The sequence below is a fragment of the Neurospora tetraspora genome (genome assembly GCF_033439725.1).
Source record: "Neurospora tetraspora strain CBS 560.94 chromosome Unknown B0H65scaffold_2, whole genome shotgun sequence".
Taxonomy (NCBI): Eukaryota; Fungi; Ascomycota; class Sordariomycetes; order Sordariales; family Sordariaceae; genus Neurospora; species Neurospora tetraspora.
In genome coordinates this window covers 1-459,232 of record NW_026944384.1, presented here as the reverse complement: position 1 = coordinate 459,232, position 459,232 = coordinate 1, and the positions used below count along the sequence as shown (strand labels likewise).

At 48.3% G+C, this 459,232-nt stretch overlaps 117 protein-coding genes, 3 non-coding genes and 1 pseudogene across 121 annotated transcripts; 51 read left to right on the top strand and 70 right to left on the bottom strand.

Annotated features, from left to right (window-relative positions):
- Window positions 1–259: 259 nt before the first annotated feature.
- Window positions 260–1,933, top strand: B0H65DRAFT_439514 (endoglucanase IV precursor; the record flags this gene model as incomplete). Its single annotated transcript, XM_062825422.1, has 3 exons — window positions 260–1,336; window positions 1,639–1,753; window positions 1,917–1,933. 3 exons carry the CDS (start codon window positions 260–262, stop codon window positions 1,931–1,933), a joined length of 1,209 nt encoding a protein of 402 aa, XP_062683771.1.
- Window positions 1,934–4,435: 2,502 nt separating this feature from the next.
- B0H65DRAFT_567075 (uncharacterized protein) lies at window positions 4,436–5,134 on the top strand (the record flags this gene model as incomplete). The annotated part of the gene is made up of 1 exon (XM_062830346.1): window positions 4,436–5,134. The coding sequence occupies one exon, from the start codon at window positions 4,436–4,438 to the stop codon at window positions 5,132–5,134; it is 699 nt and encodes a 232-aa protein (XP_062683770.1).
- Window positions 5,135–5,613: 479 nt separating this feature from the next.
- B0H65DRAFT_545598 (uncharacterized protein) lies at window positions 5,614–6,904 on the bottom strand (the record flags this gene model as incomplete). Its single annotated transcript, XM_062829393.1, has 5 exons — window positions 5,614–5,750; window positions 5,853–6,088; window positions 6,169–6,259; window positions 6,335–6,440; window positions 6,527–6,904. 5 exons carry the CDS (start codon window positions 6,902–6,904, stop codon window positions 5,614–5,616), a joined length of 948 nt encoding a protein of 315 aa, XP_062683769.1.
- A 1,719-nt stretch (window positions 6,905–8,623) lies between these two features.
- B0H65DRAFT_421438 (beta-lactamase-domain-containing protein) lies at window positions 8,624–10,444 on the bottom strand (the record flags this gene model as incomplete). Its single annotated transcript, XM_062824341.1, has 1 exon — window positions 8,624–10,444. One exon carries the CDS (start codon window positions 10,442–10,444, stop codon window positions 8,624–8,626), a length of 1,821 nt encoding a protein of 606 aa, XP_062683768.1.
- A 2,107-nt stretch (window positions 10,445–12,551) lies between these two features.
- Window positions 12,552–17,033, top strand: B0H65DRAFT_567071 (uncharacterized protein). Its single transcript, XM_062830345.1, has 8 exons — window positions 12,552–12,824; window positions 12,918–12,947; window positions 13,024–13,222; window positions 13,397–13,846; window positions 13,923–14,505; window positions 14,596–15,086; window positions 15,273–15,939; window positions 16,408–17,033. Exons 1-8 carry the CDS (start codon window positions 12,579–12,581, stop codon window positions 16,775–16,777), a joined length of 3,036 nt encoding a protein of 1,011 aa, XP_062683767.1. The 5' UTR covers window positions 12,552–12,578; the 3' UTR covers window positions 16,778–17,033.
- Window positions 17,034–17,076: 43 nt separating this feature from the next.
- Window positions 17,077–18,165, bottom strand: B0H65DRAFT_419222 (uncharacterized protein; the record flags this gene model as incomplete). Its single annotated transcript, XM_062824194.1, has 2 exons — window positions 17,077–17,669; window positions 17,736–18,165. 2 exons carry the CDS (start codon window positions 18,163–18,165, stop codon window positions 17,077–17,079), a joined length of 1,023 nt encoding a protein of 340 aa, XP_062683766.1.
- A 1,673-nt stretch (window positions 18,166–19,838) lies between these two features.
- On the top strand, window positions 19,839–21,643 carry B0H65DRAFT_545594 (uncharacterized protein; the record flags this gene model as incomplete). The annotated part of the gene is made up of 4 exons (XM_062829392.1): window positions 19,839–20,057; window positions 20,107–20,211; window positions 20,270–20,655; window positions 20,713–21,643. 4 exons carry the CDS (start codon window positions 19,839–19,841, stop codon window positions 21,641–21,643), a joined length of 1,641 nt encoding a protein of 546 aa, XP_062683765.1.
- Window positions 21,644–22,507: 864 nt separating this feature from the next.
- B0H65DRAFT_545593 (uncharacterized protein) lies at window positions 22,508–23,029 on the top strand (the record flags this gene model as incomplete). The annotated part of the gene is made up of 1 exon (XM_062829391.1): window positions 22,508–23,029. One exon carries the CDS (start codon window positions 22,508–22,510, stop codon window positions 23,027–23,029), a length of 522 nt encoding a protein of 173 aa, XP_062683764.1.
- Window positions 23,030–25,800: 2,771 nt separating this feature from the next.
- On the bottom strand, window positions 25,801–27,113 carry B0H65DRAFT_89036 (uncharacterized protein). The gene is made up of 3 exons (XM_062831531.1): window positions 26,883–27,113; window positions 26,232–26,807; window positions 25,801–26,169 (listed from the first exon to the last, which is right to left on the bottom strand). Exons 1-3 carry the CDS (start codon window positions 26,891–26,893, stop codon window positions 26,163–26,165), a joined length of 594 nt encoding a protein of 197 aa, XP_062683763.1. The 5' UTR covers window positions 26,894–27,113; the 3' UTR covers window positions 25,801–26,162.
- A 1,314-nt stretch (window positions 27,114–28,427) lies between these two features.
- Window positions 28,428–29,206, bottom strand: B0H65DRAFT_545591 (uncharacterized protein; the record flags this gene model as incomplete). The annotated part of the gene is made up of 2 exons (XM_062829390.1): window positions 28,428–28,730; window positions 29,078–29,206. The coding sequence occupies 2 exons, from the start codon at window positions 29,204–29,206 to the stop codon at window positions 28,428–28,430; spliced, it is 432 nt and encodes a 143-aa protein (XP_062683762.1).
- Window positions 29,207–32,425: 3,219 nt separating this feature from the next.
- B0H65DRAFT_t72 lies at window positions 32,426–32,499 on the bottom strand. Its single transcript has one exon. It is a non-coding gene; the product is annotated as a tRNA-Asn (tRNA).
- Window positions 32,500–33,809: 1,310 nt separating this feature from the next.
- On the bottom strand, window positions 33,810–35,240 carry B0H65DRAFT_439506 (uncharacterized protein; the record flags this gene model as incomplete). Its single annotated transcript, XM_062825421.1, has 2 exons — window positions 33,810–35,011; window positions 35,156–35,240. 2 exons carry the CDS (start codon window positions 35,238–35,240, stop codon window positions 33,810–33,812), a joined length of 1,287 nt encoding a protein of 428 aa, XP_062683761.1.
- A 5,563-nt stretch (window positions 35,241–40,803) lies between these two features.
- B0H65DRAFT_517771 (thymidylate kinase-domain-containing protein) lies at window positions 40,804–42,088 on the top strand (the record flags this gene model as incomplete). Its single annotated transcript, XM_062828684.1, has 2 exons — window positions 40,804–41,320; window positions 41,461–42,088. Exons 1-2 carry the CDS (start codon window positions 41,037–41,039, stop codon window positions 42,086–42,088), a joined length of 912 nt encoding a protein of 303 aa, XP_062683760.1. The 5' UTR covers window positions 40,804–41,036.
- Window positions 42,089–42,794: 706 nt separating this feature from the next.
- On the bottom strand, window positions 42,795–44,016 carry B0H65DRAFT_88822 (putative GTP cyclohydrolase I). The gene has a single exon (XM_062831528.1). The coding sequence runs from the start codon at window positions 43,764–43,766 to the stop codon at window positions 42,807–42,809; it is 960 nt and encodes a 319-aa protein (XP_062683759.1). The 5' UTR covers window positions 43,767–44,016; the 3' UTR covers window positions 42,795–42,806.
- An 885-nt stretch (window positions 44,017–44,901) lies between these two features.
- Window positions 44,902–46,725, top strand: B0H65DRAFT_88830 (hTAFII28-like protein conserved region-domain-containing protein). Its single transcript, XM_062831529.1, has 2 exons — window positions 44,902–45,914; window positions 45,983–46,725. The coding sequence occupies exons 1-2, from the start codon at window positions 45,222–45,224 to the stop codon at window positions 46,487–46,489; spliced, it is 1,200 nt and encodes a 399-aa protein (XP_062683758.1). The 5' UTR covers window positions 44,902–45,221; the 3' UTR covers window positions 46,490–46,725.
- Window positions 46,726–50,747: 4,022 nt separating this feature from the next.
- B0H65DRAFT_398951 (uncharacterized protein) lies at window positions 50,748–51,662 on the bottom strand (the record flags this gene model as incomplete). The annotated part of the gene is made up of 1 exon (XM_062823777.1): window positions 50,748–51,662. A coding segment is annotated over one exon (915 nt), but the record flags the coding sequence as incomplete, so codon positions are not given.
- A 13,300-nt stretch (window positions 51,663–64,962) lies between these two features.
- Window positions 64,963–66,073, top strand: B0H65DRAFT_88775 (uncharacterized protein). Its single transcript, XM_062831527.1, has 2 exons — window positions 64,963–65,433; window positions 65,502–66,073. Exons 1-2 carry the CDS (start codon window positions 65,214–65,216, stop codon window positions 65,864–65,866), a joined length of 585 nt encoding a protein of 194 aa, XP_062683756.1. The 5' UTR covers window positions 64,963–65,213; the 3' UTR covers window positions 65,867–66,073.
- A 4,264-nt stretch (window positions 66,074–70,337) lies between these two features.
- Window positions 70,338–74,857, bottom strand: B0H65DRAFT_555542 (uncharacterized protein; the record flags this gene model as incomplete). Its single annotated transcript, XM_062830033.1, is given in 15 exon segments — window positions 70,338–72,363; window positions 72,379–72,384; window positions 72,397–72,464; window positions 72,474–72,564; window positions 72,580–72,594; window positions 72,604–72,623; window positions 72,636–72,777; window positions 72,787–72,825; window positions 72,841–72,864; window positions 72,877–73,012; window positions 73,025–73,050; window positions 73,087–74,053; window positions 74,095–74,155; window positions 74,172–74,449; window positions 74,793–74,857. Coding segments are annotated over 15 exon segments (3,519 nt in total). The 3' UTR covers window positions 70,338–70,782.
- Window positions 74,858–76,853: 1,996 nt separating this feature from the next.
- Window positions 76,854–77,193, top strand: B0H65DRAFT_545582 (uncharacterized protein; the record flags this gene model as incomplete). Its single annotated transcript, XM_062829389.1, has 2 exons — window positions 76,854–77,023; window positions 77,103–77,193. 2 exons carry the CDS (start codon window positions 76,854–76,856, stop codon window positions 77,191–77,193), a joined length of 261 nt encoding a protein of 86 aa, XP_062683754.1.
- A 2,055-nt stretch (window positions 77,194–79,248) lies between these two features.
- B0H65DRAFT_88692 (glucose-repressible alcohol dehydrogenase transcriptional effector) lies at window positions 79,249–81,899 on the bottom strand. Its single transcript, XM_062831526.1, has 2 exons — window positions 80,700–81,899; window positions 79,249–80,644 (listed from the first exon to the last, which is right to left on the bottom strand). The coding sequence occupies exons 1-2, from the start codon at window positions 81,802–81,804 to the stop codon at window positions 79,401–79,403; spliced, it is 2,349 nt and encodes a 782-aa protein (XP_062683753.1). The 5' UTR covers window positions 81,805–81,899; the 3' UTR covers window positions 79,249–79,400.
- Window positions 81,900–96,711: 14,812 nt separating this feature from the next.
- Window positions 96,712–97,016, bottom strand: B0H65DRAFT_403537 (uncharacterized protein; the record flags this gene model as incomplete). Its single annotated transcript, XM_062823798.1, has 2 exons — window positions 96,712–96,894; window positions 96,963–97,016. Coding segments are annotated over 2 exons (237 nt in total), but the record flags the coding sequence as incomplete, so codon positions are not given.
- Window positions 97,017–98,109: 1,093 nt separating this feature from the next.
- Window positions 98,110–99,378, bottom strand: B0H65DRAFT_567025 (uncharacterized protein; the record flags this gene model as incomplete). The annotated part of the gene is made up of 2 exons (XM_062830344.1): window positions 98,424–99,378; window positions 98,110–98,280 (listed from the first exon to the last, which is right to left on the bottom strand). The coding sequence occupies exons 1-2, from the start codon at window positions 98,880–98,882 to the stop codon at window positions 98,110–98,112; spliced, it is 630 nt and encodes a 209-aa protein (XP_062683751.1). The 5' UTR covers window positions 98,883–99,378.
- B0H65DRAFT_536814 (uncharacterized protein) lies at window positions 99,163–100,125 on the bottom strand (the record flags this gene model as incomplete). The annotated part of the gene is made up of 3 exons (XM_062829057.1): window positions 99,163–99,366; window positions 99,435–99,811; window positions 100,088–100,125. 2 exons carry the CDS (start codon window positions 100,123–100,125, stop codon window positions 99,448–99,450), a joined length of 402 nt encoding a protein of 133 aa, XP_062683750.1. The 3' UTR covers window positions 99,163–99,366; window positions 99,435–99,447.
- A 329-nt stretch (window positions 100,126–100,454) lies between these two features.
- B0H65DRAFT_439497 (uncharacterized protein) lies at window positions 100,455–101,125 on the bottom strand (the record flags this gene model as incomplete). The annotated part of the gene is made up of 3 exons (XM_062825420.1): window positions 100,455–100,610; window positions 100,709–100,960; window positions 101,078–101,125. The coding sequence occupies 3 exons, from the start codon at window positions 101,123–101,125 to the stop codon at window positions 100,455–100,457; spliced, it is 456 nt and encodes a 151-aa protein (XP_062683749.1).
- A 2,451-nt stretch (window positions 101,126–103,576) lies between these two features.
- B0H65DRAFT_88625 (thioesterase-like superfamily-domain-containing protein) lies at window positions 103,577–105,724 on the bottom strand. Its single transcript, XM_062831525.1, has 3 exons — window positions 105,095–105,724; window positions 104,385–104,555; window positions 103,577–104,285 (listed from the first exon to the last, which is right to left on the bottom strand). The coding sequence occupies exons 1-3, from the start codon at window positions 105,485–105,487 to the stop codon at window positions 103,926–103,928; spliced, it is 924 nt and encodes a 307-aa protein (XP_062683748.1). The 5' UTR covers window positions 105,488–105,724; the 3' UTR covers window positions 103,577–103,925.
- Window positions 105,725–106,428: 704 nt separating this feature from the next.
- B0H65DRAFT_395442 (uncharacterized protein) lies at window positions 106,429–106,934 on the top strand (the record flags this gene model as incomplete). Its single annotated transcript, XM_062823766.1, has 2 exons — window positions 106,429–106,486; window positions 106,792–106,934. Coding segments are annotated over 2 exons (201 nt in total), but the record flags the coding sequence as incomplete, so codon positions are not given.
- Window positions 106,935–107,786: 852 nt separating this feature from the next.
- On the bottom strand, window positions 107,787–110,096 carry B0H65DRAFT_419041 (uncharacterized protein; the record flags this gene model as incomplete). Its single annotated transcript, XM_062824176.1, has 1 exon — window positions 107,787–110,096. One exon carries the CDS (start codon window positions 110,094–110,096, stop codon window positions 107,787–107,789), a length of 2,310 nt encoding a protein of 769 aa, XP_062683746.1.
- Window positions 110,097–114,861: 4,765 nt separating this feature from the next.
- B0H65DRAFT_88562 (uncharacterized protein) lies at window positions 114,862–115,869 on the top strand. The gene is made up of 3 exons (XM_062831524.1): window positions 114,862–115,020; window positions 115,078–115,497; window positions 115,565–115,869. The coding sequence occupies exons 1-3, from the start codon at window positions 114,973–114,975 to the stop codon at window positions 115,745–115,747; spliced, it is 651 nt and encodes a 216-aa protein (XP_062683745.1). The 5' UTR covers window positions 114,862–114,972; the 3' UTR covers window positions 115,748–115,869.
- Window positions 115,870–117,433: 1,564 nt separating this feature from the next.
- On the bottom strand, window positions 117,434–118,711 carry B0H65DRAFT_454835 (Cerato-platanin). The gene is made up of 2 exons (XM_062826210.1): window positions 118,232–118,711; window positions 117,434–118,143 (listed from the first exon to the last, which is right to left on the bottom strand). The coding sequence occupies exons 1-2, from the start codon at window positions 118,290–118,292 to the stop codon at window positions 117,788–117,790; spliced, it is 417 nt and encodes a 138-aa protein (XP_062683744.1). The 5' UTR covers window positions 118,293–118,711; the 3' UTR covers window positions 117,434–117,787.
- Window positions 118,712–143,369: 24,658 nt separating this feature from the next.
- Window positions 143,370–145,678, top strand: B0H65DRAFT_420003 (uncharacterized protein; the record flags this gene model as incomplete). Its single annotated transcript, XM_062824249.1, has 2 exons — window positions 143,370–144,157; window positions 144,223–145,678. The coding sequence occupies 2 exons, from the start codon at window positions 143,370–143,372 to the stop codon at window positions 145,676–145,678; spliced, it is 2,244 nt and encodes a 747-aa protein (XP_062683743.1).
- Window positions 145,679–151,727: 6,049 nt separating this feature from the next.
- Window positions 151,728–153,209, top strand: B0H65DRAFT_517726 (uncharacterized protein; the record flags this gene model as incomplete). The annotated part of the gene is made up of 3 exons (XM_062828683.1): window positions 151,728–151,861; window positions 152,130–152,446; window positions 152,547–153,209. The coding sequence occupies exons 1-3, from the start codon at window positions 151,759–151,761 to the stop codon at window positions 153,207–153,209; spliced, it is 1,083 nt and encodes a 360-aa protein (XP_062683742.1). The 5' UTR covers window positions 151,728–151,758.
- Window positions 153,210–154,140: 931 nt separating this feature from the next.
- B0H65DRAFT_439490 (uncharacterized protein) lies at window positions 154,141–154,659 on the bottom strand (the record flags this gene model as incomplete). Its single annotated transcript, XM_062825419.1, has 1 exon — window positions 154,141–154,659. The coding sequence occupies one exon, from the start codon at window positions 154,657–154,659 to the stop codon at window positions 154,141–154,143; it is 519 nt and encodes a 172-aa protein (XP_062683741.1).
- A 2,483-nt stretch (window positions 154,660–157,142) lies between these two features.
- Window positions 157,143–158,234, bottom strand: B0H65DRAFT_567012 (Alpha/Beta hydrolase protein; the record flags this gene model as incomplete). Its single annotated transcript, XM_062830343.1, has 1 exon — window positions 157,143–158,234. Exon 1 carries the CDS (start codon window positions 158,082–158,084, stop codon window positions 157,143–157,145), a length of 942 nt encoding a protein of 313 aa, XP_062683740.1. The 5' UTR covers window positions 158,085–158,234.
- Window positions 158,235–159,905: 1,671 nt separating this feature from the next.
- On the bottom strand, window positions 159,906–162,047 carry B0H65DRAFT_486754 (mitochondrial carrier domain-containing protein; the record flags this gene model as incomplete). Its single annotated transcript, XM_062827694.1, has 3 exons — window positions 161,200–162,047; window positions 160,645–161,130; window positions 159,906–160,607 (listed from the first exon to the last, which is right to left on the bottom strand). The coding sequence occupies exons 1-3, from the start codon at window positions 161,611–161,613 to the stop codon at window positions 159,906–159,908; spliced, it is 1,602 nt and encodes a 533-aa protein (XP_062683739.1). The 5' UTR covers window positions 161,614–162,047.
- A 596-nt stretch (window positions 162,048–162,643) lies between these two features.
- Window positions 162,644–163,558, top strand: B0H65DRAFT_88294 (2Fe-2S ferredoxin-type domain-containing protein). Its single transcript, XM_062831521.1, has 2 exons — window positions 162,644–162,984; window positions 163,124–163,558. Exons 1-2 carry the CDS (start codon window positions 162,773–162,775, stop codon window positions 163,467–163,469), a joined length of 558 nt encoding a protein of 185 aa, XP_062683738.1. The 5' UTR covers window positions 162,644–162,772; the 3' UTR covers window positions 163,470–163,558.
- Window positions 163,559–163,828: 270 nt separating this feature from the next.
- On the bottom strand, window positions 163,829–165,286 carry B0H65DRAFT_88310 (Rrp15p-domain-containing protein). The gene has a single exon (XM_062831522.1). It carries the CDS (start codon window positions 165,076–165,078, stop codon window positions 164,059–164,061), a length of 1,020 nt encoding a protein of 339 aa, XP_062683737.1. The 5' UTR covers window positions 165,079–165,286; the 3' UTR covers window positions 163,829–164,058.
- A 5,524-nt stretch (window positions 165,287–170,810) lies between these two features.
- B0H65DRAFT_545565 (uncharacterized protein) lies at window positions 170,811–172,933 on the bottom strand (the record flags this gene model as incomplete). Its single annotated transcript, XM_062829388.1, has 2 exons — window positions 170,811–171,088; window positions 172,906–172,933. The coding sequence occupies 2 exons, from the start codon at window positions 172,931–172,933 to the stop codon at window positions 170,811–170,813; spliced, it is 306 nt and encodes a 101-aa protein (XP_062683736.1).
- A 79-nt stretch (window positions 172,934–173,012) lies between these two features.
- B0H65DRAFT_419300 (uncharacterized protein) lies at window positions 173,013–174,333 on the top strand (the record flags this gene model as incomplete). Its single annotated transcript, XM_062824200.1, has 2 exons — window positions 173,013–173,186; window positions 173,296–174,333. The coding sequence occupies 2 exons, from the start codon at window positions 173,013–173,015 to the stop codon at window positions 174,331–174,333; spliced, it is 1,212 nt and encodes a 403-aa protein (XP_062683735.1).
- Window positions 174,334–175,473: 1,140 nt separating this feature from the next.
- On the top strand, window positions 175,474–177,759 carry B0H65DRAFT_88282 (uncharacterized protein). Its single transcript, XM_062831520.1, has 2 exons — window positions 175,474–175,830; window positions 175,906–177,759. The coding sequence occupies exons 1-2, from the start codon at window positions 175,615–175,617 to the stop codon at window positions 177,523–177,525; spliced, it is 1,836 nt and encodes a 611-aa protein (XP_062683734.1). The 5' UTR covers window positions 175,474–175,614; the 3' UTR covers window positions 177,526–177,759.
- A 396-nt stretch (window positions 177,760–178,155) lies between these two features.
- Window positions 178,156–178,458, bottom strand: B0H65DRAFT_419422 (uncharacterized protein; the record flags this gene model as incomplete). The annotated part of the gene is made up of 1 exon (XM_062824208.1): window positions 178,156–178,458. One exon carries the CDS (start codon window positions 178,456–178,458, stop codon window positions 178,156–178,158), a length of 303 nt encoding a protein of 100 aa, XP_062683733.1.
- Window positions 178,459–178,909: 451 nt separating this feature from the next.
- On the bottom strand, window positions 178,910–180,016 carry B0H65DRAFT_454798 (uncharacterized protein). Its single transcript, XM_062826209.1, has one exon. It carries the CDS (start codon window positions 179,929–179,931, stop codon window positions 179,080–179,082), a length of 852 nt encoding a protein of 283 aa, XP_062683732.1. The 5' UTR covers window positions 179,932–180,016; the 3' UTR covers window positions 178,910–179,079.
- A 1,551-nt stretch (window positions 180,017–181,567) lies between these two features.
- Window positions 181,568–183,125, bottom strand: B0H65DRAFT_555528 (uncharacterized protein). Its single transcript, XM_062830032.1, has 2 exons — window positions 182,396–183,125; window positions 181,568–182,307 (listed from the first exon to the last, which is right to left on the bottom strand). The coding sequence occupies exons 1-2, from the start codon at window positions 182,885–182,887 to the stop codon at window positions 181,876–181,878; spliced, it is 924 nt and encodes a 307-aa protein (XP_062683731.1). The 5' UTR covers window positions 182,888–183,125; the 3' UTR covers window positions 181,568–181,875.
- Window positions 183,126–184,072: 947 nt separating this feature from the next.
- B0H65DRAFT_454794 (uncharacterized protein) lies at window positions 184,073–186,005 on the bottom strand. The gene is made up of 2 exons (XM_062826208.1): window positions 185,318–186,005; window positions 184,073–185,243 (listed from the first exon to the last, which is right to left on the bottom strand). The coding sequence occupies exons 1-2, from the start codon at window positions 185,534–185,536 to the stop codon at window positions 184,422–184,424; spliced, it is 1,041 nt and encodes a 346-aa protein (XP_062683730.1). The 5' UTR covers window positions 185,537–186,005; the 3' UTR covers window positions 184,073–184,421.
- A 741-nt stretch (window positions 186,006–186,746) lies between these two features.
- On the bottom strand, window positions 186,747–188,079 carry B0H65DRAFT_439480 (uncharacterized protein; the record flags this gene model as incomplete). Its single annotated transcript, XM_062825418.1, has 4 exons — window positions 186,747–186,827; window positions 187,032–187,146; window positions 187,232–187,670; window positions 187,848–188,079. 4 exons carry the CDS (start codon window positions 188,077–188,079, stop codon window positions 186,747–186,749), a joined length of 867 nt encoding a protein of 288 aa, XP_062683729.1.
- A 578-nt stretch (window positions 188,080–188,657) lies between these two features.
- B0H65DRAFT_536798 (uncharacterized protein) lies at window positions 188,658–190,466 on the bottom strand (the record flags this gene model as incomplete). Its single annotated transcript, XM_062829056.1, has 5 exons — window positions 188,658–189,106; window positions 189,312–189,385; window positions 189,447–189,544; window positions 189,664–189,821; window positions 190,325–190,466. The coding sequence occupies 5 exons, from the start codon at window positions 190,464–190,466 to the stop codon at window positions 188,658–188,660; spliced, it is 921 nt and encodes a 306-aa protein (XP_062683728.1).
- A 3,791-nt stretch (window positions 190,467–194,257) lies between these two features.
- Window positions 194,258–195,523, bottom strand: B0H65DRAFT_419129 (uncharacterized protein; the record flags this gene model as incomplete). The annotated part of the gene is made up of 3 exons (XM_062824186.1): window positions 194,258–194,779; window positions 194,854–195,237; window positions 195,299–195,523. 3 exons carry the CDS (start codon window positions 195,521–195,523, stop codon window positions 194,258–194,260), a joined length of 1,131 nt encoding a protein of 376 aa, XP_062683727.1.
- Window positions 195,524–196,469: 946 nt separating this feature from the next.
- B0H65DRAFT_87838 (pyridoxal phosphate-dependent transferase) lies at window positions 196,470–198,828 on the bottom strand. The gene has a single exon (XM_062831519.1). The coding sequence runs from the start codon at window positions 198,693–198,695 to the stop codon at window positions 196,899–196,901; it is 1,797 nt and encodes a 598-aa protein (XP_062683726.1). The 5' UTR covers window positions 198,696–198,828; the 3' UTR covers window positions 196,470–196,898.
- A 4,504-nt stretch (window positions 198,829–203,332) lies between these two features.
- On the top strand, window positions 203,333–204,583 carry B0H65DRAFT_87745 (uncharacterized protein). Its single transcript, XM_062831518.1, has 2 exons — window positions 203,333–203,964; window positions 204,051–204,583. The coding sequence occupies exons 1-2, from the start codon at window positions 203,697–203,699 to the stop codon at window positions 204,398–204,400; spliced, it is 618 nt and encodes a 205-aa protein (XP_062683725.1). The 5' UTR covers window positions 203,333–203,696; the 3' UTR covers window positions 204,401–204,583.
- A 1,104-nt stretch (window positions 204,584–205,687) lies between these two features.
- On the bottom strand, window positions 205,688–207,894 carry B0H65DRAFT_454773 (fructose-bisphosphate aldolase). Its single transcript, XM_062826207.1, has 8 exons — window positions 207,657–207,894; window positions 207,469–207,536; window positions 207,366–207,396; window positions 207,013–207,291; window positions 206,833–206,955; window positions 206,671–206,765; window positions 206,476–206,609; window positions 205,688–206,420 (listed from the first exon to the last, which is right to left on the bottom strand). The coding sequence occupies exons 2-8, from the start codon at window positions 207,481–207,483 to the stop codon at window positions 206,009–206,011; spliced, it is 1,089 nt and encodes a 362-aa protein (XP_062683724.1). The 5' UTR covers window positions 207,484–207,536; window positions 207,657–207,894; the 3' UTR covers window positions 205,688–206,008.
- Window positions 207,895–210,149: 2,255 nt separating this feature from the next.
- On the bottom strand, window positions 210,150–211,057 carry B0H65DRAFT_439474 (uncharacterized protein; the record flags this gene model as incomplete). Its single annotated transcript, XM_062825417.1, has 3 exons — window positions 210,150–210,297; window positions 210,493–210,611; window positions 211,004–211,057. 3 exons carry the CDS (start codon window positions 211,055–211,057, stop codon window positions 210,150–210,152), a joined length of 321 nt encoding a protein of 106 aa, XP_062683723.1.
- Window positions 211,058–212,240: 1,183 nt separating this feature from the next.
- Window positions 212,241–214,016, bottom strand: B0H65DRAFT_506059 (uncharacterized protein; the record flags this gene model as incomplete). Its single annotated transcript, XM_062828038.1, is given in 3 exon segments — window positions 212,241–212,248; window positions 212,266–212,774; window positions 213,946–214,016. The coding sequence occupies 3 exon segments, from the start codon at window positions 214,014–214,016 to the stop codon at window positions 212,241–212,243; spliced, it is 588 nt and encodes a 195-aa protein (XP_062683722.1).
- Window positions 214,017–215,135: 1,119 nt separating this feature from the next.
- B0H65DRAFT_391001 (uncharacterized protein) lies at window positions 215,136–215,333 on the bottom strand (the record flags this gene model as incomplete). The annotated part of the gene is made up of 1 exon (XM_062823744.1): window positions 215,136–215,333. A coding segment is annotated over one exon (198 nt), but the record flags the coding sequence as incomplete, so codon positions are not given.
- Window positions 215,334–216,393: 1,060 nt separating this feature from the next.
- B0H65DRAFT_87244 (uncharacterized protein) lies at window positions 216,394–217,416 on the bottom strand. The gene is made up of 2 exons (XM_062831516.1): window positions 216,956–217,416; window positions 216,394–216,847 (listed from the first exon to the last, which is right to left on the bottom strand). The coding sequence occupies exons 1-2, from the start codon at window positions 217,134–217,136 to the stop codon at window positions 216,711–216,713; spliced, it is 318 nt and encodes a 105-aa protein (XP_062683720.1). The 5' UTR covers window positions 217,137–217,416; the 3' UTR covers window positions 216,394–216,710.
- Window positions 217,417–217,969: 553 nt separating this feature from the next.
- B0H65DRAFT_454747 (uncharacterized protein) lies at window positions 217,970–219,171 on the top strand. Its single transcript, XM_062826206.1, has 4 exons — window positions 217,970–218,239; window positions 218,351–218,579; window positions 218,675–219,085; window positions 219,109–219,171. The coding sequence occupies exons 1-3, from the start codon at window positions 218,184–218,186 to the stop codon at window positions 218,984–218,986; spliced, it is 597 nt and encodes a 198-aa protein (XP_062683719.1). The 5' UTR covers window positions 217,970–218,183; the 3' UTR covers window positions 218,987–219,085; window positions 219,109–219,171.
- Window positions 219,172–223,428: 4,257 nt separating this feature from the next.
- Window positions 223,429–224,752, top strand: B0H65DRAFT_87201 (uncharacterized protein). Its single transcript, XM_062831515.1, has 2 exons — window positions 223,429–223,841; window positions 223,938–224,752. The coding sequence occupies exons 1-2, from the start codon at window positions 223,662–223,664 to the stop codon at window positions 224,484–224,486; spliced, it is 729 nt and encodes a 242-aa protein (XP_062683718.1). The 5' UTR covers window positions 223,429–223,661; the 3' UTR covers window positions 224,487–224,752.
- Window positions 224,753–225,325: 573 nt separating this feature from the next.
- B0H65DRAFT_585859 (uncharacterized protein) lies at window positions 225,326–226,575 on the top strand (the record flags this gene model as incomplete). Its single annotated transcript, XM_062830939.1, has 2 exons — window positions 225,326–225,766; window positions 225,835–226,575. 2 exons carry the CDS (start codon window positions 225,326–225,328, stop codon window positions 226,573–226,575), a joined length of 1,182 nt encoding a protein of 393 aa, XP_062683717.1.
- Window positions 226,576–227,210: 635 nt separating this feature from the next.
- Window positions 227,211–228,719, bottom strand: B0H65DRAFT_419689 (uncharacterized protein; the record flags this gene model as incomplete). The annotated part of the gene is made up of 4 exons (XM_062824228.1): window positions 227,211–227,743; window positions 227,815–227,887; window positions 227,952–228,613; window positions 228,671–228,719. The coding sequence occupies 4 exons, from the start codon at window positions 228,717–228,719 to the stop codon at window positions 227,211–227,213; spliced, it is 1,317 nt and encodes a 438-aa protein (XP_062683716.1).
- Window positions 228,720–229,293: 574 nt separating this feature from the next.
- Window positions 229,294–229,804, bottom strand: B0H65DRAFT_87188 (uncharacterized protein). The gene is made up of 2 exons (XM_062831514.1): window positions 229,652–229,804; window positions 229,294–229,541 (listed from the first exon to the last, which is right to left on the bottom strand). Exons 1-2 carry the CDS (start codon window positions 229,770–229,772, stop codon window positions 229,378–229,380), a joined length of 285 nt encoding a protein of 94 aa, XP_062683715.1. The 5' UTR covers window positions 229,773–229,804; the 3' UTR covers window positions 229,294–229,377.
- Window positions 229,805–230,552: 748 nt separating this feature from the next.
- On the top strand, window positions 230,553–230,672 carry B0H65DRAFT_t146. Its single transcript has one exon. It is a non-coding gene; the product is annotated as a tRNA-Gly (tRNA).
- An 8,090-nt stretch (window positions 230,673–238,762) lies between these two features.
- Window positions 238,763–238,942, top strand: B0H65DRAFT_421181 (uncharacterized protein; the record flags this gene model as incomplete). Its single annotated transcript, XM_062824324.1, has 1 exon — window positions 238,763–238,942. A coding segment is annotated over one exon (180 nt), but the record flags the coding sequence as incomplete, so codon positions are not given.
- Window positions 238,943–239,686: 744 nt separating this feature from the next.
- On the top strand, window positions 239,687–239,773 carry B0H65DRAFT_t147 (annotated as a pseudogene). Its single transcript has one exon. The product of its transcript is annotated as a tRNA-OTHER (tRNA).
- Window positions 239,774–245,175: 5,402 nt separating this feature from the next.
- Window positions 245,176–245,331, top strand: B0H65DRAFT_421503 (uncharacterized protein; the record flags this gene model as incomplete). Its single annotated transcript, XM_062824347.1, has 1 exon — window positions 245,176–245,331. A coding segment is annotated over one exon (156 nt), but the record flags the coding sequence as incomplete, so codon positions are not given.
- An 11,856-nt stretch (window positions 245,332–257,187) lies between these two features.
- Window positions 257,188–259,286, bottom strand: B0H65DRAFT_87095 (uncharacterized protein). The gene has a single exon (XM_062831512.1). The coding sequence runs from the start codon at window positions 259,006–259,008 to the stop codon at window positions 257,644–257,646; it is 1,365 nt and encodes a 454-aa protein (XP_062683712.1). The 5' UTR covers window positions 259,009–259,286; the 3' UTR covers window positions 257,188–257,643.
- A 797-nt stretch (window positions 259,287–260,083) lies between these two features.
- B0H65DRAFT_87148 (uncharacterized protein) lies at window positions 260,084–261,090 on the bottom strand. The gene is made up of 2 exons (XM_062831513.1): window positions 260,972–261,090; window positions 260,084–260,763 (listed from the first exon to the last, which is right to left on the bottom strand). Exons 1-2 carry the CDS (start codon window positions 260,994–260,996, stop codon window positions 260,291–260,293), a joined length of 498 nt encoding a protein of 165 aa, XP_062683711.1. The 5' UTR covers window positions 260,997–261,090; the 3' UTR covers window positions 260,084–260,290.
- Window positions 261,091–262,676: 1,586 nt separating this feature from the next.
- Window positions 262,677–266,303, bottom strand: B0H65DRAFT_87090 (uncharacterized protein). The gene is made up of 6 exons (XM_062831511.1): window positions 266,293–266,303; window positions 266,050–266,231; window positions 265,768–265,986; window positions 265,117–265,667; window positions 264,920–265,054; window positions 262,677–264,852 (listed from the first exon to the last, which is right to left on the bottom strand). The coding sequence occupies exons 2-6, from the start codon at window positions 266,077–266,079 to the stop codon at window positions 262,944–262,946; spliced, it is 2,844 nt and encodes a 947-aa protein (XP_062683710.1). The 5' UTR covers window positions 266,080–266,231; window positions 266,293–266,303; the 3' UTR covers window positions 262,677–262,943.
- A 1,652-nt stretch (window positions 266,304–267,955) lies between these two features.
- Window positions 267,956–269,125, top strand: B0H65DRAFT_420956 (uncharacterized protein; the record flags this gene model as incomplete). The annotated part of the gene is made up of 2 exons (XM_062824315.1): window positions 267,956–268,598; window positions 268,653–269,125. The coding sequence occupies 2 exons, from the start codon at window positions 267,956–267,958 to the stop codon at window positions 269,123–269,125; spliced, it is 1,116 nt and encodes a 371-aa protein (XP_062683709.1).
- Window positions 269,126–286,414: 17,289 nt separating this feature from the next.
- Window positions 286,415–288,952, top strand: B0H65DRAFT_86931 (uncharacterized protein). The gene is made up of 2 exons (XM_062831508.1): window positions 286,415–286,833; window positions 286,964–288,952. Exons 1-2 carry the CDS (start codon window positions 286,712–286,714, stop codon window positions 288,729–288,731), a joined length of 1,890 nt encoding a protein of 629 aa, XP_062683708.1. The 5' UTR covers window positions 286,415–286,711; the 3' UTR covers window positions 288,732–288,952.
- Window positions 288,953–289,609: 657 nt separating this feature from the next.
- Window positions 289,610–291,690, top strand: B0H65DRAFT_86917 (uncharacterized protein). The gene is made up of 5 exons (XM_062831507.1): window positions 289,610–289,858; window positions 289,909–289,979; window positions 290,050–290,180; window positions 290,251–290,367; window positions 290,453–291,690. Exons 1-5 carry the CDS (start codon window positions 289,837–289,839, stop codon window positions 291,552–291,554), a joined length of 1,443 nt encoding a protein of 480 aa, XP_062683707.1. The 5' UTR covers window positions 289,610–289,836; the 3' UTR covers window positions 291,555–291,690.
- Window positions 291,691–291,925: 235 nt separating this feature from the next.
- B0H65DRAFT_87007 (uncharacterized protein) lies at window positions 291,926–292,956 on the bottom strand. The gene has a single exon (XM_062831510.1). It carries the CDS (start codon window positions 292,760–292,762, stop codon window positions 292,118–292,120), a length of 645 nt encoding a protein of 214 aa, XP_062683706.1. The 5' UTR covers window positions 292,763–292,956; the 3' UTR covers window positions 291,926–292,117.
- A 1,558-nt stretch (window positions 292,957–294,514) lies between these two features.
- B0H65DRAFT_t71 lies at window positions 294,515–294,619 on the bottom strand. The gene has a single exon. It is a non-coding gene; the product is annotated as a tRNA-Glu (tRNA).
- A 2,418-nt stretch (window positions 294,620–297,037) lies between these two features.
- B0H65DRAFT_86879 (PARP-domain-containing protein) lies at window positions 297,038–299,443 on the bottom strand. Its single transcript, XM_062831506.1, has 3 exons — window positions 298,652–299,443; window positions 297,313–298,596; window positions 297,038–297,247 (listed from the first exon to the last, which is right to left on the bottom strand). Exons 1-3 carry the CDS (start codon window positions 299,318–299,320, stop codon window positions 297,122–297,124), a joined length of 2,079 nt encoding a protein of 692 aa, XP_062683705.1. The 5' UTR covers window positions 299,321–299,443; the 3' UTR covers window positions 297,038–297,121.
- A 2,231-nt stretch (window positions 299,444–301,674) lies between these two features.
- B0H65DRAFT_419066 (uncharacterized protein) lies at window positions 301,675–302,006 on the bottom strand (the record flags this gene model as incomplete). The annotated part of the gene is made up of 2 exons (XM_062824178.1): window positions 301,675–301,725; window positions 301,851–302,006. The coding sequence occupies 2 exons, from the start codon at window positions 302,004–302,006 to the stop codon at window positions 301,675–301,677; spliced, it is 207 nt and encodes a 68-aa protein (XP_062683704.1).
- A 3,056-nt stretch (window positions 302,007–305,062) lies between these two features.
- On the top strand, window positions 305,063–306,383 carry B0H65DRAFT_454704 (uncharacterized protein). The gene is made up of 2 exons (XM_062826205.1): window positions 305,063–305,729; window positions 305,796–306,383. The coding sequence occupies exons 1-2, from the start codon at window positions 305,369–305,371 to the stop codon at window positions 305,897–305,899; spliced, it is 465 nt and encodes a 154-aa protein (XP_062683703.1). The 5' UTR covers window positions 305,063–305,368; the 3' UTR covers window positions 305,900–306,383.
- A 2,891-nt stretch (window positions 306,384–309,274) lies between these two features.
- Window positions 309,275–311,721, bottom strand: B0H65DRAFT_86765 (UV-endonuclease UvdE-domain-containing protein). The gene is made up of 3 exons (XM_062831503.1): window positions 310,934–311,721; window positions 310,484–310,885; window positions 309,275–310,433 (listed from the first exon to the last, which is right to left on the bottom strand). Exons 1-3 carry the CDS (start codon window positions 311,558–311,560, stop codon window positions 309,486–309,488), a joined length of 1,977 nt encoding a protein of 658 aa, XP_062683702.1. The 5' UTR covers window positions 311,561–311,721; the 3' UTR covers window positions 309,275–309,485.
- Window positions 311,722–313,111: 1,390 nt separating this feature from the next.
- Window positions 313,112–314,317, bottom strand: B0H65DRAFT_86757 (uncharacterized protein). Its single transcript, XM_062831502.1, has one exon. It carries the CDS (start codon window positions 314,092–314,094, stop codon window positions 313,456–313,458), a length of 639 nt encoding a protein of 212 aa, XP_062683701.1. The 5' UTR covers window positions 314,095–314,317; the 3' UTR covers window positions 313,112–313,455.
- A 223-nt stretch (window positions 314,318–314,540) lies between these two features.
- B0H65DRAFT_545530 (uncharacterized protein) lies at window positions 314,541–316,483 on the top strand (the record flags this gene model as incomplete). The annotated part of the gene is made up of 4 exons (XM_062829387.1): window positions 314,541–314,648; window positions 314,705–314,855; window positions 314,927–315,731; window positions 315,820–316,483. 4 exons carry the CDS (start codon window positions 314,541–314,543, stop codon window positions 316,481–316,483), a joined length of 1,728 nt encoding a protein of 575 aa, XP_062683700.1.
- Window positions 316,484–318,692: 2,209 nt separating this feature from the next.
- B0H65DRAFT_506049 (uncharacterized protein) lies at window positions 318,693–320,779 on the bottom strand (the record flags this gene model as incomplete). The annotated part of the gene is made up of 5 exons (XM_062828037.1): window positions 318,693–318,730; window positions 318,764–318,938; window positions 319,012–319,165; window positions 319,506–319,695; window positions 320,704–320,779. 5 exons carry the CDS (start codon window positions 320,777–320,779, stop codon window positions 318,693–318,695), a joined length of 633 nt encoding a protein of 210 aa, XP_062683699.1.
- A 293-nt stretch (window positions 320,780–321,072) lies between these two features.
- B0H65DRAFT_393300 (general substrate transporter) lies at window positions 321,073–321,384 on the bottom strand (the record flags this gene model as incomplete). The annotated part of the gene is made up of 1 exon (XM_062823758.1): window positions 321,073–321,384. A coding segment is annotated over one exon (312 nt), but the record flags the coding sequence as incomplete, so codon positions are not given.
- A 701-nt stretch (window positions 321,385–322,085) lies between these two features.
- On the top strand, window positions 322,086–325,297 carry B0H65DRAFT_555511 (uncharacterized protein; the record flags this gene model as incomplete). Its single annotated transcript, XM_062830031.1, has 2 exons — window positions 322,086–324,629; window positions 324,695–325,297. Exons 1-2 carry the CDS (start codon window positions 322,566–322,568, stop codon window positions 325,295–325,297), a joined length of 2,667 nt encoding a protein of 888 aa, XP_062683697.1. The 5' UTR covers window positions 322,086–322,565.
- A 1,583-nt stretch (window positions 325,298–326,880) lies between these two features.
- Window positions 326,881–330,394, bottom strand: B0H65DRAFT_555510 (uncharacterized protein). The gene is made up of 6 exons (XM_062830030.1): window positions 330,036–330,394; window positions 329,830–329,978; window positions 328,813–329,695; window positions 328,455–328,769; window positions 327,514–327,962; window positions 326,881–327,402 (listed from the first exon to the last, which is right to left on the bottom strand). The coding sequence occupies exons 1-6, from the start codon at window positions 330,220–330,222 to the stop codon at window positions 326,887–326,889; spliced, it is 2,499 nt and encodes an 832-aa protein (XP_062683696.1). The 5' UTR covers window positions 330,223–330,394; the 3' UTR covers window positions 326,881–326,886.
- A 411-nt stretch (window positions 330,395–330,805) lies between these two features.
- B0H65DRAFT_555509 (uncharacterized protein) lies at window positions 330,806–333,644 on the bottom strand. The gene is given in 6 exon segments (XM_062830029.1): window positions 330,806–331,825; window positions 331,844–331,910; window positions 331,929–332,432; window positions 332,467–332,883; window positions 333,016–333,167; window positions 333,236–333,644. The coding sequence occupies 6 exon segments, from the start codon at window positions 333,426–333,428 to the stop codon at window positions 330,864–330,866; spliced, it is 2,295 nt and encodes a 764-aa protein (XP_062683695.1). The 5' UTR covers window positions 333,429–333,644; the 3' UTR covers window positions 330,806–330,863.
- A 1,051-nt stretch (window positions 333,645–334,695) lies between these two features.
- B0H65DRAFT_566921 (uncharacterized protein) lies at window positions 334,696–336,374 on the bottom strand (the record flags this gene model as incomplete). The annotated part of the gene is made up of 3 exons (XM_062830342.1): window positions 334,696–335,892; window positions 335,966–336,117; window positions 336,197–336,374. 3 exons carry the CDS (start codon window positions 336,372–336,374, stop codon window positions 334,696–334,698), a joined length of 1,527 nt encoding a protein of 508 aa, XP_062683694.1.
- A 1,357-nt stretch (window positions 336,375–337,731) lies between these two features.
- On the bottom strand, window positions 337,732–340,187 carry B0H65DRAFT_439453 (ribosomal L27 protein-domain-containing protein; the record flags this gene model as incomplete). The annotated part of the gene is made up of 3 exons (XM_062825416.1): window positions 337,732–338,867; window positions 338,942–339,193; window positions 340,004–340,187. The coding sequence occupies 3 exons, from the start codon at window positions 340,185–340,187 to the stop codon at window positions 337,732–337,734; spliced, it is 1,572 nt and encodes a 523-aa protein (XP_062683693.1).
- A 554-nt stretch (window positions 340,188–340,741) lies between these two features.
- On the bottom strand, window positions 340,742–342,523 carry B0H65DRAFT_86358 (uncharacterized protein). The gene is made up of 2 exons (XM_062831500.1): window positions 342,186–342,523; window positions 340,742–342,099 (listed from the first exon to the last, which is right to left on the bottom strand). The coding sequence occupies exons 1-2, from the start codon at window positions 342,250–342,252 to the stop codon at window positions 341,234–341,236; spliced, it is 933 nt and encodes a 310-aa protein (XP_062683692.1). The 5' UTR covers window positions 342,253–342,523; the 3' UTR covers window positions 340,742–341,233.
- A 985-nt stretch (window positions 342,524–343,508) lies between these two features.
- B0H65DRAFT_86468 (putative alpha-glucoside transport protein) lies at window positions 343,509–346,315 on the bottom strand. Its single transcript, XM_062831501.1, has 6 exons — window positions 345,819–346,315; window positions 345,669–345,760; window positions 345,286–345,459; window positions 344,368–345,230; window positions 344,221–344,311; window positions 343,509–344,171 (listed from the first exon to the last, which is right to left on the bottom strand). The coding sequence occupies exons 1-6, from the start codon at window positions 346,102–346,104 to the stop codon at window positions 343,929–343,931; spliced, it is 1,749 nt and encodes a 582-aa protein (XP_062683691.1). The 5' UTR covers window positions 346,105–346,315; the 3' UTR covers window positions 343,509–343,928.
- A 2,007-nt stretch (window positions 346,316–348,322) lies between these two features.
- On the bottom strand, window positions 348,323–348,484 carry B0H65DRAFT_388580 (uncharacterized protein; the record flags this gene model as incomplete). The annotated part of the gene is made up of 1 exon (XM_062823725.1): window positions 348,323–348,484. A coding segment is annotated over one exon (162 nt), but the record flags the coding sequence as incomplete, so codon positions are not given.
- A 524-nt stretch (window positions 348,485–349,008) lies between these two features.
- Window positions 349,009–351,059, top strand: B0H65DRAFT_566918 (uncharacterized protein; the record flags this gene model as incomplete). The annotated part of the gene is given in 7 exon segments (XM_062830341.1): window positions 349,009–349,096; window positions 349,190–349,632; window positions 349,689–349,953; window positions 350,004–350,429; window positions 350,491–350,603; window positions 350,708–350,765; window positions 350,785–351,059. The coding sequence occupies 7 exon segments, from the start codon at window positions 349,009–349,011 to the stop codon at window positions 351,057–351,059; spliced, it is 1,668 nt and encodes a 555-aa protein (XP_062683689.1).
- Window positions 351,060–351,863: 804 nt separating this feature from the next.
- Window positions 351,864–353,163, bottom strand: B0H65DRAFT_86348 (uncharacterized protein). The gene has a single exon (XM_062831499.1). It carries the CDS (start codon window positions 352,716–352,718, stop codon window positions 352,056–352,058), a length of 663 nt encoding a protein of 220 aa, XP_062683688.1. The 5' UTR covers window positions 352,719–353,163; the 3' UTR covers window positions 351,864–352,055.
- Window positions 353,164–354,806: 1,643 nt separating this feature from the next.
- On the top strand, window positions 354,807–356,349 carry B0H65DRAFT_86136 (uncharacterized protein). The gene is made up of 2 exons (XM_062831496.1): window positions 354,807–355,906; window positions 355,978–356,349. The coding sequence occupies exons 1-2, from the start codon at window positions 354,929–354,931 to the stop codon at window positions 356,032–356,034; spliced, it is 1,035 nt and encodes a 344-aa protein (XP_062683687.1). The 5' UTR covers window positions 354,807–354,928; the 3' UTR covers window positions 356,035–356,349.
- A 3,231-nt stretch (window positions 356,350–359,580) lies between these two features.
- On the top strand, window positions 359,581–361,259 carry B0H65DRAFT_86266 (uncharacterized protein). Its single transcript, XM_062831497.1, has one exon. The coding sequence runs from the start codon at window positions 359,837–359,839 to the stop codon at window positions 361,055–361,057; it is 1,221 nt and encodes a 406-aa protein (XP_062683686.1). The 5' UTR covers window positions 359,581–359,836; the 3' UTR covers window positions 361,058–361,259.
- Window positions 361,260–362,170: 911 nt separating this feature from the next.
- On the top strand, window positions 362,171–364,928 carry B0H65DRAFT_86268 (uncharacterized protein). Its single transcript, XM_062831498.1, has 2 exons — window positions 362,171–362,411; window positions 362,526–364,928. The coding sequence occupies exons 1-2, from the start codon at window positions 362,295–362,297 to the stop codon at window positions 364,479–364,481; spliced, it is 2,073 nt and encodes a 690-aa protein (XP_062683685.1). The 5' UTR covers window positions 362,171–362,294; the 3' UTR covers window positions 364,482–364,928.
- Window positions 364,929–365,664: 736 nt separating this feature from the next.
- B0H65DRAFT_566912 (uncharacterized protein) lies at window positions 365,665–367,909 on the bottom strand (the record flags this gene model as incomplete). Its single annotated transcript, XM_062830340.1, is given in 8 exon segments — window positions 365,665–365,999; window positions 366,073–366,614; window positions 366,624–366,676; window positions 366,686–366,721; window positions 366,749–366,762; window positions 366,778–367,172; window positions 367,182–367,239; window positions 367,279–367,909. Coding segments are annotated over 8 exon segments (1,836 nt in total). The 5' UTR covers window positions 367,682–367,909.
- A 2,151-nt stretch (window positions 367,910–370,060) lies between these two features.
- Window positions 370,061–371,045, top strand: B0H65DRAFT_454601 (uncharacterized protein). Its single transcript, XM_062826203.1, has 3 exons — window positions 370,061–370,600; window positions 370,670–370,825; window positions 370,957–371,045. The coding sequence occupies exons 1-3, from the start codon at window positions 370,516–370,518 to the stop codon at window positions 370,992–370,994; spliced, it is 279 nt and encodes a 92-aa protein (XP_062683683.1). The 5' UTR covers window positions 370,061–370,515; the 3' UTR covers window positions 370,995–371,045.
- Window positions 371,046–372,388: 1,343 nt separating this feature from the next.
- On the bottom strand, window positions 372,389–372,946 carry B0H65DRAFT_386497 (uncharacterized protein; the record flags this gene model as incomplete). Its single annotated transcript, XM_062823714.1, has 1 exon — window positions 372,389–372,946. A coding segment is annotated over one exon (558 nt), but the record flags the coding sequence as incomplete, so codon positions are not given.
- Window positions 372,947–376,235: 3,289 nt separating this feature from the next.
- On the bottom strand, window positions 376,236–376,997 carry B0H65DRAFT_545510 (uncharacterized protein; the record flags this gene model as incomplete). Its single annotated transcript, XM_062829386.1, has 1 exon — window positions 376,236–376,997. The coding sequence occupies one exon, from the start codon at window positions 376,995–376,997 to the stop codon at window positions 376,236–376,238; it is 762 nt and encodes a 253-aa protein (XP_062683681.1).
- Window positions 376,998–378,943: 1,946 nt separating this feature from the next.
- B0H65DRAFT_585829 (uncharacterized protein) lies at window positions 378,944–380,738 on the top strand (the record flags this gene model as incomplete). The annotated part of the gene is made up of 4 exons (XM_062830937.1): window positions 378,944–379,325; window positions 379,755–380,042; window positions 380,104–380,322; window positions 380,721–380,738. The coding sequence occupies exons 1-4, from the start codon at window positions 379,011–379,013 to the stop codon at window positions 380,736–380,738; spliced, it is 840 nt and encodes a 279-aa protein (XP_062683680.1). The 5' UTR covers window positions 378,944–379,010.
- Window positions 380,739–387,149: 6,411 nt separating this feature from the next.
- On the top strand, window positions 387,150–389,870 carry B0H65DRAFT_545508 (uncharacterized protein; the record flags this gene model as incomplete). The annotated part of the gene is made up of 3 exons (XM_062829385.1): window positions 387,150–387,299; window positions 388,696–389,277; window positions 389,361–389,870. The coding sequence occupies 3 exons, from the start codon at window positions 387,150–387,152 to the stop codon at window positions 389,868–389,870; spliced, it is 1,242 nt and encodes a 413-aa protein (XP_062683679.1).
- Window positions 389,871–390,814: 944 nt separating this feature from the next.
- B0H65DRAFT_545507 (uncharacterized protein) lies at window positions 390,815–391,557 on the top strand (the record flags this gene model as incomplete). The annotated part of the gene is made up of 2 exons (XM_062829384.1): window positions 390,815–390,911; window positions 391,199–391,557. The coding sequence occupies 2 exons, from the start codon at window positions 390,815–390,817 to the stop codon at window positions 391,555–391,557; spliced, it is 456 nt and encodes a 151-aa protein (XP_062683678.1).
- Window positions 391,558–393,148: 1,591 nt separating this feature from the next.
- Window positions 393,149–393,343, bottom strand: B0H65DRAFT_392903 (uncharacterized protein; the record flags this gene model as incomplete). The annotated part of the gene is made up of 1 exon (XM_062823757.1): window positions 393,149–393,343. A coding segment is annotated over one exon (195 nt), but the record flags the coding sequence as incomplete, so codon positions are not given.
- Window positions 393,344–394,110: 767 nt separating this feature from the next.
- Window positions 394,111–394,522, bottom strand: B0H65DRAFT_545505 (uncharacterized protein; the record flags this gene model as incomplete). Its single annotated transcript, XM_062829383.1, has 3 exons — window positions 394,111–394,246; window positions 394,306–394,393; window positions 394,468–394,522. The coding sequence occupies 3 exons, from the start codon at window positions 394,520–394,522 to the stop codon at window positions 394,111–394,113; spliced, it is 279 nt and encodes a 92-aa protein (XP_062683676.1).
- A 730-nt stretch (window positions 394,523–395,252) lies between these two features.
- B0H65DRAFT_545504 (uncharacterized protein) lies at window positions 395,253–396,185 on the top strand (the record flags this gene model as incomplete). Its single annotated transcript, XM_062829382.1, has 3 exons — window positions 395,253–395,276; window positions 395,565–395,783; window positions 395,877–396,185. The coding sequence occupies 3 exons, from the start codon at window positions 395,253–395,255 to the stop codon at window positions 396,183–396,185; spliced, it is 552 nt and encodes a 183-aa protein (XP_062683675.1).
- A 3,222-nt stretch (window positions 396,186–399,407) lies between these two features.
- On the top strand, window positions 399,408–399,766 carry B0H65DRAFT_566893 (uncharacterized protein; the record flags this gene model as incomplete). The annotated part of the gene is made up of 2 exons (XM_062830339.1): window positions 399,408–399,588; window positions 399,729–399,766. 2 exons carry the CDS (start codon window positions 399,408–399,410, stop codon window positions 399,764–399,766), a joined length of 219 nt encoding a protein of 72 aa, XP_062683674.1.
- Window positions 399,767–402,218: 2,452 nt separating this feature from the next.
- B0H65DRAFT_454599 (uncharacterized protein) lies at window positions 402,219–402,705 on the top strand. Its single transcript, XM_062826202.1, has one exon. The coding sequence runs from the start codon at window positions 402,241–402,243 to the stop codon at window positions 402,508–402,510; it is 270 nt and encodes an 89-aa protein (XP_062683673.1). The 5' UTR covers window positions 402,219–402,240; the 3' UTR covers window positions 402,511–402,705.
- A 1,061-nt stretch (window positions 402,706–403,766) lies between these two features.
- On the top strand, window positions 403,767–404,877 carry B0H65DRAFT_439436 (uncharacterized protein; the record flags this gene model as incomplete). The annotated part of the gene is made up of 3 exons (XM_062825415.1): window positions 403,767–404,017; window positions 404,113–404,368; window positions 404,584–404,877. The coding sequence occupies 3 exons, from the start codon at window positions 403,767–403,769 to the stop codon at window positions 404,875–404,877; spliced, it is 801 nt and encodes a 266-aa protein (XP_062683672.1).
- Window positions 404,878–406,249: 1,372 nt separating this feature from the next.
- B0H65DRAFT_86033 (uncharacterized protein) lies at window positions 406,250–407,396 on the top strand. The gene has a single exon (XM_062831494.1). The coding sequence runs from the start codon at window positions 406,522–406,524 to the stop codon at window positions 406,912–406,914; it is 393 nt and encodes a 130-aa protein (XP_062683671.1). The 5' UTR covers window positions 406,250–406,521; the 3' UTR covers window positions 406,915–407,396.
- Window positions 407,397–407,808: 412 nt separating this feature from the next.
- B0H65DRAFT_86013 (uncharacterized protein) lies at window positions 407,809–410,345 on the bottom strand. Its single transcript, XM_062831493.1, has 2 exons — window positions 409,176–410,345; window positions 407,809–409,126 (listed from the first exon to the last, which is right to left on the bottom strand). Exons 1-2 carry the CDS (start codon window positions 410,015–410,017, stop codon window positions 407,848–407,850), a joined length of 2,121 nt encoding a protein of 706 aa, XP_062683670.1. The 5' UTR covers window positions 410,018–410,345; the 3' UTR covers window positions 407,809–407,847.
- A 1,220-nt stretch (window positions 410,346–411,565) lies between these two features.
- On the top strand, window positions 411,566–415,184 carry B0H65DRAFT_517635 (Retinoic acid induced 16-like protein-domain-containing protein). Its single transcript, XM_062828682.1, has 2 exons — window positions 411,566–412,858; window positions 412,908–415,184. The coding sequence occupies exons 1-2, from the start codon at window positions 411,795–411,797 to the stop codon at window positions 415,108–415,110; spliced, it is 3,267 nt and encodes a 1,088-aa protein (XP_062683669.1). The 5' UTR covers window positions 411,566–411,794; the 3' UTR covers window positions 415,111–415,184.
- A 968-nt stretch (window positions 415,185–416,152) lies between these two features.
- B0H65DRAFT_85982 (uncharacterized protein) lies at window positions 416,153–417,603 on the bottom strand. The gene is made up of 3 exons (XM_062831492.1): window positions 417,345–417,603; window positions 417,221–417,264; window positions 416,153–417,152 (listed from the first exon to the last, which is right to left on the bottom strand). The coding sequence occupies exon 3, from the start codon at window positions 417,114–417,116 to the stop codon at window positions 416,196–416,198; it is 921 nt and encodes a 306-aa protein (XP_062683668.1). The 5' UTR covers window positions 417,117–417,152; window positions 417,221–417,264; window positions 417,345–417,603; the 3' UTR covers window positions 416,153–416,195.
- Window positions 417,604–419,082: 1,479 nt separating this feature from the next.
- Window positions 419,083–420,110, bottom strand: B0H65DRAFT_85957 (uncharacterized protein). The gene has a single exon (XM_062831491.1). It carries the CDS (start codon window positions 419,726–419,728, stop codon window positions 419,240–419,242), a length of 489 nt encoding a protein of 162 aa, XP_062683667.1. The 5' UTR covers window positions 419,729–420,110; the 3' UTR covers window positions 419,083–419,239.
- A 4,846-nt stretch (window positions 420,111–424,956) lies between these two features.
- B0H65DRAFT_385598 (uncharacterized protein) lies at window positions 424,957–425,988 on the top strand (the record flags this gene model as incomplete). The annotated part of the gene is made up of 3 exons (XM_062823707.1): window positions 424,957–425,079; window positions 425,143–425,331; window positions 425,434–425,988. Coding segments are annotated over 3 exons (867 nt in total), but the record flags the coding sequence as incomplete, so codon positions are not given.
- Window positions 425,989–427,502: 1,514 nt separating this feature from the next.
- On the top strand, window positions 427,503–428,244 carry B0H65DRAFT_419988 (Apc13p protein-domain-containing protein; the record flags this gene model as incomplete). Its single annotated transcript, XM_062824248.1, has 2 exons — window positions 427,503–427,733; window positions 427,828–428,244. 2 exons carry the CDS (start codon window positions 427,503–427,505, stop codon window positions 428,242–428,244), a joined length of 648 nt encoding a protein of 215 aa, XP_062683665.1.
- Window positions 428,245–428,745: 501 nt separating this feature from the next.
- Window positions 428,746–430,260, bottom strand: B0H65DRAFT_486657 (NO signaling/Golgi transport ligand-binding domain-containing protein). Its single transcript, XM_062827693.1, has 3 exons — window positions 429,688–430,260; window positions 429,152–429,513; window positions 428,746–429,106 (listed from the first exon to the last, which is right to left on the bottom strand). Exons 1-3 carry the CDS (start codon window positions 429,900–429,902, stop codon window positions 429,009–429,011), a joined length of 675 nt encoding a protein of 224 aa, XP_062683664.1. The 5' UTR covers window positions 429,903–430,260; the 3' UTR covers window positions 428,746–429,008.
- Window positions 430,261–430,452: 192 nt separating this feature from the next.
- On the bottom strand, window positions 430,453–435,230 carry B0H65DRAFT_454577 (armadillo-type protein). Its single transcript, XM_062826201.1, has 3 exons — window positions 431,748–435,230; window positions 431,354–431,692; window positions 430,453–431,303 (listed from the first exon to the last, which is right to left on the bottom strand). Exons 1-3 carry the CDS (start codon window positions 434,970–434,972, stop codon window positions 430,818–430,820), a joined length of 4,050 nt encoding a protein of 1,349 aa, XP_062683663.1. The 5' UTR covers window positions 434,973–435,230; the 3' UTR covers window positions 430,453–430,817.
- Window positions 435,231–435,921: 691 nt separating this feature from the next.
- Window positions 435,922–437,136, top strand: B0H65DRAFT_85554 (uncharacterized protein). Its single transcript, XM_062831489.1, has 3 exons — window positions 435,922–436,284; window positions 436,358–436,628; window positions 436,699–437,136. Exons 1-3 carry the CDS (start codon window positions 436,142–436,144, stop codon window positions 436,873–436,875), a joined length of 591 nt encoding a protein of 196 aa, XP_062683662.1. The 5' UTR covers window positions 435,922–436,141; the 3' UTR covers window positions 436,876–437,136.
- A 261-nt stretch (window positions 437,137–437,397) lies between these two features.
- On the top strand, window positions 437,398–441,680 carry B0H65DRAFT_506029 (porphobilinogen deaminase, dipyromethane cofactor binding domain-containing protein; the record flags this gene model as incomplete). Its single annotated transcript, XM_062828036.1, has 8 exons — window positions 437,398–437,665; window positions 437,731–438,567; window positions 438,652–438,860; window positions 438,966–439,420; window positions 439,466–439,771; window positions 440,052–440,056; window positions 440,228–440,301; window positions 440,550–441,680. 8 exons carry the CDS (start codon window positions 437,398–437,400, stop codon window positions 441,678–441,680), a joined length of 3,285 nt encoding a protein of 1,094 aa, XP_062683661.1.
- A 165-nt stretch (window positions 441,681–441,845) lies between these two features.
- B0H65DRAFT_454569 (glycine cleavage H-protein-domain-containing protein) lies at window positions 441,846–443,237 on the bottom strand. The gene is made up of 2 exons (XM_062826200.1): window positions 442,663–443,237; window positions 441,846–442,529 (listed from the first exon to the last, which is right to left on the bottom strand). The coding sequence occupies exons 1-2, from the start codon at window positions 442,766–442,768 to the stop codon at window positions 442,126–442,128; spliced, it is 510 nt and encodes a 169-aa protein (XP_062683660.1). The 5' UTR covers window positions 442,769–443,237; the 3' UTR covers window positions 441,846–442,125.
- A 1,355-nt stretch (window positions 443,238–444,592) lies between these two features.
- Window positions 444,593–446,073, top strand: B0H65DRAFT_85354 (P-loop containing nucleoside triphosphate hydrolase protein). The gene is made up of 3 exons (XM_062831487.1): window positions 444,593–445,511; window positions 445,569–445,643; window positions 445,696–446,073. The coding sequence occupies exons 1-3, from the start codon at window positions 444,744–444,746 to the stop codon at window positions 445,792–445,794; spliced, it is 942 nt and encodes a 313-aa protein (XP_062683659.1). The 5' UTR covers window positions 444,593–444,743; the 3' UTR covers window positions 445,795–446,073.
- A 2,068-nt stretch (window positions 446,074–448,141) lies between these two features.
- Window positions 448,142–449,788, top strand: B0H65DRAFT_85373 (uncharacterized protein). Its single transcript, XM_062831488.1, has 2 exons — window positions 448,142–448,556; window positions 449,207–449,788. Exons 1-2 carry the CDS (start codon window positions 448,346–448,348, stop codon window positions 449,686–449,688), a joined length of 693 nt encoding a protein of 230 aa, XP_062683658.1. The 5' UTR covers window positions 448,142–448,345; the 3' UTR covers window positions 449,689–449,788.
- Window positions 449,789–450,915: 1,127 nt separating this feature from the next.
- On the bottom strand, window positions 450,916–455,109 carry B0H65DRAFT_85334 (uncharacterized protein). The gene is made up of 3 exons (XM_062831486.1): window positions 454,781–455,109; window positions 454,552–454,698; window positions 450,916–454,477 (listed from the first exon to the last, which is right to left on the bottom strand). Exons 1-3 carry the CDS (start codon window positions 454,880–454,882, stop codon window positions 451,235–451,237), a joined length of 3,492 nt encoding a protein of 1,163 aa, XP_062683657.1. The 5' UTR covers window positions 454,883–455,109; the 3' UTR covers window positions 450,916–451,234.
- A 265-nt stretch (window positions 455,110–455,374) lies between these two features.
- On the bottom strand, window positions 455,375–456,342 carry B0H65DRAFT_85306 (uncharacterized protein). Its single transcript, XM_062831485.1, has one exon. The coding sequence runs from the start codon at window positions 456,135–456,137 to the stop codon at window positions 455,454–455,456; it is 684 nt and encodes a 227-aa protein (XP_062683656.1). The 5' UTR covers window positions 456,138–456,342; the 3' UTR covers window positions 455,375–455,453.
- An 11-nt stretch (window positions 456,343–456,353) lies between these two features.
- On the top strand, window positions 456,354–458,359 carry B0H65DRAFT_420682 (transmembrane amino acid transporter protein-domain-containing protein; the record flags this gene model as incomplete). Its single annotated transcript, XM_062824296.1, has 8 exons — window positions 456,354–456,635; window positions 456,700–456,785; window positions 456,849–456,890; window positions 456,948–457,080; window positions 457,131–457,561; window positions 457,613–457,908; window positions 457,970–458,026; window positions 458,085–458,359. The coding sequence occupies 8 exons, from the start codon at window positions 456,354–456,356 to the stop codon at window positions 458,357–458,359; spliced, it is 1,602 nt and encodes a 533-aa protein (XP_062683655.1).
- Between the last annotated feature and the right edge of the window lie 873 nt (window positions 458,360–459,232).

Sequence of the window (459,232 nt, the reverse complement as noted above, 5' to 3'; positions counted from 1 at the left end):
TGCGGCAACGTCGATGTTGCGGTATCACCGGGATTGCATCCTTGACCATGGACTCCAAGCGCCGATACCATGGATGAAGGCCCGTTAGTGTAGCCGGGGCCGTGTTCAACACCAATCCAAGTGGTATAAAGATGACCGGAGATCCCAAGTCGTTAGGAGGAAGAAGAAGAAGTAGCAAGACATCAGACTTCACCATCTAAATCTCCAGCATCTCATTCTTTCTCTTCTCTTCCCGTCCATCATACCTTCCACATTCACAATGGCCCGCAAGAGCATCCTCACCGCGTTGGCTGGCGCCTCCCTCGTCGCCGCCCACGGCCACGTCTCCAAGGTCATCGTCAACGGCGTCGAGTACCAGAACTACGACCCCACCAGCTTCCCCTACAACTCCAACCCTCCCACCGTGATCGGCTGGACCATCGACCAGAAGGACAACGGCTTCGTCTCGCCCGACGCCTTCGGCACCCCCGACATTATCTGCCACAAATCCGCCACGCCCGCCGGCGGCCACGCCACCGTCAAGGCCGGCGACAAGATCTCGCTCCAGTGGGACCAGTGGCCGGACTCGCACAAGGGCCCCGTGATCGACTACCTGGCCGCCTGCGACGGCGACTGCGAGACCGTCGACAAGACGGCGCTCAAATTCTTCAAGATCGACGGCGCCGGCTACGACAAGGGGGTCTGGGCCGCCGACACCCTCGTCAAGGACGGCAACTCCTGGCTCGTCCAGATCCCCGAAGATCTCAAGCCCGGCAACTACGTCCTCCGCCACGAGATCATGGCCCTCCACAGCGCCGGCCAGGCCAACGGCGCCCAGGCGTACCCCCAGTGCTTCAACCTCAAGGTTGAAGGCTCCGGCTCCAACCTCCCCTCCGGCGTGCCCGGTACCGAGCTGTACAAAGCCACCGACGCCGGTATCCTCTTCGACATCTACAAGAACGACATCTCCTACCCCGTCCCTGGTCCCGCCCTCATCGCAGGCGCCGCGAGCTCCATCCAGCAGAGCAGCATGGCGGCTACGGCTACCGCGTCGGCGACTGTCCCTGGTGCTGGCGCGACTGGTGGTAGCAGCCCTGCTCCTGCTACTACTACCACCGCTGCGGCTGGTGTTACTACTACCGCTGCCGGAGCTACTACTACTAGCCAGGCGCAGGCTCCTACTACCACGCTGGCTACTAGCACCAAGGCTGCTACTACCTCTGCTCCTGCGTCGAGCCAGGCGCAGGCTACTACTACTGCTACTGCTCCTGCGTCGGGAAGCGGTAGCGGTAGCCAGGCCGCCCAGACTAAGTGGGGACAGTGTGGTGGTAATGGGTGGACTGGTCCTACTGCTTGTGTGAGCGGGTCTACTTGCACTAAGCAAAATGATTGGTATTCTCAGTGCTTGTAAGAGAGTGATTGAGAGTAGTGAGTGGTGGTAGAAGGAGGGATGGAGAGAAGAGAAGTGGGTGTAAAAGGGAAGGAAGGGGAGGGAAGATGGTGATGATGCTGTGGCATTGTGGTGGCCGCGTGGCATGGCATGGCATGGGCTCACGGGGGAGAGATTGATGTCCCTGAGTGAAGAAGAGAGGGAATGTAACATTACTAAGCCATTCACCATTTTAGATCTGCTTGTACATAACTTTGCATCATATATAGACTTACATAGATATTATATCCACCATCTGTCCCCGTCCCTGCTACCGCTTGAGGTACTACCTTGCCCTTCTGCATTTCCTCGTTCCCGTCCGTGCCATTTGCCAGGGGAATCTAGGTAAGGTACCTCTACGCCGCTAATGACCTGAAAGGACAAGAAACAGTTACACGTATCTTACCCGCCGCCTGATAGAGGTACCTTCTTTTTGTAGAAAGAACGGATGGAAGATATAAAACACATGTTTAAGAGCGTATTATGAGTTCACAATTGCTTATACCAGCTGGCGTTGCCGTTTGACCTTTTCGGTCCAGCTGATGATAACGATGTGATGTGTCGACTCATGCACTTCTCGTGGTGCCCTTCAAAGCGTCGATCAAACGCTCCATGGATCTAGATCTTTCTCTTTACTTACTTTAGACTAGAGCATTTACTTGAGCTTTCTACAATACTCGGCTGATATATCTATCCTCATCTTCAAACTCTTGAAAATCTATGTCACAGGCAGTCAAAAAAGACGGTCCCGTCTCTTAGTCTGTGCCGCCATGAGAGAGAACAAGTATTTTTTCTCACTGGTAGATTAGACGCGAGAGAAGCAACCGCGTTTGCTTTCAGTCAAAACTTAGGCCATGTTGAAACAGCCTGAAGAGCTTGAGGTTGGATGATGGAATCTTATAATCTCTTCAAATTAGGTTGATACCTAGTATCTATGGCAAACGGACTCGAGGAACCAGACAAAGTGTATCAACAACTCAATTCTTCGAGTTTGTAAAAGAGCTTTGCAGTTGCGGAAAGTGAAGAGCCGGCGATTGAATCAACAACTCCAACTCAAGACCTTCAGTCGACCTAATTACTATCATTATGAACTAGCATCCCTCTCCTTCTACCACCATCCATCCTGCTCCTACTCACACTGCTCAAGCAGCGTGGGTAGAGGCGGTGAGAAGAAGGTCAATCGAGTTGACCAAAGTCTTGCCGGCTCATCACCGGCTTGCTACGAGAGGAGATGTGAATCAGCTATTGGTCACAATGAGCTCAAATTCTGCTCGCCAGAAGCCAACTTGGTTGGAAAAATTGGAGCGAGTTGTTGGGAGACTACAGGTTATTAGTGGCCCGATTGGAGTTCTTTGTCAGGCAAATGGCATTGCGTTGGTGGTGAGTTGAAAGAATGGAAAGCTTCTTACCTAATCTTTAAATATTTCTAAAGATACGGCACAGAGGGCTCTTGCTAACTGAGTGCCTTTTTGTCACTAGATATGGGGTAGTTTGAGGTTCGTACTGGATGTAAGTTGCAACTTCTACTTTTCGTGTATTTCCAGTCCGCTCTTTCCCTCCTTCGTTCCGTACCAGTCCTCTACCCCCCTTCTTTATTCCCAGGCACTTGTGATGGTCGTCTTACACGTCAGTGTGGGCAACTATGTGTCGCACGAAAGATGTGAAAAATCGTGGTTGACTGTTCCAGAGAGGAACAGAACCCAGCGCTCTGTGTCTAGGGTACCTATCACTAATATACCTCTACATGTGCGCGCGCAGTGCTGTGACCGACATGCAGGAGCGTGTCGGGCACGGCGCTGGCACAAGGGGCTTGCTTGCCCGACTGGACAAGAGCCTCCTCCTCCGGAAGGGGCCCTGCCGGGATCTTCACAACAGGTCATTATGTCCCTCTTTTATTTCATATCTATCTCATTTTCCCATCTCCTTCTCTTGGCAAATTCGATCCCAAGTAGAATCATTCTTCTGGGGCAGGAACGCCCCAAGTTTGCACTTTACAAGCGGCAAGAACCACTTTCTTCCGGAAGACCCACTTTTCCCGGACGACAGACAGCCGCCGCACGGCCGGCTTTGCCGACTGTCCACTGTGGCAGTCGTGACCGAACCTCCACCAAGTTATTGTACCTCTGGGGGACGTTAGGGGGTATTAGCGTCGAACAACAACCCCAGATTCTCATCCCGAGGCTCGACACGCGCTATTTCGACGAACGCCACTTCAACCACGTCGGGCAGAGTAACCCCGTACGGCAATTCGTTCCAACAAATTCTGGCAGATGAGGGAATTTACATGAATGACGGCCGCTCCAAGTTAGCCAACCTGGAAGAACTACGGAAAGAAAGAGATGTGAGGCGCTCATCACAATGCTCCGATGGTGAGATCAAGGACGTCATCAAAGCAAATTACAAAGCGGCCACGGAATCAGACATCGAACACGACATCATCATCATCGTCACTTTCAACCAATCAATTCATATCTCCATCCCGCAGTATTCTACCAACGCATCACCACACAGAACTTCTCGTTTCTTCGTCTTCTTTGTCCATTTACTTGTCTTTCTTTCCCGTATCCATCAATCTTCTTTCCTTTTTCTTTCCCCTTCTTTTATGTACAGTCAGAGAGAGATATTCTCTTGGGTCCCAAATTCACGAGCGAAATTAACCTAGTCCCAATCCAATATCTCAGGACGTCGCTGCGGCTTTCCCAGCCACGATATGCAAAAGACACGTCCTAACGATGAATAGTAAAGGAGGAGCGGTATAAGGCGGACTTGAGAAGAAAAATGGGAGAGTGGCAAGGGTTACGGCAACTACAATTGCCCGAATCGCCGCGCTAGGCCAAAGTCCTCTGGTTGGACCCGGTTTCCCGCCCACAGCCTTCTCGGTTCTTTGCCAAGGAACGGAAAGTTCTGTGAGAAAGACCAGGAAGTCAACCAGCCTTCTTAGAGAAATTCCAGAGCTAAGTTCTCCTTGCCAACGCCTACAACGACTACGGTTGCCAGTTAATTCACGCCCATGAATACGAGAAGGCAATGAAGTACCTTCTCGACCCTTTGAAGGTGAAGAGGCAGCTCGAACAACAGGGTTACTTTATCCCTGTGTTCGAGTTCGCCGAGACACTCCACAACATTGCCTTCGCAGCAATGGGCAAGGATCTTCCATCCGATGAGGTATTGAGGCACAGCCAGAAGGCTCTGGATTTGATAAGCCAAGTTGATGGTCATACCAACGACCACACCCGCTTTCTCTTTTGCCGCGGCCTGGCTTTGTATTTTGCGCACCGGAATGCAGAAGCCCTCGCAGTTTTTGAGGGAGTGTACCAAACATGTACCGGTACATTCGGCGCCCTAAGCTCCCAGGCCCGAGATGCTGGTTACGCAGTTGGGTTCTTACTATACACCATGGGTAGGCCTTCGGAGGCTCAGGCTTTTGTCGAAGGGTGTTTGATTAGAGGTAAGGAGCAAGCCGGGCTACTTTGGCCCAAAGAATGCCGCACGAGAGCTAAATACCTTTATTCCCTCATCCTTCTCGCTCTCGGCAATATTGGGAGCGGGGATAGGCTACGGGATGAGGCCATTCGGGAGCTGAAAGGCCACTTGGTAGCTGCTTTTCCAGGTACTCTACCTACGGAGCTGAATGCCGCCCTTTCCTTCACCGACGATCTGGTCGGCTTTGAAGTCTTTGGGTCTGTGGTTCCTTTCTTTGCTGGGAGGTTTGATGTGTATCACTAGGTAGAGGTACATTAGCGATCATTGATTTATTTTTCTCAGGATCACGAGAACGGATGGACGATAGGTTTCACGAATAAAGTACGTTGTGACCGGATGTTACAAATTGCTGCCCGTCAAAGTCGTTAATGAGCCTGGTAAGAATCATCATCTCGGTAGGAGGTGGCTCTGGACTGTTTAAGATTGATGGTCGGCTGAGAGGCGAGAGGCCGAATATGGAAATCCCGTTGGTGAATGTGGTGGCGACACTGGGCCAGAAATTGCCGAGGCCACGGCTGCCAAGGTCTGGGGGCGCGGTAGTGACTTGTAAACACCGACATCAAGTGCTCAAATCACCTAGGTATTTTGGCCTCTTTCTCGACGTCTCATTCTCTGCTGATCTCCCTTTCCCCTTTTCTTTCCCCCTTTTTTATATCCTGTTCTCCCTTTGTTTTTCCCCGGAACACCCTAGCACGTCTTCCTTGTTCTTCTAGCTCTCCTTCCTACCTCTCGTCACCAACCTTCGAAAACACCAAAGCTCGGACCTCAATGCTCTCCCTGGGTGTCGCGTTACTACAGTCACCGGCCTCTTGCACAGGCTGCTCACCGCTAGACTGTTTGAAGGAAGTATGCGGACAGCCTTCCCACCGGAATCTCTGTTAGCCACGTGCGTTTGTCTCAAACACTCCCCGTTTACCCCTATTCCCTGTGGTCATGATGGGTCCTGGAAAGCCACACTTACACCTCGCTTTCACCCCTTCCGCGGAATCATAAGTCTTGAAAAACAGAACTTCATCCTTCGTCTGCCGATTCAAGTAGTACCACTTCATTCCTTGATCGTACAGCGGATAAAGCCCTTCGCCTTCGTAGTTCTTCCTTACGTGGTCGACGGCTACTAAGTTCTGTGGCTGGACTGTACTGCCGTCGCAAACGGCAAGGGCATAATTGGCTACGGGGTGTCGAAGGGGGCGCCAAACGCTTTTCCGGGGTAGAGGTTGTGAGCTTGGTTTGAAGTTGAAAAACAGGTTGGACGGATAGCTACCTGTAGAGGTACGTACTTGATAATTCGGAAGCGCCGCTGGAGAAGCTCATTGGCCCGAGCGCCCATGTGATGCTTGACTCGTTTGGTGGCGGCTAGTGGGCTTTGGTCTAAGATGAAGGTGTAAGATGAAAGTGAGTCAGTGGTAATTGAGTGGTGCCTGGGCTGAGTGAAAAAGTGCTAACCAATGTGAACAGCGTGCACGGGCTTCAGGATGAGCATTGGATCGTCGAGATCGATGACACTCCCGGATTTGGCAGTGGTCCGCCGCTTGTCGTCACTCGTTCGAAGCTTGAGTTTAGGGAGGAGTGATGGTTAACGGTCGCTTCCAGGGGAGAACCACCGAGTCGGAGGAACACTTGACCATGCTCACTCACTCTCCAGTCAAAAACCACCACCTCCGCTCCCGGATCGATGCTCTTCAGCAACCCCACAATTTTTGGGAGGTACTCCCTCTCAATCCCTTCCTGGTCAGTCGGTATGACTCCAAGCTCCTGCCTCGCTACCTGAAATGCATGGTCATCGAGGTTGAACAGCTCTTCACTGCCTCTGATATCGTGGATGGTCTGCTCTGATGAAGGGGCGAGAGTGAAGTTCTTTCTCGGACAGCCTTCAGGGGCTTGTGAAATGAACTCGTATGGTTTCTCGATTCGGAACTTGTCCTCCCATTGGATGTAGTTAAGCTTCGCCTTTTGATCTACCCGGCCTGCCGTGGCGCGCTCCTGCTGTGGCTCATCTTCCCCGTTCCTATCCATTGACGTTGTTGGAAGTATTGGTTCTTCGGTAATTCGAGATTAAGATGAGGCTCTGGTGTCGGTGTGTTGCCAGGACTGGTCTTACCTGCAGAACGAAATCAGAGTCAGTGGTGGCTAGGTTGCGCCCGAGTGATAGGAGGAAAAGTTGGCCTTTGTGCAGAGCACTTGTGATTGGGCTGTGACATCACGGGTTTGAGAAGACGATCAGTTATCGTGGCCGTCAGATAGCGCAAGAAGTGATGAGCAAATGTGATGATCTTATACGTTGAAAATCTTCGTCGTTCCTTCTCTGAATTTCCAGCCCCGTGTAGCCCAGCCGCCAAAATCACAGTGGCGTTTTTCCATTGAAGCCCTACGCCCTCCGAACCATTTGGGGATAGCAGAGGTCCTTGCTATATGAAATGAGGTTGGGGTGTGGTATCGTGTAAGCCCCCCAGCTTATCCTCATTTGTCCATCCGTGTATTTCCCCAAGAGCACCCCGCGAATCATCCATTATTGCATGCAGTTCAGAACTCCCGTGCTCTAGTGGCTTTGCCTGCCGCTATAACTCGCCCGTTCATCCCGCCTCAAAATGTCGTGTAAAGCCTGATTCCTGCAGTTAGACCAGACTGCGTCTCCGCAGTAAATATCGTCGTCAAAATCTCAGGCCGCGATGAACCCAATACCGCAATCACACTCCCCTGATCGTTTTCCACACTCTTTGCATACGTCGTCCTGCGAGCTAGAGCCACTTTTGGTGCCTGATTGAACGACAAGAACGTCTCGTTTAGCGTTTTCTTCGTTTTCTTCATTGGAGTCCTTATTGAAGTTCTTCCATGGCTGTGATCTGCCACCGGTGGACTCGGCAAAGTGATCGCTGCTTTTGGTGTCTACTCCCGACGAAGTTCCAGACATTGCGTTCCGATGTGACTGGTCTTGAACGATTGGCGTGTGATGTGGAGCTGAGAAGCCCTGGTTTGAGTTAGTACGTGGCTGCAAATCTGAGAGGTCTTGACGCAATGCGCCAGGCGCCTGCGATGTCCGGCAGTGTTGATCGAATACTTACTGGGAGATGTGTCAATTTCTATGTGCGTTGACAACCGGGGATGTTTGGAGATCTCACAAACATGCTTGTCCGAGGACGTACATAGACCCTTTTATCTCCTGTAAGAATTGATGAAATGACAGAAAGACCGGTGGTCTGGCGCTACCGCCTCTGAAGGTCACCTGGAGGATCTGGCTGTCCGTCTATCGGGACCCAAAAGTGCACAATGTGACAGCTCCCGTGAAGAATATGGAGAAGGGTTTCACTGCATAGCTGCCTTAAACGCGGCATGGCCACCGTCAATGTTGATGGAGACATAATGATGCGGCTCAGTGCTTGGAACCTTTTCCCTCGAACGGGCAAAGCATGCAGAGGGTGGTGGCGGTGAAAGCGAGTGGCTTGAGTCGGAAGTGTGATTGGAAAAGACAACCGAATTTATGCACACTGATACGCCATTCAACAAAAGAGCTGCAATAACCCCCGCGTCTCTACACCACCTTTCTGACTATGTACCAGAAGTAAGCAAGGGTTTGAAGCAAACCGGCCTGCCGGTCATGGATGGCGGCTGCCATTAGCAGGTCTTTGACATCAAGTCACGCTTGGAAAGCCTTACAGAAAAAAGTAGAGTGTCTTTGGTCGCGCAATACACCGAGATTCCATTGCGTGTAGTGCATGTATACCTCCGACCAGCATGTCACCGTCCTGAACGCGAGAAGTGTGCCTTTTCGGGTAGATGTCTTGGAGACTTCCGTGAACCTCTCGAAACCAAGCGCCAGCTCTTCTTGACAACCCTGCGAAGTGTCGCTTGGAGGAACGGTATGACTCCATTTGAGAGCTTTGGAAAGTTTCGTGAGAGATGCACCTTGTTCTCACGTCGAGCTAGAACCATCCCGTTCCCTGCCCAGTTGAGCGTAACAGCCTCATGAGACCGCTCTTGGTTGAAGTTGAACTTGATCTTGAAATACTCCGGGTCCCATACCGTGAATCGTGCTCGCCGTGCTTGCTGGTTGTAGTCTAGTGCCCATTCAAAGATATCATCCTTGAGGTGACGGAGCTCATAGAGTTGTGATTCCCGTCCTTGGAACCTGAGCTCCAAACAATCGCCCTTTTCCCCCTGATCCTTCGGACAACGGATGTCGATAAAAAAATTCCCAGGCCAGCTACCCTTCGAGTTGTAATATCTCCCGGTGTATAACTTCAATTGTCGCGGATGAAAGTAGTTCCTGTTGCGCTCGTTGTCAAGGCCCATTCTCATTGTCTTCACAAGACCGAGTTTCCGACCCCGACTTTCCTTCGCCAGTTCAACGTACTTCTTTGCCAGATCAAGGTACGTTCTCCCTCCATCTTCAAATTGGAATAGCGCGGTGATGTATATTTGAGCGATCCAGTCCGCCACGTCGTTGAGTGGCATAGAATTCGTTAGAACCACCACAGCGGAATTGGATTCGGGAAACATGAAGATTGCGGAATAGTACCCAAGCCCGGCGCCTTGGTGGTAATAGGTCATCATTGGTTGTGATTTTGATCCGAGTACTGGAAGCTGGTCCCTGTTGAACAGTTCTGCGTTGTCTCCCTGCAGGCCCACAACGTCTGGAAGTGCCGTCCGAACCCATCCGAACCCGTAGAAGCGATGATCTCTGGACGGATTGTCCAGAGGCACTTGGTTGCTCAAGATTGTTGGGACTTCCTTAAGATAACCAGAGTATGACCTCTGTTCAGCAGCAAGAATTGCCTTCGCCCATGCAAGAAGGTCGTTGACGCTCGAGTAGATTCCCCCAGCAGTTTCGAATATGCTCTTCTCAAAAGGGATTTTCTTTGGTAGTTGGTAAAGGTCGCCGTTGTCCAGTGCTGCATGAGCAAACGCAAAGTCGCCGTTTGGATCTGGTCTTGTTGTTGTACTGTGAAGTGATAACGGAACGAGCACATAGTCTCGCAGGCAATCTTCAAACGACTTCCTCGAGTATTTCTCTAAAACTTCGCCGGCGAGACTGTAACCCCAGTTATTGTAGATCCAATCAGCTCGAAATTGTCCGACCTTGTCGAGGGTTGCCACCACTGGCAGAACTTCATCCTTTTGGAGGAGGAACTCTTGGTCCCCCTGATGGGCGATAGACATATCTCCGTTGAGCCCAGTTCGGTGAGAGAGGAAATCGGAAAGAGTGACCAGGTGTTGTATTCTGTCATCGGTGTTGAAACCATCAAGCAGATCCTTCATCGGTGTACTCCATTCAAACTTGGCCTCCTTGCCCTCACCACGGACCTCTGCGAGGCACGCAACCACGAAGCTCTTGGTCATGGACCCTATGCCGTAGACTGTATCGGGACCAGGCTGGCGTGGCTTAGGGTAAGACTGGTTGCCGACAACTGTTCCATGTCCCTTGGTGAAGATGACCTTATTGTCGTGGAGTATACCCACGGATGCCGAAGGAGCACCTGAAATCTTACACACATCGTCGACGATGGAGGTAACGGATTGGAGACGATTTCGTATGACCTCCTCCTGTGTGCAAATCATGATTATGAAACGAAAAAACTCAATGGAAACGATAAGGGAGGAGAAACACTACCGAGAACTGGAGGACGCCTCCATGTGAGTGTGAGTCGAGCGCATTGGCACCATAATATGCGCCCGTATGGTCCTTGTGCATGCCCGATTAGGTGACACACCTCAAAGCACCTGCATTGCAATTGGGTTTGGGGCCACACTTCCGCTCAGGGAAAGTACTGTGGTGAATGATCCAGTCAATGACAGGAGTGACCGGTTGCACCTACACCCTTGGAATTACAGCGCGGGCTGGTATCGTTGTACCAGCGCGAGTGTTGAAACGTTTTATATCTGCATGGGTCTTGATGGCTAATCTAAGGAAAGCGCTTACTTCAAGAGTGGTCGAACCGTCCACCGGTTGTCTGAATTCGTGAGAGTCCCGTAGTGGCTCGTGTAGTACTGCATAGAGGTAATCAGCCGGTCAGCGTATGTACACCCCACCTTCCGTCGAGATAATCAGGTGCCAACCGGTCATGAATTCGTGATGCGGGGGTTCTTAAGGCTGGTCAAGAAGGAGCTCTAAGTGTAAAAACACAACGAAAATTTTTTCCTTCAAACTGCCCTTCGGCATCGGAAGCAATGGAATGTTGGACAACAAGGTCGGCTTTTGCCGTCCGCCGTCCCTGTTTGCTACAGACCATCTCCACTCGTGTTATTATTTCCCGAGGTGGCTTTCTTCCAATTTTCTTGCCTTCATTCGCTTCACACGACCTAGATATGCATCCCTTTCCTTTCTTCCTCACATGTATGTATTCCATTTGCTTTAACCTGGTGTAGCTGCCTGTGGGGCTTTATCTTCAATACATGGCATGTATGGAACTCGATTTTCAGCAGCACTGTTTTCTGCTTTTGATGCCCAGATAACCCAGAACACATCCCATACACTAATGGAGGATCAAAACAGGAACAGATTGGGTGGCTGATGAACTCTTACCCGCAGGCAAGAAGGCTTAGCAAAGGAGAAAGCCTACGTGCACCCACCCCAAACCTACACGCACCCAGAAATCTACAAAACAGTGGGACCGTCAGCTGGATGACACCTGACATCGTAAACCCCGTTTTTACCCGCTAAATTTCGTCTTATCAATGCATGAAACATTGACTCTAACTTGGTCAAATTTTTCAATTTTGTACACCACCCCTTTGCAGCCATTTGTACGTCGCATACTAACACCCACCACCCACCCCTATAATACCCTCAACGTACGTAATCTTATTCAAATCTATTAATTTCGATCGTCTGCAATTGCGGTTGATCGTTCGAGAGGCACAACGGAGGGAGGAGGCTGGAGGAGAGGCCAGAAGGGAGGGTAGAGGGGAAGGTGGAGGGGAGGAAGCGCCCATTGAAATATCCTCTGAACTTTCGTCCCTCAGTGATTTTGAGTTCAGCGAGTAGCGCAACGAGTAGCACAGCAAGTAGAGCGGTCAATTTACAGCATTTTGCACTAAACACCATGAACATATCACTAGATTTGAGTTATAGGGAGTTATAGAATCACAAGGGGGTTCACATGGCTGGGTTAGAAAAATGACCAAGGTGGCTGACATTCAAAACGCGTAAGAATACAGCCAAAACACGATAATTTACATGACAGCTGGCCTGGGTGGATTTCTGGGTGTGTGTAGGTTTGGGGTGGGTGCACGTAGGCTTTCTCTTAGCAAAGTTGTGGTGTACAGCAGCTTTCACGGCTTACCCATCGGAACGACGATTGGTAACAAAAGTCACACGTTGACATGCACTACATCAAAGCTCTGCCGTGGAGGGCGTACGCCTTACTTCGGTCAACGATGCGAATTGTAATGGGTGAGGGTTGGACATAGATATGCCGTCCGCAAGTTGAATGAGGCTCTGTGGCCCAATTGTCCTTGCTCTGAGTATTATATAGTGTTACCCAGGTGATGTTTACAATCATTGTAAGATCTTGGGCCGCTTCCAATATCGGCTGTACATATTCACAATAAACGGCACACATAGTGTCCCGACTGTGAAACACAAACAAGCCTCTCGTATGAGCCAACACTCGTCTTACTCGACCGTACGCATCACTGGAATTTTTACAGTCACGAACGAACCAACGTGTCTCACCCAGGGGCACTCTACCCAATGGATCTAACACTTGCAGCTCAAACTACACGGGCTCAAGATGCCAAAGAGAAGGCGAATAAACTCAAAGCAATGTTGCACCGGCATGACATTGAAGTTACCAAGGACGTCCTGGACGTTTTCATGACAAAGCATGCATGGCGAAAGCCGAGATGGTTGGACAAGCTTCAAAATGTCACCAACAACATACAGATATTCTACAAGGCTATTGGGTCCATCTGCCAAGCTCATGGAATTGCTTCTGTGGTATGTGTTTTATGCTAAACATCATGATTGTCCTCAAGAAAGGATAATTCAGCGAAGAGGAGCTAGTACTGATGAGATCTTATTCTTACACAGGTATGGGGTGTTTTGAGATTTATCTTGGATGTAAGTCAAATCGTGCTATTTTTACGGCTCTCTACCACAACTGCAACGGTGAGATTGACAAGCATTCCACCTCTAGGCGTTCGGGAGATACTTTGGTCTTTTGGATAAAGTTGTCGACATCTATGATGAAATGACTCGAGCTATGCCGATGCTGAAGGACTACGCGGAGCTTTATGACGCTTGGCCGACTGTTTCGGATGCTCTGCTGGATATCTACTGCTCTTACCTTGATTTCTCCATCAATGTGGTCGAGATATTTGCCCGCAATCCACTCAGTAAGACCTCATTCCTCTCTCATTCAATCTGAAGATCTCACTGACAGCAGGGATATTGCTTCGACACAGAGGTGGTCTTCAAAATGACAGTCCGCTTTTCCCCTATCGAACTGACCCTCAAGGACGCAGCAAAAAAGATTTTCAGCACGACTCAATCTTTCAAGGATCGAAGAGACTATGTTAGGGACGCCATTGGTGTTGATACGTGGAAGAGAGTTGGCGCGATAGAGGTAACATCCATCCAGGGACCACCAAGTCAAGAAAGTCCTAAATCTGCAAGGATCTTCTCAGTCCCAAAGCCCAGTAATGGGAAGTTTTGTGGGAGGAAAGAAGTGCTTGAACAGCTGGATCGCGACCTGCTCCCGGCCCAAAGCTCACCACAAAAAACTTGCACCTTACACGGGGCACCTGGTATGGGCAAAACCCAGATAGCACTCGAGTTCGCTTATCGATGCTGTGGAACATTTCCGGAACTCCACATTTTCTGGGTCCCTGCCGAAGATGAGACCGTTCTTTCCCAAGCATTTGGCAGGATAGCCCGGCTTGTTGGAGGGCAACAGGCGGGACAGGACGTTACAGACCAGGCAAGACTTGTTGAGACTGCAACTGCCTGGCTGTGTGAAAGTGAGTCCTCTCGCTGTGTCATTCTATGGAAAGACTCTGAAAAACGACATACTCACTCCCTGGTTTTGGGTCACAGATACGTCATGGTTGATGATCTTCGACAATGTCAACAACCCCGACATCTTCAAGAAATACCAACCATGTTGCAATCATGGCTCGATTCTCGTCACCAGTCAGTATCAGAGGACAATACACGCCACGACAAAAGAGATACTTCTGAGGCCCTTGACACCCCAAGAAGGTTCAGATCTTCTCCTCGGCCACATTCCCGAGCAGCAGCAGCTGAATATGGGAGGCCCGAGCTCGCTGGCGCAAGTGTTCACGAAAATGTCAGAAGAAGTCAACGGATCGCCACTGGTCCTCGTTGGAATTGCGGGGTCCATCGTTTCCTCCGCAGTCTCGGCGGAAGGAGCCCTCATAGTGCTGCAGCAGTCAGGAAGTTTAGGCAAGAGCAACCCCATTACGAAAGGTCACTCCGCCTGGGCGTACGATCGACCTATCGACTCTGCTTGGGATATGGCATTGAAAGCAGTCCCTGAAAAAGGATTGGCAATACTGAGGATCATGAGCATGCTTGCGGCGGATAACATTCCCGTCGACATCCTCAACCGCGACCTTCAGGGCAAGCTGAGTTTCTTGGGATATCAAGACTCTGCACGGTATGTATCTTCCACATCAAGCACCTCACTGCTTCCCCTCTACAGTTTTGCAAGGGCATGCCCTGACTAACACACCTGCCCTACTTCAAGCTTCCGTCGTAAAATCCAAGCTCATCTTGTGGAGCGGTACTTGGTCGAAGACAGCAATCCGGCGTCGCCTTGGTCCTTCTACACCATCCATCGGCAACTGCAATCGAAGATTTTACGGGATCTGCAATCCGTATCCGATCAGTATCAGCCCACCTTCGATCGTGCCGTGGCACTCATTGCACGAGACTTCCCGGCTTTCCCAAGGTTCATGACGCCAAACTTCTCACAGTGGCCATCATATGAGAAACTGATTGCCCATGTCCTCAAGCTCCATTCGGTTTATCGTGCTAACGAAAGGAGCCAAGGCCAGGATGAAACCTTAACCGAGATTCCTCTTGTCCCCAGCATGGCCTTTGCTGAGCTTCTTACCAGTGCTGGATACTACTTCTATGAAGTGGGACTCGCAGATTCGTGTTTAGCAGTCTTGGAGACCGCCGAGAAGATTTCCCATGAGTTCCGCACTTCTTATACCGCAAAGACTTGGGCCGTTCGTCTTCGGAATCTGGCAGGGAAAGCACATTCAGCATTACAGACTTGCTCGAATGTCTTCAAAAACCCAAACCCTAAGGCACTCAAGTTGCTTTTATGTAATTGCCATTCGTTGGAGGCGATGCATTCTGCCGCTGACTGCCAGATTCCGAAGACGAACGGCCCAAGTCTTTGCGGTACGGCCGAAGCCACCATGCAAGGAGGCCAACCGCCAACATACGCCAATTCCCTGAAGCTCGAGACAAATGCCATTGCAGTATCCTGGGGCATCATTGAGCAGGCACAGGGGCTGACGGGTGCACGCAAAGCCATGGCAAAGGCGAAGCAAGTGGTCACTTTGCGCGAGAAGCATGCAAGTCTACCTGGCCTTTCCTCTGGCGATAGGTTCGAAAGTCAAGTCCTGCTATCCAACGCCTACAACGACATTGGAGCTCAAAAGCTTCACATGCACCAATACGCGGGCGCTATGGACTACCTCAACAAATCGCTCGATCTCAAGAGGCAGTTGGAAACACAAGGCCACACGATACCGGCATTCGAGTTTGCCGAATCCACCAACAATTTGGCCTTTGCAGCACTTGGCCAGAATTGCACAGAAGAAGCTGTGCTTCACAGCGAAAGGGCTGTGGACCTTATCAACACGGACAACAGCCACGATAGCGACGCAACCCGCTTCTCTTTCTGCTATGGGGTTGCACTTTTCCTCAGTGGCCAACCCCAAAAGGCTCTGAAGGTAATGAGAGAAGTCTACAGAAAGCGTAAAGACACCTTTGGTGAATCGGGGCGTCAAACAAGGGACACCAGTTACGCCATCAGCTTCATTCACTACGCTCAGGGTCACTTCGAAGAAGCCAGGTAAGTTTTCTGTCCTTGAGGTTCTTAGTTGTCATTCATACGTCTTTCAACCTCTACCCAATGCATATTGCATGTCTCCCCACCCCTTCTAGCTGATTCTTCTGGTCATGGTTGAACAATGAAACGCCCTGTACTGGACAGACGAAGCCCCTGGACAGGGCAGAACAACATCCTCCTCCGGGCAAAAGGAGCTTCATATTGGGACTGAACATCCTCAAGGCGGAACAACTCAGTCTTGATCAAGGACGAAAGGCTTCAATCATCTCCTCTGACACCCTCTTGTTTGCTTTTTACGCCCCTTGAATCTTCTCTCCACGCTCTGCTTTTTCACAAGAGACATCCTCCAAGCAACCCTGGAAAGATAGTTCCGCCAACTCACAGTTCCCATGCAAGCGCTTGAAAAACACCTGACCTATCACCCCCCCTCCACCCCTAATCACGTACTCAGACTGATCCAATTCATTCCAGGGAAACCATCCAAGGATGCGACATCCAACAAGCCAAGGGCATATGGCCCGCCGAATGCCTCACCCGCGCCAAGTACCTGGAGTCCCAGATTCTAAAGGCGCTCGGGGACATTGCCGAAAGCAAAAGGAAGCATGACGAGGCAGTCCAAGAACTGGGCGGATATCTGTCTGACATTTTCCCCAACGCCCATGCTCAAAAGACGGAAGGAAACACACCTGTATGCAGCGGCTATGCGTCGCTCATGGCTGCTGATGAGGCATTACGGTTTGACTATGTTGTTCCTTTCTTCGCGGGGAGGTTTGCGATGGTGAAAAGTGTTGGAATCCGAAGCGGCGTTGGGTGTTTTCCGCCGCTGGAGGACCTGGAATGATCGATGGACTTTGGGCTTCTTTATAATCTTGCGTCTTGCGTTATTGCATTGTTGTCAACGATACCCCTTATACTTCCTCCAGGTGTCTTTCGCACCTTTTTTTTTTTTTTTTTTTTTTTTTTGAATTTGAAGATACCCGGTTCATCTTTCTATGCTTCATCCTTGTTTACACCTTACCGTGGCTTTCCCATGTGCCTTAGAGAATGGAGGTAGCTATCATGAAACGAGTTCGCTGCATACTGCCCATAACGGACTCTCCTTCCTCAGTCCTTGTCGTCCACACCCATTGTAAGCGATGGCTATAACCTGTCGACCTTCAACTGATACAACCTCCTCTTGCATATCTCGCTTTCCGTTCCCTTCCTTGCATCCTTTAAAAGCGCATCCACATCCCGTTCCGCGTCCACGTACCGTCCGCTCAAAATATCTGCATCCTTTCCCATAGCGGCCAGTCGCACACAGACCTCCGCAAACTCTTGCGCCCTGGTCTCAGCATCCTCTCCTCTTCTTCCAGCTTCCTTGATGCGGTCTACCATATTCCTCACCCTCGCACTCTCCCGATAACTCTTCTCATCCACACTATCCTCCCTCTTCAAGATGCCCGTCTCAATGTTCCCAGGCACCACGAAAAAGTTCCTGGCCCCTCTACCGCCCACCTCCCTCTCAAGCGTCTCATGAAACTTCAACAACCCCGATTTAGAAACATTATATGCCGCCATAAACGGCACCGGCACCACAGCATTTCTGCTCCCCACACTAATGATACACCCCTCCCCAGCAGCCAGCATGCCCGGCAAGAACTGGTACGTCAACGCCACAGGTCCTGTCAAGTTCGTAGCGATTACTTTGTTCCAGCTCTCCATCCCTTCTGGTCCTTTTCTACCCACCAGCACTATCTCACCCCCCTCCGGCACTTCAAAGGAGAAAACGGTGCCCTCGGAGACTTGAGAAGAAGGACAGGGAGTCTGGAACTCAATACCCTCCACCCTCGCCACCCCAGCATTATTCACCAACACCGCAACCGGCTGGTTGACCCATCTCCTTATATCCAGCTCGAGTTGGGCGAAGGAAGAAGGGGAGGTGACATCGCAGATGAAGTCGCGTGCGCGGTTGGGGGTGGTCGGGAAATCGAGAGAGGAAGTGGAGGCGTTGATTAGCTCGGCGATCGTGTGGCTGGAGGAGTCTGAGTCGGGATCGGAGCCGACGGGGCCGAGAGGGTAGGAACGCGATACGCAGGCTACGTAGCACCCGGCGCGGGCGAAGGCGAAGGCGAGGAAGCGGCCGATGCCGTGGCCGGCGCCGGTTATGAGGGCTGTTTTACCGGAGAGGGGGAAGGTGCCCCTGGGGAAGGAGGAGGGTGAGGGAGGGGATTTGGAAGGGGTGGTCATTATGTCTCCGCGTGGATTAGATGCGCTGGCGAAACGCAAGAGTCTTGAGAAAAGAGTGGAAGGGGTTGGTGGTAGCTCTTGCTGCGAATGGGTTGGAGATGATGTTCAAACTCACGGGAGCCGAAAAAGCGAAGGAAAGAGGAAGTGGAAGTCTTCAAATTACATGTTTTGCGGGGCACTTCCCTTACATCAACGCAGCAACAATGCGCGGGGAAGGTACGGGTGCAGGTCTTACTACCTGCCGGTAGCCGACCTTGCAGCTGGCTTTAGGATTGACTGCTGACAGCGTTGGGTTGAGTTCCCACAAGAAGGCTCCATGTGGACTTATTCTTTGCCATTTCAATACGGCATTCGGTCTTGCATTCGAATGTCCACTTAATCGGAGAACGTTCAAAGCAACACCGGCAGACGTCGGAACTCAAACCGGGATAAAGTGGGCTCAAGCGCCGAGGTGGGTCCCGGTGCCGGAGTGGGGACACGGCAGCCCACTTCCCTGATCAGGAAGGCCAAGTCGGAGTCGAACGGGGCAGTCGCAACTCGCGCGCTCGGCGTGCATCGACGCGCAGGCAGCCATGACATTTTGACAATCGATAAACGAACTTGACAACTTTCCTCCACCAAACAATGACGAGCCAAAAGCGAGCACGAAAGATCGACAACACCCACCAGCGTTATCGACGACGATGACTGTCGAGTTTAATGAGTTGGCCGACTCGTCACATCCAAGAACAATAACGACGACCATCATAATCCCGAGTCCTCCCCTCCGGCCGAATGCCAGCCAGTCCTTGCAATGGCTAACACCGCCGCACCGATGCGATTCGATCGGACCAACAAGGCCATTCTTAGCATTGAGCCGCCGGCTGGCTGAAATCTGACAGGCGCCCGCCGGCGATGGGCAAAAGCCAACATCGATTAAATCGTCATTAGTTGCCCTCCAGGCCTCCAGCTGGGTGGACAGCGCCGATCAACCCTACCACTCAGCGGCCGAGAAACAGTGGGAAGCCAACCGAGGCGCTGTGCATCGTGCTGCCCCGCGAGAGTGGGAGCCAATCAGAGCGCCGGAGGCCGCTTTTACACGTTGAGTGGCTTCGCTGGTCTTTGCCGCTCCGCCAGTGACGGTGGTCCCTACTGATCAACAAATCCTAAAAAGCATCCCGAAGTGGCCTGGCCCTTGTTCTCTCCGGTCGAGTCCCTGAGCTGACTGGACATGGAAATTTTTGCGGTGCGGCGGAGTCAGTGATATCGGGAGACTTGTCAGATCATGATGTGAACAATGGGCGGGTCCGGTCTCGTTCGATTGAGTCCAATGTCTGCCGAACCGGATCCCGGAGCTCTGGGGTTCAACCGATCGTTTATCTTTCCTAGCTTACCAGTCTGTTGGATTCTCCGTCCCATTCTTCTCTCTTTTTGTTTCTCTTTGCTTTTGCTGGGCTGCTGGGCAGACAACGTTCATTTTAACTTTCCTGTCCAGTCAACCCTGTCTCTCCCATGGTGATGCGAGAACACATGGACCGTGAAGACCTCTAACCAAGTTCACTCTTTCTCAGCAAGGTCATCATGTTTCGTTACTAAGGAGTCCACATAACCTCCACATACCGGGTACAAACTCCATCACTTCAACAGACCGGGTACACATTCCGTCCATCACAAACTCCATCGCCACCGTAACCATGGCTGCAGGTTGGACACTCGAAGACATCCCGGCCATGGTGCCGCCGGAGGGTCAGATACCCAACTTTGTCAATCCGGAGACTATGCATCCTGTAGTGCTTGGGGTTGCCATTGGGACCATGGTCTTGATGGTCATAGCACTTGTCGTACGAATCTTCACCAAGGCCTTCCTGCTACGAGCAGTGAAGATTGAAGATTACTCCGCCATTTTGGCCACGGTATGGACACTGACTAGCACATGACAACCAGATACTAACCAGAACGCAGGCCGGCATCATCCTTTGGGAATCCATCTTCATTTATCAATCCAAGCATGGTTTCTCCCGTCATCTCTGGAACGTCCGCTTCGTCGATATCGATAATCTCTCATATGTCAGTACCAGTCAACACCAATCCCGTCGGCCTACGCGAACTTACTAACACTTCGTAGTGGAACTACCTCGCCGAAATATCCTACGCTTGCACAATGTTCCTCGCCAAGTCGTCGATCCTCTTCCAGTTCAGACGCATCTTCTGCCCCGGCTCCCGACGAGATTCCATCTGGTGGTGCATCCACACCCTCCTCTTCCTCAACGCCGGTCATTCGTTGTCCGCCATCTTCACCTATACCTTCCAGTGTACGCCCCGCGAGAAGGCATGGAAGCCTTTGATGGATGGACATTGCATCAACATTGCGGCGGCGATTATCTTCGGAGGAGCGATGAATCTGTTTCTGGATTTGGGCATGTTGATCACCCCTATTTGGGCGATCTTTCGGTTGAACTTGCCTACGAGGAGGAAGGTTGGCGTTTCGGCGGTGTTCGCCGTCGGTATCTTGTAGGTTTCAAGACGATGTTTCTCTTCCCATCTTATCTACTAACACAGAAGCATCAGAACCTGCGCTATAGCGACCGTTGGCGTTGTCGTCCGCATTCCCCTCCTTTCCGACCCCGACCTAACCTGGATCATCACCAAAGTCGGCATTTGGACAATGATCGAGTACTGCGGCACCATCCTCGTTGGGTGCATGCCCTCTTTCCCTCGCTTCTTTCTTTTCCTACGCGGCAAGGAGCCATCGATCACCAACAACGCCACCCGTGGATCTTACACCACCCGATCAAGACCGAAGACGGCCGGAAGCATGAAGTCGAACGCGACAGTGAAGAGGCCATGGACAGGTCACAGTCACTCAATGAGCACGAGGACCGTAAACTCCCACGCAAACAAAGAATCTAATGCGACGACAGCTGTGGGAGTCGCCAGTCCTCAATCCCAATCAGCAAAGAGATTGATGTCCCCGACCCAGAGCATTACCTCCAGCAACACCTTTGTCAGCCCGATAAGCCCGATGTCCCCGGTCTACGGGTCGCCAATCAACAACGACTACAGCAACTATAACAGCAGGAGGAGGGACTCAGGTATGGGAATGGGCCTCCATGTAGGAGTAGGCATCGCCATCTCAACCGACCGTTACGAAGAATCGTTTTCCAGTCCGCCTCGCACACCGCGCAGGCCAAGCTACGGCCACAACTACGGGGATCTGGAAAGAGGGTATGGAGGATATGGCCCAGGACCAGGACCAGCCCTGACAAGGCCGCGACAAGCAAGTCACGGCACGATCAGGAGTAACAGAAGTGTCCAGTCGCAAACGCAGAGGTATCACAGCAGGTGGAACTCTTCGGTATCAGCGGTGTCGGATATGTCGGGGTCATTTGGGAGTCGGTATGGAATTGGGACGTACTATGAGGAGGCGAGTGGGGAGGGTGATTGGTCGCCTTTGGATGGCCCGACGGGAGGATATTCGCCGGCGGGCGGGATGATTTAATGGGGGCCTGCGCTGGACGTAGGCGGATTTGGATATGATGGGCAACTGAGAATAAAGTTACAAAGGCCTTTTTCTTTTGTTCTTTGGTACAGTAACTCTATACTACCTAGATGTTAGCATCGCTTGCTTTCTCTTTTGCTTCAATATGATACCCTCCTTTTTTTTGGCCTTGTAGACATTTGATCGGATGCATCTTTGCGTTGAACTTTCGTGTGACCGTGCCTGATGTTCACAATAGTGATCAGATCAGCAAGGACAAGGGGTCGGTTTGGTGTTAAAGGTACAACGCAGCAGTTGGACACTCGAGAACAATGATACAACGATATTGGTCCGAACCACCAAAAATGTCGATTATGGGAGTTTAACCCATCTTGCGCCTTTCTTATTCGTCTCTACGGATGATCAAGTTGCCGCGGATTTGAATCGCAAGGAGAAAGTTGCGCGCCAAAGTCACTCCTTATTCAGCCAGCGTGCACGTACCACCCAGCCGAGCCCAAAATGTTGCTGCCTAGATGTACGCGTGTACCTGGAGGCAGGCAGGCAGGAACGGTACCCATAGTGTCTACATAGTATCTCTACCTGTTCATTAATCTGAGCTTCCCACCTCATTCTCTCCCCTTTGTCGCCAGGAATAGAATATTCTCCATTCCCGATTTTGCATCAACGACGGATACTCGCATAAGTCCAGTCCGGCCTTCCTGCCCAAGCCCGCCCGCAGTCCAGCACCACTCTACACTCGCTACCTCCCCACCTCACTGACGTACCGACGTTCTGGTCCCAGGCATCGCGGACATCGAAGCGAACGATCCCTCACCAATCTCAGCTCCCGTCCCAAGCTGTATAAATACCTTATCGATGGCAGCCATGACCGATTTCCAAACCGACGACCCCCTCTCTCAAGAAGAACTCCTCTGCTACAAACCCGCCGACGAGATCTACCACACCTACTGCAAAGCCGGCCGCGAGCAAGATCTGGTGGTTGCCGTGACCTGGATCATCATCTACATGCTCCTTATCCTCTTAGTCGGGATTTTTTTGTGGGTGAATACGAGGGGCTGGGACCTCCCTCGGAGTGGCAGTCAAAAGAAGAGGCCCGCGGGAGATGACGTTGAAGGGCAAGCGGGATACAGCGACAGTGACACCGAGAAGGGGCATGGGCATGGTCTTGGTCTTGGTCGAGATAATACACGATCGGATCCGGTTGAAGGGTTCGTGGAGGAGATCCGCAGGTTGGCGGTGGAGGAGAAGATACCGTGGGAGATGTATGAGGTCGTAGAAAGGATTCGAAGGGAGCACAAGGCACAGGCACAGGGTGTTAGGGAAGGGAGTGGTGGTGGTGATTGTGAGGATACTGCATCCACCAATGCGGCGAGATTGGCACAATGAGGAGAGGAGATTTAGGGGATGAAGGCATAGGAGGTGGACAGAAACTGCGGAGAGGAGGCTTTTTTTTTCTGTGTATCACCGATGGTACCTATTTTTCAGCTGCCAATTAGGATTTACTGATGCTAGCCTCAACCATACAGACCGTGTCCTCCTGAACTTCTAGCTGAGTGGACTTAACGGGCACTACGACGAGACCTCGATAGATGACGACAGAGGACTTGGAGAGACAGAGGCTCCTGAAGAACATCGACATTTACGAGCGTTGAAGCTGGTTACCTTAGGGAGAGGGTATGCGAGGAGAACACGGTTGTCTGGTGCTTCCGCCGGTTCCGCCCAAGGATGCCAAGAACACCAAGAGATGCACGACTCAGAGTTCAAGTTCGTCCACGACTGAGCAGGATATGGATGCCTGATTGGAAGAGTCAACCAGATGTTGCTTTGGTCATGAGGCAAAGGTGGAAGCAGATGGTGTTGAAGAAGACGGGCAGGTTATGAGTGCTATTTGGTATCTTGGCGTTGTGGCGTACACCAACCTATGCAGATGGAAGTTCTCTGATCTCTACACCTAGAGATAAATCACTTGTCGAAGGTGTCAACCCTATATAGTTTGCACTTTGCAGTGAAAGGCCGGCAATCCATCTGCCCCGGTTGGTATATATAGTACGGGCACCCGGGTTAGTTCACATCTCTGGAAAGATTTCTCCGTGTATCGTCAGGGGCAGCTTTGGTCTGTTCATCTATGAACGTTCTTGACGAACAGTCCACCTCCTAGAGGTCCTTGAGGGCTGGTTCTCCCAGAATTCATTGGGCTCCGACTGGGAGGGCCGTGTTTCAACTCGCTTGAAGACATGGTTCCTGCGCACGATCGACTGGAAGTACTAAGCGGTGGATGTCTGTATGGCTTCTGTAGCAGCTTGATCCTCCCGTCTCTTTCTAGTGTGTGGGCTTGGCTTTTGGGCTCTGGGTGATAGAGAACCTGTGGCCGGAGGCAGAGCTAAAGCGCTGCCAGGTATCAGATATCTGGCTGTCGATCTATTCCAAGATCCTCGTGGACTGGAGCTGGTGTCTGGTGCGATTTAGTCACCTCTGGGACATAGATGATAGGATAGTAGTTTTTTGACTGGAAGGTACCAGCGGTCCCAAGTCCCTCCCAACTATGCACTTATGCACTCGCACTCCTCCTCCTCCCCCCCCTTTTCCTCCGCAACGGCAACCGTTATCGAGGGCTCTCAAGCGAACGAGGTCCACGACCCGAGCCTGCAACCGTGAAGACAAGCTGGAGGTGCTGGGCAGTGGGCACCATGGCCACACTTCTGGCACGGACAGGGCCGATCTAAAGGGCAGATGGCATCGAGGAGGAAAGTCCGACACGCGTTTGATGTCACGGATGACGGCGTGATTGGTCAAGTCGAGCATGGTGTATCCGAATCGGGAAACGAGGAACTAGACGGAGAATCACCTCCTGGAGCCAGCAATTTACGTAGGATCTAGCACAAATAGTGCTACTGGCATAAGAGACCGTGTGAATCAGCATCGAGCAGCGAGGGCCGGCTCCTCTAAACAACCCTCAGCCACAAGGGTCCAGGAGAAACTCAAAGAGGGCTATACCTTAGTCCATACCGGGCGATTGGCAAGACTCCCAACCCCATCACAACAAACCGCTGCAATCCGCGCCTTGATTATAGCTATAGAAGCTACTATGCATTGCATTCTCTGGTCGATGAAGAGTAATGCGGCTTGGGGCTTTACAAACGCAAATGGCGAGGACCTTTATCCTTGGCCCAAGGACAACTACGAATATATCGGGATCAACGACAAGAAGAACAAAGGTGGGAAGCGACTTTGCGGGTATTACGTTCTGGGGGTTTTGTTAATCACATGGTTGTATTGGATGCTAGGGCGCTTGATTTCTCCCTAGATGTGCGAAATCTTTTATTCCCCATCACCCGAGATCTGCCAGTAGCCATACACAGCCCTGACTTTTGACGGGCTGTGTACCCACGCGGCCTTTGTCGAGGGAGTCAATTTTGGTCATGCCCAGCATAACTCAACTGCGATCACGGAGGCCGACATCTATGAAATGGAAGTATCGGCGGAGGAGAGACGCCAAGCGTATCTCCAAAGAAACCGGGAAAACTATCATATGATGAAGCTATTGTACCCGGAGCGCTGGCAAGCCATGGCTGCCAAGAAAAGCGCGAGGCAGTCAGCACAGTACTGGGACCGGAAGATAAACCGCCCAGAAGAGCATCGTGAGCTACGGCTCAAGTATAGCTTAGCCGCCGAAACCGAAGAGCGTAAGGCCAAAAAGGCAGCGACATACCGGGACAATGTCGAAAACAAGTTTCACAAGCCCCATTTGCACTTATCGTCCACTTTATCACTGGAGTATGTCTCGCACTGTTTCTGATGCTTGTCATCCTCAAAACACCAATAGAGGCACCCCCTGGATATCAACAGATCCAACCCCTTCCATTGCAGCATTCCAGGGCTCAAAAGGAAACATCATTCCAGTGATGAGGAGGCAACAGAGAGAAAGAAGGCAATGCGTGCGGGAAAAGTAGCAGGGCATCTACAACCCTGGCCAACCTTGCAACCCTTGCTCAGGTACGCATTGGGGCAGAACGGGCAAGACCACTTCTTCTCTTCGGGCTTTGGAGGGGGTGGAAGGCCATCAGCCTTGGCGTCATTGACCTGGTGGGACCACTGCTGGCAATGGCGGTCGTAGTGGCACTTGTAGGCCCAGGACAACGTGCTCAGCCGACCTTGGCCTGGGGGACAAACAGTGCAGCGGTATCGCTGCTCCCGTTGGTGTAGCTTGGGCTCTACGTATGTCCCTGCCACCTTTTGTTGGTGGTCGAGGGTGAGGTTGTGGTCGTCCAAATTTTGTTGCGACTCAAAACTGAACCCACAAGTTGGGCACCGGCCTTGCCAACGTATCTGCTGTCGTGCACTCCATAGCAGATTTACCAGCCCAAGCACAGTTACCACAGATTCCCCCCTTCAAAGCACTGCTCCCCGATCTGCACCCAACAAAAGGAGACCAAACGTTCGGGGTTTCCCACTGCTGCTGGTCGGTATAGATAGAGGTAAAGGTCTTTTGGAGCATTTGGATGCAGCAAGTGCACATTACCTAGTTCCTGCAAAAGGAAAGACGGTTAGTAAAAATTAAAAGGAAAAGGACGAGGAGCTGATCTCATACTCAATCCCGCACGCCTGGATCACCAAGCCTAAAATGCGCTCCGGCTTCTGACGTATGTGCCCGGCATAATACCCCCACGGCCAACCACCCTTCTTCTCGACAAAAACACGATTAAGGACAGGTTTGCTTTTATTAGGCTGTTGGAGCATCCCTATAAAGGCTTTCCTATACTCATCTGCGAGATTGAACTCGCGGAGGAGCCACTGCATCCCGTTGATGTCCGTACTAGGAAGGACCCATTCCATATATAGGGTACCGGCAATCTCAGGCTTGCTCAAGGTATAAACCCGGACGAGGCGTGCAAAAAGTTCGTGAGCGAGAGAGAGCTCGATACCTTGGAGGCTCTCGGGACGAACAGATCCGCCGGACAAGTCAATGTAGACCTTAGATAGAAGTTGCTTCTTGCCGTCCGGTCGTTCGTTACAATGCCGAGGATTGTTGTTAGTTTTGAGAGGGAAGCAGGGAACCCGATCCTCGCGCTTGGGGATAACGTGGCGCTTTTTGACAACGTATTCGGTTCTCTGGACGTCGAAGGGGGACCACGGCGGAATTGTATTGCCATAAGGAAGCGTAGAACTGATAACACCCCAGACGGGGTTATTAGCCCTCAGCTCCTTCTTCTTGTTGACAAGCTGACCGCCTGGTACGTACCTGCTACCCATGCCCACAGTCTTGTGAGGTACTACCCTGTCGTTGGTCGAGTGGTCACTCCGTCCTGTTTTGTTGCTTTGTTGGTGTTGGAAGGAGGCCTTGTGTTGCAAGGGGGTACAGACATCTTCCGCCTTGAATCAAGCAAAAAGAATCATCTGATCTTCAAGTGAAGTGCTTCAGTTCCTAGAACATTTACTCGATATATTATCCAGAATTTGCCAAACATATTCATTGATCCGACGCGTCTCGGGGAAATCTTTCATCGCTTCTAGTTATATCGGTTGAAAACTTGCCTTTGTCGTCTTTGCACTTTGCTCTTTCTCCCACAAAGTAGCGCTGTGGCAATCGCCCCTTCCTCGTCTGGCTCACGGTGCGCCGCCACAAAGATCTTCCCGCGGAAACCCTGAGGAAAATGTGATTCCTTGTGCCTCTTTGCGTCCGGCTCCTCTTCCTCTCCTTCTCCTTCTCTTCTTCGGCCTTCACCGCCTGGGCCTCCCTAGCCTCCTCCCTCTTCTCAGCCCTCTCCATCGTAGCAGCTGGTCGGGTCAATTGCACGTGCGGTGGTGGATGCTAGGGGGGAGTGCTGATAGTGGCCGAGTGAGTTCGCTTCCGGGTGGGAGCGGGAGCAGGAGCCGCGAGGCCACACAGGGATCGCGCGAAGGCGTCCGGCAGGTGGCTCTGTGCTATCTGTCCCGACCGGGGCGACTCCATAACGGCATATCGGAAGCATATGAACTCCAAACAGCACGCTGAGAAAGTTCGTCCCAAGAACGGCGGCGCCCCGAAACCTGTACTTGAACACCGTCGCCTGGCAGCGCGCACCGCCAGAAACCTTGCCGCCGGTACCTTCCGTTGCACCCACTGCAATCCGGACCATGTCTTCGGCACCAAGGCCCACCTAACAAAGCACCTGAACTCCAACAGGCACAAGAAGAGAGTTCAGCAACTCAAGGACCAAGCCCAACTCGAGGACCAAGCCATATAGGCGACTACCCTGCCTCACCAGCTGACCCTTCGACACCGACAACGAGTACGAAGGCCCTACCTTCCAAGAGTGGTGTGCCTACGAATGGGCAAAAGAAAAGAACAAGAGGAACGGACAAAATCCTGGACCTCCTGCAGAGCCTCGAGAAACCTGGCGTTGGACTCCAAAGATTTATTGCTGTTTTGCTTGAGAACGTCGGAAGTGAGTGACTGGTAGGCATTGTGGTATTACCGTAGATCTTGATGGAGAAGGCGCTCTTGATCCTTGATAGCGGTGATCAGTTGTTCCCATACGTTGGATGAAAGGTCTTGGACGAAGCGTGCAAAGCCACCCTGGTGATATGGGAGAACAGTGCGGACCTGGAACTCAAGCAAGTGCTGGTAAAGAGCGATAAATTCATCCTGAACACTCTCCGTCCAGTTTCCGGTAGTGGCAAGCTATCAGCGAGATCCGTCGACTCACACGGCACACATGCCATCGACCCAGCCTTTTTTGGACCTGCCACCATACACTTTCGTCACATCGGCCCTTGGGAACCAGGATCGAGGACTGGTACAGAGTCACCCACCGCCAACAGAAGCAGCACCAACAGCAGCTATGGCAACCACCGGAAGAGGAGAAGAAGTTGGCCCCTCCTCCTCGGAGTCCTCGATGACCATTGTCCTCTTCTTGGCCCGGCCTCCCTCCTTCGCGCTCTTTCTCTTTTTCCTGCCGGCGTCCTCGTTCTTGCCCTGACTGGCATGTGCGCTGTCTTTGGAAGTGGTCTTCTTCGGCCAAAGCGACGGAAGCTCCTTCCTGTACCTCTTGCCAAGTTCGGTATACACATCTATGGGGAGTTGAGACTGCTCGCTCATGGTCTCAAGCTGGGACGCCATCGGGTGTGGTTGATCGCCGTCCTCCGTGGAAGCTTGGCTTCTGGCGAACTCAAAAAATCCATTGGCATTACGAGTACAGTTCGGGCTGGCACGGACGAGTGGAGTCCTTGGGGGCTCAGTGGGTTGCAGACCAGCTTGAACTCCGACAACCACTCTCAGTGCTTTACACGCAGATCATGAGCGACGCCGCCATGAACCTCAAGTTGAGGCGCCGGAATGGGAACAGAATGCCGTGTAATCCAACCCCCTTCGGCGACGCGTGGTGCAGAGACAACTTTACCCAGATGGTGAAAAACACTGCATGGGGCGAGCCCCCCGATCCCGCCGATTTTTACCTCAGCCGGCCACAAGGTGGCGTCGAGAAGCTTGAGGCAGTGCGCAGCCGATGTGTAGAGTAGCCAGAGGACCCTCATGAGGAAGGTGCTGAGTGGCGACAACTCCTTCTTGCTTGTGTTGTTGTGCATCTTGGTTGAGATGATGATGATTGCTGATTGATGAGATGAAAAAGTGGTGTTGCAGTGTGCAAGAACTGATGACAGAATGTTGTTGACTCAGGGGCAGGCCACTCACACTACATTCATGTTCATCCCTCCGGATCAGGACAAAAGGGCTTGCTGGGGAAAATAAGGATCCCCCCCCCCCCCTGCGTTCATCTCGTGACGTTCTTTTCTCTTTTTTTCTTCACCAGCGTTATTATCTTTAACATGGCTCCCATCCCCTACGAATCACGTCATTTTATTTACGCCGAGGGCCTCAGGGCCACCGCTCCCGACACACCCGTATAGGTTGTGGTCGTCGTTGCGGCCAGCGTCTTTTGGGTTCTCGCCCGCCCCAAGGACCTCTGGTGGCCGTTGTAAGTCAACCTCACTCCATCCACAGCCCATATGAGCTAACCAAAGAATTAGTCGGTCACCTGGAGAAATCCGGGCGGAGCTCGAGCGCCTACGAGAGAATCCTCGGCCTGAGGTCCTCCAGCGGCGCAGTATAGTTTTCTTGCATCGCTAGAGAAAAAGGCCTTCACGAAAGTGATCCCGGCACTGGTCCCGACCCTGGGCTCTCGGGTCGTCGGTACCTCTAGATGCACAATGCAAAGCGAGCGGTCGTGGAGACTTCACTCCGACTGCGGTTGCGACTGCCGCATGTGGTTTCTCCTCGGTACCTCTAGTTCCTCCCGGTCGTCACGGCCGGTGTTGTCGGTGATCTATATGACAGGTAGGTAGGTACCTCTATGCAAGGCTAGGCGACAAAACACATCTGGGACCTGAACCTGCTGGAAAACTGCCGTCTGTGTCGACAGTAGCATGAGCAAGCCCGCAGCCCATCACGGGCTGATAAACTGGACTGCTTCCTTCTGTGCGAGAGCTGGAAGAACGTAGAGCTCGGTTTCTTTTAGGAAGATATCGCTTGCTCGGGCATTTTCCCTGGATATGGCAGGGTCGGGGGGTCGAGGTCGGCTGCTGTTGTCCAGGGGCAGTCGAGGTTCCACTTCCGTTGCCGCCCTCCGTGGCCGCCGCGGTCTCTGCAGCAGCCGCCAACATCGCCTGCCGCTTGTGAGGAGGTAGGTATGAACCAATATCGATCGAATGATCCGTCGTCCTCTTCGTCTGTCTTTTTTCTTTTCTGGCTTGCTCTCCCATAGGTAATTTCTTACCGCGAAGTCCTTTCTCTCAGGCCTGCCCGCCCAACGGGCCTTCTTGCCATTCGCTATGGTGGTCTAGTTGTCTTTGACCCAACTGGTCTTGAAAGCAAGTCTCCTTTTTTTGTCCACGGGTGAGTAACGGACCTTGGAAGGATCCTGTTTGACAAGGGCATGCATGCTGGCGTCCGCCATGATTTGGCAGTACAAATCTAGACAGCAGTCAGTTATGGTCAATATCTCACAGGCATTTCTGGCATACGTACTCTGCAGCCGCTCTTGGGCGTTTGAGTTACACTTGTTCAGTATAACGTAATCCGCTGGCTCTGGAAATCTCTGGAACGGGCCATAGTGATCTCTTATGACTCCGTTTGGGGTGATCTCCATGTCCCATTGTCCAGACGCGTTAAGTGCAACAATGGTTACACAGATGGAGGTGTGTTTGTTGACTTGTTGATGTTGTTGTTGCCGGTACCTAGCTCGGTGCTGGGTGTCGGAAAGAGAGACAAGAAGACGGGATCTGGGCGTGGGAGGATGAGTCTAATATACTGGCGAATATGCCGAAAGAATGATGGTAGAAACTTCTCGTGTGAGGGATGGCCCTAACAATCAATTCGAAGAAGGATGCTAGAAAGATGTCTGGATGGTTGTGTTGTTGGAGGGGAAGAAAAGCGACGGCAAAGGAAGAGTTGGAGCTTGAAGCTTTGAGGGTTTGATGGATGTTGCTTTGGTTGCAAGGGAGACTGAAGTTCTTTTGGAAAGTGATGTGAGGTGAGGTACTTGTAATTGAACAACCGGAGCTTGACATCCGTCGTGTGTTCTTTCCCAGCATGGGTGACCGGGACCGTTCTACGGGCAAGTGCCTCTATGTCAACTTCGGTTCGTTAAAAAGCTCATTGACTTCTTCTTCAATGCAGTCTAACGCGCTATCAACCTCGGCTTCGTCGTCCGAGTCTCCAGTTAGATCAATAACCGGATGACCACCGGGTTCGGGTCCGGTTGGAGCGGAAGGAGCATGCGTAGAAGAAGCACCGTGATACAGTACTTAGAGGTAGTGGGATGCCGACTGGAGAGAGTGGGAGACCCCGCGAAGGGTGGGAAGATACACAAAGTAAGAAGGTCGAAGCAAGCATAACACAATCCAGCAGCCGCGTTATAAACCAAAAGCAAAAATAAAGAAGGAACGAATTATCTCAGCATTCAGACCTCTCTTTCTTCGTTCGGATATTATAGGTACGTACCCCTGGCAACTGTCAGACCCACCCGGACCCGCTTTTTTTCTCAAAACTCTCGAAAGAGAGGTCTAAATTCCCGATTAGTATTAATTCGTTTCATAATAATATCCCCTATACAAATCGGAAAAATAGCTTTAACCTTTTCTCGATGCAAATTACTAACTCTAAAGGGAAAGAAACTAAAATACCCTTAGAGGTAGAACTTTTCTCTAGCTTTCTAATAATACTACTTTTTCCTTAGTCTGGTATTAAAGAGTATTAACCGTAATACCCATCCTTAAAAACGCTTCGTAACAATATCCTTTTTTTGGACATTTTCCCAAAGATAGGCATTACCATTACCACTTTTCTTTATCCAAATTTGATGTAACCTATATTATTGGAAAGAGAATCCAAAGTTCCACTTTCAAGTGCATTCTGAATATTTTCTTCCAAATAATAATATTATAATTAAGGAATATTTTTTTTTAGCTAGTTATTAACCTCTATCCAGTTCCCATCAAATTGTAAACTCAGACCTCCCTTTCAGGAATTCTAAAAAAAGTGGGCCTGCCAAACGATAGCTGTCAGCCAGGTACGTACCTATGAGATCCGAACGAAGAAAGAGAGGTCTGAGCGCTGAGATAAGGAACGAAAAGGTTTGGTGGTGTTTTGTTGAAGCATCGACAGTCGTCGTTGTAAAAGGCATCCCCACAGCGCCAAGAACAGCATCGTGATAACCTCCTTAAAGTGGGTCACAAAAGCGGGGCAACAGCAGACATCGTATCGTATCGTAGGCCTGCCTCACTGCATAAAAACCGCAAAAATGAAGTCTCCTTCGGTAAGGATCGAACTTACAGCCTCCAGATTAACAGTCTGACGCGCTAGCCAATTGCGCCACGAAGGAATAATGCCCAGCAAACCATTTCGCCACGGATTAACCCGCGATTTGGCGCCAGGCGACATTGTGTATTTGCACTACCTCTACCTAGTCCTTATATACCCCAACTCAATCAACTCAACCGCAACTTGACAAAACTAAACAAAAGTGCCGAACAAACTCCCAACTCAACTCACAGCTTCATTACTGTGTAAGACAACGAAACGACGGGCTCATTTCCCTTGTCTTTTTGACATTTATTTATTTTTGCCTTTGCCTTTGCCTTTGCTTCTATCTATACATGATAAGGAGAAAGGATCTGTACTACTCAATTTCTTTTCTCTTTCTGCTTTCTGCTTTCTGCTTTCCATTCTTGACTTCCTGACTTCCTGTGCACTTACCTATCCGTCCAATCTCGGCTTATCGCTTCGCAGTTCGCACCTCACATCTCCAAATCTCCAAGTCGTTCGTTGCGTTCATTCGTCCTTCCATCTCGCTCTGTCTCGCTCTGTCTAGGTAGCGACAGACAGCACCTTTTGATGCACCGACTTTAGGCCGACGAAAGAATACATGAGGGATGATCTACTTTTTACGTATAGCTTTCTTCATTCCATGCAGAGCTCCTCCGATGAGGTACCTACCCTTTCACCCTTTCTTTCTTCATCATTCTTCAACTCCCTGGCTGGCGATCCTCCTCCCTTGCTTCCACCCATCTGCTCATCTACACTACTGAACCGTCGACAAGGGGCGGCAGGACGGCAGGGCGGGGCGGGTATCGATCTTCAGCAATGCTGCAGAATGAACAAAGATCCATCCCTCCGATCGGTACCTGCATTGAAGTTCTACCTACGTAGCTCACTGGCGCCATCAACGTCAACTTATCATCCTCACCTCGGGATGCAACGGAGACAAGTCATTTTGAATACTACTTATCATTCTTCAAGCTATCAGAAAGCTTACTGAACCTAGCTAGCTAGCATCAACACTGTACAAATAATCCCAAGCATTTGTTCGTCAAACTCCAGTACTCCGTGATTCGAACCGAAGCAGAACATCCTCCAATCCATGATATATCCATCATTTCCATTTCCACAAGGCATGAATAAACGCCTGTAAACTCCATCCACTTCCACACAGCATAGCTCGTTCTCAGCTTTCAGCTTCCAGTTTCCGAGGACGCATGCTCCTATGTGATAGGCACTGTTGTAGACAAGTACTGTACTAATCCATCCATCGATATTTTCCGATGATGGTGATGATGACGATGTCGTGACATAGGTCGATCGAGGGTTGCGCTCGACTTAACGAACGACGGAGGAGGTTTCATCCCAAAACCACTAGCATTCAGCAACATCCACCTCCTCCAAGACACTCTCACGTACAGGCGAGGACGGCGCGCTCTGCTGATCCTTCGCGCTCTCGCTCTCCCAGAGCTCAAAGCTCTCACCCGTGCCCTCAATCGGTTCCAAAACCGCAGCCTTGACCGGTCCGTCGTGGACGCCCATAACACCATCGATGCTATCCACCTCGTCGGAGTCGCTGCAGGAGCTGGTGTCGGCTTCGTCAGCTTCATCGTCCTCAAAGTTGTCGACGAAAATCTGGGGAATGTCGCTGCGTTGCTTCTCGCTGTCCTCCTCTTGTGCCTCGTCAGTTTGAACCGCGGGGCCAGCAACAGTAGCAGCAGCATCATCCTCATCGCCCGGCACCACAAAGAAATCCTCATCATCCGTTCCCTCAGGCCAGAAATCCTGGCTGTCCATCTCCTGCAGCGGACCCCTGTTCTTCTCCACAATCATGTCATCCGCATCCGAACCTGCATTCGAGTCTGCACCTCGTGTCGAAGGAGTTCGTGCGGACTGGGTCTGGCTGACATCATCGGTAGGCGGCACGTTTTCCTTGTCGCGTCCCTCTGCGCACTCGCGCGTCTCGCGCTTTTCGGTCTCTTCGTCGCTGCTGATGTCAAGGACGCAGGTGCTGTGCTGCAGTAGGTTGGTCATTTCCTGCTCGGGGGTGTCCTCATGGATATCGAAGAACCAGTCAGACTTCATGGCTGAGGGGAAGAAGGATTCGGCTTTGGTGGTGCTGGATTTTGTTGACTTGGTTTCGCGAAGGCCGCCGGAATAGCTGGGGATGGTACCCTTGAGGGCGGCATCGAGGGAGAAAGGTGCAGAAACTCCTCCAAACGAGGGGGGGTCGACGCGTTGGGTGCGGCGCTTGGAAAGGATACCGCCCTTCTTGGAGCCGCGAGTGGGAGATCGGCCAGCGGAGGTGGTGAGAGTTGTGGAAGTGGCAATGCGAGTGTTAAGACGGATCTGCTGGGACTTGGCTTGGAGGATGTGCCTGTGCTGGGTGGATGTGTTGCCGAGAATGCTCTTTCCGAGAGAGATGACTGGTGTGCTGGCCTTCTTGAGTACAAACTGGGAAGGCTTCATGATGTTGGAGTGTGACGACTTTGCCCGCTTCGAGAACATGCTGGGGTCGACATTTTCGGCATCATCAAGGGGATCAACCTCGGCGGCCTTCCTTTTGGTAGAGAGGGCTAGAAGATGGTGTTAGCTATGCGGTATTCCAGGTGCATCGACACATTGATGTAGAAGGCAAACTGATAAGGAGACAAAAACGGCATAGACTGAATAAGAGAGGTGCAATCCAGGCGGCAGTAGAAAGCGAAAGACAAACTTACCATTCTGTCTGTTCTTCAAACTCGTCAGTCCCGACAACCTCCCCTCACTCAGGGGAGCAAACGGTTGACGACTAACGGCAGCCATTGTGGTTTGCCTTGTGATGGATGGTAAAATAATATTGTCAGGGGAAGAAAAGAGCTGACAGCTGCGGAGTTAAAAAGGTGCAAGGTACACACGAACGCCGCGCGCTGTTTCGCGGAAGCGCGGTAGCGTCGGGTATGACGGAAGTTGCCAGGCGTGGTCCCGCGAATCTTCGTGTGGGTTTCGCTGCTGCTTCGCGTATTGTGAAGGAGCGGGCGTAGAACAGGCGCAGAACCCGAACCCAAAGAAAAGGAATGCAAAAGGTACAGGCAATCGCCGAGACAAGGGGGGCAGGGCCAAGACAGGGGCTTGGCTCAATGTGCCCAGGAGAGGAGAGGGAAAAATGCGGGGGTTGCGTGTGGTTGAGGTTTGAGGTACAGATCCAACCGTTGGACGTGCAGAAGAAATGATCTCTTATCCTCCTTCTGCCACAGGTTGTATCTTTCGACTTGGTCTTGCTTCCGGGAGGGATGCAAAGAAACGAGCAATATGTTCGAGATTGAGATAGAAGAGTTGATGCTGAAGAAGAGAGGAAGAGGAGCGGCAAGAAGACGACCGATAGTCGAGGGATACGAGCGACTCTTATCGAAATTCGCAAATACGAGTACCAGTCGCAAGTACCGGTATCTTTTGGAAAGATAGAGGATGTCTGTAAGTCGGGCTGGTGGCCTGGTGTTCTGTCGGATTGGTGCGATGGTCTCGTCCAATGCGATTCGCTGTCTATAAGGCGCAAGTTCGAAACTGCCTTGGCTTTCAAGATGGTGGTGATCGTCGCAAGTTGGGAGGTTGAATGTCAAGGCAACACTACAATCTGCGACTGCATAACTGTTAGCGCAGTACTTGTGCGATGGATGGCTGCCTCTACGTTCTACGTAGCGTCGCAACGGGAGGTTTCCTCCCCGAGAGACATACTGAGATACCCGACCGGCTTGATATTACTTTCGGGATTGATTCTACGACCAATTGTGTGTTTCGGGTACGTCGGCCTGAAGTCGAGTGTCGCAGTCGTTGACCTGGTATCGTTCTGTCGGGCAACGGCTACGAGTTGCGAGTCGGTGATAGTTGGATGTCGAGAGACGTCGACAGTGGCGGACCGGCGGAAATCGGATTGGATTGACTGTCGGGTACCGAATGACTATGCGAGTCTTGTCGAGTCGGTATCGTACCTAGGTGTAGGTAGGATAATTCGTTCGTATGTATGTCGGCGACCGTAGATTGGGCGACAAGATATTGTCGATGCAGCTCACGAGAAGGAGGCTCCCGGATAGGGCAGGGGGAAAAGAGTGAAAAATAAGGTGATGGATTGAAGCTGTGTGTGTGTGGGAAGACTGGTCACCGGCGGTCGGGTAATCGGGTGTTACAACTGGGCAGCCAAGTGAATTGGTCGAAGGGCACCTGGAACCTGAAGTGTCCTTCCCTCTGGTGGATTCTCAGGTTCTCTTCCCCGTTCTTTCCTGTGGGGTGGAAGGCTGAACCTGAAGAGACACTGACGGTTGTGAATGGCCACTGGTCGGCTTCACACAGTGAACCTGGCGTGCCTTTTTCGTGGTAAAACACCATTTCTCAACGCGCGCCGTCGCCATTTTCTTCCAATCAGAACGTGCGACGGAATCGCGGGAGCGGAGGAGGAAGAGGCGTCTAGAGGCGCAAGGGACCGCAGAGAGGTCAGTGTCATCCCTGTGCCACTTTAACAGACCTCCCAGAGAAGAATGCGCTGTGGAAATTGTTTAAGTGCCTGCAGATGGTCTCAATCCTTCCCCCCTGCCCCAAGACCCAAGTACTTCTTTAAGAGCTTGCAGATGGTGTACTATGTAGACCAAGAAGAAATGGAGGGTCTGGATCAGGTCGTCCGCCCATCCATCCATCAAAGTTGAGGTATTCAATGCGCTTCAGTGTCAGTGTCTGCACACCATCTCGACATTTTCTTGTACGTACCGTGCATCCGTCTGGCGGGCTGCCGTACAAGTTGAGTGGCCGCCTCCAAGAAATCAATTAACTTGTGGGCCAATGGCAACGCGTGTTGCCTTCCCACACGCCCGCGGGGAACACCGCACCGCGTCTCGGGCCATCGCAGAAATGCAAAAGGGCAGCCAGTGTCTGGCCCGTACAATTAATGCAGCATTTTCTGGTCTTTCATCAGGGAGCAAGATATCAGTCCGTGGAATTCCCGAACCCAATGCGCCCTTCCTTTTCATCGGGCAAGATGACGTCGGCTGGCGGGCTGCTCAGAAAATGTCCATTCTCGTGCTTGAGCAGAGGCAAGTATCCGGGCCGTAGAGGTCCTCAACTTCTCTAGCTCCCCGGCGATGGCATACAATCATCTCTTACCAACGACCTGTTAGCCAAGTTCAAACATAAGACTGCTCGCGGTTCCCTATCAGATCTCATCGCGGTTCACCACTTCACGAGTCTTGTACTCCTCTAGCGCCCAATCCTGCGCCCCGGATTACCTCTCTCTTCGTGCCTCGAGGTGTCTCGACCTGCTGTGCGGTCACATTTGGACAGCGGTACACAAGATCTCGCTGAACTGGTAGTTGAACCTGATACTCGAACAGACTTGCCTACTGTGTAGTGTTCGACGACATTTGATGTTGATGGACTCTGTACCTCTATGGCCGCGAAGGGCGTTAGGTCAAGGCATTATCTGCAACCACTTTAACCATCTGCAAGCACTTTAGCTCTTGAGACATTCATTGCTCCCCCATTGCTCGGTGTTGCGGAAACACCTCGCCTTGTCTCACTTATTCGCAGATCTTTCGTAAGGTGGTAATGCTGGTACTGTTATCCCTGATACATGTCTAGGACATTGTGTCGGCATTGCCCCTTGGACGTTGATGGGCAGACATCCTTGATCATGAAAGCTGCTGGACAACCAAGTGGCATGCCCCTTGCGCGGCTCTTCGGTTGGACTTCGTTCGAACTTGAGTTGTCCTTTCGTGAAAGAAGCCAAACTTCATGTAGTAGAAGGACATTAATGCCATATCGGGCCTGTTTATCATGCGGATTCTTATGAAAAAGACGGGCGAACTTCGCAGTGTTTGTCTCCTGGTGACATGTTCGAGGGGATGGAGGCGCAATGTAATACAACCCTAACCCTCACCGTGATCAAGCAGAAGGCCGCCCCTGAATGCCCTCTCTAGCAATGACAGCGAAGTTTCGAGTACTCCCGTGTTCGCGAGCTTGACTGTATCCGAGAAGCAAAGTTGTAGGCCCGAGTTTCCCCTTAACATCTGCTTGTACTGTAACGGTCGCTCCCAGCACTCGTGGGTAAGGCTAGAGATGATGCCAGCGTCAGACGATCCAACTCAACTCCGGGGGGCAAAGGGGCATCATGCAAGCCAACCGCTACAGCACTCTCACTTCCCCGCGGTGGTTGTATGCAAAGCAGTGATGACAGAAGCGCCCACTCAAGCCATCTCGTACCACCTGGCAACCCCCGGTTAGCGTTCCCGGGGACATGGCTCGCTCACTCAGAATGCACGTCTGGGCCGGTGTGATAAGCCTCGCAGCAGCATCTCTATGCGATCTGGGCTTCGTGGCACCTCTGCTGAAGCTTCCTTGTCCTCTGTAGAAGCTCCATGCTGGTTCAAGTGAGCTTTGATGTCGATTTTCTCGTCTCCTCGTCCTGTAGCTCAGATGTGATGATGCCCAAAGCTCTCCTGAGGCAGTTTCATTACTTCAGTCACGTATTGAAAGTGGCTGGAGCAGATGATATCTCTCCCGAAGTCCAGAAGCAGCTGGAACAGTCAACTGGAGACGTGCCACGAAGCGAGACAGAGACTGTGATCGCAGCACACAGTCCTTCAGCTCGACGGTGGTGGTCGACAGATGCATGAATATTGAGCGTGGATGGACGTCTTTCGTCGCCTGGTCTATCTGGATGCGAGAGTCCTATTTCCGGTGGCGAATCCCAGCATCTCAGACTGATCTCCGCCTGTAAACCAGCGTATCGGCCCTCCTGCGCAAGCTGATGCTCTTGACGGTTAGGCACAAGCGGGGAGAACTGACAGATAGTACCACGTGGTTGACACTCGGGCACTCATGACGCTGTCGGGAGGTGGGAAGTAAGGCCTGGATCGCTGCAGGATGGCGTACCCACAGCTAGGGCAGTGGGTGAGCTAGGTCGCCTGTCTTGGTTGCCGAGATCCTTTTGCAGAGCGTCTCCGGCTGGGGAGCCTCGAGCCAGTCGGTGTTATCGTCGCCAATTCTCGTTCAATGGGCGGGCAACCAAAGGGCATGTTATCTGCGTCCTTCTCGTCGAAGTCCCGGTCGATGACTTGAAATCATCAAGTCTACGACCTCGCATGTCCTTCACGGTGGTCATCTCAAGACACGTCATGGCCGTAGGGCCGACGGGTGAGGAGAAGGACACTGAAAATACGCCGGCGCAAAATCTAGGCCTTGTCAGCGGCAGTTTTCATGCAGGACATCGCAGATTTGACGCTTACCCGGTATGACAAGGAAGGCCCTGGGAGGATGGATGATAGCCCAGCATGGTGACCAATGCAAAGACTTGCTCAGTTCATAGCCCAAGACACCAAACCTCAAAGGTTCTCCCACTGCAACTCAATGTTCATGATCAGTGGATCGACGCTGTCGGACTTGGCTCGTACTGATGATGGTTTCGAAGAATGCCGGAGGGTGACGAAGGCCTGATGAACTGCACAGGGACATTTCCAGCAAGGAGTTGGATATTTTCAACCACTCATAAGCAGCCAAAATGATCTGAAAATGCATGGCATGGGGAGGTGGGTAAGAGATCGTTTTGTGGTTGCCTCCATCAACTTTGGGTACTTAAACATTGCTTGAATTCTGTACTTGGTCCGCACTCGGGGACAGAACGGGTTCAACGGCTCGAACGGCTCCAAGTATCCGAAATGTGTTGAAGTGCTTTCCCACTTGGGATCATGTCCCAACATTGGGGGGTCATATCAACAGTTTCCGGACTGCATGCGACTTGAAAGGGACAAGTTTTGCTCCAGTGACAGAAGGATAAGCATCAAGCAAAGCAGTCAAGTTGCGTGCCAGGTACCCACGAGAGTCTGTCGAGGTGTGACGTTCATCACCAAACTGAACTTTTGCGACACATGTTCAGTCCAAATTCGGAGTACAGGTCTTTTTCCATGGGAATTCCAGGCTTGGTGAAATGGGGTCCTGGTTCAACCGTTACTTGAGCGCGAACTGGTATCGCCAAGCTCGAAGCTGGAGGCCGGATGTTTCGTGGAACTTTAGGTCTTCAAGGTCGACATGAACGAATTGGTGATGGACAGATGACCAGAGAGAAAATGCGTCTGTAGAAAGATGAAATCTTTCAAAAACAGAAAGATCTCTAATCTGAAAACCGTGCCCACCATCACCGCGTCTCCTAGGCGTTGAAGGAAGTCGCAACCCAAAGTGGAAATATTATGATGCCCGGTCACAAAGCGTGCAAGGTTGGCAGCTGCGAGACATATCGCAGCACTTTTCTGTCACCTGCCCATCAACAACCTACCCACGGCAGGCGCACTGCCTGCCCTACAGCGCTGTGAGCTGACCTGAGACAGTGCGCACCTTCCCCCATTGTCCACTTACAACTGCAGCTTCCACCCCGCGAACCTTGCTGTCCCACTCCGTCATCTTATCTCGCCGATAAGAGCTTCGAGTCCATCACGGCCCCCTCCCGTCATCGCATCAACACTCCCATCAATTCAATCCAATCTTCCAGTTCCACCCTCTAAACTACTTGTCAATCATCCCTTCAGTCTGTCTCAAGATCAATTGACACCTCACACACGCATAACCCCGGAAGCACACCACACAATGGCCACCCAAACCGACCCAACACCAACCACCCAGTATGGCGGCAACAACATCGCCCGCGGCGCCCTAATAGTCGTCGAAGGCCTCGACCGCAGCGGCAAAACAACCCAAGTCAAGCTTTTAGAGGAACGCTTCCTCAAAGCCGGGAAGAAAGTCAAGACCATGCGATTTCCCGACCGAACCACGCCCATCGGCCAGATGATCGATTCGTACCTCAAGTCCCAGGCGCAAATGGATGATCATGTTATTCACTTGCTGTTCAGTGCGAATCGGTGGGAGGCTGTGTAAGTAAAGTTCTTGTTTTTTATGTCCTCTTCTTTTCCTCTTCTCCCTCCCTTATTTCCTCGTTCCTCCGTTCCTCCTTTGTTTGTCCCCATTGTGCACCGACAGACACCAAATGAAGACTAACAAGTCTAATAAACAGAAAAACGATTACCTCAGAACTAGCGCAGGGCACCACCCTCCTCCTCGACCGCTACTACCACTCCGGCATCGTCTACTCCGCCGCGAAACAAAACCCCTCCCTCTCTTTATCCTGGGCGCGCGCCCCCGAAATCGGTCTCCCGCGTCCCGACCTGGTTCTCTTCCTAGACCTAGACGAAGAACAAGCGCGCTTGCGCGGCGGGTGGGGCCACGAGCTCTACGAAAAAGCGGAGATGCAACGACGAGTAAGGGAGTTGTTCTGGGGATTGTCACTGGGGAGGGTAGGGACGGTGACGGTGCCTGTTGGTGGTGTTGGGGCTCTGGGTGGTGCTGGGACGGGTGGAAAAGGGGATGGGGAGGTAAATAAGAGGGAAGCGGTCATGCTCGCCGAAGGGCCAACGGAGATGGAAGAGGTGGCGGTTGGTGCGCCAACGCCCCTAGCTGGAGCCGCGGGCGGTCAGCATATTGACAGGGAGTATGCGTTTAGGCAGGAGGAGGAGGATTTGCATGTTGTTGATGCGAGCGCGAGCGTGGAGGAGGTGGCGGAGGAGGTGTGGAAGGTGGTGAGTGCGCGGGTGGAGGCGGTGGAGAGGGGGGAGGTTGGGAAGGTTGCTAGGAGGGTGTTGTGATGCGGATGAGCAGTGGTGTTGGCGTTTGGGAGTTTGGTTTCTGGATATCACGTATTGGCCATGAAGTATGGACGGGAATGAGAATAACGCGTCCATTTGACCGCGATCATTCGCGATGGACCACGCAGTAATGAGTTGAGTGGATCTACTTCATTGTCTAAGAGATCTATGTGCATCCCGCCGATAGTATAAGTGTCAAACCATCTCTTCCTTTCTTCTCTTCCAAAACTGCAATATCCTTGTGAAGCGTCGTCCAACGATGGAGAGAAAATGTTGATGCATTATGTTGAAAGCAACCAACATGCCGAACGACAAAGGGGATATGAAGATGTGATTATATAGACAAGAAGACATGCCAGCCAGCCACGTTTTGGTAATGAGAAAAGAATTTTCGCCGCCCACCTTGATGTTGAGATCCTCGCTGTTATGATTTTTGTCCGGGTGAAACCCCCCTTGAACGCCAGATTTGATGCAAAAATGTTTGCATGCTCCAAAGACAGATGTGAAAAAATGGCTCGCCGTTGAGGCAGATCCTTGGTGTGTGTTAAAATCCCAGTCCCTTTTTGTACTTTTCCTCCTTTTCCCTTTTCCCTTCTCTTTTGTTGAAACCAGTGTCCCCAGCCAGAATATGCCGCGCTCGACTAACGGGATATATCCGGAAGAAGAACGATTGCCCTTCTGCTCTGCCTTTTAAAAACTCTGAAAGCCAGCCAAAAGCTTAACGGTTGACGCCAATCAAGCTCAAGAACTCGAGCCTCGTCTTCTCCCTCGACTCAAAGCACCCCAAGACACAGCTGGTAATGGTACTGCTCGTCGTCTTCTCGACACCTCTCATGACCATGCACAAATGGCTGCTCTCCATGACAACCGCGACACCCTGGGGCTTGAGAATTTCCATAATAGCATTCGCCACCTCCTTGGTCAACCGCTCCTGAATCTGCAGCCGGCGCGCAAACAGCTCCGCAATCCGCGGCAGCTTGCTAATCCCGATCACCGCGTTACTGGGGATGTACCCGATATGCATCTTGCCCGTAAACGGAACCAGATGATGCTCGCACATGGAAAAGACCTCAATGTCCTTGACGATCACCATCTCGTTGTGGCCCTCCTGGAAGATGGCCCCGTTGACGATGTCGCGCACGTTCTCCTGGTAGCCCTTTGTCAGGAAGAGCATGGCCTTGGCGTAGCGCTCAGGCGTGGCTAGGAGACCTTCGCGGTCCGGGTCCTCGCCGAGGCATTCGAGCAGGGTGCGGACGGCGCCCTTCATCTTGTCTAGGCGCTCCTGCTTTTGGGCTTCGGTCTCCTCGAGACGCTCGCGGGTGCCGCGCGAAGGGCGACTTAGTCCGTCGAAGTCGATGACGGGCGAAGGGGAGCGGGTCACGGAGGTGGATGGGGAGACTTCTTCGGTGATGGTGGGGGGAGCGGCGACCGCGGCGGCGGTAGAGGAGGTCTTTCTCTTCTTTTTCTTGGAGGGCGACTCTTCGGGCTTGTCGGACGGGTCGCGGGCGGGCTTGCTGACGCTGGATCGCCTCTCGCCGCTCGAGAGAGCGCGCTTCTTGCTGCTGCTGGACTTGTCCTTGCTGCTCTTCTTGTCCTTCTTGTTGGTGCCGTTGGCGATGGGGGAAACGACGGAGCCCGAGGGGCTGTCGGAGTCGTCGCGTGTCGTCTCTTGGGCCATTGTGAATGTGTTGTGTGGTAGATGGTAAGTGGTAGGTATAGGGTGATAAAGGGTGGTGATAAAGGGTGGTGTTTCGGTAGCAATTGGTTGCGTGGAGGAAAGAAGGAAAGGCAAGAAGGAAGTCAATTGCCAGGCGTGACTCTTGCAATGGGTTGCGACAAGATGGGCCTTGTCGAGTATAAAAGTATGGTGGGGTGGGTGGTCAAGGAAAGTCCTGACTCTTGCGGCAACTCGAATGTTTCGTTGGTCCAGGGAAGAAGGGAAAATAAAATCGGGGACTTGGACGGCTGGAGGCGGAGGAGTGGAGATTTTGAGCGCCGATTCCAGGAGGGCAACCAACAGTTTTTGGGGATCTAGACGCGCTAGACCCAACCAGGCCTATTAGTCTTATCTTATCGCCGTTGACGTCAACTTCGCTGCAGGGCAGAGCCTGCGTTCTGGACTGATTCTGGGGACGAAACGGGGCTCGTCGGGGTTCAATGTGGATTCACCGTGGATGAACGGCGGTCTCGATGAGCGATGTTCGGGTTTGGATGATGGAATCCGTTTGTTTCACTTTTGCCACTTGATCTGGTCAAGGGCCGCAAACCAGTTTGTCACTGCGACCGCATCGTGCATTTCTGTCGAGTCGGTGCATGGTCTGACATTCAAACAAGCTTCATGGGGTCAACGGTTGCCAAGGAAGGCATCAAGTGAATCACAAAGGGTCGTTTTAAGGTTCGGGTGATGGTTCCACAGAGTGTTTTTAACGGGGCCGGTTACTTGTGTACTACATAGTTGGGTCCTGGTGAAGACCTTACCACGACACTCGTACCTGGAGTACACTAGAATCGTCGGATAAACAAAAGGATCAAAGGATGTAGATTTTGCACACTCCCGTCCGCTCCCGGAGGCAAAGCGCTTTGGCTGGTGGAAAGACAGTCAGACGCCCATCATCCGAACGACAGGAACCTAAAGCGGCTCAACGCTATCGGTGAAGGTTAATCTGGAACTTTGGGTATTGATGTTTCAGCTTCTGCAGAATTGACAGGCAACGCTCAAACAGCTGGAGGTTGCCCGTTGCCCGTCACCGCAGATGCCCCACACTCCACGTGACCACGGGTTGCAATTGCAGTAATTACGTGTAACGTACCGCGCAGCACCGCATGTCAATTGTCAACCGCGACAAAGAACTTGCCCGTCCAACGGCATTTCGACCAACAACCAAACTCGCCATCAGCTCGCCGCCAACAACGAACCACGGCCCGCTCCGTCATCGACGATCCAAACCTTACGCGCTGCCGAGTCTTACTTTTGACAACTCACTCTCAAATCAATATACAACATCGACCCGTCACAGAGCGGTCTCCGCTCCGTCAACCAAGCTTGACCACTGCAATCCGCCCAGCTCGCCCAGCGAATCCGCAACACTTACCTACCTCAACCACCCCGACAACCACATCCCCATCCACCACCATGGCCTCACCACCCCACAACAACTACTCCTTCCCCGGCGGCGCCCGCTCCCCACCGCACCTCCCCTCCCTCACCACCTCCTCCCTCTCCAAGAAACGCGCCGCCGACGGCGCCGGTCCCTCGCCCAATATGAAGCGCCGCAAAGGCTCCGTCATGTCCATCGGCTCTGCCCACCCCTTACGCCAAACCTCGTTCCCGCCCGACGAAGCCCCCGGCGGCGCGCGCTCCCCCTCAGTCGACATAGACGCCATGTCCTACGTCAGCGGCACAGCCCAGAGCGTCGGCAGCGCGGCTGCGAGCGCAGCCCCTACCGTGCCTGCTGGTCCGCCGAAGAAGAAGCGTGGCCGCAAAAGCAAAGCGGAGAAGGCGAGGGAGCAGACGCCTAGTGTTGTTGCCGGGACCTCTGGGAAGCCTGGGACAGCGCCGCCTAGTGAGGTTGGTGGGTCGACGGTTGGAAGAGGTGCTAAGAGCGCTGCGGGCGGGAAGGAGGGTGCAGGTGGACAGGGACAGGAGGATCAGGATGATGATGAAGGGCCGACGGAGGTGGCGGCTACGGCGGATACGTTGACGAAAGAACAGAAGGAGGAGGAGCATAGGCAGAGGGGAATGCTGATTAATGCGTTTTCGCCGGATCAGTTTGATCGGTTTGAGAATTGGAGGGCGGCGAATTTGAGTAAGGCTGGTGTTAGGAGGGTATGTTTTTTGTTGTTGTTCTTCGTTCCTGGGCGCTTAGGGATGTCTGCTGACTTTGCCGACAACAGTTGATAAACGCAACCATCTCCCAGTCCGTTACAGAAAACGTGGTTATCGGCATGCGAGCGGTAGCCAAGGTTTTCATCGGCGACATCATCGAGGGCGCACGTCGTGTGCAAGCAGAGTGGATTGAGAAGACGGGCGAGAAACAGACGGATTTGCCTAGTCCGCCGGCGACACCTCACGCGGCTGCTTCCAACAATCCAGGCGGCGAAGGACAAGGGCAGTCGCAGACACAGGGAAGCAGTAGCCGCACAAACGGCGAGAACAAAGAGGGTGCAGATGCAGCGGCCGAGAAGAGCGACGAGAACATGCCCGACGCTTCCCAGCAGGAGAAGGAGCGGGACGATCGTCGCGGTCCCCTCCGTCCGGAACATCTCCGTGAGGCTCTGCGTCGCTATAAGATGAGCTTCGAGGGTGGTGGTGTCGGTATGCAGCTGATTTGGCATCAGCAGCAGCAGAATGGTGTCGAGAGGTTCCCAACGCGGACTGGTGGCAGGAGGATCTTCCGCTGAGCATGCGATACGGGGTCTGCTAGGGCATGCTCACCAGTAATACGTTATTAGGAAGCGGGAACGTTGTGATTCAGTAGCATCATTGTTTGTTGGCGTTTAAGGGGCATGACGATTATCGTTTACTTCTCTTTTTTCCGGTCACAGCGTTTAGGACGCATGGGTAAAGACGGACAGATAGCATAAGGAGTAGGAGCATTGATACCCAATAAAGCTGATTATTTGTTATATTGTTTGTTGCACTTATCACTGCCCAGTCTGTCTTGAGCTCTTCACTGTCAGAAACTGAACATTGTTTGAACCAAATATTCTGGGCCTCCCGATTGTGTTCATTTCCTTTACCACCCTATCACCTTTCTCCGTTGTGTCTGCGTGTGTTTTTCGATTGTTATTCGTCCTGACGTGTAGCACTTGCTTGAAGACATCGAACACTAGGTAGCAAAGAACCTGCGATTTCCAAGCCTAACATGGAAGCATGACCACAGACATAATCAATCTTTACATCGGAAGAAATGAGGGTTTTTGCCCAACAACACTCCAGAATGGCATTTCCAATTGCAATGTGGTCACAAACGAGGTAGAACCCCAATATTTGGGTGATCTGTGCTCCATGTCAAGTTTTGTCTTTCTTTACACCACATGTTGACTTACATCGTTTTTTTCACGCTGTCATGCTATCTCTCATGTCAACAATCTAAGAAATCTGGAGGTTGCAAAACGAAGACCTAATGATAATTAAAAATGTTCGTATTCTCCAACTTTGCATTTGCATGTGTTCAGTCGAGCTTGAATTCTCCATCTCCATTGCCACTATCATTGTATGCACTCATTGTTGCCCATGCCATAAATATCCGTTCACCGCGGCCATGATTGTGTTTGCAACATCTTGTTGGGCCACTTGGTGTCATTTCACTTTCCAACGTGAAGATTCTCGTTCCTCAATTTGCTTATTGTTAGGTTTAACATGATGTCTTCTCAGCAGTATCGTACACTCATCGTTCCTTCCTCGTCATTCTCCAACTCCCTTATCTGTTCCCGCTCTCCAACCCATCCCATCCCTGTCCCGCAAAGGTCACGATGTTTCACAACACGCCATATGCCCGTTTCTTGGCCTCCTAATAAGGCAGTGTGTCGAGCGTGACTGCCTTCGAGGGAATGAAGTATAGAGGTATCATATTGGGGACCTCTATGGTCAGGGCAGTTCTTCCATGAGCCCTGACCCTTGCCCAATGGAGCCTGAGTGACTGAATGTTGACGAGTAGAGGCTCTTGACTTCCTTTCTCTGTGTCTGTCAGGTCGTACGATAAAGGTCTGAACGGACTCAGATGGGAGAGATACTCTGGTCAAGAGGATAGCTGCCTTGTTCGACATCGTCATCGTTGGTCGCGTTACACGGAGGTTCGCCCGCAACTGCTCTTGAGGGAAGGGTTCAGCCCAGATCGTGTACCTCTATAGCCACATCACGTCTTCCAGAAACAGCAATCGCCTTTGACCCTGTGACTCGGTCATTGGCCACAGCCATGACGAGTAGAGGTAGGCTGGGCGAGTGACTGCCCTACTCAAGGTCGTGAACCTTCTCGCTCTTCCTGACTCTGTTACACAACTTCTCACCCGTAACTGCCCTCACGAGCATCCTCAAACTCACGCCAAACACATGACTTCTCCCTTCCTACCCACACATCGACTTCTTAACTGCCTTCCCCAAGCCCCTAGCACAACAAAACATCTGAACTAACGGACCGATAGCCAAGCGGGTAACTGCTCTGCTTCCATGTAGTCCAATCTGAACATGTTATCCACTGACACACTCCATGTTCGATTCACAACAGCGTCGACTGCCATGATTTTCCGACACCTGAGCCAGTGATCAGATAGACAAGCACCGCCTTCGACCAAAACACCTATCCCATCTAGCCACGCCGACATCCTCCGCTCCGACGAAGCATCATCCATGTTTCCATGATCGGTCCCGGGTCTCGCTCTCCTGGCACGGGAGCCTGGGAAACTAACGTCGCCAGGGGGGTGAGTTGGAGCTGACCAGTACCGGTTCGACACTTTCCGGAGGGAAGATGGGCCTCTGACGGGGAGGCGGGTTGGTGTTGGTAAATACGTGAGTCTGTCTCTTCTGTTCCTGGTTTCTGTGAGGTTATCGGTTCGTTCAGATATTTTTTTACTCGCTTTTTTCCTTGTTTGCGGTTAGTCAAGTTGTTCCAAATCTCGAAGCCAAAGTCTTGAATGCCTTGAAGCGAGTCAGAATCATATGGGCAGGACGCAGCAGCATCTCGGACTAGATGCTTCCTGGTCAATTTTGACGAGACAATGATATTGACTCGGACAAGAGGCACCTTGTTGGTTTGTTGCTTTGAAGGAGGAATATGGTGTCACGCTGACGACCACAGTAAGGGCTGAACAGAGGGCAAGAATATTGTGAAGGTATGGGAGGGAATGTTGTTCGTCGTAGGTCCATTCGGTCGTACTCGCTTTGTTCGTGCTGAGCTTATGGAAGTGGACTTTTGCACGTTGCGGCAAGTTCCGCTATGTGGTTTTCATTCATCGCAGTCCAAATTGCACGAGGACCTGGTGCAGCCGTGAAGTCAACCTCAAGCTGAGCTGTCATCGGCGAGCTTCACATTTCTGTCTTGTCCGAATCCATCCCTTCTCCTATTGATATCATCTTGTTAGACGAAAGTTGGCCACATCATGCAAGCAATAGGAGACAAGTCATTAAACAGAAGCTTTCGCGAGTTCGATGCTTTGACTAACAAGATTCCGATCGACAGCTCGTTACCACATCAAAATGCGAGGCTCTATCGGTTCTGGAGCCAAGCTGAGCCGCAACCGGTAAAATTGAAGGAAGACACTCAAGGAGTCAAGCTCTCCTCCAAGGTCGAGGTGCAAGCTTGACCCGGAGCGGTATGGTTTCGTTGCTCTAGGCACCGCGGTCAGCTCCCGGCCACCCAGAGAAAACATGGACGGCCGCCAACGGCGTGTTCTGGCCCACGGACTTGCTCCCGGCGTCACTGGAGCTGGAAAAACCAGCATGCCAACGTCCTGGTTTACGCTTACAATGCTGACGTCTACTCAAGGGGCACTAACACTCCCAGTAACAACTTCATTCACCAGCACGCTCAGTCTCTATTAGTCACCTCGCTTACTCGTCGGTTAGGTGGGAACGCTTGCAGCCAGCCAACCAACTCTCCTCGTCCCTCTGAGAGTCGGCTTTTTTACTTGTATCTTTCAAGCCGTGTATCTTTCAAGCTTTGGAAGGAATCCCTCAACCAAAATGTAACCAAACCATGTGCAAAGATATTCATTCGATACGTCTCAGCTCGGGCTATCTATCGGTACCCGAAGCGATTCGTTATTTTGGATTGTTATTGTTTTTTTCCGTTGCAATTCTTCCTTATAGTGATCCGTTATTACTTGTTCGAGGGAGGGTTAGGGTTGTACTAATCTTAGTATTGAATTCAATACTGAAGTTATTTAGACATTTGGGATTGTGTAAAAACATTCCTTAGATACGCAAAGTATAGGTTACCTCCTATATGTCTTCTTGAGTTAATTATACTAGAAATAGTGGTGTTGTAGCTGAAAGTCTTGAAAGATACACCACTTGAAAGATATAGGTAAAAAAGCCGACTCTCAGAGGGACGAGGAGAGTTGGTTGGCTGGCTGCAAGCGTTCCCACCTAACCGACGAGTACGTCCTTCCGCAAAAATGAAGGGACCGAAAGACTGCCGATCATATGGGTGGTGCACAGTCTGGGAGGTAGAGTAACGAAGAGGGCGTTGCTTTACTCAATGGATATCCGAAGCCCATCAACAAGAAGATCTCTTGACTGCCACTCAGACCCTGCTGCCACTCGTCGGGGATCTCGCACATGTCGGGGACCTTGGGCCAATCTTTTTCCCTTCAAGTGTGCGGCTCAGGCTGCTGTGCGTAGGGCGGTCGAAGGATGTCTCTTGGGAGCGCGTGTTCTGCGGCGAGGCCGGGACATGGTGCTGTATGTTGTCGGGCCGTCATCAGGAGGAGGCGCTGGTGGTAGGTCGACGCCAACGTCAAGTCCGTCATGGCCGTCGCTGTTGTTGAGAAGCGGCGGATTCGACCGCGCGAACCACGCCTGGTATTCTTCCTGAAGTTGCTCCTGCAACAAACGTGCCGAGTCGCTGAGACCGTCCGTGTCGCCTCCATCCACGTCATTCGGGATTTCGGGGGCGCGAGAGGCAGCGAGATATCCGTCGTCGTCGACGTCCTCATACTGAGCTTCGGGGAGTGGTGGGAGTGCTCCAGCCGGGACACATGTCTCAACCTGTGGGGAGAGTATGCGTCGTAGACGTTCATGCGCCGTGTCCAGGCGCGCCTGGGCCGCCTTATACGCTTCGTCCCTACAGTTCCTGAAGGCCGTTAAACCTGCGCGGTACTGCTCATAGCTCTCGGTTAGGCGGTATCTCTTGATATGGGTCATATGGTACCCTGGCCGCGAAGTACCGGGTCTTGGGGCGCTGACGCGCACCCCATAATGGGTGAGATCGCCGGGTGAAGAAAAAAAGGTCCAGGCGTGGGCCAGGACCCGGTTGTCGTAAACGGGTTGATCCAGCCCAAAGTTTTCGAGAGCAAACTGAGCACGAGCGGCTGCTGCGGAACCGTAGGTTGCTTGCCTCTTAAGCACTTCGAAACTCCCCTCAGGACCTTTAGTTTCGAAGACCAGATACGGTGCCCCCGGTGCACCATCACGTATATAGGGGATAATCAATGAACCGATTCTCTCCCTAAGCGACATGTCGATGTCGTCGACTGGCAATCCGTAGTATAAATCAGGCTGTGGGGCAACAGTTTGATCCTTGGTCATCGAGCTCAGGTTGCTCCAAGTGATGTTACTACCCTCTGGAAGCTCGCACTCGCCAAGGATGGCGGGCACGAACCCGCGTTCGGTACCCAGTTCCGTGAGCGCCTTCGCATTTTTGTTTATATAGTACTGGACCCGTTTGTCGGGGTATACGGACGGTTCCAGCGAGGGCCTTACATCTCGTTCTCCCCGCAGTTCTTCCAGGTTGGCCAGCAAAGAGGGGTCGCCGTTCGAATATATTCCACAATCTCGAAGGATTTGAGCGAAGGCGGCGTTGTAGGCTCTTGATCTCTTCGACTTGGTCGAACCGGAGACGGTCGTCTCCTTGGTTTGTTCCGACAACACCGTCACCTTGGTTTGTCCCGACTCATCAGACAAAGGATGGCCATTCGAATGGCGGCGGGCTCTCAAACGGGCACGCCACGTCTTGTCGAAGGCCCTGAGATTCTTAGTCGTCAACTTAAGTGGAGGAGCGTTGGCCGACGGACCGATCTCAGATTGGGCCGGAAGAGACCACGGAGGAGACGGGGGAGACGGGGGAGACGCCGGGTCAGGGCGCTGTGCTTGACGTTGGCTCTGTTGATCGGCGACGGCGAGATTTGTCTGGATTTCGTGGTGTTGGTCGCCCGTCTTAGCTTTCTTCTTGACCCGCGATTTTTGTTGTAGGCCGTCTTGGAGTGGCCTTTGCCTTTTCCTTGAAGACTGGCGAGCCATGGCACTGGAAATAACCGAAAAAGAAGACGAGGCGTGAGGGAGAAGCAGGATGTGTTGTCAGAAGGATGCGTTGTCTGGCTGCCTAAAACGGGGAAGACAGCAAGTCGAGAAGCGCGGGTTCGCGTATCCAACCAAAAGTGTAGGGCCTCCCTTTTGGACGGAACGCGCTAACAAGAGACTGCAGGTCCGTCACTTTACCCCGCTGTCCATACTCTACGGAAGCCCTTGCCAAGTGAGGGAGCACGTTGGCAGTCGCCCTATTCTGAGGCTACTTATAAAGGCGTGTTCGGCGCTTCTGAAATGGTCCTCTGAAGTGGTTTTCTGAAAATGTGGCCGTGAGCGGTACTTCTGGTGTAAATAGGTTCCCGGTTCGGCCGCGGGACGAGGCGCGGGAGTCGTCGGGACATGCTGCGAGACACATACAACTTTGTGTGGTGGTGGTGGTGGTGGTGGTGCTTGTGTGGGAAGAGGTCGGGCCCGGCCAATGTGGGGCCTCCAGTTGAATGTTTCGATTCGTGGAGATCGCTCCTTCTTCCGCGAGCGGGGAGTGGTTGGCGTGGTGGGAACGTCGTGTTCATCTTGTCATCCCAACGGAAGCAAATCCCCCCAAAAAAAAAAAAAAAAGGAAAGAGGAAAAGCACGTCCCTCTCTTCTCCTCACGTCTCACGTCTTGTTCGCTGCGGGTGTTGGCATCTGGGCGACTCAAACTGGCGACGCCTCTCAACGCCTTGGGTTCGTTGCTTTTGTGGTGTTCTTTCCTGCCACCTGAGATCTCTTGGCGTCCAAATTCCGTTTAGCAGCCAAAGTGCTGCTGAAGCCTTCAGAGGTCAGACTCTCTTGGAAAAACTGCCCGGTCAATGCGCTCTGAAAATCGAACGCCAAGGAGGAGTAATTCGAAAATCACACCGGGGTGTTTCTAGCCCCATTGTACCCTCTAATTTCAGAAAGCCATAAGACAACACATCGGCAGGAAGGAAATCGACATTCCGCGTCGTCAAGCAAGACGCCCGGATCAAATGCTAACAATTGCAGTCTGGTAACTCTGGTTCCTCGGCCCACCAGCGGCCATCACCTCCGGATTGGGAAATGGTGGCCGGGGGGTTGTTGACCCCAGGCCAGGCCGCCCAGGAGTCCTGACGAATTCGAACAGAATCGAAGAGAAAAGCTGGGGGAGATTGGCAGTTGCTCGATGGGTGCTCTTGGACGACAAAATGTCACTCACGTCACCTTGGTCACTTTTGTCCTTTCAAGTTTCTGTGGCGCTGGTTTTCCCCAGAAAATGCAGAGATGTCCGTAGAAAGACGCCTGGGGATTGCATCTCCTGGATAATGGGGCAGTTGACCAATGAGCTGTAACTGGAACCGGATTTCCCAAGACGGGCAAACAGGTCGGCGTGGACAACGCTTTGTCACCGAGGTCACCGACGGTGAGCATTGCAGCAGAGAGTGAGTCGACGTTGCCAGTCTCGCAGCTGCCAAGATTGCCAAGACTTCCCCGCATACACGCCAAGCCGGTCCATGTCGCCACTGACCACCAGACCACACAGCCACAGAAGCAAAGCGGCCGACCTTGCTTGGTGCCCTGACCAACCTCAGCCCACAAGCTTGAATAGAAGGACCAGAGGAGGACATGAAAGCGAGCGAATTGATTTCTCTTTGTATTTTCTTCGTTTGGGTCCTTTTTATTTCGTGAATGAAGACATCAATTATCCGCACACACCACAGTGACCACACCACACCAGGAACTATCAACAACCGACACGAGTCACACTTCTTTTTCTAGAGCCCCTGGTACGAAAGTACACGAATACGTACACTACAGGGTGACGTCGGGGGTGAGTGGTCAGATGACACGACCCTATACTCAAAGCTTCCTAACCCTATAGTCCGTATATTTCTATATAAAATTGGTCCGACCTATAAAAGAAAAAGATTAATATAGTTATTACAATATATATTCGTACGGAGTTGATTTAATATATTAAATTAATAATAATAGTTCGAATAAAGTCCAATAATATATTTATAATATATTTGGAATATATCTTAAACTGTAGATGAAAAAATTAGGCTTTGTAGGTTTATCCGGATTATATATATAAAAGTCCCCCCGTAGAGAAATAATTTTACTCGCTCGCCTAAAGTTCCCTTGTAAAGAAATATAAAGTCTGATAATATATTTATAATATATTTGGGATGTATTTTAAATTGTAGATGAAAAATGAGTAAATTCCGTAGATTTATTTAGATAGCGGCGGAATTCGTACCAAATAGCGTAGCTCCGGCCTTTACCGCCTTATTTAGGACGGTAGAGAGGAAGATTTATAATAAATCGATAATTAGTAAAGGATTTATTAAAAATATATTTAAAGTGAAATTTATAAATCTATTTAAATTCTTTATATATTGCGTAAATAAATTTAGCGGAGGAAGTAATATTATTACGCTTCTTATTTATTTTCTTTATTAATTAGGTATTAACTTAAATATTAATTAAATTAGTTAAAGATAGTTAAAGAATATATTACGAATAAATTAACGACTTATCAAAAATAGATCCAAAATACTTATATTGCCGTTCTTCTAAAAGGGGACTTTTATAAAACCGTCTTTTTCTATATTTACCTCCTCTTCATTCTTTTTTTCCTATACTTCTTATTGTTCCTCCTCTTATATTTTCTACTATTCCTCCTCTTATATTTCCTCCTATTCTTCCTTTTACTCCTCTTTATATACTTCTTACTATTCCTCTTCTTATATTTCATCCTATTCCTCCTTCTATTCCTTCTTCTATTCCTCCTCCTACTCTTTTTCCTATTCCTCCTCCTACTCCTCTTCCTATACTTTCTCCCATTCCTCCTCCTATTCTTTCTTTTACTCTTCCTCTTATTCCTCCTCTTATACCTCTTACTACTCCTCCTCCTATACTTCCTACTACTCCTCTTCCTATACCTCCTACTACTCCTCTTCTTTAATTAATAGTAAATTTAATAAGTCTGATTCTTCGTTAATAATCGCTACTTTACGTTTTTTAGGAATAACCGGCTATAAAGTCCTATTAAAAATAAAGACGGTTATAGCCTAACCGGAGGTTATAAAGGCTATAAAATCTTTATACTATCCTAAATTTATTTATAATTAGTTTTAAATTATTTAAAAATTAATTAGGGATAAATTATATATTAATAGTAACTATATAAATCTTAGCCGTAATATTTCCGATTAAAACGTTAAGTAAACGTTCCTTAAAAATATTGTAAATACCCTTTAGATATCTAATAAGATTACTATAGGTAATAAATATAATTTAGATTAATTAAAGATTAATTATTAACTTAATATTAAAAATTTGTAAATATTATTTATATTAAAACTATAGTAAATATCCGCGCTATTATAATATAGCTTAAGTTTTTTCTAGTAGTAAAAGATTTTACCAGGGGCGATTATATATATATTTTATAAAATAATTAGTTTTAATATTTATATATTTATCGGTCTCTAAAAAGGGTATTACGGCCTAGCGTTTACCTTTATCTTCGGGTTTAGCGGGTTTCTAATTGCTATTTAAATATTCTTTATATACATTAGAGGCTGTAAATTTGTAGTAAGCAGGCGCTATTATAGAAAGTAAATCGCTAATAAATCTTTAATTAATTTTAATAGATTTCGGAGGAGTAGCGGGGGGTAGACGGGGGTAAATTAATAAATATTTAAATAGTCGAAGAAGAATTAGGAAAAAGAAATTAAAAAAAAAAAATTTTCTAATTAATATAATAATTATTCTTCTTATTAAATTAGTAAATACGAGTACGTAATTACGCTATTTATATTATATTATACGTATCCGCTAAAAGGAGTAAAATATCGGATAAAATCTATAGTATAGGTTAATTTCGAATAAAACCGGGATAAATCTAATTTTATTCGCTCAATTACTTACACCGGCCTTAATTTTTTAAAATAATACTACTTAAACTTTATATAAACCCGGTTAATAATTGTATTAAAAGATTTAATATTATAATATAATTAATATTTGTATATATTACATTTTTGAGAAGTTATTAATTTAAATTATATATTATTTTTTTTGTACATAAAAAGAAGATTATAAAGTATATTATAAATTTAAATATATTAAAATACTCTATATTAAAATAGTAAGTAGTAAAACGGTTATTAGTAGATATTTATCTATGGAGAAAGTTCAAACATATAGACTTTAAATTTAGTATAATTCCTTACGTAGAAATATTAAATACCTAGCCTCTATTTATATGTACGAAATAAGAAAAATACTTAATATAAGGCACTTATTATTAACGTATAAAAATTAAGCGACGAGTAGGAATATAAGATCTAATCGTTATTGTTAACGTGTGGCTAGTACTGTGCCTTGTAACTGCCTTGTACTACCTTGTAGTATAGAAGGCTAGTTGAACTATTCCTTCTACGGAATCAGTTGACTCAGTCCCCACAGAATGTACTAGAATACAAGAGGTTTTGCCACTGTATTCTAGAGTCTTATAACTTAGCTAGCATTTCTTCCAGACTGATTTGTCATCACAGGATTCAACAGAAGCTTCTAGATGCTTAGTGTCCATGTATATAGAGACCTCTCCTCTCCTTCAGTTCGTCACTCCTTAAGAAAGCAAGTAAGCACAAGTCAAGCAATACAATATAGTCTTTTCTCACAGTGCAGAGTCCACTGTAATCTTCTGTCTTGAGAGCAGAGTCCTCTCTAAGACCTCTTTTACAACATCCTTTTATTGTACTTGCAACTACGCTGCTTCCTTCAGCATTGCTGTCGTACTTCCTACCGCTTCCGCTCCGCTCTGCTACAAGTGCATAGTTCACTGTAGCAACCTTGTACTGGTGCTATCATTATAGGCCAGTCAGGGCACCGCAGCAAACAGTTATTTTATATTTAAAGCTTATTTAATCATAAGGAAATAATTGGCGGTTTAGATTATAACGTTAATATTAAGTAAAATGAAAATTAATTTTGGGGTTTAAATTAAAATAGAAATAATTAATAATTATAGTAATTAATCATTAGAAACTATAAACTTCCTTTACAATTTAGCCGATAATAATACTTTTACCCCGAACGGAAATATATTCCTTAAAAAACTTTTCTAATCGGTTATAGGACGCCAATATTAGATATTTGGTCTTAAAAATATTAAAACGCATATATTTATTAATATTAATTTTAACCGAAGGATCGCCGGTATCGGTACCTATATAGAACTAAATATGGTTTAGGATATTTAAAATATAATATTAATAAATTTAAAATAATTTAAAATATTCGTAGGGGATTTAGATTATTAAAAATTAAGTAATAAAATAAATTAAAAATGAAGAAAGAATAGTTTATAGAGCGATAAATTTACTTTTAAATTTAATAACGTATATAATTATTATTAAAATCCTTAATTTATTAGTAATAAAGGAATAGTAAGTTGAAGTAAATAATTACCGAATAAAGGCCGTAAAGGATACTTTCGCCGTTTTAAAAAGTAACTTAGCGCTAATATATTATTCATAAATTAAAGAATCTAGTAAAAAAATATTTATAGGATGCTAAATAAACGGAAAGCCCTTAGCGGGGTTATAAAAGTATTAATAAAGGATACGTTCGGTTTAAGTAATTAGGAAGCTAGTAATTTTAGGAAATTTAACACTAAGAGGCGCCGCAAAGTCGCTATTAAACTAGCGCTCTTATATTAAAATAAATTAATTTATATTAATTATAGTCGTAGTATAATTATTAAAAGAAAAAAAAAAGGTAAAAGAGAAGAAAGAATTCTCTAATTTTAAAGAAAGAAAAAATAAATAGTAAGTAACTACTCTTTAGCGTAGGTAACTATAGTAGGTAAACGCCTAGAAGGCTAAGCGTCGCTAGGGGGAAAAATAATATAATATAATAAACGTATTTACAAAATAATGAATAAGTACGAAGGGTCGCTGACGAAAGGTTTATTTATATTATATTAAAATATAGTCGATTAAAACCTAAACTATATTTCAAAGCCGGGAAATACGGCTAAACTATAAGGGATTATAATTATTAGAGGGGAGGATAATTATAAAGTTATTATACTAAAAGGCCCTAAAAAGCAAAACGTTATAACGAACTGATAAGAATAATAAGGCGGGGTAAGGGGGCTATTATAATAAGTAGTAGAATAGGTACGATAATAATAAAAGTGTACAATCGGAAGCCGGGCGCCAGATCCCAAGCCTACTAAAGGCTCGCATATAAAATAAAAACCTATATAGCCTAGCCGGACATTCTCTACAGGCTAAGCTAAAGTCTACCTTTTAGAATAAACTTACCATCGTATATTGAACGTATTCTTACCCTATCGTGCTGTGACTTTATACGAATATATATTATTTCCCTTATAGTAATTAAGAATTTTACTATTATTAGTGAAGTTAAACTATAATACGATTATCCTTATATTATAATAGTTAGCGTAAAGTAAGTATTTTTTATCGATTAATATATTTTGGCATTGATTTTTGTTATATTTTTTAGCCTATCTATCATTATTTAAGCGATATTAGGAGAAGGGAAGGTAGTAAAGGTAAAATAGTATTACGAAGTTAGTACTACTAAAGAAAATTAAGGAAGGGTTCGGATTAGGATTTTTTATTATATTAATTCGCTCGGATTAGATAATATTCTAATTATCATCTATATTAGAATTATTTATAATACCTTATTCCTCCGCGTAGAAACCTTATCATTCAATCATAATTATAAATTTATTTAGACGTTATTTTTCTACGTAGAAATTTTATTATTTAATTATAACTATGAATTTATTTATATAAGGTAATAAAATATTAATTAAGGGTTTTTAGTAAGTTATTTCCTTACAAGGAAACGAAAGGGAAAGCGTAAATTATAAAAAGGAGGAAGAAAAAAGATAGGAAAGGACGATCTGGGGGGGGGTTTTATACCCTACGTATATAAGTCTATTTTAATGAGGATAAATATTATAGGATATTAATTAAGCTGGACCTTCTCTATAGAAAAGTAATATATTTTAATTAAAAGTGTATATAAGGCGTTTTAAGTATTTCATAAAAATATCTTTATTCTTTTTATAATTATTTATTTTTTATATTTATTAATTATAATAGTATAATAAATATTCGGTAATTATGATTATTATAATATCCCCAATTATATAAGGGCGGGATTAGGTATATATAAGGAGGGTTCTATAAGGGTAGCCCTATAAACGTATAAGTATTATTATTTATTTTAAATTCTTACGTAAACTTATAATTATATATAATATATTACTTAACAAAAGTCAATTATTTATAAGGAGTATGCAAATTGTATTAATAATTAGGATAAATATTTCTCGCTTTTAAAATTTACCCTCCTTTATTAATTAAAATAATTTCATTTATACTTCAGTATTTTCTTTTTATATTTTAGTACTTATAATTTCCCCTTCTATTCGCTTCGTAAGCGTATTTTAAAATTCGATAACGCGCATTAATTCTCTATCTTTGTCCTCGGCTTATTTTTCCTTTACCCTTTAGGCCGATATTTATAACCGTAAGGTAAGCGTTTGGAATAATCGACGTTTAATATATACATTAGATTTCTGAATACATTTTATTAGTTCATCTGGAATATATTTAAAATTAACTTCGGAGTAGTAATATTAAAAAATATAGCCTTTACAAAGGCTTAATAGTTATTAACGGTTTAAAATAATAATATAACCGGGAAATTAATAAATATTAATTTTATTTTATTTTATAGAATAGAAATAAAAGAAGGACTTAAAAGACGAGGAGGGGTTATTAAATCAAGGAAGATTAATACCTTCTTAATTACCTTTTCCGTTATAAACGTACTATCCCTCTTCTATTTTTTATATTAAATTAACTATTAATATATGAAATAAATTATTAATGTATTATTAATTTACTATCTGCTTTTATTACATTAGGATTCAATTAATCTATTAATAAATTAATTCGATACCCAAATCTAATACTATACTTTATCTAAATTTATTCGTATACTATAAAATAGCGATCTAATTTTATGTTCCTACTAATAAATTAATTATAATATATTAGTAATAAATTTTAAATATATTAGTAATAAATTTTTATTAATAATTTACGTATAAATATAAGGAAGTAACGATATCAACTGATTGTTCTCATGATAGGATTATTAATATAATATTTCGATTATATTAGTATTTAATCGAAATATATCCTATATTTCTTAATTTATATTATAATAAATATAATTATACCTAGCGTAAATAGTTAGAATATTCTTATTCTAAGCCCAATTCCGAATTTCATCTTGCGAATTACCTATAGAATAATTAATTAGGGCTCTATTTAGGATTTATCCTAGATAAAACCAAAAATAATTATAAATAATCTTTAATTTACATTTTGAATACTGGTAAAATTGTATATATTTATTGAGGGTTGAATATATAAGTAACCTTTCTATTCTTTAATAAAATTAAAGATTATTTTTTATGTATTTTTAATACTACGCTTAAAGTAGATATAAAAAAAATCATACTATACGGCGAGCGAAATATATAGCTTTACGGGGGTAGGGATCTATTTTAAAGATATACGCCGAAAAACTTATATCGATTAATTAGAGAATTAATAAAAATATATTATAGAAGGATTTTAGAATAAAACAATATATTTATAATTTTTTAAAATTTTAATTTATAGTAATATTATAAAGACCTTTTCTAAATAATTCCCGCTATTTAATTGTATATTTATGATGAATTTTAAAAAGTTTAAATACCGTTTTAAAAATAAGGGCGTATATCTTCGACGAATTAATATTAATAAGCATCCAGATAAGAGGGATAATTATAGGAATTATAAATTTATTAGTAATAAATTCGGAATAATTTAATAATCTATGTTATTTTAATTATTTTAGATAAAAGCATTAGATAACTTCCTTATTTTCTATATTAAAAAGATATTTATAATTTATATTTAATTCGAAGGATTTAATAAAGCTTTTACGAAAGAATTTTATTTATTCTTTAAAGAAATAAATAATTAGAAAATTAATCATATCGTTAAAGACCTTTTAAATATATTATTAAAGAGAAATTAATAATTTATCCTTAATAAATTCTAGATATATAAATTTATACGAATATTTAAATTTTAGTATTTTAATTAATATTCTTATATTACAATTTTAAGGTTCGAAATTCCCAAAGACTAAGTAAGAGCGAGATATATTTTAATTAATAATCGAACTTTATTAATATTATTAAAATTCGTATAGATTTAATTAATTGTATTAATACTATATTCGTTAAAGAATTGAACAAAGTGGGGGTTATAAGTTAAAACTATTAAATCGTAGATTAATTTTTATTTTATCCTTAATCTATCGACAATATATTCCAGATTTATTTCTTCTAAATTATATTAGGATCTCCTACCCTCTCTAATACCTATATTAAATTATCAATAATCTATTTAAGGGTTTCATTAGGAGGGGGGGGGGGGGTAAATAGGTATATTAACTATAAGAAATTATAATAATATAGAGCATAGTTTTAGTATCGATTTGAATATAAAAGTTAATAATAATATTATAATTTCGAATCTTAATTGTACTATAGCCTTAAATGTAATTAGTCTCTAATTTATTAATAATAAATTTTTAAAAAGTTTTAAATATATTAAAGAAAAATCTATTTACTATAGCGCATCCTTTTTATTAATATAATACTTATTTTAGTATACGTTTTAATATATAATAAGTTAGGTATAGAATCCTTTCAATAGATTTCAATAATTAGTTTAACGTATAATTAATATTAATTAAAGTTATTAGGAAGGCTAGTAAAAAAGTATATTCTCTCTCCCGGCTTCGAATTCTAATATTTTAGTTAATAGCAATTATAGCCAGTAATTATCTAAATAAAAATAAGTTTTAAATAAAATACTAATTATTAAGAATACATTTTAAATAAAAACTTACTTTACTTATATACTAAATGAACTTATATAACGACCTCAATTCTTTATAACCCTATATTTCCTAACATATCCTAATCGCTTATACTTAATTAATTATTAAAATAGTATTAATAGAAAATAATTATTTTCAATTAAATTAAAGCGATATAAAAAATAATTTAAAGCTAAATTAGGGATGGATTTATATATAATAGTTTGCTTAATTAAAAGGATTTTATTTTATTAGAAGCGGATTTTAAATAAAAGGTTTTTAATTTCTTTGTTAATTATAATAGTAGACCTTTATTAGTACGTTTACTAAATTCGTAGGTTTAAATATTTATAGTATTTAATATTAAAGTATTTATAAGTAATATAATAATATATAGCGTTATTTAAATAATTAAACGAAGTATGTTTAGTGAGTATTTTCTTTTTTATATAATATTAAATCTATAATATCGTAAATTAATTAGGAATTAATCCTATATATATTACTAGTTTATTTCGGACTATTTTATTTTATATATTTCGTCCTATAGGGCCTTAACCTAAACTTCGGTTAAGCTCTTAATATTTATAACGTAGGCTATACTAAGAATAGAAGATTCGGGGTATTTAAAATAATTATAATATAGTATATCGTTTAAACAAAAGTAAAATATTAATTAATACTATCGGATAAAGTAAATATTAGGTCTATAATTTCAACTTTTATATAATTAATATTATTATATTATCGTTTAATAAGAGATATATTTAGGATATATTAATAATATATTAACTATACTTACTAGGAGGTTAATTAGTATTAATATATTAGGAGCGGTTATATCTTTTAATTCTTCTTATTTATCGAATTTAACTACTATATCATTCATTTATTTTAAATTAAATATTGTTAATAATTTATTAAAGATTATATTATTCTACTTAATTAAACCCAGCCTAATAATAATAACTAAAATATCAGCGTTAATAATATAATATTATTAGCTGTTTTATAAAGATAATTTAAGGATATATTAGAAATAATTTACAGGCTATTCGTATATAATAAGGAGATATCAGTCGCGGTCAGTTTATAGTCGTATTTGGATATATAATCGTTAGTATTTAAGAGGAGTATTTAAAAACGCGAGTGATATTATTTCTCTATAGGGAACTTCAAGCGAGCAATTAATTATTTCTCTACGGGGAAAGAAAATATTAAGGGGGCAAGGGTCGGATAAGAGATTTTTCACAGTGTAGGGTCGGTCTTAGCGTATCCACTTAGGTCAGGGAGCTTTGGTAATAGGGTCGGGTCATGTGAGTACTCGTCGGGGGTCGAATGAATCGAATGAATCTCGCATCTGGAACCGGTCTCTGGCAACCAATCGCCGTCGAGAGGTAAACTCCGGATTCGCATGACAATTTCCCCTTTGTGGCCTCAAAGGTGTTTCTGCTAAATCCAGTGATGGACAGTCGCTTCTCGCAGTCCATATGTACTCCGACACTGGCCGCCGAGTCGTCGCAACAGGAAGTCATCAGTCAAGTGATTTGGATGGTTGCAGTTCAATTTCCGAACTCACCGAGACCACGGAGACCTTTTGCTAGCTCCGGGTGCTGGGGGTTATCGTCCTTGGCGTAGGTCAGCGTGTTTGGTGTAGTGGATCACCAAAAGTTACAGTTTCCCCTTGTTGGCGCATACCGCTCTCCCGCCATGTTGACCACATCGAGAAAGTCATCAAGCCATATCAAGCCTCAACACGTGTTCCGTGATGCACGGCATGGGTTGAGGTTGGGACAGCAGTCAGCAAGTGCTGTGTTGCTGTTCCGCTTGTCGATTTGCTCAACGATTTTTTGTTGATTATCGCAGTGGCTGGTCAATCGTGATATTCACCAGGAAATCCGATGAGGTGGACACCCGACCCTTCATTCCACTGTGAATCTCAAAAAGAGATCCATTCTGCCCATGGGGAATCATCTCGGGTTGTGGGACACAATGGGCATGGAATCTGACAAGTCTCGTACCTTGCACGCTGCTGCATCCCAAACCACCGTCACCATCTCCCATGTGCGACTCCAGGTACATGGTCGGAAATATTATTGCTCGTGTCACCATGCACGGAAAAGGGTGTCATAATTCCATGATTGGTCAGGCCTCTCAGGGCTGGTGCCGGCCTGTGGTCTGTGGACGCTCGTATGTGTGTTGCCTCGGACAGGCCTCCCCCCTGTCAACCACCCACAACCTACTCCACGATGCCGAGGCTGACAATGACAATCATATGCGTTCATCCACTTTCCCCAGATCTTCAATCTTTCCGTCCCCCCGCGACTTTCTGTTAGCTCATCCATCCCCAGGCCAAAACAGCCCTGAATGGACGCAAAATGTGATGAATTCCAACACCATCACGCATGTCAACCGTCTGGGGATTAAATCCTCATCGGGTCAAGCGGCGGCGATGAAAGGGCGACATGGTTACAAACCCCCTTGTTGCCGTCGTCAACACCCGTTCATCCGGTTCTTGCAGTTCCTGGCAGGTCTGTCTGTCTGCTGTTCCTTCCGCCGCCGCAATTCGACCGGGCGAGATGGCCGATGGAGGGCAAGTGCTCAAAATGAACCAGGGACATGGCCCATAGATGGGCTCCATCTTGCTTAACCATTCACGGGAGGATCTGTAGCCTAGTGGAACTATTTCCTCCAATGCAGGGGGCCTGTCAAGAGTTCCTTCCCAGCACCTCCTCCACAACGGGGACGACACTCGGGGTTCTACGCCGCGTGTGCGCCAAAAAGTGCGAGGTGTGGAAGGTGTGAATGCTACCGGAGGTAGCAAATGGTAGGACCCAGTGGGATGCTACCGTTGCCAGCCACCCCGTCTTTTCCCACCCTCCTTTCTGGGGCCTTGGCTTGGGTCTTTGGAGCAATGGGAGGCAACCTAGGAAGGAAGCTGTTTCGGTGCCTTTCTTTGACACACACACCTTCCACCAGAACCAGAGAAAACATAAAAGCGGTGTCATCCTCCCCATCTGCACCTTCTTTCCCTTCTTTATCTCTCCGCCACCAAATACACACTCGCTTCTGTGTTTCAGCTTCCAGCCGACTTTCGTTCAGCCAGACAACTTACTACACCTAATAACAACCTTACAACAACCCTAATTCAAAATGAAGTACTCCGCTGTCGCCCTTGCCGCCTTCGTGGCCGTTGCCTCCGCCCAGGACATCTCCATCATCCCCTCGTGCGCCCTCCCCTGCATCGACAAGGCCGCGGAATCGGTCTGCACTTCCAAGACCGACTACAAGTGCATCTGCGAGAAGAAGGACTCTCTCGTCAGCTCTGCCACCGGCTGCGTCATTGGCGCCTGCGGTGCGGACGTTGCCCTGAGTATGTTTTCCCGTCCTCATATAAGCCCCTTCAACGACATATAAATTAACATGACATACCCCCTTCAGACAAGGTTCTCCCCGCCACCGAGACTTTCTGCAAGGAGGTCCTCTCCGGCGCCGGCTCTTCCGCTGCTCCCTCCAGCTCTGCCGCTGCCACCACCGCTGCCCCCGCCTCCAGCTCCGCTGCCGCTGCTCCCTCCAGCTCCGCCGCTGCCACCACCTCCGCTCCCGCTGTTGTGTCCAGCTCCGCCGCTGCCGCCACCACCCTCGCCCCCAGCTCTTCCGTCTCTGCCGCCCCCGCTCCCTCCAGCAACGGCACCGTCTCGATGGCTCCCCCGGCCTCTTCCTCCCCCGCTGAGGCTGGCGCCGCCGTTGCCGGCTACATCGGCAGCTTCGGTGTCGCTGCCCTTGCTGCCCTTGCTGCTTTCTAAATTATCCGTCCTTGATGGGTAATCTGTGAAAGTTGTAACGATGGTGGGAAAGAAGATGGATGGAATGAAGGTGGTTGGATGATACCTTACGACGATTGGAAATGTTGTATGAAGTTATTATGTGTATAATGGATATTGTGTCGGAAACTTGAAACGTAACTATTAACTACTGGTCCGGTGGGTAAAACAGAACCACACCTCCATATACGACATCTAAGGGAAATATCCCTAGGGAGTTCAGAAACTTCTCGTCCGCCGAAAAGTAAAAAAGTTCAATCACAAAGAGAGGATGCAGAGGAATATGACACCCCCGCTACATTCGATTTTCAGAAGAGTGATCATAAAGGTCCCATCAGACATACTCGTCAGGATTTTGTAGACCTGACGAGTAAAGGTCCTTCAAACATCTCCCTAATGGGACCTTTATGCTCATTCTCCTTAAAATCGAATATAGCGGGTGTGTCATACTTCTCTGCATCTTTGCTGATTGAACTACACTATCTCTTTTCTTTCTCGCGAGAGAGCGAGAGATGGTTGGATTCAGGAACAGTTAATTTGGAACTTTCACTTCAATTTCCTTCTCGGCTTCTCTTTACTTGCGCCAGTGAGTGAGTTGAGGTTGAGAAATATTTAATACGATTTATTCTTCCAAATTTGATTTCAACTGCAAAACCGTTATGGTCAGTCAAATGCGTGCTATCAAATTGGAATCCCAATTGTCCAACATTTATCGAACTACAAAAACAATTTCCAGGGTGTTAAGTATGACTCGTGAATCATGAACAAGCCTCTGAAGCGTTTCAAAACGTCAAACCGTCTCAATATCGTCCTCTCGTAAGATTCATCCTTCACTACATACTGCAGTCTTGACTCGAGCCATGTCAAGTCCAGTCGGACTCGGTCGGTTGAACCATGTCATTTCTGCCCCATGTCATCTCTCTCACCCACCTGCCCGTCTGAGCCGTCCTTCCAAGGCAATGCGTCCAATGCACGGCGGCTACGCGGCGGCCTCTGCGGCTCAATGCCGCCTTTTCCTCCGCCCCCTGTCAGCAGTTCCCCATCAAGCCCATGTCAGGCATGTCGGCCGATGCATCATCAGGAAATACAGGCAAGAAATGGCAGGTAGTAGGCAATTGGTTATTGCCCGGTTATGCATCTCAAAGCCTGATTCCCCTGAGTGGTCGGATTTTCACCTCGCTAACTCGCTTGTCATTCAAGGTTTTCATTGGGGTAGGTATTATTGCAAACCGGGCAGACAAATTTACATGGAACGAATACACAGAGCAAAGCGAGCAAAGGTAGCAGAGAGTTATTGTAGTCGACGAGGTATGTAACGTGAGCGGCCGCGCAACATTGGAAAAGACACAGCCACTTTTGGGTAGTTTCTTTTCGGTACTGCATTCGAAATTGTACATATGCGTGCATAACGGTGGTGCATCGGAAGCAATTTGACGATGAGTAGAATTTACGAAATGGTATTAGTTACCTACCTAACGGGGCAGGTGCATAATGGGTTGTGGTTAATGATATGTTCGGTGAATTTGAAGGTTTTGCGTTTAACACAATGAGGGAAAAAGAAAACGTTTAAACAGGACCTCTCTATACTACATAGAAACGAGGAATAGCAAATGGAAAAGTTGCGAGAACGAGAACGGGAGTGGATGGCAACATCGACAATCAAGTAGATTGAGGCTGATTGGAGCGAACCTTCAACTCGGAGAAAAAGTTGTGGCACCAGAGGAAGTCCGAGTATATTTCGCCGAGCTTGAGACACGTACCACAAAGCTTCCATTCTGAAGAGGTGTCGTCGTAAGCTGAGCCCAAAAACCCACAGAGGGGCTCAACAAAGACGGAGTCCCAGCCCGTTGTCGATCTGTTGATCAGTCTCACCAAATTCGTCTAACGCCACCGACGAGCCACCGAGCCACAATTCTGTTGCCTGCGTGACGTACAGACCAGACCGTACGCAACACATTGCTGCCGCTGTCAGCTTGGCAGGATGTACAAATGTAACTATTTTGGGTTTTTTAGCCTCGGGTGGCGGCGTTTTGGACGATTTGAACCTTGAACAAAGGGAAGCATATGAAGACGGACAGACGGACAGGGATCGATGCATTCGTTGGATTGAGAAAATTGGACGGATGTGGCTTGTGGCGTTTCTGGGGAAAAGTTCATTGGGAAGTTTTGATGCTTTGGGAATTGTCCTCCGTCAATCCCATCAATGCCCACGGCATGTGCAGACTGCTGCAGAGGCACTACATAATGACACGAATTGAAGTGCAGGGGCAGTTAACCCGTTAAGAGCCGCTCCAAGATCTTGCGACTTGCAGACCATCGCTGAGCGAAAGGACTTCACTTTGTCGTCAGATATCCGCAAGTGTGAATGAATCCAGGCTATGCATAATCCAACAAAAAAGTCCCAATAGCCCGGTTCGGTTCTCTTCAGGCTATTACATACCATCCTCTCCTACCATCCGTCTGCTACGCAGTAATTTCCATACCTAACCACCAGCTGCGGAAGGTGATGTCACATTGAACATCCCGGCTGGGTAGATGAACGATTGAACGGCTTCGATTCGATGCATGACAAGCAACCGGACGGGAATGGAAGTATAGAAAAGGGGGAATATAGCAGCGCCAATATAGGGGTGTGCAGTAGTGTTCACTAAGGTAAATACGGCGAGGACGGGAAGGGTGGTGAATGGAAAGGAGATGATGGTACCCTATTATGCAGGTGTAATTCGCAACGGTGAAGTGTTCAGGCCGTCGTCGAGATGGTTTGCGTGCGGGACACAAATGCCACGCAGAAAGTCATTTGCTCAGGATGCGGATGGGGGAAGGAGCATTGCTGAATGGACAGGAAAATGCAAGAGACATGGACGGAAAGTAGCGGCAGGCAAGAGTGACCGGCCGGGTAATGCGGCGATATGCATGAGGTGTTTGACTCTTGAGGACGACAGTCGAGGAAGGAGCGACAGACGGCGAGATGGAGACGATGGACGTCATGACTGCAAGCGGTTGTATTTGAAAACAAAACTCACAGAAAACGGCAAGAACATTCTTGCGAGATTTTGACACACAATTATCCGTGCTCGTTTTTGAAATGTTTGTGTAGTTTAGCAGAAGGGAGGAAAGAAAAAAAAAAGGAAAGATCGTCAGCCACGGGTGGTTGTTCAAGGCGTGCTGCTTGTATTTGAAAGCAGGCCTCTTCTATCTAAAGGAGCTATCTTTACCTGCAAACCCTCTAACGCACTTGGAAAAGTGAGAAATCATCACCCGGACTGAACGGTGAAATGTGCCGCGAATTACGGTAGTTCGCGCACGCGAGAGGACAACGATGAGGATTCCTCTGGGAAGAAGATCACGCAGAGCACCAGTAAAGCTAAAGAAAGACCTGAGAGGGACGAACACCAGATGAAAGGAAGCGGAAAGGCTGGTAAATACCTTACCTGTTGACAGTATATACGGAGAAGAAGAAGAAGACGAAATTATGTCGATGCAATGCAAAGGAACCCAAAAAAAAATTAAAAAATGCCATGGCAACAAGGCCACTCCTCCCGTTATTCTTGTTGCTCTAGGCTACACTAGGTCAACAAAGGCAAATCGTCTTTTGTGTTGCGAGTTGAGAAAGAAGCGGGAGAAATGTTCACTTGAAGGTTGATGTTCCTGGGAGATGCGTATACTTCCGCGAAAGACTCAAAGCAAGCTGTCTGAACTCTTGCTAGAATTTTTCTACTCCATTTCTTTAAATCGGCCGTTTCTGCTATCGTTCCGTGCTCTGGGCGGAAACTTGCATTTCGACGACCACGAGGATAGCCATGAAAAGACGTGAATTCGGCAGGAGTGTAGCATGTTGTGGACAATCACGGACACTCGACCATAGCATCACCACCAGCTGTATTGCCATCTGTATACCAAACCCATAAACCGCAGGATCAGAGAAGTATCGGGATAACTATATTGCTTTGGACTTGTGCATTAAACACGTCTTATGCCTCGAGACATTGAGCAAGGTAACGCGGATGAGTCTATGGGTAGAGTACCCGCCCCCGTGAACAATTGACGATGACAGATGGTGTGATTCAACCTCAAACGTCGTCATCAAGGGCCTTAAGCAAGTCTCTAGCATCGGATTTTCGTCCGTTCTAATCACTGCCAAAGCCTGGCTCTACGGGACAGGTACCCGTACAACAGAAGTGGCTTGCCGGACCGAGCTGAACTAAACCGATTGACATGGAGGCAGGTTGGCACGGAGCTGACCGAGCCCAGGAGATGATCGGAGCTGCATCAAGGAAGTAGAAAAACTGCCGTGTTTGAGGTGTGGAACAAAGACCGATGATCAGTAAACCTGAAGGTACCTCTAAGGTATAAAACGGACCGCTCCCCCCTTCGTTTATATCGACTTTCCACATGCTTTGCCGCAGTACATTCACCATCACATAAGCAGGGTGGATTAAGGGATCAATAAAGATGGAGAGAAAAAGAAACAAGGACTGGTCCGCTCGGATTATCATACTACGCTAGGTACACCTTTTCCCAACTCGACTGCCGTCAACACATCAGCCAGCGAGACAAGCACGCCCACACATCCACGACGAGCATCCACGACAAGCCACATCAAGCTTCCACGACCAACAAGCGGCACCCCTTCAGGTACATCTATAGACATCCATCCATTGACACCGCATTGCCGATATGAGCTCAGACACGAACACTCAAGCGGTCAAGCGCACTAGCTTTAGCAACTATCCCGGCAGCCAACATCCATCAATGACACACAAACGACGGAACGAAGCACTGGCCTAAACAGACCAGCAGACAACACTCAAACAAGCACAAGCAGAACGAACAAACAGGGAGGCGAAACAGACGTCAGAGTCTAGAGTAGACACAGGCTAAGCGGAGCAGAGGATAGCTCAACGATCACTAGGGCTACCAGGATCTTTCGAGCTCCCCTCAGCACTACCACTACCAGCACTGTCTCCGGCGGACCTGACGCTGCTACGACCCGAGTCAACACCGGAACCCGACGCTGAACCTCCTGAAGCAAATCCCGAGCCGACAGAGCCGACAGAGACAACGGCAGACCCGGTACCCGAGCCGGAGCCGGAGCCGGATCCCAGGGCAGTACCACTGGTAAATCCGTTGAAGCCTGAGCTCGAACCACCGCCGATGGGACCGAAGGTACCGTTGTTGCCGGCGAGTCGCTGCTGTCTGGTCGGGAAGCCGAAACCGGGCGGTGCTCCGCGCATCGAACCCGGGGTGCCGAAGATGGTGTTCGCGTTGCTGTGCTGATGCTGATGGTTCTGACCGTAGCTTATTGCAAGTCTTTCGCGTTCGAGTCTCTCGCGCTCATCCTCATCCGTTGACTCAGTGAATCCTGAGATGTCACTAAGCATCGACGAGGATCTGTCTCGTGCCTTGCGTTGCTGAGCCGGGGTGCCGATAGCCGCTTGCTGAGACTGCTGTTGCTGCTGGAGGGGGTTGCTGAACGGTCCTCCGATCGGCGGCGGCGGAAGAAGGGCTGCTGGACCAGTCTGGGGGCCTAGAGACGAAGAACCAGATGCTGCGGCAGTGGCTGCGGGCCAGAGAGTCTGAGCCGGTGCGTTGGCAAAAGTGCTATTGACAGCTGCTGCAGCGGCGGTAGCACCAACGGGAGGCATTCCCCAGCCAGTGCTAGCATTACTTGCTTGCGGGTACTGACCGCCAGCAACTGCCGCCGCATGGCCGTACGCCATATCCTCCTGCACACTCGACAGGTACGCGTGAATCTGGTTGCTCATGTCGCTGATCTGTGCCTGCTTCGCCATGTTCATGCTTCTGACAGAATTGATGCGATCAGTGAGATGCCTCTCGGCCGTGGCAATGTCCGCTTCAAGCGTGGCGCGGTTCTGACGCCGGCGTTCAGCTTCACCAAGGCCCTGAGCATTGGCATCCGTAATGCGCTTGTGCTCTTCCTTGACCTTGTTGATGCGGGATTCGACCTTCTTTTGCTTGGCTTGCAGGCTGGTTTGCTCGTCTTTGAGGACTTTGAGTTCGGACTCGAGCGTGGCGTTGAAGCTCTTGAATGCGGAGCGGGCTTCCTCGTAGCGAGCCTTCTCGCACTTCCAAGTGCTCTGTTTGGAACGGTATTCTGCAAGGAGCTCCTCGGGAATGGCTTCGAGTTCCTTTAGTTCGGCTTCCAGCTGCGCGATGGACTCCTCGGCTCGCTTCTCCTGGATCTTGTTCTGGGCCACCTTCTGCTTGAGCTTATCGTCATCACCTCCCGCGGACTGGACAGCTGCCGTGAGTTTCTCAACCTCCTTTTTGGCAGCGTTCACTCTACGGTTGTTTTCCTTGCGCGCAGCCTTGAGTCGGGCCTTCTCGTCAGCCAGCTTGATCTCGGCAGCCGCAATCGAAGCCCTCAGGGTAGTAACCGGAGAGTCGTGGCGAACGTTATTAACGCGCTGGTTGTTAGGTGCTGCCTTTGCGGGTGCCTCGGGATCCCTACTCTTAGCCTGGACGGTCCTGACATTGGCCTTGTAAATAACCTGGTCGGTTCGAGTGCTAACAAATTCGCATGCATAGTTGGATAAGGGGGTAAGTCCATAGATGTCGCCTGTCCAACGGGTGCCTTGGTGCTTGTCTTCTTCGGTGCCTTCGATAGGAATGATGCGTGTCGGTTGCCATTTCGCGTTGTTAACTCTGACATAAAAGGGCTTGGCGATGCTGACGCCAGGGGTTCCTGCCTCGTCAACGGTTTCGTCGTCAGGAAAGTCTGGAAAATAACTCGTGTTGAAGCAGAATTCGTCGCTGCCAATGTAACAAATCCAAATCTGTTCCGGCTGTGTATTAAACGGCGCGTTCCCCAAGTTGTGGATATCCGTAGCGTTGCTACCAGCTGATTCGGAAGCCGCATGGGAAAGCTCATACTCCTTCACCATAACAATTTTTGTACTAGCCAGGGCGGCCCACAGAGGCTGTCGTATTCTAACTTGAGCGCTCTGCTTTCGTCTCTTCTTGTTCGAAACAGTACCCGCACTTGTTTGCAGATGGGCGTCGCTATCGGCTGCCATCAGCGCCGCGTCGGAGCAGCTGTCCGAAAACGAGACCGTCTTGCCGGCCTCCGGATCCAGTTGACTTTGTGACTGCAAATCTCGTCTTTCCCTGCGTAGATACCACTCCCGAATGTACCGTACCAGTCCCTGTGTAAGAATATGTATAGCCAAAACGCTTCTAACCCAGCCATACGGACCCTTTTTCTCGAAAGCTCGTACGGTATGTTCGATAGGACCACCATGACTGGTCGGAAAGAAGCGATTCGTGCCAAAGAGGGTACTCAAATGGGAGAGACCATTCCACCTAGCCTGTCTCGTCCATTGGGAAGCCCCAATGATGGCGACGCAGAGGAAGATGCTGTTTGACGTGCTAGTCCTTGAGCTTCCGCCTCCTCCGAGGGTAAGGGATATGACAACCTGGGCTAAATCCAATATGAACTGCTGCATGGGAGCCCATAGGAACAGCCATATACCCAACACAGCCACGTCCATACAGACCAGCGTGGTGAGCGAGGGTGTGCCCTGGTTCCCATCGAAGATATCGGCAATGGTCAACCCGGAACTAGTAGTAACGGGAGGGACAAAGGTCAAGAGGGTGAAGAGCATGTAGACAATGGCGAGGAAAGCCGGAGACAACTGCATCAGGATGATGAGGATGGCGATGGTATCGTAGATCGGGCAGGACTTGAGTACGGTCAGGGCATATTCGACGGGACCGGGGTCACGGTGAACGTTTGTGTTTTTGGCGTCGTTCACGTTGATCTGACGGTGGTTCTCCTCGTGGGCGGACTGGAGGGGCGGGAAGGCGAGCGACTCGGCGGACTCTGACTCGGAGTAGGCGCCGCCCAGGGAGCCGCGGCGCTGAGACTCGGCGGCCATGGTGTTGTTGTTGTCGTCGGGCAGGGCGGGGAAAGCATTGGCAGCTGTCGTGATATTATTGTTGTTATTGGCTTGGGGGACGGCTGCGGGGGCAGCATTATCGACGACAGCAGCAGTAGGACGTTGATCGAGGGCGGCGAGCTGCTGGTGACTCTTTTGCTGCTTGGGAATGCGCTTGCCCGGGCCTACAAGGCCACCTTCATGTCTCGTGTCGCGCTGGTTGTTGGCACCCTGCTGTCGCTTTGCTGAATTTGACGCGCGAGGCATACGCCTATGCCGACTCAGAAGCGTGTTCTGAGCCAGCCGGGATACCGGACGGGGACTGGAAATGTCGACGTGGTCGTGGTCAAGGTCGGGACCGAAGGGGTTCTCTCTCGCCGAACAACTACCTCGTGCTCGTGCCTGAGCCTCCCTCGGCGGACTGGCGTGGCCTGCTGTGGGGGAGCGGTCGCCAAGGCCAGGAAGACAGATGGAACTCGAGATCGGGTGGGAATGGCATAAAGGTGGACCGCAGTCTGTGATGGGCGGAATCGCTATATGCTTTGGTCTGATTTGCGCATCGGGAAGACGGTCTTTGGGAAACCAAGTTGTCGGCTGGCTCTTTTTGAATTTTCGAGCGTGGGCGGAGCTGGCCGGGTGGATGGCGTGTCGACGGCAAGCACAAAGTCTATCGGATATGAAGTCTTTAATATTGATGTTCTTAGCAAGCTGGCGCCGGCCAAGGTGGGATTAAAGGAGAAAAGCGGATTTTTGGATCTGGAGAACAGAGGTTTTCAACACAGACACGGCACAAGGCGAAGGAACTGTCAAGACTGGAGTGGCAGGCAAGGAAGGAACCAGTGGACAAGAAACAAGGGCCTCTGCTCCAGTGGACAGGGCAACTCCAAAGAATGGCAGGCCCGGGCAGACCACAGTCCACAGAGGCAAGTCCACACCCACCGAGGACAGTGTGGGACAGTGCTACACGGCAGCCGTGTTTGGCTGGCTCACAACGCTCTTTCTCTGCTCACGGCTGGTGAACCGTGGATGCCGGCGGTGGGGAAGTCTTGTGCCCCAAGAAGCCACGGGGAACCATGTCCTTTGCTGGGGAAGGTACACTTGAGTCTTTGTCTCTTGCAATTGGACACGTTTTGCAATGCAAGGTACGCGGCAGTACTTGAGTGGGCTAAACACACTGCCGCAATCTCCAACCTCAGCTGAAGCCCCGCCAATCTGACACTGTGAGCGGAGTTGTCGCTGAAGGGCCGGAAGACGCCCGGACAACATGTCAAAGTCTACAATGTGTATAGAGTTGAAGAATTGATAAAGAGCACGATTCTTCTTCACCTTCTCCTCAACAATCCTCTTGAATACAATCTGCAACGGATATCCGCACTCCTCAGCCCGTCTCACTTTTTTCCATTCAACATGAAACAGGCGCAGCATGTCAGTTGCAGCGTGCAGATGATGTTCGTCAGCCGCCACTACATAGAAGTCTAGGGGATCTATCATGTTGAACCCTTCCATCTGAAATCCCAACGGTCTCTTTGTTGTCTAAAATTTGATATTCGACGTTGTTGATATTGGTTGCAAGAGAGACCAGACGACACTTGCCTTGCACCGATCTTCACATGCAGACGTGAACCCATCTTTCTGCCGACGGCTGTAGTCAACTGCAAGACGTCAACGACTTCCAGCCCGCGGACAGCGGACAGTGGACATCACTGCAATCACGATTGCCAATCCCGTCTCCGATCCCATCAGACATCAGCAACATCAGCAAAAAGAAGGCGGGGAAGGAAGCATCAGCAAGCTTGCCCAACCACAAGCGACGGAACTCTCAGAGCTTGACAACCAACGGATTAAACAAACCCGCCCTCAGCCGCCGCACCCGCCGCCGCATCCCTCCTTCCCCCGATCTCCCTCCCGATCTCACTCCTGACGATGATGCCTTCCTTGGCAACGTTCTCCTACAAAAAAAGCGGCTGCGGCACAGTGTGCAAGTTTCACACGGTTCCTTTTTACGGTTTAGAACTAGCGCTGCAACTACACGCCGTCGATCATTTGCACTTTTGCTTCCATTGTTCGGTTTTCGTCTCGCTGTTCTGTTTGCAAGTGATTCAGCGGTTTGCTGCGTTAACTTGACGTTTCTTGTTATTAGAAGCTTGTTTGCCTCTTCGCCTGGCTTCAAAGATTATTGCCTTGGAGTTGAGGTCTGGTACAAAGTTGCAACCCCCCACCACCATCTTTCTCCCCAGCACCAGAGACACAGCATCCTGCCATCTTGATTCTTGGCCACACACAAAGACAAGGGCTTTATATCACTCTCTACCACTGATACCACCTCCCAATTCTCCAACTCCCCAAAACTAACCATCGATGCCACCCAGTGAGCCTATAGCATTGAATTACCGTCTAGCGGTAAAGCAAAGACCACCACAGAAGATCTTGCTGTCGGCATTTGCTCCCGCAACAAGGCAGGGAAAGAAGCACATGGTTGAAAAGAGCTTTCCAAGCGAGACATACGAAGACGGATCTCGATCTGATCGACTGAGGTTCAATGTCATGACAGTATCCTCTACACTACCTTACGGAAATCTGTCCGCACTTCCACAATCAGTAGTGTGATATACTCAGGCACCATAAGTCGCCTTTGTCCGGAGCATAGGCCGGCGTTTCATCAAGATTCAGATATGCTCTTTCATGGTTTAGGAAATTACCACGACTGCCGGCATCAACCCTGGATGGGGTGTGGGGTTTGCAATAACACGCGACACGGACGGCCCCGATGATGTACTTGTCTGCCGGTAGCCGAACAAACCTCTTGATTCTTGATGTTGGGGTTGTCATGTATACCTGTAGCCTTCGCACAAACTCCCGTCCAAAGGAGGCTACAAAACAACCATCTGGCATCGGACAAGGTCCATGAAAGATTTCTCGAGATAGATCACAGCATAGCGATCACTTCGGATAGCCATCCGAACGACACCCCTCTCTCTCTTCCTCCCCGTCATCTCCTACACTCCATCTTTCACATCACGACACTCACTCCCCCAATCCCACCCACCATTCAAACGTACCAGCGTACCAACATGAAGCCCGAGAGGCAGAAACAACTGCAACAGCGGCTCGAGAGCGGAGGAACTCTACCCCTCGATAACGACGACGGGTCGTTAGAGCCCTCGATCGAGAAGGCCACCGGAACTACAACACGCAAATGCGCAAATTGTGGGGCTGAGGGCCACATCAAGACGAACAAGAAGTAAGTTATCCGCACCCTCTTTTTTTTTTTTTTTTTTTTTTTTTTTTTTCAGTCCTCTAACCACGCGGCGACCTTCCAGGCTCTGCCCGTTGCTCAACGGCTCGATGCCGACCAAAGACCAAAACCAAGACGATGGCGCCTCTGGTGTCTCTACCGGCCAGTGGGCATGACCAAGCCCGTTCATGAATGAGCCCGATCCGCACCAATCATGTCCCACAGCTTGACTGATGATAATACCGTACCGCTCATACGCCATAGCTAGAGGTATATTACACGCGTACTTCGTCTGCGGTCTGACCAACCGCGAGTAAAAGCTAGCTACCCCGCGATTCTTTTGTAGGGAAGGGAGGGAAGGTACGAAGAGGGGTGGGTGACTGTTATGCGGCTGCCTTCACTTGGCACACGACCTTCATCTAGAACTAGGTACCTCTAGGGTTGAAATCACCCCGATTACGTATATGTGCCTCTCTCTACCTATTGCACCTTCCTTCTCTGCCTACTTGCTTGCTATGCAGTGAGAGAACCTTATGTAGTTGTAGCAGCCTGCCGTGGTGAGGGGTCAGCCGGCCGACAAATAGTTGCTTCGCTCCTGCTCCCGACGAGGCCCCGTTCTCATGTTGACTGAGGTGAGATTTTAGATGAAACCGGGCAGACGGGATGGATAACCAAGAGGCTGGCTGCTAAGCAAAAAAAAAAAATCAAAAAAAAAAAAATTTGACTGCAAAAGTGGAAAGTATAACAACTGGTGAACGGAGTCATTAATCTCCCTAATCATGACTGACGCCTTGAAGGAAACTACCTAGGTAGGCATCACTAACAAGTGAGATTGTAGGTAGGTAGGCAAGGTAGTTTGTACCCTACGCACGCACTTTGTTTTCACCAACATAGGTATCTACTCCATGTCAGCCAGCCAGCTGGGTACCGGTCCCGGATCGGATACATAGAGCGATAGAGGCAGGTACCTTGGCAGGTTGACGTTTCACCAAAAAGAGAGCGGGAAACAGTCAGTCAGTCTGTGATCACATCGATACCTCCACCTAATCTTGCCTGCCTGATACCTCTAGGTAGCCTCCGATCTTGTCTCATCAGAAAGGTGCAGGAAGGGCAGTATTGTGCAATGGCCGGCGAAAATGACGTACGAGTCAAGTTGAAACGCTTGTCTCAACACCAACACCCGGCATACAAAATACAAGTAGGTCCAATGTTCGGGGCGAACAGGCAGACGTTGTTTGTTGGTTATCGTTGGTTTTTACCTTCATCGTCAACGGTGTTTCATATCTCTAATTGTAGATACCTCCTCCCACATGACATATTGAAAGTTGAAAGTTGAAACTCTACAGCTACCTACCTCAGCCTCAACCTCAACGTGACACCATCTTGACCGCCTGCCTTACTTTGGCTGCCCTGACTATTCAATTGTGGAAGTAGCAGCCAAGTCTGAAAACTCGCACAAGTCTGTTCAGTGGTTACAAGTTCATTGATGAATTCTGATAGTGTGATCTTGTGTTGATGCTGACGGATTGAACTGAAATCGATTAGGGGAAGAAGCCAGCCTGGCACGGAGATCTGTTCTATTGCGTATTGTGAGCCGGTGATTTTACCTATGTGAAGTTTAGGAGACGAAGAATCTGCGGTGAGTGGAGGAGGACATATGTGCAGAAGGAATGGTTAGAAAGGACTGTTGTGTCAAATCAAAAGCGAGCATCAAACAACGCAAGGCAGTAAGTAGTAGAACAAGGCATGTATGTAGAGGTATCTGAAGGAATCATTTCTTCGTTTCTTCATGTTTCTTCAGTAAAGGCAACAACAACAACAGAAGCATACCAGAACACCAAGTGTATCACCGCCACGCGAACCCCCGTACGGACCAGTGTCTACCTACTTAGTAAACCTAAGGCCTCGTCTAAGCCAAAACGTACAGGAGGAAGCAGAAAGCAACTAGAATCAAAAGACAAAAGTGTAAGGGCAACACAAGAAATGATCCAAAAATTCGACCTCAACACCAACATAAATTGTACAAACCCACCACATACAGAGACAGAGAGGACAGAGACAGAAAAGGAAGCAGTATGAAAGAGTAAGAGAATGAAAAACCGCTGCCAAACTACCGCTTCAACTATAGGATAAGCTTGAAACATTTCCGTTTCCGTTTCCGTTTCGTTCGTCTGTATGAGAACTGAACTGGAACAAACATCACAAGAAAGTTCATTCATTGCTCCGAAGTAAGTCCACTTGAAAACCAAACCTAATTTCTTCCCAATTCCATTCCTCCATCCATCCATCTCTTCCTCTATCGTACGTATCACCCACATCACATTTACACTTCCAAGCAAATAAACTGTCCGTCCACACTCCTTTCACTTCACCCGTCATCCTACTACTTGGAACCAGATCCAAAATCCTGTCCACCATCCTGCTGACCAGACCCGCCACCATGAATAACCCCCTTAACCTTCTCTCCCTTCCTTTGCTTAATCACAAACTCAGCCATGATCTGGATATGATCCGCGGGGAAATGGTAGTTAGGGAAACCAGGCACCCGTTTCAGATGGTTCTGGTCGGGAGGGCCAAGCAACTCCACCACTTCGAGCGTGTTGGTCGAGTACCAGATATAATCAATGACCTCCTGGAATCCGGGCACGTAGTTGGTGAAGGAGAGCTCGTCGGGCGTGCCGTTGAGATGGACATACGCGGACCGCATGCTAAACGGATGGGCGACGCCGTCGCGCGTGAAGTTGCCGTACTGGTGGGGGCCAAAATCGGACTGCTCGGGCGTGACGCGGCCCATGGACAGAAGCTCGTAGACGGAGGATTCCTGCGTAGAGTTGTAATCGCCGCAGACGAGGAGGGGGATGTCCGTGTTGGAGCGGTATTCCTGCGAGGGGCCCGGCTCGGGCATTTCGGGTTTCGGAATGTCGCTCTCGACCGAGACGGATTGCGGGATCTGGATGCCTCGCTTGTCCTTCAGGGGTTGCCAGCGGACATACTTCTCGGCATACTTGGTGATGTTCTCCATGAGAATGGCCATCTGGACAAGCTTGACGTCGGCTAGTGTTGGCTCCCATGCCAGATGCGTGTTGGCGACGATGACGCGCGCGCCCGTGCGCCTGCTCTCGAAGAAGCAGATGATGCCAATGTTGTCCTTGGGCATGACCCGGTTGAAAATATCATGCTGGTTCTTCATGTCGGGACGGTTGATGGCAATGTTGGCGTAGTCGATCAGCTGCTTATCCAGCAGGATCCACTTGCTTCCCTTGTAGAAGATGGCGCATCCATCTACTGCTGCCGCATCCTTCTCGTTCATTGTCTTGGCCTTGGGCCGAGGCCAGTGGACACCCTTGTAGTCATTCTGAGCAAGCTCCGGACTGAAGAAATCCCTAAAGACGTCCGTAGCGATCTCCTGCAGACACAACATGTCCACGTCCCTGTCCCGTATTTCCTGGAGAATCCGCTCCTTTCGGTAATCCCACGAGAGCGCTCCGGTAGGCGTATAACCGTACATATTGGTTGTCGCAAACTTGTCGCATAGGATATTCCAGGTCATCACCTTGATCCGCTCGAGACTGGGTGATACGTCTTCTTGTACGACAATGGGTTTCCGAGGACTGGGGGGGAGAGGAACTGCAGTGAGCGCGTTAGCATGACATCGGTTACGAGCTACAAATGTGGTACTCACCTGGTGCTTGCTCAAGTAGGGTATTGATCAAGCTCTTTGTTCCACGTTCCACAATCTCTTCCCTCAGACCCGGGTTGATTGGGTTCCCTTCGATACCGAGAATATCCAGCTTGTAAAGGGAGCCCAATTCGTACGGCAGATCTCTAATCTGGTTGTCGAACAAGAGCAGTTTCTCGAGGCTGGTGCACATGCCAATCTCCGGGGGAAGCTCGGAAAGAAGGTTGTTGGACGCTTCTAAAATCTTGAGGTGACGCAGTTTGCCGATCTCGGCGGGCAGGAACGTTAATCGATTGGAGGCAATATAGAGCTCTACCAAGAAGTCATAGCTGAACAGCGCCGAGGAAAGAGCGCGCAGTCCCTGGCCACTCATGTCCAGGTTGTGCCAGTCTTGTCTTCTATTCCTCTTTTCCACTTGGTAGGGTCTTCTCCTAACTTCCTCCTCGGTATCACCAGAGGCGTTTGTGCCACCCGCGGTCAGGGCGCCTCCTATCCCCTTGTTTTCGGGCGCCTTAAGCCGCGCGTAGTAGTGAGGTTGGTGCTGCTCCGTCATTGCAGAATGTGCGCGATCCGACTCTTCCTTTAGGCGCATTTGCTTTTGCCAATGCTCGTTGGCGGGCTGCTCGGCCGGACCGCCCCTAGCGGCGACCGAGTGGCCGTTCTGGAGGTTGTTGGTAGTATAAGGGCTGGCGTTGGCCATTATGCCGCTCGAGAAGGTAGAATGGCTCATCAGGTCGTTCCTCGCACCATGCCCCGAGTGGCCGGCCTGGAGGACCTGGTGGTGCGCATTGTGCCCCTGGTGTGGATGACCTTGCTGTGGTACATGGTTGTAGAACATGGGCATGTTGGGTTGTCGGCCTGGCGCGGCGCCATTGAGTCGGGGGTTGTGCCCCTGCGGGTGATTCTGGCCGTACATGCCTCGGTTATTTTGGTTCGCGTGGTCGGGGTTGGCTTGGGCGGCGGCTTGCTGGGCGGCGGAGGGGTCGGCGATAAAATGGTTGAGCAAGGAATTCAGGAGGAGTCCCGTCGCGATGTTGGTGTTAGAGGCGAACTGGGCGGGCAGAGGGGTCGAGAAGGACTGCTGCATATAGCGGTGACCATCTGCCATCTAGCGACGACGAATGGCGAGCAGGCCTGTGAAGGTTGTGGGGTCGGGCGCGAGGGTCGCGCGTGAAACAGCTATCGGGGTCGACCAGGTTCGCGGAGTCGATGTTGTCGGGAAGCGGAAAAGCAAAGTTGGCATGGAGCACAGCAGTCTCTTCTTCGGGCATGGATGCAGTGTCCTAAGCGTCTGCCGTGATGGGGGATGGTGTCAGACGATCAGACGGCCATCCAGCAACGACAGCAGCGCAACAGCACGGCAGGCAGCGGGGAGCAAGAGCTAGTGTGGTCGTAGCAGCGCAAGAAGGAGGGACCGCACGTGGAGTGCCGCGAGGATATCTTGCCGAGTGCGGTGAGTATTCGCTGAACCGTCGATCGTCTCGGGGAGAGAAAGGTGACGTCGTCGGTTTTTTAAAGTATCCGTTCGGTTGGGTGCCGTTCAGTTCTTCCCGAAGAGGGGGGAGTTGAGAAGGGGGGGGAGAGGCAAGCTCGACGATCGACGCAAGTTAACGGTTTTCTATCGTATGTAGTGATTCGAATGTACAAGCCTAAACACGAGAGCAATGGACGAGACAAAAGTTAGTCATGGAACAAACTGATGGTGAGCAAAGGGGGTATCACGCGCGACGAGGTGGGAGGAGGAATATCACCACCTTGGCTGGAAGAGGAGCTTGGTCTTTGCTAAGAACAGGCAGGGAGGACAAGAAGGAGAACACGATCAGATAAGATGCAATGCGCCGCACTGGCAGCTGACCCAAAGAGAGAGAGACTGGAGATAGACTCGATGGTGGTGGTGGTGTATAGCGGGGTGTGGAATAGGAGCAGTGCCGTGGCCGGGCTGAATGGGCTGGCTGGGTGGCACCCGGCTGTGTGTGCTGCTTGTCCTCCACTCTCACAACAACCAAGTCTCCCACTCGCTCGAGGCTATCTTCCTGGCCAAGGCTGGAGGCTGGAGGCAAGGGGCACGTACAGTAAGTCGATACTCGGCCGATAAACCGTGTTTGCTGGGTGTCGCGCCCGTCAATGGATACTCGGGTGAAGATGCTGTTGTTGTGTACGGGTTGTTGGTGGGCTGGGGACGGCGGTCGCTGTCATGTCATTACTAGACTGGCTGGTCTCCTGTGGTTGGTGTCCGAGCCAGAACCGGATCCATCCTCCTCTCCAAGGTGAAAGGCCCGGACCCGCTATTGGATGGACTGTGCAGAGATAGCAGCCTCCACCTTGGCCCTGCTTACCTAATGCCCGCTGGCTGTGTCACGTGAACGCTCGGACCTCTGTCGACATTGTGTTTGCTTGTTGGCCAGCTTTGCTTAATTGGATTTGATTGGTTCGAGCTAGACCAGCTGCCACCTAGCACGGGCCACTTTTCTAGCCAGAACTTACTGGCAATAACTGGCAAGTGTCAGATTCTAGGGTGGCATTCTGGCCAGATGTAGGCTAGATGCCAGAGTCCCAGCCACCTAATTTAAAAGGTCTTAGTAAATATAAGTTACCCCCAAAACCCACCATACCAGAGTGCTCAAATCAATCATACAGAATACACAGAATTAATTAATTACTAATAAATTTAATAATTAATAATCTAATATACAACCTATCAACACTACAATTAGCACATTCGAACAATAAATAACAACCGGATTACAACCCTCTTAAAGCCTATTAAAACGAAAGAAAACGTCGTTTACTTTAAAAATAATAACGATTAATCGTAATAAGAGCCTATACTCTAATCGAAATATATTCCTAATACCTTTAAAGATTAATTTTAAAGAAAAACTAAAAAGCCTTCCGTACCGAAATAACTTCATTCTAATTACTACCCTTTAATTAAAGAAGTAAAGACCCGTATTAATAATATAAAAGCGGAACTCGTAAGTTTCGACAGCGGTATTAATACTTAATTCGTTATTGATAAAGACGGAATTAACTATAAAAAACTTATTAAATACTACGACTAAAACGAAATTGTAATTAATAGTTTTATTACCGAAAACGACCTTATTAATAAATAATTTTACGAATTAAAGGTCAACCTCTATCCTAATAATAAAAAAGATTAGAAGGAATTTAGAATTAACGATAAAAACCTACGTACTTAAATGAAATTATTAATTAATTATAGACTATAAAATAAAATAATAACGAAAGAATAGGATATTAACGAATAATATTAAAATTTTAAATAAATAACGAACTACAAAGCGGTCGACGACTAAATTAAAATAAAGAAGATATACTATAAAACTGTCGCTATTTGTACGAAGAAATCTAAAATTTAAATTAATTAACTATAAATGTAGTTTATTATTATAAATAACAGATAGAATAAAAGAATTGGTAAAATTCTTATTACGAATTTATATTACTCTAATTTTATTAATATAATTAAAATCGTCCGCTTTAAGTAGTATAATAATATTTAGAAATTCAATAAAAAAATAACCATTAATATTCTTAAATATATTAAAATCTATAAAGATTTTAAATAATATAGTATCAATAACGTTCGTTGTAAAGTCGCCGCCAGAGGAAAAGGAGGAATCTATCGTAGTACTCTTAACGCTAATGAATCTAATATTAAATATAATAATTAGAAATATAATAGTAATAATTATAATTATATTAAAAATAAGGACGTTTATTACGATAGCAAGAATAAAAAGCCCAAGGGCGTAGGGAAAAGAAAGCTCCCGTCGAATGAATCTGAAATTTAACCGTATAAGAAGGGTAACAGTATAATATATAAAGTATATAAAAAAGGCTATTATTCTCTTAAAGACTATTAATATATTAACCTAAGCGCGAAACCTTTATATATTAGGCTATACCTCTCTATTAAACGCGTTATTAAAACTAACTTCGCGAAAAATCTAAAGTTCACTAAGAAAGTAACTAAATTCTCTAGGAAGGAAGAGAAAATTGAAAAGAATTAATGTAACTATCCAATCGAGCCTATAAAGTAACCTTCTAAGTTAGCGGGGTATTTAAAGTTAAAAACGAAATTTACCCTTTTAAAAATTTAATAATATTCGATTTAAATAGTTTATTTTATATATTTAATAAAATTATTCATTTCCTTTACTTTTATTATATTAATCCGAATAATTCCTTATAAGCTAGTAATATTCAAATAGAAATTAAAAGGGTTAAAAAGGTCGATATTATTATTAAAAATAAGAATAGTCCCCTAAAATTACGGTTAAAGGAGGTCGCCTTCTATCTTAACTTTATTATTAACTTCGTTTTCTATTTTTAATTACAAAAGTACAGTTTCTACTAGGACTATCGACTACTAAATAATTATTTAAAGAAGGCTAATAATTTATTCTTGTACTATTTAGATATTATTTACAATTGAATAATTATCAAAATTATCCCCCTTTTATTTACTAAAGCCTCGTTCGTAGCGCGCCGTTATTAAATTAATTTATATATGCAACGACCTTCGAAATAACTAATAGAAATATAATATTAATAATTCGGCTACCCAAATCCCTAAATACTTAACTGTTTATAAAGTGTTAACGGAATACAATTACGTAATATACTTTTAATTAAATATAATATATATAATATAATAAAGATAAAATAATAAATTAGCCGCGTTTTGAAAAACCGGAGTTACGGCCTAAGAGAATGATTCGTCGTCGATTTCTTCGACTTTAAAACAAAATTCAAAAAATTATACTACCTCCTTCTAATTACCTATCGATAATTAAAATTAATTTAAAATTACTACTTATCGAATCGAAAAACTATTATAATAACTAATACCCTAACTAACCATATCTAAATATTTAAGTACTAATATACTATTAACGTTAAAACCGTCGAATATAATAATAAATTTATAAGCAATAAAATTAAAAACAAATTCGCCCAATATAATATAATTTTTAAACATTCTATTCCTAATACCTAAATACAAAATAGAGGGGTAGAACATTTAAGGGGTATAATTAAAGAGAAATACCGTACAATATTATTGAATTCGAAAATACTAAAAGATTTATAATTAAAAACTATTTACGCAATTATTTATTTTATTAATCGTTCCCCTTATTATTTATATAATTAGAAATCCCCCTTCGAACGATTCTATACCTATATTATAGACCAATATAATTAATAACAACTACGGAAACTACATCTAAACTACCTTCGAATTTATAAATATAAAGTATTTATTATAATAAACGTCGCTTAAAGGAAGGAGTAAAAATTTTAAAAATATAATTTAAAAGCGTAAATGAGTTATTTTATGCATTATATTTAATTAATAATTCGCTTTGGTATTTGAAAACCGATAGGAATTGTTCGGAATATTTGTATAAATATTAATTACGCCTAAAGAAAATTAACCCTTTAATTGAAAAAATAACCTTTTAATTTTTAGAAATATTTTTTAAATTGTACAAAATAATAATAAATTTAGTAAAAGAAAGGAGGATAAAGAACCGATTAATTTCTGAATACTTACTTATAACGTACGTATTTTATAACCGACTAATATTAGCGCCGAAATTAAAAATTAAATTAAAGGTTTAAAAAAAAGTAACTGAGCCCGCGAAAATACTATGGACTTCTAATTTATTTTATAAACGCTTTCGAAAATTAATAATAAAATTACTATTTCCTAGCGAATATTTTTTGTAGGGTTTACTTACGAAAATAGTTGAAAGCGAAATAAAATTTAGAAAAAATTCTTATAATTCGTTTATAAAGAATATATTATGCTAAAATACTATAAATTAAAAATTAGGAAATTCTTTTATTAAATAATTTAATAGAATAATAAAGATCCGTAGGCTTTAGAGGAATGGCATTAAATTAATCACTAACGTTTAAACTAATCGGTCGTTGATAATAAAAATTAAGTTTATAATTTCTTCTTTTGGTTAAGGAAGGAAATATATTAATATTTCTAGGATATAGAAATCTTTATTAAGGATACTTAAAATATAATTTAAAAAGTATTAAATTAATAATTAAAAAACTGTAAAAAAATATGTAAAAGGGATATATTTAAATATAAAGAGTCTTAATAATTTTATAAATTATAAAATAATTTTAATACCGAAGGGTTAGAAAGTTTTAAAGACCGTTCGAATAAATTTTATAATAATTAGAGGCGGGAATAATCTTCCGACCAGACGGAAATAAATTCTAAACGTCTAAAATTAAAATATTATAGTTATAAAGAAAAAGAATATATTATTAGGAATTACTTTAAGAAATTTAAGACGGAAGGATATTATAAATCCTGTAATAGGTCCCGTAAAGGAGCCCGTATTTAAAATATTATTACCGAACATAAACTTAAAAAAAATAAAGAAAATAATTATTTCTCTAATTCTAAAGGGCTATTAAAAGGTTAAACTCTATAAATAAATCGTTGTTTATAGAAATTAAAGGGTTTAGGACAGCCGGAAAAGTTAATTTAATAAAGATGATAGTAATAGTAACTTTATTGAAAGGTCGCTGACTAAAAGTTAATATAGACTTTAATACAGGGGCCGAAATTAATATAATCTATAAGAATTTCGTAAGAAGGAATAAATTAAAATAAATAGAAATAATAGTACTATTAGTATTAATAATTACAAATAGCAGAAAATTCGTTATTATAGAACGTTCGAAATTACTTTCTAAATAAAGGATAAAATAGGATAAGAACGGGCAACGACCTAACTCTTCTATATAATCCGTAGAAATATTAAAGTATTACTACTATTATTATTAATGTTAGGTATAAGCTCGGAAAATATTATTATATATATATATAATAATAAATTCGAATTTAATAGACTATAAATAACGGACCTAATAATTTTTACGTATAATATAATATATAGCAAACGAACTTTTATGGCTAATATTATATTGATATATAACCCTATAAAGCTTACTATTAAAAATATAAATAATAAGGAAAATAATGCCGACGGGGCGGCGACTATCCTACCCGCCTTAGAAGAATTCGAATTATATTTTTCGAAAGAAGGAATGAAATTATTACCGACCCTTTTTAATATTAAAAACGAAATTAGAATTAAAGAGGGTGAAGAAATACTATTTAAAATAATATACTTCCTTTCGAAAGTATAATTAAATATTCTACAAAATTATTTAGAGGAGAACTTACGTATATGGAAAATTAAATATTTTAAAAGCCCGGCGGGGTTATTAATCCTATTTATTTTAAAGAAGGATAACTCCCTACGTTTATATATAAATTATTATAATTTGAATCAAATAACAATTAAAAATCAATACCCGCTACCTTTAATCGCGGAATTAATAAATCGGCTATCGGGCGCTAAAACTTTCTCTAAAGTAAATTTATAGGAGGCGTATTATCATATTGGGATTAAAGAAGGAAATTAGTAGAAAATAGCATTTAAAATTAAATATAATGATTTTAAATATATTATAATACTATTCGGGCTAATTAATACGTCTACTATATTTTAAACGTATATATATAAGGTTTTAGCGGGTTTGGTTAACCGAATTTATATTATATATTTCGATAATATTTTAATTTATTCCTAAATTAAAAAACCATACAATAAGTATTTATAATTTATCTTTAAATAATTAAGGGACGCCCAATTATACGTTAAACTTTCGAAATACGAATTCTATAAAGAATATATCAAATTCCCCAACTATTAAATAATAATAGAAGGGATTATAATAAACCCGACCCGGGTCGTAACGATTAAAGAATAATTAATACCGGAATCGTACTACAATATCTAAATTTTCTTCGGGTTTGCTAATTTCTATTAGCGTTTTATTTATAAATATTTTAAATTAATAGCCCTTCTTACGGACTTACTAAAAGGAAATATGAATAAAAAGAAGACTAAACTATTTAAATAATTAAAAGAAGTAAATAAAATATTCTAGACTTTAAAGGACGCCTTCGTATTAGCGTTTATATTCTAATGTTAAGACTACTTCTAAGAAATGAAAGTAGAAACGGACGCTTATATTAAAGTTATTTCAAGTATTTTATCTTAAAAGATCGACAACTAATAATATTTAATGATTTTCTTTTCGAAAAAACTAATAAATATCGAACGGCGTTAATATACAGGGTAATAAAAGCTTTTCGCTATAGTAGTTAATTTAAAATATTAGAACTACTATTTAAACGGATTTCCTAAAAAGATTTTAATACTTATAAACTACTAAACCTTAATAAATATTATAGAATCCTTAACGAAGGATTTCCAAAGAAAGTTAACGTAATAAATATATCGATTATTATAATTCGATTTTATTATAGAATATTAACCTAGCACTACGAACTTTATAGACGGGCTATTTAAGAAGCTAAACTATATAAAGGGGGAAATAGAATATAATAACGTCCTATTTACTCTCTAAAAGAAATTCAGTTTAATTTAATAATTATTAATATCCTTCTGAAAATAATTTAATTCTAAAATAAGGTATTAATTTAGCGAGAAAATAATAATATATACGTTCGTTAAATAAATTAGGAAAATTATTAAATCGGCGACAAAACGGGGGTTAAAAGCAACCCTATTAAACCCTAAGGATAATCCTTTTCCCTAAATTATCCTAAAGAAAGTCGCCTATAAATTAATATATAAAGGATTACCCTTTATATTATAAATAAATTAAGCATTTTATACCGTAGTAAAAGAATTCTAATTTTAGGACCTTAATATTACTAACCTATCGGCGACCGTACGAACTAAAATTTTAATAATTAAAGGGTATAAATTAAATAATTAAAGGTTTTTTTATTTTAAAAAATAGTTAAAAATCTTGAATAAAGGATTACTACATAAAAAAATCCTATATATTTATTATAATAATTTAAGGGCCGGTTATATAAATAATTTTAAAATTTTAGAATTTATTAAAACGAAATTCTACTAAGAGAATTTCGCGAAGGATATAAAAAAATATATTATTTGATATAAATTGTATTAAAGTACTTAACGTCCTAAATATAAACCCTATAAAAACTTCTAATCCTTGCCGCTACCTGAGCAACCCTTCTAAGAAATTAATATCGATTTTATTACCAGCCTACCGCCGAACTAGGGGACTAATAGTAAAATATATAACGCCGTCCTTGTAATTATCGACCAATTTACGAAGATAAGACTCTTTATTCTAATAATTAAAACCTTAAATATAGTAACGATAGTTAGCTTCCTATATAAATACATTAAATATTGTTACAACTCCCCCTTAAGAATCATTAACGATCGAAATAAATTATTTACAAACGAATTTTAAAAAAATATTTTATTAAAACCCAAAATATTTTACATTAGCTATTTACCACCTTCTATTTATAAATAAATAATTAAACCGAACGCTTCTATTAAACTTTAAAAAAATTCCTTCGTATTAACGCCCTAGAAGGAAACTCGCTACTATAATACCGCTAATTATAGGAAGCCGAATTCACTTATAATAATTTAATATATTCTATTATTAGGGTCTCGCCGTTCGAAGCCCTCTATAAATATTATTGACGTATAATAGAATATATAGAAAGCTGAGATGAACTATAGGTTTAGGAAATAAAGGAAAGGTTTTAAAAAGTAAAATAAATATATAAAGTTATAAAACGCTATTAGGAATAGGCTATCCATATTTAATAAAAGGGGTATAATAAATAATATACGCCGATAGAATTCCGACCTAAAAATTTAATAAGACTATTTACGAAGAATTTTCGATTTAAAAACTATAAATTAACCCCTACATTTATTAAAATCAAAATAAAATAGAAGATTGGATTATAAATATATTAAATCATTTTACTAATATAATACTGCCGGATATACGATATTTTCCCTATAAATTTATTAAACTTTTAGAAAATAGGGAATAAAATTACTGAAGATATACTATTATTAGAAATGGCGGAAAAATAAAAAGAATAGAAAATAAAAGAAGTAATAAATTATAAAAGAGGAGGGATAGAATAAAAATTGTTAATTAAATAAACGGGTTAACCCATTAAATATAATATTTAAAAACCGGAAAAATATTTCTACAACGCGTAGAAAGTATTCTCTAAATATTAGAAGATTAAATGGAAGCATTATAAGAAATAAAATAATTAAATTAATAATATAAAAAATAGATCTAATTATTTTAAAAAAAGAAATACTTTTTAAACGATACTAAAATTCCGTAATAATTATAATAGACTAGTAATTTAATACTAATTAAAATAAGAAGTCGAAGGGTCATTGAAGAAGAAACTTGAAGAATCGGTAATTAACGAAAGAATATATTTAAATAGAAAATATAATTAAATAAATTTATCCTAAGAGATTTAACCCCTATTAATATTCTTAAAAGGATTATTCGTAATTATTTAATTTAAAATATTATATTTATAAGGGGAATATTAATAGGCTACTGGAAGGGTAAACTTAGGAATCGAAATATTTATAATACAGTCGGTACGGACGACCGATATAATAGATTTAAAACGAATATTTACAAAAACTTTATAAAGAACGATTACTGATTCGCTAATACGTAAATAACAGTAAATTTTAAAAAAGGCTACGACTATAGGGGCTTTAAATTTAATAAATAGAAAAAATATTTCCTTACCCTTACTTTTTTTAATAATAATAAGACGCTAGCTAATAGAAACCTCCTTACTTTTACCTTTTTTAATAGCGGTAAAACAACGGCTGATAGAAGCGGAACCGCCAATTAAATTAGGGGGATTACGGTAGAAAATAATAAATAAATAAAATTTAAAAAGGATAAGAAAACCTAATAGAAAAGTATTAATAAATTTATAAGTTAAGAAAGCGATTAATTTAATATAGGTTAAAGAAGGCCTTCCGTACGAAATTACAGGACTTTCCGATTTAATACCAATAAGAACCGCTAGAAAAACGTTAAAAATTTTCGAATAAAGTATTTAAAGATTATTACCCTTAATAAATATAATAAATCAATTTTCAAGAATATAAGCGTAACTTATAATTTTTAATTTTTTAGGGTTAGTAAAAAGGGGATAATAGGGCGCTATAATAAGTAGATTCTCTATAAATTAACGAACTACCTCTAAAGGAAAAACCTTCCTAATAATAGGACGGACTTTTATAACGGGTTTAATGGGAGATAAAATTATTAGAATAAGAAATATAATTACAGCCGAAGAAGCGGCGAAAAGCCCGATTTTAAATAGAGAGGAATTATTAATTTAAATTACGAAGGCTAAAACTAAACGATTTTTAATATAAAATAATTTATTTAAATAACTAAATAGGTTAATTTCTTAAAAGGGGGTATCGAAAAAATTAGGAACTGTTAAAAGGAAAGTAATTATATAAAATGCGGGGGTAATTATTATGGAAACTTTTAACGCTACGTTAATAGAATTTATATCCCCGCCCTATTTTAAGGGTAAAACCTATTTTTAAAATTCTATAAAAAGAAAAAGGATGTAGTTAAAAAGATAATTGATAAAAGAATTTAAAGTAACGGAATTATATTATTTATTAAGCGAAGAGTTACTTCCTCCCGAATTAGATTATAAATTTCTATCAATAAAAGTAAAGATTTTTTTATTTTTAAAACCGAAGGGGCTTCGGGAGTAGAAAGGGCCCGATTTAAAAAGAGGGTTTAGAATTAATTAATTAAAAGGTAATTCGTGGATATTAATTTATTAATATACGGATATAAAAATAGTAAGGACATTATTTAGGAAATTTTAATAATAAAAATACCAGCTATTATGATTATTAAAAGACATATTAATAGGAAGCCGGGGTATATTACTTATATAATATAAAAATATAAAGTCGCTACTAATGGGAATTTTATTACTTTTTTAAATAGAAGTATAGTTATAACTAAAGGTCAGGATAGTATTATATTTATTAAGGGAAATGAAAGAAGATTTTAAAAAAGAACGATAAGAAGATTTAATTTCTTAAATACCATCGAAAAAAGTGATATCCAATTCTATATAATTTGTAAAACCGTTAGAATTATTACTAAAATTAAAAGACAACCCGGAATTAGAAAACGACCTAAAATTAAAAGACAGTTCGGAATTAGAAGAATTAGAGGAATTAGAACGTTCGGAGAATTTAAAAAAGTAATTAAATTTACCATTTTCGAAAATAAGACCGACTGCCGAGCCTCCGTTGATAGAAAGCTCCATTTCGCTATCGGATTCATTTTTATCGGTAGAGGAGTAACATTTATTAATATCTATATCCTCTTTAAATTCTTTATAATTAAAGCTAAAGAGTTCTACGATAGCAACGTTATTATAAATTACTAAAAATAGAACAAATAAATTCGTTATTAAATATATAGAAAATAAATCAAATAATTTGGAAATAGTCTTCTATACAATAGATTAAAAAAAGCGAAGGATCGTTAAAGCGAATTACCGGTGACTAATAGCCGTTATCGTTACCATTATCGTCGGAAATACAAAAGCGGGCATCGAAGTTAAATAAATAATTATATTGAAAAAATAACGTAGGACAGGCAATACGAAGACCTATATTAACGCGTAAACTAAGTCAAGGGAGATAGAATTTAATATTATTATCTAAATTCTAATAAATAATAATTTAAATAAATATATAAGCTGGAAAAGGGCTATTAATAAACTTCTATAACGTTTTCTAAAATTTACACTAATAATTCGTAAATTTATAAATACGCTAAGTAATAAATTAATCTAATACTATTATAACGGCAATTAAAATATTTAGGGCCTATTTAGTAATAAGGAAATAATTAGCGGTTTAAGTTATAGTATTAATATATTAAGCGGGGTTAAAATTAATTTTAGGATTTAAAATAAAATAAAAATAACCGATAATTATAGCAATTAAACGCTAGAAATTACGGACTTCCTCTACGATTTAATTAATAATAATGCTTTTACTCCGAATAAAAATATATTCTTTAAAAAGCTTTTCTAATCGATTATAAAACGTCGTTATTAAGTGTTTTGCTTTAAAAATATTAAAACGGATATACTTATTAATATTAATTCTAACCGAAGGATTATTAATATCGGTACTTATATGAAATTAAATATATCTTATAATATTTAAAATATAATATTAATAAATCTAAAACAATTTAAAATATTTATTGAAGATTTAAATTATTGAAACTTAATGAATTAAGTAGACTAAAAATAAAGAAAGAATAATTTATAGGGCGATAAATTTACTTCTACGCTTAATAACGTATATAATTATTATTAGAATTTTTAACTTACTAATAATAAGGGAATAGTAAATTAAAGTAAATGATTACTAAATAAAGGCCGTAAGGGATACTCTCGCCGTCCTAAGAAATAAATTAATACTGACGTATCGCCGATGAATTAAAAAATTTAATAAAAAAATATTTATAGGATACTAAATAAACGGAAAGCTCTTAGCAGGGTCATAGGGGTATTAATAAAAGATACGTTCGGTTTAAGTAGTTAGGAAGCCGGTAATTTTAAGAAATTTAATATTAAGAAGCGTTACGGGGTTACTATTAAATTAGCGTTCCTATATGGGGATAAATTAATTTATATTAGCTATAGTTACAATATAATTATTAAAGGAAAGAAAGAAGTAAAAGAAAAGAAAGAATTCTGTAACTTTAGAAAAAGAAAAGACGAATAGTAAATAATTATTCTTTAATATAAATAATTATAGCGGGTAAGTACTTAGAGGGCTAGGCGTTACTAAGGGGGAAAATAATATAATATAATAAACGTATTTACGAAATAACAAATAAAGGTAAAGGGTCGCTAATAAAAGGCCTACCTATACTATACTAAAATATAGCCGATTAAAACCTAAACCATATTTCGAAGCCGGGAAATACGGCTAAATTATAAAGGATTGTAGTTACTAAAAGGGGGGATAATTATAAAGTTATTATACTAAAGAGCCTAAGATTTAAATCCGAAGAACGGAACGTTATAATAAACCGATAAGAGCAATAAAGCGGGGCGAGGGGGCCGTTATAATAAGTAGTAGAGTAGGTACGATAATAATAGAAGCGTATAGTCGGAAACCGGGCGCCGGATCCCGGGCCTACTAAGGGCTCGTATATAAAATAAAAACCCTTATAGCCTAACCGGACATTCTCTACTGGCTAGGCTAAAATCTACCTTTTAAAATAGATTTACTATCGTATACTAAACGTATTCTCACCTTATCGTGCTATAACTTTATATTATTATAAAGGAGGGAATTTGGCTCGTAATTAAATTTAAATATATCAATATATATAAATACTAATTAAGGCAAGCGTAAAAGAGGAAATTAGTAGACGTAGTCTACGTGCCCACTAAGGAATAGATTATAAATAGCCTTATCAAAAGCATCTTTCCTATAATATATTTAAAATCTATAGAGTAACTGGGATTTGTAGAATTATAGTAATTATAAATTTAATTATAAGAATTTAATAACGGAGATATTATTATAAGCTGTCTGAAGGGTATAGAGAATTTTGCAAAAGAGGATTCGGGTAACGAATTGGTAAGTATAATAATAAATATAATAAGGCAAGACTTTTACGAATAATAATTTGAAAACTACTATAAGGAAGAAGCAATTTAGGGATAGTATTATTTGTAGCTAGTTTTGGAAGGATTTTAGGGCATTTCAGGGCATATCTAGGTAGATCTAGCGTGGTTTATATACTAAATCTAAGAGGGTATATTAGAGGCTAAGGGATCTACTAACCGTTTACGTGCCTAGCTGGATTGGGATATGCGGGATTTTTACCTAGATGCCAGAGCTTCAAGTTTGCAGAGCCAGTCTTACACACAGATATACAATCAAGCCACGTTGAACCTATATCGATTATTACCAGTAATATCACATATACTGTTCTTTCCCACCCTCAACCGTCACTTGAAGTGTTTGCATCACCCGACGGGTGCCTTCATTAACGCAAAAAAGAGGAAAGCGAAACGAGGGCAAGGACCACGACTGTTTCATGAGAATTGCACATTTCCCCGTCACAAGCAGTTTTCATCATAAAAGCCGGGAGTCATCGTTCCACTCCAGCCACGGGACTATGTTCAGACGGACTCTCCGATTGTCCACTTCATTTTTCCATCAGCACAACCCGTTTAGATTGTATTCTTGACTGTGACACGCCTCAATATCAAAAAGTTGTCAGCAAATTGAAGTTTAATTTTATCTCCGATTCAAGCATTGCCTAGCAAGAGCCTTCAACGTCAGAACTCTGCTTCAACGACGGTAACCTCGCTCCAGTATTTTTCTATCGCCTTTTCTTCCGTTGATTTCACTACTTCTTACAACCTTTACCTATACCATGCTAATTGAGGCAACTCCCTGTATTTCTCCATTATAATGAAACCCAATCCTTCTCTATATCCCGTATCAAACTTCCTTTCTAGCTGCCTAGCATGTGCAGGTGACGCGTCTTTAGCAAAAAGGTAGGAAGCCGGTCCCGGTCACCCTAACACTCCAGTTATCCTTGGAATAGGCCCGGCCATGGGTATCCGGTTCAGTATGATATTGCTTGCAACCGTCTACAATCACCTGAGCGCCCTCGGCAATGGCGGCAAAGCTATCAAGCGCCTTGTCGTTGAAAGGGTCCTAGATGCAGGTAAAATGAGCGTTAGTATACGGCAATAGCAACGGCCAAGCTGATCACGTACCTGGTTACACCAGTAAATAGAAGCCCCCCAGTCACAGCTGACTCGTCCACAGTTGTACGTGCCTGGGCCCATGACTGGGCGTCCAGGGACACGGCGAAGGTAGTTAATGCCGATTCCAATGTGATCCACGCTGGCGTCACTCTCCGGCTGACAATCGAAACCAAAAGCCTCGTATTTTTCTTGTCCATCGTGGGAAGAAGCTTCGGTAGGCTGGTCAAGGGCAAAGTCGGAACGAAAGTTTGGGTTAATCTTCTCAGCAGACCGGATGACTTCTTGAACAGTCCCCGTCACGTTGACGGTGGGCCCTCCAGGAGAAGTCTGAATCTCCCAGACGATCTCCCCGATGCCGTTCTCGTCAAGGTTCAGAGCAGCTGGGACTGCCGCGACAGGAAGAACCTGTGATCATCAGGTAAAGGTAAGTAAACTGTTCGCTAAATAACAACTGTTCGGGATTGAGCACAAACCTGGAGTAGAGCGATGAGCAAAACAGCTCCGGAGGTGATGGCCGAGAATACCATGGTGGCGGTTGTCGTGCTTGCGAATGTGATGAGGTATGTACCTGATAATGATCTTTGCGATGATAGTTCGAACTGGATTGCTTTGCTGGAGTTGTGGTGTTCCTGAAGCTGATGTGTGATAGAAAACTTATCTTCAACGAAGACTGCTCACCCCTTTATAGGTCGAAGACCCCATAGTTAACGTCGTATATCCCACCCTCAAACATCGCACTCGCTGACGTGCTGACCTGCCATGGTAGCAGAAACGGCCCCGGAAACGCGGAAACAAACATCGTGTTCTATACGAACCTTCATAAAGTTCTGTCACACATATAGGTACTCGGACATATGGCTTTCCAGAAGCAAACTTCGTCCTATAGTACCATGCGGCTCTGTCGCCCATCTTTAGATAAAAACTACTTAGGTGCGCGTCACCAAAGATTGCCCGACAAGGTACTTCAGACTGAACGCATCAATACACCAGCTTGATCAATCAACAGCTCAAGAGCACGGGTCCAGACATATAATTCCACTTCCCTAAATGGTTGAAATCCTTCCCAGTCCTTGGCGCAAAAAAACATCCGCCAGTCCTTTCGTATGACACCCATTCCTGGAAGAATCATAACGTGAACTTCGTGGTATCCATGTGCCTCTCGAAGGATCCCGGAGGATCACGTCATGAGCAATATAAGGTACTGTAGGTTTATGCGCAAACAGCTGGATAACGGCTACACCGCTGGTTGCGCAAAAACACCGAGCCAGATTCAGAAACCCATACCAGGAAGTGGAAGAAAGGTTGAAGGATGTACTACGGACGAGAATATCACCTCTAGCATTAAAAATGAGATGATCAGGTTGAAATATCCAACAGCTCGTTTGATCACCGTCACGAACACCGGGCCACCGCACACGTCGCTAAACCCCCCCTGGGGCAACAACTACCACTGCCTCTAGCCTCGGGGACCACATGAAAAAGGAAGCTACCTCCCAAGTGTACAACCAACCCCCCCCCCCCCCCCCCCCCCTTTCCCCCCAACACGTCAAGCCCTCTTTCCTGTCTGCAAATACCCAGTTTCCGGCCCTCACCTGTTATGTAAACCACCCACTCCCCTTCCTAACACTCATCACCCCCAATAACAACATGCCACTCCCCCACCAAATACACCTGTCCATGAATCAACCTCTTCGGTCCCAGGGCCTCATCACTAACAGGACAATTATCCAAAATCTCATACGCAGCGTTCGTAATGGTTCCATAACTGTCGAGTTCCTTCCTAGCGAGGCCCTAGCAGACAGAGAAAGCGTCAGCCACATATATACCTTGGTATAAACCACCATTCATGAACTCTCAATGGCCCCTGTCGAGCAGAGAGGGACACCTACAGAGTTATTACACCACCAAACCGCCGCCCCCTCCTGACAACTAACCCGTCCACACCTTCCCGGTCCCAAACTCGGTTTTCCCTTAGTCAAGGCCACAGCCCAGAGACTCTCCGAGACGTCGTTGTACCCCGTGGGGGCACCGGTCGAGCAGTCCCAGTGGTCGACTTCCACTGCTGCTAGTAGATTCTGGGACTTGAATTTCTGGATGGTGGCCTGTGCGAAATCGGAGCGCCATGCCGGATTGACTTTCTCGGCGGCCTGGATGGCTTGTTGGATTGTGCCGGTGACGTTTATGGTCGGACTGTTGAGGGAGGGGGAGGTTGGGATTTGGAAGGTTATGGGTTCGATGGTGTAGTCGTGGATCGGGCCTTCGTTCGCAGAGTTGAAAGGAGCTCGGTTGGTGGTTGATTTGGGAACGGTTGGGATGGCGGCTACGGAAATAGGGAGGAGTTGGAGGATTGTGGTTGCTAAGAGGGTGTGAGAGATGAGGAGGGGGTTGAGCATTGTGAGGGATGATTTGGAAAAGGGGATGAGGGCAGATTTGAGAGTGTTGTGCTGGTAATGGAGGATTTGTGCCGGTAGGTTGTGTCGTGAGGTTGGAAGTAGATGGGGCAGAAAACGATGGTCTAGGATGTGGTCGTCACTCGTTCATTTATGGGCTGTTTGACAGGGGAAGGCATGCCGATGAGGTCAGAAAGACGGGACGGGACATCAACGAGCCGCGAGCAAACTGCCTCCCACCAACGGTGCAGTTTGTCCTTGATTCTTGTAGTTTCTGCACTTTATATTGGTAGACAAATGTTGACGTACTACACTAGAAACCGGATCATCCCCCCGAGCAATAACATTCCAATTATCCTTGAGATACACCTAGCCGTATGTAGACCACGAAATCGAACCTAACGTCAAGTCGAAGGCATTGGCGGTAAATGACGTAAGCGGCATCGGCAATGGTATTATAACTATCGAGTTCCTTCCTCTCCGGATTCTCAAGAAACGGGGAAAGTGAGCTTCAGGTACAACTTGGCAAGACGTAGACTGCCCGTGTTCACGTACATCATTACACCAACTAAATCGCCGCCCCTACTCTACAGCTGATGTGGACCCGGCCACACTTGCCGGGGCCGGGACCGTTAGCCGGCTTTCCGGAAATATGCCTGAGGTCGAAAATATCTTCCGCAAGCATGTCCCAACTTGCGTCGGCGTTTTGCCATTCTTCGCAGCGAAGTGACTCGTACTCCATGAGATTGCCGTCAGCCCTTTTGATACCTCTGGGCTTAAGGTCCATAGCAAAATCGGAGCGAAACCGTGGGTTGTTCTGCTGTACCAACTGAATGGCCTGTTGGATGGTGCCCGTGGCGTTTACGGTAGGACCTCCAGGAGTGGTCAAGATCCCCCAGGTGATGTCTTCGATACCGTATCCTGGGATAGGGCTGTTGGCAAACGGAGAGGTTGGGACGGCGACAACCGGGAGGGCTTAGAGTATTGTCGTGGCCAGGATGGCTCCGGAGATGATGACTGGGTTGAACATCGTGGCGGTTCACCGTTTGTTGGTGTTGAGAAGTGGAAAGGGGCAAAGCTCTGAGTCTGAGGTTGATTCGCTGGTCACGGCAGTCTTCTGCCGATAGCCTGTGTGGTGAAGAAGAAGAAGAAGAAGTGGATTGTAGGGATAAAAAACGCAAAGACGTTGAACACTCGTTTATTTATACCTCGACGTATCTTGAGATTGATATGGCAAGTGGAACATATTCTCCAGTATCCAATTTCCACCTCAGCTTGTTGTTCCGTGAGGTCTGTTACATGTAGACCCGGAAATACGGGAAGTGACAGAGAAAACCACCTTGTGTGCTTCAAGTACCTTCTAGTGTATTCCCACCTCGGCTTCTCCGGTTGGCTTCCGATCTGCGTCGTGGGCCTTGAAGGAGCCTAGTGTCCCTAATATCTTGCTCCATTCTGTCCTGGCAAACCTGTGTCTAACAATACATGTACCCGTAATCACAACTGACGCCCACTCCGGCAGCTGGTGTTTATGCTCCTTATGCCATCATGGTATAGAATGTAGGCGCAGCTCCAGTCTCAGCAATCATCCTTCTGAACAACGACACTCCACTGGTTCTTCATAAAGACCTGGCCCAGAATATAATCCCCTTCGCCAAGCTTGCACTCTTCCTGGATGATCTGAGCGGCATCGGCAATGGTGCCATAGCTATCGAGCTCCTTTGTCTCAGAACCCTGTAACCACATAGATGTCAGTCTGGAATCCATTCACTGTTCAATCATTTTCATCTAGGGAGTGGTATGATAACTAGACATAGATATCAATGACATACCTCGTTGCACCAGAAAATGGCTGAATTCCATGAGCAGCTGACCCGGTCGCAATTTCCTGCACCAGGACCGAGAGCTGGTTTGCCATTTGGGGTCTTTCGGAGGTAATCAATGCCCTCTGGAATACGATCTCCCAAGGCCAACTTTTCAGGGACCCACTCGGGATGGCAATTCACCGAGTTAACATCGAGACTCCGACGCTCGAGGGGCATTTTGGACGACGGAGCTTTCTCCCTGCAAATGTTGGAATCGCGCTGGCAGCATGGATCTGTAAAAAAAAATATGTATTAGTGCGTGTTTGGTTTCGCGTGCAGAACGAATAATATGAGCAAGATGATTCGCGCCAAAGAGTGTGACTCTCGATATCTTACCTGCAGCATGGCTGGAACGGCTCCGAAGACGATGTTGGAGAGAAGCATGATGACTGAGTTCCAGCTTCAAATTGGACTATTGCGTTGGTGGGCCGAATACTGGTGAAGAAGTAGATGGCAAGAGGAAACGGCAAGAAGTTTTCTTATTGGGGTTCTTTTGTGGTGAGAATGTGAGAAATGGCGAGAGGTCTAGAGGTTGTGATGGTGGTGGAAGAAGAAGAATGGCAAAACATCAGGAAAGAGGGGAGGTTTTATACTAGCGTACAGGACCATTGGAAAAACTACGAAGGCAGGATATGTGAGAAATAAATTCAACGGACTTCCGTAGTCCTTCGGCGTCTGTGCATTACATTTATTTTCAAAAAACCTGCAAGGCCACGTTTCTTCTCTCACTGTATGCAGTATTCGGGGTCCATACAGCGCTTGCATCTGCATCTCCTGCAGTATGATTTTTCTGACTCCTTTTTTAGCCTCGCTTAGCCTTACTTCCAAACGTTCGGGTGAAAGATATATAGAGGTACCGTTATGCATGACCAAATTTCGGTCTTTTGTGATCAAGACAGCACGGCATACCTCTATCCATGCTTTTTCGTGTAGTCAATGCAGTATGGCCACCATTTGACGCCAGCTCCGCCCTGTGAGCTTCGGGGAGTTCCCTGTAGATGGCCATACCGCAAAGACTCGGGCCGTTCGTTTTCAACTTCTAGTGAAACCTGGCATAATCAGACATGCGTATGCCCGAATATGTGAATTTTATGCCCGCAAAAAAGATGGGAGAGACGTGTTGCCACCCCGGAGCACTGTAAATTCGATTCTTCTGGTGCCCTGTCTCTTCCCCGTGTCTTTTCAAGGGCGCTGGAGGGTAGGGACATTTAAAATCACCGTCTTGCATACAATTTCTGGCGGGCATGAATGTTGCAGTAATGTTTACAGACTATGCCAGATTTCCCTGGAAATTGAAAACGAACGGCCCGAGTCTTTGCGGTACTGCGAAATATTTATACTGCAAACAGTGGGAGAAGAAACGCGGCCTAAATCCGTCTTTATAGTGATCCGCCACAAATAAATGATGGTCTTGAGCCAACAAGCAAACAGCTCCGTTTTTGGGGGTTACCGTCCTAGTAGTTGCGTTAGTGACTTGATATTGGGACCTTTTTCTTTTTTTTTTTTTCAAAAAAACCAAAAAAAAACCAGAAAAGAAACGAAAAGAAAAAAAAGTGTTGGCAAAACGATTCTAAGCCTAGAGGTAGCTGAACCCGCAACTCAGCTCTACAAGATGGATGAGCTCCGCAAATCTGTAGTGACTTGTTTGGTCGTCGAGATCAAGTGTGCAGGGACGTCGAACGGCACGCCCCACCACCGCTTCCCAAATCACAACCACAACCACAACCACCACCACCACCACCACCGCTCTTGATCAAAGGGCATCAAACCTCACTTGACTTCCAGCGGGGGTCCGAGGTACTAGTGACGTCGTTGAACAGCTCCCTCTCTACATCACAACCAAACCCCCCAATCCAGCTGTTATCCCTTCCTACCTTACCTATCAAAGGAAGAAGAATGGGGCTGTGGGATGGATGACATTGAAGCGAGAGCCAAATATTGACGAGACCAGACGGACACACAGAAAGACATAAATCATTGCACCACACCAAATTCGGCAGCCTTCCTACCTACTACAACTAACCCGTCCGCGGATTCCCCGGGCCCGGTCAGTTAACCGGCATCCCCCTTGACTGTTCGCAGGTACCAGACTCGATACCAGCCATGAAAAGTCGAACATCAGCCCCGTCGGCAATAGTATCTCTACCTAGCCGGTTCGCCGTTATCTTTTGTCTAGCATTAATAACGCTCAACTTGTGGCGACATACGGTTCGTCGTTCTCGTGGTTGGTTGTGTTGGATCGTGTTATAACCTCTAGAGCCCTTGTCAACCGAAGAGCTATTCCCGATCTGGCTAGTGATTAGGTACCGTAGGGTGTTGTTGTTCTTTTCGGTGCCGTATTGGATGACCTGTTCGCTGGTGCCCGTAGGTTATGTTGGCGGTGGTGTTAGAGCTATGCAGTCCGGAACTTCCAGGTGAGGATCTTCGATGCCGTAGCCGGACATCAAATAGGACCGTCATGGTTTGGGGTAGTTCTGCGGACGATGGCTGGGACGGCGGCGGTGGGGAGGGCCGGTGAGTTAATCATTCGTACTTAAAGAAGAAGGTGGCTCTAGAAGCAGGCTCATACCTGCAGCAGGCATGGCTAATATAGGTCCGGAGATGAATGACGAGTAGAGCATGATGGTGGCAATGTTCGTGGATAAGCTGAATGTCTTCGTGTTGAGTTAGAGTTGACGAGTGGTAGTCAAATTAAGGTTGGACCCGCAAGGCCGGTCCCGGATGAAGGAAGGTCCGGACGAGAGGAGGCGGAAAGTTAGGATGGAAGGGAAGGCGCGGAGTGGCAGCCGTTGTTAGGCCTCTTTCAAGATAACTTGAATCCCACTGACAGGGTCAACGAATACTCTCCACTATTTGCCCAACCATCCTTACACTGGGTCCACGATATCGCGGATGGCTAATGAGAGGCGCAAAGTTGTTAAACTTGGAAGTAACGCGATACTACTTAGCCTTCTCTTCTTAGCAGCTCACCTGCTGGCATCAAACAGTCCATTTAACACCAAAATTTCGGCTGTCAAGTGTTTCTATTACTATCTATTTTTTTCCGTGTCCATTGTCAGCATATCCTTTTCGCCAATCCATGAATACTGTTTGTTCACTTACCTGCTATCCAAACCCCTTCTCCAGCCAACCCCATCTCCCTTTCAACATCCCAGTCCCTCGCTCCAGTCATCCCTCAACCCACTCAAGACGGCAACCCCTTAACAGCACTCCCCAAATCCTCCTTCGCATCCTCTCGATCCCACGTCTCCCTCTCCAACCTCTCCACGCCCCCAATCAACTCCCATATCCTCTTGCGGGCTCTAATCGTCTCCTCCTGCTGCAACTTCCAGGTTTTCTCGAACTGGTTCAGCATGAACTCCGGCATGGCCGTCTTGCCTGCCTTGCGGTAGTCGTAGATGACGACGTCTTCTTCCAGCCGCGCGGCAGCGCGGCGGTGTTGGTGCGAGAGGACGATGCAGTCGAGGAAGAAGCTGGTTACACCCTGTTGGGGTGGGGAGGAGAGGCGGTGGTAGACGGAGATGCGGTCGGGGTAGACCATTGGCTGGTATTTGGGTTAGTACGGGGGTTGATGAGGAGAAAAGGGAGGTTGGAAGGGAAAGGGAAAGGGAAAGGGGGAGGAAGGGGGGGTAAAGGGACGTACGAATTTGAAGTCACACTTCAGGGACTTCATGATCAAACCAATGGCCTTTGGCTGCATCAGTTCCGCCCACTCTTGCCGGTGAGCCGGGTCGACGTGCACAGAGAAGTTGGTGATCCAGTTGACTCGTGCAGACTCGGCGTAGCGGTAGTAGTTGACGTTGTTGACATGGCCCTGTGTAGGTTGCTTCTTGTCAGCACTTATCATATCTCCTGATGTCATCTCATCTGCCCTCTTGTTCCCTCATCTTCTTCCGTCTTCTATTCCCTCTCTTCAGCTCATCTATCCCGCTTCTCCTTCCTCATTATCATCTCCGTGTCTTTCACCTCCAGTCGTCCACCCTCTGTACCTAACCATTGTCCCTTATGCTTTTCCCTCCATTTCATCCGCACCCTCCTTTCCCCGTCTCCCATCATTCTCATTTCACCCAACCATGCTACGTAGAGGTATTGTCCCTGGATCAAAATTCTCTTCCCCTTCCACCTCTTCTTCTTTCCGGTTCCTTGTCCCCATCTCCCTTCATCGTCATTCATCCATTTTTTTCCCTTTCCTTTCCTTCCGAATCTACCTACTCCCTCCCCCCTTTCCCTTTCTTCCTTCCGTCTTTGCCCCTTTCCCTTTCTTCCTTCCGTCAACCCCTTCCCCCCCCTCTCCCCTTCCCTTCCATCCCCTTTCCACATACCCAACTCAAAGAAACTGTAGTAGGTACTTACGAAACTATCCATCTCCCCCCACACCACCTCCCGCCCATCCAGTCCCCTCCTTCCACCCGTGAGAAACCCTTCGCTACCAGCCAACAACTCCCGCCATTCCGTAGCCAAAGCTTTCAAGATCACCGACGCATCTTGGATTTGTTTGGGCGAACAGCCGAAGATGATGCATTTCCCCAGGCGGGCGGGGAGGTCGGTGATCCATTTCTTGGGTGGGGGCTTGGGGATTTGCTTGTCTAGGTCCGTGATTGGGGAGGGGTGGTGGACGCTTGGGCGGATAATTGAGGTTGAAAATGACTGAGTGGTGGTGGTGGTGGTGGATGGACGAAGAGCTGACTTGGTGAGTTGTCGGGAGGCCGAGGCGAGGTGCCAGCGCGGGATGAGAGAGGGCGGCATAGCGGCGATAACTGCGATAACGGAGATGACGACGGGATGTTGCGAGATGGAGAAAAGATGGTGGTTCGGTCGAATAGGGGTTCCTTCCAGGATGAAAATGCGAAACTCACCTAATGCACCCTGTGATCACTAATCAAGATGTGTTGTAAGTGAGCGGAGCCAAGGGAGTTTGGTTGACGTTCAATCCGGTGACCTCGGCCCCTTGTGCCCGGCCGCCCGTCGTCGTCAATCGGTAGATCGAGCCCGTCATTCTCGGCAGCGGGGTTAGCCGGGGTGGGGCTCCGCTAACAGATCGGATGACGGGGACTTGGGCCGATGACACCCAGCCTGCCGGTATGTTCAAGGTATTTGCTCAAAGTGTGAGATCTGGATTTGTCGTCAATCAAAAAATTGTTATCTCTCTGAAAAAATTGCAGTATGAGAAGATGTGAAATCGCAATGGCGGCTCGTCTCCGATGAGGATCATCAAGCCTGTTAGCGTATGCCTTCACCCGGGTCAGGGTACCCGGCTTTCAGGATCATGCCGATGACACTGGCATTCCAGTTCCCACTCGACATTGGAATCATCCTCACTCCTTCGTGAAACATTTGATCTGTGATATTACCAGATTCGTTTGGCCACAATGAGATTTCAGACCATTTCCAATTCATATGTTGTTAAAGCGCGAAGGTGGTCGACGCCGTAGCCCAACTGGCCAGCGCGATAAGATAAGAGCTTCCACTCCTACGTCACGCTACGGTACTCGGTGATGGTGTTGCGCACGAACTCCATTTACCTCCAGTCCCTTTCAAACCACCACGGTCATCACTATCATCACCAGTCAATGTAAACACTCATCAATTGATCTACCATCTGTTTATGTTTTCATTGGGTTACTTCAGTTACCCACCAAAAAAAGCCCTGGTGAAGAACCAACGCCTATCATCCACCGTTCGTAACAATGGCACTCCCACCACCCAACCCCGTACTTCGTCGACAAGTCATCCAACTATACAAAGGTAGGTACTTCTACCTAGGTACCTTCACCAAGCACCCGTCTCCTTTTCCTTAACCACTTTTCTCCCCCTTCGCAAATATTCCTTCACTTTCCATTCTCATCCTTCGCTTCATTCACATCACTTTCCATTCTCGCCCTGGCCTCCAGAGCCCTTTCGTTTCCATCTCACTCGCAGCCCACCATATCACTTTATCTTCCCATCCATTCCATTTTTACACCACCAGTTATATGCGAAAGCATAAACACAACGAACACATTTGAGTAAGGTACCTTGCTGATACGACATCACATGCCTGACGGAAACAGAACTCCTCCACATGGGCAAAGAATACCCCCAAGGCTACTCCTACTTCCGCCCGCGCCTGCACCGCGCGTTCATGTCCAAGGCCGGGCTACGGGACGAGGGGGAGATCAAGCAGGCTATTGCCACGGCGCAGTTTGTTCAGAAGGGTATGTCTTTTTCATCCCAGCGCCCCCACACCCTTCCCTTTCGGACATGCCCGATTCCTTTGACCTCCTTGGTTTTCTGTGAGCACTGGCTGACTGACGTGGTTCCGGTGGTGAATACGGTGTGTCGGTGGGGCATATAGAATTACAAGCATTGTAAGTACCTTACCTACCACTGTTTTGGAAGTAGGTTGAAATGAAGCTGACGAAGGCAGATACTATCTCAAGAAGTACCGGACGTTAAAGAAGCAGTATGAAGGGGAACAGGCCTTTCAGCAGTATCAGGCTTGAGTTCGGTTGAATTACAGAGAGGGTCGGGTGGTTTAGGTTAGTTGGTTGGTCGGTTTATCGACCGTGTTGATTTGTGTACTTATACCTTGAAACGGAAATCATATCTTTCCCCGCAACGCATGAGGTGACAGTGAAACGATCATGACCTAGATGTTCAGAGGTGCGGTCGAACAAGACCAAATGAAGGTAAAGCAGCGCTGAAAACGAGGCGATTGGATCACATGAGATAGGATGGAGCACAATGCGAAAGGGCTGGACATTGCTTCATGAATGACCTTTCCTATATACCTGTCCATACCTATATAGCCCACCCATCCATATCCAAGACATCCACCACCAGACCTACCCAAATGCATCCCATCCGCCCATATCCAAAACACGCTCACCCATTCCTGGTCTCCATTTCACAGAAGACCACCATTAGAAAATTACCATTCTAGCGCAAAAGAAATTACCTCCACCTCCTTCACTTCCACCTCCCTCAACACCCATCCACTCTCCTTCCCTCCCCTTCCCTTCACCTCCCCAGCCTCGCCCCATCCCCCTCCCACCTTCGAAAAATCTCACCTCCTCTTAGCCCACCAAGCCCCCACCTCCAAACACTCCCCCCAACTGGTCCCATTCTCCCTCACCAAATCATTCATCATCTTACCCATCCACGCATCCCACTCATCCTGACTTTTTCCCGACACATCCCTCAGTATATGCTCCAAGCTCTGAATCATCTGCACAACCGTCGTCAACGCCGTCCTCCTCAGTGCCCGCGCCTCCGGCCCCAACGTTTTCCCCCCACCGTTTTCCGTCCCTTGTAGATTCGACAAACTCGGTTTCGTCGAGATGAAAGCCTTTCCATCCTTGGTCACCACACCGCCTACGCCCTCGCGCTCCCAACGGACTTCTGATAGCGGGACGGCAAGCCGCTTGTTACCCATCCCTGTCAAGGTTTCGGCTTCTTGAAGCATTATGGGGCCGACGAGGGTGCAGGGCATAGACGACAAAGAACGGGCTTCGAGGGCTTTGGAGAGCCAGGCGTTGTATTCGACGAGAAAATGGTTGAGGGGGGAGGAGAGAGGGGTGTTGGGTGTCATTACGTAGGCGCCTAGGCGGGCGGCTTCGGCGGCTTCGAGTTCTTCGGGGCTTTTCTCAGCTTCGCTGTTCTCGGTACCTTCGAGGGGCTGACCATCCTCGCCACCAGCGGCCGGCGCTGATGCGGAGGAATTCTGCAAATGCTCGGGGACGTGCGGCCTTAACATGCGCAAGGTATGATCGCTTTCCCAGATTTCTACGGCACCCCCGGGCGCCAAGAGGCGGATGTACTCGTCGATCAAAGGCTGCTGCATGGTCGTGGTGGTGATGAGGGACACGTCCTTGCACATGATCAAATCGAACGAGGCGTCGGCAAAGGGAAACGGAAACTTGCGGCAGTCGTGCTGGACAAAACGCCAGTTCATTGAAGGGTCGGGGTGCATCCCCGAAGAGCTGGTGGCACCGCCGCCGCCCGCTGCCGACAAGGTAGCCGAGGAGGAGGAGGCGCGGTTGCTACGGCGTCCGTCGCTACCGTCGGTGTTGCCCGAGCTGCTGGGTGGTGCCAGGGGAGCAATGTCAATGCCCGTAAAGGAGATGCCGTCGGCTTGGCCGAGGTTTTTGTAGTGCTTGTAGCAGAGCATCGACCAGACCGCGGAGCCGCAGCCGATTTCGAGGATGCGCTTGGGCGGCTGGTCGGCGAACTCGGGCGAGCATATTGGCTTGCCGAAGAGTTGGAGAAGCAACAGTGTCCTCAGCGTCTGTCTGTGTATTTCCTCGAGATCGACGGGTAGCGGGTACGCTAGTGTCGGGTCGGAGATGTACGTTCGGCCATTGCGCACAACAAAAGGTCTGGCCTGGTTGTTGGCGAGCTGGTCGGGGTTCGGAAGCGGATCGCTCGACAGAAATGTCCGACTGCTTATCGTGGTGCCAGCGATGCTGGAGACACTTTCGGCGCGGGAGCCATCGTAACCAGAGATCTTGGAGCTGGTGCCAGACGAGAGAGGCATGATGGCGCCGGCTGCGCTACTGGCATGTTGTTGCCCCTGGGACTGGGGCGGCGGCACGTGACGACTGCGCTCGAGGATGCTGGAGGCGGCGTGGGCGGCGAAAGCAATGGAGGCGCCAGCTCCTCCTCCGACAAGACTGAGGTTGCTCGTGGTGGGCGCGAGCGGGTCTGTTCGGTCGCGGTGGTGACCACCCTGCGAAAAGATGGGCGACCGGGCTGACGATGGCTCGGAAGCGCTGCCAGTATTGGGGGGCGTCAAGTATTTGCTATCGTGCGTGTTGTGTATATTCGGGTATCGGCCAAACGTAGATATCCGCTCGGGATGATGATGGGATGAGGAGGGAGGACTGAGGAAGCGATAATGGTCGAGAGACGAGGTCGCACGGGGTCCCGGTCCCGCCGAGGCACCAGATGATGCAGAGTTCGCAGCGGTGGCGGCCGCGTCGTGGCTGTAATCCAATGGTGGTTGTGGTTGTAACCAAGCTGGCGTCAACAGCTTATGTTTGTGGCCGTGGCCGTGGTGGGAGGACGATTGATGATGTTGATGATGATGTTGACCTGGGCCGGCGGCGCTGCTGACCAGAGGAGCGCCCGAGCTGCCGGTGGTGCTGGCGCTGTTGAGGCGGGCGTGGCCGTGCTGGCGTCGCTTTCTGTGCGAGTGAGTGCCCGAGGTCGAGTTGGAGCGAGTGGGATGAAGAGGCCGCGGCGCTCGACGATGGGAGGAAGAGCGCTGCTGGCCAGAAGATGAAGCAGCAGCAGATGAAGTCGACGGTGGAGGCGGCTCGACCTGGTAGGCGGATAAAGGGGCCCTTGCGGCTGCATAGCCCGACAGGAACTCCATCTTTACCGTAAGGTAAGGTACGGTATAGAAATCTGGCCCGGTCCTGTGGACAAGGCAGGCCGGACGCAGGCACAGACCTTCTGCTATTCCTCGTTTCCGAAACCGAGACGGAGGAGACGTCACAGTTTGGAATCAATTCTTTCGTCTCTGCTTGGTTGTTCCCCCCGTCTCCTGATTCTCCAACGACGAATGGAACTGCCGGTGTGGGCAGGGGTTGCTGATGGAGTTCAGGGTGTTCCGAGCGTGCCCGCTAGCCGACCCCGCCGTGCAGTTCGTTGGAACAGCGCACTAAACCGCTAACAGCGGAAGATTAACGAGTAGAGGTGTCCGAGCCTGTAAGGTACACCCGAAACCGAGCGGCCGGGGTCAATTCGGTGTTCCAAACACTGCAGCACCCAATGAGCCCACTGTGGACAGACCACTAACATTGACCAAGTGAACTTCTTTGACCGACCCGATGCGATGTTACCTGCTTCACCCGGACTGCCCGTCCGTCTTTTCTGAATGCACCTTCTGGACTGAGAAGGTGGTAAGGTAGGGTGATTGACCCCTTTTTGGGGCTTTGTTTAGGGCTTCAGGGTTCTCAATTGACCCTCCCGATTGGATCCCCTGCCGTCGTCACTGTCGTCCCGTCTTTGAATTCCTGTAGGTGACGGGACTGGACGGAATTCCGCAAAGGTCTTCCGGTATGTTTCAGTTTTTCGCACTTGCTAATCGTCCTTGGCTTGCTTGCAAGAAAAGATGATGTTGTCACTCGCTTCCGACGATGGCGTGGAGTAGGACACAAAGAGATCCAAAAGAAAAAAAGACAAAAATAGAGTTCAATGGTACTTGGAGACTTCCACTTGCTTGCAACGCTTGGAAACAGGAGTGACAGTGACAGTGACAGTGACGAACGCCGGGGAAGCAAGAACGGGGAACGGTATCAAATACAGCACAGCCCTTTTTGCTGTCGATCAACATGGAGCGGGCCCGAAACCGAAGTTGCAATTGTTCGAGACAAAACGTTTCCAGAAGCCCACTTGTCTCGGTGTCGCGGACTGCAAAGGATTTGGAATGTGTTTCCAGTCGGCCCCGTCCTCCCGTAAAACACAGTCAGTCCTTGTTTCGACTCCTTTTGCAAACTTGGGATTTGTCGGAGAAGTTTAAGTGTTGAGGGCGTTGGATTGCTGAATCGGAATATTTTTCCAAACAAGCAAAAATCCCCGGCAACGCCCGATGCGATGCGATGTCAACGGTCGCGGCTTTTCGTTGCTTTGCTTTCAGCGCTGTCGCTTGTCGCTTGCTGAGGCCCCCTGTCCAAACAGTGTCCGCAACCCCCCTAGCTCAGGGGTAAAACACACACTGACGCAAGGAGATCTCTCACTCAGTTCACCCTGCCCACGGAAAATCACACGGCGGTGGAAAGGCGAGTTTGTTAGTTGACTTTCGCCTGTCTGTCTGTCTGTCTGCGCCTCGCTCGCTTCTGGACTGCTGTCGGCGTTCTCGGTACGCTACACCGTCAAGTGGTGGTCTGTTTGGTACTAGCGTAGAGGGATCTCCGGCTAAGGTCTCGTGAAACTTTGGTCTGGGCGTTCGTTCTGTATAAGGCCAGATCCAGAGCCACGGGGACGATGCTGGGTTTCAGGGCATGCACCGGTGTGATGTTGGAAGCAGAAAGTGGCAGCGGTGCGCCGTCGGTTCTGGTACGGCTGGGCTTCACCAGATGGTATGGTCACGCGAGCAGCGCAACAGAATGTGAGCAATTTCCACACTCAAGTTGAGTTTGAAGCGATATTGGTGATAGGTCGTAGTATTCAGCCTTTCTCCGCATCAGCTATTCGGCATGGCATCAGCATGTCGTTCTGAAGGCTGCCTCGGTTGCGCCAAGTATGACGACGGTGACGGAACGGACGTCTCGCTTGAAACAAGTCTTTTCATCGCTCGCTTTGCTAGGAGTCGTGGAATGGAACGTCGTTCAAGTTTCCGATCGGTCTCGTCGCTACCTAGTCATGGTTACCGCAGTGTCGATCCGGCTTCAGGGTTGATTGTATCCGCAATTCTGCAACTGACAGGTCGAACGGGATTCGATGCGGCTAACTCAACTGGCGGCGGTTGTTGACCTCCCCTTCGATAGGCTTTGAAATCTCCGATTCACAGTTACTTCTTTGGTGGTTGGATTTTCGCTTCGGAGAAAAGAAGAGATGGAGATTATGAACGAGAAAGCCTGGGCCCGAGGATGTGGTCGACCCCGGAGAGGAGCTTCGACCGCAATCTGGCAGAGACCCTCCGATCAACACGGAGCGAAGGGGCACTAACTCGAAAGCGAAAGAAGCATTGATGATGAGGAAAAAGGAAGAGCGAGGATTTATAGGACGACGACGAACAAAGCGCGGGCCGAGCAATCCATTACTTTGCTTCTATGATATAGATTATAGATATATACGTCGACCACGGGGTCACGGACGGCGACCTCAACCTTGCCCTACTATCGCATCTGTTTCGAGCCTGGCCCATGGTTATTAAATCGGTAATCAATTTGCGGGCGGCAACTTTGTCGCCCCAGACATGGAGCGGGTGACGGATCCTGTGGCTCGGCCATTGATGCCCATGCCCATGCTCTCCAAGGCCATGCATGGGTCATGCAATTTTCGCTCATCGAGTTGTTATCAAAAATCCCATGACTCTGGAATATCCCCCGCACTTTTAAAAGGCCTTCGCGCATTGGCTGTTTCGTCGAGGGTGGGCGAGTCTGGATTCGGTGGGATTCATAGAATGCTTCCCGTCCCAACCTCCAGACTGAACTCTCATTGGACTTCTTTCTTGGTCAAGGCCAGAGCATGTGTATGGCTGCAACTCTTGTTGGTTTTCTGGGTTACAGACAGAGAAGAGAAGATTGTGCCTCCCTGTCTCATGAATACTCTGCGATGCTTCTTAGACAAGGTTCATACGAGGAAGATATCAAGCTCTGAAAATCAAATGTCTCGAAGGCTAGCACGTCAAAGGCTCGAAGCAGAAACGAATGCAGATACGTATTTGCTTGTGCTGCGGGTATGCGGCAAGCTGGGCCAGGGGGCGCCTAGAATCCCAGAATATATATTTCTCGAAGTGAGGGTGGGTTGAGCCATTGTCGAATCAGCGAGACAGGACTGAGACTGCTTGTTCCCGCTTGTCATTGGGAAAGAGCATTGAGGCTGAAGTCAGTCTGTCCAATTCTTTGACTCCAGAGCCATGACTTTTTGACGTCAATTTGTTGTTGGATCTGGACGTTGGCGGTGATCATAGTGTTGGATGAAGATTGAAGGGTAACGAAATCGTCAAGAGGGTGTGCCTTCATTCAGTTTTGAAGCTTTGCAGCGTGGCAAACGAACTTGAATGTTCCCGTCCACGTCACCGACATCGGTGGGCCGTGCATCGGGTCACCAACCTCAATTTCTTTGGAAGAAGAAAAGGAAGGAAGTGAGGCAGCGTGCAGTGTTGCTTGGTGAAATGCTTTAACTTATTCGCACCTTCCCATCTTCCGCCTGTGGTCAAAAATCTGAATGGGTGGCCTGCCCGCACAGACAACCAATTCATGTAAGCCGTACACAAATCTCATTTCATAAGCAGTACGCGTGTGGAGGGTTGGAGAATTTATTGTATGCACCTCACCACCCACCTATCCCAAACCTCGACTCTCCACAACAGAAGTGGAACTGACCACGACCTTTGTCCCAGACATTCTTCACAAAACAACTTCACACCATCAATCGACGCGCTGACAACACTGGATTCTCGCAACGCAAGTGCGCCAATCAATTGATATTTGATCTTACGACTTTCTTGGTCTATTCCGTTTAGCTCTCTCTTCCATTTCCATCCATCAGCATCGAGGCATGGGCACCCGGTCCTGACCCACGTTGGCATGTTACTGCTCTAACATGTATCTGTGGCGATTCTTCCTGTTTCTGATAAATGCCCATCTCCTTTTTGTCACACGATTCCCGATCAGCATGTCCAGGCATTTATTATCCTTAAAGCGGGAGAGTCACTGAACGGCAGTCCTAGAGATCTCCCGTCTATATTCCAAGGCACCGCCGATATCTTCGATGGTTCAAAGCAATGGTGATGGTGATGGCGATGGTGGTGATTGAACGCACAGGTCCTTCGAGATGCCCGTTTGGTTTCGCATACGGTCTCTTGTCCCAGCGTCACTGCCTTTGTTTCGGAGATATTCGTAGTCTCACTTGGGAACCAGAGTCTTCATGGAGGTAGTCACCTCGGTGAACGATGCTGGTCGGCAACAGCCCGATTCTACTTGGGATCCAACTGGGGAACAGGACCAGCGTCTTTGAAGTCCGGATGAGAAGTGGAAGTGTTCACGCTCACACCACCATATCTTGCCCGCCAGCCTGTAGTAGATGGCTCGGGAGATCCTCTTTGCATCCGTCTCATCCGCAGTCTTGGCCGGCCATTCGAAGTCGAGGGTTGCTTTTTTCGCATGCGGCTCCAAAATTTGATATACACTGTGTGTACTGTCGCGCTTGCAACTCGGTTCTGCATCACCTCCTCATTTGAAGTTCGCGAGCGCAGTGAAGGTAGCATTGTTAACCATTTCCCCTCTTCGTTAAGAGCACAGCGTCGTGCTCGACGATGTAGTTTGCACACCCAAGCCAGGACTATTTGCTCCAACATGTGAGAGAAACCACAACGACCCCCGTAGGACACCGTCTGCTGCTGGTCTGAATATGCCAGGTGAGGACTTGGCAAAGAGGGCAAGGTAAAAAAACTCTTTGATGCTGACCCTCTCTTCGGGGTATAAAAGGGAGAACAAGTTTGTCATTCAGAGGCTCTTATTATCTCGATCAACTTCATCGACACAATAACAAGCAAACCTGGGTCAGAAATCGTCATCATCATGTTTTCCTCTGTTACTACCACTGGAGCTATCTTGGCTATGCTACAGGTATGTATCAAACTTTGGGATACATTGCTTTATGTTTTACTGACCTCATCAATACAGGTTCTCCCTGCTGTCGCCGCGCCAACTGTTGCCAACAGAGATGCTTCGCCCATTCCTGGCTACGGCATTGAGGAGCTCATTTGGGAGGTTGAGACCACTCCCGGAGGTCCTACCGTAAACATCACTGGGACCGTTGAGAACGTATATGAGGAGCTGGAGAAAATCAACCCGACCTTCGTTTCTGATTTCCGCCTCGACGACCCCGACAACAGCCCCTCGCTCGCTGCGCCCGTCAAGTCTCGCGGATATACCATCCAGTCGTTCAATTGCAATGTCTATGATTATGCTAGCTTGAAGGCCATTCAGGCCGGCTTGGTGTACCTCAACGGCGTCCCCGGCAAGCCGAGCAACGGCCCAGGCCCAGGAAACTGTGGACGAGTCAGCTGCTCATACAACTCAGCCATTTACTGGTGCAACGATGTACGTTACAAGCCTTTCCGACTTCCTTCGGTTAAGCAGAACTTTATTGACGCCTTCCTAACCCCAGAACACCTTTACCAAGACAATCGACACTTTCGGTTACATTTCGGGTGCTGCCCAGTCCATTATCAACCACTGTGGCACAGAGTCTCATTTCACACCTGTTGGTGGCGCGTCTGAGCTAGCTACCAAGGGCAAAGTCTTCATGACGGATAAGTGGAATGTCATTATTAGGTATGATAAGTGCTAAACAGCGCGCGGCATGTTGGATTAGTTGGTTGGTGTAAAGAGAGAGAGTTGCCCAGGGCTTGAAGCTCGAGGACTCCGGGCTTGCCCATGGATGTCGACGATAGGTATGACCAGATATGTCAGTGGCAGAAGTATCAAGTCTAAATGATACGATCTGGACTGGAAGGCCAGCTAGCGGCTCGACAAGGTTTTGATTGACATCTCCCATCAGTTTTAGGTTATACTTCATCCACTCTTCTCGTACTTCATCCAGCTGATACAAGGATTGGTAATTTTGCCGCAGTGAGAATGCCCGACATGGTGCCTCTTACCAAAGGCAAGTTCAATCGTGACCTCCAAGGACGACTTAAATTACCTAGAGGTATCTGTCCATCTGTCTGTCCGGCGTGACTGTACGAATGATCGGGGGAGTGAGGCCATTACAGGATACAGCTTGAAGTAAAAAGACGTGGACTTGTTATCCCAACCCTTTTGTTCTGTCTCATCTCGCCCGGATTTCATCCGGCACCGGCCCGGCGCTTCCCCACACGTACTTCAGTCCTCCAACCTTAATTCGACAACCACTGGTCAACCTTATTTGGACTACATGCACCGTGGCTGCTACTTCCTTCCTTCCGACCACCTCCCAACAAGACCAGATGCCCTGAAAGATTGCTATATCCGTTCCCGGTTCGCAACTACCACCAAAATAAGGCCAGACACTCGTCCCATGCATTAAAAGGCGGCGCCAGATGATTTGGAAGTAGCGCGTTGGTACCTACCTAGTCTAGTTAGACAAAGCAAAGACAACGAAGGGCATTCAGCCTTCCCAGAGGAAGATCCATGAAGTTCATCCAGGACAGCCAGCGTCAGGGAGAAACGGACGCATCAACTACCAGGAACATACCCCCAACCGGTACATAGCCGACTCAGCCACTTATCCCCTCCTTCTCTTTTTACTTCATCCTTTCTTTTCTTACTCCCTTTACTTCCACTTCATCATCCACTGCGAGCTTAAGTTGTGTCTTCCACTTCACTGGTAGGTACCATGGAATCATAGTAGGGTACTTTTCTTAAACAAAAAAAAAGAAAAAAAAAAGAATGGATGCGGTCAAGCTTGGCGGACAGAGAGAAAATTATCGCCCTTTCCGCAGTAAAATCTCGAGAACACCTTGCTTCGATCTTTTGAGGTTTCAAGACTGCCGACCGACCGCGACCGACCGCTCTCTTTGTTCCGACCTGAACGGTGGCCACTTCTCGTGGATCTGGACTGGACCGGACCCTTTTGACTCCAGCCCTCCCTCATGTCAACCCCAGTCGTTAATCGATCTACAGCGCAGTGCAAGTAGTGTAGTGTGGGGAAGTGGGTTACATACCGCACACCGTTCGCAATGTCGATCTCCTAAACACACGCACTTGGGCGATCCCGGGAGGTTGGGGCCGAGATGTTCATGATGGATGCACATGGACTGGGAGTCGTGGGGCTTGGTGTTATGGGAGGTTCGTTGGAACAGGGAGATAGGAGGAGAAGACGTTGATGATGAAAACGACGCTGTGGACTATGCTGGATGGATGTAGTGGTGATTGATGTGTTGATGAATGGAGTGCAAGGCATTTATTTGGCTCGCGACAAAGAGCGCAGGTGCCGTCCGTTTTCACCTCAGAGAAGGAAAGACATCAAAGACAAGCAAGACAAGCATGGACAACATTGAGTGATAATAACCATTGATTCATTAACCATACACCATTAACGATGATAATCCGTAATCTGCCCAATCCTCACCACCAACAAAAACGCCACGATCAGGTACGCCGATCTACCAGCAATCGTGTTCCACGTCCAAAACAATCTCGTGATGAACGAAGAATCGTCGTCCTTCGACCCCCCATTCTCCTGTGCCGGCGTATCTGGCGTCGTCTGCATCCATCCCATAACCGCCTTCCCGACCTTCACCTCCTATGTCAAAGTGGCGGATGAATCCTCCCCATGTGCATCAGAATCACCACGTGCACCACCCTCACTTCTCCCCTTCAATTTCCTCCCTGCCACTGATTTCGTCTCCTAAAGCCCACAAGCGCTCAACGGCACACTAGCAACCACCGCATCCACGCGTCCAAACTGCTCCGCGTTGCCACCAGTCAACGCATCCATCGCCTCCTTGCTCATGTTGATTCCGGAGCCGGCGTGGTCGATAGCAAGGATGTTGATCGTCTTGCCGTTGTAAGTGACGGACCAGCAGGTGCCGCAGCTGGGCGAGTTCCAGCCGGCCACGGCCTCGACGCCGCCGACGTAGGGGAAGTTCGTGATTTGCGACTGGAAGTTCCAGTGGTACTTGGTCATGAGGCCGTTGGAGCCGTCGGAGCAGGAGACGACGGTGAGGGAGCGGTTGCCGTCGTCGTAGCCGGTGTCGTAGGAGACTGTTGCGTGGACAGGTTAGCGAAAGGTCAAAAGTGACGAGAGGGGAGGGGTAAAAGGCCCTCATGGTGAACATAGAGGGAGACATACCGGTGGTAGCAGAGGCGGCGGTGGCCAGGGTGAAGAGGCTGAGGATCTTGGAGAGCTGCATTTTGATGGATGTGGAAGTGATGTGGTGGTTTGGTTTGGTTTGGCTTGGTGATTATGGTATTATCCAAGAAGAAGACTTGGTAGTATTAAGGTGAAGTAGTAGTAGTGAGTTGTAGATGGAGGCTGAAGCTGGATGCTAATGTGGAATGTCAAGCAAAACTCTTTCGAGGGAGGACTGAGAGGACGGGACCCTTATATGCATCCCGAAGATCCTCCTCCCTTCTAAGCTCCTTCTTCCCTTGAACGTTCACAAACACAACATCACCACCCCAGACATGGAAAGAACGGAATACGGCATCGTGAGTGCTGTCCGTAACTGATGGTGGTGGTTACGGAGATCCACTACCGCATTTTCTCACTCATAACGGAGATGCTCTGTGGATAATGCAAGGTTTATGAGCCAATCCAGTTGGCAAGATGCTGCATATGCAGCTAAGAGCAAGCTCAAAACGCCCGCATAAGGTGTGGCCTTCCCCGAAAGAGCATCTCCGTTATGAGTGAGAAAATGCGGTAGTACTGTCAGTCACCACCCACGACACGAGGGACCTAGTACCGAGCCTGCTACGTACCATACGGGCACTTTGCAACATCTTGTCGCCGCAAATAGATTTCTGAATCCCCACACTATGCAACTGGCAGTCTTACGTTGCCTTGTTGGACGTCATGGGTAGGGGCAGGCACCAGAAAGCAAAGGGAAGGCGGCACTGGCCCGGGTTTTGCAATCTAGCCAAGAACACCCTAAAAAGTCTCGTGAGCAACTAGACGACTATCGAGTACGAAGGCTTGCAACGTCGACAATGGTTGGAAGCTATGAAACTCCGTATTGCTCGTTGCTTACTATGCCAAGTCTGTACAGAATGCTGTTGTTTGTTTGTTTGTTGGCTTGGTTTTAGAGTTCTGGAGGGGCTGGCTCACTCACCGAGCCTCATGATGTTGTGAAACCATCAACTCGTAACGGCTTCGCAGGAGAAACACCGCTGCGGGAGAGACAAGCAAACGCCAAACGGTAGAGGTAAAAGCATGTTTGGCAGCTCTTCTGACCTCGCTTTGAAACATATTGCAGTCACATAACCGTGCAAGCAAAACCAAACTCCGAGAGAACAAAACCGAATGCCCCCAACATTCGATTCATGCTCCCATCTCTGGAGTTTCAATCTTCGTATCGACGTACAAACAAACCCTCACCCTCACACCATCCTCGCAGCAGTCGCAGCAGTGGCAGGACCTTAGCAGCGGGTAAAAGTGGAGGTATTTTGGACGATCGGCACTCAGCATTTCTCGTATTCAACCAGTTCCCACGACCGGTGCAACTCCGCCAATGAAAAACATCGTCGTCCATAACATATGGGGTCGGTACAGTCAGACAAATCATCGTGGCTATCGCATATTGACTTCCACCTAATTGAGCAAAAAGGCAATCGCAGAATGATGAAAAGGTAAATGGGAAAACTGCGGGGGATCACCAGAGGTAACATGACATCGGCCTGTTCGCATAATGTATGCCCTTGAACATCGAGCACCAGCACTTGGGCTCTGGTGTTGTTACATATCTCTGTCAACGGATCTTCTCCGAGGAGGATTGGGGAGATGACAAGAAAAAGAGGCTGGGGAGGCGTCGGCTCGGATGAGGCGTAACAAGTACAACATGCTGCTTCTCTTCCTCCGGGCTTCCATAAGCCACTTACCATGCTGGTCATGCCATCAACCGCTCTGCATCTTTCCGTGCACAACATCGTTTTTCTTCTTTTGCCTTTCTGTTGCATTTCTTTAACGCCTCTGCTGGAAGTTTCGCAGACCTCTGGAATATGCTCGAAAGCCGACTGTTCCAATTCCACTTCTCCCCCGGCATGGGATGTTGTTCGTTATCAATTTTTCGGCCAAGTTTGGCCCGGCACTTGCCCAATCCTTTCGGGCTCGGCAAACTCGGCAAGCTAACAACAAACAGGGTTCAACGACGCCGATCATCCCGTGGACCCCTCTGACCCGTGCCGTCTCCGCCCCCGCCCCGGACCGACCAAAACTCGGATCCCACTTCCCAGACTTTCAAAAAAAAAACTCCACTGACTCCCAGGAATACGGCTCAGCCGTATCGCTGCCCTGCGCTGCGAAACGCGGCTGCGCCTTTTCGAATCCGAGAGGCAAGAGAGAGGGAAGGGAAGGCGCCGATACGTGAAGTCAGGTGACCGAAAGTTCCAATCACTGCCGGCGGCGGACTGGGGGGTGATGTGGGGATTCTGGTGCAAACGAAAACCTTCCATTCCTGCTAACTGGACACAGCGATATGGTGATGATTGTCTTCCTTCCACTTCGCATTTTGACCGAACATCTATCGCAGCGAGACGGGTTTTGTCAGATTTACTGGTGTGATCGATTGAATCTGTGTAATTGATTCGAGCGCTCTCTCTGCAGAAGGTCTGGGGGTTTGGGGGTATCCTATATTTGCTAAGACTTGTTAAATTAGGTGGTTGGGATTCTGGCATCTAGCCTATATCTGGCTAGAATACCACCCTAGAATTTGATATACCCCCTTACTTGTAGACTTCTTTTACCTCTTTAAGGTTAAAAGTGAAGCTATTTATATATTACTCTCGTCATTTATATCTCCTATCCTAATATTTTATCTAGATTATTGAAATCCACTTCTCCCAGTACCGGATTATTTCCTCCTCCGCTATCTTCCCACAGTAGCACTTTAACTATCCCTAATAATCCCCTGAATTTCCTATGTTCCAAAATACCTAATATTTTTATTAATTTATTTATTAGTATTAACTTTATCTATAAATACTCGATATTAAAGGTCTTTTTCTCGAGAATCTTTCTCCTTAATTAATATTTATAGATATTTACGTACTTTATTTTTATACTAAAGGTAAGCGTTTCCTTTATAAGTGCCTTAATAATTTATTAATTATTATAATATAGAGTAGGAATAGGATCCTCTAATAAATTTATTCCTAATACCGATATTAATTGGTTTATAAAGAGTATTTCCTTAACTACTTTTTCGATTGCGTATAATTCTACTTCTATCGTTAACGTAGTAACCGTGATTTATTTAGTTACTCCCTAATAAATTAAATTACTATATAATTTAATTGTAAATTCTTAGCAGCTTTTATGGTTACTTTTATTATTAATAAACGAACCGTTAAAAGCAATTTCGAATCTATTCCTCCTATTAAAATAGAATGCCTATATCTTTATTATTTTTAAATACTATATAACCTTCTCATTCGCTGGTAAATGAATAGGATTAGGATTATAATTATATTTAACTAGTCTATTTAACGAGAATATAATATCTAATCGAATATTAATTACTACGTATAGTAAAGAATTAATATTAATTTGGTACGCTCGTATTTTTACGTAGTTGGTAATGCTCTTATAAGGAACTAATTCCTTATATACTATAGGTACTAAGGTTGGACGGTAATTAAATTTAAATAGTTTAATAATCTTATTAATATATACCTATTAAAATAATTGGATTTTTCTTTAATTTCAATTACGTAATTTTAATACTTAGAAACTATTAGAATTTATCTCTTCATATTAAATAATATTATAATTGTAATTTTATTATATATTTTTTAACTTCTTTTATTTTACTTTTATCGAACGTAAAGACGATATTATTACTATATTATAATATAAAAATATTATCTTTCTTTTTAATATATAGGTTTTTGAGGATTGTTTTAAATCCTATTGATTTAAATACCTTGCTTAATTCTTATTACTATAGTAAAGGAGCTCGTCGGAAATTGTATAGGACCTTAATAAATTTAAGAACTTTCCTGGGTACTTGGTACCTTAATAGTATATGTATATAAATTTCTTTCTTAAGGTAAGTATTTACGAAAACGTTAATTGCGTTGTATTAAATAAATTTAAAATTAAAGCGAATAGCGAGAGCAATAATAGTACGAAATAATTGACCCGCAAAGGTAAATGCGTACGTATTAGCTCCTATCTTTTTCTATTAGTTACTTTTTATAATGAGCCTCGCTTTTACTTTATTAAATATCCTGTTTTTGTTAAATTTATAAGTATAAACTTATATATAATTGAGAAACTCTATCTGCACGAGGATAAAACTCTATTTGTACGTGGATCTACTTTCTTCTATATATAAAACCCTAACCTTGCCGCCTTATACCTTCTGCAAAAGTACCTTAGCGTATTCGTTTTCTCAATAGTATATTCGCTCCCTCGATAGCGCATTCGTTCCCCGACACAGCCCCCAATAGCGTATTCGCTCCTCCAACATCGCATTCGCAATACCGAATAGGCTATTCGCGACCCTAATATTTAAAAATGTATAACATCCTTTGGAGAAATTAAAATGACGAAAAAAATTAATTGACGATAGGGAATAACATGCGACAGCGATTGCAATTACGTAAGTACAATTCGAATATAATGTGAATACTTTGTTGGGGATCGAATGTGCTATTGGGGGAGCGAATACGCTATTGGGGGCCGTATCGGGGAGCGAATGCGCTGTTGGAATTAAAAGGTATATTTAGTCAATTGGAGAAGAGGAGAGTTAGGAAAATATATAGAGAAAAAGGTGGATCCACGTATAGATAGAGTTTTATCTACGTGTAGATAGAGTTTCTTATATAATTAAGGATTTATTTACGTTTAAAGTAGGGGATATCCTCGTTTATTTCGATCTACCTTTTTATATCTTTATAATTCTTGAAATAAGCTTCCTCTATTTCTTTAAATCATGGGCCAAATATATAGTTATTTAAATTATAGTACTTTTTAATTATTAGGGAGAAATTATATTCGTATATTTTATTAAAATAATTGTGTTTTATAATTAACCGTTTGATTTCCACTTTAGTAATTATTTCTTCGTTTATTTTAATTATTAATTGGGCTAATTTACTAACGTTAAAAGTACTTTCCTATAATTCTTAATAACGAACGTACTAATCGACAGTTCGGTCGATAGAATAGCCAGTACAAAGTATAGTTAGCGGGGTAAATAGAAATAACGGGTATAAATCTATAATATATTTAATAAACATTTTATTATTAATAGATTATTAAATTAATATTGCCTATAATTAATTATTTTTATTTTAGGAAACTTTTTAATTCCTTTAATAATTCTCCTAATTTTAATCGAACATATTTAATGGAAGAAGTTTAATATTACCGTTATTAACGTCGTTTAGTAATATATAGCCTTCGATATAGGATAGTTCAGATACCCCCGAAGGTTAATTAGTAAGTTTGTTTATCTTATTAAATAAGTTAGTAAATTCTTTACTAGTAATTTTAAAGTCGTCTTTAAACTTCTTAATATTTAGATAATAAGTAATATTTTCGTTAAATATTATATCCCTAATTTAAATAATGTGATTCATATAATGATTCTATATACGATAAATAGAAATCGTTAAGTAGCTAATCAAATACCCAATCTAAGCTTTTAAATTATATTTTTAAAATCTTCATTCCTTCCTTAAAACGACGTTCATTATAATAAATACTTTATACTTATAAATTCGAAAGTAATTTAAATCTAATTTACGTAATTCTTATTAATTATATTAGTTTGCAATATAAGTATAAAATCGTTCGAAGGGGGATTTCCAATTATATAAATAAAGAGGGGAACGATTAATAAAATAAACCGCCCTATAAATAATCTTTAACTATAAATCTTTTAATATTTTCGAATTTAATAATATTATATAATATTTTTCTTTAATTATACCCCTTAAACGTTCTACCCCTCTATTTTATATTTAAATATTAAAAATAGAAAATTTAAGAACCGTATTATACTAGGCGCGACCCTACGTTTTTATATTATATAAATAATATACCTTAGCCTCCTATTAATATATTTGTTAATAATAATAATAGCTGGCATTTTTGTTATTAAAATCTTTTAGGTAACGTCCTTACCGTTCCTATACTTTTATATTAATAAATTAGCACCCTTAAATTGCCCCTTAATCGGCTAATTTTAAACCCTCTTTTTAAGCCGGGCCCTTCCTATTCCGGAAGCCCCTTCGGATTTAAAAATAAAGAAATCTTTATTTTTATTTATAGAGATTTATAATTTAATTCGGAAGAAAGTAGCTCTTCGCTTAATAAATAGTATAGTCTTATTGTTTTAAATTCCTTTATTAATTATTCTTTTAGCTATATCCTCTTTCCTCCTATAGAGTTTTAGGAATAGGTTCTACTTTTAGGATAGGGCGGGAATATAAATTCCGTTAACGTAGTATTAAGGGTTTCTATAATAATTATCCCCATATTTTATATAATCGTCTCCTCTTTAGTAGTCCTTAATCCTTTCGATACCTTTTCTTAGCAATTTAATTTATTTAATTATTTATATAAATTATTTTGTATTGGAAATCCTTTAGCTTTAGCCTTTATAATTCGGGTCTATAATCCCTTTCTATTTAGAATTAAACCTTTTATTATTTTTTAATTATAGTTCTATTTTTTATTCTAATAATTTTACCCCTTATTAAACCCGTTATAAAGGTCTGTCCTGTCGTTAAGAAGGTTTTTCCTTTGGAAGTAGTTTGTCAGTTTGTAGAGAATTTATTTATTATAGTATTCTATCGCTCCCTTCTTACCGATTTTAAAGAATTTAAAATTATAGATTACGTTTATATTCTTCGAAGTTAATTTATTATATTTATTAAGGGTAATAGTCTTTTAATATTTTATTTGAAAGTTTTTAATGTTTTTTTAGTAATTCCTATTAGTATCGAATTAAAAAGTCTTGTAATTTTGTACGGAAAGCCTTTTTCGGCCTATATTAAATTAATTGCTTCCTCAACTTATAGGCTTATCAATACTTTTCTATTGGCCTCTTTTACCCTTTCTAAACTTTATTTACTTATTATTTTCCGCTGTAATCCTCTTAACCCAATTAATAGTTCTATTTTTATTAATTATTATTTTACCGCCGCTAAAAAAAGTAGAAGTAAAGAGGTCCCTATTGGTTGGCGTCCTATTAATGTTAAGAAAAGTAAGGGTAAGGAAATATCTTTTCCGTTTATTAAATTTAAATCCCCTATAGTTGTAATTTCTTTTAAAGTTTATTATTATTTATATATTAGTAAATTAACGGTTATTCCCCGTAGGATTTTTGTAACCATTCGCTTTAAACCCATTGCGTTAATTATTTATACCGATTATATTACGAATATTTCGGCTCTTAAGGTTGCCCTTCCGGTGGCTTATTAGCTTTCCCCTTATAAATATAATATTTTAGGTTAAATAATTGCGGGTAATCCCTTTAAAAAGGGTAAATAAGAGTTAGGTTTTTTAAGATAGGTTTATTCAATTATATTTTCTATTTAAATATATTCTTTCGTTAGTTACTAATTTTTTAAATTTTTGTTTCGGCGACCCTTCTGCTTCTTATTTTAATTAGTATATAAACTATTAATTTACTATAGTTATTACGGAATTTTAGTATCGTTTAGGAAGTAGCTTTCTTCTTAAAATAATTAATTCTATTTTTTATACTATTAATTTAATGAATTTATTTTTTATAATACTTTTATTTAATTTTTTAATATTTAGAGAATACTTTTTACGCGTTATAGAGGTATTTTTACGGTTTTTAAATATTATATTCGACGGGCTAACCCGCCTATTTAATTAAAAATCTCTATTCCATCCCTTTTTCCTTATAATTTATTACTTCCTTTACCTTCTATTCTTTTTATTCTTCTGTTAATTTTAGTAACGGTACATTTTCGGTAACTTTATTCCCTATTTTCTAGGGTTTTAGTAGGTTTATAAGGAAAATATTGTATATTTGGCGGTATTATATTAGTAAGAAGATCTAGTATATTTACGACCCGATCTTTTATTTAACCTTTATTTTAATAAATATAGGAGTTAGTTTACGGTTTTTAAATTGAAAATTCTTTATAAATAGTCCTATTAAATCTCTAGGTCGGAATTCTATCAGCGTATACCGTTTATTATACCCCATTTATTAAATTTGAATGGCCTATTCTTAATAGCGTTATATAATTTTATATTTCTATTTTATTTTTTAAAGCCTTTTTTTTACTCTTTAAACCTATAATTCGTTTCGGCCTTCTACGTATTCTATTATACGTAGGTAATATCTATAGAGGGTTTCGAACGGCGAAACCCTAGTAGTTAAATATATTAAATTATTATAGGCTAATTCGGCCTTTTATACTTAACGGTATTATAATAGCGGGTCTCCTTTTAAAGCGTTAATATAAAGGAATTTTTTTCAAACTTAATAAAAGCGTTCGGTTTAATTATCCGTTTATAAATAGAAAGTAGTAAATAACCGACGTAGGATATTCTGGGTCTTGGTAAACTCTTTTTAGAATTCGCTCGTAAATAATTTATTTTAATTGCTAACGATTCTTAAGGGGGAATTAAAATAATATTTAATATATTTATATAGGAGGTTAATTATTATTACTATATTTAAAGTTTTGGTTATTGGAATAAAGAGTTTTATTTTTGTAAATTAGTTGATAATTATAAGGACGGCGTTATATATTTTACCGTTAGTCCCTTAATTTAGCGGTAGGTTAATAATAAAATTGATATTAATCTTTTAGAAGGGTTGTTTAAGTAATAATAAGAATTAAAAATTTCTATAGGGTTTATACTTAAGATATTAGGTATTTTAGTATAATTTATATTAAATACCGTATATTCTTATATCTTTTACGAAGTTCTTTTAGTAGAATTTCTTTTTAATAAATTTTAAAATTTTAAGAATATTTATATAACTAGCCTTTAAGTTATTATAATAAATATGTAGGATTTCTTTATATAATAATTCTTTATTAAAAATTATTAATTATTCTTTAAAGTAAAGAACCCTTTAGTTATTTAATTTATACCTTTTAACTATCGAACCTTTAATTCGTATAGTCGCCGATAGGTTAGTAATATTAAGGTCCTTAGGTTAGAATTCCTTTACTATAATACAAAGTTCTTAATTTACTTATAACGCGAGGGGTAATTTTCTATAACTTAGTTTATAGGCGATTTTCTTTAGGATAATTTAAAAAAAAGGATTAGCCTTAGGGTTTAACGGGGTTACTTTTAATCTCCGCCATATTACTAATTTAATAACTGTTTTAATTTATTTAATAAATATGTATATTATTATCTTTTCGCCGTATTAATATTTTATCCTAAAATTAAATAATTTTTAAAAGAATATTAATAATTATTAAATTAAATTAAGTTTCTTTTAAAAAGTAAATAAGACGTTACTATATTCTATCTTTCCTTTTATATAATTTAATTTCCTAGATAGCCCGTCCGTAAAGTTCGTAGCGCTTAGTCGATATTCTATATCGAAGTCGAATTATAATAATCGATATATTTATTACGTTAATTTTCTTTAGAAATCTTTCGCTAGGAATTCTATAATATTTATTAGGGTTTAGTAATTTGTAAATATTAAAATGTTTTAAAGAGTCTTTCTAAATAGTAGTTTTAATATTCTAAATTAATTACTATAATAAAAAGTTATTATTACCCTATATATTAGCGCCGTTTGGTATTCATTAACTTTTTTAAAAAGAAAGCTATTAAATACTATTAATCGTCGATTTTTTAAAATAGAATACCTAAAATAATTTTAATAGAAGCGTCTGTTTCTATTTTTATTTCTTAGGAATAGTCCTAGTATTGGAACATAAGCGCCGATGCGAAAACGTCCTTTAAAATGTAAAATACTTTATCAGCTTCCACTAATTATTTAAATAACCCCGTTTTTCTCCTATTTTTATTTCCTTTTAATAAATTTATAAAAGGGGTTATTAATTTAGAATATTTATAAATAAAGCGCCAATAGAAGTTAGCGAACCCGAAAATGATTTGGATATTATAGTACGATTCTGATATTAATTATTTTTTAATTATTACGACCCGGGTCGGGTTTATTATAACCCTTTCCATCGTTACTCGGTAGTTAAGGAAATCGATGTACTCCTTATAAAATTTGTATTTCGAAAATTTGGTATATAGTTAGGCGTCCTTTAGCTGTTTAATGATAAATTGTAGGTACCTATTATATTCTTCTTTAATTTAGGAATAAATTAAAATACTATTCAAATATATAATATAAATTCAAGTAATTAAGAGAAACTCTATCTGCACGGGGATAAAACTCTATGTGCAGGGGGATCCACTTTTTCCCCCATACATTTCCCTAACCCTGCCATTTTCCAATTGAGCACATGTACCTTTTGACCCCGACAGCGCATTCGCAGGGCATTCGCTTCTCCAACAGCGTATTCCTAGGGCATTCGCTCCCCCGACAAGGCATTTCATTCCCAACTAAGCATTTCTGACCCAAACGCGATTAAAATGCCAAAAGCAATTGATATACGATAGAAGTCCTTCTGCGATAGCGATTGCAATTGAGTGCATGACAGCGACTACACGGAATGCGTTGCGAAAGTACTATTGGGGGTTGCGAATGCGCTATCGGGGGTTGCGAATGCGCTGTCGGGAATGAAAATGCCTTGTCGCGAGCATGAATGCGCCGAGGTACCTTGGGATCTGGGCGGGGTCGATGCGCGGCGGCAGGGTTGGAGTTATACGTGGAAGAAAAAAGTGGATCCCCGTGCAGATAGAGTTTTATCCCCGTGTAGATAGAGTTTCTCTTAATTAAATTAGTTAGGGCTTTATATATATACATTTAAAATATAGCGGACGTATTAATTAGCCTAAATAATATTATAATATATTCAAAATAACTATATTTAGTCCTAAACGCTATTTTCTACTAATTTTCTTCTTTAATCTAAATATAATAATACGCCTCCTATAAATTTATTTTAGAAAAGATTTAGTGCCCAATAGCTGATCTATTAATTCCCCGATTAGAAGTCGCGGGTATCGATTCTTAATTATTATTTTATTTAGGCTATAATAGTTTATATATAAGCGTAAAGAACTATCCTTCTTTAAAATAAATAAGATTAATACCTCCGCTAGGCTTTTAGAGTATTTAATTTTCCTTATACGTAGGTTCTCCTCTAAATAATTCTATAGAGTATTTAATTATACTTTCAAAAAGGGGTATATTACTTTAGATGGTACTTTCTTACCTTCTTTAGTTTTAATTTTGTATTTAGTATTAGAAAGGGTTAGTAGCGACTTTGTTCTTTCTTTTAAAAAATATAATTCGAATCCTTCTAAAACGATTAGGATAGTTGCTACCCCATTAGGATTATCTTCCTTATTATCTATATTTTTATTAACAAACTTTATAAGATTATGTATAAATGTAATATTAGCGATAAAAATTCGCTTACTATATATTACTTTACGCGTAAAAGTTTTTAAGTTTATTATTTATAGTTTATTAAATTCGAATTCATTATTATATATATATAACGATACTTTCCAAATTTATACTTAATATTAATAATAATAATAGTAGTATTCTTATATTTTTACAGATTATATAAAAAAATTAAATGGTTGCCTATTCTTATCCTATCCTATCCTTTATTTAGAAAATAATTTTGAATACTTTATAATAACGTATTTCTTTACTATTCGTACTTATTAATACTAATAGTACTATTATTTTTATTTATTTTAATTTATACTTTCTTATAAAATTCTTATAAATTATATTAATTTCGGCCCCCGTATTGAAATTTATATTAATTTTCAATCGGTAACCTTTCGGCGAAGTTACTATTACTATTATCTTTATTAGGCTATCTTTTCCGACTATTTTAAACCCTTTAATTATTATAAATAAGAATTTATTCATAGGGTTTAGCCTTTTAGCGGCCCTTTAAAATTAAAGAAATAATTATTTTCTTTATTTTTTTGTAAATTTAAATTTAATAGTAACGTTTTAAATATAAGTTCTTTCGTAGGATTTATTATAGCATTTATAATATCATTCCATCTTAAATATCTTAAAATAATTTTTAATAATGTATTTCCTTTCCTTATAAATATAGTATTCTAGTCCTAGACTTTTAGAATTTATTTCCGTCCGGTTAGAAGATTGTTCCTGCTTCCAATTATTATAAAATTTATTTGAACAATCGTTAAAGCGTTCTAACCGTTCGGTATTAAAATTATTCAATAATTTTTAAAATTATTAAAATTCTTTATATTTAAGTAAATCTCCTTTATATATATTCTTTTTATAGTTTTTTAATTATTAGTTTAATACCTTCTAAACTATATTTTAAGCGTTTTTAATACTGATTTCTATATCCTAGAAATATTAACATACTTCTTTCTTTAATTAGAAGAAGAAGTTATAAATTTAATCTTCGTTGCCAGCAACTAATTAGCCTAAACGTTAGTAATTAGCTTAGTACCGTTCCTATAGAATTTACGGATTTTTATTATTATATTAAATTACTCGGTAAAGAAATTTCTTAATCTCTAATTTATAATATTCTAATATAATATATTCTTTATAGACGAATTATAAAAATGTTTCCTAAATTTTATTTTACTTTTAATTATTTTCGTAGGTAAATCCTATAGAAAATGTTCGCTACGAAATAATGATTTTATTATCGATTTTCGAAAGCGTTTATATAATACATTGGAGGTCTATAATATTTTCGTAGGTTCAGTTACTTACTTCTAAATTTTCAATTTAATTTTCAATTTCGGTATTAATATTATTTAATTATAGAATACGTATATTATAAGTAGATATTTTGAAATAAGATAATCTTTTATTTTCTTTTATTTTTACTAAGTTTATTATTATTTTATATAATTTAAAGAATATTTTTGAAAATTAGGGAGTTATTTCTTCGATTAAAGGATTAGTTTTCCTTAAGCGTAATTAATATCTATATAAATATTTTAAGTAATCCCTATCGGTTTTCGAATATTAAAGCGAATTATTAATTAAATATTACGAATTCTCTAAAGAGGATTAAGATTAGGTTATTTAGGACGATTTTATAAATAGAGATTTAAATTAGCGGTCCCTCAATTCGGATTTCTTTATAAATAAATAGGAACCCCTATAAAAATATATTAAAGTAACCGAATAGTAACGAATAATATATTTATTTTTATACTCCGGAGAGTATTCTTTACATTAATACGGGTTATAAAAATAATAAGTACGAAACGTATACGAATTTTTAAAGAAGTAGCATTCTAATTTTTAATTCTATAATATTTCGTACGAAGAAACCCCTTCGAATTTAAACGAAGATTAATTTTAATTATAATTATTAACAGCTGATATATTAATAATAATATTAATAAAGGATTTTTTAATTTAAATAATTAAAAGAACGTCCCTATTGGTCGAATATATATTAATATCTTTACAACTTCGAACTTCGCCATTATTAATATTACTCGGAACTTCTTTAGCGTTAAAAATATTTTCGCTTAATTGTTTTAAAATACTTTATTTAATTATAGGTATTTCTAGCGTTACTTCCTACTCTAAGGAGCGGTTTCGACGGCGTATAGCTATACTTCTTATATAAGTATTTTCTTTTCGGATATTAATTATACTTTCGGCCTTCGTAAATAATATTTTAGAAGCTAAAGAATTATAAAGTTATAGTATAATAGGGTAAAAATACGTTCAATATACAATAGTAAATCTATTTTAAAAAACAAATTTTTATTTAATTAGTAAACAATATCCGGCTATGTTATAAGGGTTTTTATTTTATATACAAGCCCTTAGTAGGCCCGGGATCCAGCGTCCAGCCTCCGACCGTATGCTTTTATCGTTATTAAACCTATTATATTGCTTATTATAATAGCCCCCTCGCCCCGCTTTATCACTCTTATCAGTTCGTTATAACGTTCTGCTCTTCGGACCTAGTTCCCAGGCCCTTCGGCACAATAACCTTACAATTAATAAAGTTAAAATACTATAAATTAGCGACAAAAGTTTCTCTAATTCCTTTATTCTAATTCTTACTTATAATAGCAAATTAAATTCATAAATAATTAATCCAATTCTTAAATTCCTTTATAAAGATAATAACGGCCTTATAATATATTTTTCTTATTTTAATCTAGTCGTCGACCACTTTATAGTTCGTTATTTATTTAAGGTTTTAATACTATTTATCGGTATTATATTCCTCCCTTATAATTCTATCCTATAGTCCGTAATTAATTAATGATTTTATTTAAGTACGTAGGGCCTTATTACTAATTATAAACTCCTTCCAATCTTTTTTATTATTAGAATTGAGGTTAATTTCTAATTTATAGAGTTATTTATTAATAAGGTTGTCCTCGGTAATAAAAGTATTGATTACAATTTCGTTTTAATTGTAGTTTTTAATAGGTTTTTTATAGTTAGTCCTATTCTAATAAATAATAGTTTAGGAATTAATACTACTATTAAAATATACGAACTCCGCTTCGGTATTATTAATACGAGTTCTAACCTCCTTTGTTATAGGGTAATAATTAGGATAAGGCTATTTTAGGGCGGATAATTTCTTAGTCCTTCTTTAAAGCTAGTCCTTAAAAATATTAGGGATATACTTCGATTAAAATATAAATTTCTGTCGCGATTAATTATCGCCGTCTTTGAAGTAAGCGACGTTTTCTTTCGTTTCGTAAGCTTTAAGAGGGATATTATAAGAGTATTATTTATTATTAATTCGTAATACTAATCGTTATATTAATAGGGCGCGTATTAGATTATTAATTATCAGATTTACTAGTATAATCGATTAAATCTATATAATTAATTCGAACGCTCTCTCTATAAAAAGTCTAGGGGTCTAGAGGTATCCTATATTTGCTAAGACCTATTAAATCAGGTGGCTAGGACTCTAGTATCTAGCCTACATCTGGCCAGAATACCACCCTAGAATCTAACAGGTTTACCGGTACTGGATGAGTAACGTTGCGCATGGTATGGTGCCCCACCAAACGACTGAGTACGAGCTGGGCTGACGATGATGTAAGACGACCAGACCGGAACACAACCGGACACGACTGGACGGAGTTACTAAACCTGTCAACCGGTCGGCGCCGTGTATCGTTTCTGTTGTGCAAAGTTGCCTTACGTGAGCACGACAGCCTTCTCGTCCTCATCATATTTCCTACTATTTGGATTTGGGTTATGCCTTCTGTTCACCGCTTTCGTTTATATCACGTTACCTCTGCTCCCAGTACGCTCGGGCAGGATAGGTCCTACCTTCTGGTAAAGCGATTCATAATGCTGGGTCCGGTCGGTCGGTCGGTCGTTCAGTTGTTCCTCAAAAGGGAAGCATTTGGCGAGAAAACACCGACTGTCCACTCATGATCTTCATCTGTTGACAAACAACGCAGAGAGGAACTTTGGACAAGCGCAAATGGCCCCAAACAGCGAAGGAACGAAAGACAGAAAGGATAGCAAGCATGCCCACCGATCAAGTGATCATGGTGATTCGTTTGCCTTTCCCGATCCCGGAATCGTCGTCTCGAGTTCTCGAGTTTTTTTTTTTTTGTGGCAGAAGGTGCGAGGAAGGGGTTTGGTTCTTGGAAGGCGGGAACGGAGGAGATGAAGTTCAAGTCCATTCAGCAAAGTTCCATCCTGCACGCTGCTGGCTGCTCGTCACGATCAAGTGTCGAGGACACCGCGCATGAGCCTCAGCTGCTGCAAATCACGGACACGTTCTCCCGTTCCGCTACTGTAGGTCTTGAGCGGCGCTCTACAATTTATTTCTCATTCACCAATTGAACCAAGTCAAATTCGAAATCAAATTCGGAAAGAACCTGATGAAGGGGGTTGCTAGAATGGAAGTCAATGATGCCTGTCATGCCCGCTACCTAAAAGCGGAAACTTCAGTGGAGAGCCCCTACCCGAGGGTCTCTGCACTAACAGCAATCCCTTATGCCCGACGCCAGAAGCATGGAAGGTAGGGTAGAGGTAGGTAACCGCAATCATCGATGACATTTTCCTCTCTACAATTGCTGGCAAACTCACTGATTATTTCTACAACGTTCACTTTGCAGTTGGATTGCCATAGATGTGCTAATTTAGTGTATTGGGTGCTCTGGCGTACGAAATGGCAGTGTTATTGACACGAGCATCTCCCTTTTTCCTTCCAACGAGTGGAGATACCCGCTTCACCCATTCCTTCCCCTTTGATATCGGTACTCGGCAAAGGGTCAGAGACAAATCCAAAGATGGAAGTTACAACTCAAATCCCTACGGGACCCGACCTGCCCGCAGGGAGGTAATGGTTGTTTTTGGGTCGGCTTGGCCTTCAACTTAAAGTAAAGGAGGCGGGGCCGGACAGCAGTCGCTTCCCACAATGCCCTGCCCGGGCTCCGATGGGTCGTCATGCTTTCAGGTTCCCTCTTGGTTCTTTCCCTCGGTCTTTCCTTTCCTGGAATGAGTTCAATGAGTGGCGAGTGGCATTTGAGACGGGAGGAAATGGATGGTGGCTGAGTAGAGGATTGCCTCTACATTGGAAAGATAGGTATTATTTGGAAATGAAGATGGGTGTTTAGAATACCTATGCGTGACAAGAGGGAGGGGAGAGAGGTAAGGACATAGCGAGAGTGCCTAGAGAGAAAGACGACACACAGAGGCTCTCCGTGTTCTCGAGCGTCATGTCATCGGACTGGACCTACCCGACTAGAACGACGATGACGGACTCCCATGTCCTCCACCGCAAATACAATCGCCAACACTGCTTGCCAAATTCCTTGGACCATACTTGAGAGCCTGAGTTGTTAGCTGATTTAGCAAGTTAGTCACCACTTCATCTCCGTCCACCCCCTTACTTCACCACCGGTCTTTATTCCTGCAGCCTAGGTCTAATCTGCGCCCAGCCATCCAGCCTGTGATCATCCGCGGAGGCGGAGACCGGTCGTCCCTCTTTCACGTCCAGTCAGATCGTGACTTTCCCGATTCTCGCCCCTCTCGGAGATTGAACCTCAGATGTAGGCCCAGCTCCACGGTCCAACACCAACAGTCGACTACCTTTACTCACGAGACGCCCCTTATTCGCCACTTAACACTTACTCTTATGCCTTCAGAGCGGAGTCAACATCCCCCTTTACTCCTTTTCCCTTCCACGCACAGTGGTGTAGGTGCCAGATACATCCATCCCCGCTCGGGGCTCCCAGTCTCGAGGGGATCGACTATGTAGATACTCCACAGTCGCTTTTCCCTCCTCCCCCTTTCGGCCACTCGGCCAGTGCTTGCCCTACAGGAAGCTATGCCCGAGCCTCGGTGTAAAGCGGACTCGAAGAGGTCGTGCTTGGTGGATATGGCTCGTGCCTACTGGGGGATGTATGCCAAGAAGAAGATCCCCGTTTGGAACATAGAGAGTGACTATCTGTGTAAGGTGAGGTATATATCCCATGTGAGAGGGGTGTTTGTACCGGCCGCTTCCAGAGAACATGAGGTATAAAAGGTGAGAAGATGAACATTTCTGCAACGAGGAGAGTGAGAGGCGGGTGAAAGTGGCGCAGAAGCGATTGGCTCTTGCCTGCTGGAAGCCCCAGTCCAGACTTCATGGACGCAGTGAAAGCTTAAGCAAGAAGACAGTACGTATCTTGCGAGTGTCTTGTCTTATCAGGATAGCTGACTGATAGGGGCAGCGGCTCCATGGTTGGCAGGCGAGTGAAAGATGATAGACAGATCATCCAACTTATAACACGCCTGATGTAGGCCTGGAAGGTCAGGGAGGTCTAGAAGCAGAGATGAACACTCGAGAACACCTGTGGCCCATCAGCATGACGTGATGGAGATGAGCAAACCTCCATGTCGATGAGACGGAAAAACTCTTTCAAAACACACCGGCCAACTTGAACGGGCAAAATACCCTTTGAGTGAGGACCCCAGACAATGTCTGAGCATCATTGGAAGATTTGAAAAGGGCTCTGGGGCTTGCTTCAAACTGACTAGCTTGTCGGAGTGTCGGAGTACTGCTGCTGATCCGGGACCGAGTCCCCTTAATCTCGAGTGTGCTATGGTACCTGACTGAGTACCTGAGGAACGGTGTATCTGAGGAACTGTGTACCTGAGCGTGAGTGTACCTGCAGTAATAGGCTGTGACAGAAGCTCAAGTGGAGGTCAGACAAACTTGGGGGTAGTAACGAATGGATGGTTCGACATCGGAGAAAGGACTTCAGTGTCCACACCATATTTCTCTTTGTGTTTTGGTCTTGAAGAGGCATGATGCTGTACGTAACCGCCAGGTCGAGCTCACTGTGACTCTGTTCGTGATTATGTGAGGGCGATGCCGGTAAGGAGGTTCTTCGGCATGTCATGTTGTATGGCATGATATAACGGAACATTGGCAACTGCGCGAGGGCCTTGTTCAACGGTCTTGTTCTCTAGCCCCAGTGGCCGACCAGGCCTCATGGTCCTTCGATATACCCCATACACCGGAGAGAGTTCCAAACAGGAAAGTGTTCGAAGTTTCGGACTCCGATTCACGGTGTCACAAGCATGGAACAAGTTCAATAGTCCGGGGCTCGCGTATCTATTTCTTCTTGTTCCATGTTAGCCAAACGTCTGATGTCGTTGTAGAGGTATATACGTATGCCATTATGCTGTAGATATCATGGGTGACGACACCGAGATTCACCTTCTTGTCACCATTCCAGCGCCATGGACGCCATGAACGGCTAGAACCACTCCAAGCAAGAATGGCGAGGCCTTAAGCCTCACATGGTGCACGCCGTTGAAGCTTGAAGGCAAGTAGTCTGGGGGAGAAGGAAGAAAAGGACCGACTCGAAGCTGCGAGGTCCTGCGAGTTGTGGTGTAAGTGCGCGGAGTAAATGATTGAAAGGGAAGAGCGCCCTTTTTTCTTAATGCTCGTACATAATGCATGTGAATGTGAATGTGAATGTAGCTTTTTCCGCGATCAGACCCGACCCCGGACTTTTTAGCGAGCCGCTGATTACAGTTCACCCCTTGAAAGTTCGTTAGCGCGGGACTTCACTACGCACTTTTCGCAACTCAACCACCATTCCACCATAATTCATGTAAGAAGTTGGTATTAACCAGATGCGTTTTGGAGGCTTTATACACTTCATCCAATTTTCCGTTTTGAATGTGGTTGTCCCGTTGTTTTTCTGGCAAGTTTTGCAGACCCCTGTCACAAGAACCGCGCTAACAAACTTTTGAGGGTTGAACTGTATATCCCCCAGGTTCCTGGGGCTGGCTTCGATCAAAGGTGGAAACCACCTCCGCACTCCAAGAATGGTACCGCGATGAAGTCTGCAAGGCAAGGAGAAATAGGTTACAGTCGGACCTGCTTTGCAGAAAAGAGAAGAAAATGCGGAGATAGCGCGTTCGGAGGTTTTGTGTAGGATCTTGGAATCTTGGATGGAAGAACCGTTGGACGAGCTTCTGGAAGGCTAGCACTTCCAAATTTGGTATTCTCCTCGTCTACTGTGTAGTCTTCGGTCCGACAACACTAATAGTATCATGTATCAATACCTGGCCAAGCAACCAAGCACAGAAAAATGACAATGATGAAGGAAGAAAGCGACAAAGTGACGAAAACGTGACAAGGTACAAGACCAAACTCTAGACCCTTTTCTGCTTCCCCAGTTGCGCTGTGCGACGTGTGTCAATGGAGCGCGGAGTAAACGTCTAGGATGGCGCTGCAAGATGCCTTTCGGCTTTATTATCTGACAAGAGAAGCTTGATTCGCTGGCCCTAGTGTTGTTCAATATAGCATGCAGCAGTTGGGCGCGCGGAGTACCGCAGGAGGAAGTGGTCATGAACGGCTTGTGAATGGTCATGGGTGTAGCAATAGGACAGGGGAGAAGCGGCAAGGCAGAGGAAGGTCACAGATGTGTGCGCCTCTGCACTGAAGCGAGCTGACAACTTTCTCGCTTCCCCGCAACCAGAACATGAAGTCTGGGGAAATCTCCGAACGGGAAGTCTTGAGATAACCGGGGAAGAAAAAGTAAAGAACTATGAGCGAAACATTTGTCCGGAGACTCCCGTAATAGCGGAAAGAGACGGCAGACGTTGATAATGGAGTTACGGAACCGATGCCATGATGGTGAGAAGAAAAACGGTCCACAGTAAGATCTGTCGAGAACATGGAAAACTTGTCCCAGTTCCGGGCAATCGAGGAAAAGTGCGACGGAGACAGCCGGATGGGCCGTCATCCGGTGTCACGGTCCGGAAACCGGGTGTCAAACTGGAGATGCTGGTGGATGATGAATTCCGCCCTACTACCGCATCCTCTCATTCAAGTCGGATTTATCCCCCCCTGTCCCACTAGTCCTACTCAAGTTTAGGAGCTGCGCTGTCCTGCCATCCGCTGCGAGTCACCCGCATGCTGGAACTTGCCAGTCGTCTTGAGTGGTCTCGCTAAGTCTGTCAGCCCCATCTGCTACGTTGGCGCTCCGGCATGCAGGTCCTTTCCCCGATCTACTAGACCGTATGTGGGAAGGATAAATCCGACTTGAATGAGAGGATGCGGTAATGGAGGAGTCCACAGACAATTCACTGGTGCACTGGTGACAGTTTCATCCACTGTGTCGTCGGTACTGAACAAGAACAGGAGAGAATAGCTGGACAAGGCTGAGAAATGGTAGGGTGACGTTGCAGGGACCCGCAAGGCTGATCAGCCCTGTCGATATTGATCTGCCCCTTTCCGAATGTCGGTGTCGAAACATGTCGGGTGTCTGCTGCTTGTCAGTGCTCTCGCACTGAAATCTGGAGATTCAGAAAATGGGAATGCGGAGTCTCAGAATTGAACGCAAGAGCAAAGGCCTGATGTTTCATTTTCCAAGGTAACACAGTGGCTGGGAAGGGCATACGTACTGAAATGCTGTAAGTACATATATCTCAGCCTCATCGGACCGACTGTGGGTTCGAGAGGGTCTCTGAGACAGCGGGCGTCCAATTGGTCCCTGGACTTGAGTTCTCCGCATTCTCACGCAAGCACACCAATGCTCACCCATTTCGAGAACTTGAACACCAACACCACCTCAACCTTGATGACCCTTGGCTCTGTGGGGTGACCGGTCCTTGGCGCCTAGCCCCGTGTCTGTCACGCCTGATTCTCGTGATAAATGTTCATCCTCTTTTCATGAGCGGAGACGGCGTTTCCGTGTTCCGAAGGTCGGCAGGCCTCTCTGTTCGCTGGGTACGGTCTAGTCTAGGGGAGTTTGCCAGTTTCTGCGCTAGTGTAGCGTCTGTTAGTCTTACGAAACGGCGCTGACAGAAAGGGCATTGCGTAACAGAAAGCTTGTTAAGCATGACCATCGTCGCACCATTGTGCATTGCCAAGAGATCTCCAAAAACCGGAGAAGGAAGCGGTGGTGCGTTGGCTGCCTGGGGATTGGGGGTGGTGATTACTGACCACTGCGTGTAGTACTTTTACAGATGGATTCCATGGATTGCCCTATCCGTGAGACGGGCCAGGGCGAATGAAACACTGTCCGACTCTTTTGATGGCGGGTGTCCAACGTGAAGGTGTTGCCCTGAACATGATGGGCTCCCGTCTGACCTGTAACAGCAAGGGGGCATCCTACCCCCCGTAGCCCATTGCGCACACTTTGCACACAAGGGCTGGGTTTGAGATGTCTCGCAATTTGGCATCTCTGCGAGTGAAATGAAACTAGACAGAACTAGGCTGGAAAAGTGCGGAAAGCATCATTTTGGCATCGCGTCTCACAGCGGCCATACCTGAGCGAGTAAGGCCAGGGGATTCTGTGGAAGAGATGATCTGGGTGATGTGCCAGCTGAGAAAAGCTTGGCTGGCTTGGCTGAGATGAGAAACGAGCGAGGCCGGATGAGTGGAAGGAAAATGGAAGGACGGCATCGCAAGGACACCCATCGCAACGGCGCACCAACAAAGTGACAGTGACTGGGCAGCGAGGGCGGTGACGAGTAGCGTGCCTTGCCCGGTTTCAATTGAATTGCTGACTTGGGAAATGAAATCCGGGGTAATGTCTCTGCCACTGCCAGGGTCCAACCATGGAGAAAAGGCAATGAGGCAAAGACGAGAAGAACATGGATGTGCTTGTGAGGACAACGTGCCTTTGATATAATCGCGGTTTGTTAAGTGCAAGGAACTCTTTTGCGCGGACGGATGGAAAGTGGAAGGTCAAAGACAGTCTGTCAGTTGCAAAGAAGGAAGTGAACTGGAGAGAGAGGAAGGAAATGGAAGGTTGAGAAAGACGGAAGCAGCCGAGAATAAAGTGGGGACTGTGAACTGCGGGAATTCGCCGTCTTTGTGTGTTCTGATTGGCTCATCAGTCAGTTCTTTCCCCAAATGCACGCTCTAGGGCGACTGTGTAATCCGATAAGGCGATTGTGTGGGGCTATACAAATTCGCTGCCAGAGATAGCTAAGACCGCAAGCTTGGCATCGCTCCAAATCGGCTTGCGCGCTCGCATTACTACTAAATCCTCACTAGAAGTCATCATCTTGAACGACGACAACGAGAGCTCAAAACGACCCTTTTCGAGGCGCTGATTTTATATTCACATGCGGGGGCCTCTCGCCGGCCCCAAGCACCCCCGGAACTAACCCTAACTAACCCTAACCGCTAACCCTAACGCTAACTAACCCTAACCTTCTCTATCAACTTGGGGGACTTGCACCTTTGCCCAGTGCATGTCTCCACACAGTCGCCTTATCGGATTACACAGTTGCCCTAGCGGGCTCGCTGAACAGAGTCTGTGCTTTTGCATCGATTCCACCTCTTGATTCCACTTGGGCTGGCATCACCAGCAAGATCAGGCAAGAGCTAGACAGCCCTCTTTTCCACTTCCCACTTTGTGCACATCAACTTACGATGGCGTTAATCCGTCAAGGGATACGATCGAACATTCGGCACGACAGTATCCGACTATTGTGCCCGGAATCGGAAAAGAGGCATTCCGTAAATGGTATTTGTTTTGTGCTGGCTGAGATGTCAGAGCCGTGCTGACTGCTGAGCCGTGCGTTAATGGAGTCCAAGGAAAACCAGCCAAATTTCCTAGAAAATAGTGGACTCGGAGTCGTCTATTGGCGCCGTTCTTGCGATCGAGATATACGATATCAAATCGACAAAAATGCTGTGGCTTTTTTTCTCTAATAACCGTCAGTGATAAAGCAAGTTGTTATGAGCTGAAACCAGCTGTCTGTATGTTGAATACCCATTGGCTTTGATAAGGGGTTCTGTGTGTGAGCAGATCCAATGCACAATGCATCACCATCCCTTTTTTACCCCAACACAAGGATGGACAACCACGCTAGACGACGGGTTCCTGAATCACCTTTACCACGACAGTTCTTTGTGCATGTGTTCTCATCGCCAGATCGTCCATCGTCTGGCGAGCACGGCAAGATAGGCGGCAATGCACCGTGGCACAATGCATCACCTATGAAGCTTTCTGCTACAGCTCCCGGTCTCACAGAAAAGCCAACTGCCGCCGTCGTGGCATGAACAAATATGAGGCTCTTGAGTTTTGACTTGGAGTTTCCAACTAGAGTGTCCCTTGTAGAGACGAAAAAATGACGGGTTAATCTCAATGCGTTTTCCAGGTCCTCAATATACTTAGCGAGGGCAAGAGAGAGCATGATGCCGTTCCTCCAGTCCGAACCGAGGGAATACGGCACCTCCGTTTTGCATGAACAACCAGCGCTGGCAGTTTGATGATGGGCATCAATCACCATGAATGACATCCCCCTTTTGGGCATCCGAAGAGTGAGGTCAACTCCAACACAGCCATTGGCTGCACACACATGAAGTGGAAATGGCTGCGCGATGCAAAAGAAACGTCCAAGTGCAAAGAAGAGAAGTTGTGCAAAGTGTGCAAAATTAGCCCACCAAACAGGGGCCTTTAACCCATCATTCATCTCCCGACACTGAGACCCACATGGGCGGTGCTCCACAATGTTCCTGCCAATCCTAGATGCCTCAGCCTGCCTCTGCCTGCCTCTAGCGACTGCAGGCCACAAAGGTACCTGCTGCAACGAAGTCTCCAGATGCCTGGTCCCGGCTTTCCCACAACAGTCTCATCCACTCATCCACTTTTTCGCTTCTCTTTTCTCGCCTTCATGTCCACTCACGCACTCCCCTTTGCGCTGATCTCCCTTTTGCCCTCTCCAACCTGTCCACCTGTCCACCTGTCCAGTCCACCTGCCGCGCGCCTCAGCTTTCTTCAGTCCAGAGGGGAAAAAACAGAGTTTTATCTCTGTTCACCGCACTCGAGACCCGTGCATTGCGACACAAACCAAGACGCGCGCGAGTCATTCCGTTGCATCCAACAGTTCTTCGAGAAGCATTCTCTCTTTCCGCGACATCATTATCGTCTGTTGTTTTGTTCAGGATTCCCCATTTGCCCGTGCGTTGCTCTGGAAGCCAAGGAAGGAAGCAGCAGCAGCAGAACAAAGAAAAAGAGCAGGAAAGAAACAAGCGAGCGAAACCAGGAAGGAACGCACCATTGTCATCAAATCACCTCAGCCGAGTCCCGTGCTTACCGCCCAACAAAAGCACACGCCAGCACTGAACACGCACCAAAAGCACCCTGAGGCACCCGGCCGGCCGCCCCAAAAACCAAAAAGACACCCAGACATCCAAACCGACCCAACGAAGGAGCCGTCCCCAACTTACCTTACCATCCTCCCGGCACCCTCCACACAAACCTCGTGCGACGGGCCGATTCAACCCCAGACTGCATGCGATTGACTCTGGAGAGTCTCCACGATCCCGCCTAGCTGCCCCAGATCATCTACAACCTTATTGTTTCTTTTCTCAAATAGGGCCGCATATGTCGGCGCGGGCTTGAAAGGAACGACTGGAAGCCGCCTGTCGTGGGTTTCGCACGCATTTCGCACGACGCATCCAGTCTAGGCTTAGACGTCTAGCCAGAGCGACCTTCTCCACGGTCCACGGCATCGGATCCGATCGAGACGAACCGCGATATACAACATCATACCTACACTTTCGTCCGAACGCACACCACATTTCGTCCCATCTTTGCACATAGAAGGGTCCACCGGTGCCACCACGGCCGCTGCCACGGACACCGCACGACCGCTACCCAAGCAAAGTCCGTCCGCGTACCTTGCACCGACTAGTAACACGACGACGAGAAGGGCTTATAGTAGATCGCCATGTCTACCGCCGTCAAACGCGCCTGCGATGCCTGTCATCGTCGCAAGGTCAAGTGTGATGGCATCAACCCGTGTCGCAATTGCCACGCCTCTCAGTTGACCTGCACCTACAATGCCATTCCCCAGAAGAAGGGCCCCAAGGGCTCGCGCGCAAAGGTCATCAGCGAACTGCGCGAAACACAGCGACAAACGAGTCTCTCCGCCAAGGTCCAGAATCGCCTCAATGGCATCAACAGTCCGCCTTCGAGCCCGAACCTGGCCCCGACCCCCGGCCTCCTCACGAGCGAGATGGTCAAGGAATGCATGGAGTTCTTCTTCACCAACATGTACACATCGATGCCCATCCTAAACCGCCAGCGACTCGAGCAGCAAGCCCTATACGTCGACCAGAGCCTCGATACATACTGTGTGCTTACGGCCCTATGCGCCTTCATGTTCCTGCAGCCCGGCATGCCCATGCCCGGTGGTGATCCCTACAGCTTCGAGAACATGCCAGGAGCCAACATTGTTTCGAGCACGCTACTGCTGGAGGAGACGCTTCGCGTTCGCAAGGCTTTCGAATATTCCGACAACCCGAGCCTCAACACTCTGGTCACCAGCTATTTCCTCTTTGCGTGTTTCCACGGCCTCGACATGCACGAAAAGGCCTGGTTCCATTTGCGCGAGGCCACAACAATGGCGCACATTGCTGGGATGAACAAGGAGGACACGTACTCGCAAACGCAGTACGACATCATCGAATCGTCTCGTCGCAGACGGTTGTACTGGCTTCTTTTTGCCACGGAGAGGTATGTCTTAACCCCACGCTATTCGTCCTACGTTGCGTCAAGCTAATCGTCATGATTGTTTTCAGAGCTTATGCGCTCCAACGACGTCGGCCCCTGACCCTTGAGGCGACCATCAACCCTCCCACAATCAACGATGACAACACCGAACTGCTGCCCCATCAGCTCAACGGTTTCTTCCAAAAGGTCAACCTTTTCCGGGCATTTGACAACACCCTTCTCCCTCTTTGGAACAAGACGAGAGACGAGTGCGCGAGCTACTTCGGCGGGCTACAAAAGAGCTTTGATGACATCCTCCCGGGATATCTCCGCGATGAGGACAACCAGCTCAATGAGATGCAGATGAACCAGCAGTGGCTCAAGAACACGTCGTGGCAGTTGACGGTGGCGAGCGGAAACAGCAACGAGGCCGGCCTTCCTTACCCATATCCGGTCGATATTGCGAACGACTTGCTTCCCATGGTTGCCAATCTTCCCGGTAACCTCGGTCTTCCTGGCTTGACCTTGATCGAGAAGCTTCTCGGCATCACCTGCACTCTTACCGACGTGCTTTCCAACCAGCCATCGAGGCGGATCCCCTTCAAGGTGGGCCCGCGTGAGCAGCTTCATCAGGTCTTGAACGTTCTTTCAGTGCTTCGCTCTGGTGATCACCGATTCCTGCCGCTCCTCCTCGGCAAGGTCCATGACTTCATCCCTACGCTGGCGAACCCAATGCTCCAGTTCGCGCCCGAGCAGCCCAACCTTGGTCTGCCTCCTTGCAACATTGATATCTTTGATGGATTTGGCAACGCTGGCATGGGTCAGCCTGCATGTTTCGACTACGACGACAACAAGTTCAGCCTTCCTCGCATGGATGAGCTGAGCAATGACTCTGGAAGCCCCAACGGAGGACACTCCAACAACGACATGAGCTCGCCATATGGCAACTCCCCTTCCATTATGTCTCCAACCGGTCAGATGGACATGCACCATGGCCTCCCTACCGATTTCACCACACTGCCCGAGATGGTGATGAGCCCAATAAGCCACGCGCCACCAACATCACTAGGGGCGCCCAATGGCATGACCAGTCAGCAGTCGCATCATGGTCACCACCCATCAATACCCGCCTTCGCCAATATCAACCAGATGCAAGGGATAAACACGGGGAACATCACTTCCGCCCCAAACCTATCAATGCCGCAACCAAGACACATGGGCCAGGGGATCAATCCTGGGATAAATATTGGCATGGACAACGGTATAGGCAACGGGATGAACAATCCCATGGATCCCCAAGCCATGAATATGGGCAGGCCACCACCTCCCCAACGAGCAACATCTCTCGCTATGGGACCAGGACCTGGGCAACCAGGAGGGCCACAGCAAATACGAACCGTGGGAGACTTCCAAGCACTGCAACGAGCGAACACGGATATGCCAATGGGTGGGACGATGAATTCTCTGGGGATAAACACCCACTCGATGGGCGGGAACCCAATGGATTACAACTCGTTACAGCAGCAGCAGCTTAGGCAGGTCTAGCATAGGTGGTAACGCTGGAACTGGGGAGGCCGGGGAGGCTTGGATTTTCTATCTACTCTACTCTGCTGTCTAATTTTTTTTTGCAAATCAAGCAACACTTGGCTGGTTTCCAGTCTTTTTCTCCTTTGTTGTTGTTTCTGTTTGACTACACACATATACGCACACACGGCGCTTGGGAAAACATGGCTACACATTGGGATTCTTACCCGGGGTAGTCCGTTCAAGCCTGCGGCTGCTTATTTTCTACGTTATCTACCGAAGGCGTTCATCAAATAAGGGCGTTTGGGTTTGGCTTTCTTGCACACAAAGGCATTTGCAAGTATTTCTGCTGCTGTATGTTGGATGATTGGGCGGTTAATGGTGTGGGCTTTTGGATATTTCAACATTTGGCTTTCCGAGGTGTAAAAAGGCGAAACAAGCGGGAAGCAAACAAAAGCGAAAATACGTCGACATTGGATGCATGGATTGTTGATGGATGGACGGGTATTTGAATGTATGAAGTAGTTGATGGTTGGAAAGGGAACGGGAGTGCTTGCTTTCTTGGTGTACTTTTCACATTGCCTTTTGGGTACTACTGTTGTTCTATAGGGATGGGTTGAATATTAAGATTTGATCACCTCCTCCTATGTCTTTGTCGCGTCCTCAACGGCCTTCATATGTCTACCGAACATGCGAGTAACTGAGAACAGCTACAAAACCGTGGGTCAAAGCCAACACAGTAAGAAGCCACAAGCACGTAACCCGCCGTTAAACGTTGTGCTAACTTGGACCGTTTCTCAGTGGGCAATTTCCGTTCTCGTGAACCCCCCGAATCGAGTTTTCTCGACGTTTACACCTAGCGGCAAGTACCATTAACGACCGTAACCATGTTCAGGGGCACAAGACCAAAGCACACGCACACAGAGACCACACAGAGCACGCCGAGTAGAGGTAGACAAAAGGCGCGATACACACACAGCCTTACGCGGTTATGGTTATTGTTGTCCTCCCCACCCGGAAGTCCTTCAGGCTCCTAACCGCGACATCCACTCGGAATTCAATATTCTATGTAATCTTTCATCCCTTTCCTCTGTTACCAGTACGCCCAAAAACGGTAGCATTCGTACATACCTCCTTCCCGTCTCAACGTTACCGAGTCCCTCCCAAGCCTTGTAGAGGTATATACAGACGGCAGGTAGAGGTAGGTATCCATCTACCACCGTCAGGAGCGCAATACAACACAATATAATACAACACAACACAAAACGGAAGCACACGCTCCCGCTCGCAAAACAGAGAGTACCTTACACATACAGAATTGCGCAAAGTAGATTGTATATATATACATACATTCACAGCGTTACGCCACGCACGCTATTATCATTGCTCTTTACCGTGCTCGAACCGTGCTCGAGCCGTGCTATGTCAGGTATGCGAGTCCAGTCCGTGATCTCCACTCGAGCGAGGCTCACTCTTCGGATTTTGTCACGGTTATGCCGATGCCCTTCGACACTTCAACCATACCATATATACCTCTAAACATCCCCGGCCGCATCTGGCAAGGTTTCACACTTGGGTACCTAACCTTGTTCAATTCACTTATGTTAGTTTCTTCTTTTGTATAGGTAAGGATGCGCGGTGGGGGCTGGGTGGCTCGATTGGCGGCGATATGGGTCTAAATGCGGCAGGCAGGTTAGGACATAACTGGATCCTACGGCCTACCTTGGGTAATTATGTCCTCACACTTTGAACGGTCTAGGTAAGGTAGGTACCCATGAACGACAGGCAGCATCTAGAGGTATCTATCTCCCTTCCGTTGCCCTTCGTCTGGATGACTACTGGCTGGGTACCTAGGTGCTTACCCTAGCAAGTTGCTTTAATCCGTGCCTCGTACTCGTACTCGTGCTCATGGATCTATCTCTCCTTGAACCTACCTACCTCTACCTTGGTACACTGAACACTGGAAAATGGTAGCCAGAGAGAGGTAGGTAAGGTACTTTGGGGATGTACCTGGGGAGATCTATATAGCTGGGACTCGACAGATTCTTGGGAATATCCAAGCCCGGGCATGTATCGATATACTTTGAGTGCAGTGGGGGGCAGAGTTATTTGTCTCATAGGTAGATAGGGAAACGAGAAACGGGAAACAGGATAGGTACGTATAGACTAGGAGCTTTCTCATCTTGGGATGTAGGATGTATGAGGTATGAGGGACAGACAGCACAAGTGGGACGATTGGACAACGAACACGAAACGAACAGGCGAATGGGAAGGGGAAGAGGAAGGGAAGGGGGAAGTAAAGAAAGTTGTCTCGAACATTGGCTCAATAATTCCCGAGTGGCTTGCTTGCTTGCTTGCTGACGACTCTCTTCCAAAAATTCCTTTTCATTAGAAAGTACCTAAATTGGGAGCTAAGGATAGATAGACAGACGAATGGCTGACCGATCTGGGTACCTACGTACTTTCGTCCGTCTTATCCTCCTATCACACGGTGAAATCCGTCTGTTTGGGAGGTTACCTACCTACCTAGGAGGATGTCTAGGAGGCAAAGGCGTTAGTTATATTTTGAGCAACGAGCAACGAGCAATGAGAATGACGAAAGGAGGGAGGGAGGGAGAGAGGGAGGAAGGTTTAAGCTTATTTACGCCAGACGTTGGATATTACCACCCACCCACCCACCCTCACTGACGTGTACGCCGATCGTGCAGAGACAGCAAGCAGAAGGTGTGCGATGAAGGAACTAGACCCGAATGGTCAAATTTTTCATGGACATGGATGGTCTGTTGAGTGACGATAACGATACCTCTACTATGGAAAGAAGTGAAGGTGGTAGATAGCAGGAAGTGAGAGCAGTGGGAGTGAAGATTGTAGCAAGCAAATAGTAATGAGTGAATGGATGAGGGAACCTGAGACTGAGAGGTTGAGTGCCCGAGAGTCCCGTCCTTTTGAAGTTGGTGTCTGGCGCTGACGACGCTGGCCTCGAAGCATTGTGCATCGATCTGATGTTTCACATCACTTCATGTTGTCCCAGTTGCTCAGTCTGCTCCCCGCTTTTTGGATTCCAGCTTCCAAGCTTCCTTCCACCACCTCAGGACATGCAACTGTAAAGGTACCTACCTTATGCACTGATGCACTGTTGCTACTGCTGCTGCTGCTGCGTACGTCGAACTGGGTACCAGGTAAATGGCATCGGGTTCGTTACCACATTGCCTGCACATTGACACCCACCCAGACATCCTGACGCTGGCAGACAGACGTGCAGATGCATCGAGGGCGTTTCGTTTTCGTCTAAGCAAGCACGACAAGCTGCTGCCAACCGTCAAGTGTTAAGTTTTGTCAACCATCAGCCCATCATTGTTGCAGTCTGTCACTCTGCCTGGACTCGGTCCATCTTGGAAGGATTGGATCTTGAGGAGCTTGCAGCCGAGGACGAGAGCGAACACACTGCAGTGAGCATAACCTGCCATTTCAGAGTTGGCACAGCAGCTGACGGCTGGTACGTTGCGCACCTCCAGGTCGCTTCCTGGTCCGGTATGAGCAGAATCAGTGTTTCATCTGGAAGTGGAAGGAGCAATGACAAGAGTGGGAACTTGGGAAGGCGGAACGGAACAAGCTGAATTCGCGCTCTTGCGTCTGAGCAGAATCAATGTTTTGTCTGGAGGGAAGGAGCGATAGTGGGAGAGTGTCCAATGGTGATGGGGTGTCTAAGTTGGGTCCAAGTTTGCAGACTTCTCCATTTGCTTGGAAAATCGATTCCAACCTCCCTCAGCACTCGACTTGTTTTTGTTTTACCCCCGCTCCCCGGCCATGTCTACGAGCTCGATGACCGGAGCATCTTTGGAGGTCACTCGACCGTCCTGCTCGCAATCATCTCCATTTTTCTTCCAGGTCGATGTCGCCTTTGACAGGGCAAGAAGACATGACTTGAAATCCGCCTGTACGTCTTACCTTGTTACTTCTGGTGCTTGCGCCGCGCCGCCCAGAAACCAACAGGTTGGTACTTGCGGAGCACTTTATGCGCAAGGCATGTGTAACATCAACTTGCTAACATGACACCGCACTACTGGCAGCAGTAGTAAGCAGTAAGCAAGCAGACGAGAAGCAAACCGCTCAATGTGCAGTTTTAGTACTTGAGCCTGCTGTCCGTGCTGCACTGCTGAGCCGTGCCTTATACGGACAGCAGGCCGGACCTTCCCCAACTTAAAGTCCACGACTCCTCGTCCACTCCACGATCCTGCGTCAACGAGTTACATCCAACCATCCATTCGTACGGAACACCATTGCGAACATCAAAATCATCGGATCAGCAATCGCAGCCCATGCCTTTTATTGGAAGTTCAGCTGGGGAACCGCACGGGCTATATATTTGGTGTCAAACACAAAAGGCAGAGACATGGCGCGAACTCGCCCGAGACACTGTCCAATCTATCAATGTTCCCATCAATACAGTCCATCAAATGTGCCAATGTTTGCAGTGTTCCAGTGTTCCAGTCAACCCAGTGGGAAGGAGGGCTTAATGTCTCTGTCCAGCGAGTCAGCCCACTGCAACAGTGGCATCGAAGATCACCGCCACCCGAACTTAAACTGAGCCGCATCTGCCACCGGAGATTCAGCTTGACGTCCGAGACTGGATGTCCGGTAGCGGGCTGGGGCTTGGAGATTGGTGCCGGCATCCACGCCACCTCTGGAGCGAGTCTTGCTTGAGCGTCAAGTCCGGCAGCCCTACCTAGAGGTATGTTTAGGTCCCATCCGACGACGGGTCTTTGCATATGTCACTGTTGCTGACACTGTCAGCTCTTTCTTTGCCCCCGGAATTTGCGGTGGAAGAAAAGCTGAATAAGTGTCGACTGGAGTGATATCAGCTGGGCCGGGCCGATGATGTTCGGGTGCTGCTCCCGCAATGCTGCTTTCAGCGAGGCTTCAGCGATGCTATTCACCTGATACTTTCCTTCTCACTTGGCCGCTTCTCTTCGAGCAACTCCAGGTTTTCCCTGGGCAACTGAGGTGATCGATACTTGATAAAACCAGTCTCTCCGGCATCTGTCCCAGCCATGTCGCGCCATGGCTGCTTGGAAGTCCGAAATTATCATATGTTTTATGTCAGGAACGGTCATATCGAATGTTTTCCATGTTTTCGGTCAAGCAGGAATGGAGGGGAAGGCTGCAAATGACCAAACTTCATGTCAGAATCCAAGTTGGCAATTTTCTGTAGGGGAGTAAATATGAAGCCATCACGGTATAAATAAATACCTTCCTCATCATTCTCAAACTCAAAACCTTGCTGTGCCGTGAATCCTTGTCCGTCTCGAAATCCTTCTGTCGCAAACCCGTCGCAAAAGGATACACAGCATATCCACAACATATTCTTCTCGCTCCGAAAACACCACCAACCCATGTATGTGTGTCTTACACTCTCACGCGTCCCCTTGTCCTCTTCTGTCCTTTGTCCCTCCATGTCGTTCCCCGTCTTACAGCACTTTCCATATCCACTGCTTCCAATGCTCTTGCCGGTTTCACAAACTGCCCATTTACGCTGTCCACTCGCGCTGTCTTCACTCCTTCACCACCCACCCACCGTCCATTCCCACTGCTTCATGATGTCTGGTGCTTCACTGCCCGCCCCCTCCTTCCGTGCCGTTCGTCAAGATATCTTTGAGATCATCGCGATGATCTCAACCGTCTGTGTCTTTGTTTAGATCTTCGCTCCGGATTGTATTCTGGCGAGCGAGCGGGCGGTGCCGTCCACCAACCGCTGTTTGTCTGTTTTTTTTTTTCTGTTTCGTCGTTTCGCATTGAGTGACCCCAGATTATCAGCCCTTCGGCCAACTGCCAGTAACTCAGTCGTCATCCACACAGCCCTAACGGAAAGAGCCGTGAATAACACAGAAAGACAGACTGGACTCCAACTGACGGGAAGCAAGTTTAGCTCTCACTCCAGTCCAGGACTCCAGATCCCAGCTCGATTCAAGCCTTCCAAGCCCTCCAAGCCAACGGCAGGCAGGGTATAGTTTTGGCGTCCTGTTGTGTCACCATATATCCCAGTAACAACGATAGTACCATATACCAGGAGAGAAAGGGTAGAGGTATATATCTTGCCCATCATGACCGACAACCAGCAGCAGAAGGCGATTTATGTCGCCACTTATGGCCGCGATCCTAAGATGGCTGAGGCTGTTAGTGAGAAATTGTTGCCTGATATTGAAGGTGAGTTGGGGTTTGTTCCTCGTTTGTTGTCACTTACCGATTTATCTCTTTTCCTTCTGTCCCCTAGTCCCTGGAAACGATACTCTTCTGTCATATCCCTCTCCTTCTCATGCCTTCCTTCCCACCTCTCACATCTCGCCCTTCCCTTTCTTTTCTTACCCTCTTTTCCACTCTCCATGTCCACACTCTCTCCAGCCTTTTTGTCTTTCAAAGTTAACCCTCCACCACAATAACAAAACAAAAATACGACAATCTAACAACCCCAAAGTAGTCCACACCTCCCTCTCCCTCGACACCGCTCTCCACGAACTGCCCGCTCTCTTCTCAGGCGACACCTCCATCGTCCCCTCCTCCGGTCTAGGATCCAACACCAACCGGCCCGCCTCAGAGCGGCACATCCCCACCGCTTTGCTCTTCGGCGGCAACTTAGCCGACGAAGAATACGAAAAAATTGTCTCCTCCGTAAGGGAGGCGATCCCGGGTGCTGAAGGAAGCGGCACACCCGTGCAGTTCATCAGAGTCGGAAAGAGAGATGTCATTGCGGCTGGGGCGTTTACGGGGCCGAATCCGGAAACCATTGCTAAAGTTTATCGGAAGAAGCTTGCTGGGGCGAGGGCTTAGGGGTTTCTTTGGGGCCGATGGCGATGGGGCGGATGGGCCGGTCGATGGGGCGGGTGGGTGCGAGGAGGACGAGGGTCGTGGTGGTATCGGTGGACGGTTTGGGGGCGGTGATGCCTCTGTAGGGAATGACATTGGCAAGGATACAAATAGAGGAAAGGGAAACGGGAAAAGGTTCTGGCAGAGGGGCAACTCGGCCGATAGTGCCATCGCACTGCCGGACGACAGCTCAGAAATCCCCCAAGAGACAAACGACTCCCTCGGCGCCGCCATCACCACCGGTACTTCCACCTCCTTTACCTTCGCCGGCTCCACTGGTTGGCGATACATCAGTCTCTCGGACGACGACCACATTCACAGCCCACATGCAGACCAGGACGAGAACGTTGGCCTCCTCCGCGGCATGCGGTTCAGAGGCAAGAAAAATAAAGGAAAGAAGGTTGTCATGTTCGCCAGTGGCATTCCAGAGGAAGAACATGAAGATGACGATGCCAATGGGAAAAAGAAGGGCGTCAAAGGAAAAGGCGGGAAGTGTGAAGGATGGTTTGAAACGCTCATGGTCCATGGATTCGGATCAATCGCTCATTTGTATGTACCTTGTGTTGATTTCACAACGTTTGATGAGAATGAACTGGAGAAGAAAGAGGTGGCAGTGATGCCGAGGCAGGCACAGGCGCATATTGTGATTTTCGATGATGGGCTGGGCGGTATAGCGCTTCGTGATTTATAGTTACCTCTAGTGTCCATGTGAATGAAATTTCCTCTGTCTTGGTGTTTTGACTACTCACAACATGCCAATGGCAATGAACTCGTGTCTGATCCTTCCTCAACATGCCTCATTCTTGTTCTTCGCCTGACTCTTGGTCGCCGTTTGCTGAAAGGGCCGGGTATTGGTTCGCTGTGGTCGTCGTGCAAAGCGCTGCTCGTGCGTCGGCTGGGCGCTTGAATGACCTGGCAACACTGAAAGTATGTTTCTGACGGGTGTAGGCGAAGGAGGAGGAGAACAAGGGATTGTTGTCGATGATGCCGTGCAAGAGTCAGGCAAGCTCATGGGAGTTATCGGCGTGGTAGGAGTGCTCGCGGTGGTGAGAGTGCTTGGGGTAGTCGGAGTGCTCAAAGTGGTAGGAGTACTCGCAGTAGTAAGAGAACTGGAGACATTAAGCTTCTCAAAGAAACCCATCCCGGGGCGCCGCGCATTTAGTCCTCTTCGCTGCCGTATGTTCAGATTCTCGTCTTTCCTGCGCCACTCAGGAATTGGTTTTCTTTGCCGCCAGTGGTCCGACATCTCGTTCTTCTCACCCCGCCCACGGATTGATTTCATCGTGTTGTTGTTTGGACTGGAATCCATCTCAGGGTGCGGCGCAGTTGATTTTTCTCGCCAATTTCCTTGCAACACCTTGTCTTTCGCATCCCGCTCACGGATCTTCTTCATCACCATATTGTATGAATGTCTCATGAGCCTAGGGCAGGTCGAAATACCATTTCCATGCTAGTACTTGAGCGACTGGTAGGGGACAGTATACATCGTCTGCGTATTTACGCTTGATGCTTTGTCGAGTGTCGCCCTGCCACCCGTTAAATCTAGAGAAAGATCCATGGGCTGGCACGCCGGAAAAGGCGGGATAAGCATGTACTTTTCGTATCTGAGAATGCCATTTTCGTCATAAGGCCCGCGGGAACTGGTAATCTGAAGGGCAGCCTACTGTCAACATGGGCAGTCTGACCAGGGACGCAGGCTCCAAGGAGTGGATCACATGATAGTGCCAGTGTCTTGAACCCAAGAAGAAACGGAAGCGACTAACCGGAAAAATACGGACTGTTTCCGTGCCCTCTGTCCGCCGCATGAATAGAATCACAACCGGATGGCCGAACACTCGATCGTCCATATTTTTAATCTGCGTACGCAGTTTGCGTCTGATCATCCCTTTTGGCGGCAAGTACATAATGACCCCTCTAAGGTTGCCAGGTTCGTCCCAACCAGAATTTCTTGCCACCATCTCGGTTGATGCTGGGTAGAGTGCCGTGTCCATGTTGTCTATCAACACACGGATCCACGGTTCAATTTCAGAGGTATGCAGCTCAGCCTTTTTCCTCTTTTGCAGTGGCGGGTACTTCATGACGCCCATGTTGCCAGACTCGCCCGAACTCTTGGCTGGTGCTGGGAGAATTGCTTCGTTCATGTTGTCTAACGACACGCGGATCCACGATCAACTTGAGCGGGACGAACTACACCACAGGCACAGGCAATCCACCGGAGGTAGAGGCCTCAGTGTCGTAGGCTCTAAAGTGGGCTCTGAAGGACACGGTTAGTGTAAGTGAACCACAGCTTTAGGTAGCGCGGCCAAACTCACCGGTAGTGTCAGTGTGCTATAGTAAGTCCCGAGTGACATAGCGTTCTCGCTGGGCTTGACGGTGGTAAACTATGATAGTGGGAGCGCCTTCGCCTTGAGCTGGCGCAAAAGAATCACTCTAAAGGCAAGGAGGTACGGTGTGATGACCGTCCCGGCGAACTAGGAGAGGTAGATTGCCGTGTACGGAGGAAGGTTCGAGCGGAAGGGAACGTTGAGGTCCCTTGCCTGGTTGGCCACACGAAGTCTATGAGGGTTTCAGACGAGCCAAGTCATATATAACAAGGCAAGGCGAATCGTCTGGCCGAGAGGCGATTCAAGTCACCCAAAAGCTTCCCTCTGTTGGCCTGGGTTGTTTTTGACTTTTTGTACCAAGATAGAGCTGTATCAGCATATCATTTGATGCCCACGATGTGGCTCACAAGTGGTTATCGGCGGGGGTACATTACACGGGTATTCACAGGGGGTAAAACATCAAGTACGCCCTCATTCCTCGCAAGAAAGTGCTTCACTTGTGTGCAGCACTGGATGCACGCTAGTGCATAGCGCCTTTCATCTTGGTTCAGCGAGCATGACTTCTGGTTGAAAGTTGGCAAACCTCGGAAGTTATCTTGACAGTCGCGTGTGCTGTTAAGAGCCGGCCACTCAGGAGGTCAGATAATCGCCTGGAGTAGTAGATAGCTTGGGCACGATGACACAAAGCGAAGGGAAATAATAAGCAGAGAGAAGTGCATCGTTCCCGAAACTTCAAAGGGCCGTCAATATTGCGGGTATTACTTCAGCATGTTTGACAACTACCTAAGGTATCGGGAGAAGCTGCCATATCCGCGCTTGCCACAACTGCAAAACGTTACCCAGCGTTCGATATGCCCGAGATGCTGGCTGCGTCCACGCGCTACGCTGCTATTACTCTTGCGACTGCCCTCAATGGGCTCCCAAGTGCGCCGTACCATCGTGAACTTTGCCGCATAGGTTTTGAGTATATGGGTGATGTCGCCAATGACTGCATAACCGGTTCCTGATGAAGTGACTTAGCCATGCTAGCGTCGCCATACAACGCTCAGGCTTGTCAGTATGAAGAGGTTGAGATACGATCAGATACACCCTGGAAAGTTGGCGTAGCCGCAGCACTGACACGCGAAGTAGGCACAAGCCTGCAATATCCTGCCTGGCTGGAGATGGACGCGCGTAGCTGGATCATTGTCGCTTGAAGCACATCCGTATCGCAGAACTCGGGTTTCTTCAAGATCCCGAGGCCAAAACGATACAAGGAAAAGGAGTGGGTTGGTTGCGGTTGGAGTCGTCGGCGCGATGTGGTCAAGTGTCTCTAGAGAGTCGTGCGAAGAAGATCATTGAGAGCGAAACATGAAGATGGGAGAGAAAAGCTCCTTGCGCGAGAAATTTCAGTCAACCCTCTCGTTACCCACCAATTTACAGGCAGAGCCGACGTTGCCCCGTCGTGCTGTTCACGAGTGGAAGGAGCGACTGGACTTCTCGACTGTGGTGGATGCAGAGGTAGGCAGTCGCGATGGGCCACTTCGTGCAGGAACTCACATCGCACATGTTTGTACAAGCCTGCCAAGAGATAGTGTGTCAAGGCTCAACACATAGCACTCACTAACAGATGTTAGCAATTGTTAACTCGATTGATTGTTAAGTATCTTGGTTGGAATTAGCAATCAATGCCCTGGGGCTGTCTTGACAACTGAACCCAAGAACTCCACCTGTGGATGTTCGCACCCTCTCGTGATCAGGGAACCAGACGTCTCTCTTGATTCGTCCTTTCCTTGTTCGCAAAGCTTGGATTCCCCCGTGCTTGTCTGCGCAGCTAGACGGGAGATGGTCACGTCGCTCACGTCCTCCGAGGTCAGTCCCCTCTTCTCGGACATCCGCAGGGCAATTGTTCTTGAACTTGACCCTCAAGAACCAAGGTAATGTTGCCGACGCTGGTCACATCCATTGGCTGCCTTCAACTTCCCTCGGCTCCCCTCTCCTACAGGGGCACTCATTCGTATCTTGGTTCCAATCCAGTCACTCCGACCGAGGCTCCTGAACCACGCGCCATCTTCCGACCGCGACCACAGCACGAGCCTTGCATCATGCCCCCTTTTCACTTCCTTGCCCTGAGTTGTGCTCCCTTTGGATTCCTCCGCTTGGTCTCACGTTCTCTGTCGACCCATTTCAACCCCTTTTCCTCGGGCACCATGTCCTCCTCCTCTCCACGCTCTTCTCCCTTGGGCGCTGCTCTCCTCGAAGATGCCGCCCCCCTCTGCCACCTCTCAAACTCCCTTCCCAACCAACATCAACCTCCTCCATCACTCCCCCCTCCTCTGCCTCCACAACCCCTCCAGGAGTTCACATCCCTCCCTCACCCCCCTCGACACAATCTCAGCCCTCTTCTCCTCCGTAAACAAATTGAAATGGTTCCCTTCCACTTCAATAACCTTCCTCACCATCCCCTCATCATACCTCCCCCACCCTAGCTTTTCATCTCCCCTATGCACATCCGTCCTGGACACCTCTTCTTCATCCTCCTGCGGTTGCTGAAGAGGAACATTTCCCCTGGCCTTCAACAGCACCGCAGGCGGCGGCCCCATGGGGGTGGAACCCTCAGAAGAGGGGACAGACGGCCAAGTGGGCATTTCCCAGAACCCCAGCATGCGCCTCGCCTCATGGAAGCACCTTAACACAGCTTCCTTGGTTTCGGGCTTGGTGTGCGGCCCCCATTGCATGATAGTTGCGTTGGGGTTGGCAATCTTTGCGTCCTTGGGGAAGGATTGCTGGTTGGGGTTCATGGAGTCGATCATCACGATACCCAGGACGTTTAGTTTCCTTGCTTTTCCCTTCCCAGCTTTCTCCTTCTCTGCCTCAGCGAGGTTAAAGTCCAAAACCTGCCTGGCTACTTCCACCGACACCATACCACCAAGTGACCATCCACCCAGGATCAAATCCCTCTCGCCTTCCTTCCCAGCTTCCCTTTTTGGTCTACTGACCTTCCCACCACATTGATCATCCCCAAACAAAGTCTCGACAATAAACCCCAAATAAGTCTTTGCCATCTCCGGAATGCCCCCCTCAAATGTGGCCTTGGATGAGTAGCAAGGGTTGAAGATGCCGTAAACGGGACGGTGAAGGTCGGAGAGGCAGTAGTAGGAAAAGATGGTGCCGCCACCGTCGTGGAGGAGGAAGAGAGGGGGGCGGGAGGTGGAGAGCGGGGTGAGGGGGGGTTGGATTAGGTTTGGGTTTTGGCGGAACATTTTCTGCTAGGTTGTCTGCTGTTGTTGCTCTTTGATGCGGTGGTGGTCGATGTGGTGGTGGTCGTGTATGGCGGTGAGCGACTCTTTGGGAGGTTGTTTGGTTGTGGTAAAGGAGGAGGAAGACGCCTGGCTAGTTGGTGGTTTTTTATCCTTTGTGTTTGCGACGGTGAGTTGTTGTTGCGACCCTTCACCTGTTTGTTTGTCAGTTATTACTAGGCGAGTCACCAAGGTTATGACTGAAATAGTGACTGTTGGCGCTTATGAGTCGTATGGGCCATGAAGTGAAGAGGCCTACCAGTGAATGCGTAGAGTGGTGTTCTTATCCAGGTTGGGGACTTGGGTTGCCGGTCGTTTGGTGACAAATTTCCTTTGTTTTCCGATCCGCCCTCAAAACTTGCACAATATAAATACTACCGCCCAACAGCGAACAAAATGCTCGAGTCAGAATAACCGCAAGACGGGACGAAGGCAAAGAATCCTCGCCTCTTCGGTCTAGACAGTTGCTCTGTTGGTGGTGAAGAGTTGGGGTCCGAATTCCAGAAGATGACGTGGCCTGAAAGCTGGGAAGTCAAGAAGCAAATAAACAACCGGATATCCAACAGACGGTGTCAGCTTGGTTGAGGGCAAGTGAATGTGAAAGGAAGAGGGGAGGAAAGGAGGTTAATCAGAAGCAAGTGAATGGACGGACCATCGTAGATCATACCCCAGCATGTGAATGTCCGGAGTCCGGCGCAACCAAACTTTGAATGATCGCCGGATCCGCTCCCGTTGACCGTTACCGGTGCTGACATGGACGGCCCCACGTCAAGCCAAATCGGGATGTCCATATCCATGGAAACAAATGCCCCGCTTCTGAATGACGGATTGCGTGTTGTTCAGTTTGCAAACAACTAACTGATTTCAATCTGTTGTTCGAACACATCAAATCCCACCAAAGTCCAAGGTTCCTACTTATGAATTGACGTGGTGGCGGTGAGTACCGAGTCATGTTTCCCGCCGCGTTGCTGTCAAAACACCAAGTCCGATCGTAACGGAAAGCCGCCGAGCCGAAAAATTGGCACTAAATGTATGCAGGCGTGGCACTGAGGTACCGACCGAGTAACCGGGACGGGAGGCTGAGGACATCGATGACATCCTGTTGGTCGCCTTGATGCCCACGTTGTCAGCTTCCGTCCCGTTGCCATCTTCCCCATGTTGCAACAGCCAGCCCACGTTGTCACCATGTTGTCTGTGTCAGTCAGCTCTTGGCCGGGTCCGTCGTGTTTGTTCCCTCGCGTGCTTTCTCTCGTCCATGGGTGACAACCGACGGCTATCCGCTGTGCAGTCCTTTCTGTTCTGTCATTTTCAACCATGAGGGGGGCTCATCTCACACGGCTTTCGTCGTGCAACATAAGCCTTGTCCACCAGAGGAAAGCTTGGAAAAACCCGTGTATACATGCTTTCAACCTCATGATAACGTTTAAGATAAGGAACGTCAAAAAATGCTAGGGATATCACATACATATGGTGCCAAAACTATCACCGCCCGACCGCCACCTCCATCCGTCCAAAAAACCATTGTTGAGAGGGGATAAACCCGTATGCCTTCCTTGCCTGCCTGCCTGCTTGCCTTCCAACCACTCAGTCTAACGAAGCTCCTTTGAACGCCAGTAACAAATGAAACCAGCCTCCTTGTCTCCCGTCCTGTGATGATAGTAACAAACCTCCTTTTTCAACATTTCCCGGGCTATGCAAAACACCATCTCTTTCTTTTCTTTTCCCACCCACACACAACCTCAACTTCCCATCACTGCCATGTCATCTCCTCCAGACACCAAACATCTAAAACTCCCCATCACCACCACCCCCAATCACCCCCGCCGTCCACAACCCAACCAGTCCCCACCAACTAACCTTCCACCCCCTCCACAACCCATCAAACCCTTGTCCCCTCCTATAAATCACCTGCGGCACCGTCGCATCGCCCTTCTTCTTGGCGGCAGCCGCCTTCCTCTTCGCCGCCGCCGTCATCGGCGCCGCATGCGACCCCTCCTCATTGACAATACTATACATGGTTCCAAACAGCCCATTATACCTTCCCAGCGGGACGATCGTCTCCATCTGCGGCGTCGTACCATCCTCTCCCCTCTCCACCGCAGCAGCCGCCCTCCTGCTCTTGGCGGTAGCCGTCGGCACCTTGGGCTCCAGCGCAGCCACGTACTGCGGCGAGCTGAGGACGGCCGCCTGGCCGCGGCGGAGGACGGTCTCGAGAGGTAGCTTGATGAATAAAGCGACGGTGGAGGAGCAGAACTTGGCGATGGAGAAGGCCACGGGCGAGACTTCGCGGTCGATCATGAAGCGCGAGCGTAGCACCAGGGGCGTGGAGAGCATCAAGACGGGGTGGATGAGGGAGTGCAGGACGGTGGGGATGACGAGGGCGGCGGGGCAGAGGTAGGAGGGGAGGGATCGGAGGGTGGAGAGGGTGCGGCGGGAGCCGCGGGAGACGGAGGTTAGGACGAGGCTGGCCAGACACACGTTGTTAGTCTGTGGTTATTCGCAATAAATGCAGGGGAGGGAAAACATGCCGTGTCCGGACCAAGTCCAGGGGAGAGAGGATCAAGCCGGTGATGGCGGCGGCAGCGCCAGCGACAAAGAGTGACGCCCATGGGTATGGTGACGCAATGTCGACTAACCGGTCTAGGTCGCCTCGTACGCCCAGATCCGGGACATTGAAGAGTGCGCTAAGCAAACTTCGCGACCAATTCTCTAGCAGGGACTGCAGAACTGAGTAGATGAAAGTCGCATTGGTCCCCTTCCACACACCCCAAGCTCCTTCCTTCTGCCATAGCTGCGCAATCACCTCGAGCACCGAATTGGGCGTGCGCAATGTAAGTTGGTGTTCTGGGACTTGTTTGCTGGGGGTGCGCGTCGATGCGCCGGGGCTCGGATCTCTCGGTCTGCCTGAGCGACTTTGGGATGGCGAGGCTGGTCGGTGGGGGACCTTGGCTGTGAAGAAGGAGGCCATCTCATCTTGGTCGGAGTCGGAGTCGTAGGGGGAGGGGGTATCCTGATAGTTTACATTTGTCAACACCATGTTTCTTGCTCGCGTGACCTTCTCTTTTGTTCAAGAACATACCTCATCATACATGCGGATCTTTTGGTTCGTCGCCGCCTTCTGCTTCGCCTGCTCTACCGCGAGAGCTTCAAGCCCTCCCAAGTCGTCCTGGGCCCGGACCTGCATGATGGTCTTGGCGACCTCGAAGGGCTGGGCCATGAAGACGGACATGTACTTCCATAGCAGCTCGTCGAGAACTTCCTTGACTGTCGACATGACCGAGGGCGATTGGTCAGTCAGGTACTCCTTGTAGTCGATGTCGATGTCGGAGAAGATGGTTCGCGCCTTGGAGGCATAGTTGTCGGTCGCATTTCCCTGGGTGAAGGCATGGGGACCGGGTGCCGTCATGGGCTCGACTGCGGGCTCGCCGATGGTGGGCGGGATGTAGTATGGTCTGAGGGGGTTGATGACCCCTTCAGAGTGGTTGTGCGCCATGTTGTCAATTAGCTTTTTGGTATGTTGTTGTCGTGATTGCTGAGAAGTGGTGGTGGTGGTGGTGGTGGTGGTGCAGCTATTCGCAGGTTTCAAACGTTTGCATGACGAGATGAAGATGGAGTCGAGTCGAAGCGAAGATCCTCGGGCATCGAAGGATGGTCCTGCAAAGACCTGCCGGCCTGAGTGAAACAGCAGCCAACCAATGTGCCTCCAACGCTTGTAACAGGGAGCTTGTTAGCGCAATGATCATGATAGCGGGGCCCCGATAAGAGGTCTTGGCGAATCAAGTGCATGGGTAATTTTTCTTATCGGTAGGTCACTGATTGCTGCAGTGCGGGGAGAATTACACGCTGATAGCTGATGCCGGAGCTGCCAGAAGCTGTCTCGCGGCTGGCAATTGGGAATAATTTGGTCACTTTTTCAATGACATGGACTGGAATTGGAATGGCTCTGAATGGTTGCACTCGAAAAAAGGTGATTCGACTTTGAACCGAAATCCCCGAGACAGTTCGATTCTGACCCGAAGCTAGCAGCGACGACATGCCGTCGAATCGGATCTGGATCGTGAAGAGATCTTTGATCGATCTCCATGGGATGCAGTTTGCTTTTTGCGCCTTGTGATGAAACTAACCCAGCATACATCAAGCACATTTCTTCTTTCTAATGTCGTCTTGTGATGGTGAAGTCCTCAGGAGTTGTGTTGCGAATCGCGTCTCTTTGTCGAACATTGGGGGCGCTTGATGTTTGCCATGGTTTGCAGCAGAATACTCGGAGCCGAGCACAGTTGAAAGTGAAGGGATTCCAACCTTTTCAACCATTGGCCTGTAACTGTAACATTTTGAGGTTCTCGACTTTTTTTCTTATCTGCGCGAAAGCCAACCTTGATTTCTTGTATTTGTAGGCCATGACTCTGCTTTGTTAATTAATAACCATCCCGGTCTCTTTTTGCGTCTCTTTTGCCAGGTCCAGGTCCAGGTCCAAAAAGTGTCTCCTCCACTTCCAACGACTCCGTTCGCGCCGCATTGGATCTGGGATCGGATCTCCATAATCTTGCGGCAACTCCAGTCACCACCTCAACTGTAACTTCTTCTTTCCCAACTTCAACCTGCGATTTTTTCTTGCGATCCGGTTGCGCCTAACCAGAAAACCACACAACACAATGTCGACCCCGCGAGTTCTCAGGCAGAGCCTCCAAAGGCTCGCACAACATGCGCGGTGCTACAGCAAGCAGACCGTCGCCCCTCTCCGAACACAGCAGCAGCCGCGTCTGCCTACCGCGTGGTCGACTACCCAGATTTCTGCGCGCCGTTCGCTTTCCACCTCTTCCGCTCTCCAGCACGGCCACGTCGACCCTCCCAAGCCCGGCGAAGAGTGAGTTGAGCGCATTCCCTTCCCTTCTCCTTCTCCTTCTTCCCTGTCCCCCACCTCGTCCCGTCCCCCCCCCCACCCCTCTACTCCCATCTCTCTCCCACAGCCAGCCACTAACCAAATCTCCACTTCCGCGACACAGACTCTACGTAACATTCATCGACAAAGACTCGCAAACCCACACGCTCGCCGTCTCAGCAGGCGACAACCTGCTCGACATCGCGCAAGCGCACGACCTCGAGATGGAGGGTGCCTGCGGCGGCTCCTGCGCCTGCTCGACCTGCCACGTGATCGTGCAGGACCAGGACATGTACGACCGGATGCCGGAGCCCGACGACGACGAGAACGACATGTTGGATTTGGCTTTTGGGCTGACGGAGACGAGTCGGCTCGGGTGCCAGGTGCATATGACCAAGGAGTTGGATGGGCTGGTGGTTAAACTGCCGAGTATGACGAGGAATTTGCAGGCTAGTGATTTTAAGTCTTGAGCTGGAGGGCGGAAGAGATAATGGGAAGGGGGGATAATATCGGGTGTGTCGGAGGATATGGAGGATGGTGAGGCACGGGGGAGGCAGGAATGGTGGGAAGAAAAGATGGATGGGTGGGTGATGCTGCGTGGTCTAGGAGTAAAGAGATGGATGAAATAATATGGCACAAGGCAAGATATGTCCTCCATTTATGTCAGCTTGGTTGGCGATGGCGTTCAGCAATTGTGTATTATCACCCGATGGGCCTGCAAAATGGGTTCAAATGGTGTTAGATGCTGGCGGGCATGTTGGTATGCTACCAAAGCGTGTGCATTTTTACTAGAAGGATCACAAGACGCTGTTGGAAGTTTTGAGGCTTTTGCACGTTTTGTTTGTTGACATGGAGATGTGGATTTGCAAGGACATATTCACCTTTTAAAGTTCGGCATGGAGCTTGTACATTGTTCAACTATTGGCCCCAAAGCAAGGGCATGGGATTGTATATAAGAAACAGGCCAGACAGACCTTGACAATATGCAAACAAACAAATATCACCACTCTACACCAGAGTGCCACTCCCACCACCTTCAACGAGGACCCGTCCTGGAATTTAAGCCTCCTCCAAACCACCCTTCTTCAACCCCCCACCACCGCTCGCAATCAGGTCCAAGAACCCCTTCCTGCTCATCTCCGTAACCTTCTCCTCCCTCCTCTTCACGCCCACAATACCCTCCTGCCTCGCCGCCCGTTCCGCCTCCGAAGCCTTCACCTGCGCCGCCCTAACCGCATTAAACAGCTTCACCACACCCCTCTGCGCCGTCTTCCTCAGCCTCCTCTCCGTCTCCAGGATCTGGCCCGTCGTCTGCTCGCCCTCCTTGCCATCCGGAATCTCCTCGATCTCGCCCGTCTGGATGTTCAGCGTCCTGGTCTTGCTGGGAACCAACACGTCGCGCACCCGGCCCTTTTCGAAGGCAAGACGCTTCTGCTCGCGCAGCCGCTTGCGCGCCTTGGCTTCCAGCGCCGCGTCGACCATGGACTTGGCGGCCGCCACAGACTCGGACGAGCGCGCGACGATGGGGTCGGCGCGTCGGGAGGCGGGGAGCTTGGAGGAAAGCATTTTGGTGATGGAGGTGGCGAAGGCTTCGGGGTCGTTGCGCTTCGATTTTGTCATTTTGCGGGAGCCACCGCCTTCGGCGTCGGAGCCGTCGAGGTCGAATTCATCGTCGAGGTCTGAGCCGAGGTCGGAGCCGCCGTCTAGAGAGTCGTCTTCGGAATCTGGGGCGTCTTTGGCGATGAATTTGGGTTTTGTGGATTTGGGTTGAGACTTCTTGGACCTTTGTTGTTGTTCGGCCTCGGAATCGGAGTCGGATGCTTGCTCTTCGTCTGTGGATGCGCCGTCGTCGGCGACGCGGTTGTCTAGATCTTCGTCGTCGGAGTCGAGGAGGTGGGCGGGAATGGTGGAGGCTCCGCCCTCCTCGTCGCTCTGGTTGTTCTCATCTTGCTGCTCGTTGTCGGATTCCTCCTCTGAACTGCTGTGGTAGGCGGCCAATGCTTGCGCCTTCTGCTTCTTGGACGGTCGGACGGGCTTGCCCTTGCTGCTGGGGCCTTCTTTGCGCTTGGAGATGCCCATGGTTGTGATTGTGTATGTCTGGTAATTCAATTGGTTGTAGGTTGGGTGTGAATTGAGCAGACTGAATCGTGGTTGTGGTTGTGGTTAGGTTGGGTGGCCGATCAAAGGAGATACAGAAGAATTGTTTATCGCAGATTGGAGATGCAGATGGTCGAGGTTCGGAGTGCAGGTCCCTCCATTCGAAACTTCCCAATTGCTGAGGTTGCTCTCCACTCAGAAATTTTTGGCGGTCGCGGTCGGCAGTAAGCCCAGAGGCCCTGTCCTTGTCTTGCGCTGATCCACTGTAAGTGGAACCGAAGGCAGCCTAGCGGGGATGGCCCCGCTCTGCCGTCATCATAACGACCCCTAACCCTAAGATGTCGTGACTTCAGCGGCTCATTCAACGTCAACCTCTTCCCATTACAACTTCACTTCGGGACTGTCAAACAGTGTCAGATCATTCACGTACCTCTCTTATCTCTCTATGGGATTACGCAAGAACGGACGGCAACGGCGACACCCCGAGTTTGATCCGAACCGGAACTGGGTACCTCGACGCAGCACTGACAGCGACATCGACTCCACGGCGGCTGTATGTGCCCCGGCCTCTTTTCTGTACATGAACAGCACGGATCCTGTCATCCAAGCAGCGCGCTTCTGCAGTACCGCTCTACTCTTCCGAACCGGTTTTTTTTTTTTTTTTTTTTCCAAAAACGGAAATCCTGCTCAATGCGATAGAAAAACGTACACGATCCAAGCTGGCACTGCATGCCATCTCGCGCCTTGGGGTGCGTGGTGACGACTCATGATCGAACAAGGAACGGCAGTGTAGCGGTACCCCCAGGCCCTGAGCTTCCCCTTTCGCACGTTCCCGCGGGGCAGCTAAAGTCACGGTGTAGGTCGATAGAGTCACGGTATCTAACCCAAAAGGGAATGTCCCCATATGGGGTTGCCAGATGTCAGCAAAATGTCAGCTGCACCCAAATTCCCCGCTAAACGACATGGGTCGAACATTTGCAGCATAGCCATGTAAATGAGACAGCCATATAAATAAGATAGTCAGAATCGCACAGAAATCAAGTCTTATATTATTACGTATAATAATACTCGCTAAAATCGTATAACACGCTCCCCATACTACGCGGCACGGCTCTATAAGGGCACAGGGGGCTCGTCGTTACCCCACGTACGTAAGGTTACCACTTATAATACCAATAATAATATTAGTGGCAATACTATTACTAGTACCATAGCTAGGGCAATACTAGGAAATAGCTAGCTCGCGTTAATCATTACTAGAGTATTAATAATACTTATAAAATTCGCGATCTATACTTCTTACTGCTAGTTTATTTGCATTATCGTAAGCTGCGGCTTCTTAGGAGTAAACTAGTAAGCAAGCGCATCGTAAACTAGATTACATCGCGTACTCGTATCCCTTCGAATGCCACTACTTTATAGTAAAGATTCAGAATATACGCTTCGTAGTATGAGTTGAAGTCTATTAATCACAGGGGCTACGGGGGCATTACAGCGGGTTACAATTTTATTAGGGTCGTTTTTATTTACGAGCTTTAAAAAGGCTATTAATAATAGCTATTACCGGTCAATCTAATATACTTTTTACTAATTAATAACTGGAGAGAATAAAACTTATAACGTTGGGTTTAAACTGCTAATATAAATCGATGTAAAGTACGACGAGGATTACATTAAGTCCTGTTAAAAATAAATATTTAATTTCGTACTAATAAGAATATTATACTATACGCGAAATCGATTAAAATATTCTAGCCAACGAAAGAGCGGATTATCCTTTCCCCATTTCTCTGCCAACTCGATTTGCTCTATAATTAAATCGAAGGCAATAAAATTTACGAAATACCGTAAGCAACGCAATATTTTATAACTAAACCGCTAAACCTTCTTAGAAGTTTAATTAGCATATATAATAGTAAACAGCTCTTTTAATTAGTTTAAACTACCTTCGATAATATTAAGTAAAATGGTTAAATCGACGAACTAATTCTTAAATAGCCTCTTAAAGATACCATAAGCACCCTCCGTACGCGACGTAACCCTAATATTAAAATTATAATAATATTTAATATCATACGCCGCGAACTCTTACGCAATAAATAAATAAATCTTTAATAAGTATTCGATTATCGCTATAAAATTCGCGTTAAAAGAATTAATAAATATTTTAAGGGAATAAATTTACGCTTTTAACTAGGAAATTCGATTATTAGAGTTCGCTAGCGCTCCTAAAATTACTCCCTCGAATCGGCGTAGATAACGGCTACCCAAGTACAAAGAATACTATTAATATTATCAATCTAAATCCTTATAAACGTAAGTAGAGCGCGCTTATTAAAATAATTTATTAACGCGTTATGGGTAGCTTCTTTGAAATATTAGCGACGGTCTTCTATTATAAGTAACCTCGCGCCTACAAAACGAATTCAATTATTATTATTATCGAGGTTAATAAAACTACCGTTAATTTTATTAACCCTGTTATCCTCAGCCCTATAGTAATTACACTCGTTACCCTATTTATTATCGTAGAAATAATTACCGTTATTACTTCGATTGCCTAAAATTATACTATCTAATATACTAATTTACTTCTTTTTAACGTTGAAGGCAACGTTTTTTATTACGTACCACAAGTATATTTAATACTATATACCCTCGTTAAATACGTCGCAGGTAACTCTCTTAAAAACATAATTATAATCTAATATAATTATATTAGGTCTAGCGATACCTTTATTAGTAAATAATTTTTTAAAGACCCTCAATACCTATAAAAAAGACTTCTCCTTCTCCTTACTTAATAAGTAATACCCGATATTAAAGGTTATATATATAGTAATAACACCGTAAATCTATAAGAGAAGTATCTCGAACCGATTTATCTTATAAATACAATCTAAAGACTATACCTCTAGGTTCTTCCTCTATTAATCTACGTACCAATTATACGTTTAGAATACGTGATCGATCAGGCAGTTATTATTATACGTAAGAAGTTTATCGGTATCCTTACTTCCCTTATCCCTATTATTATTATTAGGCGTACTGAACTTTTTTCCTTCCCCTTAATAATGGGTTTTAACGAATACTACGGAATCCAACTATAGAGAGTATAAAAATTGCTAACTAAGCGTAAGGACGCCGGCCTTATCGGCCTTAACGGCGGCCAATATATTCAATACGTCTTAATTTTTAATTTTTACTTTTGGGAAATCGGTTTGTAAAATGGCAATGATATCTCCAAACGTATTTTTGGGTTATTTTCTATACTTAAATATACTCTCAATTATATTAGAAGTGCGGGCAAGCCAGCGATACCTAAATAAGTACGCTGCAATATCTAAGTCTAAATTATAATTATACTAGTATTAATTATAGACGAACTTCTAAATACTACTAAGCTTTTATATATTATAGCCTTTACTTTAAACTCGTAGCTTTTCTTCAAATTCTTTGAATACGAGCGGATACCCTTAGAGCCGCGGTCGGCATATATATCTTTACCCTCCTCGTACTCAAAATTATACTACATAGGATTGCCAGCGGCGTCCTTATTGCAACTACGAACTTTAGAAATATAAAAACCCTCTCCCTTAGTAATAGTATTAATATTATAAAAGAGGGCCTCGAAGTCAGGCTACTATTACTAGTAAAGGCAGCGCAACTATGAGGGAGCCTCGCTGCCCTCATCCTTATCACTAAAAATTTGAATTACGGCGGGCGGCGTAGTAGGTATAAGGGGCGCGGCGGCGGCGAGAGAGAGGTCGCCAATAAAATCAATCACGCTAATCGTAAACTTAGAGGTATTAATAAGGTAAATAGAGCAAAGTATCTTAAACGATAAATACTAAAAAATAACAGTGGCAATATTAGTGATGATAAATGAGATATGTATTATAAAGTACGTATTCAATCTCACGAGTTTGTTAAAGATGAGCGAACATATTGTTCACCGCTAAATTTTGGTACAGCTGACATTTACTAACATCTAGCAACCCCATATAGGGACATTCCCCTTTGGGTTAAATACCGTGACTCTATCGACCTACACCGTGACTTTAGCTGCCCCGCGTTCCCGTCGCTCGTCTTTCCTCTTCCCCCAACTTTGCGTGTGAACGTGAGGTTGACGGGGTGGCATAGTTGCCCGCTGCGTTGGGAACCGGAACTTGGGTCACAGGCTCAGACCAAGACCAGTGCCACGGAGTGAAATCAGTATGGTGCAAGCTGTAGAAGCAAGACAATGGGGTGAACTTGTTCATGTCTGGAGCTAGAACAGCCTCATGAAAAGGATTGGATGTTGGCACACCACCGCTTGTTTCTTGTGACATTGGAGCAGCAATTCCAATACACGAATAGTCCCAAAATCCATCCATCAAAGGTTAGTACTACGTTCTATTTGCCTTCAGAGCTTCCAACTCCTGACTGGTGTTCAGACATACCCAGCCAAACTGGTCTTTCCCTTTCTCAGGGTCGGGAAGGGTGCGAATCCCGTCATTGATGCATCATCCAGCACCAAGCAGTCACTGTGAATGAGAAAGCTAGCAGTCTGACGCCATGCTCTGTGCCGACAGATTCTGGAAGGTTGGACCCGTTCCCTCAAGACCACGACCTATCTCACCGGCCCGATTTAGTAGGCATGGATCCAGACCAAACTGTGAAAGCCAAAACTGCGTTTCATGAGTGATTGTGTTCAGCTCATGCTTCATCCTCACAACACCCGGCATTTTGGGCTCAGCAACACTGTCGGCTGGGGTATGGAGGCTATGCTAGGAAGGATATCACTCCTACCCGCGCCTGAGTGACGCCAAAGTCTCCCGGGATTCCCGTGTTGTGTGACCAAAGGACTATGCGCGGCTTGTCATGTTCAGACCTCTGACGCTCACTCCCTGTACACAAGATGTGTCGTCTAGAAGATGGGGAACGTTATAAGTATGGCTTCAGTTCATCGGCTGTTTATGTGCATCCCAAGAAGTCTTGGGAAAAATTCAAAAAACGATCACAATGGCTCAACTTCCCACATACGCCGAAGTCCTGCGAAAAGACCCCGAACGACTCGACTATAGCGGCAAGGTCAGGTACTTGCCGCATTGGCCAAGAATCCATCCCGATTATAAACCAGAACACCTCAACAAACCCGAACATCAGTGGATCTTTGGGCATCCGGTCATGATCTTGTCTAGAGAACCGTCAGAAAAAGGGAATATTGATGTCTGCGTGGTTAGTTGGCAACTGTTCTGATCTTCCAACAGGGACTTGACGTACACCTCCCACGGTAGCTCTAGCTAACGCCGACACCAGCTAAGAACCTTCCAAGGTCGCGGCCTCGAAGCTGAGCACGGCGCCTCCCTCCAATCTCGCTTCTACTTGCCCATCCACGCAGTGCTTCCATACCCTTTAACTGGACACCCTTTCACTGGACACCCACTCATACCTGTGCTTTACCTCATAAACCCCCAGTACAGAGTCCTCCAAAACTGCTGGGTCAACCTCAAGAAAACCTACACTGTGCCCTACCATTGTCTTGACGATTTTATTTGGAGTGATAATACTACTATTTCGACCTTGACCAGGACTTCATACTGGCAGGTGGTGGTTTATCAGAGGGATGTGGTGCCGGGGCTGTTGAGGGAGGAAGGAGAGATGGAGGCAACAGAGATGGAGGAAGTAGCGATGGAGCAAGCAGACACGGAGCGAGCAGACGCAGACACGGATCAAGCAGAGATGGATGATGTGGTGATTTCTATCTTGGTGGGGTCTGAGACGTCTTCCACGGGTATCTCATCTGGTACTGTTTCCTCTGGTGGTTCGACTTCTGTGGGCTCGTCTTCGGAGGGTTCGAGGTCGCAGGGTTCGTCTTCACTGGGTTCGTCTTCACAGGGTTCATCTTCGGAGGGCTCACCTTTGGAGGGCTCATCTGTGGAGGGCTCATCTTGTGACGGCTCATCTTGTGACGGTCCACCTCCTGACACTCCACCTCCTGACGGTTCGTCTTCCGAGTGTTAGACCTCCGACGGCCCACCTTCCTGATGGGACAGTTGGGATGGTTTACAAGGAACCTGCAGTATGAGAGCTTCCTGGCAGTGTCAAGTGGTGTTGAACCGGCTTCTGGGGCCTTGTGACGGCTACCGCCCATACGATGTCGGCCAGGGCGTTTGTGACATCCGCAGCCGAGGTAGATAGAGGCAAAGATCACAGGGACCAAGCTGCCTACCTCTGCCTGTTCATGCGATGATGTAACGAAGCCGGATGGAGGTTGTTCTGCATGTAGTTCATCACGAGCCCCATGCCAAATGCCATCATTTCTTGGTTTCGCACTCTGTACGCTTGGACGGTGGTTGTTAGCCTTGATTGCTGGCCATGTTCCGCTTCTTACATGTCATTCGCGCGAAACCTCATTGGCGCTTCGAGTCTATGTGCGCGCAACAGGTACAACAAACTCACGTGCTGCAATGGGGTCTTTTGGTCGTTTGTGACTGCCAGAGTTCCTTTTGCGGCCCTGAAGTGGAAGCCATGGACTCGGGAGTTCCTTCAGCGTTTAGTTGCACTAACAGCTTCCATCGTGGTTGCGCTTCATACACTCTGTCGTCGACCATGTCGCCCCAAGCGGAGGCGACGTATGGTCTACACTTGCCAACTCTGGGACAGTCAATTTCAGTTCGCTCCTTCCTCTCTTGAACTGACAAGAGGAAGTGACCTGACGACATTGTTTCGAATTCTGTGAGCTGGTGGGCGACGAGAGGGCTAAAGGAGCCCCATCTCTCCCACGCCATATTTTGAGTGAAGGTTTTCCTTCTTCTTGTTCTCGATGAACCATTTCCGCCATCGAACTTCACCACATTTAGCTAACCCTACAACTCGGGACATCTTCAACCTAAACCCAGCCGAAACCGAACCCCATCTGTTGTTTACGTCGTACATTATGTGCAAATTATGGAGGAACTTTAATGATGGCACCAGACCTTCCCGATTACATGGCGGCTATGCGCACCTGCACTCCGCCACTCCCAACTCCGCGCCCGTTGTTAGGTACGCAATCAGACGCTTCGTAAGGTTTCTCTCTACAACATGCTATCTGAGCGTGAGCTAACTGACTTGTCCAGATATATCTGACTCCTTGAGCAGCTCAAAATGCCTAACAGACCTGTCCGATACTACCAGATCCGGATAATGACTTCTCTCGGCGGTGAACTTCCAGTTGCAAAATGTGTCAATGCCCTCACAAACTGTCAGAATGGGACTGCACCCGCTTTTGTGCCGTACACTATGTACTCCAAGGCACTGCAGTGTCAATGCAGGAAACCAAGATGAGCACGATATGCACATAGCTACCGTTCCCTGTTCTTCTGTCACTTGCAAACCGTACATATGGACAGCCTCTTCTTTTGTCGCACCCATTGCGACTGTTCGATCAGAAGTGAGCACCTCTTCTTTTGTCGCACCCATTGCGACTGTTCGATCAGAAGTGAGCACCTCTTCTCTTGTCGCACCCATTGCGACTGTTCGACTAGGAGCGAGCACCAGAGCACTTGGATTCTATCTGCCATGCTAATTAGTTTCCCACGGTGACTGACATTAGAGTGTCTGTGAGACCCCTTTCTCTTTCACAGCCGACCAGCCCAAAATCCTCGACACATCGTTCTGCTCGCATTATCCCTTCGCTCGCGGCGTCCACTTCTCTTTCTTCTAGGTGACGGTCTGATTTTCGGCGACTCTAGGAACCATCCCCAGCGGCTGATTCGCAGTATCATTGCGCAATACAGTCAACCGATCCGGGAGACTATGTCGATTTCAGCTTCCAATACCTACCATACCTTGGACTGGTAATGTTGGCCATGATGTTCGAAGCTGTGCTGAGTTTGTGCTAACGACCGACGCCTTAGTATCCCGTTGCAGCCCGAGCGCCCGTCAAAGCAATGGAGCAGGACGCTGCGTTGGTTAGCCGCGATTTTGTTGGAGGCAAGATCATGTGGTTGCCAACAAAGGCGATAATAAACCCTAGTGATATGCCAGACCTAGATGACGAGTTATTCGATCATCCGGTTTTAATCATATCCGAGGAGGGGTCAGAAATTGTTCGCGTCCTGATCGTGAGTCGTTCCTGATATATTCCCCTTATAATGACACGCGCATACCGTGGCATTTTGCCCCTACCATTTCCCTACTGATCGCCTTGCTAATTGGACCTCTGTCATCCAGATAACCACTTTCGGGAAAATGGGTCTTGATAAAAAATTTCGCCAGTCCCTCCAATCCCATTTTTTCCTGGCGCTCCCTCCCGCGCCTGACCATCCTTGTCTGACATGTAGGAGATCCTTGACGTTCGTCGAGGAGGACGGGCATGGGAATGCTCTCGATAAATCCTGGATAAATACCAGAAAGTCCCATTCGGTGTCATACCGGTGCCTCAAGAACTGGAAGAACTGGTACAGGACCCCGACGCTTACGAAGGAGTCTCTTGAGACTGTGATCGACTATCACACGAAGAAGGTACCTGAATTGGAGAGGCTGGAGGAGCTGGAGAGAAGGCTGGAGGAGGAGATGGAGAACGAGAAGAAGAAGAAATTGTCGCAACCATTATGGCCACGTTTGCAGCACCCTGGGACCGAAACTCAAGGGGGTATCGTCAAAAGCGACTCAAGAGCTGTCATTGCCACTTCCAACGTTCCTCGGATGTCGGTCTCTATGAGTGCGGTAATGTTTCACGGGAATCGGTCTCGTACGCGAAAGATGGAGAAAGACAGGAAGAAGGAGAAAAGCAGGTGCCCTTTGGGGTGTTGTTGCTATTGGTGCTGCGAAGACTGGAGACGTGGGAGGAGCACTTCCGACGATCCCCCGAAGTCAAAATCTATTTCGGCCATGATTCCTGGTCCTAGGTCTCATACACATAAGGTGGAGGAAGAGGGAAAGAAGGAGAAGGAGAACGAAAGGTCAAAACCATCGCGGGCATCGGAAGCGCAACCTCTCCAGCAGCCTGGGACCGAAACTACGGGGAATATTGTCCGAAGTTACGTAAGCGCCCTCACTACCTCTACCTTTGCCGACGCTCATGGGTTACCGACATCCACATTTCCAGCAACGACCTCTGATACTTGGTCTTCTAAACACCTCTCTACGACCCCTCCCCGAAAGTGGCTTGTTCTGCGCGGACATCTAGAGGTACCCGCCATGGCGAGATTCGGCGTTTTGTCCCGGAACATTGGGATGTGTGATGCCCACGCGTGTAAGTGCTTTTGAGCCTCACTTGCACTTCCTAGCGGACATTGTCTAACTCCATCACAGCAGAGAAGCCGCTGTTTACTGTCGACCAGCCACAGCCAGATGTGACGGCTCGACTACCTCTAAGGACCACCAGACTCCACAGGACGGTCTCGAGAAGAAGAGATCGTACCAATTGTCCTGCTACAGGTCAACCGCCCTTAGACGGGCAATCATCAAAGCAAGGTTCATCGCGACCTTTGCCACAGCCTGGAACCGAAACTCCGGGAGATACCGTGCAAAGCGACTCAAGAGCTGTCACCGACGCTCCCGCGCAACATCTGCAGCCGCCTGAGACAAAAACCTCGGGGAAGAATGTCCAAAGCGACTTAGGCGCTGTCAGTGCCACTGCCGACGCTCCTGCGTTGTCTGTTGGTACAAATTCGGCAATGGTTTTCGCGTCTTGGGTTCTTTGGCACCTCCCTGAGACCCCTCCCGTGATGACAATTGAAGATTGCTTTGATCTACTCAACAGGATGGGTCATCCTTTTCCTTGCTAACCCCAAAGGACCTATCTTATTGCAAAGTTGTAACGAAAATAGCCCGGACACATTGGTAGGTAGCTACCCGCCATATACCTCTAGCGTGTCTGGTTGTTTATTGTCAGCTTCGTATGGGTCCATCGCAACAAGATGGACCATTCCCGATGCCCATTATTGCCCCATGCGGCAGCGGATCTAACATTGGCCCGGAATTCCCATACCTGCCCGGAAATGCGCAAAACTTGGGTGTTGACGGCTCAGGGACAGGATGTAGCCCATCGCTCGTGGGCATATTGGTTTTATCCTGGAGCCCATCGCGCATTCCGACGCCTTTCACTTCATCTTTCTCGTGGTCCAAATCTTCCACTTTGTTTGTTGGCCCAAAATTCCGGCCGGTCTGCCTTACAGCCCTGTCGGCTATGCCAGATGCCAGTGCATCGTCCCAACCACTTGTTCGACCTTTCTCCTTATTGGATCTGCGCAGACTCATATGCATGCATGTGTTTGGACGGGCCGGTGCGACGGGCCACCACGGTGACACACATCATCAGCAAGCCACGTTCCCCCACACGGATATCAGCCAGTCAGCGAACAGGTGTGAGGAGGGACACAAACGGATGGAATTATAACAACAAGCCATCTGCTGCGATGTGATGGTTGTTCGTTTCTGCCCGAGTTCGTTTCCACGAGGACTCGAAGTTGTGGATTGCGATTTTCCATTCACGTTGACAGCTTCACATGCGATTGAGAAGTCAATCGGTAGCAATTCTTGCCCAATATGCCGTCCTCCCGCCGTCCCGCCAAGAAAAAACGACGATCTCAGACCACCCAAACCACCGTAACGAAGCCTCCGAATCTCGGCGGCCGTATCATGTGGCTACCTAAAGTCAATGAGCTGAGCACACCGAGCGGACTTCCAGACGCCTGGCATGATCACCCAGTCATCTTGCTCTCCCCAAAACCGCTGCCTAACAATGAGGTCGTCATCTTGATGGTAAGTCCCATCTGCCATTGTCCCAACACCCATACCTCTATTCATCCTTTCTCCGGACTAACATATGCATAATAGGTGACTTCCTTCGGCGGCAGAGACCTCATAACCCGGCACCGGCACGATTACGAAAGACGAAAGAGGGCACACTACCTCCCCATTGACCCATCGCCCGCTCATCCCGACGCACCAGACAAGAACGTAGTGCTGAAACTTGGCGGTGGTGCGGTTCTGCGAAAGAACTCATGGGTGAACACGGAGACGCAGTACCGAGTGGTCCTCTCCCTGTTGAGAAACTATGAGTGGAGGACTGGGAAGCTATTCATGCTTATGCCGGAGTCCTATGCCAGATTGATGGACTTTGTTGGGTTTCGGGCTGATGAGGTGGTCGCTGGGCCGTCCATGTCTGTGGGGATGTCTGAGACACCAGAACCGGAAGCCGGACCGACCGTGACACAGACACCCACGCCCCCATTGACTCCCGAACGCAGACCGGTAGTCGTTCCCGAGCTAGTCCCGGGGCCGGTGGCCCGGTTACCGGAAGTTGTCGAGCCGGCAATGGCACACGACTCGGACTCGGACACCACTATCGTCGCAGAGGACTATTGGGAGGCCGACATGAGACACCGACGGGATCAAGTCTTCAACCAACGGTTTACCATCACCAGAGAGGGCAACCATGGCTCGAATCCCTCCGTTTTTATGGGGGCTCACCGAGCCTCGTACGCCACGTCTGCTTCTGAACAACTTCGGCAGCAACCTCACCTCCCTGTATCACCGAACGTGCCTACAGCACCGAGCAGGTCTGAACTGCTCTGGGTCCTTCGACAAGCCAACAACGAGCGATCATCCCTCCTCCGTCCACAGACCCAAGCGACCGCACCCAACCCGCAAGCAAAATCGCAAGTACCGGCTCCAGCAACCAGAACAGGATATGGCACCATACCATCGTCATCCCGTCCCCCCCAAATCCATACCCCAAGAGCACAAGGGCAGGCTCATTCCCGGATTCAGGATCCACTTACAGCCGCAGCAACCGCTCGGGCCCGGGCCCGGGCCCTTGCCGCTGCCGAACTCCCTATGCTCGAACGAAAGAGACCAAAGCACACGTGGTTCTCCCGGTTGGGCTTGCCCTTCCGATTCGACTTTGTCTTCTTCGGCACTTCTGCTACGAATGCGCGGGCTCGCGCTCGCGCTTATGGTGAAGTTATTGCGGTTGCTCGTACCCAGGCTGGCATGGATCGAGGTCCACGGGTAGGAGGAGTGGGAGGAAGGAGACCAGCCCAATATGAAGGCATGATTACAAGGGCTGAAGCACGAGCTGTAGAGCGGGAGCTAAATGCTGGACCGGCGTTTGAATATGCCCGTCTCGCTCCTTCGGACGTGGAGGGAGAAGGAAAGGAAAAAGGGAGGTTGTCGATGCTTGCGAAGGGTGTGCTTGTTTTTGTGGTGTTGCTGGTTCAGGCGACGTTGCTGGCGGCGGTGGTATGGGGCTTTGTTCACCTAAGTGCTGATAAGGCGATTGTTGAGTGGGTTGCGAGGGCGGCTGGTAAGGTGGTGGGGGCGTGGGAGGTTTGTGTTTGGGCGTTTTGGAAGGTGGTGGATTTCCTCGAATTTCTTGTTCAACTTATTCTTGGACTATTGTGTTGGGGTTTCATTATTGCTTGTTTGGCTTCTTGCTGTGGTTGTTGTGGGTAGTAGTGCCTCATGTGCCTACTACCTAGATAGAGTTGGGCCGAAGGGACGGCGTTTTCGATTGGGAAGGTCGTGGTTTGGGTTGTGGAAGGCGGCCAGATGATGGTTGCGTCTACGACTTTGGCTTTCATGGATGGAAAGATGGTTGGATTAAGACTTGTTATTCACTAACTACCTAGGTAGCACTATTTGTCGCTATTATTGTCTTCTCGCTCCCTTTTCCCCGTTTCCTTTCTCAGCATTTACTCCGCGTCCACCCCCCGCACCAACTTCTCGCTTTTTCCCCTCGTTCCTTCTCGTTTTTTGTTGTTGCTTGTTTTGTTCTGTTACCTGCTACATGTCAGGTATCCTCGCAGCGATAAGAAACAACATTCGTGCTCTCCCGAAACAACCGCACGAAAGCAGTAACACATCCAGATACCTGAGTCAAGGTACCTCTCGCAAATCATTGTACTGTATTTCCTTAGCTGATGCTTGTTTCAGTGCGATCTTGTCCCACCCCTTGCATTCCTATCTCGTCTATGCCCACGCCTAATACTCAGTCTCAGGTCAACTCCAAGCACATCATCAACCCATCAGCATCGCCGGCCACTACATGTGCACGCCCAAAGCCTGCCTCAAAAGGTAGCTTCTTCACAATAGACGGAGGAACTGCGCCTGCACTTGCTCAGTTCTCGGAGCTGAAGCCGTGTCCTCGGAGTTCACCATATCCTCGCCGGTGGAAGCATCATCTTGGGTCGAGTGACCAGTCTCTCCTTCCCCACCAGTGTCGGCTTCGTTGGCTGGCTGGTAACCGTGCGAGGGACCTGAGGTATCGACCTTCGAGGCAGACCCCGTGTGCGGTGCTTGCTGATGGGCACTCTCCGTCCCGTTGGGAGCCCCGGGAAGAGGATGAGCCTCCTTCTCGCTCGAGGATGGATGGTTGTTGGATTCCATGGTTGCTTTTTGTTCCTTGGCTTGTGATGTTTCTAGTGCTTGGTTTCAAGGGTCCAAGGGATCTGATGTGATGATGTGGTTGGTGGGCGGATGTTTGGGAAGCTTGTGGAAACAGGAACATGAATGGAACGAATAAGGGTGTGTTGTAAGGTAGTTCTTATACATCCCGTACTCCTCGTTGTCAGTCAGTCATTGCAGTTCAATGACGAGCTTGGTGAAGTCCGTTTGAAGTAACTGAAGCCTCCGTTTGCGTTCATGTTGTTGGAACTTGTGTTGTTTGCTTCACCCCGTTGTGTTGTGTCACAATGTCGGGCTGCCTAGTCGTGTAACCACCGGTCCGATCAAGATGGTCTCTGATCTGTAGAGGTATTCGCGTCAATGCCCCATTCACAACCCGTGTTATCATGAACATTGGGGAAGAGCTCCTTTGGGTAAGAGAGATAATCTTGTGATACATCGACACACCCCATCCGTTAGATCCTACTCCCAATTGTCCCAAAACTGTACAGATAGGTATTGGAAGTTCGTGCCTTGGGCCGCCCATTCCCCGGCACTCCCTTTCGGGGTATTTAGGCTGCCCTGGTTTCCGTTTCATTCTCCCCTTCCGTCAGCACTACAGAATCAACCATCTTCATCAGGTGCAAGTATCTCCGCCAGAGACATTCCGGTCTCCCTCCTTATAGCCAGAGCCATCTCGACCCGACAAGCATAGCAGTAGCACGGCTCCCTGGAGGGACCCGCAAGCAACATGTACATTATGAGAATCACCCAATTCCCCAATAATTCCCCCTTAGACCACAAACCGTAAACCAGCCCAAAAGCCGTATACGGCCTGGAATGCCTCCAAGCGTGCCTCGCCACCGCCCACACTCCCCTCGCCACAGCCGCACTCACCCCCATTAGCCCTCTACCCACCACCATCAAGGCCTCGCTACTCGCCACGGCCTCCGTGAACAGCTCCCCGCCAACCCGGCTGTGCCAAAGCTTCCAACCAAGGCCGCCGATGACTGCAGAGCCCGAAACCAACCTGATGGCCACACGGGCGGGCCTTGATATACGTTTCAGCCACTGAGGCTCCCTTTCTGAGGACGGGGTTCCATCGTGTGGATATTGGGGCTGGTTTTGTGCATCATCGCTACGATCTTCACTTGTGTCGGGGCCTGTATGTGTGGCAGCGCGGTTGCGGTAGCCATAGTCGTGTTCATGTTGGGAAGGTGGATCGTTGAGACTACCCTCCCTCTCTCTGAACCTGCCTGTGCGCATGCGTAGCTCTTCTTCGAATTCCAGGTAGCGCGAGGAATTGAGTAGGGGATAGTCATTGAGAGGTGGTGGAGTTGGAGTTGGTGAGGGAGCTGGAGACTGCCAAATGACGCGGTAAGGTTGCGGTTCTCGGGGGCCGAAGGGTTGAGGATCCATCGGGGGAGTTTGGGGGGTAGAGGTATGCTCGGAGGGAGGCTCTGTGGTGTCCTCCATGTCTTCGAGCAGGAGCGGGTCGGTTGAGTGCTTGACTTCTTTCGTGTCCGTGGCTCCGTGCTGGGGAGCGGCTCTTATGTTTGGCTTCAGGAAAGACTGTGCTCTGGGCTGTCCTGTATTGGATTGGTCAGGTGTTGAGGTGTTCTAGTTTGTCTCATTGGTGACTGGAGGGTCTCTGCAATGGGCCTCCCGCAGATTCGGTGATATCCTGGTGCGGGGTAGTGAAGTGCCTGACTTCTTCCAGGTCTGCGTGGATAAGGATATGTACCTTATCTTCTGTGTCTGGTTTTGACTGATGTGTTCCTCTCTCCAGTTCTGCCGATACGCAGCAAGGTTGTGGACTTGAAGAAGAAGCAGGACAAGAAGAGGGTGGCGGACCCCCGGTATATACGATCCAGCCCTGGTTTGTTTGTTGGTTGTTGCTTGGTACAAAAACGCCAACGCCTTGGTGGATAGAGGAAAGGGTTCGGCTTTCCATCGGGTAAACGCCGTAGACTGATATCGTCCAGTCTTTAAGGTTCTCAAAGGGCCTTTTGGGGGGGGGGGGGGGGGGGGGGGGGGGGGGCGGAGAGAGGCATAAGAGGCTTATGTGGCGTCCTAACCCCTAGTTATTGTCCCATGTCGTGCCGCCTCAAACGAAGACCAGGTTTGTCAAAAGTCCACCCATTCACCGGGCCGCCCAGTTACCGGCACTCCCTTCCTGGGTATTTAGTCTTCCCTGGTTGCCATGTCTCCTCTTCCGTTAAACAACTCCGGAATTAAGTCCTTTTCGTTGTCGCCATTTCCAGCCTCCAACAAGTTTCCATCCTAGAAGGCCAGTAAGACCTCCAAATCTGCCCTATTCAACATATAACCGAAGAACCAAATCGCTAACACACAAACCAGTATCGTCTTGCATAAGACTAACCCATGTGTACTTGGAAAGGCTAAACATCAAGATACAACTACCTCTAACCTTACATGTATTGCTCAACACAACCACCGGTCTGATGGGCTCCATCCCACGTTCAAGACACTGCCTTATTATATGGCGAGCGGTCGTAAGGATAAACCGAACGCGTCACGGTGCAGTACATCACAACTTCAACATTCTATTGCACGCATTCATGCCTCTTACTTAGACGTTTTGTCCAATATTCAAAACATTCCTTGGATGAAAGAAGGCAAAGTCGACTCTGGGCGATGTATTCACAGACCACTACGAGACATAACACGGTTTGGTAACGGCATTTCTTGGTCAAAGCGAGCCCTTTTGGACAGTCCAACATGGAGTGTCCACCCATGTTCAATTCACTTTCACAACCACTCAGAGATAGCAAGAGTCAGGCCCATCTGCTCGCAACTGCCTCGAATTGTCCCAAAACCGCAAGTATAACAGTCCCACCTACCCCTATCCCCCCCATACCGAGCCCAAAACCAAGTCCCCCTACAAGCAAAAAAGCACCACCCGCCCCATAAACTCCATCAAAACGCCATATCGCCCCGGCTCCCGCCCCGCCTCGGCTCCAGCTCCAGCTCCCACCCTGCCCTCCCCTAAGGTACCCTGCCCGTCTCAGGTCCTTCCTCCTCCGCACAGCTGATCCGCGGATGGCCATTTTCGATATGACCATCCGCGGATCAGCTGTGCGTAGTTGAATCGGTACAATGGTTAGCGACTGAACAACATCTTACGTAGGGGAAAGGTGTTTTTCAGTTGTGACTTACGTGTTTTATTGTTGGTGTCGCGGAGTTGTTTCAGAGTAACTGGATATACATAAGCTAGACACAATCATTGTTCGATGCGATCATCAGGGGCAGTGAGACTTACTTCAGTTAGGCAAACTAATGCTTCACCACCGCCCATACCCACGCGCAACAGCAGAGCTTCCAGCCAAAGCAGCCGACCACCACCATCATCGCTTGGTAATCGGCCACAACCTCCACGAACGCAAACCAACCCGAAATCTACTTGTTCTTGTTGTGGGACTTGTTCTTGTTGCGGGACTTGTTCTTGTTGCGGGTTTTGCTCCAGTCTTTGATCTTCTCCACATCCGGCGGAGAGCGGTTCTTCATGAAGTCGACAAGCTTGTGGTACGAAGTCTCGTCGATGGAGTAGTCCTGTGAATAGAGGCCTTTTCCATCCTTGTGGCCATCCTTGTAAGCGCGAAGATGATCGAAGGGAACAGTGCGCAGGGCCGTCGTGTTGACGTAGGAAGTTGCTTTCTGGTTGTGGGGCTTCTTGGTAGTCTTGACCATGGAGTTCTTTACAGGGTCATCGGGGTGGGGTTCTGTCTCTTTGGAACCTTCGACAGGGAGATAGTATGACCTCATCCTTTTGGCATCAGCAGAGTTTCCCGGGAAATACTGCATGAGAGTGCTGTTTTGGAGAGAGGTCAACTGTGTGTGTGTGGTTAGTTCCAATTTTCCAGTTGCCGTCTTGAACGCTTTGCTCGGTAACAAGCCCGGCCTGATGAGGATCACTTACCACCAAAAAGTCGACTGTGCCGTCTTCCTTAACTTTGGGTGACATGATGAGGGCAGGGTGAGGGGGCAACCGCTTTATGTCCTGAGGAAGCTTCTTGATACTTCTCACCGCGTCGTTCCCAGCCCACAAGATACGTCCTGCGAGGTCTTCGTTCCGGCACGTCAGGTCATGCGTAGGCTGGTGAGTAAGCAGTGGTTTCTCCGGATTAGCCTCATGGCCGTCGTGGTGAGGTGTGGGGTTGATGGGCCCCGAGATGCTGGTTTGTGGTGCCGGCGAGCTGAGAGATGGTTGAAGAAGGTCGTGTGAGGCCCTTCCCCTGTTATCGTCATCGTCGACACGGCGGCGCTTGGTTCCCGCGACCTCATCGACATCGTCGTCATCGACGCGGCTGCGCTTGGTTCCCGCGAGCGCGCTAGGGTTGGCAGTCAAGGCAGCCTTGGCCTTGTCGATCTGGTCGAGGGCTTCCCCCACGTTCTTCTTCGCCGAAGGCATGTTGATGGTGAGGTGAGGGTAGCGGAGTGAGGTAGAGGAGGTGAGGGGGAATGAGTGAGGGGGAATGGGGTGAGGAGGAACGAGGTGAGGAGGGGTGAGGTTGATGAGTGCTGACTGTGAGCGGGGTGAGGTACTCGCGCTCCTTCTTGAAGGAGGTGATGGGGAGAGTGCTGTTGGAACCCTTGGGTTTGTTGCAGGATGTATCCTCAGTGAGGTTGCTGAAGATGGTCTTCTTGAGATCTGAGGAGATGGAGTGGTGGTTAACGTGTAACCGGGAGAGAAACTGGGGGTACAACGCAAGGCAGAAGTTGGAGGGTTCAAATTGGTCGTGGTGAACAGAATTGAACGCGGGGTTGTTGTGGGAAGGAAGTGAGAGTGATGCTGCCGACGTTTGAGTCACGGCGGAGATTGTAAGATTGGAGATGACATGAATCTAGAGCCGTTACCCTGACAACTCCGAGTAGGCAACGATGATGGCCCTCGAAACTTTCAGTTCTCAGGTAAATTTCATAGCGGTACTGCTATATCTTGGTCCCAAATTTGGGTATAATACTCCTCTTTCATCCTATTATCTAGAGATACTGATTAGTCCTAAACAGGTATTCAATCTCTCCCAAGAGGTCACATCTGCTTCCCAAGAGGTATTTACTAGTTTCCAAGAGGTCTTATCTAGTGCGTGACGGCCGTATTCGTATGCCAGTGGGCTAGTGTAATTTAGATTCTCTTTGAAACTTTGTGCGTGCAGAATTCGAAACGGTATTCGTTGCCCCAGGCAGCAAACATGACGGACTTCGGACGACCAAGGCCCACAAGTGGGAGGGAATGACCAGAAGATGGAAGGCACGCGAAGGATAGAGAGATAAGCCAGAGCTGCTCGGTGGGGAAAGGAGGGTGCGGCTAGATTGAGGGGTGAGTGTGGGATGGAAGTTTTTTTCTCTTCCCGAGTGACACTTCATTGTTCACCAGGCTCGATACGAGAATAGATTGAATCTGGGCACGCGTCGGGTTTTGAGAATCATTCAGTCTTATATATGTTGCAGGCTACCTCTAGGATCGGTTTTCTCCTCTCTTTGTTTATGTTCGTTAATTCATAACGCATGTAGAGGTAGACAATAGCAAGCTGAGGCAGAAGTCATTATTGGATTCCATGACGTGGCAATCCCATGATGCAAAAGAACGTATTTGGTGCCAACAGCCAACTGAACACATTCATTTCTTGACTGCAGTGACTGGCACTGCAGTTGATATAGTCTCGCCATTGTGGGCGTAATGTTTTGAGTCACAAACCGGATCACAAACGACAAACACTGTCTGCTTCAAAAACATGCGAGAAGAATGCCCATGCTACATCCATCCAGTCCTAGGTCAACCTCCACGCGCCCCAATTTCACTCAAAAATCCGAAGACAGGAAGCTAAATCCTAGATCAGCATCAAGATCTGCTCAAACTTGAACCACCTGGTGCTACCACCAGGATTCCGATCCTCATATAGACGAACGGCAAAATCACTCAGACCCGTCATGACATAACGCCCTCAGTTCCTTCCAGAATGCGTCACCACCGCCCATGCCATTCTTGTAAGACTACCACCCATCACCGCAACCACAAGCTTCTTTGAGGCATCCACGAGCATCATCGCCTTGTCTCCCCTCATAGCCTCCCTTAAAGCCTCCCTCCCAACTGTGGTCCTACCGAGAGCTCTGCCGGCGGCTAGGAGTGCAATGAAAGCCAGGACGAGGCGGATATTGTTCCGAACAGGCTTGGATAGGTCGAGCGGACCGGAATGTGTAGGAGATGTGGGTACCTCTACAGTGGGTTGGCTGTGAGTGAAGACCGGAGCATCGTCCGCTTCTCGCGCTTGTGCTGTTGCTGGTTCTGCTTGCTGGTTCATGGTGGAAAGCGGTATGTCGGCGTCGTGATTTGGAAGGAAGGAACTCTGAAGGCCATCCGTATCTGCGAGTTGTTCTGCGAGTTGCTCTGCGAGTTGCTCCCCTAGAGGTAGCTTTGGGTCTGCAGGAGCGTGAAGCAGCCCAACAGTTGAGAAGCCGACAAACGCGGCCAGTTTTTGGTACGAGTCTTTGTCGAGGTAAAATCTTGGGTAAACGCAGTACGTGAAATCGTAATGATAGTATTCCGCAAGTTCCGAGAGGAGGACGAATTTTCTGGATTTCAATGAACCGTCCACGTATGAAGGCGTTCTCGGAGAGTAAGGCAAAACTTTGAGCATTACATTCCTCTCTGGCGTGTCAGGGTGAGGGGGTGTAGGCTCGATGGGAAGATATCTAGCCCTCTTATTCATTCCTCTGCGGGAGGTGGTAAATCTTTGTGTGAGGTCTTTGCCACCAAAACTGGTCATCTTTGGAGAAGCACAAATTAGTCCTCACTATATCGACGTGAGCAATGAGGGAGACCTCCACCAGGTGAACCCACCCCTAATATCTCGACAGTGTTGTTGGCAGAGATGCTCGGTGATAATATGACCACCGGATGGTTGTAAGACGCGTCGCCTTTTACATCGCCTGGCAGCCACATGATGAGTCCGGCGAGACCCTCGGGCCTCCAATCCATGGCAAACTGAATCGCGGATTGTAGTTTCTTCTTCGTATTCGGCTCATGTGTCTCTGGATAAGGCACCGGCTCGGTCGACATGTTAACTGTTGACTGTGGTCTCAACGCCGCCTCGTGAGAGCTTGAGATGCGAATAGAAACTGTCAAGAAGGCTTCTCTCTCCAGAAAAAAGGGTGAATAAAACAATTTAGCGAGAGAGAAGCTGAGAACAAACTCGGGCAGCGATTGGGTTATGAGGGTGACGTCCACTTATCGGGCAGGTGTATGCATGCTGCAGAATCCGTTTGCTTCACTCCCCGCTCGTTGGCTGTTCTACATGCGGGGGTTGGAGCTGGCGGCCGTTGCAGCGGCCGGTTCCAAGCACACAGCCTCCCGAGATGCGGATAGGCGCCTGGTCGGCCAATTGGCGTTGCACGATGGAAGGGCAGACTGATGGGCAGACTTTCCCTGTGGCTGGCCGGAATAATGGGTCAACGCACGGCCAAGACTGCAAGACATCACGGATTTTCAACCAACACGTTCAATCACAGCGTAGAGGCTCCAAACTTCCAGAGATACCGAAGCGGGAATATGGGGAGGGCAGGAAGGCTTTTTGGGGGGTATGAAGCCTTTGTTCATTTTGATGCAAACTTCTGGCAAGTAGCCTTTCTGTCAGAAAAAGCCTACCTGGCCAACCGAAGCCTGTGATTGGTCAGAATCTTAGTGTAATAGGGAAAAAGGACAGCTCCCTGGAAGGCCCTCTATAGTTATTACTATAGAAGGGTACTAGCCAAGGGGCTCTAGTAGGTACGCGGACGGGCGTAGCGGACTTCGACTTCGAAGTCCGAATAAAGGGAAGCTATTCGCGCACGAAACTTTTCGTGCGACGAAAAAAGACGACCACCAGCGGGATCGAACTGGCGATGACAAGAAAGAGAGCGACGACGAGAACTATTGAGCCACTGGCCCAATTGATTGACGGGGAGGTCCGATGAGTTCGTTGATATAGAGCGTTTATTCCGGGAAAGAACTATCGTATTCCGGGAAAGAACCATCGTGAACTTGGGTCTTGGGAATTTGGAGTTTATAGGACTTTGGATCTTGGGAAGGAACCATCAACCGGTCCGCTATAAGAGTCGCTGTGACTTAGCGATGGCTTTAGGGAGCGAATGGATCCGACCAATCAGAGACGGCCCTCGTCAGGAAGCCTTTTTTTGATAGGAAGGCTACCTGCTTTGGAAAGGGTTCAACCCCCCCAGGAAGCCTTCCTGCCAAATAGATTTTCCCGCTACGGTACCTGAAATAGAGGTACCTACAGGTAGGTAGAGGTATATTCTGACCCTACTTGAGTGGACCTTCTCCAGGGGTAGTCTTGAGTCTGTTGACGACTATTCTACATGGCCCTTTCTTGGTCATAACCCGAATCCTTTTACCTGGACGCGGAGTTCATACAGATCAGAAACGCTGCCAATGCCAGAACTCCAACCACATACCCCATCCAACACATCGGATACCATAGGAGAAAGGAAACGATTCCGAGCAAGCTCTGAAGCCCGCGGAACCCTTTCACCGTCATCTCCAGCATGGGGACGATTACCTCGACAGCATAGTACGAGATGTTTGCTCCCGCCCAGAGATAAAGAAGGACAAAGAAGGTTGTGTTCAAGACGTTGAAGACGAAGAGGAGCTGGACCAAATTCTGGGCATGGTGACTGTTCAAACTGTGTGTCAGAAAATCCTCCGGCAACGACGCTTCAAGACATGGATACCTTAGTCTATGATATCCTATGTGCATACCTCGGATAATGCTCTTCAGGCCTCGTATTACCGTAAGGGCGTTGAGGATTATCTCTCTGGCGAGCTTGAGAAGCAGTTTCGGTTCTCTGGGATGTGTGTGGCGGTCCAGGCCGTCGGAGAGGGTTACCTGACATGATAACACAACGACAAGTTTTGCGGAATTTGCTTTCTGTTGGAGGCTGGAGAGGCGACGACAGAAAAAAACACGCTGATTCTGTAGTGGCAATGGAAGAGGAGAAACGGATACCAGGGCAGCCTAAATACCCAGGAAGGGAGAGCCGGTGAATGGGAAGCACAGTGGCAGTGAATGGGCGCCCAGGGCATGGACTTCCAGCACTTTCTCTTCCATAAGTGTTAATGTAATTCTTCAAGGGCGACAAGTCAATCTGGCAATGGGTGTTGAACAAGATGGTCATCTTGGCATTTGTTCTTGTACCTGCTATATACATGTATCGAGTGTCATCCCCCCTCTTCTTATCCCGTCCTTCTTCTTCTTCTTCTTCTTCTTCTTCTTCTTCTTCAATCAACAAGTTCACCACCATTCTTGTGCCTCGTGTTTACATCCACTCCGTTCACTTCGAGAATTGCTTCGTCCCGATCAGACTGCGATTAATACCTCTCAGGTGATCCGGTACCTCATCCCCGTTGCGATCACCGCGGTTCTTTTTGTTTTTCCAGTGGGGCTTATCACCGCGATGATGTCCTTGTTGTTGCTGATCACGACCGTCACGACCGTCATTGATGAGGAAGCACCAGAGAGAAAGGCAGCAATGCGTGCGGAAGGAACAGCAGGGGCTGAGCAATGGCGCGAAGACAACATAGCAACGAAGCGGTTCTTTTGCGAGCATTGCCAGTACTGGTCGCGACCGCCGTCACGACTGTCATTTCGATCGCGAGAGTTGGGGTCGCGATCACGCCCGCTTGTTGCGAAGGTCTTCTGCAATCGGATCCTGCATGAGGTGATATTCTTCGGAAGTAGTTGTTGAGATATCAGAATCGTCTAGACCAGCTGAAGTCGGCAATCAACTTGGCCGTTGGGCTTGGAGATACAAGCTGCGATGTAGTACGGTTGTGATACGGTGGAAGCTGAATATGGGTTTTATGCCAATACCATGCTCCTTTGTCACGAGTGGGATTTGAAGGTCGTGATGGTGTTGGTGTTTGGGCGGCTTCGACGGCTCGGAGGTGGACTCACGGGTGGAAAGACGGAGTACGTTGAATCAGGCTCAAACAGGTCGGCATCCAAGGTCTGCTTTCCTTTCTTCTCGACTCAACCCTCCAAATGGGCAGCAGAGGCATTCGTATTGCACCTGGCCAGAGTTCTGGAAAACCCTTCATCCAGAGGGTCTGGCTGCTCCAACGTGGTTGGGCCTGATGCCCGGGGGTTGAAGGTGTTGGCAAGCTCCAGGGGGGTATATCACCGAGGTTACGAAGCTGCAATTTGCCCACCCCACCGGGTACTCAAGAGAGCACGCGACAGAATAAGCGCTTGGTTACGAGGGGACGATCCCGTATAGGCAGGGCTAGGTCCAGTCCATGTCTCGTTCTGGGGGTAGTAGTCGTAGTGACCAAAGGCACATTTCCCTCCGTTCTCGGCTTTGACTTTGTCGACTTCGGACTGATGAGCTGTGGTGCTGGTGGCGTGGCTTCCTGCATTTGTTTGCGTGTCATGGCCGGCCAGCTGAGGATTTACTTGCTGTGGAGCGTCGATGAAAGCACCGGGGTTGTGGTACGCATTCTCGTGTCCATTAGGTGCTGCGGCTGAAGACGATTGCGTAGGAATTGTAGGTGAAGATGATTGTGTTGGGGCTGGGGTTGACGATGACGGCATTGGGGCCGGGTTGAAGTCGTAGGCGTAGTCTTGACCGGCTGAAACTGAGCAAGTTACGGACCATCCGAGCGTCCGGACGGGCACGAGTGGCCTCTTTCGCGGCTCTTGATGCCAGGAGAGTGAGACCCGGGACCGATCATGGAAACATGGTGATGCTCTCGGAGTGGAGGATGTTGGAACCTGTGGTGAACGACAGGTGAGAATGAGATCACTTGAAAGAAGATACGGCCGGAGGAATGTGGTACTTACGGGGAGGCACGATAGCCTTGTTGTCAACGGGAGCTTCAGTCCCGGTTGATCTTCTCAACCGCCTCCTCATCTGCCTGCAGGTCATCGATCAGTACGCCGTCAGAAGAAAACACAATCACTGGGTTGACCACCTACTGCTGTGGTTGACGTACAACTGGTTGTTGGTTATTTACAGGTTGTGACATCACCAGGGGATTTTCCCTGGTGGTGGCGTTGGCGTTTGGTGGCGGAGGCTACAGCCAACCCCCGAGATTACTCTCAGACGCTGCTGCCGGCGCATGGAAGTGCTGACAGGTGTAAGTTTCAAGTACAACACTGTTATGTCTGAGCTGAACTCATCAAACCGACGTACCTTGAGGATGCGAAGACGCGATGAGGGTGTGGTTTTGTGGAACTTTGATGGAACTTTGTTGGAACTGTGATGGAACTTGGTTGTTGGAACTTTGATGGAACTTTGTTGGAACTGTGATGGAACTTGGTTGTTGGAACTTTGTTGGAACTTTGTTGGAACTTTGTTATGATGAGAAAAGGTTTGAGGAGAAGTGAGGGGTCAAGAGGATGGATGGGTGGCCTTTATATCCGTCTGTTCTGGTTCCTGCATGTCCGTTATGTGGCTGGTGCTCACGTGAGTTGAAAGACAGTGGTCAATTTTGCCAGTTGCCAGTCACAACCACAGCCTCCCACAATACCATACTGTACGTGTCCTCGCAGGAGGGCTTGTCTGCCAGCTGAACTTTGACAGCCCTACAGGTACTGTGGCTGAGACTGGCAGCGAGGCAGAAAGGCCGGATGCCTGCCGGTGCTTAGATAGGTACTTCCAGACACTTCCAAGTACGTCATTCATCCAATAGTTTGGTCAGAATAGCCATTCTCATCTATCTCTGCGGTATCAGGACCCTTCGCAGAAAGCAAGTCTGTCCTTGGCGTCCCCAAGAGATGTCACGCGGGGCACCGTCGCCAGGCGACACTGCAAGATATCCTCCAGATTATTGGCACCCAGACAAAATCATTACGTTCAGTCCACGTATAAGGCCCAAGACAGCTATCAAATGCCGTTTGATTCTCAAATAGACCAGAGTTGCTATGTAGTGCATCGAGTGGCACGGAGGTGTCCACCGTACATCGGACCCTAAACACTGGCGGGACACTCGCCATTTTGACCATGATCCAGGTATTTTGTCGCGACAAAAGCATCACCAGCAAATTCTATTACTATGGAAGGTGCAAGAACGGGTTGCTTACCCCAGCATGTATTTGTGGTGTAATTTTCCTGACGACGCGAACTGTTGCGTGTCCCTGTACCAGACCCACTTTTTTCGCAAAAGGCTCTTTTGCAAAACGATCAAGACACTCAATCTTCGCACAGAAACAAAATCTGATATTGACAGTCCGGCGCTGTTTTAAACGCTCAAAATGGCAAAGGTAGAAGGAGAGCCCATATGTGCCTGGATTGTGTTCAAAATGTCGAGTGTCCGTCTGCAAGGAGGGGCATGAACGTAAGGTGAGCTCAAGTTGAGCACATGTATTCAGCTTCAGCAGGCAAGGAAACAGACCAGAATGCACTTTCCACTCTTTTTGAAATGAATGTAGATCGCAGGGCTTGTAGATTCAGATTGAAGCAGGACTTGAAGATTCAGATTGAGTGCGAGGAGATGGCGGCTGTCCAGACCGCAACGGCGCAAACGGGCCAGTCCATCTGAATCAGCGTGTTTTCATCCTGTCACAATTCCCGCGGCGGTCTTTGAGCCGAAGCCAAGATCCTCATTTTTCGCTGCATTTCTCCTCGCTGAATGAGCGCAGCAAGCCCTTGGTTCCCGTCTTTTTCCTCCGTCCTCTGTTTGTTCAGCCAGTCAGACCCGTTTCCAGGTCTTCTTTCAATCTTTGCTCATGAGAACATCTTATTTCGTCACAAAACGGAATATCCACGACGACCAGGACCGCGTTACTTGTGGAGTTACGAACTGCTCAAAGCTCAAACCAAATCATGAAGGAATATCATTATCAGCATTCAAGTCTAAGCACAACAACAGTCACATGGCATAGTTTTTTCGGAGGTTTGAACGAAGGTGAACACCCTGATTGGAAGTCAACCCAGAAAGAATTCTACGTAAAAGTTTCATGTTCTATCTATCTAGTGATTCAACTCCCAGTCTATCAGTACGCCGTGAGGAAGTTCTTGCGGGGAAGCTCTTCGACTTCGACTTCGACTTCGACTTTGCCTTGGCATCTCTCGACTTGGCCTCAAGCTTGGCCCGCATCTCCAGCAATCTTATCTGCAACCCAACACAGACACACCCCCGTCGCTTGGAGGGAGAAGAGCCGGAGGACATCCGTTCCACTTTCACCCTTGGACAGCTTCTTCCACCAGTCAGCCGGCAACTCTGTCTTTGCTCGCTTCATCTCAATATCAAGCCTGATATCTGCTCTCTGGCGATCCAGCACCTCTTTGGCAGTTTGGTATGCTTCGGCATGGTTGAAAGGCCGGTGCAGAAATGTAATTCCAAGTCGAATACCGTTTCCTATAGCGACTGGATTGAGAGTAGCGGCATGGTTACGTGCCGGAACTTGAGGGCCAACTCGTGGTACAGATGTCGGTCATAAGTGAGTCAAACTGCATTTTGCATGGGTCCGACTGGAGGCTTCGCGCTGGACCGAACTTTCTCAGTTGCGGACGCAGTAGCTGGAGTGAACACGGCAAAGTCAGAACTTGTTCACATTTGCGTAGAGGTAGCAGGAGATTCCAAGGCAGCGACTTACTAGGCAGGCCCTGTTGGGGCTCGGGGGTTTGGTGACCCTGGACATGATGGTAGCCCGTGAGTCCTCTTTTCCGGTCCCAACAAATGGTGGGTGGATTTGAGTGTCGACCACGCTGCCGTCTTGCTCGATTGCACGTCGGGGTGAAGCGGCATGCGAACACAATCCCTCGTATGGCAATGATGATCCCCATTTGTTGTTCATTGAGGTTGCGGACTCTGATGTCTACGGTTCGGGGGCGACCGTTGTCGGTAGTCGGGAATACGCATATCCCGGTCTCTGCCACGATCATCCGGACGGCCACGGGGCGGGGTATGGTGGTTGGCACCACACGGTTAAGGTTGCATTGTGCTTGGAGGACTTTGTGGGATCTGAAGGTCGTGATAGTGCTTCGCCCATACTCAAAGTGATCGTTACCGCGGGATCGAGGTGACCCCCTGACATCCCAGCGCCGCGGCGTCTACGAACTTTCTGTCGCTATAAGTGCAAAGCCCGTAAGAAAAAACGGTTTCGAGAATGAGGAATAGCGAACGGGTCGGGACTGGACCAGGGCCCGGGCCGCCTTGATATGGAGTAGGCGTGGGCGTCTGCCTTTGTTGTGGCGGTTGCCAGTGTTGCAGGACCTGGAGGCGGAAGTCAGAACTCAAGATCTCATCACTCTTCTAACAGGAAGAACAAGCGACAGGTACTTACACGCTACTGGTGTGAACGATGACTTTTCTGTTTTTCTTGTGTGCTGGATGAATACGAAGCAGCTCAGATGCTTTCACGGCTGTCAGGGTAGGCTCGGGCGGGGGCGATCCCCGCTGATCAAAGGAAGGTACCAAACAAACGCCTTCTTTTGGTCAGAGCCGGATGCCGTGAGGGGGGCAGCTATCTGTTTCTTGATAGTGACAGCCTGGTCTGGTTCTGCAGAGTGATGCGTGAGGGGGGCACACGACGGCGACGACCTCTCCTCTGTGGCTGGGAGGAGCGGCGCTCTGAAGCGAAAGTCAGCACTCACGATTCCTTCACTCCTCTGACAGAATGAACAAGAAGCGACTACTTACGGTGAGAAACGATGTAAATCGACTCCAAGAGTGCCGCAAACTTGGATGTGCTGGACTGTGGCTCTTCCTTGGGCTTTGTTGCCTTTGCCGGGTTGCCAGCTGAGGATGCCGCCTGAGGGGCATTGGATTTGGACGCAGACAGTGCGGTAGATGGCTTTGCAGCTTCTGCCTTGACCAACGGTTTCGCTGGTTCGGCCTTTGTAGGCTCTGTCTTGCTTTGTCTCTCGTGGTCGCGTAAACTCTTGGCGTTCTTGAGCGGAATATTACAGATTTTGCAACGGTATTCCGAATTAATACCAGCGAGTGCATTTTTGTGCTTCTGCGTTTTGTAGTGGCTTCGGGGCTGGCTTTGCTGCTGGGCGAGCCTTGCCAGGCAGCAGATAAGAAGCACGGGGTTTTGTTGTGGTCGCGGCGGGTGTTGTTGCCGAGGGTTTGGGGGCTGGTTTGGCTGTAGTTGGAGGCGTCTTACTTGGCGTGTTCCAGTGGCGGAAGAGAAGCCTGTCAGGCAGACCTCAAGGCGGGAACATGAAGTGGGCGTGGAATGGACAAGAATGGACCCGAGATTTGGGTAAACGTCATACAGCTATACCCACATGGACGACGTCTATCACACTGGTCGAGATGGTGGTGATGCCCCATTGTTGTTCGTTAAGGCGCCTGATACGCATGTACCAGGTGATGCTGATGTGGCTTGAGTAAACTGTGTGATGTGTGGCCGAGAGTTGGTGGTGAGGTGGAAGATGGAAAAGGTGAGAGAAGGAAGATCGCAAGAAGATTTTGAATTTAAACCAGAGCAAGTGAAAAAGAAGGTGGTGTAGAATTTTCCTTTTGTGCGCAGATTTCTTATTGAAAGTTACGTGCAGAATTTGAAACTACCTGTACAGGTACCCTAGATGCCCCAGGCAGAAACAGAACGTAGAGGTACTTCGGACGACTAAGCGGCGCAAGAAGGGATGACTAAAGGAAGGTACGGAAAATATAGCAAGATAACCCAGATCCCAGAGTTCAGTGAATGACGTATGAGCCTTATGCGCACTCTAGACTCCTCAAGTGAAAGAGCTTGAGGATGATCACAGCCCAGCCCAGCACTAGCGCACATGAGCCCCCAGAAAACATACAGCTCGCTCGCCAAAGACCTCCTTCTCAAGCACGAGGAAAAAAGTGCTCAAGCCTGTGCCCAAGCCTCCCCTTCTCGGTTTCCATGACCCAATCCATCGCAAATCGCCAAGCGCCCTTCGCACCCCATTCAACAGCCCTAGCCACTCCAACCACCACACACTTGACGACCTTGGCCAGAGCAACCACAACATGCCAAGAGAAGGATCCGAAAGCCTTAGCTACCCGATGCCAATCCACCCTCTTAAAGCCTTCAACGCAGTGCCTTTTGCCGTGTCTGATGCCCTCAGAAGCCCAGGAAAAGAAGTTCTGGAGAAGCCAGTACACGCCAGCCGCTCCACAAGCGAAGGTGGCAATGAGGATAAGGCCAAGAACGACTTGGGCGTTTGGTGAGAGATCGTCTGGAGATCCGCCTGACGAGTGACCGGAAGGTCCTGCGGAATTGCGCTTCCTCTGGGAGTGGACACCAGAATTGTACTGGTAGTTGTTGTAGCCGTTGTAGTTGCTTTGTGTGTTTTGGGCAGGTCGTGAGGCGGGGTATGGCTGTGACTGGAAGCAGGAAGTTAGAAACCACACATATCGCAAGACTTTCGCAGTGAGGAATGAAAAGGACGGTCACTAACAGTTGGGATTGTTCCATAACCATAACTCGAGACTCTTTCTGGTTGAGGTTGAGCAACAGGTTGTATCCTTGTCGGCACTGTGACAGAGTGAACCGGCTCGCGGTAACCGGAGTGTTCCACCACAATCTGGTACGAAGCATCCGTGAGGGCGTAGATCTTGTTTGTGTGACGCTCATAGTTCCTCAGAAGGGAGAACAGAATCTGCCGCTGTTCCTCAGTCTTCACGTAGGAATTTTTTCTTAAAGTCACACCGTGGTCGAGCTTGAGTTGGATGTTGTTATCCGGATGGGGAGGGGACGGGTCAATGGGTAGGAAGGTTTCTCGTAGTTGGATTCTGCTGTACCGATGCCTCGTTTCGAGATCCATGCCGCCGAAGGATGTCATCTGGATGCAGAATGTGGTTAGCTTTAGGACTCTGGGCCACATGAGAGTCCTGTGCACTCACCATGAGAATGTCAACCTTCCCGTCTGCAGACAGTTTCTTCGAAAGCACCAGAACAGGATGATTATGGGATTCCTCCGGAAAACCAGTCGAGGAGCTCAGCTCATTCGCATGCGGCAACCACATTATGCGTCCCGCAAGCTTGGAGCCATTATGTCCTGGTGTTGGAGGGGTGCTTCCCCGTCGATTTCGCTGGGAATGCCGTCTGGAAGATGGAGTGGTTGGCATGATTGCTTTGAATTCCCCGTTCAATACCTAACGAGGACACTCATGCCACAGTTGGTAGTGCACTTTTTCCCAACATTGCCAAAAAAAAAACGGGAACTCCATCAAGATAAACCGCCCCGTCACAGCTCAGCAGCCCAAAATGAGGGGTCGTTCTCCCTCCGGCCTTCTTTCGGACCTTAGGCAGACTGGCAGAATGCGTTTGCCTTCATGTCTTGTTCCCGTTGGTTGCATCTTGCATTTCTTTCTGCACTTTTGGTTCTTCGCACATATGCAGCTCTATGTGCGCCTACAAATGGCTACCAGATAATGTGCCCGGCCGCTACAAGTGGCCACACCAGCGGCCACCAGCGGGCCGTTCCAACCACACAGCCTCTCTCCTTGCACCCTGTCATGCACATAACCGCTAACCAAGCACACCAAAACTCCAATGGGAGGCCGTACCGACGCTTCGGGAAGGGTGACGAACGAAACATGTTGGCTCGAGTGGTGGACCATCGAAGCAATGCGGGGATGGGCGCAGAGCGCGGCTGTGACGAGGGCTCCGAATGTGTGTTGGCGCTGGTGGACTGGACTCGTGGAGTTCGAAGTGAGGGAGGGACATGGATAGGATGTTGGGAATACCGACCGTCTTCCACTTTCCGGTTGCTGGGGATACGGTGGGGTTGTTTACGTGCTATGATAACAAAGGTCAGCTGTTTTGTTCGCTACAAGTTCGGCGATGTCAGCGCTGAGGATGGTGGGGAGCCTTTACCTAAAAGTTGGGCGGCCTTTGTGCGCACGGCCAGCGCCAGCCTCTGGAACAAAGGGATGTGATGTTCGACTAAGACCGCGCTTAGCTAAAGAGCCTCAAGGCATAATGCCAGGCAATACGCACATCAGATGTGTCAATCTTGCAGACTGTCATTTAAGCGCCGTGCCTGATGTCGAGATGTTGAGAGATCGAAGAGTCAAGGCGGATGACATCGATAACGCGGGGCTCCACTTTTGACCTCATTGCGTCGATTCGTACCTGAAAGACCGCTGAAATACAGCGCTTGCCCACTGTAGCTGAAAGCACTTTTTGACCCACTTTTCTCACATCTCTCGACCCCAAGCCTCATTCAACGTCCTCCAGGCTTCCCACCTCAACACCAACACAAGAGACCAAACAAGGAGCAAAAGCACAGTAAGAACGGCCCAAAGGGTACCTATTCTACTCAAAGCGTCATCCTTCTTATCCGACAAGCCGCAAGAAAGACACAGCTGAGTCCCTCCACAACGAAGTGGAAACATGCTCCATCACACATTCTGAGGTCGCCAGCAACGTCTTTCAACTTTATTTGCATTTCTTCTATTGCCATCCTTTCTACATCCCAACCCTTAACCTTTCTTGCTCTCAGCACCCTTGCCTATCCGGCAACCCCTCCTTCCCCGTCACTCGATCCCTATAAGTCTTCTCCACAAACCCGAAAAAACAATCAACATCCCTCACATTACTCGCCACCCCAAAACTAACCCTTATCCCCCCAGCCGTCGGCAACCCCAGCACCCTCAGTAGTTCCTCGAAGCTCAACTTCTTATCCCTCCCCTGGCCTCTCCACATGCTCCACAGTTTTGGGAGTGGCAACCTGAAAAACGACGCCCAAATATCCAACCCAAAAGCCGCCTCGCCCGCGCCGGGGTTACAGAAACAGCCCGTCCTCAGACTAATCCTCGCGGCCGCCGACTCGAACGCAACAAGTCGCTCATCGACGTACTGCCCGCGCGCATCGAGCAGGTTAAACGCCACGCTGCCTCCGCGCATTTTATTTTCTGTTGGGCCGTAGATTTCAACCATTGGTCGGCCGTCGCTGTGGCGCAGGTTCTTTAATCTTTCCAGAAAGTACCCGGTTAGACACCGGACGCGCGTCTCGAGGATTTCCATGCCTCCTACTCTGTAGAGGTACCTTTCCCTCTCACTCTCTCCGTCTGAACCAGGACCAGGACCAGGACCAGGACCAGGACTAGAAGAAGGAGGGGGGTTGTCCTTGGAATCTAACCAATCCAACCCCACAGCCACTTCGGGGATACTCAGAAAGTTGACCGTCCCGTCCTCGAAGGCTTCTTCTAGCCGGTCGCTGAGCTGATGCCACTTTACTCCAACGGTGACCGCCTTAACGGTACCACCGCTGAACCAAGGCCTGCAGAGCTTGGCGAGGGCAGAGCGCTTGACGATGAGACTGCCGACGCCGGTGGGGTAGCCGAAGAGTTTGTACCATGACACGATGATGAACTCGGGCTTGATGTCCCCTGAGAGATCGAGGCGGGAGGTAGGCAAGTAGGCAGCGACATCAAGCAGGACGTCGTACCCTCGCGACTGAGCTAGTGGCACCCAGTGAAGCGGGTGCCTGACGCCAGTGAAGTTGGATTGAGCCGGGTACGCAAACAGGCCGTTTCTCCTTTCGCTTCCAGTTCCCTCCTTCTTCTCCGCCGGTTGTTGATGGTGATGGTAATGGTGTTTCTCTGACGCAGACGTCGGCAGCAATATCTTCCCCGATCTAGAAGAAGAAGAGAACCGCCCCAAACACCCCCTTCCCGCCTCCTTCCCCACGTCCTTCCCCACTTGCACCACCTTCCTCACCCCCCCTCCCACCCCCGTATACCTCGGCAACTTCCTCACCACCTCCTCCTCTCTAATCCTCATCTCCCCCCTCGGCCCCCTCGCCCCAGTTGTATCAATCCCCACACAAGCAACCTTCACCCCCCCCCCATGCCTCCTCGCAAACTCCCTCAGCCCATTAACGCTATTATGATTATCCGCACTTAACACCAGCCTTCCCCCCCGTCGGTACTGATACCCCTCCCCGACCAACCTCGCCGCGCCCGTAGCGTTCGGAGTGAAGACTACCGCATATTCTGCTGGGTCGGCGTTGAAGTGCTTTAGTATCCTCTTGCGGGTTTGCTCGACTGCGATGGTGGCTGCTTCGGAGGTGGGGTTGACGGAGTGCGGGTTGCCGTATAAAGTGGAGGCGAGCCGGGCTTCGTGGGCGGCGAGTTGGACGGAGGAGCAAAGGCCGGAGCCGGTGTAGTCGAGGTAGGTGTGGGATTGGGCGTCGAGGTAGGAGTAGGCGGTTGAGCGGAGGTGGTCGAGGGGGGTGGTGGTGGTGTATTCGGGGTAGAGGGTTGTGATGGAGGGGGTGGAATGGAAGGACATTTTGCTGGTGTGAAGTCTTGTTGATGACTGGACTTGGTGGATGATATTGGGGGTTGTTGTTAGGTGGATTAATGAGGAGTGATATAGGTAAAAAGTCTTTGCCTTGTTCCTGCAGCTGGGTGGTCGAAGCTGATATAAGACGGGAAGGATGAAGCGAGAAGTCCGACTCTGTTCCTGTGCCTGAAGGAGGATGACAGATCTGATGTGGCACGACGTATATTGACAGGAACGGCCCTAAGAGAAGTTCGATGTGAAGTCTTTTATGAATGAAACGCTGGAGGTTGCGGAGGCTCCGGAATGTATACAGTCTCGGCAGTCTCAGTTGGTGTGTTGAATACCTTAGTCTCAGTCTTGTTGCTGACCACCCACCCACCAGGGCCAACACCAGTGACTCGCAGATGCGTTGCAATGCCGCCGACAACCTGAAGAGATACTCCGTGTATCCCGTGTCTTCCCTCAGAAACGCCTCCCCCAGATATGCGTGTGCATGCCCGTCGATGCCGATCCAAGTATGCGATCTCTCTCTGCGCGTCTGCGGTCTCCTCACTCACGTGTCTGTGCCTCTCTGTTGATACTATCCGCTCATACACTTGTCTTAGATCCGAGTTCTGTTGGGGAGTGTCGATGCTAGTCCAGCGTAGTAGTTGACTGAAGCGTATCGGATCGGTGAGATCCGCTGGTAACTGTGATAAGAACTATGATGGGAAGGGTGACATTCGGATTATCAACGAGTGAGACAACGTGAATTTGTCGTGGGCGTCGGACACTAGGCACTATGCAAATCTGCTCTGCCCCCACGATGCGTGCAATGCATGTAAAGCTGACAGCTGGGTTGTAACGACGAGATTCTCCGGGCAACTAAACGGCAAGATGATGGCTTTAAGCCGGCTGTGATGTTCTTGATGGGACATGATTGGTATTTTAGGCAACGGAAAGCCAATACCTGCAGGCATGTCAACGGTTTTCTGGTGGCTTGGTATCGCCCTGAATCCTGTATTCCCGACTCATTGGACTTTGTCATTCTCCTCGAGCTTCCTTGACAGTGAAAGCTCCTGAGACTTGTCGTCTCCTTTCACGAACCTTTGCTTCCTCCCCCACCTCCTTTCTTGCCGTTCGAACTCTTATCACAGTATCACAAGACTCACACTGGCTCTTAGGTTGCTCTTCTCAGCCCATCTCGGGGATTACTATTCGCGCTATGGCAGCAAGTGGCTTGTAAGTCGCTTTTACATAGGGCATAGTGTGAAATGTGGGTTCCAACCTTGTTTCTGCCTTGGAAGGGTTAGCGTTGAAGATTTGAGCCGTGCATCATGCATCACCGGGGGCCGGGACCATACCCAGATGGTAATAGCGTCATCCCGGCTGCGAGTGAATGCCAAGGGCATGTACAAGATACCTCTGATGATTGACAGATTGACAAGGAAAACGCCAACCAGCCGCCAATATTCTCGTGATGGGATAGACGTCGCGCGAAGGTTCAGCAGCAAAGTCCCAGCTGAACCCTATTATGATCATCTTTGTCGCGGGCCGTGATCGCTTGCAAGCGAGCAAGATATTCCGGAGAGGGAACCGGAGGGTTGCAAATGCGTATACAGTTAATGGAGAAGGGCTGAACGGTGACCTAAACGGGGCTTGCACCTTGCTGCTGCAACGCTGACGGTTGTGGCGGTTCTCGAAGGCCACTTTTAGTAACTCCAATGGTGCGCCATCGTATGAGGGTGCTCCCTCCCTTTGAGGTTGTTTCCGTGCTTCTTTACCCGGTATTATCTTCCCGCATTGTTGTCGTCGTCCCCGTGCTTCACCGATTTTAGAATCTTCAAAGGAATGAGAGAGAACAAAGTTTCCAAGGCACCGGTAGTGGAGGATCGCACGATGTTTGCTCTCGCGGCTTTCCTTTGCGAGATGATCTTCATCTTATCGCTTTTCTCAACTCCGGTTGCTCTGTCGACGATCGATTCGATTGAACTCGAACTCCGTTCCGTCGAGACAGTGTGCCGCGGCGAAAAGTTTTACCGACTGCACGGCTTTTCTTTTCTTATTTTGCTTGTCCTTCTTCTTTGGGCCGACAGCCCATCAATGATTTGCCCAGTGCCAAGTGAGACAAGCCGTAGACAATCGGACTTCGTATGCAAGACACACCTGGAACATGTGATCGGAGTATCTCCCCAAACAACGAGGCGACGAAACAGCGCCCTTGCAAAGCTGCATCTGAGTCAAAATATGTGTGTCGGGTACCTAGATCTTGAAGTTTGGAGTTTTCTAGTCGCCGAACAATGGTTTCTGCCTTGTCGCCTCATGCTCCCATGTCTGTAGCACTTTCGAAACACCCAGGACTTGTTTCCCAGAATTTGGTTCAAGTTCACAAGAAACGCCACGGGAATGTGTTTGCTCAGTAACAACCACAACATGCAGTGTCAATGATAGCTGCCTGCCGTGCGACGCCACACAATTTCGAGCGGAACAATCCCTTGTTCCGACAGTAATCCGACAGCCTGGTTGGCAAAAAACCTGGCCTCTGCAACCGTGCAGAAAGGGGGCTTAATAACGTCCTGTATGACTACGGCGTAAAGCGCCATCGAGCGATCCGAGGGAAACGTGGAACGTTTCTGGTCGCCGACCCCCCCAAAGGCGTGCACGTTTGCTGCGCCGCACTGCTCCGCGACATGTCGATGCTACCGGAGCGGTCCGGTTTCTCGGGAATCCGGGGCGGCGTGGCGGCGGCGGTTGAGGACGGAGGGTGTCGGTCGTCAGTCAATGATGCAACGACGAGTCCCAGGTTGTCTTCCAGACGCCATTGTGATTCTCGCAAAGATACTCCAAATTCGACCTTTGTGTCCGCCCACCGTTGCAGTGTTCTAAGACCTTAGCCGCCCGCTACCACCGCAGCGCACAGAGCCTCGTCAACTCCGGGAATAGCTACCTCTGGCAAGAAGAATTGCAGCAAAGAAGTCGCCTCCATGAGCAGGATACCTCAAATCCATCGGGTCAACATCCCGAGCCCTCCCTCCTTCATCGTAGGCAGTCTTCTCTTCGTCTTCCATATTGGTCAGCCGAAGAATGACTCTCAGCTCTCACAAGACCCAACGGGAGGACCTGATGACGCGCATGGCGCCTGTGCGTCTCACGCACTGCGACCGGCGGCCTTTGGTTCCGAGGTTCGCACAAGCTGCGATTGGACTTCTAGAACCTTCCAAAATCCATAGTGGTGGTAAGCATCCAGGCATCGTGAATCCCATGCCACCATGCGAACCGATAGCGCGGACAGTTGGATGGATTACCAAGAACCATGTGCAACCGCGCCGCTCGTGGTCAACTGGTTGCGACCTTACTCAGCGCTTGCGCCGCTTGCGCGGCTGACGTGCATTGGAGAGGGATGTAACGGGTATAGTGCTTAGAAGATATCGCTATAGAAGCGCCTGTGTACCCTCTGTGCACCATCCTTATTTGAACTTCGCGTTGTATTCTGGGCGATCTTTGTGTGCGATCATTCGGCTTAGGCAACCGGCCAGCGAGGTCGGCCGTCGGTGCAGCACGCTATCATCCGCTCTAGCACCTGACGGGAGACGACTTGGAGTTGTGGCGGTCGATGTGCCCGAGTTGGGCATATATCGTTCTCATGTCCACAAGAGGTTGTCATGCTGAGTGAGGTTGCTCAGCAAGACAGCAATAGTTCGACTCTGTCGGAAAGTCGTCTTGCCGCCCGATATTTCCCCTCTTCTTCCTCAGCATGGCCGCATCGTTGCGGTGTGAGAGAGCAGCAGGCGTCGCATTTGGGGGCTGAAGACTCGTCGGTACAAGGAAATAGAGAACCCAAAGCGGTTGTTCCCGTCGGGACCGATCGGTGCGATCAATGGAGAGCAAACTGAGCTCGAAAGCTGGTAAAGAGTTCGTGATACTATAGCAAATAAGGTCAGCATCCTATCCATTGGTCAAAACAAGCGAGCTTGCATGGTGGAAGAGGTACCTCTAAGCAACCACGATATCTGACAGCTTTCCCCCCATCCCCTGGTTGCCTAGGAGCCTGGTTGTTTGGCACCTGAATCTGCCTTTATTCTGTCGAACCCCTATTCATCCCACTCCCATTCACTGGCATACCAAATCCCAGAGCCCCGGAATCGGTATTGAGTGGCTCCGGGAATGAACTGACCGGGCGTTCGTGACAGGCGTTGACAGGAAAGATGGAAGCAAACATTGACAAAGAGACACACGGCCGACAATGCTTACCTAAAAATATAAGGTTAAGCCGTTAAGCTTCGTTTGTTTGCTTCCTTGCCGGACGTGTTCCCCAAAAAAGGACCGTTTAATGGCAATCTGCAACGTGGAACGCGGAAAGTGGCTTGTTCCTTTCGTGTTCTGGTGGTCGGCGACGACAACGGACGTGCAGTCTTGACGGTGTGCGAAAGCCATTCCCCAGGAGGTTGAAGAGAAGAAGGTGAAGAGGGTGAAAAGAAGCGAAGAAAACGAACGCCTCCAGTCACGGACCGCAGTCCGCATCAACCCCAGTGTCTCCAGTGCGCCGGTGATCGGTGAACGTCGGCCCCGGGCAACGGCGTGGGGCCGCGTAAATTGTTAACGTCCAAATGTTCCAGGGGTGCACTAACAATTCTTGGGAGGGTTCAAAGCTCCTCTAACAATTTCGATGCTCTAACAATTTCAATGCTCTAACAATTTCAATGCTCTTAACAATTTCATCCCCAGACACTCCAGAGAGTGCAGTGACATCATCGCATCTCCACCGGCCCTCTCCTGACATCTACATCATCATTAGCAAAACACCACCTCACATCGACAACTTGAGAAGGGCATAAAAGATGTTGGAAATGGAGTAAATTCAGTTCACTATGACGACTTCTTGACAAGCCAGCTTTTGAGCCTTTTGTACGATAGCTTTGCAGCGTTTATAAACACAACAATTTCCCACAGTCCAAGACATCACCATCACCATCACCATCCCCCTTAACACCACCAACTGAAATATCACCACACTAAAAGACAGCCACAATGTTCGCAATCTTCCGCCACCACCCCAACAAAGACCTCGCCGACCTCGCCGAGAAACACATGCATGACGATCTCCGGCCCGAAGACCGCGCCCGCCTGCACAAAGCCGCCTCCCAAGTCCAAACGCACGCCACCATCGGCTCTCTTCTGGGCGTAGGTCTCGGACTCGCCATGGCCTGGCGCATCCGGCAGAATCGACAGCAGTTGTTCAACGCGTTTAGAATGGTGGCAAAGCCGGTTGAGGTGGTGTTTGCCAATGGTCGGAGGGGTATGTCCATGTCCTTCCCCTTTTCCTTCTTTTCCTCGCTCGCTGCGCTCGATAAGATGCTGACAACAGAAAAAAAAAAAAAACAGAACCAGTCCCAGACCTAGAACCCCTCCTCCGCCCCACGCTCTGGGGTGACATCGCCACTTACACCGCCTTCGGCTTGGGCGGTTTCATGCTCGGCGGCGAGACCGGCTTGCTGACAGGCAGCGCAGCAGCCACTCGCACCATCACCCGCGACCGTCACTCCTGGAAGCGCATCGAGGACGCGTTCCGCAACTTCCAGATCGATGTGCTGAAGCGCCAGATGGAAATCCTCGAGCGTGAGGCCAAGGAGAGGGCCGCGGGCGGGAGGGAGAGCGAGGCGGACAGTACTTCTAGCTGGGAGAGTCTGAAGGATCATGCGAGCGGGATGGTGAGCACCTTGAAGCCCAAATGATGGTGTTTTGAGTGAGCGAGGGGTGGTTTGCATGGATGGAGTTTGGGAGGATGTTTGTGTTCCGTTCTTGTTGATGTTACTGCTTTTTGCAGTCCCATTTCATGGTAGTTATATGGGTTCTGGATATAGGTTTTACTTGTATCAATGCTTTTGAAGAACTGTTGCAATGGCTTCCAAGTGATCTTGTGCATTAGCGAAGATTAGCTTGTAGCTCATGGGCTTGATTATATCGGTGTCGGATATTGTAGTCGACCTTGCTGCGTACCAACGTAACAAGGTTGACGACAACGTCATCGCTGCTGTAGTCAAGCCCATCAGTTGCGAGCTCATCTTTTGCTCTTGCGAAGGCGTTCACGAATGTCATTGCTACTGGTGGTTTTTGTGAGAACAGTCTTCTTGTTCCAGTCGAAAACTTGACAACGCGGGTTGACCACAGTCACCGTCAACCTCGAAAAGGCGAACGCCATGGCACAGGACCGAAGCAAGGTTTAAGTGCTCGTCGTCTACTGCAAGCCGATAGAGTAAACACTCGGTAGCATTTAATTGAAGACCGGTACTCATCAGGGCTCGAATCGCCTGTATGGCCTTTGGCGTACATGACTTGCTCGACATTGACCGTCGTCTTCCATCTCATCTCCTGACTCCTGATAAGATCATGAGTGCCACTTCCAAACTCATCACGATGTTAAAAACCCCAAATCAGCATGCCTTTGGGTGCGAAAAGCTGCCCGAACGCAACAAGTCTCGTGTGCCTTCTCCCATGCATCCCGGTGCAAAATATCATGAGATAACTGCATTGCATTGCATTTGCGGTCTCGTGCACAGCGGCATGCATATACGCAAAAGTCAACTCGAAACCACCTCACCGAAAGCCAGCCCAAAAAATTGCAAAAAAAGAACCCCATACCGCGTCCGGTAATGAGGTGAAGAGGTGTTCTCAGCGTTATTGACGCAGGTATTTAAAGCGATTGATTGAAAAACTGCATCGGCAGCGGAAGCGTGCAGAACTGTCATCGAACAGTCTGAAAGAGTGATGTTTGGAAGTCATCAGAAATGCGTTGGTGCATCAAATGGCCCTTACTGAGGGTCGAACCCAAAGCCTCTCGCCAACGGAGAGAGGTGTTCGCCACGCGCATCGGAACCACTGAGCTAAATGGGTTGCTCATAACCTGTCAAAGACTGTGTGCGCAGGGAAGCGCCTCGTTGTTTGAAGGAAGAGTCAGACTTGGGGCTTATATACTCCACCACACAAGAACACAAGATCCAAGCATGACTGAAGGGTCCGTGTACGGACTTGGAGAAACCCGAAGGCAACTTTCAAATTGGGTATGTACTACTTTTTGGTATCACCCCAAACCCAACCGGCTAGCATACATCAAGGCGTTGAATAACCTAACGAGACTGATCACCGATCTGACTCGAAGCATAGCCGGCAACTAAAACCACCCGGAACACCGTGAACCAACCTGCTAGTATACGTCCAAGCATCGGCAAAGCCGACGCGCCATGGAACCAGTCTCAATGGCCGGCAACCACTATAAACACGAACGGAACCAAGCAGTGTACTCATCAAATCATTCCATTTTTGCTACCCATTGACCTCCCCATTTAGAGAGTGCCGGAAGCGTTGAAGTCCTTGAGGGCCTCCTCGACGCGGGCCTTCATGGTCTTCTCACCCTCGCGAATCCAGACGCGGGGGTCGTACTTCTTCTTGTTGGGCTTGTTGGGGCCCTCGGGGTTGCCGACCTGGGTCCTGAGGTAGTCGATGTTGTTGAGGATGTAGTCACGAATACCGGTCAGGTAGCCCCACTGGAGATCAGTGTCGACGTTGACCTTGACGACACCGTGAGAGATGGCCTCGCGGTACTCCTCCTTGGACGAGCCGGAACCACCGTGGAAAACGAAGAAGACAGGCTTCTTGTCCTCGCCACCGAGCTGCTTGGAGACGTAAGCCTGGTGCTTGCCAAGGAGCTCGGGGTGGAGCTTGACGTTGCCAGGAGCGTAGACACCGTGGACGTTGCTGTCATCTCGTTAGTTCTGGTGAATCGAGAGCAAGGGGTAGAGTTCAGTCTTACCCGAAGCCAGCGGCAATGGAGAAATAGGGGGAGATGGGGCGGAAAGCCTGCTCGATCTGCCAGATGTCCTCGGGCTGAGTGTAGAGAGAAGCGTTGTCAACTTCGGAGTTGTCAACACCGTCCTCCTCGCCACCCTGTTTGCAAGTGTTAGCTTTCTGTTTCCCTTGGAGCATGCGCATCAGAACAATGACGTACGGTGATACCGATCTCCATCTCGAGCCACTGCTTCATGGGCGCCATGCGCTTAAGGTACTTGACGCAGGTCTCGATGTTCTCCTCAACGGTCTCCTCTGTTATTGTAAGTCAGTAAGCTGGCGCATTGGTGGTAGTGGTCGCATTCGTTTGGGCCAGACTTACCAGAGAGATCGATCATGTGGGAGGAGAAGAGGGGCACGCCGTTGGCCTTGAAGAACTTCTCGTCTTCCGCGAGCATGCCATCGAGCCAAGGGAGAAGCTTCTTGGCACAGTGGTCGGTGTGAACTAAGACCATGTCAGCATCTTGAATGCAAATTGAACCGACAGTGACAAGCTACTTACGAACGACGGGGATGCCGTAGACAGGGGCAATGGAACGGATGTAGTGAGCGGCGGCAATGGCACCGGCGACGGAAGCCTCGCGCTTCTCAGCAGAGTCCTTGATGCCCTTGCCGGCGAAGAAGGCAGCACCACCCTGGGAAGTCTGGAGGATGATGGGAGCCTTCTGGTCGCGAGCAGCCTCGAGGGCAGCGACGGCAGTGCTAGAGGAGGTGACGTTGCAGGCAGGAATGGCAAACTGCTTCTCGCGAGCGTACTGGAAAAGCTTCAGGACGTCATCACCTAGAGGTAAGGAAAATGTCAGATTTTGTTTATGTTCCGGTATCGGGCAGCGCATTTGCTTGGCCAAATCGTACCGTAGAGGACGCCAGCGGGAAGGTTGAGCTCCTGTTGAGGGCATCACCGTTAGATCACTTGCGCTTCGAAGCTATCAATTGCCAGGTTGAGGAGGAAACTTACATCGAAGACACCCATTTTGATTGTTGTTTCTGGTTGTTCTGAGAATTAAGTTGCGTGACGCGGGGTAGCTGTTGATGTAAAAAGGTGGGATAAGTACGAGAACGCTTTCCAGGATGGCAGGTTGAGGGTATCACAAACGAGAATGAAGAGAAGAAAAGAGGAAGATGGGACAGACTGGAAGCACTCACGGTTTTGCAGACTGCGGGAATTTGTATGACGGAGGGTTGATGTCCTGCTCAGGAGATTTGGGAAGAGGAGAGAAGAGAGAAACTGCAAGAGGGACAGTCACGCCCAACAATCAGTGGTTCAAGGACGAGGAAGGAGTGGAGGGATCGTAGATCAGCCAGCGGGGCTGCCGAGCATAGCACCGACGTCAAGCCGCGTTCTCATTGGTTAGCACGCCCAAATAGAGCAAGAGCTGCGTCGTGCCCCTCACTAGTGGTCCAAGGTGGGGGTTTGACGACGAGCGTTGAGCAGGGAGCTGTCTCCAAAATGGCCCACTTGCAGCAACCGCAGCCCAGACCCTCAAAAGAGTGGACTGCGCCAAGCGGCCGTCTTCCCGATGTCCTTGTCAGTGTCGCGTCACTGCTGGTCGGTCCTGCTGAGCGTGGCTCTTGTGTCTTGCCATCCGCAGCCAGGTGGCTCCACTGCTACGGCTCTAGCATTGCCGGACCGTCACGTTCATCAAGGGCAGTCTTGGCCGTCGTCAGCAATGGCTTCCGAAGAATTGGAGACTCTTCAAGCCTGTGTCGTCATCCCGTGTTTTTGACTGGATATTATCGATGTTGCTCGCTGTCTGGTTGTTTAGAGGTTCAACATTATCCAGACAACGATCCAAACACCGCCAATTCAACCCGTTGAAAGAGTTCACACCTCCTTTCCATTCTTCCACTGGCTATTCCACATCCATTTCGCCAATTCCAGAGCTGAGGAGACCATATGCCGATGCAGCCCCCGTCCGGAAGGTTGGACAACAAACAAACCCTTGCCCTCGGGTCTCGTGCACGTCAAATGTGTCTCGACTTCCCCGAATTTGTCGTGGTTGGGGTTGTTGGAGAACATGAAGTGGAAAAGATCGGAATCCGGGGTTCAGGCGCGATGAATGACCTCGGTCCGACATGACACAACTACACCGCTCACCATCGCCAACACTGAACGTGATGATGGTTTCCAGGTTGTCTGCGGCTCTGGCGTATATGATATAGAGCCGAACCCTCGTTGTCATCCGATCCCTTGGCCACGAACATTTTCCACGGTGGCAGCACAGCAAGCGAGACACGTATGTATTGACAATCACGGAACTCGGACATACACGCCTCTTGCAGTGATGGACAGTCAATCATCGGGGCATCTTGACCGACTGGACACCACTCTGACACAAGCTGTCAAACTGAACAACGACTCGACCCGATGACCTCATTGGGAGCCACTCTGGATTGCATCTCCATTGCGGAACCCTGTCGAAGAAACCCCAGGGCTCCCCGGGGAACCTCCCAAGTGGAATTTACCCCTGGATTGTGTTTGTTCGGGTTCCATTCTCCCGTCTCTTCCCGCGGCGTGCTGTTCCCAAATCCGAATGTCCAGCTCACGGAACCGTTATCGCCAAGACCCGGGACTCCCCGGATCCAGACCCGCTTGCCCCGCATTCTTCCCCAAGTTCCCGTCCGGCTGCCGAAGCAACGCAATGACCATGGGCCACGTGAACATGATTCCGGGATCGTGTTGTTGAGCCGGCAGTATCTTTGGACGCATCGAGATCCCGGCGGCTGGTTGTTTTGTTGTTGCGATGTGTTGGTCCTCTGCCGCAAGGCTCTAGCCGCAAGCTCAGTGACCGGCAGCTCGGTTACAAGGCTGAGCCTGTTAGCCGGCAGGGACTTCTCCCGGCTTCCCCATTGGTTCCCCTTCGGTATGCTTTTTGTTCATCCTTCTTCTGGTAGCAGCTCTTTCTACTTTACTGCGTAAAAACTTCTAATCAGACCCAATGCTCGTCCGATTCTGTACTGGCAAGAACTACGACCTCCTTGTCCCATCTGCGCGCCTCAATAGAGGTATGTACCTTGGGAAGGTGCGCTGTGTGCATTCCCAAAACGACTCCCTCGTGGTACCAAGCCCTTCACAGTGGCTTTCAACCTCTACACACCACGAAGTCACTAGCATGCGTCCGCCCTAAAATTCTATTTCCCGCATCTCAATCTTCCTGCCTAGGCCTCCCGGAACACAAATCTCGCCGCTGGTTGAAGGAACATGTTAGACTGCGAAATATCGCTCTTCAAATCGTGCTCTCGATCAGTACATGGGACGGCATCATCCCTTCGACTCTTTCACCTGAGCAGCTGAGCTGTCCAAGACCCCCGAGAACCATGTTCCACATTTCCTTTGCCATGAGGCAACGAGGTTTTCATTCAAGCAATGGAGCGGGATAAGTGATCTGGCTAACCTCCCTAGATGGCTTCGACGAGTATCGTGAGGTTCTTACTCGGAAGCCCATCCCTCCGCCCCAGCCACCTCTCCTCTTGCAGGTGCAAGCTTGATTGACAAAATCACACTAGATGCAATCGAGAAAACAGATCCAACTTCCAAATTCTCAAGCACGTCCCACCAGTAACGTCAAAGATCAAGCAGAGGAGCTCAATATTTTCAATTATCGTCACCCATCACCAACCAGCCCAACACTACCATATCTAAATACGGCTAGCGAAACCACCAAACGGGTCAAGGATGCAGACCTTAAGAGGAGCAGCGAAGAGATCCTCCTTCTTGCCAGTCTCGACAAACCAATTGAACTTTTCGCCGTTCTTGTGAGCCTCGAAGGCGGCTTCGTCGGCGTAGCTACGGTTGGACAGTGTCAGCGACAGACAATCATATGCAGTTCTCGGAACCATTTGGTACGGGATGTTGGGACGGTATGAGGGTACATAGGTAGTGCAGGTTATGACGGCTTTCGCAAGAGGGGATGGATGGGTTGGGGAAGATGGGTGGCCGGAAAGAGGTAAAGAGGTGACTGGTGAGAGGTGATAAACTTACATCTCCTGAACAACAAAAACGGGCTTGCCGTCCTCGGTCGATTGGGACCAGTGGTACTGGAGCGTGCCGGGCTCGTTGGCCTTGACCCACTCGGCGATGTCCTTGGCGACTTCCTTGAGCTGTGAATGGGGGAGAGGGGTGTTAGCACATGGGACGGGAACTGTCAGGAGATGTCACCGGTTCGGTTTAGAAAAGGGGCGAGGTTTGCAATGCATGATGTTGGAGAATGTTGAAAGGCGTGGGAGACAAGGGCCGATTGTTGATGGTAAGTTGCAGACACAGGTCGGACCGGATGTTGGCGGTAGGAAGGTAGAGAATCCCAGTCGGCCCTTTTGTGGTTTGATATTCGTTCGTTTCGCGGTACAATTTTCCGTTGACGGGAAGCCGTGAACAAGTCAAAAAGTGGTGATATCATGCCCAGATGCACACCTCTTCATGCACCTCAGGTCCAGTCGACAGCGGGGAAGCTCCGTTCAGCGCGGGCAGTTCAGCATTTCAGAGACCAACTTACGCGCTCAACCTTGTCCTCCTTGGGATAAATGAAAGCAACCAAGCTGAAAGTCATTTTGGCAGTTTATTTGAACCGTTCGTTATAGGTGTGGTGAGACCGTTCGGTGTCTGGTATGTAGACGTCTGGTGGTGAGATTGATGCAGTGCAGTGCAGTGAGCTGGTGACAAGGCGAGATCGACGGCGGGAACAGCGGGGGTCTTAAACACCTAAGAAAAGGTGGAGAGAGGGGAACCGAGGCCCCTGGGCCTGAGCGTCATTATTAATCCATTGTTGGCGGCGGCGACTTTGTTGTCCGGTTTGGAACTTGTGGTGATGCAAAGGATTTGAAGGATTTGAAGGATTGGATATCAATCTGATGCTGCGAATGATATTGATGCTTGTCAATAGATGTGACCGATGATGTTGTTCGAAACACGGCAAATGCAATCGCTCAATCCCGCCCGGCCCAACCGGTCAAACACAGCGGTCAGGCCGTCAGACACACAATCGGATGTCTACCTTATCTGCTTATCGCTGTACCAAAGCTGACAGGAGCTCACCCTGCAAACCCCACTTCCCGGCAAGCTCCCCCAGCTCCTCCAAACCTCGAAATGTGAAGGGGTAGCTCCGACACACAATCTCAACAACAACCACTACATAGTCACTTTGGCGGAGTGGTTAACGCGCTGCCCTGCTATTCGCAAGAAAGTATGTTAGATGTTATCTACTTTTGCAGTGTGTTGTGAGCGGGGGATCCTCATCTTTCGCTATGTTGCCTCCGGCGGCCAATCCGTGGAGGCCCCTCCCGGGGGGACCTCGCTACGCTCGAAGTTCCCCTTGTTGTAGAGGGTTAGGGTTATACCGACGCATGGATTCGCTCATGCACTGCTTACTTTTGTTTCATTGTATTGTTCAGTATCCCTGACATGTTGTTATTGGTGTTGCCGACAAACTCCTCGTTGGTTGGACCTTCACGTTGGGTCTTGGTTTTTTGCTGTCGACGTTGGTGGTGACTTGAATCGGGGCTGAGAAACTTCTGATGGAAAGTTTGGTAGCTCGAGGCCACTGGTCAACTTGTTTGGGCATTTACACATCCTAATTTATCTGTTTTGTGGGATAACGGAGGCCCGACACGAGTTTCAATATCTCAATTCAACAACAAGTCATGCATTTACGGTTCGGATTGAGGCATTACGCAGTGTCCTTCAAACGTTTTCGACAGGAACACTTCATGTTCTCATTTTATCAAGCTAACTGATCAACCTGCTCCGCACAACACGCACAATGAACGCCCTTCCTCACCCCCAATGCTCCGCGATCCAGCGCCAAAGCATATTGGAATCCGGGCAATGGCTCAAAGACCTCACTTGTCAATCCTTCCCGCTGCTTGCCCAAGTTGCTCAGCGCGTTTCTGCTGTTGGGAAACCACTGCGTGGAGGTGGGTTGCGGGAGTAACGATGCTTGCTTGTTCAGGGCGGCTAGGTCATGCTCCCACGCCCACTTGTCACCGTTCGTGGCACTTCTCCTGATGACGGTATACAGCATGAAATCGATCTCATCGTCCTGAGGCAGGAGTAGGATGCTTGTGACGTCGCCTGCCTCGCTCCTTGCCTTCCGCATATCGTCCAAGTGAGGCTCTTGGGGCAAATCCTTGAGCTTCCAGAGCAGTCGATACCCTAGCGACAGGCAGTCGTAGGTGCCCATTTTGGTCAGCTTGCCGATCCAGGGAAGGAGGCGGCGACGATACTCTGCAATCCAGATGGATGAGTGGTTGCCGTTGACACCCCAGTGCCTGCCATTCCCATGTCAGAGTGACTGGCTCATGAATCGATGTAGACTCTTGGCGACCCCGGAGGCATTCCCAGTGCGAAAGACACCCAGCAGCTCGTATCTACCGCAAGGGAATCCGGAGACGACGATGCCAACCTGCCGCTTCGCCTCCCTCATAACACTTGCTGCAATAACCATACAGCTGGTAGAGATCGCTGTCGGATCTGGAAACGATGATTGTGTGGGGCACCACATTGTGTTCCTCTGCATGTTGAGTCTTTGCGGCATTGGGCTTCACGAGAGACAGTGCATGTTGCGACAAGGTCTCCAAGGCTGAGTGCTCTTCAGGAACTTCCTCATCGTCGAGGTAACGTGGCCCTGAGAAATGAAATTGTCAGCATCAACTAAGTGCCAAAGTGAACGGAGTGAAAAAGATGGCAGACAATTTTGACGACGTGGCAAAGGGCACAAGGCAAAAAGCTTATGCTGAACTTGAGAGGTTGAAGAACAAGAAGAAAAGTCAACGACACGAGGGAACGACCAGACCCTCAACTTGAGTTGTAGACAGGACTGATCCATCTATATCCGGATCGATCGTTAAAACGACAGTCTGCTTCAACACAAAGTGCATGAACCAGCCTGCGTGACAGACATCTCTGGACATTTTGGCACAGATATTTGTGGAGTTTCTGAGGAAGTCTATGGTGTACTTACTCTTGACGGGCCTCAGGGGCGGCTCATTCAATCCGATATCATCGCCGGCTTCCGAGAATCTCGCTCGTTTGGATGCGGCGACAATTGCTGTTTCTCTAGAGGTGCGGTGGGAGGCTTGAGAGCCCGGACGAGCCCGAGTTTTGCCTTCCATTGCTTTTTGGACTTGTGATGTCAACGACGAAGGAGTACGGAAAGGACACCTGTAATGTGGACCGGCTTGCTCTTGATGTGCTTGGAAGAAGATACTCAGGAAAGTGAGACAGAAGGGCAATGAGAAGATGTTAAGGGAAAGAAGTTGGTGCAGATTTGGAAGCTGAAAGGAGGCGAGCCCGGGGATTTTGTGATGAAGCAGGTGGTCTGTTATTTCTTGCTGCCTGGCATTTCTGTCAGTGTTAGCACCTTCCTATTCATCTGTTGTTGAACCTTGCTCCTTGAAGTCATTGAACTCTACTGCACATGATGAACTTTACCCCACCTACCTCCTCTTCACCGGTTCCGAGTAGGTCAGGTGTCTGGTAGAGCCTGGGTTCCCGGTACCGATCCAGTTCATATGTTTTGTCTCTCTCATCGGGCAAGGACTAAAGAGCCTCGCTTTCCACTTCAGCTTTCTGTTGTCCCAATCACTGCAACGCATACCGGCTTCTCCAAAACGGAATACGATGTCAAGACGGCGAAGAGGACGAAGGAAATGCCTGTGCTATGATGAATTCAACAGGCATATACCCTTATGTTCTGGAATAGCAACTAAATTAGATTACGCATCAAAATGTGACTCCTGCGAAGACCTTCTACTCCACTATCTGCCAGATTCCAAAGCATGTTCCAACCCAGGCAAAGGCTCCTAATCCGGCCGAGCAGTGCTTGGTTCCCTCCCCAACTTCTCCAGCTCCGCGGCCTCCCCTTGATGGCCGCCCAAGTCCCTCATTCAAGTCCAGATCTCCTTCTTCTCCGCTCGTCCAGCAATGGTAGTTGTATACGCCAGCAACCGATCTGACTCCCTATCCGCCGAGCGTTCCAACATCCCGTGGAAACCATCCCTATCCCATAGACTCCTCCGAATCTCATATTCGCTAGGCCAGCATGGCAGGCTCCTGAGCTTGAGGAGCGCCTTGTAAGCAAGGGAGAGACAAGTCGTACGTGCCCAAGCGAGTGAGCTTGTCGATATCCTGGACGAAGAGCGTATGGGCGCCTCCGTCGTAGCGGACTAGGAGCACTCTGTCCACTCTGACAGCCGGCAGCATCGTCTGCTGAAACTGGAGAACGTGTAGTTCTTCTTCTCGTCTCGGGGTCGGATTGCTGCTCGGCCAGGGGGAGGGAATTCGGAAGGGACTTCGGGAGGAGGCGTTGGGTGTTGGCGGCGATGTTCGATGTTGCCTGTGCCAGCGTTGACTTTCTTCGCGGTGCTGGAGCTCTCTAGGGGCTCGCCGGGTCGTTCTGTGATGATCAGCTTCATAGTTATGCTGAAAAGTTCGCAAAGCACAGTTCCTTGGACAGTAACAACTTTTTTGCATGTGAATTCTCGTTTACTGACTCTCCTATAAATGAGATTCCGGTGGCAAGCTCAGCCAAAAGCGTTCGTTCCATCTGTACAAAGCAACACAATTCAGAAGGAGAAAAAACTGAAATTCTGAAAGAAAACAGGACGAACGGGGCGGCAAAGACGCATTTGTTGTGCTTTTCGTTTTTGATAGGCGTTCTTTTGCTGCTGATGCAAGTTCCAGCAAAAAAATTTCAGAGCCAGAGCTGAGGGAAGGTGGCCTCTTGTTCCTGCAATCCTGCCGCTTGTTCTTTCGAGTTGACGGTCGTGGCAGGTATGAACAAGCACGCGGAGCCACCCTGGGGAGCGCTGGGAAGGTGGGGCTGATGATCTGACTTTAGTGTACTTTCCCAAAATCGTTGTGAATTCGACATGTTCCCTTACTCTTGCCCGTTGCAAACCACTAGTTGCCCTAACAGGATCCCCCCTAAGAGCGGTATGCGTCTGATAGTACCCGAATCTCGCAGTAACGCAAGGAAACGCGTTCCAGCGAGAGAGTCTCCAAGAGGTCGCTTGGCATCGTGAAACTGACATGTGCCTGCCTCACACTCTTTGCCAAGTGAAGACACCTGCAAGCCTGCACCAGGCTCCTCGCAACTTGCACTTGATCCCCCAAAATCTGTCTTCATCTCCCAACCGACGAGAGCCATCAAGACCAAGCCAACATGTCCGCCGCTGCAGCTTCAGCGTAATCGTTAGAATCAGCCCATAGAGGGGCGGGTATGGAGGTACCTGTACCCGCCCCACTCGCTCCAGGTGCTCTAGGTGCTCCAGGTTCCCCAATTCCTCGTGTCCCAAACCTGTAGTCTCGTCGCTAACAGCTTCTGCTCAGATCCAAGGAGTCGGTCCTTCTGCTAACGCCGACGACGCTCCCTGCGAGCGACGAAGAGCCTCGGAGCTAGCTCGACATGCCGGAACGCGAAGAATTTTGAAGCTACAGAAGCGTTGTTGCCGTGATTCCACGACTTGCCGCGGAGATGCCCGGTGGCAGAGTGATAATGCTCGTTGCACGCCCACCGACGGAATACAAGCCGGAAGTGCTGAAAGCCTGGAGCTTCTCGCTAAAGGGCCCATTGTGGCCGCTGAAGCTATAGGGCGCGCAGGCTGTCCTGGTAGAGCTTCCACGCTGTTCCGTTGGTTGCCGACAGGTACAGGACTGGAGCCTCTCCCCCCCGCTTCTGGGTGTCTTCAGGCAAAGAGGCTACCGTGAATGACCTCGTGGCTTGCTCGGTGCAGTCGCCGGTGCAATGTGCATAGAGCGGCGTCGACTTTGACGGAGGCCGAGGGTACCGCAGCTGGCTCGGAAATTTGAAGCTGCAGGACTGTGTTGTGCTATTTCGGTACTGGAGCTGCTCGGGCACGCATATTGACCTTGCATGGAGGGATCCAGAATCTGCACAAAGGATGGTGCCATCCGTTTGGGATATGCTTTTTTGCTTTGTTAAGAAATGATGCGGAACATATGCTGGTCAGGAACTAATGCTGCAGAAGGAAAAGTGCTGTTGCTTCGCCCGCATGTCTTTCGATGTCCTTGGAAGTGTTCGTAAGCATCCGGAAGAGTGGCAATGACAAAGACGTCGGGGCTGTATGTTGGCCGGAAATCGAGCTACAGCTCTCGGAGTAAGTCACCTTCCACGCAAAGCTCCTGGAGAACCTCCTGTGATTGGAAGGAGGCCTGTCCGAACATAGGAGCATGCAGAGTGAGTGCTAGCTCCTGCGGAGGTTGGAAAGGTCGGAGAGCTCCTTCCAGAGGCCCGCATCAAACCCCAAGATCTCGTCCACGACCCCCTTTGTTACCTCTTCACGCTTTTCACCCGCATCTTTACCCTCGTGTTCGTCGGAATCTATCTCGGCGTTAGCACCACGTTCATTTCCATGGATTGCTTTGCGTTCACCCTTTCAATTTCGGAAGACCTTCACAATGCTATCCGTATCATCGTGCATGTACTCACCACTTTTGACCCCGGACCCTTCTTCTCCCTTCACGTCGACTGTGTCGACGTTGTTTCTAGCATACCCTCTTTCGCTAGAGCTATTGGTATTGGGGTCGTCGAACTTGATGTTGATGCTAATAGCATCATCAGTTGAAACAGTGGCACCGCTAACACCACCGTTGCCGTCCGTGATTATCATCTTGGAAAGGGGGTCTTAGCTTGATTTTGGACAATTTTTCTTTGATTGATCTTCGAGTGGGGACAGACTATTACTTGGGAGTTCTGTAAATGAGGAAAGAGGAAGAAGTGAGTTTTCTCGCAGTCATGGAAGAAACATCCCATAAAATAGCCCCATTATTTATATTTCTCGACCTACACTCCTTTACCTGCGCAAACTGTTTGACCAATGACGAATCAAGTCACGGGCATCAGAATGAAATCAGGTGCTTCCTTGTTTTTGACCATCGTTTACGTGTTGCCCACGTCCTGCTGGCAGCACGCGCAGCGCAGGCGGTCATGACTCCGGAGCTGACCGAGTATTTCCTTGATTTTACTGAAAGACTCCCGAGGTGCTACAGCACAAAACAGTTTTCTACAAGGCAGCAAACAAGATATTTGCAAGGGATGCGTCGAGTTTATATGTCTAGACAAGCTGTACATATCGTCAGCCATGGTTCACGGATTCCGTGTAGTAAGGATAGCATCTTCCTTCCTCCACAGCTGTACCTTGTCGAAAGACGGCTATCCACGGGAATAGCCTCTCGACGACGTATCAGCAAGGCTGACATCAGACATCATGTCTGATTTGGCCGAGTATCTCTAGGCAGCTGCATTAACTGCCTCATTTATGGCACCGCACCCTGTGCAATGATAAAGCATGGGCAAGATTTTTGGGGCTATGCAATGGCCGCTCAAATCCCCGAAGTGCACAGCAAGTTGGCTTTGCATCTACATTGCATCAATTTGATATACGTGGCAGAAATGAGGCAAACTTCAAGCATTGCTGGCCTCGAGCCTCCCGGTTCCATGGTCCTCCCTCCTTGTCTTAAATAGTCACTCGTGGGGGACTATAGAACTGGCTGTCAACATTCCGTTGGAGATCTTTTGGTGTTTTCATCCTCAACTTCACGAATCCCGGTCATTTTCTCTCGTGTTCTCTTATCGACTCAGTCATCAAAGAACCCAAACCCACAATTTCATCCGACCCTACTATCCAACAATATTCCCAGTCAAGGAAGGAGATACCATGGCCACCTCGATTTTGAACAAGATGGGGGAGGAACATCATCAGGAGTGCGATTTGTTAGTCCCCCGACGCCCCTGCCATCTTTATTATAACTTCCGTGTGTCCTGCTATGAAACAGATATGTGTTACCTATCGAATTCTATCTGCTGACACTTTACTTCCCTCAGTAGGCCCGAGACATGGAAGCCCCAAAAGGGCGAGATTGCGTGGCTTCCGTCCCAGAAAGTTTACGTCGAAAGGCTGCAAGTCAACTGCTTTTCATCAGACATGCAAGCTCTCCTGAATACCCTCGAGCTTGTCTCCCAAAACCCCAAGGCATTCGACCACCCAGTGGTTGTTTCTTCAGTCCGACACGATAAGCTCGACCCTAAGAAAATTCATGTCAAGTTTCATCCGGTACGTACCCCATATTGCAACTCTTTATTCTTTGAATTTCAGTCTCCACCAGGTTCATACAAAGACGTTGCTAACCGCTCGCCTGGCTTACCCAGATTTCGTCTTTTCAGGGAAGGTCGTTGTCTGACAAATTCCCCAGCGACCATCCGCGCTCCCGTGAGGCCCGGGAACGTCTAATGCTTCAATACGTAGCGCTTTCCCCGGCACCACCACACCCGGTAACGGGAAAGGTCTTGTCGTTTGAAGAGGACAAGGAGATGGACAAGGGGTCTTACGTTAAGCTCTTGGAGGAATACGAATGCCTCAGCGATGGTTTGCGACCGTTTATTGGCTGCGGTCAAGGAGGCGGTCTAGTGTTAACCAAGGAATGCATCGAGGAGCCAGGGTTGGGATTAGTACTACTCTAGTCTAGTATTTGACCGGTACTAGTACTAGAGGTCTAGTATTACTACTAGACCTAGTACTAGTACTAATTAGTACTCTAGTATTTAGTACTACTAGAGTATTTTTAGTATTTTTCCAAAAATAGTTTTAGTATATAAAATATACTAGAAAACGAGCTGGTTTTAATACTATTAACGGTTTTTAAAAATATTTAATAACCGTGAAGTTATTAGTAAAAATAAATACCAATTAGTACTAATTAGTACTACTAAAAATACTAAAAGTTACATACAAAATACTAAAAAATACTAAAAGTACTAAAAGTACTAAAAGTATGAAGAACGTTTAAAATATAATTTATATAATACTAATATATTTAGCTATCTTAAGATAATATATATATATATATGCTAAGAAATTATTAATACTCTATATATATATATATATAAAATAATATATTCAATATAAGAAAAAGCTACATTTAACGGTTTTTTTTTAATTTCTCTATATAATAAATCAAAAGGGCCAATCTATATACTAATTACTAATATAAGTATTGTTTGCTGCGGTGCCCTGACTGGCCTATAATGATAGCACCAGTACAAGGTTGCTACAGTGAACTATGCACTTGTAGCAGAGCGGAGCGGAAGCGGTAGGAAGTACGACAGCAATGCTGAAGGAAGCAGCGTAGTTGCAAGTACAATAAAAGGATGTTGTAAAAGAGGTCTTAGAGAGGACTCTGCTCTCAAGACAGAAGATTACAGTGGACTCTGCACTGTGAGAAAAGACTATATTGTATTGCTTGACTTGTGCTTGCTTGCTTGCTTAAGGAGTGACGAACTGAAGGAGAGGAGAGGTCTCTATATACATGGACACTAAGCATCTAGAAGCTTCTGTTGAATCCTGTGATGACAAATCAGTCTGGAAGAAATGCTAGCTAAGTTATAAGACTCTAGAATACAGTGGCAAAACCTCTTGTATTCTAGTACATTCTGTGGGGACTGAGTCAACTGATTCCGTAGAAGGAATAGTTCAACTAGCCTTCTATACTACAAGGTAGTACAAGGCAGTTACAAGGCACAGTACTAGCCACACGTTAACAAGTATAGTAAAAAAGAAAATAAAAACCACAGTAATCTATTTATATTATATATATATATAATAATAAGAATAATTATAATAAATAAATATTATAAATATTCTTAATATTATTTATATATATAATATTTACACTTCTTCAAAGCAAGCCTTATAAGACTAGCCCTCCTTCTTTAAATTCTCCTACTAGCGCCAATAATATTACAAGGTATACTTATTTAAAAACCGCTTATTATAACGAGAATTATTATAAACCTAGAATATTTGGTTATCCTAATAAAACGTTAGTAAATAATAAAAGTATATATAGATTAGATTGCTCATTAAAAGAATACCTCGTTATATTAATTTCTCGAAAAACTATCCTTTTTTTCTATTTTAAACGCTTTATTTATTAAAAAGATATAAAAATCTTGATGAGAAAAGGAACGTTAGATTATAATAATGGAGGGTAGATAAAGTTATATTAAATGGTCAAGTGACGGAATTTTAAGCGCTGAGTTTCAAAAACGTACGATTTCGCTACCCTTTTAAATTAAATAACGAAAAAGGTCTAAAAACTTTGAAAGGTTGGATTTGGAAGCCTTGGAAGCCTTAGAAGCTTTAAAAGGTTTAAAAGTTTATAACCCTTTTTATTATTATTATTATTATTATTATTATTATTATTATTATTACTATTATTATTACTATTATCATTATTATTCTTATTCTTATTTCTATTATTATTCTTATTCTTATATATCTATTATACTAATCAAATCTTTTAATATTCTACTCTTTTTTACTTCTTATACTTCTATTTACCCCTATATATAATATATTATTATTTATTTATTAGACTTATATATAAATAACTTATTTAATTATATTTTTTTTAATCTTTAGTATTCTTAGTACTACTTTAGTATTCCTAGTATTACTCTAGTATTCCTAGTACTGCTCTAGTATTTTTAATACTAATTAGTACTTTTTAGTACCGAAAATACTAAAAAGTACTACTCTAGTACTACTCTAGTACTACTCTAATACTAATTAGTATTTTAGTATTTTTTATAACTTATTATTTATTATAACTTCTAATTTTAATATATAATAATAAAAATCGTGTATTTCGTATTTACTACCAGAATTCTAATAATATTTTTCTATAATTATTTATTATAGTTTTTATAGCCTTTTAAGTGTATAAATCCAAAAATAATTAAGGAAAAATCTTTTCCTAATAATAATACCATTTATATACTTACTTATTTTTATCTAAATTATACACAGTTCAAAAAGTCATAAAATATCAATTTTCAGAAATTAGTATTTTTAATATATTAAAGTCTAGTACTAGTCTAGTCTAGTACTGAGGTAGTACTAATACTAATACTAAAGTCTAGTACTCTAGTAGTACTAATTAGTACTGTACTAGTTTCCAACTCTGCGAGGAGCTGGACGATGCCTATGCGGCGAAGCCGGGGTTACCTGAACCAAAGTCTCCCACTTCTACGCAGGCCCAACCGGCTGGCATTGCACTTCCATCTCCCGGCTTAGAAAGTCCCATCGGGAGCCCGTTAGCCGCCCCTCCAACCGGCGTATTCATTGGTGGTTGCTGGTACCCTTGTGGGTACCAGTACGGGTACCTGAATCCATACGAGTATGGATATAGCTATAACTGGCCATATCCCTATTCAGGCCAGTTACAGGTTGCTCCCCCTTTCTGGCCGGTATATGGATAGACCCGACCAGGGCCAGGTGCTCAGCCGTGTAAGCGGCTAGCCCCAATTCCCCCGCTAGCGCCCCGAACGGTTCCATGTCGCCCACAGCCTGAAATCTTGGCGGCGACGCCCTGGCTTGGCGCCAACTTTGTTTTGACCTCCGTCCTTCCATCCTTCGACAACCTCCGACGGCCAACCTTGTTTCAACCTCACGCCCTCTTCCCAACAACAAGTCACGGAACGTCACGATTTATCAGCCAGAGATGGACTCGAAGTAGCCCCTCCGATTTACCAGCGCATAGAGTCCGGTGCTTTTTAGCCCTGACGAGTCACGAGTACTCCCGATCGATCATCCACCCTCTTACACCGGGAACCGACCCGATGACCGATCCATCGCCTTCACCCGACACCCAGTGCTGACAACCACACTACGCGGCTTCGAAACAACGATTGCCATCAACTCACACACGCAATCCCCAACATCATCACCGATGCGGCCGCTCCCACCCGTATCAAATTGCAGGCAGAGGTCAATGACCCAGTCCTACGAACTGTGTCTGGTACACAACCAGACTAGCAATGTTTAGATCTACGGCCATTGAACAAAATCATTACAGGAGGAGGAGATTGCAAAGAAAGAGGACGACACAAAGAGGGGAGATCTGGGGCGATGCGCGCATCACAACATGGAGTCAACTTCCAAGCAGCCTTGTTGCTTGCGTCGATTCTGCATCTGCCAGCTAGGTCTCCTTTCCCTTTTCTTTGCGTTTGTTTCCCCCACAGCCCAAAGCCAGAGAGCAGAAGGAGAGGAGATAAGTGCATTGAGGGGACCGTCGACTTTTTCCTCGGGATTTAGCCGGGTCTCTTGTCCAGTCGCCGACGCTTCCTTCCGCTTCGAACCTTCTCGGGCATTGTGCTCCTCCGATCAAGCAGCAGCTATCTGCTCCGACTCTTTATCGCCTCATCCTGAAGCATTGAAACGAGCCTGATAGCCACCTTGCGCACACGAAAAGATAGAGTATCGGCCGACTCTTCTATCTTCACTACTCCACCGCCCTGGCCATCTTCCTCGGACAATGGTGAAGATTCGCTGCATCTTGTTTGGTGGGATAGAAAGGGAACTGGAAGGGATAATTTGGATAGGAAATATGCTAGATTCTGCAGATGATTAAGGACGCAGAAGGAGGGCGGCGGAGAATGAAGGACACTGGGGACACGGAGAATGGAAAGGGGTGAGAAGGGAACTTTGGATGGTATAATGCTAGATTTTTTTGATCAGCTCTGAGTCTGAGAAATCTCCGACAAAAAGTCTACAGAGAGAGCATACAAGTACTCTTCGCGAATACGAGCATTACCAGACAGAAACAGCCATCTGCAAGCATCACAGCTGGTCAAAATCGAAATCATTTCTTCACAAGTCCACGGCCTCATCACCTACTCCTATTTTCGGAGTTCCTAGAACCACACACGGTTCAGCCTGGTGTCGAGCAACACTCTATGCTTATGGCACACATGTAAGCCTACACACGTACACAGTGGCTATGCCGAGTGTGAGCAGGACGAGGCTCAACAGCCGCCATGTTTCACGGCAGGCGGGATCACGACATGCATGTGGTGTGCTCTTTACCAGCTGGTAGGGAACATGGACAACGAAACCCTCCGCGCTGTGACGACAAACATGTCTGTGCAATGCGTTGAATCATCAGAGCCCCATAGGTACTACAGAGCGGCTCATATAAGGATTATAAGACGTGGAGTTGCCTCCTCGCTTCTTTTCGCTCAAGTAATCCATCGGCTTTTAGTTGTTAACCCTGAGCCTCTGGCCGCAGGCAGTCTAGGACAAAATATCACATATTTCCCCCGTTAAGACAAGCATTTCTCCGAAAAGCCAATTAGCATGCTCGGATGCAGCCTCACCAATCTTGCTGCACAGATCAGGTGGCTTCCCAAAAGGGAGAAGATTCTCGAAGAGTCACCCGAGCAGGTCCCGTCTGGTCTAGACAGCGATGCCTTTGGTCACCCGGTCCTCATTGTCACCAAGGGAATGGACGAGAAAGGGAGAGTTAGCGTTTTACTGGCAAGTTTCCCTTGATTACCTCTACACCCACTCCCTTTTGCTCCCAGCGAGCTTGGAACTTCTTGATGCTAATCGAGCTGGCTTTGATGCATGCAGATGACATCCTTCAAGAACCGAGACATCCTAGCCAGATTCCCTGGAACTCTGCCCACCGACCGCCGCAACAGGGAGCCCTACTGGCCCATCGCCCCGACACCCAAGCATCCGGAGACCGGGAACCTACTCAAGTTTAAAGACGAGAAACCCATGGACAAAGAATACTCCTACGTTAATAGCCAAGCATCATACCCCATCCGTTACGAAATTCTCAAGCCGTACAAGTCCGGAGACACAGAGGACGTCTGGGTCCTCGAAGAGGAGTCTTTTTCGGAGCTTACCAAAGGACGGGACTATGATAAACTCCATAGCAAGTCGTGGAGAAGAGGATGGGAAGAAACGCCTTTGCCGCTGCCGGAGCCAGTGAAAGAGAGGGAGGAGGAGGGGAAACAAGCCTCCAAGGCCAGCGATGCGGGGACGTTTGATCTTGCGAAGGAGTATGAGAATAAGGCATGGAGGGAGTATTACGAGGAGATTGCGCATTTCTTGCCATGGCCCGATTATAGAAGCTGTTTTATTTTTGGCGAGGTGGATGATGCCGATCCTTGATAGGGGATGTGGAAGAGAAGGGAAGGGGGCGAATGGTGGGTTTGGGATTTTGGATGACCAAGGAGCCTTTGAGTGTTGAACATGGAATCAATGGGTGTTGAGCGAGGGATGATATTTGTTTTTTTGCGCAGTCTTACTCAGAATAATAGGTGGAATATGTTGGGCTGGAATATGAATTATTGAAGACCTGAGAAGCTCTTGCTTTGAGCATTGTTTGTGGCTTCAATGTTGGAAAGGGATCAGCTCTGCACAATGAAAGAAATAGGATCTTTCTATTGCTGTTCCAAGGGATTACGCTGCTGTGTGCCGTTGACTGAGTGTTCTCCAAGAGCGATTAGCGACGACGTTGACCACATCCGAGGCTGACGCATCCAGCAGCACAAGCGGCTCGGCCCGTACGCCTTCCCCATATGTTCAGTCCTTTTCCGGCGTTCCTGCTTTTGAGATCTGCACAGAAGACAGCTACATTGAGGTTGCTAGACTGTCTGGTACCTTATCGTACGTCACACAGGAATGCGACCGGGCGGCGCAGGCGGGAAGAGGCATAGGGAGCCGCAACACAAGAGCCGCACAGCAGCCGCGCGCAACGACTTCATGTCATGAATCACGACGTGGGTTAAACTTGGACCTACGAAAGTGGGACATGAACACCTGTGATACATGAAGAAGCCATGAAATGCGATCTTGTGGTCTTGATGGCGGCTGAAGTCGAGGAAGTGGGAGTGGTATAAGATGTATGGCTCGTCTGCTTCATGTTCTGATGGGGGGTTTGTGATGGCGGCATTTGGCGAGCTATCACTTGTCAGACACTACTTCAATCCCTTCTTTTCTGATTTAGGATGGCACCACGACGTAAGGAGCAGATTCCTTTTGATTGGGGTGACCATCGTTTCAGCTATGGTGATTTTGGAGGCAGCAGTCATTCCGCCTGGGCCAATATTGAAAGCCGCCCCAATGGCATTAACGGCGACCTTGATGGACTCCACCGAACTCCGAGCAATGCCAGTCACACCCTCCATATTGACTGTCAGAACAACACCTACAAGAGCAAAGACAACACCTATAGCAATGGAGTTGGCGACGACACGAAGGGGAGAGCCCCTCGCTCGCGTGATCCGTACTCCCTTGCCGCACAAATTATGTTTCTACCACAGGAGATACCAGAGGAAGGCCTTCAAGCATGGGGATCCTACCAAGACTACATGGACCCAGAGGGGTACCATCATCCAGTATTAGTCCTCACTGATCCAGATGAAGAGGGTTATGTCGTCGTGCAAAAGGTCAGTTCTCCCGCCCTTCATCTCCTTTTCCAACCAAATCACTTCTAACATGGAGTCCTTCGGTGGAGATGACCTCGTTCGGCGGCAACAAACTTATTGAGCAATTCCCCGACCCCAGGGACGCCGACAAAAGAGCATCATACATGCAGATATACAATGGAGAGTCTGACAAGGATGCTGGAGCTATTCTTCACCTCTCCCCGCAGCCCGAAAACTGGCGATCCGATCATGATTACTTGAGAAAACGATCCTATGTTGAGACCAATGTGTCATACAGATGCAGGGAGGACATCCTCCTCCCCTACCACTTTGAGAACCCTTACGACTACATTTTCAACAAGAAATATTTCCTCCGCAACGACTCATACTGGAAGGTTCTTGATCGGGTCTTGCTCTTGCGGGTTTCAGAAGGAAATGGCCCAAAAAGAGGCAGGGCTGGCGCCTTCGGCTCCAAGCGTTTCAACCCAAAACAAGAGAAGTCGGGGTATATCACGACCAACAACAGTTGCGCTTCTCTGCCGTTTAAGGATACACCATCCACGTCTCTGGTCTCGCTGCCTCGGGCTATGATTGTTCCAGATATACCGCGGAAGAACACCGTGTCAGGTCCACCTCCAGAGACGCCGCCGACTACCCCGACTCGGATGTCTCGTAAGGGCCCAAGGACTACGCCGAAGAAAATCATCAGTGATGTAGCAAAGAGCGTCGGGAGCGTCGGTAGTGCGCTATTGAGGATGACACCGGGTAAAAAGTCGAAGAAAGTTCTGGAGGCTGAACCGAGAGAGGAGGCTGACCGTGAGGAGAAGTGAGGTAGAGGTACCTACAGGTACATGTATCGAGGAAGGTCTTTTGAAGCTGGGAACTGGATGAATATGAGCGTTGGATTCTTCTTCGCGGTTTTAGTCAGGACTGGAAAGCAGTGGGAATAAACGGGCTTCGATATCTTGCCATGAATCATTCAGAGGTATTTACTCCGCGTGTACAACCATTTCTTATACGTGCACCAATCGAGTTAGGGTTTAAATGGGGGAGAATATCGGTGCTCACTGCTCAGCCTTTTGGCTTCTCCTACAGCGCTACAGGCGTGAGCTGCGGCTCTTCCTCATGGTACCCCTTTTCTGTGGGACCAGACGGCAATATGTGTGACGGGATGTTGAACAGAGTACAACACAAACACCCCTAAATAGGGAACTGCAACATAGAGGTAGCGAAGGACATGCACAATGGGATACAGATGCTACAGACTTGTGCACCGTCTCCATATCTCCGAGAGGATGGACGTGTAGCATTGATGCACGCCTCAGCGTCACTGACGTGGACCAAACAAGGCTCGGAGGCTCACACCAAAGGTCACATCAATTTTCTACCACAACCATCAACGAGAATGACAGATATTCGCATATTAAATCTACATCCAACAGTCTTCCCCTTCCGCACAACCCACTCACGACTTCGGACTCAAGATATAAATCTCCCCCTCAGCACTATTATCGCTCCCCACAAACAGTCCCCGTCCCGCTGGATCCCAACTAGCAGCCGTCAACCTAAAGCAGTTACTCTGCGTCAATCCATTCGCCGTGCAACTCCCCGGATTTGGCGCTGAAAAGATATCCGTATACCCCGTCCTACTATCTGCGGGAGCAACAGGATCATAACTCCCATCCGCCAACCTCGTGAAGGGCACCTGCACGACTTTAAATCCCGTAGACGGCTGCCGGTTCCACGACCCGTGGAAGGTGATGTACATGTTCTTGGCCTCGTCGTCGAAGGTGTTCCAGATGGGAGCGGAGTGGGCTTGGAAGGTGAGCCGGGGGGCAATGGCTTTGCCGTTGCAGGTGGCGTCGTTGTAGGAGGAGTTGGGAGCTGTGACGAAGTGTTGGCCGGTTTTGAGACCGTTGGTGAAGGGGGAGGGGTCCCAGACTGAGAAGCAGGTTGGGTATCCGTACCAGGCGCTGCGGACGGTGCGGGGGTCGCCGACTGGAGGGGAGGGGGTTAGTCGTTATTGGGAATAAGGGGGTGAGGAAAGAGTGGGAAGGAAAGGAGCTTACGGTTGTTGAGCTTCTCGGCTGGGTTGTTGGTGTGAATGTCTTTGCGTTGGCCGTTTTCGGTGCGGATGAAGTCCTATTACGATGTCAGAAGAGGCCGGAGGAAGGTAGGTAGAAAAGGAAACGGGAGAATCACTCACATCACCGCTGTTCTCAACGCCCCAAAAGACACCGTTGGGATCAGGGACAAAGCCGATCTCGTTCCTCAAGCCGTACCCAAACATCTCTCCCTGCGTGTTATAGTTGTAGCCACCCGAGGGAACATTGTTCGTATCAAAGACCTTGATGCAAGCACGACCAGTTGACGGCTCTTGTGCAGCCATGTCGAAGTTGGAGTTGCTGCCCACTTGCAGTAGGACCAGGTTCGGCTGACCTGGTACAACCTTGACGGCACGAGACGAGTGTACACCCGTCGACATGCCCTTGACAATCGTCTTCTGGTTGCTGACCTTGCGAGTGAGAGGATCGTACGCCCAGCTGTAGAGCGTCGTCTCCGAGGAAGCGTAGAGAGTCTTGCCATCGGGGGTCAAGTCCAAGCCGTGGTTGAGACCGCCGCCGGAGATGAGCATGTTGGTGCTGTTGATGCAACCATCGGCGCCAAAGGTGTGCACAGAAATGCCCCTGGTGTTTTGCTGGACGAGCATGTTGCCTTCGGTGTCCCAGATGATGGTTCGTACTTGCTTCAAGCTGCCGGCGATCTTCATGACAGTCCAGGCGGCGTTGACGGTGTATTGGTAGCGCATTTTGGGGACGCCGCTGCAGCTCTTGGGGAGCGGGAGCTTTGCGATTTCAGCATGGACATCTGTGAACTTGAATTAGTTACTTGTCATGGTGGAAACAGGAAGGGAAATCAACATACCGGCACCCAGAAGGGGCGCTGTCATAGCGAAGATGTTCAACAGACGCATTATGTCGAGTCCTCGGGTTGCCGCAACTATAGGTAAATGACATAGAGAGACCTTGAAACCGGAGGAGAGGTAGCAGAAGAATCTGGGAAACACGGTGGGCATGCGATCCCCTTCTATATGACCGACTCCGGAAACAAAACAAGATCCAGGGCATGCCAAGACGGGACGAGTCGACTATGTTGCGTGGTGGTTTCAACCTTGCCATATATCACGATATGTGATGGAGTGTCGTCGATTCTTGTGGCCAACCACTTTGCCGGGATAGATACAACCCAATATCGGGTATGATAGCCTGTTCGGCAGTATGGCTCCGAGCACACGGCAGTCGTCACCCGTCTCCACGATCTATCTTCCGGGCTCGCGTGAGAAAATTGCGGGCAAGTTCGCCGATTGGCTGGTGATGAGGCGTATATTAATGGAGGGCGAAGGTGCGGTTTGCGTCGTTCCAAGAAACGTCGAGATGGTTGAAAGGGCATCGTCAGGTGATTGACACCATCGGGAAACTTCTACACTACCATGTAGGAAGGTGGAATCGAATGAGAAGACATTACCTCTACAAGGGAAGATGACCTGATCAGATTATGTTTTTACAGTAGTCGACAATGTATTAAACCTTGCTCAGAAGGTTGGCGTGCTGATGGGATAGGAGACGGGCTGCTCACAACGCTCCGGTCAATATCCTTAACATCCGAATAGCTTCGTCTCTGACGCGACGCCAGTCAACCCTCCAGTTCCGGATGATAGCAACGATCATAAACATCTTGAATGAACGCGTTTTGGATCTAGCGGATGACGTGTTTGGCGTGTCGGTGATTTGCAGTCCTGTGGATGCTGTGGTGAGACTAGTGTGATGAGGGCAAGAAGGTTGTGTGTTGTCTTGAGAACTTCGATGGCGCTACAACGGAGCGGAAGAGGGGTCACTGATAGCTCACTGATGAAGAACGAGAACAGGGTGAGTGTTGAATGAAGTCGCAATAAAGTTTCAAGTGGCTTGTCGATCGTGTGGGTGCAAGGGCAGGGGCAGTCTGCTTGCACTGTGCAGCCAACACGCATTTACATTGGCCAGCGAAGCTCATAGACCCACTTTAAAAGGGAAAAAGACAAAAAAGAAAGAAAAAAGACAAAAGTCCAAAATTGCTCAAATGAGCGCGCATCCCACCCAGACTCCACGATTACCGCTTACGCCTTTGAGTCGCCACAGGAGCCCCATTTTTATTCAGCAACCACCATCAAGAGCAGCATGCAGCGACGCCGGCCCCATCACAGGGAAGTTGCTTGGAACTTGGAAGGAGTATTGATTCAACCCTGCGTCTGAGCCATTCTGAGTTCCCGAGATTACCTATTCGGTAGGTGCAGTACAGGTGTATATCCAACGTCCTGCGTTTGGACACATCAATATCTAATCCACTCGATACCAGCCTTCATGATGTGTGACGCATGTTCTCCCTTTGCCGGTGATGATCTGTTTGTAGTGTACGTGAACCCCCATCCCTAGAGCTGCGACTGCATGCTCTTCGGCTTCCCATGTAATGTTCAAAAGTGCCACTATTTTCCTTCACATTAAGATTATTGTCTCTTGCCAGAGTTGCCAGTTGCTAACTGCCAAGAACCGTGCCCGCCTGACGTTCCTTCTCTCCTGCCTTCCTTCCTTCTTTCTCCGCGACGGGAAGCCTACGCCACCTAGGCGTATCCGACACGGGACTCGGACGAGGTAGCAGGGGTGGGTAACACGTACCCTATCCGCCTACGTACCTGCCGTACCGCACCTTCCAGGCCCACCGTCACTGGCCCTTCATAAGCTGGTCCCCCGGAGGCTCGTTCAACAAACAAAAAGCGCGGTTAGTATAGTGGTTAATACTCTCGCTCCCCAAACGCAAGTGCCGGGACTCCAAGAGGTGATCGAACGACTATGTCATCATGCGAGCGACCCAGGTTCGAATCCTGGACTGCGCAATCTCTTCTTTTTCTCTTCAATCTTTTTGTTTTTGTTATGCACTGAGTCTGAACACTCACTCACGACCTTCTTCACTCCTTCCTTTTCATTCTGTACCTACTAGAGGTACTATGTCACATCTTCTTACTCCTTTGCACCGTTTCTTACTCTTCCAGCCCGCTGTCCTGCTTCAATTCATGTTATTGCGGGGAGATGCCGAGGGACACTGCACTGCCATGCATGTTCCAGTCCGTCGCATACATCCAGGAAGCTATATTTCAATCTGCGTACTGCGTGCACGCTCTCTGCAATCGTCTGAATGGAAACCGAACAATGACTTTGGCGGGCAAATTCCTTGTCGCGATTTAACCAACAATGGTAATACCATCTTCTGCTTGACCTAACACTGCCCTTGGCAAATGGGAGGTGACCCAAATGATTTCCTTGCAGAAAAGTCCGGTGCTTGTTGTATTTGTAACTGGTCATGCCGAAGAGGCCATTCCGGGTCGTTCTGAGAGACCAGCAAGTGATACGGGTCCGAACTCCGTCTGAATTTATTGAAAGCGGTTCCCTTGGATCATTCCCGCTCACGCATTATAATAAAGGATGCAGAAGCAAAGCCCCTTCCTCAAGAAATTTCCTATTTATACCCCAAACCAACCCGATTCAGGCACTTATTGCCCAGCTGACTGTGAGGGCTGCAACACCCTTGGGCAGAAGAGATAGAGAGAAATGGGTAAACAGCTGCGAAGTTGACATTTTGGCACACAGAATAACATCTGTCTTCCCGAAGAGGAAAAGAGGGAACGGCATGATCGAATATAGATCCCGCACCGTGTTGGATTGTTGTTGGTCCCAGATCTTTGAGTGAACGACTCGAAGTTGATGACGGTCAAACACATGATAGTACAAGCAGGAAAAGTGGGTCAAAAAAGGGTCTGGTGTCAAAATGTATGTAAGAGAATGGGAGAAAAGCCATATCATTCAATAAGAGTAAGCTAGATCTATGCGATGTAACTACCGCCTTTTATACTCGCTTGCCTTATCTACCCTTAAATACCCTTATCTACCTATATATCGACATATATAAGGCTCTACTCACAAAGCTAATGAGGCTTAATACTATAAAGATCTATAATATTTAGTACTCCCCTTTACTAAATATAAATAGTATTAAGACTTCTCCTTACTTTATATCTGTCAACGAGGCTTATTAATATTCGTCCTCGCTATTACAGGAATTTATCTCCTTGCTAGTAAATAAATTAATAATACTTATATCCTCCTCGAAGCTTCTAAGTACCCTACTCCTATCGATAAGGCCAATACTATCTCTAAAACGTAAAAATAAATCTTAAATAATTTAATTAATCTATTAACTATCCACTCCTCTATCGGTATATAAATAAAATTAATAGTTCTATCTTCAACCTTATTACGTACGAAATACTATTGAATATTAATATACTTTATTTTTTAATATTATATTGGGTTCTTTGTAAGTACTATAGCGCCCTAATTATTATAATAGATAATAGTTACTTTATTGGCCTTACTTCCCCTTCGAAAATTAATATTAAATTTTATATATAATTTATTTAATTAAATTATTTCCTTAAACGCTAATATCTATCCTATATATTCTTCGTCTATTAATAATAAAACTACCGTTTATTATCATTTTAAATTCCAATCAATCGATCTACTACTAACGTTAAATACAAAATTAAATATAGAATTTCTAATATTGTAATTACTAACCTAATTTAAATCTAAATACCCTTCTAGAGGGTTTAGTTCCCGTAAAAATATTAATATTAAACTTTTCGTACCCTTAAAATACTTAACAATCCTCTTAAGCGCCTAGAAATATATTTTGGCGGAGTTTATAATATAACGGTTAATTATTAATATAGCGTACGTAATATCTAGCCTAATAATAAATATAACGTATATTAAGGACCTGACGGCGGATTAAAATATAATAGTTTTAATTTTCTTAGCAGTCTAATTCTCCTCTACTTTTTTAAAACGGTCGGTTATTATTAGAATATCCGCTTAATTATATAAAATTATATTAAATTAAGTAAAAATCTTATGGATATACCCCTATTAGTCAAAATAGATAATCCGTTCCCGGCGGTTCTAGGTAATACGAATATTAAAATAGTAGTAATAAGGACCCAAATCTAGTATTTAAAACCTTTCGTTTAATATATCCTTCAAATTCTAAATCTCAGCCTTATTTTTACTTACGATTAGTAAATTATCTATATAAATAGCTACGAAAATGTCATCATTAAAAAATATTCTACAATTAATAATAATAGGAGTATAGCTAAAGTCTTTTAGCGCTAACGTTAATATATTAAATTAAATCCTAAGTATTTATTTAAATCCGTAGAATGCTTTATTAAATTTATATACTCTTAATCCTTCGTTAAATTCCAATAATTATTCTATATAAATCGTCTCTTCTATATTCCTATATAAGAAAGCGGTTTTAATATCTATTTATTCAATTTTGAAATCTAGAATTATAATAATAGCAAATAGGATTTAATAACTTATTAATTTAATAACAAAAACAAAAGTTTCAAAATAGTCTACGCGTTCAATTTATTTAAAATTGTAGACTAATTGTTAAACCTTTCGTCTAATAACTTTAGAGAAGGTCTTTTCGCACCGCTATAATTGTCTTCAGACACCGCTATCCAAAATTGAACTAAGTATAACTTAGCCAAATTTGAATCTACGAATACAATAGTAGGGTCAGAAAATTTGTTGATTTTTGTTTCATATTACTAAGGCAACATCTCCCTCATACCCCTTTTTACCCCCGCGGTAGGAGCAAAAGTTTAATATTAAAAGTTAATTAGGCTTATCTTTAATTTTTTTTTACATTACTAAGGCTATAGATGGTGTATAATTACAATATGAGTATCGCTTGGTAGAGTAAAAGAAGACAAAAATTACAAGCCTCTTTATAAATCATAAGGTCTTATTTCGGTAGAGTTACTTTGAAAAACATTTTGGATAGCGGTGTCTGAAGACAATGATGGCGGTGCGAAAAGACTTTCTCTAACTTTATTATTCAGCCCGCGTTTGAAATTTATAAACCTACTTATCGTATAAAACGTATATTCCCGGTATCATATTTACTAATTCCTATATATTATTTTTAATTAAAGATTTATATTTATTAATTATAATTCCTAACTACTTATCTTAAAAGAAGCTCTCTTTTATTTCCTTCAATTATAATAATTCAATTCCTTCCTCTAAATCCGTCCCTCTAATATATAATATATAATATTAAATCGGATAAAGGTATTTAAAAATTTTATTTCTTAATAGATATTAGAATTCCAAATATCCTTCAATGGTAAAAGCTAGTAGCAAAGGCGTTATTTACGTTTATACTACATTACAGCCTAATAAAGCGCCGGTTTAGGTTCCAAACTCATTATTTACTATTAAAGTACCTAAAGAAAGGTCATTTAATATTTACCGTTATCTTACTAGTATAATTCGTTTAATAATAGACCTTTATTATTAACGGTTATAAGGTAGAGACCGTATTATTAATAAAATTATAAATAGTAAATTGGAGAATCCCTATTTACTTTTATTACCCCCTAGTTTACCCTGATTCATTAATTATTTACCCTAGTCCAGGGTCCGGGGTTAATTATCTTATAGATCTATATATTTACCACTAGAATAATCCGTTTACTTACTTTTAAAACCTATTTGCCTACCCTTATTCGGAACTGTAGCGTTAGTTTAATTACTTTTATCCGCCGCTATAACGTCGGGTCGGATCCGGTCTAGGTTTGGAATGATTTATATAATTACGTTTATTATTCTACATTTAATAAGGGTCTTTTCTATTTTAAAATAAACGTTATTTAATTTAATCACTTAACCGTTTAATATTAAGAACATATAGACCGTATATCCTTCGAATCTAATAAGTACGTATTTAACCGCTTTTTTATCTATCTTCTTCCTATTTACTTACGGAATTAAATATTAAATTATAGTACTAATACCTTTAATATTATTAACGTCTAATCTTTATTTATAGATTAGTTTAAAATGCGTTTTATTAAAGGTTAAATAAGGGCTTCTATTTTTAACATAGTTAATTGTTTTAGGGATTTCTAATTAAAATCTCTTTGGAATATTCCTTTTAATTATAGTAAGCAAACGTTATTCTTATAAATAGAAGTTTAAACTTTTTACTATATCGTTTAATTAATATTATTTAATTATTTACTTTTCGATTTACGTCCTTTGCTTAACGGCCTATTTGATAAATTCGTTACCATTAAATTTTTAAGCCCTATCGAAATAAATAACGTAGTATTTCTTTTTTTAAAGTTCCCTTATTGCTAATATATATACAAACTATTAAATAAATTACTAAATTCTTACCTTATCTTTCATAGTTAATAAACTATTCAATTTACTATATTTATTAACTAGTATACTCTAATAGTATTCTTTACAATACCTAATAATATTAAAACACCCGTAGATATTTATATAGATTATATTTAATATATATTCGGCCTATCTAAATTTACTATAATATAAATTTCTTTTTATCCGGCCTTTAACGTTGTGATAGGCTAGCGTCCAGGGATATAGTGCCCGGCTGCAGGCCCGGCCAAGCTTGTTCGGGCTGAAGTATGCTCCCTGGTTAGCCAGTGCCAGCTAAGCCACCTATTTATTCTAGTATATAACTATGTCTCTGCAGACCTATTTAGGCCTACAGACCTTTTCCTCCTTATTAACAATCTCAAACTCTATTCCACCCTTACTACCGTATACAACCTAGTAAACCCGTAATATATTATTAACCCTCTTTTTAAATCCTTCTAAATGCTTTGCTTTCGTCTGCCTTAAGAGCCCTTGATTGTCTATACAGCCTTTTTCTTCTTTGTAACTCCTCTTTTCTTATCGCTATAGCTTCTATCCCTTAGGCCTAAAACGCCGCTAAACGCCAATAGCAATTCACTGTTTCAATCTCCGCCCTCGTCGCCGAATTCGCTACTGTTAAATCTGTAGCCCCGAAGCTAATCCTCCCACATCTTAACAAATTTATAGGGACTACCCCAAAGGTCGACGCTTAGATTTACAACGCCGAAACGAAGTTGTATACAAACGGCTACGCTATTAGTAATCTAGAGGGCTAATTTCATTACCTCTACTCTAGCCTTTCACCGTCTATTAAGATCGAGCTATTCCCGTTCGCTAAATAGCCCTCTAACCGTTCCTCTGACCGCCTTCTCCAGAAGATCTATTTTGCGTACGGCGACCCGAACGTAGATAAGCGTGCAAGTTAGGAATTTTTCGATACTTTCTAAGCTAATATAAAGGAGCTGATAACGAAATTCCTCCTTCGCTTCGAGAACGTTCTCTACAAAGCCGGCGCTTCTACGTAGCCAAACGACGCCAAAATTGCCATTCTAAAGAATAATATTAACTAAGAATGGAAGGATCGCTTTAAGGAGCGCCTAAAAGCCCTAGATACTTAGCTAAAACTACTAAAATCCTTTCGCCATCTTAATAGTAACAATTATCTTTCTAGGGCTATAAACGCTGGTAATCCTATATAGATTGGCGCCACGAGAACAATAAGAGTAAGGAAACGTAGTAGTCTATTAAGAGGCAACGGTACTAGGATTATTATACTTAAATAACGATAAAGGTAGAAGAAGGAGAACCGCTATATAGGCTGTAGTTCCTAAGTATACTAAGTAAAGGAGTATCCTTCGAATAAGGGTAAGGGCAAGGCCGTATAATTATAGGCTACCTACGTTGAATTGGTTAGGGACTTTAATAATAACGAGATTTATAATAACGAGTGGAAACTACTTAGGGGAGTGAGAATCGGCCTAGAAAGACTTTATTTAAGAGGAAAGGGTTAAAACCGTTGCTCCCCGGAATTTTTGAATAATAGCCTCTATTTATAACCGATATAGGATTATAATACGTTAAATATATAGTTGTAACTACCGTGAGAAGAAATTGTATAGTGTTGCTTTATAGGTATTAACGGTAGAAATTGTATTAAAATCATACTAAAGCCTCGTTACGGTTCCTATAAGAAGGAGGGTTATAAAAAGACTTTTACTTAATTAGGTAGTTTCGCTATAACGCCTTATCGGTAGGATAGTTAAGACGAAGGTTTATACGGATAGATGGGCTGGATTATATATAGTGATTTGGAAATGCGTATAGGGGAAGATTTATTCCCTCGCTCTAGCGGCCGCGTACGTGTATAATATAGGTATTGAGGTTAACAGTTCCCGGGGGCTTACTTTCAGGACGGGTGCGATATGCGTAGGCTCTTTGCGTTGGCCGTAGTGAGATTCTAGTTGTCTACGTCGTTTTATTTATTTGTAATCGTGTTATTTAGAGTATTTGGTTTAGGAGTATTTAACGTAGAGGATTATGGTACAGTTATAAACCGCTTATCGATTCCAGGGATTCTTTATATATAATAATTTTTATTATCTTTATTTTTATACATGCGGGGAGAGGGAGTAGGAGAGTAATATAAAAGGCTAGCGCCTAGGGATATGGTGCCCGGTTGTAGGCCTGGCTAAGCCTGTTCGGGCCGAGGTATGCTCCGTAGTTAGCTATTGCCAATTAGGCTACCTATTTATTTTAATATACAGTTATGTCTCTACAGACCTATTTAGGCCTGCAGACCTTTTCCTCTTTGTTAACAATCTTAAGCTCTGTTCCACCCCTACTACCGTGCATAACCTAGTAGACCCGTGACAAACGTATAATTTATATATATAATACTATTATATATCTTTCATCCCGCTAACTATATCCTATATTTTAACAAAATTTTCTTCGCTTAATTACCCTATACGGTCGTACTAAAATTTCATTCTTAAATTAATTAAACAAAAAACTAAAATTTATTAAATAATATTAATAATTTATAAAATAAAGAAAATACCGAAGGGGTTAGTTTGGATACTTATACCGGCTTTCATAATATGCTAGTAGTTTCTAAATAGAATTATATTTAAATTGTAGTTAAAAAATCAAATTATAGAAAATAAATTAATATTAAATTTTAGGGCAAAAAAGATTTTCTCAAATCGAATTATAGTAACTATACTATTAAAAACATATTTCTCTTCTACTTCGCTAATACCTAATATTAGGACCTTTACGCTACCAATACCGATGTTAGAACTATTATATAATTCGAAAATAATAAAATTACTTCGAATAATTATTATATATTAATTATATCCTAAATTAAGGAAATATAATATTTAAAACAAATGGAAGTCTTTCATTCCATCGTAAAATATATCGTTAAAAATAAATACAACAATCGGTTTCTATCTGATTATAAATTAGTAAAGAAAGGGTAGAAATTATTAAAAAAAAAAATTTTAAAACTTATTACCGCCGAAATTAATATTAAAAATAAATTTCTCTCCTTCTTTCTCTATTTGCGGGCATTATATTCTTTCTTTAATTTAGGGTAAAACTCCCAATATCCTTCCTTATTATAATACTTCTTATTATAATAAGTATATAATTTTTTGCGAAGGTCATTAACGAGCGAGGTTAACGTTACACTCCGCTTTCTCGCTAATATTATTACTATATTATAGTTACCCTTAGTACTAATACGTATAAACTCTCCCTCGGCTAAACGTAATATATTTTAGAAAGTAGGGAATTATTTATTATAAGTAGCCTAAAAGTTCGTTTTCAAAGTATTATACTATTTTTAATTAACCCTTTCCAACTTACAATAAAGCTCCTTAAAAAGAAGGGGGTCTACTTTAAAGTTAATTAAGTAAACGCCGTTTAAGAGGATTTAACTTTCTCTACCTCTACGTTTGAAGAAGGGACTAAACCGCTTACCCTCTTCTAGAGTAATCCAAAGTATGAGGAACTCTAGCGCTAAAATCTATAGATTTAAATATACGATAATACGTATAAAACGAATAATAAAGGCCTCGCTTTCTTTTAAATTATTAGTATAATTGGTACTAAATATACTTTTAACTACGGTTTTAGCCTTATCAATAACGAGAGATAGGAGGAATTTAATTAATTAATAGACCGAATTAATAATTATCGTGAAACTATCAACGCTTCCAAACCGATAATAACTAATATAAACTACAACATAACAGTAAGGGTAGCCATTAAACGAATTTATCTAGAAGCGCGTTCTCAACTATATATCTTTTATATCAATAAAAATATAGTATTAAACATCAAGCGCAAATAGGATAAGAAGGTCGCCGCCTAGGTTAACTATATTTATACTACTAGAAATAAGGTACAATTCTAGCAAGAAATATTAGTATTAATACAACGGGCAGCCCAGCCAACCTAACCCAATAATACAACGAATCTAGAGGAATTCGATAAGGAAGATTAATACGTAATTACTCGTATAAATCAATTAATAGATAATATAAATTAATTACCTCTATTGCCTAATACCGTAGAGTATTTAAGGATTGGACTTTACAATTTCTAGAAATATACGTACTATGCGTATACTATTAAGGACTTCAATACTGCTTAGGAGAGGCTTAAGAGCTTTTTCTCGTAGTAAACGGCAAGTATTACGTATTTAAATAAAACGTACATCTATATTAAAGAGGAGTGGGCTACCTATTATATTAACGAGAGGCTTAATTTTGGCCATCGTACTACATCGCCAATTGAATTAGCTAACCGTAATTTGAAAAGCTTTATTATTAGTAGTAAGCTATATTTCCCCCCATACATTTTATAGTATATTAATTATCCTTCTATATATAGGTAATGGTTTAATTATTATAATTATTATATAGAATTTTAGCCTCCTTCGTATAATAAAGCGCGGAATCGATAAATACGTAGATAAAGAGTTAAGATTTACCTAGTATAAGTACTTTAATATATAGTAATTAGGGGAGGTTTTTAACTAGGTATACTAGAGGGCGCTTAAATTAGTTATTAAACAATACTATATTACTTTAGGGGAGGGATAGCTCAGTTGGGAAGATCTGAATTTGGTTTACCTTCGGTTTTATCCGAAAGGTCGTAGGTTCGAATCCCGCTCCCTTCTCTTTTATCCGATTTTTCGGATGAAATTTGTTCCCTACTTTCTTCCTTAAATAAACGTTAAAAATATAGAGGGCCCGCTCTAGTCTAAAACTGTGGCAATACGTAATTGGGTATATATAAAATTTATCCTTATTTGAAGAAATGGCTTCTCTTTCCGCTCTAATTAATAGGGTTTTGGAATTGGAACCCTACTTCTAAAATCTATTCCGGAGCTATAGTATTAATTCGGTATTAAAATACAAAACCCGTACGGCGACTACGATAATTAGTTAATTACGTTATCTCTTACTAATCCCGGCCTATATAAGCGTATATATATAAGCAACCGATAGAGCTTAATCAGCGAAGAATTCTAACGAATAAGACCCTTCCCTTCTACCCTTATATTTTAAAAATAGGATAAAGAATTACCTGACGAAAACGCGGCATCGAAGCGCCGGGTAGGAGGGGCGGGGTTTTAGAATTAATTAATTAAAAGTAATGAAGTTTATTGGGACGAAAAATAACGATAAGAAAAGATAATAAATAATAAAGTAACCAAAATCTCCTCTGAGCGTAACGTAGTAAGGCGGCGTATTAGGCGTGGGAGCTAGGATTAGGGTTAGAAATAGGGTAGTTAGGGGTTTTTATCCGTTATACGGTTTTTCCTCTAAATTAAGAAAGGAAGTAGTACCGCATACCCATTGGATAAAACTATAGTATAGTTTAGCGTAATAAGACAAGATATATATATTACTTTAGGTATTATCCCTACGGCCTAGAAGCCAGTTCCTGATAAGCTAAAGCTATATACGGGCAAATTTATTAAGCGATTTAGTTTACTATATTCGTATTCCTTATTCCCTAGCCTTCTTACCCGGCTTTAATTATTAAAACTAACGAAATAGGACTTTTACCCCTACTAGTAGCTTAAAAGGAGTCTAACTAACGAAGATAAGTACCTTAAATATTATAACTTTAACCGTATAGAGAATCTACGTAGCCGCCCTCGAAATACAAGACCTTTTACATACGACCATTACACTCTTCAATTAAAAACGCTAATTAATATTTAAATTCCCTTGCCCCGACCGACCGTACTAATTAATACTCAAATTCCTCTACCTTCTACGGCGCTAATTCAATTCCAAATAGCGGTTTTATAAGGTCCCCGGGGATAGGGACGGCTACGCTTCTAGCCTACCCGCGGCCGATAGCCTAAGGTAAGCCGCAACCCTATAGTTTCGATATAAGTAGCGCTATTAATCTAGTGAAACGTATTTATATAGGAGGGCGTTAATTTAAAGGTAGAGGATAAAGTAGACTACTAGCCGCCTCTTCCGTTATAGAAAGAACGAAGTCGCCCGCGAAGCTTTATATAGACTATACAAAGAGGAGGTAATACCGTAAGAGGAGGAGGTAGAGGGGGGAGAGGAGGTAATATAATACGGGGTAGAGGAGAAAGTACTACTAGTACTATAAGAGAAGGAAGTACGCAAGCTAGTATTCTAACTAATATATAGAGTAGCTGGCGCAGCGTACGTATCGTTGGTACGCAAGCCTAATAAATGCGCTAGGAGGCTCTAGGAAGCTCTAGTATCCAGATTTATGATAAAAATTAGATAGATTAATAATGTATAGATTAATATAGATTGAGTGCGATTAATTAATTGAGTACGATTAATTGATTTGAGTATAATATGCGACCGGGCTACTAAATGCCTTATAATACGCTATAAGACTACTTTATAAAATGACTAATATAGGTATATATCGTAGTGTAAATTTGGGTGGGGTACTATAGTCTGAAGTTATATTATAAAATATTATAATGCCTAGATTTTGCGGGGAATTTGGGCGAAATTTATAAAAGAATATATTGAATATTAGGGAGAATACGAGGGTTAGGGAAAAAAAGTGGGTTATGGTACAGATAGAGAAATATAGCGGTACAGATAGAGTTTCTTTATAATTTATACAATAAATATAGTTTTAATTATTAATCCCCCTAGCTCTCCCTTTAGCTCTCTTCCGCCGTTTAGATAGTATTTTTAAAATAATGACGAAGAGTTTTAATTATAATAATATAGGAATTATAGAAAAGAATTTTTATTATATAAATTTATTTTAAACGGTTCTAAAATAAATTAGTTTAATAATATCGTAAATATTATAATATTTAAATTTAATATTAACGGAATTTATCCTTAATAATTAATTATATTCGTAACCGATTTACTATTATAGAAGCGGCTTCCAACGTACCGGGTATACTTATTATACCGGTACCCGTTCTAGAGCCTATTTAGGAAATTCTTATAGCGCTTATAATATACCGTCTATAATTTTTAGCCCCTAATAATACTTTACTTTAACGGCTTATATAGAATACTATTATTAATAATTAACTACGTACGTTAATTCTACGTATATTAGCTTTATATATATTAACTTTATATATACTAAATCCTTCCTTTCTATGACAAAGTATAAATTTATAAAATTCGCCCTCTATTATAGAAGCCCGACGAACTTGTAAAATAATCCGTAGGGATTATCGACGCTACCATTTCAATAATAAGGACGTTTTTTTATACCCTCTCTTCGGATATTATATAACCTACTAGGTTTTCTATTATCCCTTAATATATTAATATTAACCCTGGCTAATATTAAAATAGTTAGTTTTAAAGTAAATATTAAAGACAGCTATTATAATAACCAAGGTCCGGCTTACTTTAATTACTATAATTATAATATTGCCTATTTAAAGGACGTCCAATATTAAAGCCCAACCTTTATAAACTTTTATATTTATTACGTAAATCCGGCTTTTAAACTAAATAAGAACTCTAATATATTAATCCCGTTGATAATTCCCTAAACCCAGGTTCGGTTATATATAATCGACTACCCTAATATTTTATATTTAAATTAATAATCGCTATAAAATAAATCTTTTATTATTAATATAAAAATAAATAACAATGTAGTGAATTGATTAATAGCTGTAATAATAAAATAATTCAATATCTAAAATACTTTTAGGACGATTAATATAAATACGAAGACGACGAAGACGATAACCATTAAAGTAATACCAATTTTACTAGTATTAGTAGTAACCTCTTACTATTAAATATCCTATTATTATTCTCCCTTTCTTTATTCTAAATATTAACGCTATTACGTCTTCGGGGCCTTACTTTAAGTATACCGGCGCCCCCTAAGCCCCCTCGGCCTCTAATACCACCTACCCTTAGAGTTATAGTTATGTTTAATTTTAATATAACTTAATCGGAATTCGTTATCCCTTAACCCGAATTAGAAGATCTCCTTAATTAGGAGTATATACTTCTTTTTAACTCCCCTTTCTAACCTTGGGAATAACGTCCCCCCTTTATAATTAATTATAACCCCAACCTCTAATAAAAGGTAATTAAACCGGTTAACGAGAGTTATATAAGTAAATTTAATAATATAATATTTACTATCGAATACGAGGATTACGATCTATATAAAAAAAGATAGCTAAATCTACGGGTTATATATAGTATATATAAATATTATATTAATAAGCGTAAAAAGGACAGACCCGGGGATATCTTTTATTATTCTATTAAAAACTTTATAAATTTCGGCGATATGAATCCCGGTTTCCTAATATTTATATATATCGAGGAATAAATAACTGCCCGGGTTTATATTTATATTAATATTTATTTAATATAGGTAGTTCAATATTATTATTATAGCTATATTATTAACTTTCTTCGAAATATTAGTATAATACATAATCGTCTACCCCTTCTACCCGAAGAATTAAATATTATTATACTTCGCCCCTAGAATATAAGTAACTAAGAATAATTACGATAGTAATTTCGTCGAAACTATTTTATTAATAAACGTAATATATAAATTTAATTAAATTATTTGCAGGCGAATTACCCTAGTTATTAGGATATTATTATTAACCCTACCTGCCTTTCTTAACTTCCGGAGAACGGCAATATCTTCGACCAACTAAATACTTAAAAGGTTAAAGAAAATATTAATATTAATAAGGACGATAATGTTAATAATATTAAAAATAAGAAAGTTACCACTATATTAAACCTTATAACCAACTAGGCCTAATTTAACCAATTTATAGACTAGTTAAATAATTAGAAGCGAATATAACAACCTAAATAACCCCCTCTTTAATATATTAATTTCGGCCCCGTCTATAATCCAAACCCAATTTTAAATATTATTCTAAATACTCCGGCTAATCCTCTAACTCCCGCACCTCTTCTAACTCCCGCCGACATAGCATTTAATCCGGATTTTCTACCCTCTAGTCCTGATCTACCCTCTAATCCCGGTCTCCTATCCAACCTAACAACCCCCGAGCCCAAACTAATACAATTAGACCGTAATAAATAGGGCTACTATAATTATATAAAAATCCCCCCCTTTACCCGGCCTACCCTCCTAAACGAATTTAACTAATTATAATTATTATTCTTATAAGTATTCCCTACCTTATACTCCTAAAGAAAAATAAATTTTATAGCCTAATAATTATATTAAGTATTATATATAGAATATATTAAATATATTATAAAATAGAAGGATAACTACTTTACTCGCTATACCTAATTTTAATTTATCGCTTTTAATACCCTAATATGGAACTAAATTAATTAAAAGAATTCTTTCTATATCCATCGTAATCTAAAACAAGGTACTATCCGCTTATAAGAATTTAAGGCCGCGTTTGAAGGCAATATAAATTAGGCCGAGTATATCCTAAAATCCATTGTAAAATATATAAACACTCTATATAATATTAGGCCCAATTAAAGAATTAAAAAATAAACTCTCGAAATATATATTTATAAATTCAGTATATTATCTCTTTTCCTTACCTTTATGTCAATTAATTTATATTAGAAATTATTAGCTACATTTATACCCTAGTATAATAAATAATTTAATAATAGCAAACGCGAACGTAGGAGGATTATATAAAACTTTTATTAAAATAATCCAATAATTGGTATATAGTATTTCTAAAAGAAATATAGAATATTCCGTAATAAGGTTCTTATCCTAAAATTCCGTATTATCGACTATTAGGACCCGTATAAATAGTAAACTCGTAGTTGCCCTTATAATTATAGCCTATATTAATATAAAGGCGTATTTATATATTAATTTAAAATACTAGAAAGTAAGGACGCTTTTATTATTTTTTAAAGAATCTATATTACGGCTATAAATCCTAAACTTTATAGACAGCCCCCGGCTAGTATAGCCGAAGGTAATATATTTACTGTACGTATAGGTGAATATAAGTAACCTACCTTCGCTATACTATCCCGTATAAATAATTATATATAGTAGTATTAATATAATCCTATATATTATTTATAACGCTATAAACTTCCAAACGGTTTAATAACCGAAGAACCTATATACTACTTTAACTTTCCGCGCAATATATATAACCGTCTATATATTACCCGTAGGCTCAACCCCTTTTACAATATATTCGATACTATATATAATAATACTAATATTAATAATTAGAACCCTACTATTTCGCTAGGTTAGTTAATTAATACGGACGTATCGCCTTATATTAATATTTAAGCCGTACTTTATTATATTACCAAATATTATTCTAAAGCCGAAATTAAATTACTATCTTATTAATAATTAACGGCTTAAACTCTTCCTCGCATTTCTAATACTAAATTCTTAATATTTTTCGTTACTAAATTAATAAATAAATTAATTACTAAACGTAATTAATCTATCTAAGAGGTCTATTATTATTTTTTTAATCTTCCTCTATACGAAGGTATACGTATAGTATGATTTATAGACTATTATCCCTAAGAAAATTAAAACCGCTTTAGTATAAGTATTAATAATAACATTTATAACTACTTTACCTAATATAATACATATTTGTAATATAATCTCTAATTCGCCGAATTAACGTACTTCCAATTCTATATTTATACGAACTAATCTATTAAATTATGACGTTTCTATAGGAAACCCCGGATTCTTAAATATATACCCCAATATAAGAGGGATATAACTATAGACAATTATTAAAACTTTTACCGTATTAAAATAACCTTCTATTACTCCTACAATATAAATAATAACTTGAAATTAATCGATAGGGTAGAATATACTTCGTAGTTTAAAGTATATAACCGGTATCGAGAAATATATAATTATAATAACGACTATTATAACGAGGCCTTTAAACCAGCGCCCAAAGACAATATTAAAGTTACTCTACCAAAAGAAGATATATAGTAAGATAATTAAATACGTATAGCTCTTGAAGCCCCGGGTCGGCCTATAAATACTAATAAAAATATTAATATATTTAGCCGTCGCACTGTTAATTTCGAATACAATTAAAAAGCCTATTATAAATTATATAACGGTCCTATAATAAATACTTAGGATTTCTAGAAGCTTATAAAAATTAATAATCCTAGTATATTCGAAGCGGAGGAAATAACGAATATTATTATAGATAATTTCAACTCCAAATAATAGTTCGTCTACAATATATTTATAAATTATTATTAAACGGTTTTTTATAATAATAACCCCCAACCTCTTAAAATACACTTTAATAATAAAAATAGTATTAACAAATCATATATTATTCGCCGACTTTCTACCTAGCTTAACGAGCTAATTATTACTTTCAATAAACCTTCTATTATTATATATATTATTCCTACTAATATAGCGGCTAATAATATTAATAATTTTTTATTATATTCGCTTCTTTATTTTTTATTATTAAAAACGGTATAGCCTTGCTAAATTTATCCTCTAATAACCTCGTATCTTTATAATTATAACTTTGTTATTTATAGTACTTTATTATCGACGAGAAGTCTATAATTAGGCTCGAAATAATATACTATATAAATAAACGCCTCTAATAGGGTTTTCCGGACTATAATAATAAATTCTTTAACGGCCAAAATATTCTTCTAATCGGAAATTTCTACTAATTACCTCCTATTATAGAAAAGGCTCTTATTGATACAAAGCCCGACAATTAATTTATCCCGGAAAAGATATTTAGAAGGTTAGTATACCGGTCTTTCAATCGTACTATCGAACTATAATAAATTATCTAATAGGGTAGTAATGAATAAGCGGTAGTCAAAAACGTACTTAAGGGTTTACAATATATTCGGCCAATAAGGGAATATTAGAATCTCCTATTTATATAAGTAAAGACGAAGCTATTAGAAGAAGGATAGGATTTTAACTATTTCGAGGATATTTTACGTATATACCTAACTAACGATAAAGTAAAGGAGTATAATTTTAATTATTTAGAAAGATTCGGGGTACCGTATATACAAATATATATTAACTATATTAATAATAGAACCAATAAGGTAGAATCTAATAGCGTAAGTAATCTTTATAAATAGTTCCCCTTAATTATTAGTACTAAAATTATACTTATAGAGAATGTATAAATCGAAAAAGCCTTAATCAATAATACTATTAATACTATTTACGATATTATATAATGGTAGGGTATTGAACTTTAAGAAGTCCCGCCTTATATACTATTAATATATTTCCTTAGCTATAGTAGCCCCGCCTATTTTAAATATAAGGGTCTTAATACTAAAATCGTACTTATTTTCTGCTCTGTTCGAAAGTATATAAAAGGATTTACTTTTTATGCTAAAAAGCAATCCCTAATTACCATTGCTTATATTTTTATAATATATAAATCGTAAAGTACAATTATAAATATCGCTATCCTTAATATATTTAAGGACGACTTTATACTTAGCTTAACGTATATAGTTATTTCGAAGGTAAAAAAGTTATAGGGCATTATATTCGATTATCCTTTTAATATTAACACTATACGTACGAAGAGTAATAAGGCCCAATCTAAGCGCTATATTAATATTATTCGAAGGCGGCCTCAACGGATATTGCCTCCTGCTCCTACTCTTACTCCTACTCTGGCAGCGGCAATATAATTCTATTATCGGATTTAGGCACTTCAGTTCTATCTAACCAACTTCGCTCGTATATAGCTAATACTTATTCCTATATAGACGTCGGCCTATTTCTATTTCCTATTTACTTATATACTATAAATAACGGCCTTTCATTCTTTTATATTAGCTAATCTATATACTATAATTTTTAAATTAAATCCTATTCCCAAACAAATTTTAAGCGCTCCTAATACTAATACGCGCTCAACCTATTAGAGTAGCCAAAGGTACAACGGAAACCCCATCACTACTACTGATACCGCTTAAAACCCCGAGCCCTAAACGTCGGAAAGTTACCTTAATTATTAAACGCCTAAATTAAGAGCCGAGAGTAGAGCAATTAGAAAAGAACCCAGCGGAGCAACCTAAAAATAACGCCGAAAAAAAGGCGATTACGGCCTATCGAAGCTAGACTTTAATAAGTGTTAGCCCAATTACGCTAACAGCGGTAAGATAACCGACGGCCTAAATATAATTTACATTATAAAGAGCGCGCCAATTTACTACCTTTACGTAGAGATAGTCGGTTTGTATCTATATAGTCGGTTTATTAATTTATATACTTGACCGCGAATAATAATAATAGCTTTATTACCGAGCCTAATTTTATAATTAGTTCTTAAGGAACTATTATCGTCGGGATTAACTTCGGAATAGCCTTTTCCAGTATTACTTTTATTTAGTTCAACTAATTTAATAAAATCGAAATTATAACTAGTTAGAACGCGGATTTAAATAATAATATAAACGAATATACTATTAATTTATTTAACCTTACTACCGATAATACTAATTCTTCGGCTTTTATTACTAATGGTATTATTTCGTTTAATTATATTATTAATACCGCTAATTCGGCTATTTATTACCGATATCGCTAACTATCTTCACCGTTTCTATCTCTTCCTATAATAGAAATTATAACCAACGCTCTAAATTTCAATATACTAACCGACTTGCAATAATATCTCCAAATTCAATTTACTATTCGGCTCGTTTAACGAAAAGGCCAACAATATCTCCAAATTCAATTTACTATTCGGCTCGTTTAATGAAAAGGCCAACTATATTACTTATATATATTCCCCTTTAATAATAAAAAAAGCACTATCTAAACCCTCTATTACTTCTTCTTTAATAAAATTCTCGAACGTATTTACTACCGCTATATATATATAATATTTACGCGGTCCGCTAAATTATAAAATAATTATAATTGCCTTATTACCGAACCTAATTAATAATTACCGAACCCCTAAAAAAGTTTAATACCCTTAAAGCGCCGGAAATAATACTTAAACTAAGGGAGCCGGAAGATATTACCCCAAAAGTTTTAGAATAAGGGTTATGATATATTAATTTATTTATTAAGTCAATTCGGACTATAATCGTTAAAATATAGCCGTAAGAATACTCCTTAGAATAAATAAATATTTCCTTAAATAAAAGACGTAAGTATATTACAAAGCTAATATAAATAATAACGCTATAGAGACTTTATTCGTAGGGTACCTTACGCCCGGCGAAGTAGTATTTATGAATATAGTTCAAATAAAGGATAAATCCGCCGAATACCGGGCGATAATAAAGGACTTCTTCAAATAAAAAACGCGGGCGTATTATAAGGTTAACGTATATAATAATACTATAGAGGCTTTATTTACGGGATACTTTACACCTAGGAATGTCACTTACAATTGGAAGTATATCGTCGATAAAATTATTTATAATAATAACTAACCGGCTTCTATTTTCTCTACGGGTATAGTTTAAATACCGTTAATTATTTTTACCGTTTATTTACTATAGGAAATATTACTTTAGAACTTTTATTTCTCGCTTTAATTAGAGCTTCCCTAAGCCAAATTCTATCCCAACGTATATTTAATTTCCCCTTTAATTAATTATAATAATAATAATCATATAGATTACGTATAAGTAGAAAGGGTATATTAATTTCTTCCTTGTAAAAGGGGGAGTTCCCTCCCAATATATATTTAATTTCCCTTTTAATTAATAATAATAATAATATAAATTACGTATTGCTAGACCTCCTTAACGAGTGGAAAGGGAGTATTAATTTCCTTTGTAAGAGGGGGAGTATTAATTTCTTCTTCGTAAGAGGGGGCCAGAGGCGAGAAAATAGATTAATAAGTAGAAAGGACGTATTAATTTCCCGAGGGGGGTAATATACTAAAGTATATTAAAGTTACCCTTAACTAAATGTCGATAGAAAATATCGAACGGAAGAAGAAGAAGGAAAGGAGGCTTTAATTAGTGTATATATAAGGTTTAACTTGGGGTGGGATATTTAGGTTACTCGATTATCTATAGACGATTCGGCGATATATAATCGGTTTGGCGGGCTATATATTTTAATAAGTAGTTTATAAATTTATTGTTTAATGTTTATTATCATAATTATTTAATAAATACCGTTTAAGTAATTGCCTACTTTAATAATTACTTACCTTCATATTTTATAGCCCGTACCCATACCTTCGCTAGCGATACGTTTTACTTATTATTCAAAATTATTCTAACCTTCTCCCTTCCCTTCTTCTTCTTCCTTTTTCCTTAAATTAACCTATTTAATACTACGTAAATTATAATTAATTATATAATTAATCTATTTAACCAACCCGTCTATTTAATAATTATTACCTCTATATAAATATAATATTTTCTAAACCTTTCATTCCGCCTACTAACTTTATTCCTAATTCTAATTAGCCGCTTATCTCCGTCCCCGCTACCCCTAAAGGCCGCCGCCCTAATACGCCTATTATTCTAGTTATTGTAGCCATTCCTATTACTCTTCATAGTAATCGTAAAATTTAATTACCCGTCCCTCCGCCTAGCGTCTACTTCCCTTCGTATATTAAAAAAAACGTTGAAATTACTATTATTACCCCCTTAGTAAAGAAGAAGAACATTATATATTTATACAATATTTAATAACATATTATTTAATTTAATATATTAATTATAATATTTAGAATTCCGGCGACGCTAATAATAACGTTGGCGACGTCGCCCTCCTTAATAATGCCCCCAACGAGGATATTAAGGAAGATAACGACAATAATAATAATAATAATAATAATAATAATAATAATAATAATAAGCTATATAGTATACTGTATATTAGTTTGTATCTCTATTATATAAAAAATAGATACTATTATATTAAGAGTAAGAAGGGTAAAAGTAAAAAATACTTTGATTATACTAAGGATAAAGTCCTTTATTTTACCGGTCGCCCCAAAATATATATCGTCTACTTTACTCTATAAAGCTTAATATAAATCTCTAATAGCGAAATCCCCGCCGACAATATTATTCGTAAATAGTATAACGATATATATAATACTATTTACCCTATAATTCGTATAGAGAAGTAAAGAATTATCTCTAAATAAATATTTTATTTATTTTTACCTCTATATATTAAACATTATCTTTTATCTATATTTACCTTTATATATTAAATATTCTTTAATATTACTATTTTTGTAAAGGCTCCCTTAATTTCGCATATAGTAAGGAGACCCCTATAATCCCGCGGGTCCACAATAATATTGTACGTTGTTTTACTTCCCCGGTCTATAGCCGCCCTGTTATTCCGGATTTTAGTAATTCTATTACCGTTACTTTAGCCCGCCCTCCCTAGACCTTTACCGGTTATTCCGGTTACCCCGTCCCCCCGGCCCTTCCTATTCTTACCCCTATTTCTATAAATTACCCCGTCCCCCTGGCCCTCCCTATTTTTACCCCTATCGGTTACCCTAATTACTACGTTGTCGATAACCGTTTTCTTAAAATAGAAGCGAGGATTAAGGAGTTAGAGAAGGAGAAGAATAAGAAGAAGAAAGAAAAGAAGAAGAAGAATAATTTAAATAAGGCTATTAATTGTACCCTTAGTAAATATACCTTCGGTAAGAAGGGCAGCGTTAGGCCTAATACTTTTATTTTCGACTATAACCCTAATAGTAATACTAAGTAGGGTTAATAATAATAATAAGGATAATAATAATAATAAGGATAAGGATAAAAATAACGAAGATAATAAAAATATTAATAATACCCAGTATTATCGTACTTTACCTTCGGGCTACAATACCAACTTTACTATCTTTACTCTATATATACTATATTCTATATCTACTACTATAAAATACTTTATTCTATACTATAAAATACTTTATCTTAATTAATCCTGTCTTTAATATTGTTACTTTTAATACCACTTTTAATACTGACACTTTCAACATTACTACCTTCAGCACCTTATTATTACTTTCAATACCGCCTTCAACACCACCTTCAACACCGTCTTCAGTATCATTACTTTCAGCACTAAAACCTTCAAACTTTCAATACTACCTTTACATCATTACTTTCAACACTAACACTTTCAAACTTTCAACACCAACACTTTCAATATTACCACCTTTAACATCACCACTTTTAACACCACCTTCAACATTACCACCTTCAATATTATTACTTTTAATACTAATACTTTCAATATTACTACCTTTAATACCGTCTTTAGCATTATTACTTTTAACACTAACACTTTCAATATTACTACCTTTAACATTACTACTTTTAACACTACTTTCAACATTACCACCTTTAATATTATTACTTTCAACACTAATACTTTCAATATTACTACCTTCAACACCGTCTTCAGCATCATTACTTTCAATACTAACACTTTCAATATTACCACTTTCAACATCACTACTTTTAATACCACCTTTAATATCACCACCTTTAATATTATTATATTCAATACTAATACTTTCAATATTACTACCTTTAAGCTTTCAATATCACCTTTAATATTATTACTTTCAATACTATATCTAATACTATTACCTTTATTATTATTATTATTATTATTATTATACTGCTATATTAACGTTAAGCTCAGCTATATAAATTCACCTCCTATAAATTTTATTACTAATCTTAGGTAACGACTAATTATAATAATTCTATAATTTAAGTAGTGGTAAATTATACTCTTACCTATAGGATTAGTCCGGATTAACTTCTATTTTTAGAAAACTTCGATTCCGTTAGCCCGACCCTCGATTCTTTAGACCGACTTCGATTCCCTAAATCCGGATTCTAATAAATAAACAAAAAAAGAATTCATATACTAGTTCGAATACCCTCTTAATAAATAAAATAATTTTAATATAAATTGTAACCCCGACTGTAAAATAATATTAATTATAGCTATTATATATTAACCGCGGAGGTAACCGAATTAGGAAGACTATTTAGGGAGAACCTACTTATAAAAGTCCTATAGTATAATAAGGTAAAGAAATTAAAGTATAAGTAACTTTCAGACTATCCCTCGGAGTAAATTTAAAAGACTCGTTCTCTAAAAATTTAGGGTAGGGTTCGCGCTATAAGTCCTAAGTTCTTTTTTACTAAATTTTTATCCAAATTTCACTTTTTATTTAATCTTAATTAGGATTCAACTTAACGTTTATAGTAGACAGCTAAATGTCCGTGTTTATAATTGAAATATAATTTAAAATTAAGGTAGACCGCCAAAATTTGAGTATTATAATTGAAATTTAACTTAGCGTTTATAATAGACCGCCAAGTCTTCGTTTTTATAAAATTAAAATTCAACTTGGCGTTTATAGTAGACCGCCAAGTCTTCGTTTTTATAATTGAGATATAACTTAGAGTTAAGGTAGACCGCCAAAATTTGAGTATTATAATTAAGATTTAACTTGGCGTTTATAGTAGACTGCCAAAATTTGAGTTTTATATGATTGAGATACTACCCTAGACCTATATAACAGCTACGCTTTAGTCCAATTCTGCCGGCGCCCTAGAAGACGATGTTAAGATTCAAGTACTGAGTAATAAGGATATTTTCAGTACCGAAGTTAGAACTTTAAATATTAATAATTTTTTAGATTAAATGTAATTTTTATTCTAATTTAGAATATTTTATTTTTGTAATAATAATAATACTTTTATTTACTTAGTATATTAAATAAATAATTTTGTTGATTTTATTAATTTAAATAATATAGTTCTATATATTAGAATTAATAACGAAGATTGTGAGGATATTATCGAAGCTATTATCAACTAATTCGATAGGGCTTCGATTCTAGATGAATTTAGAAAAGACGATACTTTTACAGGAAGCGGACTTAGTAGTACGATATTGGTAGCCCTATGTATCGTTCCCGTTATTACGGGTCCTTCCGTTACTTTTAATTAGATTTTTTTTTACTGATAATAATGTTAATACTAATTTAAAATTAGACAGAAAGGAGTTTTATAAGGCTTGATATCGTTTCTAGTAGTTTATAATCGACGTTATAAGTGTTTATAATATTATCGAAATTTATTTTATTACAAAAATTTCTTTTTATTATTTCTTTAAAAGCTTAGAAAAATAAATAATGTCGGTATATTAGAATTATTCTTATAATTTTCGGTAAGTCCGCCGAAAACCTATTAGAGGGGGAGATAATTATTATTGGTTTTTTTACTAAAATTAAAGCGGAATTCTTAAATAAAGGGATTGGCGCCTTATAGAGAATTTAATAGGAGTAGGATAATTTGAGATTAGTTGATTTCAATAATATTCGAACATTTAGTTAAAATATTTCTTCCCTATAGGAAGAATATAATATTATTAGTTAGGAATATTAATTCCCCGAAAACTAATTAAATTTTTTTATTTCTTAAAAATATATTAAAGGTTTTCAAATTGTCTAGTTGTAAAATAAAACTCTAGAAATTAATTACGCAAATCCTCTACGATATTACAATTCTATATTGTAGGGTAATAAAAGTACTAAGTAATATAGGTCTTATATTCAATTTTAAACGCTACGTATATTTGTACATTCTAATTAGGGGGATAGTTGTAATTCTTATACCTATTTCGGACTTCGAAAGTCTACCTCTTATCGTTAGTTGCCAATGCCCTAGCGAGCTCTTTCTAAGGGTAACCTCTTTTAGCGGTTAACGTTAATCGATTATATGTATTTAATTTGCAGACTAGACTAGTAGTACATTCAAAATTAGTTATAATAGGACTAAATTCTATAGAAATAATATTACTAATTTCCGTTTTAATAATTTAATAACCCTACTTTCTGGCCTAATCTTTTACCGCCTTAATAATTTTATTGAGAGAATTATATTAAGTCGTAAATACCATATAGAGGGGAGGAGGGCTCTTATTAGGATCGCTATCGTAAGGGTTACTATCGTAAGGGTCGTCGATAACTATAGGTTGGGTAGAAGTAGGTTCGATTAGAGTAGGGTCGGTTATTAAATTAGGATTATTTACACTATAGTCGTACGCAGGCTAGGTTTCTATATTAGCTATTTATATTATAGTTAGCTAGGGAAATGCATTAAAAGATAATATATTATTCCGTACTATTGACTAAATGCGAACGCTTCGTTTATTTAGCGATGCAACGTATTGGTATTGAGGTAGATTAATTGAATGTAATAAGAGTGATAATATGTAGTTTGGTAGAGGAAGCGATGCAACAAAGTATATACTTAGAAAATCGCTAAGTTAAATTGGGGTGGCTAGTACAATACGAGAGTGGCCTGTACGAGCCTTAAATGCGTGTAATGGCTTGAAATCTGGGAGCTTGGCGGGCGCGGTACGTGCTAGACTAGTGCGGGGCGGGCGCGAGTTAGTAGGGTTAGGGATATATATAGGGAAAAAAGTAGGTTACGATATAAATAGAGAAACATAGCCGTACAGATAGAGTTTCTCAAATTATAATATATAGAAATGGGGAATTAATTAGTATTATAGGGGATATTATACTATTATATAAGATATGACGAATAATTAAAGTAAGTTAATTAAAAGTATTAAAAGAAAGAAAGCTAGAATATTAAAGGAAATTGGTTAAAAGTAAGCAAATTATTAAAAGCAATATCGTTTGAGGGTAGTCGGTTATATATAAACGAAATTAATTTTTTATAACCAATTGTCGAATATTTATAAATTAGTTAATTCGAAAATACAATAGATTAATTTAGCTAATTCGAAAATACAACGGTTTAATTATATAGAATTTATAAATAGGATTATAAAAAAGGTATATTCGATTAGGGAGAAACGATAACGTTTATAAGAAAGCGAAGTCAGGTTTGTAAATATTAATAAATAATAGGAATTTTAGAAAAAGATTTATAAATTAAATTAAGGAGTTAGCCCCCTAGGACCCCCTATAGAAAGGGTTAGGGTAATAACGAATTAGGGGGCTAGCCCCCCGGGACCCCCTGTATAATATTAGGATTAGAGTAATAATACCCGAGGGCTAGCCTCCTAGGACCTTCCGTTCCCGGGGGAAACCCCCGGACCCCTACGGTGTATATAGACTCCAAAATTCTAACCAATCCAAATTACGGATTGCCCATTCTACGAACCAATCATAGCACGAAGAATTTACAAGGGTATTTAACAAGAGTCTGCTCCTATTAGAAAGAAGCTCCGCTATATACTCGCTCACTTCGTATTAAAATACTTCTTTCCCTAGACTATATAATAGCTGCGGTTTAACTAACTATCCTTACCTCAAAATCTTCTAATACTAATAATAACGTTCCTACCGCCTCGAACGTACTATCGCTCTCAATATCTACAAATTTCCATAAATTACTATACCTTAATAAACATTCAATAATTTTAATTAACTATAAGAATTCGTTTTATTTTGTAATACATATAGTAATCGGGGGTTAAAAATATCTATAGTAATAATTACGTCGGCTACTATTCTTACCCGCTTCGAAACCGTTATTCATATTTATATTTAATATTAAATAAAACGAAATTAGCAATCTAATCTTTAAAGTAAAAAAATAAATACACGATTTTTAATATATTTTCCCGTTTCCTTTATATTGTTTTGAATATTTTAAATACAAGGGAAACGGGATAAATATATATTATTCCAACCGGGTAGAATATAGGACTAAAATTAAATTATTATTTATTCGAATAAACAAATTTACTAATACACTAAACTAAATACAATTTAGTAGCTTCCAACCCGTAGTATCAGTACAACTACCGCTCAACGGGAGCCGGGCTCATAACCTATCAAAATGTATGTAAAAAAGTGGGAGAAAAGCCATATCATTCAATGAGAGTAAGCTAGATCTATACGATATAACTGCCGCCTTTTATACCCGCTTGCCTTATCTACCTCTAAGCACCCTTATCTACCCATATATCGATACATGTAAGGCTCTGCTCACAAGGCTGATGAGGCTCAACACCATGAGGATCCATGATGTTTGGCAGCTGGCACAAGCAGAATGAACAGAACAAGCTTCTTCAAATTACTGACGCCACTACTGACGATGACGCCGAAGACCAAACCAGCGTATCTCATATGTCATTACATGAAAAGAACAAGACCGTGTGAAAGCAATAACTCCATTCCATGCAAAGCTCTCAGACCCAGAGGTATCCCCGACCAACGCCATGCGCCATGCCATGCATAATATCAACACTTGGGTATCATGCTCATCTCTTTCCTTCTCTCCGCGAGTCCCCTCAACCCCAACCCGTAGGTCGTACAGCTGAGCCAGGGCATCTTAAGCTCGCATCTCTCCTCAAGCTCCAACTCACCAGATCATACCAAACCGCAAACACCTTCCACCAGAATGAAAGCCCTTCAGCCCCATGCTTCGGCATGGTTACTGAGAGACTCAGCGGGAGTCTTCCACAAAATCCAGCCACGATCAAGACCAGACCAGACCTCTTCCCTCCAGTCCTCCTCCCTCAAATCCAGCCCGGAGCGCCCCTATTAACCGGATCAACCACAATCTCCGCCCTGTCCCTAGCCTTGCCCTTGCCTTTCTCCTCCTTGCTTGGCTTCTTCTCCTCCTTCGAGCCGGCGGCACCAAGCAACAAACCCTTCCATCCCTGCTTCGTCTCCTTCCACTTATCAGCCAGCTTCTCGCCGACTTGCGCAACTTGCTGGCCCAGCCGACTAGTCAGGCCCTCCTCGCTCCCGTCCGAGGTAGGGGTGCTGGGCGACCAGCGGCTTTGCGAGGGGGGTTCGACGTAGGTGGACATCTGGCTGGGGCCGCCTCTGTCCTCCGGGTGGGGAGTCGTGGTTGATGACGAGGGGCCGGGATTGCCAGCGGTGGCGGCGGCAGGGGCAGCTTGAGCTTGGCCCGGAGCAGGAGAAGCAAAAAGGGGAGCAGGCCAGACGGTGTTGCCGCTGCCGTTGTTGACAACCTCGTACGAATCCTCAGAGAACTTGGACGCCACATCCTCCCGCGACGGCTTGGAGTAAACAGACGAGCTCACGTTGCGGAGCGGGCGAGCAGGGGCCGGCGGAGCAAGGAGCGGGTACGAAGCTGGTACCGGCGACACCGGCGAGGGCACCGGCACCAGCACCCGCCCCTGATGCGGGGCAGGAGCAGGAGCAGGCGCAGGAGCGACGCAAACAGTCCTCAACCTCGGGCCCCTATCCCCCTCAGCGGCCGGCACGACTTCGATGAGCATCTGGCCCGGGACTCTTTCATCTCCTGCCCCTGCCGTCTCGTCCTGTTCACCCCTGGTTTGCTTGGACTTCCCGAGAGACGCGAGCGGTATGTTCTCGAGGCGGTAAAAACGTCCGTCGCTGCCGCGGACGGTGCTGCTGCGGCCGTTGGCAGTGATGGTGGTGGGCGTGGAGTAGAAATTTGCCTGGCGTTCAATGCGGCGGCGGCGGAAGAGACAGAAGGCCAGAAGACCGATCAGCAAGAGACCAAAGATTGTAGCGCCAACTGCGCCGCCGATGGCTGCTGCCTTTGAGCCGCCGGTGCCGGTCTTAGAAGCCGCGGAGCCAGTTGTCTCCTCGGGCGTGGGAGAGGCAGCGGAGGTGGTGGTGACGAGGGTTGTCGGCACCGGCGAAGAGGAGTGAGCGACAGAGCCGCCCGGGTGGAAAGTGATGGTCTCTGTCTCGAAGGTGACAAAGACGCTGGTGCTGGTGACGGGGGCGCGTGTCTTGTGGGTGGTTGCTGAGGAGGTGGTGAGCGCGGCGCGAGGGGTGATGAGGTTTTTGGGCTGGTCACTGCCAGAACCCATGGTTGAAGCTGTGGCGCGATCCACGACGACGCGAGAGGTAGGGAGGGAGGTGTCGCTGTTGTCCTCCATTGTTGTTGATTGCCTTCTTGATTGAAGTCAAGGTGAGGTAGTTGTTCTTTTTGCGAGGGGCTCCCACTAGAGAAGTAAGGCAGCCAAAGACGAGGCTGCAGAACGTTTGGCTTGCCGTTGGAAGAGAGCGATTGCTCGCGAAGTAAGTCAAGCTTCAGTAGAAGCAGTGAATGAGCTGTGTGAAAGGGAAGCTTTTTGTCGTGGTGATCTCCTTATGATCGCAAACGCAAGGGAAAAAAAGGTGGGGGGAGGAAAGGAAGCAGGCGAGCAAAACTGGCTCAGAAATACTGCCCTCAAAGATACCAAGCTCTGCCGTCAACCAAGGGGAATTTTGACTAAATGACACACGTATTGTGCGGAACGGCCAATTCACCGCCCGCAAAAGTTTCTTCGTTGACAATATATCGGATGATTGCGATTGCGGACGCGAGTGTCCAGTCCGAGTCACGTCCGCAGGCCGGGACAATCTGCCCTCGTCTCATCTTTGAGGGCAGGCTGCCGCCGTATCAATCACCCCCCTCCTGCGGCCTCGCTCATACGTGGACTAACGTATACCCTCATACACTTGTAGCCTTCGAGCCGTGTATAACAGTCCAGATAGGAAGGAGCAGAAACGGAAAGCAATGACCATAACTCCACCCGTGCGGCCAAGTGAAAAGACGAACAGGACAATCTGAAGGGCAGTACCAGAAAAGATTAAATAACAATCTGTCGGTGCTAAAGCTTTTAAGTAGATGTACCTTGTAATTTACGCAAGAAATAGGAAATAAAACCCCAAAGATCCAATCATACCCAACAAACGGAGGCATCCCGATGGAGCGTTCCCGAATGGTATCGACCGTTCCATCATCAGAGATGCGCATCTGCATTACAAGCTATAAGAGATAGGCAAATTTGACTTTATCGCTACTACCAAAACAGCCAATGCCTTGGGAATCTCTTGGAAGCTTCCAAACGATATCAGCAAGGACATGGCCCACATCAGCGAATCTCTGCTGCTTGACCAGCACGACCACACCGAGGAGTCCGTGTTCCGTCCAGACAAGCGCACCCTCATTCGTCCTAGGGACTTTGCCGACGGCGGCAAATTTCGCTGTAAGTGACCTCAGATCCAAGCTTAATCCCTCCTCTCGACGTATCACTGCTAATACCCCTGACAGCTATCGTGAAGATCAGCATGCGATATGAGGGAGAGGCCGTCCGCTGCGCATCTCTGATGATGGAACCGTCAACACCATTCAGGAACGCTCCCGTGTATGGATCGGAATGCCTCCGTTTGGGCCTAGCGAAATATTGGCCTTCTCGGCCGGATGCTTTTGTGTTCGATATGATGATCGGTAGATAATGGCGCGATGAGAGCTAGACGGGGGAAGGTGTCGAGGTTTTGGTAGGAGGAAGATACGTTAGGGATGAGGTCGGCGTTGTAGACGGCTAGGCTGGAGAGGACGGAATTATTAGACTGGTACTCTTCGGAGAGACGCTTGCTAGGTGCCGGTGGGCGAGCTGAGCGAAGCGAGAAAAGCGTGTGAGGATAGGGAGATCGTCGACGTCGAGATGGGAGATTTTGGAGTGGGTGAAGGTTTGAGCGAGCTGAGCGAAGTGAGAAAAGCGTGTGAGGGTGGGGAGATCGTCGACGTCGAGATGGGAGATCTTGGATATGTTTGCATTTCCGTGCAACGACCGAGACCTTTGCGATAAACACAGTGCCCGGCAGTGACAAAGGTATCGGGAGCAATGAGGTATCCGGTGCCGCACCTGGAGGAAAGATGCAATTAGCGATAGCCCGCTCGTCAGCAACACAGGGGAAGGGATCTCGGATCCAAAAGGGCGCATCTGGGTTGCTCTCTTCGTCATCACTCGGAGCCTCGGCATCTCGGATCCACAAGGGCGCATCTGGGTCCTGGGAATGGGTGCTCCAAAGACCCCCTTTTCTTTCCCATAAGCCAAACAACAGGAAACACACCCAAAGACTGCAGCGACCAGACCATCGCTGATGCTCAATGGGAAGAGCTTGGGCCAAGGCAGCAGAAGCGAGCTCGTAACGCTATTTCAGCCGAACCGTGGAGCCATGAGCCTATGACGGGCCGGGAACAATCTCTGCTCTCGTCCCATCTCCTAGGTCGTCAGGTCAACTCAACTCAGCTCTTTGCCCCGACCTCGGTCGTAGCTGACGTATATGCGAGTTCTTGGCCTTCGCGACGCGACGCTTCTCAGACCGCTGCTGCTTCTCAGCCTGCTCCTGCTCAATCTCTTTGTTGACGACCTCATTGTGCCGCTCCAACATGGTCCAGAAGCTGGACTCAACCGTCTCACCCGCCACCCACCGCACCTTGGCCATGTCGGCCTCGAGGGCTGACACCTGATCCTGGAGCTCCTGCAGCAAGGTGGCGTCGCCAGGCACGACGGAGGCCGTCATCGGCGGGCGGGCAACGGGGAGAGCGGGGGCGACAAAATAACAAATTCCCAAAGATCCAGGTTCTTCAAACCCTTTTTGACAACGGCAGTCCGGATGTGTAGTATGGGATAAAAAGGAGCTGTCGAACATTTCAGCACGGAGTACGCGAAGCAACAGAGACGGCAGCGTAGAAAGAAGAAGGGAGGGGAGCAGACGTCAATTCTAAGTTTTTCTACTTCTTCTGGATCTTGCGCTTACGGCCATCGCCGGTCTCCACCGCCTCCAACCTCTTGTCAAAAGACTCGAGGCGAGCGACGAGCTCCGCCACGGTAGGCTGCCCAGCGGGGAGGGCGGGGTCGGAGGAGCCGCCGGGGTGATGGGAGCCGCCGGGGTTGGGGGAGGGGTACCGGGGGCGTCGGGGGCCGAGAGTAGGTGGGTATACTCCTGTTTGGAGTCTTGGTTAGCTGGGATTTATTTTATAAACGGATAGGATAAGAAAGATTTACGCGGAGATGGCGCCATCCTTGTATATCTCAGCGGCGCTGCGCTGAATCGTTATGGCTCTACGTACGTACTCGTACGCCTTCTTCTTCTCTTTACCGGAGGTCGCCGCCTCCTAAACTTGGGCGAGCCTCTGGGTAAGAAAGGAGGCGCGGTCACACCGCTTGCCATCGTTATGGCAGTCCATGCAGGCCCGGTTGCCCGGTTTGGTGTAGCAATCGCGAGGCTCGTTGAGGCACGCGATGCATGGGACCTCGGAGAGGTCACAGTCCTCCTAAGAAATGAACAAGGTCAGAGACGATTTCTCGAGGCAGGAGTGACAGAGAGGACTTACCAGCAGATGCTCCTTCTTGATGAGCCTGGACTTCTTGGGGGTGACAGCTTTGTCTGCATGGTCCTGCCCATCCTTCCCGCCCTTTTGCGCCTTGACTCTGTTCCTCCAACGGCCACCTGTGTACTTCACTGTTTGCCTGATATATACCCCAATCTCGAAATCGAGAAACATATCACCGTCGTCTACTATTCTAACTAATTTGCACAGATGAACGACATGTGTATAGCCTTACAGCTGTTGAACTGTATCCGCACATCCACAGCATAGGTAGGTAATTGACTGGCCCTGGCTACCTATGTATTCGTTGTCCCTGGGATGCTAGTTACCTAATTTCTTGTCGCAAATCCGCCCTGACTTGGAGTACCGTTGGCGATTGGTCTCCCTCCTGAAAGACTCCCGGGTGTCGGTTATGGGAGTGCTTTGCGGTATACAGACAAGGGGCCCTACCTAAGCTCAAACTCAAGGCTGAAAAGCGAGCCCGTTAAATCCTTTGTAGAGGTATTCTCTGTGTGAATCCACGGTGCCCACACCAAAGCCGCAGCAAAACACCAAGTGGCACGGGGCCATGATACTTCCTCCGGTACCGTCCTTGCCGTCTAGACCGCTTAGATTCCAATTAGGAAAACATCAGATTTCGAAGGAGTCAATCGGGCACTGATACCACTTTCAAGTCTCAAGTGGATGGTTTTCCGTCGAGCGTTGAACTCACTCCCCCGTCAAATCCATCATCTCAACATCCCTATCCCCCACTCTCACCGTCGTCGACCTAGCCCTCGGCGTTCTCCCCCCACGCCCATTCCCATTCTCATCATTACCCTTCGTAAGATCAATAGGCTGTCCCCTACTTCCCGGCCTCGACCCGTAGTCGTACCCCCGTTGTTGTCCCTGTCCCTGTCCTTGACCCTGCATCATAGCCCTGGGCACATACCCCGGATGTCCAGATCCGTACAATCCCCCGTGATGCTGACCGTGATGGCTCTGCTGCGGCATAGCCTTCAACGGTCTATTCGATGACCAAGAAGACGACGAGAATGTCGAATTATTAAAATACTCGGCGTCAGTTGGCGGTAGGCCGTCTGTGCGCATGTTCGGGTCGGTGGGCGTGCCGATGTTGAACCCTTCCAAGCTACCGGCTAGAGATCCGATGGAGGAGTGACGCGAGTGTCGACCGAGTCGCATGGGAGGGGCGGGAAGTCCATCGGGGAATCCTCCTGGGGGTGTCATTGGGGAGGGTGACGAGTAGCGGCTGCCAGAGGAGAAGGAGGATGTGGCCAGGTGAAGAGAAAGATCCCCCTGATATGGGAGGCCGTCGTATTCAATTTTGGGACGGAAGTCGTAGAAGCCGAGACCTTCGAGGCTGGGGTCGAGGCCGAAGCCTTGGGATTGGAGTTGGGCGGTCATGTGCATGTTGAAGGCTGGGGAAGGAGTTGGTGGGCGGCCGTCGGGGAGCAGGTCTTGAGTGGTGGCTGGGTCGTAGTGGCTGCTTCTTGGTCGGCTGGGGGGTCTCTCGTCTGAGAGATCCGAGTCTGGAGCTCGTTTCAGGCCCTGTGCTTGGATACCTCTGTTCAAAGCCTCCCGTTGGTAAACGGTCACCAGGTCTTTCCTCTTTGCATCGCCCAAGTCGTTACGCCCCGGAGAAATGGAGCTAGATGGAAGTCTTTGGTGTAATACCTGCCGTACTTCCTGTAATACAGACTCTTTCGTTGGGAGACCCGCCGCCTGGCGTCTTCGGTCATCGGCCTTGATGCGCTCAGCCTCATTCCTATTCTCACTCTTTCGCTTGGCTTCTGCCTCGGCGATAAGCTGAGCTGTGGATTCATGGCGCTGGCGTACAGCAATCAGCTCTGGGGTGAGGTTGAGCCCGTCCTGTGGCCGCGTATCGGCTTTCTGGCTAAGGAGGAATTTGACCATGTCGTTGTTGCCATGAAAAGCCGCATAGTAAAGTGCCGTCACTCCGAGAGCCATGCCTTTAAGCTTGCCCCTGGGAGAGGTAAAATAGATTAACATATTGATATCGAATTTGAGCTTGTCGAGGAGATACTTCATCAATATAATTTGTTGGTCATACACGGCGTTCCACCACAACTTCTGCACCGCAGCTTGCTGCTCCCCTCCAGTTGTGTTGGCGACGGTGAACGCATAGTCTGGAATTGGCTTTACCGCCATGGACGACGGTGCATGTATCTCGCTCATGTGCCGGAGGAGGTCAGATTTGCGAAGGAACGTGACATTTTCATCACACGTCAAGTCCTTGTCATTTTCGAAAGGGCTTCGCTCGCCGCCATAGAGCTTGGTATAGGGGCATATGTGAAGTGCATCTTGACCTGGTTTGGCCACGTCGGAATTTCGGGACACGCTTTGTGGCTCAGGCCGTGGTGCGTTTTGGGGTACGACTTGAGGTACGCTTCTTGCAGCCGACCGGGCAGTTTGACCAGGAACAGATGTTTCGCTCGCGACAAGTGTATGATAAGAACTCTCTGCTTCCGATCTGGAAGAAGCTTTGGAGGAAGCAACTAGAGGCGGTGCGGGACTGGCGACTTCCAATTTGACATAAGCATCTGGAAGCTCTGCAGGACTGGCGACACTCGATGCTATTGAGGCTCGCCCGAACCGCCTGGAAGGTTAAAGTTAGTTTGGGATAATGCTGGAGTAGCCCACATGTTCATTAGGAGAGGACTTACTGGGTATCTCCCGGTATCCTTCTTAAGCCAGAGAAGTGTGAAGCGCTATCTTCGCCGTTGATGGGGCGTCGTGCGAGTCCCCCGGGACGATAAGCGGAAGTGTAATTATCGTTGTAGTCAGGGATGTCCGACTGCCTGGAAGTTGTAAGCTTGGATAATTCCAGTAATGCCAGGTTCTTAGTCCGAAGATGACTCACTGATAGCCGCCTGGAAGATAGGTTGAGGGGAAATTGAACTCGGCCTTGTTGTAGAACCACTCATGCTTCATCGCAGTGGAAGGAGTGGGCCGCTTGTCAAATTCCGTCCAAAGTCCGTATAGAAATTTCTGTGCGGTTGTTGAAACCTCCCGTGCCACGAACCATGGAAGATGATCGTTCCGCACTTTCTTCCACTTCCTCTTTGGTATTGGGTCTATCCAACGATGTTCCTCCTCATCCCACATCTTGACAAAGTCCCTGCCGTCGGCTCCGTTATCGCCAAACGGTAGCTTTCTAGTGAGAAGCTCAAACATCGTAACCCCTAGAGACCACATATCGATAGTCAGGAAGTTTTTAGGCTCTTGCAGCTGTGGCGGCCAAAAATCTTGAGATCCTTGGATCTCGGGTGCTCCGTATGCCCAAGTGGTCCTCACTCCACTTGCTACGTCTTGCTTAATCCTGACCGACTTCGAGAAGCCAAAGTCAGCAAGCACGACCGACAATCTCTCGTCGGGCTTATTGGGTTGTGGACAGCTCCGTATAAAGATATTCTTTGAGTGTAGTAGAAGTTAGCAAATAGGGAGCACGGTGATAGGGCATGGATAAAGGCATTAAAGGAGTGCGCAAGGGGATGCATAAGGGAGGATGTACCTTTGGGGCAATGTCGCGATGGGTATATTCCTGCTCATGCATGAATCCAAGCCCTAGAAGCACCTGGAAGATGACTCGCTTGAAATCATTCCCCTTCAACGGCCCATTCTTTTCCAAATAGTGGCGTAAGTCCCCCAGTGGCAGATACTCCATCGCGATGTTGAGGTATTTGCCCTCCGTCCACCAACCTAAGCACTCTATAAAGAGACGCTTTCGATCCTAGCACCAAAAGTTAACATGCGGAATTCCAACGGTGTAATTGGAGAAAACCTAGTTACTGACCTTGTCCGTTCCCCCATTGAACTTAACCATCGCTAGAAGCTCATTTCTGTGCAGAATCTCTTCCTTTTCGTCATACTTGACTGTTTTGACGACACGTTTGACGCCAAGGAGTGTCGGATTTATTGAGATGCATGACTGCACACAAACCTGAACATCCTTACTGTCTTGCAGAGGAGGTTTTTCTATATCCCAGTCTGTTATCTCCTGATTACCACCAGACAGAGGATGATATATGTGGCGTACCAGGGGCAATGCATCCTTGTCGGTGGCGAGCTTTGGATTCTGTGGTCGTTCGGTCTTCAACCACATCGCCGTCACAGTATCACCGGACAGACGTGACGATCCCCCATGATGATGTATACAGGTTTAGGTACCTGAACCGGGAGTTGCGGAATGGCTGGGTTCAGGAAGGGTTCGAATGAAACTAATGAAAAGAGGAAGCGTAGTGGATGGGAAAAAGAGAAAGACGGCTGTGACGCTAATGGTACAACATGGATGTGACTGCGGGAAAGACAGAAATATATCAACAGGCTCCGCAGTGCCCCAAGCACGCATGCATGGATCCAAGCAAAATGAGACTACCAGTCTCCGGCAAAAGCAATTCTTGAGGATGAAGGCCAAATCTAGACCTCATAGTGCCGTCGGCCAGTTGTAGGCTATGCTCTGCAGTGACGGTTCGTTACATGCAGTCGAGGCTTCAACACTTTGGCTGCCTACCTATTAAACATTGACAGGAGGCGAAGCTCGCTATGCAAATCCCCGCGTCCCAGTGTGGACTATTGGTGAATGAAACAATATGAGGCCCAACGTGCTTAGCCAAGTAATATCGGGATGGCGAGCAGCATGAGTGCCATGAATCCAGAACAGTGACAGCCAAGATGTACACTGTGACCATCTGAAGCTTTGCGGGTGGGAAGACATGAACTGGCGACACTGGTACAAATGATTGCAGCCTGTGAGGTGTGATCGACATGTATCTTGCCGAAAGGAATGAAGAAGTGTACAGCCACCGAGTCAATCGGTTAGAAATTGATACTGTGTGTACTGCAATGTTCGGGTGCGTCCGTATAACTCTGATTGCAACGCATGGGAGGGGAAAGGAGGCCTGCGAGAATGGAATAACGAAGTGCCGCAAATAGAATCTCTAGCCAGATGGCAACATCAGACATCGGAGTTGGTGACATATAGAAACAGCATTTGGGCCCTCTGTGGGGGTGAGGATGAGAGTAGTGACGAGATAGCAACCTCGAATTCTTCTTCATCAAAGCATCTCCAAACTTTCGGAGGCTTGAACGTCTCTTATTCGACTTATAACCATTCTCCTACTTGTGATAGCATCTACACGTGGACGACAAGGACTTGATTTCCGCTTCCACAGAGCGAGCATCCACTGGTTGCAATGGCCGACCCTGTTTCGTTGGCAACAACCGGTGCAAGCGGTTTGGTATCCCTCGCCAAGTAAGCACACCCACAAGAACCCCCAGGAAAACATAAATGTATGCTTAGGAAAGAGGACCGGGGATTGACATTCTCGAAACAAGGTTGTATTTTAAGTTCCAGGAACTGCGCGAGGATTACAAGACAGCCGCTCTCCAGGTTCAGAGCCTGAACAACTCGTTCGAAACACGATGTGCTCATGTGCTCATGTGCTCATGAAGCAGGCTGAGTTCGACGGGCGTATTGAGCCGTTACTCGGACTCGGTGGAGTGCCCCGACATGTCGTTGAGCTACGAAACAGGATTCTAGAGGAGCTAGATCACAAGATCTTGATGGCACGTACAGCCATTTCCAAGTTCGACAGGGCGAGAAGGCTTAACCCGGCCCAAAAGGTACAATTTTCCTTACTTGAGAAGAAGGATGTTGACAAAGCAATAAAGGCGGTCGAGCCACGGTAGAAACATTCGCCATGAACCAAAAGACGATACTGGGTTATTTGCGAATTAACGATATAGAAATCGACAAGGAACTGGACAGACGAACACTGAGCGCAGAGAGAGGTTTCCGTGAGGCCAAAAGAGTTGACAAGTATACGAGCAAAAGACCCATCATACTAGAGTCCAGGGATCTCAAGGCTTATGAGGCCCAGGAAATTCCGTTCTCTTGCGGTGCCAAACGGGCTTATCACCCTCAAGACCCGAAGAGCCTCTGCATCATCGACTCCGACGACAACATCCCGGCCGACGGTGTCGTGCTTGAAGATGCGATGGCCCTGGCCTTGAAGCTTCACAATGCTAGTCCTGAAGAGTTTGGCCTGCTTCCCTGTCGGGGATTGACAAAGCACCCCAGGGCTCCCACGCAGCCAAGACGCGACATCACCATGGTCTTCAGGTTCCCCCAGCAATACAGTACGGTAAACAGCCTGCGACGGCTTCTTCTTGAAACTCAAGGTGGCCTTGCGCAAACACCACAGGGTCGTATTGACCGTCTGGCCATGGCCAAGCACCTTGTCAAGGCCGTTTTTTCGGTGCACTTGTACGACTTCGTCCACAAGAACATCCGTCCCGAAACTTTGATGTGCTTTGGCACTGCCGCCGAGGAACAGAACGGACGTCTGCCGCAAAATGCCTTCCTTATTGGCTTCGAAGTCATGCGAATTGCGCGAGGACATTCTGACAAGGCCCAGACCCGGTCTGCCCAGGAGGCGGCCAATCTGTATCAGCACCCTGAACGGCTTCGGTCAGATCTTGACGACTCCGAGCTATACGTCATGCAGCATGACGTTTATAGCCTCGGTGTGTGTCTTCTCGAGATTGGCCTGTGGAGGAGCTTTGTCACGTACGATGATCGTGGCGCGAAGGTTGGACGGGGCTTGCGTCTTCCGGATGGCAGGATGCCGTCGGCGGATGCGATCAAGAACCACCTTGTGAATCTTTCTGGGCCAGAGTTGGTTGGGGAGATGGGTGTCGAATACAGCGAGGTAGTTCGCCGGTGCCTAACCTGCTTGGATGGGGGAAAGGGATGGATCACAGAGAGTGACTTCCTGTCGAATCCCTACGCTGGCGGGGTTACGGTTCGTTCTTCTTATACCAGAGATGTTCTTTCAAGGATCAACAATATTGTGGACATGGACGTGTAAAGGCCGAGACGGCTCAACAGGCGCTATGAGGAGTTCCACTTGGCAAGGGGAGTGTGTAGCAAGAAATACGAGCATGTATGGTTTGTTGCAAATAACATAAGGAAAATGAAAAGATAGTCACCATGGTCAGCTCATAATCATGTGCAATGATACAAGCATCCGATGGTTGGTATAAAGGACGAGGGTCGGAGTGCGTTGTTGTTGTTGTTGTTCGATTCGATAGAGGTGGTGGTGGGAAAGAGGCAGAGAGGTTGATGTTGAAGTCAAATGCAAAATCCATCATTTCGCAGATTTTCGGCAAACGTCAAAAGCTGCGCCCGGTCAAAAGCTGACGTAAGGTCTTGACAGTTGTTCACGGCTGTCAGTAAATGAATGCCGACATCCGCGGGTGTAAATGCAAGCGGAAAGTACCTACGTTCTTGATCGGGTGTGCATACCACAAATTTCGGAAGGAGCTATGGGAGCCACGAGCGACATAGAATAACTTCCAGGTTCCCCTTAAAGAAAGAGTGCACTGATGACTCCAGCCGCGGCTTAAGACCGGTTTCAGCCTGCCGTATTGAAGATTGTCTGTATGTACTATGACTATGAGGGTTTCCGTACAAGAGCCTTGCTCCCATCGTCTAACCGCCTCGGGGAACATCGATGTAAATCTGAATTTGGATCCTTGCTATCTCAGCGCCACCCCCTTCCGGCCTCCCTTCTACCCCAGAACTCAGCCCTTAGATCCTGAGGAACCGTAACACCCTCAAAAAGTCCCGTAAGCTTCCCCATATGATTACTCTGAGCATTTGCCCAAACACTCCGATGAGCACTCGCCTAGGAGTAACCGCATCAGACTTTGCCGGTACTGAGTATTCCCACCAACGCCCGGTGATTTGGAGCAAGCGCTGCCTGCGCCGAATCCCAATCTGTATGCAATCGAGGGCAAGACTAAAGCGAACCCATCAGCCGCGTGTGGGAACGGAGACGTCGGTTTCCAAGTCCAAGTCCTCCTTTCCCCCCCTCCTCGTCTTTCCACTGTCTCTTCTCTTGGTATCGCTGCTCTTGCCATCCGGACCGTCGGCCAGCTTCTGGTCTTCTCCGGGCTGTGGCTGGTCGGCCTCGCACTTGTTATCAGCCTCGGAGTTGGCCTTCCCATCCTTTTTGTCACCCTTTCCTGGCTGCGGCTCGGGCTGGTCATCCTACACCAACCTTGAAGGCTGGAGGGCGGGCTTCGAGGCCTTTCGTGGTTTGGATCTCGGGCTCGGGCCCTCGCAGGCATGGGTTTTGAGGGCCCGGGGCTTCGCGTGTAAGCAGGCTGGGACTTGGCGTCCTTCATGGGCTTCGGATCCCGCGAGGCTACTGTTTCTCGTAGGTTAACGGGCCTGCTACTAAAATGGGGAATCAGGGGATAGTCAACTCGGTTGCTGGCTCGCTGGACGAGGAACCGCATGGATCGGCTTGGGGGTAATCTTTGGGCGATACCGGTAGGTGTTAACCCGCCGGTAACACCCCAGCCATCCATCCAACAACATGTTCCTCTTCGGGTTCATGGGTGCGGTTCTTATCGGGCTCCCACCTCCATGTGTCCTGCTCTGGTCATCTTGTCGCTGCTGATGGCGTCGTTAATGGGGTGGGTGCTGCGCTTGCTCGGGCACCTTGATGGCCTCCATATCCAATGCTGCTACGAGCAAGGCAGGCGCCGTCACCAGAGAGGACACGCCAAGCGCCCTGCAATTCGCACTTTCGACAGCTTGAGTGATGGGGAGAAGCTGCAAACAACGCCGAAGAGGAAGGAGTGACGTTGGGGGTTGTCAGGGTTAGGGTCAGTATCAGATATGAGTGTTGTTGAAGCCTCTAAGACTCAGCGGGTAGTTCGGGAGGCAGAACATCCGGATCTTGTGTGATTGGAGACACGGGAGAAAACTGGATCTCTAGAAGGCTTCAGAGACTGTGATTCGTGAAATTCCGTCAACTTCGCAGTGTACTGCCGGAGTGGTCTCGTGAAGCTCCGGGTGCTGCGTATCTGCAGGGTTGCGGAATGCGGGGTCTGGATCACGGCGGTCGCATTGGAGACGGACGGTGGATGCTTGTGCTGCAGTGTATGACTTGGACAGCGACTTCCCATTTGCATTCAACTCTATCGATTGCATTTCATAAGGTATCCTCATCGTTCGCATGAATCGTTAGACGTATCGCGGGCGACAGTATCGGGCCAACAATGGTCGTCGACGATTCTCTTGGTGCTGCGAAGCCGTTGTTGTGCGACATGTTGTCGTCTGCGACTTATACGCCGCTCGCCGGACGTCGCATTGCATGGTTGCCGCCTGTAGCGACCGTTGCGCACGGCCCACTCCGATGGAAGTTGTAGCATCCGATGTTTCGACTTCCGACGACTGATGATTCTGCGAACACTATGAAACGAACACCATCAGTTTTAAAGAAAAATCCAAGAGATCAGATGAACCGTTTGCTTCCTGCACTCCACCAATATTTCCAGGTTATGTCAAGTTCTGGGTTCCTTGTCCATATTGTTGCGGGAAATGTCAAAGTCAAAATCGCCTTCGGTGTGGTACGATTCAGTTAAAGATGGGTTCCCGGAGATCCAGATCTCTGACACATTTTCGGGTCGTCTGCCTGCACTTTGCTTGGCCTTGGCTGGACCGACCCCGCTCGGCCATCCGACGACGACCGATGACCAACGGTCCAACTTTCCATCACCTCAGCTTACCACTTCGGCCCGGAAAACCATCACATATTCACATATCTCCTTCCCACACGGGCAGGACGGGATACGGCTTACGGGATCGTCACTCTTGGCGTCCCCCGAGCACAATGCCACAATCTGTTCGTGACCTCTGCTACGCAGGTATTTCCCCATCTTTTGCTTTCATGTGCAGTCATCAGTCTCACCCTATCCAACGGGATCCATGCATAGCTCTTGTGTAGCGGAGCTTCTCACGGCGAACGGAGTTACTTTACGTGATGTCCTGCAACTGACTGACGACTTGACTGACGATATGATTGGTGAGCTTTGCATCGCAATCGTCAGTCAAATCGGTCAGCCAGACGTGATTGATAGTCCCGCATCGTCCACATCGTCCAGCGCCACCGCCGTCGCCATCGCCATCGCATCGCCGGCGCACATCGCACTTCGCTCGACTGGCTCCAACTGACGGTCAACCGGTCAGACGAGCTAACAATGAGGTTTATCACGACTAAAAACAATAACTAACCTCATGAGGTAGTCCGGATGCGTAGCTCGGGGGGGTCATTCTTCATCAAGCAACAAGCTTGTCGTTGACAATCCCCCTTCCCACGTCCAGACGGTGTGAAAGTCAATGATGGATGCACGTGGATAACACCGGCGCCGCGCCGGAGCAAATGCAACCAACCAAGACGTTGCCCGCTGGGTGATGCTGGCTTGCTCGTGCTGCTGCTGGCCTGCTTGCTGCGGCGACATGGACGCCGTCGTCGCCGACTCGCCGTAGCTCCGTCGTAGCTCGACGGTAGCGTAGACGCGAGGTGAGTTCACACCTTCATGAACGTGATCACGCGGCCCATTCGAGCACCAGAAATGATCCAATCCTTTTGATTATTGCAACGACATGCAAGATGCAATGCAGTGCGTTGGTCTGCTTCCTTTGCTTGTTGAATTGAACCCTTTGCACTTTCACTCCTTCGGGTGGATCTCCCGTGTCAGTCACTGGGAGAGATGCGTCTCGGATGGTGATAAGCCGCCGCACGATGTGTTCCGCACGATCACGATCATGGTTGTTTGCACGGCGATATGGAGGAGGAGGACCCCTCTTTTTTCTTCAACGCTACAGTCCACATCACAGCACAACTTCCTTGGTTTTTGAGTGGTTCATGTCTCTCTTTGACAACAGGGTCCTCCTCGATCCTCGCTCGCTCCCGGCCCTCACTCCTCAGCCGGCGGCGTGTCGGCTCCGGTGATTCGGTGAACCTTGAAGGTCTTCTTCACCTCTGCCATCCGGAGCTTATCTTTTAAGGAGGTCGCTCTCTAGGGGGCCGGCCGATCCCTGTCCCACCGTCCACATCCCGGGTCCCAAGGGTCTCCGCTTGGAGAAAGATGTTAGTGCGAAATAGGAAAGACTTCAAGAGCCCCCCCGAATGAAGAAGGCAAGAAAAAGATAAGAGCGACAATTCCTACGCCGACTAAAAAGAAAAAAGTTCATGAGGGATGGAGGGGCATTTGTTTACATGGAAGCAGAATTAGGCAATGCCGATGATGCCTGTGCCCTGTAACAATCTTCGGATCTCAAGGGTCCTGCGAGGGTGCAGCGACCCCCCAGCCGACTGAATGACAAGGGAAGCTCGCAGCTCGGTGCAGCTCGCATCTCGCAGGCGGCGGTAGGAAAGCTCGCAGGACGACAAGGAGGAAGGAGCGACCGCAAGCGCAAAAGTCCAGACTCGTGGTCAGGGATGGCTCGACTTTCAAGGTTTCCCACTTCCCCGCATTTGTCTTAGTGGCTCAAGTGGTTTTGTGAACCTTCATGGGCTCAGAACTCCAGCGAACCTTTTTGAGCAAGAGGTCGACGCAAAAGGTGAATGCTGAGGAGGGGAGGTCAGGAAGTATTTTGATGATGGACGACGACAATGCGTCCCGGACAATGCTATAGCACCCATGTCATGACATAACTTTTTAGGATCAAAGGGTTGGCGGTTGACCAGCCACATTATGGAGAAACCTTTTTTTCCTTTTGATGTCTAGGAACTTTTTTTTTGTTTACTCCATTCATCGTTTGATGTCTTTTTCGCGCGGCTGGTGGCTCCGTTCGGGCGGGATCCATTTGGTGTTGTGTAAGTGGTTTTGATGTGCTCCATGGATCGGTCGATGAAGATGGATCCTCGATGTTTCGGTGTCGTTTGATACCGATACCAGCTGAAGTGGTACCCTGAAGTGCTCCATCGTTCAAGCCCGCCGTCCAAGCCTCCAAGCCATCAGGGTACCAGGATGTTCTGTTCAAACCTCTCAAAACTCCTGTTCGTCATGGGTTCATGGGGTGTCTGTCTCACAACTCTCGTCGGTTGATGGGAATTGGATTGATCTCCATTCTCCATCCACAAATCGTCTGAGGCTTTTCACCACTATGATCTCCTTTGCTGATCATTCAGATCATTGCGAACGGTCTCCAAAACGTGTGCCACTCATCTGGTGGCTAGAGGAGTTGCCCAGCCTTGCCTTGCCAGCCCTTGCCAGCAAGCAAGCGGTGTCAATTCTTTAGTTTGCTATCACAAGCAAGAGACGTCCCCTGCCGTCAAGGTTGTTCACGACCAGACCCCCCCTGCACTGACTTACACGCATCCCGGTCACGGTCCTTGTCGTCTGAGAATCCCGGAAAGGCGGCATGAACTTGTGCAAAATAGTCCACCTTTTTATAGCGTTGCAGCATTGGAGAGGGAAAGAGGCTCGAGGGGGGAAAGTGGGAAACGCTTATGCAGAAGACAAAAACTCATGTACCTTTCCGCCCACGCCTTGCAAGCTAAACCAAAAACCCAAGTACCTCTAATTTCGACGATACTTCTACTAACCGCTGCATGAACCTCGCCACAACCCAATATAAAGCTAACCCGAGCAAAAAGCCCCCTTTTGGGCGCGCTGAATTTAGGCCCTGATCGGCTCAAACTTTTGGGCAAAAAAGTTTAAATATTTCGTTACATATAGTCAACTACAGCTAAGTAAAAAGGGTAGATCAATATGACTGTACCGCTTTAGTACTACATTAGCTTAGTAATAGCTAGTCTTAACTGTTTCTAGTATAGTTGGCCAAGGCCTTTACACCGTCCTATGAAAAGTCACCTAATAAATAAGGTTGAACTCTGCGCAAGTCTAGTACCTAACTCCATTCGGACTTATACGAATAACACTAGCCAAAATACGTCTTAATTCGAAAAGATAAGCGCCTAAGACGAATATCTAACCCTTCTAAGCGGTTCGAGTATTTTGCTATTATTAAATAGTAAAGGCGAAGAGTAATAGAGTAAATTAGATAACCCCTTATTACGCTTATTCGATAATATTCTTAAACCGCCTAGTAATAACAATAGGCTATTTCCCTTCCTAACCTTCGACTCTTTCGATAATAGCCAATTTATTTACCCGGTAGATTATAATTAATTCGATAATAGCTAACCCGCTGAAATCTAATATAATATTATAATATCCTTCCTAAATAGTACTTAACCGCCTTAGAATATTATATAAGATAGGGAGGCATTATAGGCTATACTACTATTTAAAATAAAGAGGAAGCGAGTACCCCCTAAGCCCAAGTAACTGAAGGTATTAAAACTATTTAAACTAATTAAATTAAAAAAGAGGATTAATTATACTAATACTATAACCAATATAGTAATAACCTGGTTCTTGGAGTATAAAACTAAAAAATTCTTGAATTCAATATATTTAAAAGATTTTATTAAGGTATAGGATCAAATGAAAGGGTATTACATAGAGAAGTAGCCCGAGTACGCGTAGACTTAAAAGTATATTAAAATGAAATATAATATTAAGTAACGACAGTATTATTATTAGAAGGAAATTCTTTCTATTTTTAGCGCTTCGCTTAATTTAGATACGAAATTGCCTGAAATATCTATATAGAATTGGGAGGCCTTTCGGAAGCGAAAGAATACTAAGAACTATACCGTCAATTAGCTTATAAAGCAACCGCTTAAGGATATTAACGTTTATTTTATAGTATTCTTTAAAACGAAGGCGGCGGGTAGGAGTATTACGGAAGCGGGAGAATCGTAAGTAAATAAATTATTTAAAAATAATAATATTAATCGAAGGTAATAATAATAATAATAGTAGGGGGGATATAATTTTATTTAATAATAGAGAAGAGGATAGGGATAATAATAAGGTTTAAGAGGTTACCTCGCTGCCCATAAAGAAATTCATTAAAGCGTAATAATATAGGAAGGATACCAATCCTATTTAAATTCTATTATTAGAAGGCGAGATTCCCTTTATCGATATAGGTATTAATAATATCGGTTATAAGAAGAAAGGTAGTAAAATAGAATTACTTAATACATTAATAGAGAGGGTAGCTACCGTATTATAAATCCCTAAATTATTTAAATTTAACGATATAACTTTTGCTGTCGAAAATCTATAATACGAATTCTTAGAGTTGGAGGAGGAGGAAATAATAAAGTATATTGACTATATTATAAATTACCCTCTTTTTACTAGTATATAGTTAAAATTGAATGAGAAAATAAAGGAGGGGTATATTAACCGTTGGAAAGATTAAATTAAATAAAATAGAGTAGAGTATTAAAGTAGGGAGAGGAAGGGAGGGGAGGAGGGGTAGTTAGTTTAATAATTTATTAGATTATTATATTTATATAGATTTATTGTACTGGATTATTGGATTTACTGGATTTTAATTTAAAAATTCTAATTTTATAAAGTAACTTAATATTTTTAATAATTTAATAAACAATTATATAAATACAATAATTTTTAATCTCCCCTCCCCTCTTCTCCCCTCCTCCCCCTACCTTAATACTCTATATATATTAAATTATTTAACATTTCTCTTCTTTTATAAGTATAGTTACTAGTTGTTCTATATTAATATCGACGATTACTATTTAATATAATTAGAGTAAATACCTTTTATTACCTTTCGCGCCCTTACTTTTACCTGCTTTATCTACCTCTTTTCTTTTATACTCAATTAGCGGGGTTATTTTATATACTTTTATATAAAATTATACAATACAATTATTACATATACAATTCGTCTCTAATTATTAAGATTATATTCGAAAGGCGTAACCCTTATAATTTTCTCTCGCTTTTTTAAATAACTAAAAATATACTCTACGATAATTCGAATACGAAAGTGACGTAAGTTATATAATTCTTTAAGGTTTTTTAACTATACGTCTACATTCTTCTAATTTTAAAGATAAAATTTAACATTTATAAAAGGGATTACAATATTTTGCCTTACATTAAACTTAGCGTTTATAACGTAATATCGATTATAAAGGATACGAAACGAACGCAAAAACGTTTAATTATAAAATAAAATATTATTAATCGACCTTTTTACGTTCGCTAATATATACGTAAAAGAATAATCGAATTTAACAGCTACGAATATGTTCTAAATTATCTATCCCTTTCGATCATATTAGCAAATTTAATCCTCCTTCTTAATATACGCAGTAATATAAATACCGTTGATAGTACCAATATGATTATTAAAAGTATTCAAACTAGAATCTAACTCGGTAATAGGATTTAAATAATTATCTACTATTAATATAATATATATTATATATATATATTCACAAGCAAATGGTAGAATATTTATAATCTTTAATATAGAGCTTTAGCTAATTTGGAAGTAGTATAAAATAGTTCGCTAATTTTAGTAATAGGCTAAAATATATAGAAAGACTATCAACTTCTAATATATTATCTAATATCGATTAACTTCTAAACTAGTATTTTCTTAAAGCTATTTTAATAGGGTATTAAAAATAGGTCGATCTATACGAAAGAATTACTTAAATTGTACTACTAAATTGCAATAAATTTTATCGGCTAACTTTCTAGCGTAGTCTAGGCTATAATATATAAATTTAGAATCTTTCCTATCTTTATTACGAAAGATAACGTTAATAGCAATCGCTATTACAAAGGCAAAAACAGCTCGGTTACAATTTCCTAAATTTATATCGACCGATATCGACGAATACGAATATATAGCGGTCATAGTATATTAGAATTCTAACAATTAGGAATATTAATATCGAATACAATTTAACCAATATAACGTTCATTAATACAATAGCCGTACTATATTTAATATAGTAGCTTTACTTACATTATATATTTAACTAGGCTTAATACCTAAAATGACTAGAAATTTGCAAAAATACCCAACTTTTTTACTAGAAGTAGGGTAACCCCTACTTCTATAATTTCGTTAGTTTTAATACGAAAACCAATCAAAAATACTAAGAATCTATCAATTCCAATACAAATCAGGAAAGTATAACGGCTTACATTAGCGTATACCTCTTCTAAGTACCCTGGTTCAAGTTTGAACAATTTTCTCGAGTTTCTTGGTGCCCAGACTGGTTAGTCCAGAAAATAAATCGAGCTTAGCACCAAAACGACTCAAAACCCCCTGTCTCCCCTAAACTTTTCCCAGAAAAAGTTTGAGCCGATCAGGGCCTTACTGGTTTGTTCCTTTTTTTGATGCAGTGACTTTTCGTAAAGTTGTGATGAAAGCATCGAGAAAAAGTAACTTTAGGATGGACTCTGGACTTGGCACCGAGACAAACCTTGGCCACCAAAAATGTGGAGTTTTTGTCTTCTGCATAATCGATACCGGAAAGTGCGACCCAGCATTGGACCCTAACCCTTGAGGATATTACACTATTCTGCGGCGATATCAACGAACGCCGAACACTCGCCGTTGGAGTCAACACTCTCGGCAACACTCGCACTTGAGCTCATGATCCCAATGCAGGCGGCGATGTCGATGAGATTGCCATTGTCCAACCGTAGACGCCCAATGTCGATGTCTCCGCGTCCAAAATCGACGCCTCAGATTTTTCGGTTGATCTGGATGCCCAGTCTGACCCAGCCGGCTTTTGTTTTGCCTGGACAATGTCACGAGTTGATTGCAAGCTATGGACGAGGCGGCCACAATTCGAGCCACAATCTGACCAAGGAGGCGCCATTGCCGCCCACCCATTGATTGCCTCTGCTATGCTTGTTGCGAAAATTGTCCAGTCATTCTGGAAGAAGAGGCTGCCATCGGTTGTTGACCCCTGAGATCAATGCCCAATGCCGCCCTCCTCTACACCATCACCACCCTCTAGACGCCCTCTAGACCTTTCGTACCGATATTGCCTTCCATGCCGGGAGGGCGGGCGAGAGCAGGGAGAGGTCAATTGCGAGTCAATGGGCAGTCCGGGATATCCGTACCAAGACCATTGCAAACCTTTTCTATAGCCGGTGGTTGGTGGTGATTGCTTGAGATCCCCGGGGGCCTGGCAGGCCTGGGCTGGGAAACGGGGGGGCATTGAGGGGAAAATGGAAGGTGGAAGGCGATTATGCCATGCATCCGGCATGCGGTTGAGTGGTACAGTACCAGTAGTGCAGATGTGTGTTGCATTGTCGATAATGTGGTGAGAATGGAATATCGCCGCCGCCGCGTAGTCGTCGCCGTTAGATACGCGTAGTGTGGTGGTCAGTGTGGTGCAGCGGTGGTCGTGATAGTCTATGGTGTTCTTGTCGTCGCATTAAACTCGTCTCGTTCGAGTCCCGCGTCACCACCCCATTTTCATGCAAACACTGTAACTCACGGAGGGGTTGATGGTGTTTTGGCAGCCAAACCGTCTCAAATCTCCGATCCTCAATGCTCCCCAGAATGGCACAAATGCGACTCATCGCACATTTCCTGGCGGTGGTTGGTGTCTACGTGGCAGAGCCCCCCGGCACCTATCCCTGTCATATGAGGCTTGCCTCGCTGCCGGTCCCCTGTCTGACTGAGAGCCCCCTCTCCCGGTCTTTACAGACACCCCCTATCCTTGTCACTTAAACAAAACCCCGGTAGAGGTTGCAAGTGTCGTTGCAAGGGCTTCCGATGACAGGACTCACAAGAGCGAATAACCGGGCGAGATGCACATCGCGGTGGAGAGGACTTGTTTACCTCTTGCCTTTTTGCCTCTGAAACCTGTCGACAATTGGGTTCTTGCAAGAGTAGCGCCTGCCACGTGTGGGGCTCTTTTTTCTCACAAAAGCTCACGCGGTGCGGCCAGCGACTGACAGTTGCAGGCAACGCGCAGCTCGCTTGAGCAGACCGTACCATGAGGCCCTTGCAACAAGCATCCAGTCAACATCGTCGGCGAGTGCCTCACTTCTTGAATGCTGGGAGCGATTGGTAAGAGTCAAGAACCCATGGCGGGGCTGGTTCCCGATTCGAAAGAGAGGCTCTTTGCCATTGGCTGCCTGGGCATGCCTTGGCTCCACCCCTACCTTTGGTGTGCTTGGGTTAGGCTCCACTCTGTTTGTCAGTCGGTGCATTGAGTCCCGTCCTTTTCGACGACGCGAGAGGCAGCGACTGGTGCTCCTTCCACTTTCCTCACTTTCTCGTCCTTCCAGTCTCCCGAGCTCCGGGACGAGTCGACGAGGCCAGTCATTGCCCAGGCCGAGTAGCGTCTGCTCATCTCTTCACTCTCTTTGGTCGACTCTTTTTATTTCGTTTCAGTGTGGCGATCATGGTCCAGATGGTGAACATGGGATCTGTCAGATTCCAGGGTAGCATTCTACCCAGATATGGGTTAGATGCCAGAGTCCTAGCCACCTGATTTACAGGTCTTGGCAAATATGGGTTACCCCCAGAACCCCTAGACCTTCTAGAGTAGAGCGCTCGAGTTAGATATACAGAATCAATCAACTAGATTACACTAGCAAATCTGACAATTAATAGTTTGATACGCGCCTTATTAATATAACAATTAGTATTATGAGTTAGTAATAAATAATACGAGAACAATATGATGTTTTTTTAAAGCTTATTAATGATACTAAGGAGAACATTGCCTACTTAAAAGATAGCGATGATTGGATCTGTTGGGAGCTTATACTCTAGTTAAAATGTAATTTAAATGTATTTAAGAATTAGCTTTAAAGTACTATTAAAAAGTTTATTATATTGAGATAGCTTTATTCTAATTATTATCCTATTACGAAAATAGTTAAAACCTGTATTAATGAGGTTAAAGTAGAGTTTATCCTTTTTGATAGTAGAGTAACCGTTCGTATTATTGTTAATTAAGTTGGGGAATCCTAAGAAGTATTTATTAAATATTATACTAGAGACGAGATTTTATTCGATACCTTTACTAACGAAGAGGACTTAATTAATGTGTAATTTTTTAAGTTAGAGTTTACGTTTTACCCCAATAATAAGAAGGATTGGAAGGAGTTTATAATTGGTAATAAAGTTATATGTATTTAAATGAGATTGTTAGTTAGTTACAGATTATAGGATAGTATTATGAAGGAGGAGTAGTAGATTACTAAATAGTATTGGAATTTTAAGAGGATAATTAATTATAAGATTATTAATAAATAGATTAAAGTTAGGAAGTAGTATTATAAAGTTGTTATTATTTTCGCGAAGGAATTTAAGAATTGGATTAATTAGTTTTAAATTTAGTTTACCATTATAAGTAACGGATAAATTATAGGAGTAGGGAAGATTAAGGTTATTAGTTCTTAATATATCGATTTTGTTAATACGATTAGAATTATATATTTTAAATAATATAAAGGTATTTAGAAATTCGATAAGGAGATAACTAACGGTATATTTAAGTATATAAACGTTTATAAGGATTTTAAGACATATAGTATTAATATTATTAAATGCGGGGTTATTATTGGAAAGGGAGGATATTGTAGTACTTTTAGTATTAGTGAAATTAGTATTAAATATAATAATTAGAGATATAGTAGCGAAGGTTAAAATAAGATTATTAATAATAAGGACGCTTATTAAGAACGTAAGAATAATAAGAAATTTAAAGGCTTTAGAATAAAAAGGAGATTCTAATCGGATAAAATTAAAATTTAATTGCGTAAGAAGTTTGATATTTTTATATATAAAGTATACGAAAGAGGATTGTATTCTTTAAAAGATTATTAGTACGTTAATTTAAATACGATGTCAAAGTATATTGTAAGATTATTCTTTTTTATTTAATATATTATTAAAGCTAATTTTGCGAAGGACTCCGAGCTTGCTAAAGAGGTTGCGAGAATTATAATTAAAAATAGTAATAAGGAGAGAGCTTTTAAGAAGGAGGAGAATGGGTAATTATTTATTATAATTCGAGATTTTATTTATAGAATAAGTTTTTAAATTAATAAAATATATTAAATTAGGGACGAGATTTACTTTTTTAACAATTTAGCGATATTTAATTTTAGTAACTCTCTTTATATATTTAATAAAATTATTCGTTTTTTTTACTTTCGTTATATTAATCCAGATAATGTTTTGTGGGTTGGCGATATTTAAATAGCGATTAAAGGGTTTGGGGAGGTTAACGTCGTTATTAAGGGTAAAAATAGTCCTTTAAAATTATGGTTGAAGGAAGTCGTTTTTTACCTTAATTTTACTACTAATTTCGTTTCTTATTTCTAATTACAAAGGTAGGGTTTCTATTAGGATTACCAACTATTAAATAATTATTTAAAGAAATTTAATAGTTTATTCTTTTGTTATTTGGATATTGTTTATAGTTAAATGGTTATCGAAATTATTTTATTTTTATTTATTAGAGTTTCATTTATAATGTGCCGTTATAAGATTAATCTTTATACGAGGCGCGTTTTTAAGTAGTTAGTAGAAATGTAGTATTTACGATTCGGCTACCCGGGACTTTAAATAATCGATTACTTTTAGAACGTTAATAGAGTTAGATTTATTAGTTAGAAATTATATGGTATATTTTTAGTTAAATGCGCTGCGTACGCGATAATAAAAATTAAATAATAGATTAATTATATAATTAGAGATTGAGGTTTTAGATTTGGAGAGAGATTCGTTATTAATTTCTTCGAATTTCATAAAGGAATTAACGGGGTTAAATATTTTCTCTTTATTATTTATCGATAGTCCCGATATATTTAGCATTATTATTTATTAAATTATTAAGTGGTTACTATAGTTACTACGCTAGTATTTTTAATTAATATATTACGGTATTAATATAATATTAAAATTAAGAATTTTGAATATAATAACGAATTTATAAGTAATGAGGTTAAATATAAATTATTATAACGAGGAGCGAGTTTTAAACCTTCTATTCCTAATATATAAGTATAGAATGGTAGGATAGAACGTTTAGAGGCTATTATTAAAGAAAGATATAATACTATATTAACAAATTCGAAATTGTTAATAGATTTGTAGCCGGAAATTATTAGCGTAGTAATTTATTTCGTTAGTTGTTCCTTTCATTACTTATATAATTAGAAATCTCCCTTTGAATAGTTTGATACTTATATTATATAGTAAAATAGTTAATAGGAAATTTATAAATTAGATTTGAGTTACTTTAAAGTCTATAGTTGTAAGGCTTTTGCTATAATAAGTATTATATAGAAGAAAGAGTAGCAGTATTAAAAATATTTACTTAAGGTATAGATAGGGCTTTTTATTAGTTATTTAGCAATTTCTATTTATTGTATATAGAATTTATATATAAATTAGATTATTTAAATTAGGGATATAATTTTTGATAGGGAGATTATTTATAATTTAAATTTTAAGAAATTGAAAGAGGACTTTTAAATAAGTAGTAAGAAATTGGCGGATTTATTTAATAAAATTAATAAGTTATATAGTTAACTTTTGAGGGTGTCCGAACTATTAGAGAGAGAAGGTTATAGGCTATAGAATGATATTAATAACGTAGATATTGAGCCGCTCCCTTCGAGCCTCCTCGATTAAAATTACAAATAGTATTAAGAAGATTCCTAAAAGGAGAGTAATTAGTCATAAGAAATTACTATTTAGTAACTTACTATAAAACAGATATTTATCGAATATATTATAGATTTATATTTATTATTTCTATTTACTCCGCCGGCCGCATTTTATATTAGGTATTTAATTAAATGAGTTATCGATAAGTATTTTTATTAATAAGAATTATAGGAAGTTACCTTTAACGTTAGTAAATTATTATCATTAATAGTTAAGATAAACAGGAAGATAATTATTAAAGTAGAGGTATAATAATTAATTACGAAATATAGCCGTTTTAATAGGGTTTACTGACAGGATTTCTTAATTATACCTAAATATTATAATAATTTTAATAATTATTTATTCGGTTAATTATTTAAATAAGTAGAAGAAATTTATCTATAGAATTATAAGGATATAAAAATATGAATTGAAATCGACAAGGGCGTAATGCGGGTAAGAAGTAAATAGATCTTCGATTGTATATAAGTATATATTTATAAATTTAATAATAACGGTATATTTAATAATTATAAAGTAAAATTAGTTATAGAAAGGGATCAATAAAGTAACAGGGGAATAAATACGTATGCTTTTACTTTAGTAGGGAGGTTATTTAAATTTATTATCACTTTACTTATTCGTTTTAACCTTGAATTTATTTAATACAACGTAATTAATACTTTCATTAATACTTTTTTCGATAAGGAGATTTATATATATATACTACCCGGGTATTGAATCTTTGATAATGTATTTAAATTAATTAATGTATTATATAGTCTCCAACGAGGATTTTTATTATAGTAATAGGAGTTTAGTAAAGTATTTAAATCGATAGGATTCGAAGCAATCTTTAAAGACCCTTATATTATAAAGAAGAATGGTATTCTTATATTCTATTATATTAATAATATCGTTTTTGCGTTTAATAAAAGTAAAATAGAAGAAATTAAAAAGTACATGATAGAATTATAGTTAAAATATTATTTAATTAGAGGAGATAAGCTCTAATAGTTTTTAGGTATTGGAGTTATATATACCCGAGATTAGGGATAGATTTAATTATTTTGAAAGGTATATATTAATAAGATTTCGAAGTTATTTAAATTTAATTATCGATTTACTTTGGTACTTATAGGCTATAAGGAGTTGGTCCTTTACGAAGGTATTACTAATTATATAGAGATATATACTTATTAAACTAATATAGGATTATTATTATACACGGTAATTAATATTCGATTAGATATCGCCTTCCTATTAAGTAGATTAGTTCGATATAATTATAATCCTAATTTTACTTATATAGCCGCTAGCGAGAAGGTTATATAATGTCTTCGAATAATGAAAATATAGGGACTTTATTTTAGCGGTAGTAATAAATTTGAAATTATTTTTGATGCTTCGTTTGTTAATAATAAGAATAACTATAAGAATTTATAAAGGTTTACTATTAAACTCTATAGCGGTTTAATTTATTAGGGAGAAATTAAATAAATTGTAGTTGCTACGTTAACAATAGAAGTAGAATTATATACAGTTAAGAAGGTAATAAAGAAAACCCTCTTTATAAACTAGTTAATTTTAGCTTTAGGGATAAAGTTATTAGAAGACCCTATCCCTATTGTATAATATAATAATTAGTAGACTATTAGGGTATTAATAAAGGAAACGCTTGCTTTTAATATAAAGATGAAGTATATAAATATTTATAGATATTAGTTAAGGGAGGAGATTATTGAGAAGAAGATATTTAATATCGAATATTTAGAAACTAAATTAGTATTAATAAATAGATTGACGAAAGCATTAGGTATTTTAGAGTATAAGAGATTTAGGGAGTTACTAAGTATAGCGGAGGTGCCGCTGCGGAAGGATAGCGGAGGAGAGGATAATCCGGTACCAAAGAAGGTTAATTTCGATGATTTGGATGAAATATTAGGATTGAAGATATGAAAAGACGAGAGCAATATGTAAATAGTTTTACTTTTGACCTTAAAGAAGTAATTAGAAGTTTGTAAGTGAGGGGGTGTATTAGATTCTAGGGTAGTATTCTACCTAGATATAGGTTAGATGTTAGAGTTCTAGCTACTTGATTTATAGGTCTTGGTAAATATGGGTTACCCCTAGAACCCCCAGACCTTCTGGAGCAGAGCGCTCGAGTCAGATATACAGAATCAATTAACCAGATCACACCAGTAAATCTGACAGTATCACGATGCTCGCAAGCGGTTCGACCTTCGGATGTAATGCAAGGTAGCGATGGAGCGATGACATGAGATGAGAGATCACTTTGCTTTGTATCCTGTGCATATACAGCATACAGGGTCGCAGGGCGTGTCTGGAGTGCAGCCATCATCACGACAAGCCATGGCAGGGCGGCTTCTGAGAGGTTACAAGACAAAGTGATTGCAGCACGATTAGACGATGTGGCTCCCCTACATGTCGCTCCCATGCTGGCCGCGCTGTCGTGGGCCAACCCAGAGTCGGGGATAGAGACTACAAGAGTACACTATCGACTATACGGACCTGTTCGGCATTAAAATGCGTACTTCGCAGTCGGTGGGCGCGTTAGTGGGCAGGATTGACGCCTAACCCGCACAAACGGCCAAATGGCGATCCCAGATGATAAGGAACTTAACCATGATAAAAGCTGCTTCTCCATCCTCTTCTCGGTCAAACTCCTTTTTTATTTTGATATCAGCAAGATTCACACCACGACCACGAGATACAACCCCCACCCACTTGTACACACTAGATCACCACCCCCCCCCCCCCCCCAATCCGGTCCCCATCCATCAAACCACCCCAAGGAGGGGCCCATCGACTAGCTAGGTAGTGACCTAGAGATACCAAGGGAACAACCGGTCTACGTCACCGCCGAAGCCGCAGGATCCGCATTATTATCTTTTTTTTTCTCATTTAATTTGATTTTATTGCATTTTCCCGAGCAAAAGGATCCTCGCCATCCAGTTCGGTCCATTCCGAGAGTGTCACTCGCCCCCCCGCTAGTTCCAAAACATCATACGCAGGCCCCCTCACAATCAGCATGGCTCGCAAAAAGAAGTCTGGCTCCACCAAGACCCCCGGTCTCCCTGGCCAACCCCAGACGCAGGGTCACCTCTCGACGGTCCCCAAAAAGGTCCCCATCGACCACCGTCCCGAGACCTCGTGAGTAGAGCCTCATCCTTCATCTCTCTTCACTTTTTTTTCATCCACCTCCCACACTGGACATTGCACACTATCATCTTAGTGTAGCACCCACATCACACACATCCTTCACAATGCTAACAACACACAGTCCATATGCCAGCCCGGCATGCAACCTCCCCTTTGCCAGCCCTATGGTGGTTGCCCTTGATGTCCTCAAGAACAAGGCCCCCAAGCTCTATGCCGCCTACGACAGCCAGAGCGAAGAACTCCCAACAGTTTCCGAGGAGATTGGCCATGTCATCGTCCACTACCTCTACACCAACAAGTACGAGTCTCTCAAGCCCCAGGGTGCCGATAAGCTCGCCAAGCAAATAGTCGAGCTCAAGACCGCCATCAAGGTCTACGTGTTCGCCCGTGCCTACGAGCTCCCCGACCTTGTCCGTCTCGCTGAGCGTAACATCGAGAAGTTCGGCGATGGCATGGCCCTTCCCACCCTCCTCGAGGTTACCAGTGACGCGTACCCGAGCCTTGTCGACTCCGATCAGTGGTTCATCGGCTACCTCAAGAAGCGCATCAGGCTCCACCTCAACGATGCCAGCTCCCTCCTCGGCAGCGATCTCTTGAACCGCCTCAGCCACATCCTTTCCCCCAACAAGATCCTGCTCAGGATCGTTCTCGAGGTCTGCTACGAACAGATGACCAACCCCAAGGCGCTTTCCAGCCCCATCACCAGCCCAGAGTCCTCCCGAGCCACCTCAAGGACAAGGGACGTCTCTCGTGATGAACACAAGCAGTCTCCTCTCGCCGAGGAGGCCACACCAGAGGAGCCTGAGGTTAAGGCTCTCGAGGTCGAGGCCGAGACTGCCCCTGAGGTTGAGGTCAACAGGGCTCCATCTGAGCTCGAGGCCGAAACTGTACCCGAGTCCGAGGTTCGTGAACTGTTCGATGATGACATTTCTGAGCCCGAGCTTGAGGCTAAGACTGAGACACAGGTCGCCGAGACAGAGACCAAGACTGAGCTTCCTGGTCGTGACCGCAAGGACTCCGGCAAGGAGCTCAATGACGAGCTTCCCATCACCCTCAGCACCGAGCCCGTCATCATGGAGCTCGACGCTGCTTCTCATGACCTCCCTCTCCGCCCTCTCGTTAACAGGCAAGCCGACTCTGGCTTCTGGGAGCCTACCACTCCCGCCGAGGCTGAGGCCGTCAAGGAGACCGAGGAGGATGCCAAGCAGGACAAGGGCAAGGCCGTCGACGCCGAGATCGAGGCCACCGAGACCCCCAACCGGCAGTCCCTCCACCTCGACGCCATTCCCGAGAACGTCGAGACCGTTGTCGAGTCCACCACTGAGGATGCCCTCAAGATCACTCAGGAGGTTGCTGTTGAGGAGGAGATGGAACCCATGACTACAGAGAAGGTAGAACCAATTCCTGATTATCCAGAACGAGAAGCACGACTAACACTCTACCAACAGGCTGAGACCACACCTGCCGACAATGAAGTCGACTCCTCCGAGCAACAACAGCTCGCAGACTCCCCCGCCGATTCCGGCGAGAGGCAGAGCGAAGCGCAGCATGAGCATGAGTTATCACCAGCCGCTCTACGCGATGCCGCAAAGTCCGTTGTCTCCTTCGCGGTCAGCGACGACCAAAAGGCGGAACTCGGTGTCCACGAAGAGCCCTGGACCAGCCTTGGTGCCGACGCGGAGACCAAGTCCACCACCGCCGACCTCACCGGCACCGAGCCCGCCGAGCCCGCTCTTGTATCAGCTCCAAAGGTTTCGTCGAAGATAGACGTCTCCGACAAGACCGAGGAGCCTAACAGTCCCGTCCACCCTGGCATGAACCCCAGGTCCAAGAGCTGGAAGAGGAGACTGAGCATGCGCGTGCCCGCCCTCTTTGGTCGCGGCATGTGACTCGCTTCATGCTTTGATCATGACGATGCGGATGCGAATGATAACGTTAACGAATTGAGGGTGTTGCAGCCTAGGAGGAGATGAACGAACGCTGATGGACATGACGATGGACATCACATCTTTCCTGACGACGGACCCTGTACTGTTTTCCTCTTTCTCTGTGTAAGGTTCTTTCCTATGAGCGATGATCGTTGTTGGGCTGTTTGGTTTTTTTTTTTGATCTCATCTCATTGTTGGCGGGCATAGCATATGCATATCTGCATGTTTTTTGCGCTTGCGGTTGCTTTTTCAGTTTTTGGATTTCATAATATCCATGGGTTGTCGGGCGTTTGAGCATCATCTGTTCCTATCTGGTCGGTCGTTTGGAACTATATATCCACAATCTTTTGCGCGCACTTTGAAGTTGCATGGTCTTTTGATGAAGATGAAGATGGTGATTTGATGATGACGAGGTCTCATTGTGCACACTCATGCACATGCACCTGGCTTTGGCAAGGAGGTTCTCTGCGTTTGCTTCCATCTCCTGTTTTGCATTTCATTTCATTTCATTTCCTTGAAGGCGGCATCGATCTAGATTGGCACTTTGGCTGCTTCAGAGCAGATCACGTACGAGCGCTGGAAGGACACGGACACCTACCTCTACAGATACCACATAGCAAAAATGAATGATATCCCACATCTCGGAAATGAGTACTTCCCATCAATTGTTGGCGATCCTGTTTCGGAACGCTTGGCGATGGTGTTATAATATGCTAGTCTTGGTGACAACAAGATATCTGACACCAGATTGTCTCGTGTGTTGTCTTGCTTCATCGAGATCTCTCAAGGTTGGCCATTGAGGTTCACGAACATCCGTTTTGGCGTGGGTCGGGGTGTCATTTTGATGGATCACGAAACCCCGCTGTAGGGGTGTGGTTATAGGGCTGTGGTGGACAAGTGGGGGGTTCCATCCGGCCCGCTGTGGGAGACGCAGACCCCGCCCAATGCTACCCCGCTATGACAGCCTTCTCCAAAAATCATCCTCCGGCTCCGATCCGATTCCTGGCCTCCGGAAGACATCCAACATCGGCAAACCTTGACGGCATCGTTAGATCAAACTTGCAAGATGGAGTTTGAACCCAAGATCCGTAAGTGCACATACAGTTCTAGGCAGGAGCAAAGCTGACATTGACCATAGCTACGTCCTCTACGGGCGACAAGACGTCCTTTGCCTACGAGACCGCCAGGAAGCGGTGGCCCATCATCATCGTGAGCCTCGTCCGATCTTGCCTCGACACTCGACCGTCCAATAGCCGCTAACCACTTATATACGCCATAGACCCAAGCGATTGACGATGTCTACCGTACCACCGGCCAAACCGACGATGCCGCGAAGCGCGAGGAGGGCAAAAAGCTCATCAACGACCTTGCTACGCTCAAATACGAAGTTCAACACGATCGCGCCTTGACGTTCGTCCGCCCAGTTGCCCAAGGCAAATGCTATATACACAGAAGAGAATAAGTGCTAAGACAGGAACAGGCCTATTCCCGACGATGGTGTTTCCGACGTGGCCACCTACAATCAAATCCTCGAGTCCCTCGGCAAGCCCACCTGGCTGAACGTCTCCTGGCTGTTCAGCGAGTGCTACCTCTACCGGTTCGTCCCTCTCCACCCTTCTTCTCCCTTTCCGCTTTCCCTTCCTAATTCAAATACGGAATCTAACCACATCCCTTCCAAACAGCCGCATAAGCACCTCCTTCGCCCTCTCCACCCACTGGAAGAACTACGACATCTTCGCCCGCCAAAAGATCAAGACCTTCCGCTCCTCCCGCCCCGCCGTCCTCGAGCTCGCCGCCCGCTACAAGGACCTGATCACCCAGCTCCGCTCCCACTCTTCTGCCTCCGAGGGTACATCTGAAGAAGCCGAGAAGCTCCTGTTCACAGAAATGTGCGAAATCTGCCTCTGGGGTAACGCCACCGACCTCTCGCTCCTGACCTCCCTCTCCTACGAAGACATCCAGAAGCTGCAAGGGTCTGAGGCGCGCAAGAAGTCTGAGGCCAACATTCTTGTGAATGATCTTGAGGAGGTGTATAAGCAGTTGATGGAGGCGAAGAAGGCGGGAAAGAAGGAGAGGGTGGTGGATATCGTTCTCGACAACGCCGGTTTCGAGTTGTATGTTGACTTGATTCTTGCTGGATACTTGTTGACGGCGGGACTGGCGACGAGGGTTACCCTCCATGCGAAGTCGATCCCTTGGTTCGTGTCGGACGTCTTGCCGGGGGATTTCGGTGCTTTGCTCAACGCGTTGGCGGCACCGGTGCCGTTCTTCGAGACAGCCACCGAGGAGGAAGAACTGCAGGGCAAGGTCCCCGAGAAACTCAGCGACAAGGAAAAGGAGGAACTGTCGTTCTTGTTCCAAGAATGGTCCATCCTCCACGCCGAAGGCAAGCTCGGCCTCCGCGCCAACCGCTTCTGGACCGGTCCCGGCTCGTTCTGGCGACTCGTCGATCCCAACGCCGACGAGCAGACCAAGGAGCTGGCGGAGGATTTGCGCAAGAGCGAACTGGTCGTGTTCAAGGGCGATCTAAACTATCGCAAGCTGGTTGGTGATGGCGAATGGGATCCTACCACGCCGTTTACACAGGCTATTGGACCGTTGGGGCCTGGGTCGGGGATCAATATTCTGGCGTTGAGGACGTGCAAGGCGGATGTTGTTGTTGGACTGAGAAAGGGGTTGGATGAGGAGTTGAGGGCGAAGGAGGGCGGCGGTGGAGAGAGCGGCGCGAGAAAGTGGGCGTGGAACGGGAAGTATGCCGTGGTGTCGTTTTCGAAGGGGGCTTGAGTGGGCGAAGTGGGATAAGGTTTTTGAGCGTTGGTTGTGTTGTTCGTCTTTTTCTTCGTCTCTTGCTTCCTCGTTTGGTTGATTGCTTATACAATATAGATCTGCTTCAAAGAGTGTTAATAGATGGTTTTTGGATCTTGACGTTCTTTTGCTTTGGCTTTTCCTCTATTCATGTCTAGTTGTCTGCATTCCTCTTTGGCTGGCTACATCCCCCTTACTCGACCCCACTTCTTTTTCTTCTGCGTGGCTGTTGTCCATCGCTCTGTCGCTCTATGTCGTTCGTGGCCTGGTTACGTCTGCGAACAGATGAAGTTGGAGCAAAGGAGCTGAGTGTGATTCACCCTCACCAAAAAAGGTCCTCGAGGCAGAAGAGGTATTGTCCTGGGGAGAGGACCTACTTGGACGCGGCAGACACACATACGGATTTTCGGTCGCGGATTACACGCCTTCTTCGAGCGCGCAGTTGGAGGCTACTACTTACTACATTTTGTACGCGACGTTTCGGCTGATGCAGGCAGGCCCGGGGACAAGTCGCGTCTCTCCCATTTGGCGTCGCCGGTGCTTTAACGAGGAGCACCTCCGCTTCCAGGCCCAGACTGCTGGAGCTGGCGTTGCTGGCGGAGCTGGAGGATCCAGGACGTTTGGGCTGGCGGAGCAGGCGGGCCAGATGGTTGCCCAGGGAGCGGTCCAGACGGCGGGGCAGACAACGGGGCAGACGAAGCAGACACAGGAGCAAAAGGATAATGTCCAGTCGGCTGCCCAAGTGGGAAACGTTGGGGATAGTTCGCAAGAGGCCAGGGCTGGGTGGCTGGCAGGGCAGACGGCGGCCCAGATGGCAGGGCAGACGGGCCAAATGGCGGGGCAGACGGCAACGGCAGAGAGAACGGGCGAGCAGACGGCGCAGCGCCCAGTTGGCGGAGCCAGGCTGGCAGAGCTGGCGGTGCAAAGCCCAGATGGCGGACCAGACCGCGGAGCAGACGGCGGAGCACACGGAGCAGAGCCCAGAGCAGGAGGATATCCTGTACCTCTAGTCTGCTGCCGAAGTGGGAGAGGTTGACGATGGTGCGGGAGATTGTGCCGAGGAGGGAGATGAAGTCGACCAGGCTGTTGCGGGCGCCGTGGTAGCCGTGGTACACGGATATCGAGATTGTCGCCGATCGAGAGATGAAGCGCACCCAGTGGTCGAGGCGCTGGGAGATGGGGTCCATGGTTGATGGAGGATGCTTTGCTGTGCTGTTGTTTTGATTTGAAGAGGGGTTGGAAGGGGTTGGATGGGTGAGGATGGGTTGTTTGTTGTTGTTTTTGTGGAAGGGGTGTAAGATGGATTTACTTGAGAGGGATTTGTTGATGGCTGTTCTTCGTCATTACAAAGTGAACTGTATCGCTGCCGGAGGGGAACACACGCAAAGGCGGGACGGTACCTTATCTTGTTTACTGGCAGTGTACCGGGTATTATTCTGTTCCTGCTTGTTTCGTCCTTGACTCCTCATCCGGCTGCGGTAATGTTACTGGCTTTTCGTTTCTGCTCCTTCCTCTATGAACATTTCTTCGACACTTCACGACTCTGTGACCTGAGGCATCAAGCAAGGGTGTACGTCATTTATAAGCTACGCTGACTGTTAAAAAATACGGTCTCGCCTCTTGGTCTGTCGGTTCCGATATGGGAGAGGGGCAGTATTCTTCGACGCTGTTGGACAGAGAGTTGAGTGACCCGCCAACCTGGAAGATGGGACGGAAGCGGAGACTTGTCTGGTCCCGCGCGGCTCGTGACTCAGACTGGACACTCGTGTCTATATACACCACCACCACAGTTACCAGATGTTGTGGCCTCAAAAACCTCACCAGAGAAGCCGTGCCATCAGCCTGAATCTTCATTTTTTTCAGCCAGCCCGTTAAGTGCGCTGTGCTGGCCTGGTAAATTCACGGTACCTCTATGGAGTTCTTCCTGAGTCCTGAGCTGTGACTTGAAACGTCGACTATGTAAGGTGATAAAACACCGGCGAATATCACAGGACTACGGCAAGCACTCCAACATTCACGCATTAACCTCTGATCTGAGACACAGCAATGAATCTATAGGTACATACCAAAACCGAGCTAAGTCGCAATTATTTTGTTTTTACCAAGTGTAATTTTCTCCTTATTTTCTCGCTTTCCTTCGCAAGTTATGATCGAGTGTCCTCCCACCCTATTCCTCCACAGATTTAGCCTTCTCGTTGTGCGCTGCTCGACTAGGAATAGTAAAGTGGACCGGCCCAACCCGACCCGTCTTCCTACGTAGTAGCCAGGTCGTCGTCGTCGTCAAGAATGTCCCTACAGGTATCCAATCCAGAATGGTGTGTGAGGGGTCAATTTCGAGTATGATGTCTTCGCGTTAAAGCAACTACATCTGAGAATTTACGATAATCCATGTGAGGACGACAAGGTCTGGTATACTTCCAGTCTACCAATAACCCCGAGTTTGTTTGGCCCTGCCTGCCTAGGCCTGGACATCAAGCTAAGTGCGCGAATCCAGATCAGGGCAAGAAGGAGAAAGTATGTCGGCTCAAATTAAGACAGTAAGGAAACCTCATAGCAGGTATTATTCTATGTCTTACCTCTATGTGCGCGCTGGGTACACCACGTCGAGGAGTACGAGCAGAAGCTTCGAAGGCGGCGACGATGGCGGCGATGCTCTGCTTACAGGTAAGTAGCAAGAGTAAGACCTATGTATGTTGTTTGCAGCTCTGCTCTGCAGGACAGACATTGTCGCATACCTCCGTCCTCTCTTCACCATAGCTGTAGATATCCCAGCCCATGCTATGGACCTCAAGTATGAGGGAAAGTGAGGGGTGAGTGAGACGAAGGGGTTATGTATGTAGTGTATGTATGTGATGCAACAGCAAACAAATATACGTAACCAGAATCCGAAAGTCAAAAGCCAAAAAAAAAAAAAAAGGAAAGAAAAAAGAAAAGGAGATTGTACAGTCCGGGAGTCGAACCCGGGTTCCTCGCCGCGACGACTTCTTTGGGCCCAGCAGTCGCGTTTGAGGGGCGAGCGTACTAAACCACTATACTAACTGCACTTCTTTTTTGTTGGTTGTTACTCGGGGAGACTAGTATATGAAGGGCTAGTAAGAGGGAAGGCGGGGCAGGGACTGGACATCGAAGGTGCGCAGAGGCTGGTAGGGCGGGTAGATTACATGTACTTTACGTGTCGGTTGTTTGCTGCGTGCCTGCCTGGTCCGGTGTCTGGCGGTATTGGTTACCAAAGGGCGGGATTCTATTTGATGGCTGGGGAAGGAAGGTACGATCAGGATGGTATTGCAATCACCCTTGGCTGATGCAAAGGATGGTGTCAATGGCGTTGAAGAGGTAACTGAAGTCATCTGGGAAGGCTCTTTGATGCACGTTTCGATGAGGAGGGAGTAGGTCTCGGAGTGAATGTTCTCCATCATGATCTGGAAGGAGCGTGAGAGCCAAGTTATTGAGGCTCTTTGACACTCGTTTCTGAATCTGGAAGGATGAGTACCTACTGACCTAGAGGTCAAGTACCTCTATGTTGAGGAAATGGTCACTTGGGAGCTCTTCGAACGTTCTATGCTCTTATGGGCTCGTCGTCATGAAATCGAGAGATGGTGGTGTAGTTCCCCCATCCCGTTATTTTCCTTTATGCTGTACATGGTGCAAGGGACCAACATTGAAGGACTGGGGCTGTTTCCGCACCCTCTATCATCAGTGACCGTGAAAGTCGATGCCTTCTTTATTTTCCCATATCTTTTTCCATGCACCCAGTTCTGCGACAAGGCTGGCGTTGACAGAAGCAGCGGTGGCAACAAATTAAATACACATGGCAAATATAAATAAATATAAATAAATAAATAAATAAATAAATAAATAAATAAATAAATAAATAAATAAATAAATAAATAAATAAATAAATAAATATGAGATTGTATTTATTTGCTCAAATATTTTTTTGCCCGATATTTATTTGAATATTTGACCGCCTTCTTGGCACACCGGCAGAATATTTTAGGGTGAGAAAAAGTGTTCATTTTGCCCGTGGACCGGACTTTGGGAGACGGATTCGGGTCAGGGTTGGGGTTGGCCGTGAACCCCACCTGTCTTGGCAAATCGTCAAATAAATACAAATAAATCAAATACAAATAAATACGATCGTGTATTTGACCCACTCAAATAAATACAGATTCATATTTATTTGTATTTCCAGCGCTGGACAGAAGACAACCCACAGCACGCCCCATCAACCTCTGCAACACAATACTCCCACCACATCATGACCGGCTAGCTCAGTCTCAAAAGAATCAACAATCTCCGAGACCATTGGACAACGACACGGCAGTCCATACAAGACTGGCTGCCACGCTCCCTGGGCTCCTTGCCGACGGAGCTCTCTCTCCGTCAGACTAGGCTAGTACTTACCACGTCGTCCTACCGTCCGCACAAGCTCACCTCTTTAGCAACGCCGTAGGAATAGTCAATGTCGATTTGGGCGAGGTAAATGCACATGACATGCAGATCTGCATACTCAGAAAAGAGTCCGGCACTCACAACTTGCTCAGGAAGACCGACCCCGGCGTTGACGTACATGCAGCGCACTTCAATGGCCTTGAAATTCGATGTGCGCTTGTGATGGTTTGCCGGCCTCGAGGAGTTATTGGAAAGGGTCCGTCTATGTCGTGACTGGGACAAATGGCCGCCAGGAACATGTTTCTAGATGACTTCGAGTGAAACAAATCCAGCCACATATGGGAAACAATCTCGACATCGGTGTACATTAGTTACCACCGTGTCCCTCGCAGCCTGGTCGGGTTCATATCCCTTCTCCGCACCATCCCCAACGGCTCCAACCTTGCGTGGGCAGCCGACTAGAGGTACATGATATCCTCCTACTCTAGGCTCTACTCCGTCTGCTCCGCCATCTGGGCCGCCATCTGGGCCGCCAGCTCGACTGCCCTAGTCCTAGAAGGGGAGGAAGTGATCGTCGTTGAACGGAGTTGATGAGGGCCTGAATAAGGTAAGGGCAGATCGAGGCTCGAGCAAGGGGGCACTGGACGGGACATGGAGGTTCAGGGATACGCATATGGAGATCCATCCCCGTCTTCGTCCTCGACCTACTCCCGTTGTCCTTGAACTTCCGTATCATTCTCGTCCATCACCCGTCCAATTCTTGACGTTGGAGCATATATATCGAATTAAAGGAACCGGCGTGTTTTGATGACTACCTCCGACCTGAGCGGGTAGACGAGAAACGCTGAGAAAAGGCATATTGCATTGCTCTATATACCTTACCGAACAGCTCGAGCGACGCCTTTTCAAGAGCTGCTTATTCCTTGCAAAGCGTCTTGTAGGCATTGTGACGCCCAGAAAATAAGTACAAGTATTTCGTGCACACATAAGCCCTTGACCGCAAATAACATCAAAGAACACATGCAGTCAAAGCCATGAAAGATCGCATGATCCGAACGAAGAAATTTTCCATCTCCTCCACCCAACTCCGAAACCCCATACAATAGGTATCCCAACCCAACTCAAGAACGGCATCGCAGTAGGATCAGCTTGATCTACATTTTGACACGGAAAAGATACCTCAGACGAACCTGGGCAACATCGTACACGATATATTCGTTGTACCACAGACCAGCGCCCGGGCAGTTGGTGTCGCCGGGTTTAAACGACGACGTGTCGGGCTGGACTTCTCGTTAGCAACCATACCTGTCATATCGGTATCAAGACAAACAAGCAAAGAGCTTACCATCATCACACCCTGCAGTGCCGGGTTCACAACACCAGCATCCTTCCACATCAACGGGCCACTCCTGCCCTTACCCCACGTAGAGAGCATTCCCTTCTGCTTGGCGTGCTCTCCAGCATTGGAATCGGCACCAGTCAACTCCTGGATGGGGTCGCCAAGCTCAGCCTCGCAGAGTAAGAGGAGGGCCGTGCCATTGGACTGATGTGGACAGCAGTAGCCTGCTGACTTGCTGGACATATCGGCCAGGTAGACGCCCTTGCCGAACATGTAGCCATTGACGGGCGCTTCCGGCGGCGCGATGCGAAGACCCTGGCTGAGAATACCGCCGAAATTGGTGGAGCGGGAGCCGTGCCACAAAAGCTTGCGATTCTTCTTAAGCTTCAACTTGCCGTCGGCATAGTCACTCTGATCGAACCGGTCGAACTCGCCCTGGCGCTCGATACGGAATATCTCCTCCACTTCGTAGTTGACTCCGTGAGTATGACCCCGTGTGTCGACCAGGTAGTCTTGCAGATGGGTGAACTCGATCGAAGCCCGGTCCAAGGGTGTCATCTCCTGCATCCTGAGGCCTTGGTACTGCCTGTCCAGAGGATGAACATCGAACTGGGTCTTATCGATCTTCATGATGTTGCTGGCTTCCTTCATGTCGCTCAAGTTTTCGAGCAGCTCGACTTCTTGCTTCAGCTGCTGATCGGTCGCAATGATGGGTGGTCGGTCACGGCCGAACGCGTGCGGAATCACGGAGTAGTAGGTGTTTGACAAGTGCTCAACCGCTTGCTGGTACGGTAGACCATACTGAGAAGCTTTGGAAGGGTCGGTGAAAAGCTCGGAAAGATTCTTGAGCGCCTGGAAACCACGCATGATGGTGGCCTTGCTGAGCTTTCCCAATGGGAGTTTGTTGCGATCGTACTTGAGTGCCGCCATGGTGTTGTCCATCAACTGCTGGTTGAAGATGAGTTCCATGAGCTTAGCCACTGAAGGGTTGAGTGTGCACTTGGGAGGCTCCCAGTCGTCTTTCTCTTCTTTCGTGGCCGCGCCGCCCTCAGCTTCGTCTTCGTCATCGGATTCCTCCTTATAGTTCACCTCGACGAAGGCATACTTCTTGGGCTTGGGGTCATCACCTCGGTTGCTCCAGAGCAATCCCGACTTGTCCTTGAACTTCTTTTCGAAAGTGCGCAGGGCATCTTGGAGAGACGGGGAGTCGATGAGAGAGTGCTGGCCGGATTCTCCGACACGCCCCCAGCGCGTCCAGACCGCGAACCGCATGTTCTGCTGCGTCAGAAGCTATTTGATCCGTTAGTTTGAGGATGCGGCAGGAGAGGTTAAGACGGTGACTTGCCTGAAGACGATAGAACTTGTTGTTGTTGCCAGTGGAATTGGTCAGGTTCAATGATGCGTCATAGATAACACCATCAGAATCAACATGGACGTTGTAGCCATAGGGAGCGCCCTCGTCTATGGGAATCTGCATGGTCTTGTCCTTCAGGACTTGGCCCTCGCCCACGGCTTTTGTGCTTTTGAGTTTGGACTTTTTCAGCGTGTCCTCCTCGCCATCAGCCTTGACGCCATCCTGCGATGGCGACGGCGATCTCTTTCTCTTGGTGCCTCTGGTGTCATCGCCGTTCGTCTGGGAGGCAGTATCTGCGTCAGCCACGGAAGCGTCACTAGCGGCATCCAAGGAGGACAAGTCCAGAGCGTAGTCCTTCTCCGGCTGTCGGACGTTCTTCTCTTTGGTCTTCAGCAGCCATTCGATGCTGACAACGGGGATGTTCATTCCATGTGCCTGCCTGACTTTGGTGCTTATCTTGTTGGCGTTCTTGTCGGAGTAGATTACATGGGTGACGCCTTGCACGATGGCGGTCACTGTGGTGTTTGCTCCGAGGGATTCTGCTGTTCTCTTGTGCTGGTCTTGACCGCCAACAAATGGTCCACTAAAGGCAATGCGGCAGTCTTCCAGCGGTAATTTTGCTGGGACAGCCGCTTCGTTCTTTGCTCGTCTGGGCGGCATCGTGACGAACTGAAGGGTTCCCGCTGGAGGGGGGAAGGGTGTGAGCGCGTCCGAAAGTAAACAAACAATGGGGCGTGAAGGAAATGTGAAAGCTGGCAACGACCGTGTCAAGATTGATCAACAAAAGACAAGTGAGATCAACCTGATGGAAAACGAAGTTGAGAGAAGTTGACAAGAGACCAAGGAAGGAAGCAGCAACTCTACTGCGGGAACAACACCTGCTTGATATTGATCCTTCCTAGCGCCTATGAACATCCATTTGGGCAAGCGCGCTCCGCGTGCCTTCCAGGCAACAACCACCCCTGCTCTCGGCCCCTCCTATTATCCCAATTCAGTGCCATTTCATCGCGAAATCACGGGACAGGCCGCAGAATAAGTTGCCCGTTCTTTGGTGTGTTCTTCAGGCACGGCGGGCAGCTCATCAAGGTGACCCACAAAACGCCAGGCAACAACCACCCCTGCACCCCAAACTGGCCCAAAATGACGTGATGCCAAGAGCCGGGGTAGCTTTGGGGCTTTGGGGTTCATCAACAGTGGAGAGATGCCGCCGGCAACAGAAGACCGTCGCACGACGGTTTCATGTTGACAAAACACCATGTTGGTTGATTTACGAGGGTTACGGCTCATGGGAATAGTGCAATTAAGATGCGACTGCGGTCGACTCGAGGTTATGAGCTGGTAATGACGGAGTTGCCGTTGAGAAGGGTCAAGGTACTGTCTCCAAGGCACTTGAGCTGCCGGCAAGACCTCGAACTGACTGTTAATGAGCTGTTAAGACTGACCGCTTCTAGACAAGAACAACAGGTGAACTCCATCGTATATCCTCTCATTTTCAGCTATTCACCGAACTTGTAGGGCTCAATAGACTCTGTCTTCTCTTTGTATCAAGATCCTGATGTTCTAGCCGCTCAAACCCCAACCCCAACTTTAACGTCGTTAACATAAGCCACAACCCTCCAGCCCTCTCACCCTGCCCTCACATCGCACTTGAAGAGCCCACATCGCCAAGTCAAACTCTCCCACCCACCCTGACGAGCCTGAGTCCAAGCCCTCCAAGAAAAGATGGTCAACCTCCCACCCAAACAATCTGTTATCGGTATCGGCACCTCTTTGATAGAGGATTACACTACCGGCATGCCGATCCGCATCTCTCCAGGGCAATGTCCAAGAAAGGTCTAGACCTTCTCCAACCCGGTCCTTCCGACGGCTGTAACCGGCGACCGCACGGCACCGCCATGCTTCCATGCTTCTATTTCCGTCTTTGCTTGTCTACAAACAAACCATCCAGCCTGCGACCTGCGACCCGAGGTTTCGGTTTTTGCATGATTGATCCTTGCAACTTGCCTGACGATTCCAAATCATGACCCAGGGACTGGAGCCAGAGCCAAGACGGGACCTGCGAGTTGCTTGGAGTGATCTTCGTTTGACTTTGCGAGTTCTGGCTGTCTGGGTACCCGGTTATAGTGGGATCCATGTCGTTGATCATGTAAGGTTGGTGATCATGGACTTTCTTGGGATGTGCCAGAAAAGCAGGAAAGCACCGCGGGTATGGATGTTGTTTACCAGCTGGGCGGTTTGTCGTTCTTCGTAGTGTTCCCATGGTTACCTCTAGACATATGGCAGATTGGACGCGAGTTGAAGACACCACGACGTTGCATTAAGCTTGAACAGAAGACGTGATGGATGGACTTGCAAAATTCTTCCCTTCACCGGGTATGATATGCATACAGAGATCTTTGGTATCCCTCCTCCACCGTCCTTCTCCTCTTTCGTCCATCCAGCAAGCAATCTAGCCGCCTGGTCGGACTTGTTAATACCGAGATCCTTTCTCCCTCCCGTCTATGCTATGTTTCCCCAAGGCATCCGAAACCAGTCCCGATCCCAATGTGCAATTCCCCGTTGACCATGATGATTATGGAAGTAGCAGTGCTGGCAACATTGATTGATTGCCGCCTAGCCACCGCGTGTAAGTATGATGATGCGATGCAGTTGGAAGAATCGAAATGATGCCTTTTTGTACATGGTTTGAAAAGGAAAAAAGGAAAAGATGACATCGCAAATTGCAAATGCCGATAACAAATGTATCCCGAGCGCCCAAGGTATCATCCGTCCGTCCGTTCCCGCCAGTCCGTCCGTCCAGTTTAAGTCCATCCATCTGATCAGTTTGGTCTTGTTTCGAGCCGGTGGGCTTTGTGCCTCTTCCTGACTTCGATGACCGCTGTGCAGCGCATCTTTCGTGCTACTGCTACTGCTTGTAATGCTTCTTGTAAATCCTACACATTTCGCCGGTTTGTGCCACCGTGTTCCTCCTCTTGGGTCAGGTTGGCCTCCAGTTCTGCTCCTCCTCCATGCTGCTAGCTTGCTTGCTCTAGGTCTCTCAGCCCTCTTCTTGCCTCGTCTATGTTCTAGCTTGTTCTGGTACCGGCCAGGAGTTCTGCTTTTGTGGATTTGACGACGAGCCGAGTCCCGAGGACTGGAGACTGCTGGTGGGAGATTCGGACCCGCCGTCAAATCACTCCTATACCGTCACCGTACTCTCGCCCCGGAGCTCCTTACACCGAGGGTGGCTGCAAGTGCCGCAGTAGAGTGTGCTCTTGCCACAGGCGATGACCTTCGCGCAGGAGCATGTGGTCGACTGCGAAATGAGCGTGGTCGAGCACGCGTACGAGATCTTGGTGCCGCACATTTTGGATGGTTTGGTTTGTCGGGTTGACTTTGAACGAAGGTGGAGGGTTGGTAGTTGTGATAGTCTTGATTGGTTGGATTTGGTTGCTTGTTTGGAGTTTAGCGATTGCTGATCAACTGCTATTTGGGTAGCAGTTGGTGGTGATCTGGGGGATCGCTGTTAGCAGCTTGTTTCTGCGGGTGTTTCGGACGAGGATTTCGAGCATCGATTCGACGACGTTGAATATCGAGTTCACAGCCATCGACGCTGCGGTCAAGGTGCCAAAAGGGAGAGGAAATCATCAAACTTACATCGACTTGAATTGACAATGGCAATAGAAATGGAATCTTCTTCCTTGCTTGATTGAGGAAGGTTCGTTTTCAGTCCGTCGCAAGCGAGGAGAAGAAGTGAAGTTCGACTGGTCAGAGAAGGATGTGGGCGAATTCAGCCGTTTGTTAGTTGGCACACAGACGCTGGGAATTGCTCCGTCTCGATCCGAAAGAATCCTTCTGTGCGTTGATGGTCTTGCGTAAGGCGAACAGGCGCAGCCAGGCAGTGTTCAATCGGCCAGCCGGGGTATCGAAATGTTTGAGGTGTAGTGGAGGGTGCGTGTGTGTGGCCGTTTGCAAGTGTGTCGGGTAAGAAACACAACCCAGTGATCACTCTCTGTCGGAGGTCCCCGATGGTGGTGGTGATTTGTGGTTTGTGGGATAGGGCTTGGATGATCAGGGCTCGATGGTTATATAGCAGAGTTGCTCCTTCTCGAGTTCTTCTGTTCCTTCCCTATTTGTCCTTGTGTGTGTTTCGTGTCGAGGTCACGGTCCGGATGTGTAAAAGGTTGCTGCAGGAAAGAACTGCCAAGAGTTGCAAATGCGTGACCGTGTCAAAGTCGGTTCGGCTATATCAGGGGTTTAAGCTGAAGATGCAAAAGGCACCCAACTGCTTGTATTGTCCCCCTTTCTCTCTCTGCTCAGCTCATCAATACGATGGACGGGCCGGGTCATCCACATGTCGGTGTGTATGGGTTGAGTTGTGTTGTGTTATTGTCCCATGCTTCTGTGGTCGTCGGCAACAAACGGGCAAGGTGGTGGTAGATAAGAGAATTTCCAGAGGGCTGACCTGATGACTGGATCGTAGGGATCAAGATATTTGTGAAACGTATAAGGTACTTTGATCAGAAATATATCACACCGGACGCATCGGGCTGCCTACGCTCTTCCAGGCTTTGCCCATGTCACTCTCTCGTCCATGTTCATGCCCATGCCCTGGTCGGCTGGGCCCTGTGTTTCTTTCGTGCTCTGTGTCCCCCCTCCGTGACCCCCTCCGGGTCCTCATTCAAGATGACTGGTCGCCGTGCTTCCTGCTGCAACGCTGATGTCGACATGGCCCAGGATGGCACCGGACTGGATGGGACCCAAAATTGGCACTCATGGCTTCTCATGATGAAGTAATGGCCGCTGCAAGCCCCGTCGACCCCTGTCTTCTTGATTGGGGCCCTTTTTCCTGGCCGGCCATGCCAGGTATGGATGGTCCCGTCATGGTCGGCAGCAGGGTCGATGATCTACGTCATGCGGCATCAAGCTGGTCAACAACAGGGGACCGGAGGGGACTTCACGAGGGGCTTCGAGAGTGTTGCTTGTGCCCTTCTTGGCTGGCTGCCCAAGTACTCTTGCCCGTCGTTAGTGTGGTGCAAAATTGCAGTTACGGGACCAGTACCAGTCCGTTCCAATCCGGTACGCCGTGTTAGTGGCTGGCCCCACGCGTTTTATGGGCCTGTCCTCTGCACCTGCATGGCCGAGCGATGGGCTCTTAATCCACTCATCCACCTCCCCCGCCAACTCCCGGTCCAGGCCCATGTGAGTCCGACCACGTCGTGCTGCAGGCACACGAGAGCATTTCCGAGGAGACAGTGTTGCTAGCAGATTTCCAGGCAATTTGTGGGGTATTCTGTTAGCTCTACTGTACATAGCCGTCATTTTTTGTAGAAAGTCGGCCGGCCAGCATCATCAGCACTTTCAACAATTGCACACAACATCAACATCTCAACATCAATGACATTCTCTCTGTCTCACCAGCCTATGAGACACACGCAATCGATATGCTTGTCTGACGGATGCCCAAAACAATACCGACTCAGCAAGGATACCTTATTTCCTCACCAATAATTCCAAGACCGATGTTGTGATCCGAACACTGCAAGCCAACCCGAACCTGAAAATGCTTCATTCCGGATAGCTTCATCTCCAGACCCTGAACTAATCCTCTCCCGGCTTCCCTTGAGCTCCCCTCATCTCATCCCACATCATGTCCTTTTGCTTTTGGCGCCAAGAGGACGGGTTGATTGCAGTTCATTGCATATTTGGGCTGAAACAAGCTGGAGCCGTGAAACAGGATTTGATGGAGCTTAGCTTGCCATTCTAAGATCTACCTACTGCTACACATCTACCAGCACATGGCTAGAGTCAACGGTACGTAGCGAGTGAGGGACGCCGGCCTTCATACAATGACGAGGCGAGCGAGATGTAAAATGCCTAGCTCCATGAAACCTCCCCAGGATACCGTTGTGGCCGTGGACTGCTCGCATCCACTCTGTTCGTGTTCATCTTGGCCCTTTGCCGAGGGTTGTTACCGTACATAGCTCTGTGGTCAGCAACCGGAAAAGTTGAAATAACAGATTCACCGGAAAATTCCGAGCAAATTCTGTTAACGTAGATCGTGATCTTGGTCCCCTTGTCTTGGCCACAGCCTCGCCCCCCGGTCTGATATCTCGTCCCTGGATGGATGGTGGGCAGGATTGGTCACCGACGATGGATGGATGTCGACTAGTGATCGATAGGAACCGAAAAAATGACATTCTTACCTTTCCTGACGATTTTCTGAAAATTACGCTAATTCAAGGCCCGTGCATGAGTCCGTGCACGCCCGCCAAAGCAGCCTGCCATGCCTGTCAAGCCGGTGCTCAGGGGTGGCATACGGTACCCAAAACACTGGACAGCCATCACGTGTACGGTAAGCTACGAAAGTATCGCCATTTTTGCATGAATCTGACGGTAAATTTCGTAACTGACAACGGACAGGTCAGACCGATGGACCACTAATGTCGACACCGATTTTCCCTAGCGGTAATTCTGCTCGACTAGTACCTTACCGAGACCTCTCCGACCTGTCCGACCTCCGGCAGGAGCGGAAGACGACGACATCATCGGTCGTGGTTCATCCGGCACATGTTGCTATCACGACGCTGCTGACGGCGTGACGACTTCCGGATTTAATGCAAGGTCATCTCCAGCCTCTTCCAGCCCTCATCACCGCTTCATCAACAACGTAATCTATAACCGCTTCTCACGATGCTACCATCCGCATCATTGAGCTGAAACTCGACGATGCACTCATTTACCGGCGCACCCACCTCTCTACCAGCTGTCGGGTGTCTTGTCGATGTTTTTGGCCAGAAACCACAGCAACTCGAGAGCTCTGATTACCTACCCCACCATTCGGCCCCCAAAAGTCCAGACCCCAACTCACCACTACCACCACCCGGGCCATGCCCGGCTTCAACTTGCACTGCATGGCTGCTGCATCGAGCTGCACGATTCACCGTTTTTGATAACTTGACCACCCATAAGAACCATTACCCAAGAGCTGAAATTCTCGCTGAAACATTGCTGTCAGTGTTGAATGGTAGATTTCACAATCTCGATTCGCAAAATCCCATCACCGATTCTGTGACGGTCCTGGGCGGAGGTATGAGTTCCCGGTGGTTTTTGATGCCCAACACTGAAGGGTTCATCCCAAGTAACCGGACAACAGTCAATCCCTCCCCTTTTCGACTGCTTCAGAGAAACGAAAAAGACCACGGCGGGTCGGCGGGAAAGCACCAATCGCTTGCGTGCAAAAATGTCTTTGTTGCCTGAACGATGAACACATTGAAGTCAATTTCAATTTCACCAAATCCGTCTGTCGTCAAATTACACATGTTTGAAGGACCATCAGTGGATATGTCTTTTGTTACCTCTAGTTATCCCCGCGACCCAGTAATCGGACCCCCGGCCAGTAGCCCCGAATACCCCCGACCGCCGCGGTCGATACCGTAATTACGTACGCGTATGTATTACGGTACAAACCCACGACCGACGTTTAGCCACCGCAGACCAGGCGGCCAAAACAGGAACACAGGCCAGCGGGAGGAACCGTCCTTCCGAAAAAAATATGATAGTCGCACGCTCGGACACGACCCGCGAATTTGGAAGTTTAAGTCAACTCAATTTGGGGTTTCGGGAAATAAAACAAATCTGCGAGGGCGATCAGCGATCATCTATCGTTTCAGGTTGTCACTGGCGCTTATGGAGGATTCACTCTAATATCTCGAGTTCATGATACTTTGCAGAGGCAATAAATGGGCAACAACTTGATTTCATTCTCGGTGAGACTCTGGTTGTTGACAGCTTCAACTTGGTGACCTGGAAGGTCATCTGTATCCGGTGACCGAGCAAATCATGAACCAGACGCTCGCTGAGAGACAGAAATGACAAACAGTTCGTTAAAAGAACCATGCGGACCCACCTTTTCAAAGCCCCAAAAGTCCAGAACACTGCCCACACCCACACCGAGCCGCCCGCCTCGAAAAGATCAACAAAGATCACCATCAACCCGCTGTTTCAAATCGAGAACGGGTATATAACCGAATGAAACGATTATTTGCATGATAACCGCGGCTACACACGTGTTGTGCACATGCTGTTTTTTAGCGACCAAAGAGGAAACACGCAGGCAAAGGGAATTTGGAGGCCTCAAACAAGATCCAAATGAACGGGTTCCCCTGAAGATCTTGATCGCTGCTGATCCAGTGATCCGGAGAACTAGCCCTACCCATCCGTTCGTTCTCTGCCGTCCACTGCCGTCCGAGCCCCTCGAGCTGAAAAGAGGCATTCCCTTGTCTTCGCGGAGCCGGACACGAGATGCAATATGAACTCTACCTGTACCTAGTCGGCCGGTGATCACGAAGCAGGAGAACGGCGACCACATCGCATAGAGACGGCGCCAGCAAGAATCATCCCGAGCATATCCGATGTCCAGCGACGCCGGTCCTCCTTCAATCTCTCAGCTCATTGTCCACGATTGTCCACCATTGTTTATAAACATCTTACGTGATGCCCTTGCGGACATTGATCATCTCTCATTTCCCTCATCAGCCGCCGTCGCCGCCAGAAAAAGGACTTCTGCTCGATAGTGCCTGGCAATCTCCAGAGTCCAGAGGCGAGGCCGGGAAACTTCGGGATCCGGGGTCCGAGCGGGCGTTGCTCAAGCGTTGTTCTTCAGATTCAAATTGCTCCCAAGGTCGAGACCTGTTGTCTGAGCTCTTGGCTGTCATGGAAGGAGTCATGAGACGAAGATTTCATGATGACTATGAGATTAGGTAAGATATATGACTGGCCCCTTGCTGAGGTGAAGAGCCGCATTATCCGGTCAAGTCATGATGTTGCCGAGAGGCTCGAGTCTGGAACATCGAAACTCATTACGGATATGGATGAAGTTCGAAACGCACTCCTTGGCTTCAGCTTCCTTCATCATCTCACCTAAGCCATTACATACCTCTTGAGAACACAACGTTGCATATCACAACTTTGCGCCCGGCTTGCGCCTCCCAGCCATATCCGCTCACGTCTAGAAGCCTTGGAAGCCTTGGAAGCACTCCTCTAAAGGAGGACCTGGAAATGCTTGGCGGCTTGGCTTCAGCTTCTTGAAGAAATTGCCAAAACTCGATATAGAAGCCCTTTCCCATCACGTTTTCCTGAATCTTTGTTTGGCTGGCTGGCAACTTTCTTGTCTTGGCTGAAGGTTTGTTTCGAGAGTATTCCTACCCGATATCTTTCCCACCACATACCCAACCTGGAAGCGTTGTACTGTTCAACAAATTCGACATTCTGGATTTCCTTGGCCATACATAGAGGTATCTTACCTAAAATTCGATATATGTTAGCTAATGCGCCATCTTTGTTTTTCTCCTTCGCGGGTTGGGCTTGACCGCCGTTGAACACACGTTTCGTTCACAGCCTTGGTTGGACCCAGGAATTTTTTCCCCTCCTCTTTTTTTTCTCTTCACATCATTTTGACATCAGACTTTTCTTTCCTCCACGGAGGTTGAGCCTCACTGCCTTACCACCTGCATCCTTCTCAATCCCTCAACCCAGATGGTACATATCGCAAGCGAGCTACTGCAGCAGACTCCGAGTCAGTTTTTTTTCTCCCTCCCCGTGACCCTCGGGGCCTCGCTTGCCTGAATCGCTTCCTTCGGAGCACCCTCCAGTCCCTTCTCATCCATTCGTTCGTTACCTCTAGCTTTGTTCGAAACCTTCGTTCGTAACATGAAGTTCTGTTCGTACTGGTAACTTTCATGACAAGATAGCAAATATCACCGAGATTCCCGCCGAGTCATGCGCCGACACCATCGTGCAATGCATGTACACTCTACTTCTCCCGCCAGTTCCGCTCCCCAGTCCCGCTCGCCTCAAGCAAATTCCGCACTTCAAAGCGGAAAGCGGAAACGATTATGCAGATAAGGCCAGGCCCGCCAATTTTAGATTTGGCCGGCCCGGGCCAGGCTTCGTATTGGGCTTCACACATTTCCACCCCGCCTAGCCCCCCGCAAATACGGGCTCGGCAACTTCCGTTGGGCCGTTGCAGCGAACTTCGTCGGGATGTTCAACCGACGTCGGTCGGTCGGTCGGTCGGTCGGTTGAAAGGTCGAGACCGCAAAGCCGACTGCCCTGGTCAATGATGACGAGGACATTCAAAGATCATGGAGTTTGACATCATATTCGCATTCAAGTGAAAGGGAGCAAGGTAGGTGGAAAAGGCAGTTCTAGACCGTCCTTCATGCTTCGCAAGCTCCCCCACATCCGCCCGACGGTTTGTCGGTTGTTCCACACCGTGAGATCCGAAATGCCAGCCAGATCGGGTATAAACAAGCGAATGCACGATCTCGCGATACTGATCGAACGGAGGGACCTCCGGTAGCCAGTCGCTTGGTAGGGTCGACGCTGTCGACTTTACCTAACCCAATGTCTATGTTGTACATATCAAAGAAGTTCTAATAGATCGGACGATTGGAGACTCTGATACATCTTGTATTGAAGATTGAAGCTTGATGATGGAAAGTTGAAGATTCGTGTGAAATCGCGCCTGTTGCAAAGAGCCAGCGCTCTATGATTTGTTTATCGGATCAAACTGAACTACCATGGAAATTGCAAAGAACGCGCGCTGGTCTATCATGACGTATGCAACTGCAACCATGAAATCCAAAAGGAGTCCATCATCTTTTCAACTTACCTGTGAATGCCATCCACGGAGGCATCTCCAAGGTTGAGCCTCAAAACCTCTCAAAAGCTGGTTTGTTGCACCTCTGACTCGGCTCTCCATCAAGGTATCATCAACCTTCACCCGAAGAACAACAACCCTATCATTCTTCAATATTGGCCCTTTCCCTTCACTTCCGCGTAATCACCCAACATACTCCCCACCATCCTCCCCCTCCTCCGGCACCCTCCCCTTCTTAACCTCCCTCTTCTTCGGCTTCAGCCACTCCTCGCACCCCAACGGCCAATAAACTCTATTCAACGGTCCACCCATCGCCCTCTCCTCCTCTGAAAACTCCTTCGGTCCCTCCGGCGCAACATACACATCATCCGCTCCCGCGCCCACCCCCTCGAGTTCAGTCGCCTCTTCATCCGGTGCTCTCTTCCTCTTCTGGCTTGTGCCCACTTTTTTCTTCTTGGGTCCCTTGGGCGGTGGCGCAGGACGGTTCTCGTCCTCGCGGCCGCAGGGGATCATGTCGTTGATCTTGTCGAAGCCGGGCAGTTTGAAGGTGCGCATAAGCTCGAAGACGGCTTGCTCCTTGTCTTTGGCTTCGATCATTAGGTCCATGTCTGGCGGGCAGGGAGGTAAAGTCGCGACGCGTGGGCGGTGTTTGCGTCGGTCGCGAGGGGTGACGGTGCCGTCGCAGGGTTCGGAGTAGTGCATCTTTTGCTTGATGCCCTTGCGCTTCCACGTGTTGGCTATGCGCTCTTGAAGTTTGGGGTCCGAGATGTCGAGGGTTCCTTCGCGGCAGTGGGCCGGGTCGAAGCAAATGTTGTGGTGGTGGTAGTCGAGTACTAGGGGGATGTTGAGCTCTTCGCAGACGGGCAGGAGGTCGTGGACGGTCCAGCCTACGTCGTCGTTTTCGAGGACGAGACGGTTTTTGCAGGACTGGGAGAGGCGAGCGTAGTTCTTCTTGAAGCGCTCGAGGGTGGCGGCTTTGTCGCCGAATTGGCCGCCCATGTGGATGATCATCACTGCGTCGCGGTTCTGTTGCTCAGGCAGCTTGAGGAGCGAGAGCAGCTCGTCGTGGTATTCGAGGTCGCGGATGGCGGAGTCGACAACTTCTTTTCGGGGAGAGCCGAGTTGGGTGAACTAAAGGATTGGTTAGGAAGAGACAAAAAGGGAGCAACGGGGGTGCTTACCTGTCCTGGGTGAGTGGTCAAGCGGTGGCCAAGCTCAGCTGCTACCCTTCCTGCTTCAGCGAGCACCTCTGATGCGAAAGGCGCAAGTTTATATCCATGCACTGGATGGCTGGCGAAGGGGAACATCTCAGAGCTGAGTCGAAACATTTTGATACCGTACTTGTCGTTCCAGCGCAACATCTTGACGATGTCACGGGCGTTGGCCAAGCCGAGGTCCTGGACAAACTTGTGTCCCAGTTCGTCCCGTGGCTTCTTTGACTTGTCGGGCTTATTCTTCAAGTGATGTTCCGGCTCGTCCTCGTATTGAAGCGGATATCTGTGGTCGATGATGGATGCCATGCGGCAAGTCCTGGAGCTAAAGATGGGCGGCTTTGCGTTGCGCAAGTAGGTGTTGAGACATGCCTACAAGCTGTTAGATACGATCCTTTGAGTCTTCAACGATGTACGAACATAACCTAGTCGGCCCTTCCATGGTAATGGTAGGTAGCTGCTATTGACAGGTGGTGGCCGAGCAGCACCTCGTTCGGGCGCATCCTGCGAATCCAGATCTGGTTCGATAATGTTGGTTGCGGCCGTCTCCATTTTCACGATACCGTCAGCGCCGATTTCCGCCTCGCCCTCGGCGTTGTTCAGATGGGCCTTGAGCATCGGTTTCTTGGCCTCGGGCTTCGCATCATTGATGGGCGTAGGGTGATAAGGCACAGTCGGGGGGCGGCTGACCGCTGATGGCACGGGGATTCCATCCTCTTCGAGTTGCTTCTTCTGCCTCTTTGTCGCTCTTTGCAGTCGTCTTTCCATCCTGGCCAAGCCTTCTATGGCCATCTTGACCCCTTCCTCTTGTTCCTTCTCATTCCGCAAACCCTGGCCGGTGTCGTCTCTGCCCATCATGCGGCCAAATACTTCGCTTCGTTTTTCGTGGTCGCGGTCCTTTTCGCTGGCGGGCTGCAGAAGATTACGACCTGATCGCCGAAGATTGCGTGCGGGCGACGGGGCCGAGGAGTCCAGGGTTGAGCTGAAGGTGGAACTCTCGCTTCGTGGCGTGTCCAGTGTCGCTGCTTTGGATTTACGGGGAGCCATGGCGAGGATGGGTGTGGTTGACGTGCGTCGTGTTGTGCAGGTACTGTTTGCAGGCACAGCAGGATGCAGTGACCGCGTGATGTGTACAAGGCCGCCTGTACGGAAGCTTTGTAGGTATGATGTCGCTGTGACAATCGCGGGTTTTGGTTGGATGTAGCGGGCATATGCTGCCTCGGGGGAAGCAGCTGCCAGTGACTGCCCGCTTTGGATCGAAGTAGTTTATGTTAGGAATGTGTTGCGTGGGAGGTATGAATCAGGGTATCTCGAGATGATATGTTTTCTGGGAGGGGCTTAATGGGATATATCAGTCCAATGCGGCCGTGATGATTACAGGGAGGCGTCATAGAATGTCGATCCGATTGCTCGGATTCAGCCGTATCCCGTATGTATTAGAAATAGCGAGCCGAAGCAGCACTTCGCCGCTAAACAGGTCGAAGTCACGGAAGGATGACGGGAATGGTCAGCGGCGCGGTCATGTGCGGGGATTCACTCTTCGTGTCTCAGGCGCCGGAAGGTACGCAGTTGCTCCTGTTTGGTATTGGCAAAGGGGCAAAAAGGGGCAAAAGAAGAAGGTTTGATAGTGTAAGCTGTAATCGGGTTGTTTTATATATCAATTCTTCCTTATAAGTGGTTGTATAAGCACGGATGGGCCCTTGAGACCCTGAGAGAAGCAAGGGAACAAAAGCCAAAAAGCAAAAATGTTATTCCACTTGGCCACTTCAGAGGTTTAGAAAAAGAGTTTGCCGTACGTTTGTGCGATGCGTTTGGATACAGAGCGGGTTTGCGATCGAGCAACAAGAGAGGCGATCGAGCAACAAGAGAGGCGATCAAACAATGGAAGACTTGCGCCGTGCAAATCAGAACTGTGTTGACGGAAAAAGAAGCGGACCCCCAGTCTCGGCCAGCACGGATCGATGACAATCCGAAGAAGTCGTGTAAAGGGAGAGTGGTGGAAAGGAGTTCCATGTGCGAGCGTCGTTTTCCCTTTTCTGTAGGTATCAACACTTGACCAGCAACGGCAGGAGCCTCGTGTGATCTCCAAAATGCCAGAATACATCCTCCCCAATGCTGCTTCATGCCTTCCCCAACCATGTGTTGACAACGGAAGGAAGTGTTGACGCGTTGAAGATCTCCCTGACGTTGTGCCGTCAACTTGGATCGAGATTGGCCAATCGCAATGCTTCATTCGATCAATCGATGAAGTCATAGCGGAGCATTTGGCCCTGCAATCAGCCCCCACTGTCGCGGCCAAACCCGTTTCGGCCGTCAATCGTTTTAGGGCTCTTGGGGTTCAGTCCAGATATGGCCCGTGCACGGAGCAGCTGTTCCGTCCGGACCTGAGCTTCCGCGAACTTCATCACGTCAACATCGGCTCAGGGGCAGTTGTTTGCCGAGAGAAGCATCGATGACGACCAAGAAGCATCCGAACGGCCCAGCACTCACTCCTCCTTTCTTCCATTGGACCACAACGAAACGTTCCACGGAATCTTGTCAGCCGCCGACAATTACCCCAAACGGATAACAGTCCTGATACAAGCCACTTTGTCCTGTGGGACTGTGTACCGCTGGTCTACGCGGCTGAAGACGGATCGCCAGGCACATCCCGCGCTACCGCTGTTCCAGGATTCCGATCATTGTCACTGCCCCAAAGTCAGCCATACAATGTGTCGTTTATTACTTTGATGCTGACATTTGTTGGTTGTATGCTGGCCATATGGAAGTAAGGGCTTGGGAATGACTGGGACCTCAATCTTCGACTTTGCTGTCGTCGTTTGGCACTAACCAGTCTCCGATCTTCAATGCTGAACAACGGACCTTGCGCCGCCCTTCACCTACCTCAAGCCATTGCCGTGACTGCTATAAGTCATTTATTAGGTCCCAAGGTAGCCATTCCATTACTCCGTCCTTTCCATGTCGCGGATCCCACGGAGGTTGATCGGCCAAGATGTAACGCCGCGCCGCCTTTGGCCCTTGTGTTTGACTGTGCCGTCACTTTCTCGCGATTTATTCATTCCCGTCGTCAATGGATGCTTGCACCAGTCTCCAGGCATACTCATATCAAGCTGCGCATAGCGGCGGTGGATACGGTATTTACTCACCGAGGTCAAGTGCCCAAGACCTGTCAAGGTGTTTATTTGGGACAACAGAACGGATAGCAGGATGCCCGGATGCCAATGATACGACAAGTCGGCGAATTTATCGTTTTTTACGTCGTTAGGGCGGTCGTTTAACTTCTTGCACTTGCCCCAGCTCTTGTTGTTGGCTGTGGCGTCGCTGGCCCTTCTTGACCTGCATCTCCATGTTCTGCAGCTGCTTCTCCTCCTTCTCCCAAACCGCTGAGCATACACCCCCCTTCCTTTAGCCCAGCTCCTCACCGCCCTATGCGCTTGTCTAAACACCGCTAAATCGGGCACCGTTCGCTTTAGATAATCATTCAGAAATGGAAAAAAAGGGCTGCATTCGATAGCCACGAGTTCAAAGTATCGGTGACTCAGATCGTTAAGGGGTACAGGAAAAAGTGGTGGAGATATCATCGATCAACGGCAAAAAAGCAGCTTTTTTTTGTGTTTTCTGATTAATAACTCTTGGTATCTCACGATACCCTTTTAGGAAGACAACAAGGCCTCATGCAAGCGATAGGTCGATTACAGGGGGGTTACAGAGGGGTTACAGGGCCGCCTGTGCTGAGTGTATCGCCAGTCATCCTCCGTCATTCTCCCTCTGCGCCTTGTAGCTGCAGTTCTCAGTCAGACACGGGACATGGCCTCTCCCATACATGGTTATACGCCGCTCTTGGTTGCCTATAAGGTTTACTGCTCTGCCACTCCCCCCAGTGGCACAGGACTGTCTAGTAGCCAGAGCTTTGTCAGAAGCGGTCGTGGCTTTTGCATATCTACCGGACCAGCCACTGTGAGGTTCAAGATGGATTGGGACTTTCTATTTCTGCAAACATCGCCAGAAGCCCTTGAAAGATGACATTATGCGGTTACCGAGCGCTGTCGTTTTGTTCACCATTGCGCCCTATGGGGTGACTGCTTTTCAGTCAAGGAACGAGTCCGACATTCTCGCTGTCTATCCAAGCTGTGCTGTGCGTATACCCGACATCTTCTGGGACAGTTCATGTAATGCTGAGACTCAACCTAGCAAAACTGCATCCAAGTCCACCTCCTCGAAGATTCCTGCATCGAATCCAGCAATGACTGGGCGTGCCTCTGCACCAACCAAGCAAACCACACACTGTCCTCGTCCTTCAATCACTGTCTCTCCCAATTCTGTTCCGTCCGGCAAACCCTCAGTGAGCCCTTCCCCTGGCATGCATGCCCTCTCCGAACCTGAACCTCCAAGTGCTAACAACCACGTACCTAGCAACCCAGAACATCACAACCATCAACTGCCACCTCCACACTCGTGACCGCTCCGCCCTCCTGCTCCGTGAAAACATCGCCCTCTTAGTCTCCACCCTTCTGCTGACCACCTTGCGAACTTTATACAAACTCTTTGTCCCCTATCCCGCCCACCCCAACCACAGCTCCTCGCACGGCTTTTCACGACCGCCTTCCCAGTATCTGCCTATATCGCAGCGCCTACACGCGGACGACTACGCTTTGATACAGATCACCGCTCTCGGCCTGCCCAACCTGTTGCTCGCCATCTTTCGGCTCCATCCCTTGGGAGTAGGCCAGGATGCGTGGACGTTGCCTTTGGACAATATCGCCAAAACGGTGAGGTATGGGTACGGGATGGGTATCATTTACTTTTTACAAGTCGCCCTCACCAAAGTGGTATTTCTGTTGTTCTACCTCAGGATCTTCCCGGGAAAGGAGGTGAGAAGGGTGCTATGGGCAACAATCTCGGTTTGTGTGTTGTTTGGGTTGGGAAGTGCGATCGCTGGGGTTTTGCAGTGTAGTCCGGTGAGGTGGTGGTTTGAGGGGTGGGATTACCGGGAGGGGACACCGGGGGGAGATGCGACCTGGGAAGGATGGGGAGGAGAAGGGGGAGGAAGGAGACCGGGGAGGTGCATAAACAGGAAGGCTTTCCACGTCGCTGCGGCGGTGGTCAGTATCACCATCGACATCTGGATGTTGGCTATTCCGCTGTGGTGTATCAGGGGACTGAGGATGGGAGTATGGAAGAAGATGGGGGTGGCGGGGATGTTTGCAATCGGGATGCTGTGGGTTGCTCTTTCTTTATTTTCTTGCTCCCTTGCTTTGGCCTTCATAGTCATGTACAATGCTCTTTGCTGACATGGAAGTGGACAGGGTCACGATCTTCAGTTGCATCCGACTGCGTTATCTGACTGTTTTCACGGAATCTCCAAACCCGACGCAAGCACTATTCGATATCGATCGGTGGTCTACGCTCGAAGCGGCGTCTAGTATCTTTTGCGCTTGTTTGCCGACGCTGAGGCAGATGGTGGTTAGCGCTGTCATCATGGGAAGGAAGAGGTTTGGAAAGAGGAGCTCATGCAGCGGTGGCGGTGGCAAGACTGGAAGTTCGAGTACGGTTGCTCTGGGGATAAACTCACGATCTTCTCGCTCAACAGAGGCTCCCATCCATTCGCTGCGTCTTCACTCGGACAGGTCCCAAGAGAAACTTCCCGACACAGAACAGCCCATCCACGGCCCCTCCGAGGAAATGACAGGAAACCATGGTATCCGCAGCGGCAACAGCAGCATTATGTACACGGTCGAATACAGTGTCGAAGTTGACAATATCCCTGCCAGTGATATCACCCCTGATTCTGGACGACTGAGCCCGCCACCGTATACGTATGGCAACGGCCCCGAAGATCTTCCGGGAGTTAACGACGGCTGCGAAAATTATCGAGCGTGTGTCGTGTCGCGAGACTTGGGGAGGATCGGTGGTGGAGGAGGATCGTTGAGGAGGCAGAGTAGGAGTCCGAAGTTGAGGGTTGCGGTCTGAACTTCGTGCTTTGCGTCGGCTGGGCCGCCACGGTGGCTTTCGCTCGGAGGGTTTGACTGTTGAGGAATAGGTCAGCTCGGTTTCGCTTCTCTAGTCATGTCACAAAGGCTGTTCAAACCCCCTTGTAGGTTGGTCAGTTCAGCCTTGCCATGTGGTCTTTCCAGTCAAGGACAGGTTGGAGAAGCGGGAAAAGGCGTCCAACAGTTCGTATCGGCAGATCTCAGGCAAGCTGGGCAAAGTTACTCACGATACCAAGTCAGTAGGGGCTGCAGAAGCAGAGACAGTAGTCGATACTTGTTGCTTCGCATTCTCCATTCATTCCAGTAGGTTCTTGTTCCGAGCAGCTGCAGATTCTGGACATTCCCAGCGCGACTGACCGTCGCATCCTTTACGGCCTGGGCGGCATTCAGTAACTTGGGTTCCCTTTGTTGAATATGTTCGACAATAAGCTTTCTCCGATGGACATTGCTGTTGGTGGCATCGAGAATGCCCACGGATCCGCACTGGTGCTGAAGGTATTTCAGAACATGAAGCTTATCGAAGGAGTCAATGTCGGCCTGCTCACGGACTTCGCTGCAGTCTCGTTCTTCGGGTGTTCCTGTTGAAAGGCAGATTCAAGACCCCCAACGCGTTTCCTTACGGTCATCGCTGGAGCTGGAGTAGCGAGGCTGTGTATAGATCTGTCTGCTAGACCTCTGAATCATGACTGTTGTGCAATTTCTGGTGTTGGTGATTTTGGTCACTCTTTTTGACGGGGGTCTAGGGCAACAGATTGCACAAAAAAAGCTGACGTGAAGCTGACTGGTGTACTGTTGTGTGCGGAAGGCGCGCCCCATTCAACTTTTCCACCACCTGTGCCCGTTCAACGCGGATTTTGCAGGCAAACTCTTCTTCCTTTCAGCAGAGCAACCAATCCATTGAATCCTTTGACTTGTTGTTGATCCTCGCCTTGTCTAACTACTTCCACAAATGATGGTCTTCTTGGAGGTCCAAGATCGTGCTCCAGAGGATGCTGACTGGAGGCGGTAGTCTTGTGCCTCAACATTCTCTCACAAGGGCAACCCCACGGTCAGGTCAACATGAAGGGCATCCATTTCACGGTTACACACACAAGAGGAATCCGTTCTGTCATTCCAGATTCAAGTTGATCAAGTGTACCTTCCTCGCCTGTTCTTGCCGTTGTTCAGTGGTCCGATGGTCCAGGCTCCTGCTGGACGACTCATCTGACGTCTTCCAGTTCCAGGAACAGCTCGTCACTTCTGTCTTTGGCCGCAGGAAAACTCCCGAGTACTGTGGGGCGCGGCTCAACTGTGGTCATCAAGGTGGTCGATCCTTTTCACCTTCGTAAAGTTGGGAAAGGGCGGTTCCACGCAAATCTTCCATCCTGTCTTCGGGAAGGTGCCCCAAGTCAGCCAGGCACACCTGACAAGGACTCTGTTGCTCAACCTGTGCTTCCAGTCCACCACCCTTCCCTAATTGGCTTTGTCACGTTGTCTTCAGTCTTTCAGTTGGCTTCCACTTCTGACGTGAATCCATGAGATGATCTCGGTGGTATACCATCTTGCCTGGAGAAGCAGCCTGGGAGGCTCTTCAGGTGGCTTCACTCTGTTCTCAACAACGGTAACAAAATGGCTGCATTCGATCTGTCTGACTCTTGCCCTTCCATTGTTAATGGGAGGAGGCATTTACGTCAGCCCTCTTTCCTGACGACCATCTGTTCTTGCCCATGGTGTCATCCAGATTGCTCGAGGCTTGTCGTCTTCACACCCATGTGCCATCCGATGAGCAACCGTTTGTAGCGTGCCTTCCCCTTGGGTCAAGGTTGTACGTCTAGATCTTTCCCAGATGACCCACTTTTTATCTGACGAGGCCCGTGACGGACCCTTCCTCAGTCTCTGCCAAACTCCTTCCCGTCTTTCTTCACAGCAGTAATCTTTGCATGCAACAGATCGAGTATCACATCTCTGCCTTGAGGAAGGCACTCCTCTGACTGAACTGGTCTCTCTTCCGAACGTTTCTGCCACATTTTGCGGCCGGATCAGCCTCCGTCGGTCCCAAGACACAACCAGCTAGCTACCGTATCAACACTGATATTCGGATGGAATTATGTCGGAATGCTTGAATAACCTCTGTGAGATTATCCCAAGTGCCTCGGTCCCGAGTTTTAGCTTTGTAGCCGGTTCATCCAATGTTTCAAACGACTGCGGGCTCAAAGACTGCTTTCCCTATCACCGCATGCTTGAGTGTCTGGAGCAAACTGTCCGTGAGCAGATATCGTACCTTCCTCTAGAGCGTTCTTTCCTTCGAACCTTGCATGCGTGACCGGTCTGCCGAGTTGGGATGAAACACACGCAATTCTCTTTGCAGGTTGACCCACGGGTTTCGTTCTGTTCCTTCTCACAATAGGTTTGCCCGGGCACTTGTCCGTCCCAGATGGAGGAGGATAAAAGACCCTCTTCTTCCTCGTCTCGTTCCTTTCTTCTCTTCTTCTTCTTCACCCTCACCACCAAGTTCGACCTTTATGTTACCAGAACAGCAGCAGCGACAGCCCAAGCAGCAGCAACAACAACAGCAAAGACTCTCGTCTCCACAGTAAGCATCACTCCCGTCCCTTCCACTCTGTCTCCAGTTTGGTCCAGTTTCCTTTGCGAAACTTCTCTTGCCAGGCTGTCGGAAAGACCTCTGCTGACAACCTGACAGCCAACTGAACAAGACCAGAGCACCAGCGACCCAGTTTCGCCAAAGCCCACACAAGGTACGCATATCGTCTTCTTCTCCCTGCCTTCTCACTTCCCCATGACGCCTTCTCACTCTGTTCACTTGCCTCAAAACCACGTCGCTAACTCCCTGCTTGCATTTTCAGTACCAGGCCCCCGCTGTTGCCTTCTCTCCGCGCCCTATACCCAACCCATCCCAGCCAAAGCCCCGCCGCCCGCAGCCCTCAACCCCAAGACCGAGGACGCCGCCAGGATGTGCACCCAGACCGTCCTAACCACCCACCTCTGCCGCAAATGCGGCTCACCCATGTCCAACACCACCACCACCATCACGACTCCCTGTGAGGGCGGCACCAGCACCAGCACCAGCAACAGCAGCAGCAGCAGCAGCTTCAAGCGCTGCCCCGGCACCTGCCCCGGCGCGGGCAAGACCATCACCAAGACCGCCAAGAGCGGCAAAGTTTGTGGGGCATGCACCCTGGAGGAGGTCCGGATCTACACAGGGTCTTTTTAGGCCCGGGGCGGGGGGAGGGGTGGTGGGGGTTCCGGGCTGGTTGGACCAGCCGGGAGTTTATGATGACAATGAATTGAAATGCCTTTGATGATCTGACAAGACCTGAACTTGACGCGTGATATTTCCCTTTGACATATCGTGATGCTTGCGATGAAAGACGACACAATCCTGATGTGATCTTGATCAAGACTCATGGAGATTTTTGGATGAAGATGAGATGGCAAGAGAACGGCCATCTTGTCCTCTGCTGCGAGTGCCTTCCCCGTCATCCAAAGTGATATCACGGGCTTGGTTGAAGTCCAAGATCGCCGTGGAGTTGACTGGTTGGCTGCTGGAGGAGTGTTGACTTCACTGTCCGTGCTGAAGTTCGACTGGGGTGTTGCTTGGTGTGTTGCATTGATGGAGAGCCGGCTTCGTGCGCTGTGCAAAGTTGCAAAAGCGGAAAGTTGTAAGAAGCCTGAGGGGAGCGCGGCTAAGAGCTAGCTTCTGTCTACCGGCAATGGAAGTCTTTGGTAAGAACGAAGCCGTGTTGATGGAGGCTTCCTCCACGCTGTTTCCAAGCAACCCTCAATACACCCAGAGGTCTCTTCTTGGTTGAGCTCCCCAACACGGGAATCAACGGCTGGCCTGCATCGTACCCACGCAACCATGGCGCCTTTTACCTACAACAACAAACCCTTACCCGCGGCTCCGGCTGCTTGGTCAAACAACTTGACCGCCGAAAAGCAGACCGCGTTCTTGCTCGAGCAGATCGAGGAGTCCACCCAGGCCCAGGTTCGTCAGGCCATCTGTGCAGCGATCCCTGCGACTGAGGAGCACGAGGATGTCCTCAGAGTCCTACACGATTACGGCGTCGCATACGACATCTCCGATAACTATTGGCTGACCCGGGATTTCACCAAAGCACACTGCCCCCGCCCAAGACAGCAACGAGCAATCTCGCTCGTCCCCCGGGGTTATTATGGTCAAGCCTCCTCTTCCATCATGACCACCAGCCACCAGCCGCAGAGACAAAGGCAAGGCCAAAGAACCCATCATCTCATCCCCGGCCGCCCCTTCGCCCATAGCTTATCGCCCTTAACCCTCCACACCCAAGACCACGGACAAGGGCAAAGGTAAGGAGGAAGTGGTCGTAAATTGTCAAAACAGCTCCGATCCCTCTGCCTGGATACGCTCCAGCGTCGAGTGCCGAGCATGTGATGGACGAGAATGACGCGGAAGTCCAAGGGCAGCGGGAGCGGCCAGAGACCTCGGACACCGACGAGTCTGAAAACCGCACAAACCTGACCAACAAGCACGGGGAAGTAGTGCTAAGCATTGGGACTACCAATCCCACCACCGAGGGAAAAGGTGGTCTCAATTTGCGCATATTCTATACGCGCAAATTCATTTCCTCGAATTCCCTCACCGTGGTACTCGGACAATACGCCGAACGCATCTCCAACGCGGTCCTTCGAAAGGAGCCATCTTGGTGACTCAGGGCAAAAGTGGATCGCCAGCAGCTGTAGTACGCTTGGGAGAGCTTGCAAGGCGCTTGGAAGTCGCCAGGACCACTCGCTTTGCATGCTCGAGGTTGCAAACACAGCCCCGGCAGAAAGAATGGCCCCGGTGTACCAAGAGGGGTTGAAGAAGGACGTGATTGTCGGCCGGTCGTTGGGATGGGCCAGCTCGGCGAAACATTTGAACACATGATACCATTCGCCTCTAACACTCTAGACTTTACAGCAAGCACAGGCCAATAGTCCTAGCGGGTCCAGCATTAACATCAATGTCGACGGGAATCCCAAGAAGCGCAAGTATACGCGTCAACCCCCCGAAGACATGAATGTTGGCGTGAAAGGCCGTCTGAAGAACACCGAGGTCCAATCTCGGATCACATCTCTGCAGATATTGCGAGAAGATGCGGTTGAGGATTTGGTCACCTTCAGTTGCAACGACGTAGAGGGAGACAACAAGACCATCCTCGAGAAGTATGCCCAGGCACTCCCGCCTCTGTGGTAACATGGCCAAGTGGGACGAGGACGGCGATGGAACCAGAGTCTTGCGTGAAGACACAACGTTTCGAATGAGTGGAAAGATAACCGATTCAAGACATGATTGATGAAGAAGGATTGGCTTTCAAGGCTCGCTATGCCACAAGTGAAAGCGCAAAGAGGGAAGACTGGAAATCCGAGCGCGCTTTAGCAACGGACTGTGTAAAGACATGCCCCGGCATACTTGCCAAAGCTACAGGAAGACGATATCGCTCATTATTGGCTATCCGTTTTCGATGGAAATGAATGCTTCAAAGCCCGGCGAGTGATGATGCATCGAATGTCGTTGGACTTCAGCGGCTCCAAGCAGGGGTGTTGCCCCGGATTTTATAGTGGGTCAAAAGAGGCGCGGGCGCTGGAGACTTCAGGTCTTGGCGCCCGTGTTTCCGGTCGCGCCCGGTGCCCGCAGCCTCCGTCGCCAACCCCACTTTCAACCATCAAGGTCGCCGATCACATCATCGAACTCGATCTTGTTCGGCGACATCAATGAAGACTTGAGAGGATCAAGCGCGGGTTTACGACGTACGATTCACAAGGAACGACAGAAACGCAGATTTATTGACGGACACGCGCTTACAAATCATTCGCGATATCAAGGGAGCAAAGAGCACGGACACTCACTCGCGGAACTGACCGCTGGACGAACACGAGACCATCATCATTGACTCACTCACTGGACACTATCGATCCGATGGCCATCATCGACCCCAGCTAACACCGGCTCATTCTCTCGCCTTATTTGCCATAAAAGACGCATCCCGGGATTGGCAAACACCCCTCACGCGCCCCCGCTAACCCGGGCGGTTCCAACGCTCAGAATGAACATGAGCTCACCACCCACACCCGGATCCGGCCACGGGCATGGAACGGAAGGAATTGGCAGGCCCGGCTCCCGCCCCGAGAAACGCACCTGCATCACCTGCCGCGCCCGCAAGGTCAAATGCGATGGCCGACCGGACAAATGCACCAACTGCGAGCGGCTGGGATTTACGTGCTCCTATGACCCCAACACCATTGTCACCACGAGCATCGACGCCGGCGTTGGCCCTAGTCACTCAATCACCTCCCACGAAGCCTTCTCCATCGACAGGCTGGTCCCAACAGAGACGGAGGGGAGCGTGTCCACCAGTACCACGACGACGGCACCAGTGGTGGGATTAAGGAGGATCAGAGCCCGACAGGCTTGTCAGAGTTGCCATGTCAAGAAAGCCAAGTGCTCAGGAATCATCAACAAATCCGGGCCAGGCGGAAGTGGAAGCGGAGGCTATCGAGGTTGCGAACGATGCCGGGCTCTAGGAATTGCATGTGTCCTCAGGAAGGGCAAGCGAGGCCTAGCTCTACCAGGCATGAACAACTCCTCCCTCGGCGACGCCGGCGAAATGATTCTCGACGACGGGGGCAACGGCATGCACCTTGACGATCCCCGCGATTTAGACGACGACATGAACCACAACGGCAGCATAACAGGGGGCCGGAGCACCGCCAGTCCTGCTCCCATCCCCAGCAACAACCCAGACGCATCCGGCCGCATCGACCTCTCCCAACCCGACGACCCTATCGTCAAACGCGCGTTTGACAACTACTTCCGGCATGTCCACCACGTGCCCATGTTCTCCTTCCTCCACCGGGCCTCGCTAATGGAGCGGTACGACGCCGGCCTGCTGGACCGCGCTCTCCTTCTCGCCATCGTTGGCATTGCCGCCCTGCTAACCGACCTCGGCCCTTCCGTCTCCGTTGCCGACCCGGAGTTGTTCTCCAACCGATGCATCGACGAGGCTGCTTCCATCTGCACATCAGAGCTCGAAAACAGGAGTATCACGCGCCTCGAAGCTTTGGTAATCGTCGTCAAGCACCGGATCCTATCAAAACGGTTCTCAGCGGCCTTCATGCTACACGCACTTACCTCGCGGTTCGCCAACGTGCTGCGACTGAACGTCGAAAACCCAGCCCTCTGCTTCCTCGCCCAAGAATCCCGCCGCCGACTGATGTGGTCCATCTACATGATCGACGCCTGGTTCGCCAACGGCCAAACTGACCTAGCCCTCTGGCCGGATCCAGAACGACAAATCCGCGTGCAACTCCCCTGCAACGAGCGCAACTTCGATTTCGATCTCCCCGAAGTTACCGAACCTCTCCGCCAACCACCACCGAGTCCATCAGGACAACCAGTCCAGCTTCCTGACGCTGTGGGATTCACTGCCTTGCATATCCGCATGCACTGGCTAAGGACACGGATCCTCCAGCTTTCTCTCCGTGTTGTGGGCGCTAACCCCGACCCGAACGAGCTGATGCAACTCCCGCTAAGGTGCGCCGAGTTCAAAGCGGAGCTGGACTCGTTCGAAGCGAGACTGCCGCCTTCGTTTAGGTGGAGTGAGTCGAACCTCCGGTTACGGTCGTACTCTTCGAGGTTGGCCATCTTCTTTACGACGCATGTCTGGTGGAGGCAGTGCCACTTGGACTTGTATCGACTGTTCTTGCCAGGACTGAAGGAGGCGTTGTCGGGAAGTAGTCTGGCGCAGTTGGCTGGGAGCACGGTTGGTAGTCCAGCAGCTCAGGGGCAAGGGCAGTGGCAGGGGCAGCAAGGACAGAATGGCCAGAGGCAAGGGCTGGTAGAATGGGCAAGACAAGAGTGTTATAAACACGCTCGCGCGATGGCAGATATGTTTGCCCAAGTGCTGGCTTTGGGGGAAAGTAGTGTGCCGTTAGCGGATGTAGATCTGCCGGGGTGCGCATTGCAGTGTGGACGGGTGTTGTATCATTCTTTTCAAACTCGTGATGGGGGACAGTCGCCGGCTCCGTCGGCGGAGGGAGTGAGGGAGATGGTTAGTGTTTGTTTGAGGGTGGCGAGGTTGGCATGTCCGGGGCCTGCGAGTAGGGCTATTGTGAGCCTTCCCCCCCCATCTTCTCCCTATCTTTGCTCGCGAATGTAATGCTAATGATGTTGCAGCAATCCGACATCGAAAAACTCCTAGCCGAGGGCCTCCCCATCAGCCAAGTACAAGTTACCGGGCAGACTCCCCGACCCAACGACCTCTTAACACCCACCCCCGGACCCGCGCCCTTCTCCCCCGGTCCCCCAGGGGCATTCAGCATGTCCAATGTCCCTCTACCCGGCCCCATTCCCCTCATAAACGACCCGCACGAACTCGGCCCCCCTCAAAATCTATTACCAGCGATGGCACCACCCGTACCATCACAACACGCTCAACAAGCACCCCAAATGCTCCCACCCGTCTCCAACTCCGGACCAGCACCAGTAGGCGTCGGCGTAGGCGTAGGCGCAGGGTTAGGCCCAGGCCCAGGCGTAGCACCCTCCCAAGCCAGCCAAATCACAACCGGCTCCAACGCCTTTGAAGAGATCCTGAATGTGAACGGGATCAATTTCGGCGGGGGCGGTTTGGGGATGAATGAGTTCTTTGCTCCAGACGCGTGGGGTTTGGGGCTGTCGCCGTTTCCGATGGGGTTGACGGGGGGTGAGTGGACGGTGCAAGGGCAGGGGCAGGGGCAGGGGGGTGGGCAGCAGGGGGGGTTTCATGGGGATCATGGCTGATGGAACGCTTGGGAGATAGATGAGAGGATGGGGGCGATAAAAGCCGTTGTCGGGAAACAGCATGTCGGTGGGAGAGAATGGGTGGAATGTCGGTTGTTGGTTGATGCGAGTGCAACAGGTGGTTTGTGGCTGTTGTTGTTAAGATATCGAGAGTATGAGAGCATACAAAGATTAATGAGATACCCCTTTCTTCAAGAGGCCTTTCTTTCCTTGTCCACGGGTACAAACATGACTTGCTCCTGTGAAAGGCTGCTTCTGTAGAGGTAGGTAATTGTTGTCTTTACAAAGTGTTTGGCAACCGTTCATTGTCCAAGGAGGAAGAGCGCCTCAGCTGTCAACACTCGGATCAACACTAATAACGATTGTCACCGCTCTGACCGTTGGTCGTGCCGTCAATCGTTGCAGCCATGCAAGTCATTCCCGCCATTACAATCTAATGCTGGTTTGTTTGTTAGCTTGGTACTCCTGGTATACTGGACGATATTCATCCCGAATTGTCCTAAACTTCGCAAAGATAAAATGAACGGCTAGGTACGGATCGGAAAGGCATTAATAAGATTCAATATGGTATATCAAGTTTCCAAAGAAGCATATGCAAGGTAAGATCGCGCTTTGGTTATGGAACGGAACGGATCAATTAGATATAAGAACACCTAGGGAAGTTGATCCGAGGTCTTGAGCTAACAAACAAACCAGCGTTGGACTGTACATGTATATATGCATGGTCAGCCTTGTAGGGCGCGCCATGGCACGGAAAGTCGCGGACTTTATTCAACCTCACCACATGTATATCCATGCACTGATCTTCCATTCTCCGGATGAGCGTGTCTTGATTATTGCGATTCTCTGTCACCATATCTCCTTGTGTTGGTAGAAGAAGGCCGTGAACGTATATCTCTCTTTGACCTCTGGCCTCGCTCGTTTCTCTGCTTTCCTGACGGTAGGCGGCTATCACCATTATCGCAAGCAGGCCGAGAGCAAAGCGGGCAAAAAAAGGAACATCGTAGTGACAGTCACTTGGGTGTGGTTCATTGACTATAGCACGTTTGTACTTCCATGCAGTCTAGCTACGTGCTCTGTTCTACTTCCAGTCTAGTAACTAGAGGTACCGCCACCTGGCATTGACTATGATGTACTACTTTGCCATTCTCGGCATTTCTATCTACGTCTTTGTCCATTTCATGACTCCCATCTCTTGATCAAAGACCAGTCAGTGTCTCTATATCCCTGAAACATGTGAACTCCCGCTCATGCCATCATTCTATGCCCGGGTATCCTCCGCCAAAGCCAGAAGCCAAAGGGTATCTCGCTATCAAAGAGAAAACATAGGAAAAGACCCCCTCCCTGGCGGGTATATACTCCACAAAGGTAATCCGTCAAACAAAACCTCCTACATCTTAAACATGTCCACCTCCTCCGGAAATCTCCTTTTGAGATTATGTCTCACAGAGACTCATTAGGCTCAAGGATGCTTACCCATCCTCCCATGAACGAGCTTGTTCTCAAGTTCCTTGCTCGGTCCTTTCCAGTTTGCACTTCTTTTGTGCAAGCCAGTGTCTTCGACGAAACTGGCATCAACAACTCTTCCCCTAAACCATCTTTCCCTTCACCATCGTCCCCTGAGTCTGACCAGCCTTCACCATCCCCCTCTCAGGATTGACATCGATGCATGTTTGATTCTCCCCAAACGAATTCTTCGGATGGATGTTCTTGACGAGGCACTGAGAGTCAGGAGGGATTTCCCACTCATCGTCCCAGCCCTTGTAGGCCTTGAACTCCTTGCCTCCAATGAGTTGCACCTTGACACCATCGCCTTCCAGTACCTTGCATTTCAGAAGTTGGTTTCTGGACGCCTGGATGAGTTTGGTATCCGTGCCCTTGAGAGAGAACAGTTGGCCAGGGGTGCCCTCCGGGATGCAAAATGTTCCCGAGGACCCCTGCGATTTGTTGGTTCGTTTTTGCGGGGCGGTTCTTGGTTTGTTGTGGCTGGTGAGGTTGGAAAGGGAGTGCGTCGTCGAGGAAACAACAGGAGTAATAACCTGAGGAACCTGTGCTGGCGAGGACTGAGCCATCTGAGAGCCCGGTGTCGTCTTTACAACCTTCCCCTATGCTTCTAATGCTTGCTCCTTGGTGTACTGAATGTGGCCATTCAGTGATTGCTTGCGGTAATAGCTATTGGCGCACATCTGGCGCCCCAGTCTCTTGGCAAGGGGCACGGAGTCGAGAAGGTGCCGCGGCAAGAAAACGCATTTTGGGAATGCATACTTTACGAACACGCGATCCCAAAGTCCGGGGCCATCTCTCTGCAATGACTCGGCGTACTCAGCTGCTTGTTGGTTATGAGCACAACCCATCACGCTACATGGGCTCGTGACAGCCTCAGTTCCTCCAAGGTACAAAATTACCGAGGTATATGTCTTCAGATCGTGCTTCTTGAATCCCGCGAGCCTGAATTTCCATGCCTCTGGAAGATCTCGGCATTTCCGAAGAGTTAGCAGCTCGAAAATCGCTGCATCATCTGGAATCTGTGTGCCAGGTTGAAGGAACTCCAGCATGTACCTCCAGATCTCTGGGAGTTCTGAATTGGCTTCTTGGGTTGGCATGGCAGGGACGTTCTTGGAGTGCTGTGCGCTGGGTTGTTGTGTGCTGGGTCGGTGTCTGCCGGCTTGGTGTGTGTCAGTTAGCTCGCGGGGATTGCCACCATTGAGACCGGGCATGTTGCCGGGTAAAAATTCGAAGGGATCAAAGTCAAAGGAGTCGGGATCGTCATCATCCATAGGATCATCCCGATTTTCTTGCGCCTTGATGGCGGAACTCGCGCCCCCATCTCCAGCCTTTGCTTTCTCCTTTTCAGATGTCACACCATTGGAGGTCTTGTTCTTGGTTGGAGTGTCTAGCAGAGTGGGCTTTTGGCCAGGGGGGTTCTCCGGGATGCAGAATGTTCCTGAGGACCTCTGCGATGAGGCAGAGGCTGGCTTGGGGAGTTGTTGGTGGGTTGTTCTGGGCTTGTTGTCGATGGTGAGATTGGCCAAGACTGGTTTCGGTGGTAGGGGGTGGGTAATGGGGTGATTTGATCGGGATGCTGTCGTTTGTGAGCGGGCATGTGCTGGCTCACCGGTCGGTGGTGCAATGCTCAGCTTGCTCGTTGGAGTGGTACTCTCTCGTGTGGTGTTCTCGACTGCATTTGCTTTAATAGCGGCGATTTCGTCAACGTAAGTAGGTCGCACTGCCCCTTCCGGCTGCTGAAAGCCTACCCACCAATAGTACGCATTGCAACAGAAGTACATATCCACCCGCTTTAATATGGCCTGAGATGAGAGGATATGAGGAGGCAAGTAAACACATTCTGGGAACGCAGAACGGCACTTTCGACACCCTCCATCTTTGTGGCCAGGGTCGGCGCAGCTGACGGCACCATGCATCAGATACTTGTGACATCTCATACGCTTACAAGGGGTAGTAAGCGAGGAGTCTCCAACAAGGTACCAGATAATTGCCGTGAGTTGATGAAAGACTGAGGGTATTGAAGGTACCGAGTCGGCGTCGCCAAATGAAAGGAAGATCCCGGCGCCTACGCAGGGTGAGTAACTCGGCGATGGCTGCATCGTCAGGATAAGGTGTAGCGGTCTTTGCAAACTGGGTGATGTAGATCCAGATATCCAAGCTCTGAGGTTGCGGTGGCTGTTCCGAGATACTAGCCATGGCTCCAGGGTCTTGGCGGTTAACCGGCTCCTGTATGCTCCGATTGCGATCATGTACCGGCTCGACAGGGTCATTGAACAGAAAGGGATCATCTTGGAAGGGGTCCTCTTGGGTCTCTACCTCATTGCCACCTGAGCTTTGCGCCTCCCTCTGTGCCTCGACTCTCTTGGAACCTGAAGTCGCAGAGTTGCTCTCCCTTTGCAATTCAGCCAAGCTAGGCTTCACATCCTCCTCGTCGCTACTGATATCGATAACCTCATGGATGGAGTTGCCGGTGGGACGACCCACAAGACCGGCACCAGGAGCTGTGTGTCGAATGGCCGGCGGTGGAGCAGGTGAAGCGGCGGGCGCCGGAAGAGGACGAGCTGCTGTCGGGGTGGCGAAGGGTCTGGACGCAGAAGCTGCCGCAGATGTCGTCGGGGAAGGGGCAGCAGGAACTGCGGCAGGAGCTGCTGCAGGCTGCGGTAGGTTGGGCAGCTTGACATCCTTGACAGCCGTCGGGTTGACCTCCGATTCCCAGTCCTTCGGTGGCTGTCGAACATCATCAGGTTTACGCTTGTTGTCCGGCTCAAAGTAGCCCCTCTTGACCACAATAGAGCGGAACCTGCCGTCTTTATCCGGAGTCTTTCGCTCGCCAATCGCCCAGAAGAAACCGCGGCGAACTTCATCGTATAGGAGCAGTTTACGATGGGCCCTCTGTTTGGTCACGATGGTCAGTAGGTACTTATAGTACAAGGTTGATGAATATTGACATGGTGGATGGATACCGGAATGGGAAACACGATGATTCAAATTGGGCAAACAAGAACTGAACGAGATGCGATGCGTACCGAGAAGTGAGCCCCAAGCTGGGTAGGTTGCTCAAAACGTTTCCTACAGCTTTCCAGGGGGCATGTCCACGGATCTGAATGGCGGAAATCGATTTGGTAGTTGGTCGGGTACAGTGCGCCACCTCCCGATATAATCTTGAAGCCGCCGTCTGGACACTCGATGTCAGCTGTGGAAACGCTCCGTAAGAGTGGTTACGGATACTTACACATCATCCCCTTCCATTCATCGTACCTCCTATGACCATCATAGGGGCCGATCAGTATGTCAGGGTCGGAGTTGTCGGCGGCGGCGGCAGCGGCGGCGGATGCGGAGGTGCCATTACTGCTCCTCTTGTTTGGACGGGCACCACCTTGTCCGCCCTCCCACTCCCGCTTCCTGTTGATCGAGGGCATTGTGCCGTTTGCGACTGCAGGAAGCGAGAGATTGAGTCGGCGGCCTAGTGATCTGCAGGAAGGTAATGGAGGGTTGGCAGGTAATGAGGATGGATGTAGTAGATCGATGCGATGCCACTTGATGCGAAGCGACCTGACTCCCAGTGAAGTGGCGGGTCTTGGATGATCAAGTCCGAACGCGTTTGGGAAAGCGAGCAAGTGCAAGCTGCCATAAAAGTTTTGGGGGAAGAATAAGAAGACTCATTCGGTGCCTGAAACTGAAAACATGTGGGACTGAGGGAAGGAACGGCCGTGTGTCCTGACGGCCGGCACGGGCCGGCAAGTTGACATCCGGTGCCGGCAGTTGCCATGAAATCGAGGTGCCCTTCCGCTCTCTTGACACCTGATCTTGTTACATTTCTTTCACATTGCTTCCGTATTTCAAGTCAAAGCCAGTACCACGGCATCTATCCGGCTTCTGGGTGCCCTCCTCTTAACGCTATGATGTGTATCTTCACTCAGAGAGTATCTAGGTATCCGGAAGAACTTGAAAGACAAAATATTCAACATGATGGCTATATACTCAAAAACAACATCCACAAAACAAAACCTCCTACATCTTTCACCAGTTATGTCTATCCCACTCTTTCTTCCTCAGCTAATCATTCCTTACTTGCCAACACGGGCTGAGATTTGACCTTAAGCACAGCAACCTCTTGGGCCGCCGGGAAAAAGTTGCTGACCAAACACTGACTGTCCGGGTCGACAGTCCAAGTCTTTGATGCGTCCACCCTGCTTGTGATAGCCATGCCACCGTTTTTGATGATCTTGACCTTCATGCTTCCTGCCACGACCATGCATTCCAAGGTGTGCCTTCTGGATGCCTGTAGGAGTTGGGTCTCTTCACCTTGGAGGCCGAGGAACTGGGGGGATTTATTGGCCGGGTTGAAGATGGCTGCCTCCTGCGAGTTTTCTGAGCGGCTTTGCTGCTGAGATGTGGAAGGAGCCGTGGATGTGTCCTGCATCGTAAGGTTGGACAGAGAAGCTGCCGCAGAAGATACTGGAGTAACTTGGGCCTGGCTAGTCAATGAGTGTTGTTGTTCCACTCCAAGGTCTTCTTTTTGGCGCGTACCTTCTCCTTTCGTCTTCTTCCTTGTTTTGTCTCTCACAACATTAAGCCACTTATTCGTTTCTACGTTGGGATTCACTGGAGAGCTTTCCAACCCGGACTTATTTCCTGTGTGTTCCGTCACACCGTATTGTGAAGTTGCTTGTTGTGCCGAGCCCCGGTGAGTGGTCGTATCCCGAACCATGGTCGCAGGTTGCAGAGGAGGGCATCCAGGTAGTGAGGTTTGCGATAGTGATAGCTGCACCGCATCATTGCCAGCTTTGCTTGTCAATGTGGCCGTATTTGGCATTGTGCTTGGTGTGTTCGTGCTCAGTGAGGTGCCAGCAGACTTATTGATAGAGGTAGATGCATTCTTCATGACCTCCGCACGCTCTGCATGCCGTGCCGCCTTGATTTGCTCATTGGGAACCATGTTCTTCCAAGGGGCTTCCTTCTTCCAGCCCCTGTGATATGCGTTGCAGCACAAATGATGACCCAATCGCTCACTGATTGGAACTGAGTCGAGGAGGTGACCTGGCAGGAAAACACATTTAGGAAATGCATACATGTAGTCGATCCAGCTCCCACGATTGAACTCGATCTCGTAGAAGGCATTTACCTCTGTTTGGACGCTACATCCCATCCATTTGCAGGGGCTGTTAGACGCTTCGTCCCCACCGATATATAGAACTAGTGCGGTGAGTGTAGTCAGATGGAAATCCTCAAACTTCGAGACTCTATTTTGCCATGTTTTCGGAAGGTCGCGGCGCTTTGGGAGTGTAAGGAGCTCAGTGATGGCCGGATCATCAGGAACCGGAATTTCGGTCTTGGTAAGCGTCATGAGGTACCGCCAAATTGCTGACTTGCTGGGATCGGACGGTTGCTTGGAGTCGGCAAGGACGATCGGTGAAGTATCGGTACTTGTTTCCTGCTGTTGTGTGGCGTTCTTGCGGAGAACAGGCAGATTGGAGGGCTCAAAGTCGAAGGGGTCGGAATCGTCATCATCTTCACTGTTGGATGTGGACGAGCTGTCTTCGAGGTGCTGCGCACCGGCTTCCTGCCTCCAACTCGCAAAGATGTTCCTATGATGCTGTGCACCGCCCAGCTCTTGAGGATTGTTCACCTCAAACATTGCGCCATGGCCGTTTTTTTCGTACCCTGTTAGCAGTGCCAGTGTTCTTGGTCTCCCCTCTTGCTTTCTCTCGTTGTGCCGGGAAACGCGAGGCAGTGTTTCCCACTGGAGTACCTTTAACAACTGGCTTGACATCCTCGTTATCGCTACTGAGGTCGATAACATTGCGAGACGATGGCCGCGCCGCTTGGGCGGGAGTGGTAAGCGTCGAGACAGAAGAATTGACGGCGCGAGCAGCAGTAGACGGGGAAAGGGCGGTTGCGGTGGCAGCGGCGGAAGCGGCCGGGGCTTGTCGATCATCTTGTCTACCTGGAGCGCGAAATCCTCTGTCGACAACAATGGGTCGAAACCTGCCGTCCTTGTCTGGGTTAGTTCTCATGCCTCTGGTGTGAAAGAAACCGCGCTCTTCCTCGTCGTAGAGTTTCAAGCCGCGATGAGCTTTCTGTGAGGAACATTGGTTAGTGGATGAGGGTCACACAATGGAAGGGAACAGTAACGATGGCGACGGCAATAAATGCCGAAGCAGCCAGCGCATAGCGCAACCCGAAGGAGAGAAGGAGAGGGTAGTACTGACCGAAAAGTGACGTCCAAGGTTACTGCACTGGTCGAAAGGAATCCTACAGTTGTAGAGCGGACAGATCCACGGGGAGGGATATTTGATATCGAGCTTGTAGTTGGTTGGGAAGAGGGCGCCACCTCCGGATAATGTCCTATGGATGCCATCTCCTGTGTTCTTGGTGTGAGCAAGCCGCTTGAAATAAAACTTGAACAAGAAAAGCAAAAAAGTCATTTACCTATATCACCCTTGAACTCGCCGTATCTCCTCGATCCATCCGCGAGACTGGTCAGCGCTGGAGGGTCGCTCTCTTCGGCAGAGGCTGGGCTCGAGGACGCAGCAGGTGCGCCCTGCGATCTCCTCTTGTGGGGCCGGGCATCTTCCGGTCCTCCATCGCTGGGTCGCTTTCTGCTCGTATCGGTAGGAGGCATCGTGGCAATCCAAAAACCAGCAAGAGGGATACAAAGAGCGAGAGGTTACGGAAGCGATGGCTGGGACTTGGCGAAAAGAAAGCAATAACGCAGGCCAGGTCGCGCTTGATGTCGTGGGGAGAGTGAGTAGTGGGACTTGACCGAAAAAAGGGTGAGAGTCACGACTTCCGCAAGAGAAAGACTAGATTAGATACCTGAAGCTGAAACTTTCGGGACTGGGTGAAAAAACGACTGTGTGCCCTGACGGCCGGCACGGGCTGGCAAGTTGAGAACGGGTGGGTCACCATCGCAAGACGGGATGATGCAAGCTGAGGACCAGTGAAGGGAGGAACTCGGAGTTGGTATTTGACGTGAAAGTGATTACGTATGATACGAGCTTGTGGAAATGAGCAAGAAAACGAAGGAAACAACAGAGATGCATTCAATGAAAATCGCTGGAACAATCGACTGACAATGAGCGCCGTGACAGAAAGACTTCTTCTAACGCTGGAAGGTGCAAGATGTGCAAGATAAAAACGCCGACTTTGTGAAGATGCTGACCCAAGATGTAACCAAGTGTTTCCGGCATTGCCATCCATGCTTGCGTTCATCGCACCAGCCCGAAATCCCTTGGAGGCCACCACGTGAACAACGGCGGTAGGTATTCTTTTCACGGCCACTCAGCCGCCATGGAACCATGCGGATTGGATATTTTGGCTGGAGTGGCGATGATGCTCCCTCGACGGGAGTTCATGGCATCAAGCTTCGTGCCCCGCCCCGCCTCTTTCTCTTCGCAGTTTCCTCGATACAAAGCGCGAGGCTGGGAGATACGGCAAGGCGAATGGAGGCTCACATCCCGAGCAGGTAAGCCGAGATCTTCCGCCTACGCAGTGTCAACGAAAACAGGGATGACATAGAAAACAACGTTGCAAGCATCATGTAAACTAAAACATGATCCGAAAGGTCCTCTCTTGGAGTGAATATGCCACTCGGCTTGCAAAAAGAACTTAAATCGGAACCTAGACGCCGGAAGTGCAAAGGGGTATCTCGTGAAACAGAAAGGGAAAAGAACAGCAAAAGAAACAGAACGAAACATAACCTCCCAACCAACCGAGCCTGTTGACTTCAACAACCGCTCTTCAATCCCTCCACTGCGCCAAGCGATTCGTCCTCCTCTTTCTCTCGTCTTCTAAACTTTCCCGCCCCCTCTTACACAGCATTCTCGCACAACACTCAGCCCACGCAGCTTCACCAACCACCACCACAATCAACAAACAATACAACAACCTCACGCATCCTCCATCACTACCTCCCCCACCTCCACCTCCTCCCCTTCAGCCCAATACGCATTAACGCACCCCCCAAACTCGCCAAACCGCTCCCTCATCGCCCTCACACCGTCACTCTCTCCCGTCAAATCCTCCTCTCTAACGCCCTTACACTTCGGAAATGCCATGTCTTTATGAATTGTCGTGCTCCCCTCGTTGAATGCCTTGTTAATCTCGTCGAATCTGGCGCGCGAAAGTTTGCCGACGGGACAGTGCGGCGAGTGGCAGGGTGTCGTTGAGTCCTTGCGGGAGAGGTATAAGGCGAGGGAGCCGAGGTCTTTGAGGGTTAGGGGGCCTGATGAGTTAAGGTTGTTGTTCTCATTGTTGTTGGCGTTATTAGTGTTGCTGGAAGGTCCGGCAACGGCAAGGCCGGAACGAGAAAGATTCGAAGGGGGATAGAACGGTGAGATAGAGGCAGGAGGAGTTGGGGTCGGCGAAGGCGATGAAGGGAACGGGGTAGAAGTCCGGAGGCGATGCTTCCAGCACTTAGGAAGGGCACAGACACGAGGTTCGGAGAGGAGGGTCAGGAGACAGGCGTCGAGTGGGAGAGGGAGAGGCGAAGGGGTAAAGCTGTTGATATAGTCCCAGATCGATGGATTCTTGGGCTTGGTGAAGTCGGGAGTCCTGTTGCTGTTGTTTCTCCTATTGGCGCCGCCGTTGTTCCTTTGGTTGCTGCTATTGCCACGGTTATTGGCCGCTGCGGCCGGGAGCTCGCGAAGGGGAAGTTGGCCGGGCGGGACGATTGCGGGAGCGCGCGGGAGCAAAACCGGGACTACGTTGATGGCCGCGAGAGCAGAAGAACTAGGCGCACCGTTGTCAGCACGAATTGGAGGCGCACGTGCGAGAACAGGCTGAGGCGCAGGGGCAGGTGCCGGAGCAGGTACCGGCGCAGGAGCAGGAGCAGCTGGGACGGGAGCAGCGGGAGCAGCCTGTGCCGCCGGTACTGGTTGAGCCGCGCCTTGTTGAGCCGCAACCTGCTGGCCCTGTGCTTGCTGAGGTCGTGGTTGACCACCAGGATAAACAGCCCGTCCTATAACGATAGGCGCCCATGCCGCACGACCATTACGATATTCTTTGGCGGTCGGCACACGTTTCTTGCCCGTCTTGATAAACTTGCCATTACGGCAATCGTGTAACAGTGCCTTTCGGTGCTTCATCTGCGTTTGAACAACGGTCAGGAAACTCCTCCGCTGCTGCGAGGTCAATCTGGTGATCGTGATGCGGACGTACCTTGAAGTGATTGCCCAACCTGTGGGGAAGATCAAACGCCTCGTGACAATCATGAAGAGGGCATCGCCACGAATTGACCTGGTTCCAACTGGGCTGATAGCCCTCCGGATACATTGCGCCGTTGCCGACAACGTGGATTTGTTCGCCCTGTGCTTTGGGCTGGATCTTAGTGACATTGTTCTGAGATCCGCCCAGTTGATGGCACTGGAGGATGGGGATTGATTGACATACCGTTGCGTCCGCACCACTCATTATAGTTGCGCTCATCATTCCTCAAGACTTTAAATCCGCCAGTGCGTTGTCTCTCCTTAAGCCACTCCTCCTGAGGCTCTTGGTCTCCCGAACTGTCGGAGTCGGAGTGCGACTCGGATTCGGTACCGGCACGATCACGAAGACGACGACGAGGCATTGTCGAATGGTTGCAATCTGATGGGCAATGATGAGCTAATGCAAATGCGATTGCAATGCGATTGCAATCCTTGAGAAGCAATTAAGCAAGTCGTAGGTGATGGCGGATGTGGTGGTGTTGGCCGAGGGAAAAAATGGGAGAGTTCGCAACACCGGGGGAAAAAAAGAATTCGTGGCCAGCCAAGAGCACGGATGGCTTCCCACGCAAGTGTGCAAAATGTGCAAGTGCGCAACCCGTCCCGTGTGCCGTGTCCCGGTCCGGCAAAGAAAAACTCGATTGTGGCTGGTGCCTTGTGAATTAGGGCTTCTGTCGGAAGGAACGAACGGGATTGGAAGATCACTTCGTTCTCACTTTGTCGTTGATGTTGTCATGATGGTTGGAAGGTGAGAAGGAGGTGAGAGAAGCATAGGTCGGAGGTGGGGGACGAGCGGCATACCGCTGGACATGTCCGGATGAACATCGTGGCCAAACATCCCTATCCATCTCCCACAATGGCCTTCACCACACAGCATGTCCCCCCAGAAAAAGAGGCCATCCGTTGGCACTCCTCTTGTCGATATCCAGGGCAGCATTGCTCCCGCCGGTGTCTCTCGTCCCAAGCACAAGAGAACCCTCACCAGCATTAATGCTGTAGAGAAGGATGTAGTTGATATATCTGCCGGTAGATTGTTGGGAGGGCCTTCAAGGATGCTCATCGGAAGACATTCAAGAGCATCTCGAGATGGCAAGAAGCAAGCAGAAGAAGGAAAACATGCGTGAAGGGGCCAGTTGAGTCTTTTATAACCGAGTGTCAACAAGTCGTCTGAAGTAAACAGATACCCCTGATCATGAAGGACAAAGCTCGTGTCGCCTAGCCACAACATATGTACCTAGCAACTTTGAACATCGCAGCAAACAAAACTTGACAATGGCCATTGTCCCTTTAAATGTTCTGAGTAGGAAATCGTGCACTTGCAGCCGGTGTTGTTTTTGTTCCGGTCAAACCACCACTTGGAGGAACGAAAAGAACTTTCTTCCCAGCAAATCCAAGACGCTCAACACATTGCGATCTCACACCATGCCCCCCGGCGGTTTTCACAGCATTTATTGCCGTCGTATTCATACAGCATCTTCGTCTCAATGCAATGTCCATCACATGCACTTCTCGTTTCATTCCCATCCACCTGTCTATGATTTTAGACCACATTTTTCAGACATCGTGACCCTGACCCTCACAGTTCTCATGCAGCGCGCAATGGGAAAGAAAGGGTACGACGGTAGGGACATATTCCACACGGCAGAAAAGACAAAAGATCTTAGTATAATAATAACACATGGTGGTACATCACCTTTCGTATTCTAACAATCCTCCCTTCCCTTACTCCTTCTTCTCGGTCTTGGAGTCCTTTTTGGGCTCAGCAGCCTTCTTCTTCTCCTCAGCCTTGGGCTTCTCAGCAGCAGCAGCAGCAGCAGGCTTCTTCTCCTCAACCTTGGGCTTGCTCTCCTTCTTGACCTCGGGAGCCTTGGGCTTCTCAGCCTTCTTCTCCTCAACCTTGGGGGCAGCAGCAGGCTTCTCAGCCTTCACCTCCTTCTTCTCAACCTTCTCAGCAGCACCACCCTCCTTGGCCTCCCTAGCCTTCTTGGCCTCCCTCTGCTTCGCCAAAAACTCTTGCCTCTGCACCAACCTCTGCTCCCTCTTCTCGCGCACACGTCTCCTGTACTCCTCGCGTCTGTCCGCCTTGGCCAGCTTCCGCTCCTTGATGCCGAGCAAGAAAGTGTTTCTTCTCCTCCTGCGCGCGCGGAACTTGGCCTTTCTGCTGCCGATCTTCTCGGTACCGGGCACGGAACCGGGGTCGCCGATCAAGCGACCAATCTCCCAGTTGGTCTCGCGGTACGAGTAGTTGTTCATCAGGCGCAGGACGCGCGTGCCGCGGCGCGCGAGCATCTTTTGCTGCTGCAGCTTGCGCAGAGCCGATTGTCGCGCGTTGTACTCGGCGCGGGCGGCGAGCTTTTCCTTGATGAGTTCGGCGATGACGGAGGAGCCGCCGTTGTTTGACGAGGAGGCGGAGATGGTGCTGCTGCTGGAGGCAGGGACGGCGGCGGCGCCGGAGGCTGTTACGCGGGCGCCCTTGCCCTTGACTTCCTTGCCGGCGGCAGCGGGCGTCGTCACTGCTGGTGGGGGGATCTCGATGGTCTCGTGGCGGGTGACCCAGAGGGGAAGGCCGGAGGCGGACACGGTGGGCTTCTCGACCTCTTCGACCTTGCGGGGCATGGCGACGAGGCCGAGCTTGCGCTTGCGCGGGGCGTCCTGGGGGTAAGGGAGCTTGTCGTTGCGGTTGAAGACGACGCCGATGTACTGACGGTCCGGGTGGCGCTGGGGGTCACGGTAGTACTTGACGTAGCCGGCGACGGCGGCGTGGATGGTGTGGTCGCGGCCCATGATGGTGTTCTCGCCGGGGTGCCATAGTGTGCCGCGCTGCTTGTAGATGATGTTGCCGGGGATTACGTACTGGTCTTTGAGCAAAGAGACAAGGTCAGCGTTATTGTTGCTGCGCAATGCGCGCAAGCCTTGTATGGTGCAAACATACCACCCGTCTTCTTTGCGCCGAGCTTCTTGGGGATCGTCTTCTTGGGCTTGAGCTTGTAGGCACCCTGGGACTTGACACTGGCATAACGGCGACCCTGGACGGCAACATTGCTACTTGTTGGGCCGATGCGGAGGTGGGCGAACTGCTCGGAGAGGATTGCGGTCGCCGAGACGGAGGAGTGGGTGGTGGGTAACCGGCAGACGGAGTGGCAGCTGTTGGCAGCAGCCCTCGTCAAAGGCTGCCGCAGCTGTGCTAGATGCATTGTGTTTGTTGTTTGTGATTGTGCTTATGAAGTCGTCGTCGTCGTCGGTCCGAGGCAGTCGTCGTCGTTGTCCAGTCGTGTCGTCCCGGGACAAAGTTCGAAGACACCACACACGGAGGGCGGGGGGCGACCGGGCGGAGTGTGGGTGGTGGGTGCGGTCGGAGGACGGAGGGGGGAGGGGACCTGCGGGCGGAGCGGACGGAGGAAGGGTTGCCAATGTCCGCACGACGCGCGGGAGTCGAACGAAAACCAAACTCAAATTCGGGCGGGTCCAGTCCAAAGCCGTGAGCGACCGAAAAAATGCCCCACTCAAAAGTTGAGGTCGCACCAGAGCCGCGAGCCGGAGAGCCAAGACTTGAGGGCAGCGCATTGGCCAACCCCGGGGTAGCTTTCTGCTTAGTCACCCAGTCCCTAACCGCAGAGGCGGCCAAGCACAGGGTCAGTGCACGAGAGGTACGATAAGATAAGATAAGATAACACGAACAGTCCCGGGATTTGGACAAATTGGCCAGCAAGGCCCCTGCACTGGACGCCCGTAGCTTCCAGCGACCACAGCACTGTTTCCATCGCCATCGCCATCGCCATCGCCAGCCGTGTAATTGACAGCTTGGCGACAACCTAATCGTCCAAGATCCCGTCGCAACACCACCACACCACCAGTCATTTACCCATTCCTCTCCAATCCCAACCGATTATCTTCTACGAATAAGAACGTCAAAATGCGCACCCTCCACCTCCTCCTCCTCTCCCTCCTCACCCTCGCCTCCCCCATAGCCGCCCAATTCGGCTCCTTCTTCGACCAAATGTTCGGCGGACACGGGCACGGTCACCAACAAGAACAGCACCAGCACCGCGGCCACGGCCAGCAACAGCACCCGAATGTGCCCAGCGACCCGTCGATTTACCAGGCGAATTACCAGCGGGCGCATTGCGACAAGTATTTGTGTCCTGATACTTTGGGTATGTGGCGGGACTTCCTTTCATTGTTTGTTGGTTTAGGTTTGGGAAACAAAGATAGATGGGGCAGAACTGAACAGAGAGGCTAATCGGGATAACACAACGATGAACAAACAGCATGCGTCCACTACCCACACCACTGCCCTTGCCCGTGGCCGTCGCACGAAGACAAGGCTGAGCTAGCGGAGGGTCAGCGTATTTGTGTCTCGAGGGGAGGGTTCAAGGCTGGAGAGGCGGCGAGGAAGATTGAATTGGCTAGGAAGGGGATGCTCTGAGCTGCCCCCTCTCGGAAGATAGGGGAAGTGGAGCCGTGGACAAGAGGAGGATCACACGTTGTGAACTGGGAAGCATTGCTTGGGGTTTGGCGTTACAATATCACGATGACAATCTAGACAAAGAACTTCTGGATGGTTTCTTGGGATTACCTCTTATGTAAAGAGACTCGAGTGCCATAAACGTGTGTCCGCCCATATTATTGTCCCTATCGAAGCTATCGAGAGAAGCGAGGAGAAAAGAATAGAAAGAAGAATGGTAAGAGGCTGCGTGTGCATTCTTATTCTTGTGTTTTGATATCAGAAAAGGGGGGCCTGTAATACATGAAAACCTTCATAATCCATAGGGTTCGTAAGAAGAGAACAAAAAAGAAACACATTGATGCTTCGCTATCAAAATTCGAAATGCAGACGCCAATCAGATCGGCCGCGCGCCGACTGATATAAGGTATACCATCACCAACCCTTTCCCTTCAATAAGAGCAAGCCGTAGGGAGATAAAATAGGGACCGCCCAGTCATCAACCACATACATAAACCGTCCCAGACACGAAAGTAAACGTCCATCGCGTCCTTCTCTTACCCGGGCGCACCGGTAGCTGTATCGCAGTCGTCCTCCAGTATCGCAATCTTAGCAATGCACGCCACCGCAACCTCCTGGCCTCCATATCCATCTTCTTTGTTGCTAGGACTCGGATCACCGTAACCGTCAGACCATCAACAGGCGTGACGGCTAAGGCTAAAGCTTGAAGGTCCCGATACGCGACACGTAACTGCGATCGACGCCCTCTGGGTCTCCTTCCTACGACGATCCATTGGGCATTGTCGGAAGAGGCGGCACCTCAGGGGTCTCCTCATCCTCATCATCGTCCTCATCTTCCAGATTCTCCGGGTGACCAAGTAGCGAAGCCACGCTCCTCATCTCGTAGTGCTTCTTGCGCATCTCCTCAAACTTGCGATGCTTCTCCCTCTCTTCGGCGCTGAGGCCATCAAGTTCATCATCGGGATCATGGCCGCTGCCGTTGCTATCAACGTGCACAGCTCTGGGGCGCTTAGGCGAACCGCCATCCTCTGAATGGGCAGTAGCACCCTTTCCAAAGGGGAAGCCACCCTCGGGCACCGCCTCCTCAGGCTCGCCGAGCGACAGGCCGGGGATCTCGTCGTCAATGTTGCCATGCCTGCGCTTGTTCTGCTTAGGGAGAGGCGACAGGCCGTCCACGCGATCCATGTCGATCTTGTTATGGTCGATGGCTTCTGGGGCTTCCTCGTCGTCGTCCGAGGGGTCCTCGGCGGGATCATAGTGCTTAGCGTACGGCGTCTTGGGCTCGTCGATCTTCATGGTGCTGGAGCGCTCCTGCTCGGTGAGGTAGAGGTTCGCCTCGTCCCATTTGAGGCGCTGGCCTTGTTCCGCGGAGTCTTCGTCGCCGTGATGGCTGGGCGTTGTCGAGCGGCGGGAACCGCTGAGACCGGGCCGCGATCCGGCGACCGATGATGCGCGGCGGGGACCGGCGTTGATCTGAGTGTTCATGATGGTGATCTCCTTGGCCTCCTTGGCGGAGGAGGGCATGTGGATCAGTGGCGGGGGGTGACTCGCGTCGTGGTGGTGGGTGTCGAGGGGGGAAATTGGGCCCGCGGGCGGAGAGCCACGGTAAGAGTTCTTGAGAATACCTGGACATGAAGCATCCGTTAGCAATCGAATATCGATGAAGGAACTGGGCGACTGCGTTGCTGGGTTGGGGGCTGGCTCAACATACCCTTTGGCCGCGGGACCGTAAGAGGCGGCGGAGAGTGTGTAGGTGACGTTTCCATGGCGGTTGACATGTTTGGAAACAAGCTGTGTGTGTTGATGAACAGTCAATGAACTGCGATCAAGAAGGTATCGACGATAATGTTGACCGAAGAAGGTGAAGATAAGACGCGCGCGCAAGCAAAGTTAAGCTGTCGTTTCGTGTTGTTGGCGAGGTGAGATTGTTGGATTGAGAAAGCAAGTCGTCGGTCGGTGGAAAGATGGAAGTGTCGAGAGCAACAACGACGAGAGAGGGTGGAGTGACTTTCTGCCCCAGATGATCGAAGACAGTGGGATCACTGGATTAGCCGGGAATGGCGGGGATTGGAGGCTTTTGTTTGGTGGTGAAGGGGCCGGGGGCTTTGGGTGGGGCGGCGATCACTGTCTTGGTGGGCTTGTTTGGCGTGTTTGGTGGGATGTGGAAGCTAAGAGAAAGCACCTCAGCGCCGCGATCACGTTCTTCTAAGATATCGACAGAAACTAACAGGTCGGATGAACAATCGGGTTGTTGGGCAGAGACCGGTGGATTCCAGGCAGGTTCGTCTTATGCCGTGTAGTTGATCGTCTCAACGCTCTTTATGAGTCAGTCCTTGTCGTGTTGGGAGGCCTTCGCCCTTCAAGTTGGGGATCGGTGCCAGAGTCCGAGACCCGTCGTCCACTGTAAATGCTGCCCTCAGTTGATCTTATCGGCCGGCCTAAGACGAGCAGTCCAAAAGGCCGGGTATTCGCGCAAAGCAGTGAGGGGTTGCGCCTGGATTTTCGTCCCTGATATCGTGATATATCAGATGATGGATTGCCCCCCGTTGTGTCTCGATCGTGAGTCTTTTTCTTTTTCCAAAAACGATGGGTCGAATTCCACAAGTGACCTGTGACTGTCGACGGACTGAGAGCAACAAACAGACAAATCCGGGGAAGTTTGGAGGTTGAACAGAATCAGGGTCCGGGTCTGCCTTTTAACCCTTATAACCGCTTGGCAGTGTGAGGTACTTCGGGCGCATGCCAGATGACGTGCAGTCCCCTGCAAATTGTCGCAATGACAGAAGTATCGCGTCAAAGAAAGTGTTAGGCCGCCGCACCCGCGCAGAAATTACATCGTCGTGCCTTCGATCTCTACCCTTCCCCCGCCTCCACTTATTTTGTCCCTTTGTTTCCCTTTTCCATCACATTTCCGGGGAGAGTTCAAACAGCAGTGTTGGGCAGACTTGGAATGCTTCATCGCAACATTAAACTTATAGATTACTCTTCCAGAGCGTATGTGATAGTATACATGGCATCTGCCATCCTTTTTTCCAGTCCCAAGTACATGAGAGTCGTGATGCTCATAATGGCATGAAATAGACCTCATAGTCAGTCACCTTCCCCCATATCATAATCCCATCCTTATGTACATATATATAATCCAAAACATCGTCGCCCACATTCCCATAACCTCATTCCATGATTACAAGTTATATGTCCCAAGTTGGACGATGGTATCCAAAAACTTGGTTGCTCTAGCCGCATGTCCAATGCCGATTGGCTTCTTGGACCCTTATTAGATCCCATAACCCGTAAATGCTGCTGCTTCCCACATCGCTGACTCATTGACTCTCCCGCCTCATCGAGTGAGCGAGAGATCGGTCCGGTTGACCCCGGCCCGAAGGAGCGACGCCCCTACCCGACTCCGAGACCGTATCCGCATCGCTTATACCGTCCCACATGTTGGCACCCTTTATACCGCGCCACCACTAGTCTTGCTATCAGTCTGTGATATATCCAAGCCCTTCTCGTACTTGTTCAGCACCGCGCTATCAAGGGACGCAGCCTCATCAGCGAATACATCCACCTTGGTCTCAGCGAACTTGCGCGCGCTGATGCCCTTTGAGAAGAGGAGGTCGAGCTCGGCGAAGGTGCGACCTGTGGGTTCGGGGACGCGGAAGTAGACGTAGACAATGCAGAGGAAGCAGATGCCGGCCTGGGATGGGTTAGTTCTGAAACTGGCGGAAAGGGGCAAGGTGACTTACCCAAAAGAAACCGGTAAAGTTGGACCAGTTCCAGGCGCCGGGGTTGAGCATGTAGGGTGTCAGGACGGCAGTGATGATGCCGACGATGATGCTATTGGACTGTTAGTATGGATAAGCCCAGCAAGGCTTCCGGGATGAGGAACTTACTAAAGCACACGACCAAGAGCAATAGTCTTGATTTGCAGCCTCCTGGTCGAAATCTCACTGACAAGCGAGTAACAGACCGTTCCGACCGTCAACTGATACACCAACGCCCAGCCCAGCATGATACTACCCGTCGCGATCGAGGCCTCCCTGTTGTGCGCCTCAGGAACCAGACCGAGGAAACCCAGCACAAAGAGCATGCAGAAAAGACCGCACAGCCCATACAAGTAAAGCGCTCTCCGTCCAATACCGCGGCTCATCAAGAACCACGCACCAAACACGCCCGCCATGTTGATAGCGTACTGTCCGAGAGCAAACCCATAGGCGTCATCATCGTCCAAGCCGGCCTGCTTGAGGAAATACGTCGAGTAATTTGAGAAGGAATTTCCACTCAAATTTTGGATGGCCCACACCATGCACACAATCTCCGTTCTCCTGAGATCATGTCCCTTGAAGCAATCCCAGTACGTCGCTCCCTGCGTCGTCTTCTCCTCCAGGGCGGTGGTATGCACCATCATGGCGACGGTCTCGTCCGCATCGAACTCGCTTTCGCGGTTCAGGCTGGTCAGACGGAGGAGGGACTTCTTGGCGTCATCCAAACGACCCTTGCGGACGAGCCACCAAGGCGATTCGGGAGCGAAGAAGATTCCCAAGGCCAGAGGCACGGGCCACATCCATTGAAGGGAGTAGGGGATCCGGTAAGCCCATTCGTCGTCGCGCTTGAGCATGGACATGATGACACCGATGGCGATTTCTTGGCCCACGCCCCAGCAGAAGTTGACGTAGGTGGTGAGGTAGCCGCGCATGGCGACGGGGCAGACTTCGGAAGCGTAGGTGATGGTGAGGGTTTGGAAGACGCCCCATGGCTGGGTGACCGTTAGCCGAAGGTTTGCATAGGTGAGATGAGTGGGTGAGACTTACGATACCGCAAAGAATCTCAGCAGCCAACAACGTCTGAACATTCTGCGCCGTAAAGAACAGCGAAGTCCACGCGCAAATAAGCATCAAGCAACCGATAACGGTGTATCGATAACCAAAGCGTTCTGATACATATCCATTGATGAGAAGACCGATCAGCTCTCCCACGTTGGCGCCCTAGTTATGAGACCGGTCAGCATTGTTCACAAACTCAGGGTCCATCTCGCACGGCTCATGCTGCAAGCCTTCCCCCACGGCTTTCCCACGACCGGGAACCGGACCCGGACCCGATGCAGCGGCACTGGGAGTGGAATCGTGGGGAGCGGCTCAGGCGCATGGCACCGGCACAGACATATCAGATCACTGCACTCAGCTCAGTTACTCACGTTACTAAGCCCAGCCTGCCAGCGAGCGGGGACCTCCCAGTGGCCTGGTGCTATCTCCTCGCCGTATTTGCGAGCAAACTGGGGGAAGGCGTCTTATATTTTGTTAGCATTGGCTCTGTCATGTATGTGAAAAGTAAAGTAAAAACTCACAGAAATTGTTAATCAGACAAACATCATATCCCTCCATGACGATGCACGTCGAGATGAGCATGCTCCACGCAATCGCCTTTGGGTACAGCTTGATGCCCTGCAACAACGTCATCTTTTGCTCCTTGTCGGTTGCTATTTTGGCATTTTGCATGATCCTGTCCGTGGTCTCTGTGCGTCGGATCTCCTCCGAGTTGTGGAGGGCATCGTGCTGGCCTTTGGAGTCGCTGAATACAATGTCGTCGGATGCCGTGTTGGCTGTGGCCCGGTGGTGGTCGGGTGAAGCCATGTTTGCTGCTTTCGTTGCGTTGCCCCTTTTTTTTGATGTGGTCGTATGGAGTGCTGTCGCTACTTGCTACGCCTGGGTGTTTCTTTCAAAAGTACCACACCGACGGCCAAGTGTTCACCGTGGCCTTTTTGATGATGCGGCTAAACAGATGAAGTGGACACTGGTGGTTGTCGTGGCCGGTAGAGCCGTAGAGGTAGAAGAATGCCCAAATGAATGGGATCCGACGAAAGTGAAGAGACGGCCGTGAGTGACGATGAACCACACAACCTCAGCCGTGATGCAGTGAGATGGTTGGCCGTGTTGAACGAATTCCAGGAGAGAAAGGACGTCGCAGGACACTACTAGGAATTTAGGAGGCGGGAAAGAACAGCCCGACGGAGCTGGAGCACGCGACTCCATCGTAGTTTTTGGATTTGAGATCCATGGATCCGTTCTTTCCTTTCTCCAGATTTCAGCGGTTCCCGGCCACCGGCCACCACCACATCCCAGAACAAAAGCCAGAAGGGGAAACTTGGTCGAGAAACAAAGCCAATGGCAGCAGGCCGTTCGTCCCAAGAAGTGGTGAGTGTGGAGAGACGGTGGGGCTAGCTAGCGGTTGTTCTAGTGTCGAATTGTCATCGGTTTCGCTGCCGTTCTATTGACCCATCCAGGCCTGGCACAAGTTCCAAAGTGGAATTTGATGTGCATAAAGTCTCGGCGGGCCGAGGTTCATGATCTTTTCTCTGCCACCGTCCAGGCCATTATTTCGGGGATCGGTATTGCATTGTACCGACAGCTATATGTCAAAGGAATGCTGCCAGGTCCCATGACATGCAATCTGATATCTGTAATGAGCCATGCCCGTGGTTAGGTTGTCAGGACGTGATCATGATGTTGTATGGGATGGATGGTGTTGGGGAAAGAGTGAGGGGCAACGGTTTAACATTTCCGATGGGCCCTTGCACACGATCAAAGATCTCAAAGGCATGGAAGCTCAGAGACCAAAGACGTGATCGGTTGGAAACAGGAGACAGAAGATCTCTTATCACATCTCTTCTCAGGGGTAAATATGGTCGTCCCTTCTTTTCTTTCTTCCCCAAGCGTTCTCTCAAATTTGGTGATGAACTCCAGTTGTGCAGTCTGGTTTGATTGGCTGCTGACTTGCGACGCACATGATGGCTCGAGCGTTGCACAGTGACAAACCCCGCACCGACCACATTGTGCAAGTCCTGTGCAGTGCCCTGAGCTCCAAAGTGGTGCAGTGCCTGCCCCTCCCGATTCTCCAAGCAAATTCCATTTTTCCTTCCTTCTTCTTCATCTCGTCACCTCACCACCTTCGAGTTCACGATACGTACTCAGTTGCACTGCTTCAGCTGGTTGAAGCAAACGTGTACAGTCGCATCATGCTCTTTCTTTTGTGTCATGTCAGGATCCCCAGTCTTTCAAGTTGTCGACCCTCTGCGCGATCCCACCCTGGCGACCACGACTCCTCTCCTCATTTTCCAAGCATAAGACAATGTGGAGATCCGCGGAGAAGACGAGTCCCGTCGTCGTCTCTTTAAGCTTCTTTCCCCGGATCTGCACTTCACTGCCTTCTCTTGATCTCCTCCGCTCCGATGGATCCTTTCTCCCCGGGATGATCGGAGATTGAACAAGTGTTCCGAATGTTTACCGTCTCATCTCTCATCTCTCATGTGTCTCGTCTTCTATCTTCACACTTCACAGCCGATATGTCCATGTCCAGCACGGGTGACGGACATCAGCCACGGCGTCGGTCGGATGGGCGTGTGGCCTTTTGCGGCTGGCTGTCCCTTTCCACTACCCTCTGTCCTTCCGGCCCTGTCTGGAACTTGGCCTGGTATCTACTTGGGCACCACAAGAGTCCCGTCTCACAGGCTGTGGCAGCTGCTTCTATGATCCGGCACCCTTTCGTCTTCCGTCATGACATCGCAGACCATCGACTCGTCTTACTTTGACAAGTCCACCTCCCTGAACACTCATCGGATCGCGGTCGTCGTCAGTCGTCACATCATGATCCATCTTATCCACATCTCCCAGCTGTAACGGTACGGTACCTTTCTACCTTCTACCTTGCCGGCTTCGTTGGGTTGGATACTGCATTTGCCCGTACCCCCCGTCGTAATGTTCGCCTAAACCGCCGTCTTAACTAAACCCCCATGGCCGCTTTCCTGTCGACGCCCGTCACGTCTTCTATCAATCTTTCTCCGCATCTGTTAAGTTGTCTCCGCTTCTTCAGCCTTCTGCTTCCCCTCCTCCTCTCCAAGTCCGAGTCGTAGCCCAGCTGCTCCCCTCCATGTCTGGTCTTCGGTTTATGCTTGAACAACTGCCGAATCTGCCGCGGATCGACCCAGACAACCCAATCTCCCGGATCCAACTGCTGCTCCACATTGCCAGCTACCATTCACTACACTCCAACCCAATCTGACTGTGCAGCCATCTGAGTGGTCGTATTTGTTGACATACACATTCACATGTGTCTTGTCACAACTTACTCGTAGATTAGATGCCATCATCAGGAATTTCCCCCAAGCCCCTGTCTACTTTTGGTTGGTGAGTCGATTACCTTTTATCCAGCTCCCAAGAAATCTTATAACTGACACATTGCTTTGGGCAGTGAAAACTGCCGCCAGCAGCACCTGAAATGTGAGCATGGGCCGAGCACCCCTTTGGGCACCCTGCATTGGGAAACATCACCACTGACATCAAGTCATTTCCTCTCACCTTTTAGGCGACCGAGTAACGCCCACATGCGGCAGGTGTCAGAACACAGGGCGTGATTGCCGCAGGAGCGGTCTCAAGATTCGACAGTCTCCTCAATACAGTTCGCCTTCCCTTCTCTCCTTTTGCAGGTTTTCATCCCGGTGTGACGATTCACCGCAGAAGTCAAGGCACTTCTTCGGGTCCATGGCTATTGGCTATTCGTCAACTTCACTCACCATGGAAAGGACTCTAACAATTACCACGCTGCAGCCAAGTTCAGCAAGACACAAAAGTGGGTCAAGATCGAGAGAAGATGTGAGTATCCCCTTTTTGTTTCACTTTGTGCATTGACAACCAACCAATATTGCTGACACTGGGCCTATAGTGGAATTCGTTGATGAGACCAGGAAGGTCATCTATGAGGCTGCTACTCCGGATAGTGGCCTGGATGAGATAGAGCCCGACCTAGAGTCACCCATCCTCTCCGACCAGTCGCTACTGCGAGAGTTCAGTCAATCTTTCATCTCAGAGACCCCAAATGACCAGGAGAACCCACCACGATTTCTTTCACGGGAGCAGACCTTGCCCGAATCCCCCCGTCTTTCAGAGCTAGCATCGGAGGCACTATCCCTTCGCGGATCGGTTCAGCCACCTGAAACCGTCTCCTCTTCGGTAGGACATGCACGCGAATGTTCTCCCACCGACCGCTTCATTGCGCGGTCCGGGTCCTATCACCAACTTTACTACTCAAAACATTCAGCATTCCCCATCGAAGATCCGGTGGAAGCTGAGCTGTATCGGCATTACGTGCAGAGTCTGGCACCTTGGGTGAGCAACATCTACACTGGTTCCATGAGCACCTTGTTGATTGTTCAATCTTTTAGCTCGACTTATGTGACCCACTGAGGTCATTCGAAACCATAGTTCCCCAAAACGCAGCAAAATTTCCGCTTCTTCTCAAGGCTATCTACTCGTTCTCGGCGCGGCACAAAACCTTGACTGGCTATTTTGATTCGGTTAGGAGCAGCGAGTATTACGACGAATGCCTAACAGAGCTCAGGGATGTCCTTGCTGCATATGACGAATCTGGAGCCGACGAAAACCTGTTTGCTGCTACGATTATTCTGCGGGTCCTCGAAGAAATTGATGGTATGAAACTTCCAATTGCTTGCGGCAGACATGTGCTGACAGATCATTAGTTGTGGACAATGGGACAGATCAAGAAGCCAATCTCCTGGGAATACATGCGTTTGTATCAACCGGATCGTTCTTTGAAAAACCCAGTCCCCTTAGTATCGCGTCATTCTGGGTCGGCCTCCGCCAGGGCATCTACAAAGCAGTTATCAACAAACGACCTGTCGGACTGAGCGTAGACCATATTCTAGTCGAGCAGTCACTCGAACGAACAGATTGCCACAGTGTTGCGAACAATGCGGTGGTCCATTGCACTCGCGTCCTCAACTTTTGCTTTGACAAGGGAGGAGTGTGCAACATGGAGGAATGGAAAAAGCTATGGAAATCGAATGAAGGTTGGGAGAACGAGCACGTTGCCTTCCATACACCCATATTTAAGGCACCCGATGATGTTCCCTTCCCACAGATATGGTATCACCAGAGTTGCCAAGGTATGCCGGCGTGCTTCTGTCACCTATTTCCCAGCTAACAGTTGTTGACAATTACCTCTAGTGATCGGGGTACAGCATCATCTTTTAGCCAAGTCGTACTTGATCCGATTCAGGCAGAAGTTCTCAGCGACTGGTACACGTCACCAGTCTACTCTAGCTAAGAGGAGAGCTGAGGTAGGCCTAGGTCCGCGGTTTGGGATCCGTGGCAAGATGGCTAACCCCATGCGTATAGGCCGACATACAAAGAATCGTTCGGACGCTCTGTGGCATTGGTTTAGGAAATCAATGGACTCCTCCGGGCATGTTCACAGCCTGCATGGCCATTTCCGCTTGTAAGTCTTTGGGTGTTTTGTAGTATTCTCATTTGCCGTATGCTCAAGTCTGACCGATCATCCTACAGTCGGCGCTAGTTTCACCCAGCGGAAGGACCAGGAGGCCATGATCGACATACTCCGAAAGACAGAAAAAGATCATGCTCGTCCCACCAAGTCGGTGCAGGAAGACATGATGAAGGCTTGGGGCTGGTCTGCTTCCACGTGGACTCCGACGCAGGTGCCCCCGTGGCCGGATACGACGCAGTATGCGACGAACTTGAACATGAACAACAGCATGGGTTATCAGCAGGCTTAATGGGCCTGCGTGCCGTTGTCCTCAAACACAATACCGTTGGCAGAAGAAACATGGAATGGATTTTGAGCGGCTGGATAGGGCTGTTGTATCAGCCCACGTGTCTGCTGAGATTCTGAGCAGTCAAATCTACATCGGTCAGATTCAGGCATGTTATTATTCGATCTACAAATGCCTATGACGACATCCTACTACCACGAGGATCAGACGATGAATCAGATGAACCACAAGCACGGGCATGGGTCAGGGTCTAAGGGCAGGGTCACGGTCAGGGTCAAGCAAGGTAGAGCCCAGCAGACATGGCAGACATTTTTGGTCGGGTTCGAACAGCGAAGTATTCATCAGCGCCTTTGTGCGCCAAAGGAACATTGCCTTTTTCCTACCTCCATCTAGGAGCAAATGCCATATCGACGAACTAGTCGATGAACCGGTCAATGTCGCATGTCAGCCATCTTCTGCCACTGTTGCACAATAGCATCACAATGCAAGGTTAGCAGCGGTTCATGGGGAAGGCTTCTTTGTGACACTCCCCAGTTCAATGTGTTCGATACATCCCCAACCCTCAGCCTTTCTTTCGATCACGAAAAGAAGCTCACAAGAAGGGGCCAGGGCTGACAAGAAGGGTTTCCAGTTGCAAGAAGATTCGCCCTGAATTGGATATTCAGGGGTGTCATGCGAGATCGGGGTTCATGTGCGCCCTTGGTTGTGATCTACCTACCAGGGGCAGACAGACTGCCGACGGACATGGAAGCAAGGGGCAAACCGCAGGGCCAGGTTATTAAGAGGTGGGAGAGAGACGTCTGCGAGGATGGATGAAAGACAATCTAGAAATCCCTTTTATTTGCAGTGCAGTGCAAGCCTTGCACTTGAAATTGCAAGCATCCCAACTGACATGCTGCTATTCAAGTTCCACGACAACGACTCGGTAGTAGCCACTTCCGTCTTTCTGTACGCTCTCTCGTCCTGTATCCTGTGTCCTGTGTCCTGTGTCGGTTCAAATTATGGGGGAACATGAAGTAAGCCCTGTCCTGCCCTGTCTTGCCCTGTCCTGCCCTGTCTTGTCATGGCTGATTTGACCCGGTCGCATGACTGGCCATGACACCCGGGGACTGGCCGTTGTCGATTCATCTTCAGATTGGGAAGATCCAGCATAAGAAGAATGCAGATAGCCATGGAGCTGATAAACCAGTCCGGTATTGCGCGCTTGTCCTCGGGCAGGCAGCCTTGATAAGTACTGGAAGTTGCTTCCCTCCCGTCGAAGCCGTTGTGTGTAACACACTTGAACGAGTTGAGAAGATAAATGGTACGTAAGCCCCATGCTCTGTGATTTCGTACCTTTCTCGATAAATCAGGGCGGTACGATACTTGCGAAGTGAACTTTCTAATACACACCAGACATGACCCGGCCCGACAATATTCGGGCACGTTGAGTGCCAGGCTGCATTGCAGTCTGCAAGAAAGCTCTGCTTCCTGCTCAACGGGTACGACGCACATGAAGCAGCAATGCACATCAAGGATAAGCATGTGCAGGAAGCAAGCCTCATCTGCCTGTATCCCTACCCGAACTGCTGTCCTTGTTGCTTTTTCCAGTGTGTGTGGTGTGAATCGATGCATGTAAATCGATGCGATGCAGAATGACAAAGTGGAAGTTCGATGCCCCATCTCCCGTCAGCCCCGTCAGTTTCGTTCTGTGACATGGAGTGTAACCACCTCAGGCACGCCAGGCAATGGATGAGAAAACCAGACAGGGACAAGCTTCGGAAATTTTATCAATCATCCTGTTGGCTTTTTGGCTCTGGTGTTCTGGTGCAGTGATGCTTTCGGAAGAATTGCGCTTGCTTGCATGGTTTGCGATACTTTGGTAGCCGTTGACTTTTCCGAGTTCGTATCATTTGTGCGAGGTAGCAAGAGAAACGGGAACGAAAGAGGCACTGGGAACAAAAAGGTTCACGTTGAGCTTTCGTCGAGGCTTTCCTGAGGTATCTGTACCCCTTGCGCTTGCGGTGTGTGTTTCCCCATGCTCATTTTTTTGACATGAAGCAGGGCAAGAGGCTAGAGCTTCAGAGCTGAGGCGACATCAAAAAGCTATCACGAGGTTGATCATGGCGGGGCAAAAGGAGCTACAAGCTAGCTGATAGCAACGCTAGGTTGAGGCGCTAAACAAAGGAAGCTAAACAAAGCTACCGCGGTCTGGTCCTCATAATCGGGACTTCTTTCCTCTTTCGTATTCTCGGATAGGAAATATGTTGAGGCTGTTAGTGCAGAGGACCCTCTGAAAGTTTCCAACCGAACAAATCATGGCAAACCAAACTTCAGCGCCGGAACACGTTCCGCCAGGGGTACTGTTTACGGTGACCGCATAGAACCTTCACTTCCCATCGGACGGAATTTCCTTTCTTGTCAAGCCAACACCATCAACGTCCCTTGTGATGCTAACGGTTTTTTTTTCTTTTCCACTTTCCATCCGTACTCCACTCCATATTTCTACCCGATCGACGGATTGAACAGAAATGGAACAGAAGCAACGAAGCAAAAGAGCCCTACTACCCAGCAAGCACCTATCCACCTTTCTTTTCTCCAATCTCACCAACCTCCCTCCTCCGTGCCTTGAATCTTGACACACAAACACCATGCGCACCTTGACCCGCGCACGACGCTGGCATATCACGTCCCGCCAGTCTGGTTGCGGATAAGCCCCCCCCTTCATCGGACCGCAAGCCCATGACAAGCCCGTTGTTGGCTGGCTGTATGAGAAAGGAAATATTCGCCTGTGAGGAAAAGAATGGAGATAGTGGGGAGCAAACAATGACGACAGGCTGTGTCCTCCTTCGAGAAAGAGATAAACGAGTTCCATGAGTGGAAGCTGGCTTAGGTTCCAAGCTGGGAGTCTTCTTTGGATCTTCTCGATCTTCGGGACGTTTCAATAGGTGCCCTGCCCTGCCCTGTAGACATGGAGCTATGCTATCGACCGGGATATAACATACACCGTCCGACCTGTTCCACCTGGATCAACCCCGGACTCCCAATGTCTTCCAAGGGTAGCCGCGCCGAGCGGGTACTGGGAGCCGGGATGTTGCTCTTCCTTTGTTCGTCTCTAGTCCCCTTCCATCGGCTTAGGTTAGGTTAGCTGCTCGATCCACACTACACCCGGCTTCCCTTCCGGAACATGGACCCCATCTTGTACTGGCCTGGCGGCTCCAGTCCCGCCCATCTACTAGGTAGACTGATATCCAACCATCCCGATCCGGCCAGAGATAGGAGCCCGAGCTGCTATCGGCAATGCGGTGGGATGTGGATAGGATGGGATTAAACCGATTACCGTTCGTACCTAGTTGGGTTGCGCTGACAGTGGAACATCCCATCCTCCATGTCAGAGTCTGACTCGACTCCATCCGTTGAGATTGAAATAGGAAAGAGTGCGCGGTAGTAACAGTATCGGATGAAGTGAGGAGGCTGTTGACTAAAGAGGGGGCAAACCACTGCTGGTCACTTGAGAGATATAAAGAGGGCATGTGCTCTCCTTCAAAGTGGTTTTTGTTTTTGGATAACAAGAACATCATTGGCAACAAGTAAAGGACTCTGACTCGACCTTCAGTCTTTGAGAACCTTGATAGGTAAGTGTGCACGAAGATGGTACTTTACGCCGAACACATGGCCTTGTATACTGACTTCGTCATACAGATTCGAAAAGCATAAGAACTGCCTACTTCCCCTCTTGAGATATCTACCTGCTTTCTTGCATTATCAAGAAGATCAACTTGACATTTGTTGTCACGAACGTCTCCAATATTCCTCTTCGATACCAACCAAAACGTCTTCTCTACACCAAACAAGTCTCATCACCACCAACAAACCACCAACAAACCACCAAGATGGCCCCCTCAGCCACCTACCCCATCACCACCACTCACTCAGGCGCCGACCTCGAAGCCATCTCCGACGCCGTCGACGAGATCAACGTCCTCAAGTTCAAAGCCGCCCAACAAGTGACCGAGCTCCTCGACCAAGACCAAGACTCCTCCTCCCCTTCATCCCCCACCTCCACCGCCGCCACTTCCCCTTCTGCTGCCCAAGACCTCGGCGACTTCGACACCCCCTCCCACTTCGACGCCACAAAGGACCACTCCCGCTTCCGGCAATACACCACCGCCGAGTCCCGCGTGCTCAACTTCTACGCCGAACAACACGCCAAGCAAACCGTCGCGCACAACCTCGCCGCCCGCGCGCTCTTCAACTCGCCCGACCGCAAGCGGCCCGAGATGACTATCTGGCAGGCGATCGAGTGCCTCAACTCGCTGATCGACGAGTCCGACCCGGACACCGAGCTCAGCCAGATCCAGCACTTGCTGCAGTCTGCCGAAGCGATCAGACGCGACGGCAAGCCGCGCTGGATGCAGCTGGTGGGACTGATCCACGACATGGGCAAGTTGATGCTTTTCTTTGAGCTGGCCACGGGGCAGTGGGATGTGGTTGGCGATTCGTTCCCCGTGGGATGCAGGTTCAGTGAGAAGTGCATTTTGGCTGAGAGCTTTGGTGCGAATCCGGATTCGACGCATCCAGTTTACAGCACCGAGCACGGCATTTATACCCCCAAATGTGGGGTGGAGAATCTGATGATGAGCTGGGGCCACGACGAGTATTTGTATCAGGTTGTGAAAGATCAGAGTTTGTTGCCGAGGGAGGGCTTGGCGATGATCAGGTTCCATAGCTTTTACCCGTGGCATCGCGAGGAGGCGTACGGGTGGGCGATGAAGGAGGGCGATGAGGAGCTGAGGAGGGCGGTGAGGGCTTTTAATCCGTATGATCTTTACTCGAAGAGTGATGAGCCGGTGGATGTGGAGGCTGTTAAGGTGAGTCTTTTCCCTCGATTGATTTTGTGTGGGAGACATGGAGGAGCAGAAGCTAACGATGAGATGTGCAGCCTTACTACACGGAGTTGATCGATGAGTTCTTCCCGCAGAAGGTCATCAAGTGGTAGGCGACCACGACCACAGCACCACTGTGTTGAAGAAGCGGCACTTTGGCCCAAAAGCCGGCCTTTCTGGGCGACGGAGTAACGACACGAGTTAACGACTTCCGTTCATACAACGCACTTTTCTTTGTCCTCGTTTTTCCTCCAGTCCTTGTCTTGTTAATGTCACGGCGTCATGGCGTCACGGTGTTGTTAGACACGCACCTGCGTTGCATTTCATTTCATTCCATTTCCCTTCACCACTTAGAGTTAGAGTCTTGTCCTTGCCGTCGGAGTTGTGTATCATCGCATCCGTCAGGCACAGCGATGTTATTTCCTTTTTCAGTTCAACACCTGTACTTCTCTGATCCGTCCCAGTCGGATCTTGTCGCGCGCCCTAGGAAGCGACTGATGAATAGAACCAAGCGTTGAGTTTTCAAGTACTGCTGCTGTTTCTTTGGACACTCTGTCGTCCTTTTTATCGTGAACTGTGACAGTGACGATTATTTTGCTTGCCATTGATTATTTTGCTTGTCATTGATTATTTTGCTTGCCATTACCCTATGATCGCCCGCATGGTGCTCCGGAAATCTGGCCAACATTCTCGCTCAGCAAAGAGCGGAAATCGATGGATTAAGCCCCCCTCTACATTCTTCCATGAACGCTCTTAACGTTCCAAACGCTCGCTCATGCCCAAGACACGCCCAAGAGATGATTTCCTTCCCCGCACACCGGATGTTCAACTGCCATTGTTTTAGGTTGCCAAGCAGGCATCGACCCCTTGGTCCACCACGTCTTATGTCCCTGTCCAGTCCACTTTCAAGTTTGGTCATGCGAATTCCTCGATCCATTTGTCTTCTCAACTAACAGCTTCAGCTCCCCAATCAGAAACATAGAGCCCGGCATCGAACACTCGCCCTCTTGTCTCAACGGGACCGACGCCCTGTTTTTGGATGCGAATGTCTCTGTCTCGCTGCGCATGGGCAGCTTACCCACCAAGGTAGGTAGGTGGCACCAAATGTCTCGGATACGGAAGCCAGTGCCACCTTGCACCCTATACCCGTGCCACGCCGTCGGCTTGAATCGGCACTCAACGCTCCTTTCCTGGTCAACTGGACAAATCCAGGACAATCTCCAGTCGAGTCGAGTCTGGTGGTCCTTCTGGGGCCGAAGTCGGAGTTAAACAAAGAGAAGGGCTAATGCAGAAACAATGCACGAGGAGACACGGGTGCAGGAGGGGTGTGGAAGGGCAGACGACCACTTGGTCCTTGCACGTTGGGGAATGATGATGCTTTCAGGGACCCCAAGAACCGGTGGCCATCGCCCTCGTCGACCGTGTTGCCTACACCGGTTCCCCCCCTCTGGTCGGCCTCGTGGTTGTGAGGCGTAAAAGTCCTCTTCGCGTCGGATGTTCGTGTCGTTTTGCCCGTACTTGAACGTAGAGAAAGCATGTTCACCTCCTACCACTCCCGCCCTTCCCGCTCTTCCTGCTTGTTCCGTGTGTTCGTGTGTCTGGCGCCGCACGAGGAGTTGCTAACAGAGATGTCCGCCCGTTTTCTCCTCCGGTTTCGAGTTTCTTGCTGCTATCACGGCCGGGGTCACCATCGACAGGGAAATTGTTCACACATCGTTCGCTTCCTCGAGGGAGATTTTGACGGTGGCCTAACAATGCACATTTCGCCTGGTTCTGTGATCCGTCGCTCAAACCATCGTTCATGTCTCTCCGCCGCTAGAGGTTTCGATGGGAGCAGGACGTGAATGCGAGGACGGCCAGATTGGGAGTCGCTGCTGTACGTCGCTGGTACGGGACCAAATGCCAGCAATGTCCGGGAGGGCGTCTCCTCGTGCTTTCGGTAGTTGGATACGAGCCGGAACATTCGCGCGTGGGGAGACGCCCAACGATTCGTAGAGAGAAGGACATATCAGTGCTTCTTGGGACTGGATCTGGATTGGTGGCGGTGCCCAGAGGAGAGTGCGCAGATAATACGAAGGCGGACGTGGAAACGAGCACGGGGTCAAGGACGGTAACCGGTATCGGTCGAGAAGGTTCACAGGATGGTTCTGGCGCGCAGTCGCACATCAGTATCTGGGCAGCAATGTTCAAGTGAATGCAAAGAGTTGCGAACTTACAAAACACACCGGTGGGAAGGGAACTGAGCATGTCGAGGGACATTGTCGGAATGTAACAGAGACAAAGAAAAAAAAGACGAAAAGGAATTTTGCAAAAAAGTCAAAAAAAGATGCCAGCTTTCCTATGCGCGGTGTCTAGAGGTGACCAGCCCCTCGTCCTGCGGCAGTACTAACTGAATGCTGTGCCTAATATGGTGATCTCTGGGAGGACAAGTTCAACAGGCCATGTTTGGGAGCACGCCGCCTTGTCCACCATCCAGAGATGTTCAAGACTCCTGCCACGACTTGAGAGGAACGTGTGGTCTCCCTTGAGGGCAAGTCCTTGGTAGCCGTTTCCGGAGTCTTGAAATCCGCAAGGCTACAGTGGTGAAGTAGGTGGGCGTCCTCTTTCCTCTCGCCAAATGTAGACTTGATTGCAGAAACCATATCGAGCGTGCACCTGAAAAACCCCGAAGAATTTTTCCAACCAGAGCTCGAACTGGGGTTCGAACTCGTGGCCGAGACGTGGTTGCCCAACCGATAGCAACAGTTGCAACATTACCAACTGAGCTACGGCTCTTTGGACCAGCGCTGGTACCAATCGTCTGGTAGAGGAGTAAGGAAAAAGTCCTTATCTAGCGCTTGCTGGACCTTGGGTGACGCATGGTCGGAGGGTGTGTGCGTTGCTGCTTTCGCAAGTGTTGGGCGTGTGTCGGGTGGCGGATGATGTAGGTTGAGATGCAGGTTGAGCTGCAGGCCGTAGTGTTGAAGTGAATGGAACTCCGGAGGTCCGGGGTGGTCCGGGCTCAACTCGGCCGATGGGACTTGCCGGCCGGGCAGGAGCTTTGCCAGCCGCCCGCATGCCAGTGCTTAAGGTTGTCCGACATCTCGGTTCTCTGAGCCCAGGCCCATAAGAAGTGGAAGTTGGGCGACAAAAGTCAAGACTCGCGCCTAATCGGTGCCGGAATGCATTTGCAGACAAGGAAAAGGTAGCGAAGAGAATCTGTTGATGGCGCTGAGTTAGCGATACATCCAGCCGGCTTCATAATTTGACTTGGCATACTTTCCATATGTGATTCGAACAAGAGGGAATGGGACCAAGGAAGAAAATCGAGGCAGCCATGTTATTGATGTCGTTCAAAGTGGAGTAGCTCTGGGAGACGAGGTGGTCACTCGCAAATTCTGTGCCATAGATAGCAGCTTGGTTTCGAACATTGGTGCTGAAAGCAAGACCATTTGTACGTAGAACACACAAACATTCCGACATCTTGTTACCCGCCGAGTTGCTGTTCTCGATGCTGATGATGGAGGGCTTGGTTTCGAGGTGAACAAGTGAATGTCGAGGTACGTACCTGGGAATGTGGCTCGTGCACGTCATTAGCGTCCTCCACGTGATGACGTCCAACCCCGCAGTCCTACCTCTAGGGCAACGCCAAGCGGGTCCCAGATGCCGGCGGCATTCCACTTTCAACAACAACCCAACATCATCACCAAGTCTCATGACAACATCGGGCGGCAAGACTGCCTCATGATATTGTGCCCCACGACTAACGCTTGGAATCAAACAGTCTTTACAGCCTCTGTCCACGAACGCGTATTGTTCTGCAGGCCCGACACAACAACAAACAACAACAAAAAACCAAACACTTGTACCAACCGCCGCGACAAAGTATCACTTCAATGACAACATAGGCAGACGGCATCAGACATCATCGCCAAGATGGACTCACCAATCCGTCCGACCCCGCCAATCCACCACCTCTCCCTCGAGCTCATTCTCATCCCGCCCATCCTCTTGGCCTTCGCGACAGCCCTCAGTCTCTTCACCCACTCCGACGCCAACCTGTACATGCTCTACTCGCAATGTCACTCCCACGCCCGCATCGACTGGCTGTCTCGCACCCCCCTCGTCGGCCCTCTCGCCTGCTTCCTCGTTTCCTTCTTTCAGGAAGCCCTCCTCTCCCCGGTCCGGTCCAAGGGCATCATGTCCGTCGTCCTCAGCTACGTCGCCGGTCTGCTAACCATCACCACGGTCGAGGGCTCGCGCCTCTGCAATAAATCCGCCTTCCTCCTCGCCTTCCCCACCGCCACCTGGCTCATCTTTGATCTCGTCGGTGGCGCCCTAGTCTGGGAAATCGTCATCATCCCCGCCTTCTTCCACCGCGCAAAGGTCGTCATCCAAGCCCGCCGCCAGGGAACCACCACCTCCGACGGCGAAGTAGCCGCCGAACCCGAGCTCGTCCTCGGTGACCCGCGCCACTTGTCCACCCTCGCCGAGTCGCTTTCCATTCCCGTGTCGATCGCAATCGGCTACATCCTCCCCTCGCTGCTCATCCTCCTCCTCCCGTCGGACAAAACCGCCGTCCCGATCCTCCTTTGGCTCTTCTTTCCCGTCTGGGTCTCCCTCCTCCACCAGGGCGTGCGCACCGCGCTCCTCCAGGTGTTCAAGGACCACCCGACCTGGCCTAGGCCTTTCCACTTGGAGACCTCCCTTCTCCCGCTGGTGACCACCTACTCTGCGCCCATCCTTTTGTCGCTGGCGTCCCACATCTACCTTATTGTTACACTTTTCATCCATCCGCGAGACGACCGGCAGGAAATGACATTGGCCACGACGCGGTTTATTATGGTCAACATGGTCTACATTGGCCTGACGGTGCTGTACTGGGCGTTTATTGAGGCTGGGTGGCAGACTGCGCTGGTGATGCTGGTAGTCACGGCGTTGGCGGGACCCGGCGCGGGAGTGTGTGTGGGGTGGGTCTGGAGGGAGAGTGCGGTTGGGGTGGATTGGATTGGACGGAGGTTCGGACGGAGGGTCAGTGTTATTGCTGTGGCGGTGGGCGGAAGCGGCTCGAGGAGGGGAAGCGACGGCGAGCGAGATGGTGAAAGGGGGCAACAAGGCAGCAATGGGCCGTCGGAGGAGACGCCGCTTTTGCGGTAGGAGAGAGAGGATGGAATACGGTGTGAGTTATGTGATAATGTGGAGTTTGTGTCGCATTTCGTCGGCGTAGTGTTGCAGGTTTCGTTTTGTCATGGAGATGGAATGAGGTTCAGGAGACGTGCTTCGTGATTTTTTATATCTTTCCCTTGCTTTCAGCGGCGCAGTCGGCATTGTTGTTTTCTCTGCTTTCCATACATCCACGCACTACGGTTCAATTGATATCCCTTTTTCTGCAAATACAATCTTCCTTGCCCGGGTTCACCTCTATGCACCAAACTTCTCTTTTCCGTTGGCGTCCTCGCAGATATTCTGTCGCAGCTGAAAAGGCGACGGCAGGAAAGGGGCTTGATTTCGGAGTGATAGGTAACGGAAGAGGGAAAACGGAAACAATGGCAGCCTAAACATGCTGGAAGGGAGTGCCGGTGAAGGGAAGCGGCGAATGGGCAGGGCACGGACCACGGACTTCCCACATACCTACACCATGCTGAGCCTTCAACATTTGACATCCACGCCGTTGGAAATCACTGCTTGGAAATTTCAGCAAGATATCTATCAGCCGGCGGTTCCTTTTCCTACAATCTTCGTTACATGTTTGCATCTCGGCGCTGGGTCTTCAACGTCGGGTGCCGAGGGCGAGGGTGTTGTGCACGGCCCCACGAGCTCCTGCCTCGACAGACCGACCAAAGTGCACGTCAACCAACATCGGCACTCTGAGAGAAATCTGAACAGATTCTCAACACCAACATCACCACATTCTCACCTTGCACAGTGGCAACAATTGCTTCAATGCGCACAATTCTTGAAATTCTTGAAATTCGTGGTGGGGCCACAATCCCACCATAAATTTCTGCCACACATGGACAATCCGTCCTCCTTCGTTCTTCTCCCCTCCGCGTCCGAGGTCGTCACCAGCTTTCGTCAACAACCACAACTTAGCAATTGGCTTCCACCATCCGTTTGCTCGCATTTTCCGCCTTGTCGTTGTTAGGCCCAATTGGCTCTTCTGCATCGGCTGGCAGAAGCACTCGATCGTAATCGGAACAATGGCAAACCTGGATATGAACATGGAATTTGACCGCATCAAAGGCGGTGATGGTCGCAGATATTCCGTGTGGAAAGGTACGCCTTGACAACTCTCACTATCTGTGCAGCGTCAAGCTTGGGCCATACTGACACCGATATCGTCGCCCATTTAGCCAAGGGTCCGAACAAGCTCGCTCAACACGGCCATGGCGCGATGTTCCCAGAAAATTATGCTCCTCTATCAGGACGCCCAAACGCCAAATGGCACTGCCCTATTATCGGATGCGATTCAGCCTTCAGGCTCCTCAGGGATTTAGGCGAGCATTTTACAGTAAGTATCTCCAGTCTCTCCCTCGGTTCTCGAATCGGATCTCTCAGCCAATCCTCACCTTTTCCTTCTTCTCCTCCACCACCTCCCCAATGCTAACGTTTTGGCTTTCATTAGACGGAGCACAGAGGTGCAAAGCTGCACGACCTGCGGAACGGCGAGTTTCGCGTTATCAACTCCGAAGGCAATGGGGTTCCCTGCGTCGTTTACAGGAGCAACAACCCGCCGAGTCCGATCCAACCCCCTCTTCCTCCCAGCAGCCCCGCCTCATCCGCTGTGCATTCGTCCTCGGTCGAGCATGGTACTACGCCCGGTCTTTACGTCAAGCGCGAATTTTCGATTATTCCCGCGGACGGCGAGGAGCCTCGTCAAATCATCATTGATGCCGAGGATGACCAACATACCTCAAGTAGTCAGGACGGGGGCGAAGCGGAGGGGGAAGAGGGTAGCGATGAGGACATGGACGATGTCTTCAGCATTGGCGCTGGACAGGACAAGGAGAGCAATACTAGCGTCAGCGACCAGGAGGAGGAACACGACGACGCCGCCCCAGCCTACAATGTCGACGTGCAAACTCCTGATCGGAGCGGACCGGCCAACGAGAACCTCGAGAACGGCCAGTACTTCAATTACGCCGCCTCCGCCGTCTGGCGGCATATCAACCGTTTCACTCCATTTCGCCTCCCCGTCCCGGATGACACCTGCTTGCGCGAGCTCCTCACGCTCCCCCTCGCCAGGGAACTTCCTCGCTCCTGGCGCGTGCGCCTCGGCAAGCAACGCTTCACGGAAGAGAAGTTCAACCTCAAGATGATGACTGCAATGGCGATCTTCCTCACCGGTAAGGAGACCGATGAGAAGGCCTGCACCACCTTTGGTTGCCTCACCCGAAACCCGGTAAAGACAGCACAGGCCTTGACAGACTTTGCGGCCGACAGCGATGTCTGTCATGGCATGTTCGCCTTTCCGCGCTGCGTCTTCCCTTCGGCGATCGATTTGCAAGTGTCGCCGACTCTGAAGGAGAGGCTCGACGGCACTACCTGCTGCAATGCCTACTACCTCCTGGGAAAGAAACCAGAGGCCAAGTTGATCTACGTCGCCGGCTATCCGCTGCCGTACCCAATCACCCCCGAAAACCCTCCCCGCGCTGCACCGGCCCCGGATCGCAGTGATAACGGCGCCTCTCCCACGTCGGGCCAACCCCAACAGAGCTCCAGACCATCCAGCCTCTACAATGGCTCCCCTCAATCCAGCCCGTTGAAGTCCCGATCAACGTCAGAGTCTCTCAAGCGCAAAACCCCTCCCTGCGCCGCCTCCGATGATTACAATTACCGTCTCTCCACCGACCCCGCCACACCTGCAAAGTGGGAGTCCCTCACCGGCCTTTTACACCAGAGCGAGTCGCATCTGGAGCCGGTCATTGCATACAGCCCTTCATATGTCCGCTCGCACACCAGCTCGAATGGCCACCCCAACACACACTCCCCTTCCGATACTCACATCCAGGCCAATAAGCGCATCAAACTCCTCCCCTCTCCCTCCACCTCCAGCAGCGGAAGCAGTGCCCTAGCCGACTTCCGTGTTATCCACCTCCAGCATAACCCCAACAATGCAGAGGCAGTGCAAACCGTCAGCTTGCCCGTCAGCAAAACAAGATCCTACGTCTGTTCTGTGGCCAGCGGCGGTCCGGTGCGTGTGTACCTGGACAAGGGCAAGGGAGAAGGACAGGAGAAGCCCTTCGACATCATGGAGGGCGGCGTCTGGATTGTTGAGAATGGTTGGGAGTGTAGCATGGAGGTTGCTGTTGGTGGTGTCGACGACGATGGCGATGTTGCCATGACGGATGCTATGGAGACGGTGGAGGAGAGGATGCAGGTGACTGCGAGTGTGCATGTTACCGGTGTTCTGGCTTTGGCTGGAGAGAAGGAGAGGGAGCAGGAGAAGAGCAAGGACAAGGAGAAGGATGTCTCTGAGAAGTCTAAGAAGGACAAAAAGGAGAAGGAGAAGAAAAAGAAAGAGAAGGAGATCAAGAGGGAGAAGAAGGAGAAGAAAGAGAAGGAGAAGAAAGGTTGCTGACTGCCCTTTGCCGTGGTCATGCATGGATGATGTCACGGTCTGCGGCTTGGGATGTTGATGATCTTGTCTGGTCGTGTGTATGGACAAGACTGTGGAGGGAAAGGAAAGAGTCAGTGTGTTTGAACGATACTTTCATGTTATCACAGCTTCGGTGGGCGGTACATGTACAAGGAGCAAGAGCAAGAGGCGGACGAACCAGAGTTGATTCCTTGAGATCACTTCGGATATCATGTCATGGCATGTGCCAGACGGTGTTATGCACTGGACCAGCATGTCCAATGCTTTGAAGCATGGCTTTGAGTTTTAGCGAGCGAGCGAGCGAGAGTCAATGCTTTTCTGTTTCACTGGCTTTGAGGAAGAGAAGGTGACATCTGTTGATGTCTGGTAGCATAGACATAGATCGAGCCGAGTAAAGGCTGATTCAAATTTGACTTATGATCTTAGAAAGCCCGAGTGGGTGACTTGACTGGGAGATGTGCCTGGCACGCGATTCAAATATGGATGCTGTCCTTCCATGAGAGCAGTGAATGCTGGATGTGTCCTCTCTTGTTCTCATCGCATTTGATGATACCACCCTCTCGCCTGTTCTTTTCCTCGTGCGCTTGTCTCCTGGCAGAAGCAGCTTGGTGTAGTAGACACCCGGCTAGCGCAAAAGTTGCTTGACGAGACGATCATACGTGCTACTCTTGTACTCTTCGCGGTTAATGATGCCCAATACCCGCCTTTCTTTTTTCGTGCGTTTGTCTCCTGGCAGAAACAACTGGTGTAGCCTATATCGGGCTGGCGCAACGAGCATTAGGTGAGATGATCAGAAGCATGGAACTTGGGTGTAGCTGACATGACCTCATAGGCACTCCTACGAAAGAGTTGTGGGTGCCATTTTGTGTTATTACATATTCAGTACATGGACTCTACATACAGCCAGAAAGAAAAGCAACAATGGACTTAACACAAACAGCAAAGTCCAATCCACGCCTGATTCCTCGCTCCGCACCCAACCGGCCCAAGGCCCAAAGAAGGGGTATCGCAACGCCAAAACACCCAAGACCCCAAACGTACCCGTTGATGAATTTTCGACTTCCAATTGGGCATTCCCAATATTCCTCAATGCATACTTGCACCCATCAGATGCATCGAATATTGTTTCCCAGGCCTTTTTCTTCATCAAGGAACTGCAGCCTGATCAATCCTCCCCGGTAGGCCTAGCAGGCAACCCAACGATATATAGCACAGCCTTGCTTCCCGTACGCGGGTTCCGAACTCTGCACTCCTTTCCGACACCCACAGCCCAATGGCCACCACGCGAGATGGTGAAAACGGGAACATCCTGCAGGATCACCTCGACGGTGCCTTCGAAGACGATGCAAGAGAGGTTTTGGAAGTCGCTGGCGAGCGGAGTCGTGGTGCCGGTGTTCTGCAGGTCGAGGAGTTGGAGAGTAGAGCCGTCGGTGCCGATGGGAAGGACTTGTCCTTCGCGCTGCTGAAGCCAACTGGCTGAATGGGCGTAACTGGTCGGAGCTTGAGAGGTTGTCAGTGATCTTGCGTTGAGAGAGAGGTACTAAAGTTTGGGGAGGGGGGATGTCTGGCTTACCGTTGCCCGGTGTGAAGAGGTCCATGGCCTCGTTGCGCTGCTCCGAAAGGCGGGTGGTGAACCCAGTCTCCTGCTGGGCTGGTGCTTCTTGGATGATCTGTTGCCTGGGAGTCTCTGGATAGAGGTTTGCTGGGAGTGCCCTCTCAACTGTGGTGGAGGGTGCCGGAGAGGACGTCGAAGAGGATTCCGAAGAGGATTCCGAAGAGGATTCCGAAGACGATTCCAAAGACGATTCCGAAGCGGATGCCGAAGAAGACGACGAGGAGGACGCCGGAGACGGCACTGGAAACAGCACTGGAGACGACACCGGAGCGGGAGCCGAAGCGGGCGGCGACCAAATATCCGGCATGGGCGGGCTATCGAAGCCTCGGTAGACTGCATTGCAGCACTTTTTCTTGCCGGAACGGCTTTCGAATAAGACACAGCGAGGGAAAGCACCCTCTTTATAGATGGTTAGTTTCCCTTGTTGCTGGATGTCGATGGCTGGGCCGACCGTCATCCACTTTTCGCGACAGTTGGCGCCCGGAAAGCTACAAAGGAAGCTGTTTGACTCGTCGTCGCCAGTGAGGAAATTAAGGAGAAGTCTCATAATTTTGTAGCTCGGCTTTTCTACCGCAAGTCTACGTTTCCAGGCTATCGGGAGGTCACGCTTGCGAGGGCGTTCGAGGAGCTTTACAAGCCCCTTCGATACTTTGGGCACGGTACCTCTAAGCTCAGATGGAGTGAAACGACTGATGTATTGCCATGTTTCGGTTGCTTGGACCCTCATCTGCCATTCTTCGAATATCTCGTCATCGGGCTTCTTGTTTTGTTGCTTTTGCTTCTTGCGTGGGCCAGATACAGATGGACTGTCGCTACTCTTCTTTCTTTTGGAACTCTTCGTCTTCGTGGTGTGCTGCGCAATCGGAGACTCCTCTGTTCCGGGCTCTTTCTTAATGGAAGATGGAGACGACGAGGAAGATACAGGAGAGGAAGCCGGAGCCGGAGCCGGAGCGAGCGGCGACCAGATTGCGGGCATTGACGGGTGGCGTGAATTTCGATAGAAAGCATTGCAGCACGTTCTGCGTTCATCATCATGGCTTGATGCCACGGCCGCAGGTCTGACGCACATCGGAAATGCGGCCGCTTTGTAGATAATTTCCTTTCCCTCTTCCAGGCTCGCCATGGCTGGGCAGACCTATTGCCACTTCTCGCGACAGTTTGAACCCGGGAGGCTGCAGCAGAGAGCGTCTACACCCGCGTCGCCGGTGAGATACTCGATAAGGATGCGCAAGATCTGGTACATTGGAATTCCCGAGGCAAGTCGAGCTTTCCACGCGATGGGCAAGTCGCGCTTGAGGGGAAGTTCGAGCATCTCGCGAATTCTGCGTGGGAAGCCGGGTACTTGGTCAATAGGAGTGGGGAGCAGGCCCGTGATGTATTTCCATGTTTCAGACTCTTGAACTCGGCTTTCTTGGTAAGCACCGAGCCTCTTTGTTCTCTTTTTGGCACGGCGAGTCTCTGGGTTGTTGCTCTTCTTCTTTCTCTTGGAACTCTTGGGTTTCGTGGTGCGCGCCGTGGACGTGAATGGCGACTCCTCTGTGCCAGGCTCCTTCTTGATGGTCGGCATCTTGGGCGCCTGGCTTTAGATGCGGGCTTGGGCGGCTTAGACTCGGGCCAGTCGGTATCTTGTCGTGGTCTGGGTAAATCTGCGTTCGAAGTGTGTTGCTCGCGAGATGGTAGATGGAAGGGATTTCCGTGGCGAAAATCCAAGGGCCGCGTGAAAGTCGATGGTACCTCTACTTGTAGAAGGGAAGAATTGCGCCGGGGAAATTGTTGGCGGGCAAGAGAGGAGGGGGAGCCTCACATTCACATTCACTTTCAGCCTTTCGGCCCGCCAATTAGAACCCCCTTTCTCCGTTGCCGGCCCGTTGCCGGACAAGTTCTGAGCCTCCCAAGGGGATGACGGCAGGCACGAATTTGGCCGGAAGAAAGGAAGGGGCGTTGACGGGACCTTGCCTGACGTCGTGTACCGTATCATACATGGAAACTTTCGGTTTCTAGCTGAACATTTGTCCTGCAAAAAGTGGAAGATCCGGAGACCCAAAAGCTATCTCAACCTTAAGAAGGCGCTGTTCGAAGATTGCAGGGCGATCACACTGTTGCTCGTGAAGGAGAGCAGGTACTTGGTACTTGGAACACGTCTTGCTCTCTCCTCTTTCATCCAATAACGCATCTTGCACTTCATCAACGGTGCTGCAGCTCCTCTATATAGGACATAGGCAACTAACTGAAAGTATATCTACCTGATAGGTCCCCCGGGATCAAATGTTTTGTCGTGATGAGAACGGATCCTTAGATGTTTGCAGCATTACGCTCATTTCTGCAGTGAAATCCCAGATGAGTACTTGGTATTTCTTACCTGTGGGCCCCCCTCTGGCCTAACCGTGATCTCACGGTGCTGGCACAGTTTGCAGGGTTATACCGTATAATAGGAATAACTAAAGAACTACGGTAATTAGTTTACATACGGTTTATACTAGGGAAGGGTTCTTCTAGAAAGTTTCGGTTAGTTTACAGTGATATCGCACGGTGTAGGATTATTCACGGTGATTTTTTGGGAATGGTGAAAAAGTGTAAACGGTGCTTGGTCCCAGGTGGGCCTGGCAGCGGAAACCCGGCCAACCTAGAAGCCCGGCCAACCTAGAATTCACGGTCACAATGATGCATTGGCATTGGTTCCCTTTGGAAGAAATCGTTTCAATTGACTAGCTATATTACTTGGGGAGAGAGAGAGAGAGAGAGAAGAGGGAGAGAAAGAGGGAGAGAAAGAGAGAGAAAGAGGGAGAGAAAGAGAGAGAGAAAGAGGGAGAGAAAGAGAGAGAGAGAGAGAGAAAGCTTGAACATCCCTTACCAAAGCATTGATTTTGCAATGCCACTTGGCTACAACTTCCACTTGGAAGACAATGATTTGGTGAATGGATTGTCCAATTCCCGTCCTTGACTCCCTAGCTCCCTAATTCTAATGGATGACTTGGTGGTTTTTGGTTGCGAGGAGGAAAAAAGAAGAATTACAAAGTTTTCGCTCTGATGCAGACCTTATAGTAGTGGAAGGTGGTTATCGTCGTTCTTGCCTTCTTTCCTTCTTTCCTTTTTTCTAATACTCTAATAGTTTTTTACTATTCCCCTATTACCAACTGGTTTCTCACGGTTCCTAAGAAATCACCCGTTATTTAACTGGCATTGAACGGTTCCTATTTCAAAACGGCTGAGCAAATGTCTTTCCGGTATAAATTTCTATGGTTAAAACATCTAACCGTCGCGATGCAATACTGTGAGGATTTTCAACCGTTTATACGAAATAAACTGTGAATGTACGGTTCCCAAAAAAAAACAGTACTTTTACCGTTCGGTCAAAGGGGGTTGAGCAGCTAAGTTGGTGTCCGGCCTTCCATTCATCATTAGATGCTTTGCCGCTCCTTCCTTCTCTGAATCTCCTCCGTATTTGGCCGGTGCCTTCGGCAAACCATTTCCACTTTTTTTTCCACTACGACTCCCGTCCTTTATTCCTCCTTCACTCCCCTTGACTTTACCCCGCCATTTCATCGCCTCCGACCGCGACGGCTTGGACGGCAACCACGGCGGTAGCGGCGGCATTTTGCTGCGGTCTGTTCGTAGTAGAAGTGTGAGGTTTGCGAGGTAGTAGGAGGAGGGGATTGCCGTTGTAGAAATATAAGGATTGAATGAAAATTGTGAGAGAAGGGGGGGGGGGAATACGCGATAGATAGTTTGAGGGCTGGGTGGAAATTAATAAGAGAGGGGGAGAAGTACGCGATTAGGCAGGGAGCAAACGAGGGGGGCCGTTACCTACCTACTCACATTTTCCACCTTTCAGTCCACCAATTAGGGGCCTCCCCTCTCCGTTGCCGGCCCGTTCCTGGCCGGGACAAGTACAATCTGAGCTTCCCCAAAGGAGGATAGCAGGTACGAATTTGGCCAGAAGGATGGAAGGAGTGCTGATGGGACAATTTCTGCCGTCTGTCTTGTTGCTATAAGGTATAGGTACTTGCTGCTGCGGCTCCGCTATATAGGTAACAAACTGAAAGTATATCTACCTGATAGGTGCCCCGGGCTGAAATTATTTATCGGGATGAGAACGGATACTTAGATATTTGCAGCATACATTTCTGTTTTCACCGCGACTCCTTCATTTCTACTTCAATCACCTTGTCTTTACCCCGTCATTTTATCACCCCCGACCTGACTTCCGATCTCATCTTGCGACTGCAACAGCTGGCCAGCAACGCGACAATCTTTGCTCAACAACCCTTCTACCTAACTCTGTCAACACATTCGCTCACGTCTACTTCCAACCTCATTCCCTTCCTCTTCTTGCCTCTGCTTTCTTCTCCCGTCATCGACCCCAGCGTTTCGTTACCCGCTATCGGGACAGGACTCTGAACAATGGCGGGACACGCTTCGAAGCCGGTGGCACCTGGTTCCATCGGAGACGGGAAAAGAAGATACGACGAGTGGAAAGACGTATCTGGTGAGTCTACCTCCCAGAAACCCCTTCCTTATGAGCGTTGTTTGGGCTTTGCTGACCTCGCGCTTAAAGATGGAGAGCCCCGGTCAAACCACGGCTTTGGCACGCTCTTCCCAGAGGGTTACAAGTCCAGTTTTTCTCCAAAGCCCAAAATTTGCCACTGCCCATTTCGAACTTGTGGACAAGCATTCGCCGTGTCGCCGGACCTGGGCGAGCATTTTGTAGTGAGTAAGAACGCTAATGCATTATCTCCACTTTGAATAGAGCGCTGCTACCGACTGTACTCGCAGTTTCTGTGACTCCAGCCGTCGTTCCCATTATGAAAAGGCTGCTGACAAAGGACCTTCCTCTATACCTAGAGATTCCATTCCGGAGAAATCCTACACGATCACCTTGACGGTACAAGCTCTCTTCTTCCCCAAGATGCCGAGTCCGCCAAGGATGCAAAGCACTAGCCCTACGTTGCGGGTCAAGGACGGATGCTGCAGAGCCAGAGCCTGCGTCAACCGTCTCACTCTGTACCTCTCCAACCCGTATCAGGCGCACTTGGCACTCCCGCTGTGCCGGTTGATAAGCGCGACGATTCAAAGCCTCAAACTGGCAACAAAACGCCTCCGAGCAGCAGCGAAGTAAACAGTGACGACAAGAGTGACGGAAGTAGCGACAACGATAGCGACGGAGCGGAAGTGATTTCGATGAGAGCGACGGAGGTGACGGAGCTGGAGGTGACGACAACGAGAGCAACGGAGGTGACGGCAACGAGAGCGAGAAGGTACCCATAGGTCTGCTTAGAGACTACTCGAGGGAGGAATCTCCGTTCTAGTGGCAATTTATGATAACTACCTACTTGCAGCTGCCCGGTAATCCCGTGGACCGTATAATGGCGTATTGAATCGCATATATGAAAGGACGGCGTGTGTTGAAAAAGACCACGCATGGAGGCAAAAGAATATTGATGCTTAAACTGGCATGATGGTAACGAAAGGCAAAGTATCTTCCTGTCCGGTCTTGTATTTTTATCCTCCAGGTGATGAGGGCGTGAAAGTGACACCGGGATGTTCACTAAGTAACATAGTACTGGATAGGAATCGCCATGGCAAGTGAAGCCTTATATTTGTAGTATGGAGAAGAATCCTCATGGTGTACTGAGCAAAAAAAGGTGAAAGTCATGGATTACCATTATATTTCTCAGCTTCAAAAACAGGCATGCGCCAGGGCCTCATGAAACCCAACCAAATTCACCATGACGGCAAGACCTAGACAGGCAGCAATGTAATATGCTAGGCCTTGTATTCCTTCTTCAGGTCAATATCCCTTCCACTGCTCTCGTACATGTAGTCGCTCATGCCCATCGCTTTCGAAATGACACTGCTTGGAAGCTTGGTCTCATTAAGTTTCTTGTGCCCAACCTCCTCCTTCGCCTTGCCGGTATCATCTCCGCCTCGTCGGTATCATCTCCGTCACTCGGTATCACTCCCGTTGCTCCCGTTGCTGCTACTTCCGTCACTTTCGTCGTCGCCACTTCCGTTCATGGTGTGGCTGGAAGTGCTCTCTCTCTGGTAGCTAGGTGGTCGCGCGAACACAAAGCCTTCATCCCCTACATCTGCCCCAAGGGCAACCTCTTTACCCTCGACCGGCCCGTCCCCTTCTCCTCCTCTTCTTCTCTGCCAGAGAGGATGCCTGAAGGGAAGCGGGATCACGAGCGGGAGCAGGGGCGGACGACGACCAAATCTCCGGCATCGACAGATCCTTGGACTCTCGGTAGACCGCATTGACACACTCTCTTTTTGCTGATGAACTTCCGGAAGCTCCAATCTCGGGGAATAGGATGCACCTGGGGAAAGCAGCAGCTTTGTGGATTGTTTCGTTTCCCTCCACCAAGCTCGCCGCCATGGCGGGGTCGACGGTAAGCCATTTTTCGGCACAGTTGGCGCACACCGCAGAGCCAGGATAGTTGCCAACGAGGTAGGCGAAGATCAACCGCAAATTTCCGGGACCCGCTCCTTCTAAAGCCAGCCGAGTCTTCCATACCTCTGGCAAGTCACGCTTGCGCGTAAAAAATTGCAGGAGGTCGCGCATGGCCCTGTCTTTTGTGACGCAACGGGGCATGTAGATATCTGGCTTCACACTCATCAGGTACTGCCACACCTCAGTGTCTTTGGGCTTTTTCAAGGGCACGAGTCTCATCTCGCCCTCTCTTTCCCTCCTTAATTGAGGATGGATGTGGGGAGGGTTAGGGGGACTCTCGCTTCTTGCTTTTCTTTTGGCGCTTTTAGTCTCTGGGTTGGCTTGCGCGATGACATGTAGAGGTAGCGACTCCTCTGTGTCAGGCTCTTTCTTGATGACCGGCATATCCTCCTTCTTGGTGACCGGCGTATGCTCCTTCTTGATGGCCGGCATATTGGGCGTCGAGGTACTGGCTTCCGACACGGGCTTGGATGGCTTGGAAGACCCCCGTGGCAACCGGTATATGTGGTAGTCAACTTGCGGTGGAGTGTGTTGCTTGTAAAATGGCAGATAGAGAGAAATGCCGTGATAGAAATTTGTGGGTTGAGTGGAAGTTGATGGGAGAGGGGGAGAAAGATGCGGTGGATAATTTGGCAGGGAGGAAACGAGGAGGGGCCGTTACTCTCATTGTCAAACTTTCGGTCCACAAATTAGGCACCCCTCCTTCTCCGTTGCCGGCCCGTTCCTGCCCGGGACAAGTTCAAGCTGAGCCTCCCAACCAAGGGGGGCAGGGCGGCAGGTACGAGTGTGGCTAGAAGGAAGGAAGGAAGGAAGGAGCGTTGACGGGACCTTCTCCGCCGTCTGCCTTGCATCAAAGTACTTGCCTCTGTTTGGTCAATTAGCTGAACTCGAACCATTTAAGGTACCTAGGTACATATAAGGGCACATTCTTCGAACTTCACATACTGCCTTTTCACTGTGTTGAAGATTATACGTTAACGAAAGTGCATTTATACCTCTCTTTTCCTATCCAATTCCTTGACTGTCCCCCAATAGACCTTTAAACGTAGTCTTTAGGTCTTATTGTTTCGACAATAGTTCGAATCTTTCGATTTTCTCCCTCACAAACTACCTTATTGAGTTTAGTAAAAGGCAAGTGTGGGAACTGGATATATCATTAGGCCTCAGCACATTTACTTGAAGGATGCCGATGGGAGTGACTTGTCCTTGGAGGTTCTTGAGATATCCGGCGGAACGAGCATACCTACTAGATGTCTGTTCACCACAAAGTCAGTCTGTTCATGCGAAGACAAACTGGCGATCAGGGATCCTCCTCGGAACCACCGATACATTACGCAACGCTGGAGGGTGACAAGCGGGCCGAGACGCAGAGTAAAGAGGGATGGGTAGAAGATGTGGGTGGGTGAAAGGTACCGGCGCTGTTGACCAAATGATGTCCCGTTACTGGGGATGTTGCTGCCGTCGAAGATGATATCTGGAGACAGTCTGGAGGTGATGGGATGGAAGAGATTCAACCTAGTTAAGGATGGAAAAGATGGATTGGGTGTCTCCTTGTAAAAGGAAGCAAAAGTCGTCTGGCAAATCCAGCCTGAAGTTTACCCCCGCAGAGAACTTGGGTTGGTAGCGTGTTGCAGCTGCACTAATTTTTCATGCATGCTTCTGCGTCTGTATGCCGCATCAGGTAGTCCTTCCACTTGCTGAACTCACCTCCATTCACAGTTCATCCGTCGTGCCTTCCATTTCCAAACACCAATGTGGACGCATTCCCAGATCATCATCCCGAACCTTCCCACTCGCTAAGTTCGCCAATGATGCTTGCCAAAAATTAACTCACGTGTCCGAGCGACCCTTTGGTTGTTTTTTTCATCCATCGACGGCGAATTCTTACGTCCTGGGGCAGACATTCCGATGACGCGGGCAGCTTCCTTCTTCTCGCAATCTCTTTCAGTACTAAAAGGTTCGAGAGTTGCTTTTTCCCTTGGTCATCATTTTTTTATCAACTTGACCAACGAATGTAACGCTTTCAGCTTTCTCCATCACTCTATCGCTGTCATGTCTTTCCTCCCGTACGCCACTTGGTCAATAACTGCCCCTACTCCCGAGGTCTCCGAACGACCTTCTGGGCCCATCCAGTTATGCCCCCCTTATCTCCCCTTCTCAACCAGTTTCATTTCAACTCTCAACTCAATCGCTTCCCGTACTAATACATCGTATCTTACCACAGATGAAGGAGACTAATGCTAGCTTCTTTACCCGCCTTATTCGCCATCGACAATGCCCGCTTGTTGATTGAAGGCTCTCAACTCATGTGCATCGAAACCTGAGCGACTCAGTATCTCACCTAGTATTGAATATTTCTGCTAATGATGCTAACCCACAGGATAGGTAATCTGACAGTTCACGACGCAAATCAGCTCTACTCCTGTCGTTACTCTGTCCTCCATCCCTTTGACTGCCATGCTTTGTCTCGGCTATTATCAAGTAAGTCCGGAAGAACCTACCGTCATCACTTACAGGTAACTTGGGCCACAGAACACCAACCAGTGTCGTTTTTCTATTGCCTTTTGGTTTTACAAGAGAGACACCATGTTTTCTCACCCTGGTACTCACTCCGGTGTCGAGTGCGTACATGTACCATTCTTTCATAACTGTTACGCAATACGGTAAGTTTCAAATCTTCACCCCAGAGCTGTAACCATGAATAAGACCATGATTAACGCTGGGAGGACACTCATCGATTACACCACCAATCTTGTTTCCTCAAACGCCCAACTATTTAGAAAGACTAAATCCATAAGTCCGTTTCTTAATGGCGCTGTTTACCACAGTACATTACTTGCAAAATGTCAATCCTTTGGTAATCCCTGGAGGCATGCATCCGCAGGCCGCTTTCCGTACATACCGCGCTTGTAACGACAAAACAATTGGGTTTCTTGGCATCAGTACAAGCAAAGAAGGGACCATAGTCTGCTTACTTTGCAAGTACAAAGCGTTCGTAGGTAATCTTTCCCGCTGTTTCTGGCTGTGTCATTCTGATGAAGGAATACAGGACTTGTCAAAGGCACCCGACCTTCAACTGGCCTTAGGAATGAACCGAACACCTCATGGACAGTCCGGTACAGATTGATCAATGCGCTGAGTGCTTTCGCTACGTCCGGGAAGCTACGACGAAGCAATGATATATGCCTTCTAGTAAGTTGAGAACACCGGGGAAAGACACCGCTTGGCAAAGTTTGATTCAGGTAAGGCGTACATATTACATTACTAATTACATAGCAAAGTTATAAACTGGGATGAAGGTCATATGTGACTTATATCCCCAGAGCAACTTATTCCAACGTGGTCTTGCTAACTGCCCTTGGTGCCTTTTCTATACTGGGTTGAGGATCGTCGGTCCAGTCCTTGGGATCCCGCGCAGCGATCTCGATGCTGGAAGCATCAATGCGGCGTGTTAGACCCTCCCAGAAGTGCTCTCTCATCAGTCGCGTTAGTCGGTTCACGGGATTCTCGTTGAGTCTGGCCTCATCGAGAATAATCTGTAGCTGCCCTTGCTGCTCCCGTCGATGGGTTTGTGTACAAAAATCGTTGCCAAGTTGGCTTACTGGTATCGTCCTCCCTCAACTCCTCCTTCCTCCCCTCATGGCAAGGCAAAAATCCTGAAGGAACCACATTAAACACGGCCAGCAACAGGCTTGCCCAACAGGAAAATAACCGCGGTCTGTCCCCAGTTCGCCGCATTCACCATAGTACAGACGTCCCCTTCCTCGAGCTTAAAAAAGGCCTTCGCGCCCAAAGTGAAGACCCTCAACATCGGGTTAGCGAGAGTGACCCTGACGAGGCCCTGGGTGACCGTGCAATCGATTGTGCGGCCTGTGGTGTTGATGACCTGCTGGCGCTCGCCGCACTTGAGGTCGATGAACTCAAAAGTTTCATCACCTCTGCTGACCGGGACTGGCTGCTGGGGAGGAGCGGGCGCGGCCGACAAGTGTGAAATGAGAGAGTCCTCTCTCTTGGGCGTGGCTTCCTTGTCGGAAGCAGCAGCAGGGACTTCACCACCGTTGTGGTCGCTCAACCTCATGCGCTTGTTGGCATTGTACGTCTCGGTGATCTTGGCAGCAGGGAAGCGCCTCTTCGCCCTTGTGCTGCTCGTTTCGAATCCGCCCTCGCTAGGAGTGCCGGCGACGGCGGTCTCGCTCGTCATGGACTGCTGCGAGCCGGCCATGGGGGTGTTCTGGGGGGTGCAGACGCGAGGACCGAAGTCCAAACCCAAGGCCGAAAAGATCGCGGGCCTGGCACCGCTGGACGTCTTTGGTGAGGCAGTCAAAGCCGCGTCCTCCAAGAACTCCGAGTCCGAAAGCTCGGGAGATTGGGAGGGGTCAGGGGCTTTGCCTGACTGGGCAGTGGGGGACTTGGGCGTCGGGTAGGTAGACATCGTGCGCGTTGTTTCGTGATGCGAACGAAAAAGGGTTGAGATTATGAACAAAGACTTGGGTAGTTTGCGAGTCTGTTCTGAGTGCGAAAGGACTTTGATGGTATCCAGTCGCAAAGCGAGTCTTGTGTGTGGTTTGATGAGAGTTGAGTGTTGAGGAGTAAAGTGAGGTCTTGATGAAGATTTCGATTTTCTGCGCAAATTTTGTCCCCTCGAGCTGAGGGAGGCTTGAGATGATGAGCAGGGACTTGAGAAGTCTGCAAATAGGTTTTGACGATGAGAGAGTCAAGACGCTGTGGAGGGGCAAGGCAAAGCTGGTGTCGATGATGAGAGTTTGTGAAGACTGGGAGATTTTGTCTTTCTACGCCGCAGACAATGTGTTCTCAAGCTTGCTGGAGGGGCTCTACGCGAAGAAGTAGAGGGGGAAAGCAAAGCTGTTGTCTGACTGGAGGGGTAGTTTACTGGAAGAAATCTGACTTGAATAAGGTAAGGTAGGCAACGAGGGGCAGGTATAAGACTGGCCGATACCGATGACGCGCCGGAAGCAAATAACACCTCAGGCAGCGTGGCTATGCACAATCTGGAGGAAAACATCTTTCAATCTGCTACTCCTGTGCCGGCCGTTTCCGTTTCATAAGTGAGGGGCATAGAGGGGGGCAGATAGGCAGATATTGAGGTGCTACAAGTTGGGTTTCTTCTCCTAGATGGCAGGAACGGCAACCAGGAATCTCCATCAGTGAACGGCGAGTCCCTCGAGGCCGAAGCTTTGCACTTTTTTTTTTCCCCTTGGGCAGCTCGCACCGCCCCCTTTGTTTATAAGCACATATTTTTAACTTCAGGCACCACCTTTTGAACGTACTAAGAACATTACATTCATAAAAGTACAACTACATTGAATACTTCTTCCTCTTATTAAATCTACTTCTAGTTATTCACTGCCTTCCGAGAGGCCTTTCCTGCTCTCCAATAGGCCTTCAACCTTGCCCTAAAAGTCATACTCCTTTGATAATGGATCTAATACTTAGAATTAGCATGGTTCAGGATGAAAATGCAATAACTACTAGGTAACGGCACCCCTCGTTTGCTCCCTGCCAAATTATCCACCGCGTGTTTTTCCTCCTCTCTCATCAACTTGTTCTCTGCCCTCAAACTATCCAACGCGTATTCTCCCCCCTCTCTCACAACTTTCACTCAATCCTCACATAAGGTATCTACAACGGCAATCCCCTCCTCCTACCACCTCGTGAACATCACACTTTCACCACGAACTGACCGCAACAAGATGCCTCCGTGTTACGATCCAATCAAGGATCCCTTATGTAAGCTAGATCAGATAGAACCAACGGGACCAATCAGGTAGGACCCGATACGGAGGTTCGGGTCCACGGGTCCGGATTGACGGGTCCATGAAGGCCAGTATATAAGACGGCCTCCCCAGGCCTCTTGAATACCGGCTCTTCAGCAAGCAATAGCTTCTACAATCAATCAGTACCTTTCGGCTACTACTACCGTTGTTCTACCTATCCCAGCGATATACTCCTGTGCTTGTAACGGTTCGTCATACTCCGCTACCGCCGTGGTTGCCGTCCAAGCCGTCGAATTCGGCATCACAGGCCAGCCACTCTACTCTGGAGTCGCCAATTATTAAGAGAGCCCGGAATAGAGGAGTCGCCACCTCACCATGCGCAAGCCAACCCGAGGCGTGAAAGCGCCCAAAGGACAAGAAGCGCGAGTCCCCCACTTTCTTACCCGGTCCACCCCAAGTTGAGGAAGAAAACGGAGCGCGAGAGAGCCAAAGACAGTGGGGTGTGGCAGTATCTCGTGAGCCTGAGATTGGATCTTTACATGGCCGAAAGCGTATGAAAAGTAAAGTCCATGCGCGACCTCCTGACACTTCCGCGCAAGCGTAACTTGCCAGAGATATGGAAAACTCGGCTGGCCCTGGAAGGAGTGGCTCCAGGTAACTTGCGTCTGAAAGGATACAACTGTGCCGTAGAGTGGCCAGTCGGCCCCGCCATGACGGCCTTTGATGAGGGAGAGAAAGCCATCTACAAAGCTGCCGCCTTCCCCAGATGTATCTTGTTCCCCGAGCATGGAACTTCTAGCAATGCATCTGCCAAAAGACGGTGTGTCAATGCGCACTACCGAGAGTCGAAGGCCGAGTCAATACCACCTGTTTGGTCGCCGCCGGCTTCCACTACCGCTCCGGTGTACCCTCCGATGCTGCCTTCGGCACTCTCTCCGCCATCTGCTCAGTCTTACTTCCCGGCACCCGCTGAGTCGTACTCTCCTGGGTACTCTCCGCCACACGCCTCCACACCCTTCAACATGGTCGAGAGAGCAATGCCATCAACTCTCTTTCCCGAGACTCCCAGTCGTCGAAGCATCCACGACGAACCAACCCAGCAACAGACTGGGTCCCTCACCAGCACACAGAACCCCTGTACCTCTACGGACCGGGAAACAGTACTGTAGAATGAGCGGGTCTCAGTAATTTGCGTCTGCTTGCCGCCTATGTACCTTGTTGGAGAGTATACTGGTTCCGCGGTTAAAAGTACCTACATTTGGTGCCTCTGTTTTTTTATTAAAGTACCTTAGGCATTCACTATCCCCCAATGGGCCTTTAACCTTCCCCTCAAAGTCATACTCCTACGATATTATGTTTAATACTTGGAATTTCTCAACTGCCCGCTTTTGATCCTGATAATACGCTGCTAACTTGGACGAAGTGTAAGAAGCGAAAGGCAACTCCTTGAACAGAGGGCAGCCTCGCAGCGTGACCTGCCAATCGCGTGGAAAACCCAGCTTGCGGTAGAAAAGCCATCCTTCAGGATCAAGGAGATGCTTATCTACTATCTCACTGGCGACGAAATCCCGAACTCCTACCTGTGCAGCCTTCCGGGTGCCAACTGTCGCCAGAAGTTCATGACCGTGGGCCCAGCCGTGGACAGCATGGAGCAGGAAAACCTGGCCATCTACAAAGACGGTGTCTTCCCTCGCTGTGTCTTGTTCCACAGCTTCTCCGGCAAGAGGAACTGCTGCAACGCGGTCTATCGGAACCCAAGGATACGAAAAGGAACTTCAACGACGTCTAATTCGTTACCAACAGACCACCCTAGGTGACCGTGCAGTTGACGGTCCGGCCCACGGTGTCGATGACTTGATGGCGGCGGCCGGGCTTGAGGTCGATGAAGTTAAAGGTTTCATCGCCGCGGGTGACGGGGACTGGCTCCTAGGGCTGAGGAGCGGCCAGCGGGTGAGAAGGGGGGATCGCTTCTTGGTCCTCGTGCCGGCCATTGGAGAGGAGGTTGGGGCTTTGCCTGAAGTGGTAGGTGAAGACGGCATTTGCTCCGGGGGCACAAGCCTTTATCTAGGGGGGCCCCAAACCTTAAGGGGGCCCCAATCGGGTTAGGGTTTAACGTATACGTTATTTTTTTCAACCCTTTAATACAGTCAGATAGTAATCGTACAACACCCTTTTTATATAAAGCAATGCCAAACCCAATCAACTAGTAGACCCCATATATACGACCCCCATCTTTAAATTTAGTAATTTTGAACATACCTTTCAACTTAACCTTCTTTCAACTCTCTCTTTACAACCAAACTACCTTTTATCACCAGAACAGACTAAAATCAATCGCACGTACGTAAATATTAATTGTATATATTACCAAACTATATACTAACCTTCTTAAAGCCTCAAAATACTACGCGCAAAAATAGCGCCGCCTTAAGAACTAAATACGCCTATCGACTTTACCTATATTAAGGATAACGATAGCGATAATAATCCTTTTACCGATATTAACGAAGAGTAGGAAGGCTTCTCTAATAATAATACTCTTGTTAACTCTCCTAGCGACTCTAGCGATTCTAACGACTCTAGTATCGACTCTAGCGTACGATCATCCAATTCCAATCCTAATTTACCTCGTTTAATACAATTACTTTAGTAAAAGAGTAATTTAAATTCCGTTTTAAATTATAATGTTACGAACTTTAAGCGATGACACGAGCCAACCAAGCCACCGGGAACACAACAGCCACGTGAAGGCTGGGTGGTGTAACCTTCCCAGGAATAAGAGCCAGGATCGGAGCAAGGAGAGCTCACATCTGCCAAGACAGGCTCATGAGCTAGACACATGTAACTAGAATCACCAGAGTATAAAGGGACGACTGGAGAACTCAGATTGTCAGATAGTTCGACAGTAGTCAATAGACCATCGTCATCAGAGACACGTATAACGATACTTGTTGTGAACCTTTTGGCTTCACCGAACTGCACCTGATAGTTTACTTCCTTCAGCTATCTCATTTAGGCAGATCAGACTGCCGTTCGTCATATATAATAAGCGGTCGAAATTAAATTCAAACGAAAAAAGTATTATTATCAATCACAGGGACGTAATTATTAATCTACTAGTTAACGCTATACTTTCCGCTACTACAATCTAGGATCTTTATAAAGTAATTAATAAATAGGTAAAAAACTACAATTTTACAATTAATTATTAAAATAGCCAAAGTACTAAGTCCAAAATTCCAATAAATGAGTATATACAGTATTATTTCTTCTATAACCAATATAATTAACCTTGCAAATCTAAGGCAACGATTTGAAAAATAACCTCGCGCAAATATAATTGTAATTAGACAACTATCGTAAAAAAAGAAGATAATCTCTAGTATTTTTATTTATATTCCTAATATTAAATATATAACCACCCTTAATTGTACAACCCCTCTACTTATCTCCGACATTGTAAAATAAAGTTAGAAGTACTTAAAACTATCGACGATATTTTTAAATTCAATATTATACGAATTCGAAAAATCGCTTCCGTCGTACGAAATAATTATCCAAAATCAACATATATTAGGAAAAATATTTATAACGTACGTATATATATTCGCCGACGTAATCTTAATAATTATACTCTAATAAATACTTTAATCAAGGCCTTTAACGATAATAATATTGAATATATTAAAAACATAAATCCAAATAATAAAACAAGCCTACTAAGTATTATATTTACTCTCCTACATTATATATATATAGTTCAACGCTTTTACAAAATTATAATTATTAATAATACGTATAACATAAATCGCTTTAATTATCTATTCTACTAAATTTCTAACATTACTAATATTAATTATATTTTTAATTATATCTTTAATATTATTGATAACGAGAAGCAAGCGGCGTTCGACTTCCTAATTAATATTACTAAATAAATAAAATTATAATATAACCTCCTAAAACCGATGGTCGTTATTACTAATAAATATAAAGAAATAAAGCAATCCCCAATAAAGATCTTCCCTAATACTTAATAATAGTTCTATTTATTTTATATTATTAAAAATGTTTTATATAATGCTAAATTCAAATTTAAGAAAACTAAAAATAGCGATAACGATAACGAAAACTCTAACGACGATAAAAGTATTAATAAATAGGCAACCCCTATTCTATTCGATAACTAAAACTATAATCTTGATACTTCTATATATAGTACTAACCCTTCAACCGATTTAATAATTACTAACGACCCTTATAGCGTTATAAAGCAATTCAAATTCATAATATATAGTAAGATAGAGTTAGAATTCTTTACTACGTAGGAAGATTTAAAGAAACGATTTATAATTCAAAAGATAATTCTTCAATATATTTAAAAACAAACTAGCTACCTATTAGGGATTAATAAGTATACTATTATATTAAATAACAAAGAGATTTTAATATAAGAATTACCTCCCTAACTAAATCTAATAACCTCAACATTAAAAATTACTTTCTTAACGGTAATAGTAATATTTTTAAACTAATTTCTACCATTCTTGAAATAGCCAACGAATAATATAAAACCTTCAAACAAAAATTAATAACCTACTAAATTTATTAACGTTATAAATTTATTACCTACAATTATTTAAATAAACTCCCCTTATAAATTATATTAATTCTGCTAAAAATAATTAATTATAAATACCTTCAAGTAAAAAGGGGCCGGCCAACTAATTAACGTAAAAATCCCCCTCCCCTCCCTCCTTATAATAAGAATTATAATATTCCTCTCCAATATAAACTACTTTACCGCTATAAAATATTCAAGCGGTTAGCTACAAAGAAGCCTTTAAAACTTACTTATATACACCCTCGTTAGCACTTTAAAGTGCTACTTATATATCCCTTATCTATCATCTATATATTTATATATAATTGTGTTTCCTGCGGTGCCCTGACTGGCCTATAATGATAGCACCAGTACAAGGTTGCTACAGTGAACTATGCACTTGTAGCAGAGCGGAGCGGAAGCGGTAGGAAGTACGACAGCAATGCTGAAGGAAGCAGCGTAGTTGCAAGTACAATAAAAGGATGTTGTAAAAGAGGTCTTAGAGAGGACTCTGCTCTCAAGACAGAAGATTACAGTGGACTCTGCACTGTGAGAAAAGACTATATTGTATTGCTTGACTTGTGCTTGCTTGCTTAAGGAGTGACGAACTGAAGGAGAGGAGAGGTCTCTATATACATGGACACTAAGCATCTAGAAGCTTCTGTTGAATCCTGTGATGACAAATCAGTCTGGAAGAAATGCTAGCTAAGTTATAAGACTCTAGAATACAGTGGCAAAACCTCTTGTATTCTAGTACATTCTGTGGGGACTGAGTCAACTGATTCCGTAGAAGGAATAGTTCAACTAGCCTTCTATACTACAAGGTAGTACAAGGCAGTTACAAGGCACAGTACTAGCCACACGTTAACAAATTGTTAATTAATCTTTTTAAGCAAGATATCGACGATTTCTACCTTTGCGTTCGAACCCCCTATATTATTAAAAAAAAAAGTCGAACGAAGAATTCTATTAGAATTATCCCTAATGAGTACGTACTTCCAATAGAAATAAAGTAAAAAACCCTAAAAACTCCCAAAACCCCTAAAAAATTAAAAGCCACACCTAATTCAAAGAAAGGAAATAAAAAAACTATAATATTATTAAAAAAAAGGAGTAAGAAGGCTATACTAACCTTAAAGAATAAAAAAGGGGATAAAAAAGTTAAGCCTATTAAATAAAGTAACTTCAATAACCTACTTCGCCTACAATCTAATATTCGGCGCAACCTATTTTACTTAAAAAGCAACAATATTAATGAACTTACTCCCAATTCTACTAAACGCAAACGCGTATAGGAACCGATTAATTCTAATACTTCAAACTATAATAGCGAATCGGAAGCAACATCAAGAAGCGATCCAAAACTAATACTAAACTACATTCAAATAGCTACACCAAAGCCAAAGCCAAAATCAAAATCAAAATCAAAATCAAAATCAAAGTCAAAGTCTCTACTCCCGCTTCTAAAACTCCCGTCTCTAGAACTCCCGCCTCTAAAACTCTCTCCAAAAGTCACAATCTCTCCAGAACCCTCTCTAAAGCTAGAACTACAACTAGAATTCTTACCCTCTACAAAACCCACTCCAAAACCAAAGCCAGAGCAAAGCCAAAGCTAAAATACAACTTCAGCTCGTCTCCAGAGTAGCCAAAGTAATAGTAATCCTCTCCAAAGCCAATACTAAATTACATTCAAATAGCTATACTAAAACTCTCATCTCCAGAGCGAAAATTAAATCCAGAATCAGACTCTATTCAAGTGACTACACCAAAATCGAACTCTCCCGTTAAGCAAGCGGTTAAACACAAGAGAGGCAAGGCTCAAATAGGCTTACTAACCCCCAAAGTTCTAATTACACGAAGTAATCGTATAAGCAAACCCAATCAACAATACTAAAATTTGAAACACCATACCAAGTATCACGAAATTCAATTTAGTACCATAATCTTTCGTAGTGTAAATAAATGCCATAGAACTATCCCATGTACAAAACATTGTATACCATAGAAATCCCCATACAAAACTATATCACTAGGCATCGCTATGATTTTTCATATTCACGTAACACTCTGGAATTTACCATATAAATACTATTTTACATCAAAATAACGTGCCAAGCATTAAAATATTGGGGCCCCCTTAAGGTTTAGGGCCCCCAGAGCCTAAGGCTTGTGCCCCCGGAGCAAATGCCGTGAAGACTCTCTTCAAAGTGGAGATAATGCATCAGCGTTCTTACCACAAAGTGTTCGCCCAGGTCCGGTGACATGGCGAATGCTTGTCCACAAGTTCGAATTGGGCAGTGCCAAATATTGGGCTTCGGAGAGGAACTGGGCTTGTAACCCTCTGGGAAGAGCGTACCAAAGCTGTGGATTGACTGGTGCAAACTCTGGTATCGCTTGCGAGCGTGAAGGAATCGAGGTGGTATGGATGGGCAAACTAATGTTTGTGCCCGGCGTAGAGAGAGTTTCAAGGAGAAAAGTGAGGTTCGTGACTGTTGATGAGAGGATTTTGAACTTTTACGCGCGGAAGTCTTGAGATGGCGTTACTCTCAGCGTGAGCTCCCAAAAATCCTCCTTATATGCCCAGTGGGTTGGACACCATGTCCATCGTGGCAACGTGAAGGTGTTTTGTCGTGGCATTGTGACATTGTTGTGGCCGTGGCCGTCGCGATGAGCGGATCAGGTTCACAACGGTTAAGTATCGAGCAGAAGAATTGCAGGGTTCTCAAAAGGGTGACGACAGATTGTACACGGGATCGTTGTCGCCGTGGGGATAGCCATGGGCCGGAAAGCTCATGCCATCCAGGCCAACAACGTAGTGGAGCTGGTTGGGGGGATATTTTCCGGTCTTTCCTGTCGGCCTTAAGGCTTGCCGGGTTCTTGTTTGGTGGGTGGGTTGGGCAAAACTAGTACGGTTCCCCTTGCCTTCTTTGGTCTCGTCTTCGATGTCAATGAGAATAAAGTCCTCCTCATGGCTTTTGCGTTCAGTTTCATTCCTGTGGTTATTGAAAGGTTCGCCCTTGGCATATCTCTCCTGATCGTCGTCGACTGCATTTATATTGATCGAGCTAGCGCGCTTGGCTTCTTTTATGTTCGTCGGGAGCAGGCCCATCCCCAGATGTCATCCGCTTGTGGGACGTATTGGACTCGACGGCTCTGTCAGGGAATGACCGCTTTGCCGTCTTCCTTATAGATGAGAAAACCTAGGATAGTGGGTTAGAGAACATGCCGATGGCTTCGAAAATGACCGGGTAGATACTAGATAGCCTCTCGAACCGGGCGCGCAAGAAGTCTGGTGGTAGGAAGTTCATCATTAACCGCAAAGAACAGGTCGCCAACTTTTTGTCACTAGCGGCTCGGCTCCAAGTGTTGCTCGATATCGAGAAAGAGACAACACGTCATTGACATGATCGAGCCCAACGCGCCTGGCTCAATAGCGGCAGGAACAACCACCGAAGGCACCCTCATGGACGCGGCAACGATGCCCCACTTTTTCACCTCGCACCAGACCCACTCTTTTCCTCTACTTGTACACGCACTCAAGATTTCTAGGACACTCGCATATAACTTTCCACAAACTATACCTATCTCCTTGAAATCGGATCTTTATCGCGGCATTAGGCTGAAATCCTACCTCTTCAACTTATTTCAACTGGATCTATTGTGTGGGCCCTCTCATTTGGTCATGTGCATTCACCGAGTCCTGTTTGTGCAACGTACACCACGTTTTACCCTTTGAACATCCAAGGATCTATACCTTAAGTACGCTGTACCTCTAAGGTACTGGCCAGGCCTGTTTATATCTCCCGGTCCGCCATAGCCTTGATGTTATCAAACTCTTCCTTCTTTTCACACTCCTTGCATTTGCACTTAGCGCGTCGGATTTCCTCCTCGGATTGACCTCGGTTAAAGCAAACCGGAAGGCAGTCGCACGGATTTTCAGCCACCGCTAATTCCGTCTGGGTCATCTCTCGAAAAGAGGAACCTGAAGGGACATACCTGCCATGTTTGCAAGCACAGGGATGTAGACATAGTTGCGATCTGTGATGTCTTCGGAATACGGCTGATCGTCACTCCAATCAAGGATAGGCTGTGGCTGTATGGCATTGCGTTCCTAAATAGTTGCCCAATACTTGTGAATCCGCATGCTCTTCGAGCGTGGGTAAAACTTCTTATGTTCTGGAAAGTTTTGCAGGAGCTCCGGTCGGATGTTGGGGTACCGGAGGATTTGGTCTCGTAGCATGTGAAGATGAACGAGGCCGGCAAGGCTGATCAGGCTGACGAGCAGACACTGTGGGCCATGGTGGCGTGGTGGCATTGGGGAAACATGAGGCTGAGGGGACGGCAATGGTTTGGACGTTTCCACGGCTGCATCCACCACCGGCAGCTTCGTCTTTGGGTGCGTGTGGGAAAGGGTGAGTGCGCCTAGAGGTAGATCTTCTCTGGTAGAAAGCTTGTTCTAAATGGAGCTGGAGCCGCAATAAACACACATATCAATACCGTTTTCTTGCTGCTCCCTAGAAGTATCAATCTTTTGCTTTTTTGTCTGCGGATGTTCTCTTCCCCCTTTTCATTTCCTCAGCCAAGGCAGGTATTCTTGCCAGAATCTTACCTCTACGTATACACAGCATCGTGAGCGAGCAAAGAAATCCAACCGAGCACCAGAAGCTTTGTTACCTCTAGTACCCAGTTTCACGAGCACATTAAAGAGTGACCATTGTCCAGCTGCTTCGATCCAGACTTGGCTGCTTACCTATTCAATAATCCAGCAAATAGCAACTCCGTTTCCCAGTCTCGTCAACTCATTACCAGATGAAACACAGCCCAACGCGTCACAATACGAGTACCTGCCCTCTATCTCTCCCGATGACGCTCCCCCTCCAGAATAAGAAACCCAGAGCTTCGGATGACCAATGACGCCGTCTACCTGAGCAGCACAGACTTTAGATTACCTGGTCACCTGGCTGGCAACTGGTATCAAATTCGAAAGTGTTTGCCCACAATATATTTCTGCCTGCCATTGTTGTTCATGCCCCGCACTCTTTTTCTCTCCCTCGAGTTTCACTTCATCCTCGTCGCGCTTTGTAAGATTCTCACCTTGCAAGATCTTCGTCTCCAAGATTTTTTTTCAAGAAGTCACGTCGTCCTTCTTGAAGCTTGCAACCTTCACTGAGATTCATCAAGACTGCGATACCTTTCACTGTCAATACAGCTCATCAAAAGATCTCCTCGCGTACCTCTCCCTCATTTTTGTTCATCCTCGGCTAGTCCCTCACAAGGAACCTACCTACCTGCCTGACTATCACGATGGAGTTCTGGCTGCATCAGCAAGCAATCCTCGCGGGCGAGGGGTCTGCTCCCCTTGATGCCCGAGCTTCCTATCATGACTGGACTGGAATCCTGAGTACGTCTACCATACCTCAAATAATACTTTCCTTCACGTCCTGACTCAGATTTTGCTAACATGTTATCTATCTCTCACAACAAACGGGGAGGCCATCACGGTTCATCACTGGATCGCCCTCTTCCCACAGGGCTACGCTCCTCGCTCGGGACAAAGATTTCCGTGGCACTGTCCTGTCGTGGGCTGCAGCGCGGTCCATATTTCTGTTGTGGAACTCGGCGCACACTTTAATGTGAGTAACTATCCTACTACCTGCCAGACCATGAGCTTCAGGCTCTCAGGGACTGTCAAGTTTATCTCAAAATATCTTGATACGGATCTGAGAAGTCATCAGTCTGGCTATACTGTTCCATAGAAGTAAATCAAGCAACTAACACCTTCTTTTACTCAGTCTGTTCACCATGGTGCCATCCTTCTCGATAACCGCAATGGTACTTTCGCGGTCATCGGCACGCAACCTCCCCCCGCTCGCTCCGCGTACGTTGCTGCCCAAAGACTGGCATCGGGATCAAGCATCGGTTTGTCGGCGCCTGTCTTCTCCGCCCCGCCTTCTCTCGCGGACAGGTGGGAGGACGACTCGACCGTCGTCGAAGGAGACATCTTCTCCGACGACAACCAGGGCAACGGCGTGGCGGACGGCAACGGCAACGCGGCTGACGACGAGGATGACGAGGACGACGATGATGACGATGATGACGAGGACGTTGAGATGGGCGAGGCAGTCGACGACAGCGACGATGACTTTCCTGAGCAAACCATACAAATCCAGCTCGGATTTTCCGTCGGCCAAACTCCCACCGACGATGGGTCTTCCGGAACCGACGGAGACCCCATGGATGTCGACTCCAACGTCGGAACCCCTGCCGCCCAAAGCCCCGTCTCTGCCCCGGTTTTTCCTGTCTCGGCCGCCCAAGCCCCGGCCGCCCAAGCCCCCATCGCCTCTGCTGCGGCCGTCCAAGCCGCCATCGTCCCAGTCCCCCTCCCCGGCCTGCTCCGCACCATCCACGACCACCAGCCCCGCCAGGAGCTGCCCGACCCACCCCTCTCCAACTGGAGATCTGGCCCTACATCACGCGCTGGACTCTCTACCCTCTTCCCCTCCCCTCCCCTTCCTCCCCCGCCCATCGCACCCTCCTCGCGCTCCTCTCCTTCCCCCGCATCCGCACCTTGCCGGTCTCCTGGCAGGAGCGCTTGCGGGCCCGCACCCCCTCCCTCGGCACCCTCACAGCAGTCGCCCTCTACCTCGGCGGCAGAGCCGAGTCCGGCTCGCCCTGCCAGTCACACTGCGGGCAGTATGGCGCCCTGGTGGAGAGGCTGTTTGCTGTCCAGAGGGAGAAAGCCTGGGAGAAAGGGCTGGGGTACTGGAAGTTCGAGAGGAAGTTTGCGTTTCCGAGGTGTGTGAAGGTGCCGGAGGCGTTGGAGGGGGATCGGGAGGTGGAGGAGGTGTTGGGAGGAAGGCCGTGTTGTAACCATTTCTTCAGGGAGTTGAGGGGTGCGTGGGAGACGAGTGAGCCGTTTCCGCCGAAGCCGCCGGGTGGTCTTGTTTGGAATGGGCCTATGTGGTAAATGTATAGCGTAGGAGGAAGTGTGAGCGGGTGGGTTGTTAGGAGGAGAGGGGGTCTTTCTGCTTGTGTTCCCGGGTTTATATGCGGAGAAGGAAAGAGCGATTGTTCTGGATGGTTTGGGTTGGAGGAGAGGAAAGAGCGTGGCGTTTGGGCGGTGCTTGCCTGGGTTGTCTCACGGATAAAGGAAGTCATGAGGGCTTGAGCTAGGTTTTTCATTGCCAAAGCATGGAAGGGGGAAAGTTGGAACAAATGTTTTGTGTTTTTCTTGTACAATAGATATCTTATTTGAACCCTCCGCTCTCTTTGCTCCCACACTCAGCACCTCTCTTTTGTTCATGCCGTGTGATGTTGTTTTGTCAGTGTACGTTTTAATGAAGAAGCAAATCCAGCACGTAACACCGCCGCCTAACATCCATGTACCTTCTACGGGTTGTCATATAACGATTGGTTCTTGATGGCAGGAAAGGATGATTTATTGCGGCATGGTTGAGAGAAGAGGAATAGGGTGCCGTCCAATCTGATACCTCAAAGCTGGAAAATAGGGCACCTTCCACACGTCTCAGTCAGCAACGCCTGCCACGGTTATAGCATCATGCCTTTCACAGGGCAGCTACGATGCATGTGGCTGCACTGCACCTGCCCGTGTATGTTTCCAGCCCACCATGCTGGTTGGATTCTTTAACTTTCTTCCTTTCCAGAAAAATCAATCTGCTTGTGTTAACCCGACCATTGCGGAACGTGCCATTTCCACCCACATACTGCCCATGTGTGCCAGCCAAAAATGTAAGAACACTCTTTGGCTCCATCTCTTCTCCCATCTCACCCTTTGGTCGCTTCCTTCGGGTTTTGATCGTATTCTTTGGTCGTCTCCTCTCCAGTTCAATCCACCATTTTGGCCGCAGCCATCCTGCTCTCCATGCAGTTTGGCCCAAACAGCCAACAACAATGCCGAAGAGAAAGCAGCGAGAAGTCGTCAATCAAAAGATGGCGCTGGCAACTAGAAGGAGAGCTCGCGGCCTGAACGGACTCAGCAATTGTCAAGGTAAGTGAAAGTGTCGAAGTTATGTTATTTGCAGGATATTGTCACCAGTACCTCTGACGAGGTCCAGTCACCCCTTTGACACCAACACGGACTCCCTGCTAATGACACGCTCGCCATCTTTTGTTGAGGGCCACGGCTGACAACCCTCTAGACCACAGCTCGGATCAAACTACTTCCATTGTCATCGTTGCAAGCTCTCCAGCTCACTGACCCGCGCCAACAGTTTGACTTGATCAAACACGAGCCACCTTCTTCACCTCCGCGCCCCGAATAACAACAACAACCAGCCAACTCACCACTTCGTCGCCGACAGCCATCCCAAGCCGTCAAGGATATTGGCCTAGCCCGACAAAGTCTTTCTGCGGCCACCGAAGCTCCGGCTTGTCCATGTGCAAGCAGCCAACCGCTTCAAGCCCCTACCCACCACCATATTGAGATTCCGATACCGATTACTCTTGCGCAGGGTTTGCTGCAAATCCAGCACGAACTGCAGCAACAGATCCAGCAAATTCAGCAGGCTGTTCACAAAAAGAAGTCGGACAAGAAAACAACAGCGGCCAGGGTTCCTATCACTTCTCGTATTCGACATCAGGACTCATGGTATGCTCAGGAATACGACCCCTGTCCGGAGCCGTACGTCTCCTAATTTTCCGACCCCGAAGACTATTACGACTCAGAGCTCGCGGCCTATAACTCTACCTCACCCTTCCCTAAGCCTAGCTACCCGACCTACCCCGGGCTCACAACGGCGGAGGCGGAAGACCTCAATCCGGACATGGAGCCATCAGTGCCCGCGTCTTCTCTCGGTGGTTATCCCATCCATAGATTGGAACAATGGGCGTCGCTACTAGAGCGAGGGCGAAGGCCATCGCCATACCCGACCAGCCAGCCAATACAAGCGGTAACAATCCGGAAGAAGCCTTCGTACTCGACCAGCAAGCCAATACAAGCAATAACAATCCAGAAGAAGCCTTTTATTACAAAGCGTATAATGCCTACGTAACCTACGCCGGGGGGCGTAACTTCATCTCCTCAAATACCTACCATCGGAAGAATTCCTAAATAAAATCATTTCCGAATTAAAGTTCAACTTCACACCTAGCCTATTGAATACTCTCACCGCGTTATACGCTCCGACCATCGAGGTCATAAAGTCGTTCACTAAATTCTCTTAGTCAAATCCACCCGCCTATCGGTATATCTTCTTATCTTAGGAAAGCCCGACCAACCTAATACACCACCCTTGATTTACGTCGGCACAGGCACAAGCCTCAATTGGGGTGCGTGATGAAGTGCAATCAGATGCATTGATACCCGGATGGCAAACAACTCTTGGACTTATCTGGCACTATACAGCAAGGAAAGTTGACTTCTATCTCCAGTCACATCCCCTGACAAGCTCTTGATCCAAAAGAGGATCTACCAGCCGCACCGAACCTCACCCCTTCGAACATGTACAACTGATCACCCTAAAATATCAAGGGAAGCATTTCAGAAAGAGATAGAAGCCAAGCCGAGACGGTGGGCGTCGTTTATCTTCCCTTTTCAGTGCTTTGGCAGGACTGTCCAGTAATCTGAAGAGAGGTTTTGCAAGCAAGAGGCGCGGAGCCGTGAGTACCTTAGTCATGTATTCAACCTTCCACAGCGATAAGTTGCTAATGATGATTCCACAGTTGGACGTCTATTTGTCGTGGCGCGGTTCTTCACGCTTTGGCCTTGAGAGGTCTTGGTGACCTCTCCGTCAAGGTTGATGCCCGCATCTCACGAGCGAGCTACGGAATCGAGACAGTCAGAGATTAGGATCCTCTCTTGCACCTCGAGGAAGACAAGTACTGGGCAGATGAATACCAGGAGTGGTTAAGTCCCATCTCTACCCCAGCTTGGGTTGACCTCGCTCCTCTCCCGGATAGCGTGAATTACTTCCTCCGCGAGTGCCCACTTGCTGCAAGTTCGACTCATGGGGACGAAGATACCTTCTTTGAGCCGAAACATAGGGTGGTGAAGTCCACCACACGAGAGGGGCCTTCCTACACTTCTTCTTCCTCTAAACCACGTCATTGTCGACGCCCTGTTGATATGCCATGACTGTCGGATTCTTGAGGAATCGATACTGATGAAATGCATCAACCAAGCATCGCGATTGGGATGTGTGGTGTACGTATTGGTGATGCTATACACTCTGTTTCCCTGAATGGCGTTCAGTTCTGTTCTTACTTTGTCGAAATTAGGTATTTGGTCCACTGGCTACCACGGCCAATGATAAAGACGGGAACGCCTTGCATGATCACCTCCAGGGCGCCTTCATGAACGATGCAGATTAGACTCTGCAAGTTGCTTGGGTGCAGAGTGGTGGTGAAGGTATTCTCCAACTCCAGGATCTGGAGAGTTAACCAGTTGATGCCAGTGAGTAGAACTTGACCCTGCGCCTGTCTCTCGCCCGGTCACCACCGCTTCCTTGTCTTTTGGCCCTTTATAGTTGGCCAGTCAACCAACTCCCTTGATCGGGCTTGTGTAGCCACAACTGCCTGACGGAGACGGTCCGAGGCGCCATAACTACCCTCACCGTTATACAAAGGAAGGAACTCTATAACGATGGCCAGGCCAATACTCGGAGGCACGAAAAGCTCCGCAAACGGTCGGACCGAAACCCAGATGCGTTGCGCAAGTAATAAGCGGCCATGACCCCATACGCTTTCAGGGTGAGCTCCTCCCTGGTAATTGGGCGCAAGACACCAACTGACTTGCTAACATTGACGCGGCAGCGGCGGTGGCGGAGGAAGATATTTTCAGGTCTTTCGTTCTGCCTGCCTCGTCTTGGTTCAAGTCCCTCCCCGCTCCTTCAGATATCCGTGGAAATATTTGGGGTGTCTAGAGGTACTGCCTTGTCTTCGAAAAGGATGGCCATCCGGATTGTATTTATATTGGCTCCGATACCGGTGTCCAGGAAGGTATACGTGCCCGTACCTATCAATCGACACTGCCACCACCTGAAAGTCGGTGATCCCGGTGCTAAAGGTATTCCCGAAGGCATGCGGAAAATAATCACGGACGGCTTTACCCTCACTCACACACCCCTTCTCGCGCACTTCCCCATTCCACCTCCGAAAGACGAGATCCAGGGTCGTTCTCTTTGTTTGGCCTTAGAATCACTTTTCCACTGTATCTTCTGGTCACTTCGGAGTCGAGAGCCTCATTATGGCTACTTCGACGATCTCTTCGGAAGAGCGAAGCGCTCGCGGAGGACGACGACCCCCTCTTCCATGGCGCCGAAGGAGGAGGCCGCCGCCTCCATGTCGCCGGCCACGCCGGTGTCCATGTACGCCATGACATCGGCGCTAAAACCAGTCAGCATCCTGTCCTTTGTCACCAAAACAAAGACAGGAAAGGAACTTACGCGGTGGGGACCATGTGCTGGACCCGAGCAAGCAGAGAAACGTAGAGGCCAGCAGCGATCTGCTTCTCAGCAGCCCAAGCACCCGCCACTCGACAGTATCGCTGTTACCGTATGAACGACTTTCTCAGCATGGAATGGAACAGGAGCGCAGGCGACCTTCACCATCCCCAGGAGAAAGCGCCCATAGCTGGCCGGAACCCTTGGTACGGCTTCTCATTCCGACCGGAATTTTGCAGTTGTGATGGGATTCAGACTCGAGTTTTTACACCATGGTCAAGCATATCTACATATGTTTTCTCACTTACATCGAACACCCATAGAGGAACACAGCGAGGCATGGAGGAACACACGGCACACTTTCGATTTGCGTCATTTTTACAGTTATTCTCATTGAGGGCGGACATTCTTTACACTTACGATATTTCATTATTATATCTTCCGGGCCAGGCACCTCTCACGCTACTGAGTCTTCAAGTTTGACTCAGTGCCGTTAGGATGTGTCCGTACTGGGGGTTCGTAAAGCACGCGGGAAATTGTTTAAGCATGTCGGTCCAATTGTCGAACGTGGCACCGGTCCAAGTGTTGTCGCCGATGTCGTAGGATGTTTTCAGGTGTGTAAAAGGACCAAAGGTATACGCCATGGGCATCTGGTTTAAAGCAGCTAACTTCCCCCAAAGCTGATCATCTGGAGAAAAGCATTACTACCTGGAAATCGCTTCATATGATTAGAGGAAAGTGGATGAAATATCAAATGGACGGGATCTCTTTCTTCGATGACAATGAAAATATCATGTTGTCAAGCTATACCTCCGAAATTTACACCGAGTCTTCAACGTCGACCTTTCATCTCATCCCTTAACGGCAGGCCCCTTTAAACCACTCTGCAGATTAGTCGAGCAATTACGGAAAAGAGCTTTCTCTCCAGCCTCACCAGTTCTTTCTCCACAATGTCCTTCTTCTGCTTCAACTTGGTCCGCGTCTGGCGTTTCCCTCCGTTCTCTGTTTTGACTTTATCGAATTCGGACTAATAGGCGGTAGTACTAGTAGCGTTAGTTAGGTCAGCGGCGGTGATAACGCTTTCTCGCTTGCATCACCCTCAACATTTGGGACAATAACCAAAGCCACATGGTCGAGGGCTGTCTTAACCTCCTTGAGTAGAAGAATGCCGTTGCGGGGGTGGCGGCACTGGCCGTCGTTATCCTTTGTAGTCGAACAAGAACCAGCCGCGCGGGTGGTGACTGACATTGACGCAAAGGTAGAGCCAGGGCATTCTAACCACCCAGCTGCGCACCCTTCCTTCACGCCTCCGCTCGGTTCAAAACTCGCGCTCAACGGCTCTAATCCGCCCGGACGACCCTGCGCTCTACCCCAACCATTTGGCACAGAACCACTTCCAGTTCACCCTTCCGATTCCTCTTGGAATTGGTAACGCCAATACCCGTACACCCGGGCAGCACATGTTCGTCTACCCTTCGTCCGTTTGTTGGCTGAAGATGACATGAGGACAGGGCCGGAATGTTGGATATAGCCGAAGCGTCGGATAGAGTTGATAACGAACCCGACGAGGGTAGACCCGTAAAGTCAACTTCCCCTTCTTCGAGCTCCTCCCCCGAATCTGGCTCATTCATGGCAATGCCGCCGTAGCACAATGCGTCCCACACATTGAGGGGTTTATTGAAGACGTTGTGAACCTGCCCGAAACACCGAGGCTAGCCTCGTTAATGCTAGTGCCGACGGGGGAATTGCATGGGGTTGAGAGGGATGATAAGGGATGGGAGCTTGGGGTTAGGTGGTTTAGGGAGGATGGGCCTCTGGTTAGGGACGAGGGGGAGTTTGTGAAGGTTGTTTATGTGTCTGCTGCTCCTAAGCAAGTCTTCTAAACATTTTCTCAGGAATACACCCAGCCCAGGACCCTAGACCCAGGCCACAACGCATCTTGCCGGTGGCAGAGAGCGTTAGTAAGGTAATCTCTCATCCTTGGTTGACGAAGCTATCGACTGGCCTTCGTGGGCGGGTATGCGCGCTCCAATATTGATGACATTTACCCCCTCCTCCCGAGATTCCTGCAACACAGGCTCAACAATCTTCAACAGCCCAACCAAGCCGTGGTTTAAGCAAGCCTAGGTAGCCTCTTCTTTTGTCAAGATATACTCATATTCTGGGTGCTATGGTTCCCGTCGTCATGGATCATGGTTGACCCACCTCACCAGAACTGGTCATGACATGATCAGGTCTGCCCTCCCTGAGAGGCAGGCTCATGTCATGCCAGTATAAGAGGCTCTGCCTCGCTGTCGCCTTGGCGTCAATCCTAGAGGTAGCTATCAATCAATCATCTACCTATTATATCTTGCACAGTCACTTGTGATCGCTGTGTGAGGTTCCAGGTAGAGGCTCCCAGCAGTACTAACTGATACTCATTGTCAGTCCTGCTGTCATTACGGTTACGCATCACTTCATCGCGTAACACCGGGAGATGGCGATGGAACAAGAAAATCTACCATGCGGCCTTGTCCTTGAGCTTGTTGACCTTGGCCTGATCATCATTGATGATTTCGTTGATAGCCATCTGGTCCCATGTGTCCGAAAAATCATCGAGGTCGCACAGCTTACAGGGCTATAGCAGTGGAAAAGAGGAAGCATGAGCATTACTGATAGGGAGATGAGTTCGATAAGTGTCGGGTCCTTTTTTTCTATATGTTTGAGGAGATCAGCCATTATCGACCGCGGCGTAGGTAGGTTTGCCTACATTCCATCCCATTCTCCGTCCACTTTTTTTTTTTTTTTTTGGTCAACATCACCTATCATGTCCCCCCCCCCTCGCACTAGTCCCGCGACATCGAGGCGCAGCTGGAAAATCTGGCGAAACAGCTGATGTCAAAGATCCCCATCATCGGCACAAACCTCGAATGGACGTTAACTATCAGAGAGTTGTACCTTAAATACTACCGGCTGACCAACACACGCTTCGATATCCCGTCGCAACGGAGCAAAGAGATGCACCTTTTCATCCTAGAAAAGGTTTCACAACTCACAGCGATGCTAGTAGTATATTCTCCTCCTCCCATCGACCAGCCCCCTCTTACTCACAGCGTCGAAACCATGGAGGCAGCTCCACAGCTGCCATCCGGCAGCAATCCCGCTGAGCTCGAAGACCGGTCCCTAGAAAGGCTTCGAGAAGTGGATTGGTCTAAAGGAGGAAAAGACGAATAACAGTTCCGATACCTACGGTAGGTAGGCAATTGACCGAGGATAGACACGGGACTTAACTGCAATAATTTAGGGACAGGAGGTTAACGCAATGAGTTTCACCGCGATGAGTACTTCACTGCGATGATTTCGAGACAGGAGGCTGGCGCGATGACTTTGAAGGACATTCATCTGGAAGAGCATGGGGCTTATCGGTTCAATCACTGGACAGGAGTGTGACGAACCGTTACAAGCACAGGAGTATATCGCTGGGAATATGATCAACGGTAGTAGTAGCCAAAAGGTACTGGTCGATTGTGAAAGCTATTGCTTGCTGAAGAGCCCAGTAGACAGAAGGCCTGGGAAGGCCTTCTTTATATACTGGTCCTTCAGTGTGCGCCGCTGCGCCGGTGAGGCTATTCTCGGCCACCCGGCGCGGCCCTGATTGGTCTACCTAGCTGCTTACATAAGTGATCCCTTATTGGATCGTAACAAGGAGCAATTGCATGTATTTAGAAACGACGAACGATCGTCGGAGATGATCATTCTTCGTGGGGGGGCAGGTAGGATACCAAATTCAGGGGTTCTCTATCATCAGAGTCGATATGGAAAAGACAAGACAAGATAAGCACCAAAGAGAGCAAAGAGGAGCAAAGTTGCTCAGTTGCTCACTCAGGTAGCACTTACCTTGAAGGTACAAGGCACAAGACTTTCTTTCATCTCACAACTAAGTCTAAGTTGCGTGTAGTTTGTTATAGCTCGGTAAGCTTCTTCTGCATTCGTTGTGATGTAGAGATATCCGGCCCATTCTCTTCCACCATAGAAGGTAGTCGTCCAAATTTTCGAGTGTGATGCACGTGTAAATTCGATGAAACCGAAGAGGAACCAAATGGAAAACCCGATGGCAAACCAATGTGCTGGCTGTAGCCCCCCATTGTATATTATATGTATTGCACCATCGCAAGCTATTGTGGAGTTGGCAACTGCTGTTTGGCAGGACGCTATCGGCGCCATTGTGACGGGGCTAGGAGATGACTAGTTTGAGCAAGCATGTTATGAGCATCCTGCAGACAATCCCCATTCCATTGCTTTTTTCCTATGGTAAAAGCAACCTTTAGGTTCAATAGCTACGCAACTGTCATCCGTTTTTATACTTCAGAGGTACTCTTGCGTGATATACTTATGAGTGGACTATTTGCCCTTTCTGCCCTGGTATGACTCAACTTCAGTCACAACCTTGGTGGACGTATAAAGGGAGAACGCAATCATAGTAAACAGTCAGCTTTGTCTTCATTGAATCAAAGCATAAATACCTCAGCTCCGTCCGCCTATACAAGGAGAGAAGGTATCGAAGAGTTTTAGTACTTACCAACATTTCACCTACCTTCAAGACAGAACTACAGTATATAGGACGAAGGGCTGATCGCGTCAACGATATGCACATAAGACACCGTCCGATATATATACCATGTCTCCATCAGCCACCATCAGATGAAACCATCCTCTCTTCATCCTCAACAACTACCTTCATTACCTCCTCACCCTCAAGTCCTCAACAACCAGCCAGTTCACCATCTGGCGACGTTGCCAACGGACAACCTTGCGGCCATATTCTTTACGTCCTTCATTACGTTCTCGCTTGCCCCGAGCCCCTTAGATGGCAACAAGCTTTTCTCCTCAAGGAACTACAGGCAATCTTCCGCTACAGCACGGCTTTCGAATACACCAAGAGCATAGCTAGGGAGTCAGCCTATGTTCGCGAACACGCGGATCGCGAGCTGAAGAGGCTTGCAAAGAAGAGCAAGCGGCCTGAGAAGAAGGCGAGGGCTTTGGCAAGACGTCAAAACAACAGTTTGACATGAACGCCAACAAAAACTGGTCATTCCCGCTATCTTGGGAGTGCATGAACTCCAAAGATGGCCGTCAAAAAGCCCATCATTACCGCGAGACAAGCGCTGCAGTTTCGATCGTCCATCACCACGCAGGAAAACTTCCAGCTACAGAATCCAGATCGAAAGCCACCCGCGAAGGTACCTGGGGCCGTTTACCAGCTCACTTCGGGGACACTCTGGAGGAGATCACCGCCGCCGTCATCCAGTAAGTTTTGAGAGGTAGTGAGAATCAACCTAGTAGGATCGAAAAATTCGTAAAAGAAGTCGTAAAAAGGATCGCATGCAAAAGAAGGATTTGGAAAAGGGCCTTATCACCGCCGGTTAGCATACTAACTTCTTTTCCAGACTCGCGGAGTGTGCCGATTTTGAGATCCGACGCTTGAAGGTGGGACGTATCCTTACCAATCGTGTGATGATCCGTTTCAGACGCGCGATTGGTTGGAAAGGAAAGGACCTTAGAATCCCCAAGCCAGACTCAGACGAGCAATACGCCACTCGCCTCATCACCAGGGAGAGCCCGAAGAACTGCATGTTTTGTGGTGGGGAATGTCACTCAGCTTGGGTTTGTGTCAACAAGGGTACCTACTCCACGAGAGCCCCCATCGCTCGTTATTTCACCTTTTGGCACCAATACCTCTTTTTAAGTCACTTGGATAGTCGAATCCGAAGCCCGTCCTGCATGTTGAAGAACATTGTTCTGTATCTGGAGACTTCAGCATCCGACCCTCAGGCCAGGCTTTTGCATCCCGCCCTCGACCGGAGCCCTGCGTATCACTCGTTCGTATTTCGGACACTGGCAATATTAGCCCCGGTCAGAGCCTTTCTATCCTCGAAATGTAGACATAGTCTCATGTATTGCTCAATAGAATCATAAGAACGGGGTGGCAAACCTCCGGAAAGGAGCTATCGGCACCTGGCACTACTGCGACAATGACGTATATGCCGTGCAGCGCACCAGCCTACGCTCACGCCCGTAGATATCAGATTATCGAGGTTGAAGACAACGGAAACGACACTCCAATCGAGAAGAGGTTTACTCTGTGGAACGCTTCCTTTTGCAAGAAGTTCGATGCCATAGCAAAAGCCTTCCTAAATCCGTCAGTGTCGGTGATATGGACTGTCTGAAGGGGCAGGAACTTGTGCGACTCCTTGTCAAAGACTTTGGAATCGACGTCAATGGGCTACTAGAATACCCAGTATCCCTGAGACACCAATCGGACTGCCGTAAGACGAGGATGCCGCCGACGCCGATGGGCCTGAGCCTGACGTTCATACCGGCATATTCTTCAGCTCCCCTGGTCCGTCGCTGATGAAGGAGGACGATATAGCGCCACGGGTTGCGGTTTGGGCGGCGAATGACGCGCGAAGTCGCGAACTATTGGGAGAGGATTGAAAAAGCGCGCCAAGAGAAAGAGGTTGGACATCGATAGATCTTCCCGGACGGCGTAAAGATCTTCCACCAAAAACACAGTGGAGAGGTTGGATGGGCGAGCGGAGGTTGTTGTCCAAAAATGGATTGGGTGTTGCCGGGTTCGCGTCTTTTTTGCAGTGCAGTCGTTCCTGCAATGTCCAAGACATTGGGAAGGAGCCTTGCAGATTCAGCCTTTCTGCCTCCTGCCGGCGGCACTCTTTGTCGCGGGAAGATTTTCAATAATTTTCGTGTTCCACGCAGTTCATCGCTCCTAACTTCCACATGCGCATTCTCTTCTGACGCTCGTGTTGACCATTTCCGACACAGCCCGTCTTTTGGCCAACTCAACCACTTCCCTCAACCCGAAGCTCGCAAGTTCTATCGCATCCCCGAATCACGATCTTCTCCCCACGCGAGGGCAAGATGTCGACCATCGCGCATCCAACGAGCCGACGCCGAAGCGCACGATGGAAAGACCACGTGCTCCTGTTCGCTCTCAATCCAGCAACACGCCCTCTTCAGTCATAGCTTTACCTTTCCAATGTACACCAACTCCGACGAGCCCCCTTTTCGCGATCTGTTTTCTCTCAAATTCCAAAGCCAACCGCTTTTTGGTGCTCCCAACCACTGACCCAGAAGCCAACCCAAGAACACTCGAAGACAACCAAACGATGGCTGCGCGAGGGGTGTAAAGTCAACGCTCTACAAGCTGACTGAAGCCGTTGCCGAAACCCTCCGCCTGGCAGAAAGAATTCCGTGAGCAAAGCGCCCGATTGAGTACTTGAAGGCCGGTCGTTTGACTGGGGAGATATCATCCAGTAACCCAACAGTTCCAGAGACCATAATACTCCATGGATACATTCATGATATTGCCCGTATGTCACCCCCTTTCCTTTTCTCTATCCAATGCACGATTAATCACTCACTAATCGACAACCACAGTCAGACCAAGAGACATATCATAGAACGGAACGCACATCAAGACGAGTCGTACACGGCGTTCTCCAGGACGAGAACATGTTCACGCAGCCCGGCCATATCATTTCACGAGTTCTTTATATAACGTCACATTCTTTTAACAAGAGACTGCGTCCTCGCGTCATGGCCTGTGGAAACCTTACATCGACGAACAGGCGTCAAAGTCCTCCACCTCTTTCCAGTCTTGAACTTTTCGGTATCTCTTTCTGCATCCCTGACCTCCAAGCAGAGCAGGGTCAGATTGCATTACTTTGACCTCCTTCCCGTCCTGTCGAGACAAAGTGACCGGGTTGACGCTTGACGGTTGAGTCCTCTGCGCCCCATACGGCATTCAAAACCCGGTATGACACTCCGAAACGCTTCTAAGAGAGCGTCTGCAACTTTGAACCTGATTTCGCAATGGGTACTTTGGTATCCAGGTTCACAAAGATCTCCCCAAGGAAGATCCGAGGGAGTACCTGCCCGACGATGCAACGTCTTTTCCCGGGCGTCTGCCGACCGGTACGTTACGTTCGTGGACCCATCGAGGTAAAGGTTAAGATTCCGGACGGTTACCGAATCCAGCTGGAAGCTCTCGAGGAGCTCTTCAACCTACACAACGAGGATCCCGAAAAGCAACCTCCATACTTCGGCAACATAGAGCTGGAGAGAAGCTGCCCCCGGGCGGCTCTGGATGTATGGGAAGGTCCAAGTGGATTGGAGCCCAAGAGATTCATCACGCACAACGGAGCCGAATAACTTGGGCTTCTGTGCCGGAGGCTATTTTGCCAGCGGCGAGTGTTGGTTTGAGCTCGACGACCCAAGCCATAAATAATGTCAAGGGCCCGAGAGAGCTGGCTTTCCTTCGAAGTATCTGCGGTGGTCCTGCGTTTAAGGGGTTTCAATACTACCGTGATGTTGGAGCGAGGGCTGCTGAGCTTTCTGTGAGAAAAGAGGCATTCACCGGTGCCCAAGCGCCTTCGATGTTGTCAAGACCCGATGGGTTGAACCATATGCAGCCCCAATATACACCCTTTATGAGGGCAATATGAAGTACCACCTCGCCAAACAAAGTCACCAAACCCTACTGATTTTAGAGGAGTGGAGGCTTAATAAGAAGCCACTAGCGAACCCATATCACGAATATATACACCTATCTACCAAATTAAAAAAAACATGACCGACGACGAACCGTGGTTAACCTACGCTGTGCCGTCATAGAAGGCTTCCAAGACTTCAAGGTCAAGTCGTCGTGCTGGCGGTCCGCTGCCAGAAGTACCTACTTGTACCCGTTCACAGAATTCCCTCGCCATTGCCAAATGATCCAACACCCCCTCGACATACAGATCAAGAGGAACAAGTCATAGTCGTTTACCTGGGCAACATCATCAACCGAATCCTTCCTGGTTGTGGAGAAGGAAACACCAGCTGAAGAAGAAGCTGCAAAAATTGATGGAACGAAGGGAACTTCTTCTGAAGATGGCGAGGGAAAAAACAATCCAGCCCGTTGACCAGGGAGTAAGACAGACTGATAACGCTCTTAATCACCTCACCAAAGGCTCCCAACAGAAGATAGGACAACCGACCAAGTCACGGTGGACCAGCGTGTACCCAGAGTCCACGGAAGTCGTCGACTCCGCCGCTCTTCCGGCGCCGGACGTCCGCTCTTCCCACAATACGAAGCAGACGCCTTAAAACCGTTGTTCTCGCCGGCCTGGCATTCCTGACGTTACTATGGCTATTACGCTGTCACCACTCAACCAACACACACACCAGGGCATCTCTCTCTCACTCGCCCAGTACCAGAACCTGCTCAAGGTCATCCCCCAGCTGAACGCGCTCGGTTTCTCGTCTTGCTACTTCAGCTGTCCCCGTTTCAGGTGCTGAAGTTTCTCGTATCCCATCATATTCTCCTTATCCCGCTCCTCGCGCAGAGGCAGCAGTAGACGCCGACATGGCGGACTGTGGTTGTTGCTGCGGTTGGGGCTGAGATGATGGCTGCTGTTTCGGCTATAATGGTTACTCGAGATAACCGCATCGTTCCCTCCTCTGAAGACGCCGAGGAAGAAACCATCAAAAACAGATTATCCAAAGTCCTCAAAAAATTCGACCACCTAAGAATCGGCTATGTAATCCCCGAGGTATCACCCAACCACCGCCTCGGCGCCAACAGCTTGATCCTCAACAACTACATCTACGATATCACCTATATCGAAGAGCGTAAGACCAGAAGAACGAACGGAAGTTTGGGGGGAATATTTCATCGGTAATTTAAAGGGCGAGCATCTCAATGCTGCGATGCAGTCAATGAGTTGGGGTGGATGGATGAGTATCATCATGACTGTATCGTGCGGGTTGTAGGCCAGCTCACCCAGAAATAAGGATACCAAAAACCAATTCGGGAATCAGGAATATCACTCTGGTCAACATCCGGGAGTATTACCACTCTGGTGTTGCTGGCGGCAAGCTGATGCCAGGCAAGAAGGTGAGCTGTGGACCCAGCCCGAGAGTAAGAGCAAGAAAAAGGCAAAAAGCTCGCGCCAAAAACAACCTCCAGGAGGACGATACAGCCGATGGTGAGCAGCCTTCCGACCTAAGCGACTTCCTGCAGCATAAGGTACCAGGACATGATGGACCATCATGTCGCTGTTCTTCACCATGGAGCACAGCAGGTGCCTCTTTCTGGACATGTTCCCGGCGTGAAGGGCCCGGCAGAGGACCATGGCCCGCCTACTCCCCATCCCGATGCAAACCATCCAGCCGTCCTGGCCCTTGGAGACATCGGGGATGACATGGCAGAAGGGGATGTTAAAAGTATTATCAGGGCCGCAGCGGACGTGCTATACGCCGGCAACGGGTGGTGTCAGCGAACCTCGCCCGACGATAACGGTGTCCAGTCGCGGTGCACCGCGCGCGCTTGGAAGGCGCCAGCAAGGCCAAGAGCCCAAATACCTTTGCGACATGTACGAGCGCGATGCCGACTGGAAGGGCGATGAGGAATTCGGTGACGACGCGGAAGATGATGCCGATGCCAGATCCACTGTCAGTCCAGCCACTTCTGCCGAAGACGAGACTATTGTCACCGTTGAGGAGGTTGATCTAAGCGTAGAGGAGGATTTTATGTAGAGAAGCCTGAGATCGAGGGTCAATGTCATCAATTGGGCCTGTGTGGCTTTGAACTCTTGGTTACCTGCACCTGTCTCTGAGCCTGGTAGTAGTGGCTTGTGAGGTTATGTGTTGTGTTCCATTGTTATAGAATCCCGTCCGCACTTGCGATGGAACGTGTCGATAGGATTGCTTTTCAGGTGCGGTAAAGTTTCGGTTTGGCTAGTCACTTGCTTGCCGAACAGTGTGTCGTCCGTAGTGGTGACAAGGCGACGGGGGTAGGTGGAAGGTGCTACCTTACTGCGGACTTGACGATGCTCGGCAGCTCGGACCGAGATGGGTCGCCATCAGATGCGACTCTACGATGTTTGGTCCTGGGGTTCGGCTGGGGTTCGGATGGGGCTTTTCGGAGGACCATGAACCGAGCCGCACCAAAACGGATGCCGGCCGATTCTAGCTCGATAACTTAAACAAAGCTCCCGCAATTCAGGACAGCAATTGAACATCGGCTAACTTGAGCCTTCGGTTGCGTACCGGCTTGCCCTTCCTGAAGTTTTCAAGGCTCCCCATCGCTCCTTCCTTAAAGCCCCACGAAGTTCAACTCCACTCATAGGATTCAAGCGAGAAGGAACGATGTTTGATGCCTTGTTGCTGCCTTTTCAGCCCATGCACTGTGATGTATGCCATCGGAAATTAAGGGAAGATACCATGGGCTGATGAAGCCACCAAATCACCATCACCGGATTTGGCTTGGCGTGGGATTCTCTTGCATCCTTCGCCAACAAGAGGTTCTCGTCAAGTTGAAGTGAATGACCTCCTCGTCTTTGGGAACTGGCGTAAAAGCAAGACGACGAAGAGCGTCTGATCAAGCCTGATTACTGAAGGTATCCTTCAACCGCAAAAAGACGAAGAACGCATTCCTCCCGTCCCGTCCCGTCCACGGTCTTGGTGAGAAGAGACAAAGAAGATCAGGTACACTAATACCAAAATTCACAAACAGCGACAACAACAATACCCTCTTTGCTCTTTGCCGCGCGGCAAGAATGACATGAACTAACAAAGAACATTATCCAGATCCCGTCCCATTGAGGATCCAGTCACCCCCGACACTCTCCAAATCCCGTCCAGTCTCTCGCTCCTTGCCTTTCTGCCCGCTCTTGACTCTTCTCCACGCAACGCAGTCTTCAGGTTTCCGCCTGCGAGTTTTGAAGCTCCGAGACATCGAGTCAAACACTCAGTCACCAGTCTCAACTCTTCAACTCTTCAACCAATGGTGTCTTCAGCCAAACCAAACAGGACAAAAGCGACCGTCAGTCACACCAGGAGCGCAACAAGAATAATGTCATCAACTAACAATGAGCAGACTACCTTACCTAATCACCTCCGCACCATCGGCGGTGTCGCTAGCATCTCCGTTCTACGTTCTACGGCGTCTACCTAATCAGACTCTTGAACTTTCCAAGGTTGACATCGAGTACTGCACTCTGATAGATACACTACCGGGTACCACCTTGACCTCTCTCTATCACGCTTTCTTACACACTGAGCCTGGGACGACTACCGAGCAAATCACTCTACTATACCTACTACCATTTATCACTCAAGTCGGTTGACTCTTCAGATCCAACCTCGCAGTTCAGTTTCAACAACCACGCACACTTCAAAATGCCCCCCCTAAACCTCACCACCCGCTCCGAAACCTCCCCCTCCCCCTCCTCCCCCACCGAACACGACCCCTATTACATCCCCGCCACCACCCTCTCCAACGTGCCCCCCCTCGGCTGGATCCTCATCGGCCTCCTCTGCTTCTGCTTCCTCATGAGCTGGGCCGTAGGGCAGTGTCTGACGTGGGGACAGCCGAAGTTGACGGAGAAGGAGTGGCGAAGGAGAAGGGAGGAGGAGATGGAGGAGATGGAGAGGGAGATGAAGGAGAGGGAAAGGAGGGAGTGGGAACGGCAGAATGCTTTGCCAAGGGGGTTGAGGGAGGAGGGGAGGGGGAATGTTCATGTTGGACGCGATGCTGGGAGGGGGAGTCGACTGAATACGTTGGTGGAATGAGAGTACCTAGGTGAGGAGGGGGTAAGAGGGGGAAGAGGACGTTGACTGGGTGAGGAGGATGCAGGGGAGGGGAGGGGAGTTATTCTTTTCGGATGTTGACTATTCGATTTACATTCGGTTCTTGGGTGATGTCTGGTGTTGGGGGAATGTTTAGCCGTGAGTTAGGTAGGGAAGCGATAAGAGGGGAGACGGGTGAATGAGGACGATGGAGAGGCAGCGGTGGGAAGTTATTCCATGTTAACTACTTCGATTCTCTCTCTGGTGATGTATCGGGATAACGTTTGAGGGTTGGGAAGTGATAAGAGGAGGAATGACTGGATGAGATAATGGAGGGAAGAGGGGTCAATGAGTCATGATGAGTCATGAGAGCAGAAGGGGAGAGAAGAAGAGATCTTCCGGTGTACGCGTTAAGAAGAGAAGAGTTTACCTAGGTATGCGAGAGGAGGTTCACGAGAGGAAAATCAAGAACCAAATCAAATTGTACACACAAAAAATTCCAAATTGTATTATTCGCTCCATCATCAATGCTTTACTCACTCCCATATTTTCTGCTGCTTGTAGCTACTGCTAAACTGTGTAAAAATAACCCTCAAGGTATAAGATATCCGCCCACTGTATGCTATAGATGCAATTTGATAGAAGAAAGAAACAAAAACCAAGGAAATGTTGTCAGGAGTGGGTGAGAAGAGAGTTGAGTATGGTAGTCAAGCACCCCGACTGGTATCATCCATCCATCCATCCGTCTGTCCATCCATCTATAGTGTCTTTCGCCTTTCGCCAGCCTTATGTAATTGTTTCGCCTCTGTCCTCTGTAGTTGTTGTGTATCGTGTCTTTTCGTTCGTAGTTTGGTCGTAACATCGTCATCAAAATCGTAAAATCATCACCTTGTCCCACCTCCTCGTCCTCTCCTCAATCAAACTTCACAGCACAAATCAATACCCCCTAGCAGTCACCGCCCCAACAGCCAACGTCTCAATTCTTCCTTTATACAGCTTCATAACATGCATCAACGGATCACCCCAAACCACCTCCCTCAGCATATCCTCGCTCGGCACCACATGCGCCACCACTCCCTCATTCAGTCTTTCCTCAACCGTCTTTCCCTTGCCCTTTAGCCTGGACTTCGGGTCGCCTGACCTTAGCACCACAAGGCGACCGGCGCAGGAGAGCGTGGAGGCGGGGAGTTTCCAGGTTGGTCCCGAGGAGGAAGAGGATGAAGAGGAGGTGTGGCTGCTGGAGACGGACGAGGCGGTTGTTGAGGTGGTGGTCAGCGCGGAGCTGGCGGAGGAGGTGGATGTGCGGGTGCGGGAGCTGCTGCGGTGGGAACTTCCCGAAGAAGAGGAGGAGGCGTGATGGCTGCTGCCGCTGCTACTTCGGCGCTCGGTATTCCTGGTGTCTGTTGATTTGCCGGATTTCGACGATTGCAGCGAGGACCGAGATGACTTTTGGCCGGCAGCCTTCATTCGCATGTTAAGATCCGAAGAACTGCTGGGTCCCTTCCTGCTCGTTGTCATCGAGAGCGTGTTCACCGAAGGCGCGGGCGAGGCGTACAACTCTAGCAAACTCTTCACGTAGGCCTTGTCTGCTCTCGCGACCGGATCACCCTCGTTTATGAAGGACAGGAACAAGCTCTTCTTCAGCTCTGGCCTCCTCTCATAGTCCTCTGGCTTCTTCAAGGGAATGATGCTAATAGGTGGAGTGCCGAACGTGACGCAGTGGACGCGCTTGAAGCACCCAGCCACCGCAGTCAACTCGCTTTGCGCCTCCTTTGTTGTCGAGAGGATATGGCTGTAAAGCAACGCAGCGACGGCGCCACCGGCACTGTGACCGGTAATGAGCAGCGAGTAGGATGATCGACTGGGATCCTCCTCAAGAAGCTGACGGAGACGGCGCGCAACAGGTTGGACCATACTTCGAGCGACATCGAGAAAGCCGGCGTGGCAGAGATTGCCAGGGTCGTCGAGGAATCCTTCGGGGGATGTGGGATTAGAATTGAGGTTGACGGCCCAGTCCATGAAAGTTGCTGTGCCGCGGATGGCGAAGACAATGGTGTTGACGTAATCCATTGGCACGGATTTGATGACCATGGCTTTGGCGCCGGTTCGCCAGTCGGCGTCGACGTGGGCGTCTCGTTCGGCGCCCTTGGGCTTTTCGTAAACTCGCTCGGAGTATTGGGCGGCGAGGCAGAGAAGAGGCCAGGTGGGGATGTATCTGTGAGTGTGAGTGAGAGAACACATCAGAAGTGACGGTCATGACCTACAGTCTCAAAGGAGCCAGGTCGGTAGGCAACCTCGAGTTGGCATAGAGGTCCACCTTTGCAAAGTAACCCCCCGAATTTGTTGACGACGAGTGCTCCCTATGTTCCCTATCCCTATGTTCCCTATCCCTGTGCTCCCTGTGATCCCTTGAATGCGAGCTGCTCCTCCGAATTCCTGACTTCACTACCGACCTCGACCCCACCATGCTCGACGAGGGCGGGTACGAGGTTTCCTGAACAGCCGGCTTCCAGGTGAAGTGTTCCTTCTCATTCCCACTAATCTGGTTCAGATCTATCCTCGTCAAGACGTCATTTAGTCGACCGGAGATTTGGTCGTAGAGGGCGGCACTCTGGTTGAGCAGCTGGGTCTTGTTGTCGGGCCAATGGGGAAGCATTTCCTCGAAACCGTGGACGAGGCTTGGCACTTGGGAGATATCCGATGCCACCTCCATCACCGTCCCCACGGGCATCTTGGTGAGAGACCCGGTGCTGTTCTTTGGTGGCGGAATCGGTGATATTGACTGGATAAGTTGTGGCGGTGGGGAATTTGGACCCGGAGTGCCGAGATAGTAGTGATGTTGGTTGACAATGATGGGTTGTGGTGAAGACGGACTCCATCCTGGCGGTGATGGGAGGAGGCCGGCGGGCTCGAAGGACTGAGCCTGATGCCAGTCATGCGGCGAGTAGGCTGGTGGCGGCGGAAGAGCGGCATAGTGATGTTTCGAGGACGAGCCGGAAACCTGCCGGTCACGTTGACCTCGACTTGAAAGCTGAGGAGGTGGTGTCGGTGTGTCTCTGTTGTCTTTTTTTGGTTTCTTTGACCGACCAAAGAAGAGGAAGCCCATGGTGAAGAGAGGAGTGGTAGTTTGCGGTTGCAGCTAAGGCACCCACATACAATAGATTGTAGTAGTGAAGACAAGTGATGAGTTGAAGGTCCAAGAAGTGAGAGATGATTTGGGAAAGGGAAGAAGCAGAAGCAAGAGTCAGAAAAGTGGATGGAGACTTTGGACGCTGCCATGTTAGGACAACACATGGTCAACCGAGGCGGGCCGTCAAATGTGGATGACCCTTCACCCACCACGCTAGAAAAGGCCAAAAACTGATACGACACTAGTGTAGAGGCAGTCGTCGTGAAGCTGTTTGGAGCTCATGAGGGTCCTCGATGTGAGCTGTGATTTGCTGGGTGCCTGTCCTTCACTCGAGAGACACAGGTCAATCCAAGGCGAGCATTCCCACAGTAGGGACGGGAGTGCCTTGCCGTTTTCATGAGGGGCCGCTGCAGCTTCCTATTCGCTGTCGTGGAACCACCAAGCCTCCAATCGCCGGCAGTGGTGGCGGTTTCGTGTGCCCCAGATCAGGCTTCTTGGGTGCCAGTGAGGGTTGGAGAGGGTTGGTGAAGGCTGGCGAGGGTTGATAGCCGCCCACGATAGAATGGAATCTGCATGGATTGCTCGATGTGAGCGGGGTGCCGCAGTCCGTCAAGATATTGATAGTATCAGGCCATGGGTACATTGTCCGTCTCTTTGTCAAAGGTCTGGAGAAAGGGAAGCTCTCGGGAGATGTGCATGCTGAAGGGCCGTTATCTGAGGTGCATAGAGCATCGCCAGTGTCAGTGTCAGTGTCAGTGTCAACGTCTGTTTGGCAAGTGTCCGTCTGGCTGTCTGCTGGCCCGGCCACGTCGTCGACATGTGTCCACTGTCCACACTGGGAGTGAAGCTTCGAGGTCCATTGCGGGGGAACAGTTCAACATCTGTAGTCTCGACCTTCACCCCGCTCCCATCCGGCCGAGACGACCTGGCTCGAATGTAAGGGGACGTAGGGGGTTGATAGGAGTCCAGTCATCAAGAGACAACAAAGAGTTGTGAAAGTGAAGAGAATTTTAGACTTGTTAGTGCTGGATGACTCGACCGAATTGGTTGGCTGTGGTTGACTTGTACAGCGTCGCATTGCAGCCATTGGCTCTTAACAAAGTCCTAACATGTCGGCGACATCGGAATGCCCTCAAGTGCTGGCACCTGTTCACATGCTTCTGGAATCCATCATTGTCAGAGAGTTTCGCAAGATCGATTGAGTGATGATGCCCGATTGTCAATGCAAGTTCGATGGCAGAAGATGAAGCAAAGATGATAACAGCTACAAGTGGAAGTATCTTTGGTGAGTGAGCTGTTAACGCGTTTCACGTTATTAATAGCATTCTGCTAACAGGGAGACACTTGTCAGTCATGGCAGTTTCACTTGTGTCTGAGGAGAGCTCTTACCCCACTCTTTTTGTCAGTCATCATGGTGGGGTTGATCTCAGGGTCCGTTGCCGGTGCGGTGAACGGTACAATGGTACATAGCTGACCTTAACTGACCCCTTTACGCCCCGTGCACCGACCACCCTGATGGCCAACTGAGAGTCTGAGAGCCACTGGACGCCGAGACGGTCAACAACACCCCAATCGTCCATCAGGAATACGACTTGACAAGGACCCGACACGAACACCGACACCGACCCAGACACCGAGACCACCGAACCCGACCCCGTCCACCCGTTCCCACCACCCACCGGCAACCCGACCACCGGCAGACAAAAACACTCCCCGGCCTGCTGTTCCCCCTCGAAATGCATCCAGAGTCGCCATGGACTTCTGGTCGCGCCTCATAGCACACACGCTCCCCTCGGCGGGCAACTCGCGGAACTGGAAGGAGTTCGCCAAGGATCCCGTCCGTCGACTCCAACGCTTCGAGAGGGAATACACGCAGCTCATCCAGGCATGGCGCAACTCGCCCAGCATTCAACACGATGACGAGGCTGCCGAGCGCATCGAGATCTGTCTCCAGGAGCTCACCAACATGCTCACCGACGAGAACCGACGCCCTCTCCCCCATCCGTGCATCACCTTCTGTGCCACCAAGCAGATATACATCCCCATAGCCAAGATCTCCACGAGCTCCTTCAACGAGTGGGTCATCAAGGAGGCCGTCCTCTTCTTTGCCACCCTGATCGAGAGTGAGGAGGAAGCCTTTGTCGAGAATGACCACTTCTCCGCCAGCCTTACCCACTTGATGGTGCGCATCACCGGCGCCAACGCCATCCGTCTGAGCGCCGACACCGAAGCCCGCGTTGTCGAGTTGGCCTTCAACATTACTACCAAGATCCGTCTCGATCCCGAGATCCTACCCGCCTGGTTCAAGTCACAGTCGCAGGATGGAGAGGAGAGGCAGCCCCTGGGCGAACATGAGCGGTTCACGGGGAGGACACAGAAGCAGGACTTCCCTCTCTTCTACCTGCTCATGGACTACATCCACCACGAAGGCAAGGTGGGCGACTTTGCCAGGACCGGCCTGTTGTACATCATCGAGGCTGCGTCGAGCTCCGTCGAGCTGGAGCAGTGGATTGTCGAGAGTGATCTTTCGACCTTGATGGCCACCGGTTTGGGTGCTCTGTATAGTCAACTGAGCCGCAAGCTGGTCATTGACCATCCGTCCAATGCTCTTCCCGCCATCCTCGCCCTTTCGGACTACGAACACCCGAAACCCAATTACGAAGTAATCAGTTCTTGTACTTTCGAATTCCAATCGCATCTAGACACCTTTCTGTCCCATCTCTTGTTCTGGCAAGATGTCTTGAACCACTGTCGGTCGGTAGAGGTCAAGTCTTCCTTGCTGGAGCACTTCCAGGTCATCTTTTTGCAGCAACTATTGTAAGTCAGTCTCTGACCATGGTAACACCGTTCCACACTAACTCTGCAGATACCCATCACTCCTCGAATCGTCGGATATTGACGGTGGTTCCTCGGTGGCTGTCTTGACTTATCTCCGTCATATCCTCCAATCTGTTGACCATCCCGACATGATCAACCTGATCCTGCACTACCTCCTGGGTCTGCCCGACATTGTAGGATCCGTCTCGTCCAACTCCAAGGACGGCGTAAGTGCCGCTCGAAAGCGCAAGTCTATGGATCTTGCTACCATGATGGCCTCCAAATCCGAAGCCGCAGCAGACCCCTTGCTCTTCAACTTGGTCGATCTCATCCTCGCCTGTCTCAGATCGCAAAGCCAACAAACCATCTACGTCACACTACAGCTGGTCTCGGTGATTCTTAAGAGACATCACCGCTACGCAGTAATCACCCTGCTCTACACCGAAGGCGTACTGGGCAACTCGTCTTTTAGGACCACGGGCGCCCACGAGCAGGAAGTCGAGTACCTGATGGGCCTAGCCCAGACCATCGGCGGCGAGGACAACTTCAACGAGATCTACGATAGCGTCATCAAGGACACCATGATCCGCGTCGAGAACCACCCCTGTTCCATGAAGTTGATCACCCCGAAAGCTCTAGCCAGCAACCACAAGCAGCCCGCCATCCCCGACAGCTTGCCCGGTGCGCCCAGAGACGTCCGCTCGCACGCGTTGCACCCCGACGATCCCCTGCTCACCATTGTCTTGGACCGGCTCGAGACATTCTTCATCAACCCCGTGGAAACCAACCTGTCGTTAACCGAAGTCATCTTCGACCTGGCCATCTGCGGGTACATGCATCTGGAAGGATGGTTCCTGAGGCATCCGACCAATTACACGTACGACGAGGACCCCGAAGCACCTGCGGCCGAACCACCAGCAGACATCGACCCCGAGTCCCCCGAATACGCCGAATACCAGCAACTCCTCTCCATGCACCACTGCCGGCGCCGGCCGCAATGGTCCCGCGATTCCCTGCCTCGTCTGCTCCGCATCTTGCAAACCCTTTGTGACGAAGTCGCCGCCTACAGGGATACCATCCCCCGCTTCAACGACCTGCTCCAACAACGTCGCGAAGCCTTCCAAACAGCCGACGGAGCCTCAATGCCACCTTCGGTTGCGCCCTCCGTCGTCCCATCAGCAGCTCCTTCGAGATCCCGAACCCCCTCAACACTGCAACCACCCGCCCAACTCACCCCCGGTCTGAGCGCCCCGGGTAACGCCGCGCCCGAACGACCAACCTCCGGCCTCGGCCTCGAGTCCTTCGCCCAGCGCATCTTCTCCGACCTCTCCTCCACCGTTTCGGTATCTCCCAACCGCACAGCGAACAACTCGCCCCGTCCTCGCTCCAACACCACCCGCACCGTGTCTGAGCGGTCTTCTTACTTCACAAGCAACGAAGCCCCGCCTCCTCTACCACCTAGGAACCGCACGCCAAGCATGCTCGTCACACCAGCAGCCATGGGAATGGGCGGCTTCGGCCTAGGAGCAAGCGGAAGCGCACTAGGAGGCGCTAGCGTGCCGGGAGCAGTAGCCAGTGATATTAGTGGCAGTGGGAAGATGGAGTTAGTCATGTCCCAGGCAAGAGCGTTTCAGGCAGTGGATCAAAGTATTTTGGCAAGGAGGGTGGGGATTCCGGATGTGATGGCGGTGAAGCATGTTGGTGTGGGACTTGATGAGCAGACCGAAAGCAAGGCTGGGGAGGAAGTGGAGTTCGGAGAGGTGACTGGGCAGGCCGGGGATGGAGAGGAGGGTAGTGGGACTGGGTTGCCGAGGGTGACTGTCCATCTGCCCCCGCCAAAGGGAGAAGATGGGGGATTGGATGCTTTGGAAGGGGATGAAGATGATGAGGAGGCGAAGCCGGCTGTTCCTCCCAAGGATGATCTGCCTTCTCCTGCTGCTGTCCCTGCCATCGATGAGGCTGACGCCGCTAAGCCCGGCGATGCTGAAACCACCGAAGCCGCTGCGCAAAACGACGGAACGGCAGAACAATCAAACCCCGACCAGCAGAAGTCTGAGGAGCAACAAGCGCAACACGCAGCCCAGGAAGCACAGGAAGCGGAAGCAGCAGCAGCAGCAGCGGAAGAAGAAGCAAGAAAGGCCTCAGTCTCCCACGTCCTCACAAACGTCATCATCCTGCAATCCTTCCTCTTCGAGCTGGCGAGCTTGGTGCAAGTTAGGGCGGGCGTGTTTGAGGAGGTTAGGTTCGTGTAGACAGTTATGTACTACCTATTACTCAGGTACCTATGTGTTAGATACAGTATATACTATAATGTTACCTCGTGTGGAAATTGCCCTGGAGAGGCTGGGGAGGACTGAATGTGGTGACTTGTGACTAATGATGGACAGGGATCGAATCATGCCTCCTGTCCAGTTCCGGTCATCTACATGTCTTGTTCAAGTTCCATTAAGCTCATGTATCATTGTCTAGCTTTGTTCGTTGCATTTTAACAATTCTACTCCCCTTCCTCCATGTTCAAGTAAGTAGAGGCATATGACATTGGCATAATACCTACCTCTACCTACCTACCGGTAGTTCAATTCTGTGTTTCGTGCGCATTAAATCACGCCTACCCCTTCTTCGTATCGGTATCGGAGCCCTTCTCATGCCATACTCGGATGATGAAATGAAGCTTTATTACCTACTAGAGATACCTAACGCTAATAACGTAGGTAGAAAAGCTTTCGCTGTACGTGTATCTGAATGGTAGCTACCCTTTGTATCCTTATTTCCAACCCTTGGCCCATCGAACCTTTTTTTTGTTGGGGTTTCTTAGCCCAGTACCTAGCTAAACCACTATAATACCCAGAGACTACCTAGGTAGGCTCGTCCGGGACAAGAAAAACGTAGGGTAGACTGTGCGCGGGCCGCACCACCCAAATTATAACATTGCCGAAGCCATCAAGACAACTAGGTACATGCAGTCGAGCGTTGTAGTTCGGAAGGGCCGTTACAAAATTGCCCGTATAATGTACTGACCGTGACGTGTTCGGTTTATTCTTACGACCATTCGGTAGTCCTCAAAATTCTTAGGTGTTTTGTCTGTTGCTGAGTCTACGTTTTTTTGTCCCTGGCGAGCTAGGTTTTTCAACGGAAGTTTGATTGCTCGTCCAACTACCATGGGATGTACCGCCATTCATGTATACTCCCTTGCATGCACATGTACAGATCAACCTCCGGTTCTAGTCCCAAGCCCGTCCGCTCCTCCTGTGTTCAAGGCCCTTTCACTGACCCCCCTCCTGTTGCCCCCATGTGACCCCCAGTTCCAAAATCAATCCCATTCCCTCCTCAACTGCGTCTATTCTAAGTCCAGATGCGGATCTTGCTCCCCCAATGCCTTCTTTTCCTTCAACTTCGTCTCCTCCATCAACTTCTCCCACTCCATCATCTCAGCCTCATTCCAGGCCTTCAACTGCTCCTCCTCCTCAGGGGTACGTTCCTTCTTCCCTCTCTTGTCAAACTCGTCATCCCACAACCTCAAATTCTGTCTAGTCTCCTTATCTGTCTCGCCCTGCACCTCTCGCAGTTCCGGGAACTCATTCATCACATATTTATACACCTCTTTCCATGCTTCTTGACTAAATAGATTGTGGTAGACGAGCAAGGCTCTGCTTCGTAGATAAGTGTCCCAAGTGGCGTTCATGAATTCCTCCTTCCAGATTCTCAGTCCCTCTGGATGTTTCTGGGCGTCCCATCTTAATATGTATGTTGCATTCATGTACGTTTTAACATCAGAAAACTCCCAAAGTCTCTTCATACCAGCCGCGACGATCATCTTGTCTGTAAAGCTGATGAAAGGGGGGCACCTTGATTCCGATGTCGATGTGGATGTGGCTGCCGATGTGCTTGCTTCCTCTGCGTTTTGCGTTGCCGGATTCTGGTTCTGAGGGTTTGCTGATTCGGTTTGCCTGGACGGAAACGTGCTTTTCATACCATCGGCTGTAAAGTTGATGAAAGGGGGGTGCCATGGTTCCGATGTCGATGTGGATGTGGCTGCCGATGTGGTTGCTTCCCCTGTGTCTTGCGTTGTCGGGTTCTGGTCCTGAGGGCTCGCTGACTCGGGATGCGTGGGCGGAGGATGCGCGGAATAAGTGGGCGCGGGCGTAGACCTGAGCAGAGAAGATATCGGAATTTGAGTTGCCTTTCCGGAGCTTGAGCCCCCGGTATCACCACCATGCTGGCCAGCTCCAAGATTACGGTCAGGGGCAGGGGCAGCCATGTCGATCTGGTGTTATGGAGGAGATGGATGCTGAGACTTGACGGAAATAAGGTCAACATCAGTTGTGAACAAGTGGTGGTGGATTGTGGCGAAGATGCACTTACCTCAAGATGGAGATGTTGAACGGATCCGGTGATATATATATGACCTATGAAAACGTCGGAGGTTATTGATGCCAAAATTTACGGATAGCCAGATATATGAACTTGTGACAGTTTTGTGACGAACCGTTACAAGCACAGGAGTATATCGATGGGAATAAGAACAACGGTAGTAGTAGCCAAAAGGTACTGATCGATTGTGAAAGCTATTGCTTGCTGAAGAGCCGTAATATAAGAGGCCTGGGGAGGCCGTCTTATATACCGACCTTCAGAAGGGCGCCGCTGCGCCGCTATTACGGTTGCGGCTCTGCGGCGCGCTCCTGATTGGTCTATCTAGCTGCTTACATAAGTGATCCCTTATTGGATCGTAACAAGTTTCTGGTTTTTGAAGGATGTGAGCCAGCCAGGCAAAGAAGTCTGTGGGAAGCACTCAATATATACAAGACCAGTTGCCCCTATCCTCATGTCCTCGTGACTTCCCGGTTGTCTTTCCCGGCCTGTCTTCCTTCCTTTTCGTCCTCAGTCGAGCGCCGTGACTTCCGTTCGCCGCGGTAATGCCTTCCTCTAACACAGGGACGCAGGGGGCGCCTTCTCGATAGAGGTGACTACAGGTCCACTGGCATTCGGTCCCATGACCTGTGGTTGTGCCAACCCCAAGGCCGGGAGCAGAGGACTGAAGGGGCAAGAGAAAGAAAAGGGAAGGAGTGTATTGTGGACGAGTGACATGAGGTCAAGACGGGAAGTGGGCATCTACCATGTGTCTAGAGAAATCGAACGGATCTTTGAACACCGGAGACAGTCTATGAACTGGACCTTTCAGACGCAACGTGTATCCGTAGGGCGTAGGTAAATAGTCTCAAGGACGCAATAAGCAAGATACGATCATTTACCTCGGCGCAAGAGAGTGGCCAGCTGGCTGTGAGATGATGAGGCTAGATTCTCTACCTAGGTACACTGATAGCAGGACCCCTAGCAAATGTCAACAAAACAACTTTTGCCGCCTTTTGTCCTCCATGTACCCTTTGTATCCATGTCCTAACCATACATATGCCCCTATGCCATCTAGAAAGATACAAAGTAGTTTACAAACAATACCAACGAGTCATAATCTTTACAAACCCATCTAAGCCGACAATAACATGACAACGACGACGAAGCAAAACAGTATACCAGGGGAGCAAAGCACCCAAGCACATCAGCAAGGGCACCCATTGTCATTAATCATCCACAAGTCACAACACTAACTTAAGCAACCACAACAACAACAAAAAAACAACCAACTGATACAAGCTGCTTGAGCCCTTCTGACTCACTCGCCAGGTCCACGTCCATGACCATATATGATGCTTAATTAAGTCTTGAAATGCTTTGGCAAAACCTTTGTGTTTCCATCATCGTCCAAGTCCAGCCCAGTCCAGTGGCCCAAGTCATCAGCCCCCGCTCCATCCAGCTTCCTCATCATCCCTTTCCTCCCTTGCCTTGCACATATCATGTACCAATCGCTTTTCCCCCTATTCTTCCTCTTGAAGATGTATCATGACAGTCCCGTATCCCTCTCTTTCTTTCTCAAGCCATTTGCATCAAGAACAGTTGCAGTTGCCAAAATCCATTTCGCCATATCGAAACAAGTCAAACTAACTCCCCCAACGCCATCCGCATGTGTCGCGTTCTATGACCGACCGAGCACGAAGGATATAAAATCATTTTAACGCCGTAACCGCTTGGAGGACCAAAAAGCAGGGCGGTTATGCAGCATGCCAAGAAACGGCAGACAAGAGACAAAGGAAAATGTCGGCAGGCTGTTGCGGGCCGGGCAGGGTATCAAACAGAGGGCTATTGGAAGCGCTCTCTCCGTGGTTGCGGCATCCTCATGATGCGCATGTTGGGCAATTGGCCGGACCCAACAAAATTGTTCGACGAGAAGGCGGCACCAACCCATGGCGAAGTTTTTACACCCGGCCACAGGGCGTGTCACCTGACAAAGGATATCCATCAAATGAAGGTGTCCCAGGGATGGCCCAGTTATCTTGAGTTCTGGCTCTCGCTCTTCCAGATCCCGGCACCGAGCGGCTTGCTGACGCCAAAGCCCACACCAACAGCAGCACCAATAACGAGCAAGCCAATCATGACCTTGACGATAATGCGGTTGCGTTTGCTCATTTGTGCCAGACAGTTGCAGGTATGACGGTTCATCTTAGCATCCTTCGCCTTTTGCTTCCAGTGGTCTTGGCCGGGCCAAACCTGGCAATCTGTTGTGCCCCCCTTTGCCGTTGTAGTCTTCGTGATGCAGGGTTCATTGGTGACCATGGCTTCGATGTCCGTCTCGAAGGGATTGGCACGAGCGCTGTTGGGAGTAGAGACGTCTGATGGGCGTGATAGTGTCATGTTCTTTTCGACCATGGGAGAGAGGCCGTCGGAGAGTAGGGTATCTCGGGAAGTCTTTGGCTCGAGGCGGGTCGTGGTAAGGTGCAGGCCGGCCTTGTTCCGCTCATGGTCGATGAGGGACGCCATGTCGAAAGTGAGAGTGGGTGGTGGCAAGGGTCAAGTAGACGAGAGGAAGGGCTGGGATGGTGGATGAAGCCTACTGGCTAACCGAGTAAAATCTAGCAGTCGGTTGGATTGGATGGTGCCGATGTTGGAGATGTGTTGTCGGCCGTGTTGTCCGCGAGCGTGATATGGATATATGACGGCGAAACGTTACCCGATATGGCGATCTGGAAGGAGTCAGCTACACGTCTTCAGCAGAGACGAAAGAGCAAGCACCAAAGGGCGACACAGGGGCGGTTCGTTGGGAAGGAGTGACGATGTTGGTGGTGGGCACGGGGTGCGTACAGCAATGGCCATGATCCATGATGCATCGGACAGAGAGAGTGTGCACAGACAGGAACGAAAGAAAAGAGACTCACCAAACAAGCCGTAATGTGGTAATCGAAGTAGCTGAATTAGATGTACACGACTAATATCTCGATATCTGGTTCGGCTCGAATATCGATCGACTGGCGTGTAATCAACTGAGAGCCGAAAAGAAGGATCCCCGGCAGAGAATTTCTACCACGTGTGGTCGTAGACGTAGGAAGATAGGACACGACGATGGGGAGATGAGAGACAGAAACGAAGACAAGGGAAGGAGGGACAGGGCGCGACCTTGGGATTTCCCGTATTAAGATCTGTGGTTGACCATGGAGACAAGGAAGACCGATTGACGAGAAGTTGCACGAGACCAGGCTCACTCCAGCCGAATGAAGTTAGGTTGATAGCGGTGAATCCAGAGAGTGGAATGGCGTCGTCGTCGTCGAACACCTGGTGAAATTATGGGGATGACGATACCTATCTCTCCAAGAATGAAGAAGGAGGAGAGGAAAGGTTTGGAGTTTCAAGAGCCAGTGGGGGAGCAGCAATGACAGCAATGGGCAGGTACCAGGCCAAGTTCACTGACCCAGCCGCAGGCATTGAACTCCCAATTGGTTCAAGCAAGGAGGGAAATGAGAAGGGGCAGGGGTACCTTACGTACTGGCACACAAATCAGCACATTTTCATTGCAATCACCAAAGTCACCTTATTTCAAGCGAAGAAAGAGGCACGCCATGCAGTTCAGGCAGTCTCTCTTTTCCCTTGCCTTTTTCTTCCTTTGCTCCTTCCCCTGGTCCGTCGTCCGCGTCGTTCAGAATCCATTCACCATTAGCCTCCTGACATGCGGGAGTAGCAGAGGCTTGGCGGGAGCTAGGGCCAAACAGGGGAAAGTTGCAAAAGGTACACCTTCCAAGGAACCCATGTGAACAGGGATCTGCCTGCCGAGCAGCTGTGCAAGCAGTCGCGGCGACTCTTGGCTAAAAGTCTTGGCTGCGCCGTTCGCTTGTGTGCAAAGCCAATGGCTGGCTCCAGACATGTGGGTCTTAGCCGGCGGTTCTAGACCCATTTAACTCCATTTCCCTTTCCAGTTACACGTCGCGGCTCTGATTGGCCCTGAAGAGGCTTTTGTGGTGGCACCCCCGGGCAAAGCTAAAGTAGGCCACCCCACCGTTTGGTGCCTTACTAAATTTAACCTTCCCCGTCGCTTGCTCTTCCCCTCGAGTGCAAAAAAAGGGGCAATCAGGCCAACACCGACTCGAGCATGTCGAGATGATCGTTGAACATCATTCCACTTGAACTTGCTCAACACCACAATGATTGACCGACAGAACCACCAAAAAGCACGCAACCGGCCGTGATGGGCTGCTGTGGACGATGTGCCGGCCTGTGCGACAAGTGGCTGCATCGACGGCCGGCGCAGTGCGCGCAGTGGCAGTGGCCCTAATCTTGCGTTGATATGACGCCCGCATAGCAAATTGCAATATTACCATGTTCACACAACGAAAAGCACGATTCAGGCACATGATTTCCGATATTTCAACACATAAAGCATTGGATGAAGCTTAATTCGAGCCTCCTTCAAGCCTCAACAATAGTCGATACCACCTTCCTTTACATCATACCGTCTATCTTGAGGCACTGTGAGATAAGTAGTTCAGCTGCAATGATCATCACCGGTGGACGATCGAGGTTCGAAGCCAATGACAGCTCAGCGCCAGACCCTCACACACGGGGCGTGCTCCGACATTCTGGCCATGGTTCTTTTGTTCTTCTCGTCCTCTTCCCCTCACTTTCTTACCTATCTTCTGGTGCGTTCTGGCGTTCTACTGTCTGTCTGTTGGTGTCTCATACGCACGATACTATGCCAACGGCATCAACAGCAAACCCAGGGATGTGGATGAGGACGGTTCATTCTCCTGGTAACGCCATTTCGGCCCATCTGTCCGAAAGTGGGATTGTATGCCATTCCCTGAGGATTAAACTTTGCCGTCACTGGTTCTGCCAAGGCCCGCTTCTTTTTTGTTGCGTTTCTTAAGTAACATCTCCACATTGTTCGTCAGATCCGTGTTTCTTTCTTTCACTCTTCACGTTTCACATCCAGGATCAAACTTGAACAATCAAGATCCATCCATTGTCTTCACCTTCAAATGGCTCCCAGAAAAATGACCAAATTCCAACACTTCATCCTGAACAATCAATGCTTCGCCGTCCAGTGTCAACAAATACCTAGGATAGGCTAGACGGCCCCAACTCCGGTGCCCCCTTCGGCTCCGTCCCCGGTCCCACCATTCTCAAAATGCCCGCACCCACCATACACACCAAAAAAGTCTGGGGCGGTCTGGGCGGGAGCTACCCCATGAGCTTAATTCCACCGATGCCGTCGGATCCTCTTCGCCACCGTAAAGTTTATCGCCCGCAACTCCTACGAGAACCACGCGGCGCAGTCCAGTCCAATATCACGGGCTGAGACTCTATCCACATGAGCGGGAATCGCTCCATGCGGGGAAAAAGAACGCTAGCATGAAGAACTTACGAGCGTGGCTTTTGCCGCCAGATAAGAAGCATTCCTCCTTCCTTATTCCTCAGGTCATCCCTTCGACAGCGAAAGACCCGAGTTCACACGGTTTGGGATGCGGCCTCTTCCCAAACGCCTCGAAGGCGAGGGAGCGTATGTACCGAGCTGAAGCAAGCCTGCCAGTGCACCAGTTTGACTCAGGTGAAAGCTCACATCCACAGACGCGACTCCGATCGAAAATCGGGTAGCCCAATTCATCACACGATATCAACATCGAACTCCAAACCGATTCGAACTTGTCGAACACAATCCACGTTGCGCAGAGCAGGTGTCATCTGTCATCCTCTGTCAAACTGCCAGCACGAAGGGTCTCACGTCGTCCGAAAGTTCGCACGCACACCTGCCTCATCGTCCCTTTCTGTAAAAGCCCGTTGGTGTTCCTGATCTCCACCGCATCTTCGTGCTACACACCATCATCATCGTCAGGTTCTCTTGTTATACCGTCGGAGATCTCCTCGTCGGTCAACGTTCGCCGTTTCACTTTGGTCCCAAGTTCACCTTTGTCCTTCTTCAAAAGCACATGTGTTTGTGTCTGTGGATTAGAAGATTCGTGATCTCGCCCCGCGATCTGATTCCGGATTTGTTCCGTGTTCGATCTTCATCATATTCAGGGGAGTTCTGGGGCGCTTCGTGCACCTGATGACGTTGCAGGGTCCTTTTCTGAGAATGAGAGCGGTTGAAGGATATGCTTTGCTTACTAAAAGGCAGTATCGTTGCTTGTATGCCTGACTTTCGTCGGCGGCGAGGGAAATCTTTCAGCAGAGATTCCGCTTCCACTTCCACTTCCATGTGGGGAAGCCCGTAGCTACGTAGGCAGAGTATGGAGGAAAATTCAGTATCACCAAGTGGTAATTACGCAATGAGTTCTTGGTCCCATAAACATGGAAGAATGCCCGTCTCACTCAAGGCTCACCCGGCCGGCATGAGAATTAAGATGAAAGCCCGGGCAAGTCTCTGCGGTCGAGTGTGTTCTATCCTCAAATTACCTTCACGGTTACATGTATGGAAGTTTTCATCTCAAAACTCCGCAACTGGTTTCCGGGAGCAAACTCCAGAATGGCGAGAAACGAAAAGGGAAAGTCTTCCTTTCAGGTACTTCTCTCTCCCTCCTTCCGGGTCTGGTAAGTGAGATGAAAGACTGTGATCCGGAGAAGGTTTGCTCGGTGTGCCTTGTTGCCTCTCTCATATTCACCTCGGGGCTCATGAGAAGAAATATGGCGACCGAGGGCATGCTTCATCGCCGATGGTTACTTGCTTGCTCGCTCGTGTTCATTCGTCTCACTCTATGTGGACCGAATTCCACGTAAGACCTTCATCCTCGTGAAAAGAAGCTAGATGAACCCGGACAAGTGCTCGAGCGAGAGCTGGGGGTCAAAAGAGACCCATCTTGTGAAACAAGACAATGACGACCTGAGTTCAAGAGATGAAAGTTCACATGTCATTCAATGGATTTCCAGCCAAGAAAGAGAAAAAGTGTGAACAAACTTCTGTCGAGTCTCCGCCAAATGATGGTTCTGGCCTCAAGATCTGTTATCTGACGGCTTAGTTTGCTTTCATTTTCATGCTCGAGATCGCCGGATCTTTCCGTTTCGGGAGCTCATCAAGTTCATGGCGATGTGGTGGGTATTTTTTCTCCTGCTGAAGTCCGTGGAAAGTGCTGTTGCCTGCTGTACGATGCTTGGAACGAGTAGTTGCTGTCATCGAGTGTCCCAACTCTACCAAGGGGGAGAAGCCAAAACTTGCTAGCGAAGACTATCTTGTCGGCGTTAAGATACATCGACAGTACATCGCGATGCTTTCGGATGGAATGGTCTGAGCGAGAAGTAAGTGCTTTCTTCGTATTGAGCAAAATCTCCAAGGCCTCTTTCGTCTCATGATATCGGCTCACCCATCAAGGTGTTTGGTTGTTTGCTTCTAGGCTGCCTTTTCAGTTTTCTCACATGAGAACTCACCCAATGACGGTTTTTCATCTCAACACCCTGTTGTTTACTCCCAGGCAGCCTTTCCTCACACGAGCTCTCTCATGACGAGGTTGTTCATCTCAATATCCTGTTGTTTGCCTCTAGGCTGCCGCACATGATGAGGAAATCGAATGACGAGAAGGCTATCATCCAAACCTCCAGCCAGGAGGGTTCTCACGAAGACCGCGAGGATCATCCTCCAGACAAGTATAAGAAACCCCCTTTCCACCCGTCAACGAAGACGAGATTCTTTCCTCCTTTCAACACAACCACATCTATCTCACGAAGCTGTCTCTCAGTTCACCATCAACTTCAAGTTTCACATCTGTCAACAGCTTCTACCATCCCTAAAGATGCGCACCTCACGCATCGCCACCGTCCTTCTGGCGTTGGCGCCCACTGCCATCCTCGGCAACCCCGTGCCCATCCTCAAGGCAGGCGTCATCACCAATGACCACAGTCTCGCTGGTTCCGAGGTAAGTTTCCACCTCTCAACCGCCCCTCACCATCAAATCAAGCCAACTAACACTTACCTTAAGAAGAACACCAACCATGGCCTCTGCAACCGAGACGACCACGACTGCCCGACCAAAACCGTCGATCCCGGCGACTTGTGCATCAACGCCCATGCCACCATGATCTGCACCCCCGGCGGAGAGGGTAATCCCAACTTCAACCAGAACACCAAGCGCTCCGAGTCTGCCGACTCCATCAATCTCGAGGCCACCGTCGTCGAGGCAGCTGCCAAAGTCGAAGCCAGAGATGACACCGATCCCGACAACGATCCCGACGTCGCTATCTGGAACTGCAGCCAGACCTCCCTCAGACAGTACACGTGCACCGGCGGCCCCGACAACGAGACCTGCATATTCGACGATGGTCGCCAGGTTTCTTGCACCAGCAACCAGAAGACTGCTGCCCTCCAGACCAACACCAGAGACGGCGGTGATCCCGATTTCACCTGCGACACCGACGTGACTGGAGACTACGTCTGCACTGGTGCTGATGTCCGCTGCATCATTGGGAAGCAGGGTGATGCTACTTGCAGCTTTAACGGCCCTGATGGTTCCGACGGTGATGCCAGCAAGTTCAAGGTCAACACCGACCGTCTCGCGCTGGTTCTTTCCCCGGTTGCGCCCAAGCCCAAAGACGACTCTGACCCCTTCGACGCTAACCCTAACTACTCTTGCGCCCAAATTTCGGATTGGACTTGGTCTTGCGGTCCGAACGGGGTCGGTCCCGGTTCTGGCAACGAAAAGGGCAAGAGTCTCGACATTCGTGGCTCGGATGATGAGCATTATGATCCTGGTCAGGGATGTAACCAGCCGCAAGGCTTTTTCGGTGGCTGTAACGGTAAACGTGCCTCTAACGAGAAGCGCGAGGTTGAGCAGAACACACAGCTGGCTGTCCCTGAGGAGGAGGACAAAAAAGTGGTCAACGTCGAAGGCCCGGCTGCTGGACATTACGATCCCGGCCAGGGTTGCAACCAGCCGCAAGGCGTCTTTGGCGGTTGTGATGGAAAGGGCGCCTCTGCCGAGAAACGGGATGCGGATGAGAAGCTGGCTGTCGGTGAGGGAGATGAGAAGTACGACAACGATGAAAGCCCGGACAATGACAACTTTCCTGGTCAGGGTTGGCAGCCGTCATGCTTTTTCGGGGGTTGTAATGGAAAATAATGGAAAGAATGCCTCTTAGGCGGAAGGTGGAGGAGCTGCTTCTTAACCAACCACGGTTGAAGCTAGGGCAAATGGAAATCGGGGTTTTAGGTCGGAGGATCTGATCAAGATACCGATGTCTCATGGCTCAACGCCTTGATGATGGAGGCATATCAGACAGTTATTGGCGTGAACGAGATAGCTCACATATATAGTCGCTCGCTGTCTTCTCAAAACAGACCGTGTCAAGGTTTGACTTGACGACGATCAAGTTGCCAGATACTCTCCATTTCCCTCCGAGATCCCAGTGAGTTGATGAACATGTCTGCTTGTCGATGTGTTCTCTCACCGAATCCACCCACGAGAGCTTGTAGTGAACAGCAAACTTCTTCGAGGTCGAATTACTCACGGTAGACACTCATGTATTCCCGATCTCTGTCGACAGTTGTAGGTAGCAGGAGGTGTGATGCATGCCATACTGGTTGGAATGAGCTGACAGGAATTCTCGTTAAATTTTGAAGTCTGCGAGGAGAATGGTCGAGGGCAACTTGGAAGCCCGAGGAGGTGATAGAGATCTTGTGAGAGCCAGAACTCGTAAGCACTTGAACTCTGGATCCCAGTAATGAGGTGGTTCGAGTCTGTGTGGGATGATGCTCGCCTCTGATTTCCTCCCAACAAACGTAGGCGTTGGAAAAGTGAGAGCCGCCGTGTTCTTGTGACAATCCAGACCGCGGTGTACCTCAACGCCCCCCCCTCCGTTGCAGGTTATCGCGATGTCAGATGCTAGAGGTTTGATAACCGCAACGGAATCTTCCCACAGGGAGGAGATGACCTGCCAGCCCATTTCGCGCAGCGGTTTGGTTCTTTCACTTGGCCCTCAGTTTCGTTCATTGTTCAACTGAAAACGAAAACGGAAGGCACGCGTGAATGGAACTTCTCTCATCTGAACCTTTCATTTCGGCGCCCGCGAAATCGGGTCCCAAGCAAATGGACGGGAAAACAACAAACTTCTTCCGTTCTCCCTTCTCTCCTTAACTTCTCCTCAACACCAACTTTTATCACCAACAAGTTTTTGGTGTTTTGGTTTTGGCAACTTCTATAGCGCTACAGTACCTAACCACGCTAACGAAAGTACCTCTACGTCCCACCTACTTGCACCAGCCACACCTCCTTATCGTCCTTTCCAAGCCCCGCGATAAGCCCTGCAGCGCACCCCCGCCGGCACCCGCAGCGTCACCATCACAATGTCTCACCACCACTCAGCCTGGACCGCGAACCGGTTCGGATCTCGTCCAGGCCACCCTACCGATCCGCGCCGCCATCACTGGAACGCCATCCAGGATTCTCTGCACCCCATTTACCCGCGTCAGCGTTCCAACATCCAGCTCGATTATCACGGCGATATTCTGCCGGCGCCGAGGCTGAAGGATAACGTTGATACCTTTTTTGGTCCGGTTAGTGAGGGTGGAAGTATGGTATGTTTTTGTTCTGTTCCTTTCCCTGCCCCCTCTCCCTTTTTCTTTTTTCTTCTTTTTCTTCTTTCTCTAATATCATTACGTTTGACAACAGAACAAAGACGCCCACTTCACCCCCCTCCACCTCCACGCCTCCCACCACGCCGATCTCTTCGACGACTTCACGCGCGACCGCCTCCCTTCCTCAGAAGACATCTACGTGCCTCCGCACCTACAGCCCCTCAACCCCGAAGACGAAGACGACGTGGTCCCCGACCAACACGCTGCTTTCGGCATCCAAAAGGCTACGCAAAAGACGCGCGAGCCGGCCTGGAGGGATCTAGGACTGGATGAGCTGATGCAGCAGGGCCCCGGGGCGCCGGGGGCAGGATTGGGATTGGGAAATGGAGGGGTGGGTGGTGGGAGTACGGCGGGTGTCGCGGGAGGTGGACCAGGGGCGGGGAATGGAGGGAGGAGGGTAGCTAGGAAGAAGAAGACGAGGGCTGGCGGGTATGGGGGGTTGCCGAGGTAATGTATGATGGGCGAAGGGAGAGGGGCGGGATGGTGACGATGATGCTGCAGAGAGAGAGCTCCAAGACGACACAAAAGCTGAAGGAGCATGATCATAATTTGCCCAGACGAACGGACAGGAGGAGATGGGCGGAGACACATGACGACGGCAGCGCATGAGCTACGCGACACAGCGCTGTCGTAGTTATGGCGAGTGGACAGCCACGGGACATTTGTGGTTATAGCATGGGCAGGAGTTCGGGTTTTCTCTTTTGCGACTCTGCGATGGAGCTTACGCACGGAGTTGGAGGTTGAACATTATATGGGCTAAGTTGACGGGCCCCGGATCACGGCACAACACATGACGGGCAGCGCCTCCAACATCATCACAATGGCAGGTTGAGAGCGGCGTAAGGTGGCATAGCTAGGACGGCGCAAGGTTGCTTAACATAGATATCCCATGGGCTTTTTGATGTCGAGAGTAGTGCACCGCAGAAAGAATCAGCTTTTTTCTTCCCAAAATCCTGCCGTCACCTCAAAACATGATAAATGTTCCACCCATGTTGTTCGGGAAACGCGCCTCTCTCATTAGCTGGTCCTCATGGACCTGTGATAATATTCACAAACAATGCCGTCCCGTCATAACCGCTTTAAACGCCATGCTAATGCCCAGTTCCAAAACCCAAAAACCCAAACAAGACATATACCTCCCCTCAGCAACTCTCCCTTTCTTTCAACCCACTCTTGTATCCATCCCCTTTTCCCCACCTCTTCTCCGCATCATCATCAACTCTTAGCCCCAATCAACGCCTCCCGCTCCAACACCTCCGGCTGGAACTTGACCAAGAAAACCGTTCTACCCGGCCACATCTCCCCACCCTCCCCTCTCCCACCATCCGTCCCCGTCCCCCCACTCCCATTATTCGCACCCGCCGTATCCCCAACCGTATGCGCCGTCACCCTCGCCGGAAACCCAGCACCATCACAAACCCCCTCTATTATCCCCGCCGCAAACGCCGCGCAATTCAACTGGCTCATCTCCTTCGGCACACTGATGTACGCATTAACCAGCGGCTCGTTGTCGATGATCATGAACTCGTCGGGGGTATCCGGGTTGGAGGATTTCTCCAGTCGGTCGGCTTGTCGCCCGAAGAGGTGCGTCCAGACGTTGATTTTGATGAAATGTAGGAGGGCGATGATGTTCAGTGGACGGAGTTGCGAGCGAGGGGGCTCGCGGAAGAGGAGGAGGTCGAGGAGCTTGAGGCCGATGGGGTGGCCTTGGAGGTTGAGGCTGCGGCGAGTGAAGCGAGCGTTAGTTTTAACTGATACAATGGGGGACTGACTGGCTAGACAACGGGACCTGGAACTGTCGCAGACATTGTGGCCGGGCCGGGACTAGAAGGTCTTGGACAGAAACATAACAGGAGTAAGGAAGGACAGCTATGATAGCAAGAGGGGGGCATACCGTTTCTCCAACTCCTGAATCCCCGTCACCCTCCTCTGCGCATACGACACCATCTCCGCAAACAAATACGCAAAAGCCGCCTTGCTCAGCTCCGCAGTCTTAGTGCGGTTGAGCGGCCGGTGATAAATCGTCTTGCCGTTCGACGGGTATCGGAGTCCGGAATCCCCTGCGCGCCCGCCGCCGCCGTTGCCTCCGGCTGGTAGGTGGTTGGACATTGCTGCTGTGGCGCTTGTCTTGAGGATGTGGTGAGTGGGTGGTCTGTTGTGTTTGGTAGGTGGGGGAGCGAGCGATGGGCGGTAAGTGGTAAGTAGCTATGTGCGCGCCGGTTATAGTTTTGTGTGTGGTGTCGCGGTGCTCGTAGACAGCTGTGCTTGGTAGGATGGACGTGGGCTGGATTGGATGTTTGGGATCGTGGGAGCGGAACTCGGGAGCTTCAGGTGTCAGTGGTGAACGAAGCTACGGTAGCCGCGATTGAATGTGGCTTGACGGGTAGGTGGGTCCGATGACTAGCAGGTACCTTGGAAGTACCGGTACTGTCCCTGCTTGCACGCCCCGCGACAATATGTACCATGGGCGTGCTTGGGCCAAGTTCAAATGCCAACACTGCGTAGTTTTCGCATCTAGACATCGCCGAACGACCTTCGAAATGATGGAATAGAAGCATAGTCTTTATATCGCTCGTTGTTCTCGAACCAACACAACAACCCATTGCTTCAACCTTCGCACCATTCCATCACGCCAACTCTCGGCAAGCGTAGCAATGAGATAGGCAGCTATCATATGTATTGTATTTTGTTGTCCCGCCGCTAAAACTCAACAACTTCTTCTATCGTGCTGGAATAAAACTATAGGCACTTCCAACCATCACATACTCCCTCCCCCTCTATTCCCAGTCGTCCTTCCACCACGAAAAACCGCAACCAACGATGCTTTCAATGCCGCCCTGTTTACCCCCATCATAGCGCCATCATTCCCCTTCCAATACCATCCACCCCATCACTAAAGGTAGGTCGAAACTTGTTCATCAACACCACCCTTTTCCTTCAACAACCTCCCATCTCATCCTCACTGTCGCTTTCCCTGGTTCTTTTTTTCCCAGCCATGGATGTAATGACATCCGGCCAGTCACACTAAATCACGCCGGCACCTTTACTATCCTCATCCCTGAGGATCTGAAGTTGTGTCTTACACTCCTTCGATACCCATTCCCAATAGCTGTGCCAGACCTGGTTAGTGCCCGCCACCGCAGCCGAACCCCCGGGAACTGCCGCTCCGACCGCGCCGCCCGTGCTGAGAAAAGCCTTGAGTTTCTCCCCGAGCAGGAGCGTGACCCTAAGTGCTGCCCGGTTGGCCTCGGCTTGCTTCTCGAGCTCCTGCTTGACCGCCGTGTCCTTCAGCTTGGTCGACAGCGTCTTACGGAAGGCCTCTGCGATGGAGTCGAGGCGGCGAATGGTCTCGTCGGGGTCGATGTAGGCGAGCTTGGAGACCATGAGGTTGCAGAGAGCTTTGATGTCATTGTCGTCCGACAGGCCGGCGACAATACGGTCGTAAAGATCGATGATGCTGATGCGGGAAAAGGCGGTTTCCATAAGGGCGTAGAGGGTTTCGTATGCGGCCTAGGAATGTTAGTCTCGGGTAGCCTTGTACACAAGAATCATGTACTCACCTTGCGAAGTTCCAAACCATCATCAATGATATGCTTGAACGGACCCATCTGCACCTCTCTGATGAGCTCCGGCTTGATCACCGTCTCCCTCATGACATAAGGCATCAGCTTGTTAAGATGGCCAAGGATGATGTCCGCCTTGTTGTGCGCCGCCGAGTTGAGGGTCGACATGGCATGACGACGGTTCTCCATCTCAGAATCTTCCAGCATCGTCTTGAGCATGTCAACCAGGTGGCTCTTGAGCATGCTGTCAAAGACCTCGTTCTCATCGGGGAGAGTGTAGCGAAGGGCCTGAATGGCGATGGCCCTCAACAAAGGCGACTGGTCGTTGAGTAGGGACTATGGAAGTTAGCGCCGGAAAATTTTACAACAGACAGGGTAGGTCCCAACTTACCACAAGCTTCAACATGTACGTCTTGGGATCAATGATGACCAACCGACCAATACACTCTGCACAAACCGCCTTGTTATCCTCCGACCCCGACGCAGCAAGGATCTGGTCCCAGATTGGCGTCGATAACTGACCAAGGTCGGTCGAAGAAATAGCAACCTGCTGGAGAACCTCCTTGATAGACTGAAGGAGCAAGTACTGCGTGTTACCCCCTTGATGCATCGACTGGAGGATGACGGGGACATAAGCAGCTACATTGCCCGCTCCAGCACGACCCAAAGCAACGGCAGCAGAAAGCGACGTCTTGTCGTATTCGCTATGGAACTGCTCGAGGAAGAGGCTGGGAGAGTACGGGAACTTGTCCCCAAGACGAAGTCCAGCCTCACCCAGAATGGTAAGCGCAAGGCTGGCTCTTTCACCTTTCTGCTTCTGGATCTCCTGGACGAAAAGCTCGGCCGTGTAGGTGCCCTTGTTACCACTCGCCACAAGAAGGGTACCGATAACCTTGCCGACCACCGATGGGTCACCGCTCAGGGCAACCTCGTTGAGCAGGCGCTGCATAAGAACCTCTCCCTTCCCAGTCTGGCCGATGCTATGGACAAGCACTAGAAGAGAGTCGAGGACCGTGCCTGTAACTGTCGACTCCATAAGTAGTTTACACAGCGCGGTCATGAGCTCCTCAGTGATGACGATTTGCGGCTTCTCTTGGGCCAGGTGTGCCAGCACGAGAAGACCGGGGCCAAGAAGTTGGGCATCATAGTGGGTGATGACTGTGACCAGCGCGGTCACCACCCTCTGGACAGTCGCATCATCCAGAGTGTTCTTGGTAGCCGGCGAGAGGACCAAATGCTTGAGAGCCATGACGCTGGAACCCCTCAAGGAACGGTTGGCCTTGCGCAACTGAGCGGCAAGTTCAACAACAACTTCTTGGGTCCATGGCGCGTCGAAAGAGTCTACAGACGACGAGAGAGCGGCAACAGTGTCAATTGCCCGAACGGCGGCGAGACGCGTGGTTTCGTTGAAGAGCCTTTCCTTGAGGTGACCGAGAGCAGTCTTCCGGTCCTCGTCCGAGAGCAAGGCAGCGCCCTCGGTACCCGATGTTCGAGAGAGGAGGGTCCCAAGGGCATGGATGGCCTTCTGGCGAACTTCAGCGTCAGCGTCATTATCCGTGGTGCGGTCAACCATCACACTATAAAGCTTCTGCAGCTCTCCCTTGAACTTTTGCGCGGTCATACGAGCACGCGGGGGCGTGATGGTCTTGGAGACTTCCTCGGCGGTTTGGACAGCCTCAGCGGCGATCTTGTAGACTCGGTCATGAACAACTGAAACAACGCCGGCAACGATCTTTGGTAAGTAAGGCTGCAGGTCATTTGAAGAGTGGTTTCTGGCGAAGCTGCTAATCAGGCGAAGCGCCGCAATGCGAAGAGTGTTAGTCGTAGCAGAGGCGCTGCCACCAGCAAAGGAAACCTGCGCTGATGAAGTGCTTAAACCGGTCAGCTTGATGGCATCCAGGATAAGATCCGTGATCTGGTCGAGATACGGTGCGAGGCCACCCTTTTGAACAGAAATCAGATCATCAAGAATATTGATTGTGGCCTGCTTCGTGGGAATGAGCTTGCCCTTGAGCAACTTGGTAGCCGACTTGACGATAGCAGGAGTGAGGGCGGCAAGATCGGCACGGGGTCCTGTTGCTGGGATCTTTTCGGCCTTTGGCGACGTAAGTCCGGTGCCGGAGAGGTTGACGGGCATCCCAGCTTGACCAGCTGCGCTGCTCTGACGTCTGCGCTTCCGACTTTGAGGAGCTTGGCCAATGCTATCGCCAGAGGCGCTGTCGATGGTAAAGTCAGGAATAACGCCTTCTCCCGTCTTGCGAATGAGCAGGGAAGTGGCAGAAAGAACTTCAAGACGAACGTTCTCCTCGCGCTCGTCGAACCTCTTGATCAATGCCGGAGCAACCTTTTGGTAGAGAACACCGCTCTCCAGGAGGTCGCCGCTGGTTCTTGTGGAGATGATGGTGTGAAGAGCCTTCGCAGCACACCGCCTGACCTTCCAGCTGGCATCGTCGTCGTCGTCAAAGGTGCCGTCAGCCTCAAACTCGTCGTCATCGTCGAAATCGTCATCCTCCTCCTCCTCTTCCTCCTCCATTTCCTCGTCCTCGTCGGCGGCGTAGTTGGGGTCAAACTTGAGGTACCGCAGACACGCCTCGATGGCATCATTCGTGTACGGGCGCATCTGGTTTGGGCAGGAGGAGAGGAATGCGTCCAGCGCAACAAGAGCGGCTTCTCGAACATCGCTCCATTCCGAAGTAGTCTCGCTGCCTTCTTGGATCGCTTCGAGTTGTGTCTGCAACTCCTCCTCGTTAAGGGCATCGAGAACGAAACTGACCACCTCTGGCAGATATCGGCCAAACCGGTGAGGAATGGAGCGGGCCATGGAACCCAGGATTGTGATGTAGAGACGGCGGGTGGCGGGTGGCATGCTAGACTTGCGCAACAGAGTAACAGTGCGCTTAACAAAAGCAGCCAAGAGATCGTCCGACAAATAATGAGCCAGCATGGACACGGCGGCAACGGCCCTCTTCTTGACGACCGAAGTGCACTTCTCCTGGGCCAAGAGGTTGACAACGGCATCGTGGAGAGCCTCGATCTCGACAAGGGTAAGCACTGGGCCGAAGCATCTGACAACTTCTATGAGAACGTCGACAGAGTCCGAAGTGACGTGGCCTCCCTGAAGCAGACCGGGCACCTGCTTGGCGGTAGTCTGACCGAGGAAGCGAGGAATAAGCAACTTGTTGATGCTGTCATAAGCCTCTTGCGCTTCCTTAGTCGGCACAAGGCCAGGCACAGGACGCGGAAGGGCTTCGACGACAGCTTTGAGGGCCATGGCAGGAACCGAGTTGACATCTGAGTTTTGGCTTTGCAACTCGATAAGCTTCTGTATGGCCGTGGTGTAGAGCGGAGATGGGAGCTTCTTGACTAGGGGACCTAGCACCTTGATGGCCTGGTTCTGGACCTCGCCATTCTGGTCACTCAAAGCCTTGATGACCTCGTCGAGAGTGCGATTTGATGTGTTGAAGTCGTGTTGGAGGATGTCTGGCTTGGCAATGTTGAAGGTGGCCAACAGATCGTTGAGGGCCATGTAGCGGAAATCGGGGTCGGCATCACTGATCTTGGTGAGGAGGAGGCCGACCGTGTGGGAGGTCGGGTTGGCCGGGACCGTCGTCGCCATGATGGATGTATTATTGTGGGATCAACCGCACATTCGATAATGGTAGTAGATGTGGCAAACACTGGGATCTCTATGGCGATGTTAGCTTCCGCGCGTAAGATGTTGCGCCGTGTAGTATGGTGCTAGCAGTAAACAGTTGTTGATGCTGGCGACTTGATGGTGTGATGTCGCGAGGTCAAGTGGAGATGGGCCAGCAAGGTGACGGCAGCAGGGCCATTTGAGAGCTACCACCTACATATAAACAGACTCTCTGAAGGAGCTACTCTTTGCTTTGTGGACGGGACTGGACTGGTGCGATCCAAGAGTCGTCGTTGTTTCGTTCGTCGGGGAGCTGGATGGAAATGCGCAGGAAAGGACGGAAGCTGCAGGAACTTTGTTGTTGCGGGAGGAAAAGTCGAATGTATGTTTGCCTCTCTCAATGTCAGGTCAACAACACGCAGGCACCAGGCATGAACTGGAGAATAAAGTTGCAGTCTGGACGGCGACCCAAGTGGGAGCTCATGCCCGCCGCTGCTGTCAAGTGGTGGGGTAATGACAGGGGTAACCTGCCAAGGTACGTATGTACCGCCAGGCTCCAGGGCTCGCGGCAGGCAAGTGGAGTCACTTCTTCTGGCATCATCGTCGGCAAGCTCGGACCACCTGGTGTTGCTGCACCAGCACAGTTCATAGGACAAGAGCTCCCGATCAACAACACTGCAACCACGGATGCCAAATTTCACGATCTCCATCAGTTGGTCTTGAATGGAGTTATTTGGAGAGATCTGGCAAGATAAAAAGAATTAGTTACGACGGTGTGTCCCAAGACGACGGACAAAGAGCCCATCGATGGGTTTATCCGTTGCATCGCTGGCGCCAAGACTCCCGTGTAAGTCGTCGACGACATCATTGATGGTATCGTCCAATGGCAACAGGTCAGGATCGGGAAAGGCGCTCGAAAAGATCAGGGAGGGGAGCTCCTATCCCGTTGGGCAGAGGACATCAGGGACATAACCCGTGTGTGACATAATGAAATCGATTTGGGGGTAACACAAGACCCTATTTATGATGGAGTGATTCCCTCTAGCTACCCTTTAACCGTGTCAACAAACGACTTTGACCGATTTGCCTCTACACTTGAAGTGCAAGATACAAACAACATATAGACACCCATTGTTATATCAATCTTCACAATGCTAGCCTCAAGAACCGGAGCTTCCATCCTGCGATCAGCAGTCCGCCAGCCCATGGGCAACCAACTGGCTTTGACACGCTCCGTTGGCCAAAGAGGATACGCAACTTTGGGCAATGTTCACAAGGCAAGCGACCGTACATGGTATGTTTTTCTTCTCTGTCTCCTAGTGTCAACATGACCATGAGTAGTACGCACGCAGCTAACAATTCCCTAGGCTGCTCACCTCCCTCGGAATCTCTCTCCCTATCGGCTTCTACCTAGTGACAAACGGATCAGCAAAGAAGAAATCTGTCGGTCACGGAAAGGAACACGAAGGATACAAGAGCCACGACGAACACAAAGAAGAACAGGCAAGCGGGAACCAAACAGACGACAAGGAGAAGCTGAAAGAGACCAGTTCGGACAATAAGAACACGGAGTTCAAGACGGATGATGAAAGCAGCCCCAAGCAGTCAAATCAAAGGGACAGGTTGAAGGATGACGAGGTGAGTGAACCCAAAGCCAATCGCTTGTAAGTGATGAGAACTCATGCTGACTGGTATGGCCATCTTGCAGTCGGCCGGGGACATGGGAACCGTCTCGGAAGGTTCATCTGACGCAGGACCAAGTAAGCCCGCTGCACCATCGGCAGAGTCGTCGTCGGAGCCAAAAGATTCTAAAAGCAGCAAGTCCGGCCTACCCGATTCACTACCCGGTGCCAGCTCGACCGAAAAGGCCATCGGCAGGGAATGAAGTGGAGCATGTTGAGCTATCTGGGCGTGGACGAGGGGAAGCATGATTTGCCCTTGTGCAAGAAGGAATGAGTGAGTGTGTATGTTATAATTGTCAAATTTATTCTGTTATTCTGGCGACCGCGATCAATCAAAAACACATCACGGTTGTTACTTACTGAGCATATCCTGGACAAGCTTCGATGACGCAATGCCATTTGAACCTGAAGGAGAGTTCGGCATGTCGCGGAGTCGAAGCAGGCACAGCTCGATGCCGACACCTACTCTCACGAACCAAAACACCAAGTACGAGGAAAGACCACATGGCAAGCAAACAAAGCGTGCGTGCTTGAAATAGGAACTTAGCAGACTTCAGTTTCACCTCGCCCTGTAAAACCGCCATCTTCCTTCGCGGAACACTTCTCCAGTTCATCCCAGCCACTCATTTGCCCTCGGCCATCATCCCAGCATAATCCCTTCACAAAACTAGCATCATTATTTTCCGCACATCCAGTCGTTTCCCCCATCATCGTCCACACTCGCAATGGCGGACCGAGAGATGTCGACCAAAACAGAAAGTACATCCTCCAGGCTGCCGGAAATCCCAGAAAATGACTGGAAAATCAGTCTCTATGACGCCGGCGACGATATGGACTGTCCCCGAGCATGTTTCCTTCCCTGTGATATGTTCGGCCGCACCCGCTATCGATTGAACTTGATTAGACAGGGCCACGATCCTCTCGATCTCACCGATTACAAAGACTTCAATCCCACGTGTTGGAAGTTTTTCGGGCTGTGCACTGGGGGTTTCTGTACGTCTTGCACTCCCTCTTCTTTTCCCGCGCTCGACCTGTGACCGTTGGTTAACAATAACAAGATATCGGCAGCGGCATCTACACCGGCAGAGAGACGACCAGGATCCGTCAAAAGTACGGCATCAAGGGCACAGCAGGAGACGACATAACGACAGGGATTCTCTGCCAGCCATGTTCCTTGATTCGGAATGACCTCGAGATCCGCCAGCGTGAGAGCATGAAACAAGAGGCCGATCTCCCACCTCCGAGGCCTCTTGGCGAGGACTACCAGCCCATCTTTGCCATTAAGCCTGATGGCTACAAGTCGGAGCCGCGGATGACTACTCCAAGAGGCATTTTGAAGCCAATCACGTCTCCGGAAACCTCATCGCCGCCGGACGGACAACCCGCTCTGCGAGAAGTACGCTTCCACGAACCAGGGCAGGGAAATGCACCCAATGTGGCTGCGTCGTACCCTACTGAAGTCGGCCATGTCTCTCAGTCTCCCATCAGCACTAGGACCGAGGCTGGCCCTTCGAATGTCAACCAACGACGCAGCAGAGAGGGAACTCTGACTCCTATCGATGAAGGAGACAGCCAAGCTGCGGAAGAAAGGAAGAAGAGCACCATCTTGGGCCCAGCAATGAATACCTTCCAGAGAACGACAAGTCCGCCTGTCATGCACGTCACCACCAGTAACGCCCCTATCCAGGCGCCGGTCCCCACGCGCGACCACGACAGATCTGCACCTGCACAATTTCCAGTGATAGAAGCGCGCGTACCATCCCCTGAACTCTCTCGAAAAGCACCCAACACCGGAAAGCCCCGCACTCCGGTCCGCAAGTCCCGCTTCTCCGAGGACTTCGAGGCGCCCTCCGCCGACGTGATGTTCTCCAATATTCCAGACGCTGCCCCAAGCAGTTCACTCAATGCTCCCCCACGCCTTCCGCAACTGCCTGGCGCATTCGACACTCCAGCTATGCCACCCGCAACCGTTCCCGCAGGCTCCCCTAAAGTTCCTACTCAGCTTCCCCAACTCCCTGGCGCATTCCCTTCATCTTCACACTCCGATACACCAAATATGAAGCCACCCGCTCTTGAACAGCTTCCCGCCCTTCGTGACGTGGCGAACCAGTCACCCAAGGTGTTCACCATTGAGCAGGCGGAGGCTTCGATTCCAGAAACGATCCAGGACCGGGTGGACGAAGCGCGAGTCGGTAATCATCCTCATCATGACATCGCCCAAGACCCTCAACTCGAGACCCTCCCTCCTAGAGATACCCGCCACCACCTCAACATCGACGAGCAATTAGCGTAGGACGTCGCTCGTTCGCAACCTCATGATCTGGGCACCGATACAGTCGTCGGAGTACCTCCTCAGGGAGGAGCTCACGATATCGGCGCCGATACCGTTGTCCCCTTGCCGGATCAACCAGAAGCCCATGGTCTGCATATGGATCCCAAGGTTGCTCTAGCCGCCGCCAGGGTCAGAGACCACCCCATCGAGTCAGATCCCCGCATCAATTCGCCCAAACCGACCTCATTCTGCGACCACAAAATTGCCGAGGACAAGCACCTTAGGATTCTCAGGACGGGGAGCCCGTTCAAACATGGGATTCATCTCGACCAGCGCGTCGCAACTCCTCCAGCTTTGGTGCGACCGCATGATCTCCTTGAAGACTGGCAAATCGCCACGCCCAGTCCCAACCCGGGTCGCGAGAACCACAACCTGGCCGCTGACGCCAGGATTGCGAGTCCGGGTCTGGGCTCAAGGTTGGGTCTAGCAGGTGGAAGACCGCATTCCCTTCGCCACGACAGTCGCGTTGGAACGCCGAAGCATTCAGGAGAAAATGTTCATGATTTGACAGCGGATGCCAGAGTGCCGTCTCGTGATCTCCCGGCGGCTGATGTGAGGGCTGATGTGAGGGTGCCAACCGGGACCGAGCCGGTAAGTCCAATGGCAAAGAGTCCGGAACCGAGGAGTCCTTCGCCCAAGAGACCGGCTGCTGCTAGTCCGGCGTTGAGCGCGTCCAGTATCAGCATTGGCATGAGGGCGCATCAATTGCTGGAACACTTTTTGGAGAGAGATCGGAAGGGTGCGGAGCGGAGGAGTGGGAATAAGTCGTGAGCTGGTGGTTGTCTGACGGAGTGAAAAACAGCAATTGGAGGTTTGGCGGTGTTGAGCTTCGAAGCCGCAGGGAGCTGGCAAAAGAACTTGGGGTGAGAACGCCCGGCAACAGAATTGAGCATGACCTAGGATAATAACGGGATTGATGGCCGAGATGGGTCGGTTGGAAAACAAACGGATACCTGCAAACAAAAGCTTTAATCATTAGTCTTAATCATTAGCATCAGATACCTAAAATTCGAGTAATCGGTATTTCTCTAGTTGACGGGTTGGTAGTAATTGTGAGGTGGGTCGGGTGGAAGTGACCCATGTGTCGTGAACACGGGCACAGAATGGCCGGCGTTGTGCGCGGAATGCTCTGTTTCGCGATTTTGCTCACCTACCCTCCAGTTTCTGACCTACCCTCTCGACCGGTCGGGGTGTGGCTCGTGCCAACCGATGCCGCCCGGCAGTGAGGGCGGAGAAGCCTTGTTCTGTATCGGTGCCGGAGGCAGCGGACCCGACCCCGCCGGCTCCGTCTCACAAAGTGGGTCCGCCCGCGACATCTGAACTTTCCCCTGTCCGAGGTCTTGGCGGCGGGGTGGTCCCCGCTGTCCCCGGCTCCAGATTGCGAAGTTGCCCCTCTGTTACAATTCCTGAGACGGCTTCCTTCCCCAGACTTTCACAGCTGACTCGACTCATTCAAGAAAGGACGTTTTGAGTTATCGAAACCGCAGGATTTCCCAGAATCCGTTTTCTTCCAACAAACAACTTTCACAAAAGCTAAGGCAGCAGAACCGTCTTGCGACCATTCGCGATACTCACCTTCGCAACACCATCTGTCACTCCTCACCAACACATTCACACATACACTCAAACACACTCAACCACACCACCACAACCATAGCCAAAATGTCCGAACAAAAACAAACAGTCCACATCGGCACCCGCCGCTCCGCCCTCGCCCTCCGACAAGTCGACCTCGTCATCGCCGCCCTCCAGCCTCACCACCCCAACGTCCACTTCCAAGTGCACGCCCTCGCCACCCTCGGCGACAAGAACCAAACCGCTTCCCTCCCCTCCCTCGGCAAGGGCCTCTGGACCAACGAACTCGAAGCCAAGTTATTCAACAACGAAGTCGACTTCATCGTGCACTGCCTCAAGGACGTCCCCACTACTCTCCCCGAGGGCGGCAAGATTGGCGTTGTGACGGAGCGCGAGGACCCAAGGGATGTGGTGGTCATGAAGAAGAAGTGGGCGGAGCAGGGCAAGTACAAGACCCTGTCTGACCTGCCCGAGGGCGCCATCGTGGGAACCAGCTCCGTGCGCCGCGCGGCGCAACTGCGCAGACGGTACCCCGGGTTGGTGTTTAAGGATGTGCGAGGCAACATCGAGACGAGAATGAGGAAGTGCGACGAGGAGGATTACGATTGCACCATTCTCGCCGCGGCGGGTTTGTTGAGGATGGGGTACGATGAGCGCATTGCGCAGTGGTTGGATTCGACGACGGAGGGTGGAGGCATGTTGCATGCGGTTGGACAGGGCGCGCTGGCGATGGAGATCAGGGAGGGCGACGAGAAGACGCTGGAGATTATTAAGCCGTTGTGTCATGAGAAGACCATGCTGGCGACGTTTGCGGAGCGCGCGGTCATGAGGAGCTTGGAGGGCGGGTGCAGTGTGCCGATTGGTGTTGAGACGAAGTGGGTGGGTGAGGATCAGTTGCAGCTTAAGGTGACGGTGGTGAGCTTGGATGGAAAGGAGAGTGTGGATGGGCAGAGCGTGGAGGTGATCAAGACGATTGAGGAGGCCGAAGAGATGGGTAAGAAGCTGGCGGAGGACCTGGCGAAGAGGGGCGCGCAGAAGATCTTGGACTTTGTCAACCAGGGTCGTGCCTCGGGTGGTGCGCTCAAGGTTGGCGATCTCTGAGTCCGTTCTCTGATGTTTTTGTACGATAAAGAGGGACGAAAAGTTGGCGCGATGTTTTTGCGGGCGAACCAAAAGCTAGAGGTATGCGAGGCGCAACCCCGGGAATCTACGATCTGCTCGATGTTATCCATGCATGCACATATTCCGGTATGACACTTCGATGGGTTCTGTTTCATGCATGCTTGTCCGATGAACTCCAATTCGATGTATGCATAAACTACCAAACACCGCCCTTCGCCTTCCGATGATACAAGTACTTCTTTGGGCGTACTTCTTAGGCCCCCCCATGTTGTCTAAAAGCAGGTTGAACTGTCCGAAATTGAGTTGATCCCCGTAACCATTTCCCCGGGTTCCGTCATAAATAGCCAAATATACACCAAGCATCATTAATCTTTTTCCGTCAAGCGCCCCCTGTTTTGTTATCTCTTGCGTAGTAAAGAATTGTTTAGTGGTCCTCGGCGGCAGTGAACTCCTTGTAGGCCTCCTCGTCCATGAGCTTCTCGAGATCCTTGATGCCCTCCTCGCTAACCTGAACCTTAGCGACCCAACCGCCGCTGGCAGAGTGGTCCTCGGGAACCTTGTTGATCGTGGAGGGGCTCTCCTCGAGGGTTAAGTTAGAGGCGATGACCTTGCAGCTGATGGGAGCGTTGATGTCGGCAGCAGACTTGACGGACTCGACGGCGCCAAGGGCATCGCCGGCCTGGACCTCCTTGCCCTCCTCGGGGAGCTCGACGAAGACGACGTCGCCGAGGGCCTTGGCGGCGTAGCTGCTGATGCCGACGTAACCGGTCTTCTTGTCGTCGGAGAGCTCGATCCACTCGTGCTCGCGGGTGTACTTCCTTAGCTCATCTGTTGTTGTGGTTGTGCTGGTTAGCATGTTGTTGCGATTGCGCGCGCATGTGTTGTGTGAATCATGGCGCAAATGAGAGACTCCGCTATCGGGAAGCGCATCGGCTGATGGAGACGGGAACGGGTAGCTCACTGTTGGCAGTAACGGAGAAGGGGCGCGCAATGCGGACGGAGCTCTGGGCGAAAGCAGAGACGACGGAAGGACGAGCAATCCTGAGGCAGCGAGCAATTGAGGCCATTGTGACGGTTGGTGGTTGAGAGGAGGGGGTGGACTAGGGTGGACGGAGGGCGTGTATATCGGCTGGGCTTGGTGGTGTAGTTGTTAGTGTTCAATCAATGCACCGGCCAGAAGTTCAGAAAAAGGCACAGACGGGACCCGGGGTGCATCCGTGCCAGAGGTCGAATGACGACAAAAACGGGCTGCCGGCCACCCGACAAACGGCTAGACTCGGGGCCAGCAGCTGTCAAGCCCGGCTTGCCAAGACCACGGAACCGAGCAGCGGGAGTCACAGTCACGATGGTACTTCGGCAGTCGAATGCAACCCAGATTATGTAAGCCACCAGGAAAGCATGGCGAGGCATGGCTGGCCGGGCCATCAAGGTGGAACGGGCCGGATCTGGGGAAGATCAATAAAACAAAAGCACGTCACCGGTCAACACATGGCAGACTTGCAAATGGAGTGTCCACTGTTGACTGTCCACCCCCCGGGACATTGGACGGCACTCGGCGCGTGGGTGGGCTCAATGGGCAATGGGCAATTGGCAACGGGAAAGACGGTGGAAAGTCGCAAGTGAGCGATGCACGATGCTATGGCTTGCTCTGACATGCAGCCTGCCATAGGTTGATTCATCCGATGAGGTTCAGACGCTGCAAGGGCCCGAGTGTGGATGTCTTGTTAACGTATTGGTCTTGGAGTTATCGCTATCTCTGGTCTTCAACGGTTGATGTGCAACACAACCGAATAAGCCCCTCGGTCGGTGTCACCATGCCCTTCTGCCACTGCATATCTGACTGCCGTGTCATGTCAATGTGAGACGAGAGAGTTAGACGAGGAGGGTTGCCTTGATATTGCCGGGTGCCAAATCCCCTTTCAGCTGTCAAAGACTTGTTGTTTCGGCGCGGGGTTCGTCTTATCGTGATTGTCATGGCAATATCTCCTGGCCCAAATTGGAGACCCAAAACATTCGACATGGTACTAACTGCCTATCGCCACATGCTCGTTCGGGCTTGTCGTCAACACAGCTGAATATTTTCACAGTTTGATTAAAAAGGAGCCACCCATGCAAACGGAGAACGGAGCAGCCGCAAGCGCGCACACATGAGGATTGAGATCTTTTGACGCCAACGACTCCAGCGTGAGAGGAACAGGCGCCCAGCCAAGCCAAGCCAGCCAGCGGATCCACGTTCTGCGATTCTCAAGTGGAGTCTTCGTCTGATCGATTCGACGAGATTCACCCGAAGCGGATTGGAGCTCCTCCCCCTTGGTCCGTGCGTACCTAGCAAGTTGCAACTCCATTTCCCGTCATCGTCCTGTCCGTCACTCTGCTGCCCGTCAGCGCCGCCAGCCCTGCACAGCGGCAGCACCAAAGCAGCCTTCAAGCACCAACGACCAGGTCCCGCCCTTGCGGGAGTGTCTAGCTTCTAGCCAAAGCCAACATCAATCGCGCCGGTCCAACTCCTTGCATGGCATCTCGCAGCATTTGAATCCACTTCCATTCATTCTATCGATTCATTCCATCTCCATTCCCACTTCCATCTTCCACTGTTGCTGCAGCATCACTACTCCGCCCGCACTCAGCTGCCATCATCCATTCGTCGCCGTCCGCAGTCCGCAGTCCCCAGAGCCTCGTGAAAGCCACAAGGTGCCCAGGCAGTTGTCGACTATTGCACCATCCCCGATTGCGTTGCATCTTCCACGACCGACCAGGCGAACCATAGCTGTCTGCCTCCAGGTAGCAAGCAAGAAACGAGCAGCATACAAGCAAGCAATTAAGCCGAACACCAACCACACCACAAACGGACGACGACAAACCGATCGCTTAATCCCTCCCGTCCGACCCCTTTGGGCTTGTCTTACTCTCGTCCGCACAGACAACCCATCTCGACGGCCGAGCCTCCCTGCCTACCCCTCCCTCTCATCCACTGTCAAGCTGGACCTCTCGCCCTTCTCCGCGGGGTCCCCGGGCCAGTTCCTCGATAACAACAACAGCAACATGGACACCGTGGTGATGGATCACGATCAAACCATTAGCCCAAAGGAGGCTCAGCTTCCCCATAACAACATTCCAGATGACAACATGGGTGGCCTCGAGGATTCACCCCAGATAACACCCGACCAAAACGGCTTCCCAGATCGCCATTATCAACAAAACTTCGACCAGAACCTCAACAGCTCACCACGGTCATATTCGCAACACGACAACTTCGACACAGACCGATATGCCACACCACCAGCACCACAGGCCTCGATATCACGACCGCCCTCGGGTCTCGGAGGCCAGAACCCATCCCAATCCGCAGAACACGGCTCTAGGACAGCCGCCGGTGGGAGTTCGAGCGAGCAGGCCAACGGGCGCAATCATGTCGTGATCAAGGTCGGCATGGTCGGTGATGCGCAGATTGGCAAGACAAGTTTGATGGTCAAATACGTCGAAGGGAGCTGGGACGAGGACTACATCCAGACTCTGGGCGTCAACTTCATGGAAAAGACCATTAGCATCCGCAACACCGAGATTACCTTCAGCATCTGGGATCTTGGCGGCCAACGCGAGTTCGTCAATATGTTGCCGCTCGTGTGCAACGATGCTGTGGCCATCCTGTTCATGTTCGACCTGACCCGCAAGAGCACGTTGAACAGCATCAAGGAGTGGTATCGCCAGGGGCGAGGATTCAACAAGACGGCCATTCCCGTCCTGGTAGGCACAAAGTACGATCACTTTGTGAACCTGTCGCGGGAGGAGCAGGAAGAAATTTCCAACCAGGTAGGATGAGGTGTCCGTATACGGCAAAGTTCCTGCTTGCTGACATTACTTTTCCAGGCTCGGCGATTCGCCAAGGCGATGCGTGCGGCACTGATCTTTAGCAGCACGAGTCACAGCATCAATGTCCAAAAGGTAGGTCGCACTTCGCTTGCCGTAATTGGTGCAGAGTCTGACTGTTTCGCAGATCTTCAAGATCGTGCTATCCAAAGCCTTCGATCTAAAATGCACAATTCCCGAAATTAGCAACGTTGGCGAACCACTTCTCCTGTATCAGTCTGTATAGGTCGATGAGTAAGCTTGACCTTGTCAACAGCCTTTGCGACAACCGTGCGAGCGGCCTCCTCCGACGATCTGCAATTTGCATTAATACCCCTGGCTGGCGACGGAGCGATGGCACACGTCGAGTACTTGTAAGGGTCACTCGACCACGACAGAGGACACCAGAGCAACGGACTACCGAAGCGCCGTCCTCGATGCACATATTCGCCTCATAACCCCCATGCCCACACTTCCTCAAGGCAACTCCACACAACGGGGCAGTAGCATTTTGTGACCTTTCGGGTTGTTATTGAGCAAATCAAGCACAATGGAGGAGAATGAGCGTGTGTGGCGCTAAAAATAAGACATTTGTAGTCTTTGGAGTCTGTTGTAAGAAATGGTTGGTTCGGGACAGATGATACGAAATGGGCATCTCGATCCGATATAAGATGGGGAAGGGCATTCTATACCAGGCACACGGAGCACAAGGAATACGTGGGGTGTCCCCTTGGTCGTTCAGGCGTGGAACCGTCCCCGGTACAGGTAAAAAGGGACTGGATGTTTAGAGGTATTCTTTGGTTGTATGTGTTTTAATTCCTTGTTGGCAGTCAACATATCGGTATTTCCCTATATCTTCTTGGCATTCTCCTTTTCCTCTGCACGTATCCATCTATTCATCCTTAAGTGTAATACCAACGGCAGAAGAACAGTCCACAACAACAGTCAGTCAAGCTCATGCCTAAAAACGATCAAAGTGAAGACGACGACCAAAAAGACTACTACTCGCTCATCCATGCATCATCTATGCCTCTTGTTTTTCGTCACCATTCTCCCCGTTCTCGGCAAGAGGAATCAACCAAAATGCACATCGCTCATAACCAGAGGGCGGGGGCGATTGCCAGTCCAAGAATTGAAAAACGGAGATTAAGGCCATTGCGTGTATGAATACAGGCAGCAGGAACAGGCTCACGATGTTGATAATCGGTATAGCGATGATGAAGAAAAGCATCTTTATAGCGAAGGGTACCTTTCGTTGGACCATTTTGATGAATGTAGCGATACGGTATAATTACGGTGATGTTTGTTTGTTTCTGTTGGTGGTTGTCGATAGCCTTTATAGTAGTGTTGATAGTTGGGATGTAAGAAGTTGATGTTGGTGTCGATTGAAATAGAATGGGGAAAAGAAAAAGAGAACGGGACGGGAAATTATACTTGTTGAGGTGGCCTCCGGTTGTACCGTAGAAATTCGGGAAATCCGGACATGAGGGCCTCCAATAATTCCCTTCTTGCGCGCAGATATGACTGTACCAACTTGCATGCGTTCAAATGCACAGAGTCGGACATGACCCATATAGGACTGCTGGCATATCGGCGTCCAAGACCGATGGCATGGAACACTACCCGCCTTTTCCCAGCAGAAGTCCAGAGACATCAGCCATTCCTCGGGTTTGCCTCGGAACTGACAGCACGTATCTTCCGGCATATTGCTCAGTCAGTCTACCACACAATTAACTACTTGCCAGAAGCAAATGGCTACGGCGGCTGTATATCCGAACTTCGCACCCGCGTTCCCAAAACATATCGCTGAACGAAGTGTCACCGGAATTGAGACATGAAATCGCAAAGGTGAGCTTCATCTCCCATGACCGGAAAGAGCGCGAAGGCCAGAACCAAGAAATGACGTACATTGCATATTTGTGACCTGACACGGTCGGTTTTCCCAAATGTTGTTGTTCTTCCCAATATGGTTCCCGTACTCCCACCTGCGGATGTCGCAGTAGACAACGGAACAAGCATACGCAAACCTCGAGAACCGTACTCGAACCTCATCCCCGGATGCCAGAGGCTAGTCAGACATTTTCACCCTTCCCCTTGCGGCTGACACATTGCACGCGAGGACAATGCGAGGTTGTCAGAAGTTCGTCCCTCCCTGCCCTGCCCGTGATCTGTTACCTCGTGCCCGGCCAACTCAGATGCCGCGCAATCGCTGACCGAGGATAGTCGTTCACGTCCAACCCTTTCATCGTCTCTTGGGACTGGAGCTCCTCGTACGCGTGCCACATCAACAAGCATGGTGCTTTATTTGTCAAGTAATCACGATCCACCCATCCGTCACCAACAAATGCCCGGCAGCCAACAACCATGCCCCATTTCATCACCGAGAACATCAAGTCTGCCGGCACATCGAGCTCGTCCAATGGGTTCCCGACACTGTGGATTACGTCCGGAAATTCGGCGCTTTGGAAACAGTCTCTTTGGCCGCCCAAGGCGTGGGACTACGACGTGACCAAGGTATCGTCGTCTGTGGTTGGGGAGGCACCGCAACTCGAAGACGTCGGACAACTAGAGGGACTTTGACATGAATTCGCAAACGAAGCTCTCCAAACGGTCTTTCCTTCCGGCCTGACGAATCTCAATCTGCAGCCAGAGAGAGAAAAAAGGATGGAGGAGGTTAAAAGCATCCACGATCACATCATCACATCCATTGAGACATTCCCCTTTTCCAAAACCACGGCCATCTCGACCAGCAAAGGAAGACACAAGGCCTCAGCTAACTTACCACACCAACCGAGACCATGAAGTCCTCCATCGCCTTCTACTCCGCAGCCCTCTTCCGCCTGGCACTAGGCCAGAGCACCGCAGGATCGGGCACGACGTTCTGGCAAGCCGCGGCGCCGTCGAGCACCGCCCCGAGCACTTGGACCCCGAGCACGCCGGCTCCTCCTGGTCAAGCGCTGTGTGGGCAAGGGTTCACTTATTGCGGGTATATCCTCAGGGATCATCAAAGTAAGTCTTCGGCCCCGAAGTGACCTCGTATTTTATTCGCTTTCTACTCGCTCTCTTCTCGCTTTATTCTTCCAGTTTTCCTCGCCGTCTTCTCATCTAACTCTTAATTTATTTATATTATTCTCTTCACTTCATTATTAACAGCTTTTCACTCTCTCTTCACTCTCTCTTCACCCTCTCTTCACCCTCTCTTCACCCTCTCTTTACCCTTTCTTTACCCTTTCTTTACCTTTTTCTTACCCTCTCTTTACCCTTTCTTTACCCTCTCTTTACCTTTTTCTTACCTTCTTCTTACCTTCTTTTTACCTTCTCTTTACCTTTTCCTTACCTTCTTCTTACCTTCTTTTTATTATAAATTTACCTTAAATTCACCCCAAGTTCACCTTGAGTTCACCTTCCTTTCACTTTTCCTTTACTTTATATTCCCCGTATTCCGGTCTTCCCTTTTTCTTTCTCTCTCCCTTTCTTGTTCTTCCCTTTCCCGCCCTCCTCCCGGCCGTCGCTACATCCCGTCTTCGGACAACCGCTTCAGCGTCCAAGAAATTTCTGTGCCCCAATCGCTCCCACCCACATTTCCCACTCCTCCTTACAGCCACCGACATCCCGTGTAGCACCTAGGCTCCGACCCCAACTAACATCTCCCTCCTCAGACTTCAAAGAAGAAGACGTAGTTAAAGCCTACTGCGCCGCCTCCAAGGGTAACTGCGCCAACGGCAAAACCAAAACCGACCCAATCCAAGGCCTCTACGTCTGCCTCCCCGCCAACGCCAACCCGAAGGAAGATGCCTCTGCCATGTCCCAATCCCAATCCCCGAACCCGCACTACGACTCCTCTTCCGCCCCTATGTTATCCGGCAAATCCATCTCCGGTCTCTCCCGCTTCTTCAGCATCCTGTCCTCGCGCACGCATATGAACCATGCCGTTCATGAGAACATGGATGGGAATGGCAAGGGGATGATGCATGCCAGACAGGCGCCGGCATCGTCAAACACGACGAATGCGGGGAATGATGGTGGTAGTTGCAATACGTTGGCTACGGCGGGGAATAGGATTGAGTTGTTGTGTGCTTGTGGAGGAAATTGTTTGAACCCGGTGTCGGATCATATTGGGAGGTGTGATCAGTCCTGCTAGTTAGTGTCGGTGTTAGCATCTAAAGAAGTAATCTCGGGGGGATAATGGGAAATGCAGAGATTGGGGATCGAGAAAAGATGGCGGAGATCAAAAATGTCTTGTTTTCCTTACTGGTTCAAGTTTTTTCTTGTCCAGTTGTCTCATTGCGAGGCGGCTGTCTATAGATTAGTCAATCGAACAGTCATTTCATGCTTGACATCTATACTAGATATGATAGCTGTACAGTATTGACGATGCCGGCGACATGTTGTGATGACTTCGACCGATGAAATTCGCATGTTCTGAGGGTTTGGCTGCAATTTGACCATGAATCTCCGATGTCCACATCGTGATAGACATCTTGACCAAACAAACTGACCGTCATCACGTTCGCCCCACGGGATGTAGTGCAGCAGAGTCGGGGAAACAGACAGGAACTGACCTCCACTCCCCAACGGGTATCTTCTTTTCCAACAAGAGAACGGCAGCAACCCACATCGAAGTAGCGAGAAACCTTGGTCATATGCGGTATCGCCATTTCCACGTTTTATCAAAGTCGCTAACGACAACTGGGGAACTCATGCTCCTCTCTACAGCAACTCATTCTCGCATGCATGATGCAAGCCCGCCTTGAATGTTCAAAGCACACGTCAAAGGTGACAACTTCCAAGATGAGCAATCAGGAGTCAAAGCCACCACCAAGATTCAACCGACCAACATTGTGTTTCACCACTCACAGGAATACTCATATGGGTCTCTGACACCTCCGAGCTCCTGACAGAATCCAAGCAAGCATCGTACCTTTCCTTTTACCAAGGGAACTGATGGCCATGGCAAGGAACACCAACAGAGCGAGAGAGCAGGTAAGATTCAAGGTGACAAAATCAGGACATAAATGGACGAGTGAATCCCTTGATGGTACTGAATAAGTCAAGCAGTTTTCGCGATGTCATGATGCCTTCATACCAGACAACACCATACCAGACAACACCATGACACACTTCTTCAACGTTTTCCCAGAACAAGCGTACAGTTTTGCCAACCTTACTAACAACTAATTTCCCGCCCAAGCAAGCTCTGTGTTGTCATCTCCCAGTTTGGCAAGAACTCCCAACGTGACTGTCCATCCAGGGACATCATCATGAACACACAAAAGCAATCTTATGAAAGCCACCATTGTATAAGGTACTAACTGTCATCTGGCTGTTTTCCATGATCGCTTGTGCTCGTGACTGATGTCAATGTCCATCATGTAAATCTGTACACTATGTACAACGACAACGACGGCAAGCCTAATACCATTTTCCCAACCACCAGAAGCAAGGGGCCCAAGCACGAAAGAAGCAAAGAACCAGAAGCCAGATAGGAAATCAAGCAACAAAAAGCTGAGACATTACAAAATTTTCATACCAGCCAAACTAGTTGTCCTCTTGTTTTCATGAAGTGACTGACTGCCCAGAAACAAAACCCTCAACGCCGCCAAACCATGTCCCATGTTTTCCCAAACTCGTACAACCAGGAAGTATCCGTATTATACTCTAACAGATTTCCCTTTCCAGGTCGCCCTTCAGATACTCCCAAACTCCTCCTCATCAATCATCCTCCCCAGAATCAAACTCTGAATAACCAACTCATCACTCAACGCCCTGATCTTCTTCAACGGCGGCTGCTTCTCCGCCTCGGTCGGCTCATACACGTACCCAACGCTCTGCCTCTTCCTCTTCTTGCTCTTTGTGCTCTTCCCGCCGCCACCAGCACCGACACCACTCGCACTGGCACTGGCACTGGCACTAGCATTGCCGGCATCACTTTCCCCTACCATAGCAGCAGGACTCGTGAACAACTCAGCCCCATCCGTCTTCCCATCAACATAGACCCAATCATACGGTTTCCCCTTTCCACCTTCCGCCTCCTTCTCCGCCCTCTCCAGCTCCATTTTCGCCTCCTCCACGCCCCCTACCCGCCTCAACTCCGCCCCAAGCACTCTCGCCAAGAAGACATAAGCCATCTTCCTCCCTTCCTCTTGCTTCTCCTTCTCCTTCTCCTTCTGAGTCTTCCTCCCTTTCTTATCTCCCCCGCCCGTGCTCATGACAAGGAGTATCCTACTTCCTCCTAGCCACCTTCCTCTTCTCCCCACCGTTTCCACGAGCTCTGCTGTCCTGGCATCATAGGGCTGCAAGTTGCGTGAAAGGATGGCATCTCCCAAGAAGGCAGACTGTCCTGCGGCAAGAAGGTAGGGCGACCAGTCGATTATTGAGTTGGAAGAGAGGCAGGTGAGAACCCAACGGGAAGCGAGAATGGGAAGCCCGAGAGCGAGGGCTTGCATGTACTTGACTTTGCGGGAGTGGCCATCGGCTATCAGGGCTGTGAAGCCGGTAGAGTTGCCGCTGCTGTTCAGGAGGAGGTCGTTTGTTCCGTCCGAGGGTGGCGAGGAGTGGGTTTTGTCTGTGGATGCGGCTGGCTGGACGGGGATGGGCTCGAATAACTCGTCGAATCCGTTGTCGAGGATACGGCCACCTGCTTGCTTGATGCGTCTCTCGATGTTGGACGCGGTTTCCATGCGTGCCTTGTACTGGTCCGCGCTCTCGCCTGTTCGCCTAGACTGGAAGGATATTGCAAACGCCATGCCTTCAAAGATCTTCGACCCACGCTGAGCGGGAGCGGTCATGGATGATGCTCTGCTGGGTTTAAGCAAGGAACTGCGAGACATGCGAACGCTATGATCCAACGTGGGTATTGTGGCTCCAGAGACGGACAACTCATCGGCAGAACTGGACAGCCGTCTCTCGACCCGTGCCGAATGGCGCAGGCTCTCTGTTGAACCAGTTTTCGGGTGTTTGGGCAGGCGCCCAGCAGCGTCACGCCGAAGGTTGTTCACAGGCGCTGGGGACGAGCTACCAAGATCAGGCCTGGTAAAACTGGTCGAAGCATCTCTTGCCGGCACAGCACTTGACGGAATGACGGGCGTGGAAGATAAATTCGATAGATCCGAGGTTGTCTGAACAGCATCATCGACGGCAGACGACGACACTCTGGCCTTGGTTGTTCTCACCGTGCTCGATGTCGGTATTTTTGCTACCTGATCTGCAGCGGACGAGACCCTCTTCTTTCTACTTCTTCTTTCGAACATCGGCGGCGACGAAGAGGGAATGTTATTGGAGGGTGCTGGTAAGGTCGGGAGTTGAGAAGACGAAGGAGGTTCATGCGCGGATTCCTCCTCAAGCAGGTTCTCAGCTGGACTCGTTTTTGGATCCGCACCCGCACCGGAAGTATCAGCTGGCGGTTTCTCGTGAACTGGCGAAAGAGGTCTGGGTGCTGGACGTTGGCTCGGTCGTGGGATCTTGAAGACGGCGTCTGGCTTCGGTGCCGGATCCTCATCTGGCCCAGACTGCGTAGACTCGTCATCGACCGCATGCGCCGCAGCAGGCTTGGCCCCCTGTCCCTGAGAATCTTCTACCGTATTTGGTATTGCTGGTTCCTCATCCCCATGCTCCGGCTCTTGCGTCGCCAGTTTCGCTTTGCCACGCCTGTTCTTATTGGATGACGGGATCTCAACATCATCTGACTTGGCCACCCGCGGAAACCGGATCTCAGTAAGCTGTTCCAAGGCAGCCTTTTTCTTCAACTTTGCCTTTCTGCGCCTGACTATGGATGTTTCTGTATCTTCATCGTTCGGAGGGCCTGGGGGATCTGATCCCGCTATCGAACTTGACCACCGCTCCTGCGATTTATCCGTCGGCTCATAGCTGGCAAAGGGACGTTGTGCAGCCTCCTTATTTTTCTTGGGCGGCTTTGTTTGCGGCGATTCCGGAATCACCATGTCGTCTTCCAAGGCACCAGGGCCAGGGCTTGTGAGCCTTCGTTGCGTTGCCCTGGGTGGAGGTACATCAGGTAAGGCAGCTGGGCTTGATAGTGCATTATGCGCTGGCGATGAACGCAGACCCCGGGCTCGCAGTGGCGACGACACAGCCAAGTTCGGTGATACTGTGTGATGCATGAAATCTGAGGGGGAAGGGCGCGAAGAGGTCGGACTGGCGAAGGCTTTTGCGGCAGAAGAGAATTGGGTGGCTCCGAATAGCTGCGAAGGGCCAAGTAGTTGCGATTTGCCTTGGCGGAACGGATTGTTCTCTGAGACGGGAGTCTCAGGCACCTGCCGGGCAGGCGAGGCCTGTTGTTTCTGCGAGTGTATGTTCCGCAGGCACGCGATGCTGCCAAAGTCAACGCGGCCAGACCCATCCTGTGTCCTTGAGGTGGTTTTGTTCGTGGCGGGAGTGTCGAGAAGTCGTGATCCTCGTGGTTCGGGAACTGTTGTCGTAACAGAGGCTGGCTCCAGAGAAGGGCTGCTTGCGCCAAGTTTTGGCGAGCTTCGAAGAGTATCTCTGGTTTTCGCTTGTGACGCTGAAGCAACATATCTCTCGTAGCTCCTTCCGCCGTTCGATTGTGTCGTCTCGTTGGAATGGGCGGAAGGCTGCGTTTCGGCCTGCTTGTGTTCCTCTGCCCTTTCGGCCTCTTCCGTTCGCAGCTGTTCCTCCTTATCCAGCTTCTCCTGAGCTTCTTGGCGCGCCTTTTCTTCCGCTTCTCGCTTCTCCTGCTCTTCTTTCTTTTTATTTTGCCTTTCCTTTTCCTCCTGCTCCCACTGAGCGGCTATCGAAAAGAGTTGGGACGGCTTGAACCATGAAAGCTTTGGCTTTTTTGCCTCTTCCCGTTCTCGTTTGCGTTCTGCAGCCTGTCGGGCCTTCCATGCGCGGTACGCCTCCATATCGATCGGTTTGTTTTCGGTGAGGTCGTCGGCGGGGCGAGAGTTGCGGATCTGTGAATTTGTTCATGTTAGCCCAGCCATCGCCACGGCACAATCGTGTTAGCATTCCGAGGAGAGTTGCGTACCCTGTCCTCCTCTGATTGTGTCAGGGGAGGGAACAGATCCACATCCCTTTGTTTTCTCGGTTTACTCATGGTCGGAAGATGCGCTGAGGATGGTTTCGAGGACGATGACGGATTCGAGATTGTTGGCGGCGGGCGGATGTTGCTTGTCTGAGAAGCGCCAAGACGCCATGCGGTTAGCAGGTCGTCGAAATTGCGGTAACTGGGAAGTGAGAAGTAGGTGATGACATACTTGGCCGGCGCCGTAGGTTTTCATGTAATCATCGAGGACAGCTTGGGTGTCGAGTGATTCGGTCGCGTCGTGGTCGCGGTTGTTCTTGAGCGCGTTGGACATGGTGACGTTTCAGTGGCCCAAGGCTCGACGCTAGTGTCTGTAGGTGCCGACGGATGCATGCGACCCTAGGCATTCGTATCCGATTCGAGCGCACTGTGTCCGGACAGGCGAAAGTTGCGTGAGCGGTCTGGACAGTTTCGACTCTTGCCGCGCAAACATTTCAGGATGTACTCTGCTCAATCGGAATCATGGCTTGCTGGTTTGCCGACTCGCCGTCAAGGTTGTTGGTTCGGCTAAAGAGGGATTGCATCAAGGGAAGGTCGAGAAGCACGGTGCGGCGGCGCGACGAGAGCGCGCTGTCACGTGCACGTACAGTCGTGAAACCACCGGCTTCTGATAAGATAAAGCATGCACGTCATTGATCTTGCCCCACACCTCAGCCACAGCTCCAGCCACATCTCCAGCCACCCCCATGCTCGACCCCACTTGCGTCTGTGCCGTTGCCCGCCGCGGAGGGTTCGTCCCACTTGGATTCGTCTTGGCAAGGGACCCTTCCTCAGTCGGACTTCCGTAACCAAACTCGGACTTGATCAACGAAGCTCAAAACATAAGCACATGTTGTGACACTCGCTCACCTACCATTCAAAAAGCGCGCCCAAGTGACACAAACCGAAAGGATATACAGCTTCACCGCTACCGCATTCTCAACCTCAAACGAAGTGCCATATTTCTTCGTCTTCCAACGCGGGTGGGCGTATTTGTCAATGGAAACTGTAATGCTGCGGATCTGTGATGACATGGGTATGATTGCGTCATTCAGCCACGGGAACGCGTGCATGTCAACATTGATGTTTCCGGACAAAAGAACCCTTTCTCGGCTCCCTTGTGCTACTGAGCCAGCTCCTTGGCTAAAGCTTATATGAACGGACCGCTTGCGTATGTCATATGTATCCGAAGAGATGGATCGGCCCGGAGCAAAAAGGCGTCGACGTCCATTGACGGCACTTGTCGCTTCGAAGCTGTCCATGGCCTGAGCCGGGAGCTGTCGTGCTCCTGTGATAAGAAGGAAGGCACGAGAACGATAGGGCAACAACCTGACATACGAACAGAATGAGAACGTCGGCACTTTCCATATACGAAATGGGTGAGAAGAATGGCGTGCTCGATGCACCATGATCAACGTGCATTGGACAGCGAGCAGGACAGGAAATAAACCAGAAACCCACAAATATGTATGAAAAGCACGGCGTGTGTAACAAACGGCAAGATGTTCCGGCGAATGTCGCCTCCAACCAAGCCCTCGATCCCCGTGCATTCTTCAGATTGTTTTCGGCCGGAGAATGTAACCACATCATAACCTCCTTTAACCCCTTCCTACAACTTTCCACTGTCATCTGCCTCTATCCAATTCTGTATCCACCACAGACATGCAAGACTCTCGCTCTTACTTTGCCATCTAAAACATCGTCTCCCAACATTACATTGGCTTTCTATTTCACAAGTTAACCTCGGACATACCCCCACCTAAGCAATGTCGGCCCGCACGCCAAGTCCGCCTCGGGAGAAGGGGAGGGATAAGTCTCGGATCGACGATGCCAACGCGAGTACAGCTTTTACGGAGGATGTTCGCCCCGGCCTCTGGTCATGGACCAAGCTCGACGATACGACCGCCGTCGGTCCTCGCATCGGCCCAGTCCTACAAAGCGTATTCATCGCCAGCTCCGACAGCAACGACAGCCTTGTTTCCCCAGAACGGCAGCACGAACTTGAAAAAGGAAATGCTATCCAGTACCGCACATGCAGTTGGCAAAAGGTCTGTAGCAGCTCAACCACCGATTGCAATCATCAAGAGTTACCAACTGACCATCAAGCTGAAGACTGCCGCGCTGCTCTTTTCCGAGTACATTTGCTTGGCTATCATGAGCTTTCCGTGGTCATACAGTGTCTTGGGTCTTGTTCCTGGGTGAGTCGAGACCCCGCAACATGGAATCCAACACGAAGAAACGCAGCCGCTCACAGTTCACAGATTAATCTTAACGGTGGTCGTATGTTTGGTCGTGCTCTACACGTAAGCATTATTACAGTTCTCCGTCTTATGTGGCTACATATGCTAATTCGTACATAGCTCATTGGTCTTGTGGGAGTTTTGTCTACGCCATCCCGAAGTCCGGGACGTCTGTGATATCGGCCAAATGCTGTTCTGGAACAAAAATTGGGCTTGGTGGGCCACTGCCATCATGTTTCTGCTCAACAACACAGTAAGCCGGTTACCGATTCACCACACGGACTGCAAACTAACAGGCAACAGTTTATCCAAGGCTTGCATGTCGTCGTGGGCGCCGAATATCTCAACACCATGACCGGCACAGACCCGCGTGTCGCTTGTCGGACTGTCAGCTTCGGCATTATTGTCGCGCTTGTCTGCTGGCTCTGCTCACTCCCACGAACATTCAATACGTTGTCCAAGCTTGGAGTATTTTCTGCTTTCTTTACCTTTATTTCTGTCCTCCTTGCTGCCGCCTTTTCTGGCGCACAGAAACACCCAGCTGGCTATGATCCCCGCCCATCATTCACGTCAGACTCCGGAGTAGCGTCAATCGGAGGCAGCCCCATCGTGACCGCCTTTCCGGTCAAGTCAGCGTCCTACATTGCCTGTTTCAATGCCTTTCTCAACATCTCTTATACTTTCATCGGGCAAATCACACTCCCCAGCTTCATCGCCGAGATGAGAGAGCCAAAGTGAGTGCCGCCGTTTTCCATGGCCCCAATATCTGACTAACGAGCACGCAGGGACTTCCCAAAAGCCTTATGGGCTTGTGCCATTGCCGAGGTCATCCTGTTCAGCGTTGTCGGAGCGGTGATTTACGCGTACACCGGAAACCAGTACATGACTGCACCTGCCTTTGGTTCACTCCAAGAAACGTACAAGAAGGCTGCCTTCTCGTTCATGATTCCGACCATCATTTTCTTGGGCGTCCTGTACGCCTCGGTTTCGGCACGTTTCATCTTCTTTCGCATCTTTAAGAACTCCCAACATAGGACCGAGCACACGGTTACCGGATGGTCAACATGGGCGGCTATTCTTCGTGAGTGACTCCCTTTCTCCCGAGCAATTTCACTCTAATGTCATGCTGACACCAGTCAAAGTGACAACATGGATTGCCGCTTTCGTAATTGCAGAAGTCATTCCATTCTTCTCCTCCCGTGAGTCTCCCAATACCATACCCCGAGCCAAAGTACGACCAACTAACCCCAACACTAGTCCTTTCCCTCATGTCATCACTCTTTGACAGCTTCTTCGGCTTCATCTTCTGGGGCGTTGCCTACTTCCGGATGCGCAAAGCGGACTCGACAGCCGGCATTGCAAGAAAGAGAGGCATCGGCACCATCCTGCTGGGGGTGACCAACCTCATCATCATACTCGTTGGCTTCCTCTTTCTTACCTTTGGGAGCTATGCGAGTGTGTTGGGGATTTTGGAAGCGTATGAAACGGGATCAGTCAGGAGCGTGTTTTCGTGTGCGAGTAACGGTCTTTGATGGGAGTCATGTGTGTTGGGTACGGGCTCCCGCAACTGGAAGGAAGTATACAAAACCTTCCTCGTCAGCCGTTGACCAACACCAAAATGTTTGCCCGAGGGGCATTGTTTATGAAAGTAATACAAACCAGCGATCCTTGGCTATTTCCCGGTATTTTTCCACTTTTTACTTTCGTCGTTCTACTGCCCGTCCACTTCATATCTCGGTATGATGCAGCCTTCGAACAGAATACCTGTCCTGCAACACATCACAAATCTACGATGCCGTTTCCAGCCGATCCTCAACCATCTTCTCACCACGACCGATCGGAAGTGGTTATCTGGAAGGTATTACCGCCAACTGACGGAAGTCGCAACGGAGAGAGGAAACGCGGAAATTAGAAGGAAGAAAGAAATCTCGATTTGGCTGCAACATGCTCTCATCACGACCAAATTCATCTTCTCGTTTTCGACAACCAACCGTGGCGATAGCTCAAGAACCGACCAGCGCCGCAAGTACATATGTGCGAGAATCTCGTACTAGATGACATTGCGAGAGACGGATCCCAAATCGGCAAGCAACAACCATCATCGCGACTGCCGCCGCCATTATCATCAACCTACAGAGGAACCCGGAGAACACTATTCCTCGTATTCCACCATGTGCTACAGGTGGCTGCACGCAGAGTACGCTTCAAGAAACTGAAGCGCTGCGAGGAGAAGTACCGGCCTTTCATCATCGAGTGCGAACCTGTAAAGGAAGCCAAACATTATTGTGATGTCAGATTGATAAAAGAGCCAGTCAAAATCACAGTCGAGTGCAGCCGCCACAATCAGGCACGACTGGAGGAGTTCGGAAGACTGTTCAAAGAACACGTCGAAAACTGGGCGAAAG

Excerpts from the sequence above, each read along its gene's own strand:
- B0H65DRAFT_88822 (XM_062831528.1), bottom strand. The coding sequence starts at position 43,766 with ATGGCCCAAGAGACGACACGCGACGACTCCGACAGCCCCTCGGGCTCC.
- B0H65DRAFT_454835 (XM_062826210.1), bottom strand. The coding sequence starts at position 118,292 with ATGCAGCTCTCCAAGATCCTCAGCCTCTTCACCCTGGCCACCGCCGCC. Across the intron at positions 118,144-118,231 it reads CGCCGCCTCTGCTACCACCG|TCTCCTACGACACCGGCTAC; the intron begins GTATGTCTCCCT and ends TCCACGCAACAG.
- B0H65DRAFT_454569 (XM_062826200.1), bottom strand. The coding sequence starts at position 442,768 with ATGGCCTCAATTGCTCGCTGCCTCAGGATTGCTCGTCCTTCCGTCGTC. Across the intron at positions 442,530-442,662 it reads CTTCTCCGTTACTGCCAACA|ATGAGCTAAGGAAGTACACC; the intron begins GTGAGCTACCCG and ends CCACAACAACAG.
- B0H65DRAFT_87188 (XM_062831514.1), bottom strand. The coding sequence starts at position 229,772 with ATGCGTGTTGGCTGCACAGTGCAAGCAGACTGCCCCTGCCCTTGCACC. Across the intron at positions 229,542-229,651 it reads CCTGTTCTCGTTCTTCATCA|GACTGCAAATCACCGACACG; the intron begins GTGAGCTATCAG and ends CAGCATCCACAG.
- B0H65DRAFT_88282 (XM_062831520.1), top strand. The coding sequence starts at position 175,615 with ATGCCGTCCTCCCGCCGTCCCGCCAAGAAAAAACGACGATCTCAGACC. Across the intron at positions 175,831-175,905 it reads ATGAGGTCGTCATCTTGATG|GTGACTTCCTTCGGCGGCAG; the intron begins GTAAGTCCCATC and ends TATGCATAATAG.
- B0H65DRAFT_85957 (XM_062831491.1), bottom strand. The coding sequence starts at position 419,728 with ATGGCGTCCCTCATCGACCATGAGCGGAACAAGGCCGGCCTGCACCTT.
- B0H65DRAFT_86468 (XM_062831501.1), bottom strand. The coding sequence starts at position 346,104 with ATGGCTTCACCCGACCACCACCGGGCCACAGCCAACACGGCATCCGAC. Across the intron at positions 345,231-345,285 it reads CTGAGATTCTTTGCGGTATC|CCATGGGGCGTCTTCCAAAC; the intron begins GTAAGTCTCACC and ends ACGGTCACCCAG. Across the intron at positions 344,172-344,220 it reads ACTTTACCGGTTTCTTTTGG|GCCGGCATCTGCTTCCTCTG; the intron begins GTAAGTCACCTT and ends AACCCATCCCAG.
- B0H65DRAFT_87201 (XM_062831515.1), top strand. The coding sequence starts at position 223,662 with ATGCTCGGATGCAGCCTCACCAATCTTGCTGCACAGATCAGGTGGCTT. Across the intron at positions 223,842-223,937 it reads GGAGAGTTAGCGTTTTACTG|ATGACATCCTTCAAGAACCG; the intron begins GCAAGTTTCCCT and ends TGATGCATGCAG.
- B0H65DRAFT_88775 (XM_062831527.1), top strand. The coding sequence starts at position 65,214 with ATGAAGTACTCCGCTGTCGCCCTTGCCGCCTTCGTGGCCGTTGCCTCC. Across the intron at positions 65,434-65,501 it reads CGGTGCGGACGTTGCCCTGA|ACAAGGTTCTCCCCGCCACC; the intron begins GTATGTTTTCCC and ends TACCCCCTTCAG.
- B0H65DRAFT_85982 (XM_062831492.1), bottom strand. The coding sequence starts at position 417,116 with ATGGCTGCCCCTGCCCCTGACCGTAATCTTGGAGCTGGCCAGCATGGT.
- B0H65DRAFT_567071 (XM_062830345.1), top strand. The coding sequence starts at position 12,579 with ATGGATCTAACACTTGCAGCTCAAACTACACGGGCTCAAGATGCCAAA. Across the intron at positions 12,825-12,917 it reads CTCATGGAATTGCTTCTGTG|GTATGGGGTGTTTTGAGATT; the intron begins GTATGTGTTTTA and ends ATTCTTACACAG. Across the intron at positions 15,940-16,407 it reads GGTCACTTCGAAGAAGCCAG|GGAAACCATCCAAGGATGCG; the intron begins GTAAGTTTTCTG and ends AATTCATTCCAG.
- B0H65DRAFT_454704 (XM_062826205.1), top strand. The coding sequence starts at position 305,369 with ATGCACTCATTTACCGGCGCACCCACCTCTCTACCAGCTGTCGGGTGT. Across the intron at positions 305,730-305,795 it reads TGTGACGGTCCTGGGCGGAG|TCAATCCCTCCCCTTTTCGA; the intron begins GTATGAGTTCCC and ends ACCGGACAACAG.
- B0H65DRAFT_555509 (XM_062830029.1), bottom strand. The coding sequence starts at position 333,428 with ATGCCTCCTACCGATACGAGCAGAAAGCGACCCAGCGATGGAGGACCG. Across the intron at positions 333,168-333,235 it reads CGAGTTCAAGGGTGATATAG|GAGATGGCATCCATAGGACA; the intron begins GTAAATGACTTT and ends CCAAGAACACAG. Across the intron at positions 332,884-333,015 it reads ACCTTGGACGTCACTTTTCG|AAAGCTCATCGCGGCTTGAA; the intron begins GTCAGTACTACC and ends TGTTCCTCACAG.
- B0H65DRAFT_85354 (XM_062831487.1), top strand. The coding sequence starts at position 444,744 with ATGGACACCGTGGTGATGGATCACGATCAAACCATTAGCCCAAAGGAG. Across the intron at positions 445,512-445,568 it reads AGGAAGAAATTTCCAACCAG|GCTCGGCGATTCGCCAAGGC; the intron begins GTAGGATGAGGT and ends TTACTTTTCCAG. Across the intron at positions 445,644-445,695 it reads ACAGCATCAATGTCCAAAAG|ATCTTCAAGATCGTGCTATC; the intron begins GTAGGTCGCACT and ends ACTGTTTCGCAG.
- B0H65DRAFT_454599 (XM_062826202.1), top strand. The coding sequence starts at position 402,241 with ATGCAACGTCTTTTCCCGGGCGTCTGCCGACCGGTACGTTACGTTCGT.
- B0H65DRAFT_454794 (XM_062826208.1), bottom strand. The coding sequence starts at position 185,536 with ATGTCGACCGAGCCGGTGCCTTATCCAGAGACACATGAGCCGAATACG. Across the intron at positions 185,244-185,317 it reads ACACTGTCGAGATATTAGGG|ATGACCAGTTTTGGTGGCAA; the intron begins GTGGGTTCACCT and ends GCTTCTCCAAAG.
- B0H65DRAFT_87148 (XM_062831513.1), bottom strand. The coding sequence starts at position 260,996 with ATGGTCTGGTCGCTGCAGTCTTTGG. Across the intron at positions 260,764-260,971 it reads CTGGTCGCTGCAGTCTTTGG|GTGCGGCACCGGATACCTCA; the intron begins GTGTGTTTCCTG and ends TCTTTCCTCCAG.
- B0H65DRAFT_85554 (XM_062831489.1), top strand. The coding sequence starts at position 436,142 with ATGCTAGCCTCAAGAACCGGAGCTTCCATCCTGCGATCAGCAGTCCGC. Across the intron at positions 436,285-436,357 it reads AAGGCAAGCGACCGTACATG|GCTGCTCACCTCCCTCGGAA; the intron begins GTATGTTTTTCT and ends ACAATTCCCTAG. Across the intron at positions 436,629-436,698 it reads ACAGGTTGAAGGATGACGAG|TCGGCCGGGGACATGGGAAC; the intron begins GTGAGTGAACCC and ends GCCATCTTGCAG.
- B0H65DRAFT_87007 (XM_062831510.1), bottom strand. The coding sequence starts at position 292,762 with ATGGACCCCATCTCCCAGCGCCTCGACCACTGGGTGCGCTTCATCTCT.
- B0H65DRAFT_454747 (XM_062826206.1), top strand. The coding sequence starts at position 218,184 with ATGGCCACCTCGATTTTGAACAAGATGGGGGAGGAACATCATCAGGAG. Across the intron at positions 218,240-218,350 it reads CATCATCAGGAGTGCGATTT|TAGGCCCGAGACATGGAAGC; the intron begins GTTAGTCCCCCG and ends TACTTCCCTCAG. Across the intron at positions 218,580-218,674 it reads TTCATGTCAAGTTTCATCCG|ATTTCGTCTTTTCAGGGAAG; the intron begins GTACGTACCCCA and ends TGGCTTACCCAG.
- B0H65DRAFT_555510 (XM_062830030.1), bottom strand. The coding sequence starts at position 330,222 with ATGCCCTCGATCAACAGGAAGCGGGAGTGGGAGGGCGGACAAGGTGGT. Across the intron at positions 329,696-329,829 it reads AGCTTGGGGCTCACTTCTCG|AGGGCCCATCGTAAACTGCT; the intron begins GTACGCATCGCA and ends GTGACCAAACAG. Across the intron at positions 328,770-328,812 it reads CGGTACCTTCAATACCCTCA|ACTCCTCGCTTACTACCCCT; the intron begins GTCTTTCATCAA and ends ACCTTGTTGGAG.
- B0H65DRAFT_85306 (XM_062831485.1), bottom strand. The coding sequence starts at position 456,137 with ATGCACGGGGATCGAGGGCTTGGTTGGAGGCGACATTCGCCGGAACAT.
- B0H65DRAFT_88830 (XM_062831529.1), top strand. The coding sequence starts at position 45,222 with ATGGCCTCACCACCCCACAACAACTACTCCTTCCCCGGCGGCGCCCGC. Across the intron at positions 45,915-45,982 it reads GTAAGGCTGGTGTTAGGAGG|TTGATAAACGCAACCATCTC; the intron begins GTATGTTTTTTG and ends TGCCGACAACAG.
- B0H65DRAFT_86917 (XM_062831507.1), top strand. The coding sequence starts at position 289,837 with ATGGAGTTTGAACCCAAGATCC. Across the intron at positions 289,859-289,908 it reads GGAGTTTGAACCCAAGATCC|CTACGTCCTCTACGGGCGAC; the intron begins GTAAGTGCACAT and ends CATTGACCATAG. Across the intron at positions 290,368-290,452 it reads AGCGAGTGCTACCTCTACCG|CCGCATAAGCACCTCCTTCG; the intron begins GTTCGTCCCTCT and ends CCTTCCAAACAG.
- B0H65DRAFT_86358 (XM_062831500.1), bottom strand. The coding sequence starts at position 342,252 with ATGTCAACCGCCATGGAAACGTCACCTACACACTCTCCGCCGCCTCTT. Across the intron at positions 342,100-342,185 it reads TACGGTCCCGCGGCCAAAGG|GTATTCTCAAGAACTCTTAC; the intron begins GTATGTTGAGCC and ends CTTCATGTCCAG.
- B0H65DRAFT_517635 (XM_062828682.1), top strand. The coding sequence starts at position 411,795 with ATGGACTTCTGGTCGCGCCTCATAGCACACACGCTCCCCTCGGCGGGC. Across the intron at positions 412,859-412,907 it reads ATCTTTTTGCAGCAACTATT|ATACCCATCACTCCTCGAAT; the intron begins GTAAGTCAGTCT and ends CTAACTCTGCAG.
- B0H65DRAFT_86757 (XM_062831502.1), bottom strand. The coding sequence starts at position 314,094 with ATGATATCTCCACCACTTTTTCCTGTACCCCTTAACGATCTGAGTCAC.
- B0H65DRAFT_88294 (XM_062831521.1), top strand. The coding sequence starts at position 162,773 with ATGTCGACCCCGCGAGTTCTCAGGCAGAGCCTCCAAAGGCTCGCACAA. Across the intron at positions 162,985-163,123 it reads CCTCCCAAGCCCGGCGAAGA|ACTCTACGTAACATTCATCG; the intron begins GTGAGTTGAGCG and ends TCCGCGACACAG.
- B0H65DRAFT_86765 (XM_062831503.1), bottom strand. The coding sequence starts at position 311,560 with ATGGCTCCCCGTAAATCCAAAGCAGCGACACTGGACACGCCACGAAGC. Across the intron at positions 310,886-310,933 it reads GGAAGGGCCGACTAGGTTAT|GCATGTCTCAACACCTACTT; the intron begins GTTCGTACATCG and ends AACAGCTTGTAG. Across the intron at positions 310,434-310,483 it reads TGACCACTCACCCAGGACAG|TTCACCCAACTCGGCTCTCC; the intron begins GTAAGCACCCCC and ends CCAATCCTTTAG.
- B0H65DRAFT_454798 (XM_062826209.1), bottom strand. The coding sequence starts at position 179,931 with ATGGAGGACACCACAGAGCCTCCCTCCGAGCATACCTCTACCCCCCAA.
- B0H65DRAFT_88310 (XM_062831522.1), bottom strand. The coding sequence starts at position 165,078 with ATGGGCATCTCCAAGCGCAAAGAAGGCCCCAGCAGCAAGGGCAAGCCC.
- B0H65DRAFT_87090 (XM_062831511.1), bottom strand. The coding sequence starts at position 266,079 with ATGGTTAAGTTCAATGGGGGAACGGACAAG. Across the intron at positions 265,987-266,049 it reads TCAATGGGGGAACGGACAAG|GATCGAAAGCGTCTCTTTAT; the intron begins GTCAGTAACTAG and ends TTTTGGTGCTAG. Across the intron at positions 265,055-265,116 it reads TATCTTCCAGGCGGCTATCA|GCAGTCGGACATCCCTGACT; the intron begins GTGAGTCATCTT and ends TACAACTTCCAG.
- B0H65DRAFT_86013 (XM_062831493.1), bottom strand. The coding sequence starts at position 410,017 with ATGGGCTTCCTCTTCTTTGGTCGGTCAAAGAAACCAAAAAAAGACAAC. Across the intron at positions 409,127-409,175 it reads GACCTGGCTCCTTTGAGACT|ATACATCCCCACCTGGCCTC; the intron begins GTAGGTCATGAC and ends TCACACTCACAG.
- B0H65DRAFT_454601 (XM_062826203.1), top strand. The coding sequence starts at position 370,516 with ATGGCGGGACACGCTTCGAAGCCGGTGGCACCTGGTTCCATCGGAGAC. Across the intron at positions 370,601-370,669 it reads CGAGTGGAAAGACGTATCTG|ATGGAGAGCCCCGGTCAAAC; the intron begins GTGAGTCTACCT and ends TCGCGCTTAAAG. Across the intron at positions 370,826-370,956 it reads GGGCGAGCATTTTGTAGTGA|AGATTCCATTCCGGAGAAAT; the intron begins GTAAGAACGCTA and ends CTCTATACCTAG.
- B0H65DRAFT_85334 (XM_062831486.1), bottom strand. The coding sequence starts at position 454,882 with ATGTCCAACGCGCTCAAGAACAACCGCGACCACGACGCGACCGAATCA. Across the intron at positions 454,699-454,780 it reads AAACCTACGGCGCCGGCCAA|ACAAGCAACATCCGCCCGCC; the intron begins GTATGTCATCAC and ends GGCGCTTCTCAG. Across the intron at positions 454,478-454,551 it reads CACAATCAGAGGAGGACAGG|ATCCGCAACTCTCGCCCCGC; the intron begins GTACGCAACTCT and ends ACAAATTCACAG.
- B0H65DRAFT_486657 (XM_062827693.1), bottom strand. The coding sequence starts at position 429,902 with ATGTCCAACCACCTACCAGCCGGAGGCAACGGCGGCGGCGGGCGCGCA. Across the intron at positions 429,514-429,687 it reads ATTCAGGAGTTGGAGAAACG|CCTCAACCTCCAAGGCCACC; the intron begins GTATGCCCCCCT and ends CACTCGCCGCAG. Across the intron at positions 429,107-429,151 it reads TACGGTTGGGGATACGGCGG|GGGAGGGTGGGGAGATGTGG; the intron begins GTGCGAATAATG and ends ATGGTGGGAGAG.
- B0H65DRAFT_87244 (XM_062831516.1), bottom strand. The coding sequence starts at position 217,136 with ATGATAATCACGGACGGCAACGGTGGTGTTAGCGGTGCCACTGTTTCA. Across the intron at positions 216,848-216,955 it reads AGGGTCCGGGGTCAAAAGTG|ATTCCGACGAACACGAGGGT; the intron begins GTGAGTACATGC and ends ACGCCGAGATAG.
- B0H65DRAFT_85373 (XM_062831488.1), top strand. The coding sequence starts at position 448,346 with ATGAAGTCCTCCATCGCCTTCTACTCCGCAGCCCTCTTCCGCCTGGCA. Across the intron at positions 448,557-449,206 it reads TATCCTCAGGGATCATCAAA|ACTTCAAAGAAGAAGACGTA; the intron begins GTAAGTCTTCGG and ends CTCCCTCCTCAG.
- B0H65DRAFT_88562 (XM_062831524.1), top strand. The coding sequence starts at position 114,973 with ATGTTTTCCTCTGTTACTACCACTGGAGCTATCTTGGCTATGCTACAG. Across the intron at positions 115,021-115,077 it reads CTATCTTGGCTATGCTACAG|GTTCTCCCTGCTGTCGCCGC; the intron begins GTATGTATCAAA and ends TCATCAATACAG. Across the intron at positions 115,498-115,564 it reads CCATTTACTGGTGCAACGAT|AACACCTTTACCAAGACAAT; the intron begins GTACGTTACAAG and ends TCCTAACCCCAG.
- B0H65DRAFT_88625 (XM_062831525.1), bottom strand. The coding sequence starts at position 105,487 with ATGCCGCCCTCTCTCATCCCGCGCTGGCACCTCGCCTCGGCCTCCCGA. Across the intron at positions 104,556-105,094 it reads GGGGGGAGATGGATAGTTTC|GGCCATGTCAACAACGTCAA; the intron begins GTAAGTACCTAC and ends CAACCTACACAG. Across the intron at positions 104,286-104,384 it reads TGAAGTGTGACTTCAAATTC|CCAATGGTCTACCCCGACCG; the intron begins GTACGTCCCTTT and ends CCCAAATACCAG.
- B0H65DRAFT_86268 (XM_062831498.1), top strand. The coding sequence starts at position 362,295 with ATGTTCCCAGAAAATTATGCTCCTCTATCAGGACGCCCAAACGCCAAA. Across the intron at positions 362,412-362,525 it reads ATTTAGGCGAGCATTTTACA|ACGGAGCACAGAGGTGCAAA; the intron begins GTAAGTATCTCC and ends GGCTTTCATTAG.
- B0H65DRAFT_454577 (XM_062826201.1), bottom strand. The coding sequence starts at position 434,972 with ATGGCGACGACGGTCCCGGCCAACCCGACCTCCCACACGGTCGGCCTC. Across the intron at positions 431,693-431,747 it reads CGTACATGTTGAAGCTTGTG|TCCCTACTCAACGACCAGTC; the intron begins GTAAGTTGGGAC and ends TAACTTCCATAG. Across the intron at positions 431,304-431,353 it reads ATGGTTTGGAACTTCGCAAG|GCCGCATACGAAACCCTCTA; the intron begins GTGAGTACATGA and ends TAACATTCCTAG.
- B0H65DRAFT_86348 (XM_062831499.1), bottom strand. The coding sequence starts at position 352,718 with ATGGGGCATCGAACTTCCACTTTGTCATTCTGCATCGCATCGATTTAC.
- B0H65DRAFT_86879 (XM_062831506.1), bottom strand. The coding sequence starts at position 299,320 with ATGCCGCCCAGACGAGCAAAGAACGAAGCGGCTGTCCCAGCAAAATTA. Across the intron at positions 298,597-298,651 it reads ACAAGTTCTATCGTCTTCAG|CTTCTGACGCAGCAGAACAT; the intron begins GCAAGTCACCGT and ends CGGATCAAATAG. Across the intron at positions 297,248-297,312 it reads CACTGCAGGGTGTGATGATG|CCCGACACGTCGTCGTTTAA; the intron begins GTAAGCTCTTTG and ends CGAGAAGTCCAG.
- B0H65DRAFT_87745 (XM_062831518.1), top strand. The coding sequence starts at position 203,697 with ATGTTCGCAATCTTCCGCCACCACCCCAACAAAGACCTCGCCGACCTC. Across the intron at positions 203,965-204,050 it reads GTTTGCCAATGGTCGGAGGG|AACCAGTCCCAGACCTAGAA; the intron begins GTATGTCCATGT and ends AAAAAAAAACAG.
- B0H65DRAFT_454773 (XM_062826207.1), bottom strand. Across the intron at positions 207,292-207,365 it reads TCCCGCTGGCGTCCTCTACG|GTGATGACGTCCTGAAGCTT; the intron begins GTACGATTTGGC and ends CCTTACCTCTAG. Across the intron at positions 206,766-206,832 it reads CCACATGATCGATCTCTCTG|AGGAGACCGTTGAGGAGAAC; the intron begins GTAAGTCTGGCC and ends TTACAATAACAG.
- B0H65DRAFT_87095 (XM_062831512.1), bottom strand. The coding sequence starts at position 259,008 with ATGGAGGACAACAGCGACACCTCCCTCCCTACCTCTCGCGTCGTCGTG.
- B0H65DRAFT_87838 (XM_062831519.1), bottom strand. The coding sequence starts at position 198,695 with ATGTCCTTCCATTCCACCCCCTCCATCACAACCCTCTACCCCGAATAC.
- B0H65DRAFT_88692 (XM_062831526.1), bottom strand. The coding sequence starts at position 81,804 with ATGGCAGATGGTCACCGCTATATGCAGCAGTCCTTCTCGACCCCTCTG. Across the intron at positions 80,645-80,699 it reads CCTACTTGAGCAAGCACCAG|TTCCTCTCCCCCCCAGTCCT; the intron begins GTGAGTACCACA and ends CGCTCACTGCAG.
- B0H65DRAFT_86033 (XM_062831494.1), top strand. The coding sequence starts at position 406,522 with ATGCCCCCCCTAAACCTCACCACCCGCTCCGAAACCTCCCCCTCCCCC.
- B0H65DRAFT_86266 (XM_062831497.1), top strand. The coding sequence starts at position 359,837 with ATGGACTCACCAATCCGTCCGACCCCGCCAATCCACCACCTCTCCCTC.
- B0H65DRAFT_86931 (XM_062831508.1), top strand. The coding sequence starts at position 286,712 with ATGGCTCGCAAAAAGAAGTCTGGCTCCACCAAGACCCCCGGTCTCCCT. Across the intron at positions 286,834-286,963 it reads GACCACCGTCCCGAGACCTC|TCCATATGCCAGCCCGGCAT; the intron begins GTGAGTAGAGCC and ends AACAACACACAG.
- B0H65DRAFT_86136 (XM_062831496.1), top strand. The coding sequence starts at position 354,929 with ATGGCCCCCTCAGCCACCTACCCCATCACCACCACTCACTCAGGCGCC. Across the intron at positions 355,907-355,977 it reads TGGATGTGGAGGCTGTTAAG|CCTTACTACACGGAGTTGAT; the intron begins GTGAGTCTTTTC and ends TGAGATGTGCAG.
- B0H65DRAFT_555528 (XM_062830032.1), bottom strand. The coding sequence starts at position 182,887 with ATGCCTTCGGCGAAGAAGAACGTGGGGGAAGCCCTCGACCAGATCGAC. Across the intron at positions 182,308-182,395 it reads GCACAGTCGACTTTTTGGTG|TTGACCTCTCTCCAAAACAG; the intron begins GTAAGTGATCCT and ends ACACACACACAG.